The sequence below is a fragment of the Podarcis erhardii genome, assembly GCF_964252035.2.
Source record: "Podarcis erhardii genome assembly, chromosome: 18".
Taxonomy (NCBI): Eukaryota; Metazoa; Chordata; class Lepidosauria; order Squamata; family Lacertidae; genus Podarcis; species Podarcis erhardii.
Genome location: NC_138516.1, coordinates 5,378,571 through 5,947,104, shown reverse-complemented (window position 1 = coordinate 5,947,104; position 568,534 = coordinate 5,378,571). Strand labels below are relative to the sequence as shown.

General features: G+C 47.8%; 16 protein-coding genes and 1 long non-coding RNA gene across 22 annotated transcripts; 10 read left to right on the top strand and 7 right to left on the bottom strand.

Annotated features, from left to right (window-relative positions):
- Nucleotides 1–53,247: 53,247 nt before the first annotated feature.
- TNFAIP8L1 (TNF alpha induced protein 8 like 1) lies at nt 53,248–65,409 on the top strand. Its single transcript, XM_081846482.1, has 2 exons — nt 53,248–53,464; nt 63,978–65,409. The coding sequence occupies exon 2, from the start codon at nt 63,983–63,985 to the stop codon at nt 64,541–64,543; it is 561 nt and encodes a 186-aa protein (XP_081702608.1). The 5' UTR covers nt 53,248–53,464; nt 63,978–63,982; the 3' UTR covers nt 64,544–65,409.
- A 5,775-nt stretch (nt 65,410–71,184) lies between these two features.
- Nucleotides 71,185–81,901, bottom strand: MYDGF (myeloid derived growth factor). The gene is made up of 6 exons (XM_081846488.1): nt 81,696–81,901; nt 79,703–79,753; nt 78,216–78,277; nt 77,257–77,338; nt 73,791–73,863; nt 71,185–71,401 (listed from the first exon to the last, which is right to left on the bottom strand). The coding sequence occupies exons 1-6, from the start codon at nt 81,873–81,875 to the stop codon at nt 71,322–71,324; spliced, it is 528 nt and encodes a 175-aa protein (XP_081702614.1). The 5' UTR covers nt 81,876–81,901; the 3' UTR covers nt 71,185–71,321.
- Nucleotides 81,902–84,646: 2,745 nt separating this feature from the next.
- LOC309333038 (procathepsin L-like) lies at nt 84,647–104,784 on the bottom strand. Its single transcript, XM_081846484.1, has 8 exons — nt 104,660–104,784; nt 102,181–102,318; nt 97,110–97,232; nt 92,370–92,525; nt 89,272–89,496; nt 89,018–89,177; nt 87,559–87,673; nt 84,647–84,947 (listed from the first exon to the last, which is right to left on the bottom strand). The coding sequence occupies exons 2-8, from the start codon at nt 102,307–102,309 to the stop codon at nt 84,848–84,850; spliced, it is 1,008 nt and encodes a 335-aa protein (XP_081702610.1). The 5' UTR covers nt 102,310–102,318; nt 104,660–104,784; the 3' UTR covers nt 84,647–84,847.
- Nucleotides 104,785–114,357: 9,573 nt separating this feature from the next.
- On the bottom strand, nt 114,358–121,183 carry POLE4 (DNA polymerase epsilon 4, accessory subunit). The gene is made up of 4 exons (XM_081846501.1): nt 120,822–121,183; nt 118,748–118,832; nt 116,668–116,709; nt 114,358–114,614 (listed from the first exon to the last, which is right to left on the bottom strand). Exons 1-4 carry the CDS (start codon nt 121,053–121,055, stop codon nt 114,601–114,603), a joined length of 375 nt encoding a protein of 124 aa, XP_081702627.1. The 5' UTR covers nt 121,056–121,183; the 3' UTR covers nt 114,358–114,600.
- A 4,754-nt stretch (nt 121,184–125,937) lies between these two features.
- LOC309332904 (excitatory amino acid transporter 5-like) lies at nt 125,938–164,539 on the top strand. 2 transcript variants are annotated; one of them, XM_081846243.1, is made up of 11 exons: nt 125,938–126,699; nt 131,520–131,599; nt 140,777–140,989; nt 143,745–143,787; nt 147,836–148,058; nt 151,495–151,594; nt 153,823–154,056; nt 156,022–156,216; nt 158,356–158,490; nt 162,712–162,811; nt 163,550–164,539. In XM_081846243.1, exons 1-11 carry the CDS (start codon nt 126,523–126,525, stop codon nt 163,670–163,672), a joined length of 1,623 nt encoding a protein of 540 aa, XP_081702369.1. In that variant the 5' UTR covers nt 125,938–126,522; the 3' UTR covers nt 163,673–164,539. The 2 variants fall into 2 exon arrangements, with proteins under 2 accessions (XP_081702369.1, XP_081702370.1); XM_081846244.1 differs by having other exon boundaries at nt 125,997–126,018.
- A 5,157-nt stretch (nt 164,540–169,696) lies between these two features.
- CREB3L3 (cAMP responsive element binding protein 3 like 3) lies at nt 169,697–195,625 on the bottom strand. Of its 2 annotated transcripts, XM_081846292.1 has the most exons (11): nt 195,448–195,625; nt 195,110–195,277; nt 189,815–189,939; nt 187,553–187,856; nt 183,679–183,791; nt 182,022–182,156; nt 178,025–178,131; nt 175,860–175,928; nt 175,249–175,333; nt 174,533–174,629; nt 169,697–170,414 (listed from the first exon to the last, which is right to left on the bottom strand). In XM_081846292.1, exons 3-11 carry the CDS (start codon nt 189,935–189,937, stop codon nt 170,047–170,049), a joined length of 1,401 nt encoding a protein of 466 aa, XP_081702418.1. In that variant the 5' UTR covers nt 189,938–189,939; nt 195,110–195,277; nt 195,448–195,625; the 3' UTR covers nt 169,697–170,046. The 2 variants fall into 2 exon arrangements, with proteins under 2 accessions (XP_081702418.1, XP_081702417.1); XM_081846291.1 differs by having other exon boundaries at nt 195,110–195,625.
- An 11,657-nt stretch (nt 195,626–207,282) lies between these two features.
- Nucleotides 207,283–251,318, top strand: MAP2K2 (mitogen-activated protein kinase kinase 2). Its single transcript, XM_081846343.1, has 11 exons — nt 207,283–207,547; nt 220,868–221,078; nt 222,708–222,854; nt 226,289–226,366; nt 228,443–228,494; nt 229,415–229,539; nt 232,489–232,702; nt 237,632–237,696; nt 240,402–240,463; nt 241,800–241,845; nt 248,025–251,318. Exons 1-11 carry the CDS (start codon nt 207,450–207,452, stop codon nt 248,133–248,135), a joined length of 1,209 nt encoding a protein of 402 aa, XP_081702469.1. The 5' UTR covers nt 207,283–207,449; the 3' UTR covers nt 248,136–251,318.
- A 14,984-nt stretch (nt 251,319–266,302) lies between these two features.
- ZBTB7A (zinc finger and BTB domain containing 7A) lies at nt 266,303–341,705 on the top strand. Its single transcript, XM_081846237.1, has 3 exons — nt 266,303–266,809; nt 319,830–321,031; nt 327,424–341,705. Exons 2-3 carry the CDS (start codon nt 319,845–319,847, stop codon nt 327,878–327,880), a joined length of 1,644 nt encoding a protein of 547 aa, XP_081702363.1. The 5' UTR covers nt 266,303–266,809; nt 319,830–319,844; the 3' UTR covers nt 327,881–341,705.
- On the bottom strand, nt 270,209–556,130 carry LOC309332990 (protein-lysine 6-oxidase-like). 2 transcript variants are annotated; one of them, XM_081846405.1, is made up of 8 exons: nt 555,861–556,130; nt 553,281–553,389; nt 549,626–549,763; nt 548,058–548,214; nt 546,020–546,115; nt 543,813–543,928; nt 542,422–542,948; nt 270,209–270,727 (listed from the first exon to the last, which is right to left on the bottom strand). In XM_081846405.1, the coding sequence occupies exons 1-7, from the start codon at nt 556,069–556,071 to the stop codon at nt 542,942–542,944; spliced, it is 834 nt and encodes a 277-aa protein (XP_081702531.1). In that variant the 5' UTR covers nt 556,072–556,130; the 3' UTR covers nt 270,209–270,727; nt 542,422–542,941. The 2 variants fall into 2 exon arrangements, with proteins under 2 accessions (XP_081702531.1, XP_081702530.1); XM_081846404.1 differs by lacking the exon at nt 270,209–270,727 and having other exon boundaries at nt 542,400–542,948; nt 555,861–556,086.
- Nucleotides 358,575–378,305, bottom strand: LOC309333000 (uncharacterized protein). The gene is made up of 4 exons (XM_081846421.1): nt 378,133–378,305; nt 370,343–371,014; nt 363,843–364,015; nt 358,575–360,434 (listed from the first exon to the last, which is right to left on the bottom strand). Exons 2-4 carry the CDS (start codon nt 370,652–370,654, stop codon nt 360,137–360,139), a joined length of 783 nt encoding a protein of 260 aa, XP_081702547.1. The 5' UTR covers nt 370,655–371,014; nt 378,133–378,305; the 3' UTR covers nt 358,575–360,136.
- PIAS4 (protein inhibitor of activated STAT 4) lies at nt 378,602–415,265 on the top strand. 2 transcript variants are annotated; one of them, XM_081846256.1, is made up of 11 exons: nt 378,602–378,672; nt 390,434–390,893; nt 397,052–397,136; nt 397,576–397,617; nt 399,165–399,255; nt 400,592–400,720; nt 404,441–404,546; nt 405,719–405,792; nt 406,904–407,064; nt 409,433–409,575; nt 412,015–415,265. In XM_081846256.1, the coding sequence occupies exons 1-11, from the start codon at nt 378,631–378,633 to the stop codon at nt 412,215–412,217; spliced, it is 1,536 nt and encodes a 511-aa protein (XP_081702382.1). In that variant the 5' UTR covers nt 378,602–378,630; the 3' UTR covers nt 412,218–415,265. The 2 variants fall into 2 exon arrangements, with proteins under 2 accessions (XP_081702382.1, XP_081702383.1); XM_081846257.1 differs by having other exon boundaries at nt 378,602–378,676.
- On the top strand, nt 420,473–438,237 carry LOC309332849 (elongation factor 2). The gene is made up of 15 exons (XM_081846109.1): nt 420,473–420,629; nt 423,816–424,030; nt 425,484–425,665; nt 425,890–426,101; nt 427,136–427,314; nt 427,836–427,941; nt 429,152–429,265; nt 431,186–431,324; nt 431,924–432,119; nt 433,117–433,375; nt 433,534–433,641; nt 434,847–435,200; nt 436,670–436,852; nt 436,945–437,077; nt 437,978–438,237. The coding sequence occupies exons 1-15, from the start codon at nt 420,627–420,629 to the stop codon at nt 438,169–438,171; spliced, it is 2,577 nt and encodes an 858-aa protein (XP_081702235.1). The 5' UTR covers nt 420,473–420,626; the 3' UTR covers nt 438,172–438,237.
- On the top strand, nt 451,176–456,552 carry LOC309332953 (elongation factor 2-like). The gene is made up of 6 exons (XM_081846341.1): nt 451,176–451,457; nt 451,613–451,720; nt 452,923–453,276; nt 454,767–454,949; nt 455,042–455,174; nt 456,061–456,552. The coding sequence occupies exons 1-6, from the start codon at nt 451,212–451,214 to the stop codon at nt 456,252–456,254; spliced, it is 1,218 nt and encodes a 405-aa protein (XP_081702467.1). The 5' UTR covers nt 451,176–451,211; the 3' UTR covers nt 456,255–456,552.
- LOC309332949 (elongation factor 2-like) lies at nt 469,298–474,862 on the top strand. Its single transcript, XM_081846337.1, has 6 exons — nt 469,298–469,582; nt 469,738–469,845; nt 471,016–471,369; nt 472,845–473,027; nt 473,131–473,263; nt 474,040–474,862. Exons 1-6 carry the CDS (start codon nt 469,334–469,336, stop codon nt 474,231–474,233), a joined length of 1,221 nt encoding a protein of 406 aa, XP_081702463.1. The 5' UTR covers nt 469,298–469,333; the 3' UTR covers nt 474,234–474,862.
- Nucleotides 487,327–491,575, top strand: LOC309332951 (elongation factor 2-like). The gene is made up of 6 exons (XM_081846339.1): nt 487,327–487,591; nt 487,747–487,854; nt 488,319–488,672; nt 490,070–490,252; nt 490,355–490,487; nt 491,316–491,575. The coding sequence occupies exons 1-6, from the start codon at nt 487,343–487,345 to the stop codon at nt 491,507–491,509; spliced, it is 1,221 nt and encodes a 406-aa protein (XP_081702465.1). The 5' UTR covers nt 487,327–487,342; the 3' UTR covers nt 491,510–491,575.
- Nucleotides 505,990–528,985, top strand: DAPK3 (death associated protein kinase 3). The gene is made up of 9 exons (XM_081846298.1): nt 505,990–506,114; nt 507,700–507,834; nt 512,357–512,717; nt 514,469–514,598; nt 515,425–515,473; nt 517,530–517,556; nt 519,966–520,118; nt 523,847–523,892; nt 527,048–528,985. The coding sequence occupies exons 2-9, from the start codon at nt 507,773–507,775 to the stop codon at nt 527,588–527,590; spliced, it is 1,371 nt and encodes a 456-aa protein (XP_081702424.1). The 5' UTR covers nt 505,990–506,114; nt 507,700–507,772; the 3' UTR covers nt 527,591–528,985.
- LOC309333105 lies at nt 544,268–544,606 on the bottom strand. Of its 2 annotated transcripts, none has more exons than XR_014152384.1 (2): nt 544,404–544,606; nt 544,268–544,369 (listed from the first exon to the last, which is right to left on the bottom strand). It is a non-coding gene; the product is annotated as an uncharacterized lncRNA (long non-coding RNA). The 2 variants fall into 2 exon arrangements; XR_014152385.1 differs by having other exon boundaries at nt 544,268–544,361.
- Nucleotides 556,131–568,534: the final 12,404 nt, after the last annotated feature.

Here is a 568,534-nt window from a genome sequence, read left to right as displayed (position 1 = left end):
GAAAAGGATCTAGGAGTCTTGGTTGACCACAAACTTGACATGAGCCAACAATGTGACACGGTAGTTAAAAAAGGGTTGAAGGGTCTTGGAGCCCTGACACCGATTCCTCCATCTCCCTCTCCTCTCTATTGGTGTCACGCTGAATTCCTTCCCCCCTGCTGGTTCCCTCTCCGGCATCGCTCTGGAGCCCTGCCTCCGCCTCTCGCTTTGATGTCAGTTCCCTGACATGGATCTAGGAGTCTTGGTTGACCACAAACTTGACATGAGCCAACAGTGTGACATGGCAGCTAAAAAAGCCAATGCAATTCTGGGCTGCATCAATAGGAGTATAGCATCTAGATCAAGGGAAGTAATAGTGCCACTGTATTCTGCTCTGGTCAGACCTCACCTGGAGTACTGTGTCCAGTTCTGGGCACCACAGTTCAAGAAGGACACTGACAAACTGGAACGGGTCCAGAGGAGGGCAACCAAAATGGTCAAAGGCCTGGAAATGATGCCTTATGAGGAACGGCTAAGGGAGCTGGGCATGTTTAGCCTGGAGAAGAGGAGGTTAAGGGGTGATATGATAGCCATGTTCAAATATATAAAAGGATGTCACATAGAGGAGGGAGAAAGGTTGTTTTCTGCTGCTCCAGAGAAGCGGACACGGAGCAGTGGTTCCAAACTACAAGAAAGAAGATTCCACCTAAACATTAGGAAGAACTTCCTGACAGTAAGAGCTGTTTGACAGTGGAATTTGCTGCCAAGGAGTGTGGTGGAGTCTCCTTCTTTGGAGGTCTTTAAGCAGAGGCTTGACAACCATATGTCAGGAGTGCTCTGATGGTGTTTCCTGCTTGGCAGGGGGTTGGACTCGATGGCCCTTGTGGTCTCTTCCAACTCTATGATTCTATGATTCTATGATTCTATGAACTTTCTGACATTAAGAGCAGTTCCACGGTGGAGGTTCAGGAGATGGTACACTCTCCTTTCTTGGAGGTTTTTAAACAGAGGTTGGATGGCCATCTTAAAGGAAGGAGAGGAAGATAGAATACAGTGGTACCTTGGTTCTCAAACTTAATCTGTTCCAGAAATCCATTCCAAAACCAAAGCGTTCCAAAACCAAGGCACGCTTTCCCATGGAAAGTAATGCAAAATGGATTAATCCGTTCCAGACTTTTAAAAATTAACCCCTAAAACAGCAATTGAACATGAATTTTACCATCTAAGGAGACCATTGATCCATAAAATGGAAGCAATAAACAATGTACTGCAGTCACACAATCAATCAACCAGTAGCTGGACTGGGCTCCACACAGTCACAAAACAAAACAAAAAGAGCGGCAAAAACAAAAAGGCAAAATAAATAGCAAAAACAGAGAGACCTCAGTGTAACACTCAAATTGGAAGCGTAACACTCAAAACAGAAACGTAACACTCAAAACGGAGCACATTCGGCTTCCGAAAAATGTTCGCAAACCGGAACACTCACTCCCGGGTTTGCAGTGTTTGGGTTCCAAGTTGTTTGAGTACCAAGGCATTTGAGAACCAACTGTACAGTCATACCTCGGGATGAGTACGCTTCAGGTTGAGCATTTTCAGGTTGCGCTCCACGGCGACCCGGAAGTAATGGAACATTACTTTTGGGTTCCACCGCTCGCGCATGCACAGGTGCTCAAAATGATGTCATGCGCATGTGCAGAAGCGGCGAAACGCAACCCGCGCATGCACAGACACGCAGACACATGTTACGTTTGCTTCAGGATGCGAACGGGGTCCGAAATGGATCCCGTTCACATCCATAGGTACCACTGTAATAGAATTCTGAAGCCTGACAAGGAAAAGGCAGAGACTATGGGAAGAGCTTAGACACCATCTTAAAAAGTAGAGACATCACCTTGCCAACAAAGGTCCGTATAGTAAAAGCTATGGTTTTCCCAGTAGTGATGCATGGAAGTGAGAGCTGGACCATGAAGAAGGCTGATCGCCGGAGAATGGATGCTTTTGAATTCTGGTGCTGGAGGAGACTCTTGAGAGTCCCATGGACTGCAAGAAGATCAAACCGATCCATTCTGAAGGAAATTAGCCCTGAGTACTCACTGGAAGGACAGATCCTGAAGCTGAGGCTCCAGGGCTTTGGCCACCTCATGAGAAGAGAAGACTCCCTGGAAAAGACCCTGATGTTGGGAAAGATGGAGGACACAAGGAGAAGGGGCCGACAGAGGACGAGATGGTGGGACAGTGTTCTCGAAGCTACCAGCATGAGTTTGACCAAACTGTGGGAGGCAGTGGAGGACAGGAGTGCCTGGCGTGCTCTGGTCCAGGGGGTCACGAAGAGTCAGACACCACTAAACGACTAAACAACAACAACAACATGGGAAGAGCTTATTTGGGATTTTCGGACACTGACAGGTATGCAGAATGGTGTGATCAATTCACTCTGTCTCTCTGCAGTTTAAAAGCAACAACAACAATAAGAAGACAGGCCCTGCTGGAATCTCTCCCCGCCCCCGCCCCCCGCCCCCGCTCCGCCAAGCTTCAATGTGGCTCCATTTCAGCTTCTATTTTTGTCTCACCCCGGAGCGTTCTGCAGCCTAGATTCCCAGGAGAGAAAGTCTCTCCACATCTCTCTCGGCCTCTTGCAACACACCTGGACCCAACCTTCGTGCTGCCTAATGAGTCCTGCAGACCCTGCTGCCAACAGATAGTCCTCAAGGCCATTACAGGAGGGACCCTCAGATCTTTCCTTCCGCAGCCTTGCCGGAAAAGGCCGGGTGGAGGCAGGGAATGACAAAGCGTGGCCGGTTTAGGTCTCCTGAAATTAATCGTTATAATAAGTTATTTCACAAGCATGAGCTCGAATCAACTCGCAGAAGCAAACAGGTAAGTATAGAAGCAACCCAAGATGCTTGCCAATAACAGATAGACAACAGCAGAACCAACCATGGAAAGATAACTCACAGAATCGTAGAATCATAGTACATGCTCTAGTTATCTCTCGCTTGGACTGCTGCAATGCGCTCTACATGGGGCTACCTTCGAAGGTGACCCGGAAACTACAACTAATCCAAAATGCGGCAGCTAGACTGGTGACTGGGAGCGGCCGCCGAGACCACATAACACCAGTCCTGAAAGACCTACATTGGTTCCCAGTACGTTTCCGAGCACAATTCAAAGTGTTGGTGCTGACCTTGAAAGCCCTAAACGGCCCAGTATACCTGAAGGAGCGTCTCCACCCCCATCGTTCTGCCCGGACACTGAGATCCAGCTCCAAGGGCCTTCTGGCAGTTCCCTCCCTGCGGTGGCCCCATTAGCTAAAGTGGTACCTCAGGTTAAGAACAGTTTCAGGTTAAGAACGGACCTCCAGAATGAATTAGGTTCTTAACCCAAGGTGCCACTGTATAAACTACTGGTAAGAGCTCTTCTTGTTTCTCTGCTTCTCAGCATCCCATCGTGGCAGGAGTAGGATTTACTGAAGCCTGACACTTCAACATGGTTTCACTGTGGAAAGCCAGCACACACATAAACCAATGGTGGTGGCAGTGAGCATGGCTGGGCTTAGACTGATTCACTGTGCTTGGCCATGGCTTGTTTGGACAGTGCTGTACAGTGGTGCCCCGCAAGACGAACGCCTCGCAAGACGGAAAACCCACTAGACGAAAGGGTTTTCCGTTTTGGAGGCGCTTCGCAAAACGAATTCCCCTATGGGCTTGCTTCGCAAGACGAAAATGTCTTGCGAGTTCCTGCAGGTTTTCCCCCCTTCCCCCCCTTTTCCTAAGCCGCTAAGCCACTTATCAGCTGATCCGCTAAACCGCTAATAGCGCTAATCCGCTAAACTGTCAATGGGCTTGCTTTGCAAGACGAAAAAACCGCTATACGAAGAGCCTCACGGAACGGATTAATTTCGTCTTGTGAGGCACCACTGTATCTATATTGGAACATACTATGGCGAAAGCTTTATAGCTCCTGTAACTCAGCCCCCCCCCGGGGCCCCCGTAGGGCTTCCCCTGGAGTGTGACAACTGTATTAGCTTCGGGGGCTTGGGCAAGATGGCCCCAGCAGACCCCTTTCTCTTCCCATCTCTTTCCCTGCCACTGCTCATTTTCTTGTCTCTCCGCTCTGGAGTCACTTGGCACATCTGCTCAGAGGGGGAGTGTCAGGAGCTCAGCCTACACTCGAGTAGGACCCTGGCAGAGACACATGCCCGACTGGCATGTTCTCTCCCTCCTGGTCGTTCGTTCGGAGTGTCAAAAGCTTTCTTCTGCCCGAACATCACAGTGACCGATGCCAACAGACATCGGTACACTTAGGGATCCTCAGAGTCTGCGCAGTTCGCGTGACAGAACTTAGCATTTTGGCTAATCTACTTTATTTACATATAAACACACGCGGAGCACTGCAACATGGCTCCCTCTCTCTCTAGCATCAGACAGCAAAGAGAAAAAGAACAAAGGACAATAGTCCCACTTCACGGAACACAGGAACACAAACATCCTGTCTCCGTCACTTCCCACTCTGTGGAGTCAAAACATACACCGTCATGTGATAGACAACAATCCCATGACTGCAATCATGGAGCAGGAATTCTAACAGGGAGAATGCAAAGTTGCCTCTCCATGTTTTCATGATGGCAGTGACTTCGGAGAGGGGCGATGGAAGAGGCAGGAGCGGCAAGGAGGAAGTGAAGCAGCAGGGCAGCTTTGCAGGGGCGAGGGGCCACAGCCCGGGAACTGTGGGGCCGACCCCCTGCACCAGCCAGGAGCCCCCGAAGATGTCTCGGTTCCCTGGCGCATCAAGGTGTCAGGGCCTGGCAGGTGTGCTTGCCTTCTGGAAGGAGAAGCAGCTGCCAGCTCGGGTCTCATCACTCAGCTCTGCCTCTGTGTTGTTGTCGCCGCTGTTGTTAGCTTTAACCGTAACATTGTTTTATTCCCTTGATCTTGACAGGGAAAGTCGGAAGGCAAAGAAGCGTCTCTGGGGAATCGAGGCAGCCGCTCTCGGCAGCTTTAATTAGGCATGTGAAATTCCCTCCGACAACAGTGACACTAAGCAAACTCAACACCGGAAAAGATTTCCGGGGGAGCGGGGAGGAGAGAGAAATATGAAATTGCTCTTGTGTGGAGAGTTTGGGCACCAAGCAAAAAGCAGGCGAGGACTGCAGGGCCGTGGAAAGTGGCGAGGACATCTAGTCTGGGCTGCAGTTCCAGGTTCAACGATGAGGAGGGGATCACTCTCTAAGTTCACGAGACCTCAGCTGCCATTTTCATTTTCCCACAGTCGCCAGAGCGCCCAAGGTAGCATCGCACTGAGGCATTGTGGGGGGTTTCAGGGACAGTCTCAGTCCCTGAGTCCTGGAACCATAGAATTGGAGAGCTGGGTGGGTCCTCAAGGGTAATCTAATCCAAAAACCCCACAAAGCATGAATCACACTTGACAGAAATCACTACGTTTCTGAGCACAATTCAAAGTGTTGGTGCTGGCCTTTAAAGCCCCAAACAGCCTCGGCTCAGTATACCTGAAGGAGCGTCTCCACCCCCATCATTCGGCCCGGACACTGAGGCCCAGCTCCGAAGGCCTTCTGGCGGTTCCCTCCCTGCAAGAAGTGAGGTTACAGGGAACCAGGCAGAGGGCCTTCTCGGTGGTGGCGCCTGCCCTGTGGAACGCCCTCCCATCGGATGTCAAGGAAATAAACAACTATCTGACTTTTAGAAGACAACTGAAGGCAGTCCTGTTTACGGAAGTTTTTAAATGTTTGATGTTTTATTGTGTTTTTAATATTCTGTTGGGAGCTGCCAAGAGTGGCTGGGGAAACCCGGCCAGATGGACAGGGTATAAATAAATTATTATTATTAGGGCCATTTTAAAAACTCCATTGAAGGAGAACGTATCAACTCCTGAGGTCTTCCATTCCACTGTTGATCAACAATGACCCTCGAAAAGTTCTTCCTAAAATTGAGTTGAGGTGTCCTTTCTTGCCATTTGAATCGCGAAGTGTCTCGCTTCAGAAAATGTGGGTGAAGTTTGCCCTTAAATGTGAACTTAATCGAATATGTTCTCCTTCCCTACCTGGCAGCTCCTGAGGGCAAAGCAAGGGTTCTGTTCATCCCTGTTTCCTCTGGAGCAACGCTGTGTTTTGTCCATTTCTTTGCTTGCACAACAGCATCAGGAGAGTCGAGAGGTGTGATGGCCTGGGATTCGGACTCGGAGGTTGAACCTGAGGGATCCCAGCCTGCACAGGATTCCCCGCCTCCAGAACCAGCTGAGCCGAGGCTGGGGCTTGAGCCTGAAGGGTCCTCACCTGTGCCGGATCCTCAGGTGAAGGCACCAGCTGAATCTGCTCTGGCTCCGGAGGTGATGGAGGACCCATTGCCTGCAGGTGCTCCACTCTCAGCCCCGTCAGAGGAAGCTGAGGTGGCCACAGCGACTCTTCCCAGCACAGCGACTCTTCCCAGCAGGTCTTCCTCCAATGGGGCAGTTGTGAGGACTGAAGGCCCCCAGCATCCCACCGCTATGTCTCCTCCTGCCCCAGGTCCTTCCCAGGCAACTTGAGACTTCTCCACCTTGTCTGCCTTTGCTCTGCCCTCTTCATGCCTCTGTGGGTTCTGGGAGACCAAAGGGGAAGGGAGTGTGATGGCCTGGGATTTGGACTCGGAGGCTGAACCTGAGGGATCCCAGCCTGCACAGGATTCCCCGCCTCCAGAGCCAGCTGAGCCAGGGCTGGGGCCTGAGCCTGAAGGGTCCTCACCTGTGCCGGATCCTCAGGTGCAGGCACCAGCTGAGTCTGCTCTGGCTCCTGAGGGGATGGAGGACCCATTGCCTGCAGGTGCTCCACTCTCAGCCCCGTCAGAGGAAGCTGAGGTGGCCTCTGGGTCCAGGAACCCTCCAGCCTCTCCTGAGCTGCAGAGGCTCAGGGCAGAGAGGCGGAGGGGACTAAGTTCCCGCAGGAGGAGTGCTCGCCTCCAGGCCAGGAGAGGCGAGTCACCTGTGGACCGGAGCCGCCCTATGCCTCGGAGGAGATAAAGGCCAGCCAGCCCAGTCCCAGGTTGCGGGAGCAACATCGTTGGTTACCTGTTCCTGCTGGCACCCTGTCCTGTTCTCTGCCAGAGTTCCTGACCCCACTCAACTCCCCACCTTGGACCCCGCTTCAGCTTTGACGGACAGCCTCCATACCTCAACCTTGGACTGGACTCAGACCTCGCCTCTCGGTTAGCCCCCAGGACCAGCACAAGAGGCAAGCAATCCCGTTTCACACACAAAACCGCCACAGCCAAACATTGCAATTTGATTGAATTTTGCAATTACATATTTCGTTGCCGGGGTTTTTCCAGTTGTCAACGCTGGGCAGTGATAGTGATGAGGAACATGATAAAGGCCCGAAAACACCTTCTCCCAAGTGCAGCCAGGGGATAAGGAGGATTAATAAGAAAAGGGGGGGGGGATAACAGAGCCAGCCGTTTCCTTCGCTAATTAACAAACCTGCTTAATTAAGAATTGCCAGCCCAGACGAAGCAGCAGTAACTGCTGATAAACGAAAGTATATCTCTGTCCTTACTTTGCCACGATTGCACTACAGCGTGAATGTTCCCTGTGTTTTGCAGTCCGAAGCACAAACCACTCTGAGGCCAGGAAATACTGCAAAACATCTGGAAACAACTCAGGCTTGGGATGTGGACAATCTCCGCTGGGAAATGAATTTTGAACAGCGCCCAGTTTTGAACTCTCCAACCTTTGCTGCCAGAAACTGGAAGATCGATATGGTGATTACTATTATTTCTTAGACATATATGCCACTTTTCGGCGTAAGATCTCAGGGCGGTTGTAGCACACAAAACAATCAAATTAAAAACCAGAGCATTCCCCATAAAATAAAAAGTGGCCTCCATTTGACACTTCTGGGGGTCAAACAAGGGAGGCTTAAAGGTAAAGGTAAAGGGACCCCTGACCATTAGGTCCAGTCGTGACCGACTCTGGGGTTGCGGCGCTCATCTCGCTTTACTGGCTGAGGGAGACCGCGTACAGCTTCCGGGTCATGTGGCCAGCAGGACTAAGCCGCTTTTGGCGAACCAGAGCAGCGCATGTAAACGCCGTTTACCTTCCCGCCTGAGCGGTACCTATTTATCTACTTGCACTTTGATGTGCTTTCGAACTGCTAGGTTGGCAGGAGCAGGGACCGAGCAACAGGAGCTCACCCCATCGCGGGGATTCGAACCGCCGACCTTCTGATCGGCAAGTCCTAGGCTCTGTGGTAACAGGCCAAGCCCAGGAGTCTAACGCTGGTTCTGGGCAGGCTTCTATCACCACAAGTTCTCCTCTCGTGGGACATGAATAGTCATATCCAGGCCTTTTTACCGAGAGCCAGAGGCCCCGAGGAATGCTCATTTGTCTGCCATTCTCTCATAGAATCATAGAATCATAGAGTTGGAAGAGACCACAAGGGCCATGGAGTCCAACCCCCTGCCAAGCAGGAAACACCATCAGAGCACTCCTGACATAATAGAATCATTTCTTTCAGCCTTTTATGGGGAAAGGAATGCACTTCCAGATAGGCACAGAATCTTATTTGAAGTGTCCATCACTTTCTCTGAGCAGGTTTCCATGGTACCCATCAACTTGGACATGGGCAAGATTCCTGGAGAAGGTGTCGTCGTCATCCCCGTGCATTGGCTCGACACTCCCTGCCACCATAAATGGCAAAGGTGTTGCCAGGGCTGGCCCAAGACATTTTTTATTTTTTGGGACAAAGTAATAATCATAAATCACAGCGGATGGCGCTGTGGTTAAAACCTCAGCGCCGAGGACTTGCCGATCGTCAGGTCGGTGGTTCGAATCCCCGCGGCGGGGTGAGCTCCCGTCGTTCGGTCCCAGCGCCTGCCAACCTAGCAGTTCGAAAGCACCCCCAGGTGCAAGTAGATAAATAGGGACCGCTTACTAGCGGGAAGGTAAACGGCGTTTCCGTGTGCAGCGCTGGCTCGCCAGATGCAGCTTGTTGCGCTGGCCACGTGACCCGGAAGTGTCTTTGGACAGCGCTGGCCCCCGGCCTCTTAAGCGAGATGGGCACACAACCCCAGAGTCGGACACAACTGGCCCGTACGGGCAGGGGTACCTTTACCTTTTTAATACTCATAAATAAATAAGAATAAAAATGTGCACCCCACTACTCTGTTGCAGCATTCGAGGAGCTTCAGTAATAGTTGCAAGTTAGCCATAAGAGTTAAGATATATTAAGAAAAAGTTGAATGATGATAAAAGTGTGTATTGGCAATATGTAATATGTAATTGAAATAGGGAATAGATGGGAGGTTGGGTCTATAGTGTCAAGACCAACTTACGTTTTATTGTTAAGAAAATTTTGTGTTTATTGTTATTCCTGTGTGTAATTCTGTAGCTGTGTTTTTTGTTTTGTTTTTTGCTGTATCAATAATAATAATAATAATAGTTTATTTCCTTGTAGATGCTCTGCCGAGATGTGTTCCTCCTGAGTCAGAAGACTGGGTGAAAGCAAACGCCGCTGCTTTTCTTTCTTTGAAGAACCTCACTGAGTAATCAAAGCATTTTGCAATGAACCAAAACAAAGAACCAGGCAGCAACTTTTCATTATAGGTCCTTCATAGATAGTTGGATATGACATCCGGACACAAAAAGGTTCGATCTCAAGACAGGCAAGAAAACAGGGTTATTGTTCTCGCCGGAACAAAAGCACCTAGTAGTAATTGTAGATATCGGTATGCAATCAATGCAGAATAAAACTGTGAGTTTGCTTCTTAATATGCATCAAAAACATCTGCTACCTGGTGGTGTGGCCAATTGGCTTGGTGGTGCCTCGTGAAACACGCATTTGAATGAGTAAACTTTCCTGAAATCGCGATATAGAATCATAGAATTGGAAGGGACCTCTCAGGCTCATCTAGTCCAGTGTTTCCCAACCTTGGGTCTCCAGCTGTTTTTTGGACTACAACTCCCATCATCCCTTGCTAGCAAGACCAATGGTCAGGGATGATGGGAATTGTAGTCCAACGGCAGCTGGAGACCCAAGGTTGGGAAACACTGATCTAGTCCAACCCCCTTCGATGCAGGAATCTCAACTAAAGCATCTATGGAAGATGGCCACCCAACCTCTGCTTAAAAACCACCAAGGAAGGAGAGTCCACGTGATTGGGGGGATTCCTGGCTGCATCACCTACTGGCCAGCCAATCGGCTGGCTCTGGGGGCGTGGCCTGCCTTATTTAAACCAGGACGCAGCCAGTGATCTCCCTCTTTGCCGCCCGCCAGCTGTTTATAAGGTTTTCGTTCCTTGACCTTGCTATGGACCTCAGTCGGTCGCCGTCGAGAGGCCTGGTAGGAATTTTTCCACTTAGCAAATTGGCACCAGCCACTTAGTTTTTGCCTACCTCATAGCAAATCATCACAACTTTCTGGGTCTTGGCGGTTAGGCATTAGTATTGTTCTGTAGATGGAAGAGGGGAGGTAGCGCCATCACCTGCCCCACATATTGAAAGGTAGTCCGTTAAAGGATTCCGGGGGGCGTGGCCCTGTCCGAAGCCTAGGGAGGTGAGGGCCTAAGACCCCCCCCTATCGGTGACCCCGGGGGAGTTCCTAGTTGATGTGCATCAGCAGGACTCCCCCTACTGGTGGTTAACCCTTCCCGGACTTCAAGCAGACGGGTTGGAGTCAGATATAGTTGGTTAGGACCAATGCCTAAGCCAATACTGCTCATCACCTGTAACCAATAAAGTTGTGGCCTTTTTTTAGCCCATTAACCTTAATAATTGTGTCATGTGTCATTATTTCCACTGGGGGGGGTGGGAACTCGCCACACAACTTGAAGCCATGGGTTCGAGTCCTACCCTCCGGGCAGGAGAAAACAAGCTTGCTCCATCTTCCATGTGACAGCCCTTCAGATATTTGAAGATGGCTCTCATATCTCCTCTCAGTCTCCTCTTTTCCAAGCTGAACATACCCAGCTCCTTCAACTGTTCCTCATCAGGCTTGGTTTCCAGACCTTTGATCATCTTGGTCGCCTTTCTCTGTACACCTCCCTGCTTGTCAAAATCCTCCTTAAACTGTGGTGCACAGAACTGGACTCAGACTATAAGAATGGAGGCTGTGGGAGAGTCAGAGTTTTCAACTCTGTTTGAAGTAATTTCAATTTTTTAAGAGGTTGTACATAATATTATGCCAGGGACGTGGGTGGCGCTGTGGTTTAAACCTCAGAGCCTAGGGCTTGCCAATCAGAAGGTTGGTGGTTCGAATCCCCACGACGGGGTGAGCTCCCGTCGCTCAGTCCCTGCTCCTGCCAACCTAGCAGTTCGAAAGCACACCAGCACAAGCAGATAAATAGGTACCACTCCGGCGGGAAGGTAAACGGCGTTTCCGTGCGCTGCTCTGGTTCGCCAGAAGCGGCTTAGTCATGCCAGCCACACAACCCGTATGCCGGCTCCCTCGGCCAACAAAGTGAGATGAGCGCTGCAACCCCAGAGTCGGCCACGACTGGACCTAATGGTCAGGGGTCCCTTTACTTTTACCTTTACATAATATTATGCAACGATTTGGATGTAACGTTCTTGTTTTGAGACTCTATTTTGCAGCAGGTTCTGTCGGTGAAGCTTTCGAGCCCTGTTTTTGGACCGGACAAGTTTTTATTTCTAGAGGAGCCTCTTTTCATTCATCCCATTAATTCCAAATGTGCAGTAGTGATAACCGCAATGAAGTCGACTCCATCAATCTGTCTGTTGTGTCCAGGAAAGGTTGCAGAATGGACCGGTCATCAAACGCCCATCTGGAGCCGCAGTAAAAAGGAGGCGGCAGCAGAGCCTCATGGGGTGGGACCGGGGAAATTTGGGATTGTGGCTGGGCAGACGTGGGGTGGGTCTAACAGCAGAAATGCTCACCAGGCCAGTTCCTCTCTCAATCTCAATCTCTCTCTCTCTCTCTCTCTCTCTCACACACACACACACACACACACACCTCTTCCCCAGGGCAACTAGAGGAGGCCGTGAGGTCTGTGAAATGTCAGGGGGAAAGCCAGAAAGCTTAATCAGCGACAGAAGCAGCCTCTGAACGCCACTGTACCCCTCCTGCCTCCCCCTTACTGCTGAGCTGGCGATGGTGGGTTTTCTCTGGCAAGACGCATCGTTCCGGAGGCTCTCATATCCAGGAAGGGAAGGGAAAGGGGAGAGAGAGAGAGAGAGAGAGAGAGAGAGAGAGAGAGAGAGAGAGAATGAGAATCATGGTCGTCATGGCAACGGCATAGGATGGAGCGCGGCCTGTTTTGCAGAACATTGGCCCTTAAACGGCTTTCTTTCCATGAGGGCTCCAAACGCGTCCTGCTGACTGCTGGGCCCCTAATATCTCCCTGGAAGCACAAGCCTCCTTTTGCAGAGGTGGCAGGGGGGCAATTGTTCAAGAGAACAAGGAGGGCACTCTGCACATGCTCAGCGACATGCTGGCTTTCGTGACCAGGCCGTGTCGAATTTACGAACTTTCCAATTCCAAAAATGGGAGGTACTGGGGGGGAAAAAAGTTGTAACATGACTTGGGAATCGAACAAATTTAGTTGTTGTTGTTAAATAAATGCAATTCAGCTTTGCTTGGTCATTGAAACGTGCGTAAAATTGCATTAAAAAATGACTGCCAAGTGTTTGCACTGATCTTGCATCTAATTTATTATTGCATCCCTTTAGTACCGCCTGACATTTTCAGAAGGTAAAATGAAAACTTCTTCGGTTTCCCGAGAGCGGTTTGTGTGCTTTTTAATCAAACGTAGACCTAGCAAGCAAGATGCTGTCCAGTCACAAAAACAGAATAATAGAACCATAGTTGGAAGGAACCCCCAACAGATGGGGTGGAGATGTTCTTGTGGGGCTCAAGCAAGGAATCCCTGAGATGGGACTCTTTGCGGAGCCTCTGCACTTCTGGGAAAGGGGTCGTCCAGATGAAGCTCTGCACAGCCCCCCAAGACTCATCCTCCAAAGAGACCTTGGACTGGACCTCAACATCCAATAATAAAAATAATTTATTTATACCCCACCCATCTGGCTGGGTTTCTCAAAAAGTGAGTAGTGGAAAAGACGGGACTATATGGAACTTGCCAATGACAGGGAGACTCCGAGACCAGAGAGAAGAGATGGTGGAAGAAGAATATTTGAAAAAATATGTTAATATTTAAATCTTAGAATAGCTTTGGAAGTGGATATAGGCTGTAGGGTTAGAAGTAGAAGATAGGGTATTTTAAAATAGTGTTATTTGTAAGTGATAAAATGTGAAGTTATTTTAAGTGTGAGGTTTTTTTTTAAAAGATGGTTAGAAATTATAATACAATGGTACCTCGGGTTAAGTACTTAATTCATTCTGGAGGTCCGTACTCAACCTGAAACTGTTCTTAACCTGAAGCACCACTTTAGCTAATGGGGCGTCCCGCTGCCACCGCGCCGCTGGAGCACGATTTCTGTTCTCATCCTGAAGCAAAGTTCTTAACCTGAAGCACTATTTCTGGGTTAGTGGAGTCTGTAACCTGAAGCTTATGTAACCTGAAGCGTATGTAACCCGAGGTACCACTGTATATGTAAACTGCTAAAGATGAGATAAAATGAAAATCAGATAGGGGGGACTTGGGGAAGCCCACTTAACAAGAAAAATAAGGATAGAAAAATAAGGATATGACAAGAATTTGTTCGTATTGTTTGTCTTTTTTATTTGTTTTATTAAAAAAAAAAATGAGTAGTGGAAAAGACAACACACACACACACACCCAGCGGGGTGATGATGAATTGTGTTTTCGGTGGCACTGCGCGACGGAGTCTCCTTAGACCTGGCGTGATGTATAACAGCATCGCTGCAGTTCATTTATCACATCCAAAGGTCTAGGGAAAGAGGGCAATGTCTCCACAGACCTCTGGCAAGCTGCAGCGAGCGTCACCCCTGTAAAACAGGCACACACGGGCTGACTAAGACCAGAACGTTGCCACGCTCATCCCGGAGTTTATACACCCTGTCAAGGCTCGACTCTGCACTTGTTTGTCTTCCCTTTCTTTTTGCTCTCTTGGTGCTACCAAAGGGACCTTCCTTCCCCAAGCAGCAGAAACAGATTACAGTAAAACCTGGAGGGAGAGGCTCTCCGTCACCGAAGCGTAGTATTTGTCGCCTAGGATTTCTCCTGCAAGCCGGCTGAGACCCTCCCTGCCCGCAGACTGTCTCGCCAGAATGGTGCATGCTCTGGTTATCTCCCGCTTGGACTACTGCAAGGTACTCTACGTGGGGCTACCTTTGAAGGCGACCCGGAAACTACAACTAATCCAGAATGCGGCGGCCAGACTGATGACTGGGAGTGGCCGCCAGGACCATATAACACCAGTCCTGAAAGACCTCCATTGGCTCCCAGTATGTTTCCGACAGAGGTCCGTATAGTTAAAGCTATGGTTTTTCCCAGTAGTGATGTATGGAAGTGAGAGCTGGACCATCAAGAAGGCTGATCGCCGAAGAATCGATGCTTTTGAATTCTGGTGCTGGAGGAGACTCTTGAGAGTCCCATGGACTGCAAGAAGAACAAACCTCTCCATTTTGAAGTAAATCAGAAGAAACAAGATTTACCAACTACAGTGGTGCCCCGCAAGACGAATGCCTCGCAAGACGGAAAACTCACTAGACGAAAGGGTTTTCCGTTTTGGAGGCGCTTCGCAAAACGAATTTCCCTATGGGCTTGCTTCGCAAGACGAAAATGTCTTGCGAGTTCCTGCGGGGTTTTTTTCCCTTTTTCCCCCCTTTTCCTAAGCCCTAAGCCGCTTATCAGCTGATCCGCTAAAAGCCGCTAAACCGCTAATAGCGCTAATCCGCTAAGCTGTCAATGGGCTTGCTTCGCAAGACGAAGAAACCGCTAGACGAAGAGACGCGCGGAACGGATTAATTTCGTCTTGTGAGGCACCACTGTATCGAAGAATGGCAGATGAAGATGGTGGACTATATGGAACTTGCCGAACTGACCGGGAGACTCTGAGACCAGAGAGAAGAGACGGTGGAAGAAGATTGGAAGAAGTTTAAAGAATATCTGAAAAAATATGTTAATATTTAAATCTTAGAATAGCTTTGGAAGTGGATATAGGCTGTAGGGTTAGAAGTAGAAGATAGGGTATTTTAAAACAGTGTTATTTGTAAGTGATAAAATGTGAAGATTTTTATGGTAAAAGTAAGCGTGATTAAAACAAAATGATTAAGAATTATGATATATATAAACTGCTAAAGATGAGGTAAAATGAAAATCAGATGGGGGGACTTGGGGAAGCCCACCCAACAATATTTAGAAAAAATTAGGATAAGACAAGAGTTTGTATTGTTTGTTTTTTCTGTTTGTGTTGTTTAGTTGTGTTTTTAAATTAATAAAAAATTAATTGGAAACTACAAGAATTACCAACAGTGGAGGAATGGCAGATGAAGATGATGGACTTTTTGGAGCTGGCTGACCTGACTGGAAGAATCCGTGATCAGAAAGAGGAGGAGTATCAAGAAGAATGGAAGAAATTTAAGGACTATTTAGCTAAATATTCTAAGATAACATAACTAGAATTACTTGTAAGTACCAAATTGGCCTAGGAGTTAAATATGTTAAATTGTATAACATTATGGATAGAAGACATGTTAATAGATGTTAATCTACTAAGTTAATTTTATTTAAAAGTAGTATTGGAAAAGTGCTACAATGATCTACATGGAAACTCAACTAGGATGATTCGAGGAAGTCATTTAACAATGATAGCAAAATTAGGATTTTAACAGGGGGGATAAATGTTTGTTTGTTTGCTTTTGCTTTTTTATATTGTAATGTTTTCTTATTTGTTTGCTATAAATTTGGAAAATTAATTTTTAAAAAATTGGGGGGGGGGGGAGATAGGTAATTTGGTGGCCTTAAGAGGAGAGAAATGAGAAACTGGAACTGAAACTTTGCATCGGAGCTAGGGGGTGGGACTGATGCATAGCTGTCAACTTACAGATTTGAAAATAAGGGACCAGCAGCCTCAAAAATAAGGGATCAGCAGCCAAAATAAGGGATTTTCGGAGCACAGGTATGTTCGACTTCTGAGCCCCTCCGAGCCAAAGGCAGAAAGCCCAGCCAGCAGCCCAACGAAGCCTCAAGCGGTGGTTCCCACAGCGCAGCAACCCGGCAAAGGGGACGCAGCAAGGAAAACCACCGTCCCCTCTCCGCTGGGAAGCGCTGAGCAAAGGCGAGTCCCCAGGCAACGCGGCTGATTTGATCGGCACAAGGCATGCAAGCTCCACCCCCCAGTCGTTCTTAGACTCCTTACTGGGTGAGCAACGCAGCCAAGCAACACAGTTGGAGCCTCCCTCCTCCCTGGCCGGCAGGGAGGGAGGGAGAGGAGCTGCGTCCATTGAAACCCGGGAAATTTAAGGGACAGCAGCGGGACGCGGTGCTGGGATAAGGGACTGTCCCACCAAATAAGGGACAGTTGACAGCTATGGCCTGATGGCCTTTAGGCCAGGGGACCCTCTCCCGAAGGCCCATGGCTGTAAAGTGGTACCGCGTCTCTCTTTCCGTGCCCTTAAGCCGCAGGAGGCCTACCCAATCGCCAGCAAACGGCTGCAGCGGCGCTAGCAAACCCAGGCACGTCTCTGCAGAAGGCACCAGGGGACGGGCCGTGAATCGCTTGGCATTTGTTTGGATGAAAGTTTGCGAAATGCCAGCAGCCTCTGCAGCTAAAGTGGTTCATCTGTCAGTCGCTGCTCTGGGTTTTTATTTTATTGTTAACGGCCTTCCCGCAACTTCCGCGGCTCAAGCAGCCGCTCCCATCTGCAAAATCCACCCTGCAGCAGGAAAAAGGGTGCGGGGAGAAGGAAAGAGTCCAGGAACATATATCCCACCCGTATCTGGGGAAAACCGGGACATCTTTACAAGAGAACGGCAGCCATTTTGGTGGCTGTGATCTTACGCAATTTCACAGCAGGATTTCCCCCGGAAAAGAGCTATTTTGGCGGTCACAATCTTTCAAAAATGTGCACACCTGGCGAAATTGCATACAACAATGCGGCCACACTAAAATGTGGGTAAATTTTCATGAGGTGTGTGTATACATATATATATATACACACACACACACACACACACACACACATATATATATATACATACAGTGGTAGCTCGGTTTTTGAACGTCTTAGTAGTCGAATGTTTCAGTTTTCAAACGCTGAAAACCCAGAAGTAACTGCTTCAGTTTTCGAACGCTTTTCGGAAGTCGAACCTACCACGCAGCTTCCGTATTGAGTTTTCCATAAGTAAACGCTTCTGGAAAGAAATGCTTTGGGTTTTGGACATTTCGGAAGTCGAACATGTATGTGTGTGTGTGTGTGTGTGTGTGTGTGTGTGTGTGTGTAGTGGTACCTCGGGTTAAGTACTTAATTCGTTCTGGAGGTCTGTTCTTAACCTGAAACTGTTCTTAACCTGAAGCACCACTTTAGCTAATGGGTCCTCCTGTTGCCACCGCGCCACCAGAGCATGATTTCTGTTCTCATCCTGAAGCAAAGTTCTTAACCCGAGGCACTATTTCTGGGTTAGCAGAGTCTGTAACCTGAAGCATATATAACCTGAAGCGTATGTAACCCGAGGTACCACTGTGTGTGTGTGTGTATCAGATGTGAACATGTGAAGAACTGAATTTAGGACTGGAAAAACAAGAAAACGAAATGTGAGGATTTGCCTGCCCTTACCTAACACTGGTTCTTTTTCCTGAGGGTTGTGGCCAGTGTCAGTCCTACTCAGAGTAGTCCCATTGAAATCCATGGGTGAAGCCCGTTGCTTCAAATGCGTCTACTCTTGAATGGAACTTAATAGGGAAAACCCTAGGGTGTGTCCAACTAACACAGGCATAGGCAAACTCGGCCTTCCAGATGTTTTGGGACTACAATTCCCATCATCCCTGACCACTGGTCCTGCTAGCTAGGGATCATGGGAGTTGTAGGCCAAAAACATCTGGAGGGCTGAGTTTGCCTATGCCTGAACTAACAGCTCCCTCCAAATATCCTAAATTGCATTTTAAACTCCCATCTCCCTAATTATTATTAATTTTTGAACACCAGAGAGTTACAGGCCAGGACAACTGGTGAGAATGAGAGCAGCTGTTTGGAGCTGTAAGCAGAAGGCAGCATGAGATAATGATGGGGGGAGATAATAATAATGGATAATAAATTTCATCATCATCTGCTATTTGGCTTGGCTTAGTTTCTTTACTATTGAGTTATTCTATGGATTTTAATCTGCACCTGATTCTGTAAGTTGACATTGGAATACAGTGGTGCCCCGCAAGACGAACGCCTCGCAAGACGGAAAACCCGCTAGACGAAAGGGTTTTCCGTTTTGGAGGCGCTTCGCAAAACGAATTTCCCTATGGGCTTGCTTCACAAGACAAAAATGTCTTGCGAGTTCCTGCGGGGTTTTTTTTCCTCCCCCCCCCCTTTTTCTAAGCCGCTAAGCTGCTTATCAGCTGATCCGATAAGACGATAAGCCGCTAAAAGCCGCTAAGCCGCTAATAGCACTAATCCGCTAATCCGTTAATGGGCTTGCTTCGCAAGACGAAAAAACCACTAGACGAAGAGACTCGCGGAACGGATTAATTTTGTCTTGCGAGGCACCACTGTAGTCCGATTTGCAGATGACACCAAACTGGGAGGGTTAGCTAAAGACAGACTCAGAAGACAAAATGATCTTAACAGATTGGAGATCTGAGCCCAAAGTAACAAAATGAATTTCAGTAGGGACAGATGTAAGGTTCTGCGCTTAGGCAGCAAGAACCAGATGAACAAATATAAGATGGGGAATGCCTGGCTTACTATCCGTACATGGGGAAAGTATCTAGGAGTCTTGGCAGACCACAAGCTTAACATGAGTCAACAGTGTGAAAAAATGTGAATGATGTTCTAGGCTGCCTTAACAGAAGTCTAGTGTCAAGAGGAGTTATAAAGGTAAAGGTAAAGGGACCATTAGGTCCAGTCATGGCCGACTCTGGGGTTGCGGTGCTCATTTTGCTTTATTGGCCGAGGGAGCCGGCGTACAGCTTCCGGGTCATGTGGCCAGCATGACTAAGCCGCTTCTGGCGAACCAGAGCAGTGCATGAAAACACCGTTTATCTTCCCGCTGGAGTGGTACCTATTTATCTACTTGCACTTTGATGTGCTTTCGAACTGCTAGGTTGGCAGGAGTAGGGACCGAGCAACAGGAGCTCACCCCGTCACAGGGATTTGAACCAGCGACCTTCTGATTGGCAAGTCCTAGGCTCTGAGGTTTAACCCACAGCGCCACCCGCGTTATAGTACAGCTTTATTTTGCCTTGTTCAGACCACAACAGGAATACTTGGTCCAGTTCTAGGAACCATAATTTAAGGATGTTGACAAACTGGAAGATGTTCAGAGGAGGGAGATCAAGATGATCAAGACCAGGGGTCAGCAAACTTTTTCAGCAGGGGGCCGGTCCACTGTCCCTCAGACTTTGTGGGGGGCCGGATTATAATTTGAAAAGAAAAAGAAAAAAGAATGAAATCCTATGCCCTACAAATAACCCAGAGATGCCTTTTAAATAAAAGCACACATTCTACTCATGTAAAAACATGCTGATTCCTGGCCCATCCATGGGCTGGATTGAGAAGGCGATTGGGCCGGATCTGGCCCCCGGGCCTTAGGTTGCCTACCATGATCAAGAGTCTGGAAACCAAGCGTTATGAGGAAGGAGCTGGGTGTGTTTAGCCTGGAAAAGAGGAGACTGAGAGGAGAGATAGTTAAAGCTCTGGTTTTCCCAGTAGTGATGTATGGAAGTGAGAGCTGGACCATAAAGAAGGCTGATCGCCGAAGAATGGATGCTTTTGAATTCTGGTGCTGGAGGAGACTCTTGAGAGTCCCATGGACTGCAAGAAGATCAAACCTCTCCATTCTGAAGGAAATCAGCCCTGAGTGCTCACTGGAAGGACAGATCCTGAAGCTGAGGCTCCAGTACTTTGGCCACCTCAGGAGAAGAGAAGACTCCCTGGAAAAGACCCTGATGTTGGGAAAGATGGAGGGCACAAGAAGAAGGGGACGACAGAGGACGAGCTGGTGGGACAGTGTTCTCGAAGCTACCAGCATGAGTTTCACCAAACTGCGGGAGGCAGTGGAAGACAGGAGTGCCTGGCGTGCTCTGGTCCATGGGGTCACGAAGAGTCAGACATGACTAAACGACTAAACAACAACAACAACGTCCTGACAATGAGGAGAGGGGAAAAGAAGGAGATGTGCAGACCTAGGCATGCGCAGAGGTGTGCCCACAAAAATGTGTGCATAAAAATGCACACATCAGTGAAAAATTAGCTACGGAAATGGGAAATGCTTAGCAAAATTTGTGCATCTCTCAGGCAAAGCTGCATGCAGAGATGTGTCTGTGTATACTGGACATTCACATTAAAAGCAGATAAATCTTAAACACACGCACGCACAAATGATGTGAAAATCCTTGCTTGCACAACTGTCTCTGAATGCTCCTTTGTTCTATGTTTTCTGAGATGTCTCCCCACCAAACTGCATTCCCCTGGCTTTTGGACAATGAGGCTTTCTTGGTAGCTAAAGCCTGCCTCTCACTGACACACAAACACCCCTGTGCCTGTTTTGCGCATTTGTTTCGTTCGAGGGGTGAATGTGCTGGGCCTCTCCCCGATCTAGAATTCTTGAACTCTGTCCAAGACACAGTCTTCAGGGAGAGGGAGAGACAGGTGGGCAGGGGAGCGAAGCGAGACACAGATAGAGGGGAAAGTCTCCGGCAAGCATTAAAGAGCAATTAATGAGCCGAGGTTTACATTTCAGAAGAGACGGCTATTCCGCAAGAAAGAATCAGGCAGCTTACCTCCGCAGCGGAGAGCATAATTGATGCACACAGAAAGCCAGGTCAGCCTTTGTCCATTTGACTCACAGAAGCGGGGAACTTGCAGCCCTCCAGATGTTCAGGGATTTCAGCTGCCCCCAGCACGGCCACTGGGCCAGAGATAGTGGACAACAGCGACAACTGCCATAAACACAGTTTAACCAGCAGAGGCCAGTCCACTCCCTGATCCACTGGCCCTCTCAGTCTCCCTTTTAAGGGTGATCATGTGGCCTACTTTACAGACTACGTCCCTCTATTTTGAAGGCATCCTCTATCGGCAAGGCTGTCCAGTCTTATTTATTTAATAGTACAGTACATTGATTATTAAGGGACGTGGGTGGCGCTGTGGGTTAAGCCACAGAGCCTAGGACTTGCCGATCAGAAGGTCAGCTGTTCGAATCCCCGCGACGGGGTGAGCTCCCGTTGCTCGGTCCCTGCTCCTGCCCACCTAGCAGTTCAAAAGCACAACAGGGCAAGTAGATAAATAGGTACCACTCCGGCGGGAAGGTAAACGGCATTTCCGTGCACTGCTCTGGGTCGCCAGAAGCGGCTTAGTCCTGCTGGCCACATGACCCGGAAGCTGTACGCCAGCTCCCTTGGCCAATAAAGCGAGATGAGCGCCGCAACCCCAGAGTCGGTCACGACTGGACCTAATGGTCAGGGTCCCTTTACCTTTTTACATTGATTATTGCTTCCAATTTATGGATCAGTGGTTTCGTTAGATAGTAAAATTCATGTTAAATTGCTGCTTTAGGGGTTGTTTTTAAAAGTCTGGAACGGATTAATCCATTTTGCATTCCTTTCTATGTGAAAGTGTGCCTTGGTTTTGGAACGCTTTGGTTTTGGAACGGACTTCTGGAACGGATAAAGTTTGAGAAGCAAGGTGCCACTGTGTTTCACTTTGCAATGTGTTTTTTCAGCATGCAGATGCAAAGCTACACAGAATGGAAGATCAAATGTAAGCTTGCAGCAAGCTGAGCATGCACCAAATTCCAGAATTCTTTTTAATTCTCCAAGTTAAATTGAGAGGCAGGCAGTGGCTGACTGCTTGTCTCTCTCTCTTGTTTTGTTTTGTTTTTAAGATAGGAATAGAAAGATGGGATCTTCTTAGTCAATGAATTAAGCATACACACGGAATAATGTTTGTATTTGCCATTCTGCCGTAAACACAAAATAAATAGGAACAGCAGGACCGGTCTGTTTGTTTAAATATATTTACTCTATATTTTGACTTGCTGGAATTGACAGTTTATTTTCAAGCGCTTACAACGTCGAAGCCTTGCCTCCCTCTGTCATTAAATAATTGCTTGTCTCACCGACTGTGAAAATGTAAATATTTTTTTTTTTAAAAAAACTGATCATAACCCATAATTTTCCCACAATGTTTAAACGGGCAAAAAAAGGGGAGAGAGAAAGAATGCAAACAAAATAATCTGGCATGAGAAATTTGCACGTCAATATTTATTTCATTTATTTATTTATTTATTTATTTATTTATTTATTTATTTACTTATTTACTTACTTACTTACTTACTTACTTACTTATTTATTTATTTATTTATTTATTTATTTATTTATTGGAGGCTGTTCCTCCATTGAATTTAAAGTGTGTAAGTTCTCAGGGACGTGGGTGGCGCTGTGGGTTAAACCACAGAGCCTAGGACTTGCCGATCAGAAGGTTGGCGGTTCGAATCCCCACGACGGGGTGAGCTCCCATTGCTCAGTCCCTCTTCCTGCCAACCTAGCAGTTCGAAAGCAGGTCAAAGTGCAAGTAGATAAATAGGTACTTCTCTGGCGGGACGGTAAACGGCGTTTCCGTGCGCTGCTCTGGTTCGCCAGAAGCGGCTTAGTCCTGCTGGCCACATGACCTGGAAGCTGTATGCCGGCTCCCTCGGCCAATAAAGCGAGATGAGCGCCGCAACCCCAGAGTCGGCCACGACTGAACCTAATGGTCAGGGGTCCCTTTACCTTTTTTAAGTTCTCTGTGGCCCTTTGCTTCATTCTTACAACAACCCTCCGAGGTAGGCTGAGCTGGAAGAAAATGGCTGGCCCAAGGTGACCTTCACAGTAAAATGGAATTTGAACCTGGGTCTTCTTCCCATTTCTTACCTTGATATCACACTGACTCCCTCCCCATGCATGCATTAAGGTTACCAGATTTTTTTCAAAGAATCCGGGGACACTTTTTTTTAAGAAAGGGGGGTAGTTATTTAAAAAATATATATTTATTAAAAAAGAAGAAGTAATATCTTCTCTTCTGTGGTCTCCTCTGTCGTGCAGCCTTCCTCTGGGCCCTGGCCTGCTCTCTTGGAGCTCTAGCTGCCGTGGAGTAGGCTCAGGTTGCGCCTGGGCTCAGTCATGTGTCCTTGCCCTCCTGGTGCTCTCCTACCTCTCCTCCTTAGTGGCGGTGGCAGCGGCACGTCAAGGTCAGGGCTCCCCTCTTTTTTCTCCTTTCTCTTTCTCTCTCTCCCTTCTCTTTCTCTCTCTCCCTTCTCATCCTCCTCCTCCTCTGAAGGAATGGGTTTCTGTGATGAAATGAAGGAATGGGTTTCTGTGCAGTCAGTTTGAAACTGACCCCAAATCCCCATTTTTCCTCCTCCAAGGGAGCATTTCTTTTTTAAAAAAAATATAATATTTATTAAAGTTTGGAAAGTTACAGAAAGAAAAAAGAAAAAGAATTAAACATAACAAAACCATACAACACAATACAAAGACAAAAATATTACATATACATAACAAAAATAAAACAAAAACAATTAAAGAAAAGAAAAAAGAAACACCACCAATACTTTCAATGTTATTAACTTTCTTTTACTTGTTTCAGCGACCTCCTCACACCTCCCTTTTTTTGTATTCCACTTCGATTAATTGTTTCAGCAAATCCTTTCCATCTTCCTCAAATTTTCTGTCCTATCATTTAACTTAACAAATTCTAACATTATTTTTTCCTTTAATCCAATTACAATCTATTATACTTAATTCTTTATAACATTTCTGCTAAAGCCACGTAACTTCATTCCAACATCTTTCTAACATTCCTTAATTTTAGAATATTTCTGTAGATAATCTTTAAATTTCTTCCAATCTTCTTCCACCAACTCTTCTCCCTGGTCTCGGATTCTGCCAGTCATTTCCGCCAGTTCCATGAAGTCCATCAACTTCATCTGCCATTCTTCCCTTTTCTAGCTCAGGAAGCTTGAGCTTGAGTTAATGTATAAACAGAAAGCCAGCTGTATAAACAAGTACTCAAAGCCCTCTCCCTTATCAGTCCATGACGGCAATGAGTGGCCTTGACAGTTCCAGTAGAGCAGGGATGGCATGTCTGGGTCTTATCTTACAAAGACCACAAAGACGCACAGACCTTGTCAAGTCTGACAAGAGACCCGGGAATGGCGCCAGGAGTTGGTGACCTCCTGCCCCAAGATAAGAGTATAGGAACAGGAACAACCTTTCATGGTCAAGAGTGCTGGAAGAGGGATATCTGTTTATGGTCATGGATGTCAACTTACGTGTATAAGCTTACGTGTCTGGATTCCTGGGGAAGGGGGGAGAGGGTGCCTGGAGGTTATATATACTGCATGGAATCTCTCATTTCTTTGAACTTGCTGTGAACTGACCCCGCAAGTGCCTTCTGCTATCCGGAGAGCAGAATAAACTCTTTCTCTGAACCAAAACCTCGGTGTCATTTGACTTCCTTTCTCCCTCCCGGGAGCAACGCAGACCCCACCAGTCGGTAAAGTCTAATAAGGCTACACTCCTCCTCCTCCTCCTCCTCCTCCTCCTCTCCTCCTCCTCCTCTCCTCCCTGCATCAGCTCCAGGATTTTCCTGGCCCCAGAGCACCGCTGGGCAGTCGGCCGAGTGGCCAGGTGCTCTCGCTCCTGGCTCGATTTGGGTCACGGGGATTTGTGTCAGTGGTTCCCCCAGTTGACGCGCTGGGCGTCCCCAGTTCCCCCTTGGCAGTGGCGGTTTTTATAGTCCAGCACTTTCTCCTGAAACTTAGTAAAAACAATGTGTTTCAGAGAAGGTAAGGGTAAAGGACCCCTGGACGGTTAAGTCCAGTCCAAGGCGACTATGGGGTTGTGGCACTCATCTCGCTTTCAGGCCGAGGGAGCCGGCATTTGTCCGCAGACAACTTTCTGGGCCATGTGGCCAGCAGGACTAAACCACTTCTGGTGCAACGGGACACCGTGACGGAAACCAGAGCGCACGGAAACACTGTTTACCTTCCCGCCACAGCAGTACCTATTTATCTACTTGCGCTGGTGCGCTTTCGAACTGCTAGGTTGGCAGGAGCTGGGGCAGAGCAATGGGAGAATTTGACCCTGCTAGTTGCAGGGGTTTGTGTGTACCACCCCCAGGCCAGCGACATTGGTTGGTGTGCAGGTGAGCATGATTTGAAGATGATGGCTTCAGGGAATAACATGGCCCACACAGTTACACAGGACAGGAAGACAAGACACCTGTCCCTAGGTGTTTGCAGTCTAAAACTTGATCCAGATTCCAGACCATTGGGTGGGGGGTGGGGAAGAAGTGGAGAGAGAAGAAAATAGAAAAAGAAAATGAGATTATTTCGGGTCCCTGGACTTAGTCAATCGGTAAGATATGGAGGATCCAGCTGGAATCCTCCAAGTCATACTTCGTTGGGTGTAAGTGTACAAGAAAGAAGATTCCACCTAAACATTAGGAAGAACTTCCTGACAGTAAGAGCTGTTCGACCGTGGAATTTGCTGCCAAGGAGTGTGGTGGAGTCTCCTTCTTTGGAGGTCTTGAAGCAGAGGCTTGACAACCATATGTCAGGAGTGCTCTGATGGTGTTTCCTGCTTGGCAGGGGGTTGGACTCGATGGCCCTTGTGGTCTCTTCCAACTCTATGATTCTATGATTCTAAGTCCCATTAAATGCATCAGATTGCACTATTAGAGGCTGCCTCAAAGCTTGTAAGTTAAAGGTTGGTTTTTGATTAGAGATGGGTGGATCTCTCCCTTTTATTTCTCATTTTCCCGGTCTTAAGTTTGGTTCTCCACAGTTCCACATCAGTCTCCGAAAAGCCCTCGTAAAAATCCATTTGGGTGTGATTTACTCCCAATGCACACATTCCGGCGTGCAATTTTGCTGCAGGTATACCTTTTCGCAAAGCTGTTTATGCACCTTTGTGCATTAGGTTTCTGCTAAGATGTACCTGGCTTACGCGGGACGCAGGTGGCGCTGTAGGTTAAACCACAGAGCCTAGGACTTGCCGATCAGAAGGTCGGTAGTTCGGTAGTTCGGATCCCCACGACGGGGTGAGCTCCCATCCCTCGGTCCCTGCTCCTGCCAACCTAGCAGTTCGAAAGCACGCCAGTGCAAGTAGATAAATAGGTACCACTCTGGTGGGAAGGTAAACGGTGTTTTCGTGCGCTGCTCTGGTTCGCCAGAAGCAGCTTAGTCATGCTGGCCACATGACCCGGAAGCTGTACGCCGGCTCCCTCGGCCAATAAAGCGAGATGAGTGCCGCAACCCCAGAGTTGTCCGCGACTGGACCTAATGGTCAGGGGTCCCTTTACCTTTAACTGCTTATGCACACTTTACCCCAGTGTATGCCTTGCCGTACCCCTTACCTAGCTGGAGAACTGCTTTGTCATATTGGGAGGACTGTGATTTTGAGGAAACAAGGCAGTCTTTCAGGTGTTGGGAAGCTAAGCCATTGAGGGCTATAAGCAGTAACGTTTAAACCCCGAGTTGGGCACCGAATTGAACTGGCAACCCATTGGAACCATCCACAAGGGGGCAGAGTCTGTGGGAGATCATTTCTTGGGTAAAAAAAAACTCCCTCTACTCTCAACCTTTGTGGGAGGAAGTTTCTCACTCAGAGCTCTCCGTGGTCCTGAAACGTCTGACCCTCTGCTTTGTGGATGTGGAATGCTGACTGACACTTGGAAAAAGATAAGTCTAGGAATGGAGTATCCTGGCCAAAGATGTGGTTGGTTAGCTAGATTTTGCCCCACTTGCATTCAAACAATAACAGGACCTGAGGCAGGATTTCTAGATCACAGATGGATTTTCTCTTCTCTTCTTCTTCTTCTTCTTCTTCTTCTTCTTCTTCTTCTTCTTCCTCCAAACTATGAATAAACTCCCAGCGTGATCTATGGAATGAGGAGCAAAGTCTTTGAGGAGCAAGGATGCTGGATAGACAGTTGCCTAGCAACAGATGCAGGCTTCTCCCTCTTTGGTTCCCCATCCCCACCTCCTCCTCCTTCTTCTCCGAAGGGACATCTCAGGCTGCGCAGAGGCCCTTAGAGCAACTGCCTACCCCCCGCACACACACCCGCCAGCCCTTCCCAATTAACTGGACCTCAAAGTCCTCCTTCCCTGGATGTCTAAGGAAAAGAGCCAAATGAGGCCTTGTTTCTCTTCTACGCACCGCCAAGGCGCTGGTAGCAAAAATGGGCTCCTGGAGCTGCCAAGCCTTCAAGGGGCCTCTGAGAGTCAAAGAAAGGGGTGTTTTCAAGATAAGAAGATGCCGGCACTGAACAAATTGGGAGAAAGGGGAGATATCTGAAGGATGACCTAGATTCACTGTGGGGGGAGGTAATGTTGGTGCAGGCAAAATATTCCAAAAGATTATCTTTTTTTTCTAAGGCTGTTGCTATTATTATAAAGGAAGGAAGGAGGGAAGGGAGGGAGGGGGCAAGCAGGAAGCACAAAATGGAGAGGGAGGGAGGGAGGGAAGCTGGCAAGAAGACAGGCAGGATCCTTCCCTCCCTCTCTGCTCAGTGGCAGAGCAAGAGGTCCCAGGTTCACTCCACCTTGGCTGGATTGCCATCGTGACACCAGGAAGGAGAGGGAATCTGCCCACCCAGAGCTGCTGAGAAGCAGCCGGTAGACCATGAGGCTCTTCATCTCAGGGTTGTGGGTTCAAGCCCCGGGTTGGGCAAAAGATTCCTGCATTGCAGGAAGTTGGACTAGGTGGCTCCAACAGCCCCTTCCAACTCTACAATTCTATGAAACGGAAATTTATTACTTGGGACGCGGGTGGCGCTGTGGGTTAAACCACAGAGCCTAGGACTTGCCGATCAGAAGGTCGGCGGTTCGAATCCCCGTGATGTGGTGAGCTCCCTTTGCTCGGTCCTTGCTCCTGCCAATCTAGCAGTTCGAAAGCACGTCAAAGAGGAAGTAGATAAATAGGTACCACTCTGGCAGGAAGGTAAACGGCGTTTCCGCGCGCTGCTCTGGTTCGCCAGAAGCGGCTTTGTCATGCTGGCCACATGACCCGGAAGCTGTCTGTGGACAAACATCGGCTTCCTCGGCCAATAAAGCAAGATGAGCGCCGCAACCCCAGAGTTGGTCACGACTGGACCTAATGGTTAAGGGTCCCTTTACCTTTATAACACCTAGAGACAGAGGGGTGAGAGCAGGGCATAGAGCTAATGGTTGCAGAAAGCGGGAGATATCTGAGACCGGTCTTGAAAGACCTACATTGGCTCCCAGAACATTTCCGAGCACAATTCAGTGTTGGTGCTGACCTTGAAAGCCCTAAAATGCCTTGGCACAGTATACCTGAAGGAGCGTCTCCACCCCCATCGTCCTACCCGGACACTGAGGTCCAGCTCCGAGGGCCTTCTGGCGGTTCCCTCCCTGCAAGATGTGAGGTTACAGGGAACCAGGTAGAGGGCCTTCTCGGTGGTGGAACCCGCCCTGTGGAACGCCCTTCCGTCAGATGTCAAGGAAATAAACAACTATCTGACTTTTAGAAGACACCTGGAGGCAGGCCTCTTTAGGGAAGCTTTTAGTGTTTGATATTTTATCATGTTTTTTTATATTCTGTTGGGGGCCTCCCAGAGTGGCTGGGGAAACCCAGCCAGATGGACAGGGTATAAATAAATTGTTGTTCTTGTTGTTGTTGTTTTATTGACAGTGATATCTCTGGTCCCAATGTAAGGATGTGGGAAGCAGGAAAGAGAGTGGACTTGATAACCGAGGCATAAAAAAACCAAAACAATTCTGCTTGACATTCCAACCCGTTGTTAGGGCAGCCTTTCTCAACCTGTGGGTCCCCAGATGTTGTCGAACTACAACTCCCATCACCCCTAGCTAGCAAGGCCAGAGCTCAGGGATGATGGGAGTTGTAGTACGACAACATCTGGGGACCCACAGGTTGAGAACCGCTGCGTTAGGGGCTATGCCTTGGTTGCTCTAATGGAGCAGCCTTCACAGCAAGTGAGGCTGAGAAAGACCCTTGCCTGGGATGCTAGAGAGGGGCTTTCAGACAGTGTCAACAATACTGAGCTATATGGACCCAGCACTCTGGTTCTCTGTGGCCTCAATCGGTGTGCTGGTCCCAGGGGGAAGGTTACCGTTGGCGTAGTCAAAGTCCAGTCCTGGGTCAATAGCCTGGAAACAGTTCCGAAGGAGCGGGGCGAGGTCCAAAGCAGGAAGCCAGGCGGGGACAGGAACTCTGGAGGAACAGGACTGGACGCTGGCCGAAACAGCTCTTCATCGACGTTGCTCCCGCAACCTGGGACCGGGCTGAGTGGCCTTTATCTGTTCTGAGGCCAGGGGTGGTCCTGGCCCCCAGGAGACCCGCCTCTCCTGGCCTTAAGGCAAGCACTCCTCCTGGGAGAAACCAGTTCCCTTCGCCTCTCTGCCCTTCGCCTCTGCAGTTCAGGAGAGGCTGGAGGGTTACTGGGCCCAGGGGGAGACTCACCTGCAGGCACTGAGTCCTCAACCACCTCCGGAGCCAGAGTGGGATCACCTGGTGCCTGCTCCTGAGGATCCGGCACAAGTGCAGGCGCTTCAGAATCAAGGCCCTGCCCCAGTTCAGCCGGCCCTGGAGGCGGGGACTCCTGTGCAGGCTGGGATTCCTCTGGTTCAGCCTCTGAATCGGAATCCCAGGCCATCACACCCGGTCTTCCAGGTAAGGTAACACCAGCCAACTTTGCTTTGGGGAAATTCTGGCCCATGGGGCACTGCTGGGGGGGAGTGATGCCGGGCCACCTGTGATGGCCTGGGATTCGGATGCTGAACCTGAGGGATTCCAGCCTGCACAGGATTCCCCGCCTCCAGAACCAGCTGAGTCGGGGCTGGGGCATAAGCCTGAAGGGTCCTCACCTGTGCTGGATCCTCAGGTACAGGCACCAGCTGAGTCTGCTCTGGCTCCTGAGGTGATGGAGGACCCATTGCCTGCAGGTGCTCCACTCTCAGCCCCGTCAGAGGAAGCTGAGGTGGCCTCTGGGTCCAGGAACCCTCCAGACTCTCCTGAGCTGCAGAGGCTCAGGGCAGAGAGGCGGAGGGAACTAAGTTCCCGCAGGAGGAGTGCTCGCCTCCAGGCCAGGAGAGGCGAGTCACCTGAGGATCGGGGCCGCCCTATGCCTCGGGGCAGATAAAAGCCAGCCAGCCCCAGTCCCAAACTGCGGGAGCAACTTCGTTGGTTGTCAGTGCCTGCCTGAACCCTGTCCTGCTATCCTGCCGGAGCTCCTGACCTCACCCGACCACCTGCCCTGCATCCAGCTTCAACTTTTACGGACTGCCTCCATACTGCACCTTCGACCTCGGACTGGACTCGGACCTCGCCTCATGGTTAGCCCTCGGGACCAGCACACCACCAAAGCAGGCGCCACAACTGGCTCTCGTGGGATTCATCACAGTCCCTTTAGCACACGTGCGATTCAGCTGCCTGGGTTTGCGCCAACCTTTCTGCACCCGGGTCGGTGGCAAGGGGCCAAGAGGAGCAGGTGAGCCTGGCGGATGTTGGGGCAGCAACTGTTTGGCACGAGCGCAGCAGCTGCTGCTCCTGTTACCACGCAGTGTGTTTGCGAAAGCAAATAAAACTCACCCTGCGAGGCCCCGGACCACCCACTCCCTCCCTTGTCCGGCGGGAGCCTTGAGAGGGGCTGCGGGAGACGTCGGGGCTGAGCCTCTGTTATGGAGTCTGTAGCCAAAGAGGATTACGACAGGCCACTTGCCCATAGCAGGTGCTCCAAAGTGTTATCCCCGCTGAAATTAATGGCCATGGCGAGCTTAGGCCTTCTGGTTTCAATGTGTGGTGCACTCTTCCCACCTTGGATCAAATCTATGCTTCCAGGTGTCATAAGAAAGCTGCAGAGATAGCGCAGGATAGTGCACACCCCGGTAATGATCTCTTTCAGCTTCTGCCTTCTGGAAGAAGGTAAAGGTAAAGGGACCCCTTACCATTAGGTCCAGTCACAAACGACTCTCGAGTTGCAGCGCTCATCTCGCTTTATTGGCCAAGGGAGCCCGTGTCCAGCTTCTGGATCATGTGGCCAGCATGACAAAGCTGCTTCTGGCGAACCAGAGCAGCGCACGGAAATGCCGTTTACCTTCCCACCGGAGCGGTACCTATTGATCTACTTGCACTTTGACGTGCTTTCAAACTGCTAGGTTGGCAGGAGCAGGGACCGAGTAACGGGAGCTCACCCCGTCGCGGGGATTCAAACCACCGACCTTCTGGTCAGCAAGTCCTAGGCTCTGTGGTTTAACCCACATCGCCACCCGCGTCCCAACTCTCCCTACCTTGGATCAAATCTACGCTTCCAGGTGGCATAAGAAAGCTGCAGAGATAGCGCAGGACAGCGCACACCCCGGAAATTATCTCTTTCAGCTTCTGCCTTCTGGAAGAAGCTATAGGGTTATAAAGACTAGGACTAGCCTCCTGAGAAACAGTTTCTATCCAAATGCGATTTTGGTTTTAAACGCAGTATAAGGTAGTCTCCACGGGAGTACAGTGGTACCTCGGGTTAAGTACTTAATTCGTTCCGGAGGTCCGTTCTTAACCTGAAACTGTTCTTAACCTGAAGCACCACTTTAGCTAATGGGGCCTCCTGCTGCCGCCGGGCCACCATAGCACGATTTCTGTTCTCATCCTGAAGCAAAGTTCTTAACCCAAGGTACTATTTCTGGGTTAGCGGAGTCTGTAACCTGAAGCATATGTGACCTGAAGTGTATGTAACCCCAGGCACCACTGTATATTGTATTTAATTATGGGGTATCAGAGTTTTTTAGGGGGCTAACCAGGCTGGGATAGCAGGCTTGTTGGTTTCTGAATGTCTGATGTAGATTTTCAATTTTGTTGTTCTGTATGGGACAATGACAATAAAGATTATCATATTGCATCATATCGTCTAGAACAGGGTCGGGTTCAAACCATATCGCTTTGCAGCAAAAGGGCTGGCTCTTCAAAAAACCAAAACAAAACTCTGCAATCTTCTACCGCTCCATGGATCTGGGCATTGGGCTTGTGGCAAAAAGTGCACTTCAAGGACTCAGGTCAACGTTGACAAATGATCAGGGGAGCAGGAATGGGGAGGGGGGGCAGAGTTTGGGGTGATCTTTCAGAGCAGTAGCAATGGCATCATTTGCCAGAGAACCAGGGTGATAGAGGGAAGGGTTTTTGTGCTGACGAGGTGATAGCAAGGCTTTCAAGTTTTGCCATTGGCACAAATTAGCATAAAGGGAGTCAGAGAACGAGGGAAATAATCAGCCAGAGGTTGGATGCTTCTTTCCCTTGGTGCAGAATTTCCCGGAAATGGGCGAAACTTGTAGGGTTGCCAAATGTTCTCTTTTTTTCCCAGGACACACCCTCTTTTCCATGGGTAGAGTCGGCGTAACGATCTGTGGTTAAAAGTAGAAGTTGGCAAATGTGTCCTCTTTTTTGCTCTTCAAAATATGGCAAGCCTCTGTTCTGCTCTTCTCATTACCTTGGAAGTTGAACAGAATCCGTTCCGGAAGTCCATTCGACTTCCAAAACGTTCAGAAACCAAATTGTGGCTTCTGATTGGCTGCAGGAAGCTGCTGCAGCCAATCAGAAGCTGCGGAAGCCCTGCTGGACGTTTGGGTTCCAAAAGAACGTTTGCAAACCGGAACTATCACTTTTGGGTTTGCGGCGTTCAGAAGCCCAAACATCCGAGTTCCAGGGCATTTAGGATCCAAAATACGACTCTGCGTTCTTGGAGACCAGGAGAACAGAGCTTGTCGCAGGAGGAGGGGGAGACTCCTTGGATTATTCAGCGACCTCTTGGCTCCCCTCTTCTGCATCAGCCTCGGAGTCTGAACTGCTACCTGTCGCAGGCTCTTCCTGCTCACCAAAGCCTGTTGCCCCTTCAGCATCCGTCACCTCCTCCCAATCTTCTCCCTCTGACCTCTCCAACCCCGTGGCTCTGAGCCTTCTTCCTCTAAGGTTTCCCTTAGGGGTTCCCCGGCTGGGACCTCCCACTACTCCTCTTCATCTAGCCAGTCCAATGACAGGCAGGTTTGCCCACCTGTCTATCGCCTAACACCATGGTGAAATTGGTTGAGCTGTGCTTTGAAGCTTCTGATGACTGGGACTTCAAAGCGCAGCATGGGGGTCCGTTTGAAAGCCCTTTGGAAATGGCCTGATGCTGCTCCCTGAACCTCTAAGAAGCGGAGGTTTGAAGCATGGGTCTGTTTGCAAAAGGGCTTTCAAAAAGCCCCGCATTGCTCTTTGCCTGTGCTTGTCTGTTTCCCAGCAGAGGAACACACAAATGCAGTCAAAACAAGAGGGTTTTCATCCCTACTCATCAGCTGAAGCACAGCGGTTAATTCTGCTACAGAATTAACCCCGCTTTCACCCATTAGCTGAGTTACAGATAGGTAGCCGTGTTGGTCTGCCATAGTCAAAACAAAAAATTCCTTCCAGTAGCACCTTAAAGACCAACTAAGTTAGTTCTAGGTATGAGCTTTCGTGTGCATGCACACTTCTTCAGATACACTGAAACAGAAGTCACCAGACCCTTCTATATACAAGATCTCAAAGTAGCTGTTCTATTACAAAGGAATTTCAGAAATAGACTGGAAAGAGAAGCTGCTGAATTGCAACTTATTACCAAACTTAAAACCATGGAGAGACCTGGTCTGGAACAAAGACATTGGATTCTTATCTCATTATACATGACAAAGCCATTTTTCACCTTCTCACCCCTTGCTTTTTCCTGTAAGACCTATTGCAGTCGTTAAGAGTCGTCAACAGGCTCATCACAGCTATCTGCCAATCACCCATTCCCACCACCCTTCTGAGCAATACCCCTCCCCACCTTCTCACTATATAGAAGGGTCTGGTGACTTCTGTTTCAGTGTATCTGAAGAAGTGTGCATGCACACGAAAGCTCATACCAAGAACTAACTTAGTTGGTCTTTAAGGTGCTACTGGAAGGAATTTTTTGTTTTGGCCAGTAGCTGAGGTCACCCCTATCAGGGATTGGCTCTCAGGTTAGAGGTTCCCATTCGTGCTCTACAGGGTAGATTCATGGAGAAAGTGGTGGTTGGTTGTATTCATAGAATCATAGAAGTGTAGAGTCGGAAGGGGTCCCACGGGTCATCTAGTCCAATGCCCTGTGATGCAGGAATCACAACTGAAGATTCCTGACGGATGGCCATCCGAACTTTGTTTAAAAGCAAGGTAGTCCATTCCACAAGGACATGGGTGGCGCTGTGGGTTAAACCACAGAGCCTAGGACTTGCCGATCAGAAGGTTGGGGATTCGAATCCCCGCGACGGGGTGAGCTCCTGTTGCTCGGTCCCTGCTCCTGCCAACCTAGCAGTTCGAAAGCATGTCAAGTGCAAGTAGATAAATAGGTACCACTCCGGCGGGAAGGTAAATAGCGTTCCCGTGTGCTGCTCTGGTTCGCCAGAAGTGGCTTAGTCATGCTGGCCACATGACCCGGAAGCTGTCCCTCGGCCAATGAAGCGAGATGAGCGCCGCAACCCCAGAGTTGGCCACGACTGGACCTAATGGTCAGGGGTCCCTTTACCTTTAGTTCAACCGCTGCAATGCAGGAAACTTTTCCCTAACGCGGGGCTCGAACCGTATTTGCAAACATTTGCAAATATTTACTCCTTGACCTCCTTACAAGGCTGGTTGCATCTCCCATCACTTTAGAATTTAGGTTGGAGGAGAGCGATTTGCCCAAGGCCAAGCAATGGTGTGGGTGGCTCAGGGTATGTTGGGGTGAGGGGTTGTTTAGTCCTGCGACAGCTCTGAACCTCCTCTCTTTCTCTCCCCAAGGACAGGCGCTCAGGAGACAAGGCTTGCGAGAAAGGGGACTGAGCGTGGCGTCCTTATTTTTAGCCTGTCAATCCAAATAGATTGCATTTGGCTCCCGCACCTGCCAAAACAGGTGTAGCGGCTCCCCCGGACGGCAGCGTGCCAGTTTAGATATTTCCTTCCTGACTGAGCCGTGGGTCTGATCCTTCTCCTCCCGCAGCCTCTCTCTCTCTCCTGCCCCCCCCTTGAATTATGGACACATTTTCCGATGTAAAGTGATATCAAAGAGACAAGGGAGGCAGGTGGAGGCAGCGCTAGCAAAGGGGGATGTCTGTATTAAACTGACAGCGATGAGACAAGAACACAGGAGAAGAAATAGAAGATGTTATTTCCTCCCTCTCCCCCCACACCCCCCCACACCGCGCAGCGTTACACAAATACAGAAAATACAGACAAGCTTTGCTCTAATGAATCCAGGGCTGGGAAACTGCAGGAGAACTCTGCCCCCTGGTGGAAACCTGGCTCTGTGTCATTTCACTGGGAATTCTAGTTTCCCCTCTCTCTCTCTCTGTTTTGATATGTTCATTTAAACAGGTAATGAGAGCCGAAAATGGAAGAGTTATGGCTGTCTACACCTCGATCCAGCTTCTATCCCACTGGTTTTCCTCTGTAAAACATATGTACCTACCCGGACCCAGAGGTCATCTTCTGCGGCCCTCCTTCGTGTGCCTCCTCCTCGAGAGGTCCGGAGAGTGGTTACACGAGAACGGGGACTTCTCTGCAGTGGCCCCCTGTCTGTGGAATGCTCTCCCCAGGGAAGTTTGCCTGGCACCTTCATTATACTGAGGTCCAGCTCCGAGGGCCTTCTGGCGATTCCCTCACTGCGAGAAGCGAGGTTACAGGGAACCAGGCAGATCAAGGGAAGTAATAGTGCCACTGTATTCTGCTCTGGTCAGACCTCACCTGGAGTACTGTGTCCAGTTCTGGGCACCACAGTTCAAGAAGGACACGGACAAACTGGAACGTGTCCAGAGGAGGGCAACCAAAATGGTCAAAGGCCTGGAAACGATGCCTTATGAGGAACGGCTAAGGGAGCTGGGCATGTTTAGCCTGGAGAAGAGGAGGTTAAGGGGTGATATGATAGCCATGTTCAAATATATAAAAGGATGTCACATAGAGGAGGGAGAAAGGTTGTTTTCTGCTGCTCCAGAGAAGCGGACACGGAGCAATGGCTCCAAACTACAAGAAAGAAGATTCCACCTAAACATTAGGAGGAACTTCCTTTTTTAAAAAAATAATAATAATATTTTTTATTAATTTTACAACATAAACAAAAAACAAACAAACATAACACGACTTCCCCATACCTCCCCTTCACTGCATCCTTGTTTTAAAATTTTTTAGCAATCCTTCATCCATTTTTATATTTAATTCTCTTTAAAATTTTCTTAAACTTAAATTTTTACAGCTGTAATTCTTTATATCAAATCCCTTGACATCTTAACATTCCGAAATTTTACAACAATTTTTAAGATAAATTTTAAATTTTTTCCAGTCCTCTTCCACTGTGTCTCTCCTCTGGTCACGAATTCTGCCGGTCATCTCTGCCAGTCCCATATATTCAGTCACCTTGGTCTGCCATTCTTCCAGAGTAGGTAGTTCTTTAGTCTTCCAGTACTTTGCCAAAAGAATTCTTGCTGCTGTTGCATTAGGAGGAACTTCCTGACAGTAAGAGCTGTTTGCCAGTGGAATTTGCTGCCCAGGAGTGTGGTGGAGTCTCCTTCTTTGGAGGTCTTGAAGCAGAGGCTTGACAACCATATGTCAGGAGTGCTCTGATGGTGTTTCCTGCTTGGCAGGGGGTTGGACTCGATGGCCCTTGTGGTCTCTTCCAACTCTAGGATTCTATGATTCTAGATCACCAACCCTTTTATTTTGTCCCTGATAAAGGAGAACCCCTTTGCCAGTCTGAACGCATTCCAGCTACACACCCTTTCATTTTGAACAGACTTCCCCTTCCCTTGCAAATTTGAATTGCCTTCCAGGTTTAGAAGTTTGGCAAATTGGCAAATGGCATAGTATCTGGTCTAGCTGTGGCTGAAAGATTAATATATACTCAGAAGGTCGGGGAAGTAGCTCACACAGAGAGCACTGGTAAGCCTTCTCTCTCCCAGCTCGGTTTCATCCAAAGCTTCCCTTCTTAATCTCGCCTTTAATCCGCCATAAACCTCCGGTTTTAATCCGTTTAAACACGACTGCTCCAAATTAGTTTTGCTTTCCGCTCTTTCTCTTTTCTGCAATGTGTAGCTTGGGGGCTCTGGGCTAGTCGGGGAGATAGCAGCATCGACACAAGACATCTGAAGCACGACCGAAGCTGGAGACTTTTTTCTTCGAAGAATCCTGGGAACTGTAGTCTATCCGCCCCCTGCAGAGCTACAAATCCTAGCACCCTTAGCAAGCAACAGTTCCCAGGATTCCATGGGAGAATAATAATAATAATAAATTTTATTTATACCCCGCCATCTCCAGCCAGAGCCAGGCTCAGGGCGGCTAACAACAGTAAAATTACAGTAAAAACATAATTGGGGGGAAGGGTCCAATTTAAAATACAGGTTAAAATGCAATTTAAAATGCAGCCTCATCAAAACCATAAGGGGAGGGAAACATAAGGGTCAGGCTGAGTCCAAACCAAAGGCCAGGCGGAACAGCTCTGTCTTGCAGGCCCTGAGGAAAGATGTCAAGTCCCGCAGGTCCCTAGTCTCTTGTGACAGAGCGTTCCACCAAGTCGGGGCCAGTACTGAAAAGGCCCTGGCCCTAGTTGAGACCAATCTAACCACCTTGCGACTTGGGACCTCCAAAATGTTGTCATTTGTGGACCTTAAGAAGCCGCATGCTTTAAATGTACTGTGTAAATGTGAGTCTTTCCGAGTCCCTAATGGAGATGCTAGGGGCATGAATTTCTGCATGCAAAGCAAAAATCCACATCAGGGGTCTGCTGCCCCTGGGGATCCCGCCGCCTGAGGCCCTCGCCCCAGCTTGCCTCATGGGTTGGCCAGCCTTGATGTCAGGGGCTGGACTGAGGAGGAATAGTGGGGGCTGCAGCCCCCCCCCCTTTTCCTGAACCTTCCTGAGAAGAGGAAGACAGTATAGATTTAGAACAGTGGTTTGCAGAAGGTCACAGTTCAGAGGCTGCAGTGGGGGAAAGCTGGGAATATTGGAAGAGGAACAGAAGCAAGAAGAAGTACCAGGGAAAGACAGCTGACAGACTCAGTGTCCTTGGAAAGCATGCCAGACCCCCTCCTCTCCCAGGACCCAGCGTGTATTGAGAGTAGGAGAACAGAAAGCTCAGAGGCAGAAAGCACAGATCAGCCAGCGCCGGGATAACGTAGAATAGGAGAGATGGAGGGGGTTGGGACTTTACATGGAGCAACACTGTTAACTAGGGGAGACTGCATTCCTTCGTCTCTCTCTGTAAATTATGAAATAAATTACTTGGTAAGAACTCTTCTTGTTTATCTGCTTATTGGCTGCCACCGTAGGAGGGATAGGATTCCTTGAAGTCTGATGCTGACAAAGCATGAACTGTGTCCTTTTGATATATAGATAGATAGATAGATAGATAGATAGATAGATGATAGATAGATAGATAGATAGATAGATAGATAGATAGATAGATGATAGATAGATAGATAGATGATAGATAGATAGATAGATAGATAGATAGATAGATAGATAGATAGATGATAGATAGATGATAGATAGATGATAGATAGATGATAGATAGATAGATAGACAGTCAGACAGATAGATGATAGATAGATAGATAGATAGATAGATAGATAGATAGATAGATAGATAGATAGATAGATAGATAGATGATATAGATAGATAGATAGATAGATAGATAGATAGATAGATAGATAGATAGATAGATAGATGATAGATAGATAGATAGATAGATAGATAGATAGAGATAGATAGATAGATAGATAGATAGATAGATAGATAGATAGATAGATAGATAGATAGATAGATAGATAGATATAGATGATAGATAGATAGATAGATAGATAGATAGATAGATAGATAGATGATAGATAGATAGATAGATAGATAGATAGATAGATAGATAGACAGATAGATGATAGATAGATAGATAGATAGATAGATGATTAGATAGATAGATAGATAGATAGATAGATAGATAGATAGATAGATGATAGATGATAGATAGATAGATAGATAGATGATAGATGATAGATAGATAGATGATAGATAGATAGATATAGATAGATAGATAGATAGATAGATAGATAGATGATAGATAGATAGATAGATAGATAGATAGATAGATAGATAGATATAGATGATAGATAGATAGATATACCCCGCCCTCCCCAACCAAGACTAGGCTCAGGGCGGCTAACACCAGATATAAAACAATTGATTGAAACACAACTGAAGATTAAAATACAGCATTAAAATGCAGCTTCATTTCAGCAGAAATTCAAAAACTTTTGGGGGGATGAAAACATCACGTCTTCACCAAGGCTAACTATCCAGACTGGTCCTACATGGGCCAGAAAAAAGCCAGGGAAGTCCCCAGGTAGGAGTTCCATCACAGAAGGAAAAAGGAAAAAAGAAAGGGGGAGGGGATCAAGTTAATTCCAAGCCAAAGGCCAGGCAGAACAACTCTGTCTTACAGGCCCTGCGGAAAGAAATCAGATCCTGCAGGGCCCTGGTCTCATGAGGCAGAGCGTTCCACCGGGCCGAAGCCAGTGTTGAAAAGGCCCTGGCTCTGGTTGAAGCTAATCTAGCTTCCTTAGGGCCCGGGACCACTAGGGTGTTGCTATTTATGGACCTTGAGGCTCTCCGTGGGGCATACCAGGAGAGGCGGTCCCGTAGGTACGAGGGTCCTAGGCCGTGAAGGGCTTTAAAGGTCAAAAGCAGCACCTTAAATCTGACTGTACTCCACCGGGAGCCAGTGCAACTGGTAAAGCACTGGGTGAATGTGCTCCCATGGCAGAGACCCCGTGAGGAACCTCGCTGCAGCATTCTGCACCCGCCGGAGTTTCCGGGACAGCTTCAAGGGCAGCCCCGCGTAGAGCGAATTACAGTAGTCAAGCCTGGAGGTGACCATCGCATGGATCACTGTGGCCAGGTCAGGGCAGGACCTTCTTCTTAAAAAAATAACACCCCAAAAAATAAACAGTAAGATTCCAGTCCTCATGCTTCTGGCTAAACACTGAATTAAATTGTAAAGCAGCTTGGTGGTGGAGGGGAGACCTTCAAAATTAGCATGAAAGCTGCTAATTTACCTCTCAGATCCCAGTTGCAAAGTACTGGATGAGACAGCTTCCCTCCATGGGAGGGTGGCTGAAGAGCCTTTGTCCAACAATGCTAATGAATGCATATTAGAAGAGATTTCAGGAAGGGCTAAAAATGGAACTGCATGGAACAATGGTGCTTTTTTAAAAAAAAATTTAAAAGAAAAGGAGATTTCCTGCTCTAATAGAATTAAAATCACAGGAATCCAAGAGAGGAAGTCCTGGTGATTGTTTAAGTTGCACAACTTGACCCAGGCTGATCTTGGAGGCTGCATGAGGACTCGTGGCAGGAGATCTGCTAACTCTTAGGAGTTCCTAATATTTGCTTGCACTTCTGCAACTTCCTTTTTACATCTGTAAAAGCCCATATATGAATGCTGGTGCCAAATGTCTGGCTCGGCTTTCCTTTCATTGTGACTCGGAAACTACAACTAATCCAGAATGCAGCAGCTAGACTGGTGACTGGGAGCGGCCGCCGAGACCATATAACACCGGTCCTGAAAATCCTACATTGGCTCCCAGTACGTTTCCAAGCACAATTCAAAGTGTTGGTGCTGAGCTTTAAAATCCTAAACGGCCTCGGTCCAGTATATCTGAAGGAGCATCTCCACCCCCATTGTCCAGCCCAGACACTGACGTCCAGCTCCGAGGGCCTTCTGGCGGTTCCCTCCTTGCGAGAACTGAGGTTGCAGGGAACCAGGCAGAGGGCCTTCTCGGTGGTGGCTCCCTCCATCAGATGTCAGGGAAATAAACAACTATCTGACTTTTAGAAGACATCTGAAGGCAGTCCAAGCGGGAGATAACCAGAGCAGGTACCACTCTGGCAAGACAGTCTGCGGGCAGTAAGGGCTTCAGCCTGCGGACCAGATGGATCTGGTAGACCAGGGGGAGGCAACCTAAGGCCCCGAGGGCCGGATGTGGCCCAATTGCCTTCTCAATCTGGCCCGCGGGCGGTCCGGGAATCAGCGTGTTTTTACACGAGTAGAATCTGTCCTTTTATTTAAAATGCATCTCTGGGTTATTTGTGGGGCCTGCCTGGTGTTTTGACATGAGTAGAATGTGTGCTTTTATTTAAAATGCATCTCTGGGTTATCTGTGGTGCATCGGAATTCATTCATTTTTTCCCCCAAAATATAGTCCAGCCCACCACATGGTCTGAGGGATGGTGGACCAGCCCACGGCTGAAAAAAGTTGCTGACCCTGGTCTAGCTGCTATATTCTGGGTTAGTTGTAGTTTCTGAGTCACGTAGAGCGCATGGCAGTAGTCCAAGCGGGAGATAACTAGAGCATGCACCACTCTGGCAAGACAGTCTGTGGGCAGGTAGGGTCTCATCCTGCGTACCAGATGGAGCTGGTATACAGCTTCCCTGGACACAGAATTGACCTGCGCCTCCATGGACAGCTGTGAGTCCAAAATGACTCCCAGGCTGCACAACTGGTCCTTCAGGGGCACAGTTGCCCCATTCGGGACCAGGGAGTCCTTCTAAGCTTTCTGGGCTTTGGGGAGGAGGCTCCAGGGGAACATTTAGGGAATTAGTCTTGTGTCCATATCCACTGGTGCTGGGCCTGGACTGCCTGGTTCAGTGGGTGCTTAGATCTCAGAATATCACTCAACAAGCGGCTCAACAGCCACAGCAGGCACTGTAAGCCCCCAACAGTTTAACTGCAACCCAAAAGGAAACACTTCCCCATTCTCATCCGAGACAGAGGAATGACAGCAATAATCTATGGGTTTGTCTGAAGCTGGGTTCTTGGAGCCCAAATGGCACAAGCTGAGGCCGAGGGATAAATCCGACCGTGTTCACAATTCACGTGGATTTGTAGAGCTGGAAGGAGTCCCAAGGGTCATCTAGTCAACCCCCTAAAACGCCAAATAGTTCCTGACATCCAACCTCCCGATAAAAACACCTGCAGTTTTGAAGCTGAGCCTACCAGATTTGCAAACCGATAGCTGAACCGAAACACAGTCACGTTCAGAAATTTGTGGCAATGAGGTTTTCCAGCCGAGTCATGGGTGCAAGAATCCATATACAATACTCGGTAAAGCGTGCCTAAGAGTGCATATATTCGTGAAAATAACCTACGAGATGCATCCTTATTAGGGGGAACTGCCTTGCAAATATGTTCATTTTGGAGAGAATAGTATTCAGAGATGTGCACATTAGGGTGAATTCGCATTAAAACACCGGCGAATTTTCATTAGGGCTTCTCTCTTATTGTAAAGATTTGCAAACTGATAGGGAAACGTGGAATGAAAGGCGAACAAAAATGCATATACTGGGCTAAAAGCGTGCATAGGAATGCATGTAACACACAGTATAGCATTATATTAGGGGGAAATACTTTTTTTTAAAAAAATGTATACATTCAGCAAATTTGCTGCAGCCGGAAAGTTCTGCAAGACCGCCATCTGCTGGCAAGAAATGAGTTAGGCCAATTTGCTCACAAGATGTGCTTAAAGTTTCACCCAGCTATCCATTTACCAGGGGGGAAGCTCAGTTGAACGCAATGAGTCTCCCTCCTGAGGAGACACATATAGGATTATTCCATGGCAAATGAGAGCATTGTGGCTCTGATTCACCTCCCCTGAGAGAGGCAGGATAATGATGATGATAATAATAATTTATTTATACCCCGCCCATCTGGCTGAGTCTCCCCAGCCACTCAGGGCGGCTACCAATCAAGTATTAAAAACAATACAGCGTTAAATATTAAAAACTTCCCTGAACAGGGCTGCCTGATGGTGATGATTAATTTATACCCCACCCATCTGACTGGGTTTCCCCAGCCACTCTGGGTGGCTTCCAACAAAAGATTAAAATGCAATAATTCATCAAATATTAAAAGTTTCCCTAAACAGGGCTGCCTTCAGATGTCTTCTAAAAGTCAGATAGTTGCTTATTTCCTTGATATCTGATGGGAGGGTGTTCCACAGGGAGGGCGCCACCACCGAGAAGGCCCTCTGCCTGGTTCCCTGTAACCTCACTTCTCGCAATGAGGGAACCGCCAGAAGGGCCTCGGTGCTGGACCTTAGTGTCCGGGCTGAACGATGGGGGTGGAGATGCTCCTTCAGGTATACAGGACCGAGGCTGTTTAGGGATTTCAAGGTCAGCACCAACACTTTGAATTGTGCCCGGAAACATACTGGGAGCCAATGGAGGTATTTCAGGACCAGTGTTATATGGTCTCAGCGGCCACTCCTAGTTATCAGTCTAGCTGCCACATTCTGGATTAGTTGTAGTTTCCAAGTCACCTTCAAAGGTAGCCCCACGTAGAGTGCATGGCAGTAGTCCAAGTGGGAGATAACCAGGGAATAGGGCCCAGTAGTGATGAATCGAAAAATTGCATCTCACTTTGTGAAACATTTTGTGTTGGCATCAAACCATAAGTCGTATGCACTTAGCCAAGAGTCTGTTAAAATATGGCTTCGTCTGACGAATGCCAACAAAAGGGGCAAATAACCTGAAGTAAATAAGCATGATTTATTCTCAAAGAGCATTCAGGAAACTGTGGGTCAGCTCCAAGGGCCTTCTGACAGTTCCCTCCCTGCAAGAAGTGAGGTCAGAGGGAATCAGGCAGAGGGCCTTCTTGGTAGTGGCCCCCGCCCTGTGGAACGCCCTCCCACCAGATGTCAAGGAGATAAGTAACTATACAGCCTTTAGAAGACATCTGAAGGCAGCCCTGTACATAGAAGTTTTTAATGTTTGATGCTATATTGTGCTTTTTCATTGGTTGGAAGCTGCCCAGATTGGCTAGGGCAACGCAGTCAGATGGGTGGCAGATAAATGAATAAATAGTGACCTCTTGTATTCTGCTGCGGGGATGAGAAGAAACTTTGCTCACGCCCTGCCCATTGACAGAAAGTGTCGGTAATGCACACAGGCGGTGTGCCAACAATTCTCCATGTTAGCCTTGAGCAAACAGACGCCGTTGCCTCTTCTGTGTCTTAAAAGGGATGGGCACTGATATCACAAACCTCTGCTTCCTTCTCCACCCTGCAAGCGAAACTTAGGGGAGGGTCATGGCTCAGTGGCAAAAAACTACGGTAGTTTGCATGCAAAAGGTCCCAAAGTTCAACCCCCACCCTCTCCAAACACCCTTGCCTGGAACGCAGCTTATTTGCCAAAGGAAAAGGAAAACTCTGTTGACTAATGTTCAGGAGTAAACCCTACGCAAATCTGGAGTGGGGTGCTCTGGTTATTTCCTGCTTGGACTGCCTTGAGATGTCTTTTAAAAGTCAGATAGTTGTTTATTTCCTTGACATCTGATGGGAGGGCGCCACCACCGAGAAGGCCCTCTGCCTGGTCCCCTGGACCTCAATTCTTGCAGGGAGGGAACCGCCAGAAGGCCCTCAGCGCTGGACCTCAGTGTCCGGGCAGAACGATGGAGGTGGAGACGCTCCTTCAGGTATACAGGACCGAGGCCATTTAGGGCTTTAAAGGTCAGCACCAACACTTTGAATGGTGCTCGGAAATGTACTGGGAGCCAATGCAGATCTCTCAGGACCGGTGTTATGTGGTCCCGGTGGCCGCTCCCGGTCACCAGTCTAGCTGCCGCATTCTGGATTAATTGCAGTTTCCGGGTCACCTTCAAAGGTAGCCCCACATAGAGTGGATTGCAGTAGTCCAAGCAGGAGATAACCAGAGCATGCAACACTCTGGCGAGACAGTCTGCGGGCAGGGAGGGTCTCAGCCTGCATACCGGGTGGAGCTGGTAGACAGCTGCCCTGGACACAGAATTGACCTGCGCCTCCATGGACAGCTGTGAGTCCAAAGTGCCTCCCAGGCTGCGCACCTGATCCTTCAGGGGCACAGTTACCCCATTCAGGACCAAAGGGTTTCAAAGGTCAGCACCAACACTTTGAATTGTGCTTGGGTGCGTACTGGGAGCCAATGTAGGTCTTTCAGGACCTTGCAGACCTCCTTACAGCCACTCCTGCTGCCAAGCTGTTGCCAAACGTCTTTCTCTGCTTCTCCTTGGACCACACTGGCAAAGCCGAGAGCGGGGTCTTGTCGTCTGGGCAGCCCAGGTGCTCCAGACACACAGCCCAGGCTTGCACCCTCGGTGCTGCTAACACAGCAAAAACAACACAGGGAGCAGCATTTATGAGTTATTGGTCTCTTCAGCCTCAGCAGCTGTTGTGATTCTCCAGCGGTTAGACTTCACCCCTGGAGGCACACTCCATTGTCTTTCGAGACAGCCAACATCAAGATATACCGTATTTTTTGCTTTATAAGACTCACTTTTTCCATTCTAAAAAGTAAGGGGAAATGTGTGTGCGTCTTATGGAGTGAATGCAGGCTGCGCAGCTATCCCAGAAGCCAGAACAGCAAGAGAGATTGCTGCTTTCACTGCGCAGCGATCCCTCTTGCTGTTCTGGCTTCTGAGATTCAGAATATTTTTTTTCTTGTTTTCCTCCTCCAAAAACTAGGTGCGTCTTGTGGTCTGGTGCATCTTATAGAGCGAAAAATACGGTACTTTTTGTAGAACACATGGTGCTATCCTCAAGCAACATCAGTCTTTCTTTCTTTTTAAATTATTTTCTATTAGGAATTTGAACAAAACATATTATTTTAAAACATATCATCCTTCCCTCAGCTCCAATCTCTGGTTACTATACAAATGCTGCTCTCTGCATGTTACAAAATTGTATAAATCCTTCATTTATCTGACTGGTTATTGTCAATAAAAGTTTGTGAGTGTTTATTCAAAGCCTGCTAAGGAGTCCAGTTCACTTTGTTGCTTCTTTCAATACTTCGTAAAGGGTTCTTGTTCATCTTCAAAGTCACAGTTATCCTTGTCCCGTAGTTTTTATGTCAATTTTGCCAGTTCTGCGTGGTCCGTCAGTTTCTCTTGCCATAGTTCTTTAGTCAAGCAACATCAGTCTTAATGCTTTCCCTTCAGGAAATTCGGGTTTACCTGGTACGGTGATAAACGTTGGGGGAACTGGGCTCCAAAACGCTCCACTATCAGCCTTCAGGGAATCGTACCCCTGCCACGGTGGGGTGCCGAGAAGCAGAGAAACAAGAAGAGTTCTTACCGTGTAGTTTATTCAATAGTCACAGAGAGAGAGAAAGGAATGCGATCTCTCTTACATAATGGCATTGCTCCATGTAAAATCCCAGCCCCCTCCATCTCTCCTATTCTGTGTCATCCCTGCACCGGCTGATCTGTGCTTTCTGCCTCTGAGCTTTCTGTTCTCCTACTCTCAATACACGCCGGGTCCTGGGAGAGGGAGGTGGGTCAGGAATGCTTTCTAAGGACACTGAGTCTGTTAGCTGTATCTCCCTGGTACTTCTTCTGTTTGGTGTTCCTCTCCCAGTATTTCCCAGCTTCTCCCCTCTGCAGCCTCTGAACTGTGACCTTCTGCAAACCACTGTTCTAAATCTATACCGTCCTCCACTTCTCTTATTTTGCGTTTTTGAGGCTTTGTCAGTTCATTTGTTTTGTGACTCTGTGGAACCCAGTTCAGCTACTGACAGATTGTGTGACAATGACTATCATCAGTACAGGCAAGAAAAAATAATAATTTTAATTTTAATCATCTACAATACTGTCTTATTTATTTAGTAGCACACTAAATTGATTATTAGGGACGTGGGTGGCACTGTGGGTTAAACCACAGAGCCTAGGACTTGCCGATCAGAAGGTCGGCGGTTCAAATCCCCGCGACAGGGTGAGCTCCCGTTGCTCGGTCCCTGCTCCTGCCAACCTAGCAGTTCAAAAGCACGTCAAAGTGCAAGTAGATAAAAAGGTACCGCTCCAGCGGGAAGGTAAACAGCATTTCCATGAGCTGCTCTGGTTCGCCAGAAGCGGCTTAGTCATGCTAGCCACATGACCCGGAAGCTCCCTTGGCCAGTAAAATGAGATGAGCGCCGCAACCCCAGTCGGCCACGACTGGACCAAATGGTCAGGGGTCCCTTTACCTTTACCTTTACCTTACATTGATTATTGCTTTCATTTTATGGATCAATGGTCTCGTTAGATAGTAAAATTCATGTTAAATTGCTGTTTTAGGGGTTGTTTTTAAAAGGGATTAATCCATTTTGCATTCCTTTCTATGGAAAAGTGCGCCTCGGTTTTGGAACGCTTTGGTTTTGGAACAGACTTCTGGAAGGGATTAAGTTTGAGAACCAAGGGACCACTGTATTCCCGGATGTATAGAAATTGAAAATGTTTTAAATGTATAAGAATGTTGTTCTTTAAAAAAATGAAAAATATTTTTTTAAAAAAAGAGAGAGAGAAACAGGGCACAAAGCGAGGTGGGTCCTGATCCTGCAAAACTCTCCTTACAGACTAATGGAGGGATGCTGCCCCTGTGTTTGACATGAGGAGACGCCGTTTGAGGCCACAAGCACACCATCGCCCCCAGAGATTGTGCTTTCCTCTTTGCAAAGCAGGGAGGAAAAGAAAGTCTTTTTCTTCTTTCACGTGCGAGCCAGCCGGAAAGGGGCCCCCGAGAGTGGGAGAGAGGAAGGAGCAAAGGGTCGAGGAGGGGGGAGACAGCATCCCCAGCAAGGAAAAGGGGGGAAGGGAGAATGCAATGGAATAACAGAAAAAGGTGGAGGGAAATTGTAATGTAGCAGAACGGGGAGACAGAGGCATAAAGAGACTTAATACATTTGCAAGCCATCGCAGAGGACCTTTTGCAGGAAAGCAGAGCGAGGAAACCGAGAAACCCCCAAAGGAGCAAACGAGAAGCAAGGATTGTTCCCAGGCAAAGACTGAATACAGACCCTCCTGAAATCACAGGGCAAGCAAAGGGCATTTCAAAGATTTGTAGGGTTGGAAGGGACCAGTCCAACCCCCGACCCCATGCAATGCGGGAATCACAGCTGAAATAAAGTGAACGCTATTGTACCATATCATCAACTGCAGATCAAAATTCAGAAGCAAATCAGTCAGCCAATAACAGCTGAAGGAGCGTCTCCACGCCCATTGTTCAGCCCGAACACTGAGGTCCAGCGCTGAGGGCCTTCTGGCGGTTCCCTCATTGCAAGAAGGGAGGTTACAGGGAACCAGACAGAGGGCCTTCTCGGTGGTGGCGCCCGCCCAGTGGAATAATAATAATAATAATAATAATAATAATAATTTATTATTTATACCCCGCCCATCTGGCTGGGCCTCCCCAGCCACTCTGGGCGGCTTCCATAGAAACAAAAATACAGTAAAATATCACACGTTAAAAACTTCCCTGAACAGGGCTGCCTTAAGATGTCTTCTGAATGTCAGGTAGTTGTTTATCGCTTTGACATCTGCTGGAAGGGCGTTCCACAGGGCGGGCGCCACCACCGAGAAGGCCCTCTGCCTGGTTCCCTGTAGCTTTGCTTCTCGCAATGAGGGAACCGCCAGAAGGCCCTCGGCGCTGGACCTCAGCGCTGGAACACCCTCCCTTCAGATGCCAAGGAAATAAACAAGGAAATAAGCAGCTATCTTATTTTTAAAAGACATCCGAAGGCAGCCCTGTTTAGGGAAGTTTTTAATATTTAATGCTGTATTGTTTTTAACACACGATTGGAAGCCGCCCAGAGTGGCTGGGGAAACTCAGCCAGATGGGTGGGGTATAAATAATAAATTATTATTACACGATAAGGATCCCGTGATCTACCGGTAGGGATCTACCGGTAGACCACGATCCACTAGTTGGACACCCTGATATACAGTGGTACCTTGGGTTACATACACTTTGGGTTACAGACGCTTCAGGTTACAGACTCCGCTAACCCAGAAATAGTACCTCGGGTTAAGAACTTTGCTTCAGGATGAGACTAGAAATCGTGCGGCGGCAGCGGGAGGCCCCATTAGCTAAAGTGGTGCTTCAGGTTAAGAACTGTTCCAGGTTAAGAACGGACCTCTGGAACAAATTAAGTTCTTAACCCGAGGTACCACTGTACATTATTTACACAATAGGTTCTATCTGATTGGCTGATTCTGCTTCCCTCCTGGAGCCTGATTGGGCTGCTCCTGCATAAGTACATAACTCTATGATTCTAATAAATGTCAGAAACCTTCTGTCCAAAATGAAAGGCAGGGGAACCGGAGGTGATGCTTCATTTGGGGGTGGGGGAATTGTCCCCAATTCCAGGACTGAAACCTAGCAGATAGGAGAATGCAATGGACTACATGGAAATGGCGGAAATGACTGGCAGAATCCGAGACCAGGGAGAAGAGTTGGTGGAAGAAGATTGGAAGAAATTTAAAATTTATTTACACAAATATTGTAAAGTTTTTGAATGTTAATGACATTGAAATGAATCGAAGGGGTTCTAGTAATAAGGTATAAGAATATGTAAGAATGGATTGACATTAGATGAAAATTTGAAGCTATAATATGTGAGGAAAAATAATTAAGGATAAACTAACAGGATATGAATTTGCTGAACCAATCTTTAAATGGAATACAAAAAAGGGAGGCGTGAGGAAGTCAGGAAAATAAGTTAATCAAAGACGAGAAATTAAAAAAGAGGGATTTTTGGGTTTTTTTGTTTTTCTTTTTGTTCTATGTTAAATGTTTGCATTTGTGTGTTTTTGTATCTTTCTTGTGTGTTTTTTTCTTCTATGTCTTATAACTTTTCTACTGTTAAAATGTAATAAAATATTATTAAAAAAGAAAAAAGGAGAATGCTCTGCTGATGCTCAGAGGCACCCCTTACTCAAGGCATTCCAGAAGTGGAAACTGCAGATACGAAAACCCTCTTGCAGTCCACCCACAGAGCTGGAACAACAGCGACATTTTCCCCCTGGGGGAGAGATGCAATGCTGGAGGCGGAAGAGGCCGGGCGCCAGCAGAGCGCATGGCAAGCATAGCCAGAGGCTGGTCCTGTTGCAGAGACGTGGGTGAGGACGCTGGAAACGGGTCGTGGAGCAGAGGAGAAAGATAGAGAAAAAGGTTAACCAGCAAGACCAGGAGTTTTCTGGCTCGGCTGTCCTCTGGCACGCAGACTTCGAAGCGCGCCAAAGCCCCACGAGAAGGAAGCCCTCACTCATAAAAATTATGCGTGCCACAGAGAAAACGGAGGGAGAAAAGTTTGTCTCCCTCTCTAGAATGACCAATGATTGAAGAATGGAGGGTGAAATTAATGGACTATGCAGAACTAGATAAACTAACAGGAAGGAATCGAAACCGGCGAGACCAGAAATTCATGGAAGACTGGAGTAAATTTACGGACTATTTGAAAAGTATTTGTGAAGATCAGATGACGTTTGTAGGGTTGCAAGAAGTTTTGTGAGGAGTATTATTGGAAGTATTGCAAAAATGGAGAAGGGGGAGGATGATTTGTTAAGAGACGTAAAGGCAATATAAAGTTAAGAAATGCATAAGAAGTGGTTAAAACGGTGGATCATCAGAGGTGCTGATGGAAGTCTAAAAAGACTGTATAAGTGATACGTTTTGTGGTACATTTCATAATTTATATGTTAAAATCAAGATAAAAAATTATATTAAAAAAAGAACATGTGGACATACGTGGTATAACAACACGTGGTATAACAGGAGCTAGAACCCTCATAGAACTGGAAGAATGAAACACTCCCAGAGAAGAATATAGTAGCTTGGAGGAAGCATTGAGCAACCAGCGGCGTAGCGTGGGTTGTCAGCACCCGGGGCAAGGCAAGTCATTTGCGCCCCTAACCCCTAACCTGCCGCCGCTGCCAGCTTCTTCTTGCTGCTGCCTGGGCTGGTCGGGTGTGGTTCTCTCCCGCGCTCAGCGCTGCGCTGGGCGGCCGCTGCACTGTCCCTCCCCCAGATAGTCCCTCCCTCGCTCTCTCTCCGCTCTGCACAGTGGGCGGCGACCCGGCAGCTCGGATCGGATTGGCACAGCCAGCACTGTGAGAGAGAGAGTGAGCCAGGTAGACAATTGGGACATTCGCAGCTTTTCTTCTCGTGATAATAATTTTTATCAGTTTTCAATTATAATCCAGTAATAGCCTCATGGACGCGAGTGGTGCTGTGGGTTAAACCACAGAGCCTAGGGCTTGCCGATCAGAAGGTCGGTGGTTCGAATCCCCGCAACCGGGTGAGCTCCCGTTGCTTGGTCCCTGCTCCTGCCAACCTAGCAGTTCAAAAGCGCACCGGTGCTAGTAGATAAATAGGTACCGCTCCAGCAGAAAGGGAAACGGCGTTTCCGTGCGCTGCTCTGGTTTGCCAGAAGCGGCTTAGTCCTGCTGGCCACATGACCCGGAAGCTGTACGCCGGCTCCCTCGGCCAATAAAGCGAGATGAGCGCCGCAACCCCAGAGTCGGCCACGACTGGACCTAATGGTCAGGGCTCCCTTTACCTTTACCTAATAGCCTCATTATAACAACACCAATTTATAATGCAATTCAATCATTCAAATGAAGCTTTTATTCTTGGAGGAGGTTGTGGCGGCCGATGTGTTGCGGTGCCCTTTGACAGTTGCAGTTCTCCCGACCTAAAACTGATTTTTTAAAAAAGAGAGAGAGAGAGAGAGAGAGCAGAAGAAAGCCCCCACAAACGTATGACAATTTTGTCAAGAACATGCAGCCACACAGACCCTTCTGGGAAAGCCCCAAAAAGTCCCAGCTAGGATTTCCAATACAGTGGTACCTTGGGTTACATATGCTTCAGGTTACATACGCTTCAGGTTACAGACTCTGCTAACCCAGAAATAGTGCTTCAGGTTAAGAACAGAAATCATGCTCTGGCGGCACAGTGGCAGCGGGAGGCCCCATTAGCTAAAGTGGTGCTTCAGGTTAAGAACAGTTTCAGGTTAAGTACGGACCTCCGGAACGAATTAAGTACTTAACCTGAGGTACCACTGTATTGTGAAGAGTAATAAATAAATAAATAAATAAATAAAAAGAGGATGCATTTGCCATCATCTACTTTTAACCTAGACAGCATCTTAAAAAGTAGAGACATCACCTTGCCAACAAAGGTCCGTATAGTTAAAGCTATGGTTTTCCCAGTAGTGATGTATGGAAGTGAGAGCTGGACCATCAAGAAGGCTGATCGCCAAAGAATGGATGTTTTTGAATTCTGGTGCTGGAGGAGACTCTTGAGAGTCCCATGGACTGCAAGAAGATCCAACCTCTCCATTCTGAAGGAAATCAGCCCTGAGTGCTCACTGGAAGGACAGATCCTGAAGCTGAGGCTCCCAGACTTTGGCCACCTCATGAGAAGAGAAGACTCCCTGGAAAAGACCCTGATGCTGGGAAAGATGGAGGGCACAAGGAGAAGGGGACGACAGAGGACGAGATGGTGGGACAGTGTTCTCGAAGCTGCCAGCATGAGTTTGACCAAACTGGGGGAGGCAGTGGAAGACAGGAGTGCCTGGCGTGCTCTGGTCCAGGGGGTCACGAAGAGGTGGACACAACTAAACATAGCTGTGAACGTTTCCCTTTTTTAAAGGGAAAATCCCTTATTTCGAATAGGATTCCTCGCAAGAAAAGGGGAAAGTTGACAGCGATGCGACTAAACAACAACAACTTTTAAGTATGGATCGCTCTGGAGACTCATGAGAAAGAGGACATGTCCTGGGAAAAGAGGACATATGGCAAGCGGACATGTCCTGGGATCCCTCTGCAGAACCTGGAGTGTTCACCTCCCACGCTGCGTTCTGCGAGCCAGTTTTGCACCCAGAGAAAGTGTGGGGAAGAGGAATGGAAATGAAGGGTGCGCGCACCCCACTACCCGCCCCAGGTAGCTCAAGAAGGACTTCTGGCATTGTGCCTTGTGTGTTTTGAGACTGGGGGGGGGGGGGGCGAGTCTCCTTACTTAGACCCACATCCCTCCCGCTTCTCAAAGGCTGCGCAGGGGCTGATCAAGGAATGCGCTTTCCTCGCCCCCCTTTTTCCTCCCTCGCCCCCATCCCTCTACTTTGCGCCCTCCTATTTCTCCTGGCTTCCGCATTGGCTGCTTCGTAGGTAGCCCTGCGCAATGGTTGGTTGGCTGTCTGGCCTGTCACCCTCCCCCCCCCCTCCTCGCACCCCCCCCCCTCGCCACCTCCAGCCCTCTTTGAATTTGAAACTTGCCTCTGTGTTGCAAAAAGCATCGAGTTTCAACCTTGGACTCCGGATGCGGAGAGAGAGAGAGAGAGAGATCGCGGCTAGCCTTGGCCAAGTTGAGACATTGTCTTTCAATTAAGGATATCTGCAACATCCTTTTTTTTTCAACAAACAAACAAACCCCAAAGAATCCGCCTTTTCCTCAAGCGGATCTTTGAGGTTAAGAAGAGGCGGATTTGCAGAGGAGGGTCTTGCTTAGGGGGACCCGTTTGGAGGAGAAGACCCGGAGGGGGTCTGCGGCTCATGTGGAAGGATCAGACCAGGTAAGAGGCAGCAGGAGAGCGCGCGCGCGCTTGCCCCGGGGCAGTGGCGTAGCGTGGGTTGTCAGCACCCGGGGCAAGGCAAGTAATTTGCGCCCCCTAACCCATGGATTTGCGCCCTCTAACCCGTGGATTTGCGCCCCCTAACCCTAACCCCCAGATCTTGCGCCCGGTGCGGCCGGGCCCCCCTGCACCCCCCACGCTACGCCACTGCCCCGGGGCAGCCGGGTTCCCACGAAACCCGAAGGGCTGGCGACTGGACAGACTTGGAGTGGCTGGGCTAAGGCGCACTTCCTTCTTGTCTAAATGCCAAGACGGGGAGGCTGTGAGCAGGGGAAAATGTGGCTGTGCTGTGGTTTTTGGGTGGTTTGCTGATGGTCATGGCTTTGCTTTCTGTAAGATAGTTTATTTTGGAAGGGAAGGAGGGAGAAGGAGGAAAGAAGAAAGGAAGGAGGGAGGGAGACGAAAGAGAGAAGGAAGGGGGGAAAGAAAGAGAAGAACAAAAGGGAAAGAGTAGAAAAGATAATAGAATTGTAGAGCTAAAAGGGACCCCGAGGGTCATCCAGCCCAACCCCGCTGTAATCCAGGTAAGGTAAAGGTAAAGGGACCCCTGTCCATTAGGTCCAGTCATGACCGACTCTGGGGTTGTGGCGCTCATCTCACTTTACTGGTCGAGGGAGCCGGTGTTTGTCCGCAGACAGTTTTTCCAGGTCATGTGGGCAGCATGACTAAGCCGCTTTTGGCGAACCAGAGCAGCACACGGAAACACCGTTTACCCTCCCGCCGGAGCGGCACCTATTTATCTACTTGCGCTTTGACGTGCTTTCAAACTGCTAGGTTGGCAGGAGCAGGGACCGAGCAATGGGAGCTCACCACGTCGCGGGGATTCGAACCGCTGACCTTCTGAATGGCAAGTCCTAGGCTCTGTGGTTTAACCCACAGCGCCACTAAAATCTCCACTAAAGCATCCATGACAGACAGCCATCTGACCTCTGCTATGGCTACGAGGTCTTACCCCGCTGTCTCCAGGCATAATGCGAACAATAACTTGGCATTTCAAAGAATCATCAAATTTTAGAGTTGGAAGGGACCCCACGGGTCATCTAGCCCAACCCAGGAATCTGCTTTGCCCAACGCAGGGCTCGAACCCACGACCCTTGAAATTAGGAGTTACCTGCTCTCCCGACTTAGCTGCTATCCCCAGAAACACTTTAGTGGTTCTGCTGGGGCTGGGAAGGAAGAATAAGATCATTCGGGTCGGATTCTGGCGCTTGAAGTAGACAGGCAGGTTTCCATCGAGCTGGCCGGGAGCAAATGGGAGCACCTCTGAGCACGTACAAAGTGTTTTTACTCCCTGGTTGGGGGGGGTCAAATAAGAAACAATGCAAGGACAGTGACTCTGAACATGAGTTTTCTGCTCCAGAGTTATGTATTTGCTGCAAACAATAGAAAGCACAGGAAGGATGCATGTAGGAGGCAGAAAAGGAGAAGAACATTCAAAATACACAAACACCTGTGTTTTTTTAAAAAAAATATTAAGATCTCACAGATTTGGATGGGGTCACGTGGCCGCTTGTAATTTGAGTGCAGAATACAAACATGTAAATAAACGCAACTGAGTGCGTAAAAATCGTCAGACCTGATTGAAACACCAGCTACTGCAATTTGTACACAAAATTTAAACGTTGAGAACAGCGTGGAGCAGACAGAATTACCCTCCTCGGTTAGAATTTAGAAAATCACACAATTTAAAACTCGGCACGCTGTTACGGCCCTGAGTTTAATGGCGGTTGCTAAGGATTTTGTAGGTTCTGCTTTCGCCAGCTTGTTTTCACCCGCAAAGTAGCGCCCAGGGCTGAGATCATAATTACGATCCTAATCGCCAAAATCAAAAGTAAACACCGTTTTGCATCTGGATATTCGTTCGGCGTTTTAATCCTCCCAGCAGCAAGTTTGTTGTTGCTGTTGTTGCTTAGTCATGTCCGACTCTTCATGACCCCCTGGACCAGAGCACTCCAGGCACTCCTGTCTTCCACGGCCTCCCGCAGTTTGGTCAAACTCATCCTCTGTCGTCCCCTTCTCCTTGTGCCCTCCATCTTTCCCAACATCAGGGTCTTTTCCAGGGAGTCTTCTCTTCTCCTGAGGTGGCCAAAGTCTTGGAGCCTCAGCTTCAGGATCTGTCCTTCCAGTGAGCACTCAGGGCTGATTTCCTTAAGATAGCCTCAAGTTAAGGTAACCCAAAAGGATGACTCGCTGTTTAGCAACCAAGTGCCGATTCCTCTTCTGAGCAAATAATCGCCTCAGGTTGTCCTTTCCTGAAGCTTGTCCCTAAATTCCGTTGGGTGGAGAGGCTTCAGTTGGCTCAAGCCTATGCATGGCTTACTCAGGAGAAAGGCTGGCTGCAGCCACACAACACAACACTAAGGTGTGTTTGCTCTGAATCAAGTCCCAGTTCCATTCATTCATTCATTTTACCGTATTTTTTGCTCTATAAGACTCACTTTTTCCCTCCTAAAAAGTAAGGGGAAATGTGTGTGTGCGTCTTATGGAGCGAATGCAGGCTGTGCCGCTATCCCAGAAGCCAGAACAGCAAGAGGGATTGCTGCTTTCACTGCACAGCGATCCCTCTTGCTGTTCTGGCTTCTGAGATTCAGAATTTTTTTTTTTCTTGTTTTCCTCCTCCAAAAACTAGGTGCGTCTTTTGGTCTGGTGCATCTTTTGGTATCTGTATGCAGCCTTTTGACACACAAAACCATGCTCAGAGCGGCTTACAACAAAGGGACAGAGATGCACTTCCATCAAACGCTACCCCCAAAATATGTCATAATACGTAGCAGAACAATAGCAAAGTAAACATTTCACAATAACAGCCTGGGCTTTTCTTTTTCCCCAGCCAGATCTCACCGGAACTCAGTTCTGGACCCTCTCAGGTGGGCGCCGTTCTGAGAAAGAGAGAGGCATTCACAGTGAGTTCTGGCACCTCTTTTTCTAGAAAAATAGCTCTGATAACAGCAAAACAGAAAGAATAACATACAAAAGGCCACTTGTCAATCTTCTTCTTCACTGGCGATCCCTCGTAGCTGAGTTACCAGGTTTTTTTCAATGAATCCGGGGACACTTTTCAGCTTCAATGGATTTTGTATGGAGACTGATTTGTAAATCTAGGGACTATCCCCGGGAAACGGGGACGTCTGGTAACCTTACCATAAACACAGTTTTAACAATGAGTCTGTAATTGGCCTGTGGAGGCCAATTCTGGATCCACACGTCCTTCCACAGTGGGGACAGAGGTTTCCGGGCGGGAGTTGATCACAGTTATGGTTTGCCAAGCGTGCCTTCCTCTTAGCACGTTTCTCCCTTGCGTCCCGAGTTCAAGCATCTTCAAAACCCATGACACCTTTGGTCAAGGCTGTTCTCCGACTGGAGCACTCGCAGGCCAGTGTTTCCCAGTTGTGGGTGTTTATGCTACATTTTTGAAGATTTGCCTTGTCTTTAAACAGCAAATGAAGGTAAACTGAATTTCAGAATTTGGTAAAAGGTGGAAAGGATATGTTGAATTAATTAATAAGATAGATTGCTAAGACAAATTATTTAAATAAAAATTGAGAAATATGGGAAGAATTTGCTGAAACAATGAATTAAGTCAGAATACAAAAAGGGAGGTGTGAGGAGGTCTAAGAAACAAGCAAATGAAAAGATGTAATATAGGATGTATATTCTTCTTTTTTCTATTTTATATACTTCTTGTTTTTTGTTTTTTGTTTTTTAGCCTTTTCTCTTCTTTTTTCTGTTGTGATTTTTCCTGTTTTTTTATTGTATTTATGTATTTTTGAAACTTTGAATAAATATTATTTAAAAATAAATAAATAAATAAACAGCAAAGCAGAAAAAATAACATACAAAAAGCCACATTTCGATACTATAAATATAGCAAGATTACTTGCCCTCCTGCTCTGGAGGGCAGGACTCGAACCCACGAGAGGCACAAATACAAGATGGGTGACACCTGGCTTGAGAGCAGTACATGTGAAAAGGATCTAGGAGTCTTGGTTGGCCACAAACTTGACATGAGCCAACAGTGTGACGCGGCAGCTAAAAAAGCCAATGCAATTCTGGGCTGCATCAATAGGAGTATAGCATCTAGATCAAGGGAAGTAATAGTGCCACTGTATTCTGCTCTGGTCAGACCTCACCTGGAGTACTGTGTCCAGTTCTGGGCACCACAGTTCAAGAAGGACACGGACAAACTGGAAGGTGTCCAGAGGAGGGCAACCAAAATGGTCAAAGGCCTGGAAACGATGCGTTATGAGGAACGGCTAAGGGAGCTGGGCATGTTTAGCCTGGAGAAGAGGAGGTTAAGGGGTGATATGATAGCCATGTTCAAATATATAAAAGGATGTCACATAGAGGAGGGAGAAAGGTTGTTTTCTGCTGCTCCAGAGAAGCGGACACGGAGCAATGGCTCCAAACTACAAGAAAGAAGATTCCACCTAAACATTAGGAAGAACTTCCTGACAGTAAGAGCTGTTTGACAGTGGAATTGGCTGCCCAGGAGTGTGGTGGAGTCTCCTTCTTTGGAGGTCTTTAAGCAGAGGCTTGACAACCATATGTCAGGAGTGCTCTGATGGTGTTTCCTGCTTGGCAGGGGGTTGGACTCGATGGCCCTGGTGGTCTCTTCCAACTCTATGATTCTATGATTCCATGGCTTCTAGTTACAAGAAAGGAGATTCCGACTCAACATCAGGAAGAACTTTCTGACAGTAAGAGCAGTTCAACAGAGGAGAGATGGGGGACTCTCATCCGTTGGAGGTTTCCAAGCAGAGGTTGGATGGCCACCTGTCATGGATGATTCAGTTGTGATTCCTGCCTTCCAAGGGTGCTCGACTAGATGACTCTTTGAAGTCCCTTCCAACTCTACAGTTCTGTGATTCTAGGATTCTACTTAAACAATGTGCAGCGCCCAGTTGCAAGAAGCTTCACAGTTTCGGTGCTTCAGGTTCAGCGTCCATATGTAAGGTTACCAGATTTTTTCAATGAATCCAGGGACACTTTAACTATTAAATAAATAAATACTACACCTTCGGGATAGGGACGTGGGTGGCACTGTGGGTCAAACCACAGAGCCTAGGACTTGCCGATCAGAAGGTCGGCAGTTCGAATCCCCGCGATTGGGTGAGCTCCCGTTGCTCGGTCCCTGCTCCTGCCAACCTAGCAGTTCAATAGCACGTCAAAGTGCAAGTAGATAAATAGGTACCACTCTGGCGGGAAGGTAGACGCCGTTTCCATGCGCTGCTCTGGTTCACCAGAAGCGGCTTAGTCATGCTGGCCACATACCCGGAAGCTGGACGCCGGCTCCCTCGGCCAATAAAGTGAGATGAGCGCCGCAACCCCAGAGTCAGCCACAACTGGACCTAATGGTCAGGGGTCCTTTATACGTTCAGGACTTTGATGCTGCAGCAATGGCAGTGGCAGAGGGCGGCTGCCACCTTGACCTCAACCACTATGTTTCCCCTTCCTCCGAGGCTTCTATCTCCTTTCTCCATGAGCCTGGGCAGCCCCTGAATTGTTGGTTCTTTGGTGGTGGTGGGGAAGCGGTGTGCGATGGGTCAGGCATGGAAGGCGGAGAAGGAGGGCCGAGAGCAGTGGAGGTGGCGAGGCTCAGGCAGTGCGATGCCTCCCTTCCCATCGGAGCAGCCCCAATCCCATTCCTACTTGCGTGCAAGCAGGAGAGGGCGGGGTTCCATCAGCTGGGAATAGAGGTTTCCCATTGCCTAACTGAGAGATCCCTGCCCCCTCTTGCTTGCACACAAGCTCTGATAGGCAGCGTGAAGCCTCCCTTCACAGCTTAGTTTCTGGGGTCAGGGAAGGTGGAGGCAGCCCGGAAGCTGCATCTTTGAGCCCCTACACCACCATCATATGGGGACTTCGGAGCAGCTCCTGAAGCCAGACAGAGCCAATTGCTTCGGGCTGCTGAGACTGCCGCTGCTGCGTTTCCCGGGGACATTAGATGAAATCCGGGGACATTCCGGGGATGGAATTTGTCCGGGGACTTACAGTGGTACCTCGCAAGATGAATACCTCGCAACACGAAAAACGTGCAAGACGAAAGAGTTTTCCGTTTTTTGAGTCGTTCCGCAAGACGATTTTCCCTATGGGCTTGCTTCGCAAGACGAAACGTCTTGCGAGTTCTTGCGAGTTTGTTTCCTTTTTCTTAAAGCCGCTAAGCCGCTAAGCCGTTAATAGCTGCTAAGCCGCTAAGCCGCTAATAGCCGCTAAGCCGCTAATAGCCGTGCTTCGCAAGACGAAAAAACCGCAAGACGAAGAGACTCGCGGAACGGATTAATTTCGTCTTGCGGGGCACCACTGTATTCGCAAATCTGGGGACTGTCCCCGGGAAACAGGTCTGGTAACCCTACTCTAGAGGTCTGTTTTATTGCAAATCCGTGATGGTTTTGTGCTTTGGGAGCAGCCAGCCATGTTCCCAATTTCAGCGCTGCTTGCTCCTGCAAGAGATTTGGAGCAGTCGTGCTGCTTCAATTCCAGTCAGCACATATCCTGCAGCTTCCTGCCGATATATCCTGTTATCAGAAGAAATCCCCCTTTAATTGCGTCACCTGTTTTCTCGCTGCGCAGGAAAAGAGGTTCAGGGGTTAAGCTTCAGCGAACGGTCATACAAACCTGTGAGGCGTTCACCTTTGACTCGCCTTCCTGGCCCTCCCGTTGCAAAGAGACCTTCCAAATCGTGGCTCCCGGGTGCAAGAAAGTGTGTGTTTAATTTATTAACTGCCATATCACTCAGGTTTGGGAGCAGAAGGGTACTCAGGGTGAGGATTCGAAGGTCAAATCCCAACTCAGATCGCCAAACCAGATTGGAAAACAAACGTCAGGGCTCAGGAAAGCTGCCACGGGGCTCTGCTTTGCCGACGTGATTTATGGCCCAATCTGTTATGGCGCCTAATATTTCCCTCGCTTGGTGTAACTAATTGGCTCGTTAGCGGGAATATTTATGCAGCTCCAGAGCACAGCAAGCTGGCCTTCCATGGAACGGCTTCCTCCTTCAATTGTCAGCCTGCACTTGCAATCTTAGCCGGGTTATCCAGAAAGCTCAACTTTGCCAGCAGCGCAGTCACAGAAGGGCTTGTTCCCATTTCAATCATAGAGGTGTATGGTGCTTGAGAGATTCGCTAGTCCAGCCCCCTGCTGGCTGCAGGGCTTCCAGTGCAACCACAACAGTGCAACCCAGAAGGCCAATCACCTCCCAAGGAAGCCTGTGCCATTGTTGAACAGATAATAATAATAATAATAATAATAATAATAATAATAATAATAATAATAATTTTTTATTTGTATCCCACCCTCCCCGGCCAAAGCCAGGCTCAGAGCGGCTAACAACAGGTAAAAACAGCACAGTGTACATAAAACCACGCAGTTAATTAAAATACGTTCCAGAATCAATTCAGAATCAAATTAACGGCAACCATCGGATTAGAGTTCTGTGAAGATTACAGAAGGAGGGGGTCAGACTGCCTTGGCCAAAGGCCTGGCGGAACAGCTCCATCTTGCAGGCCCTGCGGAAAGGTGTCAAGTCCCGCAGGGCCCTGGTCTCTTGTGACAGAGCGTTCCACCACAGCAGGACCACAGCCGAAAAAGTCCTGGCTCTGGTTGAGGCCAGCCTAAGCTCCCTGTGGCCTGGGAACTCCACGATGTTTTTATTTGAAGACCGTAAGGTCCTCCATGGGACATGCCAGGAGGAGCAGTCCCGTAGGTCTGAGAGTCCTAGGCCGTATAGGGCTTTGAAGGTTAAAACCAGCACCTTAAACCTGATCCTATACTCCACCGGGAGCCAGTGCAGCTGGTATAGCACTGGGTGAATGTGATCCCGTTGTGAGGACCCTGTAAGGAGTCTCGCTGCGGCATTCTGCACCCGCTGGAGTTTCTGGGTCAGTCTCAAGGGCAGCCCCACAATAATCCAGTCTGGAGGTGACCGTGGCGTGGATCACAGTGGCTAGGTCAGGGCGAGAGAGGTGAGGAGCCAACTGCTCTTGTCATTGGAAGAGCATTTCCTAATGTTCAGCCAAAATCTGCTGAGTGCTACAGAGTTCTCCATGGGGAATTCTATAAGCAAACAACACAATCAAATTCAGTGACTATCAGCTGATTGGTGCTGACTCAAAGCCCTCGGCTGTCATGTAGAATTTCTAGAGGGAGCACCACAGCACATCCGATCCCAGTAGCCAAAGCAGAATCTGAAGGCAGTGTGGTGTAGTGGTTAAGAGCGGTGGACTCGTAATCTGGTGAACCGGGTTCGCTTCCCCGCTCCTCCACACGCAGCTGCTGGGTGACCTTGGACCAGTCACACTTCTCTGAAGTCTCTCAGCCCCACTCACCTCACAGAGTGTTTGTTGTGGGGGAGGAAGGGAAAGGAGAATGTTAGCCGCTTTGTTGTGGGGAAGGAAGGGAAAGGAGAATGTTAGCCGCTTTGTTGTGGGGAAGGAAGGGAAAGGAGAATGTTAGCTGCTTTCAGACTCCTTAAAGGGAGTGAAAGGCGGGACATCAAATCCAAACTCTTCTTCTTCTTCCGCCCGCCCATCAGGGATCATCTCTGACTTCAAGCCTACTGGGATCAGCTGCATCACAAGATTCCGTAGCACAGCTGATCCCTGCAGAGAGCAGAGTTTGAAGTCGGCGCTGATTAGCTGACTGGCGGCAACTTCCAGCTGTTCCTTTGCAACACAATCTGTAGAGCAGACTCACCTCAACTGAAAAGGTGACCCATCAAATTGGATCTTCAATACAGTCATACCTTGGGTTACAGACGCTTCAGTTCGTGCGATTTCGGGTTGCGCACTGCGCCGAACCCGGAAATACCGGAACGGGTTACTTCCGGGTTTTGTGCATGCACAGAAACACTAAATCACGGCGCTGCAGGTTGCGAACCTGCCCCCCGCACGGATCACAGTCGCAACCCGAGCGTCCACTGTACTGGATACAGTGCTCTACGTGGGGCTACCTTTGAAGGTGACCCGGAAACTAATCCAGAAGACTGGGGACTGGGAGCAGCCGCCGAGACCACATGACGCCAGTCTTGAAAGACCTACACTGGCTCCCAGTATGTTTCCGAGCACAATTCAAAGTGTTGGTGCTGACCTTGAAAGCCCTAAACAGCCTTGGCCCAGTATACCTGAAGGAGTATCTCTGTCCCCATCGTTCTGCCCAGACACTGAGGTCCAGCGCCGAGGGCCTTCTGGCGGTTCCCTCCCTGCGGGAGGCCAAGTTACAGGAAACCACGGAGAGGGCCTTATTGGTGGTGGCGCCCACCCTGTGGAACACCCTCCCACCAGATGTCAAAGAGAACAACAACTACCAAACTTTAAGAAGACATCTGAAGGCAGCCCTATTTAGGGAAGCTTTTAATGTTTGATATATTACTGTATTTTAATATTTGATTGGAAGCCGCCCAAGGTGGCTGGAGAAGCCCAGCCAGATGGGCAGGGTATAAATAAATTATTATTATTATTATTATTATTATTATTATGCATACAGAGCTGTAGTCCTACTCCCAAAATGAACTCAATTCATGTTCAGTTTCGCTGGGGCTGCTTTCAAGGGTTGGTCCGGAGATCTTTGAACGAATTCAGCAAACTCGTTCATTCAAAGCTGAGCCAGCCCCCGTTCCTCGGGACAAACCACACATATCTGGGTTTGGCAAGAGTATGGATGGAGGTGGTCACCGCAGAAAACAATTGAGGCCTCCTTTTTTTATCTTTCTGGCCTGCTCCTGTCCCTCCTTCCTGGCATCTCTCTTCCACAAGCTGCTCCGTAAATTATTCAGGTCCTCTTTGTACAGCTGTATGAAAGATTTATCCCCTTGGCAAGAGAGATGGCTATGTAGAGCAGGGTCTCTGGTTGCAAGCAACAGCAGCCAGCCATCGTTCCGGTAATTGAGCCCCAAACAGACATGTTGGCCGAGTGACGCTTCCAAAAGGAAGCTAGAATCATAGAATTGTCAAGTTGGAAGGCGCCCTGAGAGTCGTCTTCTCCAGCCCCCTGCAAGTTGTAGTTGTTGCTATTTCAACGTATTAGTTGGCTGAGTACAGAAAGAGAGGGATGCGGGCGACTCTGGGGTTGTGGCGCTCATCTCACTTTATTGGCCGAGGGAGCCGGCGCACAGCTTCCGGGTCATGTGGCCAGCATGACTAAGCTGCTTCTGGCAAACCAGAGCAGCGCACAGAAACGCTGTTTACCTTCCTGCCAGAGTGGTACCTATTTATCTACTTGCATTTTGACGTGCTTTTGAACTGCTAGGTTGGCAGGAGCAGGGACCAAGCAACGGGAGCTCACCCCGTCATTGCGGGGAGTCGAACCGCCGACCTTCTGATCAGCAAGTCCTAGGCTCTGTGGTTTAACCCACAGCGCCACCCGCGTCCCTTTAAATAATAAATTACTATTATTATTTTATTATTATTATAATAATATTATTATTACTATTATGTCTGTGTGCTCTCGCCTTTTCCAGAAAAGATGGACACTTTCAGCACCAAGAACCTGGCTCTGCAAGCTCAGAAGAAGCTTCTGAGCAAGATGGCGTCCAAAAACATGGCCAGCATCTTCATTGACGACACCAGTAGCGACATCCTGGACGAACTGTACCGGGTCACCAAGGAGTACACAAGGAACCGCAAGGAGGCGCAGAAGATCATCAAGAACCTGATCAAGGTGGTCATGAAGCTTGGTGTCCTCTACCGCAACGGACAGTTCAACGCGGAGGAGCTGGCCCTCATGGATCGCTTCCGGAAGAAGTTGCATGCTTTGGCCATGACCGCCGTCAGCTTCTACCAGATAGACTTCACCTTCGACCGGCGGGTCCTATCCAACATGCTCAAGGAGTGCTCCGAGCTGCTCCACCAGGCGGTCAACACCCATCTGACAGCCAAGTCCCACTCACGCATCAACCATGTCTTCAACCACTTTGCGGACTATGAGTTCCTCTCGGCCCTCTACGGGTCTTCTGAGCCTTACCGCACACACCTGCAGAGGATCTGTGAAGGGCTCAACCAAATGCTTGATGAAGGGAACATCTGAGAGCCCAGCCCACCAACTTTCCAAAAGCTTTCTGTGTTGGCAAGGGAACATCAGGAGATGGTTGTTGATTTTGGTGGCCTCCACTTGGACTGTATGGCACGAAGCAACTTGTGGTCTTTTGGGGCTCGGCTTGGTAATGCTTAGGGGCTTGCGGGGAGGGTGTTCTTCCTGGTTCAAATGGTCTGTCCTCCTCCACCACTTCATGTGGGAATGTTAAGGATAGTAGGAGAGGATATATTGATTAAGTATCGTCCTTCCTTCACTCGCGTTAGCGAGTCATGCAGCAGAGCAGATTCTCCTCAGTTTTGAATCTCTTTAGTTAAGTACAGTGGTACCTCGGGTTACATATGCTTCAGGTTACAGACTCCGCTAACCCAGAAATAGTGCTTCAGGTTAAGAACTTTGCTTCAGGATGAGAGCAGAAATCGTGCAGCAGCAGCAGGAGGCCCCATTAGCTAAAGTGGTGCTTCAGGTTAAGAACAGTTTCAGGTTAAGTACGGACTTCCGGAATGAATTAAGTACTTAACCCGAGGTACCACTGTAATCCAATCTGGCTTGCCCAGAAGGATTATTCCTGGTGTCCCCTTTTATCTCTCTTAAAAGAATAAAGGCACAAGAGTCTTTCCATAAAAGTAACAAGAAGTTTACTCACATTCAGTTCAGTTTGATCCCTGAAAGGCAGGCTTTAGCTTGTAGCTACAGAACACAGAGTGAGTTCATCCTTTATGGGGATTTAGCTCATGTGCTGCTGGCTGAGAGCCAGCAGACAGCAAAATACATTAAGAGAACAACATCAAGAGAAGAAATGGCTGCGTGACTTGGTTCTTTTATGGAGTCAGCCTGGGATGCTCCAGACCAGCAGAACAGGAAGCTATACTGACTGGAGTACCATCCCCTGCTTGTGCCCAGTGGCGTAGCGTGGGGGTGCAGGGGGGGGCCAGCCACACCGGGCGCAACATTGGGGGGGGCGCTCGCACTCGCAGCTCTCTGCCCCTACCTGGCTCACTCACTCTCTCTCACTGCAGTGCTGGCTGTCCGAATCCGATCCGAGCTGCCGGGTCGCCGCCCACTGTGGAGGGGAAGGGTGCCAGGCGTGCGTTGCGGTGCGGAGCGGAGAGAGAGCAAAGGAGGGGGGGACTATCTGGGGGAGGGACAGTGCAGCGGCCGCCCAGCGCAGCGCTGAGCGCGGGAGAGAACCACACCCGACCAGCCCAGGCAGCAGCAAGAAGAAGCTGGCAGCGGCGGCAGATTAGGGGTTAGGGGCGCAAATTACTTGCCTTGCCCCAGGTTAGGGGGTGCAAATTACTTGCCTTGCCCTGGGTTAGGGGGCGCAAATTACTTGCCCCGGGTGCTGACAACCCACCCTACGCCGCTGCTTGTGCCCACTCTAGGGAAACAAGGAATGTTGTATTTGACTGCTCCAATTGATTACATCCCACAGCTCATTCCCGGGAAATGAAATGGTTTCGCAAAGACCTTCCCTTACCACCAGATGGAAGGTGGGTCTGAATCCGGCCTTCTCCAAAGCATAAGGTTTGCTTTGCAGGGTTATCAGGCCGAAAGACTCCCTAGCCTAGCATCCTGATTACAACAGCGGACAGGCAGGTTCTTTGGTGAAGCCCTCGTGGCAATTTGGGCTAAGAGGTTGTCACACACACAACAACAACCAACCCCTTCCTCTTCCTAAACACTGCAGGGTAGAAGGAAAGATTTATTCTGTCCTGCAGCTTAGCAGCACTTACTCAGATACAGTTTACAACCATAATCCAGCTGTTTATCAGCTCCATCTGGTACGCAGGCTGAGACCCTACCTGCCTGCAGACTGTCTCGCCAAACTACTGGACTACTGCAATGCGCTCTATGTGGGGCTACCTTTGAAGGTGACCCGGAAACTACAACTAATCCAGAAGGCGGCAGCTAGACTGATGACTGGGAGCGGCCACCAAGACCACATAACTCCGGTCTTGAAAGACCTACACTGGCTCCCAGTATGTTTCCGGGCACAATTCAAAGTGTTGGTGCTGACCTTGAAAGCCCTAAACAGCCTTGGCCCAGTATACCTGAAGGAGTATCTCTGTCCCCATCGTTCTGCCCAGACACTGAGGTCCAGCGCCGAGGGCCTTCTGGCGGTTCCCTCCCTGCGAGAAGCCAAGTTACAGGGAACCAGGAAGAGGGCCTTCTCGGTAGTGGTGCCCGCCCTGTGGAACGCCCTCCCACCAGATGTCAAAGAGAAAAATAACTACCAAACTTTTAGAAGACATCTAAAGGCAGTCCTGTTTAGGGAAGCTTTTAATGTTTAATAGGTTATTGTATTTTAGTGTTTTGTTGGAAGCCGCCCAGAGTGGCTGGGGGGACCCAGCCAGATGGGCAGGGTATAAATAAATTATTATTCTTATTATCCGTTCCGGAGGTCCAGTTGTAAACCAAAACAGGTTGTAACCCAAGGCGTGCTTTCGCCAATGCCCCCCCCCCCGCCAAAATGGGTTGTAATCCCAAAAAAGGGACACGCACCTCCGGGTCTGATGTGGTTGTAATCCAAAACAGCTGCAAGGCAAGGCCAGTTCACAATCCCTTTCCTCGGTCCTCATTCCTTCTCCATGAATTTGGCTGACCCTTTTTAAAGACATCTGAAGGTCACGGCATTGCAATCAGAGAAAAACTATACCTAGCACTGTGCTAGTTTGGCAATACTGTATTCACTGACTTAGCTACACCTGGAAGCAGTTCCCAGAATTTTTGTTGAACAGAATGTGAATTAAGTTCATTTTGGGGTATAACCTGGAACAATTGCGAGGTCATCTTCAAGTTTATTCTTTTTACATGTGTTGTTGAGTTTTGTTTTGTTTTGTTTTGTTTTCTACTCTTTAGACTCTTTGAGCCTTTAAGCTTAAAGATCATAATCGCCGGGAAAAATAAATTAAACCATCCACATTCTGCTGTGTGTCTTTTGGTGTTTTCGTCGTCTTCTAGAGTATATCTCATACAGTACTTCAGTAAAGCACATGGGTGGGCAAACTAAGGCCCAGGGACCGGATCCGGCCCAATCACCTTCTAAATCCGGCCTGCGGATGGTCCAGGAATCAGCGTGTTTTTACATGAGCAGAATGTGTCCTTTTATTTAAAATGCATCTCTGGGTTATTTGTGGGGCATAGGAATTCGTTCATTATTTTTTTTCAAAATATAGTCCAGGGAGTCTTGTCTTCTCATGAGGTGGCCAAAGTCTTGGAGCCTCAGCTTCAGGATCTGTCCTTCCAGTGAGCACTCAGGGCTGATTTCCTTCAGAATGGAGAGGTTTGATCTTCTTGCAGTCCATGGGACTCTCAAGGGTCTCCTCCAGCACCATATGTGATTGTAAAACTGTAATTTGAAAAACCAAAATATTATTTTTATTATTAATAATAATAATACAGTGGTACCTTGGATTACATACGCTTCAGGTTACAGATGCTTCAGGTTACAGACTCCGCTAACCTAGAAATATTACCTTGGGTTAAGAACTTTGCTTCAGGATGAGAACAGAAATCGTGCTCCGGCGGCACGGCGGCAGCAGGAGGCCCCATTAGCTAAAGTGGTGCTTCAGGTTAAGAACAGTTGCAGGTTAAGAACGGACCTCCGGAACAAATTAAGTACTTAACCCAAGGTACCACTGTAATAATAAGAATGAATAAAGATTTACATTGGGATCTGCTGCCGTTGTGAACCTTGCCACCTGAGGCAGTCGCCTCACCTTGCCTCATGGGTGGGCCGGCCCTATTGGGAAGATATTGGGAGGTCTCCCTTCTAAAAATGAAGCAAGTCAAAGCTTGCTCGTCTCCCAGAATCTTGGAGCATCTTCTTTCCACACCCCACCAGCTGCCGTCGAACGCTAAGCAGCTGGAACGTCGGCAGCTGCACAGAAGCGCCGCAGGACAGGTGATTGATGCTGCCAGGGAAGGAGGCCAGAGATGCAGCGGCAATCCCTTTGCACTCGTTAGTCAGCAACCTGCTGAGAGCCTCGTTAATTACATGCCAAGGAAAGCGGTCCTCGGAGGAAGGACGGCTGCTCGCGGCGAAACACAGGAAGATTCGCTACCCAGTCAGACCAAAGAACGCTCCGCTGGTTAAAGAGTGTGGTTGCTCATAACGCCAGGGTTGCAGGTTCGAGTTACATATTCCTCCACTGCAAGGGGTTGGATTAGACAACCGCCAGGGTCCCTGCCAACTCTACAATTCTATTTTTCTATCTGTCCAAGAGGCTAATCTTCCCTCGGTAGAATTATGGATCTGGCGTAAAACACTTATTGGCTTCACCTAAACTCAAATCCCCCCGGTCTAATATCCCTAGCACTGCACGATTGTCACAGGAGTGCCTGGACTAAAATTGTCCATAAAAAAACTTCACTCCTGTGGTTTATCACCGCAACGACGACTGACTTTGGGTTTTAGTAAAGCAAACAGTCTAATTTGTCAGCACCTAAATGATATTGCGGATGGCGCTGTGGGTTAAACCACAGAGCCTAGGACTTGCTGATCAGAAGGTCGGCGGTTTGAATCCCCACGACGGGGTGAGCTCCCGTTGCTCTGTCCCTGCTCCTGCCAACCTAGCAGTTCGAAAGCACCTTAAAGTGCAAGTAGATAAATAGGTACCACTCTGGTGGGAAGGTAAACGGTGTTTCCGTGTGCTGCTCTGGTTCGCCAGAAGCGGCTTTGTCATGCTGGCCACATGACCCGGAAGCTGTACACCGGCTCCCTTGGCCAATAAAGCGAGATGAGCGCCGCAACCCCAGAGTCGGCCACAACTGGACCTAATGGTCAGGGGTCCCTTTACCTAAATGATATCGAGCATCAAAACAACTTGGCCACAATAAGGAAATTTTGCCCGTGGTATGACTATTTTCCACCTTCCCATTTCGACTCTCTGGCACCCTATCTGCATAACCTAGCAATTCTAAAACATAGACACGCTTTTACTCTCGCAAGATTGAATGCACTGCCCTCGGCTGGACTTGAGGGACGTTTCCAACAGATCCCACACGGAAAACGCTTATGTCCCTGTGCAGATGGCAGCACCGAATCAGTGGCGCATGTCTTCTAGGTTTCTGGGGGTTTTCCTGTTGTTATTCTGCCTCTCATAGCTACAATAAACCTACCATTAAAATTACGGACTGGTCATTTCTTCGTCAGGGGGCAAACGGGCAAATTTAGCAGGGGATCAAATACTTCCCCCCACCACTGTATGTTGCTTTGAATGTATAATTTACATGTGATTTTCTTCAGTAACGTTTCGTTCTGGGTTTGGGGGGATGCTTCAACGTGTTGTAAATCACCTTGAGATTTTTTTTTCTTTAAAATACATAGTGGTTATAGAAATGAGGGGGACAGCTCTGGCTCTGGCTTTTGCTTTTAAATTTTTCTGATGCTGTAGGTGGGAATGTTTTTATGTGGTAGAGTCATCATTTATCGTTCCATGTCATTCTACAACATAATCTTACAAGGTTATTTTGACCTTGCACCAGGGTTAGGTTGCTTTTTATGGTGTTTTGAGTTGCATTGTTCCTTCAAGAAAACTCTTCAATACAATATATATACAGTGGTGCCCTGCAAGACGAATGCCTCGCAAGACGAAAAACCCGCTAGACGAAAGGGTTTTCCGTTTTTCGAGGCGCTTCGCAAGATGAATTTCCCTATGGGCTTGCTTCGCAAGACGAAAACATCTTGCGAGTCTTGCAAGTTTTTTCGCTTTCCCCCCCCTTTCCTAAGCCGCTAATAGCGCTAATCCGCTAAGCCGCTAATAGGGGTGCTTCGCAAGACGAAAAAACTGCAAGGCGAAGAGACTCGCAGAACAATTTATTTTCGTCTTGCGAGGCACCACTGTATTTAAAAATAACAAAAATACTAATAACAATACACTCCTCTTTACAATGCTCTTGAGCATGGGTAGGCAAACTAAGGCTGGGGGCTGGATCTGGCCCAATCACCTTCTAAATCCGGACAGTCTGGGAATCAGCGTGTTTTTACATGAGTAGAATGTGTCCTTTTATTTAAAATGCATCTCTGGGTCATTTGTGGGACATAGGAATTCATTCATATATATTTTTCTAAATTTAGTCTGGCCCCCCACAAGGTCTGAGGGACAGTGGACCGGCCCCCTGCTGAAAAAGTTTTCTGACCCCTGCTCTTGAGAGCAAGATAGACGAGACTTGCACACCAATCTTTATTAGCGCCCAGGAAATCGACGCAGCAGCAGCAGCAAAGAGACGAACAGAAGCAAACTGTAAGATATATATATTCTGATTTATTCGAACTATTGCCCTTTTTCACCAAGGAAGAGAGAAGGTGGGATTCTGTTGTGGTTATTAAGCTGGCTTACGGAGGGGGAAGACAAGGTGGGGAGGGAATGCGCCGGTGTATTTATTTGGTCCTTTCTGGATGAAAAACGATCAGAGGAATCGAAACGTCTGTGATGGTTTTCGGACGCAGTCTCTCTGTGACAGCTGCCGCTGGTCTCTCCCAGATCTGGTGCTGCACCATCAGACTGGAAACGAAGATTGCTAGCATGATAAACGGCGCCCCACATTTATTCCCCGCACCGCCGGTGACAATTTGTATTCCGAGAGACCGCTTTCAGGGTTTGTGGTGCCGAAGCACTGTGCAGTTCTGCAAACGGTTCCCCCAATTGCTACTCCAGCGTAGCACAGGAGAGAGGTCCCCACCCCTGCAAGAGTCGGCCAGAAGATCCACTTGCAATGTCCCCGGCAAAGCACCAGCACCTTCTAACAGGCAAGGGAACTCGGCGATTCACAGCTCGTCGTGGGCCGTTTTGGCGATGATCAGCAGCTTGGAGAGTTCTGAGCGGAATTTGCCTTCCTTGTGAGACACTGCAAAGGGGAGAAGACGACAGCAGGGTGAACAGAAGGGCAGAAAACACAAGGAAAGGCAGGATCACAGCTGCTCAACAGCAGAACAGTCTCTCCTTTTTAAACAGAGGTTGTCGTGTAGGATCGTGCAGGTGGCGGTGTGGAGACACGATTTGTTCTCAGACCAAACAGGCACAGGTAACCAATTTGCCCACAAGCAGTCTCTTGTGAGGGACGTGGGTGGCGCTGTGGGTTAAACCACAGAGCCTAGGGCTTGCCGATCAGAAGGTCGGCGGTTCAAATCCCTGCGATGGGGTGATCTCCCGTTGCTCAGTGCCTGCTCCTGCCAAGCTAGCAGTTCAAAAGCACATCAAAGTACAAGTAGATAAATAGGTACCGCTCCGGCGGGAAGGTAAACGGTGTTTCCGTGCGCTGCTCTGGTTCGCCAGAAGCGGCTTAGTCATGGTGACCACATGACCCGGAAGCAGTACGCCAGCTCCCTTGGCCGATAAAGCAAGATGAGCGCCGCAACCCCAGAGTCGGCCACAACTGGACCTAATGGTCAGGGGCCCCTCTACCTTTACGAGTCTCTTGAGAGTCCCATGGACTGCAAGAAGATCAAACCTCTCCATTCTGAAGGAAATCAGCCCTGAGTGCTCACTGGAAGGACAGATCCTGAAGCTGAGGCTCCAAGACTTTGGCCACCTCATGAGAAGAGAAGACTCCCTGGAAAAGACCCTGAAGTTGGGAAAGATGGAGGGCACAAGGAGAAGGGGACGACAGAGGACGAGATGGTGGGACAGTGTTCTTGAAGCAGCCAGCATGAGTCTGACCAAACTGTGGGAGGCAGTGGAAGACAGGAGTGCCTGGCGTGCTCTGGTCCAGGGGGTCACAAAGAGTCGGGCACGACTAAACGACTAAACAACAACACAGTTCCAGTAAGCAATTTGCCCACAAGAGGACAGAGCCAGCGTATGTTATCTGAGCTACAGAACAAGCTTCAGAAAACCAACCACTGCTTAGGAGCCACAGATGAGATGGTTAAGCTCCCATTTCCCTATACATGCGAAAGGTCGGAAGCAACAGCCTTCTCCGGCACATCCCTTGCACCCGGTACACTGCCACCAAACATGGAAGCTTTATTTATTTATTGATGCAAATTGCATTGATATCCCACTTTGTTCCACTGAGCTCATGAAGAGATGCAGTCTGACTCTAAAAAAATATATTTTAAAATCCTTACTCCACTCCAGGGAAGCAGTTTAGGATGCAACCCCAAAACCACCTAGTGAGCTTTGAATCGGGTGGTGAGACAATGGACTAAAGATTTTGGATATACAGTGGTGCCCCGCAAGACGAATGCCTCGCAAGACGGAAAACCCGCTAGACGAAAGGGTTTTCCGTTTTGGAGGCGCTTCGCAAAACGAATTTCCCTATGGGCTTGCTTCACAAGACGAAATGTCCTCACGGAACGAAATGTCTTGCGAGTTCCTGCGGGTTTTCCCCCCTTTTCCCCCCTTTTCCTAAGACGCTAAGCCGCTTATCAGCTGATCCGCTAAGCTGATAAGCCGCTAAAAGCCGCTAAAAGCCGCTAAAAGCCGCTAAAAGCCGCTAAACCGCTAATAGCGCTAATCCGCTAAGCTGTCAATGGGCTTGCTTCACAAGACGAAAAAACCGCTATACGAAGAGCCTCACGGAACGGATTAATTTCGTCTTGCGAGGCACCACTGTAATATTCAGTTAGAATCCTGGGAAAGGTTATGGAAGGAAGGTATCGATTTTACTGCATGCAGTGCCCTTAAAGAAAATGTTGTGAAATGATGTACAGATGGTATTTAACATCAGCAAAACTGGCTAAAAAGGGACGCAGGTGGCACTGTGGGTTAAACCACTGAGCCTAGGACTTGCCGATCAGAAGGTCGGCGGTTCGAATCCCCGCGACGGGGTGAGCTCCCGTTGTTTGGTCCCTGCTCCTGCCAACCTAGCAGTTCAAAAGCACCTCAAAGTGCAAGTAGATAAATAGGTACCACTCTGGCGGGAAGGTAAACGGCGATTCCGTGCGCTGCTCTGGTTCACCAGAAGCGGCTTGGTCATGCTGGCCACATGACCCGGAAGCTGTACGCCGGCTCCCTCAGCCAATAAACGAGATGAGCGCCGCAACCCCAAAGTTGGCCACCACTGGACCTAATGGTCATGGGTCCCTTTACCTTTACCTTTAAACTGGCTAAAATGTACAAGACAAGAACCAATGAATGTTGGAAATGTAAGGAAAGGGAAGGTATCTTCTACCACATGTGGTGCTGAGCTCCTCTAACTTCTCCTGCCACGAACGCTCTGGAGGCTTTGTCCACCCCAAGCAGCCCTCTGTACCCCCGAAGTAGTGTCATCAGCCCCTCCCGCTGCTACTCACCTGCTGTTTCGGTCACCTGGAATTCCTCCTCCTTTAAGGGAACGTCACTCTGCCCTCCAACCGCAGCTGTGGACTGCAACAAGACAGAAGGTACTCAGACGGGCATGTCCAAACATTTCTCTCCTGCTTGCTGCTCAAACTAGTTGTCACAGGAACGCAGAAATCTGCCTTGAACTGATTCAGGCCACTGGGTCTATCCAAGCCCAATGCCATCAACACCAAGTGTGGAGAAGGAACCCTTTGGACTGCCAGGTATTTTCAGACTCCAATTCTTATCACCCCCAGCAGCAAGCCTTGGCCAGTGGAGTTGTAGCCAAGCAATGTTCGGCAGAACAAAGTTTCCCCACACCTGGTCTACACTGACTGGCAGAAGGACCTGTAGGTGTTTGCTTACTTATTTGTTAGTTGCTTTTCTCAGTGGGCTGAAGTGGCTTCCCCCTTACTACCGAGCCAGGTTCAAGTCTGTTGTATTAATAATAACAATAACAATAGCAATAATAATTTATTTGTAGCCCGCCCATCTGGCTGGGTTTCCCCAGTCACTCTGGACAGCTCCCAACAGAATATTAAAAGCACAATAAAACATGCAACATTAAAAGCTTCCCTAAACAGGGTTGCCTTCAGATGTCTTCTAAAAGTCAGGTAGTTGTTTATTTCCTTGACATCTGATGGGAGGGTGTTCCACAGGGCGGGTGCCACCACCGAGAAGGCCCTCTGCCTGGTTCCCTGTAACCTCACTTCTCGCAGGGAGGGAACCACCAGAAGGACCTCGGAGCTGGACTTCAGTGTCCGGGCTGGACGATGGGGGTGGAGACGCTCCGTTTAGGGCTTGAAAGGTCAGCACCAACACTTTGAATTGTGCCCGGAAACGTACTGGGAGCCAATGTAGGTCTTTTAGGACTGGTGTTATATGGTCTCAGTGGCCACTCCTGGTCATCAGTCTAGCTGCCGCACTCTGGATTACAGTGGTGCCCCGCAAGACGAACGCCTCGCAAGACGGAAAACCCACTAGACAAAAGGGTTTTCCGTTTTGGAGGCGCTTCGCAAAACGAATTTCCCTATGGGCTTGCTTCGCAAGACGAAATGTCTTGCGAGTTCCTGCGGGTTTTTACCCCCTTTTCCCCCCTTTTCCTAAACCGCTAAGCCGCTCATCAGCTGATCCGCTAAAAGCCGCTAAACCGCTAATAGCGCTAATCCGCTAAGCTGTCAATGGGCTTGCTTCGCAAGACGAAAAAACCGCTATACGAAGAGCCTCACGGTACGGATTAATTTCATCTTGCGAGGCACCACTGTAGTTGCAGTTTCTGGGTCACCGTCAAAAGGAGCCCCACGTAGAGCGTATGGCAGTAGTCCAAGCAGGAGATAACCAGAGCATGCACCACTCTGGCGAGACAGTCTGCGGGCAGGGAGGGTCTCACCTGGCGTACGAGATGGTGGACAGCTGCCCTGGACACAGAATTGACCTGTGCCTCCATGGACAGCTGTGAGTCCAAAACGACTCCCAGGCTGCTCATCTGGTCCTTCAGGGGCACAGTTACCCTATTCAGGGCTAATCTACTAAGCCCTGCACAACTTAGGTCCAGGGACTGCCCAAACCCTGATATCCCAACATGATCACTACAGGAGTGGGGGAGGCTCATTTGATAATAGCAAGAATCGCCCCAATCCTGTGGAACTCCCTGCCAAAAGAGATTCAGCAGGTACCTCCTGTGCCAACTTTCAAATACCTGATGATACCTTTTCTAGCCTATCAGACCTATGAAGGCCATTAAGAATACAATTATTTTCATATTGAGATATTTGTAGAATAAATTTGGAAGAAATTCTTCCAACTTTTCTTCTTCTTTTTTTCTTTTTTCTTTTCTTCTTTTTTCTCTTTTGTTCTTTTTAGATATATGCGTATGCTCATCTGAAATATATATATATGAATGTATGTATGTATGTATGTATGTATGTATTTAGGGACGCGGGTGGCGCTGTGGGTTAAACCACAGACCCTAGGACTTGCCGATCAGGAGGTCGGCGGTTCGAATCCCCGCGACGGGGTGAGCTCCCGTTGCTCGGTCCCTGCTCCTGCCAACCTAGCAGTTCAAAAGCACGTCAAAATGCAACTAGATAAATAGGTACCGCTCCGGCGGGAAGGTAAATGGCGTTTCTGTGCGCTGCTCTGGTTCGCCAGAAGCGGCTTGGTCCTGCTGGCCACATGACCCGGAAGCTGCACGCCGGCTGCCTTGGCCAATAAAGTGAGATGAGCGTCGCAACCCCAGAGTCGGTCACAACTGGACCTAATGGTCAGGGGTCCCTTTACCTTTACCTTTACATGTCCAGGTAAATAAAACAGGAATCAAGGAGGAATGCGGAATGCATTTAGCAAATCCCAGAAGTCATAAACAGGAAAGGATGGCAATGAAAGATAGTATTTAACATCTCCTTGTGAACTCTCGACTGGACCTAATAGTCAGGGGTCCCTCTACCTTTACCTTTATGTATGTATTTGCAATATTTTGCTTATATTTTTTAATAATTATGTTAAATGAATTAATTAAAAAAGAATACAGTGGTGCCTCGCAAGACGAAAAGAATCCGTTCCGCGAGTCTCTTCGTCTAGCGGTTTTTTCGTCTTGCAAAGCAAGCCCATTGACGGATTAGCGGATTAGCGCTATTAGCGGTTTAGCGGCTTTTAGCGGCTTTTAGCGGCTTATCGGCTTAGCAGATAAGCAGATAAGCGGCTTAGCGGCTTAGAAAAAGGGGGGGGAGGAAAAAAAAACCCGCAGGAACTCGCAAGACATTTTCGTCTTGCGAAGCAAGCCCATAGGAAATTCGTTTTGCGAAGCGCCTCCAAAATGGAAAACCCTTTCGTCTAGCGGGTTTTTCGTCTTGAGAGGCATTCGTCTTGCGGGGCACCACTGTACAATTGAATAACTGTATTCAATAACTAAGAACAATTGGTGTCTGTTTTTAATATTGTTATGGTTTCTATTGTGTGGTTTTATTGCTGTAAACACTTCTGGTATGTTTTTATTTGTATTTTTTTTATGATGCAGCAGCAAACATCAAGTCAAGGACAAATAGACTGAAAAATAGTTTCTATCCAAGAGCTGTGGCCTTCTTAAATGCAGTAACTCGATAGTGTGACCTGGGAGTTTGATGGGTGTGGGTGTGGGTGTGGCTGGAATGTGGTTTGTTTGGTTGTTGTTGTTGTTTTGCTTTTGTTGTTTTTAAGGGATGGCATCCAATTTCGTTGCACTTGTGCAATGTTGCACTTGTGTAATGACAATAAAGAATCTATCTATCTATCTATCTATCTATCTATCTATCTATCTATCTATCTATCTATCATACAAACACTGCTATAAATAAACACAATGAAATTTAGACAGGGCCGTTTCTATGTGGAGATGCCAGGGATCAAACAGGAGACCTTAGGCCAGCCCCCCACCGCACCCTAGAAACAGAAAAGACTTACGTAGGCCATGCCATACTCAATCTTCGCTCCTTTGACCTCGCCTTTAAACTGGGTGAAGAAGAGATAAGACTTCCCTTGGGGCCTTGGACATGAAAATAAAGGACAAAATGTAAAGCCACAGCAGAGGTTGTATGCGAGTTATATGTAGGGATGCAGGTGGCGCTGTGGTCTAAACCACCGAGTCTCTTGGGCTTGCCGATCAGAAGGTCGGTGGTTTGAATCCCCGTGACGGGGTGAGCTCCCATTGCTCTGTCCCTGCTCCTGCCAACCTTAGCAGTTCGAAAGCACACCACTGCAAGTAGATAAATAGGTGCCGCTCTGGCAGGAAAGGTAAACAGCATTTCCGTGCGCTCTGGTTTCAGTCACAGTGTCGCGTTGCGCCAGAAGCAGTTGAGTCCTGCTGGCCACATGACCCAGAAAGCTGTCTGCGGACAAACGCCGGCTCCCTCGGCCTGAAAGCTAGATGAGCACCGCAACCCCACAGTTGCCTTTGACTGGACTTAACCGTCCAAGGGTCCTTTACTTATGCACAGATGTCAGGCTGGGTGATTAAGAGGAGATGTTAAGGTGCTTAAACTAGGGGAGCGGAAGAGCAGGAACATGCTTGTTGGCCCTGTCATCTTTGTTGTGCACCCAACAGGCACTAGCCTCACAGCCCTCCCCACACTGAACCTGCACGGCAGGGAGCCCGCTGTAGTCGCAGAGGCTATTTGCGTGATTTAGAACCCGCCACAGACTGCATGTTGGCTAATCATGTAGCTATCTCTCCTCTCCCATCCGGGACTGTGGCCAGGGCAGAGGAAAACAGCCCTCTGGATTAACCCTTTCAGAACCAGGAAGGTGCCTTCGAGAGCTGCAACTCCCTCAGACTCAGGGAGCAAGGATATGGAAAATCACATATGTGTAAGCTGCAAAGAGAAAGATCTGTACTTTTGGAAAGGGCAGAAAACTGTATTCACCTCCAGATGGAACAGGAAAACAGCAGATTATCTTCACTGATCCCAATGCTCATCTGCCATTTCTTGGAAGGGAAAAGGAATAACAGTCAATCTCAGCATTTAGGCCCACACTCGCCTATCAGATAGGCAAGATCTGCCGATCAGATAAACCTTAGCCGAGAGCAAACTGCAGCCGCTACCAGAAAATTGAAATCAGCAGGAGACAAACAAAAGAGAATGTCTCCACCCCATTGTGGCTCCCTTTTATTACATACACAGCCCAACAAGACAACAACATAAACCCCACAACTGGGGTTTATTGATACAAATCAATGTGGCTAATTTGACCCAACAACCTCCCACCCCCTCTCACACACAAATAAAACTCATGGCAATCTACCAAATTCAACTGATGATGATGATGGTTTATTTGTACCCCGCCCATCTGGCTGGGTTTCCCCAGCCACTCTGGGCAGCTTCCACAAAGACCAAAAATACACTAAGATGTCACACATTAAAAACTTCCCTGAACAGGGCTGCCTTCAGATGTCTTCTGAAGGTCAGGTAGTTGTTTATCTCTTTGACATCTGATGGGAGGGCGTTCCACAGGGCGGGTGCCACTACCAAGAAGGCCCTCTGCCTGGTTCCCTGTAGCTTTGCTTCTCGCAATGAGGGAACCGTCAGAAGGCCCTCGGCGCTGGACCTCAGGGTCCGGGTGGACTGATGGCTGTGGAGATGATCCTTCAGAAATACTGGGCCGAGGCCATTTAGGGCTTTAAGGGCAACACTTTCAATTGTGCTCGGAAACGTACTGGGAGCCAGTGTAGGTCTTTCAAGACCGGTGTTATGTGGTCTCGGCGGCCGCCCCCAGTCCCCAGTCTAGCTGCCGCATTCTGGATTAGTTGTAGTTTCCGGGTCACCTTCAAAGGTAGCCCCACGTAGAGCGCATTGCAGTAGTCCAAGAGGGAGATAACCAGAACATGCACCACTCTGGCGAGACAGTCCGCGGGCAGGTAGGGTCTCATCCTGCGTGCCAGGTGGAGCCGGTAGACAGCTGCCCTGGATACAGAATTGACCTGCACCTCCATGGACAGCTGTGAGTCAAAAATGACTCCCAGGCTGCGCACCTGGTCCTTCAGGGGCACAGTTACCCCATTCAGGACCAGGAAGTCCTCCACACCAGCCCGCCCCCCAACCACGCTCTGGGTACCCCAATCTCTCTCACCAGCAATGAAGACTATTAAATGAACAGATGAAGAACCTATTTATGTGATGCGGACATAAAACCCCACACATACACTGCGGGTGGGGAGGGAAAAAATTTTCTCCCCCTCTACCCCACCTCACAATGCCTATGGCAGCAATGCCTCACACCAAATGTAACAGTTTAGGAAAATGTTAAGTGTTCCGCCTTATAGAATTGAAGAGTGTCGCTCCAGATTCAGAATTAAGGGCAGTAGCTGGGGGGGAAGCTAAGTAAAATTGGCCTTAGGATTAACACAACTCACTTCGTTGGTCCCACCTTGAGCAGCATAGGTGAAGGTGCAGGTGTAGTCTCCCTGAAGGAAAGAAAGAAACAGAAACGAGGGATTTAAAACACTCAGCACTTTTTTTCCATGGGACAGCGCTGGTTAACAGGTTATCAAGAGAGGAGGCGAGAAAACAAACACTGAAGTGTGAATATAAAATATAATGAATATATACAGTGGTACCTCGGGTTAAGTACTTAATTCATTCCGGAGGTCCGTACTTAACCTGAAACTGTTCTTAACCTGAAGCACCACTTTAGCTAATGGGGCCTCCTGCTGCTGCCACACAATTTCTGTTCCCATCCTGAAGCAAAGTTCTTAACCTGAAGAACTATTTCTGGGTTAGCGGAGTCTGTAACCTGAAGCGTATGTAATCTGAAGTGTATGTAACCCGAGGTACCACTGTAATATGAAAACTCTCCCAGAGCCAGTGTGGGGTAACGGTTATAGAGTGTTGGACTAGGGCCTGGCAGAGGCCAGGGTTCAAATCGCCTACTCAGCCATGGCGCTCTCTGGATGCGACCTGGGGAGGGGGAGCAGTCGCTGCCTTCTCTCAGCCCAGCCCTACCTCACAAGGCTGTTGTGGTGATAAAATGAGGAGGGTTAGGAGAACCACGTGAACCACCTTGAAGCTCCATGGAAGGAAAGGTGGGAGAGAAATGCAATTACAGTGGTACCTCAGGTTAAGTACTTAATTCGTTCCAGAGGTCCATTCTTAACCTGAAACTGTTCTTAACCTGAAGCACCAGTTTAGCTAATGGGGCCTCTTGCTGCTGCCGCGCCGCCAGAGCACGATTTCTGTTCTCATCCTGAAGCAAAGTTCTTAACCTGAAGCACTATTTCTGGGTTAGCGGAGTCTGTAACCTGAAGCGTATGTAACCTGAAGCGTATGTAACCTGAGGTACCACTGTACTGCAATAAATAAATGCAATAAATAAATGCAATAAATAAATAAATGCATAAATATGTGCAATAAATGAATGCAACTACTGCAATAAGTAAATGCAAAAAATGCAATTGCTGCAATAAATAAATAAATTGACAATATGGACAGACTAGTTACATACGAACGAACTGCATATCGACGCAAATTAAGAATGGATAAATATGAAGAAATCTGGAAGGAATACTTAAGCGATAAGGCGGAAACTGGTGGGAAGTAGGTGGAGGAGAGGTGGGGAAATATTGTTAAAAGGGTGCAGTTATAGGTATATCAGTACCCAAATCTGAATTGTTAAATTGCATTATTAGTGTTATTGTGGTTTTGGTTGTATTTGTGGTTTTTGTGGTTGCTGCCGGTATTGAAAAAAGAATAAAAATAAATAAATAAAACAAATAGATGCAATCACTGCAATCAATAAATGCAATAAAAACAATAAACAAGCAACAAAATGAAACAATTGAAATAAAAATTGGTAAGAGTGTGCTTAAAATTAATTAATTAGTGTTTCAAATATCACTGATATTGGAAACGGATGCCTATAATTATGAAGAAATTCGGATGGAAGAGATTCGAGGAAGTCAGATACCATGTTTATGAAGATGGGTGGTACTTAATTTTAATTAATTAAGTGATAATATGTTGTGTGTATCTTTTTTCTTTTTTCTCTTTTTCTTTTCTTTTTGTTTGTCTTTATCATTGTTAATCTTTTCTTTCTTTACTATGTTTATCTACTGAAAATAATAAATATTATTTGGGAAAAATTAATTAATTAATTAATTAATGATTGATTGATTAATTAATTAATTAATTAATTAACAGAAATGAGAAGCGCTCACACATCTAGGCAGAGAGAACCAAAGTTTCGCCCCTAACTACGGGTGCCGCGAAGGGACACGCCCCGCCCTCTCCGCAATCCCCGCCGCGAGGCCCCGCCCGGGGCTCCGCTCCAGCCAATCAGAGCGCTGCCCTCTACCCCGGGTCAGGCGCGCCTCAGCCAACCAGAGGCCGCCACCTCCGTCCGGCTCTCACCAGGCTCTTCGAGAACGAGTGGGCCGCTCCGCCGGGCCTCACGTCGAACTCGGCCGTGCTTTGGTCCCCCTCGGCCCCGGCCTCCGCCGCGGGAAGAAGAGGGAGGAGGAGGAAGAAGGCGGCGGCCGTCGCCAGACCGTTCCAAAGCCGCCGAGCTCTGACCGACCTGGGCGCCGCCATCTTTGGAGGGGAAAAAACCCGGATGGGCGGGGACTACGGCGAGCCGCGGTGGCCAAACCGCGTCCTTCGCGTTGCCTACGCAGGCGCGTGGTGTTTTCCTTGACGCCGCGGCGGCCATCTTTGCAGCGGGCAAAGGATGGTTAACCCTTTGCTGCCGAGTCTTTTTTCCCCACGTCCAAGCAGGTTTCTTCTCCCTTCTGCAATCGGAATTGTAGCTCTTAATTCCCTAGCCGGAATTAAGATTGCCGGAAGAAATATCAACAGCCTCAGATATGCAGATGACACAACCTTGATGGCAGAAAGTGAGGAGGAATTAAAGAACCTTTTAATGAGGGTGAAAGAGGTGAGCGCAAAATATGGTCTGAAGCTCAGCATCCAAAAAACGAAGATTATGGCCACTGGTCCCATCACCTCCTGGCAAATAGAAGGGGAAGAAATGGAGGCAGTGAGAGATTTTACTTTCTTGGGCTCCATGATCACTGCAGATGGTGACAGCAGCCACGAAATTAAGAGATGCCTGCTTCTTGGAAGTAAAGCAATGACAAACCTGAACAGCATCTTAAAAAGCAGAGACATCACCTTGCCGACAAAGGTTCGTATGGTTAAAGCTATGGTTTCCCCTGTAGTGATGCATGGAAGTGAGAGCTGGACCATAAAGAAGGCTGATCGCCGAAGAATTGATGCTTTTGAATTCTGGTGCTGGAGGAGACTCTTGAGAGTCCCATGGACTGCAAGAAGATCAAAGCTCTCCATTCTTAAGCAAATCAGCCCTGAGTGCTCACTGGAAGGACGGATCCTGAAGCTGAGGCTCCAGTACTTTGGCCACCTCATGAGAAGAGAAGACTCCCTGGAAGAGACCCTGATGCTGGGAAAGATGGAGGGCACAAGGAGAAGGGGACGACAGAGGACGAGATGGTGGGACAGTGTTCTCGAAGCTACCAGCATGAGTTTGACCAAACTGTGGGAGGCAGTGGAAGACAGGAGTGCCTGGCGTGCTCTGGTCTAGGGGGTCACAAAGAGGCGGATACGACTAAACAAAACAAAAGATAGTTTCCTGGGGAATCCATGTACTTTGAATGTATGGGGGCTGGGCGTGTGTGTAAGGTTTTCTTCTGCCCCCCCCCCCAAAAAAATAGCAAAGGATCAGCTATTATTAGTGATGATTGTTTATTTGGATTCGTCTACCTGTCCTGTTCTAGAGGCTGAAGAGGGGTGGTAGAAAACAGTACATTTAGGTCGAATGCCTGCCTGCCCCGTATTTGAAGATTTTCACTTTAAAACACACACAAAATTTTTAAAATAAAAATTAAACATAAGGCAACCAGAACGGTTCGCAGGGTTCCAAATGATGGAACGTTTGGCAGAGAAATGAATTAAATTGCATGGACTGTTTTGTTTCCAAAGGATATATACAGTATGTTCTTTCAAAAAAGGCTGCTGAAATAAGGAGGTGTAAAGTGTTCTCAAGGAATAGCTTGGCTACCCAGGGAAAGCAATCAGAAAGACAGCTGTTTTTCTTCCTCTCCCTGTATAGGCTGGAGATAGCGAGAGCCAATTCAGACATGATTGCTTCTATTTTGGACAATTTATGTTGGTTTATCTCTGTGCGAATGGGAGCAGCCGCCGAGACCATTTAACACCTGTCTTGAAAGACCTACATTGGCTCCCAGGACGTTTCCGAGCACAATTCAAAGTGTTGGTGCTGACCTTGAAAGCCTTGAACGGCCCAGTATACCTGAAGGAGTGTCTCCACCCCCACTGTTGAACCCGGACACTGAGGTCTAGCTCTGAGGGCCTTCTGGCGGTTCCATCACAGTGAGAAGTGAGGTTGCAGGGAACCAGGCAGAGGGCCTTCTCGGTAGTGGCACCTGCCCTGTGGAACGCCCTCCCACCAGATGTCAAAGAGATAAACGACTACCCGACTTTTAGAAGACATCTGACGGCAGCCCTGTTTAGGGAAGTCTTTAATGTTTGATGTTTTGTCATGTTTTTAATATTCTGTTGGGAGCCGCCCAGAGTGGCTGGGGAAACCCAGCCAGATGGGCGGAGTGTAAATAATTTATTATGATTATTATTATGTATATCCGATCTTTCCCTCCAAGGAGATGGGAGTACATGCATCAGCTCCCTCCACAACAACCCTGTGAGGTGGGTTAGGAGAGAGGGAGTAGCCCACAGTCACCCATTGAGCTTGATGGCCTATGCAGGATTTGAACCCCAGACTGCCTCGTCCTAGTTTGACCTAGTTTGTGAAGACTGGGAGTTTAACGGCTGCACAACAAGGATGCTGTTAAAGGTAAAGGGGACCCCTGACCATTAGGTCCAGTCATGGCCGACTCTGGGATTGCGGCACTCATCTCGCTTTATTGGCCGAGGGAGCCGGCGTACAGCTTCCGGGTCATGTGGCCAGCATGACTAAGCCGCTTCTGGCGAACCAGAGCAGTGCATGGAAACGCCATTTACCTTCCCGCCAGAGTGGTACCTATTTATCTACTTGCGCTTTGATGTGCTTTCGAACTGCTAGGTTGGCAGGAGAAGGGACCGAGCAACTGGAGCTCACTCCGTCGCGGGGATTCGAACCGCCGACCTTCTGATCAGCAAGTCCTAGGCTCTGTGGTTTAACCCACAGCGCCACCCGCGTCCCAAACATGAATGCTAAAAACCATTAAAACAGCTGTAAAAGGTTTGCCTGGGTTTCTTCTTTAAATAGAAGTTTAACACTGGTTCTAGCCACTGGTTCTCTCTAGAACACACATTCACTCAAGCCTGTCTTAATATGTGCAGAATTTATTTTTTATTTTGTTATGTTATGCCTTCCTGTATAATTTGCTCTCGGGGTAAATTCGCAAGCAGAACATCCAGAGCTTCACACCTGCCCTGTTGGGACGCCTCAAAGCAGACCGGCGGCTCCTCGTCGTTCCTGAAACCAAGGAAATAATCTGGAAGAAGGGATCGTGGCCCCACGCAGCAGGTCACAGAGTGGGGTAGCTGGCGTCAGTCGCTATGCCGCATTGATTGTGATGGCCTTTGGCAAGTCGCATGTAGCCCTTTTCACCCCACGTTTCAGACCAGCTGTGGGAAGGTAAGAAGAACAGGTGAGAGCCTCTGCAACAAATTGTTCCAGCGGGGTGATAAGTCTAACAGGAGTCTGGGTGCCGCTATGCAGATGAAGGGGTAAAGGTAAAGGGACCCCTGGCCATTAGGTCCCGTTGTGGCCGACTTTGGGGTTGCGGCACTCATCTCGCTTTATTGGCCGAGGGAGCCGACGTACAGCTTCCGGGTCATGTGGCCAGCATGACTAAGCCACTTCTGGCGAACCAGAGCAGTGCATGGAAACGCTGTTTACCTTCCCACCAGAGTGGTACCTATTTATCTACTTGCGCTTTGATGTGCTTTCGAACTGCTAGGTTGGCAGGAGCAGGGACCGAGCAACGGGAGCTCACCCCGTCGCTGGGATTCGAACTGCTAACCTTCTGATCAGCAAGTCCTAGGCTCTGTGGTTTAACCCACAGCGCCACCCACGTCCCGAGATGAAGGGGTAGGGATATGCAAATGAAGGAGGCAGGGCTACGCAAGCAAGTGGCGCTGCAACTCCCAAGAAGTTCACCACACATTTAAAGCACCACTTCAGGCCGTCAAGGCTTCCCCCAAAGGATCCTGGGAACTGTGGGTTTTTTTAAGGGTGCTGAAGAGTTGTTAAGGAGACCCCTCGCAGAGTGACGGTTCCCAGCACCCTTTGAAAAAACTACAGTTCCCAGAATTCTCTCCACCACCATCACATAACTTTTGGTACCAGGCCAAAGCATTTCTTGTTCGTTAGGGCTTCGGGCTCTTAACTACAGTGAGGGGGCGGGGAAATATTTGATCCCCTGCTAAATTTGCCCGTTTGCCCTTTTGACGAAGAAATGGCCAGTCCATAATTTTAAAGGTAGGTTTATTGTAGCTGTGAGAGACAGAATGACAACAGGAACCCCCCCCCCCAGAAACCCAGAAGATAAAAGTCAAGAGATTGATGTGCATTATAATGAGTGAAATACCATATTTTTTGCTCTATAAGACTCACTTTTCCCCTCCTAAAAAGCAAGGGGAAATGTGTGTGCGTCTTATGGAACAAATGCAGGCTGCGCAGCTATCCCAGAAGCCAGAACAGCAAGAGGGATCGCTGCTTTCACTGCGCAGAGATCCCTCTTGCTGTTCTGGCTTCTGAGATTCAGAATATTTTTTTTCTTGTTTTCCTCCTCCAAAAACTAGGTGCGTCTTATGGTCTGGTGCGCCTTATAGAGCGAAAAATATTTGATCCCTTTGCAAAAGATGACTTAGTACTTGGTGGCAAAACCCTTGTTGGCAATTACAGAGGTCAGATGTTCCCTGTAGATGTTCCCACCAGGTTTGCACACATCATTAAAATTATGGACTGGTCATTTCTTCGTCAGAGGGCAAACGGGCAAAATTTAGCAGGGGATCAAATACTTTCTTTCCTCACTGTATATATGCGGTTTCCATTCATCCCGCCTTTTTAAAATACAGGGCGGCCTTTCGGATTTTTATTTGAAACCGGCAGAAAGGAACAAAAACCATGTACAGTGACGGGGGGGGGGGAGTATTTGATCCCTTGCTTAATTTGCCTGTTTGCCCTCTTGACAAAGAAATGACCAGTCCATAATATTAATGGTAGGTTTATTTATTGTAGCTGTCTGGACAATACTGTGCTAGGTGGACAAGTGTCCATCTGTTTCTGCCCTTGACTTAGAACCATAGAGGCTGAAATCCTTTGCTTTTAGGGGGAAGGTGGTAGAGGTGGTAAACATGCCAGGTTCAATCCCCAGCAGAGAGTTGCAAAAGACACCTGCCTGGAGCCTACCTGCCTGCAGACTGTCTCGCCAGAGTGGTGCATGCTCTGGTTATCACCTGCTTAGACTACTGCAATGCGCTCTACGTGGGGCTACCTTTGAAGGTGACTCAGGAACTACAACTAATCCAGAATGCGGCAGCTAGACTGATGACTGGGAGCGGCCGCCGAGACCACATAACATCAGTCTTGAAAGACTACACTGGCTCCCAGTACATTTCTAAGCACCATTCAAAGTGTTGGTGCTGACCTTTAAAGCCCTAAACGGCCTCGACCCAGTATCCCCAAAGGAGCATCTCCACCCTCATCGTTCTGCCTGGACACTGAGGTCCAGCTCTGAGGGCCTTCTGGCGGTTCCCTCACTGTAAGAAGTGGGGTTACAGGGAACCCGGCAGAAGGCCTTCTCGGTGGTGGTGCCCGCCCTGTGGAACGCCCTCCCACCAGATGTCAAAGAGAAAAACAACTTCCAGACATCTGAAGGCAGCCCTGTTTAGGGAAGCTTTTAATGTTTAATAGATTATGGTATTTTAATATTCTGTTGGAAGCCACCCAGAGTGGCTGGGGAGACCCAGCCAGATGGGTGGGGTATAAATAATAAATAATAAATAATAAATTATTATTATTATTATTATTATTATTATTATTATTATTAGTCCCGGAGAGATGCTGCCGGTCAGTGTATGCAGTACTGAGTATGCTAGGTGGACCAATGGTCTGGCTCGGTATCAGGAATCTTTCTATGTCCCTCGTTTCCATCTTGCCTCTTTGCCCCAAAGACCTAAGTGTTACCTATGTGGTTTTCTCTCCTCTATCCTCATAGCCACCCTTTCTCACCTGTTCTTCAGGATCCAATAATCCTTAATCTTCTTATCTCCTTTGACGGTGCCATAGCCAACTGCCAACATGCCATGATTCAACATCTGTTCACAGTCCTTGTGGTGAAAGATTCCTGATGGAGGAAGAGTTGCCGGTAGTGGTAGGTGTAAAAGATAAAGGGACCCCTGACCGTTAGGTCCAGTCGTAGACGACTCTGGGGTTGCGGCGCTCATCTCACGCTATAGGTCAAGGGAGCCGGCGTACAGCTTCCGGGTCATGTGGCCAGCAGGACTAAGCCGCTTCTGGCGAACCAGAGCAGCTCATGGAAATGCTGTTTACCTTCCCGCTGGAGCGGTACCTATTTATCTACTTGCACTTTGACGTGCTTTTGAACTGCTAGGTTTGCAGGAGCAGGGACTGAGCAACAGGGGCTCACCCCGTCGCGGGGATTTGAACCGCCGACCTTCTGATTGGCAAGTCCTAGGCTCTGTGGTTTAACCCACAGTGCCACCTGCGTCCCTGGTGGTGGGGGGACAGGGCTGCATGCTCAAGTCCCTAGAAAAAGCCCCTCTCTCCCTTCCTTGAGTCAAGCTGCTGCAACCAGCTCCCCTCTACACTGGTCTCCCAGGACCAGAAGAGGTATGAAGAGGGAGGAGCAAAGAGAGATACTGCGAAGAAATCTCAGATTACTTGAGGAGGAGATTTAGGGAGCCTTAAGTCCTCGCAAGTTCCTCATCTGCTGGGAAGAGTTGTTGTGCTCACTAGTCCTGAGCTGTTTTGTTTTTTTGAATAAAGAGTCAACTTCACTGGCATCTTGTGAGTTATTGCTGATCTGATCCACCAGGACATTGAAGGGACAGGTTACCCAAACCTGACTGTGTAGTCACCCCAATTAGGCCCCAAAACTTCCCAAATTCTTCCTTTCAGGATTAATTAGCTAAAATGCATTAGCTTGAGCTGTATAACACAAACCAGCTGAATAAACAAAGCCTTCTCCTTTATCAGTCCTTGAAGGCGTAATAGATGGCCTTGTCAGTCCCAAGTAGAGACGGGATGGCACATAACTTATCTTACCGGTTGTAACTATCCTGACCACGCTGACGCACAGACCCCGGGAATGGCGCCAGGAGTGCCAGATAAGAGTACAGAAACAATTTCTATTCATGTTCAAGGATGCAAACTTAGGTGTACAGACTCATGAGGCTGGATTCCTGGGGAGGGGGAAAGGGGACCTAAAGAGAATATAGGCTGTATTTAACTGTTCTTTAAGTGTGCTTGCTGTGAACCAATCACACAGTGCCTTTATGCTGCTTCGGAAAGCAGAAATAAACTCTTTCTCTGAACCAACCTCAGTGTCTCTTGACTCCCTTCCTCCCTCCCGGGAGCAACGCAGACCCAACCAATGGGAAAGGTCTGAAAGGCTACAACATAAGGATGGGAGCACAGCCTATCTTCCTATCGAAAAATGTTAACTTACCTGACTTGTAGAACATAAAGGTACTTGCATCCACCGCGACGGAAACGGGGCCCACCTTTGCCACAGCTCGCGCCAGGGCTGTCTCGTTCTTCTTCGGGATCTTGACCCTAGAAGTGCACGTTGCTGCTCGGTCGGAGGCGTTGAACCGACAGGGCCCATCCTGCCAAGACAAAGTCATTGGGGACGTGAGCTTTGGCTGAGCGTGGGCCCGCGCCCCGCGGTCGCAGAATGGCAGGTCCCTGCTCCCACATTACCTCGGCCTCGTAGGGATAGCTCCTCTCAGAGTTGATCCCCTTGTTAAGCCAGACGTACTTGAAGGCCCAGTTCATGTACCCTCCATTGCACCCTTGGTTTCCCTGCTTCCAGGAGCAGTCGACGAGGTTCTGTTCGCTCAGCGAGACCAGCTTGCGGGTCTTCTTATAATGCAAGCCTTCCAGGGCACCGGTGGCGCTGAACGCCCAGCAAGACCCACAATCGCCCTGCAGGGGAAATGGGAAGCTACTTGATCCAGCGGTTGGGATCTGGGTTAGGGACCATCCCTCCTGGGGTACTGTTGAAGTATAGGTCCTGAATGGGGTAACTGTGCCCCTGAAGGACCAGGTGTGCAGCCTGGGAGTCATTCTGGACTCACAGCTGTCCATGGAGGCACAGGTCAATTCTGTGTCTAGGGCGGCTGTCTACCAGCTCCACCTGGTACGCAGGCTATGACCCTACCTGCCCGCCGACTGTCTTGCCAGAGTGGTGCATGCTCTGGTTACCTCCCGCTTGGACTACTGCCATGCACTCTACGTGGGGCTACCTTTGAAGGTGACTCGGAAACTGCAATTAATCCAGAATGCAGCAGCTAGACTGGTGACTGGGAATGGCCGCTGGAACCACATAACACCGGTCCTGAAAGATCTGCATTGGCTCCCAGTATGTTTCCGAACACAATTCAAAGTGTTGGTGCTGACCTTTAAAGCCCTAAACGGCCTCGGTCCTGTATACCTGAAGGAGTGTCTCCACCCCCATCGTTCTGCCTGGACGCTGAGGTCCAGCTCCGAGGGCCTTCTGGTGGTTCCCTCATTGCGAGACGTGAGGTTACAGGGAACCAGACAGAGGGCCTTCTCGGTAGTGGCGCCCGCCCTGTGGAAAGCCCTCCCTTCAGATGTCAAGGAAATAAGCAGTTATCCTATCTTTAAAAGACACCTGAAGGCAGCCCTGTTTATGGAAGTTTTAAATATTTAATTCTGTATTGTTTTTAATGTGTGATTGGGAGCCACCCGGAGTGGCAGGGGAGACTCCGCCAGATGGGCGGGGTATAAATAAATAAATTATTATTATTATTATTATTATTATTATTATTATTATTATTATTACTACTATTATTAGTGGGTTCCCACAAGGCAAGACACAGTGATAACAGCAAGAACCTTTATTGAACTGCATAACTGGGAAACAGGGGCAAAGCAACTGCTTATATACATGCCGGGCCACTCCCACTCCCAACGTGATTGGCTGTCTAAACTTCCAAGCTGCGAAGCACGACGCAGAGTTCAAGGGCCAATGGCAGAGGCCCAAATCCTGAAATGTTTTGTGATTGGACATCAAGTATCGAATCAGAACACAGGAGCTCAGGCAAACACAGACCACTGAATACATAAAAGCTGTAATTTTCTGGTCTCCCAGGGCAGCTTAATTATACCGCAAATTACTATTTCAGATTACTAAAGGATATTTGTGAATTTCTCAGATTCACAATTAGCTGTCCCTATTGATTTTGAATTCTGGTGCTGGAGGAGACTCTTGAGAGTCCCATGGACTGCAAGAAGATCAAACCTCTCCATTCTGAAGGAAATCAGCCCTGAGTGCTCACTGGAAGGACAGATCCTGAAGCTGAAGCTCCAAGACTTTGGCCACCTCGTGAGAAGAGAAGACTCCCTGGAAAAGACCCTGATGCTGGGAAAGATGGAGGGCGCAAGGAGAAGGTGACGACAGAGGACGAGATGGTGGGACAGTGTTCTCGAAGGGACCAGCATGAGTTTGACCAAACTGCGGGAGGCAGTGGAAGACAGGAGGGCCTGGCGTGCTCTGGTCCAGGGGGTCACGAAGAGGCGGACATGACTAAACGACTAAACAACAACAACATTGATATTGGCTTTGCAGAACTGTTCACAACTCCTGATGGATGGATGAATAGCATTTTTTCCACTAATCAGCTGGCCATGACAGGTTAAGATTGATCTCAATTCAGACTTTAAACATACGGCGTCAGTGCATCCTCTCAATGCCGCCACGAAGGTTTTAGGGGAAGTTAGTTAAACATTCGAATGAGCTTATAGGGAACATACTACAGTCCTTTTGTAGGAAACTTAACATTATACTAGAATTGGTATATTAAAAGTTTTGGTCGATAGAATTATAGAAGGTGCTTTGATTCCCAAGAGCACACTATTATTATTATTATTTTTTGTCTATTAACCTTTTTGTGCTCACGCTCTCTCCAACACCAGTCTGTTCAGCAGAAAACACAATCACCTTGGAAGTTATAAATCCATTTAAAGTGCTTGTTCTAAACAGTGGAAACTAGACATTTGTGGACACTCAATGCTAGGCACAAAGGAAGCCCTTGCAAGACTGAGACCACCAGCTGGGAAGGCCAGCTGAGAATTAGGAATATCTAGTATTGGGGACTATACGGACCTTTGTATAACTATACGGACCTTTGTATTGCCAACAAAGGTCCGTATAGTAAAAGCTATGGTTTTCCCAGCAGTGATGTATGGAAGTGAGAGCTGGACCATAAAGAAGGCTAATCGCTGAAGAATGGATGCTTTTGAATTCTGGTGCTGGAGGAGACTCTTGAGAGTCCCATGGACTGCAAGAAGATCAAACCTCTCCATTTTGAAGGAAATCAGCCCTGAGTGCTCACTGGAAGGACAGATCCTGAAGCTAGGCTCCAAGACTTTGGCCACCTCATGAGAAGAGAAGACTCCCTGGGAAAGACCCTGATGTTGGGAAAGATGGAGGGCACAAGGAGAAGGGGATGACAAAGGACGGGATGGTGGGACAGTGTTCTGGAAGCTACCAGCATGAGTTTGACCAAACTGCGGGAGGCAGTGGAAGACAGGAGTGCCTGGCGTGCTCTGGTCCAGGGGGTCACGAAGAGTCGGACATGACTAAGCGACTAAACAACAACAACAGTATTGGGGGGCAGGCACCAGCACCATTGCAGGATGAGGCCCTTCCTCCTCTCTCTCTGCACAAAAGCCCTGTGAGGGTAAGGCAGGCTGGGAGATAACACATGGCAAGAGCATTTGAACCCCAGCCTCCCTGGTCCAAGTTGAACACTCCCAATTTGCTGCCAACTCACCTGGTCTTTTATGGGGGTGACATAACCTTTGGTGCGCCAGTCTACATGCTTGGGTGTCTCATAGGCGTCGGTATCTTCGAAAAGGACCTCGTCACCATTTTCTTCAGCTATGTCCGAACGGAAGCCGTTCAGCTTTTGGTTAAACTCTTCTCGCGTCTGGGGAAGGAAAGCAGAGTCCACACCCAGTGGCGTAGCGTGGGTTGTCAGCACCCGGGGCAAGGCAAGTAATTTGCGCCCCCTAACCCGTGGATTTGCCCTAACCCCAGATGTTGCGCCCGGTGCGGCCGGCCCCCCCTGCACCCCCCACGCTACGCCACTGTCCACACCAAAGCTTATTTCCTCCCCTTACAGATGCTGTTGGCTTGTGGCCTGAGCGGTGGGGGCCAGCAGTCGATTTCTTTCTCCCAAAGAAGAGCGTCTTACTGGACCAAAAGCTTAACATGAGCCCACGGTGTGATGCAGCAGCAAAAAAAGCTAATAATAATAAATATTTTTTAATTATTATTTATACCCCACCCTTCCCAGTTCAGAAAACCGGGCTCAGGGCGGCTAACAACAAATTTAAAACACTTAATTTGTGCAAAAAAGAGCATAAAATACAGTATAAAACGTGAATAACAATAAATTCAGAATTCAAAAATCAATTTAGGGAGAAAATCCATCCAATAAACATTAGATGATCACCAGGGCTAGCTGGCTGAATTACAGTGGTGCCTCGGGTTAAGTACTTAATTTGTTCCAGAGGTCCGTACTTAACCTGAAACTGTTCTTAACCTGAGGTAACACTTTAGCTAATGGGGCCTCCTGCTGCTGCCGCGCCACTAGAGCACGATTTCTGTTCTCATACTGAAGCAAAGTTCTTAACCTGAGGTAATATTTCTGGGTTAGTGGAGTCTGTAACTTGAAGCGTATGTAACCTGAAGCGTATGTAACCCGAGGTACCACTGTAGTCCTATTTGGGCCAGTGAGGAGACCAGGGGAAAATTAGCTGTGGGATCCCAGAGTGAGTAATCTTCATAAAAAGGGGAGGGGGAGGGAAGGAAGGGAAATAAAAGATCCGGCTACGTTCAAATTGAAAGCCAGGCAGAATAGCTCTGTCTTACAGGCCCTGTGGAAGGAAGTTAAATCCTGCAGGGCCCTGGTCTCATGGGACAGAGCATTCTACCAGGTCGGAGCCATCACTGAGAAGGCCCTGGCCCTGGTGGAGGATAATCTAACTTCCTTAGGGCCCAGGACCTCTAAACTATTCATGGACCTTAAGGTCCTCTGTGGGGCAGACCAGGAGAGGCGGTCCTGTAAATATGTAATGCTATTCTAGGCTGCATCAGCAGAAGTCTAGTGTCCGGATCAAGGGAAGTAACAGTCCCACTCTATTGTTTGTCTTGGTCAGACCACACCTGGAATACTGCATCCAATTTTGAGTGCCACAATTAAAGGATGTTGACAAGCTGGAAGGTGATTGAGGGTCTGGAAACTAAGCCTTATGAGGAGCGCTTGAAGGAGGTGGGTATGTTTAGCCCAGAAAAGAGGAGACTAGGAGGAGATAGGAGCGCCAACTTCCAATATCTTAAGGGCTGTCACATGGAAGATGGAGCAAGCTTGTTTTCTCCTGCTCTGGAGGTTGGGACTCGAGCTTCAAATTACGAGAAAGAAGAGAAGAAGAAGAGTTTGGATTTGATATCCCGCCTTTCACTCCCTTTAAGGAGTCTCAAAGTGGCTCATATTCTCCTTTCCCTTCCTTCCCCACAACAAACACTCTGTGAGGTGAGTGAGGCTGAGAGATTTCAAGAATTGTGACTAGCCCAAGGTCACCCAGCAGCTGCAGGTGGAGGAGCCGAGACGCGAACCCAGTTCACCAGATTACGAGTGCACCGCTCTAACCACTACACCACACTGGCTCTCCAAAGGAGAGTCTGGCAATAATAATAAATTTTATTTATACCCCGCCCTCCCCAGCCAAGACTGGGCTCAGGGCAGCTAACACCACATATAAAACAATTGATTGAAATACAACTTAAAATACAACATTAAAATGCAGCCTCATTTCAGCAGAAACTCAAAAACCTTTTAGGGGATGAAAACATCAAGTCTTCACCAAGGCTAACTATCCAGACTGGTCCTACATGGGCCAGAAAAAAAGCCAGGGAAGTCCCCAAGTAGGAGTTCCATCACAGAAGGAAAAAGGAGAAAAGAAAGAGGGGGAGGGAGTCAAGTCAATTCCAAGCCAAAGGCCAGGCGGAACAACTCTGTCTTACGAGCCCTGCGGAAAGAAATCAGATCCTGTAGGGCTAAACAAGGCTAAACATCAGGAAGAATGTCAAGAAGACAGGAAGAGCTTTTTGACAGTGGAACGGTCTCCCTTGGGAGGTGGTGGACTCTCCTTCCGTGGTGGTTTTTAAGCAGAGGTTGGGTGGCCATCTACCATGGATGCATTGGTTGAGATTCCTGCATTGCAGGGGGTTGGAATAGATGACTCAGGGGGTCCTTTGCACCTCTACAACTCTATGATTCTATTTTTTTAAAAAAATATTTATTCAAATTTTAAAGATTACAAAAAGAAAAAAGAAAGAAAAATAAAAATAAAAAAGACAGAAAAAATACAATCAATTAAAAAAAGGACAAATCGAACCTTCACATAGCTTTCTTTCCTTTACTTATTTCCTTGACCTCCTCACACCTCCCATTTTTCTATTCTAATTCAAATTGTTATTTCAGCAAATCCTTCCAACCTTGTTTTTATCTTAATAATTTGTCTTAATATACTATAATTTTACGTTCTCTCTTTCACCAATTCATTCTTACTTAATCTTTTATGTCATTTCTGCCAAAACCACATAATTTTCTTTTCCCAACATCTTTCGAACAATCCTTAATTTTACAATATTTTTGAAGATAAACTTTAATTTTTTTCCAATCTTCTTCCACCGACTCTTCTCCTTGGTCCCGGATTCTGCCAGTCATCTCAGCCAGTTCCATATATTCCATCACCTTCATCTGCCATTCTTCCCGGGTGGGTAGATCTTGTGTTTTCCAAAACTTTGCGATGAGTATTCTTGCTGCTGTTGTGGCGTACATAAAAAAGGTTCTATCCTCCTTTCGCACCAATTGGCCGACCATGCCCAAGAGGAAGGCCTCTGGTTTCTTCTGGAAGGTATATTTAAATACCTTTTTCATTTCATTATAGATCATCTCCCAGAAGGTCTTAATCTTTGGGCATGTCCACCAAAGGTGAAAGAATGTACCCTACAACTCTATGATTCTATGCATGGAAGGAGGATGCTATTGTCCTTCCCCAAAGAGGAGCTTGACCACAGCAATAAACAACCGATCTGGAATTAATGCAGAAAAGTCTGCCCAATGTATGGACTGTTGTGTTCCGAAGGCAAAGGAAGGATTTGGACCCTGATTAATAAAATACCCAGGAGCCTTTACCAGCAAGACTCTGGGAGGAGTGCCAATAATAATCTGTCACACCCTGGCCCAGGTCCCTTTTACAGTGGTGCCCCGCAAGACGAATGCCTCGCAAGACAAAAAACTCGCTAGACGAAAGAGTTTTCCGTCTTTTGAGGTGCTTCGCAAGACGAATTTCCCTATGGGCTTGCTTCGCAAGACAAAACGTTGGGCGAGTTCTTGCGAGTTTTTTCCCTCACCCCCCTTTTTCTAAGCCGCTAATAGCCGCTAATAGCCGCTTAGCCGCTAAGCCACTAATAGCCGCTAAGCCGCTAATAGCGCTAAGCCACTAAGCCGCTGATAGGGGTGCTTCGCAAGACGAAAAAACCGCAAGACGAAGAGACTCACGGAACGAATTAATTTCGTCTTGCGAGGCACCACTGTATTAACAAAAGAACTTATAGCATAGCACTTGTAGGAACCAATCAGATTTCCTCTGAGCATTTTAAAAAAAAACCTACCACGTGGGTACAAAGTTAGATCAGAGAAATCCTTTTGAAATCCTTTTAACTACAAAGACTACTTTGAGCATGCATACATCTCCAGGCGCGGGTGGCGCTGTGGGTTAAACCACAGAGCCTAGGACTTGCCGATCAGAAGGTCAGTGGTTCGAATCCCCGCGACGGGGTGAGCTCCCGTTGCTCGGTCCCTGCTCCTGCCAACCTAGCAGTTTGAAAGCACGTCAAAAGTGCAAGTAGATAAATAGGTACCACTCCGGCAGGAAGGTAAACGGCGTTTCTATGTGCTGCTCTGGTTCGCCAGAAGCGGCTTAGTCCTGCTGGCCACATGACCTGGAAGCTGGACGCCGGCTCCCTCGGCCAGTAAAGTGAGATGAGCGCGCAACCCCAGAGTCGGTCACAACTGGACCTAATGGTCAGGGGTCCCTTTACATTTACTTTACATGTCCAGGTAAATAAAAACAGGAATGAAGGAGGAATGCGGAATGCATTTAGCAAATCCCAGAGGTCATAAACAGGAAAGGAAGGATGGCAATGAAAGATAGTATTTACCATCTCCTTGTGAACTTTCTTCCTGGCCCTTAAGGTCTACCTAAAGATTAACAAAATCTACATCAAGTTACCTACTATCTTTATGGCTCAGGATGCCTGGTGAAGCAACCAGTCTGTGTTTTTAGAATGCTTATATGTGTCTGTCAGGCAGAGAAAGAAAATGGCAGAGCTTTGTGGGATTCAATCAGAAATCATGTCAAATGATTGACACAATGGCTTGCTCCATATTTTCATAATTCCTCATAGCAATCCCACCTGACCCCCACAATGGACCACGTACCAAGTCACCAAGGTGATTCATGCCCAGCTCATAGGTGTGCATCCCCCGGGAAGCCTCTAAGTTGTGCTCTTCAATCATCTGTAGATTCTTCTCCCACACAGCCCTCCGGAAAAGTTCTTCCTCCTGCAAGGAACCCGATAAAGAGTTTGGACTCACTCGCTGGATCATCACCTCGTCGTGGCGAGTGGGCTTGCCAAAATCCAGCATTGCCTTTGAAGATGGGTGCCTGGCCTGATCTGGAAAAGGAAAAGTGGAGAGATCCCTTTATGCAGGGATCAACTGACTTTTGGAATATGAATTTGAGCCAGGAGGAGATTGGAGCTTCGGGGGCCTTTGGACTTGGAAGAATTGTGAAACAAGGTTTGGAATACTTTATGGGCCCTAGCTTTAATTATGGAAACCTGGCAGACTTGTCAAGAAGGAATATAAGCATCGTTGGGTTGGAGCCCCCCCGAGATCTGCTTTTTAGCACCAAAGATTATCAAGAAGATCGGCAGAAGGGAAATGAAGAAGAGTTAAGAGCCTCAGATATCAGATCTCCAGGTTGATGGACGCTGGGAGGTTGATGGAACTGACGGCAGGGGCCAGGACCGGGGAGGGGAGACGGTGGAAAGAAATTGGGAATTTAAAGTGTATATATGGAGATTTAAAAAAAAAAAATTAATGAGAAATGGAAAAATCGTGGAATGAAATTTTTATGACCCTAGGGGAAATGTCTTAAGAGATTAAGTTCAATATATTAGTTTCAATGAGAAATAAGATATTAGTTTCAATGAGAAATAAGATTAAATAAAGTAAAAATGGATGATTAATTGGTGAAAGAAGAGAATGTTAAATTACAGTATATTAAGATAAATTATTAGGATAAAAACAAAGAGGAAGGATTTGCTGAAATATCTAACTGAACCAGAATACAAAGAGGGGAGGTGTTAGGAGGTCAAGGAAATAAGTTAAAGAAAGTAAGTCATGTAAAGGTTTGATTTGTTCTTTTTTTTCTTGATTCTATGCATCTTTTTTTGTTGTTGTCTGCTTTCCATTTTTTATCTTTTTTCTCTGAAGTGACTTGTTTTTTTAATTGGGTGTTTTTCTGTTGTTATTTTTTTATTATTTATGTAACCTGTAAAATTTTAATACAAATCTTTAAAATAAAAATAAAAATCCAGCATTGCCTGAGCTCTGCGAGCGCAGCTTTCTCCCGATTGAAGTGCAGAGTGTTTGAGGACCCAGGACATTTGCAGGGACACCCAAATGCTTGTTTACAAAGCTGTTGCACTACCAACTTCACTGTATGCTTGTGAAACATGGGCCACTTACAAACGCTATCTCCAACTCCTCGAAAAGTTCCATCAACGGTGTCTCTGAAAATTTTTACATGTCACTTGGGAAGACAGGTGAACTGATGTCAGTGTACTGGAAGAAGCAAAGATCACCCGTGTTGAAGCAATGATTCTTCAACATCAACTTTGTTGGACTGGCCATGTTGTGCGGATGCCTGATGATCGTCTTCCAAAGCAACTACAGTGGTACCTCAGATTAAGTACTTAATTCGTTCCGGAGGTCCGTACTTAACCTGAAACTGTTCTTAACCTGAAGCACCACTTTAGCTAATGGGGCCTCCTGGTGCCGTCGCACCGCCGGAGCCCGATTTCTGTTCTCATCCTGTAGCAAAGTTCTTAACCTGAAGCACTATTTCTGGGTTAGCGGAGTCTGTAACCTGAAGCGTATGTAACCTGAAGCGTATGTAACCTGAGGTACCACTGTACTCTATTCCGAACTTAAAAATGGAGAGCGTAATGCTGCTGGTCAACAAAAGAGGTTTAAAGACTGTTTTGTTTTGGGTTTTTTCAAAATCCTTTATTAGGCATAGCACACCACACAATGACAAACAACATATACAAACTGTATAAAATACGGGTACAGCAAACACAATTTATCCTAATCCTATTCTTAACTCCCAGAAATTAATCAATGTACATGAATAATATAATACAATTTAATATAAAATAATAATACAACACAGCAACGTCACCTACCACTAAAAACCACTAAGTCTCTTTATCATGGCCCCTTCTTTCATCATGGACAGCTCTTAAAAATTCGGCCACTATTATAGTAATTTGATCATCGCTGTCCGCCAGCATGTCCTGGACCGTTGGTTGAGTACAAATCTGTTTATTGAATTTTAGGGCCTCATATAATTGTATTCTGGCATAACTGCCAAAATCACAGGAGAAGAATATATGTTCTAGAGAATCGAGTTCCTTTTTCCTGCATTTGCAGAGACGCTCAGATTCTGGGATAGCTAAATATCTTCCTCTCACTACCACCGAGGGAAACATGTTAAATCTGGCCAACATAAAAAGCCTACACGATTCATGATTCTTCAGATTTGTCATGTATCCCTTTTGGAAATCTCTACACAAAGGGAGATTTAAGTGAATGGGAGAGGTTTAAAGACTGTCTCAAGGCAAATATTTAAAAATGTAGCATAAACATCAACAACCGGGAAACATTGGCCTGCAAGTGCTCCAGTTGGAGAACAGCCTTGACCAAAGGTGTCGTGGGCTTTGAAGACACTCGAACTCAGGACGCAAGGGAGAAACGTGCTAAGAGGAAGGCACGCTTGGCAAATCCACACCATGATCAACTCCCACCCAGAAACATACATCCCACTGTGGAAGGACGTGGGGATCCAAAATTACGGACTCACTGTTAAGACTGTGTTCATGGAAGACAATCTTACTCAGCTACGAGGGAGCGCCAAACAAGAAAGAAAGAGTTTCGAATCGATATGGCCCTTGAATTCTCCCCTCCTCTCAAGAAGTAGTGTTAGTAGCAGAGATGGAGGGGGAATTTGACGCACTTTAATGAGGAAACTGGCTCATTTGCACTTCTCAAATTGAGATGTGAACCGAAACTCTGCTGTCCTGCAAAATTTCCACTTCCCTGAATTTCGGCAATGCAACTCTCCAAACAACCGGCGTGTACAGAAATAGACTCATTCGAGAAAAGCGGGTGTAAACATGCATGATTCAACCTTTGGAAGACACCTGAAGGCAGCCCTGGATAGGGACGGATTTTTTAATGTTTAATGTGTGTGTATATATATATATATATACACATGTGTGTGTGTGTGTTGGAAGCCACCCAGAGTGGCTGGGGCAACCCAGTCTGATGGGCAGAGTATAAATAAAATAACTATTATTATTATTATTATTATTATTATTATTATTATTATCGTACCTCGGGTTACATACGCTTCGGGTTACATACGCTTCAGGTTACACACTCCACTAAGCCAGAAATAGTGCTTCAGGTTAAGAACTTTGCTTCAGGATGAGAACAGAAATCTTGCTCCGGCGGCGCGGCAGCATCAGGAGGCCCCATTAGCTAAAGTGGTGCTTCAGGTTAAGAACAGTTTCAGGTTAAGAACGGACCTCTGCAATGAATTAAGTACTTAAGTACCCATCGTTCTGCCCGGACGCTGAGGTCCAGCGCCGAGGGCCTTCTGGCGGTTCCCTCATTGCGAGAAGCAAAGCTATAGGGAACCAGGCAGAGGGCCTTCTCGGTAGTGGCGCCCGCCCTGTGGAACACCCTTCCAGCAGATGTCAAAGCGATAAACAACTACCTGACATTCAGAAGACATCTTAAGGCAGCCCTCTTCAGGGAAGTTTTTAATATGTGACATTTTAGTGTATTTTTCATCTCTGTTGGAAGCCGCCCAGAGTGGCTGGGGAAACCCAGCCAGATGGGCGGGGTACAAATAATAAATTATTATTATTATTATTATTATTATTATTATTATTATTATTATTATTATCCCTATATTCATTGGATAAATGTTGGAATGTATGCAAGTTGGTGGCTGGTTCTACTTCCTGATATGTGCAGTCTGAAGAAATACTTTCTTCCCTGGGGTTAAGCCTTACCGAGTTACTTTTGAGTAGACCTGTATCAGATTGTGACTTCTACAGAGCCGGAAAAGCATTTCCTATGCCAATACAGAGAGCTGCTTTCCCCTTGTGTCTTGTTCTACCTCTCTTTTAAAGCACAAGATGGTGAAGGTCCTGTGTGAGAGTCTGGAGGCAGTTGGAGGATGGATGGCTGCTAACGGATTGAGGTTGAATCCTGACAAGAAAGGAGTACTGTTTTGGGGGGACAGGGGGCGGGCAGGTGTGGGGGACTCCCTGGTCCTGAATGGGGTAACTGTGCCCCTGAAGGACCAGCTGCACAGCCTGGGAGTCGTTTTGGACTCACAGCTGTCCATGGAGGCACAGGTCAATTCTGTATCCAGGGCAGCTGTCTACCAGCTCCATCTGGTACGCAGGGTGAGACTCTCCCTGCCCGCGGACTGTCTCGCCAGAGTGGTGCATGCTCTGGTTATCTCCCACTTGGACTACTGCAATGCGCTCTACGTGGGGCTACCTTTGAAGGTGACCCAGAAACTTCAACTAATCCAGAATGCAGCAGCTAGATTGGTGACTGGGAGTGGCCGCCGAGACCATATAACACCGGCCATGAAAGATCTACATTGGCTCCCAGTACGTTTCTGGGCACAATTCAAAGTGTTGGTGCTGACCTTTAAAACGACCTCAGCCCAGTATATCTGAAGGAGTGTCTCCACCCCCATCCACCCCCACAATGAGGTCCAACTCCGAGGGCCTTCTGGTGGTTCCCTCCCTGCGAGAAGTGAATTTACAGGGAACCAGGCAGAGGGCCTTCTTGGTGGTGGCACCCTCCCTGTGGAACGCCCTCCCATCAGATCTCAAGGAAACAAACAACTATCTGATGTTTAGAAGGCATCTGAAGGCAGCCCTGTTTAGGGAAGCTTTAAATATTTGTTGAATCATTGTATTTTAATATTCTGCTTGAAGCCGCACAGAGTGGCTGGGGAAACCCAGCCAGATGGGCAGGGTATAAATAAGAAATTCTTCCCCTTCCCCTACCCCTTCTTCTTCTTCTTCTCTGGAATGGCACTCTGCACATGCTTGGGGCACACGAATTCCAAAGGTGCTGGAATTTCAGAAGCGCGAGGATACTGCCTGTCTTAGTTTTGCCAGAGAAAACTCACCTCGCTGTATTCTTTAGAATGGGCTCTCTTCCAGTCTCCCCAGGCTTTGTCCAGGGTCGGATCCTGCGCTGCGCTGACAGTCCTCAGCAGGACCAGTCCGGTCAGTGCCATCGCCGAGATCGGAAGCATGTTTTTTATCTAGGAAAGCAATGCCCAGAGTCTTAAGCAGTTGCCTTGTGCCAAGTTAGAAGATTGGCAGTGCCAGATTTAGGGCAGTGCGGGCCGTTCTTCTACATTGGTCATTGAGCCAAGAGGGTGCAAAATAGGAATAATAATATAGCCATATGTGGTGGACCTGTGAAAGGGTAAAAGAATATTGGGAAACAATTCATAACGAACTGAAAAAAAAAGATTTAAATGTACTTCCCCCCAAAAAGCAGAGTTCTTTTGGGGGTGAATAACTCAGACAGAAATTCCCAGGTGTCAAAAAAGGTTATTTACATATGTCAGTACTGCAGCCCGTGTTTTGTTAGCCCAGAAATGGAAAACGAGCGAGGTCCCAACCAAAGAAGAATGGCAACTGAAACTGATTGAATATGCACAGCTTGCGGACCTAACAGATATAGAATAAGAGAACAAGAAGAACATACATTTGGAGAAGATTGGAAAACGTTTATTAAATATATGGGGGGGGCTGTGTTTATTTGAAAACATGGGCATCATTAAGGCAAATTCAACAGTGTAAATAAGTTTGGATGGATGTAATAATGGAATACTGAATGGTTTAGTTTATGTAAATTACGCAGGGGTTTATGTTGTGCAAAATGAACCATGGAAAGAGAGGAAGGGAAGTCATGGAAAACTTAAGGATGGAAAAAAAGAGTACTTCAAATTGTAAAACAGAAAATTTTATAAATATATATATTTATTTATTATATATTTTATATGTATATGTATATGTATGTATTGTACTCCCCTAAATCCACCTCTGTAAGATTCCATGTACACGAGCCCAGACTTTCTCAGTCACAGAAGAAAAAGCAATGCTTTTCTGTTTGCTTTTAAGCTTAAATGTCCCTTTTGTGCATTGTCTAGGAAAAACAATGCTTTTTTTATTTTTAAAAAACTCACTATATTTCTACAGGTACCTACTGAGAAGATCCATTAAAAAAGCAAATATACCGAAATGAAATGAAAATAAGAAATATTTTTGGAGGAAATTTTGTACTCCCTTCGGGGCATCCTATTACCAGAGTCTGTCCCTGCCATTGGTCCATTGAGCTCAGCACTTTCTGCACTGGCAGGCAGCCGCTCTCCAGGAGATGGCAGCGAGGATTGAACCAGCGGATGCTCTGTCGCTGAGCTATGGCCTGTCCGTATCCCCATGGCGAAATTTTAGCTATTGTGCTTCTGCGGCAGCTTTCCCCAAATTCCCAGTGCTGGTTCCCACTGGACTAGGGATCTGTGCCAGTAAAATTAAGGCAAACTTCTGGCAACATCAGTAGCAGAACCTCTCTAGAACCATCCTTGCCATGTTCAGTACAGTGGTACCTTGGGTTCTCAAATGCCTTGGTTCCCAAACGCCGAAAACCTGGAAGTGTTCCAGTTTTTGAACGTTTTTCAGAAGCCGAATGTCCGATGCAGCTGTCGGCTATTGTTTCCAGGGTGCCTGCACCAATCAGAAGCTGCACCTTGGTTTTTGAACATTTCAGAAGTCAAATGGACTTCCGGAATGGATTAAGTTTGGTGCTTTTGTTTCTGCAATTTATTTTGCTTTTTGGTTTTCAAGGCTTTTTCGGTTAATTTGTTTTTGCGACTCTGTGGATGATAATTTTTATTTAAAAACAACAACAAAGCAGGAGATTCAGGGCTGCATTAATTGCAAATCTATCCTCTCTAGACAGCATCTTAAAAAGTAGAGACATCACCTTGCCAACAAAGGTCCATATAGTAAAAGCTATGGTTTTCCCAGTAGTGATGTATGGAAGTGAGAGCTGGACCATAAAGAAGGCTGATCACCAAAGAATGGATGCTTTTGACTTATGGTGCTGGAGGAGACTCTTGAGAGTCCCATAGACTGCAAGAAGAACAAACCTCTCCATTCTGAAGGAAATCAGCCCTGAGTCCTCACTGGAAGGCCAATACTTTGGCCACCTCATGAGGAGAGAAGACTCCCTGGAAAAGACCCTGATGTTGGGAAAGATGGAGGGCACAAGGGGATGACAGAGGACGAGATGGTGGGACAGTGTTCTCGAAGCTACCAGCATGAGTTTGACCAAACTGCGGGAAGCAGTGGAAGACAGAAGTGCCTGGCGTGCTCTGGTCCAGGGGGTCACAAAGAGTCGGACACGACTAAACAACAACATCCTCTCTAACTTCACAGCACTGTTTTGCAGGGAAAGATGATAATTGGCTGTGTTAAGGTCGAAGCAGACAGTAGATGTTAGTCTTCAGACAGAGCCTAAAGGTATGCATGGCAGTCTAATCCAGCCCCCGCCTTCCCCCCAAATTACTTTGGCACCCCTCACACAAATCTTACCTCTCTCTCCACTGAAGGATTTAAAGAAAGCTTCTTGTTTGAACCTCCTCGTGCTTCTCCATGAAAGAGGAAGACGAAAATGCAGGGGCCGCCTTTTATAAAGAGGCAAATGACATATCTATTGGAGTCCTCATCCCACCCCCCAAAGAAACCTCAACATCTCGGGGATGAAACGGCGAGACTTTGTCACAAGAACAAAAGTCGCCAGCGGAAAGGTTGGGTCGCTGGGCTCAGCAAACTTAAAACTCTACAGCTTGCACATTTTCATTTCTAAGAAAAACGAAAGGGGGAAGTTTTGCGTTGCCCTAGCAGTTTAAAAGAAAACATGTTTGCCGCGTGGGCAATGCAGCTGGTGAAATCTCTCTGACGGTCACAGAGGTTTTCATGGCCCAGTACACCAGCTTCCCGTTCCCAGTCCCAGCACATCAGCTAGAGAACTGCCTTCCTCTTGTTGTTGTCGTTGGCACCTGTCTGTCTCGAGAGACGATGGGGTGCGTTTGGTCCATCTAGTTCAGCATTGTGCTGAAGGAGACTCTTAAGAGTCCCGTGGACTGCAAGAAGATCAAACCTCTCCATTCTGAAGGAAATCAGCCCTGAGTGCTCACAGGAAGGACAGATCCTGAAGCTGAGGCTCCAAGACTTTGGCCACCTCATGAGAAGAGAAGACTCCCTGGAAAAGACCCTGAAGTTGGGAAAGATGGAGGGCACAAGGGGACGACAGAGGACGAGATGGTGGGACAGTGTTCTCAAAGCTGCTAACATGAGTTTGACCAAACTGCGGAAGGCAGTGGAAGACAGGGGTGCCTGGCGTGCTCTGGTCCAGGGGGTCACGAAGCGTCGGACACGACTAAGCGACTAAACAACAACAACAGTTCAGCACTGTCCACACTGTGCGGCAGTGATGGCTCTCTGGGGTTTCAGGAAAGCTTCTCTCCCAGCCCTTACCAGGTGACAGGAGCGAGCCAGCCGTACACCGAACAAGAGTTAGCTTCTTATAATCAACAACAGGATCTGCATAGCAGTGTCAGACCTAATGTGCTCAGCAACTCATCTTCAGCAAATTATTGCCTCCATGAAGCAGTTGCTGAGACGGAAGGTTTCTCCAGAGTTTCCCCCAAGCAATCTGAGACAGTGCCTGCTTGAAGCTAACTTCTCTGCCCTTTTCATGCCTCTCCTGGTTCTGGGAGACCAGAGGGAAGGGGAGCTTCTTCTTTTTTTATAATAAAGTTTTATTAAGATTTTAAAGGTTACAAAAAATAAAAAACACAATAAACAATAAAAAAGAAAAAGAAAAAACAGTGCATATAAGCAAAAACAGAAAAAAGAAAAGGGATAAACAACAAGTCCAACCTTTAACTCACTTACTTACATTCACTTATTTCCTTGACTTCCTCACGCCTCCCATTTTTGTATTCTAATTCAATAGATATTCCAGCAAATCCTTCCAGCTTTGTTTTTATCCTAATAATTTGTCTTAACATATTATAATTTTACATTCTCTCTTTCAACAATTCATTTTTACTTAATCCTTTATGCCTTTTCTGCTAAAACCACATAATTTTCTTTTCCCAAATTTAGATAAACTCTAAATTTTTTCTAATCTTCTCCCACCAACTCTTCTCCTTGGTCCCGGATTCTGCCAGTCATCTCAGCCAGTTCCATGTATTCCATCACCTTCATCTGCCATTCTTCCCGGGTGGGTAGATCTTGTGTTTTCCAATACTTTGCAATGAGTATTCTTGCTGCTGTCGTGGCGTACATAAAAAAAGTTCTATCCTCCTTTCGCACCAATTGGCCGACCATGCCCAAGAGAAAGGCCTCTGGTTTCTTCTGGAAGGTATATTTAAATACCTTCTTCATTTCATTATAGATCATCTCCCAGAAGGTCTTAATCTTTGGGCATGTCCACCAAAGGTGAAAGAATGTACATTCAGGGAAGGGGAGCTTCTTACAGCAGGTGGGTGAGACCCCCTGGCTTCTTCACCAGCCTGACCCATCTCTGCCTCTTGGCCCCCCTCCCCTCTTGCCTCAGCTTCTGCCTCAGCTTCTGGACTTCTCTCTGCCACCGACTCTCCCCGCTCACTAAGACCTGTCCCCTAGTCAGCATCTGACACCTCCTCCTCCCATGAGTGTTTTACTTTAGATCACATGAGAGGTATTGCAAATTGCAAATTCTCCATCTTGGAAGGTTGATGGCTGGAGTCTTTGTTTCCAAACTCTGCCAGAGTGAGGATTTCAATGAAGCTCTCCAGTAAAATAATAATAATAATAATAATAATAATAATAATAATAATAATAATAATTTATTTGTACCCCGCCCATCTGGCTGGGTTTCCCCAGCCACTCTGGGCGGCTTCCAACAGAGATGAAAAATACACTAAAATGTCACATATTAAAAACTTCCCTGAACAGGGCTGCCTTCAGATGTCTTCTGAATGTCAGGTAGTTGTTTATCGCTTTGACATCTGATGGGAGGGCATTCCACAGGGCGGGCGCCACTACCGAGAAGGCCCTCTGCCTGGTTCCCTGTAACTTAGCCTCTCGCAGTGAGGGAACCGCCAGAAGGCCCTCGGAGCTGGACCTCAGTGTCCGGGCAGAACGATGGGGGAGGAGACGCTCCTTCAGATATACTGGACCGAGGCCATTTAGGGCTTTAAAGGTCAGCAGCAACACTTTGAATTGTGCTCGGAAACGTACTGGGAGCCAATGTAGGTCTTTCAAGACCGGTGTTATATGGTCTCAGCGGCCGCCCCTAGTCACCAGTCTAGCTGCCGCATTCTGGATTAGTTGTAGTTTCCGGGTCACCTTCAAAGGTAGCCCCACGTAGAGCGCATTGCAGTAGTCCAAGCGGGAGATAACCAGAGCATGTACCACTCTGGCGAGACAGTCTGCAGGCAGATAGGGTCTCAGCCTACGTACCAGATGGAGCTGGTAAACAGCTGCCCTGGATACAGATTTGACCTGTGCCTCCATGGACAGCTGTGAGTCCAAAATGACTCCCAGGCTGCGCACCTGGTCCTTCAGGGGCACAGTTACCCCATTCAGGACCAGGGAATCCTCCACACCTGCCCGCCTCCTGTCCCCCCAAAACAGTACTTCTGTCTTGTCAGGATTCAACCTCAATCTGTTAGCCGCCATCCATCCTCCAACCGCTTCCAGACACTCACACAGGACCTTCACCGCCTTCACTGGTTCTGATTTAAAAGAGAGGTAGAGCTGGGTATCATCTGCATACTGATGAACACCCAGCCTAAACCTCCTGATGATCCCTCCCAGCGGCTGCATGTAGATGTCCAGGCAAACAGGTCCAGGCAAAATGGATGCTGGAGAGAGAGAGAAAGAGAGAGAGAGAGAGAGAGACCAGGTTTGTAGGAATTACAGTAGTACTTCAGAAGTTGAACGGAATCCATTCCGGAAGTCCACTCGACTTCCAAAATGCTTGAAAACCAAGGCGCGGTTTCCGACTGGTTCCTGATTGTGCAGGTGAGACAGAAACAATAGAGGAACCGCTCGGCTTGCAAAAAACGTTCGAAAACCGGAACACTCACTTCCAGTTTTCAGTAATTTGGGAGCCAAAACATTCAACTCCCAAGACATTCAGGAGCCTAGGTACGACTGTATTTCATATTTTGTAAGATGCTGAGTCTATGCCTTGGACTGGCATATGTGTTATGGAATTGTTTGGATGTACCATTTGATACTTTTGAGGAAAGTTCTGCAAGTCAGGTTTTGAACAAACTTTGGGGCCTTGATGTTTTATTTCCAAAAAAAGGAGCCAGTTTTCATGCATCCCGTTGTTTCAAACTATGCAATATTGATATCTGCAATAGAATATAGTCAGCATGGCTGGCAGTCATTGAAAGGCCTCTTCTCCATGAATTTGCCTAAATCCTACTGCCTACTGAGAGCCAGCGTGGCGTAGTGGTTAAGAGCGGTAGTCTCGTAATCTGGGGAACTGGGTTCGCGTCTCCGCTCCTCCACATGCAGCTGCTGGGTGACCTTGGGCCAGTCACACTTCTTTGAAGTCTCTCAGCCCCACTCACCCCACAGAGTGTTTGTTGTGGGCGAGGAAGGGAAAGGAGAATGTTAGCCGCTTTGAGACTCCTTAAAGGGAGTGAAAGGCGGGATATCAAATCCAAACTCCTCCTCTTCTTCTTCTTCTTCTTCTTCTTCTTCTTCTTCTTCTTCCTCCTGTGGCTGTGAGTTCCATAGTCTGACTACGCACTTTGTGAAGAAGGAGTTTTGTTCACCTGCCCTGAATATTCCAGCATTCAGCCCCCTCTGTTTACAACCCTTCCTAATACAGTGGCCCCTCGGGTTAAGAACTTAATTCGTTCTGGAGGTCCGTTCTTAACCTGAAACTGGTCTTAACCCGAGGTACCACTTTAGCTCATGGGGCCTCCCGCTGCTGCTGCTGCGCCGCCACATGATTTCTGTTCTCATCCTGAAGCAAAGTTCTTAACCCGAGGTACTATTTCTGGGTTAGCGGAGTCTGTAACCTGAAGCATCTGTAACACGAGGTACCACTGTAAATAAAAAAAGCAACCTCGGTACCAGACATGGTCATTGCCAGGGTGGTGAGAGGTAACCAGGGTTGTGCCCTCCAGCAGGTTTGGGCTCCAGCCCCGAGCAACAAGTGTGAACAGTGGTCAGCGATTATGGGAACTGGAGACCATAACATCTACAAGACACCAGGTTGGCTAACCTTGGTTTAGAATGCCAAACCAGAACCAGGGACACCCTGGTTCAAATGCACCACTACAGCCGAGCTTGCACTTTAGTCTCTCAGAAGAACCGCCCACATCTCCGGAATCTGTGCAGAAAAGCAATGTTTCAATTTCTGGGAATGGAGTTGAGAGATGACCTAACCTGGTGAGAAAACAGCAAAGACCTGATGAAGAGAGCACAGCAGAGGTTATATTTTCTGAGAATCCTCCGGAAAAACAATCTCTCAAAGGACCTGTTGATGGCATTTTCCCATTGTACTATGGATAGTGTATTAACTTATGGTCTGTGTGTCTGGTTTGGGAGCTGCACGGTCAGGGGGAAAAACAATGCTGTCCAGGGTTGTAAAGACTGTGGAGAGAACAATTGGGTGCGCTCTTCCCACCTTGGATCAAATCTACGCTTCCAGGTGCCATAAGAAAGCTGCAGAGATAGCGCAGGATAGTGCGCACCCCGGAAATGATCTCTTTCAGCTTCTGCCTTCTGGGAGAAGGTCCAGGGTTATAAAGACTAGGACTAGCCACCTGAGAAACAGTTTCTACCCAAATGCGACTCTGGTTTTCAGTGCAGTGTAAGGTAGTCTTTATGTGAGTATATTGTATTCAGTTGTTACCAGAAAAATCCGAGGGCTCCCTTGGACAAAAAGGAAAGACACCAACCAGAGTAAATTGGAGCAAATCAGCAGCCTGTAGGCTTGGCCTTTATTGACTGTTGCAACAGGGTGCTCCCCTCACTTGCAGGTGAGAGGAAAGACACAGAAAAATGGTGTGCAAGACCTTATAAAAACTTTTGAAATTCCCCTCCTCTAGGTCAAGCCCACCCCCAGAAACATCATGCATACATTACAGAAAGGAGGGGTTGAGGGAGGAGTTGTGGTGGTAACCTGAGTGTCCTGTCACCTGGCTGGTTCCCTTCTCTCCCCCTCCCCATGAGTCACTTCCAGGAGACAAAGGGGAGTTGGCAGTTTCCTGCCCCCTGAGGGAAGATCTGATCATTGTCCTTTGTTCCAGTCCAAGCTGAATCCACTCCCATATGCAAGTTCTTTGTGATCTTGATGGTCTTCTGTCTAGGACCATCAGGGTTGGCATAGCAACTGGGCAGGGCTCCTGTCGATGTGCTGGGATGGTGAAGGGATTATGGCTGCCCTGTATCAAACCTTCCCCATTTTGTAGTCCTTCCTTCATGGAGTAAAAGTGGAACAGTGCAAAACCGATGTATGGTTGATTTTCTATGAATTTATAACAGAAGTGTGGCGTATGTAGTGTGTGAGTGTGAGTGTGTGTGAAGTTTGTACAAACAGAATGATTGGGGGTGGGGGGTTCCTGCTACACAATTATGGGGTATCAGAGATTTTAGGGGCTAACCAGGCTGGGATAGCAGGCTTGTTGGCTTTTGAATGTCCGATGTAGATTTTTCAATTTTGTTGTTCTGTATGGGACAATGACAATAAAGATTATCGTATCGTAAGACCAGAACTCAAGTGACAAAAGGACCTCATTCTCTGTCTAAGAGAAATGTCCTCAGTCTGACCACCAGCGATTGCAAGAAGGGGGTTTTGGGGTGTCCAGTTTCTTATCAAAGGAATCGAAAAATGCCCCCCCTTCTCCATTTTACTCTCATCAAATATAAAGTCATGGCTCATCTTGAAACAAGGCGAGTTGCCCACTTCTCCTTTTCTCTGAAACAATAAAACCCTTCTCACTTCCTTCTTGATTCCCATTTCCCACTACGAACTCTGCTTCGCTGTTTCCGACAATCAAAACAACTCACCAGCTGCGCTTTGGGTGTGAATGGCTGGACCCAGGGTGTCGCCTCAGCATATATTCCCCTGCATTTCCCCATAAATTAAAAAAGGGTGGGAGGCTTCTGTGGCCTTCAGTGAAGTCTCCTCTTTTCCAGGCTGAAAATATCCAACTCCTTCAGGCATAATAATAATAATAATAATTTATTATTTATAAAAACGATCCTGGGAATTGTAGTTTGTTAGGGGTTGTGGGATTTGTGAGGAGGAGAGAAGAAGAAAAAGAAGAAGAAGAAGAAGAAGAAGAAGAAGAAGAAGAGTTTGTATTTGATATCCCGCTTTATCACTGGTACTGGCATGCCAGAGCAGCTTCGTCACGCTGGCCACGTGACCCGGAAGTGTCTCCGGACAGCGCTGGCTCCCGGCCTCTTAAGTGAGATGAGCGCACAACCCTAGAGTCGGACACGACTGGCCCGTACGGGCAGGGGTACATTTAAGGAGTCTCAATGCTTTTGAATTCTGGTGCTGGAGGAGACTCTTGAGAGTCCCACGGACTGCAAGAAGATCAAACCTCTCCATTCTGAAGGAAATCAGCCCTGAGTGCTCACTGGAAGGACAGATCCTGAAGCTGAGGCTCCAAGACTTTGGCCACCTCAGGAGAAGAGAAGACTCCCTGGAAAAGACCCTGATGTTGGGAAAGATGGAGGGCACAAGGAGAAGGGGACGACAGAGGACGAGATGGTGGGACAGTGTTCTCGAAGCTACCAGCATGAGTTTGACCAAACTGCGGGAGGCAGTAGAAGACAGGAGTGCCTGGCGTGCTCTGGTCCAGGGGGTCACAAAGAGTCAGATACAACTAAATAACAACAAAGGAGTCTCAAAGCGGCTTACAATCTCCTTTCCCTTCCTCCCCCACAAGAAACACTCTGTGAGGTGAGTGGGGCTGAGAGACTTCAGAGAAGTGTGACTGGCCCAAGGTCACCCAGCAGCTGCAGGTGGAAGAGCGTGGAAGCGAACCCGGTTCACCAGATTACAAATCCACTGCCTTTAACCACCATACCACACTGGCCTCTCTAAGAGGGAAGCTGCAATGCCCAGGATCATTTGGGGGACGTCATGTGCTTTAAATGCTCACTGCATGCACTTTAAATCAGAGGATCCTAGAATTGTCGAGTTGCAAGGGACCCCGAGGGTCATCTAGTCCAACCCCCTGCAATGCAGGAATCTCAGCTCAAGAACCCATGGCAAGTGGCCGTCCAAGCTCTGCTGAAAAACCTCCAAAGAAAGAGAGTCTACCGCCTTCCGAGGGATTTCCTCCCACTGTCAAACATCTCTTGCTGGCAGAAAGTTCTTCCTGGAGTCGGAATCTCCTTTCTGGTTGCTTGAAGCCATGGCTTCAGATCCTGAGGGCCTCTGGAGCAGGAGAAGACAAGCTTCCTCCCTGGGACGCCCTTGAGATATTGACAGGGCTCTCATATCCATGTCCAGAGGGACAGGGAGCAAAACATCTCTCGCTCCCCTTTCCCCACCCCATGCAGAATGGCAAGGGGTCTGTGCATCCAGCTGGGAAGAAGGTGTGGGAGTGTGGAGCCCAGCCAGGGCTGGCTGTGGGCAGGATCCTTGCACTGCCGGGGGTTGGACTAGATGCCCCTTGGCACCCCTTCCAACTCTGCCATGCTATGATTCTCTCAAGCAGCTGAAGGATCAGGCAGGGGAGCAAGATGCAGAAGAAGGGGAGGCACAACCACACCCCCCACCTGCAGCCTGGCCCCTGTTTGCCAGCTGATGTCACAAAGTGCTGCTTTGCAAGCAAGCCTTATAATGCCCTGCAAGGTGACAGTGAGAGTTGGTAGAGAAAGATGGATTCTCAAGGTAGGAGGCCTAGAGGAGATGAGTCGAAATATTATTATTGTGAGGTGATGCTATTACAATTCCAAAGGGAATGTCAAGCAGGGAGGGCGGGGGAAGAGAGAGAGTGGAATTCTGGTGGAGATGGAAGATGGAAGGAGGCTTGGAAATGGAGTTTGAAGGGGGGGCAGGTGAGAGTCGGTTGAGAGCGGTGGGTTCTAGAAGGCGGCACGAGGGGGGGGGCTGAAGCTGAGCTGGACACAGCCGTCATTTCTCCGAGAATGTGGCCGTTTAATGCAGCAAGAATGGGGTCTCAGCCATATTGGCGGCAAGATGATTCTCTTGATTCAGGCGAGCCATGGAGCCAGGGCTTGGCTTGTACAGAAATTGTAAACGTGACTTTTCCCAAGACCTTTCTGCTGGAGATACTGGACAGCAAAATTCCAAAGGACGTTTCAACTGTATTTATGTATGTAACCACAGCGGCAAAAATCTTTATGTGCAGAAGTGGAAGGAATAAAGACTACCCTCAAAAGAATGGCTGATGAAAATCATGGAATATGCAGAGACTGCCAAACTGACAGCTCTGATAAAGAGACACAAATCTAAACTCTTTCAAGGAGGATGGGAAATGTTTTCCATTCCATTAAAGAAATAATTCTCCGTAGGTGAAGTCCACAGCAGGGCTTGGAGTTTTAAGAAAAAAAATAGCAGACTACATTGAGAAACCTGTTAAAGAGGGTGAAACTGGGTATTTTAAGACATAATTGTATGTAATCGTGATTATAAAGGGAGGTGAGCAGGAAGTCATTAGAATTGTAGAATAAGGGTTACAGCTGCTGAGTGATAAAATGTAACTTTGAATCTTGAAATAAAAGAAATCGGGGGAAAGGAAGTATGTTTGCAGTTACCCAGCGATAGGGAGAGGGAACCAAGCAATGAGGCCAGGAGTCCAGAGATAGAAAAAGATCATTACCAGCCTCCACAAATGCTTAACGAGAGCAGAGATTTAAACAACAACAAGGAGGGCATGGCTCTTGAGTATCAACATTGCCAATGCAACCTGGTTTGTCTTACAATGATTATCAATGATTATCAGCGGCACACAGGCAGGCTTTTTCACCAGTAGCATCATTGCTGTGAAATGCACGCCCTGCTGAAATATGAGAGGCTTCCATCTGCATTGGCATCCTACCGGCCTTAATTTTTTTACATACACATTCCCTCGATTTCTTTCACCCCAAGTCACCTGTTTTAATTGCGGCACTGTTTTTAACAGGGCCATTGAAACTGTGTGTTTTAATGAGAATGTACCGATGTGTGTGTTATATTAGGAATTGCAAGGTAGAGGCCAGGTGGCCAAGAGGTAACTGCACAACAGAGGTATGGAAAAAAGATGTATGTATTTAGAGTACAAAACTACATACAGACTTCGGAGAAACCACAAGGGTTGGGGTATATACAAAGCAATTTACAACAGAGCCTGCTTCAAATTCAGGGCCATTTCAAATCCACCAGGTCTGGCAGGCAGAAATAGTCCCTTCATCTCCCTGGGGACATTTCCTTCTGTGCCTTTTGCACGGCACGCTCTGTTCCAATCTCTTTCCAGGGATTCCCCTTTCTTGCATCAGTCCAGAGTACCTACAGAATTAAACAGAGGAGCAGGCAGACCGTGAAATGAAAATAGGTGGTTTTCGAATCAAGGCAGCTACCATTTAAACAGATTTACATTTGGCCTGGACATAGCTTGGAAAGTTCATTTTAAAGAGGAACTAATTCCAGTTCACGTTCATCCCTTTAGAAAGGGATCTAAAGATATCCAATTTTATCAAGTGAGCCTTGGCTTCTGTTATGCTTCTCAGCATTCAGGTTGTTACAAGTCAACGTGCTAAAGCATAAAATATACTTAAGAAGACTAAAAAAACATCAAAACACACACACCATGGAATGTGAAAGGTTTAATTTATTTTTTTCAACTATTATGAAACTTCAAGGCCTTCAAGGGTTGGACTACAACTCCCATCATTCATAGCCTATCTTCCAGATACTGTATTGTTGTTTGGAGACCTTAGCTCTTAAACCCAAAGCCAACCAAACAAATTGCTGCTTGCCTTCTATCACTGTGCCATTGAGAGCGTGCTCACTTATGGCTTATGTGTGTGGTACGGAAGCTGTACTACCCAGGACAGGATGGGGTTGTGCAGAGTTGTGAAGGCAGCAGAGAGCGTTGTTGGCTGCCCACTCTCCACCTTAGAGCAGATTTATGCCACAAGGTGCCATAGGAAGGCACTGGACATAGTAAAAGATCCATCGCATCCTGGTCACTGTCTCTTCGAGCTCCTGCCGTCGGGACGGAGATACAGGACGATGAAGACAAGAACGAGCCGTCTCAAGAACAGCTTCTTCTCCAGAGCGATCTCGGCCCTGAAGGGGAAACCTGGACTTTGAAAGTCATCTCATCTTCCTTGCTGTATTATACTGTATTGTTTTAATTAGGGTTTTTATAGTTGTTCTGATTTTGTGTGGAGTGCCCTACCTGGGTGGGTGGAGCAGCCAAGTAATTTTCATTGTCCCCGAGAGGGGGCAATGACAATAAAGATATTATATTATTATTATTGTTGTTGTTGTTGTTGTTGTTGTTGCTCCTTTATATCTCAAGTTGCCATCAAAAGGTTTTCAAACACCATCTCAAAATTCCCACAAGCCCCCAAACAACACACTGTTGGAGCAATTAAAGGATCCAACCCACACACACATCCATTAAGGCACTGGGAAAAAGGTATGTGAGAGGGCGTGATATTTCCTGGACTCCAACTCCCATAATCCCTGGCTGCTGGTTATGATAGCTGCTAGGAATGATGGGAGAATGGACTCCAACCATTTCTGGGTGGCATTCACATTGGCTACCCTCTGGCCTTGACTTTAATTCTGACCTACACAGAAATTGCTGGCTTCACATGGACTCTATACCTCTGAGGTTCGTGGCTTCCCCCAAAGAATGGCAGGAACTGTAGTTCAGGGCGCCGGGAATTATAGCTCTGCGAGTGGCAAATTAACAGTTCCCAGGATTCTTTGGGGGCAAGCCATGTGCTTTAAATGTATGCCGTAGATGTGACCAAAGCGACTCTCCATCTGAACTGGAGCCTGGCTTTCACACACCTGGAATTCAGAGCCAAGGTGTCAGGTGTGCGTGCAGGAGCCGGGCCCTGTGACCAATAGGACTTTGCAGGATTGGGGCCTGCCTAAGCTTGTTCTGGAGAGGCAAGGTGCAGCCACACAGGTGAGGCCGATTGGTAACTCACAGCACCTGGTGGCAAGAGCCAGGAAGGGATATAAGGTCAGCATTTCCCTTCGGCTCTTTGCCACAGCAACACGTTCCCTGTCTTGCTGCGTTTGGCTCCTTGCTCCTTGGACCCCTGACTTCGTGACTCCTTGCTTCTTGATCCTCGCAACCCTGACGTCGTGACTCCTTGCTTCCTGACCCCTGGACCCATGGCCTCTTGGCTCCCGGCTCTCTGACCCTCAGACTCCTGGACCCCTGTTCCTGCTCCCACCCCGCCATCTTGCCCCCGGTCCTGACGTCCCCTGCCGGGACTTCGATTGCCCGTGAACCGGATCGTGGCGCAAGGTAAGGCTAGCTCACCATTCTGACAAGGCAGCGACACCACAAAAAAAACTTGAAACCAAACCTTACCTTCCAGAAACGCAAACTCGTCTATTGCTTCTATGGCGTTGTCTGTGGCGGCAGCAGCACCAATTTAAAAGGGAAATAATAATAAAAGGGAAATTAGGAATGATATCTGCAGGGGTGGATCAGATTACAGAAATTTGTATACTCTGAACTGTAAAAGGGCTCCTGTTTGTTGGCTGCAAGAGAAGTTATGGCAGCTAATTTCAAATCTTCCCCATGCCCTTGTTGGGATATGAGTACTACGCAGCTGCAAACTAGCTTGGTGTTTACATCACATGATGTGGCTAGCCCTTGGAAAGAATGTTCCAGCCAGTTCACAGGGCGGTTCACAGGGATTTGTTCTGTGTGTAATATGAGACCTTCCTGTTGCGTATGTGAAGGAAGTCTTACTGAGATGCTCGGAGGAGACTGAACTAAATGGACATGTTTTTGTACAGATGTAAAGACAGAAATAAACTGTAGATGATGTAGACTTTCTGAGTTTCTTCTTTCTCCTGCTGGTATGCAAGGAGCAAAGGGGGTGTGCATCTTCCACGCTGGGAGGTGTCGCCTATCAAGATCTGCCTGCGAGGATGCCAGCCAGAGTAGATCACCGGTAAACAAGCCCCGGGAGCCAGGGAGAGGGGCCATGTTTTCCAACAGCCCTTGCAGCTTCCCCAGATCCCTGATAAGGCCACTCTTTCTGCCCAAATACAGTGGTGCCCTGCAAGACGAATGCCTCGCAAGACGGAAAACTCGCTAGACGAAAGGGTTTTCCGTTTTGGAGGTGCTTCGCAAAATGAATTTCCTATGGGCTTGCTTCGCAAGATGAAAATGTCTTGCGAGTTCCTGCGGGTTTTTCTCCCTCCCCCCCCTTTTCTAAGCCGCTAAAAGCCGCTAAACCGCTAATAGCGCTAATCCGCTAAGCCGTCAATGGGCTTGCTTCGCAAGACGAAAAAACCGCTAGACGAAGAGACTCGCGGAACGGATTCTTTTCGTCTTGCGAGGCACCACTGTAACACAGCTTGTGTTCCTAGTCCATCTGAGGGTTTTTTGTGGGGGGAGCGGTTGCCCTCCACCCTAACCCCTGTACCTCTTTCTCCCCTTTTAGGAGCAAGACCTATAGCTCAGTTGCAGAGCACCCGTTTTGCCTGCAAAAGGACCCCACCATCTCCCTTCCTAATCCACAACCTGTGCTGTTTTTTTTCTCTCCACTCAGTTGGTTAGAGCTTGGTGCTGACGATGCCAAGAGGTTGCAGGTTCGATTCCAGTATGGGACAGCTGAATATTCCTGCATTTCAGGGGGTTGGAACAGATGATCCTTGGGGTCCCTTTCCAACCTTACAATTCTATGATTCTATAATTCCACAACTATCCGGGCTTTAAGCATCACGGCAAACAACAATTAAGTGTGTCCTGGGCAAATTCCTCTCCTCCACCTATTTGAACCAACCATTCACTGAAACTGCAATGCTCTCCTCCTGCTTCGGCAGCGACCGTTCTTGTGTACTGCACAGCAGCTCAAGGGGGCCAGGATAAGGATTGTATCCAATGCAGGCCCCTACTCAGAGTAGACCAATTTAAATTAACAAACCTAACTTACTCATGTTACACTAACTTCCAATGGGTCTAGTCTGAGCAGGACAAGCACTCAATACAGCCCTGTCATGCCTTGGACAGGTAGGAATGCGTTCTTCATTTTCCACTAATGCTTCTTTTATGTACGCCTATTTTAATTTTGTTTAAGGGCTGCCATACGTCTGGAATTTCCTGGGCATATCGAGGATTCGCCCATCAAAGGTAGTTTCTGGGCGAAGCTTCCTGCAGTATCTGCAGTTGAAAACATAGCTTAAAAACTTCAATTTTTTTGGAGATGTTGCAAAAAACGGAAAAAAAAGCCCAACAACTTTTCCAAAACAGAAAAAAGCTCACTTTTCAAAATATGGCAACCCCATTTTGTTTAGTTCTTTAATAACCCATGAAGCATTCCTCTGGTTGTAACCTTGTCGACACATACACACAGTGTCATTTTGGTTCTTAAGAATTAGGAAGACAAGATGGGCGGGGTATAAATGATAAAATTGTTATTATTTTACTTCCTTACCCAGGTCTTTCCTCTGGAGAGTTTTCCGTTTTCCTTGCTGTGCGTAGATGTAGGCATCTTTTGCAATGATTTCCACAAACAACTCCTGTGGGGATGAAAGCAAAGCAGAGAAAGCAGCTTTTATGGACTGTAAATAAGTATCTACTTTTGTCTGTCCTAAATCATCAAAAACTCAGCTTTGCTGGATGCCCAGGACTTTTGATATTATGGAGAGGGGAAGAGAAACTTTTCTCTCTATTCATTTCCTCCACAAAATTTATACACCTTTCTTGTATGTCTGCTGCCTTGCTTTTTCTCTGAACTGAAATGCCCCCAAATGTTGTAACCCTTCCTCATCAGGGAGTTGTCTCACCACCACAATCATTTGGGTTGCTTTTTCTGAGCCTTATCCAAGTTCACAATATCCTTATTGAGTTGGACAGTTATGTTCAGTCAAAGGTGACTATGGGATTGCGGCGCTCATCTCGCTTTCAGGCCGAGGGAGCCAGCGTTTGCTTGCAGACAGCTTTCTGGGTCATGTGGCCAGCAGGACTGAACCGCTTCTGGTGCAACGGGACACCGTGACGGAAGCCAGAGTGCATGCAAATGCTGTTTACCTTCCGACAAAAAAGTTACCTATTTATCTGCTCGCCCTGGCGTGCTTTCGAACTACTAAGTTGGCAGCAGCCAGGACAGAGCAACGGGAGCTCACCCCGTTGCAGGGATTCGAACCACTGACCTTCTGATCGGCAAGCCCAAGAGGCTCAGTGGTTTAGACCACAGCACCACCTGTGTCCAAATAAGTACCTGGTATTCCAAGCACATTTACGCTATAGATTTGTATAACAGCATTATGATACTGTGCATTAATATGGAAAGCCATGTTGGTTTATTAGAAGACCCAAAAGCCACAGCGGTGGCGATAGCTTTACTGAACCAATAAAAATCTCACTCAGCAACACTGGTATTTGCTGTAATACTAAAACATCCTATTTTATTAATATTACAACCAGTGTTCTCTCACAACTGTAGAATCATCAATAATTAAGTGGTACCACCAGTAATTTACTGCAGAGTATTCATTATCATATTATTAATATAAAGCCATGGTCAAATCCACCCAAATTTCTTATTACGCAGAATAAAACGTAATTCTCAAATAAAGTGTGCAAATTAGATCTCAGAGTCCCCTTTGCAATTGACCGCTAGCCCATCCAGCGACTGATGGTTGGTTGGTTTGTTTGTTTTCCTTCTTTGGCTGTTGCCATGGCCTCTGGCTAGCACAATAAAAATGATTAAATTAAATTAATATATGAATTTATTTAAAATGTGAATCCTGCCTGTCTCCCAAGTTAGGCTTTGCCTTTTACATGTATCCCAAGGAAATATACAAACATAAGATGTTTTATGAACCATTTGGGGAGCTAAAACTTATAATATTAATTATTAATTAATATTAATTAAAAAAATAATTACATGATAACTTTATTAGACACACCAATATTCACAATTATGATAAACACTCAAGAATAGCCATAATTATAATCAGAACACCCACAATTGTAATTAATTCATAGGGACCATGTAATAATGAATTACCTGGCCAGGTATGTAACAGAACAAGCATCAGGAATATGTTTGCAGAACCCCACCCTCTCTTCGCCACGTGGTTAGAACTTGCAGCCAATCGCCGTAGCCAAAAGTGGCGTAGCCCCGCCCACCGCCCACCCACCCTCCTTTCCAGTCACGCCTTTCACCCAACCCAGGGCAAAGGTAAGCTTCTGATTGGCCAGGGGTTTCCTACGTAACCACCCGTCCCCGCGTAGCCGAAGACGAAAACAGCCTTCTGATTGGGCAAGGGCGTAACCGTGCAGGACCGCCCACCTCCCTTAGATCGAGGGCAACTCACGTCAACCGCCGCAGCGCGCGCCAAAACCACGAAAGCCAATCAGGAGGCTTCAAAGCGGCGCCCCGCCCACCGCCTTAACCTAAGTCAACCGCCGCCGCGCGCTCGCGCCCCAACGCAGTCGGGCCTCTTGATTGGCCGAGGGAAACGCGAGACCCCGCCCACCGCTTCCCTCAGTGAGTCGCTCACCGCCGCGCGCGCCAAAATGAAGATGGCCTCCTGGCTGGCCAGGCTGACGTCCGGGTCGGCTTTGACCAGCGCCTTGACACGCGCCAGCGGCAGTCGGGCCGGCCGGGCCGCGCTGGAGGAGGTGGCAGAGGCAGCAGCCGCCGCCGCCGCCGCCGGTGCTGCCGGCGGCGGCGTCTCGGCCTCTTCGTCTGCCGGCGCCGAAGCCGCCACGGCGTTTCCCTCAGCCAGCGCCATCTTAGCCGGGCTGTGGAGAGGCGCCAGTGCGCCTGCGCCGCTGCCGGCCTGTCAATCGAAGCGCCCATTTCCCGCTCTTTGCGCTCGAACGCCACGCCCCCTCTCGCGCGTCACGTGCTTCTGGAGCCCAATAACTTGGTATCACGTTCCTTCCAGTAGCACCTTAAAGACCAACTAAGTCAGTTCTTGGTATGAGCTTTCGTGTGCATGCACACTTCTTCAGATACACAGAAACAGAAGTCACCAGACCCTTCTATATAGTGAGAAGGTGGGGAGGGGTATTACTCAGAAGGGTGGTGGGATTGGGTGATTGGCAGATAGCTGTGATGAGCCTGTTGACGACTCTTAACGACTGCAATAGGTCTTACAGGAAAAAGCAAGGGGTGAGAAGGTGAAAACTGACTTTGTCATGTATATCTCCCAGGACATTCTATACAAGATCTCAAAGTAGCTGTTTTACTACAAAGGAATTTCAGAAATAGACTGGAAAGAGAAGCTGCTGAATTACAACTTATCACCAAACTTAAAACCATGGAGAAACCTGGTCTGAACAAAGACCTTGGATTCTTATCTCATTATACATGACAAAGCCATTTTTCACCTTCTCACCCCTTGCTTTTTCCTGTAAGACCTATTGCAGTCGTTAAGAGTCGTCAACAGGCTCATCACAGCTATCTGCCAATCACCCATTCCCACCACCCTTCTGAGTAATACCCCTCCCCACCTTCTCACTATATAGAAGGGTCTGGAAACTTCTGTTTCAGTGTATCTGAAGAAGTGTGCATGCACACGAAAGCTCATACCAAGAACTGACTTAGTTGGTCTTTAAGGTGCTACTGGAAGGAATTTGTTTTGTTTTGACTATGGCAGACCAACACGGCTACCTATCTGTAATTGGTATCACGTGTTCAGAGGCGGCTAAGTTGCCACGTGGCAAACCTCTAGACCGGATTCCAGTTGTCGGGGACTGGCTCGTTGCTGAGTTAACACATTTGAATAATAATAATAATAATAAAATTTTATTTATACCCTGCCCTCCCCAGCCAAGTCCGGGTTCAGGTTGGCTAACAACCAATAATAAATAATAAAACAAGTTGATTAAAATACAATTTAAAATACAACATTAAAATGTTAGGATGCAGCCTCTTCACAGGAGGAGAAATAGGGGGAGGGAATCAAACTGATTCTAAGCCAAAGGCCAGGCAGAAAACTCTTCTCTTGCAGGCCCTGCGGAAAGAAATCGGATCCTGCAGGGATATTATTATTAATATTATTTTTGATAAGTGATGTTCCCCTACAATTTTTAAAATAACAAGTATAGAACTTTGAGCATTCAAATGGCTTTCTGGACATTTTGTTGTAATCTTTACAAAAAACCATGTAAGGTAAAGGTAAAGGGACCCCTGACCATTAGGTCCAGTCGTGGCCGACAGGGGTTGCGGCGCTCATCTCGCTTTATTGGCCGAGGGAGCCGGCGTTTGTCCGCAGACAGCTTCCGGGTCATGTGGCCAGCATGACTAAGCTGCTTCTGGCGAACCAGAGCAGCGCACGGAAACACCGTTTACCTTCCCGCCAGAGCGGTACCTATTTATCTACTTGCACTTTGACGTGCTTTCGAACTGCTAGGTTGGCAGGAGCAGGGACCGAGCAACGGGAGCTCACCGCGTCGCGGGGATTCAAACCGCCGACCTTCTGATCGGCAAGTCCTAGGCTCTGTGGTTTAACCCACAGCGCCACCCACATCCCTTGTAAGGTAGGGCGCTGCTAATAAACAGTACATAAATCCTTACTTCTTGTAATCACCACCATTTACCCAACATTCCATGGTGCGCATATATATATATATATATATGTCTGTGTGTGTGTGTGTGTGTGTGAACAAATTGTGTGTGAACAAATTGAGGTAGTAATTATTTCCTTTCACTTGATCATATTTAGAATAGAATCATAGAATCATAGAGTTGGAAGAGACCACAAGTGCCATCGAGTTCCAACCCCCTGCCAAGCAGGAAACACCATCAGAGCACTCCTGACATATGGTTGTCAAGCCTCTGCTTAAAGACCTCCAAGGAAGGAGACTCCACCACACTCCTGGGCAGCAAATTTAGTATTGAGAAGTACATAGGAAGCTGCCAAATTCCAAGTCAGGCGCTTCACTGGTCCAGCTCATATTGTGGCAATGCCTCTCCAGAGTTTCCAGTGGCATCTTACAAGGTAACAGGAATCAAAACTGGAACCTTCTGCATGGCTTTCTGACAGTTTACCGTTTACCCCACTGCATATTACTCAGACCTTATTTAATTTACACTGGTGTTAAAAAATATACCGCTGCAGAAGCTGATAGAAGGGTGACCAGTATCAAGTCAAATCGCTGGTCCATCTAGCTCAATATCAACTATGTCAACTGGCAGTAACTTTAAAGACTGGTCCTATGTGGAGATGCTGGGAATTGAATCAAGGACCTTGGGCATGCAAAAGTCTCCCATTGAACTCTGGACCTTTCCATAAAAATTAATGGATCCTGAATTAATGGATCCTGGCTTGAGAGCAGTACATGTGAAAAGGACCTAGGAGTCTTGGTTGACCACAAACTTGACATGAGCCAACAGTGTGACGCGGCAGCTAAAAAAGCCAATGCAATTCTGGGCTGCATCAATAGGAGTATTGCATCTAGATCAAGGGAAGTAATAGTGCCACTGTATTCTGCTCTGGTCAGACCTCACCTGGAGTACTGTGTCCAGTTCTGGGCACCACAGTTCAAGAAGGACACTGACAAACGAACGTGTCCAGAGGAGGGCAACCAAAATGGTCAAAGGCCTGGAAACGATGCCTTATGAAGAACGGCTAAGGGAGCTGGGCATGTTTAGCCTGGAGAAGAGGAGGTTAAGGGGGGATATGATAGCCATGTTCAAATATATAAAAGGATGTCACATAGAGGAGGGAGAAAGGTTGTTTTCTGCTGCTCCAGAGAAGCGGACACGGAGCAATGGTTCCAAACTACAAGAAAAAAGATTCCACCTAAACATTAGGAAGAACTTCCTGACAGTAAGAGCTGTTCGACAGTGGAATTTGCTGCCAAGGAGTGTGGTGGAGTCTCCTTCTTTGGAGGTCTTTAAGCAGAGGCTTGACAACCATATGTCAGGAGTGCTCTGATGGTGTTTCCTGCTTGGCAGGGAGTTGGACTCGATGGCCCTTGTGGTCTCTTCCAACTCTATGATTCTATGATTCTATGAATAACGGGCTGAATTAAATAGGAACTTATAGAACCCAAATGCTCTATAAAGGGCTTAAAACATAGGAGCACTGTGGTGAGTCAATATAAGCATGACAGCTAAACAGAACAGTGATAAGACACAGCATAATGCTTCTAAGTTAGTATTTTAGTATTTCACTTTAATGAAGTAAATATTTGGGTTGTGGGGACAACTGGTATCCTGTGATTTGTTGGACCGGCAGTCAAGGTTTCCTTTCCAGTTTTTTTGAATATGTGGGCAAGACCAGAAATTGTTCACAAGATCTGCTTCTGAGTGCATAAGGGAGGTCTACACTGAGAGCTTGCTTGGTAAATCTGAGCCTTTGAAGTAGTACAATATGACCCTGGGCTCCTCCACATGTTATGGTATGTTATTGTGTGTGTATCCTGCCAACGTGTTCTTGACACAGTAACAGTAGTGGATTTCTTCTGCTTTATTAGTTCTGTGTGTTACCGGAAAAATTCGAGGGCTCCCTTGGACAAAAAGTAAAGACACCAACCAGAGTAAATTGGAGCAAATCAGCAGCCTGTAGGCTTGGCCTTTATTGACTGTTGCAACAGGGTGCTCCCCTCACTTGCAGGTGAGAGGAAAGACACAGAAAAATGGTGTGCAAGACCTTATAAAAACTTTTGAAATTCCCATCCTCTAGGTCAAGCCCACCCCCAGAAACATCATGCATATATTACAGAAAGGAGGGGTTGAGGGAGGAGTTGTGGTGGTAACCTGAGTGTCCTGTCACCTGGCTGGTTCCCTTCTCTCCCCCTCCCCATGAGCCACTTCTAGGAGACAAAGGGGAGTTGGCAGTTTCCTGCCCCCAGAGGGAAGATCTGATCATTGTCCTTTGTTCCAGTCCATGCTGAATCCACTCCCATATGCAAGTTCTTTGTGATCTTGATGGTCTTCTGTCTAGGACCATCAGGGTTGGCATAGCAACTGGGCAGGGCTCCTGTGGATGTGCTGGGCTGGCCTGCATCAAACCTTCCCCATTTTGTAGTCCTTCCTTCAAGGAAATTCCTTCCAGTAGCACCTTAAAGACCAACTGAGTTAGTTCTAGGTATGAGCTTTCGTGTGCATGCACACTTCTTCAGATACACAAGTGTGCATGCACACGAAAGCTCATACCTAGAACTAACTCAGTTGGTCTTTAAGGTGCTACTGGAAGGAATTTTTTTATTTTGTTTTGACCATGGCAGACCAACACGGCTACCTATCTGTAACTGTTCCTTCAAGGAGTAAAATAAAAGTGGAACAGTGCACTTCTGATGTATGGTTGATTTTCTATGAATTTATAACAGAAGTGTAGTGTATGTAGTGTGTGAAAACAAAATAAAAAAAATTCCTTCCAGTAGCACCTTAAAGACCAACTAAGTTAGTTCTAGGTATGAGCTTTCGTGTGCATGCACACTTCTTCAGATACCAACCAGAGTAAATTGCACACGAAAAGCTCATACCTAGAACTAACTTAGTTGGTCTTTAAGGTGCTACTGGAAGGAATTTTTTTGTTTTGTTTTGACTATGGCAGACCAACACGGCTACCTATCTGTAACTGCAGTGTGTGAGTGTGTGTGAAGTTTGTACAAACTGAATGATGGGGGGGGGGTGTTTCCTGCTACATGTGATTCTTCTCCAATGCTGTCCTGTCCGTAGGGCAACAAAAACAGGACAAAAAGAACAGGACATTTGTGCAGTTAGAGGATTTCACCGGGAAGGTATGCACATTAGGAATGAAGTAATGTGGCCACCTCAAAACTTCTGCAAGCACACAAACAGTACTGAAAGTGGGGTTGGCTGTGTGTCGTGTGACTACCTTGAGCACAAATCATCGTGAATGTGCAATGGAACAGATGCTTAGAAGGGCCCTCCTTTGTTTTTTGTTTTTCTGCAAGCAGACGTAGCTCTATTCTTGCTTATTCCAAATCTAGACTTGGATTAATACGTCACAGGACATGTCACTTTCTATTAAGCTAAAAGGGGATCAGATAACAACCGTGCTCTGGTGTGATCCTCCGTGGAGATTATCAGGGAGCAAAAGAGAGAGTCTTTCCCTTGTATTCCTTCTACCTCTCCAGACAGGTTCTAATCAGCAGAGAGATATGATTCCTCCAGGACAAAAGGTGCCTCAATGATGCCCCATGGGCTCCAGGATCCTACCCTTGACGCTGCGCTCTCTGGTTCATGACGGATCCTGGTGAAGCTCTGAAAGCTAAGGCACCATGTGGGAGCAGTTGAAGAAAGCACTCTTTTGCCCGTTCTCCATCAGCCTTGTGGGGCTCCGGAAGTGGATCCGGGCCTTCTGGAGCAAAAATGGCCTCTTGACACTTTCCATGCTTTCTGTGATGACTGGATGCCTTGTGGGCTTTCTGCTTAGGACACTGGAATTGTCTGATTTGGTAAGTGACTGGTTTTTACGGAACATCAACAGGACAGGCCTTTCTGGAGCAAGACATGCAATAGGCAGAGACTGGATTTCTACGACAGAGGCCATAGCTTGCTTGGAAATGGCATACTCCAGCATGACCCCAACGTAGTGGCCGCCAGCTCTGTTTACTCCAGTATAGTGCATATTCTCAGGCGCACTTAACATCCTATGCAGATACTGCGGGAAGCTTCTTTCTGGAGAAAGGAACTGAGCAGTGGGATTTTGTTACCCCAGAAGCAGCCAGTTTCAAATCTGAGTGGCCCTGGAAGAATGGAGAGAGTGTGTTTTGGTTGTTGCTTTGTTTAGTGAGGCGATTGAATTTGGGATTCTTCACTTCTTTTCTGGCAGAGGGATTGGTATCTAGAGAGGCAGAGTTTCTGCAGGTGAAGCTTTTTGGATTAAAGGTGGAGGAGCAATTCTATTTGCAGTTTAATGAGAAACTATCTGTTTTCCACTTCTTGAACTAATACAGAAACACTTCTGTCCCTTCGGAACTCACACCTCTCTGACTTTTGCAGTGCAGTGTTCCAGTCAAGTAATATATACAGAAATGCATGTATTAGTGAAGGTAACATACAAAACGGCATTATATTAGAGGGAGTTGCTTCCCAAAATGTGCTTATTAGGAGAAATCTGTACCAAAATGTTGGTACCTTCTGGAAAACTCAGAAGTGTGAATTCCGCAGGACAGCTGTCTTTCAGATCGCATATTGTTTCACAAAGCTTGAATTAGCTATGTTCGCATCCCAAAGGACTGGTGTTCCTTATTTCAGAGGTTGTGGCTACCTGAAAACTCAGGAGGAATCACCAGAGAATAAGCTGCTACTCCTTCCCCACCCGCCTTGGCCAGCTCCTCTTTCGACATGGCCTTGTTCCACCTCTGACGGGGTTTAGAGAAGCCATTTCAGCTACTGGTGCTTGGTGTCATAGCTCAAAGTGCCAAGCTAAGCTGGTTATTTAACTACAGCAAGACTCTTCTTTCCTTCCCCGTTGTGGCTACGATTCCCACTGAACGCAGTGCTGCACTGAATAAATTGACATTGGAAAAGTATTGGTGCCAGGGGCAGATCTGCTATGAAACTAATGAAGTTTCCCTAATCCCAGTGGGGCCCCAGAAGTAACAATAGTCCACATTGCTTTAAAAATTTGGGTCTAGTAGACCCAATTTGAGTCGCACGACTCAAAATTGATTATTTTTTTGTTTATGTTTCAACAATCCCAAAATGTTGAGCGTCAGCAGCACAAATGTTGTAAAGGTGGAGTGTCGCAGTACAGCAATTTTAAGCCAGATCTTAGCTGTAGCAGTTATTTTTAAAATAAAAAATGTGGTGATCTGTCATGGAACATTGGAGAAGATAACAGTGGTTACCCAGACCTCGTTGCTGGTTGCCAAGGGGGCCCCTATAACAGTTCAAACTTCAGGGTCCAAAAATGTGTGTCTGGCACTGAGACCTTCACCTCTTAAGCCAGGGGTGGTAAACCAGTGATCCTCCAGGTGTTGGACTAGAACCCCGTCCCTGACCATAGGCCATGCTGGCTGTTGGCGCTGAGGAGAGTCCAACAATGTCTGGAGGGCCAAACATTCCTCAGCCCGTTCTTAAGCCTACCTGCCCAGGGTTGCAGCCAGTGGACCCACTGAAAAAGATGAACAAGACTAAACAAGTCCAGTAGTTTTCACAGGTCTATTTTGAGCAGAGTAGAGCTCGATTCAAACCCTTCTTCCTAATTCTATGAACTCTGCTGCATAGCTGTCAACTTACAGATTTGAAAATAAGGGACCAGCAGCCTTGAAAATAAGGGACCAGCAGCCTCACCTGTTCCAGGTACTCCAGTCTTCCTGTCCTCCTGCAGTCTGGTCAAACTCATGCTGGGTAGCTTCGAGAACACTGTCCAACCAACTTTGTAACCAGAGGTTCAACTGAACAGAATCTGAATCACATGCACCACAAGGCCTATGCAACCTCAACTTAAGATGGCTCCCCGGCCTGGCTTTGCACTGCAAAGTCTGCAGCAGCACGTGCAACAAAATGGCGCCCAGCATTCAAAAAACCCCTCAGCTTGCATTAACTAGCCACACACAAGGCATGCAAGCTCCACCCCCCAGTCGTTCTTAGACTTCTTATTGGGTGAGCAACACAGCCAAGCAACACAGTTGGAGCCTCCCTCCTCCCTGGCCGGCAGGGAGGGAGGGAGAGGAGCTGCTTCATTTGAAATTTAAGGGACATCCATCAATAAGGGACGGCAGCAGGACATGGCGCTGGAATAAGGGACTGTCCCTTCAAATAAGGGACACTTGACAGCTATGCTGCTGGGGAGCCATTTGAAGAATAAGCCTGCAATCTTTCCTACTGTTCTGTTGATCTCTGTGGGACACCCTCCTCAGAGCATACATTTGGGCCGTGAAATACTCCTCTCCATTTTCAAGCTTGGTAGCAAAAGATCAACTCTTGTTTCCTCTCCTTTTTGGCACTCAGAATGGGGCCTTCACAATATTTGCTTCCCCTGGAAAAATGCACACCACACATTTAAAGCACACGCCTTCCCCCAAAGAATCCTGGCAATAACATAGGAACACAGGAAGCTGCCTTATACTGGATCAGACCATAAGTCCATCTGGCACATGGTTGTCTATTCTGACTTTGCAGGGTTTCTCTCCAGGGTTTCAGGTAAAGGGCATTCACATCCCTACCAGGAGATGCTGGGATCTGAACCAGGGATATCAAGAATAAGAAAAAGATTAAGAATAAGAAATTATTATTTATACCCCACCCATCTGGCTGGGTTTCCTCTGCTCCCAACAGAATATTAAAAACACAATAAAACATCAAACATTAAAAACTTCCCTAAACAGGGCTGCCTTCAGATGTCTTCTAAAAGTCAGATAGTTCTTTATTTCCTTGACGTTTGATGGGAGGGTGTTCGACAGGGAGGGCGCTATGACCGAGAAGGCCCTCTGCCTGGTTCCCTGCAACCTCATTTCTCGCAGGGAGGGAACCGCCACAAGACCCTCGGAGCTGGACCTCAGTGTCCGTGCTGAACGATGGAGGTGGAGATGTTCCTTCAGGTATACTGAGCCGAGGCTGTTTAGGACTTTAAAAGTCAGCACCAACACTTTGAATTGTGCTCGGAAACGTACTGGGAGCCAGTGTAGGTCTTTCAGGACCGGTGTTATATGGTCTCAGCAGCCGCTCCCAGTCACTAGTCTAGCTGCCACATTCTGGATTAATTGTAGTTTCCGGGTCACCTTCAAAGGTAGCCCCACGTAGAGCGCATTGCAGTAGTCCAAGCGGGAGATAACTAGAGCATGCACCACTCTGGTATCCAGCATACAAAGCAGATGCTCTACTACCAAGCTATTGTCCTCCTCTATGTGAGAGGGTGGGGTAACTGCACCCACCACCACAAAGCAGCCCTTGGAGAGCTGGCCACCTTTGCCCTATGGAAACGTCTCCATTCGTGATTCTGGATGTGAGGGCTAGGTCTGCACAATCTTGTCACCAACGGGAGGCGTGGAGGGTGGCAACACGAGAATGGGCCTTTTCAGTGGTGGCCGGATGGGCGAGGTATAAATACTTATTATTATTATTATTATTATTATTATTATTATTTGCTCTCTTGGGGAGGCTAGCCTGGTACCATCGTTACATATCCTTAGCTGCCAGGTGAAAACATCCGTCAGGCCTTTAGCTTTTAATTAACTTTGGCCTTTTTGTGAGAGTGGGATGTTTTAATGTAGATTTTTAGGTGTGTGGTTTTTTTTGTTTGTTTTGCTGTCTTTAATGCTTAAAATATTTTAAGTCGCTTTGAGTTGCTGCGGCAAAAAAAAGGGACACCATCATCGTACCCACGTGTAAATTTATAGGAGGGGAAATGTGCTTAAAAAGAACATCATTAATTCCTTGCTATTGAATGATGGCTGCTACTTGGTCGCATCCACACCAGCACAAAGCTTCCCTCAAAGAATCCTGGGAACTGTATTTTACCCTTCACAAAGCTTCAGTTCCCAGCAGCGGCGTAGCGTGGGTTGTCAGCACCCGGGGCAAGGCAAGTAATTTGCGCCCCCCAACCCGGGGCAAGGCAAGTAATTTGCGCCCCTAACCCCTAACCTGCCGCCGCTGCCAGCTTCTTCTTGCTGCTGCCTGGGCTGGGGTATTTACGGTAAGGTAGCCACGGTGGCGGCGGCGGGTTCGTGTCAGGTGATCTGAGGCGAGTTGCTGCTGGCGCTGCCACCCAAATGACGCCGCTTGCCCGGAGGAGGAGGAGGGCAGAGAGGCGGGGAAAATGCAACATGGCCCAGAATTACCCATGCAACATGGCCCAGGCGGCGGCGGGGCTGTGAGGAGGGGCTGCCTGGCGCGCCCTCCATGGCCCTGATGCACGGGGACCACGGTGAGCGCTGAGAGCCGCTGCCTGCCGGACGCCTTCAGCCCGGACGCGCGCACAGCTCGTCGGTTCCGCGAGACATGGGGCTCTGCTACAGCCTGCGCCCGAGGCTCTTCGGCGACTCCGGAGGTGGCGAGCGCGCCCCCCCCAGATGTTGCGCCCGGTGCGGCCTGCACCTCCCACGCTACGCCACTGGTTGCCAGCCCCCTTAACTAACTACAGTTCCCAGAGTTCTTTGGGAGAAGCCACACACTTTAAATGTATGGCGTGAATGTGAGATTGTTTTCAACCTAGGTTCCAGCTGTGTGCGCGATGACTTTCTCTTTTTGCTGCAAGCTCTGTGTTTCTCTGCTCCTCCCAAGTTCTCCTCTGTGGCCTAACGCTTTTGCCTTTCCCCCTCCCCTGCAGGAGAAGCAGTATTTCTCATTCCCTGGAGAACTCCTGATGAGGATGTTGAAGATGCTGATATTACCACTGATCACCTCCAGGTGAGAGCAAGAAGGCCAGGAAACGGCAGGTGGAGAGGGAGTCGCAATATTGTTTAAAATGGCTCCTTTGCGCTTGGAAGAGAAGAGTTTGCTTTCCTGAGGGTGCAGTTCAGACCTCCCTCCAGAGTTGCCATGGGCAGTGTGCCAGGAGAGGTGCAATTAGTTCTTCCAACAAAAGAAGTAGTAAGCTTTGTTTTTGAGCCACTCAAACCTCCCTCAACCCCAGGGAAGAAAACATTCGAATCTCATGGGCCTCTGCATTTATTTACGCAAGGGTCTCAAGAGTTGTCCCAAGGGTCACCACAGTTCAAGAAGGACACTGACAAACTGGAACGTGTCCAGAGGAGGGCAACCAAAATGGTCAAAGGCCTGGAAATGATGCCTTATGAGGAACGGCTAAGGGAGCTGGGCATGTTTAGCCTGGAGAAGAGGAGGTTAAGGGGTGATATGATAGCCATGTTCAAATATATAAAAGGATGTCACATAGAGGAGGGAGAAAGGTTGTTTTCTGCTGCTCCAGAGAAGCGGACACGGAGCAATGGTTCCAAACTACAAGAAAGAAGATTCCACCTAAACATGAGGAAGAACTTCCTGACAGTAAGAGCTGTTCGACAGTGGAATTTGCTGCCAAGGAGTGTGGTGGAGTCTCCTTCTTTGGAGGTCTTTAATCAGAGGCTTGACAACCATATGTCAGGAGTGCTCTGATGGTGTCTCCTGCTTGGCAGGGGGTTGGACTCGATGGCCCTTGTGGTCTCTTCCAACTCTATGATTCTATGGTCTGGCCCTGTACCTGAGGTTCCCTGGAATGGGGGAATTCTCCCTGTTTGCATTCCAGAAGGGTCAAAACCTCTCCTTTTTCGTCAGACGTTTTCTTAACTGGCTGATAACATTTCCTGGGTAGTTCTATTCTGTTTTATTGATCTTATATATGATGGTAGTGTGAATGGCTCTGTTTCTGAGAACACCTCTCGGACCCCATTAAGTGCCTCTGCAATCCCCTTGGGAGCTAAATATCTCCCAGGCTTGACCCTGGATAAGGGAGCATTGACTCTTTACAAAGGTCAGAGCTTTTGCTATCCCCACTCTCTGCTTCAGTAAATCTGGCTCCAGGACATCCCACTCTCCCTTGGTCGGTCATTCAGTCCTTGCAACTAGGAACAGTGAATGAACTTTGTTTTGTTTTGCATTTTAATGAGAAACTACCTAATTCCCACCTAATTCAAACCAAATATGCAAACACAGAACTTTGCGCTTCTCCAAGTTTCACAGTGCCACTTCTCCAGCCAGTTTGTGCAGCAATACACATCAGAGGACTGTGTGTATAGGAAGGAAAGTGAAAGTAACATGCAAAAATGCCTTATATTGGTCAAAACCACATTTATTGGGAATAACCTGCACGAAAACGTTTTTCTTGAAGATTTTTGTTAAATACAAAAAAAATTCAGTTCAGTGTGGAAAACCGAATGCAAGACTAATAAAATGAGAAACTGAGAAAAGCAGAATGGATTCATCCAGTACAAATCCGTTTATTGTGAGGACCATGCCTGTGCACAAAAAAATGGATTCATCCATTTGCAACACACGTTCCTAGCTTCATCTCTCCACTGCCTTCTGCTTAGTTGACCCTCCCACATTTATATAGCACCTGGCTTGGCTGTGCTTCTTGTCTCTTGTCATTTTCATACGCTCCTGTAATGCGTAGATTGGGTTTTGGTGAAGCAACGTCACAGCCGAGTCCTTCAAAGTCTCCATCCTCACACTTCTATTTCTTTCTCTCTTTTGTTTCAAGCTGTTCTGGACACATGCTTGAAAAGCAGAATGCGACAAATAGACAGATTAATAGATGTGGAAGAATTGTCTGTTCTGCACCCTGCACCTGTAGACGGAGGCAGGGGGTGCGGAGGGAGGAAGAGAGAGTCACAGGTGGTAGGTAGGTGGATGGGTGGACTGCTGGATCAGGACCTCGGGGTCCCTGCAGCTCAGCATCCTGTTCCCCACAATGGTCAACCAAGATTCCTCCAGAAAGCTCAAAGCAGAAACCAAGCACGTCCCTACATCCTCTCCCCTCCTCCATGGTTGCTCCACAGCAAATTGTATTTAGGGTCATATTGCCTCTGAATTTGAATATATATATATATATATATATATATATATATATATATATTTGCTTTCGTAGATTTTCACGGGTACAGGAATGCAGGTTTTGGTGTCCTCGGGTGTCTTCCCGTGTAAAAGTTGGGGTGTCTAGGCGACGTTTCGACGAGGTCTCACTCGTCATCTTCAGGCTGGTGCTTTCGGCTTCTTGTTACTGGAACAGAGCAGGATCTCAGTGTTTGAGTTCCTATAAATACTGTAGAGGGGGTGTGGTGTATAGCCTCCAATGTTCTGGGCAGAGAGGAAGTTCCCAGGCTAGTGTGCCTTTTCTTCTTTTGTTCCTTAATTACTTGAGAGATATCTTGAGTGATTTCTTGAGTGATATCCTGAGTACCACTTAGGTGGGTCATTAGGTGTGGATTAGTTGTTAAAGTCTTTGTGTCTTGACCTCTTGAACTTTGTGAAGAGTTTTCCTGAGAAGATGGCTGTACTGTACTTAGTTGTGCTCTGGCTTGGCTTCGTGTATAGGGGCGAGCTGTGGTTTTGTGGCTTGTGTCAGCCAGATCTGTGTAGGGATTGCAGGGGGGTGCAGCATCCGGAGGTGCCACCATGGATTGGCTACTGGATGGTGTCTGTAATTCATCTGTGGAGAGGGTCTGGGTTTGGGTCTGGTGTGGTTGATTGGTGTTGGCGTTCTGTGTGCCTCTGGATCTGGTGTCAGTTTTTGTGGGGAGGGCTAATTTCCAGATGTCTGGCAAGCGGGATGTGTCGTCACGCTTGTTCATGTTGTGAGGGTGTTTCTCTATCTCGATGGCTTCCATGATTATTCTCTTGTGGTGATGTTCCGTGTTAAAGAGCAATTTGGAATCTGCAAAATTAATTTTGTGTCCTGTTTCTTTCATGTGTTGGAAAAGAGAGGAAGTTTTTTCTTCTTTTTTGACGGCATTCTTGTGTTCTGCGATACGTGCATTTATTCGTCTGTTTGTTTGTCCAATGTACGTGGCTGGGCAGACTTTGCAGGGTATTTCATAGATCCCTTGGTTTTCCAACTGGATTTTATCCTTGGGGTTTCTGAGGATATTGGCTATTTTTTGGTTGGTGCAAAAGGCTGTTTTGATATTGTGTTTATGGAGGATTTTGCTAATTTTATCTGTAGTGCCCTTGATATAAGGAAGGAGGGCCATGCCATTGTTTTCTTCTGTGTCTTGGTTTTTGGGGGGTGTTTCCTTTTGGATTAGCTTCGTAATCCTGTTTTGCTGGTATCCATTGGCAATTAACACGTTTGAGAGATTCTGTAACTCAGTTGTCAAGTGGTCTTTGTCAGCCAGGCGTTTGGTTCTGAAGATGAGAGTCTTGGCTACGGAGTTTATTTGTGCAGGGTGGTGGTGTGATTGTGCATGTAAGTAGCGGTTGGTGTGTGTTTTTTTCCGGTAGATAGTGTGTCCTAGGGAGCCATCAGGTTTTTTGTAGATTAGGACGTCAAGGAAGGGAAGTTGGTTGTTGGCTTCTATTTCCATAGTGAATTGTATTTTGGGGTGTAAGTTGTTGAGATGTGTGAGGAAGCTATCCAGTTTTTCTTTCCCGTGTGGCCAAATTACAAAGGTGTCGTCAACATATCTGAGCCAAAGTTTGGGTTTGTGTTCTGACTTGTCTAAAGCATTGGTTTCAAAGTGTTCCATGTACAGGTTTGCGATGACCGGTGAGAGGGGTGATCCCATAGGTGCTCCTTCTATCTGTTTGTATCTTTGTCCATTGTGGATGAAGTACGTGTTGGTTAGGCAGTGGTTGGTCAGGTCCAAGATGTATTCGGGGGGATTGTATTTGTTTTGAATAGCTGTCAAGGCTTCATTAATGGGCACTTGTGTGAAGAGAGATACAACATCGAAGCTCACAAGTAGGTCATTAGGATGTAGGTTTTGCTTCTTTATTGTTTCTATGAACTGGAAGGAGTTTGGTACGTGTGAAGAGATGGATTCTGCATAGGGCTGAAGTTGCTTGGCGAGAAATTTAGCGAGATTTTGTAGAGGTGAGCCTATGGAGCTGACTATTGGTCTGAGTGGTGTTCCTTCTTTGTGTATCTTGGGGAGGCCGTAGAGTTTGGGGCATCTGGATGATTTTTCTCTGGGGATGATTCTTAGCTGGATTTCTTCACTGATAGGAGAGGCTTTTATTTTGGATTTGGTGGTTTTTTCCAGGTAGGTGGTGGGATCTGTTTTTATAGGTTTGTAGGCAGGATCTTGGAGTAGATTTGATAGTTTTGCTTGGTAGTCCGATATCTTGGTAGTCCGATATCTTGGTAGTCAAGATATCTCTCAAGTAATTAAGGAACAAAAGAAGAAAAGGCACACTAGCCTGGGAACTTCCTCTCTGCCCAGAACATTGGAGGCTATACACCACACCCCCTCTACAGTATTTATAGGAACTCAAACACTGAGATCCTGCTCTGTTCCAGTAACAAGAAGCCGAAAGCACCAGCCTGAAGATGACGAGTGAGACCTCGTCGAAACGTCGCCTAGACACCCCAACTTTTACACGGGAAGACACCCGAGGACACCAAAACCTGCATTCCTGTACCCGTGAAAATCTACGAAAGCAAATATATATATATATATATATATGCATGCAGTGGTGCCCTGCAAGACGAATGCCTCGCAAGACGGAAAACCCGCTAGACGAAAGGGTTTTCCGTTTTGGAGGTGCTTCGCAAATGAATTTCCTATGGGCTTGCTTTGCAAGACGAAAATGTCTTGCGAGTTCCTGCGGGGGTTTTTTCCTCCCCCCCCTTTTCTAAGCCGCTAAGCCGCTTATCAGCTGAGCCGCTAAGCCGCTTAACAGCTGATCCGCTAAGCCACTTATCAGCTGATCCACTAAGCCGCTATGCCGCTTATCAGCTGATCCACTAAGCCGCTAAGCCGCTTATCAGCTGATCCGCTAAGCCGCTAAGCCGCTTATCAGCTGATCCGCTAAGCCACTAATAGCGCTAATCCGCTAATGGGCTTGCTTCGCAAGACGAAAAAACCGCAAGACAAAGAGACTCGCAGAACGGATTCTTTTCGTCTTGCGAGGCACCACTGTATATAGAATTGTAGAGTTAGGAAGGGACTCCCATGGATCATCTAGGCCAACCCCCCACCAAAGGAATCTCAGCAAAAGAATCTCTTAAGTGATTCCTGTCTGTTTGAAAACCTCCAACAGAGGAGTGCCCACCACCTTCCGAGGCCATCTATTCCATTGTCAAAGCAGCTTCTACCACCAGAAAGTTCATCCTAATGTTAAGCATTTTAGTGCTAATTTCTTCTAATACAGCCGGGGTGTCCCTGGTCAGTCCTGGTTTGCCCTCCCCCAGAAACAAAACAACCCTCAAGAACTTTAGCCCAACGAAACTTTGATGAAGCTTTCTCAGAAAAGCTCAACAACTCTGGTCAATCCAAATGGGTAAGATCGCTGCCAGTTTTTTTAATAGTGTGAGTAGATCATGGTCTCTTGGAAATTGGACGTTCCTGTTCTAATATAAACATTTCTGCAAAGCAATTTGCCCAGTATGTTATTTTTGCTTACTTATGTCTTCTTATGCAAACTTTATTATTATCATTTATTAAATTTGCATACCACCCTTCATCCTCAGATCTCAGAGCAGTTTAAATATTATTATTAATAATAATTTATTTATTTGTACCCCACCCATCTGGCTGGGTTTCCCCAGCCACTCTGGGCAGCTCACAATAGAATATTAAAAACATGCTAAGACATCAAACATTAAAACTTCCCTAAACAGGGCCGCCTTCAGATGTCTTCTAAAAGTCAGGTAGTTGTTTATTCCCTTGACATCTGGTGGGAGGGCGTTCCACAGGGCAGGCACCACCACCGAGAAGGCCCTCTGCCTGGTTCCCTGTGACCTCACTTCTTGCAGGGAGGGAGCTGCCAGAAGGCCCTCGGAGCTGGACCTCAGTGTCTGGGCTGGACAATGGGGATGGAGTTTAATGCATAAACTTTACCCTAGTTGTATGTGAGTTTTTTGGTACACACAACTTGGTGGGAAGAGCTGCACTGCCAAATTTGAAGTGCAAATTTCCCAGGATGGCTGTGCGTGTCGGTTTGTGCATTGTTTGGGGAAATTGCAGATTTGGTAGGTTTGCCTTTAAATGCAGACTGAATTCAGTTTCTTCCTCCATTGCTAGATGCAGGGGAGCCATCTGTGCCAGGAGTCCATTCATGTGGAGGGTTGCGTTTCTTGATTTCCAAGCCCCACCTCAGCATCTCTTACTGCTTCCTTTAATCAGCCGCCCTGTCCATTTTCCCTTAATGGGATCCATCACATGGCCCAGAAACGTGCAGCTGGGAGCTTAGGCTAAATTGCTGCAGATTACCTGACATGGCAGGGATCTCACATGTCGCCTGTCTTAGCTCCCAAAGCTGCCCGTCCAGTCTGGCTGCCGCCACACTATTTTAGCAACTCGAGAGCGAGCTTTCGGAGCGTTCTGAAGATCGCGGCAGGAAGTGCTGGGGTTTAAAGGGGGCACCTTGCAAGACTGGGCGGCACAGAAAGGGCAGTATTGGCACCCATGCCAGATATCTGCAAATCCGTGTTTGGGTTTCACTCCCGCCAGCTCAGCATTTAGAGCCCTTGCAGCCGTTTTGTGAAGTTATAATTTTAAAAACAACAGCTTCCAAAGGTCAGCACCCAAAATTATAGGTGCTAATTGAAAATGAGCTACTTAAAACAGTGCAAATGCATGCATTTCAGGAGCTGGCCAGTCTCCAAAGAGAGATGAGCTCCTAAGGGAATCTGCTGCTGCAGAGATCTGAGATCATAGAATCATAGAACCATAGAGTTGGAAGAGACCACAAGGGCCATCGAGTCCAACTCCCTGCCAAGCAGGAAACACCATCAGAGCACTCCTGACATATGGTTGTCAAGCCTCTGCTTAAAGACCTCCAAAGAAGGAGACTCCACCACTCTCCTGGGCAGCAAATTCCACTGTCGAACAGCTCTTACTGTCAGGAAGTTCTTCCTCATGTTTAGGTGGAATCTTCTTTCTTGTAGTTTGGATCCATTGCTCCGTGTCCGCTTCTCTGGAGCAGCAGAAAACAACCTTTCTCCCTCCTCTATGTGACATCCTTTTATATATTTGAACATGGCTATCATATCACCCCTTAACCTCCTCTTCTCCAAGCTAAACATGCCCAGCTCCCTTAGCCGTTCCTCATAAGGCATCGTTTCCAGGCCTTTGACCATTTTGGTTGCCCTCCTCTGGACACGTTCCAGTTTGTCAGTGTCCTTCTTGAACTGTGGTGCCCAGAACTGGACACAGTACTCCAGGTGAGGTCTGACCAGAGCAGAATACAGTGGCACTATTACTTCCCTTGATCTAGATGCTATACTCCTATTGATGCAGCCCAGAATTGCATTGGCTTTTTTAGCTGCCGCGTCACACTGTTGGCTCATGTCAAGTTTGTGGCCAACCAAGACTCCTAGATCCTTTTCACATGTTGCTCTGCTGATGGGATGGCAGGGCAGGGTCGTACTATCAGAAATCAGATCTGGAATCTCGTTGAAACCTCTACTGTTTAACAAATGCTATCTCAGTCAAATGATTTAAACACTCAGGAAACATTACAGGGGAGTCCAAATTCATACTGTGTATGGGACGCGGGTGGCGCCGTGGGTTAAACCACAGAGCCTAGGGCTTGCCGATCAGAAGGACGGCGGTTCGAATCCCCGCGACGACGGGGTGAGCTCCCGTTGCTCGGTCCCTGCTCCTGCCAACCTAGCAGTTCGAAAGCACCTCAAAGTGCAAGTAGATCAATAGGTACCGCTCCGGCGGGAAGGTAAACGGCGTTTCCGTGCGCTGCTCTGGTTCTCCAGAAGCGGCTTAGTCCTGCTGGCCACATGACCCAGAAGCTGTACGCCGGCTCCCTCGGCCAATAAAGCGAGATGAGTGCCGCAACCCCAGAGTCGGCCACGACTGGACCTAATGGTCAGGGGTCCCGTTACCTTTACCTTATGTTTACTACAGCAATGCTCATATTTGAGGACTGTGCGTAGCTGGGATAGCTCAGTTGGTAAGCATGAGACTCTTAATCTCGGGGTCGTGGGTTCAAGCCCCACGTTGGGCATTGCGGGGGGTCGGGCTGGATGGCCCTTGTCGTCCCTTCCAACTCCACAATTCTGTGATTCTAAGATGAGGAAAAAGCCCGACTCACTGGTTGAACAATTGTTCGCAGTATGGGGGGAAAGGAGCATTTTATTGTATAGATTAGAGCCACACCTGTACATATGCCTGTTGACCGCTGTGGGAAACAGGATGCTGGACTGGAATGACCCTGATGATCCAACATGGCTCCTCTTAGGGTCTTACGATGCAGTCCGTCCACCCACCTACCTGCCACCTGTGACTCCCTCTCCCCTCACACCCCTCCATCTGTCTTCTGCATCCTCTTATTCATGGGGAGGCAAACTAAGGCCTGGGGGGCCGGATCTGGCCCAATAGCCTTCTACATCCGACCTGCAGACGGTCCGGGAATCAGCGTGTTTTTACATGAGTAGAATGTGCCCTTTTATTTAAAACGCATCTCTGGGTTATTTGCGGGGCCTGCCTGGTGTTTTTACATGAGTAGAATGTGCCCTTTTATTTAAAATGCATCTCTGGGTTATTTGCAGGGCCTGCCTGATGTTTTTACATGAGTAGAATGTGCCCTTTTATTTAAAATGCATCTCTGGGTTATTTGCGGGGCCTGCCTGGTGTTTTTACATGAGTAGAATGTGCGCTTTTATTTAAAATGCATCTCCGGGTTATTTGCGGGGCATAGGAATTCGTTCATTATTATTTTTTCCAAAATATAGTCTGGCCCTCCACAAGGTCTGAAGGACAGTGGACCAGGCCCCCTGCTGAAAAAGTTTGCTGACTCCTGCTCTTGTTTATCTGTCTGCTTCATAGAATCGCGGAAATGTAATGTTGGAAGGATCCGGGGGGGGGGGGTGTCATCCACTCTAAACCCCTGCAAGGCAGGAATCGCAGCTAAGTCTTTGTAATGATGTACGCAGTTAACCAGATCACCACTATCCTCCTCCTCTCCCTTCAGCTTGATGTCTGGCTTGGCCACCATGGACTCCAAAGCCTGTGGCAGGATGGGGATCATCACTATCACCTATTACCTCTGGACCACCTTCCTGGCAGTTACCACCGGGATCATCTTAGTCATCAGCATCCACCCAGGGGCCGCTGCCCAAAAGGAGGAGTACACCGTCGGCAAAGTGGTGCTCAGTTCTGCGGATGCTTTGCTGGACCTCATCAGGTACAATCTGCTTCTCTGCATGTTTCTCAAAAGCTCGCGGTGTGTTTGAATTGTTTAAAAGGAGGGGTGGGGGACCTCAGCCTTGGGGGGGGGGCAGATGTGGCCTTCCAGCTATCTTCATCCAGCCCATGGAAGCCATATTACAGCCCACACTCTACCTAACAGCAAAAGTTTCATTCTGCAAATTTGCAAATTTCTTTTAATACCTTCCCAGGTTTTTAAATAATTATCTTTATACAGATCTGTACTATTTGCTGTTAACCATACACCTAAATACTTAACCTTCTTTTCAATCTTCAGACCTGACACATCTTGTAATTTATTTTTAGTCTCATCGTTCATCTCCCCCCCCCTTTTTTTTTCTTTTTACCAAGAGTTTGGTTTTAAAAACTAATCAATTTGAGTCGTGCGACTCAAATCGCATCTAAAGGTAAAGGGACCCCTGACCGTTAGGTCCAGTCGTGGCCGACTCTGGGGTTTCGCTTTATTGGCCTAGGGAGCCGGCATACAGCTTCCGGGTCATGTGGCCAGCATGACTAAGCCGCTTCTGGCAAACCAGAGCAGCGCACGGAAATGCCGTTTACCTTCCCACTGGAGAGTTCCCTATTTATCTGCTTGCACTTTGACATGCTTTCAAACTGCTAGGTTGGCAGGAGCAAGGACAGAGCAACGGGAGCTCATCCCGTCACGGGGATTCGAACCGCCGATCTTCTGATCGGCAAGCCCTAGGCTCTGTGGTTTAACCCACAGCGCCACCAGCGTCTACTTGGCCCAGTTTTTTTAAAAAAGTAATGTGAACACAGTTTGATTCTGGGGCCCCTTCAGGATTAGGGGCCCTGGAGCTTAAGCTTCAGTAGTTTCATAGTAGATCTGTCCCTGTTGGAAACGACTTCAAACCCAATCCTGATTGGGGTAAAACAGATCTCTGCTTAGGAGACATTTTGAAATAAGAAAGCCTTCAACAGGCACCAAAAAGACAATAGAGGGTGGTGCCTGCCTGATAAATATATCGAGAGGGAGTTTCAGAAAGTGGGGACTGCCACGCTAAAGGCCTGATCCTGACAGTTTGTGGAATGGACTTGCTGAAGATGGTATCTGTAGGAGGCCCTCTCCTGCAGCGTGCAGTGATCAGTCAGGTATATAAGGGATGAGACAGTATTTCAGGTTTCTTAGTCCTAAATTGGATAGCAGTCATGGGGAACCTTTGGCCCTGTGGACGTTGCTGGACTACCAACTCCCACCAGCCCAGCAAGCATGGCCAATGGCCAGGGATGATGGGAGCTGGAGTCCAGCCATGTCTGGAGGGCTTTGTCTGCCAGCACTTTGAACTACGGTATATTTGTCAAATGATTTTATAATACACGGGAGGTAGACAACTCTCACTGGAACAAATTAAGGCAGCCCGTTCAGGGAAGTTTTTAATGTTTGATGTTTTATTCTGGGTGGCTCCCAACAGAAGATCAATAAAAAGATTAACAGAAGATTAATAAAAAAGCAATAAAACACCAAACATTAAAAACTTCCCTAAACAGGGCTGCCTTCAGATGTCTTCTAAAAGTCAGATAGCTGTTTATTTCCTTGACATCTGGCGACAGGGCGTTCCACAGGGATGGCACCACTACCAAGAAGGCCCTCTGCCTGGTTTCCTGCAACCTCACTTCTCACAGTGAGGGAACTACCAGAAGGCCCTCGGTGCTGGACCTCAGTGTCTGGGCAGAATGATGGGGGTGGAGATGCTCCTTCAGGTATACTGGACTAAGGCCGTTTAGGGCTTTAAAGGTCAGCACCAACACTTTGAATTGTGCTCGGAAACATACTGGGAGCCAATGAAGGTATTTCATGACCGGTGTTATATGGTCTCAGCGGCCACTCCCAGTCACCAGTCTAGCTGCCACATTCTGGATTAGTTGTTGTTTCTGGGTCACCTTCAAAGGTAGCCCCACGTAGAGCGCATGGCAGTAGTCCAAGCGAGAGATAACCAGAGCATGCACCACTCTGGCGAGACAGTCTGCGGGCAGGGAGGGTCTCATCCTGCGTACCAGATGGAGCTGGTAAACAGCTGCCCTGGACACAGAATTGACCTGCGCCTCCATGGACAGCTGTGAGTCCAAAATGACTCCCAGGCTGTTCACCTGGTCCTTCAGGGGCACAGTTACCCCATTCAGGAGCAACTTCCCGCATATGTTCTTTCTATAGGTCAGTACAGGTTAGCAATGTGATTTTAACATGCAAATGCAGAAACTCTTCGGAGATTATTTACTTTAGTGAATTATTTACTTTACTGTGACTTGCAGGGAATTTTTTTTCTAATTTGCATTTATAATTTGGACCCTCACATCCCACTTCTCCAATATGAATCCGACTCCATTTCTTAAAGATCGTTGGGGGGCTGCCTCCCTCGGCCACCCACGACTCGAGAGCAGGAGGTGGAGAAATTGTGAGCCTCTGGCACAGATGCCATAGCATCTCATAGAACATTGCTGCTCAAACTTTCTGATATGGTACACTGGCAATTCTGCCCCCACCCTCTTGATATGCCAGGGACAGTACCATCATTAGTCTGTGAAGCGTCCCACCCAACCTGGGCTGTGGATAAACTACAGTTCCCATGAGTCTTTGAGGGTGGGAAGGGAGCCATGACTGTTAATATGCTACAAATGTGCTTTAAATGTATGGTGTGGGTGTGACCCAAAATAAATGAGTAAACCTCCATTTAAGTGGCCTTCTCAATACCGTTTTGTTCTGTCTCCTGCAGAAATATGTTTCCTTCCAACCTCATTGAGGCTTCGTTCCAGCAGGTAAGCCCTTGATATATTTCTCTTCCCAGCCCTTGCATGCAGATCAAGCCATCCAGCCAGCCCAGGGGCAGCCGCTCTCTGCTCTCAGATCCTACTCATAGGCACATTCAGAAACTCTTGAGACCTCAGGATACATTGACCCCAGCCTGTCCACTTTCGAGAGCTTCCAGAAATATATGGCCTGCTGGCCCAAGACATTTTGGCACCCGAGGCGGTTTCCAAAATAGTTCCTCCCAATGCCAGGGAAGGAGAAGGGGTGAGGGAGCAAGGGGGAAAGAAATATCTACTGTATTTTTTGCACCATAACACTCACTTTTTTCCTCCTAGAAAGTAAGGGGAAATGTCTCTGCGTGTTATGGAGCGAATGCCTACGGGTGGCGGGGGGGGGGGTCTGCTGCAGTCGTGAGCAGAGGATCCATGGTTCCCCTTCCTTCCCTCCTCCGTGGCTCGCTTTGAAACAGCAAAGCGGGAGAAGAGCCGCTGAGTGGGGAGGAGAGAGGAACAGAGAGCCTGCTTGCTTTAAAGGAGCAAAGCAGGAGAGGAAAGGAGCCGCTTACACGAGTGTAAGTGGCTCCTGTCCAGTTGGCTCCTTTAAAGCAAGCAGGATCTCTGTCCCTCTCTCCTCCCCACTCAGCTCGCTAAATAGCATTATTAGCAGCATCCTTCTCCACACACCACACGCGTGCTCCTTGTCCCTTGAGTGCTTTTCCTTCCCTCCCCACTTAAAACGTGGTTACAAAGCATGGATCCACATGGATCCTCAGGATTTTTGCACTGGGTCACCCCAAATTCACCATCAGATCACATAGCATGTCCATGGCTACATCTTGCACCAAAAAAATCACGCACCCACTGTTGCCTGGGGTCGCAGTGATGCAAAAATGTGGTTACAAAGCATGGATCCACAGGATTTTTGCATTGGGCTACTCCAAACTCTGTCAAATCACATGTCTGTGGCCACAGCATGAACCACAAAAATCATGCATCCACTGTTTCGTTTAGAATATTTTTTTTCTTGTTTTCCTCCCCTAAAAACTACGTGCGTGTTATGGTCTGGTGCGTGTTATAGAGTGAAAAATACGGTATATTGGAATCTGCTGCCCCTGTGTATAATATTTATTTATACATACATACATACATACATACCCTGTCCATCTGGATGGGTTTCCCCAGCCACTCTGGACGGCTTCCAACAAAGTATTAAACACAATGATTCATCAAATATTAAAAGCTTCCCTAAGCAGGGCTGCCTTCAGATGTCTTCTAAAAGTCAGATAGTTGTTTATTTCCTTGATATCTGGTGGGAGGGGGTTCCACAGGGCAGGTGCCACTACTGAGTAGGCCCTCTGCCTGGTTCCCTGTACCTTGGCTTCTCGCAGCGAGGGAACCGCCAGAAGGCCCTCGGCGCTGGAGCCTGCCACCAGAGGCACTTGCCTCACCTTGGCTCATAGGTGGGCCGGCCCTGTGTTTGTGAGATGCAAAGGTGTTCCCCTATTTTTTAAAAAATAATATTTATTAAGAGTTTAGAAAATACAAAAATAAAAAATAAACATAACAATATAATAAAATACAAAAACAAAAACAAAAACACTACATAACACATTGAATTAATAAAATAAAACAAAAACAATTAAAAACACTTCCAGTATTTTCAATCTTAACTTTCATTCACTTGTTTCATTGACTTCCTCATGCCTCCTTTTTTGTATCCCACTTCAATTAACTATTTCAGCAAGTCCTTTCCATCTTCATCTACTTTCTGTCCTATAATTAATCTTAACATATTCTAACCTGATTTTTTTCCCTTTAATACATTGACAATCTATCTGTACCTAGTTCCTTATAACATTTCTGCCAAAGCCATATTACTTCATTCCACCATTTTTCTAAAGCTCATTAATTTTACAATATTTCTGTAAATAATCTTTAATTTTTTTTCCAATCTTCTTCTACCGACTCTTCTTCCTGGTCTCGGATTCTGCCAGTCATTTCCGCCAGTTCCACATAGTCCATCAGCAAAGGTGGTCTCCTAACACGCATATTTTTGACAAGCCACGCACCCTGGCATTCTTGCATGTTATTTCCACTAATATATGCACTTTAGTATATTCATGTTTGTAATTGACTGGAGAACTGTATTGCAAAATTCAGAGAAGTGTGAATTTGTAGGATGGGTGTTGTTTCGGTTTGCATATCATTTCAGAAAGTGTGAGTTTGGCTGATTAATCGGATTTCTCTCCTCCCCCCAGCAAAAAACACACAGGGCCCCTCCAGATATCTGTTTTATTGCGCTTTAATGATGATTTCTGCTCATGGTGGTATTGACAATCCCACTTGCACTGCCATTTCCCCTGCAAAAGTCCCTGACTGCTTCCTCTGTAATTGATGCAAGTCCTTTTAAAGCCCTAGAGCTTTCAATACCGCGAATGCTTCGATGACGAGGGAGCAAATCCTTTGGTGGAGAGGGAGGTTGTTCTGCTTTTGTTGAGCTGTACCACGAGAGCTTCCCTCCAGATTGCAATAACAATGCACCACAGAACAACTAATAAAGCAGAATGATGTGTGGTCAGTCCACAATCCATAAGTGACCGCTAATGCACAATTTGCCTATTGCAGAATGCACCAGCAAGGGGGGGGGACCCTCTTAAGCTCTTTATTTCCCTTAGCGAGCCAGGAGGGTTGTGTTCTCACCCATCCATACCAGGTACTATGAGCTGAAAAGACTCCATGGTCTCAGCACCATGGATAGCGCCAGTGAAAGGTGGAGGTGGACTGAGACCATCAGAGCTTGGACGGCCTCCAGTCAGGGATTCTTTAGCTGTGATTCCTGCATTGCAGGGGGTTGGGCTAGATCAGGGACGTCCAGCTTCCAAGAGACTGCGATCCGGTCCCCACGATCGACCGGTAGATAGCGATCGACCGGTTGGACAGCCCTGGATTAGATGACACTGCAGTTTTATGAAGCCTCAGTCATATCCACACTGGGGTGATTTCAACAATCTCCTCTGAATGAAACTTAGTTGAATACCACCTCGTACATTGAAAGCACATGGCTTACCCAAAACCAACCTCTGAACTGTAGGTTGTTAAGGGTGCTGGGAATGGTAGTTTGATGAGGGGCAAATGACTGTTCCCAGGATACTTTGGGGGGAAGCCACGAACTTTAAATATGTGGTGTGGATATAACCTACCTTATTGGCCTGAATATAAGCCGCCCCCACAAATAAACTGCACCTTTAAAATTGCGGGGGGGGGGGGAGAAAAAAAAGACAATACCCGGGCTGCTTCCTGGGGGGGAGCTGCACAGCTATGCGGGTGGCGTGAGGTCGTGAATATAAGCCGCACTTTAACTTTTCACTGTCGGAATTTGGAGGTAAAGTGTGGCTTATATTAGGGCCAATACGGTATATGGCTTACATGACCCCTCCTTTTCTATTTTTTTTAATTAAAGCTTGAAAAAACAAAGAAAAGACAGTGTGCAGAAATAAAACATTTGACATCAAGCACTTTTTAACATAAAGATGAAAAGAAAATAGATAAAGAGGAAAGAAAAAGAAAAAGAAACTTCTGATTCTCTGTCTACTAGCTTTAAAAACTTACGGAAAATTCTTACTTCATAATAACATTCAGTTCTCCACTTTCCATAAACCAACCTTTCTTTTTTCAGTCTTCAAACCCTGACACCACAAGTTCATTTTCCTTGCTGTGCGGGGAGTTTTCGGTTGTTAATAAATGTCAACAGTGATCTTTCTCAAATTAAACACGTCAGCTTTGCCATCTCGGCTAAATCTATCGTTTTAACAACTGTTCTTCCATAGTAGGTAATAATAAGTCCTTCCATCTTTGTGCATATAAGTCTTGTGGCTGTGATCAGATATTGCAGTAATTGTCCATATTCTTAGTTGTATATTCAGGAACCCCCAGCAGAGAAAGCTATGAGCCCTCCTTTTCTAAGATTTAAAACAAAGCAGCCCAACCCAAATTGTGTAGAAAACCATTTCTCAAGGATCCACCCATCGTTCACTGCCATCTGACATTTTGCTTCTAGTACCGAACAGTTCTTCTGCCCGTGGTGAAGTCATCTGGGATCCCAAAGAAATCCACAAAGTCACTAAGTTTCATCTACTTTGTGCCGGATGCTGAGAACTCAGAGATCCAGAGGCCGGTGCTCCTTGAGATCACGCCAGCGCCAGAAATGACCTACCGGACCCTCCCTGGCAGCAATAACGAGATGAACGTGCTAGGAATAGTTATCTTCTCAGCCACAATCGGTATGCATATCAAATCCCAGCGTGGGGGCGGGGGTTCCCCCCAATGTGTGCAAACAGATGGATTTGGTGAAGTCAGGATTTGGAGACATTGTTTTATCTCTGCGCAGAAAGGGATTCTTTGGGTGGCTCAGGTTTTTGGGTTGCGTGCAGTATAGCACTAAGTTAAAGTAAGCTAGAGTACAAGGGACACGGGTGGCGCTGTGGGTTAAACCACAGAGCCTAGGACTTGCCGATCAGAAGGTCAGCGGTTCGAATCCCCGTGACGGGGTGAGCTCCCGTTGCTCGTTCCCTGCTCCTGCCAACCTAGCAGTTCAAAAGCACGTCAAGTGCAAGTAGATAAATAGGTATCGCTCTGGCAGGAAGTTAAACGGCGTTTCCGTACACTGCTCTGCTTCACCAGAAGTGGCTTAGTCCTGCTGGCCACATGACCCGGAAGCTGCATGCCGGCTCCCTCGGCCAATAAAGCGAGATGAGCACCGCAACCCCAGAGTGGGTCACGACTGGACCTAATGTTCAGGGGTCCTTTTACCTTTACCTTTAAAGTACACTTGCTCTGCTGGCAAAACGCTTTGTGCCAGAGGAACGTTGTCATGCAAGAGAATGCATAAGAAGGATGCTTGTAACTTGGTTGCACAATAGGTTGCACAATCTGTCGCCCAGTGAATTTCCACTAGTGCAACTGCTGTACGAGATTCCTCTTGTGCACAGCATAAGAACTCACTTGTCTACTAGCACAAAAGCCCTTTGTATTTCTAAGATGTCTTGATTTTAAGAAACAAAAATTCCTTCCATTAGAACCTTAGAGACCAACTAAGTTTGTTATTGGTATGAGCTTTCATGTGCATGCACACTTCTTCAGATACACGAAAGCTCATACCAATAGCAAACTTAGTTGGTCTCTAAGGTGCTACTGGAAGGAATTTTTAAATTTTGTTTCGACTACAGCTGACCAACACGGCTACCTACCTGTAACTTGATTTTAAGAAGGTTTTTTTAATGCACATATCCCCCTGCCCCAAAGTCAACAATTTTATACAATGGTACCTCGCATGACGAATGCCTCGCAAGACGAAAAACGTGCAAGACGAAAGAGTTTTCCGTTTTTTGAGTCGTTCCGCAAGACGAATTTCCCTATGGGCTTGCTTCGCAAGACAAAACGTCTTGCGAGTTTGTTTCCTTTTTCTTAAAGCCGCTAAGCCGTTAATAGCCGCTAAGCCGCTAATAGCCGTGCTTCGCAAGGCGGAAAAAATGCAAGATGAAGAGACTCACGGAACGGATTAATTTCGTCTTGTGAGGCACCACTGTACATGCTCTCATTCATTAATAGTGTAAAAAAAGGGGAAGAAAGAGCATCACAAGATTGATAGCGCATGTTAGCATAGATTTTCATCATGGTGATTCCTATTCCAGTAAGAGCAATTCAACAGTGGAATGGGCAACTTTGGAAAGTGGAGGACTCTCCTTCACTGGAGGTTTTAAAGCATAGAAGAAGAGTTTGGATGTGATATCCCGCTTTATAACCACCCGAAGGAGTCTCAAAGCGGCTAACATTCTCCTTTCCCTTCCTGCCCCACAACAAACACTCTGTGAGGTGAGCGGGGCTGAGAGACTTCAGAGAAGTGGGACTGGCCCAAGGTCACCCAGCAGCTGCAGGTGGAGGAGCAGGGACGCAAACCCGGTTCCCCAGATTACGAGACTACCGCTCTTAACCACTACACCACACAGTTGGCCGTGAGAGCCAGATTCAGGCTAGGGCGTCCTGTTAAACCAGCCTGGCTCCTTCCATGCAAGCAGCCTGCAAAGGGGAGGAGGAGAAGGAGTAGTTTGGATTTGATATCCCGCCTTTCACTCCCTTTAAGGAGTCTCAAAGCGGCTAACATTCTCCTTTCCCTTCCTGCCCCACAACAAACACTCTGTGAGGTGAGCGGGGCTGAGAGACTTCAGGGAAGTGTGACTGGCCCAAGGTCACCCAGCAGCTGCAGGTGGAGGAGCGGGGAAGCGAACCCGGTTCCCCAGATTACGAGTCCACCGCTCTTAACCACTACACCACACTGGCTGGATGGCTGTCTGTCTTTAGCTGTGATTCCTGTATTGCAGGGGGTTGGACTAGATAATCCTTGAGGTCCCCTTCCAACTCTAAAGTTCTATGACTATGGAACTAGCAAACTGAATTTAACATTCGCAAGTTGTCCTGTTACGATTGGTGCACAAAATATAAACATACGTACAGTGGTCCCTTGGTTCTCAAACGCCTTGGTTCTCAAACGACTCAGAACGCAAACATTGCAAACCCGGAAGTGAGTGTTCCGGTTTGTGAACGTTTTTCAGAAGCCAAACGTGTACCGTTTTGAGTGTTACGCTTCCGATTTGAGTGCCACACTTCCGTTTTAGTGCCACACTGAGATCTGTCTGTTTTTGCTATTTATTTTGCATTTTTGTTTTTGCGGCTCTTTTCTTTTTGTGACTGTGTGGAACCCAGTTCAGCTACTGATTGATTGATTGATTGATTGATTGCAGTACATTGTTTATTGCTTTCATTTTATGGATCAATGGTCTCGTTAGATAGTAAAATTCATGTTAAATTGCTGTTTTAGGGGTTTTTTTTTCAAAAGTCTGGAACGGATTAATCCATTTTCCATTACTTTCTATGAGAAAGTGTGCCTTGGTTTTGGAATGCTTTGGTTTTGGAACAGACTTCCAGAACGGATTAAGTTTGAGAACCAAGGTACCACTATACACACTACTAAGCAGATAAAATTTCAAGCTCAAATAGAATTTTTTTAAAAAACCATACAATTTAAAACATGGGGCATGATTGTGGCGGTTGCTAAGAATTTTGCAGACTCTGCTGCCACCAGCTTGATCTGCAAAGAGAAAAGTCATATAATAATTGACTGAATGCCCTGGCTGGAAATTAAACAAGAAAGTAACGTCCTGCCTTACACCCCTTGAAGACGAGATCGTGCTTCTTATTATTTACTTTTCTTGATCACATTAGCACCCCACCTTCCCTTCAAAGAGCTCAAGGCAGTGCACTCTTTCCTTATATTATCCTCACAACAGCCCTGTGGGGCAGGTTAGGCTGGGAGACTGGCCGGCCTGAGAGTCACACACGAGTTTCATGTCTGGGGGGCGGGGGGAGATTTGAACCCTGGTCTCCCAGGTCCTAGTCCGACATGCAGACCACTACACCGCACTGGCTCACACCAGTTGGTAAAGGACTCTGTCCAATGCCAGGCCTACTCAGAGTAGCCCCATTGAAGTTAACTGGGCATGGCTAGGTTGGCTTCATTCATTTCATTGTGTCTGCCCTGAGTAGGGCTGGCATTGCTTACAACCCGCTGCAACCGCGAGTAAAGTCGGATACTGCACTGCACATTGTTATTACCACGCAAGTGGGACCTTCATTTATACACCAGCGACTGTTTGTCGGCAGGCCTCCTTTTGGGGAAGATGGGCGAGAGAGGGGCTCCTCTGGTGAACGTCTGCCAGTGCCTGAACGAGGCAGTAATGAAGATTGTGGCCATGGCAGTCTGGTAAGTTAAATGTCACCCTGGTGGGCCAGCAATTCAGGCAGAGATGGGGAAGCTTTTTGGCTTCGTGGGCCAGGTCCTTTTCCAGGCTCAAATTTGACAGGTACATGTGTGTCTTGCCTTTTTAGTTTCTAAAACCTGGTGGCAAGGTCTGCCTCTTTCTTTTACTGCTGTGAGACACTTTGGGAGCTGTTATGTACTGAGCCGAATAGGATCCAAACTGCAGCAGTCTGATTGGTCCTAGAACAATAGGATCCAAAATGCAGCAGTCTGATTGGTCCTAGAACAATAGGATCCAAAAGGCAGCAGTCTGATTGGTCCTAGAACAATAGGATTCAGAATGCAGCAGTCTGATTGGTCCTAGAACAATAGGATTCAGAATGCAGCAGTCTGATTGGTCCTAGAACAATGCAGCAGTATGATTGGTTGGCAGGAACCACCCAATCATGCTCCAGATTGAAGTGAATCCACAATCTGATTGGCTTACAGTAGAATTCCGGAATTAGCCAATCATGTGCAGCCCATTGTGTAAATAATGTATATAAAGCAGATACTTTGAGGGGACTTTCATTCATTCCTCCTCACCACTATGAGCTGAATAAAGAGCATGAAATCACTTTGCGACTCTGAGTATATTTCAGGAGCCAATAATTGTCTGAAAAGCGAGATTATAATATTTATTTTTTGTTTTGTTTAGTCGTTGAGTCGTGTCTGACTCTTCGTGACCCCCTGGACCAGAGCACGCCAGGCACTCCTGTCTTCCACTGCCTCCCGCAGTTTGGTCAGACTCATGTTTGTAGCTTCGAGAACACTGTCCAACCATCTCGTCCTCTGTCGGCCCCTTCTCCATGTGCCCTCCATCTTTCCCAACATCAGGGTCTTTTCCAGGGAGTCTTCTCTTCTCATGAGGTGGCCAAAGTCTTGGAGCCTCAGCTTCACGATCTGTCCTTCCAGTGAGCACTCAGAGCTGATTTCCTTAAGAATGGAGAGGTTTGATCTTCTTGCAGTCCAGGGGACTCTCAAGAGTCTCCTCCAGACCAGAATTCAAAAGCATCCATTCTTCGGCGATCAGCCTTCTTGATGGTCCAGCTCTCACTTCCATACATCACTACTGGGAAAACCATGGCTTTAACTATAGGCATATAATATTTATAGTTTGGTTTAACAGTCCTAAAACACCTTCATTGGCTCCCAGTATGTTTCTAAGCACAATTCAAAGTGTTGATGCTGACCTTGAAAGCCTTAAATGGCTTCGTTCCTGTATACCTAAAGGAACTTCTCCATCCTCATCGCTCAGCCTGGACACTGAGGTCCACTTCCAAGGGCCTTCTGGCGGTTCCCTTCCTGCAAGAAATGAAGTCACAGGGAACCAGGCAGAAGGCCTTTTTGGTAGTTGTGCTCACCCTATGGAATCCCCTCCTATCAGATGTCAGAGATAAATAACTATACAATCTTCTGTAGGCATCTGAAGGCAGACCAGTATCAGGAAGTTTTTAATGCGTTATGGTTTGTTGTATCTTTGTATATTGGTTGGAAGCCACCCAGAGTGGCTGGGGCAACCCAGTCCGATGGGCAGGGTACAATAAACAATGATCAAAACAAAAAATTCCTTCCAGTAGCACCTTAAAGACCAACTAAGTTAGTTCTAGGTATGAGCTTTCGTGTGCATGCACACTTCTTCAGATACACTGAAACAGAAGTCACCAGACCCGTCTATATAGTTCACTGCGTAAGTTTCAAAACTTCTGAAGTCGTTCCAGTTGCTGAGCGACACAGTGGTACCTCGGGTTACAGATGCTTCAGGTTACAGACTCCACTAACCCAGAAATAGTACCTCGGGTTAAGAACTTTGCTTCAGGATGAGAACAGAAATCGTGCTCCGGCAGCACAGCAGTAGCGGGAGGCCCCATTAGCTAAAGTGGTGCTTCAGGTGAAGAACAGTTTCAGGATAAGAACGGACCTCCGGAACGGATTAAGTTCTTAATCCGAGGTACCACTGTAGAACATGAACTAAATTTGTTTCGGAGTCCAGTAGAACGATTTCTAGCTCACATTCAAGCTCATCCCCTTACATTTTGCTTTGTTTATGCTGTAGGCTCTCTGGGCCTTTGAATTTAAATTGTTGGGGGAAATAAACGAAGCAGTTCACATTCCTCTGTGTGTGTGTGTGTTTTGATGCCCTCGCCGCAGGCTCCACCGATCCCGAGCTTGCCCGTTTTGTGCTGTTTCAGGTACTTCCCGTTCGGCATCGTCTTCTTGATAGCCGGGAAGATCTTGGAGATGGAGGACCCCTCCACGATTGGGAAGAAGCTGGGCCTCTATGCCATGACTGTCGTGTCTGGCTTGGCCATCCATAGCCTCTGCTTCCTGCCTCTGCTGTTTGTGCTCATCACGAAGAAGAACCCTTTCTCCTTCATCCGGGGAATCCTCCAAGCCCTGCTCATCGCCCTGGCAACCTCGTCCAGGTAAGAGGCACAGGAGACTCTTAAGGCGTAATGTGGTGTCAGGGCTGGAGTCAGCTGGAGGTCAGCAACACCTGAGGCCAGTGAAGTTAAATCTTTATTCAAGGAAGCCAACCACAGAGCTCAGGCCTAGTGGTCTCATCAACTCTTCCCAGGAGGTCTTGCCCCAATGAAGCCGTTGCGAGGACTGAAGGTCCCCGCCTTCCCCCCCCCTCTCTCTAAGGCTTCAAATACAAGAGGCACAAATACAAGATGGCACAAATACAAGATGGGTGACACCTGGCTTGAGAGCAGTACATGTGAAAAGGATCTAGGAGTCTTGGTTGACCACAAACTCGACATGAGCCAACAGTGTGACGCGGCAGCTAAAAAAGCCAATGCAATTCTGGGCTGCATCAATAGGAGTATAGCATCTAGCTCAAGGGAAGTAATAGTGCCACTGTATTCTGCTCTGGTCAGACCTCACCTGGAGTACTGTGTCCAGTTCTGGGCACCACAGTTCAAGAAGGACACTGACAAACTGGAACGTGTCCAGAGGAGGGCAACCAAAATGGTCAAAGGCCTGAAAGCGATGCCTTATGAGGAATGGCTAAGGGAGCTGGGCATGTTTAGCCTGGAGAAGAGGAGGTTAAGGGGTGATATGATAGCCATGTTCAAATATATAAAAGGATGTCACATAGAGGAGGGAGAAAGGTTGTTTTCTGCTGCTCCAGAGAAGCGGACACGGAGCAATGGTTCCAAACTACAAGAAAGAAGATTCCACCTAAACATTAGGAGGAACTTCCTGACAGTGAGAGCTGTTCGACAGTGGAATTTGCTGCCCAGGAGTGTGGTGGAGTCTCCTTCTTTGGAGGTCTTTAAGCAGAGGCTTGACAACCATATGTCAGGAATACTCTGATGGTGTTTCCTGCTTGGCAGGGGGTTGGACTCCATGGCCCTTGTGGTCTCTTCCAACTCTGTGATTCTATGATTCTATGATTCTCCCCTCAAGGGTTTTCCCCATTCAGTCTCAACAGTGTCTGCACACAACTAACCTCTGTTCTGCTCTTTTCATTTCTCTGCATGTTCTGGGAGACCAGAGGGGGAGGGAGCAGGTTGCTGCAGGAGGAGGAGATCCCCTGGCTTCTTCTTCCTGACCCAGAAATAATCCTTGGAACTGCAGTTTACCCCTTGCAGAGCTGTCATTCCCAGCAAACTTTAAAAACTACAGTTCCCAGGATTCCTGGGGGGGGGGGACACACACACGCCATGTGTGTATGGTGTACACACAGCTGGTTTTAAAAATCTGCTTGCCCCTTCTTGGGTGGGCGGCTTTGCGGATGGGCCCTGGGTCTCCTCTGTGAACCAGCTATTGCAAGCCAGATCGTCCTCCTGCCAACAGATTTGCCAACGGCAGTAGGGATCAGAGGGTGGGCGCAGAGCCAACTGACCAGTAGTAGCACTTGGCCCCACGCCCAGTGCAAGGGAAAATTCCCAGCTTGCGGGGCCTTTCGGCCTCTCTCTCACTGAAAGGCGGATAGGCGTTGGGTAAGCCTAGTCTTGGTTGGAGCAAGGGGTTTGTAGCCTTCTCCTGCCCCTCCATGGCTAAGGGTATCCTGTTAAAAGGATCCAGGAGGAGTGGCTCCTGTCCGATGCCCAGACAGGGGCTAGGGCCATACTGCTCCTCCAACGGAGACCACCTGGGGGACACCCCTATTTGATGTAGGTCATAGGGCGTCCATCCTCCCACTGGCTTCACCCTTAGTAACACTCCCAGCAGACGATCGGGAGTGACATACCCAGTTGTTTGCCACAACGCCTATGGCCAAACCTTCACATCTGTAACCAATAACTTTGTGGCCTATTTTGATCCCAAACCAATATGCCTAGTGTTGTCTAGTTATTTGCACCTTAGGGAACAGGGAGGTTACAGGGCCTCCCTACGGAAACACCTGTGTCTTGCTAACTAGCGTGGCTTTTCCCTCGCAGCTCAGCCACGCTGCCCATCACCCTGAAGTGTCTTTTAGAAAACAACGGGATTGACAGGCGGATAGCCAGGTTTGTCCTCCCGGTCGGGGCAACCATCAACATGGACGGGACCGCGCTTTATGAGGCAGTGGCAGCCATATTTATCGCGCAGGTCAACGAATACGACCTGGACTTTGGGCAGATCATAACCATCAGGTAAATCCACTTCCTTCTTTCATATCCCCCCTCTGGCCTTTGTAACTGAAGCAGATGAAAGGAAGGAAGGAAGGAAGGAAGGAAGGAAGGAAGGAAGGAAGGAAGTTCAGACATTGTGATTGAGACCATGCACTTTTCATGACGAGTGTCAAGAAAAGGCAAGAGTGTGGCTTTCTTGCCATATTTGTTATGTTTTGCCAGTCTTCTTTATTTTATATGGTGATGACCCAGTGCTTAGAAAGTCCTTTAAAAAAAGAAAAAAAGACCTAATTCAAGTTCATCCTTTCCAAAAATGAACTACATTGTTCCTGTTAACAGTTCGTCCTTTTACAAAGCAAGATAGTTTAGTTCAAGTTAATCCAAATGAACTTTCCCAGGTTAGAAAAAATCCATCCTTGCCCCCTTCCCCCCCAAAAAAAAATGTTCCAATGTGTAGTATAAAATAATACTGTTCCAGTGTGCAGTATAAAATATAGTTAGGTAGACTGAGAAAACATGAAATGTGAATGGCTTCGTTTATTTTTGCAATCTTTAAGCTTAAAGGCCCAAAGAACCTAAAGCAGAAAAAACGTGTAAGAGGACTATGAAAACCTCAAAATATGAATTGCTGATTCCCCACAACACTTACAATCTTGTTCTGAACTTCAACTTCAACTAGAAATCATGTGAAGTTCTGCCAGAAGATGAACTTAATTCACCTTTAGCTTGCTTGGCAAAATTTGATGTGTCGATAAATGTTTAAACTGATGAACCTGTAGCCAGTTAAAACCAGGGTCCAGGCAGACTGGCAGAATCCGAGACCAGGGAGAAGAGTCGGTGGAGGAAGATTGGAAGAAATTTAAAGACTATCTACAGAAACATTGTAAAATTAATGGATGTTAGAAGGTGTTGGAATGAAGTTATGTGGTTTTAGCAGAAATGTTATAAGGGTTTAGGAAAAAATAGACTGTTGGTGAAAGGAGGGAAAGTAAAGTTACATTATATAAAGATAAATTACAGAACAAAAAGTGGAAAAGATGGAAAGGATTTGCTGAAATAGTTAACTGAACTAGAATACAAAAAAGAGAGGTGTGAGGAGGTCAAGGAAACAAGCAAATGAAAGACAAGTGTGGGAAGATTAGCTGTTTTTTGTTTTTTGTTTTTTTCTTCTTCTTCTTCCTTATTGTGATGCGTTGTTTTGTTCTTGTTTGATATGGTGTTTTTACTTTTTCTTTTTGTAACCTTTAAAATTTTAATAAATGTTATTTATTAAAAAAACCAACCCAGGGTCCAGGCAGCTAGTGTTTGTTGATGGCTGCACTGCCCACCAGTATTAGAAACTGCAGGCCTCTGAACGCCCGTTCCTGGAGTTTGCAGATGGGAGACATTGTTCTTGGGCCTTACAAGCCGGGTGGCTACTGTGAGAACTGAATGCTGGGCTGGATGGATCAAGCAGACCAGTTTTTATGGACCTTTCTACTGGCTTAGGCCCAGGGCCAGCCCAAGAAAATTTTGGCACCTAAGTCAGACCCCAAAATGGCACCCCCTTCCCTGCCAGGGAAGAACGGGTGAGGGAAGATCTACATCAGGAACAAGTAAGGGAAAGAAAGATTGACACCGGGAACTCCTGCCCCGGCGGATCCTGCCGCCTGAGGCAGTCAACTCGCCTTGTCTCTTAGGTGGGCCGGCCCTGAATAACAATCTACACTGGGATCTGCTGCGCCTGAGGATTCTGCCGCCTGAGGCAGTCTCAGCTTGCCTCTTGGGTGGGCCGGCCCTGCTTAGGCCAGCTGCTGCCTTTCAGACTTAACTTCCCCCCAATGCCATCTGTAAAATGGGGGCAATACTACTTGGCTGGTTTAGCTGTAAGGATTGCTGAGATGACGCAGAAAGCACTAAGTGGAAATCACCGGGGGCCACTGAAAGGTTCTGACCATTCGTCTCTATCAGTGATGGCCAAACTCGGCCCTCCAGCTATTTTTGGGACTACAATCCCCATCATCCCTGACCACTGGTCCTGTTAGCTAGGGATGATGGGAGTTGTAGTCCCAAAACAGCTGGAGGGCCAAGTTTGGCCATCACGGGTCTATATGGCATCTGCAATGGTTGGGAAAGCCGCCTTGTCCCCAAAGCAACAGCACTCCGCTTCTCTTCTTGCAGCATCACAGCCACAGCGGCAAGCATCGGGGCAGCCGGGATCCCCCAGTCGGGCCTTGTTACCATGGTCATCGTGTTGACCTCTGTCGGCCTCCCCACGGAAGACATCACCCTGATCATCGCGGTTGACTGGGCCTTGTGAGTTGCTCTTTACTCCGTTGGTGTGTCATGTTTGGATACAGATGAATTAGACAAATCCACGGGGGAGAGGGCTGTCGACGCCTACTAGCCACAAAGGCTATGATCTGCCCCCACAGCTGGGAGGCAGCAATGCTTTCAAACACCAGTTGCTGGAAACCACAGGAGGGGAAAGTACAGTGGTGCCTCGCAAGACGAAATTAATCCGTTCCGTGAGGCTCTTCGTATAGCGGTTTTTTCGTCTTGCGAAGTAAGCCCATTGACAGCTTAGCGGATTAGCGCTATTAGCGGTTTAGCGGCTTTTAGCGGATCAGATGATCAGCGGCTTAGCGGCTTAGGGGAAGGGGGGGAAACCCGCAGGAACTCGCAAGACATTTCGTCTTGCGAAGCAAGCCCATAGGGAAATTCGTTTTGCGAAGCACCTCCCAAACGGAAAACCCTTTCGTCTAGCGGGTGTGCTGGAAACCACAGATGGGGAAAGTGCTTTTGTGCTCATGTGCTGCGGTTTTCCCGCAGGCATCTGGTTGGCCGCTGTGAGAACAGGATGCTGGCCACTGACCTCATCCAACAGGCTCTGTCCTTGTACAGTGGTACCTCGGCTTACAGACGCTTCAGGTTACAGACTCTGCTAACCCAGAAATAGTACCTCGGGTTAAGAACTTTGCTTCAGGATGAGAACAGAAATTGCATGGCGGTGGCAGCAGGAGGCCCCATTAGCTAAAGTGGTGCTTCAGGTTAAGAACAGTTTCAGGTTAAAAACGGACCTCCAGAACAAATTAAGTACTTAACCCGAGGTACCAGTGTATTGGAATGCCGGAAAAGACAAAAGGGGGGGGGGTACTTGACATTGTTTGGAGGGTCAGAGATGGCAGGCATTTCCCTCTGTCTTACATTTTTGATTGACACGGCATCAGTTTTCACCCCAATACCACACCTGTTCTATGACATGTTCACGGCATGTGTTTGGGGCTTCTCTCTGCATCTTCTATGTTTTATTCGGGAGTCATTGTTATCAGAAAGTTTTTCCTGATGTTGGTTTGGAAGCTCCTTTCTTGTACCTTTACAATCATGTTCTGAATTTATATACATACAGTGGTATCTCGGGTTAAATACGCTTCAGGTTACAGACTCCGTTAACCCAGAAATAGTACCTCGGGTTAAGAACTTTGCTTCAGGGTGAGAACAGAAATTGCCCGGCGGCAGCGGGAGGCCCCATTAGCTAAAGTGGTGCTTCAGGTTAAGAACAGTTTCAGGTTAAGTACAGACCTCCGGAACGGATTAAGTACTTAACCCGAGGTACCACTGTAGTCTTAAGGCTATATCTAAGATTGTACAGTCATACCTCGGGCTACAGACACTTCAGATTGTGTTTTTTTCGGGTTACAGACCGCTGAAACCCGCAAGTACCGGAATGAGTTACTTCCGGGTTTCGGCAGATGCACAGAAGCGCTAAATCGCCACAGACGCGGGTTGCGGACGTGCATCCCGCACGAATCGCGTTCGCAACCCACTGCATTGCTAATAGGGGAAATTGGCAAAACCACATGCCCGCAAGTTGACAGAAAGACCCACAGTTGGCAGGGTGAGTGAGCTGGCTTCGTTTAATGTCCTGCTGCAGCCTTTCTCAAGCTTGGGTCCCCAGATGCTTGACTACAACTCCCATCATTCCCAGCTAGCAGGACCAGTGCTCTGGGGTGATGGGAGTTGTAGTCCAGCAGCATCTGGGGGGCTCAAGCTTGAGAAAGGCTGTGTACTACCGTATAAAAAGGGAACCCTAAAAAGCTTGGACGGAGTTGCATTCCCTTGCCATTCCTGTTGCACCCTGACTGTCGACACTTGAGATAAAACATTTTTAGGCTCCACCCCCTTACTGTGATTGCAGTTTGCTTTAAACTGTTTTCAATACTGCATTTCAAATTGTTGTAGCGCAGCCTGGAGCCTCAAGGTGAAGGCCAGGTAATAAATCAGAATAACCACAGTAATCACAACTCAACCAAGGAAAAAGAACAAAAGAGATGGGATTGTACCCAGTGTTAGTCCTACGGAATCATAGAATCCTAGAGTTGGAAGAGACCACAAGGGCCATCGAGTCCAACCCCCTGCCAAGCAGGAAACACCATCAGAGCACTCCTGACATATGGTTGTCAAGCCTCTGCTTAAAGACCTCCAAAGAAGGAGACTCCACCACACTCCTTGGCAGCAAATCCCACTGTCAAACAGCTCTTACTGTCAGGAAGTTCTTCCTAATGTTTAGGTGGAATCTTCTTTCTTGTGGTTTGGATCCATTGCTCCCTGTCCGCTTCTCTGGAGCAGCAGAAAACAACCTTTCTCCCTCCTCTATGTGACATCCTTTTATATATTTGAACATGGCTATCATATCACCCCTTAACCTCCTCTTCTCCAGGCTAAACATGCCCAGCTCCCTTAGCCATTCCTCATAAGGCATTGTTTCCAGGCCTTTGACCATTTTGGTTGCCCTCCTCTGGACACGTTCCAGTTTGTCAGTGTCCTTCTTGAACTGTGGTGCCCAGAACTGGACACAGTACTCCAGGTGAGGTCTGACCAGAGAAGAATACGGAGAGGAGACCCACTGGTATTAATGAGCACGATGGACTGCAGGCCATTGCTTGCAGTGGGTCTGCTCTGTGAATAGAACACACAGTCCCAGGAAGGGCTCAGATTTTCAGAACTAAAGGCAGTTGCAAGTTTGATCCCCTTATGGGACAGCTGCATATCCCTGCATTGCAGGGAGTTGGACTAAATGATCTGCAGGGACCCTTCCAACTTCACAATTCTGCGATTCTATGATCGCCCACCCATTTGGAAAACAGCTTCAGGTGGAAAATTGCAGGTGGTCCTCTTTGAACAGGGGTAGGCAACCTAAAGCCCAGGGGCCGGATGCAGCCCAATCGCCTTCTATATCTGGCATAGTTGTCAACTTACATATTTGAAAATAAGGGACCGGCAGCTTCGAAAATAAGGGATCAGCAGCCAAAATAAGGGATTTTATTTAACCAGCCGAAATACGAAGTTAAAAGGGACCAGATAATTTGGGAGAGCGGCACCAGTTTTTAGCCCTTTGTTTCCAGAGGTTGCTGCTCAAGACACCAGCTGATGAAGCACTGCAATTAAATAACTACAAGCAGCAACCACTTTTCGCGCAAAACGAAAGATGCTGCTGCAGTTCTGTATCTTTTCTCTCGTGCTCCATCTGCAGCTCTCAGTTCCATCAGGTGGGGCAGGAGGAGGGGGGAGAGATAGTGCCCAAAGTAAACCCGCAGATTAGACCATCTATGCCAGTCTACCACTACAAATCTATGGGAGAAGCGCTTGCGGTCCTTCCCTTGTAGCCCTTGGAACAGCTGCCCGCGCCTCCTCCTCTCTCTGAACTGCTTTCTCTATGGTTGCCCTCGCTCTCCTCTCAAGGCTTCTCAGCAATTCATAGGCCGTGCCAGGCTGCCCATCTCATCCAGGTCCTTTGGTGACACAGCCGCAGTACGGCCTAGTGGGAGCGGCGGCGGCGGGCAGAGGGGAGGCCCCAGGCAGAGACACTCAGTTTGGCGGCCCCGAGGAGGATGGTAGCAGAAGGGCCCGAGGCTCCCGCCAGTCCTGGCGGGGAGGGGCTCCTGGGGGCCGAGGAGGCCGGAAGGGGGCGGGCTGGGCAGCCAAGCAACACAGTTGGAGCCTCCCTCCTCCCTGGCCGGCAAGGAGGGAGGGAGAGGAGCTGCTTCCTTTGAAACCCGGGAAATTTAAGGGACATCATCAATAAGGGACAGCAGCAGGACACAGCGCTGGGATAAGGGACTTTCCCACCAAATAAGGGACGGTTGACAGCTATGAAATCTGGCCTGTGGATGGTCCGGGAATCAGCATGTTTTTACATGAGTTGAATGTGTCCTTTTATTGAAAATGCATCTCTGGGTTATTTGTGGAGCCTGTCTGGTGTTTTTACATGAGTAGAACGTGTGCTTTTATTGAAAATGCATCTCTGGGTTATTTGTGGGGCATAGGAATTTGTTCATTTTCCCCCCTTCAGAATATAGTCCGGTCCCCCACAAGGTCTGAGGGACAGTGGACCAGCCCCCTGCTGAAAAAGTTTGCTGACCCCTGTCTTTGAACATAAAGCTGCGGAGAAATGGGAAGGGCAGCCTGAGTGACCATCTGAACCTCTTCTTTGAATTGGTTTCTAACCCCTTTATGTTTGTCCCCCACATCATCTAGGGACCGATTACGCACAATGACCAACGTCTTGGGAGATGCGCTGGCAGCAGGAATCATAGCCCATGTCTGTCGGAAAGATTTTGCTCCAAAACCAGGCAAAGTATGTGTGGGTGTCACTTGAGAAGCGGTTACAGTGGTACATCGGGTTACAAACATTTCAGGTTACAAACTCCGCTAACCCGGAAGTATAGTACCTAGGGTTAAGAACTTTGCCCCAGGATGAGAACAGAAATTGCATGCTGGCGGCAGTGGGAGGCCCCATTAGCTAAATAGATACCTCAGGTTAAAAATTGTTTCAGGTTAAGAACGTACCTCCAGAACGAATTAAGTTCATAACTAGAGGTACCAGTGTACATCCAAACATACCAGAAAGTCAGTTAAGGAGTCGGGTGAGAGGGAGGAGTAAAGAAGGACAAATCGATCAGGTTTGTTTTTCAAAAATTCTCATTTTTCCAATCTTAAATTCAGTTCTCCACATTTCCACAATAATTTGCGGTTTGCTTAAAAAGTCCTCATGGCCATTCGTCGGCTTCTTAGCGCAAAACAGCCTTTTAAAAAACAGGGTTTTGACTAATAAACGTTTTTGCAGAATGATTTCCCCCAGTTTTGTGTGATATTTTCACAAAGATGTGCATTTATATGCACAGGTTGCCTTTGTACAGTTCTGTACCGATTACTTGGCTGAAGGAGTGCAGAATTTTAAAGGACGTCTGCATTTCAGTTTGCACATTGTTTCGCAAGATAAAGATTTGGCTTGTACGCTTTAAAAATGTGGACGGAATTGAATTCAGAGCTGGTTCATCTCAGCACCTGCATTTTGCTCCCCACTTCCCTCCAGGATCCCGAGAGCAACGAAGAAAAACCAGCCTTGAGGGGAACGTCTGCCTCCAACGACCACGTGATGGAAGTGATCGGAGAGGTTTTAGCTGAGCAAAAAAACTACAACATCTGCCAGGTGTGACACCTGCAGGCCACCTGCTCCTGGGAAGGGAAGGCAGGTCAGTGCTAAAAAGTTGCCTGTTACAGCTGCTTGACCCTCTGAGTGTCCCACCGGACAAGGGCCTCACCGCGCACAAACACAGCAGAGAGAGAGATGCACTGTGAAGAAGAAGCTCAGAACGACACCAAGTGCCACGGCGTGAAGACCTCCTCTTGCACGGATAAGAACATGAGAAAAGCCTGCTGGGCCAGGCTAGCGGCCCGTCTAGTCTCACAGCAGCCAGCCAGGTGCCTGTGGGAAGCCAGCAAACAGGATTTCCTGTTTCCCAGCCACTCCCAGCCTATTAGGAGAAGCCAGGGGGTGAACCTGAGACCTTTGTGCATGCAAAGCAAGATGCTGTGCCGCTCAGCTACGGACCTTCCCCTGCAGACGCCCAACTTAGAAGTCCGTCAGCAGGAAAGAAGTGCAGTAAGACTGCCTGCCCCCCACCCCACCTCAAGCATTTGGCCTGGGACATGGGCCTTCCATGAAGAAGACATAAAAGGAGCCAGGTGGTCCATCTATTGCAGCATCCTTTTTTCACAGCGGCCAACCAGACGCCTGCAGGGGGGAAATCCGCAAGTGGAATTCAAGCATGAGAGCAACCTTCCCCTCCTGTGTTTTCCAACAACACTTATTCAAAAGCATAGCCGCTTCCAAGTGTGGCAGCAGTAGCCTTAGATAGCCCTCTCCTCCATGAATTTCTCGAAATCCTCTTTTAAAGCCATAGAGGTTTTTGACCATCGCTGCCTCCTATGACAGCAGGTTTCATAGTTTAATGATGCACCCTTTAAAAGATAAAGGATGTAAGGAAGCCTGTTGACAACTGCTTTCAGCTCTGCCCAGACACAGACATCTCTAACTAGGTTATGCAGGTGGTGCTGTAGTCTAAATCACTGAGCCTCTTCAGTTTGCCGATCGGAAGGTCGGCGGTTTGAATCCCCACAACACAGTGAACTCCCATTGCTCCGTCCCAGTTCCTGCCAGCCTAGCAGTTCAAAAGCACATCAAAGTGCAAGTAGATAAATAGGTAGCGGGAAGGTAAACGGCGTTTCCGTGCGCTCTGGTTTCCGTCACGGTGTCCTGTTGCGCCAGAAGCGGTTTAGTCCTGCTAGCCACATGACCCAGAAAGCTGTCTGCGGACAAACGCCGTCTCCCTCGGCCTGAAAGCGAGATGAGCCCCGCAACTCCACAGTCGCCTTTGACTGGACTTAACCATCCAGGGATCCTTTACCTTTTACTAGGTTATAATTTCTGTAGGATAAAAGAGACCAAGTGCTTATCTAGCTAAGGAGGTTTGGAAGTCATATTGACTTTAAAAGGTTGTGGCTGGTATTATATAATGTGAGAGGCTCAGGAAGCTTTCAGGGCCTTGTCTATTCCCCGTGTTCAGGTTTTCTTTTTACTTGGAACTTTTAATTTTTAAGAAGTTAGATCTGAGCAAAACTGAGGGCCCCTTTGGGACACAGGGAGTAATCCAGAGCAGTTCATTGGCAAAAGCGTCTAATACTTAGTGAGTCTATGGAATGAGCCAGTTATGTGGCCCCCGCCCCCACCTGTGTAAGGAGATAAAAGGAAGAGTGAAAAAGCTGGACAAAAATGTACATTAAAAACCTGCATGCGGGCCATGCAAAGGGAGAGGGGAATTGTACAAAGAAGCTTTTGAAACAAAATAAAATGTTGTTGTTTTTTCAAATGTAGTCGTTGCCTTTATGGATCTTTTTTCTCCTAGAGAGATAAAACGTCTTTTCCCTGTTGAGCTGAGGTTTCTCACTTCGCTCTAGGATTCTCCTTTGCTTGGCCAACAAGGGCCAGAGTTTCCCAGAAGAACCCGAAAGGCTGGATGATTTTTATTGTGATATGTTTGTGGAGAAGGGGTCAGAGCGCCCTGCTTCAGAGGAGGATAAAGATGCCAGGAGTCAAGAGTCCACTTGCAGGATGGTCCAGAGAGCCAGGTCAGGTCATATTGGTTTGGGTCAATGAAGCCCAGTCACAGGCCAAGGTCATGCAAACGTGGAAATCAGGTTCCCAGCAAGGCGTATGGAAATTGTTCCGGCAGCTTTCCCCAGGACTAAAGGTTTTTATTCAGGAGCCTGCTAAGCTAAGTACAGCTGATTGGCCACCAGAGCTATCTGAGTTGTGTCTCCTCGCGAGGAAGCATCTCTTCACAAGTAGCCCTTTATTCTTGATGAGGCCCTGGCTTTCAGGCGGGCGACTTTTTAGACAAGAAATCTGAGAATCGTAGCTCTGCGAGAAGAATAAGGGGGTCTCCCAAGAACTCTTAGCGCCCTTAACAAACAACGTTTCCCAGGATTCCTTGCAGGAAGCCACGACTGCTCAGAGTGGTAGGATGTGATTTTTAACGGTACAGCGCTGTGGGGTCTGAGTATGCAAACACAGGAGGTATTTTGGGGGGGGGGGTTGTTTTGTTTTAAGAGAAGGGGCCAAATAGTTCAGGAGTGCCTGAAACAAAACTTACCTTTCTTCACGTCTTATTAGTGGCTTGAACACACTGCAAAGACCACACGTTGCGTCCAACGTCTCACACACTCAAAACATTCACTGGAGTGTCCCCACACGCACATTTAGAAACCCATGCACCTCCCCTAATCCCCCTTTTACCAAAACCAACCGGCAGCGCTTCACGACTTCGACCGGGGGCCCAGCAGCTCCTGGGCGAAACCAAAACCAGTGGCACTTTTTCTACCCTACTGGTGGAGCTGATCAAACTCTCTTTGCTCCCACCTATCCCTGTGGAGCCTTACTTTTTTCCTCGAGGTACCTTCTTTCGGCCGTTGCTTTTTCTCTGGTCCTTGCAGTGTCTCCACTCAGGACCGGGTGGCAATTCCTCCCACGAACTTGGCAAGATGTGCACTTGAACTGCTGACGCCGAAACCGAGCTGTTCACCACAGAGACGCCTTGGACCCACATCCCTTATCCTCGGGGAATGCTGTTTTTCCCGGCCAACGCACCAAGAAATGTAGCTTTATGAGGCTTTGTCCTCGGGTGGGGAAAATATTGCGCCCGGGAAAGGGAAGTGGGAGTCAACAGATATTCAAGGAATAGTTTCGGAGAAAAAGCTTTATTTCTACCATCCATGAACTGGTAGAAGGAGCAAGTGTGATAACTCACAAAAACATGCACAGTCATGTGCCCAGAGCATATATTCCCCTTCCAGTTCCCTCCCCTTTCTCCTCCCTCAGGAGTCCTGCCTTGAGTTCCCCTGAGCATGAACAGAAAGCTCCTGTCTTGGGACTCTTCCCAGGAAAGGGGAATGAGAACAGTTCGGCATGTCCAAGATGTTGCAACTAGAATGAGATAAAAGTCAGTTCTCAGGCCTGCTCTGACAGAGTCTATTCATTAGCTTTTTGAAGCCTTCTCGTGCTGATAAAAGTAACGGTTTTGCCTTGCAACAGCAGAGCAAATGAGCAGATGTTTCGCTGCTGAGAAAATGATTTTGAAAAGATTTGAAAAGCTTTGAGCCTGCTTTGGGGGGGGGTGACTTCGGGCCTAGGTGGGGTCACCTGTCCTCACCTCCAGAAGAAGCCCCGGATAAAATGAAATGTGAGGTAAGAAAATATACAGTGGTGCCCCGCAAGACGAACGCCTCGCAAGACGGAAAACCCGCTAGACGAAAAGGTTTTCCATTTTGGAGGCGCTTCGCAAAACGAATTTCCCTATGGGCTTGCTTCGCAAGACGAAAATGTCTTGCGAGTTCCTGCGGGGTTTTTTTTCTTTTTTCCCCCTTTTCCTAAGCCGCTAAGCCGCTTATCAGCTGATCCGCTGATAAGCCGTTTAACAGCTGATCGCTAAAAGCCGCTAAACCGCTAATAGCGCTAATCCGCTAAGCTGTCAATGGGCTTGCTTCGCAAGATGAAGAAAACGCTATACGAAGAGCCTCACGGAACAGATTAATTTCGTCTTGCGAGGCACCACTGTATTTGTTTATTGAAAACTGGCTCAAGAGTTGGATTGTAGAAGCTTCTCAGCTCTAATTCTGCAGTAGAAAAGATTGTAACCAGGGATGTGTAACCTTGCTGCGATTCTGCAAAGGTGTACACAAAAGCTGGAGAATGCAACCACAGAATTCAGCTCCCTAAGAATCTCAGGGTTCACTGGGGAGGTCACAGAATTCTGCCAGAAGCGGAAACGGACATTTCCACAATTTGCACGTTCTTCGGAGATCAGGAACAGAAATCACACAAGCTAATACAAGTGGTATTTTGCTCTTTTTAAATAATTTTTATTAAGTTTTCTACTTTACGATTTAAAATATTCATTAAACAACCTTAAAATGTCAATGACTTCCCTTCTTCTCTTTCCATGGTTCATTTTACATATCATAAATCCCTGCATTTTTACAGAAACCATACCATTCGGTATTCCATTATTATATCCATTAAAACTTATTTACACTGTTGAATTTATCTTAATGCTGCCAGTGTTTTCAAGCGTACACAATTTCCCCCCATATATTCAATAAACTTTTTCCAATCTTCTCTAAATGTATGTTCTTCTTGTTCTCTTATTCTATATGTTAAGTCCGCAAGCTGCACATATACCGTCAGCTTAAGTTGCCATTCTTCTTTAATTGGGACCTCGCTCGTTTTCCATTTTTGGGCTAACAAAACACGGGCCGCAGTAGTGGCATACAAAAATAGTCTTTTTTGACACCTGAGAATTTCCATCTGAATTATCCCCAACAAAAAGGACTCTAGGGGGGTTTTTTGGAAATGTACTTTTAAACATTTTTTTCCAATTCATTATAAATTTTTCCCCATACAAGTGGTATTTGCAATGATTTTTTTTTTTTTAGTCCACAAACATTACATAAATAATTATCTTCTGATGCTTCCCTTCCATTGAGATTAATTACACAATTCGTTACATTACTTCCAGGCTACAGCAAACAGCGAAAGAAGGTGTGTTTTTTCCAGAAGCCGAACTGTAGCAGAACAGGAACAGCACTGTTTGAGACGTACCCAGGACAGGACAAAAATCACTGCCTTTCCCTGCCCAACCGAGCTTTCATTTGGGAGTTTCTAGCCCTCATGACTGCAAAGAAATATACTCGAAAACATGTGGGCAATGTCGGACAAAACCTCTAATTTTTTCCACCTTCGCCACATTAAGCAGTTGGTCCCTTACCTTTCCCACCCCGACCTGGCCATAGTGATTCCATGTGATGGCCACCTCCAGGCTTGATTACTGTAATTCGCTCTACGCGGGGCTGCCCTTGAAGCTGTCTCAGAAACTCCAGCGGGTGCAGAATGCTGCAGCGAGGCTCCTTACAGGGTCCCTGCCATGGGAGCATATTCACCCAGTGCTTTACCAGTTGCACTGGCTCCCGGTGGAATACAGGGTCAGATGCTGTACCCAATACAGGTGCTGGTTTTGATCTTTAAAGCCCTTTATGGCTTAGGGCCCTTGTACTTACGGGACCGCCTCTCCTGGTATGCCCCGCAAATGACCTTAAGGTCCACGAACAACCATAGTTTAGAGGTCCCGGGCCCTAAAGAAGTCAGATTATCCTCCACCAGGGCCAGGGTCTTTTCAGTGGTAGCTCCAACCTAGTGAAATGCCCTGTCCCATGAGACCAGGGCCCTGTGGGATTCAGCTTCCTTCCGTCGAGCCTGTAAGACAGAGCTATTCCGCCCATTCAATTTGAACTTAGCCTGATCTTTTATTCCCCTTCCTTCCCTCCCCCTCCCCTTTTTATGAAGATTACCTGCTCTGGGATCCCACAGCTCATTCTCCCCTGGTCTCCTCGCTGGCCCAAGTAGGACTAATTTAGCCAGCTACCCCTGGTGATCATCTAATGTTTATTGGGTGGATTTTCCCCCTAAATTGATTTTTGAATTCTGAATTTATTGTTATTCACGTTTTATACTGTATTTTATGCTGTTTTTCGTTGCATCAATGAAGTGTTTTAAATTTGTTGTTAGCCAGCCTGAGCCCGGGCTTTTCTGAACCGGGAAGGGCGGGGTATAAATAAAAACATTATTATTATTATTATTATTATTATTATTATTAAAGCAGAGGAGGAATTGCTGATAGATGTCCAGCAGGCAGAGGAAGGATGGACTGAACAAACCTTTGACTAAGACTGCATGACTGCAAGTACTGGGGGGAGGGAGTTGGGCTTTTCTGAAGTTTATCACAGAGAGGGCAAGAAGAAAGCAGGCCACCCTTTTTGCTTGCTCTCTTGCAAACAGCACCTCCATGCCTTCCCCCCCCCCTCCCTGCTCTGTGGGAAAGAAGCAGTTTGGTCTACACACATCCAGCCCTGTCCCCCATCACCACCCCCTATTAAGTCCCCAAACGCCGTACAGGGGAAAGCAGCGGAGAGAGAGGGTCACAACTCGTCGGCCTGTTCCAGGACCCCCTTGCTGGGCTGGCCAGAGTCTGCCCAGTCCGTGGCTGCCAAGCTGTGCCCAACGTGTTCCCTGGGGCCTTCAAGTCCCTCCAAGTGCGAGGAGTAGGCGAGCTCGTGCAAAGGCTCGGTGCTGTTGCTCACCACGGCTTCTCCTGCGTCGTGGTGCCTTGACAAGACATGGTGCCTTACGACCAGGTTTTTGAGGGTTCCATCCTGCTCCGTGTGGCCTTTGTGGATGTATTGGGTCCAGAGGGGTTTCTCGGGCTCCTTGGAGCTCTGGTCAGCTTCCTTTGCCATGGGGTAGGCGACCCGGGAAGAAGCATCGTTGTTGAGGGACCTGGAAAAAACTGGAAAGAGGGGGGGAAAGGCAAGGCATGAGCGCCATGGGCTCGAATATTCAGTGGGGCTCAGAGATTAAAGGGTCTGCCTTACAGAGGAGCATAGAATCGTACGATCTACTCCTGTGGCATTCCAAAGCAAAGGAAGGATTAAAGGTAAAGGGACCCCTGACCATTAGGTCCAGTCGTGGCCGACTCTGGGGTTGCGGCACTCATCTCGCTTTATTGGCCAAGGGAGCCGGCGTACAGCTTCCGGGTCATGTGGCCAGCATCACTAAGCCGCTTCTGGCGAACCAGAGCAGTGCACGGAAACGCCGTTTACCTTCCCGCCAGAGTGGTACCTATTTATCTACTTGCACTTTGACGTGCTTTCGAACTGCTAGGTTGGCAGGAGGAGGGACCGAGCGATGGGAGCTCACCACGTCACGGGGATTCGAACCGCTGACCTTCTGATCGGCAAGTCCTAGGCTCTGTTTTTTAACCCACGGCGCCATCCGCGTCCCTTCCTGGCCCTTAAGATCTATCTAAAGATTAACAAACTACATCAAAGAAGCTACCTACTACAGTGGTGCCCCGCAAGACGGACGCCTCGCAAGACGGAAAACCCTCTAGACGAAAGGGTTTTCCGTTTTGGAGGCGCTTCGCAAAACGAATTTCCCTATGGGCTTGCTTCACAAGACGAAAATGTCTTGCGAGTTCCTGTGGCGTTTTTTCCCTTTCCCCCCCTTTTCCTAAGCCCTAAGCCGCTTATCAGCTGATCCGCTAAAAGCCGCTAAACCGCTAATAGCGCTAATCCGCTAAGCTGTCAATGGGCTTGCTTCGCAAGACGAAAAAAACGCTATATGAAGAGCCTCACGGAACGGATTAATTTCTTCTTGCGAGGCACCACTGTGTCTTTTATGGCTCAGGATGCCTGATGAAGCAACTGGCCTGTGTTTAAAATGCTGATACGTGCCTGTCAGGCGTAGAAAATGAACAGCAGAGGCTTGTGGGATTTGATCAGAAATTATTGTCAATGATTCAAACCCAGTCAACGCCATGTTTTCATAGCGGACACAATGGCTTGATGCATATTTTATAATTCCTCATAGCAATCCCATCTGATCCCCACACTCTGGATATTTGCACTCTTACAACTCCAAGCCACTGCAATGTAGGAATCTCAACGAAAGCCTCCCTGACAGATGGCCACCCAACCTCAGCTTAAATACCTCCAAAGAAGGAGAGTCCACCACCTTCTGAAGAAGACCATCGCCCTGCCAAACAGCTCTTCCCATCAGGAAGGTGGCTATCCTGTCGCCTCTCGGTCTTCTGTTTCCCAGGCTAAACAAACCTGACTCCCTCAACCATGCCTCATAAGGCTTGGTTTCCAATCCCTGTATTACCGTATTTTTCGCTCTATAAGACACACCTAGTTTTTAGAGGGGGGAAAACAAGCAATGCAAAGCCTCTTGAGCGAAGAGGCAAGAGCGCTCCCGCTGCACTCAAGAGGCTTTGTGTGGCTATCCCTGAAGCTAGAACAGCGAGAGAGAGCGCTGCGCAGCGATCCCGCCGCTGTTCTGGATTCTGGGATAGCTGCGCAGCCTCTTCAGGGCAGCAGGATGAAGGCTTCCTGCTGCCCCGAAGAGGCTTCACATGGCTAAGCCAGAAGCTAGAACAGCGAGAGGGAGCGCTGCGCAGCGATATTTCCCCTACATTCCAAATACCGTATTTTTCGCTCTATAAGACGCACCAGACCACAAGACGCACCTAGTTTTTGGAGGAGGAAAACAAGAAAAAAAAATATGCTGAATCTCAGAAGCCAGAGCAGCAAGAGGGATTGCTGCGCAGTGAAAGCAGCAATCCCTCTTGCTGTTCGGCTTCTGGGATAGCTGCGCAGCCTGCATTCGCTCCATAAGACGCCCACACACCTTTCCCCTTACTTTTAGAGCGAAATATACGGTACCTTGAACTAATCTCTAATCATTTGGAAAATGTATAAAGAAATAATTGGCATACATCCCGGATTGGAATGGAGTCGGAGGAAGCTGCGCTGATAAAAAGACAGTTGGGAAAATATATACTAACGAAGCTGTATTCGACGGATGAAAGTACACGATGTTTGAGATGATTGAGAATCGTGGACTGGGGGGCGGAGAATTACAAAGCGTCAAAATCGAGATGTGGGAAATATGGGAACAACGGGGAGAGGCAGGACTGAGATGCGGAGATATGCTTCAGAGATCCAGACCGTGGGGAGCTCCGAAAAATTAATAATTATAATTTGGTCTTTTTTATTTTTTGTGTTTTAATTGGAGTATTATGATTGGATATATTAATTGGATGTTTTTTATTGGAAAATCAATAAAAACCCGATTTTTTTTAAGAAAAAGAAATAGTTGGCATAAGGCTTGGTCTCCAGGCCCTTGACCATCTTCGAACTTGAAATAATATAATAATAATAATAATAATAATAATAGTAATGTCAGGGGTTCAGGGAGAGAGGCGCAGATGAGGGAGGAGACAGAGAGTGAGGGGGAAGGATTCCAGAGTGACGAGGAAGAGGATGACAATGACCCAAGATTGTCCATGAGTCCGTCCAGTGAATCGGAGGACTCCCAAAAGGGAGCCCCTCTGGTCAAGCCAAGGGGAGCTAGAGGGGGAAGCAGTCAGGAGCAGGGAAACGAAGGGGGAACCCCCAGTGGGAGTTGGAGAGCGAGACCGGCTGCTCCGCTGGAACGGAGTGAGGGGGGAGGAGTGACCAGTGTGTCAGAAGGAGCAGAACAGGAAGCAGAGAGGGGAAGGAGATCAGGGCAAAACGTCCTGCCGGAAGGGGAGGAAAGTAGTATCGAGGGCAGTGTAACTGTCGGAGGGAAGGTCAGGAGCAACGTACGCGCGCCAAGTTCAAAATGGGAGGCGCGCGGAAATGAAGAGAGTCCCGGGGAGGAGCCTGGTCCCAAAGCCCGAAGGAGGGGGGAGGAGGCGGCAGAGGATTCAGCCTCTGGAGAGTCCCGAAGGGAGAGAACACAGGGGGGCAGAAAGACCCTGCGGAAAAGGAAAGAGAGAAAGAGGTGGACCAGTACAAGCCTCTTAAACTGGTGTAGAGGCGGTACTGACTCAGAGGGGACTTCAGCGGTCTAAGCGTAACAGACGCAGAGTCACGGAGCTAGCCTGTGAAGCTAAGAATGTTCTTCAATAAAAACTTTTGTACATAAGCCGGACTGGACTTTGGTCTCTTGTGAGCTGGGACCACGGGTGACTCTGACAAGTAACAACAACAACAACAACAACAACAACAACAACAACAACAACAACACCTTGCCCATCTGGCTGAGTTTCCCACCAATCCTCTGCTGAAAAACCTCCAAATTAGGTATGTTTGCAAGCCCCAAATTAGGCATAGAATCATAGAATCATAGAGTTGGAAGAGACCACAAGGGCCCTCGAGTCCAACCCCCTGCCAAGCAGGAAACACCATCAGAGCACTCCTGACATATGGTTGTCAAGCCTCTGCTTAAAGACCTCCAAAGAAGGAGACTCCACCACACTCCTGGGCAGCAAATTCCACTGTCAAACAGCTCTTACTGTCAGGAAGTTCTTCCTAATGTTTAGGTGGAATCTTCTTTCTTGTAGTTTGGATCCATTGCTCCGTGTCCACTTCTCTGGAGCAGCAGAAAACAACCTTTCTCCCGCCTCTATGTGACATCCTTTTATATATTTGAACAAGGCTATCATATCACCCCTTAACCTCCTCTTCTCCAGGCTAAACATGCCCAGCTCCCTTAGCCGTTCCTCATAAGGCATCGTTTCCAGGCCTTTGACCATTTTGGTTGCCCTCCTCTGGACACGTTCCAGTTTGTCCGTGTCCTTCTTGAACTGTGGTGCCCAGAACTGGACACAGTACTCCAGGTGAGGTCTGACCAGAGCAGAATACAGAGGCACTATTACTTCCCTTGATCTAGATGCTATATTCCTATTGATGCAGCATGTTTGCCATTAAATATGTACTGAATCATTCCCTCCCCAATAACTAGCTACTGAACACAAAACAAGATGTTCCATGCATCAAATATTCAGTACCTCTGGCAATTTACTGTGTGTATGTGTGTGCTTGTCAGCCACTCATTTTCACCCAACCCATCGCTCACCTCTCACAGGTATGAAGTCTCCTTCCAACTCGGCTTTGTTGCGAGTGAAAGGTCTGATGGAGGGGAAGACGATCAGGGCAAAGGAAAGCAGCAGGACCTGAAAGGGGTGGGTGGGGGCAGAAAGTAGAGTCAGGTGTCTGTCTTAAAAGGTAAAGGACCCCTGGACGGTTAAGTCCAGTCGCAGACGACTCTGGGGTCGCAGAGGCCGAGGGAGACGGCGTTTGTCTGCAGACAGCTTTCCGGGTCATGTGGCCAGCAGTACTAAACTGCTTCTGGCGCAATGGTACACCGTGATGGAAACCAGAGCGTGCATAAACACCATTTACCTTCCCACCAGAGCAGTACCTATTTATCTACTTGCACTGGCGTGCTTTCAAACTGCTAGGTTGGCAGGATCTGGGACCGAGCAACGGGAGCTCACCCCGACGTGGGGATTCGAACCGCCGACCTTCTGATCGGCAAGCCCAAGAGGCCCAGTGGTTTAGTCTTAGTCTTAGTTGTGCCCGTTAACTTCCACAGGCCCACTCTTGAGTAGGACTTGGAGCCCAGCAACCTCTGAAGGGCCACGGGGTCTCTCTCCATCATTGGCCCGGACTGCTCAGGCTCATTCAAGCCTAGACTCATCCCAAAACCTGTCTTGAAAAGAGGCAGCGGGGAGGGAGAATAGACCAGCTTCTTCCACACCCACATGACACCCCACACACACTACCACGTACCGCAACGCAAGTCCCTGTTTGGGCTGCCTTGCCGCTTGACTGCATCACCAGTCCCTGGAGTTTCTTCAGTTGCTGCAGGAGGGACCTGGGAAGAAATTAGGTGGTGTTATGTACTGAGTTGAATAGGATCCCAATTGCAGCAGTCTGATTGGTCCTAGAACAATAGGACCCAGAAGGCAGCAGTCTGATTGGCCCGCAGGAGCCACCCAATCCGACTCCAGGTGGAAGTGAATCTGCAACCTGATTGGCCTACAGGAGAATCTTGGAAGTAGCCAATCACGTGGGGCCCATTGTGTAAAAAAATGTATATAAAGCAGACATTTCGGGGGAACTTCCATTCCTCACTACTATGAGCTGAGTAAAGAGCATGAAATCCACACTCGACTCCCAAGTATATTTCAGGTGGATAACCAGGGATGGGTGCGTTTCTGTCCATTTTGGCGTGCTCACATTTCTATTCTTAAATTCAGTCTTCCACACGTCCTACATCTGCGCAGGTACAGATGTCTTGTGGTCGCTCTTCATCCACCACCACCACCCCCTGCGAGTAATTGCTTCCCGGTTAAAAAGCAAAACTAAAACACCAACATGGAAGCAGGAAAACGACTCACAAGTTCTGCTTCTCCAAGTGAACAACCTTCCTTTGCAGCTCCTCGTTCTGAGCCGTGCAGGCGGACATCCTGGAAGGCGGCAAAGCGGGTGAGTAGTGCTGTAAACAAAAATCTGCCCTTTTCCCTTATGGGGTATCCAAGAGCCCATATAGAGTCCTTACATAGGTTCCCTATTGGTAGGAGAGAATAACAGAGGCCAAGCAGAGAATATTGAGAAGCAAAGCAACTAGTAAGCTTGATCTTTATTGATCTGTTGCAACAGGATGCTCCCCTCACATGCAGGAAAGGAGGAGGACCCAGAAAAATTCTGTGCAAGGGCTTATAAAGACTTTTGAAATTCCCATCCTGTAGATCAAGACCACCCCCAGAAACATCACACATACATCACAGAAGGGGTGTAAAACAGAACATTTGCATGTTGTTTTTCTCCTGTGACTGTTTATCTCCTGTCTGGCAGGTTACTTGATTGGATTGCCTAGGGAGCCTGGCCAGTCTTTTGTAGTGGTAAAATACTTATTTCCTGGGCCAGGTCACAGGCTCACACCCTATTCAGACACAGACATACCCTTAAGACAGGATTTGTGAAGGAAAAGACAATGGGGAGGCTTTTTCAGTTTGACCTTGCAAAGAAAACATTTGCTCAAAATGGTTCCAGGTTAGTCTTCCTGTGCTGATCTATGTATGTGCGGTTATGAACATTACCATATACAGTGGTGCCTCGCAAGACGAAAAGAATCCGTTCCACGTGTCTCTTCGTCTAGCGGTTTTTTCGTCTTGCGAAGCAAGCCCATTGACGGCTTAGCGGATTAGCGCTATTAGCGGTTTAGCGGCTTTTAGGGGCTTATCGGCTTAGCGGATAAGCGGCTTAGCGGCTTAGAAAAAGGGGGGGAAAGGGGAAAAAACCCCGCAGGAACTCGTATGACATTTTCGTCTTGCGAAGCAAGCCCATAGGAAATTTGTTTTGCGAAGCACCTCCAAAACGGAAAACTCTTTCGTCTAGCGAGTTTTCCGTCTTGCGAGGCGTTCGTCTTGCGGGGCACCACTGTATCTAAGACCATAAAATTCCTATCACAGTAGGAAAGGATAGCAAGAAGCTCGGCCACCCCTTAAAAGTTCCTTGGAACTTAAAACACCCTGGTGGTTATCACCAATTGAAGCTTTGTTACTCAAACCGCTTGGCAGAAAGGGGAAGCGACCTACATACCTGCTGAGGGATCAAGAAGGGAAATGGAAATGAAAAGATTGTGAGGAAATTAAAGATCATTTTCAGAGTTGGTTACACTACAGACAATTGCATGAGATGCATAAGGACGATAACAAGAAAGGGTTCAAGTTATATAACTTCCAGATTTCAAAAGGAAGTTATAGAAGAAGTGGTGAAGCTGCTGAACAAAGCATATAGTATTCTGCTAGAACGGGAAACAAAAGACGAGGCGGTCAAATCGGTCATGATCAAATGGGCACAAGATATAGGACATAATATACAATTTGAGGACTGGGGGAAATTGTGGAAAGTAGATCTGAAATTTACAGATTGTTCTCTTTTGAAAGAAAACTAGATGGAAATGATGTACAGGTGGTATATTGCACCAGTACAAATAGCAAAAATGTACAAAACCGGGTCAAACGTATGTTGGAAATGTAAAGAAAAAGAAGGCTGAGAAAACGAGGCGGCAAGATCTATGCACGAGGAGCAGAGAGAATGGAGCGTACAGCTTCCATTGGTGCCAGCGGCAGATTCCCTTTCCAATGCAAGTGACAACTTTGCAGAGCTTGCGCATGCACAGAAGGGCTAAATCGCATTTTGCGCATGCGCAGAAACGCCAGATCGCAACCCGCACGTGCACAGTCGCGGCACTGCGGGTTGCAGACACTGCGGGTTGTGAACGTGCTTCCAGCACGGATCACGTTTGCAACCTGAGTGTCCACTGTTTTAAGGGGTGAGAAGAAAGAAATTTAAGAAACCACAGAAAGAGGGGGAAGGAAGTCAAATTTTAGGATGTCAGATTGATTGTAAAACTAACGAAATGTATAAATTTGAAAAGTATAAATCAAACTGAACTGAACACTAAACTCAAAAATCTCAGCTTTCACATCTACTTTCCCCCTTCCTTATCAGACTACGAAGAAATTCTGCAGGAAGAGGGCGCAGAACAATGACTTACCGGCTCTCCAGTCCGTCAATATACTCTTTCTTCTTCTTCCGACTTTCCTGCGCCGACTGCTTGTTCCGGATCTTTCGGCGAATCTTCTTGAGGACTCTCTCTTCATACTGCAAGGTGCAAAGGAAACAGCTTAACAGCTGGATTCTAGTCATGGGGCTACTAACTAGATTTTTATTTTATTTTTTCTGCAGCCGGCTTAAGGTAGGCATGGGAAAATATGTCCATTTCAATTTCTCGTTTCCCCCGCTTTTCTGTACTGCATTTCTATTTGGGTTTGTGAATTAACTCGTGGAAATTCACAAACGGTGGGAGAGGGATGCAAAGGCCCTTCCTCTCCCAGTTCCAGCTCGGCGTGATACTCAGGTGTAATGATCTCAGGCAGGCAAGTTTTGTGTACGTTTATTTACAACTTGCGGGGGTGCGGGTGGCGCTGTGGGTTAAACCACAGAGCCTAGGACTTGCCGATCAGAAGGTCGGCGGTTCAAATCCCCGCAACGGGGTGAGCCCCCGTTGCTCGGTCCCTGCTCCTGCCAACCTAGCTGTTCAAAAGCACTTCAAAGTGCAAGTAGATAAATAGGTACCACTCCAGCGGGAAGGTAAACGGCGTTTCCGTGCGCTGCTCTGGTTTGCCAGAAGCGGCTTAGTCCCACTGGCCACATGACCCGGAAGCTGTACAGCGGCTCCCTTGGCTAGTAAAGAGAGATGAGCGCCGCAACCCCAGAGTTGGCCACGACTGGACCTAATGGTCAGGAGTCCCTTTACCTTTACCTATTTACAATTTACATCATGGGTAGGCAAACTAAGGCCCGGGGGCCGAATCCGGCCCAATCGCCTTCTCAATCCGGCCCCCGGACGGTCCAGCAATCAGCGTGTTTTTACATGAGTAGAATGTGCCCTTTTATTTAAAATGCATCTCTGGGTTATTTGTGGGGCATAGGAATTCGTTCATTTTTTATTTTATTTTCAAAATATAGTCCGGCCCCCACAAGGTCTGAGGGACAGTGGACCGGCCTCCTGCTGAAAAAGTTTGTTGACCCCTGATTTCTATCCAGAGAGCAGCTCTGGGTCCGCCGCCCTTAGCTATGAGTTGGTCACTCTGAGTTTCCGCCCCGTCACAGCACTAAGGGCACCAAAGTCCAGTCCTTCCTCTCTTACACTTCTGTTGCATTTTAACCCTTTCAGCTCTTCTGGTTTGAGAAGGTGGGTGAACAACCCCCACCCCTTGTTATCAAACGAAGATCCCTATAAACCAGGGCTAGTCAACCTTTTTATACCTACTGCCCACTAATGCATCTTTCTTGATGGTAAAATTTCCTTACCGCCCACCAGTGCTTGATGGATTCAGCTTGTGCTGTAGAACCCCACACCGCCCACCTAGAATCCTGAAACGCCCACTAGTGGGCGGTAGGGACCAGGTTCACAACCCCTGCTCTAAATACTGCCTGCCTCCCGGTTGCATAGCAACCCCCTCAATGTCATCTATCTCCTCCCCTCCCTCTGCCTGTGAGCTTTCCGAGTCTGGGAACTCTTGGTGAATAGGGGCCGAACTAGCCCACTCCTGCTCTGGCTGTGGCTGCAATTCCTCGTCACCAGAGTCTCCCTTTGTACAGGCATTCCTTCGTCTCCAGAGTCGGACTCTTCCCAGGCGTTCAATTCAGCCACATCCCTGACATCAGGTGAGGCAGGCAGGTGGGACGAGGAGTGTCTCTGGTTGGGATGGCAGCTGCAGAGGTGCCCCCATATTTTTTTTTTTTTTTGTGCCCATGGCAATTGCCTTGGTAGCCCCCCTTGTTATGTGTGCATTCAGGAGCCAGGCCCTGTGACCAATAGGACTTTGCAGGACTGGGGCCTTCCTAAGCTTGTTCTTTTTTTATATATATATAATATTTTTATTAAGTTTCTTTTCTTATAGTCAAAGATATACAGAATAAAGAAAAAAGAAAGAAAACAGAAAAAAAGAAAAAAGTATAAAGAGTCCAACTTTCCTTAATATTTTTTAACAAACCAACTGGACTTCCCCACATCCTCCAAACTCTGCATTCTTTGTAGTACAAACATCAGCAATTTGTTACCTTGTTTCATAACTTACTGTATCTTTCGATTTATCATGTTTCTAGATTCACAATGTTATGTCCCAATTCTTATGTATTTAAATTAAACATAATAAAGTTATTTCATAATTCCACCTCTTATTTCTTGTACCTTAGTTTTCATTTCACCTAATCAAGTTGCTGAAGCTAGAGTTTCCTAAATCGTGCATTTTCTTAACATTCATACAGCTTATAATGTTTTTGCAAATAGTCCTTAAATTTTTTCCAGTCCTCTTCCATTGTTTCTTCTCCCAAGTCTCGGATTCTGCCAGTCATTTCAGCCAGTTCCATATAGTCCATCAACTGCGTCTGCCATTCCTCCAGCGTGGGTAAATCTTGTGTCTTCCAATACTTTGCGATAAGAATTCTTGCTGCTGTGGTAGCGTACATAAAGAGATTTCTATCCTTCTTTAACACTTTCTGGTCCACAATGCCCAGAAGAAAGGCCTCCGGTTTCTTGGGAAAGGTATACCTAAATACCTTTTTTAACTCATTGTAAATCACCTCCCAGAAGGCCTTCACTTTTGGACAAGTCCACCAGAGGTGAAAGAATGTCCCTTCCGCCTCCTTACATTTCCAGCATTTATTGTCGGACAGGTGATATATCTTAGCAAGCTTGACTGGGGTCATGTACCACCGGTATACCATTTTCATAATGTTTTCCTTCAAGGCATTGCATGCCGTGAATTTCGTTCCGGTGTTCCATAATCTTTCCCAGTCCTCAAACATGATGTTATGCCCAATATCCTGTGCCCATTTTATCATGGCAGATTTAACTGTCTCATCCTGTGTATTCCATTTAAGCAGCAAGTTATACATTCTCGAAAGTATCTTAGTTTTTGGTTCTAGCAATTCCGTCTCTAGTTTCGATTTTTCCACCTGGAACCCAACCTTTTTGTCCATTTTACTTCCTAAGCTTGTTCTGGAGAGGCAAGGTGCGGCCACACAGGTGAGGCCGACTGGTAACTCACAGCACCTGGTGGCAAGAGCCAGGAAGGGATATAAGGTCAGCATTTCCCTTCGGCTCTTTGCCACAGCAACACGTTCCCTGAATTGATGCGTTTGACTCCTTGACTCCTTGCTCCTCGGATCCCTGACTTTGTGACTCCTTGCTTCTTGATTCTCTGACCCCTGGCTTCGTGACTCCTTGCTTCCTGACCCTCAGACCTCTGATTTCGTGACTCCTTGCTTCCTGACCCTCGGACCCCTGATTTCGTGACTCCTTGCTTCTTGATCCTCAGACCCCTGACTTTGTGACTCCTTGCTTCCTGATCCTCAAACCCTGACTTCGTGACTCCTTGCTTCTTGATCCTCAGACCCCTGACTTCGTGACTCCTTGCTTCCTGACCCTCGGATCCCTGACTTTGTGACTCCTTGCTTCCTGACCCTCGGACCCCTGACTTTGTGACTCCTTGCTTCCTGACCCTCAGACCCCTGGCTTCTTGACTCCTTGCTTCCTGACCCTCGGACCCCTGACTTCGTGACTCCTTGCTTCTTGCCCCTCAGACCCTTGGCTTCGTGACTCCCAGCTCTCTGACCCTCGGACTCTTAGCTCCTGACTTCTGGACCCCCGTTCCTGCTCCCTCCCCACCATCTTGCCCCCGGTCCTGACATCCCCTGCCGGGACTTCGATCGCCCGTGACCCGGACCGTGACACGCCTCCCTCACTACACCCCTGGGCCAATGGCCCATCTAAGCCACAATCCTGTCCTCACAGTGGCCACCCAGACGCCTGTGCGAATCCTGAAAGCCGGAATCGAGCACAAGAGCCCTCTCTCCTCCTGTGCTTTCCAGAAATTGGGGGCATTCTCATTGAGGCATCTGGTTGGCCAATGCAAGAAGAGGATGGTGGACCAGATGGTCCAGCCTTTGGCCTGGTGTAGCATTGGGTCAGAAGTTTGCCTCACCTTGGTGAGAGGCAGCTGGGTGGGTAGAGTCACTCCTTCCTTGGCCAATAGCTTCTTCTCATCCTCGGTGAGTACCAGTTCCTGGCAGGTCCCGGGGGTTTGTCTCAACAGTGATGGGTTCATGCCTTGTTGGTGCTGCGACATGACAAAGGGGCACATTAATCAAAGCTGAAGATGGCTGCTTACTAGGTTCTTCAACAGAAGACAATACATTTACAGTGGCACCTTGGGATGTGAACGGGATCCATTCTGGAGCCCCGTTCGCATCCCGAACGGAACTGTTATGTACTGAGTTGAATAAGATCCAAAATGCAGCAGTCTGATTGGTCCTAGAACAATAGGATCCAAACTGCAGCAGTCTGATTGGTCCTAGAACAATAGGATTCAGAATGCAGCAGTCTGATTGGTCCTAGAACAATGCAGCAGTCTGATTGGTCCGCAGGAGCCACCCAATCCAGCTCCAGATGGAAGTGAATCCACAACCTGATTGGCCTACAGGAGAATTCCAGAATTAGCCAATCACGTGCAGCCCATTGTGTAAATAATGTATATAAAGCAGATACTTTGAGGGGACATTCATTCCTCCTCACCACTATGAGCTGAATAAAGAGCATGAAATCCACTCTCGACTCTGAGTATATTTCGGGAACGCAAGACACGTCGGCGCGTGCACGGGTTGCATTTCGCCGCTTCCGCACATGCGCGTGACGTCATTCTGAGCGTCTTTGCATGCGCGAGTGGCGAATCCTGGAAGTAACGCGCTCCGTTACTTCAGGGTTGCCGCGGAACGCAACTCGAACACACTCAGCCCGAAGCACATTCAACTCGAGGTATGGCTGTACTGTAAAAGCAAACCAGGATTTCTCGGAAGCCTTCTGACAGCTTTAGCCTGATTATAATGATTATATAATAATAATTTATTATTTATACCCCGCCCATCTGGCTGGGTTTCCCCGGCCCCTCAGGGCGGCTTCCAACTGAATACAGTGGTGCCTCGCAAGACGAAATTAATCTGTTCCGTGAGGCTCTTCGTATAGTGGTTTTTTTGTCTTGCGAAGCAAGCCCATTGACAGCTTAGCGGATTAGCGCTATTAGCGGTTTAGCGGCTTTTAGCGGATCAGCTGTTAAGCGGCTTATAGGCGGATCAGCTGATAAGCGGCTTAGCGGCTTAGGAAAAGGGGGGGAAAGGGGGGGGAAAACCCGCAGGAACTCGCAAGACATTTCGTCTTGCGAAGCAAGCCCATAGGGAAATTCGTTTTGCGAAGCGCCTCCAAAACGGAAAACCCTTTCGTCTAGCGGGTTTTCCGTCTTGTGAGGCGTTCGTCTTGCGGGGCACCACTGTATTTAAAACAATACAACGTCAGACATTAAAAAGTTCCCTAAACAGGGCCGCCTTCAGTTGTCTTTTAAAAGTAAAATAGTTGTTTATTGCCTTGACATCTGCTGGGAGGACGTTCCACAGGGCGGGTGCCACTACCGAGAAGGCCCTCTGCCTGGTTCCCTGTAACCTCACTTCTCACAACGAGGGAACCACCAGAAGGCCCTTGGCACTGGACCTCAGTGTCTAGGCTGGACGATGGGGGTGGAGACGCTCCTTCAGGTATACAGGACCCAGGCCGTTTAGGGCTTTAAAGGTCAGCACCATTGAGAGTCTCACCATCTCACAGCTGTTGGACAGCAGAAGGTCCTTTATGGTCAGGGTGCACGAATTCAGCTGGGGGGCGGCTTGTTCCTGTCTCTCCTCGGGGTAAAATCCTGCCTCCCAAATATCTGCAAAAGAGGAAACAAAATGCTCAGTGCTGCTGCATTTTTAAAAAAACGGGGGGGGGGCGCATATAAGAAGCTTTTGGCATTAGAGTATCACAATGTGGGATCTTTGGAATTTTTAAAAAATTAATTAATTTTATTCCTGCCCCCCCCAACCAAATAATCGTATATACAACAACTCTGGGGAAGGGCTTGAAGAAGCCCCACCCCCCAAAAAATGTTTTTGGCATCATGGTATCACAGCAGGTGGCCTATGAGAGTACAGTGGTACCTCGAGTTACATACGCTTCAGGTTACAGACTGCGCTAACCCAGAAATAGTACCTCGGGTTAAGAACTTTGCTTCAGGATGAGAGCAGAAATCGTGCAGCGGCAGCAGGAGGCCCCATTAGCTAAAGTGGTGCTTCAGGTTAAGAACAGTTTCAGGTTAAGAACGGACCTCTGGAACGAATTAAGTACTTAACCCGAGGTACCATTGTAATTGGAGGGGGGTTAAAATGCTTTTAGAAAAAATGAAAATGTTAAAAAAAAAAATAATAATAATCAGGGAGCAAGCAGTTCGGCAGGAGATCAATAGGAAATACAGATTATTATTTTTTAAAGTGCATTAAGATTATTTTTTAATGACCAGTTTTGGAAGGAGGGGCCACATGCGTGTTCAGCATACAGAACTCTTATGCTTTCTGCTGCTCCAGAGGGATGGGACTCGAAACAATGGGTTCAAATACTAGAAAGCAGATTCGGACTAAACATTAGGAAGAATTTTCTGACGGTAGGAGCTGTTTGACTGTGGGCTGGGCTGCTTCGGAAAGTTGGTTGATGGGCAGTTTTTAAACGGAGGTTGGGTGGCCATCAGGGACGCGGGTGGCGCTGTGGGTTAAACCACAGAGTCTAGTACTTGCTGATCAGAAGGACGGTGGTTCGAATCCCCGCAATGACGGGGTGAGCTCCCGTTGTTCAGTCCCTGCTCGTGCAAACCTAGCAGTTTGAAAGCACGAACTGCTAGGTTGGCAGGAGCTGGGACCGAGCAACGGGAGCTTACCCTGTTGTGGGGATTCAAACCGCCAACTTTCTGATCGGCAAGCCCAAGAGGCTCAGTGGTTTAGACCACAGCGCCACCTCCTACTCTAAGCAAGGAACAATTAGGACAAAATAAATAAGCAAGGTTTTTGATTGACCATAAGGAAATTGAATAAACGAGGTCTGGAGGAGGAGGAAGGAGGAGACATTTGATTAGTTAGATCTGCAACAATTTTTTTACAATCGCGTGATGTATAAATTTTATGAAACAAATAATTCAATGAAACTGATGCAGCTACTGAAGGTACATTCTTTCACCTTTGGTGGACATGCCCAAGGATTAAGACTTTCTGGGAGATGATCTATAATGAAATGAAAAAGGTATTTAAATATACCTTTCTGAAGAAACCAGAGGCCTTTCTCCTGGGCATGGTCGGCCAATTGGTGCCAAAGAAGGACAGAACTTTCTTTATGTATGCAACAACAGCAGCAAGAATACTTATTGCAAAGTACTGGAAGACACAAGATTTACCCACCCGGGAAGAATGGCAGATGAAGGTGATGGACTACATGGAACTGGCGGAAATGACTGGCAGAATCCGAGACCAGGGAGAAGAGTCGGTGGAAGAAGATTGGAAGAAATTTAAAGCTTATTTACAGAAACATTGTAAAATTAAGGAATGTTAGAAGGAGGCTGGAATGAAAATATGTGGCTTTAGCAGAAATATTATAAAGGACTAAGTAAAAATAGACTGTTAATGGATGAAAGGAGGAAAGGTAAAGTTACATTATATTAAGATAAATTATAGGATAAAAATTGGGAAAGATGGAAAGGATTTGCTGAAATAGCTAACCGAACTAGAATACAAAAAAGGGAGGTGCGAGGAGGTCAAGGAAACAAGCAAATGAAAGATAAGTTATGGGAAGGCTCGTTGTGTTTTTTAATTGTTTCTGTTTTTCTGTTTTTTTATAATTATTTTTTCTTTTTTCTATTCTCTTTTTTCTATATTGTGATGTGTTGTTTAGTTTTTGTTTAACTTGGTGTTTTTTTCTTTTTCATTTTGTGACCTTTAAAACTTTAATAAATATTATTTTTAAAAAAGAAAAAAGAAACTGATGCAGCTGATCCAGCGATACCAACTTTCCAATTACCACTCCCCACATCACGCCTTTTTGCGTGGTCGCGCGCAGTCCCCCAGATCCCAGTGCGACTCCTGGTAGTTTGGGCTGGCTTCATCCGCCCCAGGCTGGAGACCTGGAGGTCTCCGCCTACCTCAGCTAATCGCCCAATCCCGCCTGGGGAGGTGTTGCCAGGGGATTGGCCAGGTAAGCAGAGGGACACAACAGAAGGTGAATCTTACCTGCAAAGTGGCAGTCTGGCTCCAGAGCTTCTCCCACCCTCCCCTCCCTCAGTTAAGGCTTTTTGTGCAGGTTAACCTCTTCTGCACAGGTATGCAGGCGCTGCTACCTCAGGGTCAGGGCCGGAAAGGAATTTTGCTGCATTGGCAGGTTTTGCCTTTCCTATAGCAAAACGTCACAACTTTGGCGGTTTCAGGCCTTGGGCAGAATCGTCTAGTCTATCTTCCTAAATGGGGGGGGGGGCCTGAAGCAGTGACCCATGCCCCCCTTGGGGTGGTGATACCAGGGTTCTCCATTAAAGGGGTCTTGAGGGGAGGCATTGGCCATACGCCGAGAAGTTGCTCTCCCCTCCAACGGCAGCAAAACGGGGGGCGGACTCTCTGCTTGAACATATGTTCTCCAGAGCCAGCCCAAACCCCCACACATTCTGGATAACCCTGACGTCTCCCAGATCCCCGGCTGGGAAGGATAAACGGCCAGTGCCTAAGCCAAGGTCTCCCTACATCTGAAACTTAATAAAGTTGTGGCCAATTTTAATCCCGTAGCATGTTGTCTTGTCATTACAGTGGTGCCTCGCAAGATGAAAATAATTCGTTCCACGAGTTTTTTCGTCTTGTGATTTTTTCGTCTTGCGAAGCACGGACTTTGGTAAAAGGTAAAGGTACCCCTGCCCGTACGGGCCAGTCTTGACAGACTCTAGGGTTGTGCGCCCTTCTCACTTAAGAGGCCGAGGGCCAGCGCTGTCTGGAGACACTTCCGGGTCACGTGGCCAGCGTGACAAAGCTGCATCTGGCGAGCCAGCGCGGCACACGGAAACGCCGTTTACCTTCCCGCTAGTAAGCGGTCCCTATTTATCTACTTGCACCCGGGGGTGCTTTCAAACTGCTAGGTTGGCAGACACTGGGACAGAACAACGGGAGCACACCCCGCCGTGGGGATTCGAACCGCCAACCTTTCGATCGGCAAGCCCTAGGCGCTGAGGCTTTTACCCACAGCGCCACCCGCGTCCCTACGGACTTTGGAAAAGCTTCAAAAATCACCAAAGTCTTCAAAAACCTCAAGAAAGGCTGCCACACCTCGTGCTATGAGTTGCTCCTCGAAGTGAATGCACGGTTTTAAGAAAAAGGAAACAAACTTGCAAGAAAAAGGAAGCAAACTCGCAAGACGTTTTCGTCTTGCGAAGCAAGCCCATAGGGTAATCAGTCTTGCCAAGCAACTCAAAAAACGAAAAACACTTTCGTTTTGAGAGTTTTTCGTCTTAAGAGGCATTCGTCTTGCGAGGTACCACTGTATTCCGCTCTGGGGTTGGGGGGACTCCGCCTGTCCACACTGTTTACACGCAATGTGGGAAAAGCTGGTCTAGCAAAAGTCGAAGGGGTCACTCACTGAAGTCTATAGACACCTCCGCTTCTCTAATCTCAGCACCTGGCCCTTTCAGAACCGGGAGGGTCCGGCAGGAGTCCTGGTAGCCAGTGTACGCCAGGTCACTGTGCGAGCCTCCGTCAGAGTAAGGCCCCGGGCTACCCGTCGGCACGTAGTGAGGGGGACTGTCCAGTTGGTCAGAGCTGGGGTCCTCGGAGATGCCGCTGTCGCTGGCCGCCGGGGACCAGCTTGGGGAGTCGAGGGCGGCATCTGGGGCCCCCAAGATAGAATTGATGAAATCCTCGTTCTCTTGAGCTTTCAGCAAACGCTGTAAAAAGACAGACAAGTTGTTTGTTTAGTCGTTTAGTCGTGTCCGACTCTTCGTGACCCCCTGGACCAGAGCACGCCAGGCCCTCCTGTCTTCCACTGCCTCCCGCAGTTTGGTCAAACTCATGCTGGTAGCTTCGAGAACACTGTCCCACCGTCTTTGACTGTGTCGACCACAGCAAACTATGGCAGAGATGGGAGCGCCTGATCTGTCTCCTAAGAAATCTCTACGTGGGACAAGAAGCTACAGTTAGAGCTGGATATGGAACAACTGACTGGTTCAAAATTGGGAAAGGAGTACGACAAGGCTGTATATTGTCTCGCTGCTTATTTAACTTATATGCAGAATTCATCATGCAAAAGGCTGGGCTGGATGAATCCCTAGCCAGAATTAAGATTGCCGGAAGAAATATCAACAACCTCATATAGGCAGATGACACAACCTTGCTGGCAGAAAGTGAGGAGGAATTAAAGAACCTTTTAATGAGGGTGAAAGAGGAGAGCGCAAAATATGGTAAGGAGTCGGTGAAAAGGGATGCCTGACCTCCCTGTTTGTGAGAGAGCTTTGCCTGGGAAAACTGTAGTTTAAGGGTGCTGGGTGTTGAATGGAAAACTACAGTTCCCACTTTTTCCTTGGGTGCGGTGCCACAGCTGTTCAAATTCATGGTGTTACAGAACTGGGGGGGGTGTCCCCCTAAACACTAAAATCAATAAATGCTAGGATTTGGGGGTTATTTGTGATAGGAAGGGAGAATATAAGCTGCAATGGTATTCCTGGGTAGCCTGGCCAAACCAGGGCTGTTAAGAATGCCATCGTGGGAGGTTAACAAGACAATGGAACTTTTCGCACCAGTTGTGACCAGAGACTGGAGATTTGGGAGGTTGCCTGGGTAAAACTGCTTTGGGGGAGGGCAAGGGGCTTCTGGGAAGAAGGTGGAGGAAAGGAAGGGAGGTCCATCTTGGCGATGAAGGAGGAAGGGCTGCCTGCAATGCTTTGGGTCACGTGTAAGATCTGGACCGCCTCCGTGCAGACTGAGGGTGTAAATAGGCGAATAAACCCTAAAAACACAAGAGTCTTCGCAGTGTCTTGTGCTCTCCAAAGGGGAGCCCCTATGTTGGTGCCTGTTATGTACTGAGTTGAATAGGATCCAAATTGCAGCCGTCTGATTGGTCCTAGAACAATAGGATCCAGAATGCAGCAGTCTGATTGGTCCGCAGGAGCCACCCAATCCAACTCCAGGTGGAAGTGAATCCACAACCTGATTGGCCTATAGGAGAATCCCGGAACTAGCCAATCACGTGGGGCCCATTGTGTAAATAATGTATATAAAGCAGACTTCCATTCCTCCTCACTACTATGAGCTGAATAAAGAGCATGAAATCCACACTCGACTCCGAGTATATTTCAGTGCCTGTAACCCCATGTGCTCTGGCCACGGCTTGGCAGAGAGAGGGGCCAGACATCGGGCTTTTGTGGTGTGGTTGTCACCCGCAAGAGTGATCCCTGCACTGCAGGGGGCTGGACTGGACCATAGCTGTCAAGCGTCCCTTACTTGGCGGGACAGTCCCTTATCCCAGCGCCATGTCCCGCTGCTGTCCCTTATTGATGATGTCCCTTAAATAAGCTACTGAAGGTAATGGGGCCCTTTCTATGCCCAGCTGTGCTTTGTCAACAACAAATTGTTGCTGTTTTTTTGTGTTGAATATATGCTATATGGTAATTTATGGACCTAATAGGTATCTAAAGCCATTTGCACGCAACAAAAGATGTATTTTATCAAATAATCGTTGATCCCTTTTTTGGGCTGCTGATCCCTTATTTTCGAGGCTGCTGGTCCCTTATTTTCAAATCTGTAAGTTGACAGCTATGGACTGGAAAGACCCTTGGGCGTCCCTTCCAACCCCACTGTTCCATGATTCCCTCTCTGCTTCTGTGTCGCTAAAAGCTCTTAAACTCACGCTGTCTTCCGGGCCTATCCAAGCTGTCGCCGTTGACCCAATCTCCACGCTGCGAAGGACCCCATCCTGCCGGTCAAAGAGGAGGTCCAGCAGTTCCATGCTGTCAAGGCTGGCGGCAGTCATGTCTGCAAGAGAGAGAGAGAGACAGAGAGGAATCAGCATGGCCAGAAGCTCAGGACTCTGGGCCACATCCACAGCATTCATCACCATGCAGAAATAACAATAACAACAACAATAATTTATTATTTATACCCCACCCATCTGGCTGGCTTTCCCCAGCCACTCTGGGACGCTTCCAACAAAATATTAAAAATACAATAAGACATCAGACATTAAAAACTTCCCTAAACAGGGCTGCCTTCAGATGTCTTCTAAAAGTCAGGTACTGTGGTACCTCAGTTTACAAACTTAATCCGTTCAGGAAGTCCGTTCTTAAACCAAAATCATTGTTAAACCGAGGTGCGTTTTCCCTAATGAGGCCTCCCGCTGCCGGTGCCCTTTCACTATTCTGCTTCTGTTCTTAGACCAAGGTAAAGTTCGCAAACCGGGACACCATTTCCGGTTTTGCAGAGTTCTTAAACCAAATAGTTCATAAACAGTGCTGTTCTTAAACTGAGGTGCCACTGTAGTTGTTGTATTTCCTTGACATCTGATAGAAGGGCGCCACTACCGAGAAGTCCCTCTGCCTGGGTCCCTGTAACTTCGATTCTCGCAGTGAGGGAATCACCAGAAGGCCCTCGGAGCTGGACCTCGGTGTCCGGGCTGGACGATGGGGGTGGAGACGCTCCTTCAGGTCTACAGGGCAGAGTCTGTTTAGGGCTTTAAAGGTCAGCACCAACACTTTGAATTTTGCTCCGAAATATACTGGGAACCTGGAAAAAATTTAAAGTTTATCTTCAAAAATATTGCAAAATTCAGGATTGTTAGAAAGATGTTGGGAAAACAAAATTATGTGGTTTTAGTGGAAATGACATAAAGGATTAAGCAAAAATGAGTTGGTGAAAGAGAGAGTGTAAAATTATAGTATATTAAGACAAATTATTAAGATAAAAATAAGGTTGGAAGGATTTGCTGAAATAACAAATTGAATTAGAATACAAAAATGGGAGGTGTGAGGAGGTCAAGGAAATAAGTGAATGTAAGCAAGTGATGTTTGACTTGTTTCTTATTTCTTTTTTTTCTGTTTTCTGGTTTTTGATGATTTTTTTTATATGTACTGTTTTTTCGTTTTTTCTTTCATTCTTATTATTTTCTCTTTTTTTCTGTAATCTTTAAAATCTTAATAAAAATTTATTTAAAAAAAACAAAAAACAGAAATATACCGGGAGCCAATGTAGGTCTTTCAAGACCGGTGTAACAACAACAACAATAACAACAACAACAACATATTATTTATACCCCGCCCATCTGGCAGCTTCCAACAAAATATTAAAATACAGTAATGCATCAAACATTAAAAGCTTCCCTAAACAGGGCTGCCTTCAGATGTCTTCTAAAAGGCTGGTGGTAGTTTTCCTCTTTGACATTCTGATGGGCGGGTGCCACTACCGAGAAGGCCCTCTGCCTGGTTCCCTTTAACCTCACTTCTCGCAGTGAGGGAACTGCCAGAAGGCCCTCGGTGCTAGACCTCAGTGTCCAGGTAAAAAAATGGGGGGAGGCCATTTAGGGCTTTCAAGGTCAGCACCAGCACTCGGAATTGTGCTCGGAAACGTACCAGGAGCCAATGTAGGTCTTTCAAGACCGGTGTTATATGGTCTCGGCGGCCGCCCCCAGTCCCCAGTCTAGCTGCTGCATTCTGGATTAGTTGCAGTTTCCGGGTCACCTTCAAAGGTAGCCCCACGTAGAGCGCACGGCAGTAGTCCAAGCGGGAGATAACTAGAGCATGCACCACTCTGGCGAGACAGTCCGCGGGCAGATAGGGTCTCAGCCTACGTACCAGATGGAGCTGGTAGACAGCTGCCCTGGACACAGAATTGACCTGCGCCTCCATGGACAGCTGTGAGTCCAAAATGACTCCCAGGCTGCGCACCTGGTCCTTCAGGGGCACAGTGACCCCGTTCAGGAGCATCTGCCCTTACATAACTGCTGAATGCTGACTGCCTATACTCTACTCTTTAGTATAGTCACTGTGATGTTCAGGCTGGATAAAGACTTTGAATCTCCCGAACGACCAGTCAGGCATGTGTCTCTACCAGACTCCTACTCATGTGTAGGACCCCTGGGATCTCACGCTGTTCGAAGGCTAGGGTGGCATGCAGCAATATGGAGGAAATCGGCGAGTGGTTAAGTATTCATCTCCCTGCAGTGAAAAGCTTTGCACTTTAAACCGGTGTCTCCAAACCTTGGGTCTCCAGCTGTTTTCGGACTACAAATCCCATCGTCCCTGAGCACTGGTCTTGCTAGCTAGGGAGGATGGGAGCTGTAGTCCAAAAACAGCTGGAGACCCAAGGGTGGGAAACACTGAGTCTTTAAACTGTGCTTGCAGGGTACCAAAATGGGAGAGGCTGCTATTATCCTGGCCAGCTGGCACCTCCTTCAGCCAATGCAGACTTTTGAGCATTAAAAGGTAAAGGTACCCCTGACCATCAGGTCCAGTCGTGACCGACTCTGGGGTTGCGCGCTCATCTCGCTCAAGAGGCCAGGAGCCGGCGCTTGTCCGCAGACAGCTTCCGGGTCATGTGGCCAGCAGGACTAAGCCGCTTCTGGCGAAGCAGAGCAGCGCACGGAAACGCCGTTTACCTTCCCGCCGGAGTGGTACCTATTTATCTACTTGCACTTTGAGGTGCTTTCGAACTGCTAGGTTGGCAGGAGCAGGGACCGAGCAACTTTAATACCAGTGATCAGCAGACCTTTTCAGCAGGGGGCTGGTCCACTGTCCCTCAGAGCTTGTGGGGGGCCGGGCTATATTTTGGATTCCTATGCCCCACAAATAACCCAGAGATGCATTGTAAATAAAAGCACACATTCTGCTCATGTAAAAACACACTGATTCCTGGACCATCATGGCCCGGATTTAGAAGGCGATTGGGCTGGATCCGGCCCCTGGGCCTTAGTTTGCCTAAAGGTAAAGGTAAAGGGACCCCTGACCATTAGGTCCAATTGCGGCCGACTCTGGGGTTGCGGCGCTCATCTCGCTTCACTGACCAAGGGAGCCGGCGTACAGCTTCCGGGTCATGTGGCCAGCATGACTAAGCCGCTTCTGGCGAACCAGAGCAGCGCACGGAAACGCCGTTTATCTTCCCGCTGGAGTGGTACCTATTTATCTACTTGCACTTTGATGTCCTTTCGAACTGCTAGGTTGGCAGGAGCAGGGACAGAGCAGGGACAGGGTTTAACCCACAGCGCCACCCACCCTCATCTGGCCAAGAGAGCTGGCATTTGTCCTCAGACAGTTTTTCTGGGTCATGTGTCCAGCAGGACTAAGCCGCTTCTAGCGAACCAGAGCAGCGCACAGAAACACAGTTCACCTTCCCGCCGGAGGGGTACCTATTTATCTACTTGCACTTTTGGCGTGCTTTCGAACTGCTAGATTGGCAGGAGCAGGGACCGAGCAACGGGAGCTCACCCCGTCGCGGGGATTCGAACCGCCAACATTCTGATCGGCAAGTCCAAGGCTCAGTGGTTTAGACTACAATGCCACCCGCATCCCTCAGTACTAGTATAAAAACCCCTTAACGCTTGAGTCCGGTTTATGTGAAAGATCACCTTACTGACTTCCAGATGTGTCCAGTCGACTACTTTGATCTGAGGAACTGGCACAGGTGCCAGTAATAATTATTCTGCACTTGTAAAATACCAACATTTTAACGTTGACATCAGGCAAGTGTCTTTGCTTTGCTCTTTTCAGTGCCTGCTTAAAACATTTTTTAATTTTTTTTTAAAGGCAAGCCTACCCAGACATGCAGGGACGCGGGTGGCGCTGTGGGTTAAACCACACAGCCTAGGACTTGCCGATCAGAAGGTTGGCAGTTCGAATCCCCGCAATGACTGGGTGAGCTCCCGTTGCTCAATCCCTGCTCCTGCCAAACTAGCAGTTCGAAAGCACGTCAAAGTGCAAGTAGATAAATAGGTACCGCTCCGGCGGGAAGGCACGGCGTTTCCGTGCGCTGCTCTGGTTCGCCAGAAGCGGCTTAGTCCTGCTGGCCACATGACCCGGAAGCTGTACGCCGGCTCCCTCGGCAATAAAGCGAGATGAGCACCGCAACCCCAGAGTCGGCCGCAACTGGACCTAATGGTCAGGGGTCCCTTTACCTTTACCTCCACAAACATGCAGCATTTGAGATTAAGCACAAGTCTTTTTAGCCCATCATTGATTTTAATTATCTTTCAAATGTTTCCAAGACCGTTTTTTAACAGACTGAAAATGTTAATGTCCTATTTAAATCTTATTTTTGGGTAAACAGTTCAGAGGTTTTATTACGATCCAGCAGTACATACATTTTGGGGTGTTTTTTTTACCCCAAACATGTTTAGTGCTTAGTTCGGTTTTACGGTGTGTGGTTTTGCAAAGCTGCTTTAAACAAATCCATCTAAAGAAAAGATGTAAAACATTTAAAATATGTGAAATAATCAATATTAAACCACCAGGTTTTAGCCTGAGCTTTGACACCAATTACACATTCTGCTACTGTGGCTCGGGCACAAGCTAATTCAGGCCCTGTGAGCAGAATTCATGCATGCACAATTTTCCAGTTCATGCCTACCCACAAAATCATGACTCTCCAGCAATTTTGAACATGTTCCCCCGCTTTGAAAGGGATACTTGCAAGCAAACGCAAACGCCACAGTAGCTGGGGCTGTTAATCCAAGCAAGCTTGTCTCATACGCTCACCTTACGCAGAGTAGACCCACCAAAGTTAATGAACATGACGGATCAGGGCTGTGCCCAGCGTGAGCTGTTCTCGCCGCAGACCCACTGAAATTCACGAGCGTGACTAACTTAGGTCCAGTCATTCCAGTACGTAGCTCTGTTCCAAGTGGAACTAAAATTGGAAGCAAGCCCTAGGTTTGTTGGTTTCAATGAGTCTACTCTGAGCAGGATCTGCAGGGTGTGGGTCTGAGCCAGACGCAACCCAAACTGTTTGTTGTTTGGTTGCTCAAGCGGCTAACAGGCTTAACTCAATACACCACTCAATGTCCAATCTCTCCTCCACCCTCCCGTTTCCGTCCTAACCTTCGTCCTCTTGTTTGCATTGCTCAGGTTTCCAAAGATGGCTCAGGTTGGGTCAAACGGTGGCGGACGCGGTGGAGGGTTTTGCACCAAATCCTGCCACAAACCAAACTGCACCAACTCACCCCAGCCGTGTGTCGGCGACTTCTGCCTCCTTTGACGTGGCTGATGCCAAGCGGCCTTTATTCCAACTCGGTGGCGGCGTCCCGGCTGAGTTTTTCTCTCCTCCTGTCTCCCTTGGGTCCCTCTGCCCCAAAACCTCCTTCCACTGTGTAGCAAAGTTTAAACTCCAACTAAACAAAACAAAAAAAGGCAGCGTCAGAGGTCTAGAAAACCCTCCCCTCGTCCAATCCACCAATGGGACCAAAGACTTGTCGTTGATGGGCAAAAAGAAGGAATTGGCGTCGCTGGGTCAAATTGAGTAACCGTTATCTAAATAGCTTTTGACCACCACCGCCCACACCTGCTCCTTCCCAGTCTGGGGTGGGCAGTGAGTCCATAGGGGCAAAGTCCTTTCTTGGGCTGTGTTGAGCGGCGAACTTTTACCTAGATTTCAAGAATAGCTTCCTCTCCCTGAAAAAGAACAGCATGTTCAATAATTGCCTTCTAGGGTCAACCCTCCGGTCTGCCCTTTTTATTGCTATCAGGACGGTCAGACGCAATCTATCTTTCCAGGTTTTCCACTTCGTTGGAAAGAAACAATAAAACCAAGGAAGACAAGAAAATGGATAGTAGCCATGTTGTAAACAAAAATTGCCCTTTTCCCTTATGGGGTATCCGAGAGCCCATATAGAATCCTTACATAGGTTCCCTATTGGTAGGAGAAGATAACAGAGGCCAACCAGAGAATATTGAGAAGCAAAGCAGCTAGTAAGCCTGATCTTTATTGATCTGTTGCAACAGGGTGCTCCCCTCACTCGCAGGAAAGGAGGAGGACCCACAAAAATGGTGCCCAAGGGCTTATAAAGACTTTTGAAATTGCCACCCTGTAGATCAAGACCACCTCCAGAAACATCATACATACATCACAGAAGGGCTGTAACCCAAGACCACCTCCCAGATACATCATACCTACATCACAGAAAAGGTGGTCTAAAACAGAAATTTGAATGTTGTCTATTTCCTGTCTGGCAGGTTACTTGATTGGATTGCCTGGGGAGCCTGGCCAGTCTTTTGTAATGATAAATACTTAGTTCCTGGACCAAGTCACCCTATTCATATCTTAAATGTGCCCTTAAGACAGGATTTGTGAGGAAAGAGACAATGAGAGGTTTCCCACTTTGACCTTGCAGAAAAACATTTGCTCAGTTTAGGAGTCAAAATGGCTTCAGGTCGGTCTTCCTGTGCTGATCTATGTACGTGCTTGGTTGGTACACTTATGAACATTAAGGGTAAAGGTAAAGGTACCCCTGCCCGTACGGGCCAGTCGTGTCCAACTCTAGGGTTGTGCGCTCATCTCACTTAAGAGGCTGGGAGCCAGCGCTGTCCAAAGACACTTCTGGGTCACGTGGCCAGCGTGACGAAGCTGCTCTGGCGAGCCAGTGTGGCACACGGAAACGCTGTTTACCTTCCTGCTATAAAGCAGTACCTATTTATCTACTTGCACTTAAGGGTGCTTTCGAACTGCTAGGTGGGCAGGAGCTGGGACTGAGAGACGGGAGCTCACCCCGCCGCGGGGATTCGAACCGCCGACCTTCTGATCGGCAAGTCATAGGTTCTGTGGTTTAACCCACAGCGCCACCCGCGTCCCATGTATCTAAGACCTCAAAATTCCTATCACAGCCGTCACATACCCAATAGATCCTGGGACCGCTTTTTTAATACTGTTTGAGGCTGCTAAGATTTTAGGGCGGTCACACTGCTTCATTACCCTCCAGTGCCGATTCTGTAATGTCTTGCTGAAATCTCATTGCATTTTATGCCGCAAATGTTCCGGTTTGTTTTTGTCCCGCGTCTTTTGCACTAGAACGTTTTTAGCAATTGTCGCTTTGGCGAAAGGTTGCCCGGTTAGCTCCCGGGCGGAAACATTTTAAGGGAAGGGCTGTTGCTCAGTGGCAGAAAAAACTAATAAATCACAGAACAACTAATGGAGGAATCACAGAACCACTAAGAAAGCAGAAGAAACCATTAAGGTGTCAAGAACATGTTGCAGATTCAGCTCACAAGTCTGGAGGGACCCCGGATCAGGACAGCACATCAGTCATAGCTTTGCCATGACGAATTCAATAGATGCCATGTAGAAAGGTAAAGGTAAAGGGACCCCCGACCATTAGGTCCTGTCGCGGACGACTCTGGGGTTGCGGCGCTCATCTTGCTTAACTGGTCGAGGGAGCCGGCGCACAGCTTCCGGGTCATGTGGCCAGCAGGACTAAGCCGCTTCTGGCAAACCAGAGCAGCGCACGGAAACGCCGTTTACCTTCCCGCCGGAGTGGTACCTATTTATCTACTTGCACTTTGACGTGCTTTCGAACTGCTAGGGGGGCAGGAGCAGGGACCGAGCAACGGGAGCTCACTCCGTCGTGGGGATTCGAACCGCCGACCTTCTGATCGGCAAGTCCTAGGCTCTGTGGTTTAACCCACAGCGCCACCCGTGTCCCATACTGAATGGTATACAGTGGTACCTCAGGTTACATACGCTTCAGGCTACAGACTCCTCTAACCCAGAAATAGTGCTTCAGGTTAAGAACTTTGCTTCAGGATGAGAACAGAAATCGGGCTCCGGCAGCGCGGCAGCAGCAGGAGGCCCCATTAGCTAAAGTGGTGCTTCAGGTTAAGAACAGTTTCGGGTTAAGAACGGACCTCTGGAACGAAGTAAATACTTAACCTGAGGTACCACTCTAGTTTCTGTAAAATATGAAGGCACATATGATATGTAAAATGAACCTTGGAAAGAGAAGAAGTCACTGATATCTTAAGGATGTAAAAATTAGTACTTTAAATTGTAAAACCGAAAACCTAATAAAAATTTGAGAGAGAGAGAGAAATGAAAAATTGTGGGCTCAAAGACAGACCTGATAAAAGAGACAGATAGAAAAGAGACTGCCCTTGCCTCTATGTCCTGCTGTGTCCCACCAGTTGTCTATTTAAAAAAAGAAAAGAAGTGTTTAACCATCCGTGTTTTACCCTCTTGCCACAAAATCCATATTGACAGACTATTTTTACCATCACCGCAACCCTTCAGAGGCTCAGTGGCTCCATCCAATCCTATTTACACCTCCTCTGGTGTTGTGCGCTCATTGGAAAAGCCCAATCCAGTGATAAAAAAACAGAAGCCTGTCTCCTTCCTGGAGTCTGTGGGTTTTATTTTTATTATAGTTGCATAACCAGGCGCTGACAACGCCAGATGCCCCTTGCACCCTTGCTCCTGCCCGCCGCACCCTGATCACGAGCTGCTTTACGCAGACGTTCTCCAAGAGGAATCGAGATTACAGGGAGACTTGACCTTGGATCATGGCCGCAGGTGAGATGGGTGGGAAACACCTGTGGAACTTGATGATCTGAAAAAGGGCAATCCGAGCCTGAAGGGTTTTTAACGCATGTTAAGCTGACATTGCTTAAATATTAACAGCACGGCGATAACAAACATTTGAAAGACCTACGTCTCGTTGACTACAGGCGCTGGCTAAAAAAAATGTGCCTGCGGTTAAGGACGTAAAAATAGCCCTCCTGGATTAGCTCAATGGCCCATCTAGTCCAGCGTCCAGTTTTGTTTTGTTTTTAAACCATTTTTATTAAGTTTCCCATTTTAACAATCCAATCAAATCACATTTGTAGCAGGAAACACCCCCCCCAATCATTCAGTTTGTACAAACTTCACACTCACACACTACATATGCCACACTTCTGTTATAAATTCATAGAAAATCAACCATACATCGGATTTGCACTGTTCTACTTTTATTTTACTCCATGAAGGAAGGACTACAAAATGGGGAAGGTTTGATACAGGGCAGCCATAATCCCTTCACCATCCCAGCACATCCACAGGAGCCCTGCCCAGTTGCTATGCCAACCCTGATGGTCCCAGACAGAAGACCATCAAGATCACAAAGAACTTGCATATGGGAGTGGATTCAGCATGGACTGAAACAAAGCACAATGATCAGATCTTCCCTCTGGGGGCAGGAAACTGCCAACTCCCCTTTGACTCCTGGAAGTGACTCATGGGGAGGGGGAGAGAAGGGAACCAGCCAGGTGACAGGACACTCAGGTTGCCACCACAACTCCTCCCTCCATCCCTCCTTTCTGTAATGTATGCATGATGTTTCTGGGGGTGGGCTTGACCTAGAGGATGGGAATTTCATAAGTTTTTATAAGGTCTTGCACACCATTTTTCTGTGTCTTTCCTCTCACCTGCAAGTGAGGGGAGCACCCTGTTGCAACAGTCAATAAAGGCCAAGCCTACAGGCTGCTGATTTGCTCCAATTTACTCTGGTTGGTGTCTTTACTTTTTGTCCAAGGGAGCCCTCAGATTTTTCCGGTAACAGTTGGATGTTCCAAATTACAGTGGTACCTCGGGTTAAGTACTTGATTCGTACTGGAGGTCCGTTCTTAACCTGAAACTGTTCTTAACCTGAAGCACCACTGTAGCTAATGGGGGCTCCCCCTGCTGCCTCGCCGCCAGAGCACGATTTCTGTTCTCATCCTGAAGCAAAGTTCTTAACCTGAAGCACTATTTCTGGGTTAGCAGGGTCTGCAACCTGAAGCGTATGTAACCTGAAGCGTATGTAACCTGAGGTACCACTGTATAGAATTACATATCAAATGGTCCAAATGTTCTGCCTAAATTATCATTTTTTTGTTGGGACTTCCCATGCCTCAAGTTCGGGGGGGGGGGGCTCTGATCATTTCATATCTCTGCTGCCTTGAATAGTCTTTCCAATGTTGTTGTTGTTTAGTCGTTTAGTCGTGTCCGCCTCTTCGTGACCCCCCTGGACCAGAGCACGCCAGGCACTCCTGTCTTCCACTGCCTCCCACAGTTTGGTCAAACTCATGCTGGTAGCTTCAAGAACACTGTCCCACCATCTCGTCCTCTGTCGTCCCCTTCTCCTTGTGCCCTCCATCTTTCCCAACATCAGGGTCTTTTCCAGGGAGTCTTCTCTGCTCATGAGGTGGCCAAAGTATTGGAGCCTCAGCTTCAGGATCTGTCCTTCCAGTGAGCACTCAGGGCTGATCTCCTTCAGAATGGAGAGGTTTGATCTTCTTGCAGTCCATGGGACTCTCAAGGGTCTCCTCCAGCACCAGAATTCAAAAGCATCCATTCTTCGGCGATCAGACTTCTTTATGGTCCAGCTCACACTTCCTTACATCACTACTGGCAAAACCATGGCTTCAACTATACAAACCTTTGTCGGCAGAGTGATGTCTCTGCTTTTTAAGATGTTGTCTAGGTTTGTCATTGCTTTTCTCCCAAGAAGCAGGCGTCTTTTAATTTTGTGACTGCTGTCACCATCTGCAGTGATCATGGAGCCCAAGAAAGTAAAATCTCTCACTGCCTCCATTTCTCCCCCTTCTGTTTGCCAGGAGGTGATGGGACCAGTGGCCATGATCTTTGTTTTTTGGATATTGAGCTTCAGACCATGTTTTGCACTCTTCTCTTTCACCTTCATTAAAAGGTTCTTTAATTCCTCCTCACTTTCTGCCATCAAGGTTGTGTCATCTGCATATCTGAGGTTGTTGATATTTCTTCTAGCAATCTTAATTCCGGCTAGGGAGTCATCCAGCCCAGCCTTTCGCATGATGAATTCTGCATATAAGTTAAATAAGCAGGGAGACAATATCCAGCCTTGTCATACGTGGCTGCTGTGCAAACCCAGCTCACGTCCCTTGAGCAGAGCCCCTTGAGCAAATAGAAGGGGGAGAAATGGAGGCAGTGAGAGATTTTACTTTCTTGGGCTCCATGGTCACTGCAGATGGTGACAGCAGCCACGAAATTAAAAGACGCCTGCTCCTTGGGAGAAAAGCAATGACAAACCTGGACAGCATCTTAAAAAGTAGAGACATCACCTTGCCAACAAAGGTCCGTATGGTTAAAGCCATGGTTTTTCCAGTAGTGATGTATGGAAGTGAGAGCTGGACCATAAAGAAGGCTGATCGCCGAAGAATGGATGCTTTTGAATTCTGGTGCTGGAGGAGACTCTTGAGAGTCCCATGGACTGCAAGAAGATCAAACCTCTCCATTCGGAAGGAAATCAGCCCTGAGTGCTCACTGGAAGGACAGATCCTGAAGCTGAAGCTCCAAGACTTTGGCCACCTCATGAGCAGAGAAGACTCCCTGGAAAAGACCCTGATGTTGGGAAAGATGGAGGGCACAAGGAGAAGGGGACGACAGAGGACGAGATGGTTGGACAGTGTTCTTGAAGCTACAAACATGAGTTTGACCAAACTGCGGGAGGCAGTGGAAGACAGGAGTGCCTGGCGTGCTCTGGTCCAGGGGGTCACAAAGAGCGGACACGACTAAACAACAACAACATGTCTCTCTCTTATACCGAGGGCACATTTGTGCATGCTCACCAGCTAGCCAATCTGTTAGCAAACCCAGTATTGCATTTTGCAGGGGACAAGTGCGAAATGTTCATTCTGTTCCTCCTATTTTTAGGCGGCTGAGAAGTTTTTGGCTGTCATGGGGACCGGGAGCCATGCACACGCCTTGGCAGATGGGTGAGGAGGTAAAAAACAAGAGGAAAGAACAGAATGCAGCGAGCAGGATGATTCCTATGGCAAATACACTGCAATTTCCCTCAGAATGCCTTGTTGGTAATTTAGGACTCTTGAATGGAGGCCAGAGCCAGCCCTATGATGAGGCAGAAGGAAGCAGTCGCCTCAGGCGGCAGATGCTGAGGTGCGGGGAGGGAACAGATTGACATGTGGCCTTCCTTGTGAAATAAAACAAATAAGTTCATATATGTATGTATGTGTGTGTGTATGTGTGTGTGTGTGTGTGTGTGTTCATAAATGTACCAAGCAAACACGTACATAAATATATAAAACACATGTCTGAAGCAGGACAGGAAAACAGCCCGGAAATCATTTTGACTCCCAAACTGACCAAATGATTTCTCTGCAAGGTCAAGAAAAATGGAAAAGCCTCCGTTTTCATTCACAAATCCTGTCTTAAGGGTATGTCTGTGTATGAATAGGGTGAGTCTGTGACTAAGTACCGTATTTTTTCACCTGACCATAAGACGCACCTAGTTTTTAGAGGAGGGAAACGAGAGAAAAAAATATTCTGAACGAAACAGTGGATGTATGATTTTTGTGGTTCATGCTGTGGCTGCCTCCTTTATTGCTAGAGTCCCTTATCTCCCCTCCTGATCGCTTGCTGATCAGCTGCTAAGCGGCTTTGTTTCAACACCCCATTCCTTCTTTCTTAAAAAAAAAAAAAAAGCACAATCTGCTTTTCACCCCTGGGTAATTGGACTCCAGGGACCACGCATTCGCTTCATAAGACGCACAGACATTTCCCCTTACTTTCTAGGAGAAAAAAAGTGTGTCTTATGGAGCAAAAAATACGGTATTTATCATTACAAAAGACTGGCCAGGCTCCCCAGGGTATCCAATCAAGTGACCATTAACAGGTAACCTGCCAGACAGGAGGTAAACAACAGATTTCTGGTAAACAGCACTCAGATTTCTGTCGTAGACCACCCCTTTCTATGATGTATGTATGATGTTTCTGGGGGTGGTCTTGGACTCCAGGGCGGGCAATTTAAAATGTCTATATAAGGGCGGGCACACCTGGGTTCTGGGTCCTCCTCCTCCTGCGTGTGAAGGGGTCACCCTGTTGCAACAGTTCAATAAAGATCAGGCTTACTAGCTGCTTTGCTTCTCAATATTCTCTGGCTGGCCTCTGTTATTTTCTCCGACCGATGGAGAACCTACAAAGGACTCTATAAGGGCTCTTGTGTCCCCCATAAGGGAATAAGGGCAGATTTTCGTTTATTACACCTGTGCCCTGCATCATTACAATATAATACCACTTGGCATAAAAGTCTACTAGACATTCTATCCAGATACAACTTACCAGAGTTTAATACTCTCAAATTGTGGAGCCCTGATAAAGTTTGGGAATGGATTTTTGAAAAAGACGCCTTTTTGGACTCCACCAAGATAAAAAACTCTGGGTTTTCCTACTGGTTCCCACGAGTAAAAGCAGTCAAAATCTGTGCCAACTACTTGCTGGAGTTACAGATAGGTAGCCGTGTTGGTCTGCCATAGTCAAAACAAAACAAATTCCTTCCAGTAGCACCTTAAAGACCAACTAAGTCAGTTCTTGGTATGAGCTTTCGTGTGCATGCACACTTCTTCAGATACACTGAAACAGAAGTCACCAGACCCTTCTATATAGTGAGAAGGTGGGGAGGGGTATTGCTCAGAAGGGGGGTGGGAATGGGTGATTGGCAGATAGCTGTGATGAGCCTGTTGACGGCTCTTAACGACTGCAATAGGTCTTACAGGAAAAAGCAAGGGGTGAAAAGGTGAAAAATGGCTTTGTCATGTATAATGAGATAAGAATCCAAGGTCTTTGTTCAGACCAGGTTTTTCCATGGTTTTGAGTTTGGTGATAAGTTGTAATTCAGCAGCTTCTCTTTCCAGTCTATTTCTGAAATTCCTTTGTAGTAAAACAGCTACTTTGAGATCTTGTATAGAATGTCCTGGGAGATTGAAATGTTCTCCTACTGGTTTCTCTGTCTTGTGATTCCTGATGTCCGATTTATGTCCGTTTATTCTTTGGCGTAAGGTCTGGCCTGTTTGTCCAATATAGAGAGCTGAAGGACACTGTTGGCATTTTATGGCATACACAATGTTAGACGATGAGCAATTAAATAGTCCCGAGATGGTATGTGTGATGTTGTTGGGGCCAGTAATGGTGTTGTCCGGGTGTATGTGGCAGCAAAGTTGGCATCTGGGTTTATTGCAGGCTCTGGTGCCAGTGTCCGTGTTAGGTCTGGTTGTAGTATTACTTGCTGGAGATCACTGATCCCACCCTTCGGAGAGCTTTCACCATGGCACGGTTTCAAACATTGCCAACTGCTTATCTGACCGGTAGATACACAAAAACCCCAGTTGAACATCGTTTATGTCCTTGCCTTATGAAAACTAAAGAGGATCTTACACATTATTTCCTCTATTGCCCCATTTACTCGGGCTTTAGAGACGCATTGCTGCAAATTATACCCAACTCTATAACCAGTCCTGAAGACAGAGTAAAATTTTTGTTAGTTGACGCAAACCCACGCATTACCCATGTGGTAGCGGTCTTTGTGATGAAGGCCATGAAAGCCAGGGAAAGATTTATGAACGACAATGTAAAGACCCCTTCATCGTCTGTTTAACTCGCTGCTCGTTTTCCCTCCTTTTCTACTTTGTGGGAAGAAGGTTTTGTTGGCATAGTATGTAATGAATTTTAATATTTTTAACTATTGTAGTGTTGATTTTTGTGCACAGGCATGGTCCTCACAATAAACGGATTTTTGATACTTGATACCTGTGCCCTCTATTGCTAGCCTGCTGCCCCCAAGTACAGTGGAAGATAACTGAATTCTCTTCCCAAAGTTTTGCAGCTTTTTGCAGCAAAAGCCCCACATTTTGCAGCGCCCCACAAAAGGAGTCACTGATGCATCAAACGGGGGTTCACAGCTAACACCCCAAAACCCAACGTTGCCCGTTTCACTCGAAACCGGCGCCAAAGGTTGGCAAAAGTTTTGCAGCTTTTTGCAGCAAAAGCCCCACATTTTGCAGTGCCCCACAAAAGGAGTCATTGATGCATCAAAATGGGGTTCACAGCTAACACCCCAAAACCCAACGTTGCCCGTTTCACTCGAAACCGGCGCCAAAGGTTGGCAAAAGTTTTACAGCTTTTTGCAGCAAAAGCCCCACATTTTGCAGTGCCCCACAAAAGGAGTCATTGATGCATCAAAATGGGGTTCACAGCTAACACCCCAAAACCCAACGTTGCCCGTTTCACTCAAAACTGGCGCCAAAGGTTGGCAAAAGTTTTGCAGTTTTTTGCAGGAAAAGCTCCACATTTTGCAACGCCCCGCAAATGGAACTATAAACCGTCAAACCCAGGGGTATCATAGGGTCACCCCAGAATCCCAACATCACCCAATTTGCTCCAAACTTTGGCAAAAGATTTCCAGCTTTTGGGAGCAAAAACCGCACGTTTTGCTGTGCTCCATAAACAGAGCAATAGACCATTTACATTTGCACATAACTTCTCCCCAAGGAGAAAACCTTGGGAAATGTAGTTTGCTCAGGGTGCTGGGAATTGTACCTCTGTGATGGATAAAATACATGAAATATACTCAGAGTCGCAAAGTGATTTCATGCTCTTTATTCAGCTCATAGTGGTGAGGAGGAATGAATGAAAGTCCCCTCAAAGTATCTGCTTTATATACATTATTTACACAATGGGCTGCACATGATTGGCGAATTATGGAATTCTACTGTAAGCCAATCAGGTTGAGGATTCACTTATATCTGGAGCATGATTGGGTGGTTCCTGCCAACCAATCATACTGCTGCATTGTTCTAAGACTGCTGCAATTTGGATCCTATTGTTCTAGGACCAATCAGACTGCTGCAATTTGGATCCTATTGTTCTAGGACCAATCAGACTGCTGCCTTTTGGATCCTATTGTTCTAGGACCAATCAGACTGCTGCAATTTGGATCCTATTGTTCTAGGACCAATCAGACTGCTGCAATTTGGATCCTATTGTTCTAGGACCAATCAGACTGCTGCCTTTTGGATCCTATTGTTCTAGGACCAATCAGACTGCTGCATTCTGAATCCTATTGTTCTAGGACCAATCAGACTGCTGCAATTTGGATCCTATTGTTCTAGGACCAATCAGACTGCTGCCTTTTGGATCCTATTGTTCTAGGACCAATCAGACTGCTGCATTCTGAATCCTATTGTTCTAGGACCAATCAGACTGCTGCAATATGGATCCTATTGTTCTAGGACCAATCAGACTGCTGCAATATGGATCCTATTGTTCTAGGACCAGTCAGACTGCTGCCTTTTGGATCCTATTGTTCTAGGACCAATCATACTGCTGCATTCTGAATCATATTGTTCTAGGACCAATCAGACTGCTGCAATTTGGATCCTATTGTTCTAGGACCAATCAGACTGCTGCAATTTGGATCCTATTGTTCTAGGACCAATCAGACTGCTGCAGTTTGGATCCTATTGTTCTAGGACCAATCAGACTGCTGCATTCTGAATCCTATTGTTCTAGGACCAATCAGACTGCTGCAATTTGGATCCTATTGTTCTAGGACCAATCAGACTGCTGCAATTTGGATCCTATTGTTCTAGGACCAATCAGACTGCTGCAATTTGGATCCTATTGTTCTAGGACCAATCAGACTGCTGCAGTTTGGATCCTATTCAACTCAGTACATAACACCACATTTCCCAGGAGACTTTGGGGGAGGAGGGATGCCATGAGCTTAAAATATATTTATGACCTTAGTTATAATGGAAGCAAGCCTATTGAAATTTGCCTCCATACTTTTAAAAAACAAGGCCTGCCCCAAGGAATCCTGGGAACTGTAGTCTGCCTAGGCTGCTTGGGAACTGTCATTCTGTGTGGGGCAAACTACAGTTCCCACAATCCTTTGGGGGAAGACGCAGCCTCTTAAAGTTACCTCAGTGAAATTCATTGGTGAGGGGAAAATGCACTCTGCACAGCCTCAGAGGTGCTCTTATTTATTCATAGTAGGGCCTTTGATAAGTCCTTTGGGTGCTTGGACTTTGGCTGCTTCCCTGCCATTACCAAGATGAGATAATTCTCTTTCTCTCAATCACCCTTACGGCCAATAATTTTCCCGCCCATTTTTCTTTCCCGCCCATCCACCCCTCCGCTCCCCACGCGCATGCGCCGCTCTTTCCCGTCTGGAAACCAATCTTACTCCGGTCGGAAATCTCGCGAGATTTCCTTTCTCCCCCGGGGACCCTGCCGTACGTCCCATGTACCACTCCGCGGCGCGCACGGGCGCCTTCTAGGACTTCGGGTAACCAATCAAAGCAGGCTGTGGGCGGGGGGGAAAGGAAAAAGGAAATAGGGTAGGCGTTGCGACCTCAAACGCAGCAGCCAATCCCGTTGGCGGGCACCGTCCTGCCCAACCGTAGCGACCAATGGGGCCCGGGGGTGCTGGGCGCCGCCCAATCGGAGGCGAGGCCTGGCAGAGCTCGCCCAATGGGGCGTGGGCGTGTGGTGTTTGGTGGGGCGGCCGTCCACCTCCTCCTCTCTCTTTGGCCACGCCCCTCCTCCTCCCCCCTCCCACCCCAGCTCCGCGTTCCCCTCAAGGGCCGGGCTCGGGAGCGCAGGTAGGCCTCGCGCGCAGCCTCGGCCTCGCGTAGCTCGCCCAGCCGGGGGATGACGACGGCGACGCCGCGACTGAGGCGAGGCCCTCGCTGAGGAAGAAGGCCGCCCTCGCCGCCCTCGCCGCCATGCCGGCCAAGAGGAAGCTGGTGCCGCCGGCCCTCAACATCACCCCGACCATCGCCGAAGGGCCCAGCCCCACGGGCGGGGAGGGAGACGGCTCCGAGTGAGTGCGGGGAGGGGAGCGGGAGGGGTCTCGGAGGGGCGGAGGCCTGTGGAAGGGGGGCTGGGAGGCGGAAGGGGGGGCGAGGGGAGGAAAGGGGAGGCAGGGGGGGTAGACTGAATTACTATTATTATTATTATTATTATTATTAAGGCATTGGGAGGGGGTGTTAGACTGAATTATTATTATTATTATTATTATTATTATTATTAAGGCATTGGGAGGGGGTGCTATACTGAATTATTATTATTATTATTATTAAGGCATTGGGAGGGGGTGCTATACTGAATTATTATTATTATTATTATTATTAAGTCATTGGGAGGGGGTGTTAGACTGAATTATTATTATTATTATTATTATTAAGGCATTGGGAGGGGGTGTTAGACTGAATTATTATTATTATTATTAAGGCATTGGGGGGATGTTATACTGAATTATTATTATTATTATTATTATTAAGGCATTGGGAGGGGGTGCTATACTGAATTATTATTATTATTATTATTATTAAGGCATTGGGAGGGGTGTTAGACTGAATAATTATTATTATTATTATTAAGGCATTGGGAGGGGGTGTTAGACTGAATTATTATTATTATTATTATTATTAAGGCATTGGGAGGGGGTGCTATACTGAATTATTATTATTATTATTATTATTAAGGCATTGGGAGGGGGTGTTAGACTGAATAATAATTATTATTATTAAGGCATTGGGAGGGGGTGCTATACTGAATTATTATTATTATTATTATTATTATTAAGGCATTGGGAGGGGGTGCTATACTGAATTATTATTATTATTATTATTAAGGCATTGGGAGGGGGTGTTAGACTGAATTATTATTATTATTATTATTATTATTAAGGCATTGGGAGGGGGTGTTAGACTGAATAATTATTATTATTATTATTAAGGCATTGGGAGGGGATGTTAGACTGAATTATTATTATTATTATTATTAAGGCATTGGGGGGATGTTAGACTGAATTATTATTATTATTATTATTATTAAGGCATTGGGAGGGGGTGTTAGACTGAATTATTATTATTATTATTAAGCCGGGAGAGGGGGTGTTAGACTGAATTATTATTATTATTATTATTAAGGCATTGGGGGATGTTATACTGAATTATTATTATTATTATTATTAAGGCATTGGGAGGGGGTGCTATACTGAATTATTATTATTATTATTATTAAGGCATTGGGAGGGGGTGCTATACTGAATTATTATTATTATTATTATTATTAAGGCATTGGGAGGGGGTGCTAGACTGAATTATTATTATTATTATTAAGGCATTGGGGAGAGGTTATACTGAATTATTATTATTATTATTAAGGCATTGGGGGATGTTATACTGAATTATTATTATTATTATTATTAAGGCATTGGGAGGGGGTGTTAGACTGAATTATTATTATTATTATTATTAAGGCATTGGGGGATGTTATACTGAATTATTATTATTATTATTATTAAGGCATTGGGAGGGGGTGCTATACTGAATTATTATTATTATTATTATTAAGGCATTGGGAGGGGGTGCTATACTGAATTATTATTATTATTATTATTATTAAGGCATTGGGAGGGGGTGCTATACTGAATTATTATTATTATTATTAAGGCATTGGGGAGAGGTTATACTGAATTATTATTATTATTATTAAGGCATTGGGGGATGTTATACTGAATTATTATTATTATTATTATTAAGGCATTGGGAGGGGGTGCTATACTGAATTATTATTATTATTATTATTAAGGCATTGGGAGGGGGTGCTATACTGAATTATTATTATTATTATTATTATTAAGGCATTGGGAGGGGGTGCTATACTGAATTATTATTATTATTATTATTAAGGCATTGGGAGGGGGTGCTATACTGAATTATTATTATTATTATTATTATTAAGGCATTGGGAGGGGGTGCTATACTGAATTATTATTATTATTATTAAGGCATTGGGGAGAGGTTATACTGAATTATTATTATTATTATTATTATTAAGGCATTGGGAGGGGGTGTTAGACTGAATTATTATTATTATTATTATTAAGGCATTGGGAGGGATGTTAGACTGAATTATTATTATTATTATTAAGGCATTGGGAGGGGGTGTTAGACTGAATTATTATTATTATTATAATTAAGACATTGGGAGGGATGTTAGACTGAATTATTATTATTAAGCCGGGGGAGGGGATGCTATACTGAATTGTTATTATTATTATTACTATTATTAAGTCATTGAGAGGGGGTGTTATACTGAATTATTATTATTATTAAGCCGGGGGAGGAGGTGCTATACTGAATTATTATTATTATTATAATTAAGACATTGGGAGGGATGTTAGACTGAATTATTATTATTAAGCCGGGGGAAGGGGTGTTATACTGAATTACTATTATTATTATTATTAAGGCATTGGGAGGGGGTGTTAGACTGAATTATTATTATTATTATTAAGACATTGGGAGGGGGTGTTATACTGAATTATTATTATTATTAAGGCATTGGGAGGGGGTGTTATACTGAATTAATATTATTATTATTAAGCCGGGAGAGGGGGGTGTTATACTGAATTATTATTATTATTAAGGCATTGGGAGGGGGTGTTATACTGAATTATTATTATTGTTATTATTAAACTGGGGGAGGGGGTGTTATACTGAATTATTATTGTTGTTATTAAAGCAGGAGGAGGAGTGTTATACTGAATTACTATTACTATTATTATTATTTTTAAAGCAGAGGAGGGGTGTTAGACTGAATTATTATTATTAAGGCGAGGGAGGGGTGTTGAATTATTATTATGGCAAGGTGTGGGGGAGAGGGTGTTAGACTGAATTATTATTATTATTAAGGCGGGGGCGTTGGGAAGGGGGGATTAGACTGACTTATTATTAGTAATAATAATCATAATAACTTGTGGGATGCTCTTCCCAGAGAGGCTCTTTGCATATATTTAGGTGCCAGCCAAAAACATTCCTCTTCATTCCGGCATTGCAGGGGGTTGGGCTGGGTGACTCTTCCAACTCTACAATTCTAGGATTCTCCCACAACCTTTGGCTCATCAAATCATCTGTTTAAAGTGGTTGGGGTTTTTTTTGGGGGGGGGGTGTAATTGTTTTTGTGATTTCCTAGGGTATGTGTTATATATATATTGCTAGGGTATGTGTTATATATATATATTGCAAAGCGCCCGGTGGTCTAGGATGAAGGCATAGAAATAATGTATAGTGTGGGGGATTCCCTGGTCCTGAATGGGGTAACTGTGCCCCTGAAGGACCAGGTGCAAAGCCTGGGAGTCATTTTGGACTCACAGTTGTCCATGGAGATGCAGGTTAATTCTGTGTCCAGGGCAGCTGTCTGCCAGCTCCATCTGGTACACAGGCTGAGATCCTACCTGCCTGCGGACTGTCTCGCCAGAGTGGTGCATGCTCTAGTTATCTCCCGCTTGGACTACTGCAATGCGCTCTACGTGGGGCTACCTTTGAAGGTGACCCGGAAACTGCAATTAATCCAGAATGCGGCAGCTAGACTGGTGACTGGGAGTGGCCGCCAAGACCATATAACACCGGTTCTGAGAGATCTGCATTGGCTCCCAGTACGTTTCCGAGCACAATTCAAAGTGTTGGTGCTGACCTTTAAAGCCCTAAACGGCCTCAGTCCTGTATACAGCGGTGCCCCGCAAGACGAATGCCTCACAAAACGGAAAACCCGCTAGACGAAAGGGTTTTCCATTTTGGAGGTGCTTCGCAAAACGAATTTCCTATGGGCTTGCTTCGCAAGACGAAAATGTCTTGTGAGTTTTTCCGACTTTTTCCCCCTTCCCCCCCCTTTTTCTAAGCCGCTAAGCCGCTTATCTGCTTATCCGATAAGCCGCTAAAAGCCGCTAAGCTGCTAATAGCGCTAATCCGCTAAGCCGTCAATGGGCTTGCTTCGCAAGACGAAAAAACCACTAGACGAAGAGAATTGCGGAACGGATTCTTTTCGTCTTGTGAGGCACCACTGTACCTGAAGGAGCGTCTCCACCCCCATCGTTCAGCCCGGACACTGAGGTCCAGCTCCGAGGGCCTTCTGGCGGTTCCCTCATTGCGAGAAGCCAAGTTACAGGAAACCAGGCAGAGGGCCTTCTTGGTGGTGGCACCCTCCCTGTGGAACGCCCTCCCACCAGATGTCAAGGAAATAAACAACTATTTTACTTTTAAAAGACAACTGAAGACAGCCCTCTTTAGGGAAGTTTTTAATGTCTAATGCTGTATTGTTTTTAATATTCATTTGGAAGCCGCCCAGAGTGGCTGGGGAAACCAGCCCAGATGGGCGGGGTATAAATAATAAATTATTATTATTATTATTATTATTATTATTATTATTATTATTATTATTGCCCACCCTTCCCCCGTACAGTCTCAGGGCAGGTTGCAGCAACTGAAAAGCATAACGCTTCCACGAAAACACACAACGTTACACAAGGTGTTGTGTGTGGGCTTTTTTTTTTAAGTGGCTTGCAATCGTGGGAAGAAATACATATAAATACATATAAAATACATATAAAAGTAGGGTGTGGGGATGCAGAGGTGGGGAAGAGGAGGTCTAGGAAAGGGAATAAAGGGTGTGGGGGTGTTAGACTGAGGGAGGAAGGGTGGGCGCTTGTGGGAGTAATTATTATTATTATCTGCCCTTCCCTTTAAGGTCCTGGGGCTGGTTACAGCAACTAAAAGACAGCACTAAGATGAAAAGCACAATGTTGCACAATGTTTTAAAACAACATAGCAATCTCAGAAAGAAGGCATGTCTTTATAAATAGGCTTCAGCATTTACCAAAAACTATATTGTTATGATTACTTGCTGAATTTATTGGCTGCTTAGGGCAACCCAGTGTGACTCACAACCAAACAGACAACCACCACTGCTGTCCCCTGCCACATAGATTGATTAATTAACAAATAATTGAATTGAATTGAATTTCTGTATCTGAGAATCATGTTAAAACCGAGAGGGGAGAGTATAATAATAATAATAATAATAATAATAATAATAATAATAATAATAATAATGGTTATTATCCTCATCCTTTTCTCTGACAGGGAACTCAAGGCAGCTTACAGATAAAAATAAGAACAACTAAAGTGAAGTTGCCACACACCCCTCAATAGTTGCACAACTTGGGAGGGGTTTCCACAGAGAATGCCATCTCCTGCCTCTTGCCACCCCCTTGAGCTTCTGAGGGCAGAGGAGTAATCAAGGGGGCACCCTCTGCCAGTCTTAGGACCCAATAGGTCTGTCGGGAAGGAGGCGATCATATTTGAGGAGTTTAGGGCTTTAAACACTAATGGCCTGGTGTGTTTGTGTTGTATGTTTTTAAATGTGTTGTTGTAAATTGCTTGTAGGCTTTTGGGTCCCAAACTCTAGGTATTGTTTTTTTTTTAAATTTACTGGTTGCTTTTTTACTGGGGCAACTCAAAGCAACTGACATTATGTAAGCAAACAGACACGAACATTAAAGCTAGCACAACACAAAAACATCTAAAAGACCATCCCTGTTGTTAAAAGGAGGCCAAACCCCTGGCAAAAAAGAAATGTTTTTTCGCCATGCTCCTAAAGCTGTGTCATGATGGCACCAGGCAGTCATCCCTGGGGAGAGCATTCCATAAGTGGGGAGCCACCAATGAAAAGTCCCCATTCTGTTGTGCTCCAGACCTCCTAAGATAACAATCACAAGGTCCAGGTCAGTTCATATGGAAAGAGCTATTGGAGCCTTGAGCCACATAAGTAGTATTAGTGTTATCAGTGGGTTGCATGCAACTAAGTCCTACTCAGGTTAGACCCGTTGAAATGAATAAACCTAAGGTAGCCATGCCTGTTATTTTCAATGGGTCTACTCTGAGTAGGGCTGTCACAGGATACAACTCAATAACAATACTGTGGTGCCCCGCAAGACGAATGCCTCACAAGACGGAAAACCCACTAGACGAAAGGGTTTTCCGTTTTGGAGGCGCTTCGCTAAACGAATTTCTCTATGGGCTTGCTTCTCAAGACGAAAAAATCTTGCGAGTTCCCGCGGGTTTTTTCGCTCCCCCCTTTCCTAAGCCGCTAAGCCGCTTATCAGCTGTTCCACTGATAAGCCGCTTAACAGCTGATCGCTAAAAGCCGCTAGACCGCTAATAGCGCTAATCCGCTAAGCTGTCAATGGGCTTGCTTCGCAAGACGAAAAAACCGCTAGACGAAGAGAATCGCGGAACGGATTCTTTTTGTCTTGCGAGGCACCACTGTACTTTATTAAGGTAGGCAGCTGGAAAGGAGAACTATGTCTCTTAAGAGCATGTGACTTTAAAGGGGGATTCCATTTATGGAAGGGAGGAGGAGATCTGGGCAGGAGCGGATGAAGGGGGCTTTGACTGAAAGGTTGCAATTTCATTTACTGCAAAGTGACTGCTTAATCTTTAACTCTTCTTAGTAGTGCACATAAAATTACAAAAAAAGATGAATTATACAAAGCATTATTTATTTATTTTTACTGTTTAGGGTGTTATTATTACTGAGCTAGATGTTGAATAATGAAGCAAGATGAGCAGCTGGGAGATGGGGGCATTAACACATGTGAAGGGGGTCCATGTGGGTCTGGAAAGGGACATCAACGATTGGAGGGGCTTGAGATGGGATTGTTGTTATTAGAGGTGTTGGGTGATGGCTGTGGAATGTAAGAGGAGACGATTAATGAGCAGGTGTAACTAGAAGAGACAGAGGGGGAAATATCTAAATGGGGAGGTTGGAGGGAAACTTTTTGTTAGTAGCATTGATAATACAGTCATACCTCGGGTTACAGACACATCAGGTTGTGTGTTTTCGGGTTGCGCACTGCGCCTAACCTGGAAGTACCGAAATGGGTTACTTCCGGGTTTGGGCGCAGGAGCGCTAAATCGTGCTTTGCGCAGAAGCGCCGAATTGCAAGCTGCGCAGACGCAGCGCTGCGGGTTGCGAACCCGCCTCCCGCACGGATCACGTTCGCAACCCCCAAGCATCCACTGTAGGTTGAGATGGGTCTTAAAGTGTTAAAGTACATGAGGGTGGGGGAAAGCAGCTGAGGCAATGAACCGGGGAGGGGCATCTGGGAGAGAGACATTTGTGCTATATTCAGTTGGACTTATTCCCAAGTAAGTGTGTATAGGATCGCAGCCTTAAAGAGGAATCCATATATGGAAGAGACCAGGGTTTGGGTTGAATGATGATTGGCGTTTAAAGGGCACCTATTCTTAGTGCCACTGGTGTTGAAATGGCATGTGTTCCTGAATAGTTTGGGGGGTGGGTTGCATGTTAACAGAACTAAGGCAGAAGGGAAGGCAGTGAATGGAAGGAGGGGAGCTGGAAGAGGTTTTATTTATGAGAGTTTATCATTCCAGGCAAGCATCCTCTCTGATCCAGGTCTCCCAGGTCACAATGGGTCAGGGCATCTGGCTGTTAAACCAGAAGGTTGGTGGTTTGTGCCCACCCAACGACAGGATTCTTGCATTGCAAGGCCCTTCCAACGCTACGGTTTTCTGATTAAACGTTTGAAGGAGCAAATTCACACGAGGAAGAAAGTGTGGGGAAGAAAATGGATTGGTAGTGTTGGCTAAGAGAGGGCAGGAATGTCCCCTGTCTGAAATTCTGGAGAGCCTCTGTCGGTGGCTGCAGGCAAAAACTGAGCAATGGTATGACCTAGTTGTAAGGTAGTTTCTTAGGAAAGGTTGTGGTTAAAAGGGTGTCATGGAGTTCATTAGTAGAGGTGTAGAGAGATGTGTGAGAGGCCCGGTATAGCCCTCTGGGAAGGGTGGCTCAGATTGAAGAGGGAGTGGTGTTAAAAGAGCTGGATAGATGGGTACTTTGCAGGGATGGGGTTAGAAGGTAACACAGTGGGGAGTGCTGAGAATTAAGGTACAGTGGTGCCCTGCAAGACGAATGCCTCGCAAGACGGAAAACCCGCTAGACGAACGGGTTTTCCGTTTTGGAGGTACTTCGCAAAATGAATTTCCTATGGGCTTGTTTCGCAAGACAAAATGTCTTGCGAGTTTTTCCGACTTTTTCCCCTCCCCCCCTTTTTCTAAGCCGCTTATCAGCTGATCCGCTAAGCCGCTAATAGCGCTAAGCCGTCAATGGGCTTGCTTTGCAAGACGAAAAAACCGCAAGACGAAGAGACTCGCGGAACGGATTCTTTTCGTCTTGCGAGGCACCACTGTACTGTAACGCTTAAGCCAGCAAGTCTTTTATGTAAGTTGCAAGAGGACATGAAAAATGTACAGGAACAGATAACCTAAGAGCAAATGACTAGGATCCACTGGGAGACTGGCTTGAAATGTACTGTCTACTTTCTAATTTCTCCATTCTTCCTTTGGCAGAGGGGCAGAGGGAGTTTATTTTAATTTTAAGATGGATTTACTGCCTTTCTACTCTCTTAAAAGTCCACCAAGACATTTTGCATTAATGCTGTATCTATTTTACAGTTTTAACAGCCAGCAGTAGTGAAGCCAAAAGAATAGCATTGATGAGAGCAACCAGATAAGACACACACAGTTGAACCTGCTCTGCCTTTTGGAACAGAAAGGCTTTCTTAACAGTGTAATTTCACACATTCTTTCTTAGAGGTGTGTCTCACACAGTGTTAGAAACTAGCCAAGCGCCCAGGTGTGTTTTGTGACTGGCATGAGTCCAACTGCGACCACATGGAGATCTCTGGATGCCAGGTTGGCAGCTTGTGCCAATTTTTTCCTTGAGGCTTGTTGTATTTTGGATGGTTTTATGTGATGTTTTACTGTGTCGTCAACCACTTTAAGATTTGTTCTGTAAGCTATAAAGCGGTATAGAAATGAAATTAACAACAACAACAAATAACTTGATTGTAAAAGGGGGAAAAGCGACTAGATATTCCATTATGGCGAGCGTAACCTAGGTTTAAGGTGCCATTTGGTGATGAGAGTCTATATTGAGTTTCTGACACTGGTCCCTCTGTATTTAGTGGTGTTTGCTCTGAGGACATGGTTCAGTGGTAGAGCACATGCTTTGTATGTTGAGTATCCTGATCTTTCCGGGTAGGAATAGGAAATATTACCATGGAGCGCTGCTGCCAGTTGATGTAGAATACCTTGTAGAGCCTTATTTTATTTGTTTATTATTTCTTAAATTTCTATACCGCCCTTCATCTAAGGAGCAAAGGGCAGTTAAAAGGCCATAGGTGATTTAGGCTAGAAAGGACTGACATAACCCGAAACCAGGAAGAAAGGACGTTGGATAAAATTTGAGGAGAACTTCTTTTTATTTTTGGAATTAGTCTGATATTAATGAAATAACAGGGAATATGCTGGAAAGGAATTAATTGGCTTTAGTAGAAAGGTTCGAAGGAGTTATGTATCAATATGGTTTAAATTTTGAAATTTTATGGGAAGAAACTTAAGGACTATTTGCAGAAACATTGTAAAATTAATGGATGTTAAAATGAAGTTGGAATGAAACGAAGTGGTTTTTAATAATAAGGTTAAAAGGGAATATGCAAAAAATGGATTGATAATAGATGAAAAATAGAATGATATAATATGTTTAAGATAAATAACTAAGATAAAACAAAGAGGGAAAGAATTTGCTGAATTAACTATTTGAATTGGAATACAAAAGAGGGAGGTGTGAGGAAGTCATGGAAACAAGTAAATGAATTATAAGACAGAGAAAGAGGGATTTGTTTTTAACTTGTTCTTATTTTTCTTTTTCTTTTTTTCTGTATTTTGTACTTTTTTCTTTTTTGATTATGTAATTTTTTTTCCTTTTTCTTCTTTTTTTTCTCGGAAATTTCAATAAATATTATTTAAAAAATAAAAAATAAAAGGCCATAGGTGATTTAATTTATCAAAGGCCTGGGAGTAAAGGACTCTTTTTGCCTAGTGCCTAAAGATACGTAATGAAGGTACTGGGTGAGTTTCCCTAGGAACAGCATTCCACAAATGGGGAGCCACCGCAGCCCCCTTTTGTGGAGGGGGCATGTGACAAAGATGGTGATCACAGGGTCTGCTCCCATCATACCTGACCATTGGCCATGCTGACTAAGGTTGATGGAAGTTGGAGCCCAGCAAGATCTGGAGGGCCACAGGTTCCCAGCCCTGGGGTTGTATTAGCTAGATCAGGCATAGGCAACCTCGGCCCTCCAGATGTTTTGGGGCTACAATTCCCATCATCCCTGACCACTGGTCCTGTTAGCTAGGGATGATGGGAGTTGTAGTCCCAAAAACATCTAGAGGGCTGAGGTTGCCTATGCCTGAGCTAGATGGACCTGTGGCCTGGCTCAGTGTAAGATAGCTTCGTACGTTCTTAGGATTTCAGTTTCTTTTTCTTCCTTTTTTTTTTTAGAAGCTTACTGGAGTAAGTTGGCGGAATGAGCGACCTTAGGTCGAAGGGCACAGCAATAGAAAAGGCCTTGCTTTTCATCTGCTATAACTCGTCATTGGAAAACAGTTCAGGACTTCTCCATAGACCAATGGTGTCAAACCTTATGGAACATTGCATTGTAAACATTACTCATCCATTTAAACTGCTTAGGGGTCAAGACTTGTTGGGCTCCGTTTATATCATCTGGTACATCTTTATTGAACATCTATCAAAAAACGTCCTTACAGTACATTGAGAGTATGTTGGTAGATATGGATGATGTTAACTTCTGGCTTTGGACCTTTGGACTTTCTGTTGGTAATAATGTCTTTTGTGCGTATCTTAAAAGGTCTTGGGCAGTGAAAAAGATCTCATTTGTAGTATATTTTTACCTGGTTAAACTTGCATTTTTTTGTTTTATTGTGATATGGCAGGCATTTAATCACAATGAAAATGAAGGAAAAGCCCTGCTTTTCATAACTTACAGCTACCCTGATAACTTACAGCTAACCTGGTAACTGATAACCAAAGGGCCGGATTAGACGCCCAAAACAAACTTTGGACTGCCTGGTCTATATAATTCCTACTGTGGGGCATGTGGGGTGTTAGGGGAGGGGGTAGTACCTCTGGGTAGTGCTCCTTCTGGGGTCTTTTATCCACCTTTGGTCCTCACCCTGTACTCATCTGTCACCTGCAGCTCCTCGAAGCTGTCAGCAGGCAACAGCGGCCACAGTCCTGAGAATTGGCTTCATTGTTGTTTAGTCATGTCCCCATGGACCACAGCACACCAGGCACTCCTGTCTTCCACTGCCTCCCGCAATTTGGTCAAACTCATGAACACTTCAAGAACACTGTCCAACTATCTCATCCTCTGTTGTCCCCTTCTCTTTGTGCCCTCAACTTCTCCCAGCATCAGGGTCTTTTCCAGGGAGTCTTCTCTTCTCATGAGGTGACCAAAGTACTGGAACCTCAGCTTCAGGATCTGTCCTTCCAGTGAGCACTCAGGGCTGATTTCCTTCAGAATGGATATGATCTTCTTGCAGTCCATGGGACTCTCAAGAGTCTCCTCCAGCAGCATAATTCAAAAGCACCCATTCTTCGGCGATCAGCCTTCTTTATGACCCTTCTCTCACTTCCATACATCACTACTGGGAAAACCATAGCTTTAACTATACAGACCTTTGTTGGCAAGGTGATGTCTCTGCTTTTTAAGACGATGTCTAGGTTTGTCATTGCTTTTCTCCCAAGAAGCAGGCGTCCTTTAATTTCATGGCTGCTGTCACCATCTGCAGTGATCATGGAGCCCAAGAAAGTAATATCTCTCACTGCCTCCATTTCTTCCCCTGCTATTTGCCAGGAGGTGATGGGACCAGTGGCCATGATCTTTGGTTTTTTCGATGTTGAGCTTCAGATCACATTTTGCACTCTCCTCTTTTACCCTCATTAAGAGGTTTTTTTAATTCCTCCTCACTTTTTGCCATCCAAGTTGTGTCATCTGCATATCTGAGGTTGTTGATATTTCTTCCGGCAATCTTAATTCCGGTTTGGGATTCATCCAGTCCAGCCTTTCAAATGATGAAATGGGAATGGGGTAGAGGAAGTAAAAAAGTGAGTTGAAGGCAAGGGCCATAGCACAGAGGTAGAGCATCTCTGCCTTGCATGCAGAAGGTCCTGGGTTCAGGCTTCAGGTCGGGCTGAAATCCTATGCTTCTGCTACCAGTCAGGACAATACTGAGCCTTATAGACCAATAGTCTGACTCAGTACAAGGTAGCTTTAGAGGTTCCTAAGAGAAGATTATGTGGGAATTGCTTGTCTAGAGAGTTGTCATGAGTGTGATGAAGGGTTAGCTTTGGCAGAGGGGCTGGGTACATTGAAGAGGGTTGCCTTGGAGCGAGAATCGTTTCCAGGGATCCAAATGTAGGCTTTGCATTCCGACTTCAGAGAATCAGATTTTCCGGGGGAGGCAGTTGGTGTAGAAAGTGAGATCTGATCAGGAAGCCCAGACGATGGAGTTGAGGGCTGCTTCTTAGGAAGAATAAATTTGACCTGTGCAGAAGAGCTGCTGCTGCTGCTGTGGGAATGTCAGAATGCACCCTTAATGCACAAAACACACAAGGAGGGTGTGCTGGAGAGTAAGGCTCAACTGGCAGCAGATGGGGAAGAAAAGGGGGGGGGTAAAAGGCGCTCTCTCCAAAGCAGCTTTCCACAGTGCGTAACGTAGGATCACCTTTACACCTTCATGGCCATTGTTAGAGAGGGGGTTGCAACTCAGCACACTTAGCTGGAGAGAGATTGCTGAGTTTCCTTACATGTTGTCTTGCTAGATAAGCCCCTTCAGGAATACAGTGGCGCCTCGCAATATGAAATTAATCCGTTCCGCGAGTCTCATCGTCTTGCGGTTTTTTCGTCTTGCGAAGCACGGCTATTAGCGGCTTAGCGGCTATTAATGGCTTAGCGGCTTAGCAGCTTTAAGAAAAAGGAAAAAAAAACTCGCAAGAACTCGCAAGACGTTTCGTCTTGCGAAGCAAGCACATAGGGAAATTCGTCTTGCGGAACGACTCAAAAAACGGAAAACTCTTTCGTCTAGCGAGTTTTTCGTCTTGCGAGGCATTCGTCTTGCGGGGCACCACTGTACTACCAAATAACTTGATAGTGCTTCAGTTTCCTAGGAGTCAGCACTGAATAGTTAGAAGCCAATCTCACATAGTGAAAACCCCTAGACTCTGGCACCACAGTTTTGAGGGTCGTGACAACATAGAATGATTTGCCATGGTAGTTTATGTGCAGGGCCCAGGGGATTCATCTATGGCCAGCAAATAGTCTCACTTCTTAGGCTTTGTTTGGTAGAAGCAGTGGGACAGATGGGGAATCCTGGGAGACTCAACAGTTTCCTCCCGTCTTTCCTTGAAGAGCACATCTTGTTGACCTCCAGAAGAAACTGGAAGAACTGGAACTGGATGAGCAGCAGAAGAAACGGCTGGAGGCTTTTCTCACCCAGAAGGCCAAAGTTGGAGAGCTGAAAGATGACGATTTTGAGAGGATTTCTGAGCTGGGAGCCGGTAATGGTGGAGTGGTCACCAAAGTACAACACAAACCCTCAGGGCTAATCATGGCACGGAAGGTGAGGAGGAGGAGGGTGGTGTCTCATCCAGTGTGACCAAATGTTTGGGGGCATCTGCAGAGGTGGCAAGAAACAGTTGGGCCGTAACCAGTAAATCTATGATGAGAATTCTGTGGGGGCAAGCCAAATCTAGCCGGTATGTAGCCTGAGTTGTCATTAGCCACCTCATTTAATGTACCTTGGTTTAAGAACAGCTTCGTTTACAAACAACTTGGATTAAGAACGCTGCAGACCCGGAAGTAGGTGTTTTGGTTTGTGAACTTTGCCTTGGAAGCAGAACACGTTGAGTGTGCTCCATTTGTAAACTGAGTTTCCAGCTGCTATGGGAAAGCACGCCTTGGTTTAAGAACACTGCAGTTTAAGAATGGACTTCTAGAACAGATTAAGTTCGTAAACCAAGGTACCACTGTATTAAAGCTTCTGGGCTAGCTTGAAAAAGATTTGAATTTGTATCTTTCTAGTGTCTTTAATCAGTTTGTTTGTTCGTTGTACAGCCCCCCCCCCCCCCCCGCATCAGTGGAGCACTTATAAGCCTCCCCTCCTGCCCCGTTATGCCCCTGTTCTGCCTACTTCTGGGTCCAAAAGGACCCATGTGCCAGCATTTGCATGTCAATCGGATGCTCCTATAATGGTCGCCACCTGTATATATATTGCATTCCCCCCCCCCCCCATGAGCTTGTCAGGGTAGCAGACAATGGTTCACCTTCCTTGAGTTTGTCTTCTCTGCAATCTCATGGAATATGTTTGGCTGAGATAAGAGTGAGTGGCTCACTTCATAGCTGAGTGGGGACTTGAATGCAGACCTGGTCTGACACTTTAACTTGTTGCCCTGTTTTCTTTTACACACACACACCTGTATCTAAATTCAGGTAGGTAGCGTTGTTGGTCTGACGCAGTCAAAATAAATAAAAAATTGTCCAGTAGCACCTTAGAGACCAACTAAGTTTGTTCTGGGTATAACATGCACGCGAAAGCTCATACTCGGAGCAAACTTAGTTGGTCTCTTAAGGTGCCACTGGACAATTTTTTATTTACCTGTCTCTTCACGTTTGGTGCAATACAGTGGTGCCACGCAAGACGAAAAGAATCCGTTCCGCGAATCTCTTCGTCTAGCGGTTTTTTCGTCTTGCGAAGCAAGCCCATTGACAGTTTAGCGAATTAGCGCTATTAGCGCTTTAAGCGGATAAGCGGCTTAGCGGCTTAGAAAAAGGGGGGAAGGGGAAAAACCCCGCAGGAACTCGCAAGACATTTTCGTTTTGCAAAGGAAGCCCATAGGAAATTCGTTTTGCGAAGCACCTCCAAAACGGAAAACCCTTTCGTCTAGTGGGTTTTCGGTCTTGCGAGGCATTCGTCTTGCGGGGCACCACTGTACAGCCAGTACACTTTTTTCCCCATCAGTCCTCCCTCAGTTTGTTGGCTTTCCCCCCATGGTGAACCATTCCTGAAACAACTTATAGTTTCCCCCTCTTCTTCCCACGGCTTGCAATTGGTGTTGTTCAGCTGTCTAAAAAAAGGGGCTGGAGTTTCTCTTTAAAGTGCCTTTGGGTGGTAATATGGAAGTAGTTTTTGACGCAGCCTTTTATCCCCTTCGTTCCTTCATTCCCCACCCCCTCCCTCTTCTCTCCACAGCTGATTCACCTGGAGATCAAGCCTGCCATCCGAAACCAGATAATTCGCGAACTCCAGGTGCTTCACGAGTGTAACTCTCCATACATTGTGGGTTTCTATGGCGCCTTCTACAGCGATGGGGAGATAAGCATCTGTATGGAGCATATGGTAAGTCTTGTTTTTCTCTCCCACCTTCTTAAGCAAGACAGATACCCTGTTCAGCACCAGTCAGAGCATCAACCTCTGACTGTAGCTAATCCTTCCATCTAGGACACGCAGAAGCAGCATAACGTTCTTGCATTGAATGTGTAGCAATTCTTGTGTTTTCCTCTTAAGTTTCTGCACTGGCTGCTTGTTGTGTGCCTGGCACTCCATGTCTTTTTTTAAAAAAATCTGCTCTTAATTATATAACCCCGAAGATGTTCCTAGTGCTGGGGAGGGAATTAAAATCCTAGCTGCCAGCACCATGTTATTTTTCTAGAAGCAAGCCTTGCACAGAATGAAAAGAATGTCTCTGATTCGCAGGCACCAGCAATAACCTTGGGGGGCTAAATAGGGGCCAGTGTATTTTCCAGTCTTGACTCTTGCTTATACCTGTAACCAGGTTCTTTCGCCATTTGATCAAGCCATATCTCTCCCCTTCTTGCAAAGGTCATGGGAACCTTGTGGGAGTGGCTATTCACATATGAACCTCCCTGACGCTTAAGGTCAGCTGGGGAGGCCCTAATTCAAGTTCCAGCTTATCAGAGACCAGTGGTGTCTTCTCAAATTGCTGTTTCAGAGGTTTGGTATGCACTTCTGTGGGCTGTATTTGTGATCTCTCAATACATTCTGCAGACAAGAGCAAACTTTACCTTGTCAACTTTTTCGTGAGGCAAGATCAGGGCCATCTGCTACATTCTCTCTCTCTCTCTTTCAGATTGTGCATTTTTAGCTTTGTTTCATTTTAAGAATCGTAACACAGCAGAGATTTGTATAAAGTAATGTATGCTTTGGCCACGTGGATAAAATAGAATGTTTGAGAATCGCCTTGGCTTGCTTACAGGTCTCCAGTGTTGTTAGGCATTGATTTAGTGGATGGCAAAGGACGCCGGTGCTTTATTTTATTTTCTTAAGATACGCGTCCCACCTCTCAATCAAAATAATGGCCAAGATGGCTTACTCATACACATATATGCATACACAAGTGGTTTTCTTTTAATGATTGGCAGAACTAAGAGCAGCTATGAAACAAAGGTCAAAATTAGTCCCTTCATTTTGTTAAGAGAAAGAGATATAATAATAATAATTTATTATTTATACCCCGCCCATCTGGCTGGGTTTCCAACTGAATATTGGCGGCTTCCAACTGAATATTAAAAACAGTACAGCATCAGACATTAAAAACTTCCCTAAAGAAGGGCTGCCTTCAGTTGTCTTTTAAAAGTAAAATAGTTGTTTATTGCCTTGACATCTGATGGGAGGGCGTTCCACAGGGCGGGTGCCACTACCGAGAAGGCCCTCTGCCTGGTTCCCTGTAACCTTACTTCTCGCAATGAGGGAACCGCCAGAAGGCCCTCGGCGCTGGATCTCAGTGTCCGGGCTGAACGATGGGGGTGGAGACGCTCCTTCAGGTACACAGGACTGAGTCCGTTTAGGGCTTTAAAGGTCAGCACCAACACTTTGAATTGTGCTCGGAAACGTACTGGGAGAGAACGTACTGGGAGAGAGAAGCATTTGGCTTGTAATGAGGTAACTTGGGTGCCAGGCAAATATGCTTAGGGTGGATATTCTGTATTCGGAAATGCCACAGCAGAAAAAAGCAGCACCCTTGTTCCTGCCAGCCACTTACCAATCCTGAAGGTGAGGCCAGAGCCTTTCTTGCAGATCTTTGCAAATAGGCCGGTTCTTGCAATAGACATTGAGAGATGTTGGCCAGTTGTGTCAACCGTAAGGCGAGTGCAGATCTAGTGCAGGATCTGGCAGCGAGAGGGGGGGTCATCTCCCTATTGCTTTGGTTCCTTTTACATAGTTTACGGCAGCTGCTGCCATTTGGTGACTTGTTCGGTGGTCACTGGTATGCTGTGAATTCTACATTTTGCCAAATTTAAGTGACACAGAAATAATATGCTGCCTGAGCCACAACAGGCAACTGTTATTAGTAGTAATGGTATTAGTAGTAATAGCAGCAACAGCATTTAGACCAGGCATAGGCAAACTCGGCCCTCCAAATGTTTTGAGACTACAATTCCCATCATCCCTGACCACTGGTCCTGTAGGTAGGAATGATGGGAGTTGTAGTCCTAAAACATCTGGAGGGCCGAGTTTGCCTATGCCTGATTTAGACTTATCAGTTGCTTGTTACCCAAAGGTCTCCAAGCAAACCACAACACATATAAAAACATAAATACACTATACCATTAATAAGTTATGCAAAACATTAGCTAAATAGCAAACAGATTGATAAGGACGTGGGTGGCGCTGTGGGTTAAACCACAGAGCCTAGGGCTTGGCGATCAGAAGGTCGGCGGTTCGAATCCCCGCCACGGGGTGAGCTCCCATTGCTCGGTCCCTGCTCCTGCCAACCTAGCAGTTCGAAAGCACGTCAAAGTGCAAGTAGATCAATAGGTACTGCTCCTGCGGGAAGGTAAACGGCGTTTCCGTGCGCTGCTCTGGTTTGCCAGAAGCAGCTTAGTCCTGCTGGCCACATGACCCGGAAGCTGTACACCGGCTCCGTCGGCCAATAAAGCGAGATGAGCGCCGCAACCGCAGAGTCGGCCACGACTGGACCTAACAGTCAGGGGTCCCTTTACCTTTAAACGTATTGATACAGAACACCAACAATTCATGGAATACACACACACACACACACACACACACACACACAAAGATGCAAAAACAACCCCCCCTTAACAACCACAGGAAGTTTTAGGGGCCTGCTAATTGCAGAACTAACTGGGGTCAGTCCATCAGACGCCTGGGAAGCAAAGTCAGCCTTTACCTGTTGTTGAAAAGATGCCAACAAAGGTGGCAAGTGGGGAGTCACAATTGAAAATGCCCTTTCCCTTCTCACTGTGCGGAAAAAAGTGTCAAAAGGTCCCCCTTCCTGAGGAAGTAAAAAATGATTAATTACAGTGGTGCCCCGCAAGATGAATGCCTCGCAAGACGAAAAACCCGCTAGACGAAAGGGTTTTCCGTTTTTCGAGGCGCTTCGCAAGACCAATTTCCCTATGGGCTTGCTTCACAAGATGAAAATGTCTTGCGAGTTTTTTTCACTCCGCCCCCTTTTTCTAAGCCGCTAATAGCCGTGCTTCGCAAGACGGAAAAACCGCTAGACGCAGAGACTCGCGGAACGGATTATTTCCGTCTTGCGAGGCACCACTGTACTGATTCGAGGTATAAAAATGCTTGAGAAGAAAAGTTTCAATTAGCAGTAAAATTTGGCTGCGGCTGGGGAGTACGTACCTGGGGAGTATGTACCTTTGCACCATGCCTGTGTCTGGGGAAGAGATGGGTTAGCACTCTGCCTCCATACAGGAATGCCTGGCTTGCGCGGGGTGTGAACTGTGGCTATGGCCAATATCTTACGTTATGTCAGCTGGTCTCTTTTCCTCTGAGTTTAGGATGGAGGTTCCCTAGATCAGGTTTTGAAAGAAGCCAAGAGAATTCCTGAGGATATCTTGGGGAAAGTCAGCATAGCGGTGAGTATGCTGTTGCCTTCCTCGTAAAAAAAAAAAAAGCTTGTTTAAAGAAAATAGGCTCAGTTTGGTTCGATAGAATGCTTGGAAATGGATTGGTTTCCCGGTAGACTGGCCACAGAAATCTCTAGCAGGAACCCTCCATGATTCATGTGAATGCCCCCCCCCCCCAGCATCTTCTCTGTTTTTTGTTTCTCCTTCCATTAGACGTCCTTTCTGCCTTCTCCCCTTTGGAAGTTCAGTGTTTTTATGCAGCCTTTTTATAGGGCACTTTCTTGGGGACTAACACTTCACCCTCTGTGGCAGGCATTTCCAACAGGCTCCCCTAAGCTCAACATCTTTGCCCTGAACCCCCCAAAAACGGGGCTTCCCTCCTCCCTTAAAAAAAAAAAAAGCTCAACTTAAACCTGAACCCTAAAAAGGGGGTAGATCACTGGCAGTCTTTAACTGGAAGCTCCTGCAGCTAATCGGAAGCCACGTCGGACGTTCGGCTTCCCAAAATAGTTCGCAAACTGGAACAGTCACTACCAGGTTTGCGGCGTTTGGGAGCCAAAATGTTTGAGAACTAAGCTGTTCAAAAACCAAAGTACAATTGTATTAGCAGCTCAGTTCTGATGAAGTAGAGAAGGATAACAATTCTCCCCCCACCCCTTGCTTACAGGGTGTCTAAAAAATAACCAGTTGCCTTCGTACTTCTTCTTTAAATGAAAGACGTTGCATGAATTATTTTAACAATAATTAATAACCACTTCAAAGGTTCATCGAGTTTGTCGGCTGCTCTTCCTTACCTTAAACTGTTGAAACTGATCAGGCAATAAAAGTGAAACTCTTGTGATGGTTTTGAGGGCTCCCTCCTTTAACATGGAAGAGAACTTCCCCAAATTGGGGGGGGGGGGGTAATTGCCTTTATCAAATGTCAGTCCTGCTCAAGATTAGGCCCATTTGATGGACATGACTAATTTGGCTCCATTAATTTCAATGGTGAGTGTCAGTCAATCAAGTGGATTAGGTGACCAAATGCAGGTTATAGTCGAAGGAGAACAAAAAATGGGCAATGATGGATGAAAAAGCAGGGCAATTGTTGAGGTGGCAAGACCCAAGCATAGATCTATTGTGGGGGCTCAGAGAAACGTAAGTTCCCGTGAAAGGTTCTGGCCCAAACAGAATGAAATGAGAGGGGAGGAATGGGGAAGGAGCAGAAACATCAAATATGTCTGCCCCCTCAAGCCCCACTTGAAATTTTGGTGTGGGGACCTGAACATAATTGGATCTGGTTATTTCTGGACCAGCCAGTATGGTGAGAGGGAACCAGTCAGGCCATGGAGGAAGAAACGGTGGTACAGCCTCCCTTCCTCTTTTGCAATCCGTTGCACTGGCCAACACTTGGCAGCCTTTGTCTTCCTTGATCCAGAAGAGCCTGATTTCCACCCTGCGAAGCCTTCAGTTTTCCAAATCCTCATGGTGCCCCAGTGGCGTAGCGTGGGGGGTGCAGGGGGTGCCGGCTGCACCGGGCGCAACATCTGGGGGGGGCGCTTGCCGCCTCCGGAGTCGCCGAAGAGCCTCGGGCGCAGGCTGTAGCAGAGCCCCATGTCTCGCGGAACCGACGAGCTGTGCGTGCGTCCGGGCTGAAGGCGTCCGGCAGGCAGCGGCTCTCAGCACTCGCCGCGGTCCCCGCGCGTCGAGGGCGCACCAGGCAGCCCCTCCTCACAGCCCCGCCGCTGCTGCTGCAGCTGCTGGGCCATGTTGCATTTTCCTCGCCTCTCTGCCCTCCTCCTCCTCCGGGCAAGTGGCGTCGTTTGGGCGGCAGCACCAGCGGCAACTCGCCTCAGATCACCTGACACGGACCCGCGGCCGTGGCTACCTTATCGTAAATACCCCAGCCCAGGCAGCAGCAAGAAGAAGCTGGCAGCGGCGGCAGGTTAGGGGTTAGGGGCGCAAATTACTTGCCTTGCCCTGGGTTAGGGGGCGCAAATTACTTGCCTTGCCCCGGGTGCTGACAACCCACGCTACGCCGCTGTGGTGCCCTGACCTCTCCCTTCTCCTCTCTTCTCCTTTCCCCCGCCCCCGCCACATCACCAGGTTCTGCGAGGATTGGCTTACTTACGAGAGAAGCACCAGATCATGCACAGAGGTGAGTGAGCAGCTGGAACACAGGGGAAGCTCTGTGAGGGTCTTTTGTGCCAAGGGAACCCAGATCCCACAAGCGCAGTGGACATACGTAGACTTGGTTTCAACGCTTAATGTGCTTCAAGGCGTTGACTTTGCAAGCCACTCTCTTTCTGGAGCTCCATTTTGGCTTGAGTCAGGCTTGGAAGAACCAAGCAAGCACCGTCGTGCCAGAACATGCCAAGGATTCCTTGTTTACATCCCACTTGCTGTCTACGACTAACAGACAGGAGGGTATCTGAATTCCACATTCATTTGGACATCAGGAAAAATGGGGCCTCAGCTGAGTCCTGGGGCCAAGTTTGGGAAGGGTGGTGCTAAGCCGTTTTGCTCCAGCCGTATGTGTGATTCGAACACCACCAGTACACCACCATGAGTGTTGGGTTGAGGTACAGTTGCCAGGAGGCCATACTGATTTGCAGCACCTCTCAAAGGCCTCTCTCCCACCCCAGCCACTTTCCATTCTGAGTTGCTGGGTGTTTACCTTTGAAAAGGCCCTGGTTGCTTTGCAGGACTTCAGTGCTTCCAAAATTCAATCAGACATAGCCTTCCTAGATGTGCTACTGCCCTCCAGGTGCTATCAGAATCCAACTTCCATCAACCCCAGCTAACTTTGCCAATAAACAGAGATGACGGTAGCAGTAGTCTGACAACATATGGAGAACACCAGCTTGAAGAAAATTGTTGAATAGCCGTGATGCCTAGGAAATTGCATTCATTCATTCATTCATTCATTCGTTCATTTTCATTAAAAACAAAAACAGAAAGCTGAATGCTCTGAGGGTGTGCAGAACCTTCACTAAGGGCTGCCCCCCATTGCTTGAATTGCACACGCTCTGACGTTTCCCCTCCTTTCAGTCTTTTCTCTCAAAAATCTATTTTCAGACGTGAAGCCTTCTAACATCTTGGTGAATTCCCGGGGAGAGATTAAGCTCTGTGATTTTGGAGTCAGCGGCCAGCTGATCGACTCCATGGCGAATTCCTTCGTGGGCACTCGCTCCTATATGTCTGTAGGTCCCTTTGCTATGTTTGTTGTGCCATCTTTGGTTGTGTGTGTGTTTTTGCAACAGAAGTGGGTGGCTCCTAAGGTGATACAGTGGTGCCTCGCAAGACGAAAAGAATCTGTTCCGCAAGTCTCTTCGTCTTGCGTTTTCTTCGTCTTGCGAAGCAAGCCCATTAGCGCCTTAGCGGATTAGCGCCTTAGCGGATCAGCTGATAAGCGGCTTAGCGGATCAGCTGATAAGCGGCTTAGCGGATCAGCTGATAAGCGGCTTAGCGGATCAGCTGATAAGCGGCTTAGCGGATCAGCTGATAAGCGGCTTAGCGGCTTAGAAAAAGGGGGGGGGAGGGAAAAAAACCGCAGGAACTCGCAAGACATTTTCCATAGGAAATTCGTTTTGCGAAGCACCTCCAAAATGGAAAACCCTTTCGTCTAGCGGGTTTTCCGTCTTGCGAGGCATTCGTCTTGCGGGGCACCACTGTACGTTTGAGTAGCACCCTGTTGGGGGCTTGGAGAACCGGTGGCCCCCACCGGGTGGCATTGGACTCCCATCAGCCCTAGTTCAGCCCAGCCCAGTGGATAGGGATAATAGGAGTCGCAGTCTGAAAACATCTGGATGGCCACTGCTGCCCCATCTCTGATGTGTTGTCTTACAGCTGTTAATACCATGCTTACGACTGTTAATACCATGCTGCATATACTGGGTACATTTTCATTTTCGGGTATCACTTTATTAAATTACCGTATTTTTCGTTCTATAAGACGCACCAGACCACAAGACGCACCTAGTTTTTGGAGGAGGAAAACAAGAAAAAAAATATCCTGAATCTCAGAAGCCAGAACAGCAAGAGGGATCGCTGCGCAGTGAAAGCAGCAATCCCTCTTGCTGTTCTGGCTTCCGGGATAGCTGCGCAGCCTGCATTCGCTCCATAAGACACATTTCCCCTTACTTTTTAGGAGGGAAAAAGTGAGTCTTATAGAGCAAAAAATACAGTATATACTTAACGTATGAAGTCCTTGGTATGGGCCAAGAAAGTTTGATGACTGTAAAGTTCAACTAATGGGTTTTTTTAAAAAATGCCCCCTTCCCAAAAAACCCAAACTCTAGAATTTATGTTTTTAAGCTTTTCTCTCTGATCCAAATGAGTTGTGGATTCCCTGGATATGGATTTTATTTTAATAAGGACTTTTTGAGAATTGAGAAAGATCTGTGGAAGCCCCGTGTTGTTTATAGTATGCTGTAGGTGAAGATGATCAAATTTTGTCAGCTCAAGGCTGTCTAATAAATGGCGGGTAATTTCATTTGGAATGAGTACGATGGTACTAAAACAGAGGTGGTGAAACAACAGCAAAGTGTGGATTGGATGGACAGCTGACCCACAGGGGTTCGGTTTCAAGGGTAATATACAGTGGTGCCTCGCAAGACGAAATTAATCCGTTCCGCGAGTCTCTTCGTCTAGCGGTTTTTTCGTCTTGTGAAACAAGCCCATTGACGGCTTAGCAGATTAGCGCTATTAGCGGCTTTTAACAGCTTATCGGCTTAGCGGATAAGCAGATAAGCAGCTTAGCGGCTTAGAAAAGGGGGGGGGGAACCTGCAGGAACTCGCAAGACATTTTCGTCTTGCGAAGTAAGCCCATAGGAAATTCGTTTTGCAAAGCACCTCCAAAACGGAAAACCCTTTCGTCTAGCGGGTTTTCCATCTTGCAAGGCATTCGTCTTGCGGGGCACCACTGTATATGCACGAAAATCGTGTAAACCCAAAATTGTGTTACCATAATTGGAGCCACCCCATGGCTAGCCAGCGTATCTTCTATAAGGCAGATGACAAGGGGAGGAGAGAGAGAGAATGTTTGCCAACCCCAGAGCTGCTTGGCATTACAAAAACAGGTTTTAAGCTCCTGGCTTTGCTTCCTGCGCTAGGCATGCCATCTCTGTTCCTGCTGGGGGCGCTCTCGCGAGATCACGCAGGATAATCCAACTTCCCACAGGATCCCGCATGTGCACCCTCACCTTGCCCACATGTCGTTAGAATCACGCAAGTTAAAATACGCTTAGGATGCGGGCATACTGTATTGGCCACTCTGGGCGGCTTCCATAGAAAGCAAAAATACAGTAAGATATCACACGTTAAAAACTTCACCGAACAGGGCTGCCTTAAGATGTCTTCTGAATGTCAGGTAGTTGTTTATCGCTTTGACATCTGCTGGAAGGGCGTTCCACAGGGCGGGCGCCACTACCGAGAAGGCCCTCTGCCTGGTTCCCTGTAGCTTTGCTTCTCGCAATGAGGGAACCGCCAGAAGGCCCTCGGGCTGGACCCCAGCATCCGGGCAGAACGATGGGGGTGGAGACGCTCCTTCAGGTATACTGGACCGAGGCCATTTAGGGCTTTAAAGGTCAGCACCAACACTTTGAATTGTGCTCGGAAACGTACTGGGAGCCAATGTAGGTCTTTCAAGACCGGTGTTATATGGTCTCGGCGGCCGCCCCCAGTCACCAGTCTAGCTGCCGCATTCTGGATTAGTTGTAGTTTCCGAGTCACCTTCAAAGGTAGCCCCACGTAGAGTGCATTGCAGTAGTCCAAGCGGGAGATAACCAGGGCATGCACCACTCTGGCGAGACAGTCTGCAGGCAGATAGGGTCTCAGCCCAAACTGTAGCGCAGTTCCCATTCTTAATATTTGCTTCCGCAAAGGAAAAAGAAGAAAGGGGGTCTTTTCAGTAACTGGCTATGATGATGGGTTTCTTCTTTGGCTGGTGATCTATTCTGCCTTTTTACAGGCATTGCAATTCTGAAAGCCCGGGGCCGCCTTAATTCCAAAATTCTCTTTATTTCTCAAGGTCTCCCACTCCTTCGTCCGGACTAGGCAACAGGCTGCAAAGTACCATTTCAAGTCAGGCTCGAGGTTGGTTGTTGTTCAAGCCCGAACTAACCCACCTCTCTTGTTTTGACCGCTTGCAGCCTGAACGCTTACAAGGTACTCACTATTCGGTCCAGTCTGATATCTGGAGCATGGGCCTCTCTCTGGTGGAGCTGTCGATTGGAAGGTATCCCATCCCTCCACCAGATGCCAAGGAACTGGAAGCGATATTCGGCCGCCCCGTGTTCGATGGGGCAGAAGGGGAACCCCACAGCATCTCACCAAGGCCCAGGCCTCCAGGACGCCCTGTTAGCGGTAGGCATTGTATGAGTACAAGGGGGCGGGGGGGGGAGGTGCTGTTGACGGTCAAGTTTTAGTCACTGGGACTTGTTTCCCAAAGGCAGTGCAGGGTGCAAGAGCGAAACTGGGTCTGATTGCTCTAGGTTAGCGTTGCCAAGTTAATTTGGATCAGACGAAGGAGCCCTGACAGCGGCCTCCCGAAAACCTCTGTGAATGCTTGCAAGAGGTCTTGAGGCAGTTCAGTGTATTGGTTAGAGCAGGGGTGGGGAGCATCTTCCCCTCCCCAGTGTTGCTATATTATTATTATTTACTGGATTTATATACAGTGGTACCTCAGGTTACATACGCTTCAGGTTACTTACGCTTCAGGTTACAGACTCTGCTAAGCCAGAAATAGTGCTTCAGGTTAAGAACTTTGCATCAGGATGAGAACAGAAATCGTGCTCCGGCGGTGCGGCGGCAGCAGGGGGAGGCCCCATTAGCTAAAGTGGTGCTTCAGGTTAAGAACAGTTTCAGGTTGAGAATGGACCTCCGGAACGAATTAAGTACTTAACCTGAGGTACTACTGTACTGCCCTATACCCAGGGGTCTCAGGGCGGTTCGCAGAATAAAATCAAGGTATAAAACCACAAAATACCTAATAAAAATAAAAACAACAACCCAATAGCACCCCCCCTCCCTCAAAAACACATTTTAAAAGGGCCTAGGATGTAAATCGGATCAACCAAGGGCCTGGTTAAAAAGGAATGTTTTTGCCTGGCGCCTAAAGGTGTATAATGAAGGCGCCAGGCAAACTTCCCTGGGGAGAACATTCCACAGACAGGGAGCCACTGCAGAGAAGGCCCCGTTCTCGTGTTGCCACCCTCTGAACCTCTCGAGGAGGAGGCACCTGAAGGAGAGCCTCAGAAGATGATCTGGGTAGGTTCATCTGGAAAGAGGCGGTCTTTGAGGTATTGTGCTCCTGAGCCATTTCAGGTTTTATAGGTCAAAACCAGCACTTTGAATTGGACCCGGAAACTAACCGGTAGCCAGTGCAGTCGGACCAGGATCGAGGTAATATGGTCAAACTGTCTTTCTCCAGTGAGCAACCTGGCCGCTGAATTCTGTACCAGCTGAAGTTTCCGAACTGTCTTTAGAGGCAGCCCTCTGTATAATTCATTGCATCAATCTATATTGCTATTCCCACCCTGGTCATAGAATCCTAGAGTTGGAAGAGACCACAAGGGCCATCGAGTCCAACCCCCTGCCAAGCAGGAAACACCACCAGAGCACTCCTGACATATGGTTGTCAAGCCTCTGCTTAAAGACCTCCAAAGAAGAAGACTCCACCACACTCCTTGGCAGCAAATTCCACTGTCGAACAGCTCTTACTGTCAGGAAGTTCTTCCTAATGTTTAGGTGGAATCTTCTTTCTTGTAGTTTGGATCCATTGCTCCGTGTCCGCTTCTCTGGAGCAGCAGAAAACAACCTTTATCCCTCCTCTATCTGACATCCTTTTATATATTTGAACATGGCTATCATATCACCCCTTCACCTCCTCTTCTCCAGGCTAGACATGCCCAGCTCCCTTAGGCGTTCCTCATAAGGCATCGTTTCCAGGCCTTTGACCATTTTGGTTGCCCTCCTCTGGACCCGTTCAAGTTTGTCAGTGTCCTTCTTGAACTGTGGTGCCCAGAACTGGACACAGTACTCCAGGTGAGGTCTGACCAGAGCAGAATACAGTGGCACTATTACTTCCCTTGATCTAGATGCTATACTCCTATTGATGCAGCCCAGAATTGCATTGGCTTTTTTAGCTGCTGCGTCACACTGTTGGCTCATGCTTGCTAGGACTGATGGACTTTGTAGTACAGCAACATCTGGAGGGCAATAAACCTCCAATCAGCCATAAAGGTCACTGGGTGACTTTTGGCCCATCACTATCTTTTATCCTAACCTACGTAAAAGTGGAGGAAGAATGAGATCCTTGAAAGAAAGCCAAAATATAGTTGTATTAATGGTAGAGGTAGCTTGCCCCAGTCGCCCCTAATATCTGGTAATAGGAACTCCCTGTCCTCAAGCATAGGGGGTTGTATCCAGCTAACTCCTACTCAGAGTCTATCTCTTGAAATTAATGGACCTAAATTAGCCATGTCCATTAAAACTGAGTGAATCTGTTCTGAGTAGCCATGAATAGAAGGAATAGGTCTAATTTAAACATGCCTTCCTTGAGGGCTTTTTTAAATAGTCTGCTCCGCTCCCGAAACGGACGGTGCACACAAATATTATAGCAACCACAAATCATAAAAAGGTATAATGCGTACAGCTTGCGTCAGTAAATTCAGATTTAAAAGATCAAGAGTGATTTAATACTCAAAAGCCGACCACAGTTACCTGTGCCGGAGGGAATTTTGCGGGCCTAACAAAGTTGCCAATTAGGCAGCTCTTTAAGTGTAAATGTACTTCACTTGATTAGCCAGGAGAGAGCTTGGTTTGGGTATGCTTCCAATTGAGATGCAATATAATGCATCTTCATAATCATTATGAATTGGCTTATTTATATGCCACATTTTTCTACAGACCTCTCTCGTGTTTCCTCTTGGCCTTTTCCCTGCCAGCACTTGGGGGGGGGGCATGTGGATTGTATGTCCCTGTCAAGGTAGTATTTTAAGACTCCTGCACAGCGCATCGTTTGTAGGATTTCCTCCCAAAGGGTGTGTATGAGAGAGACTAGTGCCACCTCCAATTAGACAAAGAGTGAACGCAATTTGGGTTGCAGCCAAAGCCTTGTACAGCAGTACCTCAGGTTACAGACACTTCAGGTTACAGACTCCGCTAGCCCAAGAATAGTACCTCAGGTTAAGAACTTTGCTTCAGGCTGAGAACAGAAATCGCGCAGCGGCGGCAGCGGGAGGCCCCATTAGCTAAAGTGGTGCCTCAGGTTAAGAACAGTTTCAGGTTAAGAACAGACCTCCGGAACGAATTAAGTTCTTAACCCGAGGTACCACTGTAGTTCCGCTTCTGCAGTGTGACTCCGCCTTCTTCTCTTCTTTCCCCTGCGCAGCCCTCCGATCTGCTCTGCGGGGTCCCCCCACCCTTCAGAAAAGATATTGAGGGTGCCAGGTGGCAAACCCCCCCCCCCATTCAGGGGAGAGGATGGGGAATTTCAATTGCAGAAGTCCGCTGTTCCAGAACTGCAGTGTTCAAAGCAACCCTCTTACTCCACACCGTCATGGAGTAGGAGAGCTTGGGGGGGGGGTTCATATCTGACAACCAATATGCCTCTTTGGTTTCAGATGGCACATGAGTAGGTAAAGGTAAAGGGGAGACCCCTGACCATTAGGTCCAGTCATGGCCGACTCTGGGGTTGCGGTGCTCATCTTGCTTTACTGGCCGAGGGAGCCGGCGTACAGCTTCCGGGTCATGTGGCCAGCATGACTAAGCCGCTTCTGGTGAACCAGAGCAGCGCACGGAAATGCTGTTTACCTTCCCACCTATTTATCTGCTTGCACTTTGACGTGCTTTCCAGCTGCTAGGTTGGCAGGAGCAGGGACCGAGCAATGGGAGCTCACCCCATTGTGGGGATTCGAACAGCCAACCTTCTGATCGGCAAGTCCTAGGCTCTGTGGTTTAACCCACAGCGCCACCCGCGTCCCTTTATGGGTAGGTAGATTAGTCTAAAAAAGGGGGTCAGCAAACTTTTTCCACACGGGGCTGGTCCACTCTCCCTCAGACCTTGTGGAGGGCTGGACTATTTTTTAAAAAACTGGATTCCTATGCACACTGCGAGGGGGGCTAGTAGTCCTCCAACTCACCCACCCCCAGCCACCTTCTCCGTTTGCGGCCTGCCTCATTCACTGAAGGGCTGGCGGTGGTGGCGGATCCATTTAGCGTTCTCCCAATTTTTTTACACCACAGCCCCCAGTACACATCATCTCTCTTACTAAACCCTCATCCAGCCAGGCAGCAAAACCCTTGTGTGCATTGTGACAAGTGCTTGGTGACAGGGAGCTGTTAAGCAGCGCAGCTTTCCCCAGTGTGCTGTCCCCAGGAGAAAGCTGTATGGTTTGTGTCCAAACAAACCATAGTACATGTGAAAAGGATCTAGGAGTCTTGGTTGACCACAAACTTGACATGAGCCAACAGTGTGACGCGGCAGCTAAAAAAGCCAATGCAATTCTGGGCTGCATCAATAGGAGTATAGCATCTAGATCAAGGGAAGTAATAGTGCCACTGTATTCTGCTCTGGTCAGACCTCACCTGGAGTACTGTGTCCAGTTCTGGGCACCACAGTTCAAGAAGGACACTGACAAACTGGAACGGGTCCAGAGGAGGGCAACCAAAATGGTCAAAGGCCTGGAAACGATGCCTTATGAGGAACGGCTAAGGGAGCTGGGCATGTTTAGCCTGGAGAAGAGGAGGTTAAGGGGGGATATGATAGCCATGTTCAAATATATAAAAGGATGTCACATAGAGGAGGGAGAAAGGTTGTTTTCTGCTGCTCCAGAGAAGCGGACACGGAGCAATGGATCCAAACTACAAGAAAGAAGATTCCACCTAAACATGAGGAAGAACTTCCTGACAGTAAGAGCTGTTCGACAGTGGAATTTGCTGCCAAGGAGTGTGGTGGAGTCTCCTTCTTTGGAGGTCTTTAAGCAGAGGCTTGACAACCATATGTCAGGAGTGCTCTGATGGTGTTTCCTGCTTGGCAGGGGGTTGGACTCGATGGCCCTTGTGGTCTCTTCCAACTCTATGATTCATACATTGCACATACGCACCACCGTTGGGTGGTGGTCTGCCAAGTTTTACTCCGAGCAGACCTGTTGAAATTAATGGGCGTAAACTCAAGTCATGTTTGTTCTTGTCAGTGGGCCGGCTCTGAATAAAACCTAGCAGCTTGGTCACACAGCCAGTGTCCAGTGCTTGCTCTGACTCCACTCGCTTGGTTCCTTTTTGTTCATGCAGGCCACGGGATGGACAGTCGACCTGCGATGGCTATCTTCGAATTGCTGGACTACATAGTTAATGAGGTTGGTGGCTTGAAGAGGCTCTGTTAGTTTTCGTGGGTTCTTTCCCTGCATAGTTTTAAAAGGGGTAGGGTTGGGGGTGGGGACAGAAACAGTACCCAGGCACATAGAGCTTAATATTTCAAAGCTCTCTTAAGCCACAAACAGTCTAAAAGAAGAACTATATCAATTTTCTAAAAGGTGCAGTGCAAAACCAATGGAACAGCAGTATCAAAACACACAAAAGTAAATAAAGCTGAAGTTCTGAGGACTCAAAAGCAGAGTCCAGCCTTATAGGTCAGGGGAAAGCCTGTGCAAAAAGGTAAGTCTGCGCAATACGCCTGAAGCAGCTGGCGGTTGCCACTTTGACGTGTGGCAGAGGGAAAAGCCATTCCGTAGAACGGGGCAGCGGCAGAAAATCCTTGTTTTTGGATCTCCGCCCTCACAGAATCCAGGGCCTTGTATGAAACCTGGCTTCTCGAGCAAGTAAACCCACATGCCTGTCTAGAGAGGCTGGCAAAAACTGAGGTGTTTGGGAGCCTGTACCTTTAGCAAGCTGCATAAACTGCTGCCTAAATCATATTGCTTGCTCCCACCTGTGTGTGCATGGGTGGGGGACCCTGTGGCCCCCACGGGGACATTGGAGTCCAGCTTCTATCGGATCCAGCCACCACGGCCAATGCCCCAGGGATCAAGGGAGCCGTAGGCATCAACACCTGAAGGGCCACAGGTTTCCCATGCCTGCTGTATGCTTTCCTAACCCTCCCCCCCTTTCTTTTCCTTTAAAATTTACAAAGAAGCACCACAACCAGGGTACGAACACTGCAGATTACCGTATTTTTTCGCTCTATAAGACGCACCAGACCATAAGGCGCACCTAGTTTTTGGAGGAGGAAAACAAGAAAAAAAATATTCTGAATCCCAGAAGCCAGAACAGCAAAAGGGATCTGGCTTCTGGGATAGCCTCTTGGTGTTCTGGCTTCTGGGATAGCCGCGCATCCTGCATTCACTCCATAAGACGCACATTTCCCCTTATAGGAGGGGAAAAGGTGCATCTTATAGAGCGAAAAATACGGTAAGCCAAACCCGTTTTCAGCCCTGCCTACCTGCCTAGTTTGGCCTGAGAAGGCTGGCCCATGGAGCCCGAAAAGTTCCTCACCCCTGCATCATGGGGACAGAGAGCCTACGGGACCCAGGTCCACATTGCGCACCGCAGGGAGAATCCACAATTCACAAGGGCACCAGTTGCTGAAATGCAGGAGTTATTTGGGATCTCGAAGAGACGTGTGGTGTTATGTAAGACTTTGTGGACTAGGGAAAGAGCAGATGGACTTCGGAGACAGTCTGCAGAACAGACAGTACTGGGCATCGGTGCCCCTGCAGAGCTGTGCTCTGCCTCCTGCATTTTCTGGCTCGTCTCTGCAATCTGTGAAGACCAAGCGCTTTTTCCTTTTTGAAGCAGAAGTCAAGATTCTCGGGATGTTCATGTTCTCCAGTCAGGGATTGCTGCTTTCGCATCAGTCCTGGGCCACTCTTGTGTTTAATAATAATAACAATAATAATAATAGGTAAAGGTAAAGGACCCCTGACAGTTAAGTCCAGTCGCAGACGACTCGGGTTGCAGCACTCATCTCGCTTTACAGGCCAAGGGAGCTGGCGTTTGTCTGCAGACCGTTTTTCTAGGTCATGTGGCCCGCCGGAGCGGTACCTATTTATCTACTTGAACTTTCTGGCGTGGTTTCGAACTGCTAGGTTGGCAGGAGCTGGGGCCAAGCAACAAGAGCTCACCCCATCGCAGGGATTCAAACTGCCAACCTTATGATCGGCAAGCCCAAGAGGCTCAGTGGTTTAGACCACAGCACCACCGGCGTTCAACAATAATAATCATAATCATCATAATAATTATAATGATGAGATTATTATTTATACCCCGCCCATCTGGCTGGGTTTCCCCCAGCCACTCTGGGCTACTCCCAACAGAATATTAAAAACACGATAAAACATCAAACATTAAAAACTTCCCTGAACAGGGCTGCTTTCAGATGTCTTCTAAAAGTCTGATAGTTGTTTATTTCCTTGACATCTGGTGGGAAGGTTTTCCCGCGATGGGATGGGCTCCCGTTGCTCGGTCCCTGCTCCTGCCAACCTAGCAGTTCAAAAGCATGCCAAAAAGTTCAAGTAGATAAATAGGTACCATTCCGGCGGGAAGGTAAACGGCGTTTCCGTGCGCTGCTCTGGTTCGCCAGAAGCGGCTTAGTCATGCTGGCCACATGGCCCGGAAGCTGCACGCCGGCTCCCTCGGCCAATAAAGCGAGATGAGCGCCGCAACCCCAAAGTCGGCCACGACTGGACCTAATGGTCAGGGGTCCCTTTACCTTTATATATATCTTGTTAAAACTTGGAATTGCACATTTATTTATTTTTTAAAGCTTTAGATTCCAGCATGCAGCACATTACAGTCGCTAAATGGGCAAAATAAATTAAGTGTTTCTCCAAGACGCTCTGCAATATTCAGGTGGCCGGTGCGGGGGGGGGGGATTTGGCATGCCAGCCCACGCCTGATAATGATTTGACCCATGGAGCCTCTTTGACCCATGGAGCCCATCTTTTATTCCCGCCCCATCCATTGTCTCCCATCACCATGGCTGCTTTTCTTAGCAGCGCCTCCTTTTCCTGGGTTCCGACATGTCTTAACATCTGTGTTCCTTTTCCTCCCCTCTTATCTCCAGCCACCTCCAAAGCTGCCAAACGGGGTTTTCACTCAAGAGTTCCAGGAGTTTGTAAATAAATGGTAAGCGTTTGCTTTCATCGGTGTGGGGTGTTCAAACCCCAGTGGGCTGAGAGGGGAAACGTCTTCTCTTCCAAATGCACACGGCCACAAATGCCGCAGTTCCCCAGGCTTTCCGGGGAGCGAGAACCGGTCTCTGCCAATGATATTTTCTCCCATTTACAGTTTTACGCAACAACTTGTTAACTTGTACTGTGCAATTCTATCCATGTAAACTCAGGAGTAAGCCCTCTTAACTCAGAGAAGCTTATTTTCAGGTACTTGTTTGAGGGGGTGTAGGATAGAGCCTTCATGACTGGGATGTCCTCTAGACCAGAGGTCGGCAACCTAAGGGTACCTTTCCCCCCCCCCACACGACATTTGCCGCCCTCTCCCTCACCGCAGCAGAACCTCCTCCATCCTCCTGGTGCAGCAAATCGCCAGCCAATTGTCTGCTAAGCTTTGAGGCCCTGGCCAAAGGGCGAGCGGCGGCTGTGCGTGGCCGAGAGGAGGAAGGGGGCTGGGCTGAGTGCATTTTCAGCAGCCCCTCATTGGAGCAAGCTGTTTGCCGCCACCGCTCGTGTGTGCTTATATATATTTTGAGGGCATAGCTGTCAAGTGTCCCTTATTTGAAGGGATAGTCCCTTATTCCAGCGCCATGTCCCGCTGCTGTCCCTTATTGATGGATGTCCCTTAAATGATGTTCCTTAAATTTCAAAGGAAGCAGCTCCTCTCCCTCCCTCCCTGCTGGCCAGGGAGGAGGGAGACTGCAACTGTGTTGCTCACCCAATAAGAAGTCTAAGAACGACTGGTGGGGTGGAGCTTGCATGCCTTGTGTGTGGCTAGTTAATGCAAGCTGAGGGGGTTTTTGAATGCTGGACGCCATTTTGTTGCACGTGCTGCTGCAGACTTTGCAGTGCAAAGCCAGGCCGGGGAGCCATCTTAAGTTGAGGCTGCATAGGCCTTGTGGTGCATGTGATTCAGATTCTATTCAGTTGAACCTCTGGTTACAAAGTTGGTTGGACAGTGTTCTCGAAGCTACCAGCATGAGTTTGACCAGCCTGCAGGAGGACAGGAAGACTGGAGTGCTTGGAACAGGTGAGGCTGCAGGTCCCTTATTTTGGCTGCTGGTCCCTTATTTTCAAGGCTGCTGGTCCCTTATTTTCAAATCTGTAAGTTGACAGCTATGTTTGAGGGTGGGGGTGAATTACTGCAGCCAATGGAACTGTACAAGGCTGTTGGCTCTGGACGCACCCAAAGTAAGGCAGTGCTGATAACCTAAAGAGTGTGGCCTTGCAAAGGCAAACTTTGTCTGTTTAAAAAAGAAAACTGATTTTTTCCTCCTCCTTGTCCCACACAGCTTAATTAAAAACCCTGCTGAACGGGCAGATTTGAAGAAGCTGATGGTAAGTTGATAAGGATTCCATATATGCACAGTAAGGGCCGGCCCACCCCTGAGGCAAGGTGGTGCGACCGCCTCGGGTGGCGGGATCCGCAGGGGCAGCAGACCCAGCCTCCAAGGAACGCTTCACCAGCAGCTGCATCACCCTGCCTCAAGTGCCAAAAGGTCTTGGGTCGGTGCTGCTACGCATGTTGCGTCAAAATGAATTCAGAATCTCAGTCCAGCTCCCAGCAAATGAAAGTTCTTCCATTGGAATCAGTTAAGCATTTTGCATGTGATTATTACCCCTTTTCATATACCGTATTTTTTGCTCTATGAGACTCACTTTTTCCCTCCTAAAAAGTAAGGGGAAATGTGTGTGTGCGTCTTATGGAGCGAATGCAGGCTGCGCAGCTATCCCAGAAGCCAGAACAGCAAGAGGGATTGCTTCTTTCGCTGCGCAGCGATCCCTCTTGCTGTTCTGCCTTCTGAGAATCAGCATTTTTTTTTTTCTTGTTTTCCTCCTCCAAAAACTAGGTGCGTCTTGTGGTCTGCTGCGTCTTATAGAGCGGAAAATACGGTATTTCTGTTCAGGGCAGAATGGCAAATGGCTGGGCATTGATGGATGGAAGATGTATCTCCATTCCCCCAGCCTCCAGAACAGGTGTGGGGAACCTTTGCCCCACCAGATGTTGCTCCCATCAGCCCCATAGGGGGCATGGCCAGGCTGAGGATGATGGGAGTCGTAGTTCAGCAACACCTGCAAGTCCTAAGATTCCCCCCCCCCAAACGCTGCTCTCAAACTTCACCCAGGCACCGCTCCACAAGCTCTGGAGCTTTATCTTCAACTCCGTCTGGCCTAGAAACTCAACGCATGAAATGGAAACCGAGGTTGCCCCGCGCCTTGCAATATTTAGACGCACACTTTACGATGCCGCAAGTTCGCCTTTGCATTGCCCTTCCAGTTGTCCTTATTGCATCTTTACAATGTCTTGTGGCTCCTGTTCTTTCCCCCCCCCCCAAAAAAATTATTGATTTTCCCAAAAAGTTTTTTAGACAAAAAAACCTAAATCTCAACCATATTTAAACCAAACTTAATACAGTGGTGCCTCGCAAGACGGAATTAATCCATTCCGTGAGGCTCTTCGTCTAGCGGTTTTTTCGTCTTGCGAAGCAAGCCCATTGACAGCTTAGTGGATTAGCGCTATTAGCGGCTTAGCGGCTTTTAGCGGATCAGCTGATAAGCGGCTTATCAGCGGATCAGCTGATAAGTGGCTTAGGGCTTAGGAAAAGGGGGGGAAAGGGAAAAAACCCCGCAGGAACTCGCAAGACATTTTCGTCTTGCGAAGCAAGCCCATAGGGAAATCGTTTTGCGAAGCGCCTCCAAAACGGAAAACCCTTTCGTCTAGTGGGTTTTCCGTCTTGCGAGGCATTCGTCTTGTGGGGCACCACTGTAACATTGTTAAGTGACTTCCTCGTATCCCCCTGGTTGAATTTCATTGTATATCATTTTAACGGTTTTCCAAAACCAACTTTCTCATAAAATTAACTTCATCACTTAACATCTTTCTTTCTTTCCAATTCAACATTAAACATATTAATTCATCACATTACATATGTAAACCCTAGGCCTATCTGATACTTGCAAGCTTTTCCAATTAATTTAACTTAACGTATTTTGTTCTTCTTGTGCAATCTGGATTTATTGATTGCAATCTGGATTTATTGATTGAATTTATATACCGCCCTATACCCGGGGGTCCCAGGGCAGTGCACAGAATAAAATCAAGATATAAAACGACAAAATACCTAATAAACATAGAAACAACAACCTGGTAGCCACCCCCCCCCAAAAAAAACCCTCATTTTGAAAGGGCATAAGGTATAAATCAGATCAACCAAAGGCCTGGTTATAGAGGAACGTTTTTGCGTGGTGCCTAATGGTGTATAATGAAGGCGCCAGGCAAACTTCCCTGGAGAGAGCCTTCCACAGATGGGGAGCCACTGCAGAGAAGGCCCCGTTCTCGTGTGGCCACCCTCCGGACCTCTCGAGGAGGAGACACACGAAGAAGGGCCTCAGAAGATGATCTCAGGGTCTGGGTAGGTTCATATGGAAAGAGGCGGTCCTTGAGGGAAGGGGTTCCCTGAGTGGAAGAGGCAATAATACAGTGGCATTGGGGAAGCATCACAGAACAAGCTGGAAAAGTGCCCCCCTTGGGATACCTTTACTGGCTCAAGAGCATGTTGTAGAACAACCGGCAAAAATGCACTAGCCAGGGGGTGCAGGGTTGTGAATGGAAGCCGCAGCAGGCCCATTAATCAGCACCCCAATCTCCTTGCGACGGCTCCGAAGACGACAGATTGGCCAGGCAAATGCTAGCAGCCCAGGAGGCGTTTCTTGCTGAGACTGTTCTGTATCAGTAACTGCCGGTAGGACCAATCTGTTGCTGGTGGGATTCTTTCCCACCTCTGACCAGTCACACAAGTGTCTCCAAAATATCTCGGAGGGATCTACTTTTCACCTTGAAAGCAAAGGTGTCGGTTGGAAATAAGGCATTTTTAAAACAAACCAAAGGCACCTGCTTTCTGCACAGCTCTTAAGAATTCTAATAATAATCATAATAATAAATGATGATGATGATAATTTATTTATACCCTGCCCATCTGGCTGGGTTTCCCTAGCCACTCTAGGCGTTTTCCAACAATATTAAAATACAATAGTCTCTTAAACATTAAAAGCTTCCCTAAACAGGGCTGCCTTCAGATGTCTTCTAAAAGTCTGGTAGTTGTTTAAATGCCCCAGAACATACCGTAATTCCTCTCCAAATCCCATGTTAAAACCCGGATCTGGGATGGATTTCGAGAGATGGCAGGTTGCAGGGAAGACCATGGCATGGGTCAGAGCAGGCATAGGCAAACTCGGCCCTGCGGATGTTTTTTGGACTACAACTCCCATCATCCCTAGCTAACGGGACCAGTGGTCAGGGATGATGGGAGTTGTAGTCCCAAAAACATCTGGAATGGCCGAGTTTGCCTTTGCCTGGGTTAGAGCAAACTTGGATCTCCAGCTGTTTTTGGACTACATTTCCCACCATCCCTGGCAACTGGTCCTGCTAGCTAGAGATGGTGGGAGTTGTAGTCCAACAAGACCCAGTTTTGAGAAACGCGAGGTTTGAGAAATGGGTAGGCCTATGGGGGCAGAAACGCCGTCCCTGCAGAGCCCCCAGCCCTCCTTTTGCTCCAGCTCCATCCTCGAATCGGTGAGTTTTACAGAACAGCGTGAAGGACCTCTAAGACCTCAGGCCGATTTTGGCTCACCAGTTCGGCCCCCAGAAGCCATTTCCCCAAAACTGCCCACCTATTACTGAATTTTAATATTTTGTTGGAAGCTGTCCAGAATGGCTGGGGGAGCCCAGCCAGATGGGCGGGGTAGAAATAACACCGTATTTTTTGCTCTATAGGACGCACCAGACCATAGGAGGGGGAGAACAGGGGGGGGGGGAATTCTCCCCCTCTCTGCTCAACACCCCTTCAGCAAAGCGGCAGGAGAAACGGAGCCCCTTCCATTTCTCCTCCCGCTTCGCTGAAGGGGCGCTGCGCAGCTCTCCCTCTCTGCCGAAGCCAGGAGAGTCTTGCTCTCCTGGCTTCAGCAAATGGAACCCGAAGCCTTCGGAGCGCAGCGCGAGTTCCCGCTGCGCTCCAAAGGCTTCAGGCGGTGTGCACCGACCCCTCTCGCTCTCCAGGCTTCAGCGAAAGCAATGCGTAGCCTCCGGAGCGTGGAGGGAGCGCTCCCTCTGTGCTTCGGAGGCTTCGCGTTGCTATCGCTGAAGCCAAGGAGCCTGCATTTGCTCCATAGGACACACAAACATCCCCCCTTAATTTTTGGAGGGGAAAAAGTGCGTCCTATAGAGCGAAAAATATGGTTTGTTCTTATTATTATTACTATCGATCGCTGGGCGAGGTCAGTTCTGCACTGGCTGTCCCTACCAGTTGAGAAAAATGGAGAGGGAGGGGGCGGTTAAATCCTATTGAGGCTGTTTCGTAGAACAGGATTGAGGCCTTCTCACAAGCTGTTGAGTGGAGGGCTCGATTCTGCTCGGTGCTGCTTCATCAACACCCGGGGAACGGACTCCCTCAGGAGGTTTTTAAGCATGGGGCCACCTGTTATGGATGCTTTATCCAAGACTCTTGTGTTGCAAGGGTTTGGACTGGATGACCCTCGGGGTGCCTTCCACCTCTGTTCTATGATTCTCTTAAATTTCCTGCGGGGAACACAGGGGCCAAGCTGCGTATCTCTTACACCTGTGGCCCTCCAGATATTGGTGGGAAACAGCTCCTATGCATCCTGGCCATGCTGGAAAGACCTGGGAGTCCCAACAGCATCATCTGAGAGCTGCAGGTTCTTCCTCTCTCTCACGGAGTCGGGTCCCTGGCTACTTGGCTCCCTCTGCAGGCCACGGCAGGAGTGTTTCGATGGCTGTGTTTGTGCAAGCTTGCTAGGAAATGCAAGCCATGCATTTCGCTTCTAAGTGACGTGAGTCTAGCCCCACTTTCCACACCAAGTGAGCTGCAAGAGTACCTTGACACGAGTCTGCAGTTCACACATTGCCTTGTCGTGTGGGGAGCAAGGTCAAAATTTGACTGCCACCCCCAGTGGCTTCCCATAGTTGGCTAAGCAAGGTGCAGGGCTTTGGGAAGAACTAGGACCTGTTGGAGCCCTCATGCCTCATTCCTAAAGCCCAGGACCTTGTTTGCCCAAGGGGGCAAGGTTTTAGATGTTGCTGAGGGCCGCCAGAAAGACCTTGAGGGCTAGAGGCTTCCCTACTCCGCTAGCTGATTTGGCGAAGACCTGGATATGCATAAGCTTCTGCCCATTTCTATAATACAGTGGTGCCCCACAAGACGAATGCCTCGCAAGACGGAAAACCCGCTAGACGAAAGGGCTTTCCGTTTTGGAGGTGCTTCGCAAAATGAATTTCCTATGGGCTTGCTTCGCAAGACGAAAATGTCTTGCGAGTTCCTGCGGGGGTTTTTTCCTCCCCCCCCCCCTTTCTAAGCCGCTTATCTGCTTATCCGCTAAGCCGCTAATAGCGCTAATCCGGTAAGCCGTCAATGGGCTTGCTTCGCAAGACGAAAAAACCGCTAGACGAAGAGACTCGCGGAACGGATTCATTTCGTCTTGCGAGGCACCACTGTAATACTAAATAATAATAAATTTTATTTATACCCCGCCCTCCCCAGCCAAGACCGGGCTCAGGGCGGCTAACAACCAATAATAAGAAAACAAGTTGATTAAAATACAATTTAAAAAACAAGATTAAAATACAACATTGAAACATTAAGATGCAGCCTCTTCACAGGAGGAGAAAGGAAAAAAGAAAGAGGGGGAGGGAATCAAACTGATTCCAAGCCAAAGGCCAGGCAGAACAACTCTGTCTTACAGGCCCTGCGGAAAGAAATCAGATCCCGCAGGGCCCTGGTCTCATGAGACAGAGCGTTCCACCAGGCCGGGGCCAGTGTTGAAAAGGCCCTGCCTCTGGTTGAGGCTAATCTGACTTCCTTAGGGCCCACGACCTCTAGGTTGTTGCTATTTATGGACTTTAAGATCCTCCGTGGGGCATATCGGGAGAGGCGGTCCCATAGGTACAAGAGTCCTAGGCCGTTATTCATTTGTTCATGAAATCTCTACCTTGGCCTTTCCTCCCAAAGGAGCCCAGGAACCCATTTTAAATACATAAATAAACTTCCATTACGATAGGATTACTTAAATTCACTGGTTGCCCCTTTTTTCTTTTTAAACCATGGGGTAACACAAAGCAACTTAACAATAGGTGAACACAGAAACCGGAACAAAAGAAATGTCTAAAAAGATAATCCTGTTTAGGCGTGATCGAAACGTCCCACCCGCCTACCCAAGGAAACTGCAGATAGCTAGGAGCCCAAGGCCTGGCGGAAAGGAAATGTTCTTTTGCCGGGCGGCTGTGTAATTATGGTGCTGGACAAGCCTCCGCAGGGAGAGCATTCCACAAGCAGGGGGCCACCACTGAAAAGGCCCGTTCTCATGTTGCCACCCTGGAGGGAATAATAATAAAAAAAATAAATCTGAAAACATACTATGCCTTGTAACGTAGGCAGAGCTTTGCGGGAAGGTTTCTAATTGTATGTTTTGATGTTTACACCTCCTTTCCCCCCCTCCTTTTCCAGAATCACGCCTTTATCAAGCGCTCCGAAGTGGAAGAGGTGGATTTCGCCGGCTGGCTGTGTAAGACGCTGAGGTTGAACCAGCCCAGCACTCCCACCCGCACCGCCATGTGACCGCCAAGCAAGCCGCCGCCTTCCCCTCTACTCCTCCTCCTCCTCCTCTCGTGCATCTTGCTTGTCTGCTGTCGTCCGCCACCCTTCAGCAGAAGAAAAGAACCCGCCTCTCGGCCAGCGTCTCCTCCGCGACCTTTTATTCTTTATTTTTGGCTCCGGAACAGCAGAGGCGCCGCAGTTCGGAAGCTGCCCAGACAGCAAGAGCAGAAAGTGGGCTTGCTTCACCCTCTTCCTGTTTTGTTGTTCGGCACCATCCCTCTCCCCGCAGCTGGATCTCTTCAGAGCTTGTGACTCTGGGCAAGGGATTGGGGAGGGGGCGGGTTGTGTACAGCAGCGGCGAGCTGCTTTTTCCTTTTATGTTTTGTGTCACCAGTTTTTTGGGGGGAAAGGGACAGGCTGTGCCTTCCTTCTTTCTGTGCACCTGCTTCCTGAGAGGCGCAAGGCAGGCTTGCCGGACGGGTGCTGCAGTTAGGTGGAGACACGTGGAGCAGCTGGGCGGAAGCGGGCCGATGGGCCAACGGAGCAGCGTGGCAGCTTCGCCGGCCTGGGTCCTTCCTAGAGCCTGCAAGAGGACCGTGCGATTTTAAGGAAGTTTGTGTTTGGTGGTTGAGAAGCTAGCAGTCAATTCCTTCCCATTCTCTCCTCCTCCTCTTCCCCTCCCCACGGTTTCTGCATTCAGTTTCTTTACAAGAGAAGATTTAGTTCCACTTGCCCTCTTTGTGTTTGTGGGAGAGGGAGCGTCCACGGCTTCAAGGCGAACGTGGAACCGTCTTCTCGTGTGTATGAGTGTGTAATTTTTACGTGCAAATGCAACACGCGCACCGAGGGGTTTTATCCGGCGCTAGTCGTGCTTGGCGTAGACCTGCTGAAATTTGCGGACATGCCCATTTTGTGTGCCAGCGTTTCGGTGGGTCTGTTCTGGGTTGGGCCTCGCTGGATGCAGCCCCACCTGTGGAAATTGTGTCGTCATAAATCATGTAGAATTTGGGGGGGGGGCAGCAGTCCACACGCTGCTTCTCCAAAGACGTGACGGTTTTAAAGCCATCTCCTTCTAGTCTTAACAGAGTGCTTTATTTCTGAAATCAATGTGCACTAACTCGCCGAAGTGGAGGGTGGAGGTCAGTAGTCCTCTGCGGGTATTTATTGGAGAAGAATCACAGCTGCTAATTCTTGACGGCGGAGGGGACGCAAAGGCCGCCTCTTCCTCTCCAGCGCACGCTCCGTGTGTGTTATTCCTCGGGCCTTGTAGCGGAGGCATCGCTCTCCCGCTAAAGGTGCCGTCGGTTTCTGCCTTCTTGGTACTGGCGTTGTTACGTCTCTGTTTCCGAGAGTGTGTGATTTAATGGTGAAAGAGTCCTGTGCTGCAATTGGCTGCTTTTCAGTGTCTTGATGCTTCTGCCCTCCCTAGCTCAGAGGAGCCCTCACCTCTGGAGCAGGTGAACTGGAAGCAAAGCTGTTGGCGGTGGTTAGGTTGCCTCTCTCCCCTCCTGCCCCCCCCCCCAGTCCTTCTGCTGCACCTCATCCCCAATCTTAACAGATCCTTCTTTAAACTTCCATCTCTCTCTCTCTCAAACTCCCCCCTCCTTCTTTCCTTTCCAGTTAATTCCTTTACCATTGGCTTTTCGCTGTCCAGGTAACTGAAGGGGGAGTGTATGAGCGAGACCCAATACACACTTGCCCTACAGCCCATTTTCTTTCTTTTTTTAAAAAAAAAAAGCATGAAAAAGGAGGTTCAGGTGCTTCAAAGTTCTCCAGCCCCTCGCAGTCGATAAGGTTTTGTTCTCCTTGAATACCGGGCCCCTCTGCCATTCTGGGAAGTGTGGGAATGGGCGACCGGCCGGCCATCATGCCCAACCCCCACCCCTTCAATCCCAGCAGGTAAGGAAGCCGCAGCTGGGTGGCTGAACCAGGTGGAGTCCCCAAATCAGGGCTTGCTGTGGGTGATGTTGAAGAGGCTCTGGCCATGTTCTGTCTTTGCTTGGGTTTGCGCCTTGGAATGGAGGACTTGGTGCAGGCCGAAGCAACCGGCGGGTGGGCTGACAGACGAGTCACTCGGCCACAACGGAAGCCGGCAGCTTGCAGTGGTACCACCGCTTCCCTGTTAGCTCACCTTGCTAGGAACCCTGCAAAAAACAACAACAACATTTAAGGTGAAGCTGCTTTTAAAAGACACGGCTGCCTTGAGCTCCCCGACGACGCAAGGGATTAATAAGTTTTCCCCAGCCTGTTTTGGCACTTGCCTCTCGAAAGGTGGCAGAGCCGGTGGGTATCTTGGCATCCGTGCATGGCACGGCTGACTGGCATGGTTGCCAAGTGCTTTGGGGGGGAAGAAAGGCTTCTCTGCTTTAAAAGGGTAACCCAGGCATAGGCAAACTCGGCCAGTTTGGCGACCGAATGCCTGCCTCCGGGAGTCTGCACCATGATGTCTCCCAACATGTTTCCCAGAGTGTCTCCATGTGAGTAGGGGAACTTTGTGGAGTGCCTACCCTTGGGGGTGGGATTTTGGAATGCCTTCCCAAAATTTCCAGAGGTTATTGGGTTGCCAAGAGCAAAAGGCTCTCCCTCTGTCGGCAGTGTGACCTGAAATCCCTGGGACTCTGCAGAGATAGGTTCTAACATTTAGCCACAAGTCGGAGGCGCAATTTTTGACTTTGGTGAACTGGGCTGGTTTCTTGCATTCAGGACTTAGTGGGGCAATGTGCTTTTTCATCTCTCCCAATCCCTTCTCAGAAATCCCCTACCCCACTCAAAAAAAATAATAATTCACTCTTCTCTCACCGAATCCTCTCCTCATATACTCATTTTTGCTTTCAAGAGTCTGCAAACTTCCTTCTGTTTCTCGGTGGCTTGTCTGTGAAGGATATTTGACTATCCGTGCTTTCCATTGATTCCCACCCGGTTTGCAGGGCAAAGATGTAATCTTTGCACGAAACTTCGAGAGAGAGAGAAACTGAGCCCGTGTGTGTCTCGTGGCTGCCTCGAGTTTTTCTTCTCTCCCGCAAACCCCCCCCCCCCCGGACTGCTAGCATCTGATATGATCTAAAAGGAGCGGCGAACAGGACCCCCGCAAGCCGACGAAGACTGCTGGGAAGATAACCCAGGCCAGGGGAGAGACCCTGTGTTTTTCCCCACTGATCCATGTTTTGCTGCTGATTGTGGATACGGAATATACTGGGTATGGAACGAAAGCCAAATAAAAACGGACTGTGCATTTTATTTCCCCTTCTAAATAGTGTAAGTGACTCGATCGTGGATTTGAAAAGAAACACAGCGTTTGGGAGGCGTTCCACCCCACCCCTTTTAACCTTGCAGTTGCTCTTCTTTGGTGTGCTTTCTAAGCGAGACTGACCATGTCGTTGCCATCTTCATGGCAGGATTCTCCTGTGGGGTGGAGATTTACTGTGCGTGTTTTCTCCCCCTAGAGCAGCTGGGGGAAACTTGCAAATTTCCAATCCTCTTTAAGCGGGCCGAAGGAAATGGGAAGAGACCCCCTTAGCAGATCTATAGGCGACATTTCTTGGGTGGTATGGTCAGGGACAGGGAGGGATTTTGTGACCCAAGTCCTTTTTCCTCAAACTATAATTTGAAATTCATTACCGCAGCCAGATCTCTTCCACTTTGACACTGTCTGACAGCTGATTTAATCCCCCCCCCTCCCCTCACTCCAAGTGCAAATGTTAGTTTTATCAAATGAGGTAACTCCTGAGGATCTGAATGTATAATATTCAGTGTTTGAGTTAAAAGTTGTCAATGAACTTAGTGGGATCATGTGATCTAATTACTGTACTTTTTTTTTTTTTCATAATGCTTATATATATCTGAACAGTGAGGCTTTTGCTGGGTGTGTGTGGGGGGGTGCATTTTACGGTTCAAAAAAGATTTTTTTTGGTTATGTTTCCTTTTACGGCTTTGGTTTCTTGGGGAAGGGGGTTTAAGAATGTGCTGAGCGTTTTGACGGTGCTTTTTTTTTTTTTTTTAAGAAACTATTTTCACCATGGGGAGATGAAATAAATGGCACTTTACATTAAGAAGCCTGGTTTCCTGTGGATTTTTGTTCGCAGTGTGTGATCCGAGAGGCTGAGGCGTCCCTCAAGGAAGAGGCACCCAAAGGCCTCAGTTGTGCTTTGTTTTGCAAAGTTTTTCTTAGTTTATCACCTATTAGTACAGCAAAAAATGGGTAAGCACAACCCACCATTGTTAATAATAATTTTTTATTTATACCCCGCCCTTCCCAGTTCAGGAAACCGGACTCAGGGGTGGCTAACAACAAATTTAAAACACTTAATTGATGCTACAAATAAAATAAAATACAATATAAAGCGTAAATAACAATAAAATCAAAAATCAATTTAGGGGGGAAATCCATCCAATAAACAGTAGATCGTCACCAGGAGTAGCTGGCTAAATTAGTCCCACTTGGGCCAGCGAGGAGACCAGGGGAGAATTAGCCATGGGATCCCAGAACGGGTAATCTTCACCAAAAAGGGGAGGGGGAGGGAAGGAAGGGAAATAAGAGATCAGGCTAAGTTCAAATTGAAACCAGGTGAAATAGTTCTGTCTTACGGTCCCTGCGGAAAGAAGTTAAATCCTGCAGGGCCCTGGTCTCCTGGGACAAAGCATTCCACCAGGTCGGAGCCATCACTGAGAAGGCCCTGGCCCTGGTGGAGGATAGTCTGACTTCCTTAGATAGCAACGAACATTAAGGCCGTAACACCAGCATACAAAAATCAGCCTGGAACAGTTAGGCAGAGTGGATCATAAGGAAGCTTCCCTGTAATAAGTCAAACTAGCTCAGCACAATCGTTCCTTGGAAGTCGAACGGAATCCATTCCAGAAGTCCGTCTGTTCGACTTCCAAAACGTTCGGAAACCAAAGTGCGGCTTCCGGTTGGCTGCAGGATGCTCCTTTTGCAAGTTCACCACACATGAAAGAACGTTCCCTCCAACTCTTTGCATCTCCAGCACTTGCCGTCCTTTTCTGTCCATAAGACACCCCCATGTATAAGATACCCCCTATTTTGTGGGACTCAAGATTTAAGAAAATGGGGGGGGGGACACTATCCGTGTATAAGACGTCCCCTAATTTTGAACATTATTTTTTTAGGGGGGAAACCTAGTCTTATGCAGTGGTGCCTCGCAAGATGAAAAGAATCCGTTCCGCGATTCTCTTCGTCTAGCGTTTTTTTCGTCTTGCGAAGCAAGGCCATTGACGGCTTAACGGATTAGCACTATTAGCAGATTAGCGGCTTTTAGCGGCTTAGCAGATAAGCGTCTTAGCGGCTTAGAAAAAGGGGGGCAAGGGAGAAAAAGTCGGAAAAACTTGCAAGACATTTTCGTCTTGCGAAGCAAGCCCATAGGAAATTCGTTTTGCGAAGCACCTCCAAAACGGAAAACCCTTTCGTCTAGCGGCTTTTTTGTCTTGCGAGGCGTTCGTCTTGCGGGGCACCACTGTACATGGAAAAATACGGTATCTGATTCAGTCTTAGCAAGCCTCCTCAGAGTTAGATAACACCTGCAAATCATTTTCATGTAGTTCTCCTTCACATTCCGAATTTGTATTTCCACATCCCAATCATTTGGATGACTTGAACCAAACACAAACCAAACTAGCGACAAAGATTGACTGGAATAAACGCAGTTCCTCTTTGTTTTGTTTTTTAAAAATAATATTTATTAACTGTTTAAAAATTACAAAAAAAAAATTGAACAAAACAATACAATACAATACAAAAACAAAAACACTACATAAAACATTGAATTAACAAAACAAAACAAAAACAATTAAAAACACATCCAGTAATTTCCATATCTTGTCTTTCATTCGCTTGTTTCATCGACTTCGTCACGCCTCCCTTTTTGTATTCCACTTCAATTTAACTGTTTCAGCAAATCCTTTCCATCTTCCTCTGTTTTCTGTCCTGTAATTCTTAACATATTCTAACCTTTTTTCCTTTTTTTCCCTTTAATACATTAACAATCTATCTGTACCTAATTCCTTATAACATTTCTGCTAAAGCCGAATAACTTCATTCCAACATTTTTCTAACATTCATTAACACTGCAGTTCCTCTTTGAGATGGGCTTCTTAAGCTCTGCTTAAACGATGCCCCACAAGGGATTACTTCCCTGCCCTTTGGCAGTGATGCTAAGGGATTATACTATATTTTACCTCCCGTGGTACTCAATATCTACCTGACCCTTGCCAGGGGGAGGTAATCTAAAGAAGTGGACTCAAGTGTCCCTCTCCTCTTCATCAGGGGGTGTTCTGAACCACTGCTTAGGTATGGCAATGGACTGGATGAGGTCCAGTAAGCCTACATCAGCCTTTCTCAACCTGTGGGTCCCCAGATGTTGTTGAACTACAACTCCCATCCCCCCTAGCTAGCAAGGCCGGAGCTCAGGGATGATGGGAGTTGTAGTCCGACACCACCTGGGGACCCACAGGTTGAGAACTGCTGACCTAGACCCATGGGTAGGCAAACGAAGGCCCGGAAGCCGGATTTGGCCCAATCGCCGCCTCAATCCAGCCTGCAGATGGTCTGGGAATCAGATGAGTAAAATGTGTGCTTTTATTTAAAATGCATCTCTGGGTTATTTGTGGAGCATAGGAATTCATTCAATCAATCTTTACTACGGTCCAGAGACCCAACAAATCATTACAAAGCAATACACAATTCATACAGCCTACCTCCAGGTTAAACAAGCATTTTGTTCAGAATATAGGGATCATTTGTTCTTGCAACCACCGATAAAAAACTTTGCCACTGCTAATGTTCTAGCGTTTGTCCAGTCTTCCAATAGGAACCTGACATAGTGAGCCTCTGATTTTCCCGGGAAAGGTACCAGCAAGGGTAATATCAGTTCAGCCCTGGCTTGCTCATATTTTGCACAGTGCAACAAAATATGTTTTATGGAATTGATGTCTTGAGCACACAAGCCAAGTCTGTCCTGGTAGGGAACCCCTCTCAACACTGCAGAAGGAAAGACGTTTAGTCTGGCTTTGGTGAAAAGCCTTCGATAGTTTGGTACTGTCAAGTTTTTAATGTAAGATGTTAACTTAAAGACATGCCCATATTGTACTCCTACTGCCAGCGCACTACAGACTGCGTGTGATCGAGATCGCAAGTCACTGTGTGTATTATCCCATAATCTTTGCTTTAACATCTTTTGGGCGCCTTCATAACCCAGGTAATACAGTTGGGGGGGGGGGGTGACAGACCAATAGAGGTGTCTTTTTTAGCCATGGTTTTCAGCCATTTGCTGACATATTCCTCATTGGTCAGGTATTCGTTCTTTTTTTTTCTTATTCAAAATATAGTCCGTCCCCCCACAAGGCCTGAGGGGCAGTGGACCGGCCCCCTGCTGAAAAACTTTGCGGACCCCTGGACTAGCCATGAGCACAGATGATTATAATATTCACCTTTCTTTTGACAAATGGAAAATTCCTCACTTCAATAAAGAATGGAGGGGGGAATTATAATTTATTTAGGAGACCAGTGTAAGCAGATGAAAACCTTAGCAAGGTTTTAATATCGCTTGTAATGTAACAAACCACTTTGGATAACACTGACAGATAGTAAAGGTAAAGGGATCCCTGACCATTAGGTCCAGTCGTGGCCGACTCTGGGGTTGCGGCGCTCATCTTGTTTTATTGGCCAAGGGAAACGGTGTACAGCTTCCGGGTCATGTGGCCAGCAGGACTAAGCCGCTTCTGGCGAACCACAGCAGCGCACGGAAACGCCATTTAGCTTCCTGCCAGAGTGGTACCTATTTATCTACTTGCACTTTGACGTGCTTTCGAACTGCTAGGTTGGCAGGAGCAGGGACTGAGCAACGGGAGCTCACCCAGTCATTGCGGGGATTCGAACCGCCGACCTTCTGATCGGCAAGTCCTAGGCTCTGTGGTTTAACCCACAGCGCCACCCGCGTCCCTGACACGGACAGATACAAAATGTAGATTTAAGAAATAATATGCAGTTGAAACTGTTGACAATAAGAGTCATGGAAAGGGATGGTGGGAAGTCTCGAGATTCAGAGAAATCTCTATATACAAATGTGCATTTGGTATTGTTTTAAATTTATATTTTAATTTATTTATTTTTAAAAGAGTCCACCCCCATCCCTTAGCTAGCCCAGAGAAGTTCCCATTTTTCTCTTGGTCGACTGCAGAACTCATTCCTGTCCTGGTGTTCAACTATCTAAATTTGCAGGAAGTGGGGGGGGGGGGAACACTTGTACCATTTGCCCTTGTGTGACCTTAAAGCCAACCTTTATCACCTTTACAGCCTTTTAAATGTGTTTGGGTGGGTCACTGTCTTCTTGTTTCCATTTTCGCTATTTCATTTGTGCTTTGACCTTGTGAAACCACGCAGAGACCTTGCGATGAAGGGGCAGTACATAAGTGTCATCGTTAATAATATGCAAGATTCTGCAAATAACTGGGCTGTTCAATCCCAGACAAAGCGCATCTTGAGAACCCTTAATCTCGCGGTCGTCGGTTCGAGCCCCACAGTAGGCAAGATTTCTGCATTGCAGGGTCAGGTTCAAGGTGCTGGTCTTGACCTTTAAAGCCCTTTGTGGCTTAGGGATCTCGTATTTACGGGACCCCCCCCCCTTCATGGATCACTGCCTTGCCGTGGCGAAGGGGATTGAATAACTCAGAGAAGCTATGAGCTATGCCGCGCAGGGCCACCCAAGATGGACAGGTCATAGTGGAGAATTTTGACCAAACGTGATCCACCTGGAGCAGGAACCGGCAAACCACTCTGTGCTGGTCCCGGGGGGAGGTTACAGTGGGGCGAGGTCCAGGACCTGAGTCGAGGGTCGGCAGACAGTCCTCCATGGGCGAAGCGGGGTCCAAAGCGAGGAGCCGGTCAAGGACAGGAACTCTGGAGGAACAGGACTGGGTGCTGGCCGAAACAGCTCTTCAACGACGTTGCTCCCGCAACCTGGGACCGGGCCAACTGGCCTTTATCTTCTCTGAGGCCAGGGGTGCTCCCGGCCCCCAGGAGACCCGCCCCTCCTGGCCTTAAGGCGAGCCCTCCTCCTGGGAGAAACCAGTTCCCTTCGCCTCTCTGCCCTTCGCCTCTGCAGTTCAGGAGAGGCTGGAGGGTTACTGGGCCCAGGGGGAGACTCACCTGCAGGCACTGAGTCCTCAACCGCCTCCGGAGCCAGAGTGGATTCACCTGGTGCCTACTCCTGAGGATCCGGCACAGGTGCAGGCGCTTCAGAATCAAGGCCCCGCCCCAGTTCAGCCGGCCCTGGAGGCGGGGACTCCTGTGCAGGCTGGGACTCCTCCGGTTCAGCCTCTGAATCGGATTCCCAGGCCATCACACATTCCATTATCCCTGCCAAGAAAACTCCATGGACAAAGACAACAGACGTATAAAAGTTATGACGCTAGAAGATGAGCCCCTCAGGTCGGAAGGCGTCTAACATGCTACTGAGGAAGAGAGGAGGACAAGTACAAGTAGATTCAGAGCTGATGAAGCGGCTGGGCCAAAGCCGAAAGGCCACTCAGTTGCCGACAAAGGTCCATATAGTTAAAGCTCTTGTTTTCCCAGTAGTGATGTACGGAAGTGAGAGCTGGACCATAAAGAAGGCTGGTCGCTGAAGAATGGATGCTTTTGAATTCTGGTGCTGGAGGAGACTCTTGAGAGTCCCATGGACTGCAAGAAGATCAAACCTCTCCAATCTGAAGGAAGTCAGCCCTGAGTGCTCACTGGAAGGACAGATCCTGAAGCTGAGGCTCCAAGACTTTGGCCACCTCATGAGAAGAGAAGACTCCTGGAAAAGACCCTGATGCTGGGAAAGATGGAGGGCGCAAGGAGAAAGGGACGACAGAGGACGAGATGGTGGGAGTGTTCTCGAAGCTACAAACATGAGTCTGACCCAACTGTGGGAGGCAGTGGAAGACAGGAGTGCCTGGCGTGCTCTGGTCCAGGGGGTCACGAAGAGGTGGACACGACTAAACGACAACAATTTACGGGACCGACTAAACAACAATTTACGGGACCGCCTCTCCTGGTCTGCCCCGCAGAGGACCTTAATGTCCATAAATAACCATAGTTTAGACGTCCCGGGCCCTAAGGAAGTCAGACTATCCTCCAACAGGGCCAGGGCCTTTTCAGTGATGGCTCCGATCTGGTGGAATGCTCTGTCCCATGAGACCAGGGCCCTGCAGGATTTAACCTCCTTCCGTCGGGCCTGTAAGACAGAGCTATTCCGCCTGGCCTTTAATTTGAATTTAGCCTGATCTTTTATTTCCCTTCTCTTACCTCTCCTTATATGAAATTACCCGCTCTGAGACCCCACAGCTGATTCTCCCCTGGCCTCCTCGCTGGCCCAAGTAGGACCAATTCAGCCAGCTAGCCCTGGGGATTATCTAATTGATTTTTGAATTTTATTGTTATTCATGTTTTTATACTGTATTTTATGCTGCTTTTATAATTAACTGTTTTTAAATGTTTTAAATTTGTTAGCCGCCCTGAGCCCGGTTTTTGAACCGGGAAGGGCAGGGTATAAATAAAATATTATTATTATTATTATTATTATTATTATTATTATTATGGCCCTCGGGGACCCTTCAAACTATGGTTGCTTGGTGTTGTTTTTTGCATTTTGTTAATTTGTATTTGTTTCTCACACAATTACATTCAAAAAAAGAAAAGAACATCTTTTAACATTTAACATTTCTTACTTTCATTCCGTAATTATATGTTTCAGGGAAGTTTTTAACGTGTGATTTTACTGTATTTTTGGTTTCTATGGAAGCCGCCCAGAGTGGCTGGGGAGGCCCAGCCAGGTGGGCGGGATATAAATAAATTATTATTATTATTATTATTATTATTATTATGTCCATAAATCATTGTACCATCCCCGTCCCCCCCTTTACAACCCTGTGACTTCCTTCCACCCGTGCCTGGCATTATTTAATTAATTTAATATTCTTTTAATATTGTGTTAAAGCAATATACGGTAGTTTACATCAAAACCCGTAAAAATCTTTTCCAACTTTTATCCTTCTCGGTGGTGGCGCCCGCCCTGTGGAACACCCTCCCGTCAGATGTCAAAGAGATAAAGAACTACCAGACTTTTAGAAGACATCTGAAGGCAGCCCTGTTCAGGGAAGCTTTTAATGTTTGACGGACTATTGTATTTTAGTATTTTGTTGGAAGCCGCCCAGAGTGGCTGGGGAAATCCAGCCAGATGGGCAGGGTATAAATAAAATAATAATAATAATAATAATAATAATAATAATAATAATAATAATATCATCCTAACTTTGCAAACGTCAGTCTAAGCATATCAGTAAGTTTATTTTGGAACAATGTTTTGCCATTATACTCCTCTACACATTCCCATTCTTTCCTTAGTTTTTGATTAGATTGTAATCTGATTGCTGCCGTCATCTTGGCCAATTCGATAAATTCACAAAAGTTGATTTGCCAATCCGCCACTGTAGGGTCTGTATCTCCCTTCCAGTTTTTCGCCACTAAGATCCTAGCAGCAGCCATCACATATAGGAATTTTTGTTGTAATTTTGCATTGAAAATAATAAAAATTTTTAGAAAGGGGGCTGCGTGCCCTGTCCATTTTGCTACCTGGGCAGGTAAGGTCACGCCTACCGCTAGTCACATGCAAAAGGATGTATGTCCCAGCCAGGAGGAAACAGGAAGTTCTAGACTGGCTGGACCAAACATTCCCCGCATGGCCACTCTAGGAAAACAAGGAATGTTGTCCTTGACTGCTACTTATGTATCACATCCCACAGATTCATGGAGTTGGAAGGGACCATGGCGGTCATCTAGCCTAACCCCTTGCAATGCAGGAATCTTTTGCCTAATGTGGGGCTTGAAACCACGACTCTGAGATTGAGAGTCTCGTGCTCTGTTGACATCTTTGGCGATCCCTCGTAGCCGAGTAAGATTGTCTTCCTTAAAAGATAATCAGAATCCCCCTTCAGATCTTGAAATATGGGTCCCCCCAACAAAATTTAAAATTCGGCTTTGTAATTCGGAATTTATGTGATGTGATTAAATTTGATTTGATTGGCCGGTTAATAAAAAATATTTTTTAAAAAAGAAAAAAGATTGTCTTCCTTAAACACGGTTTTAACAGTGAGTCCGTAAGTGACTGTGGAGGCCAATTCTGGATCCACACATCCTTCCACAGTGGGGACATTGGTTTCCGGGTGGGAATTGATCCCAGTGAGGGTTTGCCAAGCGTGCCTTCCTCTTAGCACGTTCCTCCCTTTGGTCCTGAGTTCGAGTTTCTTAAAAGCCCATGACACCTTTGGTAAAGGCTGTTCTCCAACTGGAGCGCTCGCAGGCCAGTGTTTCCCAGTTGTTAGTATTTATGCTACGTTTTTTAGATTTGCCTTGAGACAGTCTTTAAACCTCTTTTGTTGACCACCAGCATTACGCTTTCCATTCTTAAGTTCGGAATAGAAGAATATTACAGTGGGACGCGGGTGGCGCTGTGGGTTAAGCCACAGAGCCTAGAACTTGCTGATTAGAAGGTCAGTGGTTCGAATCCCCGTGATGGGGTGAGCTCCCAGTGCTTGGTCCCTGCTCCTGCCAACCTAGCAGTTCGAAAGCACGTCAAAGTGCAAGTAGATAAATAGGTACCGCTCCAGCGGGAAGGTAAACAGCATTTCCGTGCGCTGCTCTGGTTTGCCAGAAGCGGCTTAGTCCTGCTGGCCACATGACCCGGAAGCTGTACGCCGGCTCCCTCGGCCAGTAAAGCGAGATGAGCGCCGCAACCCCAGAGTTGGCCATGACTGGACCTAATGGTCAGGGGTCCCTTGGTACTCTAATCCATTCCAGGAGTCCGTTCGCCTCCTGAGACGGTTCGAAAACCAAGACACAGCTTTCAATTGGCTGCAGGAGCTTCCTGCTGCCAATCAGAAACTGAGTCAGACGTTCGGCTTCCAAAAAGCGTTCGCAAACCGGAACACTCACCTCCGGGTTTGCGGCATTCAGGAGCCGATTTGTTTGGGAGCCAAGCTGTTCAACTACCAAGGTACCACTGTATTTTTCTTCCTGACAGGGTTTCCCAGCTGTATAAATGGCTCTCTGCCATCCACTGGTGTCTATTTTATACTGCTTTTAAACTTATCCAATGTTAATTTGTATGTTTGTGCAGTGGTGGTGGTGTTAAGCGTTTTTAAGTTCTTTTGGTTTAATTCTGTACGCCATATGAGACATGTACGCAGAAGGTGTTTCGTAAGAAAATACAGACCCATCTCGTGGCTGCAAAGGGTTACAGGAATCCGTGTCTGTAAAGCCCAATGTTTGTTAACAGCACAATCCTATTCAGAAGGAAATCCCATACATTAGAGCATATTCCTAAGGATTGGATATAGGATTGCTGATATAGGATTGCAGGCTCAACTTGCAGTAGGTCTAAACTGGTTTTTTTCTTAATGAGATTTTATCTGCTCTGTTTTTATGAGCTTTTAAATATTATTATTATTATTATTATTATTATTATTATTATTATTATTATTATTATTTGTACCCCACATATCTTGTTGCCCCAGACACTCTGGGTGGCTTCCAACATATATATAATAATAATAATAATTGTAATAGTAATAATCATCATCATCATCATAAACATCAAACATTAAAAAAACTTCCCTATTTATTGCTGCTTTACTATATTTTATTCATACTATCATAGCTCAGCCTTAAAACATCTCACTACACAAACGCAATAAATAAATCATATGAACGGTTCCTTTGTTATTCACCGATCATTAATTTATTATAGTTCAATACCAAAAAAATACGCCGAACATGAAAATGCGCTTAACACGAAACTTTAAAAAAAAAAAAAAAACTGTTGGGGAAAATGCATTGGTCACCCTCTGGCAACAGTAATAATAATAGATTATTTTGTTATAACCCTTTATTTAGCAGTAACAGTATTTATGCTGGCTGCCTACCAACACAGGCCTTTAGATGATATAGATAACACAAAACATTATTATTATTATTATTATTATTATTATTATTATTATAATAATAAAAAAACACACAACCTAGACTGATTACAGTCTAAACTTAATACCCAGCCCAGTGGCTGATGTTGCCCAAGATTACATTAAAAAGCACTGGAGCAGGAGGGAATCCCACAGCTGACTAGGGATTTAAGCTTGCATCTCCGGCGTGCTGTGAGGTCCTAAATCTTGCACCACTACCATCATAGGTAAAGGTAAAGGGACCCCTTACCATTAGGTCCAGTCGTGCCCTACTCTGGGGTTGCGGCACTCATCTCGCTTTACTGGCCGAGGGAGCCGGCGTACAGCTTCCGGGTCATGTGGCCAGCAGGACTAAGCCGCTTCTGGCGAACCAGAGCAGCGCACGGAAACGCCGTTTACCTTCCCGCCGGAGTGGTACCTATTTATCTACTTGCACTTTGATGTGCTTTCAAACTGCTAGGTGGGCAGGAGCAGGGACCGAGCAACAGGAGCTCACCCCGTCATTGAGGGGATTCGAACCACCAACCTTCTGATCGGCAAGTCCTAGGCTCTGTGGTTTAACCCACAGCGCCACCCGCGCTAAAGCTTGTACCACTACCATAATAAATAAAGCAAAATGTCCCTGGCTCCTTGGCCCACCAGCAGCATGAACCCAAGGCTGAGCTCAGCAATGGGCGTCTTGTTGGTGAAATCAAATTGCACACTTGAACCGTCAGACCAATATTTATGTATGCAACTACGGCAGCAAGGTTATTGATTGCCAAAAATTGGAAAAGCAGCAGCGTCCCAGCTAAAACAGACTGGTTATCTAAAATGATGGAATACCAAAAAAATAAAAAAATTTTAAAAAATAAAACGATGGAATACTTCCATATTGCCGAACTAACAGGGTGGTACAAAAAGTGAATAAGGAGTGGTCTATCTTTAAGGAATACGTCAAAATTTATGTGGGAAAAGCAGAATTTCTGATAGATATTGAGTGAATCCAGAAAATGATTAGAGTGAAAGGAGAGTAAAGTCAAGATAGAAGAGATTAAAGAAATAATGAAGCTAGTTGGAAAAATAAAATAGTGTAACAAGAACGGCTGGAAGTCAAGTTGGTGGGTGTTCGTGTGGGATAGGTGTGTTGATATGTATAGAATGGGTAAGTATTATATATTGTGATGTAGGTATGTTTTATGTTATGAAAATAAGGTAGTGTGTTGTGTACGTGTATTGTGTAAATTTATATGTACAGTGGTACCTCGGGTTACATACGCTTCAGGTTACAGACTCCACTAAGCCAGAAATAGTGCTTCAGGTTAAGAACTTTGCTTCAGGATGAGAACAGAAATCGTGCTCTGGAGGCACGGCAGCAGCGGGAGGCCCCATTAGCTAAAGTGGTGATTCAGGTTAAGAACAGTTTCAGGTTCAGTACGGACCTCTGGAACGAATTAAGTACTTAACCTGAGGTACCACTGTATGTGTTTTATATGTTAATAATAAAAAAAATTAAAAAGAAATCAAATTGGACACTAGTCAAACAGGAGGGAATCCCTCTGCCGAGGACCCGGAGTGCTGTGAGGTCCTAAAGCTTGCATCATTATCATCAACATCATTTGCAAAGCAATAAAATTAAAATAAAATAAAAAGTCCCGACTCTCCCCACCAACTCTTTCCAAAAAGATTTTATTTTTTTCCTCCCTTTTTTAAATAAGGAAATGCACCTGTCTTCTCCAGGCCGGCTGCTTTGCTTTGCATTTCATTGCAGGGTCCCCTTTCCACTTCCCCGGCTTGCAAACGCTTTCCTAGCAGCTGACTAGAGATTCCAGCTTGCATCTCCGGCGTGCTGTGCGGTCCTAAAGCTTGCATCATTATCAACAACACCATTTGCAAAGCAATAAAATAAAAATAAAATAAAAAGTCCCGACTCTCCCCACCAACTCTTTCCAAAAAGATTTTATTTTTTTCCCTCCCTTTTTTAAATAAGGAAACGCACCTGTCTTCTCCAGACTGGCTGCGCTTTGCTTTCCATTGCATTGCAGGGTCCCCTTTCCACCTCCCCGGCTTGCAAACGCTTTCCAGCTTGCATCTCCGGCGTGCTGTGCGGTCCTAAAGCTTGCATCATTATCAACAACATCATTTGCAAAGCAGTAAAATAAAAATAAAATAAAAAGTCCCGACTCTCCCCACCAACTCTTTCCAAAAAGATTTTATTTTCCCCCTCCCTTTTAAAATAAGGAAACGCACCTGTCTTCTCCAGGCCGGCTGCTTTGCTTTGCATTTCATTGCAGGGTCCCCTTTCCACTTCCCCGGCTTGCAAACGCTTTCCTAGGAGCTGACTAGAGATTCCAGCTTGCATCTCCAGCGTGCTGTGCGGTCCTAAAGCTTGCATCATTATCATCAACATCATTTGCAAAGCAATAAAATAAAAATAAGATAAAAAGTCCCGACTCTCCCCACCAACTCTTTCCAAAAAGATTTTATTTTCCCCCTCCCTTTTAAAATAAGGAAACGCACCTGTCTTCTCCAGGCCGGCTGCTTTGCTTTGCATTTCATTGCAGGGTCCCCTTTCCACTTCCCCAGCTTGCAAACGCTTTCCAGCTTGCATCTCCGGCGTGCTGTGCGGTCCTAAAGCTTGCATCATTATCATCAACATCATTTGCAAAGCAGTAAAATAAAAATAAAATTAAAAGCCCCGACTCTCCCCACCAACTCTTTCCAAAAAGATTTTATTTTGTTCCTCCCTTTTTTAAATAAGGAAACGCACCTGTCTTCTCCAGACTGGCTGCGCTTTGCTTTCCATTGCATTGCAGGGTCCCCTTTCCACCTCCCCGGCTTGCAAACGCTTTCCAGCTTGCATCTCCGGCGTGCTGTGCGGTCCTAAAGCTTGCATCATTATCAACAACATCATTTGCAAAGCAGTAAAATAAAAATAAAATAAAAAGTCCCGACTCTCCCCACCAACTCTTTCCAAAAAGATTTTATTTTCCCCCTCCCTTTTAAAATAAGGAAACGCACCTGTCTTCTCCAGGCCGGCTGCTTTGCTTTGCATTTCATTGCAGGGTTCCCTTTCCACTTCCCCGGCTTGCAAACGCTTTCCTAGCAGCTGACTAGAGATTCCAGCTTGCATCTCCGGCGTGCTGTGCGGTCCTAAAGCTTGCATCATTATCAACAACATCATTTGCAAAGCAGTAAAATAAAAATAAAATAAAAAGCCCCGACTCTCCCCACCAACTCTTTCCAAAAAGATTTTATTTTCCCCCTCCCTTTTAAAATAAGGAAACGCACCTGTCTTCTCCAGGCCGGCTGCTTTGCTTTCCATTGCATTGCAGGGTCCCCTTTGCAAACGCTCCCCCCGCCGCGTGTTGGGTTAGATAACATGGGCTTAGCTGGGAGGAGAAGGGTCGCTCCGTCGCCTGGGTGGGGTCGGAGAAGGCAGCAATTGCAGACTGCAAGAAATCAAAATAAAAACAGAGGAAAAACCACACGGCCATTGCCCGCTTGCAGCCGGAGCGTGCCCTTGGCAAGATGCAAGCAAGCCAAGGGTGAGACGTGGCAGCAAGCGAGCAAGCAAGGCTTGGGGGGGGGGGTTTGCCTTGAATGCTCTCCCCCTCTCTCTTTTTTTTCTCCTCCCTCCCAACCCCCCTGTGCCTTTGCCAGTTGCAATCTCCCTTCTCCTTCCTCCTTTGCAAAAAAAATTAATAATAATAATAAAGTCTCCTTTGCAAAAAGCAACCAAGACTCGCCCAGGCAGTTTGCAAAAAAGCCTCGTGTCAGTTTGCAAAAAGGGGACTTGCTTTCTCTTTGGCAAGCGAGCAAGCAAGGCTGGGGGGGGGGGTTGCCTTGAATGCTCCCCCCCTCTCTTTTTTTTTCTTTCTCCTCCCTCCCAACCCCCCTGTGCCTTTGCCAGTTGCAATCTCCCTTCTCGTTCCTCCTCCTCCTCCTTTGCAAAATAATAATAATAATAATAATAATAAAGTCTTCCTTGCAAAAAGCAACCAAGACTCGCCCAGCCAGTTTGCAAAAAGCCTCATGTCAGTTTGCAAAAAGGGGACTTGCTTTCTCTTTGGCAAGCAAGCAAGCGAGCAAGCAAGGCTGGGGGGGGGGGTTTGCCTTGAATGCTCCCCCTCTCTCTTTTTTTTTCTCCTCCCTCCCTCCCACCCCCCCGTGCCTTTGCCAGTTGCAATCTCCCTTCTCCTTCCTCCTCCTTTGCAAAAAATAAAAATAATAATAATAAAGTCTCCCTTGCAAAAAGCAACCAGGACTCGCCCAGCCAGTTTGCAAAAAAGCCTCATGTCAGTTTGCAAAAAAGGGGAAAGCTTGCCAAAGAGAAAGCAAGTCCCCCCCCCCCGCCCCCAGCGCAGTTGCTGCACCTTTAAGAAAAGGGAGGGACCCCTGTCCCTTTTCTGCTTCTCTCTCTCTCTCTCTCTCTCTTTTTTTTTTCCTACCCTGAGAGCAAACCAGGAAGGGAGTTCACGGCATCATACGGGGCTTTGCATCTACTGTTACAGTAGGGGCAGGAACAGCAGAGAGGAGAGGAGAGAGAGAGGGAGAGAGGGAGAGGAAAAGAGAGAAAAAAGGAGGGAGGCAGGCAGGCCGGACGGGTAGAAGCTGCTCAGGAATTGACTCCACAAACTCCAGGCGCCCCCCCTTTCCTCCTCCTCCTCTTCCTGGCCCCCCCACCCCACACCTTCAGGACCAACAAGGTAAGACCTCTCTGGATCCTTCTCTTATTTTTGGGGGGGGGGGGCTGGTCAAGGGATCTGATCCCCTTAAAAAGAGAGATCTCCCCGCTGTCATCTTTTTTTTCCTGCTTCCTCTTTGCCTTTGCAACTTTCACCCAGGGGATCTTGGAAAGGGGGAGGGGGGGGGTCAACAACTTTGCCTTAAGTGAGAGGAGGTTGCTGGGGGAGGGGAGGGGGGTTTTTTGGGGGGGTGGGGGGTGTTTTGTGTGTTTCTGGGAGGGGAGAGATGTTCAGTGGGGTGGGAGGAGAGTGGGGAGGGAAAGCAGCCTTGAAGGTGAAAGGAGAGCCTGAAGTCAAGGGGGGGTGCTGCTGCTGGTGGGGGGGGGGAGCTGTGTTTGTTTTGCATGGGGGGGGCGCAAGTGCAATTGCACGAGATGCAAGCTGTACAGGGCACGTTGCAACCTGGAAATATTTGCATTTTCTGTGTGATATATATTAATGGGGCTGGCATTTGCATTGGGGAAACTGCAGGGGCTGGTTTCTGGATTGGGGGGGGGGGGAAAGGTTGCAATTAAGTGCAAAGGGGAAGCTGGAAATAACTTTCCCCCTCCTTTCCTCCTCCTTCCTGCCAAAGACCCTATTCTGTGCTGCGTTGCATACGTTGTACTCTTAAGGCAGGATATATGTGTGTGTGTGTTTTTTTAAGGGAGGGGGCTTTTGCAAGCCCCAGGGAGGACAAGTGCCTCGGCTCCCTGGGAATTGTAGTCTTTCCCCCGCGCTCCGGCCTGCAGGTGCAATGGAGGCGGGGACTACGTCTCCCGAGGTGCTCAGCGCCGGGGCCTTGCCTGGGCCTTCCGCGTGAGGCTGGCTGACGGGCGGCCGCGGCGGCCAATGGCCGGCCCGCCTGCCGCTTCCTCTCCCCACCAGCCGCCGCCGCGGCCAATGGCGGAGCGAGGGAGGGAGGGAAGGAGGGGGAAGGGAAGGGAAGGGAAAGCGGCTAAGGGCTCGAGCCAGCCCTGCCCCCGGGGGGGAGAGGTGGGGTCCGCGGGCGCGGCGACCAGGAAAGGCCGGGGATTTGAGGCCTAGGACAAGGCCCCGGGCGGGGCTCGCCTGCCTTCCCAGCTTCCCCAATGGGGGCTGGGAAGGGTACAGAGGGGGCAGCTGAGGCGCTGGTCCCCTCCTCACTCTTCTGAGGGGGAATTTGAGGAGGGGGCTGCTGTTTAAAGGGGGGTGTATGGGAACTGGGGGCAAATGTTTTTTGGGGGGAGCTTCTGATACTTAGAGGGGTGAATGTGGGGATGGGTTTCAGGGTTTTGAGTGATTTTAAGGTTCAAAAACTGGGGGTGGGAGCATGAAAATAGTTCCAAATAGTTGTAGCATATTTGTTAATATATTATTTTTATTTTATTTTATTTTATTTTATTTAGACTTGCTAGTCGCTTGCTGCTCAAAGGCCTTCAGGTGACTCGCAACCTGTTCAAAATAAGACACATCATAACTTAAAATTAAAGAAAGTCATGCAGACCCCCTGCCCAAACCATCTATCTATCTATCTATCTATCTATCTATCTATCTATCTATCTACCATTCTATCTATCTACCATTCTATCTATCTATCTATCTATCTATCTACCATCCTATCTATCTATCTGTCTACCATTCTATCTATCTATCTTTCTATCTACCATTCTATCTATCTATCTATCTATCTACCATTCTATCTATCTATCTATCTATCTGTCTATATCTATCTGTCTGTCTGTCTATCTATCTATCTCCTATATATGCATATACACAACAACAGCCGCAGGAAGGTTTGGCTCCTACGGAACTTGCGAGCCAATGCAGCCTCGAGTTCGGATTTCTACTTTTGGCCTATGGACTTGCTTAAGTGCATGGGGCGGACGGCGGTCCTGTGTTATAGGAGTTTAAATTGTTCCTATGGGAGTATTTTAAATAGTGGGATTTGTCTGTAAAGGTTTCCAGAACAACCACAACAAAACTACTGATGGGGGAGGCTTTATCAATTAAATAGGTTCATTATTATTATTATTTGGCTCGGTTGGTAGAGCAAGAGACTCTTAATCTCAGGGGCAACCGCGTGGGGCAAAAGATTCCTGCCTTTGCAGGGGGTTGGACTAGATGCCTCCCGGGGTCCCTTCCACTCTGCGGTTTAATGAAACGATGCCTTATGAGGAACGGCTAAGGGAGCTGGGCATGTTTAGCCTGGAGAAGAGGAGGTTAAGGGGTGATATGATAGCCATGTTCAAATATATAAAAGGATGTCACATAGAGGAGGGAGAAAGGTTGTTTTCTGCTGCTCCAGAGAAGCGGACACGGAGCAATGGATCCAAACTACAAGAAAGAAGATTCGACCTAAACATTAGGAAGAACTTCCTGACAGTGAGAGCTGTTCGACAGTGGAATTTGCTGCCCAGGAGTGTGGTGGAGTCTCCTTCTTTGGAGATCTTTAAGCAGAGGCTTGACAACCATATGTCAGGAGTGCTCTGATGGTGTTTCCTGCTTGGCAGGGGGTTGGACTCCATGGCCCTTGTGGTCTCTTCCAACTCGATGATTCTATGATCCGATATGCCGTTCTCCCATAAGTGGGGCGGTTTTATAAAAGCATTAAAAGACACATTAAAAGCTGCACATGCAGATGTTACAAGTAAGATGCTACCTGAGAAAATTTGGAAACGACTGCGCAGTTGTCAATGAGAAAGGTCTTCAGTCAAAAGCGGGGGGTGCGTGCCGCATCCCTGTTGGAAGAGTGCTCCACGCAGCATGGGTCTGTCGACGCTAAATAGCAGGTTTCTGGTTGAGGCTGTTTGGTGCTCCTCTGTGGCGCAGGGGAACACGAGGCCCAATTTCATTGATTAGGCTGGGAAGTAATAGTAAGGTTGCCATGTGAATCCCTGAAAGAAAGGGATTTGTTTGGGCAGCAGGTGAGGAAACAGCATGTTTGCTTGCATTGGGATGTTAGTATTTTATTGGCCTTTTTTAATTTCCTTTTAAAAATTAGCCTACCGAGGCAGGCTACAGATCTCTCGAGGAATATTTGGAGGAATCACCAATGTCCTGAGTTTGAACTTGGAGGGCAGAAGCTACAAAGAGATCCCAGTGTGGCCACTGGCTGTTGTCAAGGTAGCTGAAAGGACGTGTGCAGAAACCTTTGATTGCTTAAAAGGTGCTTTATAGGAGGGTGGGTGTGAAAGACCCTTGTTCAACTCGTTGTTGTTGTTGTTTAGTCGTGTCCGACTCTTCGTGACTCCCTGGACCAGAGCATGCCAGGCGCTCCTGTCTTCCACCGCCTCCCGCAGTTTGGTCAAACTCATGCTGGCACCTTCGAGAACACTGTCCCACCAATCTCATCCTCCGTCGTCCCCTTCTCCTTGTGCCCTCCATCTTTCCCAACATCAGGGTCTTCTCCAGGGAGTCTTCTCTTTTCATGAGGTGGCCAAAGTCTTGGAGCCTCAGCTTCAGGATCTGTCCTTCCAGTGAGCACTCAGGGCTGATTTCCTTCAGAATGGAGAGGTTGGATCTTCTTGCAGTCCATGGGACTCTCAAGAGTCTCCTCCAGCACCAGAATTCAAAAGCATCAATTCTTCGGCGTTGTTCAACTCACACCTGCTTTATTATTATTGTTATTATTACTATTACATTTATATACCGCCTTTATCTTCAGAGGGTTTCAAGGCGGTGGACATTGTCGTCCTCCTCCCCATCTCATCCTGACAATGACCCTGTGAGGTAGGTCAGGCTAAGAGATGGCGACTGACTCCAAGGTCACCCATTGGCTCTCGGCTCTCTTCACGATATTCACTCGAGGTGAATATTGCTGGCTGGCCTAAAAGGGTCGTTCGTCAGGATGAATGAGAAGAGGGGAGGGATTTTAATGCCTCCAGAGCAATGTTTATCATCATGAGATGGGAAATGGTACTTGAGAGGTGCAGAAAAGAACGCAGGAGATTGCATTATGCACAGTTGTAGACCTTTGGTAATGTGTCTGTTGTCACTCTCCAGGGCTTCAAAGGCTCTCTTAGCTAGAAATCTTCCCTAGAAACAAAAGTGAGATCCCTGCCCTAAACCATTCTCCACAGGGGCCTGTCTTCGAAAGAGATGCATGAAAAAGAGCCTTGCACTGATTTCACCCTGCTCAGTTTTCTCTGCGCTGACGGAAAGCGCCTCTCCAGGCCTTCCGACATGCATCTGTTTCTCCCAGGGATTCAGTCTGTGGTTATAAGGGGTCCAAGGAAGCAGGTTGATCAGGCTGTAAGAAGCAGCCTGGACCTGATGTTTGGGAAGACTTCCCTAGCTGTGGACTTGGCTTTTGGTTTTTATTTTAGAAATGTGCATTGGGCGTTTTTGGTCTCTCTTTCTTCGAGAAACGTGCATTAAGGTAGAAGTGGACAACATGCCATCTAAAATGTGCTGGACTGTCTCTCCCATCGCCCCTGGCTTTGATGAGCTCCCAACAAGTTCCTCACCCTCGCTTGCTGAGGAAACCGTGGGGCTGGCTGGCGTAGCGGACTGCAGTAGCCCCAAAGGCTTAGCCTAGGGTGGCTGATGAGATGGAAGACGCAGACCGCAAGCCTGGGTTTTTTTTGGGGGGGGGGGACTTGGAAACAGCCACACACCGTTCCTTTGCGATGGAGAAAGAGTATTCTGTTAGCAGGGGAGATCCGTAAACCGGAAAAGTAGCTGGTTCTTTCTGGTTAGAAAGTATATCCCTGGTCACTTTTATTTCCAAAGCCGGCCTAGATTCTCCCTGGCTCCCTTTTGCAGCGTCAGATGCAACACCTACACAAGTCCCAAGTTCCTGCTAGCTGGGAATGTGGAGGGCCTCTGGCCCTTTTGAGTAGGTGTAGGGGGCTGTTTGACTGTTTGGCGGAGGCTTGGAAATCTTCCCACATGGCAGTTTTGATGGCAGTTTGCAGGGCTTGAGCGGAGGGCAGTGACTCAGGGTTAGAAGACTCGGATGTAGAAGCTAGGTGCCAAATGGCTCCTTAAACCAAGGTTGCAGTCGTCATAGAATCATAGAATCATAGAGTTGGAAGAGACCACAAGGGCCATCGAGTCCAACCCCCTGCCAAGCAGGAAACACCATCAGAGCACTCCTGACATATGGTTGTCAAGCCTCTGCTTAAAGACCTCCAAAGAAGGAGACTCCACCACACTCCTGGGCAGCAAATTCCACTGTCAAACAGCTCTTACTGTCAGGAAGTTCTTCCTAATGTTTAGGTGGAATCTTCTTTCTTGTAGTTTGGATCCATTGCTCCGTGTCCGCTTCTCTGGAGCAGCAGAAAACAACCTTTCTCCCTCCTCTATGTGACATCCTTTTATATATTTGAACATGGCTATCATATCACCCCTTAACCTCCTCTTCTCCAGGCTAAACATGCCCAGCTCCCTTAGCCGTTCCTCATAAGGCATCGTTTCCAGGCCTTTGACCATTTTGGTTGCCCTCCTCTGGACCCGTTCCAGTTTGTCCGTGTCCTTCTTGAACTGTGGTGCCCAGAACTGGACACAGTACTCCAGGTGAGGTCTGACCAGAGCAGAATACAGTGGCACTATTACTTCTAGTTTGCCATCTTTGGGAAAGATGGCTGTGAAGTCTTTATTTTTTCAATTGATGGATGGACTGTGATTGATTCTCAGTTAAAATGTCTGGCTAGTTCAGATGACAGCCTTGAGCCTGGTGAAGAACTTCTGAGAACTTAAAAGAAGAAAAGTCACATGATTCAGAGACAGTCCGCATATATATTGGCCTATTCCTAGAAGATATGGCATTAGTGTGCGAAAACAGTCAAGAGCCAACGATCCCCGCCATGTATTTCCAGGTGGAGCAGATTTTAGGCATTTTCACTTGGTCGCAAGTGTCCAATTTTGTTGTTTAGTTGTGTCCGACTCTTCGTGACCCCCTGGACCAGAGCACGCCAGGCACTCCTGTCTTCCACTGCCTCCCGCAGTTTGGTCAAACTCATGCTGGCACCTTCGAGAACACTGTCCCACCATCTCGTCCTCTGGCGTCCCTTTCTCCTTGCGCCCTCCATCTTTCCCAACATCCGGGTCTTTTCCAGGGAGTCTTCTCTTCTCATGAGGTGGCCAAAGTACTGGAGCCTCAGCTTCAGGATCTGTCCTTCCAGTGAGTACTCAGGGCTGATTTCCTTCAGAATGGATCGGTTTGATCTTCTTGCAGTCCATGGGACTCTCAAGAGTCTCCTCCAGCACCATAATTCAAAAACATCAATTCTTCGGCGATGCATATACCCTTGTTATGGCGTGATGCAGCGATTAGAGCGTTCGACTGGGCTCTGGGTTCAAAGGCCCACTTGGTGGCCGTGGGTCAGTAGCGATATCTCTCGGCCCAACTTCTGGAGAGGCGGCAAAGTGAGTATTCTACCTTGAGCTCCTTGCAGAAAAGGTGGGATATAAATCTATAAGTGTGAATTAAAACAGGTGTGTTTGTGCGACCATCCCAGCGGCATCTGTTGGCGAGGAAGATGGGGAGCCAGAATTCAAGCATTGTCTCCATCCTCTTCCCTACTGAGTCCTACACGGTCAACAGGCTGGTCTCCTTGAACCATGTGGGTCGCCCTTGAAGAGCGTCCGCACCCTAACTGGCGGTCACCTTTAATCCAAATCAGTACAGTGGTACCTCTGGTTACGTACCTAATTCGTTCTGGAGGTCCGTTCTTAACCTGGAACAGTTCTTAACCTGAAGCACCACTTTAGCTAATGGGGCCTCCCGCTGCTGCTGCGCCGCCGGAACATGATTTATGTTCTCATCCTGAAGCAAAGTTCTTAACCCGAGGTAATATTTCTGGGTTAGCGTAGTCTGTAACCTGAAGCATATGTAACCCGAGGTACCACTGTATAAAATACATACAGTGGTGCCCCGCAAGACGAACGCCTCGCAAGACGGAAAACCCGCTAGACGAAAGGGTTTTCCGTTTTGGAGGCGCTTCGCAAAACGAATTTCCCTATGGGCTTGCTTTGCAAGACGAAAATGTCTTGCGAGTTCCTGCAGGGTTTTTTCCCTCCCCCCCCTTTTCCTAAGCCCTAAGCCGCTGATCCGCTGATAAGCCGCTTATCAGCTGATCCGCTAAAAGCTGCTAAGCCGCTAATAGCGCTAGTCCGCTAAGCTGTCAATGGGCTTGCTTCACATGATGAAAAAACCACTATACAAAGAGCCTCACGAAACGGATTAATTTCGTCTTGCGAGGCACCACTGTATTGCTGTAAGTTGCTTGGATTCCTTTGGGTCACAAGCGACCAGTAAATTTAATCAATGATTATGGTGACGGTAACGATCAGTCCACATGGGATTTTCAACAGAGCGGAACGAAGGTGAACAACAGAATCATAGAGTTGGAAGAGACCCCGTGGGGTCATCCAGCCCAACCCCCTGCAATGCAGGAATCTTTTGCCCACCGTGGGGCTGGAACCCTGAGATTAAGATTCTTACGTTCTACCGATTCAGCTTATCCCCATGCCTTAACCTCCATGCTGTTGGGAGATGTTTAAAGACGCAGAGGGCGGGGAATGGGGCACACAGAGAGCTAGGTGGCTCTGCAGGGAACCTGAGCGTAGGAAAATGGGAATCCTGGGAGGTGGAAGCTAATTTGGGAAGGGGCAGGTGAGAGGAGGAGATGTGCTTGGTCTTGCATGCCTTCCAGTCCTCGGAGAGTGGGGGGGGGAGTTGGGCGGGGTCCTGTTTTCTTCTCTTCCCACTTAAGCCCTGAAGAACTGGCAGATTGAGAAAGTAGGTATGAAGTTGCCCACTTGGTGGATTTAACAAAACAGCAGCTGTGGCAGGGAAGGAGGGTAGGGTGTATGCAAATTTGTCCTGGCTCCAGTCTCCCCTCCCTGATTTCCCCCCCCCCCTTTCTGGCACCCAGGCCAAGAGTGGAGGAGGCTTGCTCAAAGACTATGATTGTTAGTACTCTCCCCCAATCCCCACCCTTCCATCTCTCTCCCCCCCCCATGCCCATGTCTCTCCACTGCCTGTACTTAACCCCTAGGGCTGAATCACACAATGGTTGCTGCTGTGCCCCCCTCGATAGCATGCTGGAGGAAATGCAGGGCTCTCAAATGGACACCCCCCCCTTTCCGTTCGGCTTAATGCAGCAGCGCTTGGAAATCTGGATTGCCAGGGCCCCCGAATCCCCTTCTCCTCGCCTACTCCCCGGAGCAAGCAAACTTGAGGATTCCACTGGTTCTGTGTGCGTTTTGTGTCCTGTGGGTTTTTTGGTGTTTTGTCTTTTTTTGCTCCTGGCCTGTCTGTACACGGCGTTTTCCCCCACGAAGGTCAGGTGATGGCTCTGAAGGTCACTACTGCTTTTTCCCTCCCCGAGTGCGAACAACTCCTGTGGGAAACTTGCAAGGGGGAGGGGGGCGGGGGGTTGGTTCTTAGGTGGAACAGATAAATGCCTTGCGTGCAGAAACAGTTCCTGCCGTCTCCCAAGTTGGGCTGGAAAAGACCCTGGCCTGAAACTTCTCAAACTTTGTCGAAACAAAATTTTAAAAAATTCCTTCCAGTAGCACCTTGGAGACCAACTATGTTTGTTCTTGGGATGAGCTTCCGTGTGCATGCACACTTCTTCGGATCAACGGTGTATCTGAAGAAGAATCTTCAGTGTGCCTGAAGAAGTGCGCATGCACACGAAAGCTCATCCCAAGAACAAACTTAGTTGGTCTCTAACGTGCTACTGGAAGGAATTTTTTTTTTATCTTGTTTTGACTACGGCAGACCAACATGGCTACCTACCTGTAACTAAAACTTTTTTGGGTGTGTGGACCGCTTGAACATTGCTGGGACCTCTCGCTGGACCACTTAGCGAACTTTTTTTCCGCCCAGCAGGGCGAAAGAACGTAAGAGCAGCTTGGAAGACGAAACCATTGGCCCATTTCATCCAGGCGTCCTGCTCTCACAGTGCGAAAGGCGCAAGCAGGAACTGGGCGCAACAGCCGTCCGCTCCCCTCCTGCCGTTTTCACCAACTGGTATTCAGAAGCATGCTACTACCCCCAGCAAAGAAATAAAATGAATTATCCTTTAAAGAAGTGTTCGCATAACTTTTTAGGTGTTAAATTATAGGAGTGGAAATGGGTGTTTGGAATTTTACATTCCCGTGACTTTAACAAGCTCGGTTTTTGAATGAATTTGTTTGGTGCGTGGCCTTCGGTATATCTTATAATGTGTGAGTTTTGTCAACAGTGCTGTATCCCATATGTTTGTATATCGCTGCAAGGTGTCATCTCGTTTATCCAGTTTCTTGCTATGACTAGTCTGGCAGCAGTGATCATCGCTGTTGCAAATTTCAAGTCTTCCTCGTTCAGTAGCTTGGTGGAAGAGCTGGGTGCCTTGCTTCAAACCTTGGAAAGCTTCTGCCACTCAGTGTAAATGAGCTTAGATAAACCAGTGGCCTGAGTCTGTATAACAGACCGTATTTTTCGCTCTATAAGACGCACCAGACCACAAGACGCACCTAGTTTTTGGAGCAGGAAAACAAGAAAAAAAATATTCTGAATCTCAGAAGCCAGAACAGCAAGAGGGATCGCTGCGCAGTGAAAGCAGCAATCCCTCTTGCTGTTCTGGCTTCTGGGATAGCTGCGCAGCCTGCACTCGCTCCATAAGACGCACACACATTTCCCCTTACTTTTTAGGAGGGAAAAAGTGAGTCTTATAGAGCAAAAAATACGGTAGCTTCCTGTGTTCGGATATATCCCAGTAAAACATACGTTGGTGTTTCTATTTCTACTAAAGATTTCATTTATAGCCCTCTGCAGTTTGTCACCTTAATTCAAGTCCAGAATATGTGTAAGAAACCGGCTTCTCTGTTTTTGTCTCCTTGCAAATTAAACATTTGGTGAGAAGGGTCCTTGCAATGGGCAAACGATTTCGTATTCTGCAAAATTGTGGGCCGTAAGTCAAAAGTCCTCTTAGGGCTGTGCAACAATCGGACCCTGCTTCAATCAGCCTTGATTTCCGTTGTCTGACACCCACAAATCACATGCAGGGCCAAATAGAAAATCATAGAGCTGGAAGGGACCCCGGCAATCATCTAGACCAACCCCTTGCAATGCAGGAATCTCCAGCTGTCTCATACAGGGATTGAACCTGCAACCTTGGCGTCCTCAGCCCTACGCTCTAACTAACTGAACTATCCAGAGGTGGCCTTGACTCTTCCACAACTTTTCTCTTGTTGAGTGGTGGGTTGCCCTAACCACTACACCACCCTGCCTTTCTTGGACCACCTGCATAGGGAGCATGTAGATCAAGTTATGGAACCTCTAGTGGAGACAGTGAACCTGAGGGGTGTTACCCTATTAACTGGTTTCAAACCATAACGTTCACTTGGCTTTGCCAAAATAGCTCTCTCTAAAGCTGGTACATATATTAGGAAAGTGTGATTTGTTTTGTGTCTGGGGAAAGCATGTAGAATCTGCTTCTCCACCATGAAATCCAAAGTCCCGAGAAACTAGCGTTGTAAAGAAACACGCTTGCTGATAGTGTGATGGTGGTTTTACCTAACTTCGCCGTAACCACCAGCGCCTTTCCTTTTCTCAAACGACCTCTCTTGCTTTGTGCAGAAATTCTGAAGCGTGCAAAAACTTGATATGCCTGAGATGGACAACTCGAGTAAATAGGTGTGATGATATTTGCAGAATGTTGTGCTGCAGATCCGTTGGGAGTCGGAACAACTTTTGGCTTGGGTCTTCTCCACAAACGCAGTTGTCCGGCCGAAGGAGTCAGCATTCACCCAAATCTACAAGCTGGTGGCAAAAGGAAGCGTTTGTTTGGTGTCCCCCCCCCTGAAAAGGATCGCGGGTAGCTTGCAAATTAGGCACATTTAACTTGTGCACATTCAGCTTTACACAATTGGGGGGTGGGTGAAAAATGTTTAAAAAATGGAAAGGAGATGGGCGTCATGGGTGCTGTAGCTGAGATTCCTGCATTGCAGAAACTCTAAAATTCTATGGCATCCAGGAAAAAGTCTTTGGCATTCCTGCTCGCCTTTGAACCTACAGTCATACCTTGGAAGCTGAGCGCCTTGGCTCCTGAACCCCAGAAGTGAATGTTCCAGTTTTCGAACAATTTTCAGAAGCCGGAAGCCGCACTTTGGTTTTTGAACGGATTCCCGGAACACATTCTGTTCAAAAACCAAGGTACCACTTTGACGTAACCCTGCTGTAAATTGAGGGTTGCTTGTATGATGCTCAGAGATTAAAAGTATTACTTTTACTTGGACAGATCTGTCTTCAGCATTAGTTGGTCGTGGGGGTTTTGAAGAGCTTTCTAGCAGAACCATGAAAGCCGAGAAACGATGCTTTTGAAATTTCCGTGAAACTTTTAGGCTAGCGCAAGCTTTCTGGGGTTGGGGCCTGGCTTTATTCCGAACCTTAAAATGGGAAGCATAATGCTGGTGGTAAACGAAAGAGGTTTAAAGACTGTCTCAAGGCAAATCTTGAAAAATGTAGTATAAACACCAACAACTGGGAAACACTGGCCTGAGAGCGCTCCAGTTGGAGAACAGCCTTTACCAAAGGCGTCGTGGATTTTGAAGACACTCAAACTCAGGACGCAAGGGAGAAACGTGCTAAGAGGAAGGCACGCTTGGCAAACCCTCACCGGGATCAACTCCTGCCTGGAAACCTCTGTCCCCACTGTGGAAGGACGTGTGGATCCAGAATTGGCCTCCACAGTCACTTATGAATTCACTGTTAAAATCATGTTTATGGAAGACAATCTTACTCGGCTACGAGGGATCGCCAAAGAAGAACCTCGTGAGACTCTTAATCTCAGGGTCGTTGAGATTAAGGCAAAGGATTCCTCAGCACGATATAAAAGCAAAACAGTTCATTGCAAGAGGGTGACAGGTTGCTGCCTCCTTGATGTATTTTTCCTGAAGCATCTATAAAAAGGTAAAGGGACCCCTGACCATTAGGTCCAGTTGTGGCAGATTGGGGTTGTGGCGCTCCTCTCGCTTTATTGGCCGAAGGAGCTGGCGTACAGCTTCCAGGTCATGTGGCCAGCATGACTAAGCCGCTTCTGGCGAACCAGAGCAGCGCACGGAAACGCCGTTTACCTTCCCGCCGGAGCGGTACCTATTTATCTACTTGCGCTTTGACGTGCTTTCGAACTGCTAGGAGCTGGGACCGAGCAACGGGAGCTCACCCCGTCATTGCGGGGATTCGAACCACCAACCTTCTGATTGGCAAGTCCTGGGCTCTGTGGTTTAATCCACAGCGCCACCCACGTCCCGAAGCATCATCTATACACAGTTAAAGTGGGGAAGAACTGCAAGAGAAGAGGCAATGCTGATCTTGAGAGCTTACCATCAATTTTGATCAGTTTCTGCGTGGAATTGGCTTAAAAAAAATAAAAACCAAAGCCCCGATGGAGCGGAGGATTCCCGTTTTAATAATTGTTTTGGCTGCTGCTCAAGCCTGTTCTGGGAAAAGTGGGAGTGGAGAGGCACCACCCAAATGATCTTAAGATGGTGGGATGTGGTGTTTTGTTTTTGCTCTTTTCGGCCGAGGGCTGCACTTAACTCCGAGCGGATTTTGCCGGGGCGAGGAGGATGCAGGTTCGCTCGCTTGAGCTGGGTCTGGAAAGCAATTTGAGTCCTTAAAGGAAACCAGACCTTGGCCTCGTGGTGTCCGTTTCCTCAGAAACTTACTGGGTGGGTTGAGAATTGCCGCCCCTCTGCAAGACGCAGGTTGTACTTGGACGCTAGCACTTTTCAGATGAACTTCCTTTTTAAAATAATAATAATAATAATAATAATATTTTATTAGGTTTTACAAAAGGAAACAATACAAGAGAAAAACAATACATATCAAAAATACAACAGACATCAAAACACCAACAAATACAAACAATGAAACAACAAATACAAACAATTAAAACACAGCAAAAAAAAAAAGAGAGAAATTATAACAGACATAAAAAGCTTAAAAAATTAACATAAAAAAGAGACCTCTTTTCAAATTCTTATCCTTCATAAACTTATTTTCCTGACTTCCACCCACCTTCCTTTCTTGTATTCCACTTTAAAATTGATTTAGCAAATTCATTCTTATTAGTTTTATCCTTTAACAATTCCTTCACTTGTACTATTCACATTTTCATCCGATATCTATCCCTTCTTTCATACTCTTATTTACCTTATTTACTAGAACCCCTTCATTTCATTTCAATGTCATCAACATTCAAAAATTTTACAGTGTTTTTGTAAGTAGATTTTAAACTTCTTCCAATCTTCTTCCACCCGCTCTTCTCCTTGATCTCGTATTCTACCGGTCATTTCTGCCATTTCCATCTAGTCCATTACTTGCATCTGCCATTCTTCCAAGGTGGGTAGATCTTGTGTCTTCCGGTGCTTTGCGATGAGAATTCTTGCTGCTGCTGTGGCGTACATAAAGAAAGTCTTATCCTTCTTTGGCACCAATTGGCCGACCATGCCCAGGAGAAAGGCCTCTGGTTTCTTCAAGAAGGTATATTTAAATACCTTTTTCATTTCATTATAAATCATCTCCCAGAAAGCCTTAATCCTTGGGCACGTCCACCAAAGATGAAAGAATGTACCTTCAGTTTCTCTACATTTCAGATGAACTTCCAAGAAGTCGTGATGGTCTGTGACCCGATAAGGAGATCCGTCTGTAACTGATTTAAGGAAGTGGTGCAGGTCTTCTGGTTTCTCTGTTATCATACCCATGAGAAAGAAAGAAAGAAAGAAAGAGGGATGGATGGATGGATGGAAGGAAGGAAGGAAGGTGTGCTGCACGAGAGTTGATGAATGAAAACAGCAAAGACGTTACAAATTCAAAACAATTTTAAAAAGGGTCATAGGACCTTTGAGCTGGACGGTCGTTTTAGATTGTACAGTGGTACCTCGGTTTACGAACTTAACCCATTCCAGAAGTTCGTTCTTAAACCGAAACCGTTCATAAACCGAGGCGCGCTTTCCCTAACGTGGCCTCCCGCTGGCGGTGCCCTTCCACCGTTCGGATTCCGTTCTTAGACCGACGTAAAGTTTGCAAACCAGGACAGTATTTCCGGTTTAGTAGAGTTCGTAAGCCGAATAGTTTGTGAACAGGGCTTTCTTAAACCGAGGTACCGCTGTAGTTGTTAAATCTATTCATCCTTTAAAAATTATTAACAGTAGCTTCTGGTTCTGGGCCCCAGTGCCAAGAAGGGTATTGACAAGCTGGAAAGTATGCAAAGAAGAAGAAGAGGAGGAGGAGGAGGAGTTTGGATTTGATATCCCGCTTTATCACTACCCGAAGGAGTCTCAAAGCGGCTAACATTCTCCTTTCCCTTCCTCCCCCACAACAAACACTCTGTGAGGTGAGTGGGGCTGAAGGACTTCAGAGAAGTGTGACTGGCCCAAAGTCACCCAGCAGCTGCAGGTGGAGGAGCGGGGAAGCGAACCCAGTTCACCAGATTACGAGTCCACCGCTCTTAACCACTACACTACACTGGCTCTCGTAGGAGGGAGATCAATATGATCTCAAGGGTCTGGAAGCTGAGCCTTGAGTGTTTCGCCTGGAGAAGAGGACGTGACAGCTGTGTTCAGATACCTGAAGTGCTGCCCACATGGAAGCTGGAACAAGCATGCTACTGCTTGCTCCAGGGGGGTAGGACCCGAACCAAGGGCTTCAAGTTACAAGGAAGTAGATTCTGACGAAACATCAGGACGAACGGTCTCCTTGGGAAGATGGAGGACTCTCCTTCCTTGGAGGTTTTCAAGCAGAGGTTGGTGGCCGTCGATCATGGGTGCTTTAGCTGAGATTCCTGCATTGCAAGGGGGCTGGAATAGATGCCCGTTGAAGCTTTCCTTCCAGCTCCAGAGTTCTATGATTCCATAACCTGACATGTGCCATGATACATCTGTTGGCATACATAGTGCGGAGCTGGGGAAAGGTTCAGAAAAGGGGCGGCCAACATGATCAGGCGAGTTCAGCGGCTCCCCTACCAGGAAAGGAGGCAGCACTTGGGAATTTCCAATTTGAGAAAAACGTGTAAGGGAAAGGGGGCACTACAGTGGTGCCCCGCAAGACGAAAAACTCGCAAGACGAAAAACTCGCAAGACGAAAGAGTTTTCCGTCTTTTGAGGTGCTTTGCAAGATGAATTTCCCTATGGGCTTGCTTCGCAAGATGAAAACGTCTTGCGAGTTTTCCCCCCTTCCCCCCCTTTTTCTAAGCCGCTAATAGCGCTAATCCGCTAAGCCGCTAATAGGGGTGCTTCGCAAGACGAAAAAACCGGAAGACGAAGAGACTCGCGGAACGAATTAATTTCGTCTTGCGAGGCACCACTGTATAGAGGTATGTAAAATGGTGCACGGCACAGAAAAGACTGGATAAAGCCCTTTCCCCTCCCCCTCTCTTAATTCTAAAAAAACTTGGGGGTCATTCACGGAAGCTGAAGGTTGGAGAAAGTGGGACTTCATACAGCCTGCAGTTAAGCAACGAAGGAAGCCGTAGCTCTGAGCATGGTGCTGATGACACCAATGGCACAGATTCAATCCCCACGCGTTATCCCTGCATTGCCGGGGGTTGGACTAGATGACCCATGGAACCCCTTCCAGCTCTGTAATTCTGTGTTCTATGTTTTAGAAGGCTGTCAACTTGGGTGGGCTTACGGGGGATTAGACAGATTGGTGGAAAAGGAGGGTAGCGATGTTCTAGCAGGCTCTGCCGCCACCATTGCTAAGGCTTCCAAAAGAACAGCAAGGCTATTCTGGCCCAACGAGAGCCCGGTAACCCCTCTTAAAGGCAGCGTTCCATATGCAGTTGCACACCATAGATTTTGTCGCGGACGGGTTGAACTCGAGAGGAGTGCTTGGCGGCACCAGCTAGGGAACCCCCAAGGGAACCCCCAGGCGAAGTCAGCTCAGAGCTTGGGGAGTAGTTGCGGCACAACGATGAGTGGTCAGAGGGAGAAGTCTGGGAAGAGGAGGTGTTGGAAACTGAAGAGGTAACAGGCTTTGGTGAGCAGGAAGAGTCTGTGGCAGAGAGCAGTCCAGAATCGGAGGCAGAAGCAGGGGTGGGCCAAGAGACAGAGGGGAGGCAGGCTGCCAAAGAAGCCAGGGTGTCTCCCCCTCCTGCTGTGACCAGGTCCCCTCTCCCTATTCTCCTAGAGCCCACAGAACCATGAAGAGGGCAGAGTCATTTTGGACTCACAGCTGTCCATGGAGGCACAGGTCAAATCTGTGTCCAGGGCAGCTGTTTACCAGCTCCATCTGGTACGTAGGCTGAGACCCTATCTGCCTGCGGACTGTCTCGCCAGAGTGGTGCATGCTCTGGTTATCTCTCGCTTGGACTACTGCCATGCGCTCTACGTGGGGCTACCTTTGAAGGTGACCCAGAAACTACAACTAATCCAGAATGCGGCAGCTAGACTGGTGACTGGGAGTGGCCGCCGAGACCACATAACACCAGTCTTGAAAGACCTACACTGGCTCCCAGTACGTTTCCGAGCACAATTCAAAGTGTTGGTGCTGACCTTTAAAGCCCTAAATGGCCTCAGCCCAGTATCCCCAAAGGAGCGTTTCCACCCCCATCGTTCTACCCAGACACTGAGGTCCAGCTCCAAGGGCCTGAGCTGTTTTGGTTTCTTTGAATGAAGAGTTAACTGCGCTGGCGCCTTGTGAGTTGTTGCTGATTGACTCCTGACTCCCGCCTTGGCAGACCCGCCTTAATAAACCAAAGCTTCAGTCACCGTGGGCTTGTTGTGGTTAGTTGCTCCCTCGTTCAGATGCAACAGGAAGCGCATGTCTGTTCGGCTCAGGTCAGGGGAGGACGATGGCAAGGAGCAGTTGGGCTGTGTGGAAGAGCAGGCTGCTCATTTGCAAGGAGCCACCAGGCAGGAACATGGGATTACCATGATACGCAAATTTGCCTCCCCTGTCATTATCTGTCGCTGCTCCAGCGTAATCGGCAATGTGCTCACGCCCAGGTGAGACGCAACTTTTCCCCTTTCACACCAGGGGAAAATGCTTGCCTGCCGCTCGGCTCTGCCGCTCGGCTCAATCTCGGCAAAGGGATCCTCCCGCCATTTTGAAAAGCCCACTTTCGGTCCATCGTTTGGACCTTCAAAACGGTACGAGAGGTTGTGCTGCTGGATGCAACCCCATGACACCTGGGGAAAGAAATCTCTCTCTCTCTCTTTCAAAATAGAAAACAGTCCTTGAAGATTTGTAATGCAGAAAGATTGGAGATCTGAATCCTGCCCAAAGTGGCAACGCAGTCAGATGGGCGGAGTACAAATAAAAATAAATAATTGCAATGGTTTTGACCTTTGCTTGCTTTTTATTAGAAGTTGTTCTTATTCGAATGCCGTGGTTTTTTTTTCGTGGTAATCGGAAGTTTTTAGAAATCGTTTTTAATGTTGCCCGTTTTAAACAGTTTTTACCCCACCCCTTGAAGTGAAGGGTGAGAAATAAATTAAAATGGTGATGGATTTCAGTATCTTCTTTTTAAAGAAACAAACAAATAAATTACTTACTCGATTTTTCATATTTTACAATCGCATATCCGACGTACAACATAAAAGACAAGATTCCAAAGAATCTCCTGGATTCCCCTCCTCTTTCTGGGTCCTATTATTAAATCATTTCCTCCTGCATCTTTTATGATGATCCTGATCTTTAACATCTCCATTTTGTCCAAAATTCACAAGCGCTATTCCAATCCTGCTAACGATTTTAGCTGTTTGCAATGGTCTTTAAGATAGATTATAATTATTTCCCCCCATTCCTTGTTAAAATTTTGGTCTTCCTGATTTCTGATTCTCCCGGTCATTTTCGCCCTTTTGGCATTATGGATTTCAGTATCTGTGCCTAAAGCTCACCTAGGTACCTCTGTATAGTTTGCTTTCCCTTTCTCCGTACGAACAGGAAAGCATTCTTCCGGGGCAGCCGTGTTTTCTGAGTTTTATGCAATGTTGGCAGTGCTTCCAGGTCATTTCCTTGGGTTTCCCACAGATGTTCCTTGTAGTAGTTTAACCTGCTTTCGAGCTTTCAGTTTCCCTGCATCTCCTGCAAGTGTTTGAATGTGGGGCTGGCCGTTGTTCAGCCTTCCCCTCCCCTTCTTAAATTAGTATTACGACCAGGGTTAGGGGCAGCTAATTGCCATGTGGCACCTTAAACCGACTGTAGCTTAGGGTTGGCACAACAGCACTGTTCCCCCCCCCCGAGGAGGAAGGAGATTGTTGTTGTTTAGTTGTTTAGTGGTGTCCGACTCTTTGTGACCCCCTGGACCAGAGCACGCCAGGCACTCCTGTCTTCCACTGCCTCCCGCAGTTTGGTCAAACTCATGCTGGTAGCTTCCAGAATACTGTCCCACCATCTCGTCCTCTGTCGTCCCCTTCTCCTTGTGCCCTCCATCTTTCCCAGCATCAGGGTCTTTTCCAGGGAGTCTTCTCTTCTCATGAGGTGGCCAAAGTCTTGGAGCCTCAGCTTCAGGATCTGTCCTTCCAGTGAGCCCTCAGGGCTGATTTCCTTCAGAATGGAGAGGTTGGATCTTCTTGCAGTCCATGGGACTCTCAAGAGTCTCCTCCAGCACCATACATTTCATTTATTTCTGAATATAAAGAAAATATCTCAAAAGGGTTCACATGAAAACATCAAACGAAACACTCAAGAACAAAAGAAGTTCCGGATCGTTTCGTCGGATGTTTTCGCGTGTCGCAAACCGCTTTGACATTCTTTTTCTTCATAATATAAAGTGGCATAAAAATAAATGAACAACGACAACAAATACAGTGGCGCCTCTGTTTTCAAGCGTCTCAGAAGCTGAACATTTTGTTTTTCAAACGCCGAAAACTCGGAAGTAATTGCTTCCGTTTTCGAATGCACCTCGGAAGTCAAATGGCTTCCGCTGTTTTTTTCTTTTTCCAATTTTTCCAACTGAATTTGCAGCCAGCCCTTTGCACCTCGGTTTTCGAACGTTTTGGAAGTCGAACGGTCTTTGGAACGCATTACGTTTGAGAACCGAGGTACCACTTTAGTAATAATAATAATAATAATAATAATAATAATAATAATAATAATAATAATATAAATTTTATTTATATCCCGCCCTCCCCAGCCGAAGCCGGGCTCAGGGTGGCTAACAACAATCAACAATCAAACAATCAGATATTCACACATTCTAAAAATATTTCATTATAAAAATCAATTAAAATCAAATTAATGGCAACTAATTAAGCAAGATTCTGAGCAGGTTGCCAGAGGAGGGAGTCAGGCTGCACCCTGACCAAAGGCCTGGTGGAACAACTCTGTCTTGCAGGCCCTGCGGAAAGATGTCAGGTCCCGCAGGGCCCTAGTCTCTTGTGACAGAGCGTTCCACCAGATGGGGCCACGGCCGAAAAGGCCCTGGCTCTAGTTGAGGCCAGCCTAACCTCTCTGAGGCCTGGGACCTTGAGGATGTTATTATTTGCAGACCGTAGGTTTCTCTGTGGGGCATACCAGGAGAGGCGGTCCCGTAGGTACGAGGGTCCTAGGCCGTATAGGGCTTTAAAGGTTAAAACCAGCACCTTAAACCTGATCCTGTACTCCACCGGGAGCCAATGCAGCTGGAAAAGCACCGGGTGAATGTGATCTTGCAGCGAGGACCCCGTAAGGAGTTTCACCGCGGCATTCTGCACCCGCTGGAGTTTCTGGGTCAGTCTTAAGGGCAGCCCCACGTAGAGCGAGTTACAATAATCCAGTCTGGAGGTGACCGTCGCATGGATCACAGTGGCTAGGTCAGGGCGAGAGAGATAAGGGGCCAACTGCTTAGCTTGGCGGAGATGAAAAAATGCCGCCTTTGTTATAGCTGTAATCTGCGCCTCCATAGAGAGGGAGGTATCAAAGATTACACCCAAACTCTTAACGGACGGTGCTGGCACTAATTGCACCCCCGCAAGAGATGGGAGTTGCCCCCTCAATCCCATATCGTCCCGCCCCAGCCAGAGGACCTCTGTCTTCGAAGGATTTAACTTCAACCGGCTCCCACGTAACCATCCAGCCACAGCTTCCAGACATCTCGCCAGTGTATCGGGGGCCGAGTCAGGATGGCCATCCATCAACAGATAGAGTTGGGTGTCATCGGCATACTGATGGCAACCCAGCCCAAAACTCCGGACAAGCTGGGCGAGGGGGCGCATAAAGATGTTAAATAATAATAATACAGTGGTACCACCGGTTGCAGGTAGGATCCATTTGGATCCCGAGGTTTCCGCAACCTAAGGACCGCTTCTGCGCATGCGCATGGCATGAAACCTGGTAAAATACTTCCAGGTTTGCTGTGCGTGCATCCTGAAGTTTACATAACCAGAGGGTTACATAAACGGAGGTACAACTGATAATAATAATAATAGTAATAGTAATAATAATTTCACCAGGCAGGGAAAGAAAAAGTGCTTATACAGTCTGTTGTGACGGCCACAGCCTAGGTTTATGATGCTCTTTGGCGATTAGCTTATATATCATGAATTTCCATCAGTGCCTGAGCACCAGTTTTGCTTTTGAACACTATTCTGCTCACGTACTGATCTGAACTTGGACTACTGCAATGCACTCTACGTGGGGCTACCTTTGAAGGTGACCTGGAAACTACAACTAATCCAGAATGCGGCAGCTAGACTGGGGACTTGGAGCGGCCACCGGGACCACATAACACTGGTCCTGAGAGATCTGCATTGGCTCCCAGTACATTTCCAAGCACAATTGAAAGTTTTGGTGCTGACCTTGAAAGCCCTAAACGGCCTTGGTCCAGTATACCTGAAGGAGTGTCTCCACCCCATCGTTCGCCTGGACACTGAGGTCCAGCTTCAAGGGCCTTCTGGTGGTTCCCTCCCTGCGAGAACCAAAGCTACAGGGAACCAGGCAGAGGGCCTTCTCGGTGGTGGCGCCTGGCCTGTGGAACGCCCTCCCATCAGATGTCAGAGATAAACAACTACCTGACATTTAGAAAATATCTGAAGGCAGCCCTGTTTAGGGAAGTTTTTAATGTGTGACATTTTGATATATTTTTAATCTTTTTGGAAGCCGCCCAGAGTGGCTGGGGAAACCCAGCCAGATGGCCAGGGTATAAATAATAAATATTGTTGTTATTGTTGTTGTTATTATTAGCATTAAGGGTTTGGGTAGAAACCGGGGTCTTGAGTTCCAGTCCTCCTTCTGTTGGGAACCAGGCGATTCCTACGGCGCAGTCTTGCAATACAGTTCTTGTTATGGCATGCATTCAGAAGGATGTCCCTGGCTTCCGTCTGTCCCTGAATCGGCCCCCTAAACTTGAAACCACCCCATTGCGATGTCGGAGCAGGCAAAAAAAGCGAAGCCAGCTGTTGCTTGTTATCTTCTGTACAGTGGTGCCCCGCAAGACGAATGCCTCGCAAGACGGAAAACTTGCTAGACGAAAGAGTTTTCCATTTTGGAGGTGCTTCGCAAAACGAATTTCCTATGGGCTTGCTTCGCAAGATGAAAATGTCTTGCGAGTTCCTGCGGGGTTTTTTTCCTCCCCCCCCCCTTTTTCTAAGCCACTTATCTGATAAGCCGCTAATAGCGCTAATCCGCTAAGGCGTCAATGGGCTTGCTTCGCAAGACGAAAAAACCACTAGACGAAGAGACTCGCGGAACGGATTCTTTTCGTCTTGCGAGGCACCACTGTATGTATATTAATTCTGTTCTTAACAACAGTTTGCTGCCGGGTGCTCAGAATGCCTCACACATAATAAAAATCTGCATCGTATAGCCCGTCGAAAAGGGATCTCCTGGGCTTCTGGCTGTCGTCTGTCGGAAGACTTGATTCCTTGCCGCTTGAGATCCAAAGCGCGAAATGTTTCTTTCGCGACGTTTTTGCGAAAGCGAGCAGGCCCAGCGGAGATAGATCGCTCTTGCATTTTCTTGGAAGTTGAAGTAATCCCCTGCACCTTCGGGTGGGTATTTGCTAAGTGCCGTGTCTGAGAAACGGAATCGGATTCGAAACCCCTGGGATCGTCGGACGAGAGCGTGCAAGGAATTAATTGGAGGCATTGCAAAAGGATAGGAGAGCGCTGGCGACTTGGTATAAGGCAGAAGACTTGCGGCTGGGGCAAACCTGGCCATATGGGCAGGGTATAAATAATAGAATTATTCCCCCCCCCCATAATATTTATTATTTTCAGTAGATAAACACAGTAAAAAAAGAAAAGATGAACAATAATAAAAACAAAAAAAAGGAGAAAAAGAGAAAAAAAGATACATACAACATATTACCACTTAATTAATTAAAATTAGGTATCATCCATCTTCATAAACATAGTATTTGACTTCCTCGAATCTCTTCCATCCGAATTTCTTAGTAATTATATGTAGCACTTTTCAGTATCAGAGTTTCAAAAGACCATATCACAGTCCTAATCGTATTACATAGCTTTCCTTATCGTACATTTTCTTATTTATAAATTTAATTCCATTTTAACCCTAGGCCTAACTGTTTCTTTCAAGTGGTTACATATCTTTAATATTACAATACTTATTCAAATAGTCTTTAAATTTATTCCAGTCTTCTTGGTGTTCCTCTTCTTTCTGGTCGCGGATTCTCAGTAGAATTATTATTGTGGTGGTGGTGGTTGTGGTTTCCCCCAGAAAGCGTCTGAATTGTCACTTCGGGTGACAAGAGATTTGCCCTAAATGGGGCCTAAAAGAGGCAAGATTATTGATTATTAGGTATTTATTGCATTTCGTAGAATTACAGAGTTGGAAAACCTATTCTTGTCACACTTTGGAAGAGTCAGGGGGTGCCTCTTCTTACATCTTGTCTGGGGGAAAACCTGTTGCCCTCCAGGGCAGGTCAGCAGGCCCAATGGTCAGAGACGCTTTGGAATCCAGAGGGTTGCAAGGGAGAGGCTTGTTCGGTTCCACCCCGAAGATGTGGGCGCTCACCTTGGGCTTGCAGGGACAGGTAATTCTCCCCCTTTCCCCCTTCCACCCCCTGGCTGTCACCTCCTGCCTCAACAAGCAGGAGGCTGGTATTCCCTCTCCCCTCCTTCCTTTCGTCAGCTGTACTTCCCGGATCTCGTCTTGCAGGAAGACCGGGGAGGAGGGGAGACAGGGCTCCTAATAATAGGGCAGAGTTCCTAGGAATTTCTTGCGTCCTCACTTCCTCCTCGGTTGCATATTTTACACTTCGCAGGGAGCCAGGAGCAAGCTAAGAAATCCCTTCTGCACATCCACACACGCGCAAGACAGACGCTGCGAATCACTGCAAATTGCAAATTCCTCTCTTTCCATCGGCAAACTTTAACCCCTCCCTTCCTTAAACAAAAAAATTAAAATCTGATTTTTTAATTACTATTTAAATTGGGTTTTTAAAACAAAATGCTTTTGGAGGAAAACTCTTCCTAAAGATGGTTTTCTATTGAAGTTACATTATAGTCCAAAGGCTATTCATCAGGAGATGAGGATTACAGTGGTGCCTCGCAAGACGAAATTAATCCGTTCCGTGAGGCTCTTCGTCTAGCGTTTTTTTCGTCTTGCGAAGCAAGACCATTGACAGCTTAGCGGATTAGCGCTATTAGCGGTTTAGCGGCTTTTAGCGGATCAGCTGATAAGCGGCTTAACAGCTTAGGGAAAGGGGGGGAAAGGGGGAAAAAACCCACAGGAACTCGCAAGACATTTGGTCTTGCGAAGCAAGCCCATAGGGAAATTCGTTTTGCGAAGCGCCTCCAAAACGGAAAACCCTTTCGTCTAGCGGGTTTTCCGTCTTGCGAGGCGTTCGTCTTGCGGGGCACCACTGTAGTTTTAAGTTTTTCATGTGTGCTAAAACTCAGTATATATATATATGTTCTGTGTGTGTGGTTTGGGAGCTGCACGCTCAGGGGAAAAAACAACGCTGTCCAGGGTTGTAAAGACTGTGGAGAGAATAACTGGGTGCACAATTCCCACCTTGGATCAAATCTATGCTTCCAGGTGCCATAAGAAAGCTGTAGAGATAGCGCAGGATAGTGCACACCCCGGAAATGATCTCTTTCAGCTTCTGCCTTCTGGAAGAAGGTCCAGGGTTATAAAGGCCAGGACTAGCCGCCTGAGAAACAGTTTCTACCCAAATCAATTTTTGTTTTAAACGCAGTGTAAGGTAGTCTCTAGGGGACGCGGGTGGCGCTGTGGGTTAAACCACAGAGCCTAGGATTTGCCGATCAGAAGGTCAGCGGTTCGAATCCCCAAAACGGGGTGAGCTCCCGTTGCTCGGCCCCTGCTCCTGCCAACCTAGCAGTTCGAAAGAATGCCAAAAAGTGCAAGTAGATGAATAGGTACCACTCCGGCGGGAAGGTAAACGGCATTTCTGTGCGCTGCTCTGGTTCGCCAGAAGCGGCTTAGTCCTGCTGGCCACATGACCCGGACGCTGTACGCCGGCTCCCTCGGCCAGTAAAGCACCGCCACCCCAGAGTCGTCCGCGACTGGACCTAATGGTCAGGGGTCCCTTTACACACACACACACACATATATATATATATATATATATATTTGCTTTCGTAGATTTTCACGGGTACAGGAATGCAGGTTTTGGTGTCCTCGGGTGTCTTCCCGTGTAAAAGTTGGGGTGTCTAGGCGACGTTTCGACGAGGTCTCACTCGTCATCTTCAGGCTGGTGCTTTCGGCTTCTTGCTCTGTTCCAGTAACAAGAAGCCGAAAGCACCAGCCTGAAGATGACGAGTGAGACCTCGTCGAAACGTCGCCTAGACACCCCAACTTTTACACGGGAAGACGCCCGAGGACACCAAAACCTGCATATATATATATATATATATATATATATATATATATATATATATATATATAATTTACACACATGGTGTACACACACACAGAGTGTGTGTGTATAATTGTTTGACCATATCAGTTAACAAACATGGATACATATGCTACAATGTTATTGTTTCAGTTAAATAAATTGTTATTAAGGAAATGACTATTTTTCTCTTTCCAATAAAGTACAGCAGAAAAGTTGTCCAAATATAAACAGTCAACTTATTAAACCTCACCATAATTTCATAATTATCTGTCTGTGTATTTCTAATAGCATAACCAAATCAGTACTTTTTGATATAACTGTAAAAACGACTCTGAAAATTTAATGTTCCAAAAATGAAACCATCATCTGGTTGTAAATATTAAGTTTATACCAGCAAGAACGAGTCTCTCTGGAAAAAAAGAGAGATTTAAATCAAGTCTTACTGACTAGTGAGTTAAACCATGATTTAAATCGATTTGTTTTAAATCAAATCCTCCCTGGTTCCGGCGCCTCTCGGGTGGTCACTGTTGTTGTTACAAGGGCACTTCTTCTAGAAAAATAGCACTGATGCCCTGCATAATTTTATTCACCTCCATCTTCCCCCTTACTCACCTTTTCTCTAAACTGACCCCCCTCCCAAAATACTGCATCCTTTTTTTCATAGGGGAGTCGCTGCGACCCCTTTGATCTGGCCTGTTCCATCAACCTTTTCGAACTCCTTTCAGGACCGAGGCGACCAGAACCCCACGCGGAATTCCGAGAGCAGATCGGGTGTTGCACAAATCTCTGGATTTTGAGGATTTGCCAGAGGAAAGGGGATCGTAGATGTTTGGGTTTTTGTTTTGAAGCAACCTACGAAGGAGGAGAGATTGTGGTTTAGTTAGGGCCGCATTCTGCGTTCCTTCCGCCCAGGCGACGTGTAGGAGGAGATTTAAAGTTTGCTTATTCCCTTCTGTGCCCTGGAGAGCGGGAACGAAATGAAATATAAAAAAAAACCCAGCCCACCTTTTGAGATCCACACCCCAGCGGCAGTGGAAATTTACTGTATTATTTTCCCTTTGCAATTTTCCTAGGGAGTGGGCTAAAACTGGAGCTTTTGAATGCTTTTGTGTGTGTTATTTTGCTGAGAGATGCTTGCAGGTTCTCCAGAGGTGAGTGGAGTCCAGTTTTTGGAGTAAAAACTGCTCTTTGGCATTCAAGCACAATTATGCCACTTTTAACAGCAACGTTGTTGTCGTTTAGTCGTGTCCGCCTCTTTGTGACCCCCTGGACCAGAGCATGCCAGGCACTCCTGTCTTCTACTGCCTCCCGCAGTTTGGTCAAACTCATGCTGGTAGCTTCGAGAACAGTCCCCAACCATCTTGTCCTCTGTTGTCCCCTTCTCCTTGTGCCCTCCATCTTTCCCAGCATCAGGGAGTCTTCTCTTCTCATGAGGTGGCCAAAGTCTTGGAGCCTCAGCTTCAGGATCTGTCCCTCCAGTGAGCACTCAGGGCTGATTTCCTTCAGAATGGAGAGGTTTGATCTTCTTGCAGTCCATGGGACTCTCAAGAGTCTCCTCCAGCACCAGAATTCAAAAGCATCCATTCTTCTGCAATCAGCCTTCTTTATGGTCCAGCTCTCACTTCCATACATCACTAGCTTTGACTATACGGATGTTTGTTTGCAAGGTGATGTCTCTGCTTTTTAAGATGATGTCTAGTTAGAAGAATGGAATTGTGGAGTTGTTGAGTCCAACCCCCTTCAATGCAGGAATCGCAAGAATCACGGCCTGTTCCCCCCAGAGAATCCCGTAGTTTTTAAAGGATGCTGAGAGTCATTAAGAGATGCCCTGTTTCCCCTCACAGAGCTAAATCTCCCCTCTTCCTGGGCGCTTCTAAAAACCCTCATTTCCTTTTGCAATACCCGGATAAGATGAGCCTCTTGACCATGAGTAGGCAAACTAAGGCCCGGGGGCCGGATCCATCCCAATCGCCTTCTAAATCCAGCCCACGGACGGTCTGGGAATCAGTGTGTTTTTAGAATGTGTCCTTTTATTTCAAATGCATCTCTGGGTTATTTGTGGGGCATTGAAATTTGTTATATATATTTTTCCCCAAATATAGTCCGGCCCCCCACAAGGTCTGAGGGACAGTGGACCCGGCCCCCTGTTGAAAAAGTTTGATTGACCAAATGCAGTGGTACCTCGGGTTAAGTACTTAATTCGTTCCAGAGGTCCATACTTAACCTGAAACTGTTCTTAACCTGAAGCACCACTTTAGCTAAGGGGGCCTCCCGCTGCCACTGCGCTGCCGGAGCACAATTTCTGTTCTCATCCTGAAGCAACGTTCTTAACCTGAAGCACTATTTCTGGGTTAGCGGAGTCTGTAACCCGAAGCGTATGTGTCAGGGCTGCCTCTAGGTCCCAGCTCACAGAGGACCAATGCTAGGCTGTCGTAATGTACAAAAGTCTTTATTGAAGTTCAGTTTCCATTTCAAAGCCACAGCGTGCAGCCCTACGTCTTAAACTCTAGATCGGCGAAGTCCCGTCTGAGTCTCCTCCCCTCTGACACCAGTTTAAGATCCTAGCCCTGCTCCACCTTTTCCGCTGCTCTCTCCTCCTCTGGGTCCTCCTGCCCGCTGGGGCATTGCCCTTTCTGGACTCTTCCGACGCTGAGTCGCTTAGCTCCTCCTCCTGCCTCCGTCGGGCTTTAGGACCCGGTTCCCAATCCTCATTCTCTGCTGTCCCGCGCTCCTGTACATTTGAACTTGCCTCTCGCGCCAACCCAGTGACCTTTCTCCTAACCGTTACACTACTTCTGTCACTGCTTCCCTCTTCCGGGACACTGGCCGGATCTGACCTCCCCTCCGTCGCCCGACTCTCCGACGGAGGCGTGGTCAGCTCTGCCTCGTCTTCTCTCCCTGGTGGGGAATGCACTGGCCCCGATGCTTGGGACTCTTCCCCCCCCCACTCTGCTCTGGTGGAGAAGCTGGTCCTGATTTCCAACTACTGCTCTGGGAGTCCCTGCTGCCCCCTTGCTCCTGGGGCGTTCCCCCTGGGAACCCCCTGCCCTTGGCCACTGGCGCCCCCCTCTGTGAATCTTCCGATTCGCTTGAGAGGCTCATGGAATCCCTCGGACCACTGTCCTCTTCTCCTACGCTCCCCTCGGATTCTTCCCCTTCGCTCTCCATTTCCCCTCTTCCCTGTGCCTCTGCTCCTGAGCCCCTGAAGCATCACTTTAGCTAAGGGGGCCTCCCGCTGCCACTGCGCCGCCGGAGCACAATTTCTGTTCTCATCCTGAAGCAACGTTCTTAACCTGAAGCACTATTTCTGGGTTAGCGGAGTCTGTAACCCGAAGCGTATGTAACCCGAGGTACCACTGTATAAGTTACAAGATCTTCAGGTGATCATGAAGATGGATAAGAGGCACTTAAGAGATTGTCTCTTCAGGTGCGATGCAGAAAGGGATTTAACCACGGTTGCCTCTACCCAAAGTTCACGATGGTTCCCAATTATCAAAACGGAGCACATCCGAGCTAGTTATTTGACAAAGCTCCGACTTGCCATACTAAGAACCACTTTTACAGAATTGCGATTCCAATCATAGAATCATAGAGTTGGAAGAGACCACCAGGGCCATCGAGTCCAACCCCCTGCCAAGCAGGAAACACCATCAGAGCACTCCTGACATATGGTTGTCAAGCCTCTGCTTAAAGACCTCCAAAGAAGGAGACTCCACCACACTCCTTGGCAGCAAATTCCACTGTCAAACAGCTCTTACTGTCAGGAAGTTCTTCCTAATGTTTAGGTGGAATCTTCTTGCTTGTAGTTTGGATCCATTGCTCCGTGTCCGCTTCTCTGGAGCAGCAGAAAACAACCTTTCTCCCTCCTCTATGTGACATCCTTTTATATATTTGAACATGGCTATCATATCACCCCTTAACCTCCTCTTCTCCAGGCTAAACATGCCCAGCTCCCTTAGCCGTTCCTCATAAGGCATCGTTTCCAGGCCTTGGACCATTTTGGTTGCCCTCCTCTGGACACGTTCCAGTTTGTCAGTGTCCTTCTTGAACTGTGGTGCCCAGAACTGGACACAGTACTCCAGGTGAGGTCTGACCAGAGCAGAATACAGTGGCACTATTACTTCCCTTGATCTAGATGCTATACTCCTATTGATGCAGCCCAGAATTGCATTGGCTTTTTTAGCTGCCGCGTCACACTGTTGGCTCATGTCAGGTTTGTGGTCAACCAAGACTCCTAGATTCTTTTCACATGTACTGCTCTCAAGCCAGGTGTCACCCATCTTGTATTTGTGCCTCTCATTTTTTTTGCCCAAGTGCAATACTTTACATTTCTCCCTGTTAATATTCATCTTGTTTGTTTGGGCCCAGTTCTCTAATCTGTCAAGGTTGTTTTGAAGTGTGATCCTGTCCTCTGGGGTGTTAGCCATCCCTCCCAGTTTGGTGTCATCTGCAAATTTGATCAGGATGCCCTTGAGTCCATCATCCAAGTCGTTGATAAAGATGTTGAATAAGACCGGGCCCAAGACAGAACCCTGTGGCACCCCACTAGTCACTCTTCTCCAGGATGAAGAGGAACCATTGATGAGCACCCTTTGGGTTCGGTCAGTCAGCCAGTTACAAATCCACTGAGTGGTAGCATAGTCAAGTCCGCATTTTACCAGCTTCTTTACAAGAATATCATGGGGCACCTTGTCAAATGCCTTGCTGAAATCAAGGTAGGCTACATCCACTGCATTCCCTTCATCTACCAGGCTTGTAATTCTGTCAAAAAACGAGATCAGGTTAGTCTGACTTGCCGTATTAAGAATCGCTTTTACAGAATTGCGATTCAATCGATGCCCTTGGCGGTGGTGGATGGTCGGTGCGGCAAAGTACAGTACAAGGAGAGACTTTGCCTGTGTGGGAACCTTGCGTAGAGGACCTGTGCCACTATTTATTGCAATGCCCGCTATATATAGAACCAAGAGGCCGATTTATAAAAGCCCTGCTCACGAATGGAACACACTCGGACATGGCGGAAAGGGTGAAATGGCTGCTGAGTGATACTGATGACTCCGTGACTTATGAAGTGGCACTATATGCGTTGGCAGGGGACGCGGGTGGCGCTGTGGGTTAGACCACAGAGCCTAGGACTTGCCGATCAGAAGGTCGGAGGTTCGAATCCCCGCAATGACGGGGTGAGCTCCCGTTGCTCAGTCCCTGCTCCTGCCAACCTAGCAGTTCGAACATCAAAGTGCAAGTAGATAAATAGGTACCACTCCGGTGGGAAGGTAAACGCCGTTTCCGTGTGCTGCTCTGGTTCGCCAGAAGCGGCTTAGTCATGCTGGCCACATGACCCAGAAGCTGTACGCCGTCTCCCTTGGCCAGTAAAGCGAGATGAGCGCCGCAACCCCAGAGTTGGCCACGACTGGACCTAACGGTCAGGGGTCCCTTTACCTTTATATGCATTGGCAGCTAAGAAGATCACACGAAAAGAACTAGATAAAATTGTGGTCAATTGCAAAGGTGATTCGGACATTTAAGCCGGCACATTCTACCTGAGACCCCATTGGTATTCTATCGTGTGCAACAAATAATTTTTAGGAGAAGTGATCATGGCTCACTGTATCTGCAGCACCTGATGTTTTTGTGGTTTTTATGGTTATTGTTGCTTTTCTCTTTGTTCCGTTTGTGAATGATGCTGTGGCCTTTGGCTAGTGCAGTAAAGTTGATGGTGATGATATGCCCCGCGGAGGACCTTAAGGTCCACAAATTTTTGGAAGTCCCAGGTCTCAAGGTGGTTAGATTGCTCTCAACTACGGCCAGGGCCTTTTCAGTACTGGCCCCGACTTGGTGGAACGCTCTGTCACAAGAGACCAGGGCCCTGCAGGACTTGGCATCTTTCCACAGGGTCTGCAAGACAGAGCTGTTCCGCCTGGCCTTTGGTTTGGACTCAGTCTGACCCTTCTGTTTCCCTCCCCTTATGGTTTTGATCTATGGGTTACTTTTAAAATGAGGCTGCATTTTAAATTGCATTTTAACCTGTATTTTAAATTGCTTTTTCTTTTCTTTTTCCCCTATTATGTTTTTACTTTGATTTTATTGTTAGCTGCTCTGAGCCTGGCTCTGGCCAGGGAGGGCAGGGTATAAATAAAATTGATGATGATAAGATGAGCTATGAATCAGTCCTGCGACCTTTATGTCAGGGCTTGCCTAGTTTTGCGCCATGTTACAGCTCAAGGAATTTCTCTGAGCACAAGCAGAGTGCTGGTTCTTTCTTCATGGGACTATTTATACATTTGCGGTCAGAGCTCTGGCCGTTATGGGTGTATCCAAGGCAGCGCTAAACAGCGTTGTTCCATAAGCGCAACCTCCCACCAGTGTGTTCCCTAAATCTTTCAGGGTTGAGCACTCCCCAGCTCCCTGTTGCAAGTTTGGGGCAGTGTTTGAAATTAGCCAGGTGCAAAGAGCATTTTGCACCTGGCTGTGGGTTAAACCACAGAGCCTAGGACTTGCCGATCAGAAGGTCAGCGGTTCAAATCCCCGCAACGGGGTGAGCTCCCGTTGCTCGGTCCCAGCTCCTGCCAACCTAGCAGTTCGAAAGCACATCAAAGTGCAAGTAGATAAATAGGTACCACTCCGGCGGGAAGGTAAACGGCGTTTCCGTGCGCTGCTCTGGTTCGCCAGAAGTGGTTTAGTCCTGCTGGCCACATGACCCAGAAGCTGTACGCCGGCTCCCTTGGCCAATAAAGCGAGATGAGCGCCGCAACCCCAGAGTCGGTCACGACTGGACCTAATGGTCAGGGGTCCCTTTACTTTTTATCGGCCACTTGCAACTAAGTGAAGATGCCTGTGTGCCATGACTGTGCCTGATGTCTTCACCTGGAAATCCTTGTATCTGGACCAGGGACCAGCAAACTTTTTCAGCAGACCTTGTGGGGGGCCGGACTATATTTTTGGGGGGGAGGGGGGCGAACGAATTCCTATGCCCCACAAATCACCCAGAGATGCATTTTAAATAAAAGCACACATTCTACTCACGTAAAGACACCAGGCAGGCCCCACAAAAAAACACACTGATCCACAGGCCGGATTTAGAAGGCGATTGGGCCGGATCCGGCCCCCGGGCCTTAGTTTCCCATGATCTGGGCTGCCCATGATCTACCCATGATCTGGACTGCCTTCTCACGCTAGCAACACACCCAGTAGAATTCTATCTTGTTATGTTTTTATCTACGTGATCGGAATGAATTTCAGGATCCAAAATGCTTTTTCTGTTCAGAAGACCCCAAATTAAAACATTTTAAAACAATAGTGAGATGTTGGGGGGGGGGGAGTTTTAATTCTTTTAATGTTTAATTGTTGTTGGGTTTTTTGCAGATTTTTACTTTAGTTTTTAACTGCTCTTATTTGGTCTGTAAGCCCTGCTGAGTCCCTGTCGGGGGATAAAGGCAGGATATGAATAAAAATACGGGTGCTTTGTAGCTGAGGTTCCTGCATTGCAGGGGTTGGTCTGGATGAGCCTCAGGGTTCCCTTCCAATTCTATGATTCTATGATATAATAATAATAAAAATAGCAAGTACCAACAGCAGAAGAATGGCAACTGAAGGTAATGGAATACAGTGGTACCTCGCAAGACGAATGCCTCGTAAGATGAAAAACTCGCAAGACGAAAGAGTTTTTCGTTTTTTGAGTTGCTTCGCAAGACGAATTTCCCTATGGGCTTGCTTCGCAAGACGAAACGTCTTGCAAGTTCTTGCGAGTTTGTTTCCTTTTTCTTAAAACCGTTAATACCCAGGGTGCATTCAGGGGGTGCAGTTGCGACTTGACTTCGAGGAGCAACTCATAGCACGTGGTGTGGTAGCCTTTTTTGAGGTTTTTGAAGACTTTGGTGATTTTTGAAGCTTTTCCAAAATCCATGCTTCGCAAGACGAAAAATTCGCAAGGCGAAAAAACTCGCAGAACGAATTGATTTCATCTTGCGGGGTACCACTATATGCAGAAATAGCTAGATTAACGGGGGAAATTCGACAACAGGGCGATGAAACATTTCAAAAAGAATGGGAAAAATTTATGTCATACGTAGGAAGGATAAGGTGACATTGTGAAACCAGTAGAACTGAAATAAACCTCACAATGTGAAATACAAAAGAAATTTCTGGATAAACAAAAAAAAACAAAAAGTAAAATGTACAATGTGCTCAATGGTAGTTGTAAATGAATATAGGCACATAATGAGAATTGTACGTACCGGAGGATTTATTTGACTATAGACACATACGAAAGAAGAAGAATAATATACAAAACGGATGAAGACCATGCGAAAAAGTTAGATGTGATATCAGAGGCCAGAAAGAGGGAAGGAGGGAAGCCAGCTCTGGAGAGCAGGTAAAATGGAACACAATATGTGTACAGTGGTGCCCCACAAGACGAACGCCTCGCAAGACGGAAAACCCGCTAGACGAAAGGGTTTTCCGTTTTGGAGGCGCTTCGCAAAACGAATTTCCCTATGGGCTTGCTTTGCAAGACGAAAATGTCTTGCGAGTTCCTGCGGGTTTTTCCCCCTTTCCCCCCCTTTTCCTAAGCCGCTAAGCCGCTTATCAGCTGATCCGCTAAAAGCCGCTAAACCGCTAATAGCGCTAATCCGCTAAGCTGTCAATGGGCTTGCTTCGCAAGACGAAAAAACCGCTAGACGAAGAGCCTCACCGAACGGATTAATTTCGTCTTGCGAGGCACCACTGTAAATGAAAACCAATAAAGAATATTATGGAAAAGTAAATAATAAATAGCAGTACCAGTAAAGATATTTTAGCCGAGGGGTTTTCCTGCTGTTGACTGTCTGTCCGCTGCTTCCTGCGGCAGCTTCCGGCCCAGGCCAGATAGATGCACATTTTGTCTCTGCTATCTGTAGAGCTTCTGTTAATCCCTTGGTGTAAAAGTACCAAGCAGATATTTGTACAAAGCAACGCCAGCGGCGGAGAGATGCCTTGAGCTGCAGAACTGTCACCCGCCGCGTCCTGTCTCGCACCCTGATCCCTGTATGCGGACCCCTGCAGGATTAAGGTCGTATCTGCACCAATAATAATAATAATAATAATAATAATAATAATAATAATAATAAAAAAGGTAAAGGGACCCCTGACCATTAGGTCCAGTCGTGACTGACTCTGGGGTTGCAGCACTCATCTCGTTTTACTGGCCGAGGGAGCCGGCGTGCAGCTTCCGGGTCATGTGGCCAGCAGGACTAAGCCGCTTCTGGCGAACCAGAGCAGCGCACGGAAATGCCGTCTACCTTCCTGCCGGAGCGGTACCTATTTATCTACTTGCACTTTGACTTGCTTTTGAACTATTAGGTTGGCAGGAGCAGGGACCAAGCAACAGGAGCTCACCCGGTCATTGCGGGGATTCAAACCGCCGACCTTCTGATCGGCAAGCCCTAGGCTCTGTGGTTTAACCTAAAGCGCCACCCGCATCCCTAATAATAATAATAATAAATATATATTAAACATACAGTCATACCTCATGTTACGTTTGCTTCATGTTACGTTTTTTCAGGTTGCGTCCCGCGGCAACCTGGAAGTACCAGAAAGAGTTACTTCCGGGTTTCGCCGCTTGCGCATGCGCAGACGTGCAAAATGATGTCATGCGCAGAAGCGGCGAATTGCAACCAGACACGCCGCTGCGGGTTAAGTTCCTTTCATGTTGCGAACGGGCCTCTGGAACAGGTCCCGTTCGCAACCAGAGGTACCACTGTATTTCACAAAATTTTACAACAACATAAAGTAAAGGTAAAGGGACCCCTGACCATTAGGTCCCGTCGTGACCGACTCTGGGGTTGCGGCGCTCATCTCGCTTTATTGGCCGAGGGAGCCAGCGTACAGCTTCCAGGTCATGTGGCCAGCATGACTAAGCCGTTTTTGGCGAACCAGAGCAGCACACGGAAACGTCGTTTACCTTCCCGCCAGAGTGGTACCTATTTATCTACTTGCACTTTGAGGTGCTTTTGAACTGCTAGGTTGGCAGGAGCAGGGACAGAGCAACGGGAGCTCAACCCGTCGCGGGGATTCGAACCTCCGACCTTCTGATTGGCAAGTCCGGGGCTCTGTGGTTTAACCCACAACGCCATCCATGTCCTTGACAACAATACCGTATTACAATTTATATCTTGTCCCATAGAACATTTTTTTAAAAAAATACAAGAAATTTTTTAAAAGACCTAAAGTTGACTTCTGAATGTTCAAAAAACACACACACTAAATTACACTTGTTATATTTTACTCAGTGTCATATTATTATATTATTTTCATAGAAACGTTTTGACAAATAAAAAATAAAAAGGAAAGAAAAATTAAATAGAAACATTAAATTTTCGTATATTACCTGTCCCTTGCAAAACTCATTCAACACTAAATTACACTTGTTATATTTTACACAGTGTATTTTCATATAAATGTTTTGATAAATAAAAAAATAAAAAGGAAAGGAAAATTAAATAGAAACATTAAATTTACGTATACTACCTGTCCCTTGCAAAACTCATTCAACACTAAATTACACTTGTTATATTTTACACAGTTTATTTTCATATAAATGTTTTGATAAATAAAAAGGAAAGAAAAATTAAATAGAAACATTAAATTTACATATATTATCTGTACATTGGCCACCCTCAGTCGACCCATTGAACATACTGGAGTCTCTGGATTTCACTGGGCCTGCACTGAATAAGTCTTGGCTGCAAGACTGTCGGTGCAAATGATTCATCACCAATGGAGCAATGGAGGTTCTGCAGTTGGGCCAGATTTTGACTTGCGTAGGCTCTGAGCCAGCAACTGTTTTGCAAGAGTCGCCACCTGCGCTTTGAGTGTGCATATATCTCATTTATTTGTTCCTTAAAATGTATGTACCACTTGATTGCAAGCAACCGCCGCAACAAAAAACCAACCAACAACCCTCAAAGCAGTTTACGAAAAGGGATAAAACAACAAAGTTGCCGATACGGGGAAAATTAACAGTAATTTAAAAGTTAACGTAACAGTGGACTTCAGAGCAGGTTGAAACTTGCATCAGCTTTCTGAATATTTGGGGAGGCCTGTTTAAACAAGTATGCTTTTAGCAGGCAACAAGAAGGATACAACGAAGGAGCCTTCTTGATGTCAATAAGCAGGGAGTTCCATAGTGTGTTAGATACTTACATCTATATCAGGGGTGCCCAAGATTTTTTCAAAGAGGGCCGGATTTAATGAAGTGAACCAAGGTTTGTTTGTTTTTTGAATTGAAGTTGTTGAGCTTTTTTTAGGATTTGAACCCACAGGGGCTGGATAAGACCGGATTAGGCCCCCCAAAACAGACTTGGCACATACCTGGTCTATATAATTCCTACTGTGGGGCGTATAGGGTGTTAGGGGAGTGGATAGTACCTCTGGGTAGTGCTCCTTTTGGGGTCATTTATCCACCTTTGGTCCCCATCCTGCACTCAGCTGTCACCTGTGGCTTCTTGAAGCTGTCAGCAGGCGACAGCGGCCACAGTCCCAAGAAATGACTTTGTTGTTTAGTCGTGTCCGACTCTTCGTGACCCCCTGGACCAGAGCACGCCAGGCACTCCTGTCTTCCACTGCCTCCTGCAGTTTGGTCAAACTCATGCTGGTAGCTTCGAGAACACTGTCCCACCATCTTGTCCTCTGTCGTCCCCTTCTCCTTGCGCCCCCCATCTTTCCCAACATCAGGGTCTTTCCTGTGAGCACTCAGGGCTGATTTCTTTCAGAATGGATAGGTTTGATCTTCTTGCAGTCCATGGGACTCTCAAGAGTCTCCTCCAGCACCAGAATTCAAAAGCATCCATTCTTCGGCGATCAGCCTTCTTTATGGTCCAGCTCTCACTTCCATACATCACTACTGGGAAAACCATAGCTTTTACTATACGGACCTTTGTCGGCAAGGTGATGTCTCTGTTTTTTAAGATGCTGTCCAGGTTTGTCATTGCTTTTCTCCCAAGAAGCAGGCGTCTTTTAATTTCATGGCTGCTGTCACCATCTGCAGTGATCATGGAGCCCAAGAAAGTAAAATCTCTCACTGCCTCCATTTCTTCCCCTTCTATTTGCCAGGAGGTGATGGGACCAGTGGCCATGATCTTTGGTTTTTTTCATGCTGAGCTTCAGACCATATTTTGCGCTCTCCTCTTTCACCCTCATTTAGAGGTTCTTTAATTCCTCCTCACTTTTTGCCATCCAAGTTGTGTCAACTGCATATCTGAGGTTGTTGATATTTCTTCTGGCAATCTTAATTCCAGTTTGGGATTCATCCAGTCCAGCCTTTCGAATGATGAAATGGGAATGGGGTAGAGGAAGTAAAAAAGTGACTTGAAGGCAAGGGCCATAGCACAGAGGTAGAGCATCTCTGCCTTGCATGCAGAAGGTCCTGGGTTCAGGCTTCAGGTGTCCTTTTTATTTAAAATGCATCTCTGGGGTATTTGTGGGGCACAGAAATTCGTTCTTTTTTTTTCCTTCCCAAAATATAGTCTGGCCCCCCACAAGGTCTGAGGGACAGTGAACTGGCCCCCTGCTGAAAAAGTCCAGATACAAGGATTTCCAGATGGAGAAATCAGGCACAGTCGTGTCTAGCTCAGTGAACTTTGAACAAGGTGGCGCTGTGGGTTAAACCACAGAGTCTAGGGCTTGCCGATCAGGAGGTCGGCGGTTCAAATCCCCGCAATGACGGGGTGAGCTCCCGTTGCTCGGTCCCTGCTCCTGCCAACCTAGCAGTTCGAAAGCACGTCAAAGTGCAAGTAGATAAATAGGTACCACTCTGGTGGGAAGGTAAACATTGTGTTTCTGTGCGCTGCTCTGGTTCGCCAGAAGCAGCTTAGTCCTGCTGGCCACATGACCCGGAAGCTGTACGCCGGCTCCCTCGGCCAGTAAAGCGAGATGAGCACCGCAACCCCAGAGTCGTCCACGACTGGACCTAATGGTCAGGGGTCCCTTTACCAGTGAACTTTGTTCATTCCAAGGCCAGGACTGGGCACCAAATCAACTGGGGACAGGGACATGAGTTCAGGAACGAAGCCCAAGCTTGGGTACCTGGAAGTTGTGTTTCTGATGGGCTTTGAGCGCAGTCCCCTGGTGTCACAGAGGAGAGACCTGGCAAGGAATCCCTTGGGTGGAGCAACCAGTTCTAAGTCAGCCTCCGATTGCAACATCCCATTGCGACTTGCCCTACTTCTGAAACGTCGGCCGAGAAAGGCTGCTTGCGTTTCTGGCTCGGGGGACGTGCCGCCTCATCCTGATCGCCCTCTATAACTGGATGAGCTTGCTCTGCCGGATTTCCTTCGGGGCTCTGCCCTGCCTGCCTTCTGCGTCGGCTGATGCTCCTCCAATGCCGCCTTCTGCACTGAGGACTTGCCCCACCGGTTCGGGGAACACCTGCATTTGCTCGGCTAGGTAGAGCCCAGCCGGTCTGGGCTTGGCGAGCGTTTGGGCAGAGAGCCCACTTGGCTCCCGTTCTGGAGCTCTTGGGACCATGTGGCTGGACGGGGATCTCTGTTGTCGTCCAACATGGCCCCCGGCTGGGCGCATGGTCTACAGCATCCATGGCAGGTGGCTTAAGTACCTCCAGCAAAAAAAGGAGCCCAGCACCTCCTTGAGGCAGCCTGAACAGCTGTGGCAAGTTTCTCCTGGCGTTTAGCTGAAATCTGTTCCCCTCCCATCTTCCGTGTGTAAAACGACACTTTGAGATAATTGGAAGAATTTGTCATATTCTCTAGCCTTAGCCTCCATCGTTCTGCCCAGACACTGAGGTACAGCTCCGAGGGCCTTCTGGCGGTTCCCTCGCTGCAAGAAGCCAAATTACAGGGAAGCAGGCAAAGGGCCTTCTCGGTGGTGGCACCCGCCCTCCCACCAGATGTCAAAGGGGAAAAAAACTACCAAACTTTTAGAAGTTACCTGAAGGCAGCCCTGTTCAGGGAAGCTTTTAATGTTTAATAGGTTATTGTATTTTAGTGTTTTGTTGGAAGCCGCCCAGAGTGGCTGGGGAAACCCAGCCAGGTGGGCGGGGTATAAATAATAAATTATTATTAGTATTATTATTAGTAGTAGTAGTAGTAGTAGTATTACAGGCACCACGCGTGTAAGTGAAATTACTTATACCAGAAACACCTTTGAAAAAAGCTTGCAAACACCCTCTAAAAACTATCTGAAACCCTTTTAGAGAACCCAACGCCCACCAAGCGCCATCATAGCTGCTCCCTCCAGATTTTGATCAGACTCCAGCTCTCCAAAATTCGGTGCAAAGGCTCATGGGATTGCACTTGCAAAGGCCTGTGGGATTTTGTGCCATTTCTGCTGCTGCCATGCTTTCGCTACATCAGGGTCTTTTCCAGGGAGTCTTCTGTACCCACACATCGCCACTATGCATTTCTGCAACGTCCCCCGATAAAATGTGCTTGTGGTTTTTGCTAGTGTGAACATTACTCTGCGCCCAGAGCGTCGCCTCTCCCCCCCCCCCCCCAGTTCGAGAATTGCACCTTGCAAAATTCCGGTGAATTTCAGAGGGCGGTTGCATTTCGGCTTGCGAATTGCTCCAGAAAGGTTTGCCTTTTGAAACGCAAGCCGAATCCGGTTTCTCCCCCATTCCCAGCTATACGTGGCAAAAGATCCCAAAGAGTCGAGGGGGCTAGCTGACAAGCAGGCGTCGCAGTCCGCCCGCCCCCCCCCCCTGATTTCCCGGCAGAGACCACGTGCCTCATTCTTCCACACCCAGCGCAGAAATGCAGTGGGATGGCTAGAACGCTAATCCGTCGAAATTGGAAGAAATCCCAAAAACCACCTTCTATATAGACGCACGGCTTTCTAAGGTGTGGGGAACAGTTTGCAGGATTCGGCCGACCACAGGCGTATTGGCAAAGTGGATGGGGAGGAAAAATTTGCGGAGAAACAAGAGCTTGTTTACGCTTGTTATCAGAATGACAATGTGCAAGAAAAAAATCGATCCTTATGTATTACAGTCATACCTCGTGTTACGTTTGCTTCATGTTACGGTTTTTTCAGGCTGCGTCCCGCGACAACCTGGAAGTACTGGAAAGGGTTACTTCCGGGTTTCGCAGCTTGCGCATGCTCACAAGTGCTAAATTGTGCTTTGCGCTTGCGCACAAGTGCCAAATCACAGCGCGCACCTGCGCAGATACGGCACTTCAGGTTGTGGGCTTTTCGTGTCGCGAACGGGCCCCCAGAACGGATCCTATTCTCAACCAGAGGTACCATTGTATTAGGGATATATAGGATAGGAAAATGCCCCCTTCAGATTTGTTCACCTAGCTCAGGACTGTCACAACTGAAATCCCGGTGAGTCAATGCCAGTTAGATGGGTGTCTCCTAGCCCTAGATGGAGGTAACCCTAATCCTAGCTAGGGACAAAAACTTTCATTTGTGTGATTACACACACGCACGCACTTTTACGTGACACGTGCAAAGATATATCTTTATATATATATTCTGAAGCAAAGTTCTTAACCTGAGGTACTATTTCTGGGTTAGCGGAGTCTGTAACCTGAAGCGTCTGTAACCCGAGGTACCACTGTATTTATTTATTTGTTAATTGACTTCCACACACATTTGAAGGCAATGTACAGAACGCAATAAACACAGTTCAAACCAATACAGTGGACGCTCGGGTTGCGAATGTGATCCGTGCAGGAATCACGTTCGCAACCTGCAGCGCCGCGTCTGCGCACGCGCGGGTCGTGCTTCTGTGCATGTGCAAAGCGTGATTTAGCACTTATGCGCAAGCACCAAAACCCAGGAATAACCCGTTCTGGTACTTCCAGGTTTGGCGCGGTGCGCAAACCGAAATCGCGCAACCCAAAGCAACCCGAGGTATGATTGTACAGATATCAGCAGTATTGAGAGGGACTGGACATCCAGTGTCAAATAAACACTCTTTGTCTTCTTATTTTTTTTAAAATAATATTTATTAAGAGTTTAAAGATTACAAAAAGAAAGAAATTTTTTTAGACAAAACAATATAATACAATACAAAAACAGAAAGACTACATAAAACATTAAATTAACAAATCAAAACAAGAACAATTAAAAACACATCCAATATTTTCAATCTTATCTTTCATTCACTTGTTTCATTGACTTCCTCACGCCTCCCTTTTTGTATTCCGCTTCAATTAACTGTTTCAGCAACTCCTTTCCATCTTCCTCTGTTTTCTGTCCTGTAATTTATCTTAACATATTCTAACCTTGTTTTTTCCCTTTAAGACATTAACAATCTATCTGTACCTAGTTCCTTATAACATTTCTGCCAAAGCCATATAACTTCATTCCACCATTTTTCTAAAACTCATTAATTTTACAATATTTCTGTAAATAATCTTTAATTTTTTTCCAATCTTCTTCCACCGACTCTTCTCCCTGGTCTCGGATTCTGCCAGTCATTTCCGCCAGTTCCATATAGTCCATCAACTTCATCTGCCATTCTTCCCGGGTGGGTAAATCTTGTGTCTTCCAATTCTTTGCAATAAGTATTCTTGCTGCTGTTGTAGCATACATAAAGAAAGTTCTGTCCTTCTTTGGCACCAATTGGCCGACCATGCCCAGTAAAAAGGCATTGTCAATATCTTTCTTAACAGTAAAAGGTAAAGGGACCCCTTACTTTGGGTGGAAAACCAAGGATTTCGGCTGAGCAAAAACAAACAAACCAACCCCTGTTCCTGCTCCAAGGTCTTAATCCTGTGCATGTTTACACCCAGGGCTTCAAACGACCCAGTTGGGTCGAACGATGCTTGCCGACCTAGAACCGCAGAATTGTAGACTTGGAAGGGACCCAGAGAGTTATCTAGTCTACCCCCTGCAATGCAGGAAAGCTCAACTAAAAAAACCCACAACAGGTGGCCATCCGGCCTCTGCTTAAACACCTCCGACGAAGCAGTGCCTAACACAGTCAGAAAGCCCTGGGTTCGAGTCCCACCCTCGGGAGCAGGAGAAAACAAACTCCGTGGGAAGACGGCTATCCCATCTCCTCTCGGTCTCCTCTTCTCCTCCAGATGTCTGAAAGCAGTTCCCAGAACGGCTGAGTGAAATGGACATGAAACCAAGTTCATTTGGGGGCGGGGGGCCAGAACTTTGTGAAGCCTTTCTAAGTTCATCTTCAATATCATTCTCTTACTATTAAGGAAGGGACGCGGGTGGCGCTGTGGGTTAAACCGCAGAGCTTAGGACTTGCCGATCAGAAGGTCGGCGGTTCGAATCCCCGCGACGGGGTGAGCTCCCGTTGCTCGGTCCCTGCTCCTGCCCACCTAGCAGTTCGAAAGCACGTCAAAGTGCAAGGAGATAAATAGGTAGCACTCCGGCGGGAAGGTAAACGGCGTTTCCATGCGCTGCTCTGGTTCGCCAGAAGCGGCTTAGTCATGCTGGCTAAATGACCCGGAAGCTGTACGCCGACTCCCTCAGCCAGCAAAGTGAGATGAGCGCCAGCCACGACTGGACCTAATGGTCAGGGGTCCCTTTACCTTAACTTACCATTGGTTACATTAATTACATTGTACATTTTACTTTTTATTATTTCCTTTATCCAGAAATTTTATTTGTATTTCACATTATGAGGTTTGTTTCAATTCTACTGGCTTCACGATTTCCCCTTATTCCTTCCTATGGATGACATAAATATTCCCCGTTCTTTTTGAAATGTTTCATCGCCCCGTTGTCAAATTTCCCCCGTTAATCTAGCTATTTCTGCATATTCCATTAGCATCTGTCGCCGTTCTTCTACTGTTGGTACTTGCTGCTGTTTCCAAACCTGGGCAATCCCCTTTCAGAGCACCTGGGTCCAAATACTGGGACAGGATTTTGACGATGACCTTCATGGGCCTATGTAATTCCACGTAGCTTCAGCATGGTGCGCGAAAACCAGCAAGCAAGCACATTCCTCACCGAACGGACGTGCTTGCATTTCGCGAGGGAACAGAGAGTAGATGCGGTCGTTAAGTGCCTGGCTCCCACTCGTCTTTCCTTTCCTTAAAGGAAAAATGCATGTGGAATTGGAGAAAGGGGCTGCATTCGGCGCTGCTTCTCTTGCCTTCTAGTTCTTCCCGTTTTCCTCCCTCTCTCGGGGCCGCCAAGCTTGCAGAGGTCTCCGCAAAGCCTGCAGGGAATGGACCCCAAGGAGGCGAAGAGCCTTCTCAGGCCTGTCTTTGCGATGATTGCAGCGTTTGTAAATGGACGGCAGTATCTCTTGGTGGGGCGAGAAGGCGGTCAGCTGTAAGAATAGGCGAGGGGGGAGAACGCAAGACTTTTCAGAGTGCAGGTCCAGTAGACTTGGGCAGCCTCCGCAGCTGTGTGCTGCAAAATTTGGGATTGCAGGCCTTGAGACAGACAACCGGCTTGATTTCGACATGGCTCTTTCTGGCCTCACTCTGAATCTCAGGTAGGCGGCCTTTGCTGTGCTCATTTTGGCGCCGGCGAAAAGCGTTTTTGTTTGAAGACAAGCCTGCCCAGGTGTTCAGAAAGCTTTCCGCAAGATTTAATCCACTGTTCGTCCATTGTCGTTTAACTTTTCTTACTGATAATTTCATCCTAGAATCTAAGAATCGTAGAGTCGGCTAGAATCTCTCTGGGGATGGTGGCAAACATTGGGAAATCTCCGTTGCTTCCCTTCGGTTCTGCATCTCCTGCTTTCCCTACATGTCTTGGACTCTGTGCTTGCTATGAGCCTAAGTAAGGTCCACAGAGGGATGCGGGTGGCGCTGTGGGTTAAACCACACAGCCTAGGGCTTGCCGATCAGAAGGTCGGCAGTTCGAATCCCCGCGATGGGGTGAGCTCCCGTTGCTCGGTCCCTGCTCCTGCCAACCTAGCAGTTCGGAAGCATGTCAAAGTGCAAGTAGATAAATAGGTACCACTCTGGCGGGAAGGTAAGCGGCGTTTCCGTGCACTGCTCTGGTTCGCCAGAAGCGGCTTAGTCCTGCTGGCCACATGACCCGGAAGCTGTACGCCGGCTCCCTCGGCCAGTAAAGTGAGATGAGCGCCGCAACCCCAGAGTCGGCCACGACTGGACCTAATGGTCAGGGGTCCCTTTACCTTAAGGTCCACAGAATTGGAAGGGACCCCAAGGGGTTGTCTAGTCCAAACATGGGATGCGGGTGGTGCTATGGTCAGGGCCAGCTTAAGCATATCCGGTGGTCCCCCTTTCCCAGAGTTGTGAACCTTTTTTTAGGGCTGGAGGAGGCAGGCAGCGGCTGGAGGGTGGCTCCTCCGGCAGTGAAGAGGCACGGTGGCCATGGCAAGCGGCATGGTGAACAGGCCTGTGCCTAGCACGCAAGGCCGTGTCGCCGTTCCTGCCTAGCGTCAGCTCGGTTTTTTCCCTTTTAGCTTTCTGGCGCCCTGCAGAATTTGGCGCCTGCAAGCTAAAAGGGGAAAAAATCGAGCTGACACTCGGTGGGAGTAGGACACACACCCTCGCTCACTCAGCGCACTTGTTCAGTCTTCCCCGGACTCTCGCCTAGCGCTCTCAAGAACTTGGCGCCCTGCGCTGCTAGCCTCTATAGGTAAGACGGGCCTGGCTGTGGTCTAAACCATTGAGCTTCTTGGACTTGCCGACCGAAAGGTCGCCGGTTCGAATCCCCACGGTGGGGTGAGCTCCCTTTGCTCTGTCCCGGCTCCTGCCAACCTAGCACTTCGAAAACACACCAGTGCAAGTAGATAAATAGGTACCGCTGAGGCAGGAAGGTAAACGGCGTTTCTGTGCGCTCTGGCTTCCGTCACGGTGTCCCGTTTCACCAGAAGCAGCTTAGTCATGCTGGCCATATGACCCGGAAGCTGTACTCCGGCTCTCTCGGGCAATAAAGCGAGATGAGCGCCGCAACCCCAGAGTCGCCTTTCACTGGACTCAACCGTCCAGGGTCCTTTACCTTTTTTGTACCTAGTCCAAGCCCGTGTGATGCAATAATCACATCTGATTTGGTTGGCCTTCCTACCGTAGATCTGTGCCAGGGGTCAGCAACCTTTTTCAGCCGTGGGCCGGTCCACCGTCCCTCAGACCATGTGGTGGGGTGGACTATATTTTGAAGAGGAAAATGAACAAATTTCTGTGTCCCACAAATAACCCAGAGATGCATTTTAAATAAAAACACACATTCTACTCATGTAAAAACACCAGGCAGGCCCTACAAATAACCCAGAAATGCATTTTAAATAAAAGGGCACATTTTACTCATGTAAAAACATGCTGATTCCTGGACCCTCTGTGGGCCGAATTTAGAAGGCGATTGGGCAACATCTGGCCCCCGGGCCTTAGTTTGCCTAAGGTAAAGGTAAAGGGACCCCTGACCATTAGGTCCAGTCGTGGCCGACTCTGGGGTTGCGGTGCTCATCTCGCTTTATTGGCCGAGGGAGCCGGCGTACAGCTTCCAGGTCACGTTGCCAGCAGGACTAAGCCGCTTCTGGCGAACGAGAGCAGTGCACGGAAATGCCGTTTACCTTCCCGCTGGAGTGGTACCTACTTATCTACTTGCACTTTGAGGTGCTTTCGAACTGCTAGGTTGGCAGGAGCAGGGACTGAGCAGCGGGAGCTCACCCCATCACGGGGATTCGAACTGTTGACCTTCTGATCGGCAAGTCCTAGGCTCTGTGGTTTAACCCACAGCGCCACCCGCGTCCCAAGGTTGCCTACCCCTGATCTATGCATTTAGGCCAAGGGGTGAAATGACCCCCTCTGGCCCTCACGGCTCTCTTCTCCTCAGGCCACACCACTTTGCTAGCCTACCTTTGCATCTTCCTTGTTTTCCCCCCATTGCGGATCATGTCCTTTAACTCTTGATTCCATGATTCTTTTCCCATCTACCAGTTTCCCATCCTAGCCTACCTCGTCCAGTTGTTTGTAGGGATTATAGTCACGGACGCGGTGGCGAAGCATTTGAGCCACTCCCAAGCTCTCGAGAGGGCAAGAAGTATTGTTGTTGTTTTGATTTGCATAGTTTAGTTTCCCTTTAAAAAAAAATAGAGAGCAAATAATGCAATTCAGCGTTAATGAATTTAATTGTAATGCCAGCCTTCGCATTGTCACAAGAGGAGGCATGTCAGGATTTGAACGGGGAACCTCGGGCTCGTTGGGGCTGCTTGTGCCCAGCCTACAGAGCTCTCTTCAGGCACAAAAGGGAATTACTACATCCAGCAAAAATCTCCCATTGGGTGGCCACACAGAGACCCTGGATTGGGGAGATGGGATGAGAATATTAGGACATTGAGGCTCTAGAACATGGGTAGGCAAACTATTTCCGGGGGGCTGGATCTGGCCCAATCACCTTCTCAATCCGGCCCACAGACGGTCCGGGAATCAGCATGTTTTTACACAAGTAGAGCGTGTCCTTTTATTTAAAATGCATCTCTGGGTTAGTTGTGGGGCATAGGAATTGGTTCCTTTCCCCCCTTCAAAATATAGTCCGGCCCCCCACAAGGTCTGAGGGTCAGTGGACCGGCCCCCTGCTGGAAAAGTTTTCTGACCATGGTCTAAAATCAGTAATAAGATGTAAGAGCCTTACTTAAGAGCAGATCTCCTTCAGCAAAGCTTGTTGTTGTTGTAGTTGTTGTTGTTTAGATTTATGTACCACCCTTATCACAAGATCTCAGGGTGCTTCACAAGATGAAACGCAAGGTGGTAAAAGCGAGTAAACACTTGAAACGAAAACAACAAAACAGGAACAAGATTGAGGACTAGCGGCATGAGGAGTTTGGTAGGCAGCTATTCGAACGCCACAGTTGCACCAGCAGCACAAAACAAAGTTTTTGTGGCTTGGGCCGGTTTATGGTCCTGCAGACACCGCGGTGGGCTGGAGTGCGCGGGCGCACACATGCGCAAACTCTATTTCCGGCGCGGAGGAGGCATGCGGAGCTCCCTGCAGCCAATGGGAAGCCGGCCGGCGTCGTGGAGGGCGGCCCCTGCTCTGCTGTGCTCTGCGCCGGTTTAGCGCACCGCATAGGAAACAAGCGGTGGCCCATGGGCCGGTTAAATGACCCTTGTGGCCCATGGGCCTTAGGTTGCCGACCCCTGGGACACGGGATCCTGCTCCCTAAGAATCTTGGTTTTTATTAAATTGAAACCAAGGCGCTAGTCCTCAGTGCCAAGAGGGCAAGCCTGCTGATATCACAGAAGCCTGGGCGTCAGTGGCGCCTTACTGGCTTTCCCCCATGACTATTAGAACCGTTCTTTTGCCAAATACCTGAATGCACAGAATAAAGGGAAATCGTGTTGACGTGCTAACTTGGCGCAGTCTCTCTATCCAGCTTTTCTTAGTGCTCGCAGAATAGGAACTTGAGGGCTAGAAGCATGCAACGTTTGCTGAGTTCCTCAAAAGGAGGTCCGGCGAGGTATTGAATGGTGGGTTTCTCTCAGGGTGGGGTTTGGTTTAAATCAAATCGATTTAAATCACTGGTCAGTAAGACTTGATTTAAATATTTATTATTTTGTACAGAAAGAGTCGTTCTTGCTGGTATAATCTTAATATTTACAACCCGTTTCATTTTTGGAATAATAAATTTTCAGAGTCATTTTTTTTACAGTTACAGTGGTACCCCGCAAGACGAATGCCTCGCAAGACGAAAAACTCGCTAGACGAAAGAGTTTTCCTTCTTTTGAGGTGCTTCGCAAGACGAATTTCCTTATGGGCTTACTTTGCAAGTCGAAAACGTCTTGCGAGTTTTTTCCCTCCCCCCCCCCCTTTTTCTAAGCCGCTAATAGCGCTAATCCGCTAAGCTGTCAATGGGCTTGCTTCGCAAGACGAAAAAACCGCTAGACGAAGAGACTTGCGGAACGGATTAATTTCATCTTGCGAGGCACCACTGTATATCAAAAATGACTGATTTGGTTATACTATTCGAAATACACAGACAGGCAATTGTGAAATTGTTGCGAGGTTTAATAAGTTGACTGTTTATATTTGGACAACTTTTCCGCTGTACTTAATTGGAAGGAGAAAAATAATCGTAACAATCTAAGCAATTTGTTTGGCTGAAACAATAACATTATAGCATATGTGTCCATGTTTGTTAACTGATGTGGTTAAACAATTTTTTTAAAAAAAACTTAGGCTGATTTTAGCACACATGAAAAACTTAAAACAAATCCTTATTTCCTAATGAATAGCCTTCAGACTAGAATGTAACTTAAAGAGAAAATCTTCGGAAAGATTTTTCCTCCAAAAGCATTTTAAAAATCCAATTTAATATATATTTTTTAAATCCAATTTAAGTAAATAAAAATTCCGGTTTTTGGTGTGTATTTTTTAATCATTGGTTTTTATCCACCCTGGTTTCTCTCGAGCCAGGAACGTGCCTGTTGTGGATGGGTGTTGCTGGCACCCTCTCTCGTTGCACCGCAGAAACCCTGCGTGGTTGGGCAAACCAGAATTTCCTTCTGTTTCGTGTTGGCGCATGGTGGGTGGGGAGCCAGTCTTTCCTGTCTCAGCCTTGCTTGGTCATCATGACTATGGCATGGGAGGGCGATGTGCAAACAAGCACCCGGATGACTCTTGTACAATGAGATGCGTGTCAGCGCAGATCATAGAATTGTGGAGTAAGGGGGTGATCTCGCCCAACCCTCTGCGGTGTAGGAATCCCTTGGCCCAACACAGGACTCGAACCCAGAACCCTGGCCTTAAAGAATCCCATGCTCTACCCCACTGAGCTGTCCCAGACGTGGGTATATTCCCATCTGAATCCTGGGCGTTCCAAAGTACAGTCATATCTCGAGTTACAGACACTTGAGGTTGCGTTTTTTGGGTTAAAGGTAAAGGGACCCCTGACCATTAGATCCAGTCATGGCCAACTCTGGGGTTGCGGCGCTCATCTCGCTTTATTGGCTGAGGGAGCTGGCATACAGCTTCCGGGTCATGTGGCCAGCAGGACTAAGCCGCTTCTGGCGAACCAGAGCAGCGCACAGAAACGCCGTTTACCTTCCTGCCGGAGAGGTACCTATTTATCTACTTGCACTTTTGACGTGCTCTTGAACTGCTAGGTTGGCAAGAGCAGGGACCGAGCAACGGGAGCACACCCTGTCATGGGGATTCGAACCGCCGACCTTCTGATCAGCAAGTACTAGGCTCTGTGGTTTAACCCACAGCGCCACCTGGGTTACGGACCGCCAAAACTCAGAATTACCAGAATGGGTTACTTCTGGGTTTCGGAGGTCACGCATGCGCAGAATTGCTAAATTGTGCGTGCACAGAAGCGCTGATTTGAGACCTGCGCATGCGCTGACGAGCCGCTGCGGGTTGCGAATGTGCATCCTGTCCGGATGACGTTCGCAACCCGAGCATCCACCGTTTTTGGACCAGGTGGTGGTTTCAAAATACTGTGAACCCTCCAAATATAAACTTAATTCATCTCGGGGGTCCATACTTATCCCGAAAAGTCCGTATCTGGAGGCGCCACTTCTGCACGCACAAGTGGCCGATAGAGTGTTTCTGCGCATGCGCAAAGCGTTTCTGCACATGCGCACGCGATGAGACCCGGAAGTATACACTTCCGGGTTTGCTGCGTTCGTAACTCAAAATTACGTTACCCGAAGACCCGAGGTACCACTGTAATTGCAGATTAGTTACACCAAATATACCAAATTTGCACAATGTGTTTTCTTCCAGATGCACCATTTTGGTGGGGTTTTTTTGTTAACGTACAGAGCAGTATTAGGTCTGGTTATAAATAAAGCACCAGGAAAGATATAGTTCATTTCTCTTAATTTGGTACTGCCCTGTAGCTTAATCCTCAACTGATCGTTCTCTCAAATATAACCTCCACAGACATCCCTCTTCTCCCCTACAAAAAAAAAAAAAGAAGTCATTAGAGTTGTAGCCAACTCTAAGTAAAGGTAAAGGGACCCCTGACCATTAGGTCCAGTCGTGGCCAACTCTGGGGTTGCGGCGCTCATCTCGCTTTACTGGCCGAGGGAGCCGGCGTACAGCTTCCGGGTCATGTGGCCAGCAGGACTAAGCCGCTTCTGGTGAACCAGAGCCACGCACGGAAACGCCGTTTACCTTCCCACCGGAGCGGTACCTATTTATCTACTTGCACTTTGACGTGCTTTTGAACTGCTAGGTTGGCAGGAGCAGGGGCTGAGCAACAGGAGCTCACCCCGTCATTGCGGGGATTCGAACCGCCGGCCTTCTGATCGGCAAGTTCTAGGGCTCTGTGGTTTAACCCACAGCACCACCCGCGTCCCCAACTCTAAGTAGAGCCACTGAAATTAACTTTTGCTTTTCGGTGGGACTGCTGAGGGCTAGCAGAGCCCGGGGGTCTGGAACCACATACAAGGTAGGAAACTTTTGCAAAAGTGTATTTTGTTTCCAACTTGTCGCTTTAGTAGTTATTATTATTATATTTCATTTCATTTGTACCCACCCACTGAGCTGAGCGGGGCTTCGAACCCTGTTCCCCCAGGTCTCCCAATCTGGTTATAATTATAAGACACCCTAGATATTTTCCAAAGAAGCAACATTCCAAGCTTTGGAAGGAATAATGTGCTTAAAAGTTGGCTCTTGTAAGCCAAAATTCACTGTCAGATAAGTGGTTCTGGGTTCCTGGGGTGGGGGCTTGGGACAGGAAGCTAGATTCAACATGTCTGAGGACTAGCGACTTTGGGGGGCTTTTTGTGAGCTGTTACTCCTTTCTTTTTGGACTGCTGGCCCCCCTAGATGTATGCAGTTTCTTACCAGGTTGCCATTTCAACTACAGTGGTACCTCTGCTTGCAAACGGGATCCGTTCCGGAGGCCCGTTTGCAACATGAAAAGAGCGCAACTCGCAGCGGCCCGTCTGCGCACGCACGGGTTGTGATTCGCCGCTTCTGCACATGCGCGTGACGTCATTTTGCGCGTCTGCGCATGCACGAGCGGTGAAACCCGGAAATAACCCTTTCCGGTACTTCCGGGTCGCCACTGGACGTAACCTGAAAGAACGTAACATGAGCTATGACTGTACGTTTGAAACGACAACGGGAGGTTGTGCATGTGTGTATTTCGCAACACAGTCATACCTTGGGTCGAAGTAGCTTCGGGTTGAGCATTTTCGGGTTGCGCTCCGCGGTGGCCTGGAAGTAACAGAGCGCGTAACTTCTGGGTTTCGCCGCATGCACAGACGCTCAAAATGACGTCACACGCGGAAGCGGCGAATCGCCACTCGCATGTGCGGGTTGCGTTCGCTTCAGGATGTGAATGGGGCTCCGGAACAGATCCCGTTCACACCCAGAGCTATCACTCTATGTCCAACAGCAGCCAGAGACCCACATTTGAGATGTCTGCCGCCAATTGAACCCTTCGCCAGTGGCTAAAAATGCACCGGGCTGTGTGTGTGTTCTTTTTTCTTCCTTTTTAATCAATGTTTATCGGTTTTACATAAAGTTGTACACAATAAGCGTGACCATTCCTAAATAAAGAAATACAGTGGTGCCTTGCAAGACGAAAATAATTCGTTCCGCGAGTTGCTTCATCTTGCGATTTTTTCGTCTTGTGGAGCGCGGATTCCCCGGGTATTAACGGTTTTACGAAAAAGGAAGCAAACCCGCAAGACGTTTTCGTCTTGCGAAGCAAGCCCATAGGGAAATTCGTCTTGCGAAGCACCTCGAAAAACGGAAAACTCTTTCGTCTAGCGAGTTTTTCGTCTTGCGAGGCATTCGTCTTGCGGGGCACCACTGTAAAAGGAGGTGCTTTCGAACCTTCAGATCTCCTTCCCTCCCTCCGCGGGTTCCATTACTGAAATGTTTTTATTCTTATTTTTCCTGCATCTTTCACCTCAATCCATCTAATTATATAACCATAGTAGCCAAAGTCCGTGTTACTTTACAAGTGTCATTGTATTCCTGCCAATGACTTCAACTGTCTACAGTGGTCTTTCAGATATATTAAAAAGTTATTCCAGTCTTTTAAGAATACTTGGTCTTCCTTGTTTCTGAACTTTCCCGCCAGCCTCGCCATTTCTGCGTATTCCATCAGCTTGGTCTGTCATTTTTCTCTGGTCGATACTTTTTCTTCTTTCCGTCTCTGGGCTAAGAGCATCATTGCATACTTCAACAGTCTTTTATTTTCTCTTTCATTCTTTCTTTCTTTTTTCTCCCATGCCAAGTTACAACGTAAGATATAAATAAAATAAAACAATAATCAAAAAACGAAAACAGAGAGAAAAGAGAAACAGCAACTCTTACAGAACATACATTTTTTTAAATTCACATAATATACATTCTTTGCAACGAACAACTCCAAAATAAACTCATACGTAACAAAACCATAAGTCTCGTGTTTTCATTTACACTGATCTCCTCTCTGATACCTTTACTTGATATTTCTTGCTGCTTTCTGCTTTCCTGATAGAAGCTTTATGAAAATTTAAATCTCTTAAATACTATACCAGTCTTTAACAATTTCAATTAATCCCTTTGCCTTCCTTCCCCTCAGCCCACTACTTCCTTAAACCCGTTCTTTACCTACTATTATTTTTGTTATTGTTGCGTTATTCACTTTATTTGTTATTCCATCTCTGATATATTATTATCCTATCTCCTTGCGCCTTTTAAACTTTTGACTTCCTTCCATCCTTTAGCAACTTCAAATTTTCCATTTTTTGTTTTCGTTGTGTTACATGTATATGTACATTTATTACTTCCAATTTTATACCTTTCCTAACTATTTTTTCTTTTCCTTAGGCCTGCAAACTTCATTCGTCACATATCAATATATTTATTCCAGAACAATGTTCCCCTCCCCCCCCATATGCTCTTTAACACAGTCCCATTCTTTTATTAATTTTTGGTCTGATTGTCCTCTTGAGACTTCCGTTGACCTTGCCAAGTCTATATGTTCACATAGTTTGATTTGCCACACTCTTACTGATGAAATTCCCAATTTTATTTTGGTAGTTCCTCACCTATAATACCTAACAAAAAGGCCTCTGTTTTTTTAAAAAAACAAAAGTTATCTTAAACATTTTCTCTGGCTCATTTTATATCATTTCCCAGAAGCCACCTGCGGAGGGGGCAGGTTCTAGCACTGTTTGACGGTTTCTAGCACCGCTTGACGGTTTCTTGCACCGCTTGACCGTTTCTAGCACCGCTTGACGGTTTCTAACACCGTTTGACGGTTTCCAGCACCGTTTGACGGTTTCCAGCACCGTTTGACGGTTTCCAGCACCGCTTGACGGTTTCCAACACTGTTTGCCGGTTTCTAGCACCGCTTGACGCTTTCTAGCACCGCTTGACGCTTTCTAGCACCGCTTGACTGTTTCCAGCACTGCTTGACGGTTTCTCTTTCCTCTCCGCAGCCCCCTGGTGTCAGCATGGAGGGCGGTGTGGACGGCCCCATCGGAATCCCCTTCCCCGACCATAGCAGCGACATCTTGAGCAGCCTGAACGAGCAGAGGAACCACGGCCTGCTCTGCGATGTGGTGATCCTGGTGGACGGGCAGGAGTTCCCCACGCACCGCTCGGTCCTGGCGGCCTGCAGCCAGTACTTCAAAAAGCTCTTCACCTCAGGGCTGGTGGTCGACCAGCAGAACGTGTACGAGATAGACTTTGTGAGCGCCGAGGCCCTCTCGTCCCTGCTGGAGTTTGCCTACACGGCCACCCTCACCGTCAGCACTTCAAACGTGGGCGAGATCCTCAACGCCGCCACGCTGCTAGAGATCCAGGCGGTCAGGGACGTTTGCACGGATCTGCTGGACAGGAAGATTCTGGCCAAGCACGACCAGATGGACACAGTAGATCAAATTGATCAAAGGAACCATCTCAGAGCGAAAGAATACCTGGAGTTTTTTCAGAGCAACCCCATCAACGGGCAGCAGGGCACGTACCCGTGGACCAACCCGGACTTGAGGGACCTTCAGCGGCTCGGCTTCCGGGGCTCGGAGGTCAAGGAGGAGCCGGACTGCAACGGCCTGGACTTCTACACTCAGGCCGCCCTCAGCGACAGACCAAAGGCGAACGACGGCGACCCCGACGGCAAGATGTGGCTGGATGCCGAGGAGGCGAAAGCGGCCGCCGCTGCCCAGGGACCCTTGTTCCCCGCCTCGCAGAACGGACAGTACGGCGGGCACAGCCTGCCCACGGTGCCCGGAGAGGACGAGGCGGCGGCTCAACTGGACCAGCAGGAGGTGGGGGGCTCCCCCGCCTTCGTCCCCGGGGAGGGCGAGGAGGCGGACCCCCGGGAAGTGGACGGCCTGGCCGCCAGCACCCTCCTGCAGCGGATGATCAATTCCGTGGAGCGGCAGCAGCTGGCCGAGGACGACCGCAAAGACGACGACGGAGTCATGGATTATTACTTGAAATACTTTAGCACTTCCCAAGAGGGGGGCGAGTACCCGTCCTGGTCCCACAAGTCGGAGAAGAAGATCCGGGCGAAAGCATTCCAGAAGTGCCCCATCTGCGAGAAGGTGATCCAAGGGGCGGGCAAACTCCCTCGCCACATCCGGACCCACACGGGAGAGAAGCCGTATGAATGTAACATTTGCAAAGTTCGGTTTACGAGGTGAGCACGGGGAGAGGGGGCGGGCTGGGGGCGGGTCTGCAGGGTTCCCCCCCTCCCGAACATCCCAGTCCTTACAACTGTGAGAATATTATTTATCGTTCGTTCTAAATTTTCGTAAATTTATACACTGCTTATACAAGGCGATTTGCGAAAGATGAAACAGTAAGATCGAGGGGGGGGTTGCAGCTGTGCTTTGAGACATACGAAGGTTCAAATACAGTGGTACCTCGGTTTCCGAACGTAACCTGTTCCGGAAGACCGTTCGAGTTTCGGAAACGGAGGCGCAAAATGCGGCCTGCAAATTTAATGGAGGAAAATAACATATACGCTCAGCGGAAGCCATTTTGACTTCCGAGGCGCGTTCGAAAACGGAAGTGTTTACTTCCGGGTTTACGGAGTCGGAGTTCCAAAACATTCGTCAACGTTCGAAAACCGAGGTACCGCTGTACTAAAATAGTTTGCAACCACCACAACTTTTCTAAGCATCTGGGTAGGCTTGTCTAAGCAGGAGAGCGGGCGCGGTGAAGGCTCGCTCTCAATAAATAGGTAGGGAGTTCCGAAGGGGAGACGCCACACGAAATGCTTGGAAGTGAATTTCAGATAGGCCTGAATTACGTTTCTTAAGGTGAGTGGTGTAGCGTTTCGACCGCTTTTCCTGCCTCCCAGCTAAATGTCAATGTCTTTATATGCATATTCTGCTCTAGGAGGCTCAGTTGGGTAAGAATCAAGTACGGTCTAACCTCAGTTGTCAAACGTAATCTGTTCCGGAAGACCGTTCAACTTCCGAAACATTTGACAACCGAGGTGCGGCTTCCGTTTGGTTGCAAGAACTTCTTGCACTCAAGCCGCATCAGATGTTTGGGTTCCGAAAAACGTTCAAAAACCAGAGCATTTACTTCTCGGTTTTCGGCGTTCGGGAGGCAAAACGTACAAGTACCAAGGCGTTCCAAAACCAAGGTTCAACTGTATACACATCCAGAGTTAACACAAAATACACAACCTCTGGTCAGTGAGCCACCATAGCTGTTAGAGGGTCGTGAAAATTTGTGTCCCGGGCTATTCAGAGTCTTCTAACCACGTACTAGCTGAAACCAAAGCGGCGCAAGGCTTGTCATGTGTGATTCCACCCCCACCCCCCAGTTCTCCTACCTCACTTTTATTTAAAATGCATCTCCGGTTTATTTGTGGGGCATAGGAATTTGTTCATTTTTTTTTTTTCAAAATATAGTCCACGCCCCCCCCCAAGGTCTGAAGGACGGTGGACCGGCCCCCTGCTGAAAACATTTGCTGACCCCTGATCTAAATGCTGCAGGTGGGGCGGAATTGCCAGAGATCATTTGGAACTGAACTGCGAACTGAATTAGTTTGCTTCTCTTTGAACGTATTGGGACTTTTTAAAAAAATGAACTTGCCAAGTTTTCTGCAGGTCAGCCGTACGAAATTTTAAGCACAGATGTGGCCAGAACAGCAAGAGGGATCGGTGCGCAGTGAAAGCAGCGATCCCTCGTGCTGTTCTGGCTTCTGGGATGGTTGCGCAGCCTGCATTCGCTCCATAAGACGCACACACATTTCCCCTTACTTTATAGGAGGGGGAAAGTGAGTCTTATAGAGCAAAAAATACGGTATGCATCATACAATATTGGTCATTGTCTCTTATCTTTGGACTTCACAGTCCATCTCTGCATGGCATTCTAGGTAGTCTTTCGCCGGCTGCATAATCTTTTATTCCACCCATTTTCGTCTCAAATCTTCCTTCCTTTAACGCTATCTGCTGCCCATATGTTCATTCTTACTTGTAGGTTAAATTGACTATTATACCCTCTAAGATACTCTTCAAAACACTTCCACTCATCTCGTATCCGTGACAGGGTAGCCCTATAAATTAATCTGGTAAATAAATAGGGGGAAAGCCAAATGTCCCTTTGAGGAGGATCTGAAATATTTTCCTTGAAGCTGGCATTTCTTTTATTCTGGATTGTTAAGATTTGATAGGGGACGCGGGTGGCGCTGTGGGTTAAACCACTGAGCCTAGGACTTGCCGATCAGAAGGTCGGCGGTTTGAATCCTCATGACGGGGTGAGCTCCCGTTGCTCAGTCCCTGCTCCTGCCAACCTAGCAGTTCAAAAGCACGTCAGAGTGCAAGTAGATAAATAGGTACCGCTTCGGCGGGAAGGGAAACGGTGTTTCCGTACGCTGCTCTGGTTCGCCAGAAGCGACTTAGTCCTGCTGGACACATGACCCGGAAGCTGTCTGCAGATAAATGCTGGCTCCCTCGGCCTATAAAGCGAGATGAGCACCGCAACCCCAGAGTCGGTCACGCCTGGACCTAATGGTCAGGGGTCCCTTTACCTTTAAGATTTGATATTTCAATGCGTTGTCGACCACTTTGAGATTGTTTTCTTTAAAAAATAAAGCAATATAGAAATGAAATGAGGAATCATGATAACAACAACAAATTTCATAGGGGGGAAATGGGTACCTAGACATCCTATTGTGGCAACCACAGCTTCTAACACTGCCCGTTTTGGATCTGTTAGATCTGCTTTGCGAAAGTGGTGAGGAGTGTTGTGGCTGATTTAACCTTGAAAAAAAGAGGCATAGCTGTCAAGCGTCCCTTACTTGGCGGGACAGTCCCTTATCCCAGCGCCATGTCCCGCTGCTGTCCCTTATTGATGATGACCCTTAAATAAGCTACTGAAGGTAATGGGGCCCTTTCTATGTCCAGCTGTGCTTTGTCAACAACAAATTGTTGCTGTTTTTTTTGTGTGTTGAATATATGCTATATGGTAATTTATGGACCTAAAAGGTATCTAAAGCCATTTGCACGCAACAAAATATGTATTTTATCAAAGTAATTGTTGTTCCTTTATTTTGGCTGCTGATCCCTTATTTTCGAGGCTGCTGGTCCCTTATTTTCAAATCTGTAAGTTGACAGCTATGAAAAGAGGTGACCCTGATCCTGGGTCTGTGCACATAGCCGGATTTAGGTTTGACGAGGCCCTAAGCTACTGGAGGTAATGGGGGCCCTTTATATGTCCAGCTGTCCTTTGTCAACAACAAATTGTCGCTGTTTTTTGTGTTGAATATATGCCTATGTGGTCATTTACGGACCTAATAGGTATCTAAAGCCATTTGCACATAACAAAATAGGAGCCTACACAACACTGTTGCTGTATGTAGGTTTTATTTTATTTGGGGGTTTTTATATTATATTTTGGAAATGTACATCCAGGTTTTTTTCCCCTTTAATTTTTTTTGGGGCCCCCAAGAGAGTGGGGCCCTTGTTTAGCTTATACGTAAATCCGGCATTGGCTGTTCCAGTTTTGGAGGGGGTGCAATACCGTCTTTGGGGTGGAGGAAGCAAGCCTCATATGAGCTGAAGTGTCTAAATCAGTCCCTCGTGATGCTGAACGCCCTTTCTTGTTTCTCCCCACCCCGCACCCCCCGTAATGTCCTCTGCTCTTATTTTCCGCCTCCCCTCCCCTCTGGAAGGGAGAGTCCCTTATGCATTAAAAGCAGCTCTGTTGCAGCCTAGTTCATAAACTGCGGTGCATTAGGAAGATTGATGGGTGGAGCGGGGGGGGGGCTGCTGCACTCGGGGGAAGATGGCATGAAAATAACGCTGGGGAGAAGCACAGAGGATGTTTTTGCCCACGCTCTCCTCCCCACCCTGAATCCCATGACATGCAGATAGATGCCCCTAACAACCTTCGAAGCTGTAAGATGCACAAAAACACACTTTTTGTTTAGTCGCTTAGTCGTGTCTGACTGTAGCTTAGGGTCGGCACAACAGCACTGTTTTCCCCCCGAGGAGGAAGGAGATTGTTGTTGTTTAGTCGTTTAGTGGTGTCCGACTCTTCGTGACCCCCTGGACCAGAGCACGCCAGGCACTCCTGTCTTCCACTGCCTCCCACAGTTTGGTCAAACTCATGCTGGTAGCTTTGAGAACACTGTCCCACCATCTCGTCCTCTGTCGTCCCTTTCTCCTTGTGCCCTCCATCTTTCCCAACATCAGGCTCTTTTCCAGGGAGTCTTCTCTTCTCATGAGGTGGCCAGAGTCTTGGAGCCTCAGCTTCAGGATCTGTCCTTCCAGTGAGCACTCAGGGCTGATTTCCTTCAAAACAGATCGGTTTGATCTTCTTGCAGTCCATGGGACTCTCAAGAGTCTCCTCCAGCACCAGAATCCAAAAGCATCCATTCTTTGGCGATCAGCCTTCTTGATGGTCCAGCTCTCACTTCCATACATCACTACTGGGAAAACCATAGCTTTTACTATACGAACCTTCCTTGGCAAGGTGATGTCTCTGCTTTTTAAGATGCTGTCTAGGTTTGTCGTTGCTTTTCTCCCAAGAAGCAGGCGTCTTTTAATTTTGTGACTGCTGTCACAAAACACACACACACGAAACACACACACCCCAAAAAAACACCATTGCCCCTTGGACATAGTAGAGCACCTTATTTTGCACGCAGTGGCATCTCAGGTTCGGACTGGGAATGGAAAGTCCCGTCTGGAAGCACAGAGAGCTGTTGCCGTCCAGAGCGGACCCTCCTGGTCTTGGTATAAGGCGTCAGCCTAGCACCCAGAGGTCTCCATGTGGTTGCAGTTGGGAACCGCCCCAGTCACAAAATGTACCTCATTTCCTCCCCCCCCCATAATATTTATAAGATTTTCTGTTTTACACATTTAGAATATTAATTTAAACAACCTTAAAATGTCAGTGACTTCCCTTCTTCTCTTTCCATGGTTCATTTTGCGTATCATAAATCCCTGCGTATTTTACATAAGCAAAAACATTCAGTATTCCATTATTACATCCATCAAAACTTACTTAAACTGTTGAATTTATCTTAAAGTTGCCCATCTGGCTGGGTTTCCCCAGCCACTCTGAGCGGCTCTCAACGGAATATTAAAAGCACAATAAAACATCAAACTTTGAAAACTTCCCTAAACAGGGCTGCCTTTAGATGTCTTCTAAAAGTCAGATAGATGTCTATTTCCTTGACATCTGATGGGAGGGAGCCACTACCGAGAAGGCCCTCTGCCTGGTTCCCCGTAACCTCACTTCTCGCAGGGAGGGAACTGCCGGAAGGCCCTCGGAGCTGGACCTCAGTGTCCGGGCTGAACGATGAGGGTGGAGGTGCTCCTTCAGATATACAGGACAGAGGCCATTTAGGGCTTTAAAGGTCAGCACCAACACTTTGAATTGTGCTCGGAAATGTACTGGGAGCCAATGAAGATATTTCAGGACCAGTGTTATATGGTCTTGGCGGCCACTCTCAGTCACCAGTCTAGCTGCCGTATTCTGGATTAGTTGTAGTTTCTGAGTCACCTTCAAAGGTAGCCCCACATAGAGCGCATTGCAGTAGTCCAAGTGGGAGATAACCAGAGCATGCACCACTCTGGCAAGACACTCTGCGGGCAGGGAGGGTCTCATCCTGCATACCAGATGGAGCTGGTAGCCAGCTGCCCTGGATACAGAATTGACCTGCGCTTCCATGGAGAAGCTATGAGTCTCCGAGGTCCAGCTCCAAGGGCCTTCTGACAGTTCCCTCCCTGCAAGAAGCAAAGCTACAGAGAACCAGGCAGAGGGCCTTCTCGGTGGTGGCGCCCGCCCTGTGGAACCTCCCTCCCATCAGATGTCAAAGACATAAACAACTACCTGACATTTAGAAGACATCTGAAGGTAGCCCTGTTCAGGGAAGTTTTTAATATGTTGACATTTAATGTATTTTTAATATTTGTGGGAAGCCCCCCAGAGTGGCTGGGGAAACCCAGTCAGATGGGTGGCGTACAAGCAATAAATTATTATTATTATTATTATTATTATTATTATTATTATTATTATTAATCCAAAATGACCCCCAGGCTGCGCACCTGGTCCTTCAGGCACACAGTTGCCACATTCAGGACCAGGGAGTCCCCCACACCCACCCGCCCCCTGTTCCCCCCGAAAAAAACCCAGTAAGGTAAAGGTAAAGGGACCCCTGACCATTAGGTCCAGTCGTGACCAACTCTGGGGTTGCGGCGCTCATCTCGCTTTACTAGCTGAGGGAGTTGGCGTACAGCTTCCGGGTCACGTGGCCAGCAGGACTAAGCCGCTTCTGGCGAAGCAGAGCAGCGCACGGAAACGCCGTTTACCTTCCCGCCGGAGCGGTACCTATTTATCTACTTGCACTTTGACGTGCTTTCAAACTGCTAGGTTGGCAGGAGCAGCGACCGAGCAACGGGAGCTCACCCCGTCACGGGGATTCGAACCGCCGACCTTCCGATCGGCAAGCCCTAGGCTCAGTGGTTTAACCCACAGCGCCACCCGCGTCCCATAAAACAACAACAGTACTTCTGTCTTAAATCTTCCCTCCGTAACTTTTCCTTCCTCCTCTTTCCGACGCAGGCAGGACAAGCTGAAGGTTCACATGAGGAAACACACCGGCGAGAAGCCCTACCTGTGCCAGCAGTGTGGGGCGGCGTTTGCCCACAACTACGACCTGAAGAACCACATGCGCGTCCACACGGGCCTGCGCCCCTACCAGTGCGAGAGCTGCTTCAAGACTTTCGTCCGCTCCGACCACTTGCACCGGCACCTAAAGAAGGATGGCTGCAACGGCATTCCTTCCCGGAGGGGCCGCAAGCCCCGCGTGAGAGATGCTTCCGCGCCCCCCGCCCCGGCTTCCAACCCCGACGACGGGAGCCTGGCGGGCGGCGAGGAGGCCCACGAAACGCAGGATGCGACTGCGCCGCAGGACGGCTTAGAACAGCACTTTGACGGGAGTTCCAGCGCCAAAGCGGCGTCGGGGGGTTTGAATGTAGGGGGGGTGAAGTCCGAGGGCGAAACGGAAGAACTGTCCTAAAAAAAAAAAAAAACAACCAAAAAAAAACCCGTAACGAGAAAAAAAAAAAGGTGTCACAAAATCTAGTTATAACTTTTCCTCCAGTTCCTCTTTTAAAATATGGGTTTCCTCGCTCTTTTTTGGGGGGGCGAGGAAAAGAATAGCCTTATAAGTCTATAATATATATATATATATATCTTGTTTGTGATCTTCCCCATAATAATAGGCAGTTTGTTGTACCCCTCTCGTTAGCCGCAGATTAATTTTTAAGGGTTTTTTGTTTTTTTCCTGCCCTTGGGGGGTGGGGGGAAAGAGGTGTTTAGAGGAAAGTTTTGGAAACCAGGTTGGAGGGGAAAAGAGGGGGGGGGTCTATTAAATACGAGACGAAGCTTCCAGAGTTTTTAGTTTGTTAAACGTTTTAAAACTTATACATATATATATGTGTATATATAAATATATATTATATTGGAGATTTTATCTATTTTAGCAAGCGTAATGTTCCAAAGGAACAAAAAGCAGGGAGATTAATTGTGTTGGTGGCTTGAGGAATCAATGAATTGGTGGGGGGGGGACTTCCTTCTTCTTCCTCTCCCCTCCCCCCACCCTTCCCACCCCCATTCCTGAAGGTGCTCATTTCAGATAATGCCCATGGAGGTTTTAAGTTTTCCCAAGGGTTTTGTTTTCTAGTGGGGTGGCAAATTCTGGAGGAAGACCTCTGGGTTCCTGGCGCTGTTCTAACTCCAAATCTCTAAACCGTTTGGGCCACTGGCTCCCTGCATGAGTCTTAGAAGACTTTGGGGGGGGTCCACGCTCCTGATTTTTCCATCGCAAGATCTTGAGGAGTCCCGTAAATCTCTCGTTGCAAATTTCCTGTGCTGCAATTTTAGGCCGATTCAAATTTTATTTTTCAAAAGGCTCACGGATTTTAAAATAATCCGTTCGCCGTTCCTGCTGGTCATAAAAGGGGTGGGGTGTGGAGGCTGCGCCGGCAGCCCCCCCCCCAAGGGCGCCAAGTCTAAAATTCACCTACGTTGGTAGGTGTCGAAATTATCTTGCCGGCAACATAGAATCGTGCGGTCCCAGCGCTTAGCTTGCAAACCGCAGTTCTCAAACCAGCGGAAGGGGATTTCTCCAATATCTGCTGGTTTGAGGCTATCCCCAGCCCTTATCAGCTCGCAGATTTCGAATTGTTAATCTGGTCCACGTTCGATTTGGCTTCCGTTAAAGATCTCCCCCCAGCATTTGAGTCGCCAGTTGGCCGGACTGTGCCGGAGGGTCTTATCCAACCTGTGAACAACTTTTGTCGATTAAAGCTTTGCTACTTAGCATTGCTCCGGCGGCGTCTTGTGTGCCCTGCGGAATGAAACCAATTTTGGTTTGCAAATAAAGTAAGTCGCCGCACAGATTAGCGTTAGGCTTCCTCTCTCAGGGCTGAACCCATTTAAATTGAGGGTCATGTCTAACTCGGGCTCATTAATTTCTACTCGGGAGTAGAATTTGGCTGGAAACAACCCTTGGGGGTTCAGCAATTCACAGCTGCAGTCCTTAAACACAGCACTGTGCCTCTTCCACATTGCATATTGCATATTTAAGGGCATATTCTAACTAGACCTTACGCTTTGCAGGCAGGAAGTTGCCTCGCACGGTCCGACTTTCTAAAAATTCCCCCCCCCTCCCCTTTGTGCTGATCAGGTTCAGCCTTGATCATAAATTACCCTTTGCGGGAAACCTGAGTTCCAGTAACCCAAGGATTTCGGCTAGGCGGTCGTGGGAAATGCTCTGTTTTGAGTGCAGAAAACCTGGAGCTATTGCACCTTGACTTAAAAGCTTCCTGGATAAAAAGAACAGGGCTTTTTTAAAAGGGTTGCGGGAGCTTGCGATGCCTTTAGCCTCTTCAGGGCTTGCATTTTCAACCTCCTTGAGCACCTCAGGTTGAGGGGAGCCCTCCCTTCCCACCCCACGGGGCTCTCGCTAAGAGTTTTCATGGGGGGCTTGCTGGCAGAAGGGCAAAATAGGCATTGGGGGGGGCTGGGATTTGCAAGGAGCAGCCATGAAACTGAGTTGGCGGCGATGCTATAGACCCGGGCGGCCTCTGTGTCCACAGCCCCCCTCCCATTTTTTAACCGGTGGGGTGCAGTTCCCTGTGCCCCCTCCCACCTTTCAATCCCCAGTCCTCCTACGCCTTTTGGTACTATAGAAATATATATGCCTAGCACAAAAAAACAAGCCAGGACCAGCCAACGCACTGAAATGAAATTGTGGGTTATTCAAGTCGGGTCCCATCTTCCAGTTTACGCCCCCTGAGTTACTGAGATTTTACGGAGCCTCGTTTAAAAAAAAATGGAAAAGGGGGGTATTGGTTTGGACCAAGGCGAGGTTTGTGGTCCAAGCTGCTTTCTGTGGTGACCCACCGAATCCTGTTTCCCAGACCAACCATCTGATGTAGAAGAAAATAGCATTTTTGATAACGCAGTGGCTGTTCTATCAGGTTTATCAGAAAAAGCGTTAGGATTCTCTTAAGCTAAGAAACCAAGGACACCTTTTTATCCATTTCAGAATTTTCTAAATGCACAGTTTAAAAAAAAAAAAAAAAGATTCTAAAAGAGAGAAAGAGAGATTTAAGTCGTCTTTTTTTTTTTGCAAGCACTTTTAAAGATTTTTCGTTTAATTTAAATATGAGAGAAAAGGTGAACCGTTTTGCCGAATGTAACCGAACAGGGGAGTGTGTGTGTGTTCGTTTGTGACGGGAAAGTGTGAGGGGGAGGAACAAAGAAAAATAAAATGGGTTGGGTGGGAAGATGCGGATGTTTTATTTAATATAGAAAAAAAAGCAATAAAAAAAACCCCCCCACACAAAAAAAATTAGAAACTTAAGAAGTCTTAGCACTTTGAAATGGAACGGGTACTTTGAAATCACTTTATCTTAATTTAAAAGAAATATATATATCTATATATATATATATATAAAAGAAACGAATATGTTTACACGTCGAAACCATCTTCTACAGAAAGAAATTTATTGTTGTTTGTTGTTTTTATTAAAATAATTCCTAAAATTGAATTTATTTTTGTAAGAGAAAAAAAAACAAAACAAATGTATATATCTATCTATCTTATCTATATATTTGAGAGAAAGAAAGAGAGAGAGAAAGAGAGTTAAAATGAAATCCACCGTTTTGGTTCGTGGATTGAGACCAGGAGCAAAGCGAAACGTAGAAAAATAAAATAAAATCGGGAGGACTGGAGTTAATTAGATTCTGTGACACAGCAAAATTTAGAGGAATAAAGTAGCCCTCGGAAGTGATTTGCACTTCGGGAAAAAACACAAAATACAAAAATGGAAGCTTGAATTTTTAGGCAGGAATCATTGGATTATTTTGTGTATGGTTTCTCCACCCCAGCCCTCTTTTATTTTTTATTTTTTCCTTTTTATGTCTTACTGCCAGTGCTGGCCTGTCCGTTTTCTAATTGGTTTTCCCCTCATCCGGCCACAACCATCATTCCCAGGACAACCTTCCTCAAGAAAGGAGATTTCGAGACCTTGGTTCCCACCGACCTCCTGCCCCAAAATCTGTTTTCAATCGGGTTTTGAGGGCTCCATTCGATGGGGGACATCGCAGCTTGGCTCGTATTTGTGCCAGCTTTCCTTCCAAATGCTTCGCCCCCATCTCTTGCACAAACACCCCCCAAAAAACCCCTCCAAATTGAAAATATTCTGTATTGTTTTTAACACTCGATTGGGAGCCGCCTAGAGTGGCTGGGGAAACCCAGCCAGATGGGCTGGGTATAAATAATAACTTTTATTATTTTTAAAACAACGAGCTTTTAAGGGCGGTTTGGATTCAAAATTTGATGTCCGGTTTCATTTGCCGTTCCTCAACTCTTGCCCCCCGAGTGCTTTGGGTCAGCGTCGCTCATCCCTCCTTGGGAAAACAGGGTTCACATCTAAGTTTAACGCTTCAAAGCTGAGCAAGACCCAAGCGAATTGAGGTAATGCAGAATGGGGAGGAAAAGCCCATTTTTCCATGGAATATGTGTGGAGGTGAGCCTGGTTTTCAGGACCCAGAGAACAGATTTCCACTTCCCCAGTCCAGGGGTGAAAAAGCCAATTTAGGAGCCGGCAGGAAAAGTCTGGTTGGGAAACAGTGGCGAAAGATACCCAAAAGCTGGTTATCGGAAGCAGAATGGCTTCCATCTTGGTTTCATAGTTTGGGACCGGATTTTTATTTTATTTTTGCAAAGTCTCCCAAAAATAAAAAATTGAATTGGGAGCAGATTCGCCTTCCGTAACAACTCTTGCAAATGGGGAGGGGAAAAACTTTTCAAGGGTCTGTTTCTATTTTAAAACAAAAAACAAAACCCTGCAAATCAAATGGCTTTAAAATAAATCGGCAAATTTGGTGGACAAACGCCGGTTTGGGATCTTTCCATCGTTTTTATGGATCTGGCCCATTCGAAGCAAATTGGAGGAGGTCCTGACACTTGGATGGTTGTGGCCCCCATCACCGACACCCCCCCCCCAAAAAAATATTTCTCTTCCATAGAGAACGTTGGCTTAGCACTGACTTAAAAAACGATTGCATATGCAAAAATTAGCGTGGACTTTGTAAATAGATAGATACATGAGATTCTTTATTGTAATCAAAAGTTGTGGTATCTCTACCAGTTTGTTTTACACCTCCTTGTTTCCATGACTGTTTATGTTTTGTGTGTATTTCCCCCCTCCCACCCGTCTATCTCCCCCTCCCCGTCCAAAATCTCTCCCCCCACTTCAACCAAGCCACCTAACAACCAATCAATATCCAATATTCCTGAGCTCCCATCAGTCAGTTTCTTTATTTTTTTTCTCTCTCTCTCTTCAAAGTCAGGGTGTTTTCAAACCGTAGGAACAGGGTGGGTTTTGTTCTTTGGGGTTTAAATTTTTTTATTATTTTGGGACACCTAAGAAATAGCAGCCAAATCTTTCCCCCCCTCCCACCGCCTTGTTTTTTAATCCCGACGGGGCCCTGCCCTGCCCAGAAAATGGCAGAAGACCAGGTGGAATTCCAAAATCTGTGTCCAGTCCCCGTGAGCATTTGAGGCTGAGGCTCTGTGCAGAACCGGGGACCCCTTTGCTGCACGCTCCCCCAAGTTAGCCTTTGCACAAGCCGCTATTGCAAGCTTGGGCCCGAGGAGACGCCACAATATTTTATTTTTGCTTGGCCAGCATCCCTGTGCAAATCCTTCCTGTGTATGACCCTCTTCGTATCCCTCTCATCACCTCCTCCATCTCAAGAGTACCCTCCCCTCATCCTTTTCGGTCTCTGCAGAGCTTTGGCCAGGAGGGGGCCACCACCACCTAAGGCCACGTCCTTGATGCTTGACCAGCAGCCGCCACCCCCTCTTTCCCAAGGAGTCCTGCGAACTGTACGTAGTTCTGCGTTAGGGGAAGGGCTAAGAAGGGGGAGGGTTGGGGTATCTCTCGAGGGAGAGTTCCCGGCGCCCTCGCCCAAACTACAGTTCCCAGGACGCTTTGGAAAGAGAGCGTGGCCATCGTGGCGGAACCCGCCGGCTGGTTTCGCCGTGTATATACCTGTGTCCTGATCCCATTTATTTTATTTTTATTTTTCGTTTTCCTGAGCAGAGATACCGCACCTTGTTTGTTAGATGAACTTCCGCGCCGTGCGGCCCTCGAAAGGGTAAGGGGCGCGGAACGGGGGTCCGATGTTCGTTGCTTGGTGTGGGGTCTAAGCTTCGAGCAGGAGTGCTGGCAACACTTTAACACAAGCCTTTAAAGCGTTTGCACTAAAAATAAAAAGAGAGAGAGAAGAAAAAAACGAGAGAGAGAAAATTATGTACCTTCTCCGTGTAGGGAGGCCTGGACCTCTGAATACATTTTGCCTTAACCTTCTTATTCCTTCTTTGTACAAGTGATCACAAACACACACACACAAACACACACACAAAAAGGACATCTCTTCGCATGCAAGGTTCCTCTTCCTCGAATCACATACTGTATATAAGGTGTTCGATTTTTTTTTTAAAGAAAGAAAATATTATTATTTTTTATTATTATTATTTTATTTTTTAAAAATAAGATCCAGGTTGTGGTAAAGTGTTGCCAAAGAAACTATTGGTTATATTACCGTATTTCAGGAAAAAAAGAAGGAAAAAATGCTTCTAAAATGACATCAGCGACAAAAATAATAAGAACAATAATACACATAACAGACAATGTTTCCCTACTTGGCTGGCCTGTTTTCGTGTTTTTTCTTTCTTGAATTTCACGATCCAAAAAAACCCAACAACTTAATTTATCAAATGTTAATTTCAAGTGGTTGAAGCTGTATTTTTTCAGGGTATGTGTGTATCTTCTACGTCGGCACCTTCCGATCTGTTTTCCCCCCATCTCCATTGCTGTGCTTTTGACTTCCAGCTATTGGAGTGTTAGGAAAAGTCGAGTTGCTTGCAAAATGTCTGTGGGGGAGTCTGCATGCAGAGACATCTCTGTAAATGATTGGATTCCATTGCAAATAATAATAATAAAGGGGGGGGGATAGTTCTATTGAAAGTCTATTTGGCCTGATAATGACCGAAGGGGTTTCAGTCTGAGAAGCGAGAGCTTTTTGCAACTCTCTGCGGGGTGCAATGTGTTGCAGGGCTTGGGGGGCCACAGTTTTCCTGCTGACCTGGAAGGGACACACAGACCCTCCTGTTGCCATTGATCCTGTGACAGCCGTCAATCTTCCTGTTTGCATCTTCCCGCCCTGCTGTATAAGCTGCTTCCTTGACAATTCTTCCACTGGTGAGCTGGCATTGGCTGTTCCTGGCAAAACCGTGTCATTTGCGTGAATGTAAAGGGGTGAGTTCGTGGATGTGGGGAAGGGGCAGCTGCGTTGTCAAGAGGTGTTGCAGGGACAGCTTGCAACCCCCCCAGCTAAGATCAGAAGGGGCAGATCTCTAGGGCGTTCTGATCTAATTTCCGAAATAAATTCTTGCCCTCTTTGGCTCAGGCCGTAAGGTTCTTCGTACAAGGACACACCCGGAGAGGAACCTCTGCAACCAGGTTGGCCTACTAAAATTTATTGCACCCCAGAGTCAAGAGTTGGTGGGAACCTACCATCGTGAAGTCGGAGGTTCTTGTTGTTCCCTGGGTGTTACGCTCTTGACCACGAACTCTTCCTCGCCAACGCTTGAGTTGCCCATGAGTTAGGTCCACCATCTAGCAAACACCGTTGCTTCTTAAGTGTTCCTCGTCTCCAAAAAGGAGACCCTTAGTTGGCAAGACCTTTTGAGAACTTCCTGGCCCAGATGGAGGAGATAGATGGAGAGAAGGACCTGGGCCCAGTTGACATTTTGCCTCTTCGCTGGCTGATTTTCTCCTGTGTGGAAGGAAATCGGGTTCTCAAATTGCGGCAGAGACGGATCTGCCTGTGGTCCTGAATTTTAGGAGAGGACATTGGTTTGGCTTAGCTGTGCCCACCCCGCTCCCCGCTCGCCTCAGCCCAAACCCACAAAAAAAAAAAAATAAGAAGCCTTAAGCAGAAAAGAAGGATACAGCGTCTTGAAAAATGTCTTAAGGACTTTCCTTCTTTTGCACTAGCCCGTTGGATCCAATGGGGGAATATTGTTCTGTTGCACTTTAAAAAAAGAGGATATGTTGGAGACTGTTTGCAAAAAAAAGAAAAGGGCAGGGACTTCAGATATGTGTGGTTTTTTTAATTGGGGTGTGTGTGAGAGTTGATGTACGGAAAGGGATTATCCTCTGCTTTAAGGGGGGGGTTACTTCTTTATTCACTTTAGACCTGATTCTTCTCTTCAGTTTTTGCTTTCCACCCGAGACATTTCATAAAGAGCTGTATGGAATAGCTGCTTAGGTTTACTGAGGAAATGGAGGGTGGGGTTTTTTCCCCTCGCCGTCAGTGGCTAAGTTTAGGGAGGTGGGTTGGAGAATCTTCCATGCTTCCAAAAATTGATTTGGCCTTAATTCATCTCTTCTTCTTCTTCTCCCATGGCTTCGGTCGAAGTCGTCAGGAAAGGCCCGTCGCGATTCTTCCGCGTCGGCGACGCGAGGCTATATATCGAAAGCTTCTTGCTGCCCCCCAAATTCTAAGTGCTACCCTATAATCGTGCTGCTTTCCCTCCTTCTCTCCAGGTCAGGCAGCCCGACTCTGCTATTTAAAAATGAAATATATAGATCTTATTTATATTTTCAACATTTAATGTCTATAAATTTTTAAGTTAAGAAGAGCGCCCTAGAATGTTCTTGTTGACGCTGGGTGTTTCTTTCAGGGGGGTGGAGGGAGAGATGCTGTTCTTTTTAAAAATATGTTCTTTGCAAAAGAGCATTTTGCTAGCTTGTTTGCATTTAGTTCTGTACCCCCTTGAAAGCTCCCTTTTCTCATCCTTTGGAGAGAAAAGCTTCTCAGAAACGATGGCAACTGAAGTCATTCCGCAAGCGGGAACGCCTTCCGCTCGCTATGCAGAACTTCCCCTCTCTCTCTCCTCCCCCTGGGTGCCCCCCCCCAAATCCCACCACCAATCCGCTCCAGATAACTGGAGGAACCCCCAGAGCAAATTTGGGGGTATACCGGGTGGCGGGAAGGAGAGAGAGGGGGACCTTTAATTGCAGAAGCGGAAGCTGTTCCGCTTGTGGAATGACTTAAGAGTGACCCAACGAAGGGACAGTTCAAACGTCAGTCTGGGAGTGGGTTCCTAAGTTTTTTGTTCGTTCTTCTAGACACCCAATTTTTCAGTTGCATCCGGAGTTGGGGGACCCAGCAGCTACAGCAAATGTTCAGAGATGGGGAGCTGTGTGGTCCAGCATCCTCTGAGAAGGGCTGCAAGGTTCTCCATCTCTTGTGATACGTAAAAGCAGAGCTTAACGTCAGGTGTGTTGGGTCCCCACCTTGCTTAATAATTTCTTCCTGCTGTTGTTGCCGTCGCTGTTAGCTATACAGAGAACGATCTCGCCAGAGCACTCTCTCTCTCTCTCTCTATATATAAAATCCATATTTTAAAAACACCGCCACGAACCCTTAAATGACTAATTTACTGTTGTCGAACGAGGCAAAGCTAAGCACAGGAAAAAAAAGACATTCCAGAGATTGTATGTTTGATAAAGGGGGTTTGCTAGAAGGGGGTGGGGGTTGGGGAGTCGGAAAATGAGTACAGAAAAAAATATCTATATATAGATATAGATAGATATAAATATATATAATATATATAAAATGCACTTTTTTGCGGGGAGGGGGCTTAAAAATAAATATATGATTAGAACAACGCGACTGTTTTCCCCCACTTCCGTTCTTGTATATATATATTTTTTATTTAAAAAAAACAACACAACCCACCTTGGAAGCGTGTAATAATAACCCCAATGTTGATTAAGTATATATTTTTTTTTCTTCTGTCGTTTTTTTTTTTTTTAAGCTCTGGGAGTTTAAAGCGGTTCTGAACCGAAGATGCAAAGAGCGATGGGAAGCCAGTTTGCTGCTTACAGAGCTGCTGGCCATTCCCAGTGTTGCTCGCCTTGTCTGGATAGTTTCCTTTGAATGGCTAATCCACAGTACTTTTTCAGTAACCTTGGAACTTGAGGGTTTGGCTTGCATATGTATTGCTCAGAGTAAGCCCATTGAAATGAATGGACTCGAGATAGTCACGTCCATAAATTCCAGTGGGTTTCCTCTGAGGAGGGCTAATGTTTGATACAGCCCCGAGAGCCAGTGGCGCAAACCATTGGATCTTGTCCGGTGGATAATAGACGCAGCTCGCCGACTTCTTTTGTGGAGACCCAACTTTTGACCCTGGCCTGACACCCAGGAAATGGTTGTCGTTCCAAACCGGTGATCGTCCTCCTGCCAAAATATTTGCAACTGAGAAGCCTGCTTTGGAAACCAAAATCAGCTTGCAAGAATCCCAATTCCCGCCAGTTCCATGGTAGCAGATGAAGTTTTGGCAACACCTGGGCAGGGAAGGTTGCATTCATTTCCTCCCAGGGCACCCTGCTTTGTCGCCAGCTAGCTCCTGCTCAGAGTAGACTCGTTGAAATGAATGGACCGAAAGCTATCCATGTTTCTTAATTTCAGTGGTATCGAAGTAAGATACTTTTGAGTAGGACTAACATTGAACACAACCCCCACATACAACAGTACCTCGGAAGTCGAACGAAATCCGTTCCGGAAGTCCGTTCGACTTCCAAAACGTTCGGGAACCAAGGCACGGCTTCCGATTGGCTGCAGCCAATCAGAAGCCCCGCCGGACGTTTGGGTTCCAAAGAACGTTTGCAAACTGGAACACTCACTTCCGGGTTTGCAGCCAAAAGGTTCGACTCGCAAGGTGTCCGGGAGCCAAGGTACGACTGTATATGTCAGAGGTGAAGAATCTTTGGCCTCGCACATCTTGCCGAAATGGAACTCCTTTCAGCTCCAATGGCCAGAGTTTTCCCACCCCTTGCAATGTTGACAGAGTTTGACATTTTTGGATACCAGGGCAGGGATAGGATTTAAACACACAAGCCATGTTCAGGATCAGATCTGTGTGCATTGGGACTTTGGCTTTTTTTGGTACGTGGTTATGATTGTAGGCAGGAGGTCTGGGTAGCAAAAAAAACAACAACACACCGTGGATTTGCCTTCAGAAGTAAAGATTAAAACTTAAGGCGTGACCCTTAAAGCACATTTCCAAATTATATGTTTAAGGCTTCTTTCTTTTTTAAAAAGCCGTCTCCTCTGCACTATTTTTTGGTCCGCACCCTGCGTTGAAAGCACAAGAATTCTGGGAACTGTAGTTCATCGCTCGCAGGGCTGTCGTTCCTAGCACCTTTAACAAACTGCAACTCCCAGGATTCTTCGGGAGAAGCCACGTGCTATAAATGTCTACCCATGCGGACGCGATCGGAGTTTAAGGACACCTGCGCACCGCACATCCTCCTTTTCTAAATCCGGGCACAATATCAGCTGCTAGTGTGTCTCCTACCTGCTTTTTTGACCAGAAGAAAGACCTCACCAGTCTTGAGCATGCATGCTGTTTAAAAAAATCCCTAAAGCCAATAGTTGTATACTTCAATGATTTCCAAAACAATTTTTTAAAAGCATGGATTTTGGCAGGGTGATGCCTGCGAAGCTATTTGCTCACTGCGTCAAAGTCAACTTGTAATGACTCTGTGCCGTCTGAAAAATCCGGCTATCTCAAATCGGCTTGGCTTCCATTGATGTGGAGCAGAATCCATTGGAAACTGCCCTGGACACGCAATTCCCCGAGGTGTCAAGTGGTGGATGCAAAGTGGCTCAGCAGCCCTTGGCAGATGAGTCAATGTTTGCGTAGACTGGTTTATTAAACTCTTCCAGTTGAGGTTACTACCAATGTTCCACAACTCCCATTGCAACCCAAGGCACAATGGGTTGCGTCCCATGTTAGTCCGACTCAGAGCAGACTCGTTGATGAACCGGAGGCTCAATTTATTCCATTGGGTCTACTCTGAACTGGCTACAGCCCAATATCTCCAGGCACGGCACCTCGTGCAGGATTCTCTTCCCAGATCTTCCCAAAAAAAAACAGACCGCAAAATGTGCTTCATGGATCGCATGAGAGAACAGGGTGTCTGTTTCTCCCGTGGTCGTCTTCCATGGGTGTGGTTGAGGAACAACTTCCCTTCCTTGACCCGATCCGAGCTAACTGCAAACCACCGCTGCTCGTTGAGTTGTCCTCCCGTTTCCCAGCGGGCAAGAATACTTGCATCAGCAATAGCAGCCTGCTGTCAGCCCAGCCCAAGCCACAACGGCCAGCCGTCCCCCTAAATCAGGGAGGAGAGGAACAGAGGCCGGTTGTCGCTGGGCTACAACTTCCATGATCTCTGGCCATCGGCCGATTTCTTTTTGACTATCCTCGGCACCCCTCTCCTGGTCGAACTTTGCAAGAGATAAGTTAGGAAGTAAAACCTCACGGGCGTGCAGAAGGAGGGATGGGTGATTGGGACTGAAGACATTGACTAGCCTGTACTTGATCCCTTTCGTCTCTGGGAAAAACAACAACAACTGAGCTTGGGAAAAGTCTCTTTTCTTCTTCTAGCGCGTTACCAAGCCATTTGATTCTTCCTGATGTGCTCTGATGAGCTCAGGGAAGAAGGAAGCCATTTTTCTTCTTTGGTGCCTCCTGTCTTCGTTCCAACCAGTCCTCGCTGGTTTTGCACCAGTTTGCAGACCAAGCGGTCCTGGCCCATCGTGGTAGAGCTATTGCCCCCCTCGGTTCCTTTTCCTGGTAAAACTCCGGGCGTTTGGGGGGCAACCGCGGCCTAACGAGCGCCATGTTCCTCACCAAAACTCCACCCGTGGCAAATTCCTGCGGAAGAAAGATGGAGCGAAATCTCCCGTCGCGGTTTGTAGTTAAGGAACTTAAGCCAAAGCGAGAGGCGGTGGGATAGGTGTCAGTTTTCTTAGCTTCGCTGAGAAAAACAACGGATAAAAAGGTGCCTTCATGTATTAAAGGGTTGGGGGGGGGATTTGATGGGAGGGCTCGCAAATTGACTGCAGCTCCATCCATATTACAAAAAGGGTTTCCGTCACGCCAATATGGGGTGGCCCATTCTTCCTCATGGCTCCACCGCCTTGAAACGTTATTTTGGGGGGCTCTTAACCCCCATATTTACCTGTTGTGGAATCTCGTCCTCCTCAGGATTTGTGGGAGTCACAAAACGGCTCCGGGAAAATCACCACATCCTCCTTGTGAGATGAAATCCAGTTGGCCTAACTCCTGGATTCTCCTTAAAAGAACGCAGAGGCGCGAAGATGCTGTCCAGGATTCTTGCTTCCTCTTTTGCAAAAAAATAAAAAATAAATTTAAAAAAGGCTGCTCTCAGGGTTTCTTGGTTTGTGAGCTGCTGAAACCAGCTTGAAACTGGTTTCGGATGCTGCCCCTCGCCCCTGCCCAAAGGGCCCCCCACCCCACCCCAAATCCCATGTTTATCTCAGTTATGCATCAATTCCCCCAGCAATGCGTCTTGTTCATTAAAACATGCTTTTATAGTTGGATTTTTCTTTCCAGAGGGGGGAAATGCCTGAAACGAAAGATTTCTCTTCTTCCCTGCAAAAAAACAACAACACGAAACACCTTTGCCATCCCTCAGAAACTTGTTCAGCGGCTTGTTCATATATTTGTGAGCTTGCTTCCTTTTCTACAATCGTTTCGGAGATAAATTTACCCCTCTCTCGGTTCTTGAATTCGCTCTTCCCTGCAATAATTCCGCAGGCTTCCCCCCACCCCTCCTGCTCCAAATCATCTTTTTTTCCTAAGTTGGCATTGAGAATCCTGTGGATACAGGACCCTGGGTTGGATTCTGCTTCGCTGTGAAGTTTCTCCTCTTAATGCTCCTTTTCGTCTCTTCTGCTTTTTGCTCTCTCTCTCTCTCCCCCCCCCCCATCGCTTTCTTCTTCTTCTTCCTCTTCTTCTTCTTCTTCATATCTTTCTCAGCTGCTGTTCGAGCCCTTGCTATGAGGGTAGATAAATTCAGGAAGGGTTGAGGATTACGTAGGGAGATTTTAGCATTTTCTCATATTAATATATATATTTTTAAAGAATTAATAGGCACCCAGGTTTCGTATCCGACACTAATTTCAGGCTCGTGGGGGAGGGGGAGAGAGAGAGAGAGATTCTCTTTCCCTGGATGTTTTGTTTTTTTTTTGTTTTGTTTTTTTTTTAAATAGAATTTACACACAGAGAAAACAAAAAAAAAGTTCCATTTGAATTTCTTCTATTCTTCAGGATTGGTTGTTGACTAAAAATTGAATCAATTGTATGTTCTTTTTCCATATATTGTACTGTAATAGAGAACTCTTAATTTTTTGCACTAATAGATTTCTTTTCTCTCGAATCCTGGCTTCCGTCTCCTTTTACTTGTCTGGGTTTGTTTTGCCTGAGCAAGAACGGGTATGGTGGCCTCTCTAACCATTGGGCCGTATTGCCCGCTGGCTGCACACTTGCAAACACCCACCCATAGCCTGGAACCGGGGTGCACAATGAATTGCAGCAGCTGATGAGATCGGAGGCCTCTTGGCTTACATATTACAGAATCATAGCATCAGAGAGTTTGGAAGGGACCCGAGGGTCATCTAGTCCAACCCCCCTGCAAACTTGACATGAGCCAACAGTGTGACGCGGCAGCTAAAAAAGCCAATGCAATTCTGGGCTGCATCAATAGGAGTATAGCATCTAGATCAAGGGAAGTAATAGTGCCACTGTATTCTGCTCTGGTCAGACCTCACCTGGAGTACTGTGTCCAGTTCTGGGCACCACAGTTCAAGAAGGACACGGACAAACTGGAACGTGTCCAGAGGAGGGCAACCAAAATGGTCAAAGGCCTGGAAACGATGCCTTATGAGGAACGGCTAAGGGAGCTGGGCATGTTTAGCCTGGAGAAGAGGAGGTTAAGGGGTGATATGATAGCCATGTTCAAATATATAAAAGGATGTCACATAGAGGAGGGAGAAAGGTTGTTTTCTGCTGCTCCAGAGAAGCGGACACGGAGCAATGGATCCAAACTACAAGAAAGAAGATTCCACCTAAACATTAGGAAGAACTTCCTGACAGAGCTGTTTGACAGTGGAATTTGCTGCCCAGGAGTGTGGTGGAGTCTCCTCCTTTGGAGGTCTTTAAGCAGAGGCTTGACAACCATATGTCAGGAGTGCTCTGATGGTGTTTCCTGCTTGGCAGGGGGTTGGACTCCATGGCCCTTGTGGTCTCTTCCAACTCTAGGATTCTATGATTCTAAATGCAGGAATCTCAGCTAAAGCATCCATGACAGATGGCCATACAACCTCTGCTTAAAAGCTTCCAAGAAAGGAAAGTCCACAACTTCCTGAGGGAGACCGTTCCACTGTCAAAATGCCCCTTCTAAGATGGCACTGCTCAACCCCTGCCGTCATAATTTTATTTATTTATACATACATACAGAAATACCCCTCCCATCTGGCTGGGTTTCCCCAGCCACTCTGGCCGGCTCCCAATGGAATATTAAAACACACTAAAACATCAAACATTAAAAACTTCCCTAAACAGAGCTGCCTTCAGATGTCTTGTAAAAGTCAAGTACAGTGGTACCTCAGGTTACAGATGCTTCAGGTTACAGACGCTTCAGGTTACAGACTCCGCTAACCCAGAAATAGAACTTTGCTTTAGGATGAGAACAGAAATCATGCTCTCCTGGCGCAGCGGGAGGCCCCATTAGCTAAAGTGGTACCTCAGGTTAAGAACAGTTTCAGGTTAAGAATGGAACAAATTAAGTTCTTAACCTGAGGTACCACTGTAGTAGTTTTTATTCCCTTGACATCTGAAGGGAGGGTGTTCCACAGGGCGGGCGCCACTACCGAGAAGGCCCTCTGCCTGGTTCCCTGTAACCTCACTTCTCGCAGGGAGGGAACCGCCAGAAGGCCCTCGGCGCTGGACCTCAGTGTCCGGGCTGGATGATGGGGGTGGAGATGCTCTTTCAGGTATATTGGGCCGAGGCCATTTAGGGCTTTCAAGGTCAGCCCCAACACTTTGAATTGTGCTCGGAAATGTCCTGGGAGCCAATGTAGGTCTTTCAGAACCGGTGTTATATGGTCTCGGGGGCCACTCCCAGTCCCCAGTCTAGCTGCTGCATTCTGTATTAGTTGCAGTTTTCGAGTCGCCTTCAAAGGTAGCCCCACGTAGAGCGCATGGCAGTAGTACAAGCGAGAGCATGCACCACTCTGGCGAGACAGTCTGTGGGCAGGGAGGGTCTCAGCCGGTGTACCAGATGGAGCTGGTAGAAAGCTGCCCTGGACACAGAATTGACCTGCGCCTCCATGGACAGCTGTGAGTCCAAAATGACTCCTAGGCTACACACCTAGTCCTTCAGGGGCACGGTTACCCCATTCAGGACCAGGGAGTCCTCCACACCGGCCCGCCCCCTGTCCCCCATAAACAGTTGTTATTATTATTGCCAGGGGGGGGGGATGCCTGGAGGGCCAGATTTGGACATCTGAGTTGGAGGTCCAGTGGTTATCGAAGCTTTTTTTCTCTTGGCCACACTTTAAGAATGAAACTTTTCCTGCGGCTCACCAGTTTGGAATGCGCCCTTTTCTATCTGTTGGAGGGTTCCAGTTCATAGGGGAATGCCAGGTCCCCCTTGGCAAATTGTGGAGGTGCTTCTAAGTGGGTTATTCTCCTGCCTGGCATGGTCTTTGTCATGAGCCATGCTGGGAATGAACTACCGTATTTTTCGCCCTATAGGATGCACTTTTCCCCCTCCAAAAATGAAGGGGAAATGTGTGTGCGTCCTATGGGGCGAATTCAGGCTTTGGCTGAAGCCTGGAGAGCGAGAGGGGTCGGTGCGCACCAACCCCTCTCGCTCTCCAGGCTTCGGGCAGCTCTCCACAAGCCTTGGGAGCCCGGCGCGACTTCCCGCCGGGTTCCCCAGGCTTGCGGACAGCAGCCTGCATCCCAAAGCCTGGGGAGCGCAGCGAAGTGCGCCCCGGGCTTTGGGCAGCTCTCCGCAAGCTGTGGGAGCCTGGCGGGACTTCCTAGGCTAAATTTTTTTTCTTTATTTCCCCCCCCCCAAAAAAAACCTAGGTGTGCCCTATGGGCCGGTGCGCCCTATAGGGCGAAAAATACTGTACAGTGGTGCCTCGCAAGACGAAATTAATTCGTTCCGCAAGTCTCTTCGTCTTGCGAGTTTTTCGTCTTGCGATGCACGGTTTTCCATAGGAATGCATTGAAAATCAATTAATGCGTTCCTATGGAAACCGCCTTCCCCCGACCTCTTCTGGCGGGCGGCATTTTAAAATCGCCCGGGACAGCGGAGGACTTCTCCGCTGTCCGGGCGATTTAAAAGCCCCTGGGAAGGCAAGCAGGGGGGACAAAGACTTTTGCCCCCCGCCTGCCTTCAGAAGAGGTCCAGGACAGGCTTCGCGGACCTCTCCACAAGCAGCGGGAGCGCTCCTTGCGGAGAGTTGCCAGCGCGCCCAGGCTTCGCAGCCCCGCCGCCCGGCTTCGGGAAATCGTTCCGATGCCAGGCGGCGGGGGGAGGCTTTCTCGCCCCGCCGCCCGGCATCGGGACGATGCCCCGAAGCCAGGCGGCAGGGGGAGGCGTTCCTGCCCCGCCGCCCGGCATCGGGACAATGCCCCGAAGCCGGGCGGCGGGGAGAGGCTTTCCCGCCCCGAAGCCGGGCGGCGGGGGGAGGCTTTCCCGCCCCGAAGCCGGGCGGCGGGGGGAGGCTTTCCCGCCCCGAAGCCGGGCGGCGGGGGGAGGCTTTCCCACCCCGAAGCCGGGCGGTGGGGGGAGGCGTTCCCGCCCCGCCGCTCGGCTTCGGGACATCGTTCCGATGCCGGGCGGCGGGGGGAGGCGTTCCCGCCTCGCCGCCCGGCATCGGGGCATCCTTCCGAAGCCCGGCGGCGGGAGGAGGTGTCCCCGCCCCGCCGCCAGGCTTCGGAGGAGGTCCGAGGACAGCGGGGAAGACGAGCTGCGCTTCCCCACTGTCCCGGAGATTTCCCTATGGGCTGTCGTCTTGCGAAGCAAGCCCATAGGGAAATTCGTCTTGCGAAGCGCCTCCAAAACGGAAAACCCTTTCGTCTGGCGGGTTTTCCGTCTTGCGAGGCGTTCGTCTTGCGGGGCACCACTGTAGTTCAGTGTATTCATGGAATTAAAAAATAGTACTTCTTCACACTGCCCATATGAGCCAGACGTTTTATGTTTGGGAATTATAGGGACAGAAGTATCTAAATTGTATAGAAATTTATTTATGTATGCTACTACAGCAGCAAAAATGTGTCTCGCCCCAAAATGGAAAGAAGCAGAAGTCTCAGTAAAGGAAGAATAGATACAAAAACTTACGGAATATGCAGAAATGGTGAAACTCACCGGAAGAAATCAAGATAAGAAACTTTTTTTTATAAAAGAATGGAAATGGTTTATTGAATATTTACAGATAAATTGCAAACATAAAAACATTGGCAGGATTAGTGTAATAACCTGCAGTTTTGTAAGAGTATTTAAAGTAGATAATTAAACAAGCAAATTAAATTAATTTGGATATGCAGGAGATATTAAAAAAATTAAGGAACCGCAGAAAGACGGGGAAGGAAACCAAACTTTGAAATGTTAAAATGATTGCAAAGCTAATGAAATGTAAAAACCTGAAAAGTATAAATAAAAACGTTATATTAAAAAAAAATGTGGAGGACTCTCCCTTCACTGCAGGTTTCAAAGCAGAGGCTGGGCAGCCATCTTTCAAAGAATGTTTAGGCTGAGATTCCTGGATTGCTGGGGTCAGGCTGGATGACCCTGGGGGTCCCTATCATTCTGCTCCCACAGGAGGCAGGAATGGCCACCAGTTTGAATGTTCTCCAAAGAGGGTTGGACAAATTACCGTATTTTTCGCCCTATAGGACGCACTTTTTCCCCTCAAAAAATGAAGGGGAAATGTGTGTGCGTCCTATGGGGCGAATGCAGGCTTTCGCTGAAGCCTGGAGAGCGAGAGGGGTCGGTGCGCACCGACCCCTCTCGCTCTCCAGGCTTCGCGGACCTCTCCGCAAGCAGCGGGAGCGCTCCCGCCGCTTGCGGAGAGTTGCCTGCATGCCGAAGCCTGCGCCCGCTGAGCTCAGCGTGTCCAGGCTTCGCGGACCTCTCCGCAAGCAGCGGGAGCCAGTCCTGGGCTCCCACGGCTTGCAGAGAGCTGCCTGTTTGAGGACTGGGGTCGGGGGAAGCTCGGGCCTCCCCCGCCCCAGCCCCGCGCCTGGGGGGGAAATAATTTTTTTCCCTTTATTCCCCCCCCAAAAAAAACTAGGTGTGCCTTATGGGACGGTGCATCCTATAGGGCGAAAAATACGGTAAATGCGGGAGAAGCCTATCTACGGCTACAAGCTACAACGGCTACACTCTTCCCTTCGCAGAAACGTTTCTGAATATCCGTTGCTGTAAACCGCAGGAGGTAAACTGTAAAACTGCGTACAGTAGTACCTCAGGTTAAGTACTTAATTTGTTCTGGAGGTCCGTACTTAACCTGAAACTGTTCTTAACCTGAAGCACCACTTTAGCTAATGGGACCTCCCACTGCCGCTGCGCCGCCGGAGCACGATTTCTGTTCTCATCCTGAAGCAAAGTTCTTAACCTGAAGCACTATTTCTGGGTTAGCGGAGTCTGTAACCTGAAGCATATGTAACCTGAAGCGTATGTAACCTGAGGTACCACTGTAATAAAAAAAATAAAGAAAAGACCAGAGAAAAAGAAAAAACCAGAAGCATTTTTTATTGGGAATTTTAGGTGCAGAAATACCAAAGGAGCAGAAAATACTCTTTATGTATGGGATGACAGCAGCACGGATACTTTTGGCCCAGAGGTGGAAAGAAGATAAAGTCCCGACCAGAGAAGAATAGCTGATGAAGACGATGGACTATGCTGAAATTGCAGAAATGACCGGGAAGATTAGAAACCTAGGAGACAGAAACTTTAATAAGGAACGGAGGAAAATTATAAGTTACCTTGGAGAACACCGTAAAAAACTAAAAACTTTGATAGGATCATAACAACACTTGTAATGTAACAAGGACTATGGTAAAAATGGAATTTTAAGAAGAAGTGGAGACTATTATAAGACGCAGGTGAAAAAAAAGATTGACAATGGAACCCATGGAGAGAAGTCTGAGGACTCATGGAATCCTATATGTTTATGATTATGATTACTGTTTGAATATAAATGTAAACTAAAACTGAGTAATTAAAAAAATAAAATAAAAAGGAAAGAAAAGATTGGGAGGGGACATCAACAGAGCAGCATCGCTGAAGCCACCTTAACCTCAGCGTTGGAAATGAGGCGCGTTTTCTTAAATCTAAAATGTACAATCTGTTGTTATTATATTGGGAAACAAAAGACAAGCTTGTCGAAGCTTCTATTTTTTTTTTTTTAATGATATTTTATTCAATTTTCACAATGAAACAATAGATAAAAAGAACACAGGAAAAAATACAAAAAAACCCCACAAAAATACAAAAATACATGAAATACAGATTAACATAAGAAGACAATAAGAAAAAAGGAAAAGAGAAAAAATGAAAAATCCCTCTTTTTAAATATCTCTTCTTTAGTTAACATATTTTCCTGACTTCCTCACGCCTCGCTTTTTTGTATTCCACTTAAAAATTGGTTCAGCAAGTTCATCTAATAAATTATCCTTTATTATTTTTCCTCCCATATTTTAACTTCAAAATTTTCACCTAATATCAGTCCATTCTTGCCTAATCTTAACCTTGTTGCTAGAACCCCTTCATTTCATTTCAATGTCATCAACATTCAAAAATTTTACCATGTTTCTGCAAATAGATTTTAAATTTCCTCCAATCTTCTATGACACCTTGGGCAATAGATATAGGACATAATATAGATTTTGATCTCTGGGGAAACTTTGGAAGAGCCTTCTAAGGTTTGCAGCACGTTATTCTCTGAAGGAGAAGGACTTGAAAATTATTCACAGATGGTATTTAACTCCGAATAGGCCTGTATAAGACTGAATCAGGTAAGTGCTGGAGATGGGAACGTTATTTCATATGTGCTGGGCCTGTAAAAGGGTAAAAGAGTATTGGGAAATGATATATAATGAATTGAAAAAAATGTTCAAAAGTACTTTTTTAAAAAACACACCAGACTCCTTTTGGTTGGGGATAATTAAGATGGAAATTCCCAGGTGTCAAAAAGGCTACAACTGCAGCCCGTGTTTTGTTAGCCCCAAAATGGAAAACGAGCGAGATCCCAACCAAAGAAGAATGGCAACTGAAACTGATGGAATATGCGCAGCTTGCAGGCTTAACGTACAGAATAAGAGAACAAGAAGAACAAATGTTTAGAGAAGGTTGGAAAACATTTATTGAATATATTTGGGCGGGGGGGGGGGGACTGTGTACACCTGAAAAGGTGGGCAGCATTAAGATAAATTCAACAATGTAAATAAGTTTTGATGGATGCAGCGATGGAATACGGGATGGTTTATTTAGTTTTTGGAAAATACACAAGGATTCATGATATGCAAAATGAATCGGAAAGAGAAGAAGGGAAGTCGTTGATATTCTAAGGATGTTTAAACAAGTACAGTGGTACCTCTGGTTGTGAACAGGATCCGTTCCGGAGGCCCGTTCACAACATGAAAGCCCGTAACCTGAAGCGCCATATCTGCGTAGGTGCACGGCACGATCTGGCGCTTATGCGCAAAGCGCGATTTACCGCTTCTGTGCATGCACGAGCGACGAAACCCGGAAGTAACCCTTTCCAGTACTTCCGGGTCACCGTGGGACGCAACCTGAAAAAACATAACACGAAGCAAACGTAACACGAGGTATGACTGTAATACATAAGGATCGATTTTTTTCTTGCACATTGTCATTCCAGTAACAAGAGTAAACAAGCTCTTGTTTCTCCGCAAATTTTTCCTCCCCATTCACCTTGCCAATACGCCTGTGGTCGGCTGAATCCTGCAAACTGTTCCCCACACCTTAGAAAGCCGTGCGTCTATATAGAAGGTGGTTTTTGGGATTTCTTCCAATTTCGACGGATTAGCGTTCTAGCCATCCCACTGCATTTCTGCGCTGGGTGTGGAAGAATGAGGCACATGAGGTATGACTGTATTTTGAATTGTAAAATAAAAAATTTAATAACAATTATATATATAAATAATGGGATGCGGGTGGCGCTGTGGATTAAACCACAGAGCCTAGGCCTTCCCGATCAGAAGGTCGGCGGTTTGAATCCCTGTGATGGGGTGAGCTCCCGTTGCTCGGTTCCAGCTCCTGCCGACCTAGCAGTTTGAAAGCACGTCAAAGTGCAAGTAGATAAATAGGTACCACTCCGGCGGGAAGGTAAACGGCATTTCCATGCGCTGCTCTGGTTCACCAGAAGCGGCTTACTCATGCTGGCCACATGGCCCGGAAGTTGTACGCCGGCTCCCTCGGCCAATAAAGCGAGATGAGCGCCGCAACCCCAGAGTCGGCCACGACTGGACCCAATGGTCAGGGGTCCCTTTACCTTTATGTATATAAATAAACCAGAGGAGGAGAGTATTGCTGGACTAGATGGGCCCTTCGCCTCATCCTGCAAGCATCTTCCTGCGTTTCTATATGCATCTTATATATAGATCAGAACTTGCAAAACCTGCGTTTTCCTTTTATTATTGGGCTGGGCATCCTGCCAGTGCCAATATCTTTGCGCTCGCGGGCGCGCACACCCACCCCAAGTCTTAAAGGAGCTTTCCTGGCGCTCGTCACACTAAGCCGCTTGGCCACGGTGGCGCGAAGTTAGCGCAACTTGATGCTGGATTGGAGACACACGGGCTGGCTTCTAATCTGTCTTTTGCACGGATTATAACCTGCGAGACTCTGCTAATGCCGGCGCTCACAGCAGGCTAAGGAGCCCGGATAGGGACGCCTCCGGGGGGCAGGAGGGAGAGATGCAAGCTGTTGCCCAGGAAGGCTTGCCAAAGCAGATGGTGACAAATTGGAGGAGGAGGAGGGGGCGCAAAAGACACCAAGGCAATTGGCACTGAAAGGACAGGCATCCCAGACAGTTCAAAGCACTACTTGAAATACCCTTCAAAATCCTGGGTAGGTTTCCTTAAGGGCGCAGAGAGTTGTTAGGGAATCGTGCCCGACCCCCCAATTCCTCTCCCAGAGCTACAATTCCCCAGAGTTTCCCTGGGAAAGATGGATTTGTTGTTAAACCACTCTGGGAAGTGTAGTTCTGTGTCTCTTAGAAACATTTTGTGGTTTCCTCTTCCCCCCAGTTTCTTTTGCGTTTTAATCTTTATTGGTTTTTAAAACGCATCACGGTTCTCTTTTCCCCATCAGAAATGTACGCAAAAGAAATACTGGATTGTTGGGAATAAAGTAACGTTGCATAATGAAGTATGGAGACTTCCCTCCTAAAAAAAAAATAAAAAAAAATTGGGCTCCTTTGGGAAGGGAGGGAGGGCAGGATATAAATTGAACAATCTTTATTTATTTATTTTATTCTGGTTATTGTGTTGTTGTTTTCTGTAAATATGTGCTGCTGTTCATAAAAAACCCAGAGTGGTTTACAACAATTGTGCATTAAATCATACAATAAAAACTATAGATGATAGATGATAGATAGATGATAGATAGATAGATAGATAGATAGATAGATAGATAGATGATATAGATAGATAGATGATAGATCTATACATGCACACACACTTAAAATGATAAATCAGTTAACATTTGTGGAGGGGTGTACAGTATTTTTCACTTGCCTGCATAGTTTTCAGCAGGCATATAAAAGTTGGCACAGAAGGCTGACTCTCTAGTGGCAGAGCGTTCCACAGGCCTGTGCCAATGATTAAAAGGTTTCTTGTTGTCAGATCCTACCGCTGTTAACAGTGCCATAGTGTGATGCTGAGCTTAGGTTATGCCTTCTTGGTTTTATCTGCACGCAGAATAAATGAGCCAAGATAAGGGGCTCTTTCCCCTCTCGGCTTGGTGTCCCCTCATCCTCGGTCAAAATGCATGTTGCACCCAGGGACTGCAAGATGTTCCAGCGTTCCAGGCCACCCAAAATGTTTTGGTGGCAAGCGGTGGCGCTGTGAGTTAAACCACAGAGCCTAGGACTTGCCGATCAGAAGGTCGGCGGTTCAAATCCCTGCAACGGGGTGAGCTCCCATCGCTCGGTCCCTGCTCCTGCCCACCTAGCAGTTCAAAAGCACGTCAAAGTGCAAGTAGATAAATAGGTACCACTCTGGCGGGAAGGTAAACGGCGTTTCCGTGCGCTGCTCTGCTTCGCCAGAAGCGGCTTAGTCCTGCTGGCCACGTGACCCGGAAGCTGTACGCCGGTTCCCTTGGCCAATAAAGTGAGATGAACACCACAACCCCAGAGTCGGCCACGTCTAGACCTAATGGTCAGGGGTCCCTTTACCTTTATTCCTAGCAAGGCTGCACAAGGCCAGGCTGTGCAAAATTTAGATTGCACCCAATGTTGGGAGGCCTGCAGCTGATGAATTTGTGCTTATAATAACATAATAATATAATAATATAAAGAGAATCATCTGAGGTACACTGAGGTCTAGCTCTGAGGGCCTTCTGGCGGTTCCCTCACTGCAAGAAGCCAAGTTACAGGGAACCAGGCAGAGGGCCTTCTTGGTAGTGGCGCCCGCCCTGTGGAACGCCCTCCCATCAGATGTCAAAGCGATCAACAATTACCTGACATTCAGAAGACATCTTAATGCAGCCCTGCTCAGGGAAGTTTTTAATGTGTGATTTTAGTGTATTTTTTGTTTCTGTGGAAGCCGCCCAGAGTGGCTGGGGAAACCCAGCCAGATGGGCGGGGTACAAATAATAAATTAGTAGTAGTAGTAGTACCATATTTTTCGCTCTATAAGACGCACCAGACCACAAGACGCACCTAGTTTTCGGAGGAGGAAAACAAGAAAAAACATATTCTGAATCTCAGAAGCCAGAACAGCAAGAGGGATCGCTGCACAGTGAAAGCAGCAATCCCTCTTTCTGTTCTGGCTTCTGGGATAGCTGTGCAGCCTGCATTCGCTCCATAAGACGCACACACATTTCCCCTTACTTTTTAGGAGGGAAAAAGTGAGTCTTATAGAGCAAAAAATACGGTATTTAGTCCCCCCCCCCCCCGCAATGCAAGAACCACAGCCAAAAAATCCCTGACAAGCAGCCACCTAACCTCAGTTTTAAAACCTCCAGCGAAGGAGAGTCCACCGCTTTCAGAGGGAGTCCGTCCCCCTGTCAAACAGCTCTTAACCCTCATAAAGTTCTTCCTAATGTTCAGCCAGAATATCTTTTCTTGTAATTTGAACCCATTGGTTTGGATTGTACCCTCTGGAACAGTAGCAAGCTTGCTCCACCTTCAATGTGGCAGCCCTTTAGATGTTGGAAGTTAGCTATCCTGTCGCATCTCAGTCTCCTCTGTTCCAGGCTAAACATACCCAGCTCCTTCGACCGTTCCTCATCAGGCTTTGGTTTCCAGACCCTGGATAATTTTGGTCACCCTCTTCTGCACACCTTCCAGCTTGTCTCATAACCTGGCCTCTTTGCCCACTGTGCTGCCCTTCCTACCCTGCCAGGTTGTATGTTTCTGAGCACAATTCAAAGTGTTGGTGCTGACCTTTAAAGCCCTAAATGGCCTCAAAGGCCCAGTATACCTGAAGGAGCGTCTCCACCTCCATCGTTCAGCCCGGACACTGAGGTCCAGCGCCAAGGGCCTTCTGGCGGTTCCCTCATTGCGCGAAGTGAGGTTACAGGGAACCAGACAGAGAGCCTTCTTGGTAGTGGCGCCCACCCTGTGGAACGCCCTTTCACCAGATGTGAAGGAAATAAGCAGCTATCTTCTCTTTAAAAGACATCTGAAGGCAGCCCTGTTTAGGGAAGTTTTAAATATTTAATGCTGCATTGTTTTTAACACTCGATTGGAAGCCGCCCAGAGTGGCTGGGGAAAGTCAGTCAGATGGGCGGGGTATAAATAATAGATTATTATTATTATTATTATTATTATTATTATTATTATTAGGGCAGGCTCTTTCTAGGACCTGAGTGTGCTTAACTGCTAAGGCAAACTGTCCAACCTGTGGGTTTTGTGGGTCCATAGGCAGGGCATCTGTGCATCGAGTTGAAGTCCCCAGTTTGTCCCTCGCAGCTCCCTGACATAACAAGTAGCCATAACACTTTCACGCATGGAACAGATACTCGAGAGTGGCTTGGTCAGGCTTGAGCTTCAGTACCCTGGATAGCTCCTGCAGACCACTTTGCTCTGACTCGGTCTAGCGCAGGTGTGTGGGGACCTTTAGCCCTCTGCAGGTTACTGAACTACAACTCCCATGATTCCTGGCCATTGGTCGCGCTGCCTGGAGCTGCTGAGCATTGTAGTTCAGCAGCCTATGGAGGGACAATGGCTCTCCACCTCTGGTTACTCAGTGTTTCCCAAACTTGGGTCTCCAGTTGTTTTTGAACTACAGTTCCCATCATCCCTAACCACTGGTCCTGCTAGCTAGGGACGATGGGAATTGTAGTCCAGCAATAGTTGGAGACCCAAGTTTGGGAAGCACTGGTCTAAAGGAATTAGTTCAAGCTTGCTCTGTCTTCCATGCAGTGGCGTAGCGTGGGGGGTGCATGGGGGGCCGGCCGCACTGGGCGCAACATCTGGGGGGGGCGCTCGCCGCCTCCAGAGTCGCCGAAGAGCCTTGGGCGCAGGCTGTAGCAGAGCCCCATGTCTCGCGGAACCGCCGAGCTGTGCGCGTGTCCGGGCTGAAGGCGTCCGGCAGGCAGCGACTCTCAGCGCTCGCCGTGGTCCCCGCGCGCCAGGCAGCCCCTCCTCACAGCCCCGCTGCCACCGCCGCCGCAGCTGCTAGGCCATGTTGCATTTTCCTCGCCTCTCTGCCCTCCTCCTCCTCCGGGCAAGCGGCGTCATTTGGGCGGCAGCGCCAGCGGCAACTCACCTCAGATCACCTGACATGGACCCGCCGCCGCTGCCGTGGCTACCTTACTGTAAATACTCCAGCCCAGGCAGCAGCAAGAAGAAGCTGGCAGCGGCGGCAGGTTAGGGGTTAGGGGGCGCAGATTACTTGCCTTGCCCTGGGTGCTGACAACCCACGCTACGCCGCTGCTTCCATGTGACAGCCTTTGAGATACTGGAAGATGGCTATCGCACCACCTCTGTCTCTCCTCTTTTCCAGGCTAAACATACCTAACTCCTTTGACCATTCCTCATCAGGCTTGGTTTCCCGACGTTTGATCATCTTGATCACCCTCTTCTGCACACCTTCTAGCTTGTCAACATCCTTCTTGAATTGTGGTGTCCAGAATTGGACACAGGACTCCATGTGTGGTCCGGCCAAGGCAGAATAAAGTTGACCTGTTCCTTCCTCAAACTATATTTTATTGGTGGGCGAATCTGTCATTTTTTTTATTTATTTCTCTCTGACATTTTCAATATCAGTTTGTGAATTATTATTTTTCAATTCATGAACATTCGCCAGCATTCTAGTCTGAATCCGCTTTTGTTTGTAGGCAGATGTGCCTAACAGGCACATTTTTTGGCACAGCAATTTCCCAGAATTACAATGCGTTTTTTTAAATTTTGTTTGCAGTGAAACTTGCACAGTTTTTTGCACGCCCTTTTAGCACATGCTTTTCCCCCCTGCCTGTCACTTGGCGGGGTTGCAAAACTCAGAGAAGTGTGAATTTTGAAGGGTGTCTGTTTTTCGGTTGGCGTCTTGTTCTGGAAGGTGCGTTTCCTGTACGTTCGCCTTTAAATGTGACCCGAATAAAATTTCTTCTCAGTCCCTGGTTCGAATCGCAGTTAAGAGATGGAAGTGAATTCTTGAAGTAAGAAATTTTATTAGTTTTCACAATTTCAAAACACACAAACATACATACATACATACATCCTATTTAGATCTTGGTAACATTATTAAGTGACTTCCTCAAATCTCCTTGGTGGAATTTCATTGTATCTCATTTTTAACAGTTTTCCAAAATCGATTTTCTCAAAAAATTAACTTGGTCACTTAACCTCTTTCGTTCTTTCTAGTTTGACATTAAACATCTTAAATCTTGTCCTTACATATTTAACTCCTAAGCCTATCTATTTATTTGCAAGCTCTTCCAGTTAAGTTATCTTAACATATTTAACTAAGTAGTCTTTAAATTTCATCCATTCTTCCTGATACTCCTCCTCCTGGTCACGGACTCTTCCGGTCAGGTCGGCTAGCTCCGAAAAATCCATCATCTTCATCTGCCAATCTTCTATTGTTGGTAATTCTTGGGTTTTCCACTTTTTAGCTAACAAAATACGGGCAGCAGTTGTGGCATACAAAAATAATTTAACATCTTTCTTGGGCATTTCCAAACCTATTATTCCAAGAAGAAAGGCCTCTGGTTTCTTAGTAAATGTATATTTCAACATTTTTTTCAGTTCATTATAAATCTTTTCCCAGAAGTCTTTCACCTTGGGACAAGTCCACCACATATGATAAAAGGTACCCTCCTTTTCTTTACATTTCCAGCATATATTTTCACTGTTGTGGTAAATCTTTGCTAACTTTACAGGGGTCAAGTACCATCTATACATCATTTTCATTATATTTTCCTTTAACATTGTACATGCAGTAAACTTGACCCCTTTCCTCCACAACCTTTCCCAATCTTCAAACATTATACAGTGGTACCACGGGTTAAGTACTTCATTCGTTCCGGAGGTCCGTACTTAACCTGAAACTGTTCTTAACCTGAAGCACCACTTTAGCTAATGGGGCCTCCCCCTGCTGCCGCTGCACCACCGGAGCATGATTTCTGTTCTCATCCTGAAGCAAAGTTCTTAACCTGAAGCACTATTTCTGGGTTAGCGGAGTCTGTAACCTGAAGCATATGTGACCTGAAGCGTCTGTAACCCGAGGTACCACTGTATTATGTCCCACGTAAGAGATAGAAGTGAATTCTTAGGTCTGTCTGAACGCCTCTTGTGGGAGAATCCCATCCAGCGACTTCCTTTTCTGCCTTCTACCTGACATGTTTCTGCTTCAACCCTGACCCCCCCCCCCCAGCACCTTCAGCTGTGTTGTTATATTAGCTTTACACCTTTTTCGATGCAAAGGGCAAATGACAATGTTAAAAGATTAGTTTGTGTCATAAGCTTCCTATTTTTCGAGGCCGCTACAAGATTTAGGGGGGCTTATCTGGTGGGATTAAAAGCCAATGTTATCTTCCTTAATGCCACTTAGTGGCCTAGATCCGAGATTTTCATTAAACAGCATCAGGAACAATTAGCAGGCAAGCAATTAAGGCCAGGCCCTTGTGGGTGTATGTGTTTTTAAATAAAAACGAAGGCTTAGGCAATCAAGCAAATCGGTTTCTGCATTCGGTCTCCTCTCCAACAACGTCGTCCCCCCGCTTCCCCCCAACATAAATTGGGAGACTGAAACTAATCCCCATATGTATTTGCACCTTGTGGGTCCAATGAAAATGAAACTGAAGGTTCAGAAACACAGTTAAATGATATACAGTGGTACCTCTGGTTATGAAGGGGATCCGTTCTGGAGCCCCGTTCGCAGCCTGAGAGGAACGCAACCCGTGTCTGCGCATGCACGGGTTGTGATTCACCACTTCTGCACATGCGCGTGATGTCACTTTGCACGTCTGCGCATGCACGAGCAGCGAAACCCAGAAGTAACCCTTTCCGGTATTTCTGGGTTGCCGCAGGACGCAACCTGAAAAGACGTAACCTGAACCAAACGTTAGGTAAAGGTAAAGGGACACCTGACCATTAGGTCCACTCGTGGCCGACTCTGGGGTTGCGGCGCTCATCTCGCTTTATTGGCCGAGGGAGCCGGCGTTCAGCTTCCGGGTCATGTGGCCAGCATGACTAAGCCGCTTCTGGCAAACCAGAGCAGCGCACGGAAACGCCGTTCACCTTCCCGCCGGAGCGGTACCTATTTATCTACTTGCACTCTGAAGTGCTTTCGAACTGCTAAGTTGGTAGGAGCAGGGACCGAGCAACGGGAGCTCACCCCATCGCGGGGATTCGAACCGACGACCTGCTGATCGGGAAGTCCTAGGCTCTGTGGTTTAACCCACAGCGCCACCCGCGTCCCGTGAACCGAACGTTACAAGACTGTAAACAACAACAACCCAACAACTGTTACTTTGGACACGGTTTATTGTAACAGAATCACAGAATTAGAGCTGTAAGGGGGCCCCAAAGGTCATCCAGTCTAACCCCCTCCCCCTGCAATGTAGGAATCTATTTGTCCAACATGGGGCTCAAACCAATGGCCCCAAGATTAAGAATCTCATGCTGCTTTGAGGAAAGGTTGAAGGGACTTGATGTACTCTGTCTGGAGGTGAGAAGACTCCAAGGGTAAGCATGACAACACAATTCAGAACCCCTTTCCCATTTACCGTATTTTTCGCCCTATTGGACGCACTTTTCCCCCCTCCAAAAATGAAGGGGAAATGTGTGTGCATCCTATGGGGCGAATGCAGGCTTTTGCTGAAGCCTGGAGAGCGAGAGGAAGCTATCTGCAAGCCTTGGAGCCCGCGGGAGTTCCCGCCGGGCTCCCAAGGCTTGCGGATAGCAGCCTGCAGCCCGAAACCCGGGGAGCACAGCGAAGCGCACCCCGGGCTTTGGGCAGCTCTCCGCAAGCCTGGGGAGACTGGCGCAACTTCCCGCTGGGCTCCCAAGGCTTGCGGATAGCAGCCTGCATCCCAAAGCCTGGGGCGCGCTGAGCAGCCTGTTCTGGGGGCTGGGGCCGGAGGAAGCTTGGGCTTCCCCCACCCCAGCCTGGGGGGGGGGGAATTTTTTTTCTTTATTCCCCCCCCCAAAAAAACCCCTAGGTGTGCCCTATGGGCCGGTGCGCCCTATAGGGCGAAAAATACTGTAGTTCAGTGTATTCATGGAATTAAAAAATATTACTTCTTCACACTGCCCATATGAGCCAGAAGTTTTATGTTTGGGAATTATAGGGACAGAAGTACCTAAATTGTATAGAAATTTATTTATGTATGCTACTACAGCAGCAAAAATGCATCTCGCCCCAAAATGGAAAGAAGCAGAAGTCTCAGTAAAGGAAGAATAGATACAAAAACTTACGGAATATGCAGAAATGGCGAAACTCACCGGAAGAATAAGAAATCAAGATAAGAAACCTTTTTCCCCTGGGGGGGGGAATAATTTCCCCCCCTTTATTCCCCTCCCCAAAAAACTAGGTGCGCCCTATGGGCCGGTGCGCCCTATAGGGCGAAAAATACGGTATTTATTTTTAATGCAATACTTGGGGTTGTACCTGACTTAAGCCATATTCAGAGCAGCGCAAATGAAATCAATGGGTTTCATTGACGAGCATGAATTGAAAAATCAGTGGATGCCAGTCACACCCATTGATTTGACTTGACCAGTTTGAGGAAGGTAGTGGACGGGGAGCTATGTTGTGGCTCATAATTAGAGGGAATGAATTCCTCTGGCAAGCAAATAACTTTTAATTCTCCCACCCCCACCCCAACTTTCATGGTATCTAGAAGCACAAAAGCCCCCAAACTTACTGTATTTATTTCTCTTCAGTTCCTTACCTCTCTCTCGTTTGCAATTCCCAAACCAATTGCTGAGAAAACATTACTTTCGGAAGGGTTAACTTTGCCTGCAAATTTCATCCACTTCTGATAAAAAATTTAGGTGTTTTTCTTTTAAGGCTCTCAGCACAAAAGCCCCTGAGCTTTGTTTACCTGTAATTTGCTCTATCCATTCTGGAGGCTTGGTAATTGCTTCTGTCAAAATGTGGGGGGAGTTATAGCCTCGCCCACCCAAACATTGCCCAGTAGTGATTTGTGGGAGAACAAAGCAGACCGGGATAGAGTCTGAATGAGTCTCGCACGGAAACAGCCTGTTTTCGGAAGTGACAACCCTGCAGTCAGGGCACAACACTAGTTTATGCATGCATACCTCACAAACCCCTTTCCATCCTTTCTCTAGGCAAGGAAGAAGCATAATCCTAGTTCAATGACATTCCAGCCAGGAAAAGGGATCTGAGGGGGTTGCAGAGCACGGCCAGTGTGAGGTGTGGCCAAGTCAGGGTGTGTGTGGCCTGTGGCGGGGATGTGCATGTTGCAATTTACAGTTCTTGACCTGCATGCATGAAAGGGTTAACTGGAGCCCTGCGCTCAAGTTACCCAAGTGGGAGTGGCTTAGGCTCTCAGCAGCCTCTGGCTCCTCTTTCTCAGTCTTTTACAAGCCAAGTGAACTGAAACTCTCAACAAATGAGATTTTACAGCCTGCATCTTTGCTAACCAAAAGTTTGTGCGATCCTTTTTTGTAAGTAAACAATATGCTTTTCCCATTTAATTCATTTGAAACCCTTTTTTTATTATTCATTTCACTGCCAGCAGATAGAGATATGTTTGATGCAACATCTGGGGACTCTGTGAGTACAACATTCAATTTTTGTTGTTGTTGTTGCAAAGTTAAGTGTCTGTGATTTATTCTAGCCTAAGCCTTTTTTGTGAAGAATATTTGTTTAAAGATGGGCAAGGGCAGATGTAAATCTAACCAAGTTTTAATGTGCTGGGAGCAATCGCCATTATGCTTAACTCTGGAGAGGAGGAATATCTCCTCCAAACCTCTCTCTCCAACAGAATGGCCTGGGGAGAATCCTGAGGGCTGAATAGACAGGAGAAGCTTTCAGTCCAGGTCTCTTCTAGAGAAGCAGCACCTAAAAAGATTGTCTTTTCCATGAACCATCTCTGATGCAGAGGCTGCTGGTGGACCCAAGCTGGAGAAGGCATCACGGATTAGCGTGGGCCAGGGCGGGCCCCATCTGCAGTTGCGGTCTGCTCCAGGCCGCCCAGTTCAGCCTCTTCTCAGCCTGGGATTTCTCCTTCCCTCCTCCGGAGAAGAAAGGATGAGGCCAGGAGACAGCTGAGGGCAGCAGGAGAGGAGGGAGCCCGGGCGGGCAAGGTGGAGTCATGCCAGGGAGGCCGGCGTGGGCATATGGAGGGCAGCAGAGGCAGTAGCGCCCCGGGGAGCAGCAGCTGAGTCCATAAAAAGCATATGGGTGGTAGTAGCCGAAGTTCACCGCCATCCTGGGAGAAGGAAGAGGAGCAGGGACCAAAATTCACATTCGCAGGAAACAGGCCATTGGTGGGACAGCGTTGTGTTTATATCTACAGTGGTCCCTTGGTTCTCAAACTCCTTGGTACTCAAACAACTTGGAACCCAAACACTGCAAACCCAGAATTGGGAGTTCCGGTTTGCGAACATTTTTCGGAAGCCAAACGAGCTCTGTTTTGAGTGTTACGCTTCCGATTTGAGTGCGACGCTGAGGTCTGTCTGCTTTTGCTATTTATTTTGAGTTTTTGCGGCTATTATTTTTTGTGACCGCGTGGAACCCAGTTCAGCTACTGATTGATTGGACTGTGTGACTGCAGTACATTGTTTATTGATTTCATTTGATGGATCAATGGTCTCGTCAGATAGTAAACTTAATGTCAAGTTGCTGTTTTAGGGGTTGTTTTTAGAAGTCTGGAATGGATTAAAGCACGCCTTGGTTTTGGAACGGACTTCCAGAACAGATTAAGTTTGAGAACCAAGGTACCACTGTATTTATTTATACGCTATTTCATAGAACAAAGAATTGCCATCTGGTCCAACCCCATGAAATGCAGGAATCTTCTGCCCAATATGAACACCCTGAGATTAAGAGTTTCACTCTCTGCCTTTTCTCCGCAGATTCATAACAAAAGAGATTGATTGTTCAAGGTGGCCTACATCATTCTCCTTTCTCCTCAATGAATTCCACTAAACAACCCTGTGAGGTAGACCGGGCTGAGGGACAGTGACTGGCCTCCAAGTTCACCCAGGGAGTTTCACGGCCAAGTGGGGATTTGAACCCTGTTCCTGTTCCGACCCTCCAACCCAGGGGTCAGCAAACTTTTTCAGCTGGGGGCCAGTCCACTGTCCCTTAGACCTTGTGGGGGGCCGGACTATATTTTGAAAAAAGAAGAAGAAGAAAGAACAAATTCCTTTGCCCCACAAATAACCCAGAGATGCATTTTAAATAAAAGGACACATTCTGGGCACCACAGTTCAAGAAGGACACGGACAAACTGGAACGTGTCCAGAGGAGGACAACCAAAATGGTCAAAGGCCTGGAAACGATGCCTTATAAGGAACGGCTAAGGGAGCTGGGCATGTTTAGCCTGGAGAAGAGGAGGTTAAGGGGTGATGTGATAGCCATGTTTAAATATATAAAAGGATGTCACATAGAGGAGGGAGAAAGGTTGTTTTCTGCTGCTCCAGAGAAGCGGACACGGAGCAATGGTTCCAAACTACATGAAAGAAGATTCCACCTAAACATTAGGAGGAACTTCCTGACAGTAAGAGCTGTTCGACAGTGGAATTTGCTGCCAGGGAGTGTGGTGGAGTCTCCTTCTTTGGAGGTCTTTAAGCAGAGGCTTGACAACCATATGTCAGGAGTGCTCTGATGGTGTTTCCTGCTTGGCAGGGGGTTGGACTCGATGGCCCTTGTGGTCTCTTCCAACTCTAGGATTCTATGATTCTATGATTCTACTCGTGTAAAAACATGCTGATTCCCAGACCATCCGCGGGCCGGATTTAGAAGGCGATTGGGCTGGATCCGGCCCCCGAGCCTTAGTTTGCCTACCCATGCTCTAACCACTATACCACACTGCTATTTATAATAGTGGTTCCCAGGATTCTTTGGGAGAAAGCATGTGCTTTGAGCGTTATTGTGGATTAATGGTTATCTCCTACTTGGACTACTGCAATATGTTCTACGTGGGGCTACCTTTGAAGGTGACTCAGAAACTACAACTGATTCAGAATGCGGCAGCCAGACTGGTGACTGGGAGTGGCTGCCAAGACCATATAACACCAGTCCTAAAGGACTTACATTGGGTCCCAGTATGTTTCCGAGCACAATTCAAAGTGTTGGTGCTGACCTTTGAAGCTCTTAATGGCCTCAATCCTGTATACCTGAAGGAGCGTCTCCACCCCCATCGTTCTGCCCGGACACTGAGGTCCAGCACTGAGGGCCTTCTGGCGGTTCCATCGCTGTGAGAAGCCAAGTTACAGGGAACCAGGCAGAGGGCCTTCTTAGTAGTGGCGCCCGCCCTGTGGAACGCCCTCCCACCAGATGTCAAAGAGAAAAATACTGTATTTTTTGCTCTATAAGACTCACTTTTTCCCTCCTAAAAAGTAAGGGGAAATGTGTGTGCATCTTATGGAGCGAATGCAGGCTGCGCAGCTATCCCAGAAGCCAGAACAGCAAGAGGGATTGCTGCTTTCACTGCGCAACGATCCCTCTTGTTGTTCTGGCTTCTGAGATTCAGAATATTTTTTATCTTGTTTTCCTTCTCCGAAAACTAGGTGTGTCTTATGGTCTGGTGCGTCTTATAGAGCGAAAAATACGGTAACTACCAAACTTTTAGAAGACATCTGAAGGCAGCCCTGTTTAGGGAAGCTTCTAATGTTTAATAGTTTATTGTATTTTAGTGTTTTGTTGGAAGCCGACCAGAGTGGCTGGGGAAACCCAGCCAGGTGGGCGGGATATAAATAATAAATTATTATTATTATTATTTAAATGTCCTGTAAATGCCGGGCAGTGGGCGGACACGACTCGGCCTCCACTGGGCCACAAGCCCGCGTGATAACAGACCTTGGTGCCGGGACTGAATGGCCCTCGCCTTTTGCTTACCCAACCCCGAAGGGAGAAAGCAGAGCAGGTGAGAAGGTCTTTCTTTTGGTTCTGGGGAGGTCAAGTTGAGGTCAGCCGGAGGGCTAAAGGTCTTCTCCTTCCCATGAGTTTTGGAGGGTTAATAGAGCCCATTAAGGGATAGGATGAATAGGGCTCATTCTGCATATGGCGCATGGAGAACCAAGGGGGGCGGGTTTGTTTGGCGCAAGAGCATAGCTGTCAACTTACAGATTTGAAAATAAGGGACCAGCAGCCTCGGAAATAAGGGATCAGCAGCCAAAATAAGGGATTTTCCAAGCACAGGTATGTTCAACTTCTGAGCCCCTCCGAGCCAAAGGCAGAAAGCCCAGCCAGCAGCCCAACGAAGCCTCAAGCGGTGGCTCCCACAGCGCAGCAACCCGGCAAAGGGGATGCAGCAAGGAAAACCACCGTCACCTCTCCGCTGGGAAGCGCTGAGCAAAGGCGAGTCCCCAGGCAACGTGGCTGATTTGATCGGCACAAGGCATGCAAGCTCCACCCCCCAGTCGTTCTTAGACTCCTTATTGGGTGAGCAACGCAGCCAAGCAACACAGTTGGAGCCTCCCTCCTCCCTAGCCGGCAGGGAGGGAGGGAGGGAGAGGAGCTGCTTCCTTTGAAACCCGGGAAATTTCAGGGACGTCATCAATAAGGGACAGCAGCGGGACACAGTGCTGGGATAAGGGACTTTCCCGCCAAATAAGGGACACTTGACAGCTATGCGGAAGAGCAGCATCAAAGCCGTGGGGATGCCTCTCACCTGCGGATCCTTCGCCGCGCTCTCCGCCGGTGGTAATCTCCCTTGGAGAAGTCCTCCAGGTTAGCCGGGTGGATGGCCCAGTAATGGCCTTTGCCGTTGTCGCTGCGGCCTGCTTTGATGAAGCACTCGTTCAACGACAGGTTGTGCCTCACACTGTTGCGCCAACTCTTCTCCTGCACGTAAAAAAACGGGAAAAAGAGGGGTGTTGGGGGATCATTCAGTTTGCCACCGAAGGGTTAACTCTGCCGCCGGTAAAAACGAGGGTTGCCCGGTCTGCTTAGCAACCAGGCAGAATGGCAGGAGGCAGTTCCAAGGGAGTTACGCCTCTGTATGTTTGGCGGAACGTCTCCCTGCTATGAACAAGGCTTGGAAAAGGTAAAGGTAAAGGGACCCCTGACCATTAGGTCCAGTCGTGGACGACTCTGGGGTTGTGGTGCTCATCTCGCTTTATTGGGCGAGGGAGCCGGCGTACAGCTTCCGGGTCATGTGGCCAGCAGGACTAAGCCGCTTCTGGCGAACCAGAGCAGCGCATGGAAACGCCGTTTACCTTCCCACCGGAGCGGTACAGTACCTATTTACAGTCATACCTCGGGTTGAATACGCTTCGAGTTGAGCACGTTCGAGTTGCGCTCCGTGGCAACCCGGAAGTAACGGAGCGCGTTACTTCCGGGTTTCGCCGCTTGCGCATGTGCAGACGCTCAAAATGATGTCAGGCGTATGAAATTCGACGCACACGTGCGCAGACGTGCCATCGCTAGTTACGTTGACCTCTAGGTGCGAACGGGGCTCCGGAACGGATCCCGTTCGTATCTAGAGGTACCACTGTATCTACTTGCACTTTGACGTGCTTTTGAACTGCTAGGTTGGCAAGAGCAGGGACTGAGCAACGGGAGCTCACCCCGTCGTGGGGATTCGAACCGCCAACCTTCTGATCAGCAAGTCCTAGGCTCTGTGGTTTAACCCACAGCACCACCCGCATCCCTTTTAAGGCTTGGAATAAGATACACAAAGACCCCTTTTCTTATTTCTCCTCTGATGATGACACTGCTGTCCTCAGTGAAGAGTGCTAATGATTTGTTTTTCTCTCTGGGTGCCGCCGTCGGTGTTATTGAAGTGACTTAGGCAGCTGGAGAAGGCCAAAGAAGAATTTCCGTTTGTGCAAGGCGTGACAGGGCCAAAGGCTTGCGGAAATGGAAATGGCAGGATGGGGGCTATAGCTCTGGAACATGTGCAGCAATATTTTAAATGAGCCTAACCTCTTGAGTATGTGCAGAGTGCTTCCCCTTTAAATTCATTTTGGGGTAGGACCTTTAATAAATTCTAGTTCATCTTCAAGCCCATTTTAGACCCTTTGGATTGAGTTTAAAGATCGTAACTATTGGGGGGGGGGATTAATTAAACCATTTGCATTCCACGGTGTGTGTCTTCTGATTCGCCCCATGCCTTTATAATAATAATAATAATATTTTTTATTTATACCCTGCCCTCCCCAGCCAAGGCCGGGCTCAGGGCGGCTTACAAACAATAATAAAAACAAGTGGAATGATTGCAACTTAAAAACAACATTAAAATAATGAAACATTTAAATATTAAAATGTAGCCTCATTGCAGGAGGAGAAGGAAAAGAAAAAAGAAAGAGAGGGAGGGAATCAAATTGGCTCCAAGCCAAAGGCCAGGCAGAACAACTCTGTTTTACAGGCCCTGCGGAAAGAAATCAGATCCCGCAGGGCCCTGGTCTCATGAGGCAGAGCGTTCCACCACGCCGGGGCCAGTGTTGAGAAGGCCCTGGCTCTGGTTGAAGCCAATCTAACTTCCTTAGGGCCCGGGACCACTAGGGTGTTGCTATTTATGGACCTTGAGGCTCTCCGTGGGGCACACCGAGAGAGGCGGTCCTTTAGTCTTCTTAAGTATATTTTATTCTTTAGCACAACAGCTTATAACATTCTGAAAGCTGGGGGGGAAATACTCGGCTGAGGATTGTTTGGATGAACTTGAATTGAACTGGCTGGGAATCGAACTAGTTAATTTTGTAAAGGGACCAGCATGAACTGGAATTAGTTCCTTTGGGGACCTGTTAAACCCAAACTTGAACTTGTTCCTTTGGGGATCTGTTAAACTTGAACTAGTAGTTCCTTTTTTATTTTTTAAAGTGAACTTTGTATGTCTTTAATGCACAAAGCAATCATGCAATATCCAGGGCATTTTAGCAGATAAGCCATATCTAATCTATTTTTTTATTATTAAATTTTTAATTTATGTATCATAATTGTTACAAAATATAAACAAAATATTGCAAATACATACATACAGTGGTACCTCGGGTTAAGTACTTAATTCGTTCCGGAGGTCCATTCTTAACCTGAAACTGTTCTTAACCTGAAGCATCTCTTTGGCTAATGGGGCCTCCCGCTGCTGCCGCGCCGCCGGAGCATGATTTCTGTTCTCATCCTGAAGCAAAGTTCTTAACCCAAGGTACTATTTCTGGGTTTGTGGAATCTGTAACCTGAAGCATATGTAACCTGAAGCGTATGTAACCCCAGGTACCACTGTACATACATATATATTTCAAATAAGCACATATATATGAAAAAAGGAGCAAAAGAGAAGAAAAGAAGAAAAGTTGGAAGAGTTTCTTCCAAGTTTCTTCTACAAATATCTCAATACTAAAATAATAATATAATAAAATTTCATTGATTGACTTCCATCACTTCCATATCTAATCTAAATGCTTTCTGGTCTTTGGTATCATGTCTTTATGATGTCTATTGAAGGCATCTCTGTTTCATTTGCATTTTGGGGACTGGTTGGCCGGTTTGCTCTGACTTGGGTCACGAAGGTCACTGTGTGACCTTGTCAATCACCCTCAGGCTAGCCTACCTCACAGGGTTGTGGTGGGCGGTAAAGGAGGAGGGAAAAAATCATGATTCTCACCACCTTGAGCTCCATTGAGAAAAAAAAGTGGGATGGAAGTGCAACAAACAGACAATTAAACAACTAAAACATTGTGGGGGCAGGAGGGGTGGGTGGGAGGGAATGGAGAATCCAGAATAGGGCATGGCTGGCTGGCTGACAGGAGAACTCCAGTCTGCAACACTTTGTTGCAGATCCCACTATTCAATGTAATGACTTAACCGATTTAATAAATAAACCATTCAATAACAATGTAATAAATAAAAGAAACAAACGTTTGTCTTCAGCCAGGCCTTCAGCTGATTAACATTCTACGGCTTTTTAAATGTTCTTTGTGGGATTGGTTTGTTTTTGTTTTATTATGTATTTTGTATTTTTGTCTGTTGTGAACCGTCCTGGGATCTGCGGATGAAGGGCGGTATACAAATTTAATAAAACAAGCAAACAAACAACGAACAATAATAACCTAACTCCAAACCTTGTTTATACAATCAGCCAATGTCAAAAACCTTGTTTATTTACTTTAATCTGATTTTTACTTGTTGGAAGTAGAATGCTTATATTAGTCCCCTATTTACCCTCAAAACTTCCCGCAGGCAACTGAGATAAAACAGTGGCAAGCTTTTGGTTTACCAGCCAGTTGAAGCTTCGTTGCCAACTCTTGAAATATTACTAGTGATACCCAGTTCCCCAAGGTCAACTTGTTGCGGTCCTTGGGTCATTAGAGTGGCCCCAGAAATTGCCATGGTTAAAGCTATGGTTTTCCCAGTAGTCATGTATGGAAGTGAGAGCTGGACCATAAAGAAGGCTGATAGCTGAAGAATGGATGCTTTTGAATTATGGTGCTGGAGGAGACTCTTGAGAGTCCCATGGACTGCAAGAAGATCAAACCTCTCCGTTCTGAAGGAAATGAGCCCTGAGTGCTCACTGGAAGGACAGATCCTGAAGCTGAGGCTCCAAGACTTTGGCCACCTCATGAGAAGAGAAGACTCCCTGGAAAAGACCCTGATGTTGGGAAAGATGGAGAGCACAAGGAGAAGGGGATGACAGAGGACGAGATGGTGGGACAGTGTTCTTGAAGCTACGAACATGAGTTTGACGAAACCACGGGAGGCAGTGGAAGACAGGAGTGCCTGGCGTGCTCTGGTCCAGGAGGTCACGAAGAGTCGGACATAACTAAACGACTAAACAGCAACAACAGAACTTGCCGCGGTCTGGCGAGACTTAATAGAGGCAGACATATCTGTCAGTTTGGGTTTCTCTCAGCTTCTAATCCCCTCCTACTCTTGAATTCTGCAGCAATTTCCAAGAATAAAGTCTTCAGGAAAATCCGTTAACATTTCAGTGCAAATTTCTCCAAACGAACAACATTCTCGGATGCTGTTTGGACTGCTGTACAAACATTTGCAAGCACCTAATATAATGCATCTTTCTGTGTTATTTTCATGAATTTACGCACCCTTTCCTCTAAGGCATGTATCTTTGCACCACGGAATCTGGAGAAGCATGGATTTCGAAGGATAGCTCTGTTTCGGCTCAAAACGGTGGGAGTTTTGTAGTTGTTTGTTAAATTGCAGACGGAATCAACTTTCTCCCGCAAGTCTAGCAAAAGGATGCTCCCTAGACTTAATGTTTGCAAGTCAGAAGCTCAAAAAAGGGAGTAGATAGGAAAGTAAATTTGTACCCTCTGCAGGAGAGCTGTTTGAGAGTTACCGCTGTTTGGCAGGAATCTCCTACAATGTTTTGAGCTTCTGTCCCGAGCCCTAGGCATTTCTGCTGAGATCTCCCCGGACAGAGAAGAGAACTGGGTGTTAAAAAGGCCAAGAAACTGTGTAACTGGCGTCTCGTGAAAAGGATGGCCACCTACGTATCGCCAAAAGGGAGGGGTAAAGAGGGTGCTGATTTGCATATATTTTGCATGCTCGTAACGGAAACGGGTACAATGGGTGGAATCCAATGCTAGTAGGTCCGTTGAAATCAATGAACATGGCTAATCTAGATCCATTAATTTCAGCAAGACTAGTGTTGGATACAGTGCCAGATTTACATATAAGCTAAACAAGCTATAGCTTAGGGCCCCACTCTCTTGCCCCCCCCCAATATACTTCTTCTTAATTATATTTCACTATTAATATACTTCTTCTTAATTGTATTTTCGTTCAATAAAATACATATTTTGTTACGTGCAAATGGCTTGAGATACCTATGAGGTCCATAAATTACGACATAGCATATATTCAACACAAAAAAAAACAGCGACAATGTGTTGTTGACAAAGGACAGCTGGACATATAAAGGGCCGCATTACCTTTAGTAGCTTAGGGCCTCATCAAACCTATATCCGGCCCCGGTTGGATACAACCCATTAAACCTCGTCATAATGGGGATGGTGACTAGATCATCTGTATGCTTCCTAAGCCTTCTGTGGGGCTGTCAATGGACCATTTCATGAACCTTAGACGTTTTTTATCTCTTAACTGGACCGGAACGGGACAGCCCTTCCTCTTCAGACAGAGGACTGTTCTCGGAGGCCTGCCAACTAGCAGGACAGATTCAGATTAGATTATTGCGGCCATTGGCCCATAACGAAAACAATACATCCAAATTTATCCATAAACAATACAATTTAAACAGTTCCAAGTTAAAACACCCATATAAAACCAATTTTACTTCAGTTAAGTAAACACTATACACAATAAGCTCCCTCTATGTAAACCGCAATTCAAATCCATCAGATTTTGGGGGGTATGCGTCTTGGTTCTGGCACTTATTAATGGTTCTTAAGTTTAGCTAAGCTGTCAGAGTCATACAGTGCTCCATTTCTCCTCTTTTGAAATAAAACATTAATCAGGTATCTAGCGACTGCAAGGGATCTACTTGTATCTTCGTCGTTTAGTAGGTATATTATTTGGGCTTCCTGAGGTCCGTCAGCAATTCTCGATAAATATGGGGCCAGAAACTTGGACCGTGAAGCCGAATGTAATGGACAACAGAAGATTATATGATATAACGATTCTATAGATCCACTTTTACAGTCGCAGAGGAGTGAGATCTGTCCGTTGGAGAGTCTGTTACCCAACACATTTGATGGGAAAACATTGAATCTAGCCTTTATAAAGGCATACCTGTGCGTCACCACCGATAAGGTAGTTAAATAAGATGGAAGTTTCGTTGGTGGTGTTAAGCCAAGGTTTATCGGCGAACAAGTGCCACCACCTGTCGCAATATTAAATTGTAAATCCATCTCCTCTAGAACTAGCAGGACAGTAGAAGGCAAGGGCCGCAGTTCAGTGGTAGAACATCTACTTTTCATGCAGAAGGTCCTTAGCAGGTAGGGCTCTGGCCCGAAAACCTGGAGAGATGGACAATACTGAGCTTAGATGGACCAATGGTCTGTGTCGGGAAAAGGTAGCTTCCTCTGGGGTCCTAGGACTCTCGGCCACTGTACCTGGAAGAAACCAGTGATGTCCTCGCCCACCAAGTTGGCTTGCTCATTGGACGAGGGCTCTAGGTTGGGGGAGTCTGGAAGGTAGTTCAAGGTGGGAACCTCTCTGCCCATGTTCTCCAAGGTACCTGTTGGCGGAACTCACCTTGTTTTTGAAGTACGGGTATTTATCCATAATCCACTGGTAGATGTCGGACAGCAAAAGCTTCTTCTCTGGCGAGGAGAGGATAGCGGTCGAAATGAGGGCGATGTAAGACTGGTTGGGTTTGTCCAGGAGATCTGGAGGTGCGTGAGGTCCAGGTTGCTCTGTCTCTGCGACGCCTCTTCCTTCTGCCCTCACTTGCTCACCCCTCGGTTCTGGATCCCTGCGGTGTGGTTTCCCATTCTCGAAAAGGAGGTAGTCAATGGTGAAGGAGACGCTCGGCTTCCTGTGGACCTCTGCCTCTGCCCTTTCCATGGCGGACGCAACTCGGGGTGCCCTTGATCTCAGCTCATCTTCGCCGGTCCTGGAAGTCCAGCAAGGTCCAGGAGCTGCGTTGGGGCAGCGGCGGAAACAGAAGCGTCTCCCGAGGGCTGGGCTTGTAATTAGTGCAGATTACAGGGTTTGCTAATTGTGTTTTCACAAACGGGCTGCCTCCGCAAAGCAGCCTGTTTATCTGGCAAAGACTTAGCTTTAGCAGGATTTGGCATCTAAGCCTAATAAATGCATTGATTAATCCGCTCGGGATACAGGAATTCTGAGCTGGGTTTACCAACAGGTTGGCGGCAGCTGGAGGAGACGGGGAGGGGGTGGTCAGGGAGGGGGTCACAGGAGGGTCTAGGAAAACAAACACTGTATTCTGCTCTGGTCAGATCTCACCTGGAGTACTGTGTCCAGTTCTGGGCACCACAGTTCAAGAAGGACACTGACAAACTGGAACGTGTCCAGAGGAGGGCAACCAAAATGGTCAAAGGCCTGGAAACGATGCCTTATGAGGAACGGCTAAGGGAGCTGGGCATGTTTAGCCTGGAGAAGAGGAGGTTAAGGGGTGATATGATAGCCATGTTCAAATATATAAAAGGATGTCACATAGAGGAGGGAGAAAGGTTGTTTTCTGCTGCTCCAGAGAAGCGGACACGGAGCAATGGCTCCAAACTACAAGAAAGAAGATTCCACCTAAACATTAGGAAGAACTTCCTGACAGTAAGAGCTGTTTGACAGTGGAATTTGCTGCCAAGGAGTGTGGTGGAGTCTTCTTCTTTGGAGGTCTTTAAGCAAAGGCTTGACAACCATATGTCAGGAGTGCTCTGATGGTGTTTCCTGCTTGGCAGGGGGTTGGACTCGATGGCCCTTGTGGTCTCTTCCAACTCTAGGATTCTATGAAAAGAGGAACCGTTTTTATTTCATTCCATTAGGATTTTTGTCTTCGCTTTAATCCTGCCCTTTTGCATCCGGCCCAGTATACCTGAAGGAGCGTCTCCACCTGGGATGAGGGCCAGGGCCTTCTGGGGGTTCCCTCATTGCGAGAAGCTAAGCTACAGGGCCTTCTCGGTAGTGGCCCTGTGGAATGCCGTCCCATCAGATGTCAAGGAAATAAGCAGCTATCCTATTTTTAAAAGACATCTGAAGGCAGCCCTGTTCAGAGAAGTTTTTAATGTGTGACATTTTAGAGTATTTTTGGTCCTTGTTGGAAGCTGCCCAGAGTGGCTGGGGAAACCCAGCCAGATGGGCCGGGTACAAATAATAAATTATTAGTATTATTATCTGAGCTCAGGACGGCTGGCAAGCTAAGGAGTAATTCCTAAAATATATCGGAGCAAATTCCCAATTCAGGAAAATAAGAGGCTGCCACAGAAATTGAAGCTGCACAGAACAGGAATGCAGAAAGCGGCCCTACATCACATTTCTCTAGCTCAGCTTTGTCTTGTCTCCAGCTGTTTTTGAACTACAGTTCCCATCATCCCTGACCACTGGTCCTGCTCGCTAGGGATGATGGGAGTTGTAGTCCAACAACAGCTGGAGGGCCTAGTTTGGGAGTGCCTGGTTCAAAGGCTATTCATCAGGAAATAAGGATTTGTTTTTCATGTGTGCTAAAACTTAGTTAACAAACACGGATACATATGCTATGTTGTTATTTTTTTTTTAGTTAAATAAATTATTAAGGAAAAAACTTTCTCCTTGCAATAAAGTACATCAGAAAAGTTGCCCAAATATTAACAGTCAAGTTTGCGGAACCCTGCCCTAGGGTCTCAGGCTGGGGGATTTCCCCAGGCCCAGGGGCGTTCCGAGGTGGGGGCGAGGGGGCGGTCCGACCTAGGTGCCATTCCAAAGGAGGGTGACAAAATGCCGACCCCCGATCAGCGGCGCACCCCCTGGGACACACGCCACACCTCCTGCGAAGAGTGGCACGCCCCTGGGACGCACATCATGCCCCCTGGGGTGAGTGCCACACCTCCTGCGATGAGTGCCACGCCCCTGGGATGAGTGCCACGCCCTTGGGACACTTGCCACACCTTCTGCGATGAGTGCCATGCCCCCTGGGGTGAGTGCCACACCTCCTGTGATGAGTGCCACGCCCCTGGGACGACTGCCACGCCCTTGGGACACACGCCACACCTTCTGCGCTGAGTGCCACGCCCCCTGGGACACACGTCATGCCCCCTGGGGTGAGTGCCACACCTCCTGCGATGAGTGCCACGCCCCTGGGACGAGTGCCACGCCCTTGGGATGCACGCCACGTCCCCTGCGATGAGTGCCACGCCCCCTGGGACACACGTCATGCCCCCTGGGGTGAGTGCCACACCTTCTGCGATGAGTGCCACGCCCCTGGGATGAGTGCCACGCCCTTGGGATGCACGCCACGTCCCCTGCGATGAGTGCCACGCCCCTGGGACGCACATCATGCCCCCTGGGGTGAGTGCCACACCTCCTGCGATGAGTGCCACGCCCCTGGGATGAGTGCCACGCCCTTGGGACACTTGCCACACCTTCTGCGATGAGTGCCATGCCCCCTGGGGTGAGTGCCACACCTCCTGTGATGAGTGCCACGCCCCTGGGACGACTGCCACGCCCTTGGGACACACGCCACACCTTCTGCGCTGAGTGCCACGCCCCCTGGGACACACGTCATGCCCCCTGGGGTGAGTGCCACACCTCCTGCGATGAGTGCCACGCCCCTGCTACAACCCCACAAAAACAGGACGCCCAAATAATCCCGTGATAAAAACAATATCTAAAGAACTGTTGTTAAGTTGAGGTCCCACCTTGCCTGAGTGGGGCATGAATTCAGTTCGCATTTAAAGGCAAATCTACATAATTCACACTTTCTGAAACTATATGCGAACTGAAACACAGCTGTATAATAATAATAATAATAATATTTTTTTAAAGACATCTGAAGGCAGCCCTGTTTAGGGAAGTTTTTAATGTTTAATGCTGTATTGTGTTTTTAATATTCGATGCGGAGCTGCCCAGAGTGGCTGGGGAAACCCAGCCAGATGGGCGGGGTATAAATAAATTATTATTAATAATAATTATTATTTGGAGCTTTCCAAATATTGTAATGCAGTTCTCTAGTCACAAAAATGCCCATATTAAAGAGTGCTTTTTATGCATATATTACTAAAAGTATTCCTGTAAATGCATTATTTAAGGGGGAAAGTTGGCTTTGCAAATAGGTGTACATTAGGTAACTTAGAACTATTTCTAGAACTTCTATAACAATTTCTACTTCATCTTCAAGTACATTCTCTTCTGTGTGGGGTTTTTCTTTCTTTATCTTGGTTCTCAATCCGTTCTGGAAGTCCGTTCCAAAACCAAAGCGTTCCAAAACCAAAGCAAGCTTTCCTATAGAAAGTAATGCAGAATGGATTAATCTGTTCTGGACTTTTAAAAACGACCCCTAAAACAGCAATTTAACATGAATTTTACCATAAAATGAAAGCAATAAACAACGTACTGCACTCACACAATCAATCCATCAGTAGCTGGACTGGGTTCCACACAGTCACAAAAACAAAATGAAAAAGAGCCACGAAAACAGAAACGCAAAACAAATAGCAAAAACAGACAAACCTCAGCGTAACACTCAAAACGGAGCATGTTCAGCTTCTGAAAAAAAATTGGCAAACCAGAACACTTACTTGCGGGTTTGCAGTGTTTGGGTTCCAAGTTGTTTGAGTATCAAGGCATTTGAGAACCAAGGTACCACTGTACCGACTCTTTTAAGCTTAAATCACATTTGTTGGGGGAAGTAAATCAAACAATGTGCGAGTGTGTTTTGGTGTTTTCTAAACCTACGTAAGTATATTTTATAATTCAGCACAGCAGCTGATAAGCGTTTGGATGAACTAGTTCATTTGTAAAGGGATGAACAACACCGACACTTAGTTCTTTATTGGAAATTTTGAATGTGCAGCTAGGGTTGCCATACGTCTGGGAAAATCCGGACGTATCGGAAATGGCAATTTTGGCGATTTATATGAAAAAAAGAGCTCTAAAAGCTCAACAACTTTTTGGTCTGGATTTTCACTTTCTGATATATGGCAACCCTATGTCCAACTCGTTTCCTTTTTTCGAACGAGTTTCCCAGGCTCTGGGCTTCCAATAAGCCCAAGGCAGCGTCCTTCAAGCCAAAACCTGCAGGAAGTTCCTGAAATATTTGCATCCATAAATTACTGCTGTTTTATTCAGCGTGGCAGCAGCAGAAAAGCTATGCTAGATTGTTATGAGGGGCAGGCAAACTGTCTATGCAGTGTGGCATATATTTTTAAAAATACAGAAATACAACGCCCACCGCCAAAGGCTGTAGCAAATATCTGAAATCTATAGAAAAATGAAATGCTGTCTTTATAGTAAACACGTGGGGTTATCTGTTAATTCTTTCCTTTCCTCTGACAGGCACCAGCTATGATATATAATTTCCCCCTCTTTTGCCACTTCTCCCAATTTTTCATAATTCTGAAAACTGTGGCATTACTACACCCCTTGACACGGGTAATGTAAGGCGGGGGGAAATGTGGCAAATAAATAAATTGACAAAACATTGATGCATTGTACAGTTTTCCCGCTTTGCCCCCCCTTCCCATAGCGTATTATGTGTGTATAAACTATATATTGCTGTAAGTTGCTTGGATACCTTTGGGTCACAAGAGACCGGCAAATTTAATATATGATTATGGTGATGATAATGATCAGTCCACATGGGATTTTGGAAATGCCTTTCCTCTCAAATTATTTTTAAATTGTGGCTACTTGGTGGGCCTCTTAAATACACTCTGCGCAAGCCCAGAGGGCCTCCCTGACCATATTGCTGTTCATCCACTGAAACCGAGCCAAGCCACTACAAAACCCTCTCCTAAGGTTAGTAGTTGTTTAGTCGTTTAGTCATGTTCGACTCTTCGTGACCCCCTGGACCAGAGCACGCCAGGCACTCCTGTCTTCCACTGCTTCCCGCAGTTTGGTCAAACTCATGCTGGTAGCTTCGAGAACACTGTCCCACCATCTCGTCCTCTGTCGTCCCCTTCTCCTTGTGCCCTCCATCTTTCCCAACATCAGGATCTTTTCCAGGGAGTCTTCTCTTCTCATGAGGTGGCCAAAGTCTTGGAGCCCCAGCTTCAGGATCTGTCCTTCCAATGAGCACTCAGGGCTGATTTCCTTAAGAATGGAGAGGTTTGATCTTCTTGCAGTCCATGGGACTCTCAAGAGTCTCCTCCAGCACCATAATTCAAAAGCATCCATTCTTCGGCGATCAGCCTTCTTTATGGTCCAGCTCTCATTTCCACACATCACTGCTGGAAAAACCATAGCTTTAACTATACGGACCTTTGTCGGCAAGGTGATGTCTCTGCTTTTTAAGATGCTGTCTAGGTTTGTCATTGCTTTTCTCCCAAGAAGCAGGTGTCTTTTAATTTCGTGACTGCTGTCACCATCTGCAATGATCATGGAGCCCAAGAAAGTAAAATCTCTCACTGCCTCCATTTCATCCCCTTCTATTTGCCAGGAGGTGATGGGACCAGTGGCCATGATCTTCGTTTTTTTGATGTTGAGCTTCAGACCATATTTTGCGCTCTCCTCTTTCACCCTCATTAGAAGGTTCTTTAATTCCTCCTCACTTTCTGCCATCAAGGTTGTGTCATCTGCATATCTGAGGTTGTTGATATTTCTTCCGGCAATCTTAATTCTGGCTAGGGAGTCATCCAGCCCAGCCTTTCGCATGTATGTATAAAATACATATTACTGTAAGTTGCTTGGATCCCTACGGGTCACAAGCGACCAGTGAATTTAATAAATGATTATGGTGACGATAATGATCAGTCCACATCGTAGAGTTGGAAGAGACCCCGTGGGGTCATCCAGCCCAACCCCCTGCAATGCAGGAATCTGGAACCCACGACCCTGAGATTAAGACTCTCATGTTCTACCGATTCAGCTTATCTCCCCCCCCCCAAAAAAAGTGGGGGGTGTGGCGTTGCTTTATCCATTAGATTCACATCCTGCCTTTCCTCTCAAATTATTTTTAAATTGTGGCTACTTGGTGGGCCTCTTAAATGCACTCTGGACATGCCCAGAGGGCCTCCCTGACCATATTGCTGTTCGTCCACTAAAACCGAGCCTAGCCACTACAAAACCCTCTCCTAAGGTTAGTAGTTGTTTAGTCGTTTAGTCGTGTCCGACTCTTTGTGACCCCCTGGACCAGAGCACGCCAGGCCCTCCTGTCTTCCACTGCCTCCCGCAGTTTGGTCAAACTCATGCTGGTAGCTTCAAGAACACTGTCCCACCATCCCGTCCTCTGTCGTCCCCTTCTCCTTGTGCCCTCCATCTTTCCCAGCATCAGGGTCTTTTCCAGGGAGTCTTCTCTTCTCCTGAGGTGGCCAAAGTCTTGGAGCCTCAGCTTCAGGATCCGTCCTTCCAGGGAGCACTCAGGACTGATTTCCTTAAGAATGGATAGGTTTGATCTTCTTGCAGTCCATGGGACTCTCAAGAATCTCCTCCAGCACCAGAATTCAAAAGCATCCATTCTTCGGCGATCAGCCTTCTTTATGGTCCAGCTCTCACTTCCATACATCACTGCTGGGAAAACCATAGCTCTTACTATACGGACCTTTGTTGGCAAGGTGATGTCTCTGCTTTTTAAGATGCTGTCTAGGTTTGTCATTGCTTTTCTCCCAATAAGCTGGTGTTTTTTAATTTCGTGACTGCTGTCACCATCTGCAATGATCATGGAGCCCAAGAAAGTAAAATCTCTCACTGCCTCCATTTCTTCCCCTTCTATTTGCCAGGAGGTGATGGGACCAGTGGCCATGATCTTTGTTTTTTTGATGCTGAGCATTAGACCATATTTTGCACTCTTCTCTTTCACCCTCATTAGAAGGTTCTTTAATTCCTCCTCCTTTTCTGCCATCCAAGTTGTGTCATCTGCATATCTGAGGTTGTTGATATTTCTTCCGGCAATCTTAATTCCGGCTAGGGAGTCATCCAGCCCAGCCTTTCGCATGTATGTATAAAATACATATTGCTGTAAGTTGCTTGGATCCCTACGGGTCACAAGCGACCGGTGAATTTAATATATGATTATGGTGACGATAATGATCAGTCCACATGGGATTTTGGACAGAACGGAACGAAGATGAATGTCAGAATCGTAGAGTTGGAAGAGACCCCGTGGGGTCATCCAGCCCAACCCTGTGCAATGCAGGAATCTGGAACCCACGACCCTGAGATTAAGACTCTCATGTTCTACTGATTCAGCTTATCCCCCCCAAAAAAGTGGGGTGTGTGCCGTTGCTTTGTCACATCCTGCCTTTCCTCTCAAATTATTTTTAAATTGTGGCTACTTGGTGGGCCTCTTAAATGCACTCTGCACATGCCCAGAGGGCCTCCCTGACCATATTGCTGTTCGTCCACTAAAACCGAGCCTAGCCACTACAAAACCCTCTCCTAAGGTTAAGTCGAACCTAAATATGACCACAGATTAAATCCTGCCCGCAAATTATTTCCCCTTTTTGGGGGGTGCGTGTCTCTTTAAGAGCCGGCTGGGCGGGGCCACGCCTCGTCATCGCTCTTTCTCGGGAAGAGGAAGCGGGCAAGGCGGGTTGGCTTGCCGCCGCTGTGCGCATGCGCCGCCTCTCCCCTCTTCTGGCGGAGGAGAAGCGAGAGGCCGGCCCGAGAAAGCTTCGCCGGGTCGCTTGGCGCGCATGCGCAACGCGCCGCGCTCCTTCGTCTCCGGCGTCGCACGTCAGGAGAGGGTTTTTTTTTTTGTGTACGGAGCGTCGACGCTGATTGGAGAAAAGAGGGCGGGGGGCGGGGAAAGGGACCGCAAGCGCGCGCTCCGGATTGGCCGAGCTGGGGCGCCTAGCCGTTGACGTCGTCGTCCCCGTCACGTGACGCGGGCGGCTCTTCTCTTTCTTCTTCCCTCCCCCCGCCCCTCCCTCCACCTGTTCCCGGCGCGTTGGATGCTGGAAACCAAGATGGCGGCGGAGCTGGTGGAGGCGAAAGTGAGTGAGTGAAAGAGGAGAGGGAGGGAGGGGGAGGGAGGGAGAGGAGAAGCGGGGGTCCGAAGGGGCGCCCCCTCCCCCCCTCACTGAGGTATGTTTTTTTGGGGGGGGACCCTATGAATCTCTGCCCAAGGGAGGGGCACCTGAGGAGGGAGGGGCGTGGCCAAAGGGGAGGGGCATCCACAAGCCCCGCCCCCTCGTCCCGAGGGAGGGGGCGGCCTCCCCACCCCCCTCCAGGGACGACCCCCCTCCCCAATCCCCCCCCCACTCTCCCATCTCCCCTCTCCCTACCTGCTGCTGCTTTCCCACCCCCACCTTCAAGACAGCCACCCCCTCCCCCCATGCCAGAGAAGACCCCCCCCCATTTCCTCTCACCCCCCCCCAGGAGGGTTTGTCTGTCTGTTTGTTTGTTTACATGCCTTTTATCTCGCCCTCATGCCAGCCCCACCTTTTGACAGCCAGGAGGAGTTGCCACCAACCCCTGCAAAGTGGATTTTTTTTGGGGGGGGGGGGACACGGTTTGTTTGGAGCTGATTTAATCCTGATTGATATGTGTGTGCGTGTGTCGAAAGCGAAAACGAAACAAAAGCGCAACAGCAGCAAAGTGTGATCTTACGCAGGTCTTACTCAGAAAGTAAGCACCCCTTGGGTTCAGGAGGGTGGTGGTAAAGGTAAAGGGACCCCTGACCATTAGGTCCAGTCATGGCCGACTCTGGGGTTGCGGCGCTCATCTCGCTTTATTGGCCGAGGGAGCCGGCGTACAGCTTCCGGGTCATGTGGCCAGCAGGACTAAGCCGCTTCTGGCAAACCAGAGCAGCGCACGGAAACGCCGTTTACCTTCCCGCCGGAGTGGTACCTATTTATCTACTTGCACTTTGATGTGCTTTCGAACTGCTAGGTTGGCAGGAGCAGGGACCGAGCAATGGGAGCTCACCCCGTCATTGCGGGGATTCGAACCGCCGACCTTCTGATCGGCAAGTCCTAGGCTTTGTGGTTTAACCCACAGCACCACCCACGTCCCATTGGGGGTGGTGTTACTCGCTGGTTAAGTCGCCTGGAATAGCAGCTTGGCAATCGTATACAGTGGTACCTCGGGTTAAGTACTTAATTCGTTCCGGAGGTCCGTTCTTAACCTGAAACTGTTCTTAACCTGAAGCACCACTTTAGCTAACGGGGCCTCCTGCTGCTGCTGCGCCGCCGGAGCACGATTTCTGTTCTCATCCTGAAGCAAAGTTCTTACCTCGAGGTACTATTTCTGTGTTAGCGGAGTCTGTAATCTGAAGCGTATGTAACCCGAGGTACCACTGTACATGCCTAATTGGAAATCGCTGGACTTCTAGGTAAGGGTTCCAGGCTTCGCCTGCTGCGCGGCCAACACGGGCACCCACCAAGCGTGGCGGTACCTTTTAGAAAGTGAAACAGGTTTATTCTGCTTGAAGCACGTTTGTGAACTGGATTTGTCAGGTGTTGGCTCTCTCCTGACACATATTTATTGTGCATACATTAGTGTGTGTTTATTTGTTAATTTGAAACCTTAGCTGTTTTAATGGAGGAGGGTGAATCTGGAACATTTAACAGATCAACACATCTCTTAGCCGTTCCCTTGTTTACCTTGTACAGTGGTGCCTCGCAAGACGAAAAGAATCTGTTCCGCGAGTCTCTTCGTCTAGCGGTTTTTTCGTCTTGCGAAGCAAGCCCATTGACAGCTTAGCGGATTAGCGCTATTAGCGGTTTAGCGGCTTTTAGCAGCTTATCGGCTTAGCGGATAAGCGGCTTAGAAAAAGGGGGGGGAGGGGGGGAAAACCGCAGGAACTCGCAAGACAAGCCCATAGGAAATTCGTTTTGCGAAGCACCTCCAAAACGGAAAACTCTTTCGTCTAGCGAGTTTTCCGTCTTGCGAGGCATTCGTATTGCGGGGCACCACTGTATATGCACGCATGTGGATAATAACAGAAAAAGCTATAAATGCATTTCTGTGGCACATAAGGGCTCTGCTGGATCATGGCCCATCTAGTCCAGAATCCTATTCTCACATGGCCAGCCAGATGCCACGATGGGAGGCCTGAGTGCAGCCGCAACTCTCCTCTACCTGAACTGGCATTCAGAGGCATACGGTTTGTGGTCATGGAGGTAGGGCATAGCTGTCATGGCTAGTAGATGCTGATAGCCTTATCTTCTATGGAATTAGACTCTTAAGTCACAAAACCACCTGCCAAAATGGAATTTCTGTGAGATACTTTTCTGGCTCCTTCTCTGTGCGTTCTGTATTGTTAAGTCGAACCATGCAGAGCCAGTTGTGAAACCAATGGACACCTCAGATAGCAAGCAAAGTCATGTATAGGAAGCCACAATTATAAGTGCTGCCATTTGTATTAATGATTGTACTTTTACTTTACAAGAGTAGATCTGGCTTGTTTCGTGAATATTCAGAAACAAAGACTTTAGGGTAGTTAACTTCTTTGAGTGAATTTGGAATGGCTGGCTTCCAGTTTTTTTCAGTAAGCTGTGGACACAAACAAGTGGGAAGTCTTCAGTTGAAACCTTGAATTTCCACGCACTTGCATATTTGTTACTTATTTAGAGCACTTTTATCTCTCCTGAAGACATCTGGCTTACTAGAAGTACATGTAAAAAGGATCTTTGGGTCTTGGTGGACCACAAGCTTAACATGAGTCCGCAGTGTGACGCAGCAGCAAAAAAAGCTAATGCCGTTCTAGGCTGCATCAACAAAAGTATAGCGTCTAGATCAAGGGAAGTCATAGTACAGTGGTGCCCCACAAGACGAATGCCTCGCAAGACGAAAAACCTGCTAGACGAAAGGGTTTTCCGTTTTGGAGGTGCTTCACAAAACGAATTTCCTATGGGCTTGCTTCGCAAGACGAAAATGTCTTGCGAGTTTTTCCGACTTTTTCCCCCTTCCCCCCCTTTTTCTAAGCCGCTAAGCCGCTTATCCGCTAATAGCGCTAATCCGCTAAGCCGTCAATGGGCTTGCTTCGCATGACGGAAAAACCGCTAGACGAAGAGAATCGCGGAACGGATTCTTTTCGTCTTGCGAGGCACCACTGTACCACTCTATTCTGCCGTGGTCAGGCTACACTGAGAGTACTGTGTCTAATTCTGGGCACCACAATTTAAGAAGGATGTTGACAAGCTGGAATGTGTGCAGAGGAGGGCAACCAAGGTGGCCAAGGGTCTGGAAACTAAGCCTTATGAGGAGCACTTTAAGGAGCTGGGTATGTTTAACGTGGAAAAGAGAAAACTGAGAGGAAATATGATAGCCACCTTCAAATATTTCAAGGGCTCTCACATGGAGGAGGGAGCATGCTTGTTTTCTCCCGCTTTGGAGGGTAGGACTTGAATCAATCCCTTCAAGTTGCAAGGAAGGCGATTCCGACTAAACATTCGGAAAAAAATTTTCTGACAGTAAGAGCTGTTCAGTAGTGGAACAGACTCCCACGAGAAGTGGTGGGCTCTCCTTCCTTGATGGTTTTTAAGCAGAGGTTGGATGGCTGTCTGTCATGGATGCTTTAGCCGAGATTCCTGCATTACAGGGGGTTGGACTAGATGATCCTTGGGTCCCTTTCAACTCTTAAGATTCTACGAGTCTATGAACCATACGACGCTCCCAGAGCAGCGTATAAAGTTCAATAATAAGACAACCCCTGGCCTCAGACTCAGAATCTGATGGATAAAACACAAACGGGAAAGGAGTGTGCAAGGGGCCCTTTATTTCAGCTACAGTTAGTGTGAAGGCTGCAAGGAAAGTCTTGCTGCTGTCAGACCCAGCTCTAATAGGGGGGAAATGAGGCTAGCCCATCTCACAGGGCTGTTGTAAGGAGTACAGCATCCTTTTAGTGCTATGGAGGCTTGGCGCTCTATAAATGTTAATTATTATTGTAGCAAATGAATATCTGCAGTAGACTTGTCCCGTCTGATACGTACAGCAGCAGATTTTCTCAAACTGGTGTGCATGAGGTACGACAGGCATCACTGTCTCCTCGCTCCCTTTTCCAACCCGAGGGCCTTCTGGGAAACCTTCCAAGAGCCACATGCCAATTGTGGGCAGAAGTGGGTGGAGCGATGAATGCAAATTACAGCTTTGTTGCAGCAGGGTGCTTCCAACACACTTTGCTCTATCCGTCATCCAGACAAAGCAAGAAGACACATTCCAGCCAGGCAAAGTCACTCCAGGAGGGTGCAAAGCAAAGGCTGGTGAGAGTATGTGGCCGGGGGAACGCTCCAAGGCCCAGCTAGAGAGCCCTGGGATGGTTGGATTTGGCACTGAGGAATCCCACATGCTGCCTCCACTGCCAAGTCCTTGCTTGCTTGCCTGCCTGCCTGCCTATCTATTGCTCTTGTCGTTTTTGCATGGGCTTCCCTTTGCTTGTGCTGTCCTGAGCGGCTGGAGCTTGGGGGGTGCAGCTGTGAAATGATGGGGTTTGAAGCTTTGAGATTTTAAGGCAGTGGCTGTGGATCTCAATAAGTGGAGACATACCGTATTTTTTGCTCTATAAGACTCACTTTTTCCCTCCTAAAAAGTAAGGGGAAATTTGTGTGCGTCTTATGGAGCGAATGCAGGCTATCCCAGAAGCCAGAACAGCAAGAGGGATTGCTGCTTTCACTGCGCAGCGATCCCTCTTGCTGTTCTGGCTTCTGAGAGTCAGAATATTTTTTTTCTTGTTTTCCTCCTCCAAAAACTAGGTGTGTCTTGTGGTCTGGTGCGTCTTATAGAGCAAAAAATACGGTACTTTTTAAATTAGTTGGAGCAGATAGGAGGCTTTGCTGCTGCTGCTGCTTCTGTTGTTACCGATAACCAATTTATATACCGCTTTTTAGACACAGATGATGTTCCACAATTTCAGTGCCTTAAAGAGATCTGTGCAGCATTGTCAAAACATAGTGTTTAGCCAAGCCTCCTGTTCAGCACAGGACCTGCAGAAACCTCCAGTGCCTCTCAAGTCAGCCTGTTCCTAATTTAACAACCCTTATTCTAAGAAGGTCCCCCTCATGTTCAGCCAAATCTGTTTCTTTCGTCTTCTTGTAAAAGTCTGTCAGTATTTATTTATTTTTTAATCCCCTTATTAAAAGGGCAAAGCAAGTTGCTGGCTCTCACTATTTTTAGCATATGGAGGGCTGTAGCAATGAAAATCACGACAGACGAGTAGTAGGTGTCATGAGAGGTGACATATGTGCAGAAGGAAAACTTCCCTTTAGAGGGCACAACATTTGTTTGCCGCACCTGACTGCTGAGGATTACTTCACACATCTGATAGAGCCAACAAAAATCCAGGCCACAATGCCTCTTACGCCCCAAAGTCCTGCAATAATCATGGGATCATAGAATTGTAAATTTGGGAGGCACCCTGAGAGTCATCTAGTCCACCCCACCCCCCACAGTGTAGGAATCCTGCCCACAACCACCCCTGGAGTACTAGTATTGCAGGGAAGGGTTAGGTGGGTCAGCATCTTGAGACAGAAAGCATTTTTTATTTGTTTATTTGCGGTGGGGAGGGGGGGCATGGTAGCCCAAAGCTATCTCCTCACTTGGTTGCTGAGCTTAAATACAGTCGTACCTCGGAAGTCAAACGCCTTGCGACTCGAACGTTTTGGCTCCTCCCGAACTCTGCAAAGTGAGTGTTCCGGTTTGCGAACGTTCTTTGGAACCCAAACGTCTGACGTGGGTTCTGCGGCTTCCGATTGGCCGCAGGAGCTTCCTGCAGCCAACCAGAAAACACGCCTTGGTTCCCGAACATTTTGGAAGCCGAACGGACTTCCGGAACGGATTCCGTTCAACTTCCAAGGTGCCACTGTATTATGTTGCAGATGGCGGATTATGTTGTTGGCGGAACACCTGCTTTTCTTGTCTGAAATCACGGAGGGCTGCTGTGTAGAGGGTCCTGAGCTACACGGGACCATTGGCTTGACCAGTAGAATGGACTCTCTCAGAAGGCGGTGGGCTATCCTTTGATGGAGGTTTGTAAACGGAGGTTGGATGGGCATCTGCCAGGGATTCTTTAGCTGTGATTCCTTCCTTTCAGATGACCCTTTAAAAGGTGCCTTCCAATCTGATTCTATCACTTTGTACCCCATGCACTTATCAGGGGTCAGCAAACTTTTTCAGCAGGGGGCCGGTCCACTGTCCCTCAGACCTTGTGGGGGGCCGGACTATATTTTGGAAAAAAAATATGAACGAATTCCTATGCCCCACAAATCACCCAGAGATGCATTTTAAATGAAAGGACACATTCTACTCATGTAAAAACACACTGATTCCCGGACCGTCCGCGGGCCGGATTGAGAGGCGATTGGGCCGGATCCGGCCCCCGGACCTTAGTTTGCCTACCCATGTCTTAGCGGCTGTGCTGCACCAGCTTTCAGCTTTCGTTTTTGATGCTTTAAGAGTGAGGGTGCAGGTAACAACCCCTGTATAAATGGGCATTTTCTGCTGCTAGTAGCATCGAATGGCCTTCCCTCTGCCATATGTGAAGGAACATAGGCAGCTGACTTAATCTTGAGCCAGTCTTTGGTTAGTCTAGCTCAGTATTGTCTACACTGACTGGCAGCAGCTCTGTAGGGTTGCAGACAGGAGGCAGAGTCAGCAGCCCTCAGCTGCTTTACACCTCTCGTGAAGTTTTTGCTCAGGCTTTCCCTGTTTTAGGTACATGGCTCCCTTGAATAATTTGCTTTTATATGTATTAAATGCTGCTTTACTGCTTTTAGACTCTGTTTTTAAAATATAATATTTGGGGGTGTTTTGGACTAGAGATTTTTGAAACGTTAAGAGGTTTATAAACTCTTTAAAACAAACTAGCTGGTTTCAGAGATCACTCTTGCGTCCTTTCCCATTCAGCGTTTGCGATTCGGGCTGCAGAAATCGTTCCAAGTTCTGAGTTGCATTCTTTAAGTTGGTTTCACGTCTTTAGTCTTTCATGGGCCGCCAAGGTGGCATCTTCAGGATCTGCAGAGAGAGTTGTTTTCGTGACTCTCAAGTGATCAGGTGCCCCCCCACCCTGGCTTGCCACTGTGCTTGTGGTTGGCGTGTGCAAGTTGTGACTCAGCTGCCTGCCATCCATGATTGGCAAGCAGCCCCCCCCCAACCGCCGCCCCCAGTGCTTGATAAACCTGGTTTCGCTCCCAGGCTGCAAAACAAGAAGGACCGTTGAGTCCTTGGCAGGTTCTGCTTGCTGGAGGTGGGCTGCAGTTTGGCTTCCTGGTCCACATGCTGTGTTGTTTTAACCAGCGAAATATCTTCCCGTTGTAAGTGCTGGAGCGCTGCCTGTATTCCTTCATTTGCCCTCCTTGCTGCTTTGGTAACTCGGTTTGTAACCTTGGTATGTCCCACAGAGGAACTTACGGTCTGCAAATAAAAACATCTTGAAGATCCCAGGCCACAGAGAGGTTAGGCTGGCCTCAACTAGAGCCAGGGCCTTTTCGGCCGTGGCTCCAATCTGGTGGAACGCTCTGTCACAAGAGACCAGGGCCCTGCGGGACTTGACATCTTTCCGCAGGGCCTGCAAGACAGAGCTGTTCCACCAGGCCTTTGGTCACGGCGCAGCCTGACCCCCCTCCTCTGGCAATCTGCACAGATTTTTGCTTATTGGTTGCCATAAATTTGATTTTAATTAATTTTTATAATGAAATGTTTTTAGAATCGTTGGATTATTTTGATTGTTGTTAGCCGCCCTGAGCCCAGCTTCGGCTGGGGAGGGCGGAATATAAATAAAATTTATTATTATTATTATTATTATTATTATTATTATGCAGGTCCATTTGCACTGGAGAGTGGAGGGTACGGTTGGCAGGTGCCTCTCTCCTCTCTTCTATGCTCTCCCTGGTGTTTCTCTTGTGAAAGAACAAAACTGGCAGACGTCTGAAGCAGCAACAAAGGGGGATTTGCTGCACCAGCCCTACTCCGAGTAGAGCCATTGGCATGGATGAACTTTGGCTTGTTAACTTCAGTGGGTCTAGCAACCCATAACCTGCTGGTAGGGGCCCTACTTTGCATGCAGCGTGGTCCAGGTTTCAGCCCCCACTCTCTCCAGTTAAAAGTATCAGCGAGCTGGCGATGCAGATGATGCTTAAACGTCTGATATCGAAGTACAGTGGTACCTTGGGTTACAGACGCTTCAGGTTACGTACGCTTCAGGTTACAGACTCCACTAACCCAGAAATAGTACCTCAGGTTAAGAGCTTTGCTTCAGGGTGAGAACAGAAATCGTGCTCTGGCGGCGCAGCGGCAGCAGGAGGCCCCATTAGCTAAAGTGGTGCTTCAGGTGAAGAACAGTTTCAGGTTAAGAACGGATCTCTGGAACGAATTAAGTTCTTAACCCGAGGTACCACTGTACTAAGGAAATCAGCCCTGAGTGCTCACTGGAAGGACAGATCCTGAAGCTGAGGCTCCTAGACTTTGGCTGCCTGCATCTGAAGACGGTTCAGAAACTTCTGCTGGTGTAGAATTCAGCGGGGCTCGCCGGGGCAAGATGGTTTCAGCATATTATACCTGCCCTGGCCTGACTGCACCGGCTGCTGATTAGTTTCTGGACCCAATTCAAAGTCCTGACCTATAAAGCCTTAAGTGGAGCAGGACCGCAATACCTCAAGGGCCGTCTCTTACCATATGAACCCACCCGGATCCTGAGATCATTTTGTGAGGCCCTTCTTCGTGTGCCTCCTCCACGAGAGGTGCAGAGGGTGGCAACATGAGAACAGGGTCTTTCCTGCAGTGGCTCCCCGTCTGTGGAATGATCTCTCCCCAGGGCCTTCATTATGCACCTTTAGGCGCCAGGCGAAAACATTCCCCTTCAACCAGGCCTTTGGCCAATTAACAATGCAATGCCCTTTTAAAATGTTCTGTGGAGGCGGGGATTATTGGTTTATCGTCGTTCTTATTTTTACTATGCATTTGGCGGTTTCGATATTGTAATTTTATATTACGAGCGCTGCCCTGAGATCTGCGGATGAAGAGCTGCGTACAAATTGAATAAATAAGAATTTGCTTGCTGGCTCAGGCCATCGACCCCAACGTCCTCACAGTGACCAACTAGATGCCACCCCCTAGGATGCCAACAAGCACAACTTGAGGTCAGCAGCAGCAGCAATGCTCCCTCTTGGGATTTCCTGCGACTGGCAGTCATATGCGTACATACGAGTCATCACGGCTGATAGAGGAAAGAGAGGTCATAGAATCGGAAGGGCTCATCTAGTCAAACCCACTGCAATGCTTGAATCTTTCACCCAATGTGAGGTTCGAACCCCACAATCTTCAGATTAAGAGTCCTGTGTTGCATGCCAGATAGAGCTTCATCCTCCTTCATGAATTTGTTGTTGGCCATTGTGGGAAACGAGGAGCTTTGGCCCAGAGTGGCTGTTTTCCTTTGTGGTTTCCAGTGGCATTCATTGGATCATAGAGCTGGAAGGGACCCTGAGGATCATATTTCATATTGAAATACAGTAGTAACCTTGGGTTAAGTACTTAATTCGTTCCGGAGGTCTGTTCTTAACCTGAAACTGTTCTTAACCTGAGGCACCACTTTAGCTAATGGGGCCTCCTGCTGCCGCTGCGCCGCAGCTGCGCAATCTCTGTTCTCATCCTGAAGCAAAGTTCTTAACCCGAGGTACTATTTCTGGGTTAGCGGAGTCTGTAATCTGAAGCGTCTGTAACCTGAAGCACCTGTAACCTGAGGTACCATTGTATTGCTCCTCAATGAAGCCAAACTTAGATTCACAAAATGCAATGCAGGAATATGCGGCTGTCCCATACGGGGATCGAACCTGCGACCTTGGTGTTATCAGCACCACGTTCTCACCAACCAGAGGCTTGGAGCGACTGGAATGAGAAAGGGTCCAGGGTGCCATTGGCTCCCGGGGCTGTTTTTCAAGCTGCGGTTGCCTGGGAAACCGTAGCACACCCAAGCTTTAACCCAGGAACCCATGTGTAAGGCTCGTCCCCAGCTTGGTCTGGCAGGTGCAGGGTCTGCGCAGGGCCGGCCCACCCATGAGGCAAAGTGCGGCAAGCGCCTCAGGTGGCAGGATCCATGGGGGCAGCAAATCCCAAAGTGTATCTGTATCCCCTCCTTGTTCCTGCTATTCATTCACCCCTCCTCCCACACCCATTTTCTGGTTTGCCTCGGGTGCCAAAATGCCTTGGGCTGGGTCTGGAGTGAGGTCGTCACCCTATGCCAGCTGTTCTACTACAGAGGCTGGATTTTTGGCCACAAGGGGGTGAGCGTCAAGGGGGCAGGAAGCCCCTGGAATGCAGATGCACCACCCACTGACCTTTGGGACTTGCAGCTAACACTTAAAAGCAGGAAAAAGTTCTGGAATTCCACCGTATGCTTTTCGAACTCATATCCTTCCTCCATGAGGGCAAGCGACTTGGTTTCGTTGAAATACAGGTAGGGGTAAACATGCAGTGCTAGAGCGATTCTCCACTACACATGTGTTTGCTTGTGGGTAGCAAGATGAAACTGGTGTGGGGTGAGAGGAAGGCTGTTTTCTTACCCGCCTTGCGTGGATCGGCTTCCAATAGCGCTGCCTCCGTTGCCTTGTGATGGTGGGGCATCTCCGTGAATTGGGGAGGTCCCAGGGGTTGTGGGTGCATTCCCCAAACCTGATTGGCCCCTGCGAGAAGGAGTTTGCTGGAGAGAATGCATGCCCCCCCTTGATCCAACCCACGCTGTTCTTTGTAACATTGTGCATGGCACAGAACAGAGAGGCAGAGGGGGGCTGGGTGTAAGGTAGCTTCTGATGTTCCTGCTTAAATCAGCCTTTCATTCGGAACCATGAGGACTGGAATCTTAGTTCATTTCAGAGAGAAGGATCGGAGTACTGTGTAGAGCGTTCAGAAAGCCACTGCCAATCACTGTTGACAATGCTGGTCTAGGTGGACAAATGGTTTGACTCCTAAGCAGGGCTTTTTTTTCTAAAAAAAATGTTTAGGGGTACTCTCAGTTTCCTACTCATATTGAAATACTGCCCCTCAATGAGGCCAAACTTAGATTCACAAAATGTTTAGGGGTATGCATACCCCTGCGTCCCCCCAGAAAAAAGCACTGCTCTTAAGTACTGACGGACAATCGTTCCTATACAGTGGTACCTGGGTTACATACGCTTCAGGTTACATACGCTTCAGGTTACAGACTCCGCTAACCCAGAAATAGTGCTTCAGGTTAAGAACTTTGCTTCAGGATGAGAACAGAAATCATGCTCCGGTGGCGCGGCAGCAGCAGGAGGCCCCATTAGCTAAAGTGGTGCTTCAGGTTAAGAACAGTTTCAGGTTAAGTATGGACCTCCGGAACGAATTAAGTACTTAACCCGAGGTACCACTGTATTTTGAATGTGGGCACCTCTGTATCTGCCGCTTCCTGAGTTTGCAGAAAACACAGAAGAATAAAGAGAACGTACGACCTTTTTGTTATAACCATGATACTTGACCCTAAACGCTTTTCCCATATGGTCTGTTCTGTAGCATAAAATTGGGGTGTTTGTGTGTGTAAATAAATGTATAATGGTCTTTGCAAATGTATAATAATGCTATAACCACAATACATTTTTAATGGTATTCAGAATAAATATAGCCATAGGCAAAGCAGCGCGGCAAGAGGAAGGCTGGTTAATAATTCCTTCCTTGAGTTGGGGTTACCTAAGCCAGATCTTGGGGTACGTTTCCTGCCAGCCCCATAAACAGTGCTTTGATTTATTCGCTATCTTTGACTTCAAATGTCTCTCTGTCTGTCTGCCTGCCCTCCCTCTCCGCCCGCAGAACATGGTGATGAGTTTCCGAGTCTCGGACCTCCAGATGTTGCTCGGATTCGTCGGCCGAAGCAAGAGCGGCTTGAAACACGAACTGGTGACCCGGGCCTTGCAGCTGGTCCAGTTTGACTGCAGCCCGGAACTGTTCAAGAAGATCAAGGAGATTTACGAGACGCGCTATGCCAAGCTCTCCGATGCAGGGCAGATTCCGCAGCAGCAACAACAGCAGCAGCCGCCCCAGCACAGACCTCCCCAGGAAACCCTCTCTATCCATTCCTCCTACGACCGCAGCAGCAACACGGTGGCCAGGACTGCTCTCTCCACCGCCAACATTGACTATCCCTCCCTCTACGGGAAGTACTTAAACGGACTGGGGCGGTTACCCGTCAAACCGGCAAAGCCCGAGGTTCAGCTGGTGAAGCTCCCCTTCTACAGCATTTTGGACGAACTCCTGAAGCCCACCGAGCTCGGTGAGTTGGGGGGGGGGTGGGATTGGGATGTCCCTGGATGGCTGGGACATTGCCTCGTCCCACATCTGCAGGTGGCCGGTTTGCTCATGGCAGCTGGCTTCTTCTTCTTGCGTGTACAGGCCCTAACCCAGGGGTCAGCAAACTTTTTCAGCAGGGGGGCGGTCCACTGTCCCTCAGACCTTGTGGGGGGCTGGACTGTTTTTTGGGAAAAAAAAAAAGAACAAATTCCTATGTTTCACAAATAACCCAGAGATGCATTTTAAGTAAAAGCACACATTCTACTCATGTAAAAACACTAGGCAGGCCCCACAAATAACCCAGAGATGCATTTTAAATAAAAGGGCACATTCTACTCATGTAAAAACATCAGGCAGGCCCCGCAATAACCCAGAGATGCATTTTTAATAAAAGCACATATTCTACTCGTGTAAAAACACCAGGCAGGCCCCACAAATAACCCAGAGATGCATTTTAAATAAAAGGGCACATTCTACTCATGCATAAACACTCTGATTCCTGGACCATCCGTGAGCCGGATTTAGAAGGCGGTTGGGCTAGATCCGGCCCCCAGGCCTTAGTTTCCCTACCCATGCCCTAACCCTTACTGTCTGAAACCTTACAGCATTGGAAACTCAGATATATAACCTAGGCTCGAACTGGCTCCTTCAACCAAGGTTACGGTTGCCAAAACGGAATGTCTAGTTACTGTTTTGGGGCAAGATGGCTCTGAAGTTTTATTTTTCAAGTGATGGACTGGACTGTGGTTGATTATCAGTTAAAATATCTGGCTCGTTCAGACTGCAGCCTCGTTGAAGAGCTTTGAGAACTGAAAGAAGAAAAGTCACTTGATCCAGGGACATTCCGCTTATATACTGGCCTATTCCGACCTCTTTTTCTTAATGGTGACATGGACCATTTGTAATGTAGGAATATTCTTCACAACTGTGAGCAGGGCAGTGGGGTGGGGTAAGCGATAACAAGCGAAAACAATTAACTATAATGTCGTTCCGTACTCCTGCTCGGGCTGCACAGACAAAGCATTTTGTTTCCTGAAATCCGTTTCAGTTGTACAGATAAAATAGAATGGATAGAATTCTACAGGGTGGGGTGTTAGTGTGTGAAAGCAGTCCAAACCAACTGATCCCCAGATAGTGGAGATGTCAGATGCCATCCTGGCACCCAGGTATCTTCACTCTGTTGCAAGCGGTCGAAAGCCAGGTTCAAAATGGCTAATTTCGAACGCTGCTTGGGGAGCTGTAACCAGTCAGTATAGTAAAAATCTTACCTAGATGGACCCAGTGGTTTGGCTCGGTGTTAGGCAGCTTCCTGTGTCCCTAAACACCAGTGGTTAATCACCTTTGTTCTTCTGCACTAATCGCAATACCCTTGGAAGGCAGAAAGACATGATAGACTTTCGTAGAACCATAGAATTGTTTGGTTGGAAGGAACCCCAAGAGCATATCAATTACCCGTTCTGCATATCAAAGGTAAACTGGTCATGTAGAAAATCTACATGCGGGGCAGAAGCCTAGCACTGAAACCTTAACCCTGATTGGCTATTTTTCTACATGCGAGGAAGCTACTTGCCTGCCCGCCCCCTGTGGAGGTTATTCAAAACTCAAGCTGCGGAATTAAGAAGGGACTGCCTTTTATTTCTGAACCCCCACTTTTCAGGTACGCAACCTTCCCAACGCAGTTTACAATATTTCGGAAATGATACAGGGTCCATTGTCCCCTCCACTTCCAGTGCTCAGAGGTGAGTGCCTCTGTGTATATGTACAAAATGGCAACACACACACGAGGGAGGGATCAGCAGGTTTGTGCAAAAACCGTTTTTGCAAAAGTGTAAAAAGTCCGAAGGAGGAGCCCAAGAGCCATTTAATGTAGCTTGACCTTCATTGGCGGTTTAAATATGAGATTGGGGCTTATGAGGATTACCGTATTTTTTGCTCTATAAGACTCACTTTTTCCCTCCTAAAAAGTAAGGGGAAATGTGTGTGCGTCTTATGGAGCGAATGCAGGCTGCGCAGCTATGCCAGAAGCCAGAACAGCAAGAGGGATCGCTACTTTCGCTACACAGCGATCCCTCTTGCTGTTCTGGCTTCTGGGATTCAGAATATTTTTTTTCTTGTTTTCCTCCTCCAAAAACTAGATGCACCCTATGGTCCAGTGCGTCTTATAAAGCGAAAAATACGGTATATATGAGATTGATTTGGCTCATGTGCTAGGCACACTGTCCCTAAAACCATATTGGGTGGTGCAACATAGTGGTTGCAGGGCCCGTCTTTTAATCTGCTGCCCCTGGTTCTTGGTCTTGACATGATTTGAATCGTAGAATCATAGCATCATAGAGTTGGAAGGGACCACAAGGATCATCTAGCCCAACCCTCTGCAACACAGGAATCTTTCGCCCTAAACGGCCTCGGCCCAGTATACCTGAAGGAGCGTCTTCACCCTCATCGTTCTACCCAGGCACTGAGTTCCAGCGCCGAGGGTCTTCTGGCGGTTCCCTCCCTGAGAGAAGCCAAGTTACAGGGAACCAGGCAGAGGGCCTTCTCGGTGGTGGCACCCGCCCTGTGGAACACTCTCCCACCAGATGTCAAAGAGAACAACAACTGCCAGACTTTTAGAAGACATCTGAAGGCAGCCCTGTTTAGGGAAGCTTTTAATGTTTGATGCATTACTGTATTTTAATATTTTGTTGGAAGCCGCCCAGAGTGGCTGGGGAAGCCCAGCCAGATGAGTGGGTTATAAATAATAAATTATTATTATTATTATTATTATTATTGTTATTATTATTATTATTATTATCCATACAGAAAACACTGGCCTGTGTAAGTGTCTAAGTGTTCCTTATAAGCTAAACCCTGAGCTAAAACAGCTGTCCTCCAGTTAAAATATATGGCTTTTAACTCCACATAAAAGTAAAACAAAAATGCTCCTTGCCTGTCTGCTGCAATTATCATTAACTGCTGACTCAACTGACTTTGAACCTATTAAGCATTAAAACAAATGAAAACCAGGGAGGAGCATGGAGCTCAAGGGCCTTACTTGTTGCCATCTTCAGCCCATATAGCTTTAATTCTATCAATGTATAATTTTAAAAAAACAGTTATTTTTCTATGCTTTTAGCTGTTTTTATTCTTGTCTGTAAGCGGCCTTGAGTCCCGTTAGATAGAAAGGCAGGAAAGAAAGAAAAAAATTACATGCCACCTTTCATTTCAAGGAGAAAAACACCAAGGCGGTTCACAAGCAGGTTAAAAGCCAATGGGAAAATAACAACACCAATTACAGTGGTGCCCCGCAATACGAATGCCTCGCAAGACGGAAAACTCGCTAGACGAAAGAGTTTTCCCTTTTGGAGGTGCTTCGCAAAACAAATTTCCTATGGGCTTGCTTCGCAAGACGAAAATGTCTTGCGAGTTCCTGCGGGTTCCCCCCCCCCTTTTCTAAGCCGCTAAAAGCCGCTAAACCGCTAATAGCGCTAATCCGCTAAGCCGTCAATGGGCTTTCTTCGCAAGACGAAAAAACCGCTAGACGAAGAGACTCGCGGAACGGATTCTTTTCGTCTTGCGAGGCACCACTGTATTAAATAAAAATTCCCATAAGGTCAGTTGGAACTACAATCAAAGCAGGAGAGTTGAGTCAGGAGGTCAGGAAAATGCTTGTCTAAACAGGGAGCGGTCAAGAGTCACGGGTCAGACGTTCAGCAGGAAGGACATTCCACAACACTGGTGCCACCACTGTAAAAGCCTGACTCCGTGTTACCACAGTAGTCTAGCCTAGTGCCCTGCTGTTGCTGTTGGATTTACATTGCCCTGACCACTCTCTTGATGTGAGTTGCAGTCCAGAACCACTTGGAGGGCACCAGGTTGGAGGAGACTGAAATGCACCGGTGGTCGGATTCTGCATAAGGCAGTTGATTGGTCTGGAGATAACTTTCTGAATCGCCCCTTACGGCTAAGAGGTTGGATGTCTCAGAAGGCTTCTTAGCTGTTTATTGTTTCTTCCCACCCCTTCTCTTAAGAATTGCTGTTGTAGCGTCAGGCTGAATTGGGTGCCGCCTGGAAGCTACTTGTGGTTTTGTGATATTTACTTGAGCTCAATTAAAGGTATCATGTCCCTCTCCCTATTCTTGGTTGTCTCTTCTCCCACGCTGAATTAATATGACTGTCTGCATTTATCCGCCTGCAGATTTGTTTTACATGCAGTGGTACCTTGGTTCTTGAACTTAATCCGTTCTGGGAGTCCGTTCGACTCCCAAAACGGTTCGAAAACAAATGCGCGGCTTCTGATTGGCTGCAGGAACTTCCTGCACTCAATCGGAAGCTGCGCCATATGTTCGGCTTCCAACAAAAGTTTGGAAACTGGAACACTCACTTCTGGGTTTGCCGCGTTCGGGAGCCGATTCGTTCGGGGGCCAAGCCGTTCAAGCACCAACGTACCCCTGTATTTATATCCCACTTTTCGGGCAGAAGAAACCCGCCCCCCCCCAACATGGCTCTCAGCAGTTGCCATTCAGTCGTGTTAACGGAGAGTTATCTCTTGTCGAAGGCAGAGGGCCCGCTGGGTGTTGGAACTGGGGTTTCAGGGGATGATTGCGGGGGGGGGGGCATCTCCCAATTCGTTTCCCCCTGTGGTGAAAAATTCATGTGTGTAAAGGTTTGCAGCAAAGTGGCTGAGGCAACGCCAGTGTTTTGATTGCAGGAGGAGCCGAGAGCCCTGCGTCTCCTCTGAGAAATTCTTTGTTGCTCTGACTCCAAAAACGTGCTGGGCTCTCTGAGACGGGTTCTGCGAGGGATTCCACGTGAACACATGAGAGCCCTGTTGCGTTCATAGAATCCTAGAATCCTAGAGTTGGAAGAGACCACAAGGGCCATCGAGTCCAACCCCCTGCCAAGCAGGAAACACCATCAGAGCACTCCTGACATATGGTTGTCAAGCCTCTGCTTAAAGACCTCCAAAGGAGGAGACTCCACCACACTCCTGGGCAGCAAATTCCACTGTCAAACCGCGCTTACTGTCAGGAAGTTCTTCCTAATGTTTAGGTGGAATCTTCTTTCTTGTAGTTTGGAACCATTGCTCTGTGTCCACTTCTCTGGCGCAGCAGAAAACAACCTTTCTCCCTCCTCTATGTGACATCCTTTTATATATTTGAACATGGCTATCGTATCACCCCTTAACCTCCTCTTCTCCAGGCTAAACATGCCCAGCTCCTTCATGCCCAGCCTCATAAGGCATCGTTTCCAGGCCTTTGACCATTTGGGTTGCCCTCCTCTGGACCCGTTCCAGTTTGTCAGTGTCCTCCTTGAAGTGTGGTGCCCAGAACTGGACACAGTACTCCAGGTGAGGTCTGACCAGAGCAGAATACAGTGGCACTATTACTTCCCTTGATCTGAGCCGAGCTGAGTGTTTAAATCATACGCACGCCCTCCTGGTTTCAGCTGCAGATACGATTTTAGGCTGCTGTTGATAGAACCACAAAACCCCAAGTTATGGGGATTCCTGGCTTGTCTTCAGCTGAGTTGCATTCCCCTATCAAATATCTGAAGGGCTGTCACATAGAGAAAGGCGCAAGCTTGTTTTTTTCCTGCTCTGGAGGGTAGGACTCGAACCCGTGGCTTCGAGTTACAGGACAGGAGATACTGTTTGACAGCAGAGTGAACTCCCTCGGAAGGTGGTGAACTTTCCATCCTTGGAGGTTTTCAAACAGAGGTTAGATGGCCATCTGCCATGGATATGTTAGTTGTGGCATTCACCCTTCATTAAACAGCACACTTGCAGGAAGGCTGTTCACCTTCCATCGAAAGCATTGTTGCTTACAATCCCTGCAGCTTACAGTGGAAAAGTCCCTAAAACATTTAGATAAATCTTTCTGTATGAATTCCCCCCCCCCCCCAGGTTTGAAGTCCTTCTGAAAGGCAGGAGGCGACCCAAAAGCTTGCAAAGAAGCTCATGGTTTCTCTTTCTCCCCCCACCACCACTGCGCCCCCCACCCCCAAAATGAGGCTGCAGTTCAGGGATTTGGCAAGCTTTGAGCAGATTTTGATTCTGTTGCATAAGACTGCTTCGGAGAGAGGGCCAGCTTTCTGCTCCGTTTGCCTGGCTCCTCGAGGCTTCCTGCTTGCTTGACCTCCTTCTGTGTTCCCTGTGTGCAGTCCCGCAGAACAACGAGAAGCTACAGGAGAGCCCGTGTGTCTTTGCCCTGACGCCGAGGCAAGTGGAGCTCATCAGAAATTCCAGGTATTCTGCTGGGTTCCGCACCTCCCCTTCCGGTTTCCCCTTTGACCGAAGACTTCCTGTTTCCCTGCTGGGGTTTTTACCTGGGTTAAGCCTTTCTCCAGGTCTCGCGAGCTGGCGTCTGGAGCCGGTGGGCAGGCAACACCCCGCAGCTGACCCTCGGGCATTGTCCTGAGAGTGGGACCCCTTTGCTATGCATACATCTTGTGGCATTTGAGTGCGTTTGAGTTCATTGTACCACATTCAAGTGACCAACCCTCCAGCAGAGCTTTTGGCCTCTAGTCTGCAAATTGGGAATGAACAATGTCAGAGAACAGAATCCCCCGCTGAAAAAATCCTGGGGTCGGTCTTGGGTTTATTACTCTTGCGATAAATGTTTCCCTTCTCTGTGAACACAGATGCTTAACCTGGAGGGGATGTTTGTCTTGTTTTCATTTGGCAGGGAGCTGCAACCAGGTGTAAGATCGGTCCAGGTAGTCCTCAGGTAAGTCTGAAGACTGCGGCTGCTAATTAAAGCCCCTGAGATGGGGGCAGCGGGTGGGGAGGATTATTACAAAAGCCAGGCAGTGGCGTCATCGGCAGAGATCCTTGGTTGACAAACTTGCAAGCGGTTTCCCTGCATAGCGGTTCCCTGGGCCCCAGTCTCCCTCTCCTAACGCAAAGCTCCTGCTGATTCACAAGGTCGCAGCTTGCCTGTACATCTGCTTGTTTTCCATGGCCACTCCTGATCATGAGGAAGAGCCTTGAGCTTTTGAAGGTGACGGCTAGGTTTCCAAGAGACTGGGGCTTCTTCCGCACAGTGCATTTAAGTCACATGGCTTTCCCCCCAAAGAATCCGACAAGCCGCAGTTTGTCAAGGTTTCTGGGAGGTGTAGCTGTGTGGTGGGCAAACTAAAGTTCACGGGGTTATTTTTTGCAGTGTACGCAGCCTGGGGCACAGGCCTATGATACATTTGCAGAGGCTAATTCAGTGTTTCCAAAAAAATGTTTAGGGGTACAGTGGTACCTTGGGTTACAGATGCTTCAGGTTACAGACACTTCAGGTTACAGACTCCGCTAACCCAGAAATAGAACCTCGGGTTAAGAACTTTGCTTCAGGATGAGAATAGAAATCGTCTGGCAGCAGCGGGAGGCCCCATTAACTAAAGTGGTACCTCAGGTTAAGAACAGTTTCAGGTTAAGAGTGGACCTCCAGAATGAATTAAGCTCTTAACATGAGGTACCACTGTACTCTCATTTGCCTACACATATTGAAATAAAGGTAAAGGTAAAGGTACCCCTGACTGTTAGGTCCAGTCGTTGATGACTCTGGGGTCATGTGGCCAGCATGACTGAGCTGCTTCTGGAGAACCAGAGCAGCGCACGGAAACGGTGTTTACCTTCCCGCCAGAGCAGTACCTATTTATCTACTTGCACTTTGACGTGCTTTCGAACTACTAGGTGAGCATGAGCTGAGACCGAGCAACGGGTGCTCACCCCGTCATGGAGATTCAAACCACCAGCCTTCTCATCGACAAGCCCTAGGCTCTGTGAAACGTCTAAACCACTGAGCCTCTTGGGCTTGCTGATCAGAAGGTTGGCAGTTCGAATCACTGCAACGGAGTGAGCTCCCGTTGCTCTGTCCCAGCTCCTGCCAACCTAGCAGTTCGAAAGCACGCCAGTGCAAGTAGATAAATAGATACTGCTGTGGCAGGAAGATAAACAGCATTTCCATGTGTTTTGGTTTCCTTCATGGTGTTCCATTGTGCAAGAAGTGGTTTAGTTCTGCTGGCCACACGACCCAGAAAGCTGTCTGTGGACAAACGCCGGCTCCCTCGGCCTGAAAGCGAGATGAGCGCCACAACCCCATAGTTGCCTTTGACTGGACTTAACTGTCCAGGGGTCCTTTACCTTTACAAACCTTTACAAACCGCTATTCTGAATAACGCTTTTTAGGGGGAACTGGGGATGGGTTTGTGGAACTGAGCAAAGAAGCATGGGAACTGAGCAAAGAAGCATGGGTCTAGAGCCTTTGCTTTCTTTCCCCTGCAGAATCTGCTACACAGATACCAGATGCCCTCAGGAAGACCAGTATCCCCCAAACATCGCTGTGAAAGTGAACCATAGTTACTGTTCTGTCCCGGTAAGTCAACCCAAATCCTCTGAAACTCTTACAGAAGAGGACAGGGGTGTCCACTGCCCATTTTTTGTGAGATGGGCCGCATTCCTTTGGCATTTCATATCATCCGTCAGCAGCCTGGAGGGGTGGGCAGTCTTATCATTTGCAGAGGTGAAAGCTGCCACCGCTTTTTCCAGGCCAAGACTTTGTCCTCAGCCATAGCCAGCCTCCCTGGATGGGGCAGAGTTTTGCACAATTCAGAGTGTTGGTGCTGACCTTCAAAACCCTAAACCAGGCTTCCTCAACCTCGGCCCTCCAGGTGTTTTTGGCCTACAACTCCCATGATCCCTAGCTAGCAGGACCAGTGGTCAGGGATGATGGGAATTGTAGTCCCAAACATCTGGAGGGCCGAAGGTTGAGGAAGCCTGCAGCCTAAATGGCCTCGGCCCAATATCCCTGAAGGGGCGTCTCCACCCCCATCGTCCAGCCCAGACACCGAGGTCCAGCTCCGAGGGCCTTCTGGTGGTTCCCTCCCTGCAAGAAGTGAGGTTACAGGGAAACAGGCAGAGGTGCTTCTTGGTAGTGGCGCCCGCCCTGTGGAACACCCTCCCATCAGATGTTGAGGAAATAAACAACTATCTGACTTTTAGAAGACATCTGAAGGCAGCCCTGTTTAGGGAAGTTTTTAATGTTTGATGTTTGATCATGTTTTTCTGTTGGGAGCCGCCCAGAGTGGCTGGGGAAACCCGGCCAGATGGGCAGGGTATAAGTAATAAATTATTATTACAGTGGTGCCCCGCAAGACAAAAAACTCGCTAGACGAAAGAGTTTTCCGTTTTTTGAGTCGTTCCGCAAGACGAATTTCCCTATGGGCTTGCTTCGCAAGATGAAACGTCTTGCGAGTTCTTGCAATTTTTTTTCCTTTTTCTTAAAGCCGCTAAGCCGTTAATAGCCGCTAAGCCGCTAATAGCCGTGCTTCGCAAGACGAAAAAACCGCTAGACGAAGAGACTCGCAGAACGGATTAATTTCGTCTTGCGAGGCACCACTGTATTAGATTATTATATCCAGCTGCATCCAGTTTGGGGTGGCTTTTCCTCGATGTCCTTGCTGGGAATCTTGTGCCCTGCAGGGTCTTTGAAACGGACGGTTTGTGAGCAGATTGCAGAGAAACAGATAAGCCCTTGAAGGTTCTTGAGCAGAAATTTAGCAAAAGACGGGCATCTTGGAGATGCATTCTTCTTCTTCTTTGTTTACATCATTGGCTGCTTCCTGCTTTTTGGGTGGGTGTGTGTGATTTGTGTCTTGCTGGCAATGAAACAAACACCTCTCCCCCCCCCCTCTCTCTCTCTTTCTTTCTAGGGCTATTACCCCTCCAACAAACCAGGTGTGGAGCCCAAGCGGCCTTGTCGTCCCATCAACCTCACTCACCTCATGTACCTGTCTTCCGCAACCAACCGCATCACCGTCATCTGGGGCAATTACGGAAAGGTGCGGGGCAAGTTGGGCGGGCAGTCACAAAATTGCCGCTGCCCCTCTTCTCCTCCTCCCTTAAATGTTTGTCCTGCTTTGCGTATGCAGACGTGTTTTCATCTGTGCCCGGGTGTGGTTATGCACGCCCACTCCCTCTTTCGGTAGGTGTGCCAATGTCAAAATTGAGTTGAGCTGCTGACTCTCCCTGTTCCTTTAAGAAGCCGGCTGTGCAAAGTGCTGATTGGCCACTCCTTGTGTGACTGTCGCAACCTTGGCTCAGGACAGAGTGGATTTGATTTAAATCATGGGTAGGCTAACTAAGGCCCGGGGGCCGGATCCGGCCCAATCACCTTCTCAATCTGGCCCGCGGGTGATGCAGGAATCAGTGTGTTTTTACATGAGTAGAATGTGTCCTTTTATTTAAAATGCATCTCTGGGTGATTTGTGGGGCCTGCCTGGTGTTTTTACATGAGTAGAATGTGTGCTTTTATTTAAAATGCATCTCTGGGTTTATTTGTGGGGCATAGGAATTAGTTCATTATTATTTTTTTCAAAATATAGTCTGCCCCCCCCCAATAAGCTCTGAGGGACAGTGGACTGGCCCCCTGCTGAAAAAGTTTGCTGAACCCTGATTTAAATCAAATCGATTTAAATCGCGATTTAAATCTCTAGTCAGTAAGGCTTGATTTAATTTTTTTTTTTTTTTTAAAGAAAGACTCATTCTTGCTAGTATAAGCTTAACATTTACAACCAGATGAAGGTTTCATTTTTGGAATGATAAATTTATAAAGAAGATTTTTACAGTTATATCAAAAATTACTGATTTGGTTATACTATTAGAAATACATAGACCGATAATTATGAAATTATTGTGAGGTTTAATTAGGACAGTCCACATATACCTTGGTACTCTGGGTTACAGACACTTCAGGTTACAGATGCTTCAGGTTACAGACTCCACTAACCCAGAAATAGTTCCTCGGGTTAAGAAATTTGCTGCAGGATGAGAACAGAAATTGCGTGGTGGTGGCGTGGCAGCAGTGGGAGGCCCCCTTAGCTAAAGTGGTGCTTCAGGTTAAGAACAGTTTTAGGTTAAGAACGGACCTCCAGAATGAATTAAGTTCTTAACCCAAGGTACCACTGTATATTGGCTTCCTCCGGCCTCTTTTTTTTCAATGGTGACCCAGACCACTGGTAATGTAAGAATATTCTTCGCAGCTGTGAGCAGGGCAGTGGGGTGGGCTAAGTGAAGACAAGCGGCGGCAATTCACTCTGACGTTGTTCCCTGTTCCTGCTTAGGCCGCACAGAAAAAGCATTTTGGTTCCTGAAATTCATTCCAATTGTGCAGATAAAATACAGCGGTACCTTGGTTTAAGAACAACTTAGTTTAGGAACAACTTGGATTAAGAACGCTGCAAACCCAGAAGTAGGTGCTTTTGTTAAAGTTTGTGGGTCATAAATCCCTTTGACCCACTGCGACGGCCCTGTAATAAACATGATTTATTGCCACTCCGACCAAGTTCCAATTGTGCCCACATGCTTCCACTTGCGCGCTGCCACTCTTCGCAGTTGCAGGATGATAGCAGAGTTCACACGCAGCGTAAAATGGCTTGTCTCTGTCATAGCTGTCAAGCGTCCCTTATTTGGCGGGACAGTCCCTTATCCCAGCGCCATGTCCCACTGCTGTCCCTTATTGATGATGTCCCTTTAAATAAGCTACTGAAGGTAATGGGGCCCTTTCTAGGTCCAGCTGTGCTTTGTCAACAACAAATTGTTGCTTTTTGTGTATGTTGAATATACGCTATATGGTCATTAATGGACCTAATAGGTATCTAAAGCCATTTGCACACAACAAAATATGTATTTTATCAAAGTAATTATTCCCTTATTTTTGCTGCTGATCCCTTATTTTCGAGGCTGCTGGTCCCTTATTTTCAAATCTGTAAGTTGACAGCTATGGTCTCTGTCGACGTGGTGTCTCCAGTAATTCAGCTTGACACCAGTGCTTCTATTCTAACGCTCTTTAGAAGCATTCAAAAACAGAAAAGAAAAACCTACAGAATCTAGCTGCATGCTTGCAGCTTTCTGTCTAACAAAAATGAAACTATCTTGCTCACGTTCTCGGACAGAGTGCTCTCCAGAGAGAGCTCAGCCCCCACAGAGCACAGATCAAAGGAAAATGCCCGGGTCATGTGGGCAGTGCACCCAGTGAATAAGAACGCTTCCTGGAGTGTTAACTGTTTTGGTTTGTGAACTTTGCCTTGGAAGCAGAACGCGTTGAGTGTGGTCCATTTGTAAATTGTAAATCTGCTATGGGAAAGCACGCCTTGGTTTAAGAACGCTTTGGTTTAAGAACGCTTTGGTTTAAGAACAGACTTCCGGAACGGATTAAGTTCATAAACCAAGGTACCATTGTATAGCTGATAGAATTCTACAGGATGTGATAATACTGTCAAAACATTGACGATCCAGTGATCCCCAGGCGTTCTCCTCCAGATGTTGGAGATGTCAGGCACCCAGGCATCTTCACTTGATTACATGCCCGAGAGGGTCAACAATGGGCAGACCAGGAGATGCGAATTTTGCCTTTGCACAGTCAGCTAGTTCCGTCGCTCTCACGTTTCTCCACCCAGGAAGGCAGGAAGCATGGCCGGGAAACACATTCTAGCCTGGCACGAATACGCAAGGAGCGGGTGGGCAAAGCAAGGCCAATGAGAGGTGTGGCTCAGGAGGGTATATGGTTGCATTTGCCGCTAGGTCTGGAGGTTCCCCTCCCCTGGTTCAAATAATACCCTGTTTCCCCGAAAATAAGACAGTGTCTTATATTGATTTTTGCTCCCAAAGGTGCGCTAGGTCTTATTTTCAGGGGATGTCTTATTTTTCCATGAAGAAGAATACGGTGCACATTTATTGTCTAATTGTGAGTCAACCAGAGCAAGCAGCAGGCGGGCGCTTATCCTGGCAGTGGCATGGGCTCTCTGATCTAAAGAGACCTTGCAATGCATGAACAGCTCCGGCTGCGCTGCGGCCTATCAGTGAGCTGCGCGGCGGCGCCTGCCACTACGGTCCAGAGGAGTCAGACGCCTTATGGTAGCTTCGGGGGCCTTATGTTCGGGGGAGGCCTTATGTTCGGGGAGGTCTTATTTTCGGGGGATGCCTTATATTACAGCGAGAGGCAAAACCGGAAGTACCGTATTTTTCGCTCCGTAAGGCACACCTGACCATAAGGCGCACCTAGGTTTTTTTGGGGGGGGGGGGAGTTCAAGAAAAAAATAATTATTTAAAGGGAGCGCTGAGCAGAGCCTGTATGGATCCCAGGCTCTGCTCAGCGTTCCCTTTCATGAGACGCGTGGAGCGTGTGTGCGGCGCTTGCAGGCTTTTCCCCGAGGAGGGAGAAGGGCAGCCCGTCACTTCCTGCTCCCAGCCTTCCCGCTGCTCCCAGAGCTTGTGGGGCTGGTGGGGGAAGCCCAGGTTCCCCCCCCCCCCCAGCCCTGGGGACCACACATTCGCTCCATAAGATGCACAGACATTTCCCCTTAGATTTTAAGAGGGGGAAAGTGTGTCTTACAGAGCGAAAAACACAGTATTTTCAGGGGATGTCTTACTTTCGGGGAGAGACGGTAAGCACAGGAACCGAAACACAGGAAGGATCCTTTGCAAGGTGATAGGAAAGACCAAGGAAGGTTTCGCTGCCCTGCGATTTCTCACAAACCCTCTGTTTTCATCCCGCTCTTCAGAGTTATTCCGTGGGCCTCTTCCTCGTGAGACAGATGACGTCGGCAGAGCTGCTCCAGAGGTTGAGAGTAATCGGCATTAAGCACCCAGAGCTCTGCAAGGCACTTGGTGAGTTGGCACGCTTCTCTGTAGAATTGCAGATTCTCAAGGGACCCCCCGAAGGCCATGCAATGCGGGAATATTCTTCTCAACGTGGGACTCGAACCCACGGCCCTGAAATTAAGGGTATCGTGCTCCTGTGGAGGGGGGGGGGCGGTACATGAAGAAGGGAGTGCTGCAGATCGGGAGTTGCAATCCGGCAGTCTCCAGAAGGCTGCCAGTTCGCCGCCCCTGAGCCAGTGTTAGAAACTCAGGTATGTAAACGAGGTGCAAAATGGCTCCTTAAACCAGTGTTGCAGTCGCCAAAACAGATTGTCCTAGTTGCCGTTTGGGAGGGCCAGACGACTAGGAAGTTGTATTTTTCAGTGCAACTCTCTGGTTCCTGAAATCTGTCCTGATTGTGCGGATAAAATAGCACAGAGAGAATTCTACAGGGTGTGTTGTTAAGTACAGTGGTACCTCGGGTTACATACGCTTCAGGTTACAGACTCCGCTAACCCAGAAATAGTACCTCGGGTTAAGAACTTTGCTTCAGGATGAGAACAGAAATCATGCTCCGGCGGCGCAGTGGCAGCAGGAGGCCCCGTTAGCTAAAGTGGTGCTTCAGGTTGAGAACAGTTTCAGGTTAAGAACGGACCTCCGGAACGAATTAAGTACTTAACCCAAGGTACCACCGTATTTGTGTTTTTAATATTCTGTTGGGAGCAGCCCAGAGAGGCTGGGGAAACCCAGCCAGATGGGCAGGGTATGAATTATTTATTATTATTATTATTATTATTATTATTATTATTATTATTATTATTATTTATTATTTATTATTATTATTATTATTATTATTATTATTATTATTATTATTATTATTATATCGCAGTAGCCCCTGTGAATAGCATGCTATCGGGGAAGAGCCTCAGCACAACCGATAAATCATAACAAGCCCAACCCCTAGCTCACAATGATTGTGCCAAAAAACACGTTGTGGAGTATACCTGCCGTAAAACACCCGTCTAGAGGGGCCCTTTGTCTTGGGCAGAAGCAGATTGAGCGGGGGAACGAGACAGATTCTTCTACTGCCCGCTTTCTCCGTTCCCTGGGGAGTGCTGAAAGTCGCTAACAAAGGACAATCGCTTTGTTCCCTCTCTTCTCTTCTTCCACATATTCTCCTCCCGACTCAACAACTGTAGTTAAAGAGAAGCTGCGCCTGGATCCAGAAAGCGAAATCGCCACCACTGGTGTCAGAGTGTCTCTCATATGCCCGGTAAGTGATCCATGTTGTGTTGTAAAGCGCTCGCTGTGTGTGTGTGTGTGTGTGTGTGTGTTTAGAGGTGGCAGCCACAGCACAGCTCCCATGCCTTGGGCACAGCTGATTGGTGAGAAGGTGCCATTGCAGGAGATGCTATGACACTTTAAAGATTTCCTTAAGTCCAGTAGCCTTGGAACGTTTATTATTTGTTTATCCCATTTATATCAAGGTGGCATGCCTGGTTTCCCCCCACTCCTCATTTAATCTCCACAACACCCTTGTTGGGAATTTCCCTGAGACCTTCGGAGGAAGGGTGGTACATAAATTTAATAGATCTCTGCTGTTTTCAAGCTCCTTGAGGCTATTGAGTCTTCCACCCTCCCTTTGGAAGCTGGGCTTTGCTCAGCAAAGGCATATCCCTGTCCTTAAAGGGACCCCTGACCATTAGGTCCAGTCGTGGCCGACTCTGGGGTTGCGGCGCTCATCTCGCTTTACTGGCCGAGGGAGCCGGCGTACAGCTTCCGGGTCATGTGGCCGGCATGACTAAGCCGCTTCAGGCGAACCAGAGCAGCACATGGAAACACCGTTTACCTTCCCGCCAGAGCGGTACCTATTTATCTACTTGCACTTTGACGTGCTTTCGAACTGCTAGGTTGGCAGGAGCAGGGACCGAGCAACGGGAACTCACCCTGTGGCGGGGATTCGAACCGCCGACCTTCTGATCGGCAAGTCCTGGGCTCTGTGGTTTAACCCACAGCGCCACCCAATTTTAAAAGGGGGTAGCCCCCCCCCCACTGCTCTGCACTCTCCTTGAGTGCTTCTACATGGCTAGAATGTGCCATTGAACTCTGAAAAGGCCTCTTCCTTGCCTGGATGGAGTTTGGAGGGGTGTGTGTTTGTAGGAATTAGCCTTCTATACAAAGGGAAACATTTGCATCTGTTGCTCCGCCCACCTTTGCTCAGGCCCCGCCTACCACCACCAGGTGGCCCCCGGGAGGCTGTCTAGAAGTAAATGCGGCCCTCAGGCTGACAGTGGTTCCTAGAGCGCCAAAAGAGCTGCCCCAGGCCTTCCTCATTTAGGTCCGTTCTGGGGCTTTCATAACGTTCCTCACCTTTCTCTCCAAAGCTTGTGAAGATGCGTCTGTCGGTGCCATGTCGGGCCGAGACCTGCGCTCATCTACAGTGTTTCGACGCCGTTTTCTACCTGCAGATGAATGAGAAGAAGCCCACCTGGATGTGCCCAGTTTGCGACAAACCGGCCACTTACGACCAACTGATGATTGATGGGTGAGTTGAGCTGATTGCCTCTCTCTCTTTACCTGTGTGTGTGTGTGTGTGTGTGTGTGTGTCTTGAGCATAGCTGTCAACTTACAGATTTGAAAATAAGGGACCAGCAGCCTCAGAAATAAGGGATCAGCAGCCAAAATAAGGGATTTTCCAAGCACAGGTATGTTCAACTTCTGAGCCCCTCTGAGCCAAAGGCAGAAAGCCCAGCCAGCAGCCAAACGAAGCCTCAAGCGGTGGTTCCCACAGCGCAGCAACCCGGCAAAGGGGATGCAGCAAGGAAAACCACCGTCACCTCTCCGCTGGGAAGCGCTGAGCAAAGGCGAGTCCCCAGGCAACGTGGCTGATTTGATCGGCACAAGGCATGCAAGCTCCACCCCCCAGTCATTCCTAGACTCCTTATTGGGTGAGCAACGCAGCCAAGCAACACAGTTGGAGCCTCCCTCCTCCCTGGCCGGCTGGGAGGGGGGGAGGGAGAGGAGCTGCTTCCTTTGAAACCCAGGAAATTTAAGGGACATCATCAATAAGGGACAGCAGCGGGACACAGCGCTGGGATAAGGGACTTTCCCGCCAAATAAGGGATGATTGACAGCTATGGTCTTGAGGCCTGCCTTAGAATAACAGAACTGCAGAGTTGGGTCACCTGGTCCAACCCTCTGCAATGCAGGGAACATGAATTGCCTGATGGACGGCCATCTCTTCGAAAACCTCCAAGGAAGGAGAGGCCACTGCCTTCTGAGGGAATCTACCGTCAGACAGCTCTTTCTCTTCGAAAGTTCTTTCCGGTGTTTTGTCTGAATCTCATTTCTCGTCCTTTGAATCCGTTGGTTTGGTTCCTGGCCCCTGGAACAGCAGCAACAACCATGCAGATCTTTGAAGATGGATCTCACTTCACCTCTCGGTCTTCTCTCCTCCTGGCTAAACGTTCCCAGCACTTTATTTATTTTGAAATAATTTTTATTTGATTTTACAAGTATAATAATACTTCTTATTATTCTTATTTATACCCCGCCCATCTCGCTGGGTTTCTCCAGCCACTCTGGGCAGCTTCCAACGGAATATTAAAATACAATAACCTATTAAACATTAAAAGCTTCCCTAGACAGGGCTGCCTTCGGATGTCTTCTAAAAATCTGATAGTTGTTTTTCTCTTTGACATCTGGTGGGAGGGCGTTCCACAGGGCGGGCGCCACCACTGAAAAGGCCCTCTACCTGGTTCCCTGTAACTTGGCTTCTCGCTGCAAGGGAACCGCCAGGAGGCCCTCGGAGCTGGACCTCAGTGTCCGGGCAGAACGATGGGGGTGGAGATGCTCCTTCAGGGTTACAACTTCAGAGTTATAACAATACAAAATATATATCCATATTTGGAGACTTCTCCGAATCTCTAGGCTTCCCCCCTGCCCCTTCATGGGTCCTATTATAAACCTTTTCTTATAAACTGTGTATTATTTCACCATCCAAATTTTATGTCTCTCCAGTTGATCCATAATATCTTCTACATTGCAAGTGTTTAATGTTTTTATCTGCTTATAGTCTCACCCCATTCTTTATTGAAGTTTCAGTCTTATTGGTTCCTGAGCTTCCTCGTCAAGTTTTGCCATTTCGGCATAGACCAACAGCTTAGTTTGTCATTCTTCTCTGGTAGGGACTTTGTCTTGTTTCCATCTCTGGGCTTTAAAGAGAGGCAAAGCCTTGTGTGAGTAATTAGGATATTGATGTGTCGCTTTCTAACAAGATCTCCAAGCGACTTTCATTTAAAAACATAATGATAAATCTAATCATTCACATCTGGCATATATTTCACATCTGGCAACCAATGTGCTCCTTTGGTTTCACATAGTACATGGGTAAAAGGTAAAGGGACCCCTAACTGTTAGGTCCAGTCGTGACCGACTCTGGGGTTGCGGCGCTCATCTCGCTTCATTGGCTGAGGGAGCCGGCGTACAGCTTCCGGGTCATGTGGCCAGCATGACTAAGCCGCTTCTGGCGAACCGGAGCAGCACACGGAAACACCGTTTACCTTCCCGCTGGAGTGGTACCTATTTATCTACTTGCACTTTGACGTGCTTTCGAACTGCTAGGTTGGCAGGAGCAGGGACTGAGGAACGGGAGCTCACCCCATCGCGGGGATTCGAACCACCGACCTTTTGATCGGCAAGTCCTAGGCTCTGTGGTTTAACCCACAGCGCCACCCACGTCCCCAGTACATGGGTAGGTGAGTCTAAAAAGCCCGGGACACAAATTTTCATGGCCCTCTGGTGACTTCATTTACCTGAAGTATTGTATTTAGCGTTAACTCTGGAACTCTGGAAGTGTATACTTGACACAATTCAGAATTAAATTGGCAGCTGTGCTGTCTCTTCCCCCACAGGCTCTTGTCGAAGATCTTGACGGAATGCGAAGATGCCGACGAGATTGAATACTTGGTGGACGGCTCCTGGTGCCCTATCAAGGCAGAGAAGGAGAGGAGCTACAGCCCCCAGTGTCCAATTTTAGTTGTGGGTGGGTCCACAGGTGAGTCTAAACATATTTGCTGGTCACTGCTCTGTTTCCTTCCTAAACAGGGACCAAAGGGCCAGTAACCCTGGTGCCGCAGAACTTTGAAAGTTTCAGCTGCACCCAACGTTACTCCTGCCTGATCAGAGTAGACCCACTGAAGGATGTGACCATGGGTAGGCAAACTAAGGCCCGGGGGCCAGATCCGGCCCAATCGCCTTCTATATCCAGCCCACGAACGGTCCAGGAATCAGTGTGTTTTTACATGAGTAAAATGTGTCCATTTATTTAAAATGCATCTCTGGGTTAGTTGTGGGGTATAGGAGTTTGTTCATTTCCCACCCCCCCTTCAAAATATAGTCTGCCCCCCCCCCCCAAGGTCTGAGGAACTGTGGACCGGCCCTCTGCTGAAAAAGTTTTCTGACCCCTGGACTTGACTTTTAGAAATCTATTAATTTCTGTGGCCCCAGCTCAGAGTAAAACTTTGTTGAATGCCACCCATTGAGTCTGCTGTGAGTGAAGCTTGCACAGATAGGAACTTTCATCTTAAATCAATCAATAAATGAGTCTGACATGTCCAAAGAGGAACTGATTCCACTTCACGTTCATCCCTTTTGAAAACTAGCTTGGTTTACGTTCAGTTCACAATTCAACTCCGTCCAAATGATCCTTAACAAAGGAGACATCAAAACACACACACACTGCACATGACTGGCTTTGTTCATTTCCCCCAACAATTGGCCTCAAAAGGCCCAAACAGCAAAAAAAAAAGCACCAATAAGAGAATGAACTAGAGACAGTTCAGAGTTCTACCTCCAAAGGAATGTAATTCACGTACAGTTTGCCTGGCAGTTATGGGAACAATTTTCAGATGTAGTTCAGGGATTTTCAAACTATTTCATTGGACTGTTGCTAAACCAAGCTCCTTCCTTTAGACAAATTATTGGAGGGGGGACTATCGGTGGCTACTAGTCCTGATGGTTATGCTCTTCCTCAATCGCTGGAAGCATAATACTTCCTAATTCCAGTTCTTGGAAGCCACAGGAGCAAGAGATCTGTTTGAGAAGGCTTGAGAGTGTGAAAAGAAGATCATTGGGGTCAATCTGCCCCCCAGTGATCGGAATCCAGCCATTGCCTCACTACCACAGCTTCCCTCGAGTCGCTCGCTGAAGTTGGAGCCACAGGGCCACGAATGCAAGCCCAACCGGCTTTAGGAGTTGGCGAGGACGTCCGTGTCAGCAATCCCCAGGCTGCTTGCCCTCGGGCCCGTCGCTATCAGACGGGGAACGTTCTGCAGAGCTGGGCAACGGTTGGAATATAAAAACAAAGACAGATACATGTTTAAAAATGCCAGAGGAGGCCTTCAAGGCCTCAGCCTGAGAGAAAAAAAACCAGTGCTTTTTTTCAACATGGCAGAATCCAGGTCTTGAATGTGGCAACACTTGGGATTATGGATGGTGTTAATTTTGTTTTGTTTTTTAATCTGTAAATCCACTTGGTTTAAATTTGATCGTGTTACTAAATATAAATATGATCATCTTCTTCTGCAATCCCTCGTAGCCGAGTAAGATAAATACGGTTTTAACAGTGAGTCTGTAAGTGACTGTGGAAGCCAGTTCTGGATCCACACGCCCTTCCACAGTGGGGACATAGGTTTCCGGGCAGGAGTTGATCACAGTGAGGGTTTGCCAAGCACACCTTCCTCTTAGCACGTTTGAGTTTGTTTGAGTTCAAAGCCCACGACACCTTTGGTAAAGGCTGTTCTCCAACTGGAGCACTCGTGGGCCAGTGTTTCTCAATTGTAGGTGTTTATACTACATTTTTTAAAGATTTGCCTAGGGAGAGTCGTTAAACCTCTTTTGTTGACCACCAGCATTACGCTTTCCATTTTTAAGTTCGGAAAAGATCAGTTGCTTTGGAAGACGATAATCAGGCATCTGAACAACATGGCCAGTTCAACAAAGTTGATGTTGAAGAATCATTGCTTCGACACGGGTGATCTTTGCTTCTTCCAGTTGGAAGAAGCTAGATAAATATGATATAAATCTATATCTATACAGTCATACCTCATGTTACATTTGCTTCATGTTACGTTCTTTCAGGTTACGTCCTGCAGCGACCTGGAAGTACCAGAAAGGGTTACTTCCAGGTTTTGCTGCTTGCGCATGCGCACAAGCGCTAAATCGTGCTTTGCACATGCGCACAAGCTCCAAATTGCGCCATGCACCTGCGCAGATACGACGCTTCAGTTTGCACTCTTTTCATGTTGCGAATGGGCCTATGGAACAGATCCCGTTCGCAACCAGAGGTACCACTGTACATAATAGAAATACCTATTTTAGAAAGATGATAACGATGATGACGATAATGATTAAAATAATAATAATAATAATAATAATAATAGTAATAATAATAATGCATGTTAATTCCCCCCGGTTCTCCTTCCCCTGCTTCCAGGAGGCACTTCGGAGGCCAACGGTGTGCCGCCTCCCGCCCCCAGCGTGGAGAACGGCAAGGTCCCCGCCGACGTGGTGGACTTGACGCTAGACAGCTCGTCCTCCGAGGAAGAGGACGACGACGATGAAGAGGACGACGACGACGGCGGACCCAAAAGGAAACTGCCCCGCCTATACAAGAACGGCTTGGCATCCGCCTGCTGACTGCAGGGGGCGCTCCGGGTCCTCCGCGTGGGAAAAGCTTGAATACCTTGGTGCTTATTCAGACGTGGGAAGAGGGGCTTTCTCTCCCTTCCCCCCTCCATCTCGCCCTCTCTTGCAAAGCTGCCCCCTGTGACTTCCCAGTTCCAAGTTAATTTTTTTTAAAAAAAAGAAAGAAAGAAAGAAAAATTAAGAAGGCCTGCCGGGGGCTAGGGTGTGGCGGCGACATTGGCAGAGCTCCTGCGTGGCTGGAAGACGCCGCCTGGCGAGCCATCCTCTCTCTGGGGTCTTTTGCCAGCTCAGCTTGCACCGCCGCGAGAAGCAGGGCCGGGACGGCGCACACCTCTCTTGCATGGAGGAGTCGTGTCGGGAATTGGCCACTGGCTCTCCTCTCCTTCCTCGCGCCCCCGACCCCCTGCTCTCCTCTCTGCCCCCGTTGCTTCTTGGATGACCTGGTGCCAGCTGCTCGGAGCATGTCGGAGCGCCGGCGGGCAAGCTGAACTCTTCTGGGCCTCCCAAAAGCGGCATGTGTCTCTTTGGTCTTGCCTTGTTCGACAACCATTCCTGACTCCTCCTCAATCTCTCTCTCTCTCTTTCCCTTTCTCTGACACGTGCGAAACCCCTCGCCGGACGTTTTAAGGGAGTGCTGTGTGTTTGTTGCCCTTTGATGCCGGGAGGCTCCTAGAACCAGCAGGTTTCCCTGGTCCCCCCCCCCTCCACTGCCCCCCGTCCCATGGGCACGTCAGGAAAGGGCTTCGGAAGGGGAGCCTGTGAAAGATGGACCTAGACTTTGAAACCAAGATGGCTTAGAGTTCCTTGGAGCATCTCGGGAGAGAACCTCATGTAAAAAACTCTTTTTAGCTTCTTCCGAAAATAATGTAGAATTCTTACATACTGATTCCCTGTTGCTTCCCACGCCCCCCTTTTTTAAGTTGAACAAAGCCATTGGGGAGGTGGGAGGTGGGGAGGGGTCGGAATGCGGAATGGGCTTGAACCACAAACCTGTTGTCTTTTTTCCCCCCTTTCTTTTGAAGTGCAATAACTTGGTGTGTTTTGGAAGGTGAAAAGGGCTGTGTGTCTCCCCGTCCCACCCTCTTTAATCTCACCAGGGCTTTAGCTTGAGTCGGGTGTTTTGGGGAACAAAACAGCTTTTTTGCCAGGGGGCGGGGTGGGCTAGGAGTGGACGGGCCGGCGGGTTTGGGGGGGGGGCACAATGGCCCTTTCCAGAACAGAAATGCCAGGTGGAGGAACTTTTTATTATTATTATTATTATTATTGTTTCTACCCAACTACCTCGGTTTTAAGACAAACAAACAGAAATTCAGGTGTAGCTCAGTCAGTGGTGGTGGGCAGCATGCAGGTGACTGTTGTCTTTTTAAAAATTGCCTATGGACTTCCAGCTGCTTTGATACGTCTCCCCCTCTGTTCCCCCAAAGCGCACGCCCTCGTGTATCCGTGAACTCTTTTTAAATATTGCCCCCTTCTGCTCTGCCTGGCCTCGGATCGCTTGCCTACATCTGCTCTTAACTTTCATTGCTGGCAAGCGAGGAAATGCTCGCCCCTCATATCACACACACACACACAACACACCCACCCACCCTCTGCCCAGGAGCTGGTGCACTACTAGTAACCCCATGCAGATGACCAAGGAAAAGTGTGTCTGTTGGTTTCATGCGTTTACACTAGGCCAAGACTGTGCAAGGTGGGCTTTTATTGCACACACTGAAAACTGAATTGGCCTCGCATTTTATTTTGGTGGGTCGGGGGAGTTGTCCTGTTTCCTTTGCCCTACCTCCCCACCCCACCCCTTTCCTGCCATTCCCACCTGTTGTCCGTCCGCCAGCCCAGCAAACCTGGAACGCGGGGTGCTTTTGCTGTCCCCCCCCCGAAAAACAAAACAAAACCATGATGTGTGTTCAAGGCACCTCCACCTTCTGCTCTCTCCCATGAAGCTGGAGAGAACAGCACCGTCATCGTTTTTTATATCCAGACCAGTGGTGCTTCTCTTGACCGTTGCGTTTTCCAAAAAAAAGAAAGAGCAATACCTCTTCCAAAGGACTGTGCCCCAGGGAGGTTTTGCCAAACAGAGAAATGGCACCTCCTTGACTCCAGGCCGAGAGTATGTCTCTTGTCTCCCTTTTCCAGGCCGCATGGGGGAAAGAAAGCCCTCTCCAGGGTGTTTTAAAGAAAAGCCAGTTCAAGTGTATTTTATAGAAGCCCCCAGACCTAAACGGTTGCTGTATAGGACCTCGCCCAAGGAGGAGAAGCAAGGCGCTTAAGAGTTCAGCCAGGTCATGGCAAGTAGTTCTTGTCAGTTGCTTTTATCTCCCCCTGAACATCCCACCCCACTGATGGCCCCCCATGCCTGATGAAGGGCTCTTGAAGAACCCCTGGGATAAACAGCACTCGGCGGGGGTGAAGCCCTGCCCCAGTCCCTTGGAAGCCGATGTGGAGAAAAGATGGCTGCAGGAAGGGAGGTGTGGCAAGTCACCCAAACTTCCTGGTTCTTCTTCCTGGCTCTTCCACTCCCCCCCCCCCACTCTCCTCCCCCATATATATATCCCCCGCACCCGGACAAACATCTCAAACTGAAGCAATACGTTTGCAGTTTTTAAAACGCGCACACACAAGACCTCCAGATCCACTGAGGGTTTGCAAAGATCTTTCCTTGTACAGATGATGGTTGCTTGCCTCCTCAGCCACTCAGTAGTTCATCCCACTCCTCTCCCTCAGGATTCTAATTTGTGCGCTTAAACTTCTTGGGCTCCCCATCCCAGACACTGTCCATTGAGACTTCGCATCCTCCTTCCTTCCTTCCTTCCTTCCTTCCTTCCTTCCTTCCAGATTTCCATTCTGTACATATGTTTTTGCTTAACATCCCTGTCCTGGCTTCCCCCCCTCCTTTTTCTGTTTGTTTGTTTGTGTGTGTGTGTGTGTGTGTGTGTGTAAAGAAAAGAAATCATTATTTTTTTCTTTCCTTCAATACACATTCTTCAGAATTCAAAAGTATAGTGTTTGTTAAATAAAATGAATTGAAAGATTTCACTTTAACCTGCTTTCACTTATGCCTGGCGTTGTTGTGATGGGTCGGCTCAAAGCTCCGTCTTAGCCCAGTGTCCTGTTTCCAGCAGTGGACAACCCAACGGTTTGGAAGGCCTCGCAAGCGGGATTAGCCTTTGGTTGTTTGAACCCCACCTTCTGGTATCCTCCTCCTGAACATGTGTGTTCTGTTTAGCGTTGATTTAGAGCTGTTGCTTTATTTCTGAAGAACATGGGTAAGAATTGTCTTGCAGGAACAAAACTAGTTCTAGAGCAGGGGTCCCCAAACTAAGGTCCGTGGGCTGGATAAGGCCCGAGGGACTCATTTATCCGGTCCGTGGCGATGCCCGCTGCTGACGCCCGCTCTTACCGGCGCTGCACTGCGCAGCTGCCCACTTCCAGGTCGGAGGAGCACTGAAATAGCTTGTGCGCATGCACAAGCGTTACTTGCGCATGCACAAGCATTATTTCCAGTGCACATCCAGGTCAGAGGAGGCCCATGCACATGCGCACAAGCTATTTCCGGTGCTGCTCCGACCCGGAAGTGCTCTGAAAATAGCGTGTGCGCACGCATATGGGCACGCACTCTTCCGGCCCACTGCGCAATTGGCACTGGAGATACCGGCCCGAGGCGCGGTAAGTTTGCTGACCCCTGTTCTAGAGTACTGTTGTGAAGAAAAAGCCAAACAGCTGCCTCTGAGAACTGTAAATGGGGTGTGTGGGGGTGTCTCCTAATCTTCCCCTTCCCCTGTGTTTCTTTGATCTGGCGGTACTTTGCGATAGATACAGCCCCTGTCCCTAGTTTATTGACTCCATGTTCAGATAATTCCTGAACTACAACTTTTGTCGACCCACGAAGCATGGCCCAGCAGTCAGGAATGATGGAGGCTGTGGTGCAGCCACATCTGGCAGACTTAGTATAAGCTGGTTTTCTCCTGCACCAGACAGTAGCACCTGAACCACTAGCTTCAGGTTATAAGGAGATTCCGACTCAACATCAGGAAGAACTTTAATAATAATAATAATAATAATAATAATAATAATAATAATAATAATTTTTTATTTATACCCCGCCCTCCCCAGCCAAGGCCGGGCTCAGAGCGGCTTACAAGCAATAATAAAAACAAGATGAATGATTACAACTTAAAAACAAAAATAAAATACAACATTAAAATAATGGAACATTAAAATATTAAAATGTAGCCTCATCGCAGGAGGAGAAGGAAAAGAAAAGAAAAGAAAAAGAGGGAGGGAGGGAGGGAATCAAATTGGCTCCAAGCCAAAGGCCAGGCGGAACAACTCTGTCTTACAGGCCCTGCGGAAAGAAATCAGATCCCGCAGGGCCCTGGTCTCATGAGGCAGAGCGTTCCAGCAGGCCGGAGCCAGTGTTGAGAAGGCCCTGGCTCTGGTTGAGGCTAATCTAACTTCCTTAGGGCCCGGGACCTCTAGGGTGTTGCTATTTATGGACCTTGAGGTTCTCCGTGGGGCATACCAGGAGAGGTGGTCCCGTAGGTACGAAGGTCCTAGGCCATGAAGGGCTTTAAAGGTCAAAAGCAGCACCTTAAATCTGACCCTGTACTCCACCGGGAGCCAGTGCAGCTTGAAAAGCACTGGGTGAATATGCTCCCATGGCAGAGACCCCGTGAGGAGCCTCGCTGCAGCATTCTGCACCCGCTGGAGTTTCTGGGACAGCTTCAAGGGCAGCCCCGCATAGAGCGAATTACAGTAGTCTTTCTGACAGTAAGAGCTGTTTGACAGTGGACCTGTCTCCATCGAGAGCTGGTGATTCTCCTTCTTTGGAGGTTTTTAGGTAGAGGTTAGATGGCCATCAGTCATGGATGCTTTAGCTGAGATCCCTGCATTTGTTGGGAGTAGGATTAGATGACCCTCAGAGTCCCCTCCAACTCTACAGTTCTATGATCTTAAGACAGCTTCCTATGTCTCAAGCTGGTCTGAGGAATCTTTGACTCTCCAGATGCTGATGAACTACAAGCCCCACCATCCATGGCAGTTGGCCGTGCTTGCTGTGGCTGATGGGAGTTGTAGTTCAGCAACATCTGCATGGCCAAAGGGTCCCCACATCTGATCTACTCGTCGTGGCTGGAGCCTTAGATTTCCTTTGATCTGAGAGGCTCTGTTTGCCTTTGGGGTGAGTTCATCTTTTGAAACCGTTCCATTTGCCGTTTCCCTGTTTCTGCAACCTCTTGCAATCCCCAGTCATGCTGCTACTTTCATGTGTGCTGGGGAAGGTTTTCCTGTGTGGAGTTTGGCTGAACAGGTTTCTCTGTCCTTGCTAAATAAAATGGCGCAGCAGCTATGGAGAATGAGGCTTCCCTGGGACTCCTCTCTAGCATGTTGTTGGTCCGGCTCCAGCAGCCCCTCTCAGAGAGCTCATCATAGCTGTAAAGGCCCTTAGTCATAATTATAGATGACGACAGGCAGACAAAAGGCACACACAAAAATAAAACTTTTGAGATGTTTCAGTTACAGATAGGTAGCCGTGTTGGTCTGCCATAGTCAAAACAAAAAATTCCTTCCAGTAGCACCTTAAAGACCAACTAAATTCTAGGTATGAGCTTTCGTGTGCATGCACACTTCTTCAGATACCCTGAAACAGAAGTCACCAGACCCTTCTATATAGTGAGAAGGTGGGGAGGGGTATTACTCAGAAGGGTGGTGGGAATGGGTGATTGGCAGAAAGCTGTGATGAGCCTGTTAACGACCCTTAACGACTGCAATAGGCCTGTTAACGACTGCAATAGACTCTTAACGACTGCAATGAGCCTGTTGACGACTCTTAACGACCTATTGCAGTCGTTAAGAGTCGTCAACAGGCTCATCACAGCTTTCTGCCAATCACCCATTCCCACCCCCCTTCTGAGTAATACCCCTCCCCACCTTCTCACTATATAGAAGGGTCTGGTGACTTCTGTTTCAGTGTATCTGAAGAAGTGTGCATGCACACGAAAGCTCATACCTAGAACTAACTTAGTTGGTCTTTAAGGTGCTACTGAAAGGAATTTTTTGTCTTGAGATGTTTGTTTATCATAGCTGTCCATGGAGGCACAGGTCAATTCTGCGTCCAAAGCAGCTGTCTACCAACTCTATCTGGTACGCCAGCTGAAACCTTACCTGCCCGTGAACTGTCTCCCCAGAGTGGTGCATGCTCTGGTTATCTCCTGCTTGGACTACTGCAATGCGCTCTACGTGAGGCTACCTTTGAAGGTGACCTGGAAACTGCAATTAATCCAGAATGCGGCAGCTAAACTGGTGACTGGGAGCGGCCGCCAAGACCATATAACACCGGTTGTAAAAGACTTTCATTGGCTCCCAGTACATTTCCAAGCACAATTCAAAGTGTTGGTGTTGACCTTTAAAGCCCTAAACGGTCTCGGCCCAGTATACCTGAAGGAGCATCTCCACCCCCATTGTTCAGCCTGCACACGGAGGTCTAGCTCTGAGGGCCTTTTGGCAGTTCCCTCCCTGCGATAAGTGAGGTTACAGGGAACCAGGCAGAGGGTCTTCTCAGTAGTGGCGCCCACCCTGCGGAACACCCTCCCATCAGATGTCAAGGAAATAAACAACTACCGAACTTTTAGAAGACATCTGAAGGCAGCCCTGTTTAGGGAAGTTTTTAATGTTTGATGTTTTATTGTGTTTTTAATAATCTGTTGGGAGCTAACCAGGGTGGCTGGGGAAACCCAGCCAGATGGGCTGGATATAAATATTATTATTATTATTATTATTATTATTATTATTATTCAACTGGCCTGAGATGACACGCTAATAAAACTCTAAACTTGTGCCATCATAACCCATGTATTTTTAGGAACATTTAAAACTTGTTTGATATGACAAGGTCTATATCCGTTAACAAAATAATTTCGTCTTTCACCCAATCTGAAAAGCAATCTGCAAAACCGATCAAATGCCAAAAAATAATGTTAAAGCGTATCTTACGTTTGAGGCCCCTTTAGAGCTGGGGAGCCCAGGTGAATTGGCCCCTTAATTGCCCCCCCCCACAAGCCATAAGGTAGGAATTGGGAGTCCAGTACCCAGCACACATCAGCCCCAAGCAGCATGGTCAGTAGTTGGGGGTTGTTGGCGTTACAGTGCAGTGATTTCCCCAAGGAACAGCCGTGTGAAAAAATGTCTTGTGGTCACCTAACCAATTTTATTGCCGCGTAAGCTTTTAATGTGGTCTAGAGCTAGTCCTCTCTAGGCGGTGGTCAACAATTTGGCTGCAAAAGGCAAGTCAAATGACACACACAAAAATGTTATTTAGTCATGTCCACCTCTTTGTGACCCCCTAGACCAGAGCACGCCAGGCACTCCTGTCTTCCACTGCCTCCTGCAGTTTGGTCAAACTCATGCTGGTAGCTTCGAGAACACTGTCCCACCATCTCGTCCTCTGTCGTCCCCTTCTCCTTGTGCCCTCCATCTTTCCCAACACCAGGGTCTTTTCCAGGGAGTCTTCTCTTCTCCTGAGGTGGCCAAAGTCTTGGAGCCTCAGCTTCAGGATCTGTCCTTCCAGTGAGCACTCAGGGCTGATTTCCTTCCGAATGGATCGGTTTGATCTTCTTGCAGTCCATGGGACTCTCAAGAGTCTCCTCCAGCACCATAATTCAAAAGCATCCATTCTTTGGCGATCAGCCTTCTTTATGGTCCAGCTCTCACTTCCATACATCACTACTGGGAAAACCATAGCTTTAACTATACGGACCTTTGTTGGCAAGGTGATGTCTCTGCTTTTTAAGACGCTGTCTAGGTTAAATAGGGGTTTTTTAAAAATAATATCACTGGAAATAAGTACAAATGAGCATTATTATTTTTAAAATATAAAATGCCTGCGAATGGGATACAAAATAACCACACAGAAATAGAAATAAAAATCAGTGCTAATATGACTCCTTTATTGCCATAAATAAAAAAATACAGCAGTTTCTTCATCAACTCCCCTTTGCAATCAGGCACCGTAACCACGTGACTGCAGCGTGCCCGCTCACTTCCGCATTGATCTAAAAGTTCGCACTGCGCAGGCGCGAAAACCGTCCCAAGTACATGCCTATTCTCCTTTCCGTCCCCTTTTCCCGCCTCTAGGATCAAAGAGCTGCGCCGACGGGGCTAGAGCGGCCGTGTTCCGGCTTCCTGCCGCAGGCCCCTCCTCCTCCTCCTCCCCCTGCCCGCCACCGCCCCGCCCCTTGCCGGCTCCTATAAAAGGCAGCTCGTTGACGTCAGCGTCCTCTTCCGCCCGCTCGGCCCCTGCCAACGAGACAGGGCTACCCGAGCCGCCGCCGCCATTGTCGCCGGCCTTTCTTTTTCCCCCCTGCCCCTTCTGAAGCGCCTCCGGAGAATCCGGCGCCATCCGCCAACATGGTGAGGCCTCGGAGGCTGGGCTTGGGCTGAGGGGAAGCGGGGGGCCCGGGGCGAAATGCGGGGCTGGGGAAGGCCGCGGGGGAAGCGCGGCTTAGGCTCCGGGGAGGCGGCCGGGCCTGCTGTGGGGTTGGAGGCCTACGGAGGGGGAGCGGGGCCGGTAGCCAGAAGAGGCCCAGGCCTCTCTCTCTTTTTCCCTTCCTTCTTTTCCTTCTCTTCCTGCGATGAGGCTACATTTTAATATTGTAATGTTGTATTTTATTTTTGTTTCTTATTGCTTGTAAGCCGCTCTGAGCCCGGCCTTGGCTTGGGGGGGGCGGGCTATAAATAAAAAATTATTATTATTATTATTATTATTATTATTATTATTATTGTTATTATTAGAGGCCTGGAAAGGAAGCATCTAAGCTGAAAGGGCAAATCAAAACTAAAGCAGCTCTGTTATAGTGACTGCAAAACCTGCTTGCTAATGTTGTGGCTGGGGAATTTGGGGGTGAAAAGAGGGGCACTAATAATAAAAGAATTAAAATTAAAAATATGGGGTCGAAGGGTGTGGTTGGACCTTAATAATGTGGGTGGGAGAGGACTCCCCCCCCCCAAAAAAAACCCCGCGTTGCTTTCCCATGTTAGTCCTACTCGAGAGTAGGCTCATTAAACTGAATCGTTTGATTCCCTCCCCCCCTCTCTTTTTCCCCTTCCTTTTCCTTCTCCTCCTGCGATGAGGCTACATTTTAATATTTTAATGTTGTATTATTTTAATGTTGTATTTCATTTTCGTTTTTAAGTTTGTAATCATTCATCTTGTTTTTATTATTGCTTGTAAGCCGCTCTGAGCCTGGCCTTGGCTGGGGAGGGCGGGCTATAAATAAAAAATTATTATTATTATTATTATTATTATTAGAGCCCTGGAAAGGAAGCATCTAAGCTGAAAGGGCAAATCAAAACTAAAGCAGCTCTGTTATAGTGACTGCAAAACCTGCTTGCTAATGTTGTGGCTGGGGAATTTGGGGTGACAAGAGGGGCGCTAATAATAAAAGAATTAAAATTAAAAAGGGTGTGGTTGGACCTTAATAATGTGGGTGGGAGAGGACTTCCCCCCCCAAAAAGAAACCCCGCGTTGCTTCCCCATGTTAGTCCTACTCGAGAGTAAGCTCATTAAACTGATCATTAAACTCGGGGCCCTTCCATTTCAGATAGGTCCCACTTAGGTGGATACAAACCTCTTTTTAAAGTAGCTTTTATTTCTCTCTATACTCAGTGTTTTATTTTTTTTAAAGGGTTCTCCTTTTATTTTTCCTTCCCCTTGTTTCTGCGGCAGAATAAGCCTACCCCCCTTATTTTTTCAAATACAAAAAGGATTTTGGGTTGGGGGATATGCTAGGGCAAATAGGTGAATTTCATTTTTACATCTTCACAATGCGTGCTTAATGTATGTAGTATGTACACATGCATGTTAAGGGTCCTAACTCCCTATATTCTTAAAATCTGTGTTGGGTGGGCCTAACCTCACAAAATTTTTAGGATAAAAAGTGGAAAAGGAGAGGGTCACGTACACAACCTTCAGCTCCCGGGAGGAAAGGTGGGGTTTAAATGTAATAACAAGAAATGAATTGATGAAGGGGGTCAAGGAATGACATATTCAAGCCGTGGTGAGTTCTGTGTACGTTTGAAGATGGGGTGGCTTCTCTTTGGGGATCTACCAAATAGGGGGATAATAGGTCTTGGAATCACAGTCAAAACTAAAGAATCCCAGAGCTCTGTATGCATCAGAATATATTTGGTTGGCAGGTAAAAATATCTGTTGCGGGGGGAGATAACTTGGGGACGTGAAATGATGTGGCAGTGTGAGGAAGCTGGGAGAATGCCAGGATGTTATCTCGGCCAAAGGGAGGAACTGCAGAGTGGAAATTGCATTTTCACTCTCTCTCTTTTTCTCTTCCCTGCGTTAAAGCAGCCGTCTTATGTAAGCCCTGCGGTCTTTGGCGGAGGAGGAGACGCCTAGAGACTTCGGAATTAGATTTTCTCCCGTCCCTAAAGCCCAGTGAACCTGTATATGGGTGATTTGTGCTGAAACGATCTGTTTATCCAAACGTTTTAGGAACTGCGACGGGTGGTTTTGTTTCAACCGGACTCCATAGTTCAGAGTACAGAGGGTGTGGAGGCCATCCCCAGTACAACTTGAAAGATTTTGTGTGCCTTTTTTTTTTTTAAAGAACGTGTTTGTGGTCTGGTGTGTGTCTTTTTTAATGTATCTATAGGCCTTCATGTTTGCCTTGTAATGCCCTTGGAAAAAATTGTGTTTGTTCTGTAATAGCAGAATTGGCACATAGAGGAGCCGGCGTGACTCAGTGAAGTTACGTACTTTATTATACTAGGTCAAACTGCTGATTCATCTAGTCCAGTATTGTCTACAATAAAAGGGCAGTTCTTTCTAGTTAGTGATAGGCTGGGCTTTCTGGGATGGGAGGCAGATTAGTGCTTCACCCACCCTGATGCTTAGCAACAAAATGGTTCATAGCTAGGCTCCATTCAGAGCTGGCGACAGCTTGGCAACGAGAAACACGTGCGCAGTGCCTTTTCCTCTTGCCTTATGAGAGAAACAGTCATGCTTGCAACTGCAGCAAGCAGAAGGATCATTGGTAACTGTTGTTTGGGCAGATCCACACCATATTAGACTTCTCCCAAAGAATCCTAAGAGCTGTAGGTTCTTAGAATTGTAGCTCTGCTGGAAGTTGTAGGTCTGTGAGGGGAGGTGGATTGCAGTTCACAAGATTATTTGAGGGAAGTCACATGTGTTGGGTGCACTTTAAATGTATGGTGTGGGCCTGCCCTAAGCAGGATCTTGAACCACGTGTTTCCAAGTTTGGAGGCAAATTCCGTAGAGCAGTAATAATAATAATAATAATAATAATAATAATAATAATAATAATAATTTATTTATACCCCGCCCATCTGGCTGGGCCTCCCCAGCCACTCTGGGCGGCTTCCATAGAAAGCAAAAATACAGTAAAATATCACACGTTAAAAACTTCCCTGAACCAGGGCTGCCTTAAGATGTTATAGCCAGCTTCCTAATACAGAATGACACCTCAGTGCTTCCTCTCTCCCCACCCCCCCCTTCAATAAAGCAGTCCAGGGACGGCCTGTTCTCTGAAGCAGCCACATTAACCTCCCTTCTGTTGCCCCCAGGTGAACTTCACCGTAGACCAGATCCGGGCCATCATGGACAAGAAGGCCAACATCCGGAACATGTCAGTGATCGCCCATGTGGATCATGGGAAATCTACCCTAACAGACTCGCTGGTTTGCAAAGCTGGGATTATTGCCTCGGCCCGTGCTGGAGAGACCCGTTTCACCGACACGAGAAAAGATGAGCAGGAGAGGTGTATCACTATCAAGTCTACGTAAGTCCATTCCAGAGTCGTCTCTCCCCCCTTCTCTATCCCTGAAACTGCCAGAAAAAGAATCGCCAGCAGAAGGCAGGTTTCTTTCAGGTGGGGGAGATTCAAATAGGGGTTTAACTCTCCCATTAAAATCACATAGGAGGTTGGTGATTTGCGCCCACCCAAGGATGGCTGTTGAGCAGAATTCCTGCATTACAGCTCTGTAGGGGGTGGGGGTGGGAATTACATCAGTCAGCAAAGCCTGAGACTCTTAATCTCTGGGTCATTGATTCTTTTTTTTTTAAAAAAAAAATAATATTTATTAAAGTTTTAAAATTTACAGAAAGAAGTAAAAATACCACATTAAACAAAAACAAAACAACGCATCACAATATAAAAAAACAGGGAAATAAAACCCATCAAACAAAAATGCGAAGAAAAATACATCAGATCTCCTCATTACTAATCTTTCATTAGCTTATTTCCTTGACCTCCTCACACCTCCCTTTTTTGTATTCTAGGTCAATTATCCATTTCAGCAAATCCTTTCCCTCTTTTAAATTTTTTGTCCTGTAAATTGTCTTAATATAATGTAACTTTACTTTTCCTCCTTTCACCAATTAAGTTATTCCCAAATCCTTTATATCATTCCTGCTAAAATCATATAATATTATTCCAACATCCTTCTAACAGATATTATTTTTACAATGTTTCTGTAAATAGCCTTTAAATTTCCTCCAATCTTCCTCCACCGACTCTTCTCCGTGGTCTCGGGTTCTGCCTCTGAGTCATGGTTTCAAGCCCCACATTGGGTGAAGGGTTGGGCTTGCAGGAGGTTGGGCTAGATGACCCTTGGCATCCCTTCCAATTCTAGAATTCTGTGATTTGAAAAGGTCTGAAATTTTGCTGATTTATGCTGTAAGCATCTCAAGTTGGTAGTGGAAAGGTAAAACTTGTCACTCTTGATGTAATTCAAGTATGTATGCATTAATTCAGTGCTTTTGAAGACAAGCCATAGGCCCTTGTTACGTGTATATTGTATTTTATTTGTCGTCTTTTAATGTGTGTAAGCAACCTTGAGTCCCAGTTCAAGGAAAAGGCAGGATTATTATTATAATTTTATCAAATTTGCATTCTCTGTAACCATAGATTTCAGGGCAGTTTGCAACATTAAAAAACACAAAACGCATAATTATAATAATGACAATTCAATGATTCCCTTCCCTCTCCAACACACTTTAAAAGGGCATTGGATGTCAATTAGCCAAACACCCGGTTAAAGAGGAACGTTTTTGCCTGGCGCCTAAAGCCAACCCTCCCTGAGGAGAGCCTATTCCACAAATGCGGAGCCACGTCTTGTATTTTCACCCTCCGGACCTCTCATGGAAGGAGGCATGTGAAGAAGGGCCTTAGAGGTTTCTTGTGGTGGAACGGTAATTTAACTCTTTGGAATTTATGCATCTTCTTCCTCCAGGGCAATTTCTCTCTTCTACGAGCTTGCAGAGAATGATTTGGCATTTATCAAGCAAAGCAAAGATGGCTGTGGCTTCCTGATCAATTTGATTGACTCCCCGGGCCATGTGGATTTCTCGTCGGAGGTCACTGCTGCCCTGCGTGTCACCGATGGTGCCTTGGTCGTCGTGGATTGTGTTTCTGGTGAGATGTCCCCCTTTGCCTTGAGATCTAGAGCCGTGGCCCCTCGCTGTGGCCTGTCTCCCAAGCACCGTACGCCCCATAGGCTGGAGAGGGAACAAGGGTGTCCATAGGCTGAATGAAGCCCCATCTTCTGCATTAGGACGTTTTGGAGGATGCAGTCCTAACCCCCAAGTGCTCATAGCCCCATAGCGATGACTTGAGCCTTTGTTTCCTCTTCCTCCCAGGGGTGTGTGTCCAAACAGAGACCGTTCTGCGCCAGGCCATTGCTGAGAGGATCAAGCCTGTCCTGATGATGAATAAAATGGACCGGGCTCTGCTGGAGCTTCAGCTTCAGCCAGAGGAACTGTACCAGACCTTCCAGCGCATTGTGGAGAATGTGAACGTCATCATCTCCACTTACGGGGAAGGCGAGGGCGGCCCCATGGGCAACATTATGGTAAGGCAGGCTGTGGGGGTGTGCAGTCTTGACCTTTCACCTTTGTGAGCAGCTGTATCATGCTCAGAGCCGACCTGTTGAAATTGGGCCTGCTCCGGAACTGGCTTAAATTATTATTAGTAATCAAGTCACATTTTTGTGCTCTGGTTTCTCAGAACAGCTTGTGCGGTGAGGATAGAAATGAAGTCCATTAAAACCTGGCATATAATGAGTGCTAAACACAAATTAAATACTCAAAATGTATTTTGAAGGTACAAACCCTGCCCGCTTCTGTTAATGGATCAGCGCATCAAAGTCCATTGACATGTTTTAGGTACCCTAAAAGCCAGTTGCCCGTGAAAATAAGTGATTTTTGCCTGGCACCCATAGGCAAGACAACAAATGGTGTTCTTCCCTGAGGAGAGTGATCCACAAACGGATCCACCGCTGAAAAGGTTGCCAACCTCTTTATCTCCCTTGAAAAAGGGCCCCAGTGGTTGTGTGAATTGGACATAACCCCTATTGCATGTCACAAATGGTCGCTAGAACACAGTTACATTGAAACTTGAGCGCCTCGGTCTGTTACAAAGTGCGACAGAGAAATCAGTATTGATGTTTAAGCATTAGAATCCTAGAATTGTAGAGTGGGAAGGGATCGCCTAGTTTAACTCCCTGCAATGCAGGAATCTTTCGCCCACATGGGGCTCAAACCTTGAGATAAAGAGATCTTATGCTCTACCAACTGAACATGTTTTATTTCTTCGAAATACATGCCGCACAGGCATTTATTTTCATTGCCTCTGTGGAAAGGTCATATGAAGTTAGCCCAAATTTCTTAGAATAGCCTCACTTTTAGGGAGTGGTGAAGTGAGCTTTCATTCTGTAACTTGAATATGTAATGAAACATTTTCAAAGTCTGCACCCTTCATGGTTTGTTTTTTCCTCTTTGAGAACAGCTAAAATGATAATGACATATTAAAAGACGAGCTCCCAGCCCGTCGGGAAGTTGGCTCCTTAACTCCATACCTTGATGTGTTCTTCTCCTTTCCTTCCAGATTGATCCGGTTCTGGGCACCGTCGGCTTTGGCTCCGGCTTGCACGGCTGGGCTTTCACGCTGAAGCAGTTTGCCGAGATGTACGTGGCGAAATTCGCAGCAAAGGGCGAAGGGCAGCTGAGCACAGCTGACCGTGCCAAGAAAGTAGAAGACATGATGAAGAAGCTGTGGGGAGACAGGTGAGAGCGGCTTGGGCTTCTGGAGCTGGGGCTCTTCTTTAGAATCCACTCTGCAGGTCGGAATGCTGTGGGGTGAACACTTAGAGCTGACCTCCCTACAACGGACAGGATCAGAGCAAGCACTTAGTCCTGAGAATTGTCCCCTATTTGTTGACTTGGCTTGGCCACCAAGGGTCAGATCCAGGCCATACCCGTGAAGCATGTAGCTTTCTCTAGAAAACGGGGATACATAGCTCTCGAGACCCCACAGATTTCAAGGCGGTGTCAATTTGCAGCACGCCAACTAGGCTCGGAGGACTGCAAAAAGCACAGAGGAGGCTGACTGCTTTTGAGGGGGGCAAGTGAGGAAACGGCAGCCTGTCAAAGGAGTTGGGGGCCTTGGGATGTGGAAATTTGGCTCTTCCAAAAGATGGTCATGCGGGCAGCTTCCAGGAGGCCACCCGCTTAGGTGGGTACTCTGAGAAGGTGGTAGCCAGGCCAGACGCTGCAGAGCTGAAGCTCACATGCCATTTTGTCCCTAGGTACTTTGACCCAGCCACTGGCAAATTCAGCAAGTCGGCCACCAGCCCAGATGGGAAGAAGCTGCCAAGGACTTTCTGCCAGCTGATCCTGGACCCGATTTTCAAGGTGAAGCACTTTGCGCCCAGTTTTTTCCCCTATAGAGTTGCTTGGTGCTCTTTGTGGTCTGGCACGATCTGAGCATGATGATGGAAAAAAATTCTTCACTTTGACCTGACTTGTTAAGTTTGAAGAAGTTTTTGTAGGTCTGACCCAGAGTTTGCCAATCCACACTACAGAACCTCCCGATAAAATGTCTGAGAACCTCCCGGCCATGCCTTCGTTTCTTTTGGCACCAATAGAAGGGTTCCACTTCCCTCTCTGCGTGAAGGTCCAGGCTTGAGAGGGGCTTCCAACTCTGGAATAAGAACGTAAAAATGGTGGTTCTGGCTAATTTTATTTATAGAAGTGCAGTCGTACCTTGGAAGTTGAACGGAATCTGTTCCAGAAGTCCATTTGACTTCCAAAACCAAAGTGCAGCTTCTGATTGGCTGCAAGAAGCTCCTGCAGCCAATCAGATGTTCGGCTTCCAAAAATAGTTCACAAACTGGAACACTTCCGGGGTTGCGGCATTCGGGAGCCAAGGCGAGAGCTAAGCTGTTCGAAAACCAAAGTACGACTGTACTGATTCTGTTGTCCCACCATATAAGAAAATATCTAGGTAGTCTTAATGAGTTAAATTTTAAAAATCGAGATGGTTATTAAGCTGACAAGCCAATGAAAATTAAGTAGCTGCATAGGCTTGGTGTCATAATGTCTTGAAGAGACGCCTGAGAAAAAAACGAGGGTACTCGCTGGAAGAGGGTTAACCAGAATGGGACTGGGTGCCCGACTTCTGTTTGTGGTCATTTGAGGCTCTGTAAACGAGGGGGAACAATGAACAGCTTTCCTCCGGATGATCTCAATGATCAAGTCTGGGATATGAAGGCTCTGGTGCTCATTAAGGTATCCCAGGACCTATTTGTTCAGGTCTTTGTATATGAACAAAAGAACCTTGAATCTGCTGTAGCAGCCTATGCACAGACAGTGTAGATATTTTAGTTGCTGCTTTTTTTAAGCCAAAAGTCAGGGCAGCCAGCACAGTGTGAAATAGAAATGGACTTGTGCATTAGCTGTATTGCCCTTGCCTGTTGCAGTTAGCGGAAAGGAAGCCTGACGACCTGTTTTGAGTGTTTTTCCTTCCTTTGGGAGTATTGCTACAGGAGACATAACCCGCTGCTTCTGTGGGAGCTGCACCCAGCCTAGCCTAATGTCCGTGCAATTATTTCTCGTTTGAAAGGTGTTCGATGCGATCATGAACTTCAAGAAGGAGGAAACCGCCAAACTGATAGAGAAGCTGGACATAAAGCTGGACAGCGAGGATAAAGACAAGGAGGGGAAACCCTTGCTGAAGGTGAGGGGGCAGGTGGCTCATGCCCTCGGAAGGGTGGGGTAGGGGAGTAGAAGTTAAATTCCCTGCTGGGGTAAGAAAGCCTTCAGCAGGCGCCAGAGGAAGAAGCTCAGAGTTTTAGCACACATGGAACACTTAAAACAAATCCTTATTTCCTGATGAATAGCCTTAGGACCAGGCACCCCCAAACTCAGCCCTCCAGCTGTTTTGGGACTACAACTCTCATCAGACACAGAGGCATACCAAAAAACGAACGTGTTTGCATTAGGGGATGTTCTGAAGTAGAGGACCTTATACATTATATCTTGCACTGTCCGTTATATAATGATGCAAGAAAAAGATTTTTGGTACCTATAATGACAGGGTCCCCTGGCCAGAACCCCCTTGACATGATGTTATATCTCCTTGCAGACACAGATAAGTATGTGACCTGGCGGGTAGCACTTTTTGCAACTGCTGCTAGATAAATTAGAGCAAATTATATAGCCAAGGTAGCCATTAACTGTAAAGGTGATGAATTTATTTGATCCCATCTATCTACCTCAGGCTATGCTCTATCTTTGTCACCAAACTCAGTATAAATTGCACACTGTATTAATTGATCTTGTTTTTAACATTAGTGACCATGTGATGATTTTAGCTTATGAATTTTATTGTTTAATGTTTTTATTTGTACATTGGGGTACTTTTATAGCTTTGTTTAGAGTACGTAATGTTTTGATAATATAAATGTTTTAAGTCTTTTTTTACCAATTCAGTATATTTTCTTTTAATTGTCAAATAATTCTGTGTACAGTGGTGCCCTGCAAGACGAATGCCTCGCAAGACGGAAAACTTGCTAGACGAAAGAGTTTTCCATTTTGGAGGTGCTTTGCAAAACGAATTTCCTATGGAAAATGTCTTGCGAGTTCCTGCGGGTTTTTTCCCCTCCCCCCCTTTTCTAAGCCGCTAAGCCGCTTATCTGCTAAGCCAATAAGCCGCTAATAGCGCTAATCTGCTAAGCCGTCAATGGGCTTGCTTCGAAAGACAAAAAAAACGCTAGACGAAGAGACTCGCGGAACGGATTCTTTTCGTCTTGCGAGGCACCACTGTACATTGCGACAGCCATTGGCTATGTGCAATAAAACTGACTGAGACAACTCCCATCATCCTTAGCTAACAAGACCAGTGGTCAGGGATGATGGGAATTGTAGACCCAAAGCAGCTGGAGGGCCGAGCTTGGGGCTTCCTGCTTAGGACTATAATGCAACTTAAATAGAACACTATCTTTGGAAAGGTTTTCCTCCAAAAGCATTTTGTTTTAAAAATCCATTAAAAAAAAAAAACCAATACAAATCAACAAAATTGATTTAAATAAAAAAATCCAGTCTATATATATATAAAAAAATCCAATTTAAATTTTTAAAAGTTTTTTTTTTTTTTTAATTGATGTTTATCCACCCTGGTGGGATTTACTTCCACAAAAACATGCATGCATGTTTTAATTTAAAAAATCCAATTTAAATTTTTTTAAAAATGCGATTCTCTCTCCCCCCCCCCCCAATTTTTTTAAATAAAAAACCCCATTGGTTTTTACCCACCCTGGTTTGTGGTGACCTCGCTAGGTGAGCGGGTTAGATGACTCTCCTCTCTGAACTTGTGGTTCCTCCCTCTCCTTGGGAGCCAGTGTGGTGTAGTGGTTAAGAGCGGTAGTCTCCTAATCTGGGGAACCGGGTTCGCTTCCCCGCTCCTCCACCTGCAGCTGCTGGGTGACCTTGGGCCAGTCACACTTCTCTGAAGTCTCTCAGCCCCGCTCACCTCACAGAGTGTTTGTTGTGGGACAGGAAGGGAAAGGAGAATGGTAGCCGCTTTGAGACTCCTTAAAGGGAGTGAAAGGCGGGATATCAAATCCAAACTCTTCTTCTTCTTCTTCTTCCTTCCCAGGCTGTGATGAGACGCTGGCTGCCGGCTGGGGATGCACTGCTGCAGATGATCACCATCCACCTGCCCTCTCCTGTCACCGCTCAGAAGTACCGCTGCGAGTTGCTGTATGAAGGGCCCCCTGACGATGAAGCTGCCATGGGTAGGTAGCCGCGCACCTGAAGACGAGCAGGGTTCCCCATCCCCAGAAAGAGGGTGACTCTCGAGTGAAGAACGCGGCCGGACAGAAACGGTTTCAGTTTTTTCTTGTGCCCTAGAGCCTTTAAATGGGACGCGGGTGGCGCTGTGGGTTAAACCACAGAGCCCAGGACTTGCTGATCAGAAGGCTGGGGAATCTCAGCCAGATGGGTTGGGTATAAATTATCACTAATATTAAACCACAGATCCTAGGACTTGCTGATCTGAAGGTCGGCAGTTCGAATCCCCGTGACTGGGTGAGCTCCCGTTGCTCGGTCCCTGCTCCTGCCAACCTAGCAGTTCGAAAGCATGTCAAAGTGCAAGTAGATAACTAGGTACCGCTCCGGCGGGAAGGTAAACGGCATTTCCGTGCGCTGCTCTGGTTCGCCAGAAGCAGCTTAGTCATGCTGGCCACATGACCCGGAAGCTGTATGCCGGCTCCCTTGGCCAGTAAAGCAAGATGAGCGCTGCAACCCCAGAGTGACCCACGACTGGACCTAATGGTCAGGGGTCCCTTTACCTTTAGAGACTTTAAATAGTCTTTATCCCCCTTTCCTCCCCCAGGAATTAAGAACTGCGACCCCAAGGGCCCCCTGATGATGTACATCTCCAAAATGGTGCCGACCACCGACAAGGGCCGCTTCTATGCCTTTGGGCGCGTCTTCTCGGGCATCGTGTCCACCGGCCTGAAGTGCAGAATTATGGGACCAAACTACACCCCAGGCAAGAAGGAAGATCTCTACCTGAAGCCAATCCAGAGGTCCGTTTTTCAAAAATCGCCGGGCTTTGCTTCGCGCTTCCCGTCCCTGTCCGTAGGCTCGCATGGGCTTTGGGTGGCAGGAAGTGGCAGCTGAAAAGAATATAAAAGTTCAGGAGCAATATCCCACCTTATCCAGCAATTCTGTTCTGCAGAGCCCAGCTATATGTAGCTCTAAAAAACATAACCAGGCTGGGCGTGAGTGGGTTTAGCACACTTGCGATTCCAAGGCCACCGCCTTAAGTGACCCTCAAAGAGGAGGACTGAGCGAGAGCTCCCGCTTAAGGGAGGTGGCGCCGCCTCCGTGTGAGGGAGAGAACGTGCGCACTGGCGACCCACGTGGCAATTCCCGGACTGTCAGTGGGCCGGATCCAGAAGGCAATTGGGCCTGATCCGGCTTGCAGGTCTTAGTTTGCCGGCCCATGCTTTAGATCAGGGGTCAGCAACCTTTTTCAGCCGTGGGCTGATTCTTTTGAGGGGCCAGACTATATTTTTTTGGGGGGGGGAACGAATGAATTCCTGTGCCCCACAAATAAACCAGAGATGCATTATAAATAAAAGCACATATTCTACCCATGTAAAAACACGCTGATTCCCAGACCGTCCGTGGGCGGGATTGAGAAGGCGATTGGGCTGCATCCAGCCCCCGGGCCTTAGGTTGCCTACCCCTGCTTTAGATGTTCATAACCTGTCCCTGGGGAGACGGGGGATGTGTCAGTAGTTTTCCCCTGGCAGTGGCTCATTCCAAAAGAACGCCAGTCTGCCCCAGAGCAGACTTTCCAGCCCCCCCCCCCCCGCTTTTGCTGTACTGCACTTTCCCACCACTTCTGCACAATTCTCCCCCCCCTTCCTCTCCTTCTTCCGAATGTCTCAACAAATGAAACTGATCTGTAAAAAATGTTACTTGGAGAGAGAAAGGAGAGAGAGAGATTGCACATACTTTTGTAAACTAAGAAAATCTTTTTTTTAAATACATTTTTTTCATCTCTCCCCTCTCTAGAACCATTCTCATGATGGGCCGCTACGTGGAGCCCATCGAGGACGTGCCTTGCGGCAACATCGTGGGGCTGGTTGGCGTCGACCAGTTCCTGGTCAAGACGGGCACCATCACAACTTTTGAGCACGCCCACAACCTGCGCGTCATGAAGTTCAGCGTCAGCCCCGTGGTGCGCGTCGCCGTGGAAGCCAAGAACCCAGCCGACCTGCCCAAGCTGGTGGAGGGGCTGAAGAGGCTGGCAAAGTCTGACCCCATGGTGCAGGTGAGCGTAGAAAACCCATCGAGGCCTTCAAAGGGTTTTTTTAGGTGTGGGAGATGACGGGGGGGCACCACATTGTCGTTTTTGGGATGGGGGACGCTTCTCGGTTTGGGCTGGGCCTCATTTCTGCTTCATTCCTTTCACTCTTCCCCATCTTCCAGTGTATCATTGAGGAGTCTGGGGAGCACATCATTGCTGGCGCTGGGGAGCTGCATCTGGAGATCTGCCTGAAGGATCTTGAGGAGGACCATGCCTGCATTCCAATTAAGGTACCGTATTTTTCGTCCCATAGGGCACACTGCCCTATAGGACGCACCTAGTTTTTTTGGGGGGGGGAATAAAGGGGAAAAAAATTTATCCCCCAGGCGCAGGGGAAGCCCAAGCTTTCCCCCGACACCAGCCCCCAGAACAGCCTGCTATCCGCAAGCCTACGGAGCCCGCCAGGAAGTCGCGCCGGTCTCCCCAGGCTTGCGCAGAGCTGCACGAAGCCCGGGACTGCAGGCAGCTCTGCGCAACCCTCGGGAGACTGGCGCGAAGCCACGCCAGTCTCCCAAAGGTTGCGCAGAGCTTCCTGAAGCCTGAAGAGCGAGAGGGGTTGGTGCGCACCAACCCCTCTCGCTCTCCAGGCTTCAGCGAAAGCCTGCATTCGCCCCATAGGACGCACACACATTTCCCCTTCATCTTTGGAGGGGGGAAAGTGTGTCGTATAGGGCGAAAAATACGGTAATTGCACCACGTGACAAGTCTCGAGCCCGGTCTTGGTGGCTCTAAGACACCGGCAAGCAGGACCCGACCATGAGAGCACTCTCACCCTCTCTTGGTTCCCAGCAAGTGGCATTCAGGAGCATTACTAGAATGAATAATAATAATAATAATAATAATAATAATAATAATAATAATAAATAAAATAATTAATAATTTATTATTTATACTCTGCCCATCTGGCTGGTTTTCCCCAGCCACTCTGGGTGGCTTCCAACAAAATAATAAAATACAATAGTCTGTCAAACATTAAAAGCTTCCCTAAGCAGGGCTGCCTTCAGATGTCTTCTATATAGAATAAGAGGCCAAGGAGAGCGTATGTTTAGAGAAGATTGGAAAACATTTTTTGAATATATGCGGTCAAAATTGTGTACCCTTGAAAACGCTGTCAGCATTAAGATAAATTCAACTGTGTCAAAAAGTTTTGATGGATGCAATAATGGAATACTGAATGGCATAGCTTTTGTAAAATATGCAGGGATTTATAAGCTGTGAAAAGAGAAGAAGGGAAGTCATTGATCTCTTAACGATGTAAAAAATGGGTATTCTAAATTGTAAAACAGAAAATTAAGTAAAAAATTATAATAAATAAAAACAAAGCCATTGCTACAGATTATCTCAAGGCAATGTACAAGATGCAATAAAGACAGTCCGCATTGGCTTTGAAGCGGCTAGGGACTTAAAAGTTATTATTATTTAATTTTTCTGGTAGAAATCCGACCCGGTGGTCTCTTACCGCGAGACGGTCAGCGAGGAGTCGAGTGTTCTGTGCCTTTCCAAGTCTCCCAACAAGCACAACCGCCTGTACATGAAAGCCCGCCCCTTCCCCGACGGCCTGGCCGAGGACATCGACAAAGGCGACGTCTCGGCCCGCCAGGAGCTGAAGACACGGGCCCGTTACCTGGCCGAGAAGTACGAGTGGGACGTGGCCGAGGCCCGCAAGATCTGGTGCTTCGGCCCGGACGGCACTGGCCCCAACATCCTGACGGACATCACCAAGGGCGTGCAGTACCTCAACGAGATCAAGGACAGCGTTGTGGCAGGCTTCCAGTGGGCCACGAAGGAGGTAAGCAAGAGTGGGCGCAACTCATCGCAGGGCGGTGGGCTGTCTGCGTCCTGCCTTCTTGGAACGGATAATAATTTATTACTTACACCCCGCTCATCTGGCTGGGTTTCCCCAGCCGCTCTGGGCAGCTTCCAACAAAATATTAAAATACAATAGTCCGTCAAACATTAAAAGCTTCCCTAAACAGGACTGCCTTCCGATGTCTTCTAAAAGTCTGGTAGTTGTTTTCCTCTTTGACATCTGGTGGGAGGGCGTTCCACAGGCCCTCTGCCTGTAACTTCTGAGTGCTTTGTCACATCAGCCCCTCAAGGCTGTGTTCCAGCTTTAGGAAGTTGAATCAGCCTCGTATGTGATTTCCTCTTGCCTCCCCCTGAGTTGCGAAGGGGCGTCCTTTTAAGGGGTTCACTTTTCCTTGCCGGGTGTTGCTTGGCCTGCGTTTCTCCTCCTTGATCGAGGGGGGTGGAGGTGTCGTCTCCAAATTCCCCCTCCTCCTGCTGGGTGCTCTGTCCGTTCCCCCTCTGAGGGCCTGGGTACTGCCCAACACACACACACACTGGCTCTTCCTCGGGAGGAGCTGCCATGGGCAGTGGGGAGATGGTAGAGGATGAGGCTTTCAACCTCCAGGTCGTAGGTTCTGATCCCACATAGGGGAAAAGATTCCTGCGTTGCAAGACGTTGGACCAGATGACCTCTGGGATCCCTTCCGATTCCATGGGACGACTGTACTGCGGGGCAGGGATGGAAAGGGAATCAAAGGATATTTGCATCTCCCCTGTTTCTAGTCTCCAATTCTCTCTTTTTATATATAATAATCATCATTAGTTTTCAATTACAATAACCCAGTAATAGCCTCATTATAACAATGCCAAAGTATATACATTTGCTGATTCCAATTATTCAGATGCCAAATTAAATAATTTAGGTGGCCTCCCGTGTGCTGGAATTGATGGTTTGATTGTTTGCTGTATTTCTGCGTTCCAAAATCTTACCCATCCCAATTACACTCCAGTTAAAATAACAATCCCTTATACAACAACTGCAGTACTAACGGCATCTATTCGTATTGACATGTTACCTTAAACCTCCTGTGTGTGACAGTTATTCTGCCCATGATGTTCCTTCCCGCCCTTGTAAAATATTATGCCTATCCTTTCTCAGTTGTTGCTGCTCTCCATCATATCTAGACTCCGATTCTCTGCCCCTTAGTAGATCACGCTCTTCCCATCCTCTGGTCCCCCGGGGCGACTCCTCCTCCTCCTCCTGGCTCTGACAGTTTGCAGGAAGAAGGCTGGTCATAAGCTGAATTAGGCATTGGCCCTTCCTTTGCTTCTTGGCTGCTATGGCAGAGTGCTTAATTGCTTTTTTAAAAAAACTACATTGCCTGCTTTAGAGGAAGGACAGAAAAGTTGGGTTGAATGAAACTAGAAAATGATTTTCTCTCCCACCCCCAACCCCTCTCTTTTCTCCAGGGTGCTCTTTGCGAGGAAAACATGCGCGCCGTCCGCTTTGACGTGCACGACGTGACCCTGCACGCCGACGCCATCCACCGCGGAGGTGGCCAAATCATTCCCACGGCCAGAAGGTGCCTCTATGCCTGCGTGTTGACGGCTCAGCCCCGCCTCATGGAGCCCATCTACCTTGTGGAGATCCAGGTGGGTAACTGGAGGCAGGCTGTGTTCTTAAGAGCCCGCTGGCTTGACTCCGTGCAGTGCTGTAACATATACCCGCTTTCTTCCACTTCCAGTGCCCAGAACAGGTTGTGGGTGGCATCTATGGCGTGCTGAACAGGAAGCGGGGGCACGTCTTTGAGGAGTCCCAGGTGGCCGGCACCCCCATGTTTGTGGTCAAGGCCTATCTTCCTGTCAACGAGTCCTTTGGTAAGTGTCAGCTTTTATCAGCCTCCCTTGGCACTTGCATCTTCCAGGTAACCTTTGTCGGCAGCTGGAGGTGTGAAGGATCGATCAGAGGTTGTCTCCCAGGCTAAAAGTGTTGGTACTTACCTTTAAAGCCCTAAATGGCCCATTATACCTGAAGGAACGTCTCCACCCCCATCGTTCAGCTTGGACACTGAGGCCCAGCTCTGAGGGCCTTCTCAGTAGTGGTGCCCTCCCCGTGGAACGCCTTCCCATCAGATATCAAGGAAATAAACTATCTGATTTTTAGAAGACATCTGAAGGCAGCCCTGTTTAGGGAAGTTTTCAATGTTTGATGTTTGATTGTGTTTTTAGTATTCTGTTGAGAGCTGCCTAGAGTGGCTGGGGAAACTCAGCCAGATGGGTTGGGTATAAATTATCACTAATATTAAACCACAGAGCCTAAGGCTTGCTGATCAGAAGGTCGGCCGTTCGAATCCCCGCAATGACAGGGTGAGCTCCCGTTCCTCGGTCCCTTCTGCCAACCTAGCAGTTCGAAAGCACGTCAAAGTGCAAGTATATAAATAGGTACCGCTCCAGCGGGAAGGTAAACGGCGTTTCCGTGTGCTGCTCTGGTTCGCCAGAAGCGGCTGAGTCATGCTGGCCACATGACCCGGAAGCTGTACGCCGGTTCCCTTGGCCAAGAAAGCGAGATGAGCACCGCAACCCCAGAGTCTGTCACAGCTGGACCTAATGGCCATGGGTCCCTTTGCCTCATGCCTCCAGGATGCTGCTTTTAGTTAAGACAAGGAGCTGGTTGTGGGGTGTGTGGGTAAATTTGAACACCTGTATTTCTGTCGTACAGTTTTGTTTGCTTATAGTATAAACTCTTCTCTCTCTCTCTCCCTCCCTCTCTCTTCACAGGCTTCACCGCTGACTTGAGATCCAACACAGGTGGCCAGGCTTTCCCCCAGTGTGTGTTTGACCACTGGCAGATCCTGCCCGGAGACCCGTTTGACAACACCAGCCGCCCCTGCCAGGTGGTCGCCGAGACCCGCAAGCGCAAAGGGCTGAAGGAGGGCATTCCCGCACTAGATAACTTCCTGGACAAATTGTAAAAACCAATCAACCAAGCAGAATTAAAAATGCCACACCAGATGTAAAAGAATAAATTTAAAAATGTATGTTGTGGGACTCCAAATTTAACTTGCATAATAACATCAGTGCCGCAGCTGTCTTGCAAAAGGCATTGGGGCCACTTCCTTGCTTGATCTTCCGTCTCGGGGCAGATTTTATAAAGAGCCGTGTCTGCATTCAGCCTTAGAGGTTCCCGGCCGTCCGCACACGAACTAGCGGGGCCGCTCACCCAGTGCCATTAGAACTTCCAAAAATACATTTCCATTTGATGCAACTGAAACGTTGCCAGCCTCCATATTTATTTGACGCTCAGAGCCAAGTGAGGGGGGGGGACCTGGCTTTTCCTCCCTTGGTTTGCAGGTTGGGGAGGACAGGCAAACTTCCCAAAAGAAAAGGGTGTGTGAAATTTCATTCCATACTCAAATACTGGATTCGATGGGGAAGGGGGGGCCAGTCTGGAGGAATTTTCTTTTAGGATTGGGAGAGAAGGGGGGGGGAGAGGCTTTTCTAGTTGGGCAAAAGCTAGAAGGCCCGCAGCCTCTCTGCTAAATGGGTGTCATTGTGCAAATCAATGTATTAGTACCACTGGAATAATAAATTTAATAAGACGAGGCTGCCTGTTGTGTTGGATGTCTTTAAGAGCTGTTGAGACCTGAGCCCACACATTTAGAAGCAAGGGGGGAGCTCATCTGTGCTGTACGAAAGCAGTTTTACTTAGAAAACGGTGCGCTTAGTGCAGGGGTTGCATGTGGGCACACAGTCCTTTGCTGGCGCCTGCAGGGCTGTTGTAATGAGGCCCGCGGCAAGTATTCAGCCGTAGCCCATAGACCAGGATGCAGTGTGTGGTGCCCACAGCAGTTGATCTGGTTTGGCAGATAATGCCCACAGGCCTCAAAAAGATGAGCGGTCCTTGACTTGAAGCTTCACAGCTCCCTGATTTTGGCATATATCACTGTCATGCAACCCAGGGTCGGTCTTTTCAAAAGACAATAGAATTTCAACCTGTGGAGCATTAGCGGCTGAAGGCCTCTGGGTTTAATTTTTGTGAATAGCTGGTCAAAAACACACAGGATGGTTTTCGCAAAGTCCCAGCGTGCAAATCAGGATGAGTGCTCATTAACTTGTAACCACCCCCTCTTCCCTTGCAAACAGCAGGCTCGATGAGGAATAGATATAATCGAACCTGTTTGCAAGCAATCAAAATAGGTCGCCTGGGGACTCGCAGACATGAATAAAGACCAGTAGTGATTGAGTGAATGATATCTTTGCAATAATTAAGAGGTATATACACTTCACTGAATAAGTGGACTTGTTTCATGTTTCCTGAAACAATAGGCAAACAATGGCTATCCTTTGAAAGTCACACTTCTCTGAATTGAGCAAATACAGCCCAACGTATGCCATAATGTCTAAATTAGGCTAAAGTGGACATTGAAACGAGTGGCAGAAAACTGCATTACTGTATATTACAGGAAATTGCTTGCATAATGTGTGTATGAGCAAAATTGCATATGAAAATCTGGCTATTGGGAGAAATTTTCATTAGAGCTTTTAAGGAACAAGCGAACGCCCCACCACCACCCTGAAAATCAAACATGGAACTGAATTTGTGATTGGGAAAAATGGGAAATTGACATTTGTCCTAATCACTAATCATGGTATGGCCAGATGGGGCTTACTCACCTGGGAAGGAGATGGGAAACTGATCCTAAACCTCGCCTGCCTTGCCAAGATACCTTTGGGAGAAGAAAGGGTTAAGGAGTAAACTGCCCCAATCCTAAATGGATTCCCTAAAATGGGTGGGTGGCGCTTGTACACTTGCAACACCTGCATCCAGGTGTCTTGCTCTGCTTTCCTTTGGACCCCATCAGTGAGTCTTGTCATCTGGGCAGCGCAGGACCCCCATATTCACTGCCCAGGCTTACGCCCTGGGGTGGTCACTTGGGTGCTGCGAACAGTGGTTTGATTTCACCCCTGGAGGTGCACTCCATTGTCTTTTGAGACAGCCTGATGTCTGCAAGCACTGAGGTCACACAGTCTGGCCTGCTGGTAAAAAGTAAAGGTAAAGGGACCCCTGACCATTAGGTCCAGTCGTGCCCTACTCTGGGGTTGCGGCGCTCATCTTGTTTTATTGGCGGAGGGAGCCGGCGTACAGCTTCCGGGTCATGTGGCCAGCATGACTAAGCCGCTTCTGGCGAACCAGAGCAGCGCACAGAAATGCCGTTTACCTTCCCGCTGGAGCAGTACCTATTTACTAGCGCTTTGACGTGCTTTCGAACTGCTAGGTTGGCAGGAGCAGGGACCGAGCAATGGGAGCTCACCCTGTCACAGGGATTTGAACTGCCGACCTGATCGGCAAGTCCTAGGTTCTGTGGTTTAACCCACAGCGCCACCCGTGTCTGGCCTGCTGGTACCTGCCAGCCTAATGGCTCTTAAGGTAGACTCAGCCTGAAGTTTGTGTTTGGGGAGGCTCATGTTCGATATATTCAGGTGGGAAATCGTTTGGGCTTTGGGGTCCGGATCTTTACTACCTGACCCCGCCGGGTGGGCGGACTGGCTGTGTGGGGCAACCCACAGGTCAATCGCACGGCATCATGTACATGTGAGTTGTCTCCACCTGTCAAAATTCCTTATGGAGGGCTCCCAACAGCTGGCTGCACAAAGGGCGTTGTGTATTTGGCAGTTCCAACCCTGCATTTTGCCCAGCTGATGGGCACAGGGAACACACTGCTCCAAGCAAAAATCAACCCATCCCTTGCGATCTGTGTTTATTATCTAGCATGGGAGGGTGGGGTTTGGGGGAAATGGCCTTGCAAGCAGAATTATTATTATTTAATAAATTCATATAACCGCCCTTTATCTGTAGATCTCGGGGCAGTTCCCGCTCCTGATTTAGGAAGTTTAAGGAGCACCTTGAATTGGTCCAGGAAACAAAAAAGGCAGCCGATAACTGAGTGTGGTATGGTGCAAAAAACAGATATCCACAAGAGTTCTTGCTGCCATGCCTGGTTTCTGAAGTGTCTACAAGCCTGAACGCCAAGCGCACTGCATTCTAAACTAGATTTGCCCAATGCTTGGCACGATGAAGAAGAAGAAGAGTTTGGATTTGATATCCCGCCTTTCACTCCCTTTAAGGAGTCTCAAAGCGGCTAACATTCTCCTTTCCCTTCCTCCCCCACAACAAACACTCTGTGAGATGAGTGGGGCTGAGAGACTTCAGAGAAGTGTGACTGGCCCAAGGTCACCCAGCAGCTGCAAGTGGAGGAGCGGGGAATCGAACCCGGTTCACCAGACTACGAGTCCACTGCTCTTAACCACTACACCACACTGGCTCTCTGGCTGGTGGCCAGTTTAGCTGGAGGCGTCCTGGAGGAACATTAGCTGCCTTGGGGTTTCCAGAGGATGTTGGACTCCTTGGGCCCCAGCTGGCATGCCCAAGGATTAGGAGCTGTTGGAGTTTATTGTCCCATAAAGTCACCATTAAAAAACCTCGAAATGAGGGTGAAAGTGGAGAGCACAAAATATGGTCTGAAGCTCAGCATCAAAAAAACTAAGATCATGGCCACTGGTCCCATCACCTCCTGGCAAATACAAGGGGAAGAAATGGAGGCAGTGAGAGATTTTACTTTCTTGGGCACCATCATCACTGCAGTCACGAAATTAAAACTACCCATGTACTGTCTGAAACCCAAGGGATGCCAGTGAATTTGGGTGCGTTGGTTGCCAGTGAATTCCCCCCCTCCCCGCTTTCCTCCCCCTCTAAGTGCAAACTGTAAGCAGAAATGCAGAAGTCGGTCCCATGTTGCAGCTTGGGAAGTCAGAGGTGGGTTGTAAGGTCTGGACAAACTGAACTCCAGTGCTTTAGGGAACATGGTGACTTCTTGTTGTTTAGTCGTGTCCGCCTCTTCGTGACCCCCTGGACTAGAGCACGCCAGGCACTCCTGTCTTCCACTGCCTCCTGCAATTTGGTCAAACTCATACTGGTAGCTTTGAAAACACTGTCCCACCATCTCGTCCTCTGTCGTCCCCTTCTCCTTGTGCCCTCCATCTTTCCCAACATCAGGGTCTTTTTCACGGAGAAAAAAAAATATTTAAAAGAACATACAGTTATACCTTGGATCTCAAACGCCTTGCATTCCGGTCCCCAAATACTGCAACTGCCCGGAATGAGTGTTCTGGTTTGCAAACGTTCTTTGGAAGCTAAACGTCCGACGCAGGGCCGGATTTAGGATTGATGAGGCCCGAGGTCAAAAACAAATTGCCGCTGTTTTTTGTGTTGAATATATGCTACAGTACAGTGGTATCTCACGATGTGAACAGGATCCGTTCCGGAGCCCCATTCGCATCCAGAAGCGAACGTAACTAGCGACGGCACATCTGCGCACGCACGCATGTGTCGCTTTTTGCCTTTCTGCACATGCGCGTGACATCATTTTGTGTGTCGGCGCATGCGCAAACATCGAAACCTGGAAGTAACACACTTATTATTATTTTTTAATGATATTTTATTACATTTTAACAGTAAAGAAGTTATAACACATAAAAGAAAAAACACAAGAAAGATACAAAAAACCCAAAAAACCCCAAACCCCAAAATACAAAAATGCAAACATTTAACATAGAACAAAAAGAAAAAACAAAAATCCCTCTTTTTTAATATCTCGTCTTTGATTAACTTGTTTCCATGACTTCCTCACGCCTCCCTTTTTTGTATTCCATTTAAAGATTGGTTCAGCAAATTCATATCCTGTTAGTTTATCCTTAATTATTTTTCCTCACATATTATAGCTTCAATTTTTCATCTATTATCAGTCCATTCTTACATATTATTATGCCTTATTACTAGAACCCCTTCATTTCATTTCAATGCCATTAACATTCAAAAACTTTACAGTGTTTCTGTAAATAAATTTTTAATTTCTTCCAATCTTCTTCCACCAACTCTTCTCCCTGGTCTCGGATTCTGCCAGTCATTTCCGCCATTTCCATGTAGTCCATTACTTGCATCTGCCATTCTTCCAAGGTGGGTAGATCTTGTGTCTTCCAATGCTTTGCGATGAGTATTCTTGCTGCTGCTGTAGCGTACATAAAGAAAGTTCTATCCTTCTTTAACACCAATTGGCCGACTGGAAGTAACACGCTCTACTCCAACCCCCTGCAATGCAGGAATCTCAGCTCAAGAACCCAGGGCAAGTGGCCGTCCAAGCACTGCTGGAAAATCTCCAAGGAAGGAGAGTCTACCGCCTTCTGAGGGATTTCCTCCTGCTGTCAAACAGCTCTTGCTGTCAGAAAGTTCTTCCTGGAGTCGGAATCTCCCTTCTGGTCACTTGAAGCCATGGCTTCAGATCCTGAGGGCCTCTGGAGCAGAAGACAAGCTTCCTCCATGGGACGCCCTTGAGATATTGACAGGGCTCTCATATCCATGTCCAGAGGGACAAGCCTGGTAGATGAAGGGAACGCAGTGGATGTAGCCTACCTTGATTTCAGCAAGGCATTTGACAAGGTGCCCCATGATATTCTTGTAAAGAAGCTGGTAAAACGCGGACTTGACTATGCTACCACTCAGTGGATTTGTAACTGGCTGACTGACCGAACCCAAAGGGTGCTCATCAATGGTTCCTCTTCATCCTGGAGAAGAGTGACTAGTGGGGTGCCACAGGGTTCTGTCTTGGGCCCGGTCTTATTCAACATCTTTATCAACGACTTGGATGATGGACTCAAGGGCATCCTGATCAAATTTGCAGATGACACCAAACTGGGAGGGGTGGCTAACACCCCAGAGGACAGGATCACACTTCAAAACGACCTTGACAGATTAGAGAACTGGGCCAAAACAAACAAGATGAATATTAACAGGGAGAAATGTAAAGTATTGCACTTGGGCAAAAAAAATGAGAGGCACAAATACAAGATGGGTGACACCTGGCTTGAGAGCAGTACATGTGAAAAGGATCTAGGAGTCTTGGTTGACCACAAACTTGACATGAGCCAACAGTGTGACGCGGCAGCTAAAAAAGCCAATGCAATTCTGGGCTGCATCCATAGGAGTATAGCATCTAGATCAAGGGAAGTCATAGTGCCACTGTATTCTGCTCTGGTCAGACCTCACCTGGAGTACTGTGTCCAGTTCTGGGCACCACAGTGAAGGAAGGTGAGGACAGGTGACCTCACCTAGGCCCGAAGTCACCCCCCACCAAAGCAAGCTCAAAGCTTCTCAGAGCTTTTCAAAATCATTTTTCTCAGCAGCTAAAAGGCATTAGCTAAGCATCAGAAACATTCCGCTTGCTATAACTAAAAAGATTGCAAGAAAGGTAGGGAACACAGTCCATTGTTTCTCAGGCCTTTCTCATGCCTTCTGGCCTTGCTAAAGAACCACACTGCAACTTACTTTCTGTCTGGGAACCATGCCAGAACAAGAGATTGAAACATATCTGAACACTCTGAAACCCCTTTCCCGGGAAGAGTCCAATAGTCCCAAGACAGCTTTCTGTTCATGCTCAGAGGACCCCTGTTGGAGGAGAAAGGAGGAAGGAACTGGAAAGGGGTATATATGCTTGTGCACATGACTGTGAATTTCGTGCATGCTTTTTGTGACTTATCACACTTGCTCCTTCTACCAGTTCATGGATGGTAGAAATAAAAGCCTTTTCTCCAAAACTATTCCTTGAGTGTCTGTTGACTCCTACTTCCCTTTCCCAGGCTCAATATTTTTCCCAACCGAGGGCAAAGCCTCATAAGGCTACATCAGTTCAAGAAGGACACTGACAAACTGGAACGTGTCCAGAGGAGGGCAACCAAAATGGTCAAAGGCCTGGAAACGATGCCTTATGAGGAACGGCTAAGGGAGCTGGGCATGTTTAGCCTGGAGAAGAGGAGGTTAAGGGGTGATATGATAGCCATGTTCAAATATATAAAAGGATGTCACATAGAGGAGGGAGAAAGGTTGTTTTCTGCTGCTCCAGAGAAGCGGACACGGAGCAATGGTTCCAAACTACAAGAAAGAAGATTCCACCTAAACATTAGGAAGAACTTCCTGACAGTAAGAGCTGTTTGACAGTGGAATTTGCTGCCAAGGAGTGTGGTGGAGTCTCCTTCTTTGGAGGTCTTTAAGCAGAGGCTTGACAACCATATGTCAGGAGTGCTCTGATGGTGTTTCCTGCTTGGCAGGGGGTTGGACTCCATGGCCCTTGTGGTCTCTTCCAACTCTAGGATTCTATGATTCTAGGGAGCAAAACATCTCTCTCTCCCCTTTCCCCACCCCATGCAGAATGGCAAGGGGTCTGTGCATCCAGCTGGGAAGGTGGTGGGAGTGTGGAGCCCAGCCAGGGCTGGTTGTGGGCAGGATCCTTGCACTGCCGGGGGTTGGACTAGATGCCCCTTGGCACCCCTTCCAACTCTGCCATGCTATGATTCTCTCGAGGAACAGGTGGGGGAGCAAGATGCAGAAGAAGGGGAGGCACAACCACACCCCCACCAGCCCCCTCTGGCCTGACCCACGGTGGCCTCATCCCAGCACACTTTGACACCCCCCTGGTTTTAAAGGGGATGCCTGTCAGATGACAGTGAGAGTTGGTAGAGAAAGATGGATTCTCAAGGTAGGAGGCCTAGAGGAGATGAGTGGCAATATTATTATTGTGAGGTGATGCTATTACAATTCCAAAGCAGGGAGGGAGGGGGAAGAGAGAGTGGAATTCTGGTGGAGACGGAAGTTGGAAGGAGGCTTGGAAATGGAGTTTGAAGGGGGGGCAGGTGAGAGTCGGTTGAGAGCGGTGGGTTCTAGAAGGCGGCACGAGGGGGGGGGCTGGAGCTGAGCTGGACACAGCCGTCATTTCTCCGAGAATGTGGCGGTTTAATGCAGCAGGAATGGGGACTCAGCCATATTGGAGGCAAGATGATTCTCTTGATTCAGGTGAGCCATGGAGCCAGGGCTTGGCTTGTACAGAAATTGTACCTCAGGTTAAGAACTTTGCTTCAGGATGAGGACAGAAGTCGTGCTCTGGTGGCGCGGCGGCAGCGGGAAGCCCCATTAGCAAAAGTGGTGCTTCAGGTTAAGAACAGTTTCAGGTTAAGAACGGACCTCCAGAACGAATTAAGTTCTTAACCCAAGGCACCACTGTGCTGCTAAAGCCCAGATGCCTCACACCCCCCTCCAAGCTTCACAGAACTGGGCTATGCCTGATTATCGTCTCCCAAAGCAACTTGTTGTTGTTTAGTCGTATCCCAATCTTTGTGACCCCCTGGACCACAGCACGCCAGGCACTCCTATCTTCCACTGCCTCCCACGGATTGGTCAAACTCATATTCATAGCTTCGAGAACAGTGTCCAACCGTCTTGTCCTCTGTCGTCCCTTTCTCCTTGTGCCCTCCATCTTTCCCAACATCAGGGTCTTTTCCAGGGAGTCTTCTCTTCTCATGAGGTGGCCAAAGTCTTGGAGCCTCAGCTTCACGATCTGTCCTTCCAGTGAGTACTCAGGGCTAATTTCCTTCAGAATGGATCGGTTTGATCTTCTTGCAGTCCATGGGACTCTCAAGAGTCTCCTCCAGCACCAGAATTCAAAAGCATCCATTCTCCGGCGATCAGCCTTCTTTATGGTCCAGTTCTCACTTCCATATATCACTACAGGGGAAACCATAGCTTTAACTATACAGACCTTTGTTGGCAAGGTGATGTCTCTGCTTTTTAAGATGCTGTCCAGATTTGTCATTGCTTTTCTCCCAAGAAGCAGGCATCTTTTAATTTCGTGACTGCTGTCACCTTCTGCAGTGATCATGGAGCCCAAGAAAGTAAAATCTCTGACTGCCTCCATTTTCCCCCCTTCTTGCATTTCCTTTTCATTGGGATGGTTTTTGTTTTCGTTCTCGGTCCATATACTGCTTAAGCCTGCCTTGTAGAATTTTAAGCATAACCTTGCTAGCGTGTGAAATGAGTGCAATTGTGCGGTAGTTGGAGCATTCTTTGGCACTGCCCTTCTTTGGGATTGAGATGTAGACTGATCTTCTCCAATCCTCTGGCCACTGCTGAGTTTTCCAAACTTGCTGGCATATTGAGTGTAGCACCTTAACAGCATCATCGTTTAAAATTTTAAATAGTTCAGATGGAATATCATCACTTCCACTGGCCTTGTTATTAGCAGTGCTTTCTAAGGCCCATTTGACTTCACTCTTCAGGATGTCTGGCTCAAGGTCAGCAACCACACTACCTGGGGTGTACGAGACATCCATATCTTTCTGGTATAATTCCTCTGTGTGTTCTTGCCACCTCTTCTTGATGTCTTCTGCTTCTGTTTGGTCCTTACCACTTTTGTCTTTGAACGAAATGTTCCTTTCATATCTCCAATTTTCTTGAACAGATCTGTTTTTTTTCCATTCTATTGTTTTCCTCTATTCCTTTGCATTGCTCTTTTAAGAAGGCCGTCTTGTCTCTCCTTGCTATTTTTTGGAAATCTGCATTCAATTTCCTGTATCTTTCACTATCTCCCTCGCATTTTGCTTGCCTTCTCTCCCCCGCTATTTGTAAGGCTTCGTTGGACAGCCACTTTGCTTTCTTGCATTTCCTTTTCATTGGGATGGTTTTAGTTGCTGCCTCCTGTATAATGTTGCGAGCCTCCATCCATAGTTCTTCAGGCACTCTGTCCACCAAATCTAAATCCTTAAACCTGTTCCTCATTTCCACTGTGTATTCATAAGGGATTTGATTTTGATTGTATCTAACCAGCCCAGTGATTTTTCCGACTTTCTTCAGTTAAAGCTTGAATTTTGCTATAAGAAGCTGATGATCTGAGACACGGTCAGCTCCAGGTCTTGTTTTTGCTGACTGTATAGAGCTTCTCCATCTTTGGCTGCAGAGAATATAATCAATCTGATTTCGATGCTGCCCACCTGGTGATGTCCATGTGTATAGTCGTCTCTTGTGTTGTTGGAAAAGAGTGTTTGTGATGACCAGCTTGTTCTCTCGGCAGAACTCTATTAGCCTTTGCCCTGCTTCGTTTCGAACTCCATGGCCAAACGTGCCAGTTGTTCCTTTTATCTCTTGACTCCCTACTTTAGCGTTCCAATCCCCTATAATGAGAAGAACATCCTTCTTTGGTGTCATTTCTATAAGCTGTTGTAAGTCTTCCCACCTGTAACCTCTTCCTCTGTTTTTTATTTTCCTTTCTGTCTCCTAGGACAAAAGAGGCTCCTCAGGCGCCCAAAAGAGGCTCCTCAGGCGCAGAACAAGCACCCCTGCCAGGCACCTCTGGAGATTGTGGTAGGTTAATTGCACGGGGAATCCATTCCCCACATGTGCAGGGAGGTCATGGTGCTGACCTGCGCGAAACAGGGCTGGGTTGGGGGTTGCAGTCCCGTCTGGCCCCAGCCCCTTGCCCCCGTCCTTCCAAGCCAGGGGTCAGGCGCCCAGGCAGGAGCAGGCTGGCAGCCTGTGGTGGTGTGGGCCTGGGCAGCCTGGCAGGGGTGCTTGTTCTGCCCCCCTAGAGTGTACAATGTCCTTCTCTCTTTGCAGGGCCGTGGTTTAGGGAAGGAGCAGCAGCCCAGCGGTGCAGCGAGACCCAACAACATCTGGAGGTATGTTGTGACCTTGTGTGGCCGGGGAAGTGTTTCCCAGGGATCTTGGGGGTGGAGGAGGAAGGCCTGATTTAGAGATCCCTGTACTTTTATGAAGGTTTCTTTGTGGTCCAGGCAGGGCCCTAGCTAGGGGGTGGTGAGGTGGGCCCCCGCCAGGGGCGCAGGTGAGAGGTGGGGCACAAAATCGACTCCAAAATTTGTCCACCAACATGTCTAAATATAGAGGTGATAATAATGAATATTATCATCTGTATATTTATTTGGTTCCAACTCCTCCAAGCAACCAGACTAACAGAACTTGTTTCTTCCTTAGGCGAGAGGCCCCCCAGCACGAGGGGGGAAAGGCTCCAGCGCCTGCTCCCGGGACAAAGATCGGCAGAACATCGCGGCGGTTCCCGGCGGTTCCTGATCCTCGCCTGCCTCACCCTCCCTCCGTTCCCCGTGCGGGAATGGCTCCTGCCCGGCCGTACCTGGCACAGAAGCAGCAGCCAAGGCTCCCCCCCATCAAAAACGCCTCCCAAGTGATTCCGGAGCAGGGGGATTCTTTGGCTGCTGCCTCTGTGCCAGGCCGGTCGGGAGGGAGCCCTGACGCTGCCCGCATGGAGGAGTTCAGGGTGGGGCAGTTAATAAGATCAGGTAGGAAGAAATGCCCCCTTCTCAGATCCCCACCCTCCTGCCCCAGACTGGGGCTCGCGCCGGCTGATGTCTCCCTTTCTTTTGCAGCGAGGAGAAGGCTCAGCCTGGGAGCCGCCGCATCCCGGGAGGGCCTGGAGCCGAGACAACGGCCTCTCGCCTCAAAGGTAAGGGGACAGGGGGGTTTCATTGCTTTGCCGCTCACGATTTGCGGGTTTGCAGGGCGCGGGCAGGGGGCGCGTCAGAATGTCACCCCCCCTTCAGGATAGCACCTGGGGCAGCCCGCCCCCCTGCCCCCCATCGGTACGCCCCTCGCCAGAAACAGGAGCCCTCTGCTCCCCTGGGACTCGACTTCCTGCAACGGCTTCTTGAAGCCCCGTCCCTGGTCGTTTGGTCAGTGACAGACCATTCACACATTCAGGGATTCCTTCTTTCTTGCAGGGTAGGACTGCTGCACCGCTGTGGCTGCTGCTGAAGTCCCCTCCCCACAAATAATACAGGTAAGAGGAAGAAGGGAGAATTTGCACGGAGGAGGGAGAACACCCTGCTCCAGACTTCCAGGCCAACTCTCATACTTAAAACCAAGGCGTTCCTACAAGAGCCAGTATCAAAATAACATGGAAGCAGTACAGAAATGGATAAGGCGGAGCTATAGCTGATAAGGAATGCAGTGTCACCATCTGCAGCGATCATGGAGCCCAAGAAAGTAAAATCTCTCACTGCCTCCATTTCTTAGAATCCTAGAATCCTAGAGTTGGAAGAGACCCCAAGGGCCATGGAGTCCAACCCCCCTGCCAAGCAGGAAACACCATCAGAGCACTCCTGACATATGGTTGTCAAGCCTCTGCTTAAAGACCTCCAAAGAAGGAGACTCCACCACACTCCTGGGCAGCAAATTCCACTGTCGAACAGCTCTTACTGTCAGGAAGTTCTTCCTAATGTTTAGGTGGAATCTTCTTTCTTGTAGTTTGGAGCCATTGCTCCGTGTCCGCTTCTCTGGAGCAGCAGAAAACAACCTTTCTCCCTCCTCTATGTGACATCCTTTTATATATTTGAACATGGCTATCATATCACCCCTTAACCTCCTCTTCTCCAGGCTAAACATGCCCAGCTCCCTTAGCCGTTCCTGTAGTTTCCCCCTGGCAGTGGCTCATTCCAAAAGAACGCCAGTCTGCCCCCAGAGCAGAATTTCCAGCCCCCCCCCCCGCTGCTTTTGCTGTACTGCACCTTCCCACCACTTCTGCATAATTCCCCCCCCCCTTCCTCTCCTTCTTCCGAATGTCTCAACAAATGAAACTGATCTGTAAAAAATGTTACTTGGAGAGAGAAAGGAGAGAGAGATTGCACATACTTTTGTAAACTAAGAAAATCTTTTTTTAATTTATTTATTTTTTAAAATGATATTTATTAGATTTTAACAAGAAAAAAGTTACATAACAATTAACAGGAGAAAAAACACCAGAAAAATTAAAAAAAACCAAAAGTTTAACATACAAAAGAAGAAAAAAAATAATAATCCCTTTTTTCAATTACTTACGATTCATTTACTTATTTTGCTGACTTCCTCTCACCTCCCTTTTTTTTTATTCCATTTAAAAGTTAGTTCAGCAAATTCATACCCTCTTGATTTACCCTTAAATTCATCGTCATATGTTCTAACTTCAAATTTTCATCTAATGTCAATCCATTCTTATTTTACCTTATTACTTGAATTTCATTTCAGAATCGTTAACATTGAAAATTTTACAGTTCTAAGAAAGTCTTTTTAAAAAATACATATTTTTTTTTAAAAAAAATCTCTCCCCTCTCTAGAACCATTCTCCTGATGGGCCGCTACGTGGAGCCCATCGAGGACGTGCCTTGCGGCAACATCGTGGGGCTGGTTGGCGTCGACCAGTTCCTGGTCAAGACGGGCACCATCACCACCTTTGAGCACGCCCACAACCTGCGCGTCATGAAGTTCAGCGTCAGCCCCGTGGTGCGCGTCGCCGTGGAAGCCAAGAACCCAGCCGACCTGCCCAAGCTGGTGGAGGGGCTGAAGAGGCTGGCAAAGTCTGACCCCATGGTGCAGGTGAGCGTAGAAAACCCATCGAGGCCTTCAAAGGGTTTTTAGGTGTGGGAGATGACAGGGGGGCAGCACATTGTGGTTTGGGGATGGGGGACGCTTCTCGGTTTGGGCTGGGCCTCATTCCTGCTTCATTCCTTTCCCTCTTCCCCATCTTCCAGTGTATCATTGAGGAGTCTGGGGAGCACATCATTGCTGGCGCTGGGGAGCTGCATCTGGAGATCTGCCTGAAGGATCTTGAGGAGGACCATGCCTGCATTCCAATTAAGGTACCGTATTTTTCGTCCCATAGGGCACACTGCCCTATAGGACGCACCTAGTTTTTTTGGGGGGGGGGGAATAAAGGGGAAAAAAAATTATCCCCCAGGCGCAGGGGAAGCCCAAGCTTTCCCCCGACCCCAGCCCCCAGAACAGCCTGCTATCCGCAAGCCTACGGAGCCCGCCAGGAAGTCGCGCCGGTCTCCCCAGGCTTGCGCAGAGCTGCGCGAAGCCTGGGACTGCAGGCAGCTCTGCGCAACCCTCGGGAGACTGGCGCGAAGCCACGCCGGTCTCCCAAGGGTTGGGCAGAGCTTCCTGAAGCCTGAAGAGCGAGAGGGGTCGGTGCGCACCGACCCTTCTCGCTCTCCAGGCTTCAGCGAAAGCCTGCATTCGCCCCATAGGACGCACACACATTTCCCCTTCATTTTTGGAGGGGGAAAAGTGTGTCCTATAGGGCGAAAAATATGGTAATTGCACCACGTGACAAGTCTCGAGTCTGGTCTTGGTGGCTCTAAGACACCGGCAAGCAGGACCCGACCATGAGAGCACTCTCACCCTCCCTTGGTTCCCAGCAAGTGGCATTCAGGAGCATTACTAGAATGAATAATAATAATAATAATAATAATGATAATAATAATAATAATAAATAAATAATTTATTATTTATACTCTGCCCATCTGGCTGGTTTTCCCCAGCCACTCTGGGTGGCTTCCAACAAAATAATAAAATGCAATAGTGTCAAACATTAAAAGCTTCCCTAAGCAGGGCTGCCTTCAGATGTCTTCTATATAGAATAAGAGGCCAAGGAGAGCGTATGTTTAGAGAAGATTGGAAAACATTTTTTGAATACTGTATATGCGGTCAAAATTGTGTACCCTTGAAAACGCTGTCAGCATTAAGATAAATTCAACTGTGTCAAAAAGTTTTGATGGATGCAATAATGGAATACTGAATGGCATAGCTTTTGTAAAATATGCAGGGATTTATAAGCTGTGAAAAGAGAAGAAGGGAAGTCATTGATTTCTTAAGGATGTAAAAAATGAGTATTCTAAATTGTAAAACAGAAAATTAAGTAAAAAATTATAATAAATAAAAACAAAGCCATTGCTACAGATTATCTCAAGGCAATGTACAAGATGCAATAAAGACAGTCCGCATTGGCTTTGAAGCGGCTAGGGACTTAAAAGTTATTATTATTTAATCTTTCTGGCAGAAATCCGACCCGGTGGTCTCTTACCGCGAGACGGTCAGCGAGGAGTCGAGTGTCCTGTGCCTTTCCAAGTCTCCCAACAAGCACAACCGCCTGTACATGAAAGCCCGCCCCTTCCCCGACGGTCTGGCCGAGGACATCGACAAAGGCGACGTCTCAGCCCGCCAGGAGCTGAAGACACGGGCCCGTTACCTGGCCGAGAAGTACGAGTGGGACGTGGCCGAGGCCCGCAAGATCTGGTGCTTCGGCCCGGACGGCACTGGCCCCAACATCCTGACGGACATCACCAAGGGCGTGCAGTACCTCAACGAGATCAAGGACAGCGTTGTGGCAGGCTTCCAGTGGGCCACGAAGGAGGTAAGCAAGAGTGGGCGCAACTCATCGCAGGGCGGTGGGCTGTCTGCGTCCTGCCTTCTTGGAACGGAGCAGAGACTTGCTGCAGTTTCCGAATAATAATTTATTACTTGCACCCCGCTCATCTGGCTGGGTTTCCCCAGCCGCTCTGGGCGGCTTCCAACAAAATATTAAAATACAATAGTCCGTCAAACATTAAAAGCTTCCCTAAACAGGACTGCCTTCAGATGTCTTCTAAAAGTCTGGTAGTTGATTTCCTCTTTGGCATCTGGTGGGAGGGCGTTCCACAGGCCCTCTGCCTGGTTCCCTGCAACTTTTGAGTGCTTTGTCGAATCAGCCTCGTATGTGATTTCCTCTTGCCTCCCCCTGAGTTGCGAAGGGGCGTCCTTTTAAGGGGTTCACTTTTCCTTGCCGGGTGTTGCTTGGCCTGCGTTTCTCCGTGATCGAGGAGGGTGCGGGTGTCGTCTCCAAATTCCCCTTCCTCCTGCTGGGTGCCCTGTCCGTTCCCCCTCTGAGGGCCTGGGTACTGCCCAACACACACACACACACACACACACACACACACACTGCCTCTTCCTCGGGAGGAGCTGCCATGGGCAGTGGGGAGATGGTAGAAGATGAGGCTTTCAACCTCCGGGTCATAGGTTCTGGTCCCACATAGGGGAAAAGATTCCTGCGTTGCAAGACGTTGGACCATATGACCTCTGGGATCCCTTCCGATTCCATGGGATGACTGTACTGCGGAGCAGGGATGGAAAGGGAATCAAAGGATACTTGCATCTCCCCTGTTTCTAGTCTCCAATTCTCTCTTTTTATATATAATAATCATCATTAGTTTTCAATTACAATAACCCAGTAATAGCCTCATTATAACAATGCCAAAGTATATACAATTGCTGATTCCAATTATTCAGATGCCAAATTAAATAATTTAGGTGGCCTCCCGTGTGCTAGAATTGATGGTTTGATTATTTGCTTTATTTCTGCGTTCCAAAATCTTACCCATCCCAATTACACTCCAGTTAAAATAACAATCCCTTATACAACAACTGCAGCACTAACAACATCTATTCGTATTGCCATGTTACCTTAAACCTCCTGTGTGTGACAGTTATTCTGTCCATGATGTTCCTTCCCGTCCTTGTAAAATATTATGCCTATCCTTTCTCAGTTGTTGCTGCTCTCCATCATATCTAGACTCCGATTCTCTTTGCCCCTTAGTAGATCACGCTCTTCCCATTTTCTGGTCCCCCTGGGCGACTCCTCCTCCTCCTCCTGGCTCTGACAGTTTGCAGGAAGAAGGCTGACCATAAGCTGAATGAGGCATTGGCCCTTCCTTTGCTTCTTGGCTGCTATGGCAGAGTGCTTAATTGCCTTTTTTTTTAAAAAAAAAAACTACATTGCCTGCTTTAGAGGAAGGACAGAAAAGTTGAGTTGAATGCAAACTAGAAAATGATTTTCTCTCCCACCCCCAACCCCTCTCTTTTCTCCAGGGTGCTCTTTGCGAGGAAAACATGCGCGCCGTCCGCTTTGACGTGCACGACGTGACCCTGCACGCCGACGCCATCCACCGCGGAGGTGGCCAAATCATTCCCACGGCCAGAAGGTGCCTCTATGCCTGCGTGTTGACGGCTCAGCCCCGCCTCATGGAGCCCATCTACCTTGTGGAGATCCAGGTGGGTAACTGGAGGCAGGCTGTGTTCTTAAGAGCCCGCTGGCTTGACTCCGTGCAGTGCTGTAACATATACCCGCTTTCTTCCACTTCCAGTGCCCAGAACAGGTTGTGGGTGGCATCTATGGCGTGCTGAACAGGAAGCGGGGGCACGTCTTTGAGGAGTCCCAGGTGGCCGGCACCCCCATGTTTGTGGTCAAGGCCTACCTTCCTGTCAACGAGTCCTTTGGTAAGTGTCAGCTTTTATCAGCCTCCCTTGGCACTTGCATCTTCCAGGTGACCTTTGTCAGCAGCTGGAGGTGTGAAGGATCGATCAGAGGTTGTCTCCCAGGCTAAAAGTGTTGGTACTTACCTTTATGGCCCATTATACCTGAAGGAACGTATCTACCCCCATAGTTCAGCTTGGACAGTGAGGCCCAGCTCTGAGGGCCTTCTCAGTAGTGGTGCCCTCCCTGTGGAACACCTTCCCATCAGATGTCAAGGAAATAAACTATCTGATTTTTAGAAGACATCTGAAGGCAGCCCTGTTTAGGGAAGTTTTCAATGTTTGATGTTTGATCGTGTTTTTAGTATTCTGTTGAGAGCTGCCTAGAGTGGCTGGGGAAACTCAGCCAGGTGGGTTGGGTATAAATTATCACTAATATTAAACCACAGAGCCTAGGACCTGCCGATCTGAAGGTCGGCGGTCCGAATCCCCGTGACGGGGTGAGCTCCCGTTGCTCGGTCCCTGCTCCTGCCAACCTAGCAGTTCAAAAGCACGTCAAAGTGCAAGTAGATAAATAGGTACCGCTCCAGCGGGGAGGTAAACAGCGTTTCCGTGCGCTGCTCTGGTTCGCCAGAAGCAGCTTAGTCCTGCAGGCCACATGACCCGGAAGCTGTACGCCGGTTCCCTTGGCCAAGAAAGCGAGATGAGCACCGCAACCCCAGAGTCTGTCACAGCTGGACCTAATGGTCATGGGTCCCTTTGCCTTATGCCTCTAGGATGCTGCTTTTAGTTAAGACAAGGAGCTGGTTGTGGGGTGTGTGGGTAAATTTGAACACCTGTATTTCTGTCGTACAGTTTTGTTTGCTTATAGTATAAACTCTTCTCTCTCTTTCTCCCTCCCTCTTCTCAGGCTTCACCGCTGACTTGAGATCCAACACAGGTGGCCAGGCTTTCCCCCAGTGTGTGTTTGACCACTGGCAGATCTTGCCCGGAGACCCGTTTGACAACACCAGCCGCCCCTGCCAGGTGGTCGCCGAGACCCGCAAGCGCAAAGGGCTGAAGGAGGGCATTCCCGCACTAGATAACTTCCTGGACAAATTGTAAAAACCAATCAACCAAGCAGAATTAAAAATGCCACACCAGATGTAAAAGAATAAATTGAAAAATGTATGTTGTGGGACTCCAAATTTAACTTGCATAATAACATCAGTGCCACAGCTGTCTTGCAAAAGGCATTGGGGCCAGTTCTTGCTTGATCTTCTGTCTCGGGGCAGATTTTATAAAGAGCCGTGTCTGCATTCAGCCTTAGAGGTTCCCGGCCGTCTGCACACGAACTAGCGGGGCCGCTCACCCAGTGCCATTAGAACTTCCAAAAATACATTTCCATTTGATGCAACTGAAACGTTGCCCGCCTCCATATTTATTTGACGCTCGGAGCCAAGTGAGGGGGGGGGGGACCTGGCTTTTCCTCCCTTGGTTTGCAGGTTGGGGAGGACAGGCAAACTTCCGAAAAGAAAAGGGTGTGTGAAATTTCATTCCATACTCAAATACTGGATTCGATGGGGAAGGGGGGGGCAGTCGAGGAATTTTCTTTTAGGATTGGGAGAGAAGGGGGGGGGGGAGAGGCTTTTCTAGTTGGGCAAAAGCTAGAAGGCCCGCAGCCTCTCTGCTAAATGGGTGTCATTGTGCAAATCAATGTATTAGTACCACTGGAGTAATAAATTTAATAAGACGAGGCTGCCTGTTGTGTTGGATGTCTTTAAGAGCTGTTGAGACCTGAGCCCACACATTTAGAAGCAAGGGGGGAGCTCATCTGTGCTGTACGAAAGCAGTTTTACTTAGAAAACGGTGCGCTTAGTGCAGGGGTTGCATGTGTGCACACAGTCCTTTGCTGGCGCCTGCAGGGCTGTTGTAATGAGGCCCGCGGCAAGTATTCAGCCGTAGCCCATAGACCAGGCTGCAGTGTGTGGTGCCCACAGCAGTTGATCTGGTTCGGCAGATAATGCCCACAGGCCTCAAAAAGATGAGCGGTCCTTGACTAGAAGCTTCACAGCTCCCTGATTTTGGCATATATCACTGTCATGCAACCCAGGGTCGGTCTTTTCAAAAGACAATAGAATTTCAACCTGTGGAGCATTAGCGGCTGAAGGCCTCTGGGTTTAATTTTTGTGAATAGCTGGTCAAAAACACACAGGATGGTTTTTGCAAAGTCCCAGCAAGCAAATCAGGACGAGTGCTCATTAACTTGTAACCACCCCCTCTTCCCTTGCAAACAGCAGGCTCGATGAGGAATAGATATAATCGAACCTGTTTGCAAGCAATCAAAATAGGTCGCCTGGGGACTCTCGCAGACATGAATAAAGACCAGTAGTGATTGAGTGAATGATATCTTTGTGATAATTAAGAGGTATATACACTTCACTGAATAAGTGGACTTGTTTCATGTTTCCTGAAACAATAGGCAAATCAAAACAATGGCTATCCTTTGAAAGTCACACTTCTCTGAATTGAGCAAATCCAGCCCAACGTATGTCTAAATTAGGCTAAAGTGGACATTGAAACGAGTGGCAGAAAACTGCATTACTGTATATTACAGGAAATTGCTTGCATAATGTGTGTATGAGCAAAATTGCATATGAAAATCTGGCTATTGGGAGAAATTTTCAATAGAGCTTTTAAGGAACAAGCAAACGCCCCACCACCACCCTGAAAATCAAACATGGAACTGAATTTGTGATTGGGAAAAATGGGAAATTGACATTTGTCCTAATCACTAAACCTCGCCTGCCTTGCCAAGATACCTTTGGGAGAAGAAAGGGTTAAGGAGTAAACTGCCCCAATCCTAAATGGATTCCCTAAAATGGGTGGGTGGCGCTTGTACACTTGCAACACCTGCATCCAGGTGTCTTGCTCTGCTTTCCTTTGGACCCCATCAGTGAGTCTTGTCATCTGGGCAGCGCAGGACCCCCATATTCACTGCCCAGGCTTACGCCCTGGGGTGGTCACTTGGGTGCTGCGAACAGTGGTTTGATTTCACCCCTGGAGGTGCACTCCATTGTCTTTTGAGACAGCCTGATGTCTGCAAGCACTGAGGTCACACAGTCTGGCCTGCTGGTAAAAAGTAAAGGTAAAGGGACCCCTGACCATTAGGTCCAGTCGTGCCCTACTCTGGGGTTGCGGCGTTCATCTTGCTTTATTGGCCGAGGGAGCCGGCGTACAGCTTCCGGGTCATGTGGCCAGCAGGACTAAGCCGCTTCTGGCGAACCAGAGCAGCGCACGGAAATGCCGCTTACCTTCCCGCAGGAGCAGTACCTATTTATCTACTAGCACTTTGATGTGCTTTCGAACTGCTAGGTTGGCAGGAGCAGGGACCGAGCAACGGGAGCTCACCCCGTCACGGGGATTCGAACCGCCGACCTGATCGGCAAGTCCTAGGTTCTGTGGTTTAACCCACAGCGCCACCCGCGTCTGGCCTGCTGGTACCTGCCAGCCTAATGGCTCTTAAGGTAGACTCAGCCTGAAGTTTGTGTTTGGGGAGGCTCATGTTAGATATATTCAGGTGGGAAATCGTTTGGGCTTTGGGGTCCGGATCTTTACTACCTGACCCCACCGAGTGGGCGGACTGGCTGTGTGGGGCAACCCACAGGTCAATCGCACAGCATCATGTACATGTGAGTTGCTCCACCTGTCAAAATTCCTTATGGAGGGCTCCCAACAGCTGCACAAAGGGCGTTGTGTATTGCCAGTCCCAACCCTGCATTTTGCCCAACTGATGGGCACAGCGAACACACTGCTCCAAGCAAAAATCAACCCGTCCCTTGCAATCTGTGTTTGTTAGCATGGGAGGGTGTGGTTTGAGGAAAATGGCCTTGCAAGCAGAATTATTATTATTTAATAAATTCATATAACCACCCTTTATCTTTAGATCTCGGGGCAGTTCCCGCTCCTGATTAAGAAGTTTAAGGAGCACCTTGATTTGGTCCAGGAAACAAAAAAGGCAGCCGATAACTGAGCGTGGTATGGTGCAAAAACCAGGTATCCACAATAGTTCTTGCTGCCATGCCTGGTTTCTGAAGTGTCTACAAGCCTGAACGCCAAGCGCACTGCATTCTAAACTAGATTTGCCCAATGCTTGGCACGATGAAGAAGAAGAAGAGTTTGGATTTGATATCCCGCCTTTCACTCCCTTTAAGGAGTCTCAAAGCGGCTAACAGTCTCCTTTCCCTTCCTCCCCCACAACAAACACTCTGAGGTGAGTGGCGCTGAGAGACGTCAGAGAAGTGTGACTGGCCCAAGGTCACCCAGCAGCTGCAGGTGGAGGAGCGGGGAATTGAACCCGGTTCCCCAGATTACGAGACTACCGCTCTTAACCACTACACCACACTGGCTCTCTGGCTGGTGGCCAGTTTAGCTGGAGGCGTCCTGAAGGGACATTAGCTGCCTTGGGGTTTCCAGAGGATTTTGGACTCCTTGGGCCCCAGCTGGCATGCCCAAGGATTAGGAGCTGTTGGAGTTTATTGTCCCATAAAGTCACCATTAAAAAAACCTCTAAATGAGGGTGAAAGTGGAGAGCACAAAATACGGTCTGAAGCTCAGCATCAAAAAAACTAAGATCATGGCCACTGGTCCCATCACCTCCTGGCAAATAGAAGGGGAAGAAATGGAGGCAATGAGAGATTTTACTTTCTTGGGCACCATCATAACTGCAGATGGTGACAGCAGTCACCAAATTAAAACTACCCATGTACTGTCTGAAACCCAAGGGATGCCAGTGAATTTGGGTGCATTGGTTGCCAGTGAATTCCCCCCCTCCCCGCTTTCCTGCCCCTCTAAGTGTAAAAACAAAATAAAAAAATTCCTTCCAGTAGCACCTTAAAGACCTCTAAGTGTAAACTGTAAGCAGAAATCCAGAAGTCGGTCCCATGTTGCAGCTTGGGAAGTCAGAGGTGGGTTGTAAGGTCTGGACAAACTGACCTCCAGTGCTTTAGGGAACATGGTGACTTCTTGTTGTTTAGTCGTGTCCGCCTCTTCGTGACCCCCTGGACCAGAGCACGCCAGGCACTCCTGTCTTCCACTGCCTCCTGCAATTTGGTCAAACTCATACTGGTAGCTTTGAGAACACTGTCCCACCATCTTGTCCTCTGTCGTCCCCTTCTCCTTGTGCCCTCCATCTTTCCCAACATCAGGGTCTTTTTCACGGAGAAAAAAAAATTATTTAAAAGAACATACAGTTATACCTTGGATCTCAAACGCCTTGCATTCCGGTCCCCGAATACTGCAACTGCCCGGAATGAGTGTTCTGGTTTGCAAACGTTCTTTGGAAGCTAAACGTCCGACGCAGGGCCGGATTTAGGATTGATGAGGCCCGAAGCTACTGAAGGTAATGGGGCCCTTTATCTGTCCAGCTGTCCTTTGTCAAAAACAAACTGCCGCTGTTTTTTGTGTTAAATATATGCTACAGTACAGTGGTATCTCACGATGTGAACAGGATCCGTTCCGGAGCCCCATTCGCTTCCAGGAGCGAACGTAACTAGCGACGGCACATCTGCGCACGCACGCATGCGTCGCTTTTTGCCTTTCTGCACATACGCGTGACATCATTTTGTGTGTCAGCGCATGCGCAAGCATCGAAACCTGGAAGTAACACACTTATTTATTTTTTTTAATGATATTTTATTACATTTTAACAGTAAAGAAGTTATAACACATAAAAGAAAAAACACAAGAAAGATACAAAAAACCCCAAAACCCCAAAATACAAAAATGCAAACATTTAACATAGAACGAAAAGAAACAACAAAAAACGAAAATCCCTCTTTTTTAATATCTCGTCTTTGATTAATTTGTTTTCATGACTTCCTCACGCCTCCCTTTTTTGTATTCCATTTAAAGATTGGTTCAGCAAATTCATATCCTGTTAGTTTATCCTTAATTATTTTTCCTCACATATTATAGCTTCAATTTTTCATCTAATATCAGTCCATTCTTACATATTCTTATGCCTTATTACTAGAACCCCTTCATTTCATTTCAATGCCATTAACATTCAAAAACGTTACAGTGTTTCTGTAAATAAATTTTAAATTTCTTCCAACCTTCTTCCACCAACTCTCCTCCCTGGTCTCGGATTCTGCCAGTCATTTCCGCCATTTCCATGTAGTCCATTACTTGCATCTGCCATTCTTCCAAGGTGGGTAGGTCTTGTGTCTTCCAATGCTTTGCGATGAGTATTCTTGCTGCTGCTGTAGCGTACATAAAGAAAGTTCTATCCTTCTTTAACACCAATTGGCCGACTGGAAGTAACACACTCTAGTCCAACCCCTGCAATGCAGGAATCTCAGCTCAAGAACCCATGGCAAGTGGCCGTTCAAGCACTGCTGGAAAATCTCCAAGGAAGGAGAGTCTACCGCCTTCTGAGGGATTTCCTCCCGCTGTCAAACAGCTCTTGCTGTCAGAAAGTTCTTCCTGGAGTCGGAATCTCCTTTATGGTCGCTTGAAGTCATGGCTTCAAGTCCTGAGGGCCTCTGGAGCAGGAGAAGACAAGCTTCCTCCTTGGGACGCCCTTGAGATATTGACAGGGCTCTCATATCCATGTCCGGAGGGACAAGCCTGGTAGATGAAGGGAACGCAGTGGATGTAGCCTACCTTGATTTCAGCAAGGCATTTGACAAGGTGTCCCATTATATTCTTGTAAAGAAGCTGGTAAAACGCGGACTTGACTATGCTACCACTCAGTGGATTTGTAACTGGCTGACTGACCGAACCCAAAGGGTGCTCATCAATGGTTCCTCTTCATCCTGGAGAAGAGTGACTAGTGGGGTGCCACAAGGTTCTGTCTTGGGCCCGGTCTTATTCAACATCTTTATCAACGACTTGGATGATGGACTCAAGGGCATCCTGATCAAATTTGCAGATGTCACCAAACTGGGAGGGGTGGCTAACACCCCAGAGGACAGGATCACACTTCAAAACGACCTTGACAGATTAGAGAACTGGGCCAAAACAAACAAGATGAATTTTAACAGGGAGAAATGTAAAGTATTGCACTTGGGCAAAAAAAATGAGAGGCACAAATACAAGATGGGTGACACCTGGCTTGAGAGCAGTACATGTGAAAAGGATCTAGGAGTCTTGGTTGACCACAAACTTGACATGAGCCAACAGTGTGACGCGGCAGCTAAAAAAGCCAATGCAATTCTGGGCTGCATCAATAGGAGTATAGCATCTAGATCAAGGGAAGTAATAGTGCCACTGTATTCTGCTCTGGTCAGACCTCACCTGGAGTACTGTGTCCAGTTCTGGGCACCACAGTGAAGGAAGGTGAGGACAGGTGACCTCACCTAGGCCCGAAGTCACCCCCCCCCCACCAAAGCAGGCTCAAAGCTTCTCAGAGCTTTTCAAAATCATTTTTCTCAGCAGCTAAAAGGCATTAGCTAAGCATCAGAAACATTCCGCTTGCTGTAACTAAAAAGATTGCAAGAAAGGTAGGGAACACAGTCCATTGTTTCTCAGGCCTTTCTGATTCCTTCTGGCCTTGCTAAAGAACCACATTGCAACTTACTTTCTGTCTGGGAACCATGCCAGAACAAGAGATTGAAACATATCTGAACACTCTGAAACCCCTTTCCCGGGAAGAGTCCAATAGTCCCAAGACAGCTTTCTGTTCATGCTCAGAGGACCCCTGTTGGAGGAGAAAGGAGGAAGGAACTGGAAAGGGGTATATATGCTTGTGCACATGACTGTGAATTTCGTGCATGCTTTTTGTGACTTATCACACTTGCTCCTTCTACCAGTTCATGGATGGTAGAAATAAAAGCCTTTTCTCCAAAACTATTCCTTGAGTGTCTGTTGACTCCCACTTCCCTTTCCCAGGCTCAATATTTTTCCCAACCGAGGGCAAAGCCTCATAAGGCTACATCAGTTCAAGAAGGACACGGACAAACTGGAACGTGTCCAGAGGAGGGCAACCAAAATGGTCAAAGGCCTGGAAACGATGCCTTATGAGGAACGGCTAAGGGAGCTGGGCATGTTTAGCCTGGAGAAGAGGAGGTTAAGGGGTGATATGATAGCCATGTTCAAATATATAAAAGGATGTCACATAGAGGAGGGAGAAAGGTTGTTTTCTGCTGCTCCAGAGAAGCGGACACGGAGCAATGGCTCCAAACTACAAGAAAGAAGATTCCACCTAAACATTAGGAAGAACTTCCTGACAGTAAGAGCTGTTTGACAGTGGAATTTGCTGCCCAGGAGTGTGGTGGAGTCTCCTTCTTTGGAGGTCTTTAAGCAGAGGCTTGACAACCATATGTCAGGAGTGCTCTGATGGTGTTTCCTGCTTAGCAGGGGGTTGGACTCCATGGCCCTTGTGGTCTCTTCCAACTCTAGGATTCTATGATTCTAGGGAGCAAAACATCTCTCTCTCCCCTTTCCCCACCCCATGCAGAATGGCAAGGGGTCTGTGCATCCAGCTGGGAAGGTGGTGGGAGTGTGGAGCCCAGCCAGGGCTGGTTGTGGGCAGGATCCTTGCACTGCCGGGGGTTGGACTAGATGCCCCTTGGCACCCCTTCCAACTCTGCCATGCTATGATTCTCTCGAGGAACAGGTGGGGGAGCAAGATGCAGAAGAAGGGGAGGCACAACCACACCCCCACCAGCCCCCTCTGGCCTGACCCACGGTGGCCTCATCCCAGCACACTTTGACACCCCCCTGGTTTTAAAGGGGATGCCTGTCAGATGACAGTGAGAGTTGGTAGAGAAAGATGGATTCTCAAGGTAGGAGGCCTAGAGGAGATGAGTGGCAATATTATTATTGTGAGGTGATGCTATTACAATTCCAAAGCAGGGAGGGAGGGGGAAGAGAGAGAGAGAGTGGAATTCTGGTGGAGACGGAAGATGGAAGGAGGCTTGGAAATGGAGTTTGAAGGGGGGGCAGGTGAGAGTCGGTTGAGAGCGGTGGGTTCTAGAAGGCGGCATGAGGGGCTGGAGCTGAGCTGGACACAGCCGTCATTTCTCCGAGAATGTGGCGGTTTAATGCAGCAGGAATGGGGACTCAGCCATATTGGAGGCAAGATGATTCTCTTGATTCAGGTGAGCCATGGAGCCAGGGCTTGGCTTGTAAAGAAATTGTACCTCAGGTTAAGAACTTTGCTTCAGGATGAGGACAGAAGTCGTGCTCTGGTGGCGCGGCGGCAGCGGGAAGCCCCATTAGCAAAAGTGGTGCTTCAGGTTAAGAACAGTTTCAGGTTAAGAACGGACCTCCAGAACGAATTAAGTTCTTAACCCGAGGCACCACTGTGCTGCTAAAGCCCAGATGCCTCACACCTCCCTCCAAGCTTCACAGAACTGGGCTGTGCCTGATTATCGTCTCCCAAAGCAACTTGTTGTTGTTTAGTCGTATCCCAATCTTTGTGACCCCCTGGACCACAGCACGCCAGGCACTCCTATCTTCCACTGCCTCCCACGGATTGGTCAAACTCATATTCATAGCTTCGAGAACAGTGTCCAACCGTCTTGTCCTCTGTCGTCCCTTTCTCCTTGTGCCCTCCATCTTTCCCAACATCAGGGTCTTTTCCAGGGAGTCTTCTCTTCTCATGAGGTGGCCAAAGTCTTGGAGCCTCAGCTTCACGATCTGTCCTTCCAGTGAGTACTCAGGGCTAATTTCCTTCAGAATGGATCGGTTTGATCTTCTTGCAGTCCATGGGACTCTCAAGAGTCTCCTCCAGCACCAGAATTCAAAAGCATCCATTCTCCGGCGATCAGCCTTCTTTATGGTCCAGTTCTCACTTCCATATATCACTACAGGGGAAACCATAGCTTTAACTATACAGACCTTTGTTGGCAAGGTGATGTCTCTGCTTTTTAAGATGCTGTCCAGATTTGTCATTGCTTTTCTCCCAAGAAGCAGGCATCTTTTAATTTCGTGACTGCTGTCACCTTCTGCAGTGATCATGGAGCCCAAGAAAGTAAAATCTCTGACTGCCTCCATTTTTCCCCCTTCTTGCATTTCCTTTTCATTGGGATGGTTTTTGTTTTCGTTCTCGGTCCATATACTGCTTAAGCCTGCCTTGTAGAATTTTAAGCATAACCTTGCTAGCATGTGAAATGAGTGCAATTGTGCGGTAGTTGGAGCATTCTTTGGCACTGCCCTTCTTTGGGATTGAGATGTAGACTGATCTTCTCCAATCCTCTGGCCACTGCTGAGTTTTCCAAACTTGCTGGCATATTGAGTGTAGCACCTTAACAGCATCATCGTTTAAAATTTTAAATAGTTCAGATGGAGTATCATCACTTCCACTGGCCTTGTTATTAGCAGTGCTTTCTAAGGCCCATTTGACTTCACTCTTCAGGATGTCTGGCTCAAGGTCAGCAACCACACTACCTGGGGTGTACGAGACATCCATATCTTTCTGGTATAATTCCTCTGTGTGTTCTTGCCACCTCTTCTTGATGTCTTCTGCTTCTGTTTGGTCCTTACCACTTTTGTCTTTGAACGAAATGTTCCTTTCATATCTCCAATTTTCTTGAACAGATCTGTTTTTTTTCCATTCTATTGTTTTCCTCTATTCCTTTGCATTGCTCTTTTAAGAAGGCCGTCTTGTCTCTCCTTGCTATTTTTTGGAAATCTGCATTCAATTTCCTGTATCTTTCACTATCTCCCTCGCATTTTGCTTGCCTTCTCTCCCCCGCTATTTGTAAGGCCTCGTTGGACAGCCATTTTGCTTTCTTGCATTTCCTTTTCATTGGGATGGTTTTAGTTGCTGCCTCCTGTATAATGTTGCGAGCCTCCATCCATAGTTCTTCAGGGACCCTGTCCACCAAATCTAAATCCTTAAACCTGTTCCTCATTTCCACTGTGTATTCATAAGGGATTTGATTTTGATTGTATCTAACCAGCCCAGTGATTTTTCCGACTTTCTTCAGTTAAAGCTTGAATTTTGCTATAAGAAGCTGATGATCTGAGACACGGTCAGCTCCAGGTCTTGTTTTTGCTCACTGTATAGAGCTTCTCCATCTTTGGCTGCAGAGAATATAATCAATCTGATTTCGATGCTGCCCACCTGGTGATGTCCATGTGTATAGTCGTCTCTTGTGTTGTTGGAAAAGCGTGTTTGTGGTGACCAGCTTGTTCTCTCGGCAGAACTCTATTAGCCTTTGCCCTGCTTCGTTTCGAACTCCATGGCCAAACTTGCCAGTTGTTCCTTTTATCTCTTGACTCCCTACTTTAGCGTTCCAATCCCCTGTAATGAGAAGAACATCCTTCTTTGGTGTCATTTCTATAAGCTGTTGTAAGTCTTCCCACCTGTAACCTCTTCCTATGGTTTTTATTTTCCTTTCTGTCTCCTAGGACATAAAAGGCTCCTGAAACGACCAAGTATGAAGGAGGCTGGAGGGGCACCACTTGAGATTGTGGTAGGTTAATTCCATGGGGAATCCATTCCCCACATGTGCAGGGAGGTCATGGTGCTGACCTGCGCAAAACAGGGCTGGGTTGGGGGTTGCAGTCCCGTCTCGCCCCAGCCCCTTGCCCCCCTCCTTCCAAGCCAGGGGTCAGGCGCCCACAGCCTGTGGTGACGTGGGCCTGGGCAGCCTGGCAGGGGTGCTTGTTCTGCCCCCCTAGAGAGTACAATGTCCTTCTCTCTTTGCAGGGCCGTGGTTTAGGGAAGGAGCAGCAGCCCAGTGATGCAGCGAGACCCAACAACATCTGGAGGTATGTTGTGACTTTGTGTGGCCGGGGAAGTGTTTCCCAGGGATCTTGGGGGTGGAGGAGGAAGGCCTGATTTAGAGATCCCTGTACTTTTATGAAGGTTTCTCTGTGGTCCAGGCAGGGCCCTAGCTAGGGGGTGGTGAGGTGGGCCCCCGCCAGGGGCGCAGGTGAGAGGTGGGGCACAAAATCGACTCCAAAATTTGTCCACCAACATGTCTAAATATAGAGGTGATAATAATGAATATTATCATCTGTATATTTATTTGGTTCCAACTCCTCCAAGCAACCAGACTAACAGAACTTGTTTCTTCCTTAGGCGAGAGGCCCCCCAGCACGAGGGGGGAAAGGCTCCAGCGCCTGCTCCCGGGACAAAGATCGGCAGAACATCCCGGCGGTTCCCGGCGGTTCCTGATCCTCGCCTGCCTCACCCTCCCTCCGTTCCCCATGCGGGAATGGCTCCTGCCCGGCCGTCCTTGGCGCAGAAGCAGCAGCCAAGGCTCCCCCCCATCAAAAACGCCTCCCAAGTGATTCCGGAGCCGGGGGACACTTTGGCTGCTGCCTCTGTGCCAGGCCGGTCGGGAGGGAGCCCTGACGCTGCCCGCATGGAGGAGTTCAGGGTGGGGCAGTTAATAAGATCAGGTAGGAAGAAATGCCCCCTTCTCAGATCCCCACCCTCCTGCCCCAGACTGGGGCTCGCGCCGGCTGATGTCTCCCTTTGTTTTGCAGCGAGGAGAAGGCTCAGCCTGGGAGCCGCCGCATCCCGGGAGGGCCTGGAGCCGAGACAACGGCCTCTCGCCTCAAAGGTAAGGGGACAGGGGGGTTTAATTGCTTTGCCGCTCTATGCTTTGCCGCTCGCGATTTGCGGGTTTGCAGGGCGCGGGCAGGGGGCGCGTCAGAATTTCACCCCCCTTCAGGATAGCACCTGGGGCAGCCCGCCCCCCTGCCCCCCATCGGTACGCCCCTCGCCAGAAACAGGAGCCCTCTGCTCCCCTGGGACTCGACTTCCTGCAACGGCTTCTTGAAGCCCCGTCCCTGGTCGTTTGGTCAGTGACAGACCATTCACACATTCAGGGATTCCTTCTTTCTTGCAGGGTAGGACTGCTGCACCGCTGTGGCTGCTGCTGAAGTCCCCTCCCCACAAATAATACAGGTAAGAGGAAGAAGGGAGAATTTGCACGGAGGAGGGAGAACACCCTGCTCCAGACTTCCAGGCCAACTCTCATACTTAAAACCAAGGCGTTCCTACAAGAGCCAGTATCAAAATAACATGGAAGCAGTACAGAAATGGATAAGGCGGAGCTATAGCTGATAAGGAATGCAGTGTCACCATCTGCAGCGATCAGGGAGCCCAAGAAAGTAAAATCTCTCACTGCCTCCATTTCTTAGAATCCTAGAATCCTAGAGTTGGAAGAGACCACAAGGGCCATCGAGTCCAACCCCCTGCCAAGCAGGAAACACCATCAGAGCACTCCTGACATATGGTTGTCAAGCCTCTGCTTAAAGACCTCCAAAGAAGGAGACTCCACCACACTCCTGGGCAGCAAATTCCACTGTCGAACAGCTCTTACTGTCAGGAAGTTCTTCCTAATGTTTAGGTGGAATCTTCTTTCTTGTAGTTTGGAACCATTGCTCCGTGTCCGCTTCTCTGGAGCAGCAGAAAACAACCTTTCTCCCTCCTCTATGTGACATCCTTTTATATATTTGAACATGGTTATCATATCACCCCTTAACCTCCTCTTCTCCAGGCTAAACATGCCCAGCTCCCTTAGCCGTTCCTGTAGTTTCCCCCTGGCAGTGGCTCATTCCAAAAGAACGCCAGTCTGCCCCCAGAGCAGAATTTCCAGCCCCCCCCCGCTGCTTTTGCTGTACTACACCTTCCCACCACTTCTGCACAATTCTCTCCCCCCCCCCCCCTTTCCTCTCCTTCTTCCGAATGTCTCAAGAAATGAAACTGATCTGTAAAAAATGTTACTTGGAGAGAGAAAGGAGAGAGAGAGAGATTGCACATACTTTTGTAAACTAAGAAAATGTTTTTTTTAATTTATTTATTTTTTTAAATGATATTTATTAGATTTTAACAAGAAAAAAGTTACATAACAATTAACAGGGGAAAAAACACCAGAAAAATACAAAAAAACCAAAAGTTTAACATACAAAAGAAGAAAAATAATAATAATCCCTTTTTTCAATTACTTACGATTCATTTACTTATTTTCCTGACTTCCTCTCACCTCCCTTTTTTTTTTATTCCATTTAAAAGTTAGTTCAGCAAATACATACCCTCTTGATTTACCCTTAAATTCATCGTCATATGTTCTAACTTCAAATTTTCATCTAATGTCAATCCATTCTTATTTTACCTTATTACTTGAATTTCATTTCAGAATCGTTAACATTGAAAATTTTACAGTTCTAAGAAAGTCTTTTTTTAAAAATACATTTTTTAAAAAAAAAAAATCTCTCCCCTCTCTAGAACCATTCTCATGATGGGCCGCTACGTGGAGCCCATCGAGGACGTGCCTTGCGGCAACATCGTGGGGCTGGTTGGCGTCGACCAGTTCCTGGTCAAGACGGGCACCATCACCACCTTTGAGCACGCCCACAACCTGCGCGTCATGAAGTTCAGCGTCAGCCCCGTGGTGCGCGTCGCCGTGGAAGCCAAGAACCCAGCCGACCTGCCCAAGCTGGTGGAGGGGCTGAAGAGGCTGGCCAAGTCTGACCCCATGGTGCAGGTGAGCGTAGAAAACCCACCGAGGCCTTCAAAGGGTTTTTAGGTGTGGGAGATGACAGGGGGGCAGCACATTGTGGTTTGGGGATGGGGGACGCTTCTCGGTTTGGGCTGGGCCTCATTTCTGCTTCATTCCTTTCACTCTTCCCCATCTTCCAGTGTATCATTGAGGAGTCTGGGGAGCACATCATTGCTGGCGCTGGGGAGCTGCATCTGGAGATCTGCCTGAAGGATCTTGAGGAGGACCATGCCTGCATTCCAATTAAGGTACCGTATTTTTCGTCCCATAGGGCACACTGCCCTATAGGACGCACCTAGTTTTTTTTGGGGGGGGGGGAATAAAGGGAAAAAAAATTTATCCCCCAGGCGCAGGGGAAGCCCAAGCTTTCCCCCGACCCCAGCCCCCAGAACAGCCTGCTATCCGCAAGCCTACGGAGCCCGCCAGGAAGTCGCGCCGGTCTCCCCAGGCTTGCGCAGAGCTGCGTGAAGCCTGGGACTGCAGGCAGCTCTGCGCAACCCTCGGGAGACTGGCGCGAAGCCACGCCGGTCTCCCAAGGGTTGGGCAGAGCTTCCTGAAGCCTGAAGAGCGAGAGGGGTCGGTGCGCACCGACCCTTCTCGCTCTCCAGGCTTCAGCGAAAGCCTGCATTCGCCCCATAGGACGCACACACATTTCCCCTTCATTTTTGGAGGGGGAAAAGTGTGTCCTATAGGGCGAAAAATACGGTAATTGCACCACGTGACAAGTCTCGAGCCCGGTCTTGGTGGCTCTAAGACACCGGCAAGCAGGACCCGACCATGAGAGCACTCTCACCCTCCCTTGGTTCCCAGCAAGTGGCATTCAGGAGCATTACTAGAATGAATAATAATAATAATAATTAATAATTTATTATTTATACTCTGCCCATCTGGCTGGTTTTCCCCAGCCACTCTGGGTGGCTTCCAACAAAATAATAAAATACAATAGTGTCAAACATTAAAAGCTTCCCTAAGCAGGGCTGCCTTCAGATGTCTTCTATATAGAATAAGAGGCCAAGGAGAGCGTATGTTTAGAGAAGATTGGAAAACATTTTTTGAATATATGCGGTCAAAATTGTGTACACTTGAAAACGCTGTCAGCATTAAGATAAATTCAACTGTGTCAAAAAGTTTTGATGGATGCAATAATGGAATACTGAATGGCATAGCTTTTGTAAAATATGCAGGGATTTATAAGCTGTGAAAAGAGAAGAAGGGAAGTCATTGATCTCTTAACGATGTAAAAAATGAGTATTCTAAATTGTAAAACAGAAAATTAAGTAAAAAATTATAATAAATAAAAACAAAGCCATTGCTACAGATTATCTCAAGGCAATGTACAAGATGCAATAAAGACAGTCCGCATTGGCTTTGAAGCGGCTAGGGACTTAAAAGTTATTATTATTTAATCTTTCTGGCAGAAATCCGACCCGGTGGTCTCTTACCGCGAGACGGTCAGCGAGGAGTCGAGTGTTCTGTGCCTTTCCAAGTCTCCCAACAAGCACAACCGCCTGTACATGAAAGCCCTCCCCTTCCCCGACGGTCTGGCCGAGGACATCGACAAAGGCGACGTCTCGGCCCGCCAGGAGCTGAAGACACGAGCCCGTTACCTGGCCGAGAAGTACGAGTGGGACGTGGCCGAGGCCCGCAAGATCTGGTGCTTCGGCCCGGACGGCACTGGCCCCAACATCCTGACGGACATCACCAAGGGCGTGCAGTACCTCAACGAGATCAAGGACAGCGTTGTGGCAGGCTTCCAGTGGGCCACGAAGGAGGTAAGGAAGAGTGGGTGCCCCTCATCACAGGGCGGTGGGCTGTCTGCGTCCTGCCTTCTTGGAACGGATAATAATTTATTACTTGCACCCCGCTCATCTGGCTGGGTTTCCCCATTCACTCTGGGCGGCTTCCAACAAAATATTAAAATACAATAGTCCGTCAAACATTAAAAGCTTCCCTAAACAGGGCTGCCTTCAGGTGTCTTCTAAAAGTCTGGTAGTTGTTTTCCTCTTTGACATCTGGTGGGAGGGCGTTCCACAGGCCCTCTGCCTGGTTCCCTGCAACTTTTGAGTGCTTTGTCACATCAGCCCCTCAAGGCTGTGTTCCAGCTTTAGGAAGTTGAATCAGCCTCGTATGTGATTTCCTCTTGCCTCTCCCTGAGTTGCGAAGGGGCGTCCTTTTAAGGGGTTCACTTTTCGTTGCCGGGTGTTGCTTGGCCTGCGTTTCTCCTCCGTGATCGAGGAGGGTGGGGGTGTCGTCTCCGAGTTCCCCGTCCTCCTGCTGGGTGCTCTGTCCGTTCCCCCTCTGAGGGCCTGGGTACTGCCCAACACACACACACACAGCGTCTTCCTCGGGAGGAGCTGCCATGGGCAGTGGGGAAATGGTAGAAGATGAGGCTTTCAACCTCCGGGTCGTAGGTTCTGGTCCCACATAGGGGAAAAGATTCCTGCGTTGCAAGACGTTGGACCAGATGACCTCTGGGATCCCTTCCGATTCCATGGGACGACTGTACTGCGGGAAAGGGATGGAAAGGGAATCAAAGGATATCTGCATCTCCCCTGTTTCTAGTCTCCAATTCTCTCTTTTTATATATAATAGTCATCATTAGTTTTCAATTACAATAACCCAGTAATAGCCTCATTATAACAATGCCAAAGTATATGCATTTGCTGATTCCAATTATTCAGATGCCAAATTAAATAATTTAGGTGGCCTCCGTGTGCTAGAATTGATGGTTTGATTGTTTGCTGTATTTCTGCGTTCCAAAAATCTTACCCATCTCAATTGCACTCCAGTTAAAATAACAATCCCTTATACAACAACTGCAGTACTAACGACATCTATTCGTATTGCCATGTTAGCTTAAACCTCCTGTGTGTGACAGTTATTCTGTCCATGATGTTCCTTCCCGTCCTTGTAAAATATTATGCCTATCCTTTCTCAGTTGTTGCTGCTCTCCATCATATCTAGACTCCGATTCTCTGCCCCTTAGTAGATCACGCTCTTCCCATCCTCTGGTCCCCCGGGGCGACTCCTCCTCCTCCTGGCTCTGACAGTTTGCAGGAAGAAGGCTGACCATAAGCTGAAGGAGGCATTGGCCCTTCCTTTGCTTCTTGGCTGCTATGGCAGAGTGCTTAATTGCTTTTTTAAAAAAACTACATTGCCTGCTTTAGAGGAAGGACAGAAAAGTTGGGTTGAATGCAAACTAGAAAATGATTTTCTCTCCCACCCCCAACCCCTCTCTTTTCTCCAGGGTGCCCTTTGCGAGGAAAACATGCGCACCGTCCGCTTTGACGTGCACGACGTGACCCTGCACGCCGACGCCATCCACCGCGGAGGTGGCCAAATCATTCCCACGGCCAGAAGGTGCCTCTATGCCTGCGTGTTGACGGCTCAGCCCCGCCTCATGGAGCCCATCTACCTTGTGGAGATCCAGGTGGGTAACTGGAGGCAGGCTGCGTTCTTAAGAGGCGGCAGCAGCCCGCTGCCTTGACTCCGTGCAGTGCTGTAACATATACCCCGCTTTCTTCCCCTTCCAGTGCCCAGAACAGGTTGTGGGTGGCATCTATGGCGTGCTGAACAGGAAGCGGGGGCACGTCTTTGAGGAGTCCCAGGTGGCCGGCACCCCCATGTTTGTGGTCAAGGCCTATCTTCCTGTCAACGAGTCCTTTGGTAAGTGTCAGCTTTTATCAGCCTCCCTTGGCACTTGCATCTTCCAGGTAACCTTTGTCAGCAGCTGGAGGTGTGAAGGATCGATCAAAGGTTGTCTCCCAGGCTAAAAGTGTTGGTACTTACCTTTAAAGCCCTAAATGGCCCATTATACCTGAAGGAACGTATCCACCCCCATAGTTCAGCTTGGACACTGAGGCCCAGCTCTGAGGGCCTTCTCGGTAGTGGTGCCCTCCCCGTGGAACGCCTTCCCATCAGATGTCAAGGAAATAAACTATCTGATTTTTAGAAGACATCTGAAGGCAGCCCTGTTTAGGGAAGTTTTCAATGTTTGATGTTTGATCGTGTTTTTAATATTCTGTTGAGAGCTGCCTAGAGTGGCTGGGGAAACTCAGCCAGATGGGTTGGGTATAAATTATCACTAATATTAAACCACAGAGCCTAGGACTTGCCGATCTGAAGGTCGGCGGTTCGAATCCCCGTGACGGGGTGAGCTCTCGTTGCTCGGTCCCTGCTCCTGCCAACCTAGCAGTTTGAAAGCCAAGAAAGCCTTGGCCAAGAAAGCGAGATGAGCACCGCAACCCCAGAGTCGGTCACAGCTGGACCTAATGGTCATGGGTCCCTTTGCCTTATGCCTCCAGGATGCTGCTTTTAGTTAAGACAAGGAGCTGGTTGTGGGGTGTGTGGGTAAACTTGAACACCTGTATTTCTGTCTTACAGTTTTGTTTGCTTATAGTTTAAACTCTTCTCTCTCTTTCTCCCTCCCTCCCTCTTCACAGGCTTCACCGCTGACTTGAGATCCAACACAGGTGGCCAGGCTTTCCCCCAGTGTGTGTTTGACCACTGGCAGATCCTGCCCGGAGACCCGTTTGACAACACCAGCCGCCCCTGCCAGGTGGTCGCTGAGACCCGCAAGCGCAAAGGGCTGAAGGAGGGCATTCCCGCACTAGATAACTTCCTGGACAAATTGTAAAAACCAACCAACCAAGCAGAATTAAAAATGCCACACCAGATGTAAAAGAATAAATTTTAAAATGTATGTTGTGGGACTCCAAATTTAACTTGCATAATAACATCAGTGCCACAGCTGTCTTGCAAAAGGCACTGGGCCACTTCCTTGCTTGATCTTCCGTCTCGGGGCAGATTTTATAAAGAGCCGTGTCTGCATTCAGCCTTAGAGGTTCCCGGCCGTCTGCACACGAACTAGCGGGGCCGCTCACCCAGTGCCATTAGAACTTCCAAAAATACATTTCCATTTGATGCAACTGAAACGTTGCCCGCCTCCATATTTATTTGACGCTCAGAGCCAAGTGAGGGGGGGAGGACCTGGTTTTTCCTCCCTTGGTTTGCAGGTTGGGGAGGACAGGCAAACTTCCGAAAAGAAAAGGGTGTGTGAAATTTCATTCCATACTCAAATATTGGATTCGATGGGGAAGGGGGGGGGCAGTCTGGAGGAATTTTCTTTTAGGATTGGGAGAGAAGGGGGGGGAGGCTTTTCTAGTTGGGCAAAAGCTAGAAGGCCCGCAGCCTCTCTGCTAAATGGGTGTCATTGTGCAAATCAATGTATTAGTACCACTGGAATAATAAATTTAATAAGACGAGGCTGCCTGTTGTGTTGGATGTCTTTAAGAGCTGTTGAGACCTGAGCCCACACATTTTGAAGCAAGGGGGGAGCTCATCTGTGCTGTACGAAAGCAGTTTTACTTAGAAAACGGTGTGCTTAGTGCAGGGGTTGCATGTGGGCACACAGTCCTTTGCTGGCGCCTGCAGGGCTGTTGTAATGAGGCCCGCGGCAAGTATTCAGCCGTAGCCCATAGACCAGGCTGCAGTGTGTGGTGCCCACAGCAGTTGATCTGGTTCGGCAGATAATGCCCACAGGCCTCAAAAAGATGAGCGGTCCTTGACTTGGAAGCTTCACAGCTCCCTGATTTTGGCATATATCACTGTCCTGCAACCCAGGGTCGGTCTTTTCAAAAGACAATAGAATTTCAACCTGTGGAGCATTAGCGGCTGAAGGCCTCTGGGTTTAATTTTTGTGAATAGCTGGTCAAAAACACACAGGATGGTTTTCGCAAAGTCCCAGCAAGCAAATCAGGACGAGTGCTCATTAACTTGTAACCACCCCCTCTTCCCTTGCAAACAGCAGGCTCGATGAGGAATAGATATAATCGAACCTGTTTGCAAGCAATCAAAATAGGTCGCCTGGGGACTCTGGCAGACATGAATAAAGACCAGTAGTGATTGAGTGAATGATATCTTTGTGATAATTAAGAGGTATATACACTTCACTGAATAAGTGGACTTGTTTCATGTTTCCTGAAACAATAGGCAAACCAAAACAATGGCTATCCTTTGAAAGTCACACTTCTCTGAATTGAGCAAATCCAGCCCAACGTATGTCTAAATTAGGCTAAAGTGGACATTGAAACGAGTGGCAGAAAACTGCATTACTGTATATTACAGGAAATTGCTTGCATAATGTGTGTATGAGCAAAATTGCATATGAAAATCTGGGTATTTGGAGAAATTTTCAATAGAGCTTTTAAGGAACAAGCAAACGCCCCACCACCACCCTGAAAATCAAACATGGAACTGAATTTGTGATTGGGAAAAATGGGAAATTGACATTTGTCCTAATCACTAAACCTCTCCTGCCTTGCCAAGATACCTTTGGGAGAAGAAAGGGTTAAGGAGTAAACTGCCCCAATCCTAAATGGATTCCCTAAAATGGGTGGGTGGCGCTTGTACACTTGCAACTCCTGCATCCAGGTGTCTTGCTCTGCTTTCCTTTGGACCCCATCAGCGAGTCTTGTCATCTGGGCAGCACAGGACCCCCATATTCACTGCCCAGGCTTACGCTCTGGGGTGGTCACTTGGGTGCTGCGAACAGTGGTTTGATTTCACCCCTGGAGGTGCACTCCATTGTCTTTTGAGACAGCCTGATATCTGCAAGCACTGAGGTCACACAGTCTGGCCTGCTGGTAAAAAGTAAAGGTAAAGAGAGCCCTGACCATTAGGTCCAGTCGTGCCCTACTCTGGGGTTGCGGCGCTCATCTTGCTTTATTGGCCGAGGGAGCTGGCGTACAGCTTCCGGGTCATGTGGCCAGCATGACTAAGCCGCTTCTGGCGAACCAGAGCAGCGCACGGAAATGCCGTTTACCTTCCCGCTGGAGCAGTACCTATTTATCTACTAGCACTTTGATGTGCTTTCGAACTGCTGGGTGGGCAGGAGCAGGGACCGAGCAACGGGAGCTCAGCCCGTCGTGGGGATTCGAACCGCCGACCTGATCTGCAAGTCCTAGGTTCTGTGGTTTAACCCACAGCGCCACCCGCGTCTGGCCTGCTGGTACCTGCCAGCCTAATGGCTCTTAAGGTAGACTCAGCCTGAAGTTTGTGTTTGGGGAGGCTCATGTTCGATATATTCAGGTGGGAAATGGTTTGGGCTTCGGATCGTTTGGGGTCTGGATCTTTACTACCTGACCCCACCGAGTGGGCGGACTGGCTGTGTGGGGCAACCCACAGGTCAATCGCACGGCATCATGTACATGTGAGTTGTCTCCACCTGTCAAAATTCCTTATGGAGGGCTCCCAACAGCTGGCTGCACAAAGGGTGTTGTGTATTGCCAGTCCCAACCCTGCATTTTGCCCAGCTGATGGGCACAGCGAACACACTGCTCCAAGCAAAAATCAACCCGTCCCTTGCAATCTTTGTTTGTTAGCATGGGAGGGTGGGGTTTGGGAAAATGGCCTTGCAAGCAGAATTATTATTTAATAAATTCATATAACCGCCCTTTAGATCTCGGGGCAGTTCCCACTCCTGATTTAGGAAGTTTAAGGAGCACCTTGAATTGGTCCAGGAAACAAAAAAGGCAGCCGATAACTGAGTGTAGTATGGTGCAAGAACCAGGTATCCACAAGAGTTCTTGCTGCCATGCCTGGTTTCTGAAGTGTCTACAAGCCTGAACGCCAAGCACACTGCATTTTAAAGTAGATTTGCCCAATGCTTGGCACGATGGTGGCCAGTTTAGCTGGAGGCATCCTGGAGGAACATTAGCTGCCTTGGGGTTTCCAGAGGATGTTGGACTCCTTAGGCCCCAGCTGGCATGCCCAAGGATTAGGAGCTGTTGGAGTTTATTGTCCCATAAAGTCACCATTAAAAAACCTCTAAATGAGGGTGAAAGTGGAGAGCACAAAATAGGGTCTGAAGCTCAGCATCAAAAAAACTAAGATCATGGCCACTGGTCCCATCACCTCCTGGCAAACAGAAGGGGGAGAAATGGAGGCAGTGAGAGATTTTACTTTCTTGGGCTCCATGATCACTGCAGATGGTGATAGCAGTCACGAAATTAAAACTACCCATGTACTGTCTGAAACCCAAGGGATGCCAGTGAATTTGGGTGCATTGGTTGCCAGTGAATTCCCCGCCTCCCCGCTTTCCTGCCCCTCTAAGTGTAAACTGTAAGCAGAAATGCAGAAGTCGGTCCCATGTTGCAGCTTGGGAAGTCAGAGGTGGGTTGCAAGGTCTGGACAAACTGACCTCCAGTGCTTTAGGGAACATGGTGACTTCTTGTTGTTTAGTCGTGTCCGCCTCTTCGTGACCCCCTGGACGAGAGCACGCCAGGCACTCCTGTCTTCCACTGCCTCCTGCAATTTGGTCAAACTCATACTGGTAGCTTTGAGAACACTGTCCCACCATCTCGTCCTCTGTCATCCCCTTCTCCTTGTGCCCTCCATCTTTCCCAACATCAGGGTCTTTTTCACGGAGAAAAAAAAATATTTAAAAGAACATACAGTTATACCTTGGATCTCAAACGCCTTGCATTCTGGTCCCCAAATACTGCAACTGCTCGGAATGAGTGTTCTGGTTTGCAAACGTTCTTTGGGAGCTAAACGTCTGATGCAGGGCCGGATTTAGGATTGATGAGGCCCGAAGCTACTGAAGGTAATGGGCCCCTTTATATGTCCAGCTGTCCTTTGTCAAAAACAAATTGCCGCTGTTTTTTGTGTTGAATATATGCTACAGTACAGTGGTATCTCACGATGTGAACAGGATCCGTTCCGGAGCCCCATTCGCATCCAGGAGCGAACGTAACTAGCGACGGCACATCTGCGCACGCACGCGTCGCTTTTTGCCTTTCTGCACATGCGCGTGACATCATTTTGTGTGTCGGCGCATGCGCAAGCATCGAAACCTGGAAGTAACACACTTATTTATTTTTTTTAATGATATTTTATTACATTTTAACAGTAAAGAAGTTATAACACATAAAAGAAAAAACACAAGAAAGATACAAAAAAACCCCAAAACCCTAAAATACAAAAATGCAAACATTTAACATAGAACAAAAAGAAAAAAAAAGAAAAATCCCTCTTTTTTAATATCTCGTCTTTGATTAACTTGTTTCCATGACTTCCTCACGCCTCCCTTTTTTGTATTCCATTTAAAGATTGGTTCAGCAAATTCATATCCTGTTAGTTTATCCTTAATTATTTTTCCTCACATATTATAGCTTCAATTTTTATCTAATATCAATCCATTCTTACATATTCTTATGACTTATTACTAGAACCCCTTCATTTCATTTCAATGCCATTAACATTCAAAAACTTTACAGTGTTTCTGTAAATAAATTTTAAATTTCTTCCAACCTTCTTCCACCAACTCTCCTCCCTGGTCTCGGATTCTGTCAGTCATTTCCGCCATTTCCATGTAGTCCATTACTTGCATCTGCCATTCTTCCAAGGTGGGTAGGTCTTGTGTCTTCCAATGCTTTGCGAGGAGTATTCTTGCTGCTGCTGTAGCGTACATAAAGAAAGTTCTATCCTTCTTTAACACCAATTGGCCGACTGGAAGTAACACGCTCTACTCCAACCCCCTGCAATGCAGGAATCTCAGCTCAAGAACCCAGGGCAAGTGGCCGTTCAAGCACTGCTGGAAAATCTCCAAGGAAGGAGAGTCTACCGCCTTCTGAGGGATTTCCTCCCACTGTCAAACAGCTCTTGCTGTCAGAAAGTTCTTCCTGGAGTTGGAATCTCCTTTCTGGTCACTTGAAATCATGGCTTCAGGTCCTGGGGGCCTCTGGAGCAGGAGAAGACAAGCTTCCTCCTTGGGACGCCCTTGAGATATTGACAGGGCTCTCATATCCGTGTCCAGAGGGACAAGCCTGGTAGATGAAGGGAACGCAGTGGATGTAGCCTACCTTGATTTCAGCAAGGCATTTGACAAGGTGCCCCATGATATTCTTGTAAAGAAGCTGGTAAAACGCGGACTTGACTATGCTACCACTCAGTGGATTTGTAACTGGCTGACTGACCGAACCCAAAGGGTGCTCATCAATGGTTCCTCTTCATCCTGGAGAAGAGTGACTAGTGGGGTGCCACAGGGTTCTGTCTTGGGCCCGGTCTTATTCAACATCTTTATCAATGACTTGGATGATGGACTCAAGGGCATCCTGATCAAATTTGCAGATGACACCAAACTGGGAGGGGTGGCTAACACCCCAGAGGACAGGATCACACTTCAAAACGACCTTGACAGATTAGAGAACTGGGCCAAAACAAACAAGATGAATTTTAACAGGGAGAAATGTAAAGTATTGCACTTGGGCAAAAAAAATGAGAGGCACAAATACAAGATGGGTGACACCTGGCTTGAGAGCAGTACATGTGAAAAGGATCTAGGAGTCTTGGTTGACCACAAACTTGACATGAGCCAACAGTGTGACGCGGCAGCTAAAAAAGCCAATGCAATTCTGGGCTGCATCCATAGGAGTAAAGCATCTAGATCAAGGGAAGTAATAGTGCCACTGTATTCTGCTCTGGTCAGACCTCACCTGGAGTACTGTGTCCAGTTCTGGGCACCACAGTGAAGGAAGGTGAGGACAGGTGACCTCACCTAGGCCCGAAGTCACCCCCCACCAAAGCAAGCTCAAAGCTTCTCAGAGCTTTTCAAAATCATTTTTCTCAGCAGCTAAAAGGCATTAGCTAAGCATCAGAAACATTCCGCTTGCTATAACTAAAAAGATTGCAAGAAAGGTAGGGAACACAGTCCATTGTTTCTCAGGCCTTTCTCATGCCTTCTGGCCTTGCTAAAGAACCACACTGCAACTTACTTTCTGTCTGGGAACCATGCCAGAACAAGAGATTGAAACATATCTGAACACTCTGAAACCCCTTTCCCGGGAAGAGTCCAATAGTCCCAAGACAGCTTTCTGTTCATGCTCAGAGGACCCCTGTTGGAGGAGAAAGGAGGAAGGAACTGGAAAGGGGTATATATGCTTGTGCACATGACTGTGAATTTCGTGCATGCTTTTTGTGACTTATCACACTTGCTCCTTCTACCAGTTCATGGATGGTAGAAATAAAAGCCTTTTCTCCAAAACTATTCCTTGAGTGTCTGTTGACTCCCACTTCCCTTTCCCAGGCTCAATATTTTTCCCAACCGAGGGCAAAGCCTCATAAGGCTACATCAGTTCAAGAAGGACACTGATAAACTGGAACGTGTCCAGAGGAGGGCAACCAAAATGGTCAAAGGCCTGGAAACGATGCCTTATGAGGAACGGCTAAGGGAGCTGGGCATGTTTAGCCTGGAGAAGAGGAGGTTAAGGGGTGATATGATAGCCATGTTCAAATATATAAAAGGATGTCACATAGAGGAGGGAGAAAGGTTGTTTTCTGCTGCTCCAGAGAAGCGGACACGGAGCAATGGTTCCAAACTACAAGAAAGAAGATTCCACCTAAACATTAGGAAGAACTTCCTGACAGTAAGAGCTGCTTGACAGTGGAATTTGCTGCCAAGGAGTGTGGTGGAGTCTCCTTCTTTGGAGGTCTTTAAGCAGAGGCTTGACAACCATATGTCAGGAGTGCTCTGATGGTGTTTCCTGCTTGGCAGGGGGTTGGACTCCATGGCCCTTGTGGTCTCTTCCAACTCTAGGATTCTATGATTCTAGGGAGCAAAACATCTCTCTCTCCCCTTTCCCCACCCCATGCAGAATGGCAAGGGGTCTGTGCATCCAGCTGGGAAGGTGGTGGGCAGGATCCTTGCACTGCCGGGGGTTGGACTAGATGCCCCTTGGCACCCCTTCCAACTCTGCCATGCTATGATTCTCTCGAGGAACAGGTGGGGGAGCAAGATGCAGAAGAAGGGGAGGCACAACCACACCCCCACCAGCCCCCTCTGGCCTGACCCACGGTGGCCTCATCCCAGCACACTTTGACACCCCCCTGGTTTTAAAGGGGATGCCTGTCAGATGACAGTGAGAGTTGGTAGAGAAAGATGGATTCTCAAGGTAGGAGGCCTAGAGGAGATGAGTGGCAATATTATTATTGTGAGGTGATGCTATTACAATTCCAAAGCAGGGAGGGAGGGGGAAGAGAGAGAGAGAGTGGAATTCTGGTGGAGACGGAAGATGGAAGGAGGCTTGGAAATGGAGTTTGAAGGGGGGGCAGGTGAGAGTCGGTTGAGAGCGGTGGGTTCTAGAAGGCGGCATGAGGGGGGGGGGGCTGGAGCTGAGCTGGACACAGCTGTCATTTCTCCGAGAATGTGGCGGTTTAATGCAGCAGGAATGGGGACTCAGCCATATTGGAGGCAAGATGATTCTCTTGATTCAGGTGAGCCATGGAGCCAGGGCTTGGCTTGTACAGAAATTGTACCTCAGGTTAAGAACTTTGCTTCAGGATGAGGACAGAAGTCGTGCTCTGGTGGCGCGGCGGCAGCGGGAAGCCCCATTAGCAAAAGTGGTGCTTCAGGTTAAGAACAGTTTCAGGTTAAGAACGGACCTCCAGAACGAATTAAGTTCTTAACCCGAGGCACCACTGTGCTGCTAAAGCCCAGATGCCTCACACCCCCCTCCAAGCTTCACAGAACTGGGCTATGCCTGATTATCGTCTCCCAAAGCAACTTGTTGTTGTTTAGTCGTATCCCAATCTTTGTGACCCCCTGGACCACAGCACGCCAGGCACTCCTATCTTCCACTGCCTCCCACGGATTGGTCAAACTCATATTCATAGCTTCGAGAACAGTGTCCAACCGTCTTGTCCTCTGTCGTCCCTTTCTCCTTGTGCCCTCCATCTTTCCCAACATCAGGGTCTTTTCCAGGGAGTCTTCTCTTCTCATGAGGTGGCCAAAGTCTTGGAGCCTCAGCTTCACGATCTGTCCTTCCAGTGAGCACTCAGGGCTAATTTCCTTCAGAATGGATCGGTTTGATCTTCTTGCAGTCCATGGGACTCTCAAGAGTCTCCTCCAGCACCAGAATTCAAAAGCATCCATTCTCCGGCGATCAGCCTTCTTTATGGTCCAGTTCTCACTTCCATATATCACTACAGGGGAAACCATAGCTTTAACTATACAGACCTTTGTTGGCAAGGTGATGTCTCTGCTTTTTAAGATGCTGTCCAGATTTGTCATTGCTTTTCTCCCAAGAAGCAGGCATCTTTTAATTTCGTGACTGCTGTCACCTTCTGCAGTGATCATGGAGCCCAAGAAAGTAAAATCTCTGACTGCCTCCATTTTCCCCCCTTCTTGCATTTCCTTTTCATTGGGATGGTTTTTGTTTTCGTTCTCGGTCCATATACTGCTTAAGCCTGCCTTGTAGAATTTTAAGCATAACCTTGCTAGCGTGTGAAATGAGTGCAATTGTGCGGTAGTTGGAGCATTCTTTGGCACTGCCCTTCTTTGGGATTGAGATGTAGACTGATCTTCTCCAATCCTCTGGCCACTGCTGAGTTTTCCAAACTTGCTGGCATATTGAGTGTAGCACCTTAACAGCATCATCGTTTAAAATTTTAAATAGTTCAGATGGAATATCATCACTTCCACTGGCCTTGTTATTAGCAGTGCTTTCTAAGGCCCATTTGACTTCACTCTTCAGGATGTCTGGCTCAAGGTCAGCAACCACACTACCTGGGGTGTACGAGACATCCATATCTTTCTGGTATAATTCCTCTGTGTGTTCTTGCCACCTCTTCTTGATGTCTTCTGCTTCTGTTTGGTCCTTACCACTTTTATCTTTGAACGAAATGTTCCTTTCATATCTCCAATTTTCTTGAACAGATCTGTTTTTTTTCCATTCTATTGTTTTCCTCTATTCCTTTGCATTGCTCTTTTAAGAAGGCCGTCTTGTCTCTCCTTGCTATTTTTTGGAAATCTGCATTCAATTTCCTGTATCTTTCACTATCTCCCTCGCATTTTGCTTGCCTTCTCTCCCCCGCTATTTGTAAGGCCTCATTGGACAGCCATTTTGCTTTCTTGCATTTCCTTTTCATTGGGATGGTTTTAGTTGCTGCCTCCTGTATAATGTTGCGAGCCTCCATCCATAGTTCTTCAGGGACCCTGTCCACCAAATCTAAATCCTTAAACCTGTTCCTCATTTCCACTGTGTATTCATAAGGGATTTGATTTTGATTGTATCTAACCAGCCCAGTGATTTTTCCGACTTTCTTCAGTTAAAGCTTGAATTTTGCTATAAGAAGCTGATGATCTGAGACACGGTCAGCTCCAGGTCTTGTTTTTGCTCACTGTATAGAGCTTCTCCATCTTTGGCTGCAGAGAATATAATCAATCTGATTTCGATGCTGCCCACCTGGTGATGTCCATGTGTATAGTCGTCTCTTGTGTTGTTGGAAAAGAGTGTTTGTGATGACCAGCTTGTTCTCTTGGCAGAACTCTATTAGCCTTTGCCCTGCTTCGTTTCGAACTCCATGGCCAAACTTGCCAGTTGTTCCTTTTATCTCTTGACTCCCTACTTTAGCGTTCCAATCCCCTGTAATGAGAAGAACATCCTTCTTTGGTGTCATTTCTATAAGCTGTTGTAAGTCTTCCCACCTGTAACCTCTTCCTATGGTTTTTATTTTCCTTTCTGTCTCCTAGGACATAAAAGGCTCCTGAAACGACCAAGTATGAAGGAGGCTGGAGGGGCACCACTTGAGATTGTGGTAGGTTAATTCCATGGGGAATCCATTCCCCACATGTGCAGGGAGGTCATGGTGCTGACCTGCGCAAAACAGGGCTGGGTTGGGGGTTGCAGTCCCGTCTCGCCCCAGCCCCTTGCCCCCCTCCTTCCAAGCCAGGGGTCAGGCGCCCACAGCCTGTGGTGACGTGGGCCTGGGCAGCCTGGCAGGGGTGCTTGTTCTGCCCCCCTAGAGAGTACAATGTCCTTCTCTCTTTGCAGGGCCGTGGTTTAGGGAAGGAGCAGCAGCCCAGCGGTGCAGCGAGACCCAACAACATCTGGAGGTATGTTGTGACTTTGTGTGGCCAGGGAAGTGTTTCCCAGGGATCTTGGGGGTGGAGGAGGAAGGCCTGATTTAGAGATCCCTGTACTTTTATGAAGGTTTCTCTGTGGTCCAGGCAGGGCCCTAGCTAGGGGGTGGTGAGGTGGGCCCCCGCCAGGGGCGCAGGTGAGAGGTGGGGCACAAAATCGACTCCAAAATTTGTCCACCAACATGTCTAAATATAGAGGTGATAATAATGAATATTATCATCTGTATATTTATTTGGTTCCAACTCCTCCAAGCAACCAGACTAACAGAACTTGTTTCTTCCTTAGGCGAGAGGCCCCCCAGCACGAGGGGGGAAAGGCTCCAGCGCCTGCTCCCGGGACAAAGATCGGCAGAACATCGCGGCGGTTCCCGGCGGTTCCTGATCCTCGCCTGCCTCACCCTCCCTCCGTTCCCCATGCGGGAATGGCTCCTGCCCGGCCGTACCTGGCACAGAAGCAGCAGCCAAGGCTCCCCCCCATCAAAAACGCCTCCCAAGTGATTCCGGAGCAGGGGGATTCTTTGGCTGCTGCCTCTGTGCCAGGCCGGTCGGGAGGGAGCCCTGACGCTGCCCGCATGGAGGAGTTCAGGGTGGGGCAGTTAATAAGATCAGGTAGGAAGAAATGCCCCCTTCTCAGATCCCCACCCTCCTGCCCCAGACTGGGGCTCGCGCCGGCTGATGTCTCCCTTTCTTTTGCAGCGAGGAGAAGGCTCAGCCTGGGAGCCGCCGCATCCCGGGAGGGCCTGGAGCCGAGACAACGGCCTCTCGCCTCAAAGGTAAGGGGACAGGGGGGTTTCATTGCTTTGCCGCTCTATGCTTTGCCGCTCGCGATTTGCGGGTTTGCAGGGCGCGGGCAGGGGGCGCGTCAGAATGTCACCCCCCCTTCAGGATAGCACCTGGGGCAGCCCGCCCCCCTGCCCCCCATCGGTACGCCCCTCGCCAGAAACAGGAGCCCTCTGCTCCCCTGGGACTCGACTTCCTGCAACGGCTTCTTGAAGCCCCGTCCCTGGTCGTTTGGTCAGTGACAGACCATTCACACATTCAGGGATTCCTTCTTTCTTGCAGGGTAGGACTGCTGCACCGCTGTGGCTGCTGCTGAAGTCCCCTCCCCACAAATAATACAGGTAAGAGGAAGAAGGGAGAATTTGCACGGAGGAGGGAGAACACCCTGCTCCAGACTTCCAGGCCAACTCTCATACTTAAAACCAAGGCGTTCCTACAAGAGCCAGTATCAAAATAACATGGAAGCAGTACAGACATGGATAAGGCGGAGCTATAGCTGATAAGGAATGCAGTGTCACCATCTGCAGCGATCAGGGAGCCCAAGAAAGTAAAATCTCTCACTCCCTCCATTTCTTAGAATCATAGAATCCTAGAGTTGGAAGAGACCCCAAGGGCCATCGAGTCCAACCCCCTGCCAAGCAGGAAACACCATCAGAGCACTCCTGACATATGGTTGTCAAGCCTCTGCTTAAAGACCTCCAAAGAAGGAGACCACACTCCTTGGCAGCAAATCCCACTGTCGAACAGCTCTTACTGTCAGGAAGTTCTTCCTAATGTTTAGGTGGAATCTTCTTTCTTGTAGTTTGGAACCATTGCTCCGTGTCCGCTTCTCTGGAGCAGCAGAAAACAACCTTTCTCCCTCCTCTATGTGACATCCTTTTATATATTTGAACATGGTTATCATATCACCCCTTAACCTCCTCTTCTCCAGGCTAAACATGCCCAGCTCCCTTAGCCGTTCCTGTAGTTTCCCCCTGGCAGTGGCTCATTCCAAAAGAACGCCAGTCTGCCCCCAGAGCAGAATTTCCAGCCCCCCCCCGCTGCTTTTGCTGTACTACAACTTCCCACCACTTCTGCACAATTTTCTCTCCCCCCCCCTTTCCTTTCCTTCTTCCGAATGTCTCAACAAATGAAACTGATCTGTAAAAAATGTTACTTGGAGAGAGAAAGGAGAGAGAGAGATTGCACATACTTTTGTAAACTAAGAAAATCTTTTCTTTTTTTTTTTTTTTTAATGATATTTATTAGATTTTAACAAGAAAAAAGTTACATAACAATTAACAGGGGAAAAAAACCAGAAAAATACAAAAAACCAAAAGTTTAACATACAAAAGAAGAAAAGAAGAAGAAAAAAATCCCTTTTTTCAATTACTTACAATTCATTTACTTATTTTCCTGACTTCCTCTCACCTCCCTTTTTTTTATTCCATTTAAAAGTTAGTTCAGCAAATTCATACCCTCTTGATTTACCCTTAAATTCATCGTCATATGTTCTAACTTCAAATCTTCATCTAATGTCAATCCATTCTTAAAGGTAAAGGTAAAGGTACCCCTGCCCGTACGGGCCAGTCTTGACAGACTCTGGGGTTGTGCGCCCATCTCCCTTAAGAGGCCAGGGGCCAGCGCTGTCCGGAGACACTTCCGGGTCACGTGGCCAGCGTGACATCGCTGCTCTGGCGAGCCAGCGCAGCACACGGAAACGCCGTTTACCTTCCCGCTGGTAAGCGGTCCCTATTTATCTACTTGCACCCGGAGGTGCTTTCGAACTGCTAGGTTGGCAGGCGCTGGGACCGAACGACGGGAGCGTACCCCGCCGCAGGGATTCGAACCGCCGACCTTTCGATCGGCAAGCCCTAGGCGCTGAGGCTTTAACCCACAGCGCCACCTGCGTCCCTACAATCCATTCTTACATATTCTTATTTTACCTTATTACTTGAATTTCATTTCAGAATCGTTAACATTGAAAATTTTACAGTTCTAAGAAAGTCTTTTTTAAAAAATACATTTAAAAAAAAAAAAAATCTCCCCTCTCTAGAACCATCCTCATGATGGGCCGCTACGTGGAGCCCATCGAGGATGTGCCTTGCGGCAACATCGTGGGGCTGGTTGGCGTCGACCAGTTCCTGGTCAAGACGGGCACCATCACCACCTTTGAGCACGCCCACAACCTGCGCGTCATGAAGTTCAGCGTCAGCCCCGTGGTGCGCGTCGCCGTGGAAGCCAAGAACCCAGCCGACCTGCCCAAGCTGGTGGAGGGGCTGAAGAGGCTGGCAAAGTCTGACCCCATGGTGCAGGTGAGCGTAGAAAACCCATCGAGGCCTTCAAAGGGTTTTTAGGTGTGGGAGATGACAGGGGGGCAGCACATTGTGGTTTGGGGATGGGGGACGCTTCTCGGTTTGGGCTGGGCCTCATTCCTGCTTCATTCCTTTCACTCTGCCCCATCTTCCAGTGTATCATTGAGGAGTCTGGGGAGCACATCATTGCTGGCGCTGGGGAGCTGCATCTGGAGATCTGCCTGAAGGATCTTGAGGAGGACCATGCCTGCATTCCAATTAAGGTACCGTATTTTTCGTCCCATAGGGCACACTGCCCTATAGGACGCACCTAGTTTTTTGGGGGGAAATAAAGGGGAAAAAATTCATCCCCCAGGCGCAGGGGAAGCCCAAGCTTTCCTCCGACCTCAGAACAGCCTGCTATCTGCAAGCCTACGGAGTCCGGCGGGAAGTCACGCCGGTCTCCCCAGGCTTGCGCAGAGCTTCCTGAAGCCTGGAGAGCGAGAGGGGTCGGTGCGCACCAACCCCTCTCGCTCTCCAGGCTTCAGCGAAAGCCTGCATTCGCCCCATAGGACGCACACACATTTCCCCTTCATTTTTGGAGGGGGAAAAGTGTGTCCTATAGGGCGAAAAATACGGTAATTGCACCACGTGACAAGGCAATGTACAAGATGCAATAAAGACAGTCCGCATTGGCTTTGAAGCGGCTAGGGACTTAAAAGTTATTATTATTTAATCTTTCTGGCAGAAATCCGACCCGGTGGTCTCTTCCCGCGAGACGGTCAGCGAGGAGTCGAGTGTTCTGTGCCTTTCCAAGTCTCCCAACAAGCACAACCGCCTGTACATGAAAGCCCGCCCCTTCCCCGACGGTCTGGCCGAGGACATCGACAAAGGCGACGTCTCGGCCCGCCAGGAGCTGAAGACACGGGCCCGTTACCTGGCCGAGAAGTACGAGTGGGACGTGGCCGAGGCCCGCAAGATCTGGTGCTTCGGCCCGGACGGCACTGGCCCCAACATCCTGACGGACATCACCAAGGGCGTGCAGTACCTCAACGAGATCAAGGACAGCGTTGTGGCAGGCTTCCAGTGGGCCACGAAGGAGGTAAGCAAGAGTGGGTGCCCCTCATCACAGGGCGGTGGGCTGTCTGCGTCCTGCCTTCTTGGAACGGAGCAGGGACTTGCTGCAGTTTCCGGATAATAATTTACTACTTGCACCCCGCTCATCTGGCTGGGTTTCCCCAGCCGCTCTGGGCGGCTTCCAACAAAATATTAAAATACAATAGTCCGTCAAACATTAAAAGCTTCCCTAAACAGGGCTGCCTTCAGATGTCTTCTAAAAGTCTGGTAGTTGTTTTCCTCTTTGGCATCTGGTGGGAGGGCGTTCCACAGGCCCTCTGCCTGGTTCCCTGCAACTTTTGAGTGCTTTGTCGAATTGGCCTCGTATGTGATTTCCTCTTGCCTCCCCCTGTGTTGCGAAGGGGCGTCCTTTTAAGGGGTTCTCTTTTCCTTGCCGGGTGTTGCTTGGCCTGCGTTTCTCCGTGATCGAGGAGGGTGGGGGTGTCGTCTCCAAATTCCCCTTCCTCCTGCTGGGTGCCCTGTCCGTTCCCCCTCTGAGGGCATGGGTACTGCCCAACACACACACACACACACACACACACACACACACACACACACTGGCTCTTCCTCGGGAGGAGCTGCCATGGGCAGTGGGGAGATGGTAGAGGATGAGGCTTTCAACCTCAGGGTCATAGGTTCTGGTCCCACATAGGGGAAAAGATTCCTGCGTTGCAAGACGTTGGACCAGATGACCTCTGGGATCCCTTCCGATTCCATGGGACGACTGTACTGCGGGGCAGGGATGGAAAGGGGGGTTGGACTCGATGGGGGTTGGACTCGAAGTATATATAATTGCTGATTCCAATTATTCAGATGCCAAATTAAATAATTTAGGTGGCCTCCCGTGTGCTAGAATTGATGGTTTGATTGTTTGCTGTATTTCTGCGTTCCAAAAATCTTACCCATCTCAATTACACTCCAGTTAAAATAACAATCCCTTATACAACAACTGCAGTACTAACGACATCTATTCGTATTGCCATGTTACCTTAAACCTCCTGTGTGTGACAGTTATTCTGTCCATGATGTTCCTTCCCGTCCTTGTAAAATATTATGCCTATCCTTTCTCAGTTGTTGCTGCTCTCCATCATATCTAGACTCCGATTCTCTGCCCCTTAGTAGATCACGCTCTTCCCATCCTCTGGTCCCCCTGGGCGACTCCTCCTCCTCCTCCTGGCTCTGACAGTTTGCAGGAAGAAGGCTGGCCATAAGCTGAATTAGGCATTGGCCCTTCCTTTGCTTTTTGGCTGCTATGGCAGAGTGCTTAATTGCTTTAAAAAAAAAACTACATTGCCTGCTTTAGAGGAAGGACAGAAAAGTTGGGTTGAATGCAAACTAGAAAATGATTTTCTCTCCCGCCCCCAACCCCTCTCTTTTCTCCAGGGTGCCCTTTGCGAGGAAAACATGCGCGCCGTCCGCTTTGACGTGCACGACGGGACCCTGCACGCCGACGCCATCCACCGCGGAGGTGGCCAAATCATTCCCACGGCCAGAAGGTGTCTCTATGCCTGCGTGTTGACGGCTCAGCCCCGCCTCATGGAGCCCATCTACCTCGTGGAGATCCAGGTGGGTAACTGGAGGCAGGCTGCGTTCTTAAGAGGCGGCAGCAGCCCGCTGGCTTGACTCCATGCAGTGCTGTAACATATACCCGCTTTCTTCCCCTTCCAGTGCCCAGAACAGGTTGTGGGTGGCATCTATGGCGTGCTGAACAGGAAGCGGGGACACGTCTTTGAGGAGTCCCAGGTGGCCGGCACCCCCATGTTTGTGGTCAAGGCCTATCTTCCTGTCAACGAGTCCTTTGGTAAGTGTCAGCTTTTATCAGCCTCCCTTGGCACTTGCATCTTCCAGGTGACCTTTGTCAGCAGCTGGAGGTGTGAAGGATCGATCAGAGGTTGTCTCCCAGGCTAAAAGTGTTGGTACTTACCTTTATGGCCCATTATACCTGAAGGAACGTCTCCACCCCCATCGTTCAGCTTGGACACTGATGTCAAGGAAATAAACTATCTGATTTTTAGAAGACATCTGAAGGCAGCCCTGTTTAGGGAAGTTTTCAATGTTTGATGTTTGATCGTGTTTTTAATATTCTGTTGAGAGCTGCCTAGAGTGGCTGGGGAAACTCAGCCAGATGGGTTGGGTAGAAATTATCACTAATATTAAACCACAGAGCCAAGGACTTGCCGATCTGAAGGTTGGCGGTTCGAATCCCCGTGACGGGGTGAGCTCCCGTTGCTCGGTCCCTGCTCCTGCCAACCTAGCAGTTCGAAAGCACGGCAAAGTGCAAGTATATAAATAGGTACCGCTCCAGCGAGAAGGTAAACGGCGTTTCCGTGCCCTGCTCTGGTTTGCCATAAGCGGCTTAGTCCTGCTGGCCACATGACCCGGAAGCTGTACGCCGGTTCCCTTGGCCAAGAAAGCGAGATGAGCACCGCAACCCCAGAGTCGGTCACAGCTGGACCTAATGGTCATGGGTCCCTTTGCCTTATGCCTCTAGGATGCTGCTTTTAGTTAAGACAAGGAGCTGGTTGTGGGGTGTGTGGGTAAATTTGAACACCTGTATTTCTATCGTACAGTTTTGTTTGCTTATAGTATAAACTCTTCTCTCTCTCTCTCCCTCCCTCCCTCTTCACAGGCTTCACCGCTGACTTGAGATCCAACACAGGTGGCCAGGCTTTCCCCCAGTGTGTGTTTGACCACTGGCAGATCCTGCCCGGAGACCCGTTTGACAACACCAGCCGCCCCTGCCAGGTGGTCGCCGAGACCCGCAAGCGCAAAGGGCTGAAGGAGGGCATTCCCGCACTAGATAACTTCCTGGACAAATTGTAAAAACCAATCAACCAAGCAGAATTAAAAATGCCACACCAGATGTAAAAGAATAAATTTAAAAATGTATGTTGTGGGACTCCAAATTTAACTTGCATAATAACATCAGTGCCGCAGCTGTCTTGCAAAAGGCATTGGGGCCAGTTCTTTGCTTGATCTTCCGTCTCGGGGCAGATTTTAAAAAGAGCCGTGTCTGCATTCAGCCTTAGAGGTTCCCGGCCGTCTGCACACGAACTAGCGGGGCCGCTCACCCAGTGCCATTAGAACTTCCAAAAATACATTTCCATTTGATGCAACTGAAACGTTGCCCGCCTCCATATTTATTTGACGCTCAGAGCCAAGTGAAGGGGGGGGGACCTGGCTTTTCCTCCCTTGGTTTGCAGGTTGGGGGAGGACAGGCAAACTTCCGAAAAGAAAAGGGTGTGTGAAATTTCATTCCATACTCAAATATTGGATTCGATGGGGAAGGGGGGGGGCAGTCTGGAGGAATTTTCTTTTAGGATTGGGAGAGAAGGGGGGGGGAGAGGCTTTTCTAGTTGGGCAAAAGCTAGAAGGCCCACAGCCTCTCTGCTAAATGGGTGTCATTGTGCAAATCAATGTATTAGTACCACTGGAATAATAAATTTAATAAGCCGAGGCTGCCTGTTGTGTTGGATGTCTTTAAGAGCCGTTGAGACCTGAGCCCACACATTTAGAAGCAAGGGGGGAGCTCATCTGTGCTGTACGAAAGCAGTTTTACTTAGAAAACGGTGCGCTTAGTGCAGGGGTTGCATGTGGGCACACAGTCCTTTGCTGGCGCATGCAGGACTGTTGTAATGAGGCCCGCGGCAAGTATTCAGCCGTAGCCCATAGACCAGGCTGCAGTGTGTGGTGCCCACAGCAGTTGATCTGGTTCGGCAGATAATGCCCACAGGCCTCAAAAAGATGAGCGGTCCTTGACTTGAAGCTTCACAGCTCCCTGATTTTGGCATAGATTATTCTCCTGCAACCCAGGGTCGGTCTTTTCAAAAGACAATAGAATTTCAACCTGTGGAGCATTAGCGGCTGAAGGCCTCTGGGTTTAATTTTTGTGAATAGCTGGTCAAAAACACACAGGATGGTTTTCGCAAAGTCCCAGCAAGCAAATCAGGATGAGTGCTCATTAACTTGTAACCACCCCCTCTTCCCTTGCAAACAGCAGGCTCGATGAGGAATAGATATAATTGAACCTGTTTGCAAGCAATCAAAATAGGTCGCCTGGGGACTCGCAGACATGAATAAAGACCAGTAGTGATTGAGTGAATGATACATTTGCGATAATTAAGAGGTATATACACTTCACTGAATAAGTGGACTTGTTTTCATGTTTCCTGAAACAATAGGCAAACCAAAACAATGGCTATCCTTTGAAAGTCACACTTCTCTGAATTGAGCAAATCCAGCCCAACGTATGCCATAATGTCTAAATTAGGCTAAAGTGGACATTGAAACGAATGGCAGAAAACTGCATTACTGTATATTACAGGAAATTGCTTGCCATAATGTGTGTATGAGCAAAATTGCATATGAAAATCTGGGTGTTGGGAGAAATTTTCATTAGAGCTTTTAAGGAACAAGCAAACGCCCCCCCCCCTGAAAATCAAACATGGAACTGAATTTGTGATTGGGAAAAATGGGAAATTGACATTTGTCCTAATCACTAAACCTCTCCTGCCTTGCCAAGATACCTTTGGGAGAAGAAAGGGTTAAGGAGTAAACTGCCCCAATCCTAAATGGATTCCCTAAAATGGTTGGGTGGCGCTTGTACACTTGCAACACCTGCATCCAGGTGTCTTGCTCTGCTTTCCTTTGGACCCCATCAGTGAGTCTTGTCATCTGGGCAGCGCAGGACCCCCATAATCACTGCCCAGGCTTACGCCCTGGGGTGGTCACTTGGGTGCTGCGAACAGTGGTTTGATTTCACCCCTGGAGGTGCACTCCATTGTCTATTGAGACAGCCTGATGTCTGCAAGCACTGAGGTCACACAGTCTGGCCTGCTGGTAAAAAGTAAAGGTAAAGGGACTCCTGACCATTAGGTCCAGTCGTGCCCTACTCTGGGGTTGCGGCGCTCATCTTGCTTTATTGGCGGAGGGAGCCGGCGTACAACTTCCGGGTCATGTGGCCAGCATGACTAAGCCGCTTCTGGCGAACCAGAGCAGCGCACAGAAATGCCGTTTACCTTCCTGCTGGAGCAGTACCTATTTACTAGCACTTTGATGTGCTTTCGAACTGCTGGGTGGGCAGGAGCAGGGACCGAGCAACGGGAGCTCACCCTGTCACAGGGATTTGAACCGCCGACCTGATCGGCAAGTCCTAGGTTCTGTGGTTTAACCCACAGCGCCACCCGCGTCTGGCCTGCTGGTACCTGCCAGCCTAATGGCTCTTAAGGTAGACTCAGCCTGAAGTTTGTGTTTGGGGAGGCTCATGTTAGATATATTCAGGTGGGAAATCGTTTGGGCTTTGGGGTCCGGATCTTTACTACCTGACCCCACCGAGTGGGCGGACTGGCTGTGTGGGGCAACCCACAGGTCAATCGCACGGCATCATGTACATGTGAGTTGTCTCCACCTGTCAAAATTCCTTATGGAGGGCTCCCAACAGCTGGCTGCACAAAGGGGGTTGTGTATTGCCAGCCCCAACCCTGCATTTTGCCCAGCTGATGGGCACAGCGAACACACTGCTCCAAGCAAAAATCAACCTGTCCCTTGCGATCTGTGTTTGTTATCTAGCATGGGAGTGTGTGGTTTGGGGGAAACGGCCTTGCGAGCAGAATTATTATTATTTAATAAATTCATATAACCGCCCTTTATCTGTAGATCTCAGGGCAGTTCCCGCTCCTGATTAAGAAGTTTAAGGAGCACCATGATTTGGCCCAGGAAACAAAAAAGGCAGCCGATAACTGAGTGTAGTATGGTGCAAGAACCAGGTATCCACAAGAGTTCTTGCTGCCATGCCTGGTTTCTGAAGTGTCTACAAGCCTGAACGCCAAGCGCACTGCATTCTAAACTAGATTTGCCCAATGCTTGGCATGATGAAGAAGTTTGGATTTGATATCCCGCCTTTCACTCCCTTTAAGGAGTCTCAAAGCGGCTAATATTCTCCTTTCCCTTCCTCCCCCACAACAAACACTCTCTGAGGTGAGTGGGGCTGAGAGACATCAGAGAAGTGTGACTGGCCCAAGGACACCCAGCAGCTGCAGGTGGAGGAGAAGGGAATCGAACCCGGTTCACCAGACTACGAGTCCACTGCTCTTAACCACTACACCACACTGGCTCTCTGGCTGGTGGCCAGTTTAGCTGGAGGCATCCTGGAGGAACATTAGCTGCCTTGGGGTTTCCAGAGGACGTTGGACTCCTTGGGCCCCAGCTGGCATGCCCAAGGATTAGGAGCTGTTGGAGTTTATTGTCCCATAAAGTCACCATTAAAAAACCTCTAAATGAGGGTGAAAGTGGAGAGCACAAAATAGGGTCTGAAGCTCAGCATCAAAAAAACGAAGATCATGGCCACTGGTCCCATCACCTCCTGGCAAATACAAGGGGAAGAAATGGAGGCAGTGAGAGATTTTACTTTCTTGGGCACCATCATCACTGCAGTCACAAAATTAAAACTACCCATGTACCGTCTGAAACCCAAGGGATGCCAGTGAATTTGGGTGCATTGGTTGCCAGTGAATTCCCCCCCTCCCCGCTTTCCTCCCCCTCTAAGTGTAAACTGTAAGGAGAAATGCAGAAGTCGGTCCCATGTTGCAGCTTGGGAAGTCAGAGATGGGTCTGGACAAACTGACCTCCAGTGCTTTAGGGAACATGGTGACTTCTTGTTGTTTAGTCGTGTCCAACTCTTGGTGACCCCCTGGACCAGAACACGCCAGGCACTCCTGTCTTCCACTGCCTCCTGCAATTTGTTCAAACTCATACTGGTAGCTTTGAGAACACTGTCCCACCATCTCGTCCTCTGTCGTCCCCTTCTCCTTGTGCCCTCCATCTTTCCCAACATCAGGGTCTTTTTCACGGAGAAAAAAAAAATATTTAAAAGAACATACAGTTATACCTTGGATCTCAAACGCCTTGCATTCCAGTCCCCAAATACTGCAACCCCGGAATGAATGTTCTGGTTTGCAAACATTCTTTGGAAGCTAAACGTCCGACGCAGGGCCGGATTTAGGATTGATGAGGCCCGAAGCTACTGAAGGTAATGGGGCCCTTTATATGTCCAGCTGTCCTTTGTCAAAAACAAACTGCCGCTGTTTTTTGTGTTAAATATATGCTACAGTACAGTGGTATCTCACGATGTGAACAGGATCCGTTCCGGAGCCCCATTCGCTTCCAGAAGCGAACGTAACTAGCGACGGCACATCTGCGCACGTACGCATGCGTCGCTTTTTGCCTTTCTGCACATGCGCGTGACATCATTTTGTGTGTCGGCACATGCGCAAACATCGAAACCTGGAAGTAACACACTCTTATTTATTTATAATGATATTTTATTACATTTTAACAGTAAAGAAGTTATAACACATAAAAGAAAAAACACAAGAAAGATACAAAAAACCCAAAAAACCCCAAACCCCAAAATACAAAAATGCAAACATTTAACATAGAACAAAAAGAAAAAACAAAAATCCCTCTTTTTTAATATCTCGTCTTTGATTAACTTGTTTCCATGACTTCCTCACGCCTCCCTTTTTTGTATTCCATTTAAAGATTGGTTCAGCAAATTCATATCCTGTTAGTTTATCCTTAATTATTTTTCCTCACATATTATAGCTTCAATTTTTCATCTAATATCAATCCATTCTTACATATTCTTATGACTTATTACTAGAACCCCTTCATTTCATTTCAATGCCATTAACATTCAAAAACGTTACAGTGTTTCTGTAAATAAATTTTTAATTTCTTCCAATCTTCTTCCACCAACTCTCCTCCCTGGTCTCGGATTCTGCCAGTCATTTCCGCCATTTCCATGTAGTCCATTACTTGCATCTGCCATTCTTCCAAGGTGGGTAGGTCTTGTGTCTTCCGGTGCTTTGCGATGAGTATTCTTGCTGCTGCTGTAGCGTACATAAAGAAAGTTCTATCCTTCTTTAACACCAATTGGCCGACTGGAAGTAACACGCTCTACTCCAACCCCCTGCAATGCAGGAATCTCAGCTCAAGAACCCACGGCAAGTGGCCGTTCAAGCACTGCTGGAAAATCTCCAAGGAAGGAGAGTCTACCGCCTTCTGAGGGATTTCCTCCCACTGTCAAACAGCTCTTGCTGTCAGAAAGTTCTTCCTGGAGTTGGAATCTCCTTTCTGGTCACTTGAAATCATGGCTTCAGGTCCTGGGGGCCTCTGGAGCAGGAGAAGACAAGCTTCCTCCTTGGGACGCCCTTGAGATATTGACAGGGCTCTCATATCCGTGTCCAGAGGGACAAGCCTGGTAGATGAAGGGAACGCAGTGGATGTAGCCTACCTTGATTTCAGCAAGGCATTTGACAAGGTGCCCCATGATATTCTTGTAAAGAAGCTGGTAAAACGCGGACTTGACTATGCTACCACTCAGTGGATTTGTAACTGGCTGACTGACCGAACCCAAAGGGTGCTCATCAATGGTTCCTCTTCATCCTGGAGAAGAGTGACTAGTGGGGTGCCACAGGGTTCTGTCTTGGGCCCGGTCTTATTCAACATCTTTATCAATGACTTGGATGATGGACTCAAGGGCATCCTGATCAAATTTGCAGATGACACCAAACTGGGAGGGGTGGCTAACACCCCAGAGGACAGGATCACACTTCAAAACGACCTTGACAGATTAGAGAACTGGGCCAAAACAAACAAGATGAATTTTAACAGGGAGAAATGTAAAGTATTGCACTTGGGCAAAAAAAATGAGAGGCACAAATACAAGATGGGTGACACCTGGCTTGAGAGCAGTACATGTGAAAAGGATCTAGGAGTCTTGGTTGACCACAAACTTGACATGAGCCAACAGTGTGACGCGGCAGCTAAAAAAGCCAATGCAATTCTGGGCTGCATCCATAGGAGTATAGCATCTAGATCAAGGGAAGTAATAGTGCCACTGTATTCTGCTCTGGTCAGACCTCACCTGGAGTACTGTGTCCAGTTCTGGGCACCACAGTGAAGGAAGGTGAGGACAGGTGACCTCACCTAGGCCCGAAGTCACCCCCCACCAAAGCAAGCTCAAAGCTTCTCAGAGCTTTTCAAAATCATTTTTCTCAGCAGCTAAAAGGCATTAGCTAAGCATCAGAAACATTCCGCTTGCTATAACTAAAAAGATTGCAAGAAAGGTAGGGAACACAGTCCATTGTTTCTCAGGCCTTTCTCATGCCTTCTGGCCTTGCTAAAGAACCACACTGCAACTTACTTTCTGTCTGGGAACCATGCCAGAACAAGAGATTGAAACATATCTGAACACTCTGAAACCCCTTTCCCGGGAAGAGTCCAATAGTCCCAAGACAGCTTTCTGTTCATGCTCAGAGGACCCCTGTTGGAGGAGAAAGGAGGAAGGAACTGGAAAGGGGTATATATGCTTGTGCACATGACTGTGAATTTCGTGCATTCTTTTTGTGACTTATCACATTTGCTCCTTCTACCAGTTCATGGATGGTAGAAATAAAAGCCTTTTCTCCAAAACTATTCCTTGAGTGTCTGTTGACTCCCACTTCCCTTTCCCAGGCTCAATATTTTTCCCAACCGAGGGCAAAGCCTCATAAGGCTACATCAGTTCAAGAAGGACACTGACAAACTGGAACGTGTCCAGAGGAGGGCAACCAAAATGGTCAAAGGCCTGGAAACGATGCCTTATGAGGAACGGCTAAGGGAGCTGGGCATGTTTAGCCTGGAGAAGAGGAGGTTAAGGGGTGATATGATAGCCATGTTCAAATATATAAAAGGATGTCACATAGAGGAGGGAGAAAGGTTGTTTTCTGCTGCTCCAGAGAAGCGGACACGGAGCAATGGTTCCAAACTACAAGAAAGAAGATTCCACCTAAACATTAGGAAGAACTTCCTGACAGTAAGAGCTGTTTGACAGTGGAATTTGCTGCCAAGGAGTGTGGTGGAGTCTCCTTCTTTGGAGGTCTTTAAGCAGAGGCTTGACAACCATATGTCAGGAGTGCTCTGATGGTGTTTCCTGCTTGGCAGGGGGTTGGACTCCATGGCCCTTGTGGTCTCTTCCAACTCTAGGATTCTATGATTCTAGGGAGCAAAACATCTCTCTCTCCCCTTTCCCCACCCCATGCAGAATGGCAAGGGGTCTGTGCATCCAGCTGGGAAGGTGGTGGGAGTGTGGAGCCCAGCCAGGGCTGGTTGTGGGCAGGATCCTTGCACTGCCGGGGGTTGGACTAGATGCCCCTTGGCACCCCTTCCAACTCTGCCATGCTATGATTCTCTCGAGGAACAGGTGGGGGAGCAAGATGCAGAAGAAGGGGAGGCACAACCACACCCCCACCAGCCCCCTCTGGCCTGACCCACGGTGGCCTCATCCCAGCACACTTTGACACCCCCCTGGTTTTAAAGGGGATGCCTGTCAGATGACAGTGAGAGTTGGTAGAGAAAGATGGATTCTCAAGGTAGGAGGCCTAGAGGAGATGAGTGGCAATATTATTATTGTGAGGTGATGCTATTACAATTCCAAAGCAGGGAGGGAGGGGGAAGAGAGAGAGAGAGTGGAATTCTGGTGGAGACGGAAGATGGAAGGAGGCTTGGAAATGGAGTTTGAAGGGGGGGCAGGTGAGAGTCGGTTGAGAGCGGTGGGTTCTAGAAGGCGGCACGAGGGGGGGGGCTGGAGCTGAGCTGGACACAGCCGTCATTTCTCCGAGAATGTGGCGGTTTAATGCAGCAGGAATGGGGACTCAGCCATATTGGAGGCAAGATGATTCTCTTGATTCAGGTGAGCCATGGAGCCAGGGCTTGGCTTGTACAGAAATTGTACCTCAGGTTAAGAACTTTGCTTCAGGATGAGGACAGAAGTCGTGCTCTGGTGGCGCGGCGGCAGCGGGAAGCCCCATTAGCAAAAGTGGTGCTTCAGGTTAAGAACAGTTTCAGGTTAAGAACGGACCTCCAGAACGAATTAAGTTCTTAACCCGAGGCACCACTGTGCTGCTAAAGCCCAGATGCCTCACACCCCCCTCCAAGCTTCACAGAACTGGGCTATGCCTGATTATCGTCTCCCAAAGCAACTTGTTGTTGTTTAGTCGTATCCCAATCTTTGTGACCCCCTGGACCACAGCACGCCAGGCACTCCTATCCAGTGGCGTAGCGTGGGTTGTCAGCACCCGGGGCAAGGCAAGTAATTTGCGCCCCCTAACCCGTGGATTTGCGCCCCCTAACCCGTGGATTTGCCCTAACCCCAGATGTTGCACCCGGTGCGGCCGGCCCCCCCTGCACCCCCCACGCTACGCCACTGCTCCTATCTTCCACTGCCTCCCACGGATTGGTCAAACTCATATTCATAGCTTCGAGAACAGTGTCCAACCGTCTTGTCCTCTGTCGTCCCTTTCTCCTTGTGCCCTCCATCTTTCCCAACATCAGGGTCTTTTCCAGGGAGTCTTCTCTTCTCATGAGGTGGCCAAAGTCTTGGAGCCTCAGCTTCACGATCTGTCCTTCCAGTGAGCACTCAAGGCTGATTTCCTTCAGAATGGAGAGGTTTGATCTTCTTGCAGTCCATGGGACTCTCAAGAGTCTCCTCCAGCACCAGAATTCAAAATCATCCATTTTTTGGCGATCAGCCTTCTTTATGGTCCAGCTCTCACATCCATACATCACTACTGGGAAAACCATAGCTTGAACTATATGGACCTTTGTTGGCAAGGTGATGTCTCTGCTTTTTAAGATGCTGTCCAGGTTTGTCATTGCTTTCTCCCAAGGAGCAGGCATCTTTTAATTTCATGGCTGCTGTCACCTTCTGCAGTGATCATGGAGCCCAAGAAAGTAAAATCTCTGACTGCCTCCATTTTTCCCCCTTCTTGCATTTCCTTTTCATTGGGATGGTTTTTGTTTTCGTTCTCGGTCCATATACTGCTTAAGCCTGCCTTGTAGAATTTTAAGCATAACCTTGCTAGCGTGTGAAATGAGTGCAATTGTGCGGTAGTTGGAGCATTCTTTGGCACTGCCCTTCTTTGGGATTGAGATGTAGACTGATCTTCTCCAATCCTCTGGCCACTGCTGAGTTTTCCAAACTTGCTGGCATATTGAGTGTAGCACCTTAACAGCATCATCGTTTAAAATTTTAAATAGTTCAGATGGAATATCATCACTTCCACTGGCCTTGTTATTAGCAGTGCTTTCTAAGGCCCATTTGACTTCACTCTTCAGGATGTCTGGCTCAAGGTCAGCAACCACACTACCTGGGGTGTACGAGACATCCATATCTTTCTGGTATAATTCCTCTGTGTGTTCTTGCCACCTCTTCTTGATGTCTTCTGCTTCTGTTTGGTCCTTACCACTTTTGTCTTTGAACGAAATGTTCCTTTCATATCTCCAATTTTCTTGAACAGATCTGTTTTTTTTCCATTCTATTGTTTTCCTCTATTCCTTTGCATTGCTCTTTTAAGAAGGCCGTCTTGTCTCTCCTTGCTATTTTTTGGAAATCTGCATTCAATTTCCTGTATCTTTCACTATCTCCCTCGCATTTTGCTTGCCTTCTCTCCCCCGCTATTTGTAAGGCCTCGTTGGACAGCCATTTTGCTTTCTTGCATTTCCTTTTCGTTGGGATGGTTTTAGTTGCTGCCTCCTGTATAATGTTGCGAGCCTCCATCCATAGTTCTTCAGGGACCCTGTCCACCAAATCTAAATCCTTAAACCTGTTCCTCATTTCCACTGTGTATTCATAAGGGATTTGATTTTGATTGTATCTAACCAGCCCAGTGATTTTTCCGACTTTCTTCAGTTAAAGCTTGAATTTTGCTATAAGAAGCTGATGATCTGAGACACGGTCAGCTCCAGGTCTTGTTTTTGCTCACTGTATAGAGCTTCTCCATCTTTGGCTGCAGAGAATATAATCAATCTGATTTCGATGCTGCCCACCTGGTGATGTCCATGTGTATAGTCGTCTCTTGTGTTGTTGGAAAAGAGTGTTTGTGATGACCAGCTTGTTCTCTTGGCAGAACTCTATTAGCCTTTGCCCTGCTTCGTTTCGAACTCCATGGCCAAACTTGCCAGTTGTTCCTTTTATCTCTTGACTCCCTACTTTAGCGTTCCAATCCCCTGTAATGAGAAGAACATCCTTCTTTGGTGTCATTTCTATAAGCTGTTGTAAGTCTTCCCACCTGTAACCTCTTCCTATGGTTTTTATTTTCCTTTCTGTCTCCTAGGACATAAAAGGCTCCTGAAACGACCAAGTATGAAGGAGGCTGGAGGGGCACCACTTGAGATTGTGGTAGGTTAATTCCATGGGGAATCCATTCCCCACATGTGCAGGGAGGTCATGGTGCTGACCTGCGCAAAACAGGGCTGGGTTGGGGGTTGCAGTCCCGTCTCGCCCCAGCCCCTTGCCCCCCTCCTTCCAAGCCAGGGGTCAGGCGCCCACAGCCTGTGGTGACGTGGGCCTGGGCAGCCTGGCAGGGGTGCTTGTTCTGCCCCCCTAGAGAGTACAATGTCCTTCTCTCTTTGCAGGGCCGTGGTTTAGGGAAGGAGCAGCAGCCCAGCGGTGCAGCGAGACCCAACAACATCTGGAGGTATGTTGTGACTTTGTGTGGCCGGGGAAGTGTTTCCCAGGGATCTTGGGGGTGGAGGAGGAAGGCCTGATTTAGAGATCCCTGTACTTTTATGAAGGTTTCTCTGTGGTCCAGGCAGGGCCCTAGCTAGGGGGTGGTGAGGTGGGCCCCCGCCAGGGGCGCAGGTGAGAGGTGGGGCACAAAATCGACTCCAAAATTTGTCCACCAACATGTCTAAATATAGAGGTGATAATAATGAATATTATCATCTGTATATTTATTTGGTTCCAACTCCTCCAAGCAACCAGACTAACAGAACTTGTTTCTTCCTTAGGCGAGAGGCCCACCAGCACGAGGGGGGAGAGGCTCCAGCGCCTGCTCCCGGGACAAAGATCGGCAGAACATCGCGGCGGTTCCCGGCGGTTCCTGATCCTCGCCTGCCTCACCCTCCCTCCGTTCCCCATGTGGGAATGGCTCCTGCCCGGCCGTACCTGGCACAGAAGCAGCAGCCAAGGCTCCCCCCCATCAAAAACGCCTCCCAAGTGATTCCGGAGCAGGGGGATTCTTTGGCTGCTGCCTCTGTGCCAGGCCGGTCGGGAGGGAGCCCTGACGCTGCCCGCATGGAGGAGTTCAGGGTGGGGCAGTTAATAAGATCAGGTAGGAAGAAATGCCCCCTTCTCAGATCCCCACCCTCCTGCCCCAGACTGGGGCTCGCGCCGGCTGATGTCTCCCTTTCTTTTGCAGCGAGGAGAAGGCTCAGCCTGGGAGCCGCCGCATCCCGGGAGGGCCTGGAGCCGAGACAACGGCCTCTCGCCTCAAAGGTAAGGGGACAGGGGGGGTTCATTGCTTTGCCGCTCTATGCTTTGCCGCTCGCGATTTGCGGGTTTGCGGGGCGCGGGCAGGGGGCGCGTCAGAATGTCACCCCCCCTTCAGGATAGCACCTGGGGCAGCCCGCCCCCCTGCCCCCCATCGGTACGCCCCTCGCCAGAAACAGGAGCCCTCGGCTCCCCTGGGACTCGACTTCCTGCAACGGCTTCTTGAAGCCCCGTCCCTGGTCGTTTGGTCAGTGACAGACCATTCACACATTCAGGGATTCCTTCTTTCTTGCAGGGTAGGACTGCTGCACCGCTGTGGCTGCTGCTGAAGTCCCCTCCCCACAAATAATACAGGTAAGAGGAAGAAGGGGAATTTGCACGGAGCGGGGAGAACACCCTGCTCCAGACTTCCAGACGAACTCTCATACTTAAAACCAAGGCGTTCCTACAAGAGCCAGTATCAAAATAACATGGAAGCAGTACAGAAATGGATAAGGCGGAGCTATAGCTGATAAGGAATGCAGTGTCACCATCTGCAGTGATCATGGAGCCCAAGAAAGTAAAATCTCTCACTGCCTCCATTTCTTAGAATCCTAGAATCCTAGAGTTGGAAGAGACCACAAGGGCCATCGAGTCCAACCCCCTGCCAAGCAGGAAACACCATCAGGGCACCCTCCCCACAATACCCCTAGATCCCACCACTCAGGTCCTCTCAACAGTTCTGACCTTTTGTCGCTAATTTACCATGCCAACATTTTCTCCATTGTCCAAAGCAGCAATCCACAACCTTGCGCCCGCTGGGCGCCCTGCGCTACAACTCCCAGCACCAAATTTCCCTATGGGCTTGCTTCGCAACACGAAATGTCTTGCGAGATCTTGCGGGTTTCCCCCCTTTTCCTAAGCCGCTAAGCTGCTTATCAGCTGATCCGCTAAAAGCCGCTAAACCGCTAATAGCGCTAATAGCGCTAATCCGCTAAGGTTTCAATGGGCTTGCTTCGCAAGACAAAAAACCCGCTATACGAAGAGCCGCACGGAACGGATTAATTTCGTCTTGCGAGGCACCACTGTAGATGTCTTTCTGGAACTCTCTAGCTTTCTCCATAATCCAGCGCATGTTTCCACTTTGAACTCTGGTTCCTCTGCCCCTTCGAAATTATGTATGTATACAATATATATATTGCTGTAAGTTGCTTGGATACCTTTGGGTCACAAGCGACTGGTAAATTTAATCAATGGTTATGGTGATGATAACGATCAGTCCACATGGGATTTTCGACAGAGCGGAACGAAAATGAGTGACAGAATCATAGAGTTGGAAGAGACCCTGTGGGGTCATCCAGCCCAACCCCCTGCAATGCAGGAATCTTTTGCCCACTGTGGGGCTGGAACCCTGAGATTAAGACTCTCATGTTCTACTGATTCAGCTTGTTGTTGTTGTTTAGTCGTTTAGTCGTGTCCGACTCTTCGTGACCCCCTGGACCAGAGCACGGCAGGCACTTCTGTCTTCCACTGCCTCCCGCAGTTTGGTCAAACTCATGCTGGTAGCTTCGAGAACACTGTCCCACCATCTCGTCCTCTGTCGTCCCCTTCTCCTTGCGCCCTCCATCTTTCCCAACATCAGGGTCTTTTCCAGGGAGTCTTCTCTTCTCATGAGGTGGCCAAAGTCTTGGAGCCTCAGCTTCAGGATCTGTCCTTCCAGTGAGCACACAGGGCTGATTTCCTTCAGAATGGATCGGTTTGATCTTCTTGCAGTCCATGGGACTCTCAAGAGTCTCCTCCAGCACCAGAATTCAAAAGCATCCATTCTTTGGCGATCAGCCTTCTTGATGGTCCAGCTCTCACTTCCATACATCACTACTGGGGAAACCATAGCTTTAATTATACGGACCTTTGTCGGCAAGGTGATGTCTCTGCTTTTTAAGATGCTGTCTAGGTTTGTCGTTGCTTTTCTCCCAAGAAGCAGATGTCTTTTAATTTCGTGACTGCTGTCACCATCTGCAGTGATCATGGAGCCCAAGAAAGTAAAATCTCTCACTGCCTCCATTTCTCCCCCTTCTATTTGCCAGGAGGTGATGGGACCAGTGGCCATGATCTTAGTTTTTTTTTGATGTTGAGCTTTGGACCATATTTTGCGCTCTCCTCTTTGACCCTCATTAAAAAGTTCTTTAATTCCTCCTCACTTTCTGCCATCAAGGTTGTGTCATCTGCATATCTGAGGCTGTTGGTATTTCTTCCGGCAATCTTAATTTCGGCTTGGGTTTCATCCAGCCCAGCCTTTCGCATGATGAATTCTGCATATAAGTTAAATAAGCAGGGAGACAATATACACCCTTGTCGTACTCCTTTCCCAATTTTGAACCAATCAGTTGTTCCATATCCAGTTCTGACTGTAGCTTCTTGTCCCACATAGAGATTTCTCAGGAGACAGATGAGGTGATCAGGCACTCCCATTTCTTTAAGAACTTGCCATAGTTTGCTGAGGTCGACACAGTCAAAGGCTTTTGCATAGTCAATGAAGCAGAAGTAGATGTCTTTCTGGAAGTTTCTAGCTTTCTCCATAAACCAGCGCATGTTTGCAATTTGGTCTCTGGTTCCTCTGCCCCTTCGAAATTATGTATGCGTACAATATATATATTGCTGTAAGCTTGGGTTTCATCCAGCCCAGCCTTTCGCCTGATGAATTCTGCATATAAGTTAAATAAGCAGGGAGACATTATACAGCCTTGCCGTACTCCTTTCCCAATTTTGAACCCATCCAAACCCCAATTTTTGAACCCTGACCCATATCCAGTTCGAACTGTAGCTTCTTGTCCCACATAGAGATTTCTCAGGAGACAGATGAGGGGATCAGGCCCTCCCATTTCCTTAAGAGCTTGCATGCTGCAAAAAAAAAAAAAAAAACAAAACTGGCTGAATGAATGACGTCACCGCCTGCCCGGGGAAGCGGGGGAGGCGGCCGGAGCCCGGGACTGTGACGTCACCTCCGCGCTTTAGCCAATGGGGAGAGGCGGTGCAGCCAGTCTTGGAATGCGGGCGGAGGCGGCGCCTTGTCTCTCGCTCTCTCTCTCTCGGGGACGCGCCTTCCTCGCCTCCCGGGCGCGCTCTCGCCCTCCTAAGGTGGGCTATGGGGTTGGGGGGGGGGCTGCGCTCGTTTGCAGGAGGTTATTTTGCTTTTGGATGCCATTAAAGGGGGTTTGGAAGTGGAAATCGCGAAAGAGGGGCTTTTGTTTGGGGGGCCCCCCCTAGATTTAGCGAAAAGGGGGCGGGGGGCAGATATGTGGGGCACTGAGACCCCAGGGGTTTGAGGCTGGGGCTCGTGGGGGGGGGAGCGAGGGCTTGCTCGTGGGAAAAGGCTTTGTAGGGGAGGGGGAGTTTCCAGAAATATAGGGTGGGGTCCCGTCCCCCTTAGGGGTGGGGGTGGGGAGGAAATGTGGGGCTGGACTAGATGACCCTGGCGGGTCCCTTCCAGCTCTGCACTTCTGTGGTTCTAAGAAACGGCTGGCGGAAGGGGATGGGTGGTGGTTTGCGCTGGGAGGGAAGGGGTTAAGTTGTGGGGATGCTTTGGACGTGAAGTCGTGGGGGCACTTGGTGGGAGGGAAGGGGTTACGTTTTGAGGTTGGGCTGCTTTTGATGGGAGGGAAGGGGTTAAGTCGTGGGGGGTGTCTGCTTTTGATGTTGTGGGGCTGCTTTTGATGGGAGGGAAGGGGTTAAGTCGTGATGCTTTTGATGGGAGGGAAGGGGTTAAGTTGTGGGGGGTGTCTGCTTTTGATGTTGTGGGGCTGCTTTTGATGGGAGGGAAGGGGTTAAGTCGTGATGCTTTTGATGGGAGGGAAGGGGTTAAGTCGTGATGCTTTTGATGGGTAGGAAGGGGTTAAGTCGTGGGGGGTGCTGCTTTTGATGTTGTGGGGCTGCTTTTGATGGGAGGGAAGGGGTTAAGTCGTGATGCTTTTGATGGTAGGGAAGGGGTTAAGTCATGATGCTTTTGATGGGAAGGAAGGGGTTAAGTTGTGGGGGGTGCTGCTTTTGATGTTGTGGGGCTGCTTTTGATGGGAGGGAAGGGGTTAGGTCACTGGGGCGCTTTTGGAAAGATAGGGCGCAGAGGGGTCTGTGGGTCTGGACAACTGCTGTGTGTGTGAATGGGGCTGGGATTCTTTTGGGGGGTGGAGGAAGGTTGGGGGTGGAGGCTGCAGTTTATGGCTGGGATTTCTAGGGATGGGGGAGTAGCAGGCGACAAAGGAGTTTCCTGTCCCGGGAAAAAGGCAGGGAATAATAATAATAATAATAATAATATGTGATTTTACAGTGGTTGTCCCTTTAATAATAATAATAATAATAATAATAATTTATTATTCATACCCTGCCCATCTGACAGGGTTTCCTCAGCCACACTGGGCGGCTTCCAACTAAATATTAAAAACAAGACAGCACCAGACATTAAAAACTTCCCTGGGCAGCTTTGAGCAGAATATTAAAATACAACGAATACTAAAAGATTCCCTAAAAAGGACTGCCTTCAGTTGTCTTTTAAAAGTAAAATAGATGTTTATTTCCTTCACATCTGGTGGGAGGGTGTTCCACAGGGTGGGTGCCACCACCGAGAAGGCCCTCTGCCCTTATATGGTCTCGGCGGTCACTCCCAGTCACTTTCCTTTCCTCCGTTGCAGAAACATTTGTCTGATCTTTATCCTTCCTCTTCCTTTAGTATTGATCCAGCGCCGGGCCGCCTGGAAATTTGGGGACGGACGCTTTTCCTGGGGGGCGGGGCGGAGGAAGCGATGTCCACCTTCCGCCAAGAAAATGTGGAGGACTACTACGAGATGGAGGAAGAACTGGGCAGGTGAGCTGGCTGAGTACTTTGTCGTGCATCTGTTGCATAGTGTGTTTGTGGGAGAGAAATAATAATAATAATAATAATAATAATAATAATAATAATAATAATAATAAGTGCCACCTGCGTCCCATTGCTGACAGAGGGGGAGAGCATGGAGAGACAGCAGGAGGTAATTAGGCAGGAATGTGGAACGAGGGAGGAGCAGCCTAGTTAATAATAATAATAATAATAATAATAATAATAATTTATTATTTATACCCCACCCATCTGGCTGGGTTTTCCCAGCCACTCTGGGTGGCTTCCAACACAATACTAAAATACAGTAATGCATCAAACATTAAAAGCTTCCCTAAACAGGGCTGCCTTCAGATGTCTTCTAAAAGTTTGGTAGTTGTTTTTCTCTTTGACATCTGGTGGGAGGGCGTTCCACAGGGCGGGAGCCACCACCGAGAAGGCCCTCTGCCTGGTTCCCTGTAACTTGGCTTCTCGCAGGGAGGGAACCGCCAGAAGGCCCTCAGCGCTGGACCTCAGTGTCGACAATTACCAGCAATAAAAAAGCAAGAAATCTCCAAGATCATGTTTGTTCCCCAAGGGTTAATTTATAGGAAACAAGGTGTGATCGTTTGTGTGTAAGCGACGTTGATAAACAGCCTGCAGCTTTTGTTGGTTCAGGTTAGTTCAAAGGGCCTTTTTGCAAAGAGCTCGGGGACGCCGTAACAGAATGGACTGGCTTGTAAAAGAGTATTGGGAAATAATTCGTAATGAATTGGGAAAAAAAAATGTTTAAAAGTACTTTTTCAAAAAAGCAACAACACCAGAGTCCTTTTCGTTGGGGATAATTCAGAAGGAAATTCCCAGGTGTCAAAAAAAGGTTATTTATGTATGCTACAACATCGGCCCTTGTTTTGTTAGCCCCAAAATGGAAAACGAGCGAGGTTGCAGCCAAAGAAGAATTGCAACTTAAGCTGATGGAATATGCACAGTTTACAGACTTAATATATAGAACATGGGTAGGCAACCTAAGGCCCGGGGGCAGGATGCGGCCCAATCGCCTTCTCAATCTGGCCCATGGAAAGTCCAGGAATCGGCATGTTTTGACATGAGTAGAATATGTGCTTTTATTCAAAATGCAACCCTGGGTTATTTGTGGGGCACAGAAATTCGTCCATTTCTTTAATATAGTCTGGCCCCCCACAAGGTCTGAGGGACAGTGGACTGGCCCCCAGTTGAAAAAGTTTGCTGACCCCTCATATAGAATAAGAAAACAAGAAGTATGTACGTTTAGAGAAGATTGGAAAATGTTTGAATATATGGGGGGAAATTGTGTATATTTGAAAACGTTGGTACCGCTAACATAAATTCAAAAGTGTAAATCAGTTTTGATGGACGCAATAATGGAATACGGAATGGCATAGCTTTTGTAAAATATGCAGGAATTTATGTTCTGCAAAGTGAACCATGGAAAGAGAAGGGATAGTTGTTGATATCTGAAAGGTAAAGGTAAAGGGACTCCTGACCATTAGGTCCAGTCGTGGCCGACTCTGAGGTTGCGGCACTCATCTCGCTTTATTGGCCAAGGGAGCCGGCGTACAGCTTCCGGGTCATGTGGCCAGCAGGACGAAGCCGCTTCTGGCGAACCAGAGCAGCGCACGGAAATGCTGTTTACCTTCCCACTGGAGCGGTACCTATTTATCTACTTGCACCGGTGTGCTTTCGAACTGCTAGGTTGGCAGGAGCTGGGACCGAGCAATGGGAGCTCACCCCGTCATTGCGGGGATTCGAACCGCTGACCTTCCGATCGGCAAGCCCTAGGCTCTGTGGTTTAACCCACAGCGCCACCCGCGTCCCGTTGATATCTTGAGGGTCTTTAAATGAATATTCTAGAAGGTAAAACATAAAATATAATAAAAATTGTGGAGAATAGAGGAAACCTTCAGGACCCAAGGGACTGGCGGCCTAGGAGACTGTTGCCACGCTACGGCTTAAAACCTCAGACCCTGGTTTGATATTTTGGCTATTTGTGTTTGCAAACTGTGTGCTTGCCTCACACAAGCGGGTTCTGACTTCACACTAGAATTTCAGATCGCCCCGCAGCATCGCTTGCGCCGTTTCTGCATTCTTGACTTGTGCGTCAGCCGCACAAATTATTTCAGGGACGTTTCCTGTCTTGAGTAATTCTAGTCTGGCCAGCAAATTTGAGGCAGTCTCTTTCCTCCCCTGGGAAAAGGAAGCGAGGGTGTTGCCAGGATCTCACCCATATCCTGAACTCCGAATCCACGGGTGTCGCAACTGTGGTTTCAGGGGGTGATGCGAAATCCTTGCCCAATATTGCGGCGTCACCCTGATCTGACGATATACACAGGATTCGGCCCCCAGACCTTTGCGACACCGCCACCTCTTTGGTAGCCGTAGGGCAGCCTCACTGTATGCTTGTTATTGTGGAAGTAAATTCCGCCAGGGTGAATAAAACTCAATGCCTTTTTTTAAAAAAAAATGATATTTTAAATCTAAATTGGATTTTTTAAAATTTAAAATGGATTTTTAAAATTTAAATTGGATTTTTTAAAATTTAAATTGGATTTTTTATAATTTAAATCAATTCCCCCCCAAAAAATAAATTGGATTTTTAAAATAAAATAGTTTTGGAGGAAAAATCTTCCCAAAGATGGTTTTCTATTTAAGTTACATTATAGTCCATCAGGAAATAAAGATTTGTTTTTTCATGTGTGCTAAAACCCAGTCTAAGTTTTTTTTTTTTAAAAAAAAAATTGTTTAACCACATCAGTTAACAAACATGGATACATGTGCTATAACGTTATTATTTTAGTTAAAATAAGTTGTTTAAATTGTTATGATCATTTTTCTCCTTCCAATAGAGCACAGCGCAAAAGTTGTCCAAATATAAACAGTTAACATACTAAACCTCACAATCACTTCATAGTTATCGGTCTACGTATTTCTGATAGTATTACCAATTTTTATCTCTTAAGTATTACCAAATCAGTCTTTTTTTTATATAACTGTAAAAAACAACAACAACAGCAACTAACCAAGAAGACAAGGACTTTAAAAAAGAATGGGAAAATTTTATAATTTAAATAGACCATTGTAAACAAATGAAAACTTTAGCTGGACTATAAGAATCACCTGCAAAGCAATGAAGGTTATGGACCATTTGGACAAATCAAAATTGTGAAGAACGTATTGATATGTAGTCTTACTTATTGTAATAAGGACCCATGTTAGGGGATGTTGGGGAAAGTCACGAGAATCTCACAAAATGATTATACAAATTTTCCGGCTGTAAATTTCTATTGACAAGAATTTTTTTTTTTAATCCACCAAGAAATAAAAAATGCTTATGTAAAAATCCCCCAAAATCTTAAATTTGATTTGGGATATGTTCCCCCCAAAAAGGCTCAACAATTTCGTCGTCGTCCCCCCCCCAAAAAACCCCTCTGCAACTTTGTCCAGATTTTCACTTTTGAGAATATGGCAGCCCTATTTAAGATCCCAATTAGCGACCAAATTCCCCCTTTTTGGACACAGTGGTGAACTGAGAAACCAAAGCCTGTCCACTTATTTTTTGATTTATTTTTTTTTAAAGAAAACCTTGTGTGCAAAATCTGTTTGTTCTCTCCCCCCCCCCCCCCATTGCTATCCGTCCGGATGAATTTTTGCTGATAGCCAGCAGAAATAAATCAGGTTTAGTTGCTTTTGTTCTGCTTCCTTGTCCTTTTCTTTTTGCAACGGCAACCGTATATGGAAAGCTAGCTTGGTGTGTGATCTCACCTTGGAAAAATGTAAATAGCTGCATTTCAATGTCCCGGCCTGCGGCTTTATTAAAACAGAGCTCAAAAAGGTTTTTATTCTTCCGTAGGCCTTTCCTTCTATGGAAAGACTCCAGAATTTGTGAAATAATATGCGTGTGACGGACATTTTCTCCTCTTTTAACAACTTAGTGTAGATTTCTCCCAGCTTTTTCACGCTCAGAAAACCAGGAAGTGCTTCTTTGCTGGGGCAGACGGGAGCGTCAGGAATGTGCTGTGTGTTAAGTGGGTCGCAACCGCAACCCCAGAGTCGGCCACAACTGGACCTAATGGTCAGGGGTCCCTTTACCTTTACTTTACACAGAGGAATGATGTGCGGTGTCGGAAATAGGAGTCTCAGAAAAAGGGGAAGGAAGTCAAGATTTGAAATGTCAAAAGGACTGTAAGATTAGTGAAATGTATAAACCTGAACGGCATAAGCAAAATTTAAAATAAAAATGAAATATAGTGGACGCTCACATTGCGAACGTGATCCATGTGGGATGTACGTTCACAACCCGCATGGGTTGCGATTTGGCGCTTCTGCGCATACGCAAAGTGTGATTTGGTGCTTTGCGCATGCGCGACCGCCGAAACCCGGACGTAACCCATACTTCCGGGTTTCGGCGTCCGCAGCCCGAGGAAACGCAACTTGAAGCGGTTGTAACCCGAGGTATGGCTGCAAGCAAACGTTTTCCGTCCCTCTCTCTCCCTCTCAGCGGCCAGTTTGCGATCGTGCGCAAGTGCCGCGAGAAGAAGAGCGGCCTGGAATACGCGGCCAAGTTCATCAAGAAGCGTCGCCTGTCCTCCAGCCGCCGCGGGGTGAGCCGCGAGGAGATCGAGCGGGAGGTCGACATCCTGCGCGAGATCCAGCACCCCAACATCATCACGCTGCACGACATCTTCGAGAACAAGACGGACGTGGTGCTGATCCTGGAGCTGGTCTCGGGCGGAGAGCTCTTCGATTTCCTGGCTGAGAAGGAGTCGCTGACGGAGGAGGAGGCCACGCAGTTCCTCAAGCAGATTTTGGACGGTGTCCACTACCTCCACTCCAAACGCATCGCCCACTTTGACCTCAAGGTGAGATCCTGCTCACACAATATAATAATAATAATAAATTTTATTTATACCCCGCCCTCCCTGGCCAGAGCTGGGCTCAGGGCAACTAACACCAATAAAATCACAGTAAAAACATAATAGGGGGAAAAGGGAGAGGATACAGGTTAAAATGCAATTTAAAAAGCAGCCTCGTTTTAAAGTAGCTGATAAATCAAGACCATAAGAGGAGGGGAACATAAGGGTCAGACCGAGTCCAAACCAAAGGCCAGGCGGAACAGCTCTGTCTTGCAGGCCCTGCGGAAAGATGTCAAGTCCTGCAGGGCCCTGGTCTCTTGTGACAGAGCGTTCCACCAAGTCGGGGCCAGTACTGAAAAGGCCCTGGCCCTAGTTGAGACCAATCTAACCTCCTTGAGGCTCAGGACCTCCAAAGTGGTGTTATTTGTGGATCTTAAGGTCCTCCGTGGGGCATACCAGGAGAGGCGGTCCCGTAGGTATGTGGGTCCTAGGCCGCAGGCTGGTGACTGGGAGCGGCCGCCAGGAGCGTATAACGGATTTATGTTGACTCCCAGTATGTTTCCGAATGCAATTCAGAGTTTTGGTGTTGATCTTTAAGGCCGGAAACAGCCTTGGCTCTGAATACCTGAAGGAGCGTTACTGAGGTCCAGCTCCAAGGGCTTTCTGGCAGTTCCTTCACTGAGAGAAGTGAGGTTGCAGAGAACCAGGCAGAGGGCCTTCTCAGTAGTGGCACCCTCCCATCAGATGTCAGGTAACCATACAGTGGTACCTCGGATTACATACGCTTCAGGTTTACAGACTCTACTAACCCAGAAATAGTATGTCAGGTTAAGAACTTTGCTTCAGGATGAGAACAGAAATCATGCTCCGGCGGCGCGGCAGCAGCAGGAGGCCCCATTAGCTAAAGTGGTGCTTCAGGTTAAGAACAGTTTCAGGTTAAGGACAGACCTCCAGAACGAATTAAGTACTTAACTCGAGGTACCACTGTACAACCTTTAGAAGACATCTGAAGGCAGCCCTATATTGGGTTGTTTTTAACATTTCGTACCAGCTCCACCTGGTACGCAGGATGAGACCCTCCCTGCCCGCAGACTGTCTCGCCAGAGTGGTGCATGCTCTAGTTATCTCCCGCTTGGACTACTGCCATGCGCTCTACGTGGGGCTACCTTTGAAGGTGACCCAGAAACTACAACTAATCCAGAATGCGGCAGCTAGACTGGGGGACTGGGACTGGCCGCTGAGACCACATAACACTGGTCCTCAAAGACCTTCATTGGCTCCCAGAACGTTTCCGAGCACAATTCAAAGTGTTGGTGCTGACCTTTAAAGCCCTAAACAGCCTCGGTCCAGTATACCTGAAGGAGCGTCTCCACCCCCATCGTTCTGCCTGGACGCTGAGGTCCAGCGCCAAGGGCCTTCTGGCAGTTCCCACATTGCAAGAAGCAAAGCTACAGGGAACCAGGCAGAGGGCCTTCTCGGTGGTGGCGCCCGGCCTGTGGAACGCCCTCCCATCAGATTTCAAGGAGATAAACAACTACCTGACATTCAGAAGACATCTGAAGGCAGCCCTGTTCAGGGAAGTTTTTAATGTGTGACATTTTAGTGTATTTTTGGACTTTGTTGGAAGCCGCCCAGAGTGGCAGGGGGCAAACTCGGTCAGATGAGCAGCTTGTGAATAATAAAAAACAACATTACCCTGATCCTCTGGCGGCAGAGACACGGTGCTCATGTGTTCTCTCAACGTTTTCCCCTCCCAGCCTGAAAACATCATGCTCCTTGACAAGAATGTCCCAAGCCCTCGCATCAAGCTGATCGACTTTGGCATTGCCCACAAGATTGAAGCAGGGAACGAGTTCAAAAACATCTTTGGCACTCCCGAATTTGTAGGTATGTGTGAGACCAGGATGTTGGGGGAGTGCGACGGACTGGGGTGGCTGATGGGTGAGCGGCGAGTGAGCAGGAGAAACCCTCAGCCTGGAGAGGAGGGGATGGTCTAAACCACTGAGCCTCCTGGGCTTGCCAATCGGAAGGTCGGCGGTTCGAACACCTGCGATGGGGTGAGCTCCTGTCACTCAGTCCCAGCTCCTGCCAACCTAGCAGTTCGAAAGCACGCCAGCGCAAGTAGATAAATAGGTACCACTCTGGTGGGAAGGTAAACGGCATTTCCATGCGCTCTGGTTTCCGTCACGGTGTCCCGTTGCGCCAGAAGTGGTTTAGTCTTGCTGGCCACATGACCTGGAAAGCTGTCTGTGGACAAACGCTGGCTCCCTCGACCTGAAAGCGAGATGAGCGCCACAACCCCATAGTCGCCTTTGACTGGACTTAACCATCCAGGGATCCTTTACGAGAGCCAGTGTGGTGTAGTGGTTAAGAGTGGTAGTCTCGTAATCTGGGGGACCGGGTTCGAGTCTCCACTCCTCCACATGCAGCTGCTGGGTGACCTTGGGCCAGTCACACTTCTCTGAAGTCTCTCAGCCCCACTCACCTCACAGAGTGTTTGTTGTGGGGGAGGAAGGGAAAGGAGAATGTTAGCCGCTTTGAGACTCCTTAGGGTAGTGATAAAGCGGGATATCAAATCCAAACTCTTCTACCTTAATCTATTTCCACATATCCGGGCCCACAAAGTATTTGAGAGGCAGATGCACAGATCCTGGTTGGTTGTGGTTCTCTGTCCCAGAAATGCTTCTTTTTTTTCTCATCCCTCTCTCCAAAGCTCCAGAAATAGTCAACTACGAACCTTTGGGCCTGGAGGCTGATATGTGGTGAGTAAAATAAGCTTGGATTGGATTTTTTGGGGAATTTAATGCCTCCTCCTCCTCCTCCTCCTCCTTCTTCTTCTTCTTAATTAATGCACAGTAACTTTGCTGTGATGGGACGTGGGTGGCGCTGTGGGTTAAACGACAGAGCCTAGGGCTTGCTGATCAGAAGGTCGGCGGTTCGAATCCCCGCAATGACAGGGTGAGCTCCCGTTGCTCGGTCCCTGCTCCTGCCCACCTAGCAGTTCAAAAGCACATCAAAGTGCAAGTAGATAAATAGGTACCGCTCCGGCGGGAAGGTAAACGGCGTTGCCGTGCGCTGCTCTGGTTCACCAGAAGCGGCTTGGTCCTGCTGGCCACATGACCCGGAAGCTGTACGCCGGCTCCTTCGGCCAATAAAGCGAGATGAGCGCCGCAACCCCAGAGTTGGCCACGACTGGACCTAATGGTCAGGGGTCCCTTTACCTTTACCTTTCTGTGGGAATCTCCTTCGCTGGAGGTTTTTCAACGGAGGCTGGGTGGCCAGGAACTTTTCACCTGCAGATTAAATGAACCTCGGGGGGTGGCCTTCTAACTCCACAGTTTCCATGGATTTTTATTTGTTTATGAACCGCTTCCCAAGGTCTGTAGCACCCTGGGCCTGGGAAGAGAACTTCAGGAAAGCTCCTGGGCAGATCCCAGATGCTCTCTGGCTTTCAGAGCACCTCTGGTGGGGAAAATGCTCTCCCCCTTTCATCACAGGAGACAACAGCTCTGTTTTTGCTTTATCTACACTGTCCCTTACCCAATTCCTCTCCTTCCTGCTTTTTAACCCCTCTCCCTCACTAGACGACCCTAAACCTTCTGAAATCTTCCTCTTTCCCCTCCTTGTGCTCCTTTGCTGAGGCAGCCCAAGTTCCTTTCCTAGGTCTCCTCTTCTCCAATCTGTCGTGGCTTATTTGTTTGTGTTGTGTTGGTGCTGACCTTTAAAGCCCTAAACAGCCTCGGCTCAGGAAACCTGAAGGAACGTCTCCATCCCCATCGTCCAGCCCGGACACGGAGGTCCAGCTCCGAGGACCTTCTGGCGGTTCCCTCCCTGCAAGAAGCGAGGTTACAGGGAACCAGGCAGAGGGCCTTCTCGGTGGTGGCGCCTGCCCTGTGGAACGCCCTCCCATCAGATGTCAAGGAAATAACTACCGGACTTTTAGAAGACATCTGAAGGCAGCCTTGTTTAGGGAAGTTTTTAATGTTTGATCGTGTTTTTAATATTCTGTTGGGAGCCGCCCAGAGTGGCTGGGGAAACCCGGCCAGATGGGCAGGGTAATAATAATAATACAGTGGTACCTCGGGTTACATATGCTTCAGGTTACAGACTCCACTAATCCAGAAATAGTACCTCGGGTTAAGAACTTTGCTTCAGGATGAGAACAGAAATCGTGCTCCGGTGGCAGCGGGGGAGACCCCATTAGCTGAAGTGGTGCTTCAGGTTAAGAACAGTTTCAGGTTAAGAACAGACCTCTGGAATGAATTAAGTACTTAACCCGAGGTACCACTGTAGTAGTAGTAGTAATAATAATAATAATAATTAATAATAAATTTTATTTATACTCTGCCCTCCCCAGCCAAGACCGGGCTCAGGGCAGCTAACACCAGGTATAAAAGCAACTGATTAAAATACGACTTAAAAACAAGATTAAAATACAACATTGAAATGCAGCCTCATTTCAGGAGAAACTCAAATCGAAAATTCCCCCTTTGCCCCAATCTCACTTCCCTTTCTTCTCCCTGCTGGGACCCAGGGATGCTCTCAGGTGCTGACCTTTTCTGCCGCCAGATTCCTTCTTTATTGCTAATTTCTAACTGCTTCTCCTCGGCCGCGTGTCAGCGCAGCTGTTGAGTCAATTGGGGAACACCAGGCCTTGTTGGGCTGCAACGCCCGTCATCCCTAACATTGGCTGGGGCTGAGTCCAGCAGCATTTGGAGGGGCTTGCAGATCCCCCACCCCTTTGTTTCTGTGTCTTTTGGGACATTTTGATGCTAGTATCTTGATCCTCTCCCTTTCCTTTCCCTTCCTTCGTTCCAGGAGCATCGGCGTCATCACCTATATCCTGTGAGTATTTCAAAACAAAACACCTTGCACAAAGTCAAGCCCTATGCTAGGAGAACAAGCATAGCTCCGCCAGTAGAGCGCGGGGCTCTTAACCTCGGGGTTTTGGGTTCTAGTCCCACGTGGGGCGAAAGATTCTTTCATTGCAGGGGGCCCTAAACAGCCTCGGCTCAGTATACCTGCAGCGTCTCCACCCCCATTGTTCTGCCCGGACACTGAGGTCCAGCTCCGAGGGCCTTCTGGCAGCTCCTTCCCTGAGAGAAGTGAGGTTACAGGGAACCAGGCAGAGGGCCTTCTCGGTAGTGGCTCCCTCCCATCGGATGTCAAGGAAATAAACAACTAACTGACTTTTAGAAGACACCTGAAGGCAGCCCCGTTCAGGGAAGTTTTTAATGTGTGACATTTTAATGTATTTTTAATCTTTGTTGGAAGCCGTCCAGAGTGGCTGGGGAGACCCAGCCAGATGGGTGGGGTACAAATAATAAATTATTATTATAGATGACTTCTGCAGTCCCTTCCAATTTGACAATTCTGTGCTTCTCCAGAAGGGTTGCATGTTGAGTAGTGCAGCGCCTTTGGGGAAGAGGGGGCTTAGCTTACTGTTTTGGGTTTTTCTCCCCCCCCCCCCCAGGTCCCGCGCTTGGGATGCAGGTGGAGCTGTGGGTTAAACCACAGAGCCTAGGGCTTGCCGATCAGAAGATCGGCGGTTCGAATCCCCTCAATGACGGGGTGAGCTCCCGTTGCTCGGTCCCTGCTCCTGCCAACCTAGCAGTTTGAAAGCACGTCAAAGTGCAAGTAGATAAATAGGTACCACTCCGGCGGAAGGTAAACGGCGTTTCCGTGCGCTGCTCTGGTTCGCCAGAAGCGGCTTGGTCCTGCTGGCCACATGACCCGGAAGCTGTACGCCGGCTCCCTCGGCCAGTAAAGCGAGATGAGCGCCGCAACCCCAGAGTCGGTCACGACTGGACCTAATGGTCAGGGGTCCCTTTACCTTTTAGGTCCAGCGCTTCAGTAACTCGGGTTCAAGGTGGGTGGAGATCTTAGCCCAGCCAGGAAGCCATAGCTGCGCTTCTGGTGGTCGAAGGGCACAACAGCTTGCTTTGGGGTCAAGCAAGCCTTGGGGGCCGAGAGCAGCGGATACCGTAAAGATCATAACGAGATAACAAGAGCCATCTAGATGGGAGGGGAGAGTGCTCTTCTGTTCGAATCATGCTTGTAGGTGGTGTTTTTCCATCGGATCTTTTTAAAGAGACGTTGGCTGGCCCCCTGTCAGGGATGCTTTATCCGTGCTCCCTGCCTGGCAGGGGGTTGGTCTAGAGGACCTTTGGGGAGCCCCTTGGAACTCTACAATTCTACCTATTTATGTACCGTATTTTTCGCTCTATAAGACGCACCAGACCACAAGACGCACCTAGTTTTTTGGAGGAGGAAAACAAGAAAAAAAATATATTCTGAATCTCAGAAGCCAGAAGAGCAAGAGGGATCGCTGCGCAGTGAAAGCAGCAATCCCTCTTGCTGTTCTGGCTTCTGGGATAGCTGCGCAGCCTGCATTCGCTCCATAAGATGCACACACATTTCCCCTTACTTTTTAGAAGGGAAAAAGTGAGTCTTATAGAGCAAAAAATACGGTACTTAACCCTCCCAGCCTTTTGCTAGCCTTCGATTCCAGAGTATCGTATGTTCTTCGTCGACTTGGATTCCCGCTTTAAAAATTACTTTTTAAAAAAAATTCTGTGGATTTTTATTGATGGTTTAAATCAGGGGTGCCCAAGCTTTGAGGAAGCTTTGCCACGCATGAGGCCCGACCAAAGTTGTTGAGCTCTTTTTACAATTTTACCCCAAAGTTGTTGAGTTGGTGTTTTTTTTTTTAGGATTGAAGTTTTGCTGAGATTTTTTAAGGATTTTACACCAGGACATATACTGCCATGGGGATTGGATTAAATGGACTGGATTAGGCCCCTGAAACAGGCTTTGGATATGCCTGATTTAAATTGTTTGGTTAGTACAGTGGTGCCTCGCAAGACGAAATTAATCCGTTCCATGAGTCTCTTCGTATAGCGGTTTTTTCGTCTTGCGAAGCAAGCCCATTGACAGCTTAGCGGATTAGCGCTATTAGCGGTTTAGCGGCTTTTAGCGGCTTATCAGCTTAGCGGATCAGCTGATAAGCAGCTTAGCTGCTTAGAAAAAGGGGGGGGGGAGGGAAAAAACCCGCAGGAACTCGCAAGACATTTTCGTCTTGCGAAGCAAGCCCATAGGGAAATTCGTTTTGCGAAGCGCCTCCAAAATGGAAAACCGTTTCGTCTAGCGGGTTTTCCATCTTGCGAGGCGTTCGTCTTGCGGGGCACCACTGTAGTTACAAAACGCCTAAATAAAGCCGTTTCTTCTTCCTTTTTTATCCTTTTGCCCTCTCAGCTTAAGTGGCGCCTCTCCGTTCCTGGGCGAAACAAAGCAGGAAACTTTGACCAACATTTCTGCTGTCAACTATGACTTTGACGAGGAGTACTTTAGCAACACCAGCGAGCTGGCGAAGGACTTCATTCGGCGGCTGCTCGTCAAGGATCCCAAGTACGAAACTCGGGTGATGGGTTATGGGTGTCTGTTTTGGGACTACAGTTCCCATCATCCCTGACCTGTTCGCTAGGGGTGATGGGAGTTGTAGTCCCCAAACAGCTGGAGGGCCAAATTTGTCCGTCGCTGCATGTAGCCTACCCCAACCCCCACAATGTTCATGGCAGCAGTGAGATTTGAACGCGGAACCTCGTGATTCATAGCTCAGTCTCTCTCAGTGCAACGCTAATGCGATCGGCGCAAGCTTTGGGATAATAATAATAATAATAATAATAATAATAATAATAATAATTTATTATTTATGCCCCACCCATCTTTCTGGGTCCCCCCAGCCACGCTGGGCGGCTTCCAACAAAACACTAAAATACAATAACCTATTAAACATTAAAAGCTTCCCTAAACAGGGCTGCCTTTAGATGTCTTCTAAAAGTTTGGTAGTTATTTTTCTCTTTGCCATTTGGTGGGAGGGCGTTGCACAGGGCGGGTGCCACCACCGAGAAGGCCCTCTGCCTGGTTCCCTGTAACTTGGCTTCTCGCAGTGAGGGAACCGCCAGAAGGCCCTTGGCGCTGGACCTCAGTGTCCGGGCAGAACGATGGGGACAGAGATACTCCTTCAGGTCTACTGGACCGAGGCCGTTTAGGGCTTTCAAGGTCAGCACCGACACTTTGAATTGTGCTTGGAAATGTACTGGGAGCCAGTGTAGATCTCTTTGCCAGGCTGCACAGATCTCTTTGCCAGGCCAGATGTTCCTAAACGACAACAATGAGAGAAAAGGGTGTTTTCCCAAGGCAAATATATATTTTCCTGTTGACCTACATTTGTTCAAGGCCTCCGATGTCTCTCCCTTCCTCTCCCGAAACCGGGGAGAAAGTAGAATAAATTAGGCAGCGTGAGACACCTGTGCACAAAACCTGTTTAGCTTGTACTTGCTCATGTGTTGCCGCTTCGTGCAGCTTCTAAAAGCATAGAAGAGGGATAGGGGATTTTCGCAGCCTCGCGTTTGCCTCTTCCCCTACCCGGCTGGTCAACTTTGACAGGTGGGCAGAGCCACCGCTTGCCAGTCACCTGACGTCATGATGTCAGGTGATTGACAGGTGGGCGGTCAAAGCTGACAGGGGGGTGGGGGGGCTGCTTTGCCAGTGGGAACGTGCTGAGAAAGCAGGACTTTCTAGCGGGACTATCAGCAGAGGGGCCCAATCCTGCTCCCTGCAGCGGTCTGCGGATTGAGAAGTGAACGCGGTTTTGGGGAAATGGCTTCATGGGCCAAACTGGACAACCTGGCAGGTCAAAGTTGTCCCAGGGATAGGAGGTTCCCATCCATGCTCTATAATGTCACAGAATACAGTGGTACCTCGCAAGACGAATGCCTCGAAAGACGAAAAACTCGCAAAACGAAAGAGTTTTTCGTTTTTTGAGTTGCTTCGCAAGACGGATTTCCCTATGGGCTTGCTTCGCAAGACGGAAACGTCTTGCAAATTTGTTTCCTTTTTCTTAAAACCGTGCATTCACTTCGAGGAGCAACTCATAGCACGCGGTGTGGTAGCCTTTTTTGAGGTTTTTGAAGACTTTGGTGATTTTTGAAGCTTTTCCAAAGTCCGTGCTTCGCAAGACGAAAAAATCGCAAGACGAAAAAACTCTCGGAACGAATTAATTTCGTCTTGCGAGGCACCACTGTAGTGAGTTCGCGCACCACATTGATTTTTTCAATGACCCTCTTCTGACTCAGCAAATCTAAGATTCTAGGAATCATTGCAAAGGAAGTCGCTTCTTGTGTGACCCGCTAGAAGCACCTCTTATAAGAATTTTAAGATCTCCAATATAGTAAGTTTACCAGATTTTTTTTCAAAGAATCTGGGGACACCTTTTTTTTTTTTTTGAAAAAAGAAAAAAAAGTTATTTTTAAAAAGTGTTTTTTTTAAAAAAAGAAGTAATATCTTCTCTTCTATGTTCTCTGTCGCGCGGCCTTCGTCTGGGCCCTGGCTTGGTCTCTTGGAGCGCTAGCTGGGTTGGGCCTGGGCTCGGCCACATGTCCTTGCCCTCCTAGTGCTCTCCTACCTCTCCGCAGCGGTGTGGCAAGGTTGGGGCTCCCTCTTTTTTCTCCTTCTTCTTTCCCTCTCTTCTTTCTCCTCTTCTCCTTGTCTCTGCGTTGGGTCTGGGGTTTTCCTGGCCCCAGAGCGCCACTGGGCAGTCGGCCGGGTGGCAAGGCACTCTCACTCCCAGCTCGATTTGGGTCGTGGGCCCGTGTGTCAGTGGTTCCCCCAGTTGATGCGCTGGGTGTTCCCAGTTCCCTGTCGGCGGCGGCAGTCTCAGCAGCCCAGAGCCAGCCTGGTAGCTCAGTTGGCTCTGGCTGGCTTCAGGAGCTGCTCACTGCCGTGACGCCCGCCATTTTGACTCGCCGGAAGTCCCCATTGGTCTTGTGCCGTTGAACCAATCACGCAACATTCATAGAATTATAGAATCCTAGAGTTGGAAGAGACCACAAGGGCCATCGAGTCCAACCCCCTGCCAAGCAGGAAACACCATCAGAGCACTCCTGACATATGGTTGTCAAGCCTCTGCTTAAAGACCTCCAAAGAAGGAGACTCCACCACACTCCTTGGCAGCAAATTCCACTGTCGAACAGCTCTTACTGTCAGGAAGTTCTTCCTAATGTTTAGGTGGAATCTTCTTTCTTGTAGTTTGGATCCATTGCTCCGTGTCCGCTTCTCTGGAGCAGCAGAAAACAAACCTTTCTCTACTAATTCTCTACTAATAAGTCTACAGCACTTAAAATATAAATCCGGGGACATTAAATGAAATCCGGGGACGGATTTTGTCCGGGGACAGATTTGTATATCCGGGGACTGTCCCCGGGAAACGGGGGCGTCTGGTAACCATACAATATGGAATAAATATTCATAAATGCACACATATCTAAATATATAAACCATGCGTCTGAAATAGTACGGGAGAGCAATCCTGAAGCCACTTTGACTCTCCCAGTGACCTCAAATATTCCTCTGCGGTAAGGGAGGAAAATGGGGAAAGCCTTCCCATGATCTTTTTGCTTACAAATCCTGTCTTAAGGGTATATTTGTGTATGAAATAGTTGAGCCTGTGACCTGGACTCAGGAACTGAAAGTATTAACCATCACAAAAGAGTGGCCAGGCTGCCCAGGTGATACAACCAGTGACCGCTATCAGGTATCCTGGCAGGCAGGATTTCTGCTGTAGACCTCCTCCTTCTGTGATGTATGTATATGTTTAGGGGGGTGGTCTTGGGCTACAGGGCGGCCAATTTCAAAAGTCTATATAGGGGCTTGCGCAGCATTGTTCGGAGTTTGGCCTTCCTCCTGCATGTGGTGGGTGGGGAACCTGGTTGCAATAGTTCCGTGAATAAAGATCAGGCTTACTACCCGCTTTGCTTCTCAATATTCTCTGGTTGGCCTCTGTCATTTTCTCCTGCTGATGGGGAACCCACTTAAGGACTCTACAGTGGTACCTCGGGTTAAGTACTTAATTCGTTATTTGTGGAGTGAATTCAGAACTGCATTTTAAATTGCATTTTGACCCGTATTTTAAATTACCCCCCTTATGTTTCTACTGTAATTTTACTGTTGTTAGCCGCCCCGAGCATGACTCTGGCCGGGCAGGGCGGAATATAAATAAAATTATTATTATTATTATTATTATTATTATTATTATTATTATTATTAACTGACCTCTGCTCCCCGTTCTGTTTCAGGAAGCGGATGACCATCGACCAGAGCCTGGAGCACCCGTGGATTAAGGTAAAAACCGAGATGTTTCAGAATGTTGGCTTGCGGTCCCTAAGCTATATTTCTCACCCGCTCTTGAACCAGGTACAGTGGTGCCTCGCAAGACGAAATTAATCCGTTCCGCGAGTCTCTTCGTCTAGCGGTTTTTTCGTCTTGCGAAGCAAGCCCATTGACAGCTTAGCGGATTAGCGCTATTAGCGGTTTAGCGGCTTTTAGCGGATCAGCTGATAAGCGGCTTAGTGGCTTAGGAAAAAGGGGGGGAACCCGCAGGAACTCACAAGACATTTCGTCTTGCGAAGCAAGCCCATAGGGAAATTCGTTTTGCGAAGCGCCTCCAAAACGGAAAACCCTTTCGTCTAGCGGGTTTTCCGTCTTGCGAGGCGTTCGTCTTGCAGGGCACCACTGTAGGGTTCCAGATTTGTAAGATCGGTAGCAAAGCCTTACAATCTAAGCCACTAAGCAGAGGAAGAAGGGGACGTTGAGGAGGGCGGGTTGGGAGAAGATGGGAGCTAGCAGCTCCCTGCTTCCTTGGGAAACAAAATTGCCCAGTAAGCGGCCGTTACTGCTAGATGGTCTGCTGGGGAAGGATGCCGAAAGGGGCTGGAGCTCACGGGTTGGCGGTGGTGGCAGAATAAGGGCACATTCCTCTTGGCAAGCTCACCCTGACTGTGACCTGCAGGTTCAAAATGGATTCTAGAATCCTCCTCACGCACTTCCCCTCCCTTCCCCTTTTGTTAGGTTATGATACGATAATCTTTATTGTCGTTGCCCCATACAGAACAACGAAACTGGAAAAATCGACATCAGACATTCAAAAACCAACAAGCCTGCAATCCCAGCCTTGTTAACCCCCTAAAAACTCTGATACCCCATAATTGAATACAATATACTCCCACAGAGACTACCTTACACTGTGTTTAAAACCAAAATCGCATTTGGATAGAAACTGTTTCTCGGGCGGCTAGTCCTAGTCTTTATAACCCTGGACCTTCTTCCAGAAGGCAGAAGCTGAAAGAGATCATTTCCGGGCTGCGCACTGTCCTGCGCTATCTCTGCAGCTTTCTTATGACACCTGGAAGCATAGATTTGATAGGCAGGCAGACGTGTAAAAATTTAAAAGGAAGAAACTTTTGGTCCCAGAAAAAAGGATTGTATTAAGAACAAGAATAAGAATTTATTATTTGTACCCCGCCCATCTGGCTGGGTTTCCCAAGCCACTCTAGGCAGCTGCCAACAGAATATTAAAAACATGAGAAAACATCAAACATTAAATACTTTCTTAAAAAGGACTGCCTTCAGATGTCTTCTAAAAGTCAGATAGTTGTTTGTTTCCTTGATGGGAGGGCGTTCCACAGGGTGAGTGCCACCACTGAGAAGGCCCTCTGCCTGGTTCCCTGTAACCTCACTTCTCGCAGGGAGGGAACCGCCAGAAGGCCCTCGGCGCTGGACCTCAGTGTCCAGGCAGAACGATGGGGGTGGAGACGCTCCTGCAGGTATACTGGGCCAAGGCCGTTTAGGACTTTTAAATTTCAGCACCAACATTTTGTGCTTGGAAATGTCCTTGGAGCCAATGTAGGTCTTTCTGGACTGTTGTTATGTGGTTTCAGGGGCCACTCCCAGTCACAAGTCTAGCTGCCGCATTCTGGATTAGCTGTAGTTTCCGTGTCACCTTCAAAGGTAGCCCCACGTGGAGCGCATTGTAGTAGTCCAAGCGGGAGTTAACCAGAGCATGCACCACTCTGGTGAGACAGTCTGTGGGCAGGAAGGGTCTCAGATGGAGCTGGTAAACAGCTGCCCGGGACACAGAATTGACCTGCGCCTCCATGGACAGCTGTGAGTCCAAAATGACTCCCAGGCTGCGCACCTGGTCCTTCAGGGGCACAGTTACCCCATTCAGGACCAGGGAGTCCTCCACACCTGATTGCCCCCTGTCCCCCCAAAACAGTCCTTCTGTCTCGTCAGGATTCAACCTCAATCTATTAGCCACCATCCATCCTCCAACCGCCTCCAGGCAAGAAATTCACTGCCTTCACTGGTTCCGATTTAAAACAGAGGTAGTGCTAGATATCGTCCGCATACTGATGAACCCCGAGCCCAAACCCCAAGTAAATAGATGTGTAAAGATTTAAAAGAAAGAAACTTTTGGTCTCAGATGAAAAGGATGGGTAGCGTGGCCGAGTGGGGAGAGACCCTGTGCGTCCCCTAGACCAGGGGTTAGCAAACTTACTGCTCCTTGGGCTGGTGTCTCCACGCCGGAGGAGCACGTGCCCATATGCGTGCGCACACACTATTTTCAGAGCACTTCCGGGTCGGAGGAGCACCGGAAATAGCTTGTGCGCATGTGCACGGGCCTGCTCTGACCCGGAGGTGCACAGGAACTAACGCTTGCGCATGTGCAAATAATGCTTGTGCATGTGCACAAGCTACCGTATTTTTCGCTCTATAGAACGCACCTGACCATAGGACACACCTTGTTTTAGAGGGGGAGAACAAGAAAAAAAAATTCTCGCCCTCTCTGCGCAGCGCCCTTTCAGCGAAGCGGCAGGACAAACGGAGCCCCTTCCATTTCTCCTCCCGCTTTGCTGAAGGGCGCTGCGCCTTAGCTGAAGGGGCATCTACCCTTCAGCGAAAGGAACCTGAAGCCTCCGGAGCGCGGCAGGAGCTCCCGCTGTGCTCCGGAGGCTTCAGGCGGCTATCTTTGAAGCCTGGAGAGGAGAGGGGTCGGTGCGCACCGACCCCTCTCGCTCTCCAGGCTTCAGTGAAGGCAACCCGAAGCCTCCGGAGCACAGCAGGAGCACTCCCGCTGCGCTTCGGAGGCTTCGCGTTGCTATCGCTGAAGCCAAGGAGCCTGCATTCGCTCCATAAGACGTACACACATTTCGCCTTCATTTTTGGAGGGGGGAAATGTGCGTCTTATAGAGCGAAAAATACGGTATTTCCGGTGCTCCTCCAACCCGGAAGTGGGCAGCTGCGCAGCGCTGGTAAGAGCGGGTGGCGGGGGTCGCCGCGGGCCGGATAAACGAGTCCCTTGGTCCTTATCTGGCCCGTGAGCCTTAGTTTGGGGACCCCTGCTCTAGACTGACCCCCTGGAATGGGGATGGCAGGGAGGAAAGAGAAGCAACTGCCCAAGCCTCTTTTCTGAGCGTCTCTCCACTGACCCTTTGCAGGTGATCAAGCGCCGGAACGTCCGCAACGAGGACAACAGCAAGAAGCCGGAGCGCCGCCGCCTCAAGACGACCCGCTTGAAGGAGTACACCATCAAGTCCCACTCCAGCATGCCGCCCAACAACACCTACGTCAACTTTGAGCGCTTCTCCAAGGTCATGGAGGAGGTGGCGGCGGCCGAGGAGGGCCTTCGCGAGCTTCAGCGGAGCAAGAAGTCCTTCCGCGAGGACATTGAGGCCCTGCGCTCCATCTACGAGGAGAAGGAGCTGTGGTACAAGGAGGAGAACGAAGCCGTGGGCCAGGACCTGCGGCAGATCCGGCAGGAGATGCAGAAGACGGAGGCCCTCAAGCGCCAGGCGCAGGAGGAAGCCCGGAGCGCCTCGCTGGCGGCCAACGGGCTGAAGAGGCGGTACCGGAAGCTGGAAAACCGCTACGAGGCCCTGGCCAAACAGCTGGCGTCCGAGATGAAGTTCGTGCAAGAGCTGGTGCGCTCCATCGAGCTGGAGAAGCTGCGGGGCGGGGAAGGGGACTGCGGCATCCGCTAGCGCCCTCCCCTCCTGGGGCGGGGTGAGGAGACGGGAGCAGATCCGTCTCGGCCGTGGGTTCAAGGACTGCGCCCCCTCACCCAGCCTCCTGGCCCAGCGTCCCAGCGACTCTTTGACCTATGGCTCCTTATTTAATCACTGGTGTGGCGTGCTTCCTGGACTACGTATCCCATGATGCAGCGCTCCTGCCGGGACCCAGCATGGCGGGCGACATCCCTGCGTGCTCGGGACTTGTAGCCTGAAGGTGGAACTTTGTGCTTCTTAAAAATATCCCGTCTTGCCCGGGTTTTCCGTTCTGCCCTTTTTCGGCCCCAGGATGCGCCGGCCTCCTTGAGGGTTTGAAGAAAGCGGGACGTCGGCGTTCTCTTCCCCCGAATGAGGTTCCAACGGCAAGCTTTGAAGCCTGAAAGTCTTGTTTCTGTTTGCTCGCTGGGCTTCAGATTGTGGAGTGACTGCTGCCCAGATTATGGGAGATTATGGTGCCCAGATTATGGGAGATTATGGTGCAGATGTGATGTGCGAGAGAAGGCTTTTGCCTCGCTAAATCACCATTCCAGGGCAGAGCATGACACCCCATTACCCTGTGGGTCTTTACTGCTAGGGGCCTTGTGGCAGGTTTTCTGGGACCAAAGCTACATTTACAAACCACATGGCTTGTGTTCCGAATATCTGAGGGAGCTTCACTTCACAAATATCAGAGTGTCTCTGGGTTGCGGGCAGCAAAAAGTAGGTTATGTGAACTTTCTTCCCTAAAGGCCAGTGTTTGTAGTAACAAACATCTGCCTGGGTAGAGACATCCAAACATTTAAAATCTTTTCCCAGGTTCTGCCCCTTTTATCCTTTATCGTTTTGAAGTAGCCTCGTGGTACATTTTCTTTCCTATTATTATTCTTTGTATCAAGAAGCCATCTTTGCTTTTTTAATAATAATAATAATAATAATAATAATTGTGGGATTCTTGGTTTGGGTTCATGTTTAGGAGGAGGTGATTAGGGTAACAACAGTTGCAGCTTCTCTTACCAGCCGAAGCTCTGGGAATTTCAGATATTAACTGTGAATCGAGGGGTGGTGGTGGTCATTGTTAAGAAATCACACGCTTAGGACTGATGTGGCTACAGGCAGGGATATTTCCAGGTGTCTTTTGTATCGAACGTTTATGATGATATGTGCTCGGGATGCTGCCGGGTCTGTCACACACAAGTCCTGCTTTCAGCGCTGTTTCGTAACTGCAAAAGTTTGGCGGGCAGCCACACCGCTTCATCCCCAGCCGGGGCGCATCTTGTAACCTCCTGCTGAAACCCTGTAACGTTTCGTTCTGCAGTTGTTGTGCTTTAGCAAGCTTGTGGTGCTCCTTGGGGGAAGCATCGCAGAGTCACCAATAAAGCAGAACCAATCTACCTTGGCGCACTGTTACTTTGTCTTGAACCCTCTGCAGAATGCAACTGCTGCAAAATGCAAAATGCAAGACAAACGCCTCGCAAGACGAAAAACGCGCAAGACGAAAGAGTTTTCCGTTTTTTGAGTCGTTCCGCAAGACGAATTTCCCTATGGGCTTGCTTCGCAAGACGAAACGTCTTGCGAGTTCTTGCGAGTTTGTTTCCTTTTTCTTCAAGCCGCTAAGCTGTTAATAGCCGCTAAGCCGCTAATAGCCGCTAAGCCCTTAATAGCCGCTAAGCCGCTAATAGCCGTGCTTCGCAAGACGAAAAAACCGCAAGACGAAGAGACTCGCGGAACAGATTAATTTCGTCTTATGAGGCACCACTGTACTGACAGAGTCCATCCGCCTTATTTTGGAGCCCTGCAGCCTCAAAAGTGTGGCTGAGGTTATCTGCTAACTCGTGGGGGTAGCATTCCTCTCTTCGGAATTACCTTACACGAACAGGCCTCTGTGGCTTTTCCTGAGACCCCACATTACTGTCCAAAGTGGGTAGAGAGAGGGATGGGGAGAGACTTGTTATAAGAATTTTAAGGTCTTATATTTAATAGGTAAAGGGACCCCTGACCATTAGGTCCAGTTCGTGGCCGGCTCTGGGGTTGCAGCGCTCATCTTGCTTTATTGGCCGAGGGAGCCAGCGTACAGCTTCCAGGTCATCTTGGGGGCACCAAATTTTTTTAGAGGGAAATAGAACTGGATGTACATTTCCAAAATAGGTAAAGGGACGCCTGACCATTAGGTCCAGTCGTGGATGACCCTGGGTTGCAGCGCTCATCTCACCATATTGGCCGAGGGAGCCAACGTACAGCTTCCGGGTCATGTGGCCAGCAGGACTAAATCGCTTCTGGCGAACCAGAGCAGTGCACGGAAACGCCATTTACCTTCCCGCCGGAGCGGTACCTATTTATCTACTTGCACTTTGACGTGCTTTCGAACTGCTAGGTGGGCAGGAGCTGGGACCAAGCAACGGGAGCTCACCCCGTCACGGGGATTTGAACCACTGACTTTCTGATCAGCAAGTCCTAGGCTCTGTGGTTTAACCCACAGCGCCACCTGCATCCCTATATATATAACAGATGTTCATAAATGTACAAAGCAAACACATACAAATATGCAAACCACATGTCTGAAACCCACAGAAAAGTCCCAAAACCGTTTTCTCTCTCCCAAAATGACCTCAAATATTTCTCCGCAAGGTCGAAGGAAATGGGAAATCTCCCCATTGTCCCTTTCACAAATCCTGTCCTAACGGCACATTTAAGATATGATTGTGGTGTGAGCCTGCGACCTGGATTCAGGAACTGAGTAACAAAAGAGTGGCCAGGATGCCCAGTTAATCCAATCGAGCAACCTAGCAGACAAGAAAAAAACACAATGCGCTCAGATTTCTGTTGTAGTCCAACCCTTCTGTGATGTATGTACGATGTTTCTTGGGGTTGTTGTCATTTAGTCGTGTCCGCCTCTTCGTGAACCCCTGGACCAGAGCACGCCAGGCACTCCTGTCTTCCACTGCCTCCCGCAGTTTGGTCAAACTCATGCTGGTAGCTTCGAGAACACTGTCCCACCATCTCGTCCTCTGTCCCCTTCTCCTTGTGCCCTCCATCTTTCCCAACACCAGGGTCTTTTCCAGGGAGTCTTCTCTTCTCATAAGGTGGCCAAAGTCTTGCAGCCTCAGCTTCAGGATCTGTCCTTCCAGTGAGCACTCAGGGCTGATTTCCTTCAGAATGGAGAGGTTTGATCTTCTTGCAGTCCATGGGACTCTCAAGAGTCTCCTCCAGCACCAGAATTCAAAATCATCCATTTTTTGGCGATCAGCCTTCTTTATGGTCCAGCTCTCACATCCATACATCACTACTGGGAAAACCATAGCTTGAACTATATGGACCTTTGTTGGCAAGGTGATGTCTCTGCTTTTTAAGATGCTGTCTAGGTTTGTCATTGCTTTCTCCCAAGGAGCAGGCGTCTTTTAATTTCATGGCTGCTGTCACCATCTGCAGTGATCATGGAGCCCAAGAAAGTAAAATCTCTCACTGCCTCCATTTCTCCCCCTTCTATTTGCCAGGAGGTGATGGGCCCAGTGGCCATAATCTTTGTTTTTTTGATGTTGAGCTTCAGACCACATTTTGCGCTCTCCTCTTTTACCCTCATTAAGAGGTTCTTTAATTCCTCCTCACTTTCTGCCATCAGGGTTGTGTCATATATGGGCTCTTGGGTACCCCATAAGGGAAAAGAAGCAGTCCCCCCCCCCCATAACAGAGTGCCTCCACAATCAGGTTGCAAGCGGGCTGTTGTGGACTCTACAAGGAAATGGGAATGTTTTTGAAGGGTTGTTCCACTAGAGGATGCCAGATCTCCATCGAGGATGCTGAGCCCTCTCAGTGGAGAATGTATTTGAGCATCTTCTGAACAGGTAGAAGCCTCCAGGGTCGATCCTGTCCTCCTCACCTCCAGTTCCCTGCCGAAAATCCTGAGGAGCTGCTGCCACTCAGTTTAGGCGAGGGGTCAGCAAACTTTTTCAGCAGGGGGGCCGCTCCACTGTCCCTCAGACCTTGTGGGGGGCCGGACTATATTTTGGGGAAAAAAATTATAAACGAATTCCTATGCCCCACAGATAACCCAGAGATGCATTTTAAATAAAAGCACACATTCTTTTTTTTTTTTTTTTAAATGATATTTTATTAAATTTTCACAATAAAGAAGTTATAAGACAATCAATGGAAAAAACACAAGAAAAAATACAAAAATACAGACAATTAACATAGAGGGGAAAAAGAAAAAGAGAAAAGAAAAACAAAAATCCCTCTTTTTAAATTTCTCCTCTTTAGTTAACTTATTTTCCTGACTTCCTCACGCCTCCCTTTTTTGTATTACACTTAAAAATTGGTTCAGCAAATTCATCTATTGGTTTATCCTTAATTATTTTTCCTCACATATTATAGCTTCAATTTTTCATCTATTATCAGTCCATTCTTACATATTCTTATGCCTTATTACTAGAACCCCTTCATTTCATTTCAATGCCATTAACATTCAAAAACTTTACAGTGTTTCTGTAAGTAGATTTTAAATTTCTTCCAATCTTCTTCCACCAACTCTCCTCCCTGGTCTCAGATTCTGCCAGTCATTTCCGCCATTTCCATGTAGTCCATTACTTGCATCTGCCATTCTTCCAAGGTGGGTAGATCTTGTGTCTTCCAATGCTTTGCGATGAGTATTCTTGCTGCTGCTGTAGCGTACATAAAGAAAGTTCTATCCTTCTTTAAAACAAAATAAAAAAATTCCTTCCAGTAGCACCTTAAAGACCAACTGAGTTAGTTCTAGGTATGAGCTTTCGTGTGCATGCACACTTCTTCAGATACACTGAAACAGAAGTCACCGGACCTTTCTATATAGTGAGAAGGTGGGGAGGGGTATTACTCAGAAGGGGGGTGGGAATGGGTGATTGGCAGATAGCTGCAATGAGCCACAGGCCACATGAAAGCTCATACCTAGAACTAACTCAGTTGGTCTTTAAGGTGCTACTGGAAGGAATTTTTTTATTTTGTTTTGACCATGGCAGACCAACACGGCTACCTATCTGTAACTATCCTTCTTTGACACCAATTGGCCGACTATGCCCAGGAGAAAGGCTAAATAAAAGCACACATTCTACTCATGTAAAAATACCAGGCAGGCCCCACAAATAACCCAGAGATGCATTTTTAATTAAAGGACACATTCTACTCATGTCAAAACATGCTGATTCCCGGACTGTCCGCGGGCCGGATTTAGAAGGCGATTGGCCAGGATCCGGCTCCCGGGCATTAGTTTGCCTACCCATGGTGTAGACCGGGGGTCAGCAAAACTTTTCAGCAGGGGGCTGGTCCACTGTCCCTCAGACCTTGTGGGGGGCCGGACTATATTCTGGAAAAAATAATGAATGAATTCCTCAGCCCCACAAATAACCCAGAGATGCATTTTAAATTAAAGGGCACATTCTACTCATCTAAAAACATGCTGATTCCTGGACTGTCCGCGGGCCAGATTTAGAAGGCGATTGGGCCGGATCCGGCCCCCGGGCCTTAGGTTGCCTACCCATGGCGTAGAGACAGTACTGAGTTGGTCTGATCTGGTAGGCAGCATCTGAATGTTCTCAGAGCCTTTAAATGTGTCCTGTAATATAATGCATTTGTGTACAATATTTTGGCCAGTGCATGTATTCTTCCTGAAGACTTTACTCCAGTATCTCTAATCCTAACCGAATTGGCAAAAACGACCGGAAGAATCAGAAATCAGGACGACCAATTTTTTAAAAAAATAAGGAATGGGGAAAATATATAATTTACCTGAAAAACCATTGCAAACAATTAAAAACTATTAGTAGGATTGGAATAACACTTGTAGCTTAATGTTAAATTTTGGGTGTAATGGAGATTGAATAGATTTGGATTAATAGGCAAGATTTGAGAGGAAAAGGTTAATATATAAGGACCCACAAAGGGCAGGAGGGAAGTTCATGAGATTCTTCAGAATTCTCTATGTTGGCTGTTTGATAATGGTCTGTCAATTTTTAAAATCTGAAAAACTAAATAATTTTTTAAAAAAATGACGAAAAGCCAAACAAAAAACCTGAAAAGGCCAACTTCCCAGGCATATAATGGTCATAGCAGAAAGCTGTGGTTGCAAAAATTACAGGTGAAGCCTTGGACCAACAATTTGAAACACCTGGATCAGGGCCAGATTTAGGTTTGATGAGGCCCTAAGCTACTGAAGGTAATGGGGCCCTTTATATGTCCAGCTGTCCTCTGTCAACAACAAATTGTCGCTGTTTTGTGTGTTGAATATATGCTATATGGTAATTTATGGACCTTGTAGGTATCTAAAGCCATTTGCACATAACAAATTGGAGCCTACACAACACAAAGCACTGTTGATGTAGTGAGCCTAGGATTGCTGATCAGTAGGTCGGTGGTTCGAATCCCCGCAATGGGGTGAGCTCCCGTCACTCGGTCCCTGCTCCTGCCAACCTAGCAGTTCGAAAGCACGCCAAAGTGCAAGTAGATAAATAGGTACCACTCCGGCGGGAAGGTAAAAGGCGTTTCCGTGCGCTGCTCTGGTTCACCAGAAGCGGCTCAGTCATGCTGGCCACATGACCCGGAAGCTGTACGCCGGCTCCCTCGGCCAATACAGCGAGATGAGCACCCTAACCCCAGAGTCGTCCACGACTGGACCTAATGGTCAGAGGTCCCTTTACCTTTCCCTTTTTTGGAAATGTACATCCAGTTTGATTTTCCTTTAAAAAAAATTTGGGCCCCCAAGAGACTGGGGCCCTAAGCTCTAGCTTGTTTAGCTTATGCGTAAATCCGGCATTGACCTGGACGCAGTGTGGCATGCTCAGCCACATATGCGTCAACTTTGTTTCTGTGCCGTCAGTGACGCTCTCCTATGGGGGGGGAAACAGAATTGTGCAATGTACGTCAAGGGCTCTCTGTCCTTGGCATGAATCCACTGGGAGAAGGCTTGCCCACGGCCAGAGCGGCAGCTGTGCAAAGCCTGATGCAAGGCACACCTTGTCGCACCACCGTCTCAAGTCTCGCCATGTGCGTTTTCGCCCGTTTGCAAGTTCTTGTCCCGTTGTCTCTCATGCTGGCGTTAGGCGCTTGGCAGCCTCTGAAGTCCCCTCTGTTCTCTTGCGGCAGATCGATCACTTTCAGGGCAGAGAGATGGATGCGAGGCCTCCTTTGGGCTTAGAAAAAGAGAGCACCCGGGTTCCAAAGGCAAGGCCGATCTTTTTCTTCTTACGATACGATATCTTTATTGTCGTTGTCCCTTGCGGAACAATGAAATTGGAAAAACTACATAAAACTACATAAAAGCTACATAAAACTACCACAGAACTACATAAAAACTACATAAAACATTCAAAAACCCCTAAAAAACTCTAAAACCCCATTTTAAAATACACTATACTACTTATTTTTATTAAGTTTTACATAACAAATTTAAATTCAAACAAATCTCCCATCTCATCATTTAGCATTTCCAGAATTCTTTGACGTCCCTCTGCCTTTCCATTACCAATCCCCCCCCCAACTGCTTCTCTTAAAAAAGGGTAAAGGGACCCCTGACCGTTAGGTCCAGTCGCGGACGACTCTGGGGTTGCAGCGCTCATCTCGCTTTATGGCCAAGGGAGCCGGCGTATGGCTTCTGGGTCATGTGGCCAGCATGACTAAGTGGTAAACCAGAGCAGCACACAGAAATGCTATTTACCTTCCCGCCGGAGTGGTACCTATTTATCTACTTGCACTTTGACATGCTTTTGAACTGCTAGGTTGGCAGGAGCAGGGACCGAGCAACGGGAGCTCACCCCGTCGTGGGGATTCGAACCGCCGACCTTCCGATCGGCAAGCCCTAGGCTCTGTGGTTTAGACCACAGTGCCACCCGCGTCCCCTTAGCAGACAGTTAATTATGAGAGCGAAGTACCATATTTTTCGCTCTATAAGACGCACCAGACCACAAGACGCATCTAGTTTTTGGAGGAAGAAAACAAGAAAAAAAATATTCTGAATCTCAGAAGCCAGAACAGCAAGAGGGATCGCTGCGCAGTGAAAGCAGCAATCCCTCTTGCTGTTCTGGCTTCTGGGATAGCTGCGCAGCCTGCATTCGCTCCATAAGACACACACACATTTCCCCTTACTTTTTAGGAGGGAAAAAGTGAGTCTTATAGAGCAAAAAATACAGTACTTCTCTTGCCCCCAACCCCAAACAACCAAATGCTTGGCATGCTCATCCTTTCCCAAGTTAAAAGATGCACATCTGGACAGGTTTCCAGGGCAGAAGCAGCTGTGACCTCAGCCCCTGGAAATGTGCAAACATTCCATGCCTGCTGTCCGACATGCACTTCTTATGTGAGCAATTGGTGGTCCAGACAGGTGTGCCACTGGCATGCTCACCACACCACAAAAAGATGGGCTTCTGGGGTGTGTTGCAGCCCGGGACACTGGGATGGGCAGATGTCATATTTGTGGCTGCCATAATGGCGGTTTTTGGCCCTCAGGTGGGTGTAGGAGAAGGTTTGGGGAAGTTCAAGTGCCCTGTTCTCCACCAGGAGGGAGCCCAGATGACTGTCGTTTGGGTGGATCTGTGGTCTGAGGGAAGAAGAGCAGCCAAGGGGAAATGTTTACCATTCTTGGTTGGGAGACCTTCACCTGCAAAAGCTGTGGGTTGTGGTGGGCTGCCGTTCCAGACAGTAACCAAACACAATCATGCCTGGCTGATGAAAAGAGTGTGAGCCAGGGCACAGGGGAGAATCTCTGAGGCAGCATGAAGTATACTCGGAGTCCTGCAGTGATTTCATGCTCTTTATTGCAGCTTGTAAAACAGTGATTGAATTCCCCGCTCCAAACCTCAGTCTTTTATATTCATTGTTTACACAATGAGTTCCATCTGATTGGCTGATTCTGCTTCCCTCTTGGAGCCTGATTGGTCATCTCCTGCAGGCCAATCAGTTGTTGAATCCTACGATCCTACCTGCCTATTGTTCTAGGATCCAAGCTTAGTACATAACACAGCAGGTGACAGGCTGAGGGTTTGGGCTGTAAAAGGTAAAGGGACCCCTGACTGTTAGGTCCAGTCGTGGCTGACTCTGGGGTTGCGGCGCTCATCTCGCTTTATTGGCCAACGGTTTACTCTGGTTTACTCAACCCTCTGCTTTTGTTTGAATGCACCAAGAAGGGAGAAACACCGAAAGGACAAAAATTGTCTGTTTTAAACTTCTTCCTCTTCCACTTCTCAGCTGTCTTATGTAAGAGAGATAAAGGATGTGGAGCCCTCAACTATCCCATGGTACTTTCCCACAGTGTATTTCACTCCTGGTACCATGTCTGGTACCAATCATGGTGCTGGAGGAGACTCTTGAGAGTCCCATGGACTGCAAGAAGATCAAACCTCTCCATTCTGAAGGAAATCAGCCCTGAGTGCTCACTGGAAGGACAGATCCTGAAGCTGAGGCTCCAGTACTTTGGCCACCTCATGAGAAGAGAAGACTCCCTGGAGAAGATCCTGATGTTGGGAAAGATGGAGGGCGCAAGGAGAAGGGGACGACAGAGGACGAGATGGTGGGACACTGTTCTCAAAGCTACCAGCATGAGTTTGACCAAACTGCGGGAGGCAGTGGAAGACAGGAGTGCCTGGCGTGCCCTGGTCCAGGGGGTCACCAAGAGTTGGACATGACTAAGCGACTAAACAACAACAACCATGTCTGGTCTTCAACATGAAGTTTCAGATTGAGTGTAGCAATTTCGAAGAGACATTTTATTAACAAGCGAACACCCATTTATGTACAACATCCATCAACGAACTTAACCTTCTCTAACAGAACAAGCTAACCGACAGTCTGGCTCTTTAGAGTCTTTTCAGCTTAAAGATACAGTACTGTAGCTGTGCAACAGGAGAGGGGGAAAGGAATGGAAATGGGTTGTGATCTGGGTTCAAGGGAGAGTTGAGAAAAGCAAGGAGGGGTCAAGGAGAAAATGGGGTGCGAAGGTTGTTTTTTGTTGTTGTTGCAAAAATGGAGAGAGCAAGTTGGCATGGGAATGGGGTTGAAGAACATGTGCAGATGATGGCTCCATAATTGTCAAGGCTGGGTTCAGATGCATGTTGAGACAGAAGAAGGAGAGACTGTCAGTGCAACTGATTCTTTGTTCAAGAAAACAGCATACATCTCAGCACACTTCCAGCAGGTATTTCCGCTATAGGGCAGTTGCCAGGTTTCAGGACCTGGGCAGAGGAGGAATGGTGGAGACCGCCTGCCCCCATCTTGCCCCTTCCAGGGAGGAGGGAGAGGAAGACAGGATAGATTTACAACAGGGGTTTGAGGGAGGTCGCAGCTCAGAGGCAGGCGAGGGGAAAAGCTGCGAAATCATGGGGGGGGGCAGAAAAACAACACCCAGCTGACATGTTTTCATTGTGGATTAGTCGCTTAGTCATGTCCGACTCTTTGTGACTCCCTGGACCAGAGACATCAGGCACTCCTGTCTTCCACTGCCTCCCGCAGTTTGGTGAAACTCATGCTGGTAGCTTCGAGAACACTGTCCCACCATCTCGTCCTCTGTCGTCCCCTTCTCCTTGTGCCCTCCATCTTTCCCAGCATCAGGGTCTTTTCCAGGGAGTCTTCTCTTCTCGTGAGGTGGCCAAAGTATTGGAGCCTCAGCTTCAGGATCCGTCCTTCCAGTGAGCACTCAGGGCTGATTTCCTTCAGAATGGAGAGGTTTGATCTTCTTGCAGTCCATGGGACTCTCATGAGTCTCCTCCAGCACCAGAATTCAAAAGCATCCATTCTTTGGCGATCAGCCTTCTTTATGGTCCAGCTCTCACTTCCATACATCACTACTGGGGAAACCGTAGCTTTAACTAGACGGACCTTTGTCGGCAAGGTGATGCCTCTGCTTTTTGAGATGCTGTCTAGGTTTGTCATCGCTTTTCTCCCAAGAAGCAGGCGTCTCTTAATTTCGTGGCTGCTGTCACCATCTCCCGTGATCGTTAGAAAGCATTAGAAAGCTCTCCCAGAACCAGGCGAGCCTTGAAAGTAGGAGAGCAAAGAGCTCAAAGACACAGGGCATGTAGCAGCACCCGTAGAAGTGACGAATGTGGGAAAGACGGGTGGTGGAGATTCATGCGGGACAACACCATTATCCAAGAGGCTGGGTTCTATAGCCTCTCTCTGGAAAGATTGAAATAAAAAAGAATGGTAAGAAACTTTTCCTTGTCTTTATAATTCCCGAGCAACCAGCCACGAGCCACTGGCAGGATCCTGACAGGAAACTGCGGTCTCCTCCTTCTACCTCCATTAAGACGACTCCACTGCCAGATGTCTCCCAAGCAGCCTCCTACTGCATTGGGGCCTTCTACTCTCCCTTTGCCCCTACGCATCAGCCTGTGCGTCCTTGGAGACAGGGGGCGGGCAAGGGAAGAGAGGAAAGCTTGTTGTGGTAGGAGAGACAACCTCCTGGGATTCCTCTTCCCCTCCCTGTCCCCCCCTCCACTTCATTTTCCAAGTCTGAACTGCCTCCTGTCACCGAATCTCCCTGCTCACTCGATCCTGTTGCCCCTTCAGCATCTAATCCCTCCTCCCTGTCTTTCCCCTCTGGCCACTCCTCGGTGCCTCACCACCAACCCCTTGGGCTCTGAGCCTTCCTCCTCCTCCTCCTCTGGAGTTTCCCCTGGGGGTCCGCCAACTGGTGCCTCCCACCACTCATCGCCCGGCCATAACTGGGCAGAAGGTGAGAGGGTGCTTCGCAGTTGCAATGTGTGGGTGGAGGGCGGTGCAAGAGGTGGCCCCGGGGGGGGGGGCGTTGCGCCCAAGGAAAGGAGGAAGCATAGACAGGGCAGCAAAGGCAAAACGAGGGGTGGAAATTGGAGCTGCAAAATAGATGTGGTTTCAGAGCAGAGGCAGATTTAGGTGAGTGTTTGCTCACACTGTTGACGTACAACCAGGGCTGCCAGGAGTCAGCTTCACCTGTTGAACAGCAGCCTGAAGGGGCAGAAGGCAGAATGACTCCACTGGCTGCTGATCAGCCTTCTTGCTCCTGATGTGAACCAGCTAGCTCCAGCTTTCTTAAGCAGGGTTTCCGGCTTCACTCAGTTGCTGGAAACAACATTCGTCGTTCCTGGCTGGACCTTGGTGCTTCTTGGTTCTCGTGACCTTGGACCCCTGGCTTTCTGGACCCCTGGAACGACTGACTACATGAACTGAGATACTTCTGACCTAAGGACTGGACTGGATACAGACTTTGCCTTCAGGCAAGTAACACCCTTGAGACTTGGCTGGTTGGGCAGCGCGGGAATACAGCAGTCTACATCTTGGCGAATCTGCTTAAAAGTAGCTCAAAAACTTCCAATTTTGTTGTTGAGATTATGCAAAAGAAAAAACAAACAAACACAACAACGTGTCTGGGGTTTCACTTTTTGAGTGTCTCTACTGAAAGGTCCGTATAGTAAGAGCTATGGTTTTCCCAGTAGTGATGTATGGAAGTGAGAACTGGACCATAAAGAAGGCTGATCGCCGGAGAATGGATGCTTTTGAATTATGGTGTTGGAGGAGACTCTTGAGAGTCCCATGGACTGCAAGAAGATCAAACCTCTCCATTCTGAAGGAAATCAGCCCTGAGTGCTCACTGGAAGGACAGATCCTGAAGCTGAGGCTCCAATACTTTGGCCAACCTCATGAGAAGAGAAGACTCCCTGGAAAAGACCCTGATGTTGGGAAAGATGAGGGGCACAAGGAGAAGGGGACGACGGAGGACGAGATAGTGGGACAGTGTTCTCGAAGCTACGAACATGAGTTTGACCAAACTGCTGGAGGCAGTGGAAGACAGGAGTGCCTGGCGTGCTCTGGTCCAGGGGGTCACGAAGAGACGGACATGACTAAACGACTAAACAACAACAACACTGAAATTTGAAAGACCAAAGTCTGCCACAGTTCAGGGATAGGGCTGGGGAGGTGAAAAGCGAGTTTTGTAGTTGTGTGGGGTAGTAAGGCGAAGCTCTAGCGGGATTAACGGGAAGGTCAGAGGGATTGGCTACAGAGCAAGCAGGGCTGCAGCCCCTACTTGTTGTTTTTAAGTATTAAAGCACCATCAATGCACTTTGCACAGAAGCCCCCCATGGGCAGTGCCCTCACCCCTTTGCATCAAGAGCCACATTTGTGTTTTGCCAGGGGGAGACGCAAAAAAGGAAAGAGTGTTGTGAAGCTGGATAAAGGAGGGATGAAGGCGAGCTGGGAAAATGTGAGGACTTCCTTCTGCTGGGCCAAAGGACATTTGGCACTAGAGATGAATGAATCGGTCATAGAATCATAGAATCCTAGAGTTGGAAGAGACCACAAGGGCCATCGAGTCCAACCCCCTGCCAAGCAGGAAACACCATCAGAGCACTCCTGACATATAGTTGTCAAGCCTCTGCTTAAAGACCTCCAAAGAAGGAGACTCCACCACACTCCTTGGCAGCAAATTCCACTGTCAAACAGCTCTTACTGTCAGGAGGTTCTTCCTAATGTTTAGGTGGAATCTTCTTTCTTGTAGTTTGGATCCATTGTTCTGTGTACGCTTCTCTGGAGCAGCAGAAAACAACCTTTCTCCCTCCTCTATGTGACATCCTTTTATATATTTGAACATGGCTATCATATCACCCCTTAACCTCCTCTTTTCCAGGCTAAACATGCCCGGCTCCCTTAGCCGTTCCTCATAAGGCATCGTTTCCAGGCCTTTGACCATTTTGGTTGCCCTCCTCTGGACACGTTCCAGTTTGTCAGTGTCCTTCTTGAACTGTGGTGCCCAGAACTGGACACAGTACTCCAGGTGAGGTCTGACCAGAGCAGAATACAGTGGCACTATTACTTCCCTTGATCTAGATGCTATACTCCTATTGATGCAGCCCAGAATTGCATTGGCTTTTTTAGCTGCCACGTCACACTGTTGGCTCATGTCAATTTTGGTTCTCTTAGGTTTCTAATTTTTCCAATCACAAAACCAGTCCTCCACATTTCTGTGGCAATTTTCACTGAAGGGGAAAACAAACTCACTTCTCATGGGAATCTGCCAACTTTTGAGTGCCAATTTCTCCGGATACATCTTTGTATGCCGCCTCGCCTAATCGATGCACATTTCTTCCGAACAGGTAAATTTTTGTACGTATCGTTTGCTCGGAAGGCTGTGCCACAAAGCTCAGAGGAGCGTGGCTTTCGAAGGAGTTGTGTGCTTCCGTTCAGACGTGGCTCTGAGATGTGTCTATTGCGTGGTTTCTAATTCCATCCCTAGATGGCTGGTGGGGTGGCAGTTGCAGGTTTACACATTTGGGGCACACGGCTGCTGCACTCTCTATGCTGGCATCAATCCTGCTGCACCATTGAAATAACACAAGCCCCTCAGATTTATGGCAGGGAAAGGCTTAGAATTCATGGGTAGGCAAACTAAGGCCCAGGGGCCGGATCCAGCCCAATCGCCTTCTAAATCTGGCCCACAGACGGTCCGGGAATCAGAGTGTTTTTATATGAGTGTGTTTTTATTTGAAATGCATCTCTGGGTTATTTGTGGGGCATAGGAATTTGTTCATTTCCCCCCCCCCAAAAAAAATATAGTCCGGCCCCCCACAAGGTCTGAGGGACAGTGGACCGGCCCCCTGCTGAAAAAGTGTGCTGACCCCTGGAAGATGCTGGTGGTTTTTCTCGGAGGTTTTCTTACGAGCCGCAGAACTGTAGAGCTGGGACCTAGAAAATGACCTAGTGTAAATTTCTTTATCGTTGGGTACCATTCTGTGCAATGTGGGCATTCTCTGCCTTGGGAAAGGGGAGGTGGGTGGGTTCAGGCAGCCCCCTCCTCTTCTATACTCTCTCTCTGGGTAAGGGAAAGGTAAAGGGACCCCTGACCATTAGGTCCAGTTGTGGCCAACTCTGAGGTTGCGGCACTCATCTCGCTTTATTGGCCTAGGGAGCCGGTGTACAGCTTCCGGGTCATGTGGCCAGCATGACTAAGCCGCTTCTGGCGAACCAGAGCAGCACACGGAAACGCCGTTTACCTTCCTGCCAGAGTGATACCTATTTATCTACTTGCACTTTGACGTGCTTTCGAACTGCTAGGTTGGCAGGAGCAGGGGCCGAGCAACGGGAGCTCACCCCGTCGTGGGGATCCGAACTGCTGACCTTCTGATGGGCAAGTCCTAGGCTAGTGTCAATATATCAGCAGTCTCCCTAAAAGCGAATGCCTAATATTTAAAACTGGCGGCAGCTGGGACAGGATAAGAAGCGAGGGCCGGGCAAATTTTAAAACCCGTCTTGAGCCACAGAGTCTCCTTCGGTCCGGTGGGGTTGCAGAGATGGTTTGAAGCATTTGAGGGAAATGGGGTACGAAGCCGTCTCGCTCCAATGCAATCGGGTCGGCGTTTAGTTGCTGCAGAGGGTGGGAAAGGAAAGAAATAGCAGTTGAGTCATAACATCAATTCACGAACGTGTTTTTACTTTTCTTTAGAAAAAATTATTTATTTGGCTTCTCAGATTAAAACTTTACAGTCATATGTGAGAGCCAGTGTCGTGTAGTGGTTAAGAGCGATAGACTCGTAATCTGGGGAACCGGGTTCGGGTCTCCGCTCCTCCACATGCAGCTGCTGGGTGACCTTGGGCCAGTCACACTTCTCTGAAGTCTCTCAGCCCCACTCACCTCACAGAGTGTTTGTTGTGGGGGAGGAAGGGAAAGGAGAATGTTAGCTGCTTTGAGACTCCTTAAGGGGAGTGAAAGGTGGGATATCAAATCCAAAGTTAAAGTTAAATATATTGAACATACTACATAAAAACAAGATTCCAAGGAATCTCCTGTACTTCCCAAGTCCCCTTTGTGGGTCCTGCTGTTAATAATAATTGAGAAGAGAAGACTCCCTGGAAAAGACCCTGATGTTGGGAAAGATGGAGGGCACAAGGAGAAAGGGACGACAGAGGACGAGATGGTTGGACACTGTTCTCGAAGCTACCAGCATGAGTTTGACCAAACTGCGGGAGGCAGTGGAAGACAGGAGTGCCTGGCGTGCTCTGGTCCAGGGGGTCACAAAGAGTTGGACACGACTAAGCAACAACAACATTGCGGAAAGACATGGCTGCCTGGAGAGAAAAATGCTCTTTACGATGTGCTGACGACATCATTACAGGCCTCTCTTTTCACCTAACGGAGGCAGGGAAACTGTCCCTGTTCTGAAGGGGGGTTGGACTAGATGACTCTAGGGGACCCCGTCGAGTGCTACAAATCACTCTTCCGTCACGGTACCTGGTGATCTTGCAGTTCCTTGCGGTGGCATGCGTCCCTGTGTATATTACATCACACCTGGCAGCATTGTTTGTGAAGTCTGACTCGGGCACCAAGAAGTCTGGATTAACGGTCACCTTGAAAATGGGATAAGAACAATAATACAGTCAAGTTCCACTCTACTGTTTCCTCTCCTAAAATCAGGCGGTGTCCTTAACTGTTGCAAGCTCAAATCATAATAAGGCTTGTTTTTCCTCTTCTTCTTCACCAGGAAATACTTGTTACAAGAATTCTAGGCTCTCAAATATAATTTCCCCCCCCAACTTAATTTTTTATTAGTTTTCATCAAACATACAATCCAATACATTCATTGTATTAATACATCTCATACATAACATTAGCTCTGTTGAGCTTTGGACTTCCTTCCTCCCCTTCGGTAAGTATCATATATTTTCATTATGTCACGTATTTTATACATTTACAGTGGTGCCTCGCAAGACGAAATTAATCCTTTCTGCGAGTCTCTTCGTCTTGCGGTTTTTTCGTCTTGCGAAGCACGGCTATTAGTGGCTTAGCGGCTTAGCGGCTATTAACGGCTTAGCGGCTATTAACGGCTTAACGGCTTAGCGGCTATTAACGGCTTAGCGGCTTTAAGAAAAAGGAAACAAACTCGCAAGAACTCGCAAGACGTTTCGTCTTGCGAAGCAAGCCCATAGGGAAATTCGTCTTGCGGAACGACTCAAAAAAGGGAAAACTCTTTCGTCTTGCGCGTTTTTCGTCTTGCGAGGCATTCGTCTTGCGAGGCACCACTGTATCTATTTGATCACAAGCTGTTGAAGTTAATCAAATCCTGCCAGTGTCTTTAAAGATTTACAGTTGTCTCTTATATAATCCAAGTATTTACTCCAATTTTCATAAAACTTTTATTCATCCTGATCTTTTATTCTCCCCGATATTCTAGCCAGTTCCGCATAATTAATCATTTTGACCTGCCATTCAGTAATAGTTGGTATTGCTTCTGTTTTCCAATTCTGGGCTAACATAGTCCTTGCTGCTGTCGTGGCATACAGGAATAGGTTTTTATCTTTCTTTTTAACATCTTTTCCAACTAGTCCCAGTAGAAAGGCTTTGGGTTTTTTTTTTTTTTTAAAAAGTACACTTAAACATTTTTTTAAGCTCATTGTAAATTAATTCCCAGAAGCCTTTCACTTTACTGCAATTCCACCACATATGGCTCTCAAATAAAAAAAAAGGTAAAGGGACCCCTGGATGTTTAAGTCCAGTCAAAGGCGACTATGGGGTTGTGGCGCTCATCTCGCTTTCAGGACGAGGGAGCCGGCGTTTGTCAACAGACATATTTCTGAGTCACGCGGCCAGCAGGACTAAACCACTTCTGGCGCAATGGGACACCGTGACGGAAACCAGAGTGCACGGAATCGCCGTTTACCTTCCCGCCGGAATGGTACCTATTTATCTACTTGCACTGGCATGCTTTTGAAGTGCTAGGTTAGCAGGAGCTGGGATAGAGTAACATGAGCTCACCCCGTCGCACAGATTCGAACCGCTGACCTTCTGATTGGCAAGCCCAAGAGGCTCAGTGGTTTAGACCACAGCACCACCCACATCCCATCTATTATTATTATCATTAACAGCATGAACCTGTGAGATTGAGAAGGCGATTGGGCCGCATCCGGCCCACGGGCCTTAGATTGCCTACCGCTGCACAAGAGCCACATGCTTCCCTCCTGTGGTTTCTGTTGAGAGCTTTATCCTCCTTAAAAGGTAAAGGGACCCCTGACCGTTCGGTCCAGTCGCAGACGACTCTGGGGTTGTGGCGCTCATCTCACTTTACTGGCCGAGGGAGCCGGTGTTTGTCCGCAGACAGCTTCCAGGTTATGTGGCCAGCAGGACTAAGCTGCTTCTGGCAAACCAAAGCAGCGCATGGAAATGCTGTTTACCTTCCTGCTGCAGCGGTACCTATTTATCTACTTGCACAGGTGTGCTTTCGAACTGCTAGGTTGGCAGGAGCAGAGACCAAGCAATGGGAGTTCACTCCGTTGCGGAGATTCGAACCACCGACCTTCCGATCAGCAAGAGGCTCAGTGGTTTAGACCACAGTGCCACCCGCGTCCGTTATACTGGCAAGGCAAAATGCCCCTGTGTTCCTGGATGACCCCTTATGCCCACGCCCATTTCCCTGCCAGTTTGAGCTTTGCAGCCAACCATACCTTGAGGATATAATTCCCAGGGGGGACGTCTGTAATGTCGATCCACTGGCAGTCAATGTGAGCGTCATATGTGTCATAGCAGCCAGGACCCAGACCCTGAATGGAAGACAACATCACATGAAGAACAGAGGATCTGACGAACGGATTACAGTGGTGCCCCGCAAGACAAATGCCTCGCAAGACGGAAAACCCGCTAGACGAAAGGGTTTTCCGTTTTGGAGGCGCTTCGCAAAACGAATTTCCCTATGGGCTTGCTTCGCAAGACGAAATGTCTTGCAAGTTCCTGCGGGTTTCACCCCCCTTTCCCTAAGCCGCTAAGCCGCTTATCAGCTGATACGCTAAAAGCCGCTAAACCGCTAATAGCGCTAATCAGCTAAGCTGTCAATGGGCTTGCTTCGCAAGACGAAAAAAACGCTATACGAAGAGCCTCACGGAACGGATTAATTTCGTCTTGCGAGGCACCACTGTATTAAAAACGCATGAGGCAAATGGTGGAAGTCTTTTTTTAAAAAAACCACCACTTTATTTAAGGTAGATAAGGACAAGATGAAATTATACAGTTGAATATAAATATACCGGTAGATGGGAAACAGCTATGTATAGTGAATACTTATCTACTTTTAAAATTTTTCACCTATGATCCTTTTCTTTTACTTCTTTATTTTTTCTTTGTTCTTTTTTTCTTTTTTCTGATAGCTTATCTTTCATTTCACTCCTTTATTGTGAATAACATTTTACAGAGGTATAAATAACTGAAAAGAGACAAAGTATTCTCTAATTTTTTTCCTTGTTTATATGTATTTTTTCCCCTTTTGTATTTTCTTTTGTTGTAAATATGTATGTTTTCTAATTTATACTTAATAAAATTTAAAAATTATTTTTAAAAAGGAAGACAACATCACATTGCTCTGAGTATTTCTTTTGGACAGAATACTTCTCGGAACGTGGTTTGTACAGCCTTCTCCAACCAGCACCCCTTTCCATGAGGCTGTCTGGCTCCTTCTGCCTCCGTAATTTTAAGAGCTGCCACTAAAGCTTATGTTATTTATCACATTCATATCCCCCACATGAGCTCAAGGTGGAAATGGCCATAAAAACCTGTGAAAAATAAAAGATTGCTGCCTTGCCCTGTTGCTTCTAATATTGCATAGCTTTAGCTTTGATTGCCAGCTTTGATTTAAGTGGCCAAGTGGCTAATAATAATATTATTTTATTATTTATACCCTACCCATCTGGCTGGGTTTCCCCAGCCACTCTGGGAGGCTTCCAACAAAGTATTAAAACCCAGTAGTCTGTTAAACATTAAAAGCTTCCCTAAACAGAGCTGCCTTCAGATGTCTTCTAAAAGTCTGGTAGTTGTTTTTCTCTTTGACATCTGGTGGGAGGGTGTTCCACAGGGCGGGTGCCACCACCGAGAAGGCCCTCTGCTTGGTTCCCTGTAACATGGCTTCTTGCAGTGAGGGAACCGCCAGAAGGCCCTCGGCGCTGGACCTCAGTGTCTGGGCAGAACGATGGGGGTGGAGATGCTCCTTCAGGGATAAAGGGTTATATATAAAAGGATGTCACATAGAGGAGGGAGAAAGCTTGTTTTCTGCTGCTCCAGAGAAGCGGACACGGAGCAATGGTTCCAAACTACAAGAAAGAAGATTCCACCTAAACATTAGGAAGAACTTCCTGGCAGTAAGAGCTGTTCGACAGTGGGATTTGCTGCCAAGGAGTGTGGTGGAGTCTCCTTCTTTGGAGGTCTTTAAGCAGAGGCTTGACAACCATATGTCAGGAGTGCTCTGATGGTGTTTCCTGCTTGGCAGGGGGTTGGACTCGATGGCCCTTGTGGTCTCTTCCAACTCTAGGATTCTATGATTCTATGATTCTAAGGTCAGCACCAAGACTGGCAAGGAGAAAACTGCCCTGTCTGCGGATCAACAAGGGAACTGGCAGGGAAAGGCATGCAGTGTCCCCTGCAGAACAAAGGCAGAGGCTGGTAAAAAGGTGGGGGGGGGGGTCAACCCTGCTGTCCCTGCGTCTCTTCTCCCCTCACCTGAGTGTGAGCCGTGCAAGCGTATCGCCGCCGGACTCCCGCATCGCATGTCGTATCCTCCAGGCAGAAGCTGGCCTTGTGTCCTTCGGCAACCTTCTTGTGGTTGACGGCATCCAACAGGTCGTAGTTACTAAAGGCTTCCATGCTGTGATAATGGCTAAAAGACAAAGGTCCAGGTTCCTTATTAACATTTTTAATCTGCAGTGATAGAGGAAAGCTTTTCCACTCTCTGGTTTTTTTGTTTAAAATTTTTAAAAATACTTCTCAGGTTTGTTCATTTCACTGACTTTACAATCATCTTAAGATTTCGAAACATGACTTCCTTCCTCCTCTTTCTGCGGTTCCTTAAATTTGTTTTAAGCATCTTCTACATATTAGTTGGTCTCTAAGGTGCTACTGGACAGTTTTTAAATTTATTTCGACTGCGTCAGACCAACACGGCTACCTACCTGAATGCATATTCTAAATTAACTTATTTTGCTCATTTATTCATCTACTCCAACCATATAAAACTGCAGGTTATTACAATCATTCTGCCAATGTTCTTATCGGTTTACAAGCATTTCTGGAAAATCGGGACACTTGGAGTATGGGAATGTTGTGGATAGTAGGAGAGGATATGTTGATTAACTATTATCCTTCCTCACTCACACTAGTGAGCTGGTAGCCGAGCACATTCCCCTTTATATTACAGGAAACTAGTTGGTTGATTCGTTAGAATCTTTTAAATTAAGCAATCCAGTCTGGCTTATCCAAATTGGATTTGTTCCTGGTAAATCCCCTTTGTTTCATCTTAAAAAAGAATAAAGACACAACAGTCCTCCCTGAAAAGTAATAAGAAGTTTACTTACATTCAGTTCGCAGTATGATCCTGAAGGCAGGATTTAGCTTGTAGCTACAGAAGAGAGTGTGGGTTCATCTCATATGGGGATTGTGCCCATGTGCTGCTGGCTGAGAGCCAGCAGACAGCAACAGAACATCAAGATGGAATAAAGCGAAGAAAAGAAGAAAAGAAGGAGAAGGAGGAGAAGGAGAAGGTGGAGGGGAAGAAGAGGAAGAAAAGAAGAGAGGAGAAGGAGAAGAAAAGAAGAGGGGAGAAGGAGAAGAGGAAGAAAAGAGAGGAGAAGGAGAAGGAGAAGAGGAAGAAAAGAAGAGAGGAGAAGGAGAAGAGGAAGAGGAGGAACGAGGAGGAGGAAAGAGGAAGAAGAAGAAGGAGAGGAAGAAGAAGGAGAAGAGGCTGAGTAACCAGCCCTTTTATAGGGTCTGCCAGGGTCACGCCCATCTACCTGGTCACACGCAGGGGGAGAATGCTCCAGACCAGGTGTGACAAGAAGTCACCAGGAAGTGGACCAACATCCCCTTGTGTGTCCACTCTGGGCAAACAGGAAGTGTTGTGCTTGACTGCTTATGTTGCATCCTACATGGAGGGCATGCAGTCCCTGGGAAACGCGAGTGGGGATAGCTGTTGAGGTCCTACTTTTCAACATCCCTTTTGGATATCTGCTGGGGACGGAAATGCAGAAGAAAGAGTTTGGCCCCAGCTGACCACCTTGGCTTGGCTTACTCACTTGTGGCAGCTGTGCCACTCCCAAGCATGGTATGGTTTGACTGGGAGGAAGTCGGCCGTGCCTTGATTCTTCACCCTCTGCGGGAAGCGAAGAAGGACCCGGTAGCTGATGCTGCTCAGCCCTGGCTGGTAGGCAGATCTGCAGGAAAGAGAGGGAGAAGAGGCCATGGATGATGAAGGAGCCAAGTTAGATGCCAGTATCCTGCCCCAACAAGGATTCAAGGGACGCGGGTGGTGCTGTGGGTCAGCGGCGTAGCGTGGGTTGTCAGCACCCGGGGCAAGGCAAGTAATTTGCGCCCCCTAACCCAGGGCAAGGCAAGTAATTTGCGCCCCCTAACCCGGGGCAAGGCAAGTAATTTGCGCCCCCTAACCCAGGGCAAGGCAAGTAATTTGCGCCCCCTAACCCAGGGCAAGGCAAGTAATTTGCGCCCCCTAACCCGGGGCAAGGCAAGTAATTTGCACCCCTAACCCCTAATCTGCCGCCGCTGCCAGCTTCTTCTTGCTGCTGCCTGGGCTGGGGTATTTACGGTAAGGTAGCCACGGCGGCGGTGATGGTTAGGTAATAAAAAGTAATAAGAAGTTGAACCTGCAACCCTGGCGTTATCGGCACATTCCTCTAACCCAGGCATAGGCAAACTGGGCTCTCCAGATGTTTTGGGACTACAGCTCCCATCATCCCTAGCTAACAGGACCAGGGGTCAGGGATGATGGGAGCTGGAGTCCCAAAACATCTGGTGGGCCCACTTTGCCTATGCCTGCTCTAACCCACTGAGCTATCCAGGTGGTAGTGGTCCATCTAGACCAGTGCTGTCGACTCTGGCCGGCAGCTAGACCTTTTATATGCAAGGGAGATCTTCTCCTTCTGAGCTATGCTCTTCCCCAATGCAGACAGAAGTTCGGATGCCAGACTAGAAACTTTTCCACTGGCTGGGAATTCTCCACAGCTGGCAGGGGCAGTATTCTTGCGCTAGCATAACAAAGCTTCGAGAGCTCTAAAGAGAGCTGTTTTTGGAGTCTATTCAGGAGGGCGAGGGAAGGTGAGGAGGGAAAGAAGAGGCCATTCATGGACTGAGTGAGCAAACAAGCAAAGGCTTGACCCTTTGGCGTCCCCTGTCCTGGGAGAACAGCTTTGTTTGTTTGGGTGTTTACAGGAAACGGAGTCATTTCATTCTACCCTCCCCTCCCCACCAATATTTTTTTTTTTGCATTTTTCCAGCTGGAATCAACAAGCAGAAAAGGACCGTTTGCTGTTCCAGGGTGCTGCCCAATGGCTACAGGCGCATTAACCCTCACGCTGCCTTCCTTGCCCAACTGCAACACAACAGCCCTGCAGCGGTGGTTCGAATCCCCGTGATAGGTGAGCTCCTGTTGCTCGGTCCCTGCTCCTGCCAACCTAGCAGTTTGAAAGCACATCAAAGTGCAAGTAGATAAATAGGTACCGCTCCGCTGGGAAGGTAAACGGCGTTTCCGTGTGCTGCTCTGGTTCGCCAGAAGCGGTTTAGTCCTGCTGACCAAATGACCCGGAAGCTGTACGCCGGCTTCCTTGGCCAGTAAAGCGAGATGGGCACCGCAACCCCAGAGTTGTCTGCGACTGGACCTAATGGTTAGGGGTCCCTTTACCTTTACACCCCCAGATTCAAGCTGGTGGTGGGGAACTGGGATTGTACAGGCCATTGTTAAATCCTAGCATTCCTGGACCAGCCAAGGTCCTTTCTTCTTCTTCCTCTTCTTCTTCTTCTTCTTCTTCTTCTTCTTCTTATTAATAATAATAATTGAATTTATATACCCCCCTAGACCCAGAGGTCTCAGGGCGGTTCACAGAACAAAATCAAAATATAAAACCACAAAATATTCAATCAAAATAAAAACAACTACCCAAAACCTCACATTTTAAAAGGTTGTCAATCAAAAACCAAAGGCCTGGTTAAAAAGGAATGTTTTTGCTTGGCTTAGTCTAAAGGTGTGTAATGAAGGCACCAGGCAAACTTCCCTGGGGAGAGCATTCCACAGACGGGGAGCCACTGCAGAAAAGGCCCCGTTCTCATGTTGCCACCCTCTGGACCTCTCGAGGACGAAGCACATGAAGGAGGGCCTCGGAAGATGCTCTCAGGATCTGGGTAGGTCATAGCTGTCAACATTTCCCTTTTTAAAAGGGAAATTACCTTATTCCGAATAGGATTCCTCGCAAGAAAAGGGGAAAGTTGACAGCTATGGGGTAGCTTCATATGGAAAGAGGCGGCCATTGTACCGCTGTGAAAATTGTGTCGGATGCACTTTGGACAACTTTGACCTCAAGGAGGATGAAGTCTGCTTGAGTTTGGACAGTGACTCAACTCTAAACAACTAGGGAACTAAAATAAAAATCATAGAATTATAGAGTTGGTCGGGACATTGAGGGCCCAACCCCCTGAAATGATGGCATCTCAACTAAAGCATCAGTTGCAGATGGCCGGTAAAGGACCCCTGACCATTAGGTCCAGTCACGGACGACTCTGGGTTGCGGCACTCATCTCACTTTACTGACCGAGGGAGCCGGCGTACAGCTTCTGGGTCATGTGGCCAGCAGGACTGAGCCTCTTCTGGCGAACCAGAGCAGCGCACAGAAACGCCGTTTACCTTCCCGCTGGAGCGGTACCTAGTTATCTACTTGCACTTTGACGTGCTTTTGAACTGCTAAGTTGGCAAGAGCAGGGACTGAGCAATGGGAGCTCACCCCGTCACGGGGATTTGAACCGCCAACCAGTGGCGTAGCGTGGGGGGTGCAGGGGGTGCTGGCTGCACCAGGCGCAACATCTGGGGGGGGCGCGCTCGCCGCCTCCAGAGTCGCCAAAGAGCCTCGGGCACAGGCTGTAGCAAAGCCCCATGTCTCGCGGAACCGACGAGCTGTGCGCGCGTCCGGGCTGAAGGCGTCCAGCAGGCAGCGGCTCTCAGCGCTCGCCGCGGTCCCCGCGCGTCAGGGCCACGGAGGGCGCACCAGGCAGCCCCTCCTCACAGCCCCGCTGCCGCTGCTGCTGCTGCAGCTGCTGGGCCAGGTTGCATTTTCCTCGCCTCTCTGCCCTCCTCCTCCGGGCAAGCGGCGTCGTTTGGGCGGCAGCGCCAGTGGCAACTCGCCTCAGATCACCTGACACGGACCCGCCGCCGCCGCCGTGGCTACCTTGCCGTAAATACCCCAGCCCAGGCAGCAGCAAGAAGAAGCTGGCAGCGGCGGCAGGTTAGGGGTTAGGGGGCGCAAATTACTTGCCTAGCCCCGGGTGCTGACAACCCACGCTACGCCGCTGCCGCCAACCTTCTGATAAGCAAGCCCAAGGCTCTGTGGTTTAACCCACAGCGCCACCCGCATCCCGTTGACCAGATGGCTGGATAGCCTCTGCTAAAAAAAACCCTCCAAGGATGGAGAATCTACCACCTTCTGATGGAATTCCACTGTGGAAATCAACGCGCAAGGAATCGTAAACCTGCAAGATGAAAACAGACACTGGCTCTCCTGGTCCGGATTGCAAACAACCCCCCCCCTCTTGCAATGGTTCTTTGCCCATTTTTTAATAATAATAATAATAATAATAATAATAATAATAATAATAATTGCACTATGCAACCTCACTGGCTTCACCCAACGTGCACCCGAGACGTAAATGTGAAGGTACGTCCCTCCCTACCTTGCCAAGCAGTTCTCCTCCGCGGCACATTTCAAGGCATACAGCTGGACTCTTTGGATATAGGTGCCTGCTTCGATGAAGTACGGATCGGGAATTAAATCCGGGAGCCCTAGGAGGGAGAAGGAGAGACTGGAAGGTCAGGAAAACTCATTCACCCCCTAAGCAGAGCAAGCAGCTCAGATTTGGGCTCTGTTGAGTATTGGGAGTAAAATAAATAATAGTAATAATAAGAATAATAATAATAAGAATAATAATAATAATTTCAACATACACCGCCCTATACCCAGAGGTCTCAGGGCAGTTTACAACAAGACCACAACATATAAAATCAAACAAAGAGCAGTAACCCCACCCTCCAAAAGCCACATTCTAAAAGGGATGTTGGATGTCAAGATCAACCAAAGGCCTGGTTAAAAAGGAATGTTTTTGCTTGGCGTCTAAAGGTGCATAATGATGGTGCCAGGCAAACTTCCCTGGGGATGTAGGAATCTCAGCGAAAGAACCCCTGCTTAAAAACTTACAAGGAAGAAGAGCCCACAACCTCCCGAGGGAGACCGTCCCGCTGCCAAACAACTCTTAACCTTCAGAAAGTTGTTCCTGGTGTTTTAGTCTCCTTTCTTGTAATTTGAAGCCATCTAAACAAGTTAGATTTATTGCCCTTTACCATAAAGTCCCAGGGCAGGTTACAACAATGAAGAACTATCTATCTATTATCTATCTATCTATCTATCTATCTATCTATCTATCTATCTATCATCTATCTATCATCTATCTATCTATCTATCTATCTATCTATCAATCATCTATCTATCTATCTATCTATCTATCTATCTATCTATCTATCTATCATCTATCTATCTATCTATCTATCTATCTATATCATCTATCTATATCTATCATCTATCTCTATCTATCATCTATCTATCTATCTATCTATCTATCTATCTATCTATCTATCTATCATCTATCTATCTACAACCATTAACTTTTTTTCCTTGCAAACATTTTTATTTGTCTTTACAAATACAAAGTTATAATAATCCAAATATATATCCATATGCGGGTGGCTCTGTGGGTTAAACCACAGAGCCTAGGACTTGCTGATCAGAAGGTTGGTGGTTCAAATCCCCGTGATGACGGGGTGAGCTCCCGTTGCTCGGTCCCTGCTCCTGCCCACCTAGCAGTTTGAAAGCACATCAAAGTGCAAGCAGCGGGAAGGTAAACGGCGTTTCCGTGCGCTGCTCTGGTTCGCCAGAAGCGGCTTAGTCCTGCTGGCCACATGACCTGGAAGCTGTACGCCGGCTCCCTCGGCCAATAAAGCGAGATGAACAGCGCAACCCCAGAGTCAGCCATGACTGGACCTAATGGTCAGGGGTCCCTTTATCTTTACCTTTATATCCATATGCAGAGATTCCTCCAAATCCCGGGACTTCCCCTCCTCCCCCTTCCATGGAGTCTCAGTTTGAACATTTACAACCGCATATTCTTCCATACTCTAACTTTTATATCAATCTGTATTGTCCATGGTATGTGTTACTCTACAAGAGAAAATTCTGCAAGCTGCAACCATTAAACCCAGTCCCATTCCAGGCATGTCCAACAGGTAGATCGCGATCTACCGGTAGATCACTGGACGTCTCTGGTAGATCACTGGTAGATTATTGGCTCCCTCCAAAGGAACTCAACCACTTTGTCTCCCCTAAAAAAAAAGCTAAACAACTTTGCCCTGAACCCCAAAAAACAGGCCTTCCTCCTTCCTAAAAAAAGTTCATCAACTTTGAACCCCCCAAAAGGGGGTAGATCACTGGCCACTCTCTTGGGAGTTGGCCACCCCTACAAACAATATATAACACCCCCAAATATCTGAAGGGCTGTGACATGGAAAATCAGATAATTACAAGAAAAGTGCCAGCCATTTCATTAAAAACAGCCAGTTCCCTAAAGATTTACAAGCTGACATCCGAAAGCAGTTTACAACATGGTGGCATATGTAAAACAGTTATATATATCTAAAACAATTGTATTTTTTTTAAATAAAGCAATGAAAAGTGATAAATATAAGAAAACAACAGTGGCACGTACGTACAATCAACTCAGGTCCCAGATGTGCAGGCAGCTGTGCCAGCACTTCGGGCCACTTAGCCTAGTGTTGTCTGCACTGACTGGCAGCATCTAGAGCAACTCTCTAGAGTTTCCCAGGCAGGCAGCATGTCCCAGCCCTACACGGAGATTCCTTTGGGGAACTTCCTGGGGCAAAGCAGGTGCTCTCTCACTCCTCTCTGCCCCCCCTCCCATGCCATAGCCAGCCTGAGACACTTAACCTCAAGGCCCTGAGTTTGAGTCTCACTTTGGGTGAAAAATTCCTGCTGGACTAAACGGTCCTCTATGCCCCATCACCAGTGGCATAGCGTGGGTTGTCAGCATCCGGGGCAAGGCAAGTAATTTGTGCCCCCTAACCCGTGGACTTGCGCCCCCTAACCCTAACCCCCAGATGTTGCGCCCAGTGCGGCCGCCCCCCCTGCACCCCCCACGCTACGCCACTGCTCATCACACCCCCCCAATACTCCCCAACCAGCTCACCATGATGAAAGAATCGGGTCCCATAGCCCGGCCTCCTGTTGGGGGTGCTTGCCGTCGAGGGGCGCTGCCTGGCGCCGGGATAGACATCGTAGAAGATGCTGTTCCACCGCTGAAAGGGGTTTCGCGGGTCGTCCCTGGTCGAGGCGCTGAAGGGCGTCTGGGATCCCTCTTCCTCGGGGACGGGGTCCCCCTGAATCTCGTTGCCCCCCATCTGAGGCCAGCTACCAGCCGGGCCGCTCCCTCGAGCTGCCCCGGGGGTGACCTGCTGCTGCTGCTCCAGGCTTGGGGAAGGGGTACCGGGAGCCGAGTCATTGCGCCCTCGGGGACCCCTGTCCGCGCCGGAGGGCGCATCTCCCCGGCTGGCCTCGACGGCGCGGACCCCCATCCCGGAGCCTTCTTCCCCCCAACCGGGGAAGCCGCCCCGGGTGGCCTGGAGGGCGACGGGTCCTGCCCGCGGGACGCGCCCGGGAGCCGCGGTCCGGAGCGCTCCCCCGGGGGGGCGCGCGGCGATGCTGAGGTAGAGGCTCTGGGGCTGGTGGTCGCCGGCGGGACCCCGACGGGGCGGCCGCAAGCGGGCGGCGCTGTTGAAGAGGCTGAAGAGCCTCCCTCCGCTCTCCCAGCGGATCTGCTGCCTCCAGGGATGCTGGCCGGCCGCGCCGTCGGGGCGCACAGCCAACAGCAGCAAGGGCAGGAGCATCAGGCACGACAGCGCCGTCGAGGGGCGCCCTTCCGCGGCCATGGCGAGCGCACCGAGCCAGCCAAGCCTCGAATGGGGTCCCGGGGTTGCGGGGAGAAGGTGGAGGCGCCAGCCACCGCCCCACCCGACGGCTCCCCACCCACTTTTCCCAGGCAGGCGTCCAACCGGAGGAGCCGAGGGAGGCGCACCATGGAGAGCGCCCTGCCCGCGGGCTCGCCTCCTCCTCCTCCTCCTTTTCACTCGACAATAAGGTTGATCCTTATAATTTACCAGCTCGCAGATGGAGACTCAGTTTCAATCACAGAGCAGAAGCCAATTATGGATCAGGGCCCTGTTTTGATGTATTCACCTTCATCAGTTAACTTTTAAAGGGTTGTGTAAGTTTGAAGACTTTCTTTTATATATATATTGTTGTTGTTGTTTAGTTGTGTCCGACTCTTCGTGACCCCCTGGACCAGAGCACGCCAGGCACTCCTGTCTTCCACTGCCTCCCGCGGTTTGGTCAAACTCATGTTCGTAGCTTCAAGAACACTGTCCCACCATCTCGTCCCCTTCTCCTTGTGCCCTCCATCTTTCCCAACATCAGGGTCTTTTCCAGGGAGTCTTCTCTTCTCAAGAGGTGGCCAAAGTCTTGGAGCCTCAGCTTCAGGATCTGTCCTTCCAGTGAGCACTCAGGGCTGATTTCCTTCAGAATGGAGAGGCTTGATCTTCTTGCAGTCCAGGGGACTCTCAAGAGTCTCCTCCAGCACCAGAATTCAAAAGCATCCATTCTTCAGCAATCAGCCTTCTTGATGGTCCAGCTCTCACTTCTATACATCACTACTGGGAAAACCATGGCTTTAACTATACGGACCTTTGTTGGCAAGGTGATGTCTCTGCTTTTTAAGACGCTGTCTAGGTTTGCCATCGCCTTTCTACCAAGGAGCAGGCGTCTTTTAATTTCGTGACTGCTGTCACCATCTGCAGTGATCATGGAGCCCAAGAAAGTAAAATCTCTCACTGCCTCCATTTCTAATTTTTATTAGTTTTCCAATATACATTTAAACACAATTTAACATCCAAATCTCCTAATTACTTATTTGGGCTTCCACCAGCATGTCTGACAATTCTCCGTATTATCACATCTTCTCACATTTCTCAATTTAATATTGCACTTTATCATTATTAGACTTATCATAGTTTTTAAGCAATATTTCTATCAGTACTTCTCACAGAGCTTCTTGGAAACTTACAAACGTTAACTGTTCATCACATATATTTTTAATATATTCTGGAAATTTATTCCAGTCCTCAGTGAATCTCTGGTCTCGTTGGTTTCGAATCTTCCCTGTAAGTTTGAAGACTTTCGGATAAATATATCCTGTTATTTTCTACGTTTCTCAGGGATAACAAGTATGGGTAGATCAACGTGTACCTTCAGCTTTTCTGTGCATTATTGTCGAGTGAAAAACAGAAAATCCAACAGAGATTACAGACTCAAACTCATAAAGATATGTATAACACAATAACACAATAATTCGTTGCAAAGATTTTCTCTTTTTCTCTTGTAATCTGTACTTGAGTTTGTAATTCTTGTCAGAATACAGACTTTTGAATGGATTAGTTTTTGTTACTGTTGACTGCTGACATGTGTGTAGAGACCACTCCCACTATTGAAACTTACATTGGCCTGAGTTCTTGGTGTGCTTTTTTCTTGGTATATTTAATAACAAGAACTCCAACTTATTTAATGTGCCAAGCCCTGGCATTCAAGCAGGGTCACGGCCTGGTAAATTTCCTTTCCATTGCCAGTGTCGTCTCCCGGTGGAAAAACGTTGGCAAACTCTGATGAGGAAGTGGAGCCCAAATGCTGCTTTCTGGACTCCGGCTAAATAAAGACTCCAGTCAATATTTGGCTTGAGCCCCTCAAGGAAACAGCTCATCATTCCCCTCCGTATTATTATTATTATTTTTGCCCCTGTTCTCCACGCTCCCCACCGATTCCTCCCCAAAGAATGTGCCGTGCACAAGGAGCCCAGTGAGTTGACGCAGGAACGCACGCCCCGGGCTAATATTTGGTGTCGCCGGACAAACCTAAATTTGTTGATGGTGGGAAGGCCAGGAAACCGAGACGTTTGTGGCTTGACATTGTGTCTGGAAGAAACCTCCTTTGTGCGGAAGGGAGTGATTGAAAAGGAACTCACATGTGTCTTGTCCTAAGAATTCTAAGGCCTCAAATATCAAATAAATTTTCATATAATTTACAAGGCAAACACATACCTAAGTATATAAACCACATGTCCGAAATATAGTACAGGAGAGCATGAGATAATCAGATCCCCTGTAATAGTGTACATATGAACTTTGACAATTCTAGGTTATATTTTAGTGATCAAGATTTAATATATATATTTTTAACTGCCGCTATATCTGAATTGTCTCTGCTATACCCAAATGCAATTCAATGTATTCCTGTTGTGTTTTATGATTTTCCTGATATTGTAAGTGAGCCGGAACTGGTCTGTGACTGTAATAATAAAATTCATTCGTACGTATGAACTTTGATTGGCTTGTCCCTATGGTTTGAGTGATGCCATTGTTCTATTATATATTCTCTACTAACTACTAGCTGCCCACCCGACGAGGTGCCCGGCCTATCGCCGCCGCCTCGTGCCCCTCTGTGCCCTTCTCTGCCCTGCCTGCGCACCTCGAAGGGTAGCCCAGAGCGCACTGCCTCCCCCAAGTCGACAACTCTGGGCAATCGGGGGGTGGGCGCGGATTTTTGCACCCGGGTGCCGCATATGCTTAAGACTGCCCTGATCAAGGGTTTCGAAACCAAGCCTGATGAGGAACGGTTGAAGGAGCTGGGCATGTTTGAAACAAGATTTGGAATACTTTATGGGCCCCACCCTTAACTGTGGAAATCTGGCAGACCTGTTAAGAAGGAATATGACCATCGTTGGGTTGGAGCCCCCCCGAGAATTGCTTTTTAGTACCAAAGATTATCAAGAAGATCGGCAGATGGGACATGAAGAAGAGTTAAGAGCCTCGGATTTAAGATCTCCAGGTTGATGGACTGTTGGAGGTTGATGGAACTGTTGGTAGGGGCCGAGACCGGGGAGGGGAGATGGTGGAAGAAAATTGGGAATTTAAAGTGTATATATCAAGATTTTTTTAAAAAAATTTTTTTTAATTTTAATGAGAGATGGAAAAATCGTGGAATAAGAAAGTTCAAATATATCAGTTTTAATGAGAAATAAGATTAAATAAAGTAAAAATGGATGGATAATTGGTGAAAGAGAGAATGAAAAATTACAGTATATTAAGATAAATTATTAAGATAAAAACAAAGATGAAGGATTTGCTGAAATACCTATCTGAACCAGAATACAAAGAGGGGAGGTGTGAGGAGGTCAAGGAAAAAAAGAAAGAAAAATATGTAAAGGTTTGACTTGTTCTTTTTTCTTTTTGATTGTATGTATTTTTAACTCCCCCCCTTTTTTATCTGTTTTTGCTTTTTTACTTTTTATTGGATGTGACTCGCTTTTATGTACTGTTTTGTTTTCTTTTTTGTTTCTTTTTGTAACCTTTAAAATTTGAATAAATATTATTTTTTTAAAAAAGGAGCTGGGGATGATTAGCCTGGAAAAGAGGAGACTGAGGGGAGATAGGACAGTATTAACCCCTCCATGCGTTCATGAGACTTAAGCAGGTTGGTTCTATCAGGCTAAATATTTCATATTTCACTGCTTGTGTAAGGAAGTCTGGCTTCATCGGGGCGCAAGAAGAAACGTACCTATTGCACCTGTTCTAATTACACTGAAATGTAGGGAATTATGATGCCTTTGTTACGGAACAGTCAGCAGCGGCCCCCCGGGTCTCCGATTTCAGCAGCGCCAAAATTCAGTGGTACTCTGCCTCTCAACTTCCATTATGCATCGCTTTTCCAGAGTTTTTCCCAGAGGAAAAGTGACTTGAAGTTCACAGCGTGTTATTCTTCGAAGGACAACTACTTGAAAATGATTTACAGATGGTATTTAATGCCAAGTAGGCTTGCTAAGGGGACGCGGGTGGCACTGTGGGTTAAACCACAGAGCCTTGGACTTGCCGACCAGAAGGTCGGCGGTTCGAATCCCCGTGACGGGGTGAGCTCCCGTTGCTCGGTCCCTGCTCCTGCCCACCTAGCAGTTTGAAAGCACTTCAAAGTGCAAGTAGATAAATAGGTACCACTCTGGAGGGAAGGTAAACGGTGTTTCCGTGCGCTGCTCTGGTTCGCCAGAAGCGGCTTAGTCCTGCTGGCCACGTGACCTGGAAGTTGTACGCCGGCTTCCTCGGCCAGTAAAGCGAGATGGGCACCGCAACCCCAGAGTCGTCCACGACTGGACCTAATGGTCAGGGGTCCCTTTACCTTTACCTAGGCTTGCTAAGATATATAAAACTGAATCAGATAAGTGCTGGAGATGCAAAGAGGCTGAGGGAACTTTATTTCATATGTGGTGGACCTGTAAAAGGTTAAAATGATCCATAATGAATTGAAAAAAATGTTTAAAAGTACTTTCCCCAAAAACCCAGAGTCCTTTCTGTTGGGAATAATTCAGACAGAAATTCCCAGGTGTCAAAAAAGGTTATTTATGTATGCTACTACTGCAGCCTGTGTTTTGTTAGCCCAAAAATGGAAAACGAGTGAGGTCCCAACCAAAGAAGAATGGCAACTTAAACAGATGGAATAATCGCAGCTTGCGGACTTAACATATAGAATGAGAGAAGAAGAAGAACATACGTTTAGAGAAGATTGGAAAACATTTATTGAATGTATGGGAAATAACTGGGTACAGCTGAAAACGCTGGCAGCATTAAGATAAATTCAACAGTGTAAATAAGTTTTGATGGATGCCGTAATGGAATACTGAATGGTATAGCTTTTGTAAAATATGCAGGGATTTATGGATATGAAAAATGAACCATGGAAAGAGAAGAAGGGAAGTCATCGATACCTTAAGGATGTAAAAATGAGTACTTTAAATTGTAAAACAGAAAATTTAATAAAAATTATATATATAAACTTCCATTATGTATCGTACTCCCCTAAATCCACCTCTGTAAGATTCCTGACTATCTCAGTCACAGAAAAAAAAAAAAAGCACTGCTTTGCTGTTTGCTTTTAAGCCTAAATTTCCCTTTTATGCATTGTCTAGCATCCTTTGGCAAAATGGTTGTTCCACTGCAATGTTTTGCTGGCATTGCTGCTGTTTGCGCTTCAATAAGTCTAGGCACCCTCAGAGGGACTTGAGATGAACATCGTGTGACTTTAATAATATTGTTAAAAGCATTCCAGTGATTGTTGGGAAGAAGGTTAGCAGTGTGAAAACCCATAATTGTCTTAGTTAACTGAAGCATGCAGTTCTTCCCAATATAAGCTTTTCTTTTCTTTTCTTTTCTTTGGGGGGGGCAAAGAATTTCCGCACATATAATGCATTTTGAATGTTATTATCACCAAATAATATCCTTTTCTTGCAGCACATGCCACCCCAGTATTTTTTTTTACACATTACTTGTGGAGGAATAACAGTGCAAAATTTGGAGAAGTCAAGTACAAATTTCGAAGGATGACTGTGCTTCAGTCTGTTGTTTCTAAAGGTGAGATTAAGATTGGTGCACCTTTAAATGTTTTCTTCTTGTCTTCCTTCCTTCCTTCCTTCCTTCCTTCCTTCCTTCCTTCCTTTTCCCTTTCCCTTTCCAACCAATCATTTCCATATTTTAAAAAGTAATTATTATTCTTTTCTGTGTCCTCATTATTTAGACACTCCTGTACACCTCAGAGCTTTCAAATGGTTCAGTTTCATTACTGACACAGGTGTTTTTACAGATTTCCAGTAAGACATATTAAAATATTCCAACAAAGACTATATTTTGTTCCTTCCGGCAGCTAGACTGGTGACTGGGAGCGGCCGCTGAGACCACATAACACCAGACCTGAAAGACCTACACTGGCTCCTAGTATGTTTCCGAGCACAATTCAAAGTGTTGGTGCTGACCTTGAAAGCCCTAAACGGCCTCGGTCCAGTATATCTGAAGGAGCGTCTCCACCCCCATCGTCCAGCCCGGACACTGAGGTCCAGCGCCAAGGGCCTTCTGGCGGTTCCCTCCCCGCGAGAAGCAAAGTTACAGGGAACCAGGCAGAGGGCCTTCTTGGTGGTGGCGCCTGCCCTGTGGAATGCCCTCCCACCAAATGTCAAGGAAATAAACAACTCTCTGACTTTTAGAAGACATCTGAAGGCAGCCCTGTTTAGGGAAGTTTTTAATGTTTGATGTTTTATTGCATTTTTAATATTTGGTTGGAAGCCTCCCAGAATGGCTGGGGAAACCCAGCCAGATACAAATAATAAATTCTTCTTCTTCTTCTCCTCCTCCTCCTCCTCCTCCTCCTCCTCCTCCTCCTCCTCCTTCTTCTTCCGAAGGCAGGGCCGTTAAACTGGTACGATGTCACTTCCAATGTATAGTGGTACCTCGGGTTAAGAACTTAATTTGTTCTGGAGGTCCGTTCTTAACCTGAAACTGTTCTTAACCTGAGGTACCACTTTAGCTAATGGGGCCTCCCGCTGCCGCCACGTGATTTCTGTTCTCGTCCTGAAGCAAAGTTCTTAACCCGAGTTCCTATTTCTGGGTTAGCGGAGTCTGTAACCTGAAGCGTCTGTAACCCGAGGTACCGAGTGAAATTGGGTGCTCTCTGCCAGTCTTGGGTATTTTGTCCTGTCCTGGGTGTGTGTGTTTGGCTGTCTAGCCGACCACAGGGTCTGGGTGTGGGGAGAAAAGTCCTCTCTTAAGCCAAAATGGGCATTTTTTTGGGGGGGGTGATGTCCACTTGTCTACCAAAACCACTGGCTGGCTGAGAACTACAAAATGCATCTGTTTCTGGCACAAAGGAAGACTTCAGGACTTTTCGAGGCTTTGTTTACCCAGGCGCTGTTTCTTTATTGAAGGTGTTCCCCAACACAGAGGCGCTTTTCATAAAGGCTTCTTAAACCGGTGGGTGGGTCAGAGCATCCCAGAAAGAAGGTGTTTGAGGCGGGAGAGGCCCTTTTGAAGCCAGACGGCTGCTCCTTCTGGGGGGGGGGGACTCCTGAAATAACCCCAAAATCCTCACCTAACCATCCTGGCTAAGAATAGCATCACCTGTTGGCATGAACAGGTGGGTCACACCCTCCAGCCACAGGGCAACTTTCAGAGAAGTCCCCCCCTTTCCTTTTCCCTTTCTCCTTCTGTGATGGAACTCCTATTTGGGGACTTCCCCGGCTTTTTTCTGGCCCACCTAGGACCAGCCTGGATAGCTGGCCTTGGTGAAGATTTGACGTTTTCATCCCCCAAAAGTTTTTGATTTGAGTTTCTGCTGAAATGAGGCTGCATTTTAATGTTGTACTTAATCTTTTTTTTAAAAAAAAACCCTTGTATTTTAATCAATTGTTTGTACCTGGCAGTGGCGTAGCGTGGGGGGTGCAGGGGGGGCCAGCCGCACCGGGCGTAACATCTGGGAGTTAGGGTTAGGGGGCGCAAATCCACGGGTTAGGGGGTGCAAATCCATGGGTTAGGGGTTGCAAATTACTTGCCTTGCCCCGGGTGCTGACAACCCACGCTACGCCACTGGTACCTGGTGTTAGCCCTGAGGGGTTAGTCTTGGCTGGGGAGGGTGGGGTATAAATAAAAATTATTATTATTATTATTATTATTATTATTATTATTATTATTATTATTGAAAGAAAGAAAGACAACACACCAAAGGCCTCTCTCCAAAGGCTGGTAACTTAGGGCAGGGGTCAGCAGACTTTTTCAGCAGGGGGCCGGTCCACTGTCCCTCAGACCTTGTGGGGGGCCGGACTATATTTTGAAGAAAGAAACGAAAAAGAACGAATTCCTATGTCCCACAAATAACCCAGAGATGCATTTTAAATAAAAGCACACGTTCTACTCATGTAAAAACACGCTGATTCCTGGACTGTCTGCGGGCCGGATTGAGAAGGCGATTGGGCCGCATCCTGCCCCCGCGCCTTAGGTTGCCTACCCATGACTTAGGGTTTCACCAACTAAAGGATACTTTTAAGACAGATGAGAAGAAAGGTTTCAGTCGTGAAATATCAAGATTTCAAAAAGAACTGTTAGAAAACCATGTTAAATTACTGTGTGAAATGTATAGCTTGCATTGAGAGTGGCATACAAAAGACGAACAGTTCAAGTCTCCACCTCCATCGTCCAGCCTGGACACTGAGGTCCAGCTCCGAGGTCCTTCTGGCGGTTCCCTTGCTGTGAGAAGTGAGGTTACAGGGAACCAGGCAGAGGGCCTTCTCGGTGGTGGCACCCGCCCTGTGGAACGCCCTTCCAGCAGAGGTCAAGGAGATAAATGACTATCTGACTTTTAGAAGACATCCGAAGGCAACCCTGCTTAGGGGAGTTTTTAATGTTAGGTCGTGTTTTTAATATTCTGTTGGGAGCTGTGCAGAGTGGGAGATGGGCAGGGTATTATTAATTATTAATTATTATTATTAATTATTAATTATTATTATTATTATTATTATTATTATTATTATTATTACCGTACTGATGGCTTCAATTAATTTGCCATTAATTTGATTTTGAACAGATTTCTAAAATGAATTGATTTTAGAATGTTGTGTTCCTTTTATTGCTGTTAGCCGCTCTGAGCCCGGTTTTGGCTGGGGAGAGCAGGATATAAATAAAATTTTATTACTATTAGTGGTTATGTAAGCTTACAGAATACTTAGAAGTAGCCGAATTGACAGACATAATAAGACAAAAACCAAAAAGCGAAGTAAAAAAAGAATGGGAGTGCCTAAATGAATACCTCAAAAGTCAAGGTTCGAGGGCAGAAATCTGGCTGAGTCTGGAATAACCGTGTGAAGTGAAAGGATAAGAAAAAGGGATTTATATCTGGATGCTAGGATAGAGATGATAAGGAAAACAGGAAAACAGGAAGACACAATGAGAGATAAAGGAGGTGCTGTGGGATTGGTGGAAGTCAATGTCTTGTTGTTGTTGTTTTAGCATTTATAGTTTTGTAAGATATGGTTTTTTAAATTTTTATTATTTTAGTTGTTCCTTTCTTTAGTTTTCGAATGTTGGTTTTTGTGTGCTGTGCATTGTTATTTTTCGATATTTCTCGTGTTGTGTGGAAAATACTAATAAAAAATATTTTTTTTAAAAAAAACATTATTATTCAAGTTACAATAAAGCAGACCCTAACATCAGTAAGAGCTTTTCGGACAGTGGCAGGGACTCTTGGGTCTCCTCATAGAATCCTAGAGTTGGAAGAGACCACAAGGGCCATCGAGTCCAACCCCCTGCCAAGCAGGAAACACCATCAGAGCACTCCTGACATATGGTTGTCAAGCCTCTGCTTAAAGACCTCCAAAGAAGGAGACTCCACCACACTCCTTGGCAGCAAATTCCACTGTCAAACAGCTCTTACTGTCAGGAAGTTCTTCCTAATGTTTAGGTGGAATCTTCTTTCTTGTAGTTTGGAGCCATTGCTCCGTGTCCGCTTCTCTGGAGCAGCAGAAAACAACCTTTCTCCCTCCTCTATGTGACATCCTTTTCTATATTTGAACATGGCTATCATATCACCCCTTAACCTCCTCTTCTCCAGGCTAAACATGCCCAGCTCCCTTAGCCGTTCCTCATAAGGCATCGTTTCCAGGCCTTGGACCATTTTGGTTGCCCTCCTCTGGACCCGTTCCAGTTTGTCAGTGTCCTTCTTGAACTGTGGTGCCCAGAACTGGACACAGTACTCCAGGTGAGGTCTGACCAGAGCAGAATACAGTGGCACTATTACTTCCATTGATCTAGGTGCTATACTCCTATTGATGCAGCCCAGAATTGCATTGGCTTTTTTAGCTGCCGCGTCACACTGTTGGCTCATGTCAAGTTTGTGGTCAACCAAGACTCCTAGATCCTTGTCGTTCCTCATAAGGCATCCTCAAACATGACCTTTCTGCATCCTCCCTCCCTAGGCAGCCCCCTCACTTTGCCTGCCCTGTTGTGCCTGCCCTGGGGTTTAGTTCTGCATGCGGTTTTGCAGCACTGTCGAATTTTAATACCTGTCCTTAAGCAGAGCAACAAGCCTGTCTGTCAAAATCCTGCAAGGGAGAAAGCCTTCCTGGATTGCCCTCTTCTGGCAGAATTCAAAACTGCTTGTCCCTAGATTGCAATCAGAATTGCATCTACTGCCACAGTCTACTTCTCTACCATAACTTCCACGTTGCATAGGAGCTGGAGGCATGAGACCTTTGAATGTCTTCCTTCCGCCTTGCATTTAGGTTTTAATGGGGGGGATTTCTTAGCCCTGCAAGGAGAGCTTTTGCAGCTATGGGGGTGTGTGTGAGCCATAGCTGTCAACTTACAGATTTGAAAATAAGGGACCAGCAGCCAAAGTAAGGGACCTGCAGCCTCACCTGTTCCAGGCACTCCAGTCTTCCTGTCCTCCTGCAGTCTGGTCAAACTCATGCTGGTAGCTTCGAGAACACTGTCCAACCAACTTTGTAACCAGGGGTTCAACTGAATAGAATCTGAATCACATGCACCACAAGGCCTATGCAGCCTCAACTTAAGATGGCTCCCCGGCCTGGCTTTGCACTGCAAAGTTTGCAGCAGCACATGCAACAAAATGGCTATCCAGCATTCAAAAAAGCCCTCTTCTGGCAGAATTCAAAACTGCTTGTCCCTAGATTGCAATCAAATTGCATCTACTGCCACGGTCTACTTCTCTACCATAACTTCCACGTTGCATAGGAGCTGGAGGCATGAGACCTTCGAATGTTGCAGTGGGGTTGCGGCACTCATCTCGCTTTATTGGCCAGGGGAGCCGGCGTACAGCTTCCGGGTCATGTGGCCAGCAGGACTAAGCCGCTTCTGGCAAACCAGAAACGCTGTTTGCCTTCCTGCCAGAGTGGTACCTATTTATCTACTTGCACTCTGACGTGCTTTCAAACTGCTAGGTTGGCAGGAGCTGGGACCGAGCAACGGGAGCTCACCCCGTCACGGGGATTCGAACCGCCGACCTTCTGATCGGCGAGTCCTAGGCTCAGTGGTTTAACCCACAGCGCCACCCGCATCCCCCTAAGGAACAATATCCTCAGGCAATTTCTTAAAATGGCCTTGTGAAAAAGCACAGAGGGTGTGACATAAAATCACAGTTCTGTAAAAGCCTTCCCTGCGGGCAGCTCTAAAACAATGAGATTGAAATAGTTTCTGGTGATCTGGTGTGATGCAATGCCAAACCTGTGCCAAACTTTGGCAAAAGTTTCGCTTTGTTTTTCAGCAAAAAAACCTGTGCCAGTTTGAAATGAATTGGATGGTGTTGGTGTTTGGGTAACCTTGTCACCCCCCAGGTTTGAGGGTCTGTTCGTGGGGTGCTGCAAAATGGGGGTTTTTCGCTGTAAAACTTTCCCCCAAATTTGGTGCCGGTTTGGAGTGAATTGGACAAAGCTGGGTTTTGGGGTGTTAACTAAGAACCTCGGTTTGATGTAGCCATTACTTGAATGTGGGACGCTGCAAAACATGCAAAGGGGATCACATATTTTGGGGTTCACGGTTAATGAAGCTCACAATTTCTATGAGAAGGGGGGGGGGGAGGTTTCCTCTGTCCACTCCGTCCAGATTCATATTTTATATGAAAGAAAATTGTAAACGTTTGTAGGTTTGAATTGAAATACTTTGTAATGTGAAAATAAGGAACCGATTCACATTTAAGGAATTATTTTTTATGAAAAAGAAGAAGATTTAAAGTAAAAAAGCGGTTATAGAAATGCAAAAAATTATTAATAGATGTTTGGAAGTCAGAAAGAGGGAGGGAAGGAAGTTGGTGATCTGTGTGAGCAATGCTTTGTGTTATAGATTCATGTAATGAAATGTAACTAAATATGGAAAACTCAATAAAAATTATTTTTTTAAAAAAAAATGAAGTTGTTGAGCTTTCTTTACAATTTTACCC

Bases quoted from the DNA above. Each gene is read 5' to 3' on its own strand.
- TNFAIP8L1 (XM_081846482.1), top strand. From the start codon at position 63,983: ATGGACACTTTCAGCACCAAGAACCTGGCTCTGCAAGCTCAGAAGAAG.
- MYDGF (XM_081846488.1), bottom strand. From the start codon at position 81,875: ATGGCGGCGCCCAGGTCGGTCAGAGCTCGGCGGCTTTGGAACGGTCTG. The intron at 78,278-79,702 runs GTGAGTTGTGTT...TTCCCTTCCAAG, and splicing joins CTCAAGGTGGGACCAACGAA to AAATGGCAGATGAGCATTGG. The intron at 73,864-77,256 runs GTAAGTCTTTTC...GTCTTGTTGCAG, and splicing joins TTGAGTATGGCATGGCCTAC to TCCACAGCTGCGGTTGGAGG.
- LOC309333038 (XM_081846484.1), bottom strand. From the start codon at position 102,309: ATGCTTCCGATCTCGGCGATGGCACTGACCGGACTGGTCCTGCTGAGG. The intron at 87,674-89,017 runs GTAAGTTAACAT...TTCCTCCATCAG, and splicing joins CTTTATGTTCTACAAGTCAG to GAATCTTTCACCACAAGGAC. The intron at 84,948-87,558 runs GTGAGAAAGGGT...ACCTTCCCACAG, and splicing joins TATTGGATCCTGAAGAACAG to CTGGTCTGAAACGTGGGGTG.
- POLE4 (XM_081846501.1), bottom strand. From the start codon at position 121,055: ATGGCGCTGGCTGAGGGAAACGCCGTGGCGGCTTCGGCGCCGGCAGAC. The intron at 118,833-120,821 runs GTGAGCGACTCA...TCATCCCCACAG, and splicing joins TCATTTTGGCGCGCGCGGCG to GAGTTGTTTGTGGAAATCAT. The intron at 116,710-118,747 runs GTAAGGAAGTAA...CTGCCGCCACAG, and splicing joins TCTCCAGAGGAAAGACCTGG to ACAACGCCATAGAAGCAATA.
- LOC309332904 (XM_081846243.1), top strand. From the start codon at position 126,523: ATGTGGGAGCAGTTGAAGAAAGCACTCTTTTGCCCGTTCTCCATCAGC. The intron at 131,600-140,776 runs GTGAGAGCAAGA...CTCTCCCTTCAG, and splicing joins TTACCACTGATCACCTCCAG to CTTGATGTCTGGCTTGGCCA. The intron at 151,595-153,822 runs GTAAGTTAAATG...GTGCTGTTTCAG, and splicing joins ATTGTGGCCATGGCAGTCTG to GTACTTCCCGTTCGGCATCG.
- CREB3L3 (XM_081846291.1), bottom strand. From the start codon at position 189,937: ATGACTGCCGCCAGCCTTGACAGCATGGAACTGCTGGACCTCCTCTTT. The intron at 183,792-187,552 runs GTGAGTGACCCC...CCTCTTTTGCAG, and splicing joins GGAGGTGTCTATAGACTTCA to ATATTTGGGAGGCAGGATTT. The intron at 175,334-175,859 runs GTGAGTCGTTTT...ATTTCTTCCCAG, and splicing joins CACTTGGAGAAGCAGAACTT to GTCCCTCCTGCAGCAACTGA.
- MAP2K2 (XM_081846343.1), top strand. From the start codon at position 207,450: ATGCCGGCCAAGAGGAAGCTGGTGCCGCCGGCCCTCAACATCACCCCG. The intron at 226,367-228,442 runs GTGAGTATGCTG...CCACATCACCAG, and splicing joins TGGGGAAAGTCAGCATAGCG to GTTCTGCGAGGATTGGCTTA. The intron at 240,464-241,799 runs GTAAGCGTTTGC...TGTCCCACACAG, and splicing joins CAGGAGTTTGTAAATAAATG to CTTAATTAAAAACCCTGCTG.
- ZBTB7A (XM_081846237.1), top strand. From the start codon at position 319,845: ATGGAGGGCGGTGTGGACGGCCCCATCGGAATCCCCTTCCCCGACCAT. The intron at 321,032-327,423 runs GTGAGCACGGGG...TTTCCGACGCAG, and splicing joins TGCAAAGTTCGGTTTACGAG to GCAGGACAAGCTGAAGGTTC.
- LOC309333000 (XM_081846421.1), bottom strand. From the start codon at position 370,654: ATGGAAAGGGCAGAGGCAGAGGTCCACAGGAAGCCGAGCGTCTCCTTC. The intron at 364,016-370,342 runs GTGAGTTCCGCC...TTTTACGTGCAG, and splicing joins ACCCGTACTTCAAAAACAAG to GAGAAGAGTTGGCGCAACAG. The intron at 360,435-363,842 runs GTGAGAGGCATC...TCCTTCTCCCAG, and splicing joins GCGCGGCGAAGGATCCGCAG to GATGGCGGTGAACTTCGGCT.
- PIAS4 (XM_081846256.1), top strand. From the start codon at position 378,631: ATGCTGGAAACCAAGATGGCGGCGGAGCTGGTGGAGGCGAAA. The intron at 397,618-399,164 runs GTAAGTCTGAAG...TTTCCCCTGCAG, and splicing joins TCGGTCCAGGTAGTCCTCAG to AATCTGCTACACAGATACCA. The intron at 400,721-404,440 runs GTGCGGGGCAAG...CCCGCTCTTCAG, and splicing joins TCTGGGGCAATTACGGAAAG to AGTTATTCCGTGGGCCTCTT.
- LOC309332849 (XM_081846109.1), top strand. The intron at 435,201-436,669 runs GTAAGCAAGAGT...TCTTTTCTCCAG, and splicing joins TCCAGTGGGCCACGAAGGAG to GGTGCTCTTTGCGAGGAAAA. The intron at 437,078-437,977 runs GTAAGTGTCAGC...CTCTCTTCACAG, and splicing joins TCCTGTCAACGAGTCCTTTG to GCTTCACCGCTGACTTGAGA.
- LOC309332953 (XM_081846341.1), top strand. From the start codon at position 451,212: ATGGGCCGCTACGTGGAGCCCATCGAGGACGTGCCTTGCGGCAACATC. The intron at 451,458-451,612 runs GTGAGCGTAGAA...CCCATCTTCCAG, and splicing joins AGTCTGACCCCATGGTGCAG to TGTATCATTGAGGAGTCTGG. The intron at 453,277-454,766 runs GTAAGCAAGAGT...TCTTTTCTCCAG, and splicing joins TCCAGTGGGCCACGAAGGAG to GGTGCTCTTTGCGAGGAAAA.
- LOC309332949 (XM_081846337.1), top strand. From the start codon at position 469,334: ATGATGGGCCGCTACGTGGAGCCCATCGAGGACGTGCCTTGCGGCAAC. The intron at 469,583-469,737 runs GTGAGCGTAGAA...CCCATCTTCCAG, and splicing joins AGTCTGACCCCATGGTGCAG to TGTATCATTGAGGAGTCTGG. The intron at 473,264-474,039 runs GTAAGTGTCAGC...CCCTCTTCACAG, and splicing joins TCCTGTCAACGAGTCCTTTG to GCTTCACCGCTGACTTGAGA.
- LOC309332951 (XM_081846339.1), top strand. From the start codon at position 487,343: ATGATGGGCCGCTACGTGGAGCCCATCGAGGATGTGCCTTGCGGCAAC. The intron at 488,673-490,069 runs GTAAGCAAGAGT...TCTTTTCTCCAG, and splicing joins TCCAGTGGGCCACGAAGGAG to GGTGCCCTTTGCGAGGAAAA. The intron at 490,253-490,354 runs GTGGGTAACTGG...TTCCCCTTCCAG, and splicing joins TCTACCTCGTGGAGATCCAG to TGCCCAGAACAGGTTGTGGG.
- DAPK3 (XM_081846298.1), top strand. From the start codon at position 507,773: ATGTCCACCTTCCGCCAAGAAAATGTGGAGGACTACTACGAGATGGAG. The intron at 520,119-523,846 runs GTACGAAACTCG...GTTCTGTTTCAG, and splicing joins CTGCTCGTCAAGGATCCCAA to GAAGCGGATGACCATCGACC. The intron at 523,893-527,047 runs GTAAAAACCGAG...GACCCTTTGCAG, and splicing joins TGGAGCACCCGTGGATTAAG to GTGATCAAGCGCCGGAACGT.
- LOC309332990 (XM_081846405.1), bottom strand. From the start codon at position 556,071: ATGGGGGGCAACGAGATTCAGGGGGACCCCGTCCCCGAGGAAGAGGGA. The intron at 553,390-555,860 runs GTGAGCTGGTTG...TCTCCCTCCTAG, and splicing joins GACCCGATTCTTTCATCATG to GGCTCCCGGATTTAATTCCC. The intron at 549,764-553,280 runs GTAGGGAGGGAC...TCTTTCCTGCAG, and splicing joins GAGGAGAACTGCTTGGCAAG to ATCTGCCTACCAGCCAGGGC.